The following is a 576,716-nucleotide window of genomic DNA, read 5'->3' on the forward strand; positions in this document are numbered from 1 at the left end:
AGAAGCAACTCTGAAACTTACCCTAAGCGTTTTTCGAAGCTACTTTTTGGCTAACTTCTTATAGGAAGGTCTAGGAGCTCTGAAAATGAACGTGCGCGTCTTTCACTCTTCCCGAGGGACTTAGAAGAATTTTGTGATATTTTTTATTAAAATGGTGTATAAGGGTATATATATAAATATATTTTATGCACTTTATATGAGCTGGCGATTTCTAAGTCTGTGGTTCCGAGAGGGGGTAACCAGGCTCACTAATAAAGGTCAAGCCACTTGGCTGCCAGAATGCCCTGCTTCAGCACAGACCAGAAAGGCATTGTGATAAGCGTATCCCCGGTATAGTCAGGGGTTAATGGGAGTCGTCCCCGTCCCCCCCAGTATACGCCCAGAACCATGGACCCGGTACTTGTTGTTCGGACTGTCTCCAACCAGCCATAATGTTGTGAGAGTGAAATTATGTCTAAGTCCAGCTTTGGTACATTAGAAGCAACTCTGAAACTTACCCTAAGCGTTTTTCGAAGCTACTTTTTGGCTAACTTCTTATAGGAAGGTCTAGGAGCTCTGAAAATGAACGTGCGCGTCTTTCACTCTTCCCGAGGGACTTAGAAGAATTTTGTGATATTTTTTATTAAAATGGTGTATAAGGGTATATATATAAATATATTTTATGCACTGTATATGAGCTGGCGATTTCTAAGTCTGTGGTTCCGAGAGGGGGTAACCAGGCTCACTAATAAAGGTCAAGCCACTTGGCTGCCAGAATGCCCTGCTTCAGCACAGACCAGAAAGGCATTGTGATAAGCGTATCCCCGGTATAGTCAGGGGTTAATGGGAGTCGTCCCCGTCCCCCCAGTATACGCCCAGAACCATGGACCCGGTACTTGTGGTTCGGACTGTCTCCAACCAGCCATAATGTTGTGAGAGTGAAATTATGTCTAAGTCCAGCTTTGGTACATTAGAAGCAACTCTGAAACTTACCCTAAGCGTTTTTCGAAGCTACTTTTTGGCTAACTTCTTATAGGAAGGTCTAGGAGCTCTAAAAATGAACTTGCGCGTCTTTCACTCTTCCCGAGGGACTTAGAAAACATTTTGTGATTTTTTTTATTAAAATGGTGTATAAGGGTATATATATAAATATATTTTATGCACTGTATATGAGCTGGCGATTTCTAAGTCTGTGGTTCCGAGAGGGGGTAACCAGGCTCACTAATAAAGGTCAAGCCACTTGGCTGCCAGAATGCCCTGCTTCAGCACAGACCAGAAAGGCATTGTGATAAGCGTATCCCCGGTATAGTCAGGGGTTAATGGGAGTCGTCCCCGTCCCCCCAGTATACGCCCAGAACCATGGACCCGGTACTTGTGGTTCGGACTGTCTCCAACCGCCATAATGTTGTGAGAGTGAAATTATGTCTAAGTCCAGCTTTGGTACATTAGAAGCAACTCTGAAACTTAACCTAAGCGTTTTTCGAAGCTACTTTTTGGCTAACTTCTTATAGGAAGGTCTAGGAGCTCTAAAAATGAACTTGCGCGTCTTTCACTCTTCCCGAGGGACTTAGAAGAATTTTGTGATATTTTTTATTAAAATGGTGTATAAGGGTATATATATAAATATATTTTATGCACTGTATATGAGCTGGCGATTTCTAAGTCTGTGGTTCCGAGAGGGGGTAACCAGGCTCACTAATAAAGGTCAAGCCACTTGGCTGCCAGAATGCCCTGCTTCAGCACAGACCAGAAAGGCATTGTGATAAGCGTATCCCCGGTATAGTCAGGGGTTAATGGGAGTCGTCCCCGTCCCCCCAGTATACGCCCAGAACCATGGACCCGGTACTTGTGGTTCGGACTGTCTCCAACCAGCCATAATGTTGTGAGAGTGAAATTATGTCTAAGTCCAGCTTTGGTACATTAGAAGCAACTCTGAAACTTACCCTAAGCGTTTTTCGAAGCTACTTTTTGGCTAACTTCTTATAGGAAGGTCTAGGAGCTCTAAAAATGAACTTGCGCGTCTTTCACTCTTCCCGAGGGACTTAGAAAAAATTTTGTGATTTTTTTTATTAAAATGGTGTATAAGGGTATATATATAAATATATTTTATGCACTGTATATGAGCTGGCGATTTCTAAGTCTGTGGTTCCGAGAGGGGGTAACCAGGCTCACTAATAAAGGTCAAGCCACTTGGCTGCCAGAATGCCCTGCTTCAGCACAGACCAGAAAGGCATTGTGATAAGCGTATCCCCGGTATAGTCAGGGGTTAATGGGAGTCGTCCCCGTCCCCCCAGTATACGCCCAGAACCATGGACCCGGTACTTGTGGTTCGGACTGTCTCCAACCGCCATAATGTTGTGAGAGTGAAATTATGTCTAAGTCCAGCTTTAGTACATTAGAAGCAACTCTGAAACTTAACCTAAGCGTTTTTCGAAGCTACTTTTTGGCTAACTTCTTATAGGAAGGTCTAGGAGCTCTAAAAATGAACTTGCGCGTCTTTCACTCTTCCCGAGGGACTTAGAAGAATTTTGTGATATTTTTTATTAAAATGGTGTATAAGGGTATATATATAAATATATTTTATGCACTGTATATGAGCTGGCGATTTCTAAGTCTGTGGTTCCGAGAGGGGGTAACCAGGCTCACTAATAAAGGTCAAGCGACTTGGCTGCCAGAATGCCCTGCTTCAGCACAGACCAGAAAGGCATTGTGATAAGCGTATCCCCGGTATAGTCAGGGGTTAATGGGAGTCGTCCCCGTCCCCCCAGTATACGCCCAGAACCAAGGACCCGGTACTTGTGGTTCGGACTGTCTCCAACCGCCATAATGTTGTGAGAGTGAAATTATGTCTAAGTCCAGCTTTGGTACATTAGAAGCAACTCTGAAACTTACCCTAAGCGTTTTTCGAAGCTACTTTTTGGCTAACTTCTTATAGGAAGGTCTAGGAGCTCTGAAAATGAACGTGCGCGTCTTTCACTCTTCCCGAGGGACTTAGAAGAATTTTGTGATATTTTTTATTAAAATGGTGTATAAGGGTATATATATAAATATATTTTATGCACTGTATATGAGCTGGCGATTTCTAAGTCTGTGGTTCCGAGAGGGGGTAAGCAGGCTCACTAATAAAGGTCAAGCCACTTGGCTGCCAGAATGCCCTGCTTCAGCACAGACCAGAAAGGCATTGTGATAAGCGTATCCCCGGTATAGTCAGGGGTTAATGGGAGTCCCCCCCGTCCCCCCCAGTATACGCCCAGAACCATGGACCCGGTACTTGTTGTTCGGACTGTCTCCAACCAGCCATAATGTTGTGAGAGTGAAATTATGTCTAAGTCCAGCTTTGGTACATTAGAAGCAACTCTGAAACTTACCCTAAGCGTTTTTCGAAGCTACTTTTTGGCTAACTTCTTATAGGAAGGTCTAGGAGCTCTGAAAATGAACGTGCGCGTCTTTCACTCTTCCCGAGGGACTTAGAAGAATTTTGTGATATTTTTTATTAAAATGGTGTATAAGGGTATATATATAAATATATTTTATGCACTGTATATGAGCTGGCGATTTCTAAGTCTGTGGTTCCGAGAGGGGGTAACCAGGCTCACTAATAAAGGTCAAGCCACTTGGCTGCCAGAATGCCCTGCTTCAGCACAGACCAGAAAGGCATTGTGATAAGCGTATCCCCGGTATAGTCAGGGGTTAATGGGAGTCGTCCCCGTCCCCCCAGTATACGCCCAGAACCATGGACCCGGTACTTGTGGTTCGGACTGTCTCCAACCAGCCATAATGTTGTGAGAGTGAAATTATGTCTAAGTCCAGCTTTGGTACATTAGAAGCAACTCTGAAACTTACCCTAAGCGTTTTTCGAAGCTACTTTTTGGCTAACTTCTTATAGGAAGGTCTAGGAGCTCTAAAAATGAACTTGCGCGTCTTTCACTCTTCCCGAGGGACTTAGAAAAATTTTTGTAATTTTTTTTATTAAAATGGTGTATAAGGGTATATATATAAATATATTTTATGCACTGTATATGAGCTGGCGATTTCTAAGTCTGTGGTTCCGAGAGGGGGTAACCAGGCTCACTAATAAAGGTCAAGCCACTTGGCTGCCAGAATGCCCTGCTTCAGCACAGACCAGAAAGGCATTGTGATAAGCGTATCCCCGGTATAGTCAGGGGTTAATGGGAGTCGTCCCCGTTCCCCCAGTATACGCCCAGAACCATGGACCCGGTACTTGTGGTTCGGACTGTCTCCAACCGCCATAATGTTGTGAGAGTGAAATTATGTCTAAGTCCAGCTTTGGTACATTAGAAGCAACTCTGAAACTTAACCTAAGCGTTTTTCGAAGCTACTTTTTGGCTAACTTCTTATAGGAAGGTCTAGGAGCTCTAAAAATGAACTTGCGCGTCTTTCACTCTTCCCGAGGGACTTAGAAGAATTTTGTGATATTTTTTTATTAAAATGGTGTATAAGGGTATATATATAAATATATTTTATGCACTGTATATGAGCTGGCGATTTCTAAGTCTGTGGTTCCGAGAGGGGGTAACCAGGCTCACTAATAAAGGTCAAGCCACTTGGCTGCCAGAATGCCCTGCTTCAGCACAGACCAGAAAGGCATTGTGATAAGCGTATCCCCGGTATAGTCAGGGGTTAATGGGAGTCGTCCCCGTCCCCCCAGTATACGCCCAGAACCATGGACCCGGTACTTGTGGTTCGGACTGTCTCCAACCGCCATAATGTTGTGAGAGTGAAATTATGTCTAAGTCCAGCTTTGGTACATTAGAAGCAACTCTGAAACTTAACCTAAGCGTTTTTCGAAGCTACTTTTTGGCTAACTTCTTATAGGAAGGTCTAGGAGCTCTAAAAATGAACTTGCGCGTCTTTCACTCTTCCCGAGGGACTTAGAAGAATTTTGTGATATTTTTTATTAAAATGGTGTATAAGGGTATATATATAAATATATTTTATGCACTGTATATGAGCTGGCGATTTCTAAGTCTGTGGTTCCGAGAGGGGGTAACCAGGCTCACTAATAAAGGTCAAGCGACTTGGCTGCCAGAATGCCCTGCTTCAGCACAGACCAGAAAGGCATTGTGATAAGCGTATCCCCGGTATAGTCAGGGGTTAATGGGAGTCGTCCCCGTCCCCCCAGTATACGCCCAGAACCAAGGACCCGGTACTTGTGGTTCGGACTGTCTCCAACCGCCATAATGTTGTGAGAGTGAAATTATGTCTAAGTCCAGCTTTGGTACATTAGAAGCAACTCTGAAACTTACCCTAAGCGTTTTTCGAAGCTACTTTTTGGCTAACTTCTTATAGGAAGGTCTAGGAGCTCTGAAAATGAACGTGCGCGTCTTTCACTCTTCCCGAGGGACTTAGAAGAATTTTGTGATATTTTTTATTAAAATGGTGTATAAGGGTATATATATAAATATATTTTATGCACTGTATATGAGCTGGCGATTTCTAAGTCTGTGGTTCCGAGAGGGGGTAAGCAGGCTCACTAATAAAGGTCAAGCCACTTGGCTGCCAGAATGCCCTGCTTCAGCACAGACCAGAAAGGCATTGTGATAAGCGTATCCCCGGTATAGTCAGGGGTTAATGGGAGTCGTCCCCGTCCACCCAGTATATGGCAAGAACCATGGACCCGGTACTTGTGGTTCGAACGGTCTCCAACCAGCCATAATGTTGTGAGAGTGAAATTATGTCTAAGTCCAGCTTTGGTACATTAGAAGCAACTCTGAAACTTACCCTAAGCGTTTTTCGAAGCTACTTTTTGGCTAACTTCTTATAGGAAGGTCTAGGAGCTCTGAAAATGAACGTGCGCGTCTTTCACTCTTCCCGAGGGACTTAGAAGAATTTTGTGATATTTTTTATTAAAATGGTGTATAAGGGTATATATATAAATATATTTTATGCACTGTATATGAGCTGGCGATTTCTAAGTCTGTGGTTCCGAGAGGGGGTAAGCAGGCTCACTAATAAAGGTCAAGCCACTTGGCTGCCAGAATGCCCTGCTTCAGCACAGACCAGAAAGGCATTGTGATAAGCGTATCCCCGGTATAGTCAGGGGTTAATGGGAGTCGTCCCCGTCCCCCCAGTATACGCCCAGAACCATGGACCCGGTACTTGTGGTTCGGACTGTCTCCAACCGCCATAATGTTGTGAGAGTGAAATTATGTCTAAGTCCAGCTTTGGTACATTAGAAGCAACTCTGAAACTTAACCTAAGCGTTTTTCGAAGCTACTTTTTGGCTAACTTCTTATAGGAAGGTCTAGGAGCTCTAAAAATGAACTTGCGCGTCTTTCACTCTTCCCGAGGGACTTAGAAGAATTTTGTGATATTTTTTATTAAAATGGTATATAAGGGTATATATATAAATATATTTTATGCACTGTATATGAGCTGGCGATTTCTAAGTCTGTGGTTCCGAGAGGGGGTAACCAGGCTCACTAATAAAGGTCAAGCCACTTGGCTGCCAGAATGCCCTGCTTCAGCACAGACCAGAAAGGCATTGTGATAAGCGTATCCCCGGTATAGTCAGGGGTTAATGGGAGTCGTCCCCGTCCCCCCCAGTATACGCCCAGAACCATGGACCCGGTACTTGTGGTTCGGACTGTCTCCAACCAGCCATAATGTTGTGAGAGTGAAATTATGTCTAAGTCCAGCTTTGGTACATTAGAAGCAACTCTGAAACTTACCCTAAGCGTTTTTCGAAGCTACTTTTTGGCTAACTTCTTATAGGAAGGTCTAGGAGCTCTGAAAATGAACGTGCGCGTCTTTCACTCTTCCCGAGGGACTTAGAAGAATTTTGTGATATTTTTTATTAAAATGGTGTATAAGGGTATATATATAAATATATTTTATGCACTGTATATGAGCTGGCGATTTCTAAGTCTGTGGTTCCGAGAGGGGGTAAGCAGGCTCACTAATAAAGGTCAAGCCACTTGGCTGCCAGAATGCCCTGCTTCAGCACAGACCAGAAAGGCATTGTGATAAGCGTATCCCCGGTATAGTCAGGGGTTAATGGGAGTCGTCCCCGTCCACCCAGTATATGGCAAGAACCATGGACCCGGTACTTGTGGTTCGAACGGTCTCCAACCAGCCATAATGTTGTGAGAGTGAAATTATGTCTAAGTCCAGCTTTGGTACATTAGAAGCAACTCTGAAACTTACCCTAAGCGTTTTTCGAAGCTACTTTTTGGCTAACTTCTTATAGGAAGGTCTAGGAGCTCTGAAAATGAACGTGCGCGTCTTTCACTCTTCCCGAGGGACTTAGAAGAATTTTGTGATATTTTTTATTAAAATGGTGTATAAGGGTATATATATAAATATATTTTATGCACTGTATATGAGCTGGCGATTTCTAAGTCTGTGGTTCCGAGAGGGGGTAAGCAGGCTCACTAATAAAGGTCAAGCCACTTGGCTGCCAGAATGCCCTGCTTCAGCACAGACCAGAAAGGCATTGTGATAAGCGTATCCCCGGTATAGTCAGGGGTTAATGGGAGTCGTCCCCGTCCCCCCAGTATACGCCCAGAACCATGGACCCGGTACTTGTGGTTCGGACTGTCTCCAACCGCCATAATGTTGTGAGAGTGAAATTATGTCTAAGTCCAGCTTTGGTACATTAGAAGCAACTCTGAAACTTAACCTAAGCGTTTTTCGAAGCTACTTTTTGGCTAACTTCTTATAGGAAGGTCTAGGAGCTCTAAAAATGAACTTGCGCGTCTTTCACTCTTCCCGAGGGACTTAGAAGAATTTTGTGATATTTTTTATTAAAATGGTATATAAGGGTATATATATATAAATATATTTTATGCACTGTATATGAGCTGGCGATTTCTAAGTCTGTGGTTCCGAGAGGGGGTAACCAGGCTCACTAATAAAGGTCAAGCCACTTGGCTGCCAGAATGCCCTGCTTCAGCACAGACCAGAAAGGCATTGTGATAAGCGTATCCCCGGTATAGTCAGGGGTTAATGGGAGTCGTCCCCGTCCCCCCCAGTATACGCCCAGAACCATGGACCCGGTACTTGTGGTTCGGACTGTCTCCAACCAGCCATAATGTTGTGAGAGTGAAATTATGTCTAAGTCCAGCTTTGGTACATTAGAAGCAACTCTGAAACTTACCCTAAGCGTTTTTCGAAGCTACTTTTTGGCTAACTTCTTATAGGAAGGTCTAGGAGCTCTGAAAATGAACGTGCGCGTCTTTCACTCTTCCCGAGGGACTTAGAAGAATTTTGTGATATTTTTTATTAAAATGGTGTATAAGGGTATATATATAAATATATTTTATGCACTGTATATGAGCTGGCGATTTCTAAGTCTTTGGTTCCGAGAGGGGGTAAGCAGGCTCACTAATAAAGGTCAAGCCACTTGGCTGCCAGAATGCCCTGCTTCAGCACAGACCAGAAAGGCATTGTGATAAACGTATCCCCGGTATAGTTAGGGGTTAATGGGAGTCGTCCCCGTCCACCCAGTATACGGCAAGAACCATGGACCCGGTACTTGTGGTTCGAACGGTCTCCAACCAGCCAAAAGGTTGTGAGAGTGAAATTATGTCTAAGTCCAGCTTTGGTACATTAGAAGCAACTCTGAAACTTAACCTAAGCGTTTTTCGAAGCTACTTTTTGGCTAACTTCTTATAGGAAGGTCTAGGAGCTCTAAAAATGAACGTGCGCGTCTTTCACTCTTCCCGAGGGACTTAGAAGAATTTTGTGATATTTTTTATTAAAATGGTGTATAAGGGTATATATATAAATATATTTTATGCACTGTATATGAGCTGGCGATTTCTAAGTCTGTGGTTCCGAGAGGGGGTAACCAGGCTCACTAATAAAGGTCAAGCCACTTGGCTGCCAGAATGCCCTGCTTCAGCACAGACCAGAAAGGCATTGTGATTAGCGTATCCCCGGTATAGTCAGGGGTTAATGGGAGTCGTCCCCGTCCCCCCCAGTATACGCCCAGAACCATGGACCCGGTACTTGTGGTTCGGACTGTCTCCAACCAGCCATAATGTTGTGAGAGTGAAATTATGTCTAAGTCCAGCTTTGGTACATTAGAAGCAACTCTGAAACTTACCCTAAGCGTTTTTCGAAGCTACTTTTTGGCTAACTTCTTATAGGAAGGTCTAGGAGCTCTGAAAATGAAAGTGCGCGTCTTTCACTCTTCCCGAGGGACTTAGAAGAATTTTGTGATATTTTTTTATTAAAATGGTATATAAGGGTATATATATAAATATATTTTATGCACTGTATATGAGCTGGCGATTTCTAAGTCTGTGGTTCCGAGAGGGGGTAAGCAGGCTCACTAATAAAGGTCAAGCCACTTGGCTGCCAGAATGCCCTGCTTCAGCACAGACCAGAAAGGCATTGTGATAAGCGTATCCCCGGTATAGTCAGGGGTTAATGGGAGTCGTCCCCGTCCCCCCAGTATACGCCCAGAACCATGGACCCGGTACTTGTGGTTCGGACTGTCTCCAACCAGCCATAATGTTGTGAGAGTGAAATTATGTCTAAGTCCAGCTTTGGTACATTAGAAGCAACTCTGAAACTTAACCTAAGCGTTTTTCGAAGCTACTTTTTGGCTAACTTCTTATAGGAAGGTCTAGGAGCTCTGAAAATGAACGTGCGCGTCTTTCACTCTTCCCGAGGGACTTAGAAGAATTTTGTGATATTTTTTATTAAAATGGTGTATAAGGGTATATATATAAATATATTTTATGCACTGTATATGAGCTGGCGATTTCTAAGTCTGTGGTTCCGAGAGGGGGTAAGCAGGCTCACTAATAAAGGTCAAGCCACTTGGCTGCCAGAATGCCCTGCTTCAGCACAGACCAGAAAGGCATTGTGATAAGCGTATCCCCGGTATAGTCAGGGGTTAATGGGAGTCGTCCCCGTCCCCCCAGTATACGCCCAGAACCATGGACCCGGTACTTGTGGTTCGGACTGTCTCCAACCGCCATAATGTTGTGAGAGTGAAATTATGTCTAAGTCCAGCTTTGGTACATTAGAAGCAACTCTGAAACTTAACCTAAGCGTTTTTCGAAGCTACTTTTTGGCTAACTTCTTATAGGAAGGTCTAGGAGCTCTAAAAATGAACTTGCGCGTCTTTCACTCTTCCCGAGGGACTTAGAAGAATTTTGTGATATTTTTTATTAAAATGGTGTATAAGGGTATATATATATAAATATATTTTATGCACTGTATATGAGCTGGCGATTTCTAAGTCTGTGGTTCCGAGAGGGGGTAACCAGGCTCACTAATAAAGGTCAAGCCACTTGGCTGCCAGAATGCCCTGCTTCAGCACAGACCAGAAAGGCATTGTGATAAGCGTATCCCCGGTATAGTCAGGGGTTAATGGGAGTCGTCCCCGTCCCCCCCAGTATACGCCCAGAACCATGGACCCGGTACTTGTGGTTCGGACTGTCTCCAACCAGCCATAATGTTGTGAGAGTGAAATTATGTCTAAGTCCAGCTTTGGTACATTAGAAGCAACTCTGAAACTTACCCTAAGCGTTTTTCGAAGCTACTTTTTGGCTAACTTCTTATAGGAAGGTCTAGGAGCTCTGAAAATGAACGTGCGCGTCTTTCATTCTTCCCGAGGGACTTAGAAGAATTTTGTGATATTTTTTTATTAAAATGGTGTATAAGGGTATATATATAAATATATTTTATGCACTGTATATGAGCTGGCGATTTCTAAGTCTGTGGTTCCGAGAGGGGGTAAGCAGGCTCACTAATAAAGGTCAAGCCACTTGGCTGCCAGAATGCCCTGCTTCAGCACAGACCAGAAAGGCATTGTGATAAGCGTATCCCCGGTATAGTCAGGGGTTAATGGGAGTCGTCCCCGTCCACCCAGTATACGGCCAGAACCATGGACCCGGTACTTGTGGTTCGAACGGTCTCCAACCAGCCAAAAGGTTGTGAGAGTGAAATTATGTCTAAGTCCAGCTTTGGTACATTAGAAGCAACTCTGAAACTTACCCTAAGCGTTTTTCGAAGCTACTTTTTGGCTAACTTCTTATAGGAAGGTCTAGGAGCTCTGAAAATGAACGTGCGCGTCTTTCACTCTTCCCGAGGGACTTAGAAGAATTTTGTGATATTTTTTATTAAAATGGTGTATAAGGGTATATATATAAATATATTTTATGCACTGTATATGAGCTGGCGATTTCTAAGTCTGTGGTTCCGAGAGGGGGTAACCAGGCTCACTAATAAAGGTCAAGCCACTTGGCTGCCAGAATGCCCTGCTTCAGCACAGACCAGAAAGGCATTGTGATAAGCGTATCCCCGGTATAGTCAGGGGTTAATGGGAGTCGTCCCCGTCCCCCCCAGTATACGCCCAGAACCATGGACCCGGTACTTGTGGTTCGGACTGTCTCCAACCAGCCATAATGTTGTGAGAGTGAAATTATGTCTAAGTCCAGCTTTGGTACATTAGAAGCAACTCTGAAACTTAACCTAAGCGTTTTTCGAAGCTACTTTTTGGCTAACTTCTTATAGGAAGGTCTAGGAGCTCTAAAAATGAACTTGCGCGTCTTTCACTCTTCCCGAGGGACTTAGAAAAATTTTTGTGATTTTTTTTATTAAAATGGTGTATAAGGGTATATATATAAATATATTTTATGCACTGTATATGAGCTGGCGATTTCTAAGTCTGTGGTTCCGAGAGGGGGTAACCAGGCTCACTAATAAAGGTCAAGCCACTTGGCTGCCAGAATGCCCTGCTTCAGCACAGACCAGAAAGGCATTGTGATAAGCGTATCCCCGGTATAGTCAGGGGTTAATGGGAGTCGTCCCCGTCCCCCCCAGTATACGCCCAGAACCATGGACCCGGTACTTGTGGTTCGGACTGTCTCCAACCAGCCATAATGTTGTGAGAGTGAAATTATGTCTAAGTCCAGCTTTGGTACATTAGAAGCAACTCTGAAACTTACCCTAAGCGTTTTTCGAAGCTACTTTTTGGCTAACTTCTTATAGGAAGGTCTAGGAGCTCTGAAAATGAACGTGCGCGTCTTTCACTCTTCCCGAGGGACTTAGAAGAATTTTGTGATATTTTTTATTAAAATGGTGTATAAGGGTATATATATAAATATATTTTATGCACTGTATATGAGCTGGCGATTTCTAAGTCTGTGGTTCCGAGAGGGGGTAAGCAGGCTCACTAATAAAGGTCAAGCCACTTGGCTGCCAGAATGCCCTGCTTCAGCACAGACCAGAAAGGCATTGTGATAAGCGTATCCCCGGTACAGTCAGGGGTTAATGGGAGTCGTCCCCGTCCCCCCAGTATACGCCCAGAACCATGGACCCGGTACTTGTGGTTCGGACTGTCTCCAACCGCCATAATGTTGTGAGAGTGAAATTATGTCTAAGTCCAGCTTTGGTACATTAGAAGCAACTCTGAAACTTAACCTAAGCGTTTTTCGAAGCTACTTTTTGGCTAACTTCTTATAGGAAGGTCTAGGAGCTCTAAAAATGAACTTGCGCGTCTTTCACTCTTCCCGAGGGAATTAGAAGAATTTTGTGATATTTTTTATTAAAATGGTGTATAAGGGTATATATATATAAATATATTTTATGCACTGTATATGAGCTGGCGATTTCTAAGTCTGTGGTTCCGAGAGGGGGTAACCAGGCTCACTAATAAAGGTCAAGCCACTTGGCTGCCAGAATGCCCTGCTTCAGCACAGACCAGAAAGGCATTGTGATAAGCGTATCCCCGGTATAGTCAGGGGTTAATGGGAGTCGTCCCCGTCCCCCCCAGTATACGCCCAGAACCATGGACCCGGTACTTGTGGTTCGGACTGTCTCCAACCAGCCATAATGTTGTGAGAGTGAAATTATGTCTAAGTCCAGCTTTGGTACATTAGAAGCAACTCTGAAACTTACCCTAAGCGTTTTTCGAAGCTACTTTTTGGCTAACTTCTTATAGGAAGGTCTAGGAGCTCTGAAAATGAACGTGCGCGTCTTTCACTCTTCCCGAGGGACTTAGAAGAATTTTGTGATATTTTTTTATTAAAATGGTGTATAAGGGTATATATATAAATATATTTTATGCACTGTATATGAGCTGGCGATTTCTAAGTCTGTGGTTCCGAGAGGGGGTAAGCAGGCTCACTAATAAAGGTCAAGCCACTTGGCTGCCAGAATGCCCTGCTTCAGCACAGACCAGAAAGGCATTGTGATAAGCGTATCCCCGGTATAGTCAGGGGTTAATGGGAGTCGTCCCCGTCCACCCAGTATACGGCCAGAACCATGGACCCGGTACTTGTGGTTCGAACGGTCTCCAACCAGCCAAAAGGTTGTGAGAGTGAAATTATGTCTAAGTCCAGCTTTGGTACATTAGAAGCAACTCTGAAACTTACCCTAAGCGTTTTTCGAAGCTACTTTTTGGCTAACTTCTTATAGGAAGGTCTAGGAGCTCTGAAAATGAACGTGCGCGTCTTTCACTCTTCCCGAGGGACTTAGAAGAATTTTGTGATATTTTTTATTAAAATGGTGTATAAGGGTATATATATAAATATATTTTATGCACTGTATATGAGCTGGCGATTTCTAAGTCTGTGGTTCCGAGAGGGGGTAACCAGGCTCACTAATAAAGGTCAAGCCACTTGGCTGCCAGAATGCCCTGCTTCAGCACAGACCAGAAAGGCATTGTGATAAGCGTATCCCCGGTATAGTCAGGGGTTAATGGGAGTCGTCCCCGTCCCCCCCAGTATACGCCCAGAACCATGGACCCGGTACTTGTGGTTCGGACTGTCTCCAACCAGCCATAATGTTGTGAGAGTGAAATTATGTCTAAGTCCAGCTTTGGTACATTAGAAGCAACTCTGAAACTTACCCTAAGCGTTTTTCGAAGCTACTTTTTGGCTAACTTCTTATAGGAAGGTCTAGGAGCTCTAAAAATGAACTTGCGCGTCTTTCACTCTTCCCTAGGGACTTAGAAAACATTTTGTGATTTTTTTTATTAAAATGGTGTATAAGGGTATATATATAAATATATTTTATGCACTGTATATGAGCTGGCGATTTCTAAGTCTGTGGTTCCGAGAGGGGGTAACCAGGCTCACTAATAAAGGTCAAGCCACTTGGCTGCCAGAATGCCCTGCTTCAGCACAGACCAGAAAGGCATTGTGATAAGCGTATCCCCGGTATAGTCAGGGGTTAATTGGAGTCGTCCCCGTCCCCCCCAGTATACGCCCAGAACCATGGACCCGGTACTTGTGGTTCGGACTGTCTCCAACCAGCCATAATGTTGTGAGAGTGAAATTATGTCTAAGTCCAGCTTTGGTACATTAGAAGCAACTCTGAAACTTACCCTAAGCGTTTTTCGAAGCTACTTTTTGGCTCACTTCTTATAGGAAGGTCTAGGAGCTCTGAAAATGAACGTGCGCGTCTTTCACTCTTCCCGAGGGACTTAGAAGAATTTTGTGATATTTTTTATTAAAATGGTGTATAAGGGTATATATATAAATATATTTTATGCACTGTATATGAGCTGGCGATTTCTAAGTCTGTGGTTCCGAGAGGGGGTAAGCAGGCTCACTAATAAAGGTCAAGCCACTTGGCTGCCAGAATGCCCTGCTTCAGCACAGACCAGAAAGGCATTGTGATAAGCGTATCCCCGGTATAGTCAGGGGTTAATGGGAGTCGTCCCCGTCCCCCCAGTATACGCCCAGAACCATGGACCCGGTACTTGTGGTTCGGACTGTCTCCAACCGCCATAATGTTGTGAGAGTGAAATTATGTCTAAGTCCAGCTTTGGTACATTAGAAGCAACTCTGAAACTTAACCTAAGCGTTTTTCGAAGCTACTTTTTGGCTAACTTCTTATAGGAAGGTCTAGGAGCTCTAAAAATGAACTTGCGCGTCTTTCACTCTTCCCGAGGGACTTAGAAGAATTTTGTGATATTTTTTATTAAAATGGTGTATAAGGGTATATATATAAATATATTTTATGCACTGTATATGAGCTGGCGATTTCTAAGTCTGTGGTTCCGAGAGGGGGTAACCAGGCTCACTAATAAAGGTCAAGCCACTTGGCTGCCAGAATGCCCTGCTTCAGCACAGACCAGAAAGGCATTGTGATAAGCGTATCCCCGGTATAGTCAGGGGTTAATGGGAGTCGTCCCCGTCCCCCCAGTATACGCCCAGAACCATGGACCCGGTACTTGTGGTTCGGACTGTCTCCAACCGCCATAATGTTGTGAGAGTGAAATTATGTCTAAGTCCAGCTTTGGTACATTAGAAGCAACTCTGAAACTTACCCTAAGCGTTTTTCGAAGCTACTTTTTGGCTAACTTCTTATAGGAAGGTCTAGGAGCTCTGAAAATGAACGTGCGCGTCTTTCACTCTTCCCGAGGGACTTAGAAGAATTTTGTGATATTTTTTATTAAAATGGTGTATAAGGGTATATATATAAATATATTTTATGCACTGTATATGAGCTGGCGATTTCTAAGTCTGTGGTTCCGAGAGGGGGTAACCAGGCTCACTAATAAAGGTCAAGCCACTTGGCTGCCAGAATGCCCTGCTTCAGCACAGACCAGAAAGGCATTGTGATAAGCGTATCCCCGGTATAGTCAGGGGTTAATGGGAGTCGTCCCCGTCCCCCCAGTATACGCCCAGAACCATGGACCCGGTACTTGTGGTTCGGACTGTCTCCAACCGCCATAATGTTGTGAGAGTGAAATTATGTCTAAGTTCAGCTTTGGTACATTAGAAGCAACTCTGAAACTTACCCTAAGCGTTTTTCGAAGCTACTTTTTGGCTAACTTCTTATAGGAAAGTCTAGGAGCTCTGAAAATGAACGTACGCGTCTTTCACTCTTCCCGAGGGACTTAGAAGAATTTTGTGATATTTTTTAATTAAAATGGTGTATAAGGGTATATATATATATAAATATATTTTATGCACTGTATATGAGCTGGCGATTTCTAAGTCTGTGGTTCCGAGAGGGGGTAACCAGGCTCACTAATAAAGGTCAAGCCACTTGGCTGCCAGAATGCCCTGCTTCAGCACAGACCAGAAAGGCATTGTGATAAGCGTATCCCCGGTATAGTCAGGGGTTAATGGGAGTCGTCCCCGTCGTCCCCAGTATACGCCCAGAACCATGGACCCGGTACTTGTGGTTCGGACTGTCTCCAACCAGCCATAATGTTGTGAGAGTGAAATTATGTCTAAGTCCAGCTTTGGTACATTAGAAGCAACTCTGAAACTTACCCTAAGCGTTTTTCGAAGCTACTTTTTGGCTAACTTCTTATAGGAAGGTCTACAGTAGGAGCTCTGAAAATGAACGTGCGCGTCTTTCACTCTTCCCGAGGGACTTAGAAGAATTTTGTGATATTTTTTATTAAAATGGTGTATAAGGGTATATATATAAATATATTTTATGCACTGTATATGAGCTGGCGATTTCTAAGTCTGTGGTTCCGAGAGGGGGTAAGCAGGCTCACTAATAAAGGTCAAGCCACTTGGCTGCCAGAATGCCCTGCTTCAGCACAGACCAGAAAGGCATTGTGATAAGCGTATCCCCGGTATAGTCAGGGGTTAATGGGAGTCGTCCCCGTCCCCCCCAGTATACGCCCAGAACCATGGACCCGGTACTTGTGGTTCGGACTGTCTCCAACCGCCATAATGTTGTGAGAGTGAAATTATGTCTAAGTCCAGCTTTGGTACATTAGAAGCAACTCTGAAACTTACCGTAAGCGTTTTTCGAAGCTACTTTTTGGCTAACTTCTTATAGGAAGGTCTAGGAGCTCTGAAAATGAACGTGCGCGTCTTTCACTCTTCCCGAGGGACTTAGAAGAATTTTGTGATATTTTTTATTAAAATGGTGTATAAGGGTATATATATAAATATATTTTATGCACTGTATATGAGCTGGCGATTTCTAAGTCTGTGGTTCCGAGAGGGGGTAAGCAGGCTCACTAATAAAGGTCAAGCCACTTGGCTGCCAGAATGCCCTGCTTCAGCACAGACCAGAAAGGCATTGTGATAAGCGTATCCCCGGTATAGTCAGGGGTTAATGGGAGTCGTCCCCGTCCACCCAGTATATGGCAAGAACCATGGACCCGGTACTTGTGGTTCGAACGGTCTCCAACCAGCCATAAGGTTGTGAGAGTAAAATTATGTCTAAGTCCAGCTTTGGTACATTAGAAGCAACTCAGAAACTTACCCTAAGCGTTTTTCGAAGCTACTTTTTGGCTAACTTCTTATAGGAAGGTCTAGGAGCTCTGAAAATGAACGTGCGCGTCTTTCACTCTTCCCGATGGACTTAGAAGAATTTTGTGATATTTTTTTTATTAAAATGGTGTATAAGGGTATATATATAAATATATTTTATGCACTGTATATGAGCTGGCGATTTCTAAGTCTGTGGTTCCGAGAGGGGGTAACCAGGCTCACTAATAAAGGTCAAGCCACTTGGCTGCCAGAATGCCCTGCTTCAGCACAGACCAGAAAGGCATTGTGATAAGCGTATCCCCGGTATAGTCAGGGGTTAATGGGATTCGTCCCCGTCCCCCCAGTATACGCCCAGAACCATGGACCCGGTACTTGTGGTTCGGACTGTCTCCAACCGCCATAATGTTGTGAGAGTGAAATTATGTCTAAGTCCAGCTTTGGTACATTAGAAGCAACTCTGAAACTTACCCTAAGCGTTTTTCGAAGCTACTTTTTGGCTAACTTCTTATAGGAAGGTCTAGGAGCTCTGAAAATGAACGTGCGCGTCTTTCACTCTTCCCGAGGGACTTAGAAGAATTTTGTGATATTTTTTATTAAAATGGTGTATAAGGGTATATATATAAATATATTTTATGCACTGTATATGAGCTGGCGATTTCTAAGTCTGTGGTTCCGAGAGGGGGTAAGCAGGCTCACTAATAAAGGTCAAGCCACTTGGCTGCCAGAATGCCCTGCTTCAGCACAGACCAGAAAGGCATTGTGATAAGCGTATCCCCGGTATAGTCAGGGGTTAATGGGAGTCGTCCCCGTCCACCCAGTATACGGCAAGAACCATGGACCCGGTACTTGTGGTTCGGACTGTCTCCAACCAGCCATAATGTTGTGAGAGTGAAATTATGTCTAAGTCCAGCTTTGGTACATTAGAAGCAACTCTGAAACTTACCCTAAGCGTTTTTCGAAGCTACTTTTTGGCTAACTTCTTACAAAAAGGTCTAGGAGCTCTGAAAATGAAAGTGCGCGTCTTTCACTCTTCCCGAGGGACTTAGAAGAATTTTGTGATATTTTTTATTAAAATGGTGTATAAGGGTATATATATAAATATATTTTATGCACTGTACATGAGCTGGCGATTTCTAAGTCTGTGGTTCCGAGAGGGGGTAACCAGGCTCACTAATAAAGGTCAAGCCACTTGGCTGCCAGAATGCCCTGCTTCAGCACAGACCAGAAAGGCATTGTGATAAGCGTATCCCCGGTATAGTCAGGGGTTAATGGGAGTCGTCCCCGTCCCCCCCAGTATACGCCGAGAACCATGGACCCGGTACTTGTTGTTCGGACTGTCTCCAACCAGCCATAATGTTGTGAGAGTGAAATTATGTCTAAGTACAGCTTTGGTACATTAGAAGCAACTCTGAAACTTAACCTAAGCGTTTTTCGAAGCTACTTTTTGGCTAACTTCTTATAGGAAGGTCTAGGAGCTCTGAAAATGAACGTGCGCGTCTTTCACTCTTCCCGAGGGACTTAGAAGAATTTTGTGATATTTTTTATTAAAATGGTGTATAAGGGTATATATATAAATATATTTTATGCACTGTATATGAGCTGGCGATTTCTAAGTCTGTGGTTCCGAGAGGGGGTAAGCAGGCTCACTAATAAATGTCAAGCCACTTGGCTGCCAGAATGCCCTGCTTCAGCACAGACCAGAAAGGCATTGTGATAAGCGTATCCCCGGTATAGTCAGGGGTTAATGGGAGTCGTCCCCGTCCACCCAGTATATGGCAAGAACCATGGACCCGGTACTTGTGGTTCGAACGGTCTCCAACCAGCCATAAGGTTGTGAGAGTGAAATTATGTCTAAGTCCAGCTTTGGTACATTAGAAGCAACTCTGAAACTTACCCTAAGCGTTTTTCGAAGCTACTTTTTGGCTAACTTCTTATAGGAAGGTCTAGGAGCTCTGAAAATGAACGTGCGCGTCTTTCACTCTTCCCGAGGGACTTAGAAGAATTTTGTGATATTTTTTATTAAAATGGTGTATAAGGGTATATATATAAATATATTTTATGCACTGTACATGAGCTGGCGATTTCTAAGTCTGTGGTTCCGAGAGGGGGTAACCAGGCTCACTAATAAAGGTCAAGCCACTTGGCTGCCAGAATGCCCTGCTTCAGCACAGACCAGAAAGGCATTGTGATAAGCGTATCCCCGGTATAGTCAGGGGTTAATGGGAGTCGTCCCCGTCCTCCCCAGTATACGCCCAGAACCATGGACTCGGTACTTGTTGTTCGGACTGTCTCCAACCAGCCATAATGTTGTGAGAGTGAAATTATGTCTAAGTCCAGCTTTGGTACATTAGAAGCAACTCTGAAACTTACCCTAAGCGTTTTTCGAAGCTACTTTTTGGCTAACTTCTTATAGGAAGGTCTAGGAGCTCTGAAAATGAACGTGCGCGTCTTTCACTCTTCCCGAGGGACTTAGAAGAATTTTGTGATATTTTTTATTAAAATGGTGTATAAGGGTATATATATAAATATATTTTATGCACTGTATATGAGCTGGCGATTTCTAAGTCTGTGGTTCCGAGAGGGGGTAAGCAGGCTCACTAATAAAGGTCAAGCCACTTGGCTGCCAGAATGCCCTGCTTCAGCACAGACCAGAAAGGCATTGTGATAAGCGTATCCCCGGTATAGTCAGGGGTTAATGGGAGTCGTCCCCGTCCACCCAGTATATGGCAAGAACCATGGACCCGGTACTTGTGGTTCGAACGGTCTCCAACCAGCCATAAGGTTGTGAGAGTGAAATTATGTCTAAGTCCAGCTTTGGTACATTAGAAGCAACTCTGAAACTTACCCTAAGCGTTTTTCGAAGCTACTTTTTGGCTAACTTCTTATAGGAAGGTCTAGGAGCTCTGAAAATGAACGTGCGCGTCTTTCACTCTTCCCGATGGACTTAGAAGAATTTTGTGATTTTTTTTTTATTAAAATGGTGTATAAGGGTATATATATAAATATATTTTATGCACTGTATATGAGCTGGCGATTTCTAAGTCTGTGGTTCCGAGAGGGGGTAACCAGGCTCACTAATAAAGGTCAAGCCACTTGGCTGCCAGAATGCCCTGCTTCAGCACAGACCAGAAAGGCATTGTGATAAGCGTATCCCCGGTATAGTCAGGGGTTAATGGGATTCGTCCCCGTCCCCCCAGTATACGCCCAGAACCATGGACCCGGTACTTGTGGTTCGGACTGTCTCCAACCGCCATAATGTTGTGAGAGTGAAATTATGTCTAAGTCCAGCTTTGGTACATTAGAAGCAACTCTGAAACTTACCCTAAGCGTTTTTCGAAGCTACTTTTTGGCTAACTTCTTATAGGAAGGTCTAGGAGCTCTGAAAATGAACGTGCGCGTCTTTCACTCTTCCCGAGGGACTTAGAAGAATTTTGTGATATTTTTTATTAAAATGGTGTATAAGGGTATATATATAAATATATTTTATGCACTGTATATGAGCTGGCGATTTCTAAGTCTGTGGTTCCGAGAGGGGGTAAGCAGGCTCACTAATAAAGGTCAAGCCACTTGGCTGCCAGAATGCCCTGCTTCAGCACAGACCAGAAAGGCATTGTGATAAGCGTATCCCCGGTATAGTCAGGGGTTAATGGGAGTCGTCCCCGTCCACCCAGTATACGGCAAGAACCATGGACCCGGTACTTGTGGTTCGGACTGTCTCCAACCAGCCATAATGTTGTGAGAGTGAAATTATGTCTAAGTCCAGCTTTGGTACATTAGAAGCAACTCTGAAACTTACCCTAAGCGTTTTTCGAAGCTACTTTTTGGCTAACTTCTTATAGGAAGGTCTAGGAGCTCTGAAAATGAACGTGCGCGTCTTTCACTCTTCCCGAGGGACTTAGAAGAATTTTGTGATATTTTTTATTAAAATGGTGTATAAGGGTATATATATAAATATATTTTATGCACTGTATATGAGCTGGCGATTTCTAAGTCTGTGGTTCCGAGAGGGGGTAACCAGGCTCACTAATAAAGGTCAAGCCACTTGGCTGCCAGAATGCCCTGCTTCAGCACAGACCAGAAAGGCATTGTGATAAGCGTATCCCCGGTATAGTCAGGGGTTAATGGGATTCGTCCCCGTCCCCCCAGTATACGCCCAGAACCATGGACCCGGTACTTGTGGTTCGGACTGTCTCCAACCGCCATAATGTTGTGAGAGTGAAATTATGTCTAAGTCCAGCTTTGGTACATTAGAAGCAACTCTGAAACTTACCCTAAGCGTTTTTCGAAGCTACTTTTTGGCTAACTTCTTATAGGAAGGTCTAGAAGCTCTGAAAATGAACGTGCGCGTCTTTCACTCTTCCCGAGGGACTTAGAAGAATTTTGTGATATTTTTTATTAAAATGGTGTATAAGGGTATATATATAAATATATTTTATGCACTGTACATGAGCTGGCGATTTCTAAGTCTGTGGTTCCGAGAGGGGGTAACCAGGCTCACTAATAAAGGTCAAGCCACTTGGCTGCCAGAATGCCCTGCTTCAGCACAGACCAGAAAGGCATTGTGATAAGCGTATCCCCGGTATAGTCAGGGGTTAATGGGAGTCGTCCCCGTCCTCCCCAGTATACGCCCAGAACCATGGACCCGGTACTTGTTGTTCGGACTGTCTCCAACCAGCCATAATGTTGTGAGAGTGAAATTATGTCTAAGTCCAGCTTTGGTACATTAGAAGCAACTCTGAAACTTACCCTAAGCGTTTTTCGAAGCTACTTTTTGGCTAACTTCTTATAGGAAGGTCTAGGAGCTCTGAAAATGAACGTGCGCGTCTTTCACTCTTCCCGAGGGACTTAGAAGAATTTTGTGATATTTTTTATTAAAATGGTGTATAAGGGTATATATATAAATATATTTTATGCACTGTATATGAGCTGGCGATTTCAAAGTCTGTGGTTCCGAGAGGGGGTAAGCAGGCTCACTAATAAAGGTCAAGCCACTTGGCTGCCAGAATGCCCTGCTTCAGCACAGACCAGAAAGGCATTGTGATAAGCGTATCCCCGGTATAGTCAGGGGTTAATGGGATTCGTCCCCGTCCCCCCAGTATACGCCCAGAACCATGGACCCGGTACTTGTGGTTCGGACTGTCTCCAACCGCCATAATGTTGTGAGAGTGAAATTATGTCTAAGTCCAGCTTTGGTACATTAGAAGCAACTCTGAAACTTACCCTAAGCGTTTTTCGAAGCTACTTTTTGGCTAACTTCTTATAGGAAGGTCTAGGAGCTCTGAAAATGAACGTGCGCGTCTTTCACTCTTCCCGAGGGACTTAGAAGAATTTTGTGATATTTTTTATTAAAATGGTGTATAAGGGTATATATATAAATATATTTTATGCACTGTATATGAGCTGGCGATTTCTAAGTCTGTGGTTCCGAGAGGGGGTAACCAGGCTCACTAATAAAGGTCAAGCCACTTGGCTGCCAGAATGCCCTGCTTCAGCACAGACCAGAAAGGCATTGTGATAAGCGTATCCCCGGTATAGTCAGGGGTTAATGGGAGTCGTCCCCGTCCACCCAGTATACGGCAAGAACCATGGACCCGGTACTTGTGGTTCGGACTGTCTCCAACCAGCCATAATGTTGTGAGAGTGAAATTATGTCTAAGTCCAGCTTTGGTACATTAGAAGCAACTCTGAAACTTACCCTAAGCGTTTTTCGAAGCTACTTTTTGGCTAACTTCTTATAGGAAGGTCTAGGAGCTCTGAAAATGAACGTGCGCGTCTTCCACTCTTCCCGAGGGACGTAGAAGAATTTTGTGATATTTTTTATTAAAATGGTGTATACTGTAAGGGTATATATATAAATATATTTTATGCACTGTATATGAGCTGGCGATTTCTAAGTCTGTGGTTCCGAGAGGGGGTAACCAGGCTCACTAATAAAGGTCAAGCCACTTGGCTGCCAGAATGCCCTGCTTCAGCACAGACCAGAAAGGCATTGTGATAAGCGTATCCCCGGTATAGTCAGGGGTTAATGGGAGTCGTCCCCGTCCACCCCCAGTATACGCCCAGAACCATGGACCCGGTACTTGTTGTTCGGACTGTCTCCAACCAGCCATAATGTTGTGAGAGTGAAATTATGTCTAAGTCCAGCTTTGGTACATTAGAAGCAACTCTGAAACTTACCCTAAGCGTTTTTCGAAGCTACTTTTTGGCTAACTTCTTATAGGAAGGTCTAGGAGCTCTGAAAATGAACGTGCGCGTCTTTCACTCTTCCCGAGGGACTTAGAAGAGTTTTGTGATATTTTTTATTAAAATGGTGTATAAGGGTATATATATAAATATATTTTATGCACTGTATATGAGCTGGCGATTTCTAAGTCTGTGGTTCCGAGAGGGGGTAACCAGGCTCACTAATAAAGGTCAAGCCACTTGGCTGCCAGAATGCCCTGCTTCAGCACAGACCAGAAAGGCATTGTGATAAGCGTATCCCCGGTATAGTCAGGGGTTAATGGGATTCGTCCCCGTCCCCCCAGTATACGCCCAGAACCATGGACCCGGTACTTGTGGTTCGGACTGTCTCCAACCGCCATAATGTTGTGAGAGTGAAATTATGTCTAAGTCCAGCTTTGGTACATTAGAAGCAACTCTGAAACTTACCCTAAGCGTTTTTCGAAGCTACTTTTTGGCTAACTTCTTATAGGAAGGTCTAGGAGCTCTGAAAATGAACGTGCGCGTCTTTCACTCTTCCCGAGTTACTTAGAAGAATTTTGTGATATTTTTTATTAAAATGGTGTATAAGGGTATATATATAAATATATTTTATGCACTGTATATGAGCTGGCGATTTCTAAGTCTGTGGTTCCGAGAGGGGGTAACCAGGCTCACTAATAAAGGTCAAGCCACTTGGCTGCCAGAATGCCCTGCTTCAGCACAGACCAGAAAGGCATTGTGATAAGCGTATCCCCGGTATAGTCAGGGGTTAATGAGAGTCGTCCCCGTCCCCCCAGTATACGGCAAGAACCATGGACCCGGTACTTGTGGTTCGGACTGTCTCCAACCAGCCATAATGTTGTGAGAGTGAAATTATGTCTAAGTCCAGCTTTGGTACATTAGAAGCAACTCTGAAACTTAACCTAAGCGTTTTTCGAAGCTACTTTTTGGCTAACTTCTTATAGGAAGGTCTAGGAGCTCTGAAAATGAACGTGCGCGTCTTTCACTCTTCCCGAGGGACTTAGAAGAATTTTGTGATATTTTTTATTAAAATGGTGTATAAGGGTATATATATAAATATATTTTATGCACTGTATATGAGCTGGCGATTTCTAAATCTGTGGTTCCGAGAGGGGGTAACCAGGCTCACTAATAAAGGTCAAGCCACTTGGCTGCCAGAATGCCCTGCTTCAGCACAGACCAGAAAGGCATTGTGATAAGCGTATCCCCGGTATAGTCAGGGGTTAATGGGAGTCGTCCCCGTCCCCCCCAGTATACGCCCAGAAACATGGACCCGGTACTTGTTGTTCGGACTGTCTCCAACCAGCCATAATGTTGTGAGAGTGAAATTATGTCTAAGTCCAGCTTTGGTACATTAGAAGCAACTCTGAAACTTACCCTAAGCGTTTTTCGAAGCTACTTTTTGGCTAACTTCTTATAGGAAGGTCTAGGAGCTCTGAAAATGAACGTGCGCGTCTCTCACTCTTCCCGAGGGACTTAGAAGAATTTTGTGATATTTTTTTATTAAAATGGTGTATAAGGGTATATATATAAATATATTTTATGCACTGTATATGAGCTGGCGATTTCTAAGTCTGTGGTTCCGAGAGGGGGTAACCAGGCTCACTAATAAAGGTCAAGCCACTTGGCTGCCAGAATGCCCTGCTTCAGCACAGACCAGAAAGGCATTGTGATAAGCGTATCCCCGGTATAGTCAGGGGTTAATGGGAGTCGTCCCCGTCCCCCCAGTATACGCCCAGAAACATGGACCCGGTACTTGTGGTTCGGACTGTCTCCAACCAGCCATAATGTTGTGAGAGTGAAATTATGTCTAAGTCCAGCTTTGGTACATTAGAAGCAACTCTGAAACTTAACCTAAGCGTTTTTCGAAGCTACTTTTTGGCTAACTTCTTATAGGAAGGTCTAGGAGCTCTGAAAATGAACGTGCGCGTCTTTCACTCTTCCCGAGGGACTTAGAAGAATTTTGTGATATTTTTTATTAAAATGGTGTATAAGGGTATATATATAAATATATTTTATGCACTGTATATGAGCTGGCGATTTCTAAGTCTGTGGTTCCGAGAGGGGGTAAGCAGGCTCACTAATAAAGGTCAAGCCACTCTGCTGCCAGAATGCCCTGCTTCAGCACAGACCAGAAAGGCATTGTGATAAGCGTATCCCCGGTATAGTCAGGGGTTAATGGGAGTCGTCCCCGTCCCCCCAGTATACGCCCAGAACCATGGACCCGGTACTTGTGGGTCGGACTGTCTCCAACCAGCCATAATGTTGTGAGAGTGAAATTATGTCTAAGTCCAGCTTTGGTACATTAGAAGCAACTCTGAAACTTACCCTAAGCGTTTTTCGAAGATACTTTTTGGCTAACTTCTTATAGGAAGGTCTAGGAGCTCTGAAAATGAACGTGCGCGTCTTTCACTCTTCCCGAGGGACTTAGAAGAGTTTTGTGATATTTTTTATTAAAATGGTGTATAAGGGTATATATATAAATATATTTTATGCACTGTATATGAGCTGGCGATTTCTAAGTCTGTGGTTCCGAGAGGGGGTAACCAGGCTCACTAATAAAGGTCAAGCCACTTGGCTGCCAGAATGCCCTGCTTCAGCACAGACCAGAAAGGCATTGTGATAAGCGTATCCCCGGTATAGTCAGGGGTTAATGAGAGTCGTCCCCGTCCCCCCAGTATACGGCAAGAACCATGGACCCGGTACTTGTGGTTCGGACTGTCTCCAACCAGCCATAATGTTGTGAGAGTGAAATTATGTCTAAGTCCAGCTTTGGTACATTAGAAGCAACTCTGAAACTTAACCTAAGCGTTTTTCGAAGCTACTTTTTGGCTAACTTCTTATAGGAAGGTCTAGGAGCTCTGAAAATGAACGTGCGCGTCTTTCACTCTTCCCGAGGGACTTAGAAGAATTTTGTGATATTTTTTATTAAAATGGTGTATAAGGGTATATATATAAATATATTTTATGCACTGTATATGAGCTGGCGATTTCTAAATCTGTGGTTCCGAGAGGGGGTAACCAGGCTCACTAATAAAGGTCAAGCCACTTGGCTGCCAGAATGCCCTGCTTCAGCACAGACCAGAAAGGCATTGTGATAAGCGTATCCCCGGTATAGTCAGGGGTTAATGGGAGTCGTCCCCGTCCCCCCCAGTATACGCCCAGAAACATGGACCCGGTACTTGTTGTTCGGACTGTCTCCAACCAGCCATAATGTTGTGAGAGTGAAATTATGTCTAAGTCCAGCTTTGGTACATTAGAAGCAACTCTGAAACTTACCCTAAGCGTTTTTCGAAGCTACTTTTTGGCTAACTTCTTATAGGAAGGTCTAGGAGCTCTGAAAATGAACGTGCGCGTCTCTCACTCTTCCCGAGGGACTTAGAAGAATTTTGTGATATTTTTTATTAAAATGGTGTATAAGGGTATATATATAAATATATTTTATGCACTGTATATGAGCTGGCGATTTCTAAGTCTGTGGTTCCGAGAGGGGGTAAGCAGGCTCACTAATAAAGGTCAAGCCACTTGGCTGCCAGAATGCCCTGCTTCAGCACAGACCAGAAAGGCATTGTGATAAGCGTATCCCCGGTATAGTCAGGGGTTAATGGGAGTCGTCCCCGTCCCCCCAGTATACGCCCAGAACCATGGACCCGGTACTTGTGGTTCGGACTGTCTCCAACCAGCCATAATGTTGTGAGAGTGAAATTATGTCTAAGTCCAGCTTTGGTACATTAGAAGCAACTCTGAAACTTACCCTAAGCGTTTTTCGAAGCTACTTTTTGGCTAACTTCTTATAGGAAGGTCTAGGAGCTCTGAAAATGAACGTGCGCGTCTTTCACTCTTCCCGAGGGACTTAGAAGAATTTTGTGATATTTTTTATTAAAATGGTGTATAAGGGTATATATATAAATATATTTTATGCACTGTATATGAGCTGGCGATTTCTAAGTCTGTGGTTCCGAGAGGGGGTAACCAGGCTCACTAATAAAGGTCAAGCCACTTGGCTGCCAGAATGCCCTGCTTCAGCACAGACCAGAAAGGCATTGTGATAAGCGTATCCCCGGTATAGTCAGGGGTTAATGGGAGTCGTCCCCGTCCCCCCAGTATACGCCCAGAACCATGGACCCGGTACTTGTGGTTCGGACTGTCTCCAACCAGCCATAATGTTGTGAGAGTGAAATTATGTCTAAGTCCAGCTTTGGTACATTAGAAGCAACTCTGAAACTTACCCTAAGCGTTTTTCGAAGCTACTTTTTGGCTAACTTCTTATAGGAAGGTCTAGGAGCTCTGAAAAAGAACGTCCGCGTCTTTCACTCTTCCCGAGGGACTTAGAAGAGTTTTGTGATATTTTTTATTAAAATGGTGTATAAGGGTATATATATAAATATATTTTATGCACTGTATATGAGCTGGCGATTTCTAAGTCTGTGGTTCCGAGAGGGGGTAAGCAGGCTCACTAATAAAGGTCAAGCCACTTGGCTGCCAGAATGCCCTGCTTCAGCACAGACCAGAAAGGCATTGTGATAAGCGTATCCCCGGTATAGTCAGGGGTTAATGGGAGTCGTCCCCGTCCCCCCAGTATACGCCCAGAACCATGGACCCGGTACTTGTGGTTCGGACTGTCTCCAACCAGCCATAATGTTGTGAGAGTGAAATTATGTCTAAGTCCAGCTTTGGTACATTAGAAGCAACTCTGAAACTTACCCTAAGCGTTTTTCGAAGCTACTTTTTGGCTAACTTCTTATAGGAAGGTCTAGGAGCTCTGAAAATGAACGTGCGCGTCTTTCACTCTTCCCGAGGGACTTAGAAGAATTTTGTGATATTTTTTATTAAAATGGTGTATAAGGGTATATATATAAATATATTTTATGCACTGTATATGAGCTGGCGATTTCTAAGTCTGTGGTTCCGAGAGGGGGTAACCAGGCTCACTAATAAAGGTCAAGCCACTTGGCTGCCAGAATGCCCTGCTTCAGCACAGACCAGAAAGGCATTGTGATAAGCGTATCCCCGGTATAGTCAGGGGTTAATGGGAGTCGTCCCCGTCCCCCCAGTATACGCCCAGAACCATGGACCCGGTACTTGTGGTTCGGACTGTCTCCAACCAGCCATAATGTTGTGAGAGTGAAATTATGTCTAAGTCCAGCTTTGGTACATTAGAAGCAACTCTGAAACTTACCCTAAGCGTTTTTCGAAGCTACTTTTTGGCTAACTTCTTATAGGAAGGTCTAGGAGCTCTGAAAATGAACGTGCGCGTCTTTCACTCTTCCCGAGGGACTTAGAAGAGTTTTGTGATATTTTTTATTAAAATGGTGTATAAGGGTATATATATAAATATATTTTATGCACTGTATATGAGCTGGCGATTTCTAAGTCTGTGGTTCCGAGAGGGGGTAAGCAGGCTCACTAATAAAGGTCAAGCCACTTGGCTGCCAGAATGCCCTGCTTCAGCACAGACCAGAAAGGCATTGTGATAAGCGTATCCCCGGTATAGTCAGGGGTTAATGGGATTCGTCCCCGTCCCCCCAGTATACGCCCAGAACCATGGACCCGGTACTTGTGGTTCGGACTGTCTCCAACCGCCATAATGTTGTGAGAGTGAAATTATGTCTAAGTCCAGCTTTGGTACATTAGAAGCAACTCTGAAACTTACCCTAAGCGTTTTTCGAAGCTACTTTTTGGCTAACTTCTTATAGGAAGGTCTAGGAGCTCTGAAAATGAACGTGCGCGTCTTTCACTCTTCCCGAGGGACTTAGAAGAATTTTGTGATATTTTTTATTAAAATGGTGTATAAGGGTATATATATAAATATATTTTATGCACTGTATATGAGCTGGCGATTTCTAAGTCTGTGGTTCCGAGAGGGGGTAACCAGGCTCACTAATAAAGGTCAAGCCACTTGGCTGCCAGAATGCCCTGCTTCAGCACAGACCAGAAAGGCATTGTGATAAGCGTATCCCCGGTATAGTCAGGGGTTAATGGGAGTCGTCCCCGTCCACCCAGTATACGGCAAGAACCATGGACCCGGTACTTGTGGTTCGGACTGTCTCCAACCAGCCATAATGTTGTGAGAGTGAAATTATGTCTAAGTCCAGCTTTGGTACATTAGAAGCAACTCTGAAACTTACCCTAAGCGTTTTTCGAAGCTACTTTTTGGCTAACTTCTTATAGGAAGGTCTAGGAGCTCTGAAAATGAACGTGCGCGTCTTCCACTCTTCCCGAGGGACGTAGAAGAATTTTGTGATATTTTTTATTAAAATGGTGTATAAGGGTATATATATAAATATATTTTATGCACTGTATATGAGCTGGCGATTTCTAAGTCTGTGGTTCCGAGAGGGGGTAACCAGGCTCACTAATAAAGGTCAAGCCACTTGGCTGCCAGAATGCCCTGCTTCAGCACAGACCAGAAAGGCATTGTGATAAGCGTATCCCCGGTATAGTCAGGGGTTAATGGGAGTCGTCCCCGTCCACCCCCAGTATACGCCCAGAACCATGGACCCGGTACTTGTTGTTCGGACTGTCTCCAACCAGCCATAATGTTGTGAGAGTGAAATTATGTCTAAGTCCAGCTTTGGTACATTAGAAGCAACTCTGAAACTTACCCTAAGCGTTTTTCGAAGCTACTTTTTGGCTAACTTCTTATAGGAAGGTCTAGGAGCTCTGAAAATGAACGTGCGCGTCTTTCACTCTTCCCGAGGGACTTAGAAGAGTTTTGTGATATTTTTTATTAAAATGGTGTATAAGGGTATATATATATAAATATATTTTATGCACTGTATATGAGCTGGCGATTTCTAAGTCTGTGGTTCCGAGAGGGGGTAACCAGGCTCACTAATAAAGGTCAAGCCACTTGGCTGCCAGAATGCCCTGCTTCAGCACAGACCAGAAAGGCATTGTGATAAGCGTATCCCCGGTATAGTCAGGGGTTAATGGGATTCGTCCCCGTCCCCCCAGTATACGCCCAGAACCATGGACCCGGTACTTGTGGTTCGGACTGTCTCCAACCGCCATAATGTTGTGAGAGTGAAATTATGTCTAAGTCCTGCTTTGGTACATTAGAAGCAACTCTGAAACTTACCCTAAGCGTTTTTCGAAGCTACTTTTTGGCTAACTTCTTATAGGAAGGTCTAGGAGCTCTGAAAATGAACGTGCGCGTCTTTCACTCTTCCCGAGTTACTTAGAAGAATTTTGTGATATTTTTTATTAAAATGGTGTATAAGGGTATATATATAAATATATTTTATGCACTGTATATGAGCTGGCGATTTCTAAGTCTGTGGTTCCGAGAGGGGGTAACCAGGCTCACTAATAAAGGTCAAGCCACTTGGCTGCCAGAATGCCCTGCTTCAGCACAGACCAGAAAGGCATTGTGATAAGCGTATCCCCGGTATAGTCAGGGGTTAATGAGAGTCGTCCCCGTCCCCCCAGTATACGGCAAGAACCATAGACCCGGTACTTGTGGTTCGGACTGTCTCCAACCAGCCATAATGTTGTGAGAGTGAAATTATGTCTAAGTCCAGCTTTGGTACATTAGAAGCAACTCTGAAACTTAACCTAAGCGTTTTTCGAAGCTACTTTTTGGCTAACTTCTTATAGGAAGGTCTAGGAGCTCTGAAAATGAACGTGCGCGTCTTTCACTCTTCCCGAGGGACTTAGAAGAATTTTGTGATATTTTTTATTAAAATGGTGTATAAGGGTATATATATAAATATATTTTATGCACTGTATATGAGCTGGCGATTTCTAAATCTGTGGTTCCGAGAGGGGGTAACCAGGCTCACTAATAAAGGTCAAGCCACTTGGCTGCCAGAATGCCCTGCTTCAGCACAGACCAGAAAGGCATTGTGATAAGCGTATCCCCGGTATAGTCAGGGGTTAATGGGAGTCGTCCCCGTCCCCCCCAGTATTCGCCCAGAAACATGGACCCGGTACTTGTTGTTCGGACTGTCTCCAACCAGCCATAATGTTGTGAGAGTGAAATTATGTCTAAGTCCAGCTTTGGTACATTAGAAGCAACTCTGAAACTTACCCTAAGCGTTTTTCGAAGCTACTTTTTGGCTAACTTCTTATAGGAAGGTCTAGGAGCTCTGAAAATGAACGTGCGCGTCTCTCACTCTTCCCGAGGGACTTAGAAGAATTTTGTGATATTTTTTTATTAAAATGGTGTATAAGGGTATATACTGTATATAAATATATTTTATGCACTGTATATGAGCTGGCGATTTCTAAGTCTGTGGTTCCGAGAGGGGGTAACCAGGCTCACTAATAAAGGTCAAGCCACTTGGCTGCCAGAATGCCCTGCTTCAGCACAGACCAGAAAGGCATTGTGATAAGCGTATCCCCGGTATAGTCAGGGGTTAATGGGAGTCGTCCCCGTCCCCCCAGTATACGCCCAGAACCATGGACCCGGTACTTGTGGTTCGGACTGTCTCCAACCAGCCATAATGTTGTGAGAGTGAAATTATGTCTAAGTCCAGCTTTGGTACATTAGAAGCAACTCTGAAACTTACCCTAAGCGTTTTTCGAAGCTACTTTTTGGCTAACTTCTTATAGGAAGGTCTAGGAGCTCTGAAAATGAACGTGCGCGTCTTTCACTCTTCCCGAGGGACTTAGAAGAATTTTGTGATATTTTTTATTAAAATGGTGTATAAGGGTATATATATAAATATATTTTATGCACTGTATATGAGCTGGCGATTTCTAAGTCTGTGGTTCCGAGAGGGGGTAACCAGGCTCACTAATAAAGGTCAAGCCACTTGGCTGCCAGAATGCCCTGCTTCAGCACAGACCAGAAAGGCATTGTGATAAGCGTATCCCCGGTATAGTCAGGGGTTAATAGGAGTCGTCCCCGTCCCCCCAGTATACGCCCAGAACCATGGACCCGGTACTTGTGGTTCGGACTGTCTCCAACCAGCCATAATGTTGTGAGAGTGAAATTATGTCTAAGTCCAGCTTTGGTACATTAGAAGCAACTCTGAAACTTACCCTAAGCGTTTTTCGAAGCTACTTTTTGGCTAACTTCTTATAGGAAGGTCTAGGAGCTCTGAAAATGAACGTGCGCGTCTTTCACTCTTCCCGAGGGACTTAGAAGAGTTTTGTGATATTTTTTATTAAAATGGTGTATAAGGGTATATATATAAATATATTTTATGCACTGTATATGAGCTGGCGATTTCTAAGTCTGTGGTTCCGAGAGGGGGTAAGCAGGCTCACTAATAAAGGTCAAGCCACTTGGCTGCCAGAATGCCCTGCTTCAGCACAGACCAGAAAGGCATTGTGATAAGCGTATCCCCGGTATAGTCAGGGGTTAATGGGATTCGTCCCCGTCCCCCCAGTATACGCCCAGAACCATGGACCCGGTACTTGTGGTTCGGACTGTCTCCAACCGCCATAATGTTGTGAGAGTGAAATTATGTCTAAGTCCAGCTTTGGTACATTAGAAGCAACTCTGAAACTTACCCTAAGCGTTTTTCGAAGCTACTTTTTGGCTAACTTCTTATAGGAAGGTCTAGGAGCTCTGAAAATGAACGTGCGCGTCTTTCACTCTTCCCGAGGGACTTAGAAGAATTTTGTGATATTTTTTATTAAAATGGTGTATAAGGGTATATATATAAATATATTTTATGCACTGTATATGAGCTGGCGATTTCTAAGTCTGTGGTTCCGAGAGGGGGTAACCAGGCTCACTAATAAAGGTCAAGCCACTTGGCTGCCAGAATGCCCTGCTTCAGCACAGACCAGAAAGGCATTGTGATAAGCGTATCCCCGGTATAGTCAGGGGTTAATGGGAGTCGTCCCCGTCCACCCAGTATACGGCAAGAACCATGGACCCGGTACTTGTGGTTCGGACTGTCTCCAACCAGCCATAATGTTGTGAGAGTGAAATTATGTCTAAGTCCAGCTTTGGTACATTAGAAGCAACTCTGAAACTTACCCTAAGCGTTTTTCGAAGCTACTTTTTGGCTAACTTCTTATAGGAAGGTCTAGGAGCTCTGAAAATGAACGTGCGCGTCTTCCACTCTTCCCGAGGGACGTAGAAGAATTTTGTGATATTTTTTATTAAAATGGTGTATAAGGGTATATATATAAATATATTTTATGCACTGTATATGAGCTGGCGATTTCTAAGTCTGTGGTTCCGAGAGGGGGTAACCAGGCTCACTAATAAAGGTCAAGCCACTTGGCTGCCAGAATGCCCTGCTTCAGCACAGACCAGAAAGGCATTGTGATAAGCGTATCCCCGGTATAGTCAGGGGTTAATGGGAGTCGTCCCCGTCCACCCCCAGTATACGCCCAGAACCATGGACCCGGTACTTGTTGTTCGGACTGTCTCCAACCAGCCATAATGTTGTGAGAGTGAAATTATGTCTAAGTCCAGCTTTGGTACATTAGAAGCAACTCTGAAACTTACCCTAAGCGTTTTTCGAAGCTACTTTTTGGCTAACTTCTTATAGGAAGGTCTAGGAGCTCTGAAAATGAACGTGCGCGTCTTTCACTCTTCCCGAGGGACTTAGAAGAGTTTTGTGATATTTTTTATTAAAATGGTGTATAAGGGTATATATATATAAATATATTTTATGCACTGTATATGAGCTGGCGATTTCTAAGTCTGTGGTTCCGAGAGGGGGTAACCAGGCTCACTAATAAAGGTCAAGCCACTTGGCTGCCAGAATGCCCTGCTTCAGCACAGACCAGAAAGGCATTGTGATAAGCGTATCCCCGGTATAGTCAGGGGTTAATGGGATTCGTCCCCGTCCCCCCAGTATACGCCCAGAACCATGGACCCGGTACTTGTGGTTCGGACTGTCTCCAACCGCCATAATGTTGTGAGAGTGAAATTATGTCTAAGTCCTGCTTTGGTACATTAGAAGCAACTCTGAAACTTACCCTAAGCGTTTTTCGAAGCTACTTTTTGGCTAACTTCTTATAGGAAGGTCTAGGAGCTCTGAAAATGAACGTGCGCGTCTTTCACTCTTCCCGAGTTACTTAGAAGAATTTTGTGATATTTTTTATTAAAATGGTGTATAAGGGTATATATATAAATATATTTTATGCACTGTATATGAGCTGGCGATTTCTAAGTCTGTGGTTCCGAGAGGGGGTAACCAGGCTCACTAATAAAGGTCAAGCCACTTGGCTGCCAGAATGCCCTGCTTCAGCACAGACCAGAAAGGCATTGTGATAAGCGTATCCCCGGTATAGTCAGGGGTTAATGAGAGTCGTCCCCGTCCCCCCAGTATACGGCAAGAACCATAGACCCGGTACTTGTGGTTCGGACTGTCTCCAACCAGCCATAATGTTGTGAGAGTGAAATTATGTCTAAGTCCAGCTTTGGTACATTAGAAGCAACTCTGAAACTTAACCTAAGCGTTTTTCGAAGCTACTTTTTGGCTAACTTCTTATAGGAAGGTCTAGGAGCTCTGAAAATGAACGTGCGCGTCTTTCACTCTTCCCGAGGGACTTAGAAGAATTTTGTGATATTTTTTATTAAAATGGTGTATAAGGGTATATATATAAATATATTTTATGCACTGTATATGAGCTGGCGATTTCTAAATCTGTGGTTCCGAGAGGGGGTAACCAGGCTCACTAATAAAGGTCAAGCCACTTGGCTGCCAGAATGCCCTGCTTCAGCACAGACCAGAAAGGCATTGTGATAAGCGTATCCCCGGTATAGTCAGGGGTTAATGGGAGTCGTCCCCGTCCCCCCCAGTATTCGCCCAGAAACATGGACCCGGTACTTGTTGTTCGGACTGTCTCCAACCAGCCATAATGTTGTGAGAGTGAAATTATGTCTAAGTCCAGCTTTGGTACATTAGAAGCAACTCTGAAACTTACCCTAAGCGTTTTTCGAAGCTACTTTTTGGCTAACTTCTTATAGGAAGGTCTAGGAGCTCTGAAAATGAACGTGCGCGTCTCTCACTCTTCCCGAGGGACTTAGAAGAATTTTGTGATATTTTTTTATTAAAATGGTGTATAAGGGTATATACTGTATATAAATATATTTTATGCACTGTATATGAGCTGGCGATTTCTAAGTCTGTGGTTCCGAGAGGGGGTAACCAGGCTCACTAATAAAGGTCAAGCCACTTGGCTGCCAGAATGCCCTGCTTCAGCACAGACCAGAAAGGCATTGTGATAAGCGTATCCCCGGTATAGTCAGGGGTTAATGGGAGTCGTCCCCGTCCCCCCAGTATACGCCCAGAAACATGGACCCGGTACTTGTGGTTCGGACTGTCTCCAACCAGCCATAATGTTGTGAGAGTGAAATTATGTCTAAGTCCAGCTTTGGTACATTAGAAGCAACTCTGAAACTTAACCTAAGCGTTTTTCGAAGCTACTTTTTGGCTAACTTCTTATAGGAAGGTCTAGGAGCTCTGAAAATGAACGTGCGCGTCTTTCACTCTTCCCGAGGGACTTAGAAGAATTTTGTGATATTTTTTATTAAAATGGTGTATAAGGGTATATATATAAATATATTTTATGCACTGTATATGAGCTGGCGATTTCTAAGTCTGTGGTTCCGAGAGGGGGTAAGCAGGCTCACTAATAAAGGTCAAGCCACTTGGCTGCCAGAATGCCCTGCTTCAGCACAGACCAGAAAGGCATTGTGATAAGCGTATCCCCGGTATAGTCAGGGGTTAATGGGAGTCGTCCCCGTCCACCCAGTATACGGCAAGAACCATGGACCCGGTACTTGTGGTTCGGACTGTCTCCAACCAGCCATAATGTTGTGAGAGTGAAATTATGTCTAAGTCCAGCTTTGGTACATTAGAAGCAACTCTGAAACTTACCCTAAGCGTTTTTCGAAGCTACTTTTTGGCTAACTTCTTATAGGAAGGTCTAGGAGCTCTGAAAATGAACGTGCGCGTCTTTCACTCTTCCCGAGGGACTTAGAAGAATTTTGTGATATTTTTTATTAAAATGGTGTATAAGGGTATATATATAAATATATTTTATGCACTGTATATGAGCTGGCGATTTCTAAGTCTGTGGTTCCGAGAGGGGGTAACCAGGCTCACTAATAAAGGTCAAGCCACTTGGCTGCCAGAATGCCCTGCTTCAGCACAGACCAGAAAGGCATTGTGATAAGCGTATCCCCGGTATAGTCAGGGGTTAATGGGAGTCGTCCCCGTCCCCCCAGTATACGCCCAGAACCATGGACCCGGTACTTGTGGTTCGGACTGTCTCCAACCAGCCATAATGTTGTGAGAGTGAAATTATGTCTAAGTCCAGCTTTGGTACATTAGAAGCAACTCTGAAACTTACCCTAAGCGTTTTTCGAAGCTACTTTTTGGCTAACTTCTTATAGGAAGGTCTAGGAGCTCTGAAAATGAACTTGCGCGTCTTTCACTCTTCCCGAGGGACTTAGAAGAGTTTTGTGATATTTTTTATTAAAATGGTGTATAAGTGAATATATATAAATATATTTTATGCACTGTATATGAGCTGGCGATTTCTAAGTCTGTGGTTCCGAGAGGGGGTAACCAGGCTCACTAATAAAGGTCAAGCCACTTGGCTGCCAGAATGCCCTGCTTCAGCACAGACCAGAAAGGCATTGTGATAAGCGTATCCCCGGTATAGTCAGGGGTTAATGGGATTCGTCCCCGTCCCCCCAGTATACGCCCAGAACCATGGACCCGGTACTTGTGGTTCGGACTGTCTCCAACCGCCATAATGTTGTGAGAGTGAAATTATGTCTAAGTCCAGCTTTGGTACATTAGAAGCAACTCTGAAACTTACCCTAAGCGTTTTTCGAAGCTACTTTTTGGCTAACTTCTTATAGGAAGGTCTAGGAGCTCTGAAAATGAACGTGCGCGTCTTTCACTCTTCCCGAGTTACTTAGAAGAATTTTGTGATATTTTTTATTAAAATGGTGTATAAGGGTATATATATAAATATATTTTATGCACTGTATATGAGCTGGCGATTTCTAAGTCTGTGGTTCCGAGAGGGGGTAACCAGGCTCACTAATAAAGGTCAAGCCACTTGGCTGCCAGAATGCCCTGCTTCAGCACAGACCAGAAAGGCATTGTGATAAACGTATCCCCGGTATAGTCAGGGGTTAATGAGAGTCGTCCCCGTCCCCCCAGTATACGGCAAGAACCATGGACCCGGTACTTGTGGTTCGGACTGTCTCCAACCAGCCATAATGTTGTGAGAGTGAAATTATGTCTAAGTCCAGCTTTGGTACATTAGAAGCAACTCTGAAACTTAACCTAAGCGTTTTTCGAAGCTACTTTTTGGCTAACTTCTTATAGGAAGGTCTAGGAGCTCTGAAAATGAACGTGCGCGTCTTTCACTCTTCCCGAGGGACTTAGAAGAATTTTGTGATATTTTTTATTAAAATGGTGTATAAGGGTATATATATTAATATATTTTATGCACTGTATATGAGCTGGCGATTTCTAAATCTGTGGTTCCGAGAGGGGGTAACCAGGCTCACTAATAAAGGTCAAGCCACTTGGCTGCCAGAATGCCCTGCTTCAGCACAGACCAGAAAGGCATTGTGATAAGCGTATCCCCGGTATAGTCAGGGGTTAATGGGAGTCGTCCCCGTCCCCCCCAGTATACGCCCAGAAACATGGACCCGGTACTTGTTGTTCGGACTGTCTCCAACCAGCCATAATGTTGTGAGAGTGAAATTATGTCTAAGTCCAGCTTTGGTACATTAGAAGCAACTCTGAAACTTACCCTAAGCGTTTTTCGAAGCTACTTTTTGGCTAACTTCTTATAGGAAGGTCTAGGAGCTCTGAAAATGAACGTGCGCGTCTCTCACTCTTCCCGAGGGACTTAGAAGAATTTTGTGATATTTTTTATTAAAATGGTGTATAAGGGTATATATATAAATATATTTTATGCACTGTATATGAGCTGGCGATTTCTAAGTCTGTGGTTCCGAGAGGGGGTAAGCAGGCTCACTAATAAAGGTCAAGCCACTTGGCTGCCAGAATGCCCTGCTTCAGCACAGACCAGAAAGGCATTGTGATAAGCGTATCCCCGGTATAGTCAGGGGTTAATGGGAGTCGTCCCCGTCCACCCAGTATACGGCAAGAACCATGGACCCGGTACTTGTGGTTCGGACTGTCTCCAACCAGCCATAATGTTGTGAGAGTGAAATTATGTCTAAGTCCAGCTTTGGTACATTAGAAGCAACTCTGAAACTTACCCTAAGCGTTTTTCGAAGCTACTTTTTGGCTAACTTCTTATAGGAAGGTCTAGGAGCTCTGAAAATGAACGTGCGCGTCTTTCACTCTTCCCGAGGGACTTAGAAGAATTTTGTGATATTTTTTATTAAAATGGTGTATAAGGGTATATATATAAATATATTTTATGCACTGTATATGAGCTGGCGATTTCTAAGTCTGTGGTTCCGAGAGGGGGTAACCAGGCTCACTAATAAAGGTCAAGCCACTTGGCTGCCAGAATGCCCTGCTTCAGCACAGACCAGAAAGGCATTGTGATAAGCGTATCCCCGGTATAGTCAGGGGTTAATGGGAGTCGTCCCCGTCCCCCCAGTATACGCCCAGAACCATGGACCCGGTACTTGTGGTTCGGACTGTCTCCAACCAGCCATAATGTTGTGAGAGTGAAATTATGTCTAAGTCCAGCTTTGGTACATTAGAAGCAACTCTGAAACTTACCCTAAGCGTTTTTCGAAGCTACTTTTTGGCTAACTTCTTATAGGAAGGTCTAGGAGCTCTGAAAATGAACGTGCGCGTCTTTCACTCTTCCCGAGGGACTTAGAAGAGTTTTGTGATATTTTTTATTAAAATGGTGTATAAGGGTATATATATAAATATATTTTATGCACTGTATATGAGCTGGCGATTTCTAAGTCTGTGGTTCCGAGAGGGGGTAACCAGGCTCACTAATAAAGGTCAAGCCACTTGGCTGCCAGAATGCCCTGCTTCAGCACAGACCAGAAAGGCATTGTGATAAGCGTATCCCCGGTATAGTCAGGGGTTAATGGGATTCGTCCCCGTCCCCCCAGTATACGCCCAGAACCATGGACCCGGTACTTGTGGTTCGGACTGTCTCCAACCGCCATAATGTTGTGAGAGTGAAATTATGTCTAAGTCCAGCTTTGGTACATTAGAAGCAACTCTGAAACTTACCCTAAGCGTTTTTCGAAGCTACTTTTTGGCTAACTTCTTATAGGAAGGTCTAGGAGCTCTGAAAATGAACGTGCGCGTCTTTCACTCTTCCCGAGTTACTTAGAAGAATTTTGTGATATTTTTTATTAAAATGGTGTATAAGGGTATATATATAAATATATTTTATGCACTGTATATGAGCTGGCGATTTCTAAGTCTGTGGTTCCGAGAGGGGGTAACCAGGCTCACTAATAAAGGTCAAGCCACTTGGCTGCCAGAATGCCCTGCTTCAGCACAGACCAGAAAGGCATTGTGATAAGCGTATCCCCGGTATAGTCAGGGGTTAATGAGAGTCGTCCCCGTCCCCCCAGTATACGGCAAGAACCATGGACCCGGTACTTGTGGTTCGGACTGTCTCCAACCAGCCATAATGTTGTGAGAGTGAAATTATGTCTAAGTCCAGCTTTGGTACATTAGAAGCAACTCTGAAACTTAACCTAAGCGTTTTTCGAAGCTACTTTTTGGCTAACTTCTTATAGGAAGGTCTAGGAGCTCTGAAAATGAACGTGCGCGTCTTTCACTCTTCCCGAGGGACTTAGAAGAATTTTGTGATATTTTTTATTAAAATGGTGTATAAGGGTATATATATAAATATATTTTATGCACTGTATATGAGCTGGCGATTTCTAAATCTGTGGTTCCGAGAGGGGGTAACCAGGCTCACTAATAAAGGTCAAGCCACTTGGCTGCCAGAATGCCCTGCTTCAGCACAGACCAGAAAGGCATTGTGATAAGCGTATCCCCGGTATAGTCAGGGGTTAATGGGAGTCGTCCCCGTCCCCCCCAGTATACGCCCAGAAACATGGACCCGGTACTTGTTGTTCGGACTGTCTCCAACCAGCCATAATGTTGTGAGAGTGAAATTATGTCTAAGTCCAGCTTTGGTACATTAGAAGCAACTCTGAAACTTACCCTAAGCGTTTTTCGAAGCTACTTTTTGGCTAACTTCTTATAGGAAGGTCTAGGAGCTCTGAAAATGAACGTGCGCGTCTCTCACTCTTCCCGAGGGACTTAGAAGAATTTTGTGATATTTTTTTATTAAAATGGTGTATAAGGGTATATATATAAATATATTTTATGCACTGTATATGAGCTGGCGATTTCTAAGTCTGTGGTTCCGAGAGGGGGTAACCAGGCTCACTAATAAAGGTCAAGCCACTTGGCTGCCAGAATGCCCTGCTTCAGCACAGACCAGAAAGGCATTGTGATAAGCGTATCCCCGGTATAGTCAGGGGTTAATGGGAGTCGTCCCCGTCCCCCCAGTATACGCCCAGAAACATGGACCCGGTACTTGTGGTTCGGACTGTCTCCAACCAGCCATAATGTTGTGAGAGTGAAATTATGTCTAAGTCCAGCTTTGGTACATTAGAAGCAACTCTGAAACTTAACCTAAGCGTTTTTCGAAGCTACTTTTTGGCTAACTTCTTATAGGAAGGTCTAGGAGCTCTGAAAATGAACGTGCGCGTCTTTCACTCTTCCCGAGGGACTTAGAAGAATTTTGTGATATTTTTTATTAAAATGGTGTATAAGGGTATATATATAAATATATTTTATGCACTGTATATGAGCTGGCGATTTCTAAGTCTGTGGTTCCGAGAGGGGGTAAGCAGGCTCACTAATAAAGGTCAAGCCACTTGGCTGCCAGAATGCCCTGCTTCAGCACAGACCAGAAAGGCATTGTGATAAGCGTATCCCCGGTATAGTCAGGGGTTAATGGGAGTCGTCCCCGTCCACCCAGTATACGGCAAGAACCATGGACCCGGTACTTGTGGTTCGGACTGTCTCCAACCAGCCATAATGTTGTGAGAGTGAAATTATGTCTAAGTCCAGCTTTGGTACATTAGAAGCAACTCTGAAACTTAACCTAAGCGTTTTTCGAAGCTACTTTTTGGCTAACTTCTTATAGGAAGGTCTAGGAGCTCTGAAAATGAACGTGCGCGTCTTTCACTCTTCCCGAGGGACTTAGAAGAATTTTGTGATATTTTTTATTAAAATGGTGTATAAGGGTATATATATAAATATATTTTATGCACTGTATATGAGCTGGCGATTTCTAAGTCTGTGGTTCCGAGAGGGGGTAACCAGGCTCACTAATAAAGGTCAAGCCACTTGGCTGCCAGAATGCCCTGCTTCAGCACAGACCAGAAAGGCATTGTGATAAGCGTATCCCCGGTATAGTCAGGGGTTAATGGGAGTCGTCCCCGTCCCCCCCAGTATACGCCCAGTACCATGGACCCGGTACTTGTGGTTCGGACTGTCTCCAACCAGCCATAATGTTGTGAGAGTGAAATTATGTCTAAGTCCAGCTTTGGTACATTAGAAGCAACTCTGAAACTTAACCTAAGCGTTTTTCGAAGCTACTTTTTGGCTAACTTCTTATAGGAAGGTCTAGGAGCTCTGAAAATGAACGTGCGCGTCTTTCACTCTTCCCGAGGGACTTAGAAGAATTTTGTGATATTTTTTATTAAAATGGTGTATAAGGGTATATATATAAATATATTTTATGCACTGTATATGAGCTGGCGATTTCTAAGTCTGTGGTTCCGAGAGGGGGTAACCAGGCTCACTAATAAAGGTCAAGCCACTTGGCTGCCAGAATGCCCTGCTTCAGCACAGACCAGAAAGGCATTGTGATAAGCATATCATCGGTATAGTCAGGGGTTAATGGGAGTCGTCCCCGTCCCCCCAGTATACGCCCAGAAACATGGACCCGGTACTTGTGGTTCGGACTGTCTCCAACCAGCCATAATGTTGTGAGAGTGAAATTATGTCTAAGTCCAGCTTTGGTACATTAGAAGCAACTCTGAAACTTAACCTAAGCGTTTTTCGAAGCTACTTTTTGGCTAACTTCTTATAGGAAGGTCTAAGAGCTCTGAAAATGAACGTGCGCGTCTTTCACTCTTCCCGAGGGACTTAGAAGAATTTTGTGATATTTTTTATTAAAATGGTGTATAAGGGTATATATATAAATATATTTTATGCACTGTATATGAGCTGGCGATTTCTAAGTCTGTGGTTCCGAGAGGGGGTAACCAGGCTCACTAATAAAGGTCAAGCCACTTGGCTGCCAGAATGCCCTGCTTCAGCACAGACCAGAAAGGCATTGTGATAAGCGTATCCCCGGTATAGTCAGGGGTTAATGGGAGTCGTCCCCGTCCCCCCAGTATACGCCCAGAACCATGGACCCGGTACTTGTGGTTCGGACTGTCTCCAACCAGCCATAATGTTGTGAGAGTGAAATTATGTCTAAGTCCAGCTTTGGTACATTAGAAGCAACTCTGAAACTTACCCTAAGCGTTTTTCGAAGCTACTTTTTGGCTAACTTCTTATAGGAAGGTCTAGGAGCTCTGAAAATGAACGTGCGCGTCTTTCACTCTTCCCGAGGGACTTAGAAGATTTTTGTGATATTTTTTATTAAAATGGTGTATAAGGGTATATATATAAATATATTTTATGCACTGTATATGAGCTGGCGATTTCTAAGTCTGTGGTTCCGAGAGGGGGTAACCAGGCTCACTAATAAAGGTCAAGCCACTTGGCTGCCAGAATGCCCTGCTTCAGCACAGACCAGAAAGGCATTGTGATAAGCGTATCCCCGGTATAGTCAGGGGTTAATGGGATTCGTCCCCGTCCCCCCAGTATACGCCCAGAACCATGGACCCGGTACTTGTGGTTCGGACTGTCTCCAACCGCCATAATGTTGTGAGAGTGAAATTATGTCTAAGTCCAGCTTTGGTACATTAGAAGCAACTCTGAAACTTACCCTAAGCGTTTTTCGAAGCTACTTTTTGGCTAACTTCTTATAGGAAGGTCTAGGAGCTCTGAAAATGAACGTGCGCGTCTTTCACTCTTCCCGAGTTACTTAGAAGAATTTTGTGATATTTTTTATTAAAATGGTGTATAAGGGTATATATATAAATATATTTTATGCACTGTATATGAGCTGGCGATTTCTAAGTCTGTGGTTCCGAGAGGGGGTAACCAGGCTCACTAATAAAGGTCAAGCCACTTGGCTGCCAGAATGCCCTGCTTCAGCACAGACCAGAAAGGCATTGTGATAAGCGTATCCCCGGTATAGTCAGGGGTTAATGGGAGTCGTCCCCGTCCCCCCAGTATACGCCCAGAAACATGGACCCGGTACTTGTGGTTCGGACTGTCTCCAACCAGCCATAATGTTGTGAGAGTGAAATTATGTCTAAGTCCAGCTTTGGTACATTAGAAGCAACTCTGAAACTTAACCTAAGCGTTTTTCGAAGCTACTTTTTGGCTAACTTCTTATAGGAAGGTCTAGGAGCTCTGAAAATGAACGTGCGCGTCTTTCACTCTTCCCGAGGGACTTAGAAGAATTTTGTGATATTTTTTATTAAAATGGTGTATAAGGGTATATATATAAATATATTTTATGCACTGTATATGAGCTGGCGATTTCTAAGTCTGTGGTTCCGAGAGGGGGTAAGCAGGCTCACTAATAAAGGTCAAGCCACTTGGCTGCCAGAATGCCCTGCTTCAGCACAGACCAGAAAGGCATTGTGATAAGCGTATCCCCGGTATAGTCAGGGGTTAATGGGAGTCGTCCCCGTCCCCCCAGTATACGCCCAGAACCATGGACCCGGTACTTGTGGTTCGGACTGTCTCCAACCAGCCATAATGTTGTGAGAGTGAAATTATGTCTAAGTCCAGCTTTGGTACATTAGAAGCAACTCTGAAACTTACCCTAAGCGTTTTTCGAAGCTACTTTTTGGCTAACTTCTTATAGGAAGGTCTAGGAGCTCTGAAAATGAACGTGCGCGTCTTTCACTCTTCCCGAGGGACTTAGAAGAGTTTTGTGATATTTTTTATTAAAATGGTGTATAAGGGTATATATATAAATATATTTTATGCACTGTATATGAGCTGGCGATTTCTAAGTCTGTGGTTCCGAGAGGGGGTAACCAGGCTCACTAATAAAGGTCAAGCCACTTGGCTGCCAGAATGCCCTGCTTCAGCACAGACCAGAAAGGCATTGTGATAAGCGTATCCCCGGTATAGTCAGGGGTTAATGGGATTCGTCCCCGTCCCCCCAGTATACGCCCAGAACCATGGACCCGGTACTTGTGGTTCGGACTGTCTCCAACCGCCATAATGTTGTGAGAGTGAAATTATGTCTAAGTCCAGCTTTGGTACATTAGAAGCAACTCTGAAACTTACCCTAAGCGTTTTTCGAAGCTACTTTTTGGCTAACTTCTTATAGGAAGGTCTAGGAGCTCTGAAAATGAACGTGCGCGTCTTTCACTCTTCCCGAGTTACTTAGAAGAATTTTGTGATATTTTTTATTAAAATGGTGTATAAGGGTATATATATAAATATATTTTATGCACTGTATATGAGCTGGCGATTTCTAAGTCTGTGGTTCCGAGAGGGGGTAACCAGGCTCACTAATAAAGGTCAAGCCACTTGGCTGCCAGAATGCCCTGCTTCAGCACAGACCAGAAAGGCATTGTGATAAGCGTATCCCCGGTATAGTCAGGGGTTAATGAGAGTCGTCCCCGTCCCCCCAGTATACGGCAAGAACCATGGACCCGGTACTTGTGGTTCGGACTGTCTCCAACCAGCCATAATGTTGTGAGAGTGAAATTATGTCTAAGTCCAGCTTTGGTACATTAGAAGCAACTCTGAAACTTAACCTAAGCGTTTTTCGAAGCTACTTTTTGGCTAACTTCTTATAGGAAGGTCTAGGAGCTCTGAAAATGAACGTGCGCGTCTTTCACTCTTCCCGAGGGACTTAGAAGAATTTTGTGATATTTTTTATTAAAATGGTGTATAAGGGTATATATATAAATATATTTTATGCACTCTATATGAGCTGGCGATTTCTAAATCTGTGGTTCCGAGAGGGGGTAACCAGGCTCACTAATAAAGGTCAAGCCACTTGGCTGCCAGAATGCCCTGCTTCAGCACAGACCAGAAAGGCATTGTGATAAGCGTATCCCCGGTATAGTCAGGGGTTAATGGGAGTCGTCCCCGTCCCCCCAGTATACGCCCAGAAACATGGACCCGGTACTTGTTGTTCGGACTGTCTCCAACCAGCCATAATGTTGTGAGAGTGAAATTATGTCTAAGTCCAGCTTTGGTACATTAGAAGCAACTCTGAAACTTACCCTAAGCGTTTTTCGAATCTACTTTTTGGCTAACTTCTTATAGGAAGGTCTAGGAGCTCTGAAAATGAACGTGCGCGTCTCTCACTCTTCCCGAGGGACTTAGAAGAATTTTGTGATATTTTTTTATTAAAATGGTGTATAAGGGTATATATATAAATATATTTTATGCACTGTATATGAGCTGGCGATTTCTAAGTCTGTGGTTCCGAGAGGGGGTAACCAGGCTCACTAATAAAGGTCAAGCCACTTGGCTGCCAGAATGCCCTGCTTCAGCACAGACCAGAAAGGCATTGTGATAAGCGTATCCCCGGTATAGTCAGGGGTTAATGGGAGTCGTCCCCGTCCCCCCAGTATACGCCCAGAAACATGGACCCGGTACTTGTGGTTCGGACTGTCTCCAACCAGCCATAATGTTGTGAGAGTGAAATTATGTCTAAGTCCAGCTTTGGTACATTAGAAGCAACTCTGAAACTTAACCTAAGCGTTTTTCGAAGCTACTTTTTGGCTAACTTCTTATAGGAAGGTCTAGGAGCTCTGAAAATGAACGTGCGCGTCTTTCACTCTTCCCGAGGGACTTAGAAGAATTTTGTGATATTTTTTATTAAAATGGTGTATAAGGGTATATATATAAATATATTTTATGCACTGTATATGAGCTGGCGATTTCTAAGTCTGTGGTTCCGAGAGGGGGTAAGCAGGCTCACTAATAAAGGTCAAGCCACTTGGCTGCCAGAATGCCCTGCTTCAGCACAGACCAGAAAGGCATTGTGATAAGCGTATCCCCGGTATAGTCAGGGGTTAATGGGAGTCGTCCCCGTCCACCCAGTATACGGCAAGAACCATGGACCCGGTACTTGTGGTTCGGACTGTCTCCAACCAGCCATAATGTTGTGAGAGTGAAATTATGTCTAAGTCCAGCTTTGGTACATTAGAAGCAACTCTGAAACTTACCCTAAGCGTTTTTCGAAGCTACTTTTTGGCTAACTTCTTATAGGAAGGTCTAGGAGCTCTGAAAATGAACGTGCGCGTCTTTCACTCTTCCCGAGGGACTTAGAAGAATTTTGTGATATTTTTTATTAAAATGGTGTATAAGGGTATATATATAAATATATTTTATGCACTGTATATGAGCTGGCGATTTCTAAGTCTGTGGTTCCGAGAGGGGGTAACCAGGCTCACTAATAAAGGTCAAGCCACTTGGCTGCCAGAATGCCCTGCTTCAGCACAGACCAGAAAGGCATTGTGATAAGCGTATCCCCGGTATAGTCAGGGGTTAATGGGAGTCGTCCCCGTCCCCCCAGTATACGCCCAGAACCATGGACCCGGTACTTGTGGTTCGGACTGTCTCCAACCAGCCATAATGTTGTGAGAGTGAAATTATGTCTAAGTCCAGCTTTGGTACATTAGAAGCAACTCTGAAACTTAACCTAAGCGTTTTTCGAAGCTACTTTTTGGCTAACTTCTTATAGGAAGGTCTAGGAGCTCTGAAAATGAACGTGCGCGTCTTTCACTCTTCCCGAGGGACTTAGAAGAATTTTGTGATATTTTTTATTAAAATGGTGTATAAGGGTATATATATAAATATATTTTATGCACTGTATATGAGCTGGCGATTTCTAAGTCTGTGGTTCCGAGAGGGGGTAACCAGGCTCACTAATAAAGGTCAAGCCACTTGGCTGCCAGAATGCCCTGCTTCAGCACAGACCAGAAAGGCATTGTGATAAGCGTATCCCCGGTATAGTCAGGGGTTAATGGGATTCGTCCCCGTCCCCCCAGTATACGCCCAGAACCATGGACCCGGTACTTGTGGTTCGGACTGTCTCCAACCGCCATAATGTTGTGAGAGTGAAATTATGTCTAAGTCCAGCTTTGGTACATTAGAAGCAACTCTGAAACTTACCCTAAGCGTTTTTCGAAGCTACTTTTTGGCTAACTTCTTATAGGAAGGTCTAGGAGCTCTGAAAATGAACGTGCGCGTCTTTCACTCTTCCCGAGTTACTTAGAAGAATTTTGTGATATTTTTTATTAAAATGGTGTATAAGGGTATATATATAAATATATTTTATGCACTGTATATGAGCTGGCGATTTCTAAGTCTGTGGTTCCGAGAGGGGGTAACCAGGCTCACTAATAAAGGTCAAGCCACTTGGCTGCCAGAATGCCCTGCTTCAGCACAGACCAGAAAGGCATTGTGATAAGCGTATCCCCGGTATAGTCAGGGGTTAATGAGAGTCGTCCCCGTCCCCCCAGTATACGGCAAGAACCATGGACCCGGTACTTGTGGTTCGGACTGTCTCCAACCAGCCATAATGTTGTGAGAGTGAAATTATGTCTAAGTCCAGCTTTGGTACATTAGAAGCAACTCTGAAACTTAACCTAAGCGTTTTTCGAAGCTACTTTTTGGCTAACTTCTTATAGGAAGGTCTAGGAGCTCTGAAAATGAACGTGCGCGTCTTTCACTCTTCCCGAGGGACTTAGAAGAATTTTGTGATATTTTTTATTAAAATGGTGTATAAGGGTATATATATAAATATATTTTATGCACTCTATATGAGCTGGCGATTTCTAAATCTGTGGTTCCGAGAGGGGGTAACCAGGCTCACTAATAAAGGTCAAGCCACTTGGCTGCCAGAATGCCCTGCTTCAGCACAGACCAGAAAGGCATTGTGATAAGCGTATCCCCGGTATAGTCAGGGGTTAATGGGAGTCGTCCCCGTCCCCCCAGTATACGCCCAGAAACATGGACCCGGTACTTGTTGTTCGGACTGTCTCCAACCAGCCATAATGTTGTGAGAGTGAAATTATGTCTAAGTCCAGCTTTGGTACATTAGAAGCAACTCTGAAACTTACCCTAAGCGTTTTTCGAATCTACTTTTTGGCTAACTTCTTATAGGAAGGTCTAGGAGCTCTGAAAATGAACGTGCGCGTCTCTCACTCTTCCCGAGGGACTTAGAAGAATTTTGTGATATTTTTTTATTAAAATGGTGTATAAGGGTATATATATAAATATATTTTATGCACTGTATATGAGCTGGCGATTTCTAAGTCTGTGGTTCCGAGAGGGGGTAACCAGGCTCACTAATAAAGGTCAAGCCACTTGGCTGCCAGAATGCCCTGCTTCAGCACAGACCAGAAAGGCATTGTGATAAGCGTATCCCCGGTATAGTCAGGGGTTAATGGGAGTCGTCCCCGTCCCCCCAGTATACGCCCAGAAACATGGACCCGGTACTTGTGGTTCGGACTGTCTCCAACCAGCCATAATGTTGTGAGAGTGAAATTATGTCTAAGTCCAGCTTTGGTACATTAGAAGCAACTCTGAAACTTAACCTAAGCGTTTTTCGAAGCTACTTTTTGGCTAACTTCTTATAGGAAGGTCTAGGAGCTCTGAAAATGAACGTGCGCGTCTTTCACTCTTCCCGAGGGACTTAGAAGAATTTTGTGATATTTTTTATTAAAATGGTGTATAAGGGTATATATATAAATATATTTTATGCACTGTATATGAGCTGGCGATTTCTAAGTCTGTGGTTCCGAGAGGGGGTAAGCAGGCTCACTAATAAAGGTCAAGCCACTTGGCTGCCAGAATGCCCTGCTTCAGCACAGACCAGAAAGGCATTGTGATAAGCGTATCCCCGGTATAGTCAGGGGTTAATGGGAGTCGTCCCCGTCCACCCAGTATACGGCAAGAACCATGGACCCGGTACTTGTGGTTCGGACTGTCTCCAACCAGCCATAATGTTGTGAGAGTGAAATTATGTCTAAGTCCAGCTTTGGTACATTAGAAGCAACTCTGAAACTTACCCTAAGCGTTTTTCGAAGCTACTTTTTGGCTAACTTCTTATAGGAAGGTCTAGGAGCTCTGAAAATGAACGTGCGCGTCTTTCACTCTTCCCGAGGGACTTAGAAGAATTTTGTGATATTTTTTATTAAAATGGTGTATAAGGGTATATATATAAATATATTTTATGCACTGTATATGAGCTGGCGATTTCTAAGTCTGTGGTTCCGAGAGGGGGTAACCAGGCTCACTAATAAAGGTCAAGCCACTTGGCTGCCAGAATGCCCTGCTTCAGCACAGACCAGAAAGGCATTGTGATAAGCGTATCCCCGGTATAGTCAGGGGTTAATGGGAGTCGTCCCCGTCCACCCAGTATACGGCAAGAACCATGGACCCGGTACTTGTGGTTCGGACTGTCTCCAACCAGCCATAATGTTGTGAGAGTGAAATTATGTCTAAGTCCAGCTTTGGTACATTAGAAGCAACTCTGAAACTTACCCTAAGCGTTTTTCGAAGCTACTTTTTGGCTAACTTCTTATAGGAAGGTCTAGGAGCTCTGAAAATGAACGTGCGCGTCTTTCACTCTTCCCGAGGGACTTAGAAGAATTTTGTGATATTTTTTATTAAAATGGTGTATAAGGGTATATATATAAATATATTTTATGCACTGTATATGAGCTGGCGATTTCTAAGTCTGTGGTTCCGAGAGGGGGTAACCAGGCTCACTAATAAAGGTCAAGCCACTTGGCTGCCAGAATGCCCTGCTTCAGCACAGACCAGAAAGGCATTGTGATAAGCGTATCCCCGGTATAGTCAGGGGTTAATGGGAGTCGTCCCCGTCCCCCCAGTATATGCCCAGAACCATGGACCCGGTACTTGTGGTTCGGACTGTCTCCAACCAGCCATAATGTTGTGAGAGTGAAATTATGTCTAAGTCCAGCTTTGGTACATTAGAAGCAACTCTGAAACTTAACCTAAGCGTTTTTCGAAGCTACTTTTTGGCTAACTTCTTATAGGAAGGTCTAGGAGCTCTGAAAATGAACGTGCGCGTCTTTCACTCTTCCCGAGGGACTTAGAAGAATTTTGTGATATTTTTTATTAAAATGGTGCATAAGGGTATATATATAAATATATTTTATGCACTGTATATGAGCTGGCGATTTCTAAGTCTGTGGTTCCGAGAGGGGGTAACCAGGCTCACTAATAAAGGTCAAGCCACTTGGCTGCCAGAATGCCCTGCTTCAGCACAGACCAGAAAGGCATTGTGATAAGCGTATCCCCGGTATAGTCAGGGGTTAATGAGAGTCGTCCCCGTCCCCCCAGTATACGGCAAGAACCATGGACCCGGTACTTGTGGTTCGGACTGTCTCCAACCAGCCATAATGTTGTGAGAGTGAAATTATGTCTAAGTCCAGCTTTGGTACATTAGAAGCAACTCTGAAACTTAACCTAAGCGTTTTTCGAAGCTACTTTTTGGCTAACTTCTTATAGGAAGGTCTAGGAGCTCTGAAAATGAACGTGCGCGTCTTTCACTCTTCCCGAGGGACTTAGAAGAATTTTGTGATATTTTTTATTAAAATGGTGTATAAGGGTATATATATAAATATATTTTATGCACTGTATATGAGCTGGCGATTTCTAAGTCTGTGGTTCCGAGAGGGGGTAACCAGGCTCACTAATAAAGGTCAAGCCACTTGGCTGCCAGAATGCCCTGCTTCAGCACAGACCAGAAAGGCATTGTGATAAGCGTATCCCCGGTATAGTCAGGGGTTAATGGGAGTCGTCCCCGTCCCCCCCAGTATACGCCCAGTACCATGGACCCGGTACTTGTGGTTCGGACTGTCTCCAACCAGCCATAATGTTGTGAGAGTGAAATTATGTCTAAGTCCAGCTTTGGTACATTAGAAGCAACTCTGAAACTTAACCTAAGCGTTTTTCGAAGCTACTTTTTGGCTAACTTCTTATAGGAAGGTCTAGGAGCTCTGAAAATGAACGTGCGCGTCTTTCACTCTTCTCGAGGGACTTAGAAGAATTTTGTGATATTTTTTATTAAAATGGTGTATAAGGGTATATATATAAATATATTTTATGCACTGTATATGAGCTGGCGATTTCTAAGTCTGTGGTTCCGAGAGGGGGTAACCAGGCTCACTAATAAAGGTCAAGCCACTTGGCTGCCAGAATGCCCTGCTTCAGCACAGACCAGAAAGGCATTGTGATAAGCGTATCCCCGGTATAGTCAGGGGTTAATGGGAGTCGTCCCCGTCCCCCCCAGTATACGCCCAGTACCATGGACCCGGTACTTGTGGTTCGGACTGTCTCCAACCAGCCATAATGTTGTGAGAGTGAAATTATGTCTAAGTCCAGCTTTGGTACATTAGAAGCAACTCTGAAACTTACCCTAAGCGTTTTTCGAAGCTACTTTTTGGCTAACTTCTTATAGGAAGGTCTAGGAGCTCTGAAAATGAACGTGCGCGTCTCTCACTCTTCCCGAGGGACTTAGAAGAATTTTGTGATATTTTTTATTAAAATGGTGTATAAGGGTATATATATAAATATATTTTATGCACTGTATATGAGCTGGCGATTTCTAAGTCTGTGGTTCCGAGAGGGGGTAACCAGGCTCACTAATAAAGGTCAAGCCACTTGGCTGCCAGAATGCCCTGCTTCAGCACAGACCAGAAAGGCATTGTGATAAGCGTATCCCCGGTATAGTCAGGGGTTAATGGGAGTCGTCCCCGTCCCCCCAGTATACGCCCAGAAACATGGACCCGGTACTTGTGGTTCGGACTGTCTCCAACCAGCCATAATGTTGTGAGAGTGAAATTATGTCTAAGTCCAGCTTTGGTACATTAGAAGCAACTCTGAAACTTAACCTAAGCGTTTTTCGAAGCTACTTTTTGGCTAACTTCTTATAGGAAGGTCTAGGAGCTCTGAAAATGAACGTGCGCGTCTTTCACTCTTCCCGAGGGACTTAGAAGAATTTTGTGATATTTTTTATTAAAATGGTGTATAAGGGTATATATATAAATATATTTTATGCACTGTATATGAGCTGGCGATTTCTAAGTCTGTGGTTCCGAGAGGGGGTAACCAGGCTCACTAATAAAGGTCAAGCCACTTGGCTGCCAGAATGCCCTGCTTCAGCACAGACCAGAAAGGCATTGTGATAAGCATATCCCCAGTATAGTCAGGGGTTAATGGGAGTCGTCCCCGTCCCCCCAGTATACGCCCAGAAACATGGACCCGGTACTTGTGGTTCGGACTGTCTCCAACCAGCCATAATGTTGTGAGAGTGAAATTATGTCTAAGTCCAGCTTTGGTACATTAGAAGCAACTCTGAAACTTAACCTAAGCGTTTTTCGAAGCTACTTTTTGGCTAACTTCTTATAGGAAGGTCTAAGAGCTCTGAAAATGAACGTGCGCGTCTTTCACTCTTCCCGAGGGACTTAGAAGAATTTTGTGATATTTTTTATTAAAATGGTGTATAAGGGTATATATATAAATATATTTTATGCACTGTATATGAGCTGGCGATTTCTAAGTCTGTGGTTCCGAGAGGGGGTAACCAGGCTCACTAATAAAGGTCAAGCCACTTGGCTGCCAGAATGCCCTGCTTCAGCACAGACCAGAAAGGCATTGTGATAAGCGTATCCCCGGTATAGTCAGGGGTTAATGGGAGTCGTCCCCGTCCCCCCAGTATACGCCCAGAACCATGGACCCGGTACTTGTGGTTCGGACTGTCTCCAACCAGCCATAATGTTGTGAGAGTGAAATTATGTCTAAGTCCAGCTTTGGTACATTAGAAGCAACTCTGAAACTTACCCTAAGCGTTTTTCGAAGCTACTTTTTGGCTAACTTCTTATAGGAAGGTCTAGGAGCTCTGAAAATGAACGTGCGCGTCTTTCACTCTTCCCGAGGGACTTAGAAGAGTTTTGTGATATTTTTTATTAAAATGGTGTATAAGGGTATATATATAAATATATTTTATGCACTGTATATGAGCTGGCGATTTCTAAGTCTGTGGTTCCGAGAGGGGGTAACCAGGCTCACTAATAAAGGTCAAGCCACTTGGCTGCCAGAATGCCCTGCTTCAGCACAGACCAGAAAGGCATTGTGATAAGCGTATCCCCGGTATAGTCAGGGGTTAATGGGATTCGTCCCCGTCCCCCCAGTATACGCCCAGAACCATGGACCCGGTACTTGTGGTTCGGACTGTCTCCAACCGCCATAATGTTGTGAGAGTGAAATTATGTCTAAGTCCAGCTTTGGTACATTAGAAGCAACTCTGAAACTTACCCTAAGCGTTTTTCGAAGCTACTTTTTGGCTAACTTCTTATAGGAAGGTCTAGGAGCTCTGAAAATGAACGTGCGCGTCTTTCACTCTTCCCGAGTTACTTAGAAGAATTTTGTGATATTTTTTATTAAAATGGTGTATAAGGGTATATATATAAATATATTTTATGCACTGTATATGAGCTGGCGATTTCTAAGTCTGTGGTTCCGAGAGGGGGTAACCAGGCTCACTAATAAAGGTCAAGCCACTTGGCTGCCAGAATGCCCTGCTTCAGCACAGACCAGAAAGGCATTGTGATAAGCGTATCCCCGGTATAGTCAGGGGTTAATGAGAGTCGTCCCCGTCCCCCCAGTATACGGCAAGAACCATGGACCCGGTACTTGTGGTTCGGACTGTCTCCAACCAGCCATAATGTTGTGAGAGTGAAATTATGTCTAAGTCCAGCTTTGGTACATTAGAAGCAACTCTGAAACTTAACCTAAGCGTTTTTCGAAGCTACTTTTTGGCTAACTTCTTATAGGAAGGTCTAGGAGCTCTGAAAATGAACGTGCGCGTCTCTCACTCTTCCCGAGGGACTTAGAAGAATTTTGTGATATTTTTTTATTAAAATGGTGTATAAGGGTATATATATAAATATATTTTATGCACTGTATATGAGCTGGCGATTTCTAAGTCTGTGGTTCCGAGAGGGGGTAACCAGGCTCACTAATAAAGGTCAAGCCACTTGGCTGCCAGAATGCCCTGCTTCAGCACAGACCAGAAAGGCATTGTGATAAGCGTATCCCCGGTATAGTCAGGGGTTAATGGGAGTCGTCCCCGTCCCCCCAGTATACGCCCAGAAACATGGACCCGGTACTTGTGGTTCGGACTGTCTCCAACCAGCCATAATGTTGTGAGAGTGAAATTATGTCTAAGTCCAGCTTTGGTACATTAGAAGCAACTCTGAAACTTAACCTAAGCGTTTTTCGAAGCTACTTTTTGGCTAACTTCTTATAGGAAGGTCTAGGAGCTCTGAAAATGAACGTGCGCGTCTTTCACTCTTCCCGAGGGACTTAGAAGAATTTTGTGATATTTTTTATTAAAATGGTGTATAAGGGTATATATATAAATATATTTTATGCACTGTATATGAGCTGGCGATTTCTAAGTCTGTGGTTCCGAGAGGGGGTAAGCAGGCTCACTAATAAAGGTCAAGCCACTTGGCTGCCAGAATGCCCTGCTTCAGCACAGACCAGAAAGGCATTGTGATAAGCGTATCCCCGGTATAGTCAGGGGTTAATGGGAGTCGTCCCCGTCCACCCAGTATACGGCAAGAACCATGGACCCGGTACTTGTGGTTCGGACTGTCTCCAACCAGCCATAATGTTGTGAGAGTGAAATTATGTCTAAGTCCAGCTTTGGTACATTAGAAGCAACTCTGAAACTTACCCTAAGCGTTTTTCGAAGCTACTTTTTGGCTAACTTCTTATAGGAAGGTCTAGGAGCTCTGAAAATGAACGTGCGCGTCTTTCACTCTTCCCGAGGGACTTAGAAGAATTTTGTGATATTTTTTATTAAAATGGTGTATAAGGGTATATATATAAATATATTTTATGCACTGTATATGAGCTGGCGATTTCTAAGTCTGTGGTTCCGAGAGGGGGTAACCAGGCTCACTAATAAAGGTCAAGCCACTTGGCTGCCAGAATGCCCTGCTTCAGCACAGACCAGAAAGGCATTGTGATAAGCGTATCCCCGGTATAGTCAGGGGTTAATGGGAGTCGTCCCCGTCCCCCCAGTATACGGCCAGAACCATGGACCCGGTACTTGTGGTTCGGACTGTCTCCAACCAGCCATAATGTTGTGAGAGTGAAATTATGTCTAAGTCCAGCTTTGGTACATTAGAAGCAACTCTGAAACTTAACCTAAGCGTTTTTCGAAGCTACTTTTTGGCTAACTTCTTATAGGAAGGTCTAGGAGCTCTGAAAATGAACGTGCGCGTCTTTCACTCTTCCCGAGGGACTTAGAAGAATTTTGTGATATTTTTTATTAAAATGGTGTATAAGGGTATATATATAAATATATTTTATGCACTGTATATGAGCTGGCGATTTCTAAGTCTGTGGTTCCGAGAGGGGGTAACCAGGCTCACTAATAAAGGTCAAGCCACTTGGCTGCCAGAATGCCCTGCTTCAGCACAGACCAGAAAGGCATTGTGATAAGCGTATCCCCGGTATAGTCAGGGGTTAATGAGAGTCGTCCCCGTCCCCCCAGTATACGGCAAGAACCATGGACCCGGTACTTGTGGTTCGGACTGTCTCCAACCAGCCATAATGTTGTGAGAGTGAAATTATGTCTAAGTCCAGCTTTGGTACATTAGAAGCAACTCTGAAACTTAACCTAAGCGTTTTTCGAAGCTACTTTTTGGCTAACTTCTTATAGGAAGGTCTAGGAGCTCTGAAAATGAACGTGCGCGTCTTTCACTCTTCCCGAGGGACTTAGAAGAATTTTGTGATATTTTTTATTAAAATGGTGTATAAGGGTATATATATAAATATATTTTATGCACTGTATATGAGCTGGCGATTTCTAAGTCTGTGGTTCCGAGAGGGGGTAACCAGGCTCACTAATAAAGGTCAAGCCACTTGGCTGCCAGAATGCCCTGCTTCAGCACAGACCAGAAAGGCATTGTGATAAGCGTATCCCCGGTAAAGTCAGGGGTTAATGGGAGTCGTCCCCGTCCCCCCCAGTATACGCCCAGTACCATGGACCCGGTACTTGTGGTTCGGACTGTCTCCAACCAGCCATAATGTTGTGAGAGTGAAATTATGTCTAAGTCCAGCTTTGGTACATTAGAAGCAACTCTGAAACTTAACCTAAGCGTTTTTCGAAGCTACTTTTTGGCTAACTTCTTATAGGAAGGTCTAGGAGCTCTGAAAATGAACGTGCGCGTCTTTCACTCTTCTCGAGGGACTTAGAAGAATTTTGTGATATTTTTTATTAAAATGGTGTATAAGGGTATATATATAAATATATTTTATGCACTGTATATGAGCTGGCGATTTCTAAGTCTGTGGTTCCGAGAGGGGGTAACCAGGCTCACTAATAAAGGTCAAGCCACTTGGCTGCCAGAATGCCCTGCTTCAGCACAGACCAGAAAGGCATTGTGATAAGCGTATCCCCGGTATAGTCAGGGGTTAATGGGAGTCGTCCCCGTCCCCCCCAGTATACGCCCAGTACCATGGACCCGGTACTTGTGGTTCGGACTGTCTCCAACCAGCCATAATGTTGTGAGAGTGAAATTATGTCTAAGTCCAGCTTTGGTACATTAGAAGCAACTCTGAAACTTACCCTAAGCGTTTTTCGAAGCTACTTTTTGGCTAACTTCTTATAGGAAGGTCTAGGAGCTCTGAAAATGAACGTGCGCGTCTTTCACTCTTCCCGAGGGACTTAGAAGAATTTTGTGATATTTTTTATTAAAATGGTGTATAAGGGTATATATATAAATATATTTTATGCACTGTATATGAGCTGGCGATTTCTAAGTCTGTGGTTCCGAGAGGGGGTAACCAGGCTCACTAATAAAGGTCAAGCCACTTGGCTGCCAGAATGCCCTGCTTCAGCACAGACCAGAAAGGCATTGTGATAAGCGTATCCCCGGTATAGTCAGGGGTTAATGAGAGTCGTCCCCGTCCCCCCAGTATACGGCAAGAACCATGGACCCGGTACTTGTGGTTCGGACTGTCTCCAACCAGCCATAATGTTGTGAGAGTGAAATTATGTCTAAGTCCAGCTTTGGTACATTAGAAGCAACTCTGAAACTTAACCTAAGCGTTTTTCGAAGCTACTTTTTGGCTAACTTCTTATAGGAAGGTCTAGGAGCTCTGAAAATGAACGTGCGCGTCTTTCACTCTTCCCGAGGGACTTAGAAGAATTTTGTGATATTTTTTATTAAAATGGTGTATAAGGGTATATATATAAATATATTTTATGCACTGTATATGAGCTGGCGATTTCTAAGTCTGTGGTTCCGAGAGGGGGTAACCAGGCTCACTAATAAAGGTCAAGCCACTTGGCTGCCAGAATGCCCTGCTTCAGCACAGACCAGAAAGGCATTGTGATAAGCGTATCCCCGGTATAGTCAGGGGTTAATGGGAGTCGTCCCCGTCCCCCCCAGTATACGCCCAGTACCATGGACCCGGTACTTGTGGTTCGGACTGTCTCCAACCAGCCATAATGTTGTGAGAGTGAAATTATGTCTAAGTCCAGCTTTGGTACATTAGAAGCAACTCTGAAACTTAACCTAAGCGTTTTTCGAAGCTACTTTTTGGCTAACTTCTTATAGGAAGGTCTAGGAGCTCTGAAAATGAACGTGCGCGTCTTTCACTCTTCTCGAGGGACTTAGAAGAATTTTGTGATATTTTTTATTAAAATGGTGTATAAGGGTATATATATAAATATATTTTATGCACTGTATATGAGCTGGCGATTTCTAAGTCTGTGGTTCCGAGAGGGGGTAACCAGGCTCACTAATAAAGGTCAAGCCACTTGGCTGCCAGAATGCCCTGCTTCAGCACAGACCAGAAAGGCATTGTGATAAGCGTATCCCCGGTATAGTCAGGGGTTAATGGGAGTCGTCCCCGTCCCCCCCAGTATACGCCCAGTACCATGGACCCGGTACTTGTGGTTCGGACTGTCTCCAACCAGCCATAATGTTGTGAGAGTGAAATTATGTCTAAGTCCAGCTTTGGTACATTAGAAGCAACTCTGAAACTTACCCTAAGCGTTTTTCGAAGCTACTTTTTGGCTAACTTCTTATAGGAAGGTCTAGGAGCTCTGAAAATGAACGTGCGCGTCTCTCACTCTTCCCGAGGGACTTAGAAGAATTTTGTGATATTTTTTATTAAAATGGTGTATAAGGGTATATATATAAATATATTTTATGCACTGTATATGAGCTGGCGATTTCTAAGTCTGTGGTTCCGAGAGGGGGTAACCAGGCTCACTAATAAAGGTCAAGCCACTTGGCTGCCAGAATGCCCTGCTTCAGCACAGACCAGAAAGGCATTGTGATAAGCGTATCCCCGGTATAGTCAGGGGTTAATGGGAGTCGTCCCCGTCCCCCCCAGTATACGCCCAGTACCATGGACCCGGTACTTGTGGTTCGGACTGTCTCCAACCAGCCATAATGTTGTGAGAGTGAAATTATGTCTAAGTCCAGCTTTGGTACATTAGAAGCAACTCTGAAACTTACCCTAAGCGTTTTTCGAAGCTACTTTTTGGCTAACTTCTTATAGGAAGGTCTAGGAGCTCTGAAAATGAACGTGCGCGTCTCTCACTCTTCCCGAGGGACTTAGAAGAATTTTGTGATATTTTTTATTAAAATGGTGTATAAGGGTATATATATAAATATATTTTATGCACTGTATATGAGCTGGCGATTTCTAAGTCTGTGGTTCCGAGAGGGGGTAACCAGGCTCACTAATAAAGGTCAAGCCACTTGGCTGCCAGAATGCCCTGCTTCAGCACAGACCAGAAAGGCATTGTGATAAGCGTATCCCCGGTATAGTCAGGGGTTAATGGGAGTCGTCCCCGTCCCCCCAGTATACGCCCAGAAACATGGACCCGGTACTTGTGGTTCGGACTGTCTCCAACCAGCCATAATGTTGTGAGAGTGAAATTATGTCTAAGTCCAGCTTTGGTACATTAGAAGCAACTCTGAAACTTAACCTAAGCGTTTTTCGAAGCTACTTTTTGGCTAACTTCTTATAGGAAGGTCTAGGAGCTCTGAAAATGAACGTGCGCGTCTTTCACTCTTCCCGAGGGACTTAGAAGAATTTTGTGATATTTTTTATTAAAATGGTGTATAAGGGTATATATATAAATATATTTTATGCACTGTATATGAGCTGGCGATTTCTAAGTCTGTGGTTCCGAGAGGGGGTAACCAGGCTCACTAATAAAGGTCAAGCCACTTGGCTGCCAGAATGCCCTGCTTCAGCACAGACCAGAAAGGCATTGTGATAAGCGTATCCCCGGTATAGTCAGGGGTTAATGGGAGTCGTCCCCGTCCCCCCCAGTATACGCCCAGAGCCATGGACCCGGTACTTGTGGTTCGGACTGTCTCCAACCAGCCATAATGTTGTGAGAGTGAAATTATGTCTAAGTCCAGCTTTGGTACATTAGAAGCAACTCTGAAACTTACCCTAAGCGTTTTTCGAAGCTACTTTTTGGCTAACTTCTTATAGAAAGGTCTAAGAGCTCTGAAAATGAACGTGCGCGTCTTTCACTCTTCCCGAGGGACTTAGAAGAATTTTGTGATATTTTTTATTAAAATGGTGTATAAGGGTATATATATAAATATATTTTATGCACTGTATATGAGCTGGCGATTTCTAAGTCTGTGGTTCCGAGAGGGGGTAACCAGGCTCACTAATAAAGGTCAAGCCACTTGGCTGCCAGAATGCCCTGCTTCAGCACAGACCAGAAAGGCATTGTGATAAGCGTATCCCCGGTATAGTCAGGGGTTAATGAGAGTCGTCCCCGTCCCCCCAGTATACGGCAAGAACCATGGACCCGGTACTTGTGGTTCGGACTGTCTCCAACCAGCCATAATGTTGTGAGAGTGAAATTATGTCTAAGTCCAGCTTTGGTACATTAGAAGCAACTCTGAAACTTAACCTAAGCGTTTTTCGAAGCTACTTTTTGGCTAACTTCTTATAGGAAGGTCTAGGAGCTCTGAAAATGAACGTGCGCGTCTTTCACTCTTCCCGAGGGACTTAGAAGAATTTTGTGATATTTTTTATTAAAATGGTGTATAAGGGTATATATATAAATATATTTTATGCACTGTATATGAGCTGGCGATTTCTAAGTCTGTGGTTCCGAGAGGGGGTAACCAGGCTCACTAATAAAGGTCAAGCCACTTGGCTGCCAGAATGCCCTGCTTCAGCACAGACCAGAAAGGCATTGTGATAAGCGTATCCCCGGTATAGTCAGGGGTTAATGGGAGTCGTCCCCGTCCCCCCCAGTATACGCCCAGTACCATGGACCCGGTACTTGTGGTTCGGACTGTCTCCAACCAGCCATAATGTTGTGAGAGTGAAATTATGTCTAAGTCCAGCTTTGGTACATTAGAAGCAACTCTGAAACTTAACCTAAGCGTTTTTCGAAGCTACTTTTTGGCTAACTTCTTATAGGAAGGTCTAGGAGCTCTGAAAATGAACGTGCGCGTCTTTCACTCTTCCCGAGGGACTTAGAAGAATTTTGTGATATTTTTTATTAAAATGGTGTATAAGGGTATATATATAAATATATTTTATGCACTGTATATGAGCTGGCGATTTCTAAGTCTGTGGTTCCGAGAGGGGGTAACCAGGCTCACTAATAAAGGTCAAGCCACTTGGCTGCCAGAATGCCCTGCTTCAGCACAGACCAGAAAGGCATTGTGATAAGCGTATCCCCGGTATAGTCAGGGGTTAATGGGAGTCGTCCCCGTCCCCCCCAGTATACGCCCAGTACCATGGACCCGGTACTTGTGGTTCGGACTGTCTCCAACCAGCCATAATGTTGTGAGAGTGAAATTATGTCTAAGTCCAGCTTTGGTACATTAGAAGCAACTCTGAAACTTACCCTAAGCGTTTTTCGAAGCTACTTTTTGGCTAACTTCTTATAGGAAGGTCTAGGAGCTCTGAAAATGAACGTGCGCGTCTCTCACTCTTCCCGAGGGACTTAGAAGAATTTTGTGATATTTTTTATTAAAATGGTGTATAAGGGTATATATATAAATATATTTTATGCACTGTATATGAGCTGGCGATTTCTAAGTCTGTGGTTCCGAGAGGGGGTAACCAGGCTCACTAATAAAGGTCAAGCCACTTGGCTGCCAGAATGCCCTGCTTCAGCACAGACCAGAAAGGCATTGTGATAAGCGTATCCCCGGTATAGTCAGGGGTTAATGGGAGTCGTCCCCGTCCCCCCCAGTATACGCCCAGAGCCATGGACCCGGTACTTGTGGTTCGGACTGTCTCCAACCAGCCATAATGTTGTGAGAGTGAAATTATGTCTAAGTCCAGCTTTGGTACATTAGAAGCAACTCTGAAACTTACCCTAAGCGTTTTTCGAAGCTACTTTTTGGCTAACTTCTTATAGGAAGGTCTAAGAGCTCTGAAAATGAACGTGCGCGTCTTTCACTCTTCCCGAGGGACTTAGAAGAATTTTGTGATATTTTTTATTAAAATGGTGTATAAGGGTATATATATAAATATATTTTATGCACTGTATATGAGCTGGCGATTTCTAAGTCTGTGGTTCCGAGAGGGGGTAACCAGGCTCACTAATAAAGGTCAAGCCACTTGGCTGCCAGAATGCCCTGCTTCAGCACAGACCAGAAAGGCATTGTGATAAGCGTATCCCCGGTATAGTCAGGGGTTAATGAGAGTCGTCCCCGTCCCCCCAGTATACGGCAAGAACCATGGACCCGGTACTTGTGGTTCGGACTGTCTCCAACCAGCCATAATGTTGTGAGAGTGAAATTATGTCTAAGTCCAGCTTTGGTACATTAGAAGCAACTCTGAAACTTAACCTAAGCGTTTTTCGAAGCTACTTTTTGGCTAACTTCTTATAGGAAGGTCTAGGAGCTCTGAAAATGAACGTGCGCGTCTTTCACTCTTCCCGAGGGACTTAGAAGAATTTTGTGATATTTTTTATTAAAATGGTGTATAAGGGTATATATATAAATATATTTTATGCACTGTATATGAGCTGGCGATTTCTAAGTCTGTGGTTCCGAGAGGGGGTAACCAGGCTCACTAATAAAGGTCAAGCCACTTGGCTGCCAGAATGCCCTGCTTCAGCACAGACCAGAAAGGCATTGTGATAAGCGTATCCCCGGTATAGTCAGGGGTTAATGGGAGTCGTCCCCGTCCCCCCCAGTATACGCCCAGTACCATGGACCCGGTACTTGTGGTTCGGACTGTCTCCAACCAGCCATAATGTTGTGAGAGTGAAATTATGTCTAAGTCCAGCTTTGGTACATTAGAAGCAACTCTGAAACTTAACCTAAGCGTTTTTCGAAGCTACTTTTTGGCTAACTTCTTATAGGAAGGTCTAGGAGCTCTGAAAATGAACGTGCGCGTCTTTCACTCTTCCCGAGGGACTTAGAAGAATTTTGTGATATTTTTTATTAAAATGGTGTATAAGGGTATATATATAAATATATTTTATGCACTGTATATGAGCTGGCGATTTCTAAGTCTGTGGTTCCGAGAGGGGGTAACCAGGCTCACTAATAAAGGTCAAGCCACTTGGCTGCCAGAATGCCCTGCTTCAGCACAGACCAGAAAGGCATTGTGATAAGCGTATCCCCGGTATAGTCAGGGGTTAATGGGAGTCGTCCCCGTCCCCCCCAGTATACGCCCAGTACCATGGACCCGGTACTTGTGGTTCGGACTGTCTCCAACCAGCCATAATGTTGTGAGAGTGAAATTATGTCTAAGTCCAGCTTTGGTACATTAGAAGCAACTCTGAAACTTACCCTAAGCGTTTTTCGAAGCTACTTTTTGGCTAACTTCTTATAGGAAGGTCTAGGAGCTCTGAAAATGAACGTGCGCGTCTCTCACTCTTCCCGAGGGACTTAGAAGAATTTTGTGATATTTTTTATTAAAATGGTGTATAAGGGTATATATATAAATATATTTTATGCACTGTATATGAGCTGGCGATTTCTAAGTCTGTGGTTCCGAGAGGGGGTAACCAGGCTCACTAATAAAGGTCAAGCCACTTGGCTGCCAGAATGCCCTGCTTCAGCACAGACCAGAAAGGCATTGTGATAAGCGTATCCCCGGTATAGTCAGGGGTTAATGGGAGTCGTCCCCGTCCCCCCAGTATACGCCCAGAAACATGGACCCGGTACTTGTGGTTCGGACTGTCTCCAACCAGCCATAATGTTGTGAGAGTGAAATTATGTCTAAGTCCAGCTTTGGTACATTAGAAGCAACTCTGAAACTTAACCTAAGCGTTTTTCGAAGCTACTTTTTGGCTAACTTCTTATAGGAAGGTCTAGGAGCTCTGAAAATGAACGTGCGCGTCTTTCACTCTTCCCGAGGGACTTAGAAGAATTTTGTGATATTTTTTATTAAAATGGTGTATAAGGGTATATATATAAATATATTTATGCACTGTATATGAGCTGGCGATTTCTAAGTCTGTGGTTCCGAGAGGGGGTAACCAGGCTCACTAATAAAGGTCAAGCCACTTGGCTGCCAGAATGCCCTGCTTCAGCACAGACCAGAAAGGCATTGTGATAAGCGTATCCCCGGTATAGTCAGGGGTTAATGGGAGTCGTCCCCGTCCCCCCCAGTATACGCCCAGAGCCATGGACCCGGTACTTGTGGTTCGGACTGTCTCCAACCAGCCATAATGTTGTGAGAGTGAAATTATGTCTAAGTCCAGCTTTGGTACATTAGAAGCAACTCTGAAACTTACCCTAAGCGTTTTTCAAAGCTACTTTTTGGCTAACTTCTTATAGGAAGGTCTAAGAGCTCTGAAAATGAACGTGCGCGTCTTTCACTCTTCCCGAGGGACTTAGAAGAATTTTGTGATATTTTTTATTAAAATGGTGTATAAGGGTATATATATAAATATATTTTATGCACTGTATATGAGCTGGCGATTTCTAAGTCTGTGGTTCCGAGAGGGGGTAACCAGGCTCACTAATAAAGGTCAAGCCACTTGGCTGCCAGAATGCCCTGCTTCAGCACAGACCAGAAAGGCATTGTGATAAGCGTATCCCCGGTATAGTCAGGGGTTAATGGGAGCCGTCCCCGTCCCCCCAGTATACGCCCAGAAACATGGACCCGGTACTTGTGGTTCGGACTGTCTCCAACCAGCCATAATGTTGTGAGAGTGAAATTATGTCTAAGTCCAGCTTTGGTACATTAGAAGCAACTCTGAAACTTAACCTAAGCGTTTTTCGAAGCTACTTTTTGGCTAACTTCTTATAGGAAGGTCTAGGAGCTCTGAAAATGAACGTGCGCGTCTTTTACTCTTCCCGAGGGACTTAGAAGAATTTTGTGATATTTTTTATTAAAATGGTGTATAAGGGTATATATATAAATATATTTTATGCACTGTATATGAGCTGGCGATTTCTAAGTCTGTGGTTCCGAGAGGGGGTAACCAGGCTCACTAATAAAGGTCAAGCCACTTGGCTGCCAGAATGCCCTGCTTCAGCACAGACCAGAAAGGCATTGTGATAAGCGTATCCCCGGTATAGTCAGGGGTTAATGGGAGTCGTCCCCGTCCCCCCCAGTATACGCCCAGAACCATGGACCCGGTACTTGTGGTTCGGACTGTCTCCAACCAGCCATAATGTTGTGAGAGTGAAATTATGTCTAAGTCCAGCTTTGGTACATTAGAAGCAACTCTGAAACTTACCCTAAGCGTTTTTCGAAGCTACTTTTTGGCTAACTTCTTATAGGAAGGTCTAGGAGCTCTGAAAATGAACGTGCGCGTCTTTCACTCTTCCCGAGGGACTTAGAAGAATTTTGTGATATTTTTTATTAAAATGGTGTATAAGGGTATATATATATAAATATATTTTATGCACTGTATATGAGCTGGCGATTTCTAAGTCTGTGGTTCCGAGAGGGGGTAACCAGGCTCACTAATAAAGGTCAAGCCACTTGGCTGCCAGAATGCCCTGCTTCAGCACAGACCAGAAAGGCATTGTGATAAGCGTATTCCTGGTATAGTCAGGGGTTAATGGGAGTCATCCCCGTCCCCCCCAGTATACGCCCAGAAACATGGACCCGGTACTTGTTGTTCGGACTGTCTCCAACCAGCCATAATGTTGTGAGAGTGAAATTATGTCTAAGTCCAGCTTTGGTACATTAGAAGCAACTCTGAAACTTACCCTAAGCGTTTTTCGAAGCTACTTTTTGGCTAACTTCTTATAGGAAGGTCTAGGAGCTCTGAAAATGAACGTGCGCGTCTCTCACTCTTCCCGAGGGACTTAGAAGAATTTTGTGATATTTTTTATTAAAATGGTGTATAAGGGTATATATATAAATATATTTTATGCACTGTATATGAGCTGGCGATTTCTAAGTCTGTGGTTCCGAGAGGGGGTAACCAGGCTCACTAATAAAGGTCAAGCCACTTGGCTGCCAGAATGCCCTGCTTCAGTACAGACCAGAAAGGCATTGTGATAAGCATATCCCCGGTATAGTCAGGGGTTAATGGGAGTCGTCCCCGTCCCCCCAGTATACGCCCAGAACCATGGACCCGGTACTTGTGGTTCGGACTGTCTCCAACCAGCCATAATGTTGTGAGAGTGAAATTATGTCTAAGTCCAGCTTTGGTACATTAGAAGCAACTCTGAAACTTAACCTAAGCGTTTTTCGAAGCTACTTTTTGGCTAACTTCTTATAGGAAGGTCTAGGAGCTCTGAAAATGAACGTGCGCGTCTTTCACTCTTCCCGAGGGACTTAGAAGAATTTTGTGATATTTTTTATTAAAATGGTGTATAAGGGTATATATATAAATATATTTATGCACTGTATATGAGCTGGCGATTTCTAAGTCTGTGGTTCCGAGAGGGGGTAACCAGGCTCACTAATAAAGGTCAAGCCACTTGGCTGCCAGAATGCCCTGCTTCAGCACAGACCAGAAAGGCATTGTGATAAGCGTATCCCCGGTATAGTCAGGGGTTAATGGGAGTCGTCCCCGTCCCCCCCAGTATACGCCCAGAGCCATGGACCCGGTACTTGTGGTTCGGACTGTCTCCAACCAGCCATAATGTTGTGAGAGTGAAATTATGTCTAAGTCCAGCTTTGGTACATTAGAAGCAACTCTGAAACTTACCCTAAGCGTTTTTCAAAGCTACTTTTTGGCTAACTTCTTATAGGAAGGTCTAAGAGCTCTGAAAATGAACGTGCGCGTCTTTCACTCTTCCCGAGGGACTTAGAAGAATTTTGTGATATTTTTTATTAAAATGGTGTATAAGGGTATATATATAAATATATTTTATGCACTGTATATGAGCTGGCGATTTCTAAGTCTGTGGTTCCGAGAGGGGGTAACCAGGCTCACTAATAAAGGTCAAGCCACTTGGCTGCCAGAATGCCCTGCTTCAGCACAGACCAGAAAGGCATTGTGATAAGCGTATCCCCGGTATAGTCAGGGGTTAATGGGAGCCGTCCCCGTCCCCCCAGTATACGCCCAGAAACATGGACCCGGTACTTGTGGTTCGGACTGTCTCCAACCAGCCATAATGTTGTGAGAGTGAAATTATGTCTAAGTCCAGCTTTGGTACATTAGAAGCAACTCTGAAACTTAACCTAAGCGTTTTTCGAAGCTACTTTTTGGCTAACTTCTTATAGGAAGGTCTAGGAGCTCTGAAAATGAACGTGCGCGTCTTTTACTCTTCCCGAGGGACTTAGAAGAATTTTGTGATATTTTTTATTAAAATGGTGTATAAGGGTATATATATAAATATATTTTATGCACTGTATATGAGCTGGCGATTTCTAAGTCTGTGGTTCCGAGAGGGGGTAACCAGGCTCACTAATAAAGGTCAAGCCACTTGGCTGCCAGAATGCCCTGCTTCAGCACAGACCAGAAAGGCATTGTGATAAGCGTATCCCCGGTATAGTCAGGGGTTAATGGGAGTCGTCCCCGTCCCCCCCAGTATACGCCCAGAACCATGGACCCGGTACTTGTGGTTCGGACTGTCTCCAACCAGCCATAATGTTGTGAGAGTGAAATTATGTCTAAGTCCAGCTTTGGTACATTAGAAGCAACTCTGAAACTTACCCTAAGCGTTTTTCGAAGCTACTTTTTGGCTAACTTCTTATAGGAAGGTCTAGGAGCTCTGAAAATGAACGTGCGCGTCTTTCACTCTTCCCGAGGGACTTAGAAGAATTTTGTGATATTTTTTATTAAAATGGTGTATAAGGGTATATATATATAAATATATTTTATGCACTGTATATGAGCTGGCGATTTCTAAGTCTGTGGTTCCGAGAGGGGGTAACCAGGCTCACTAATAAAGGTCAAGCCACTTGGCTGCCAGAATGCCCTGCTTCAGCACAGACCAGAAAGGCATTGTGATAAGCGTATTCCTGGTATAGTCAGGGGTTAATGGGAGTCATCCCCGTCCCCCCCAGTATACGCCCAGAAACATGGACCCGGTACTTGTTGTTCGGACTGTCTCCAACCAGCCATAATGTTGTGAGAGTGAAATTATGTCTAAGTCCAGCTTTGGTACATTAGAAGCAACTCTGAAACTTACCCTAAGCGTTTTTCGAAGCTACTTTTTGGCTAACTTCTTATAGGAAGGTCTAGGAGCTCTGAAAATGAACGTGCGCGTCTCTCACTCTTCCCGAGGGACTTAGAAGAATTTTGTGATATTTTTTATTAAAATGGTGTATAAGGGTATATATATAAATATATTTTATGCACTGTATATGAGCTGGCGATTTCTAAGTCTGTGGTTCCGAGAGGGGGTAACCAGGCTCACTAATAAAGGTCAAGCCACTTGGCTGCCAGAATGCCCTGCTTCAGTACAGACCAGAAAGGCATTGTGATAAGCATATCCCCGGTATAGTCAGGGGTTAATGGGAGTCGTCCCCGTCCCCCCAGTATACGCCCAGAACCATGGACCCGGTACTTGTGGTTCGGACTGTCTCCAACCAGCCATAATGTTGTGAGAGTGAAATTATGTCTAAGTCCAGCTTTGGTACATTAGAAGCAACTCTGAAACTTAACCTAAGCGTTTTTCGAAGCTACTTTTTGGCTAACTTCTTATAGGAAGGTCTAGGAGCTCTGAAAATGAACGTGCGCGTCTTTCACTCTTCCCGAGGGACTTAGAAGAATTTTGTGATATTTTTTATTAAAATGGTGTATAAGGGTATATATATAAATATATTTTATGCACTGTATATGAGCTGGCGATTTCTAAGTCTGTGGTCCGAGAGGGGGTAACCAGGCTCACTAATAAAGGTCAAGCCACTTGGCTGCCAGAATGCCCTGCTTCAGCACAGACCAGAAAGGCATTGTGATAAGCGTATCCCCGGTATAGTCAGGGGTTAATGGGAGTCGTCCCCGTCCCCCCCAGTATACGCCCAGTACCATGGACCCGGTACTTGTGGTTCGGACTGTCTCCAACCAGCCATAATGTTGTGAGAGTGAAATTATGTCTAAGTCCAGCTTTGGTACATTAGAAGCAACTCTGAAACTTACCCTAAGCGTTTTTCGAAGATACTTTTTGGCTAACTTCTTATAGGAAGGTCTAGGAGCTCTGAAAATGAATGTGCGCGTCTTTCACTCTTCCCGAGGGACTTAGAAGAATTTTGTGATATTTTTTATTAAAATGGTGTATAAGGGTATATATATAAATATATTTTATGCACTGTATATGAGCTGGCAATTTCTAAGTCTGTGGTTCCGAGAGGGGGTAACCAGGCTCACTAATAAAGGTCAAGCCACTTGGCTGCCAGAATGCCCTGCTTCAGCACAGACCAGAAAGGCATTGTGATAAGCGTATCCCCGGTATAGTCAGGGGTTAATGGGAGTCGTCCCCGTCCCCCCCAGTATACGCCCAGAAACATGGACCCGGTACTTGTTGTTCGGACTGTCTCCAACCAGCCATAATGTTGTGAGAGTGAAATTATGTCTAAGTCCAGCTTTGGTACATTAGAAGCAACTCTGAAACTTACCCTAAGCGTTTTTCGAAGCTACTTTTTGGCTAACTTCTTATAGGAAGGTCTAGGAGCTCTGAAAATGAACGTGCGCGTCTCTCACTCTTCCCGAGGGACTTAGAAGAATTTTGTGATATTTTTTATTAAAATGGTGTATAAGGGTATATATATAAATATATTTTATGCACTGTATATGAGCTGGCGATTTCTAAGTCTGTGGTTCCGAGAGGGGGTAACCAGGCTCACTAATAAAGGTCAAGCCACTTGGCTGCCAGAATGCCCTGCTTCAGCACAGACCAGAAAGGCATTGTGATAAGCGTATCCCCGGTATAGTCAGGGGTTAATGGGAGTCGTCCCCGTCCCCCCAGTATACGCCCAGAAACATGGACCCGGTACTTGTGGTTCGGACTGTCTCCAACCAGCCATAATGTTGTGAGAGTGAAATTATGTCTAAGTCCAGCTTTGGTACATTAGAAGCAACTCTGAAACTTAACCTAAGCGTTTTTCGAAGCTACTTTTTGGCTAACTTCTTATAGGAAGGTCTAGGAGCTCTGAAAATGAACGTGCGCGTCTTTCACTCTTCCCGAGGGACTTAGAAGAATTTTGTGATATTTTTTATTAAAATGGTGTATAAGGGTATATATATAAATATATTTTATGCACTGTATATGAGCTGGCGATTTCTAAGTCTGTGGTTCCGAGAGGGGGTAACCAGGCTCACTAATAAAGGTCAAGCCACTTGGCTGCCAGAATGCCCTGCTTCAGCACAGACCAGAAAGGCATTGTGATAAGCGTATCCCCGGTATAGTCAGGGGTTAATGGGAGTCGTCCCCGTCCCCCCCAGTATACGCCCAGAACCATGGACCCGGTACTTGTGGTTCGGACTGTCTCCAACCAGCCATAATGTTGTGAGAGTGAAATTATGTCTAAGTCCAGCTTTGGTACATTAGAAGCAACTCTGAAACTTACCCTAAGCGTTTTTCGAAGCTACTTTTTGGCTAACTTCTTATAGGAAGGTCTAAGAGCTCTGAAAATGAACGTGCGCGTCTTTCACTCTTCCCGAGGGACTTAGAAGAATTTTGTGATATTTTTTATTAAAATGGTGTATAAGGGTATATATATAACTATATTTTATGCACTGTATATGAGCTGGCGATTTCTAAGTCTGTGGTTCCGAGAGGGGGTAACCAGGCTCACTAATAAAGGTCAAGCCACTTGGCTTGCAGAATTCCCTGCTTCAGCACAGACCAGAAAGGCATTGTGATAAGCGTATTCCTGGTATAGTCAGGGGTTAATGGGAGTCATCCCCGTCCCCCCCAGTATACGCCCAGAAACATGGACCCGGTACTTGTTGTTCGGACTGTCTCCAACCAGCCATAATGTTGTGAGAGTGAAATTATGTCTAAGTCCAGCTTTGGTACATCAGAAGCAACTCTGAAACTTACCCTAAGCGTTTTTCGAAGATACTTTTTGGCTAACTTCTTATAGGAAGGTCTAGGAGCTCTAAAAATGAACGTGCGCGTCTCTCACTCTTCCCGAGGGACTTAGAAGAATTTTGTGATATTTTTTATTAAAATGGTGTATAAGGGTATATATATAAATATATTTTATGCACTGTATATGAGCTGGCGATTTCTAAGTCTGTGGTTCCGAGAGGGGGTAACCAGGCTCACTAATAAAGGTCAAGCCACTTGGCTGCCAGAATGCCCTGCTTCAGCACAGACCAGAAAGGCATTGTGATAAGCGTATCCCCGGTATAGTCAGGGGTTAATGGGAGTCGTCCCCGTCCCCCCAGTATACGCCCAGAACCATGGACCCGGTACTTGTGGTTCGGACTGTCTCCAACCAGCCATAATGTTGTGAGAGTGAAATTATGTCTAAGTCCAGCTTTGGTACATTAGAAGCAACTCTGAAACTTAACCTAAGCGTTTTTCGAAGCTACTTTTTGGCTAACTTCTTATAGGAAGGTCTAGGAGCTCTGAAAATGAACGTGCGCGTCTTTCACTCTTCCCGAGGGACTTAGAAGAATTTTGTGATATTTTTTATTAAAATGGTGTATAAGGGTATATATATAAATATATTTTATGCACTGTATATGAGCTGGCGATTTCTAAGTCTGTGGTTCCGAGAGGGGGTAACCAGGCTCACTAATAAAGGTCAAGCCACTTGGCTGCCAGAATGCCCTGCTTCAGCACAGACCAGAAAGGCATTGTGATAAGCGTATCCCCGGTATAGTCAGGGGTTAATGGGAGTCGTCCCCGTCCCCCCCAGTATACGCCCAGTACCATGGACCCGGTACTTGTGGTTCGGACTGTCTCCAACCAGCCATAATGTTGTGAGAGTGAAATTATGTCTAAGTCCAGCTTTGGTACATTAGAAGCAACTCTGAAACTTACCCTAAGCGTTTTTCGAAGCTACTTTTTGGCTAACTTCTTATAGGAAGGTCTAAGAGCTCTGAAAATGAACGTGCGCGTCTTTCACTCTTCCCGAGGGACTTAGAAGAATTTTGTGATATTTTTTATTAAAATGGTGTATAAGGGTATATATATAAATATATTTTATGCACTGTATATGAGCTGGCGATTTCTAAGTCTGTGGTTCCGAGAGGGGGTAACCAGGCTCACTAATAAAGGTCAAGCCACTTGGCTGCCAGAATGCCCTGCTTCAGCACAGACCAGAAAGGCATTGTGATAAGCGTATCCCCGGTATAGTCAGGGGTTAATGGGAGTCGTCCCCGTCCCCCCCAGTATACGCCCAGAAACATGGACCCGGTACTTGTTGTTCGGACTGTCTCCAACCAGCCATAATGTTGTGAGAGTGAAATTATGTCTAAGTCCAGCTTTGGTACATTAGAAGCAACTCTGAAACTTACCCTAAGCGTTTTTCGAAGCTACTTTTTGGCTAACTTCTTATAGGAAGGTCTAGGAGCTCTGAAAATGAACGTGCGCGTCTCTCACTCTTCCCGAGGGACTTAGAAGAATTTTGTGATATTTTTTATTAAAATGGTGTATAAGGGTATATATATAAATATATTTTATGCACTGTATATGAGCTGGCGATTTCTAAGTCTGTGGTTCCGAGAGGGGGTAACCAGGCTCACTAATAAAGGTCAAGCCACTTGGCTGCCAGAATGCCCTGCTTCAGCACAGACCAGAAAGGCATTGTGATAAGCGTATCCCCGGTATAGTCAGGGGTTAATGGGAGTCGTCCCCGTCCCCCCAGTATACGCCCAGAAACATGGACCCGGTACTTGTGGTTCGGACTGTCTCCAACCAGCCATAATGTTGTGAGAGTGAAATTATGTCTAAGTCCAGCTTTGGTACATTAGAAGCAACTCTGAAACTTAACCTAAGCGTTTTTCGAAGCTACTTTTTGGCTAACTTCTTATAGGAAGGTCTAGGAGCTCTGAAAATGAACGTGCGCGTCTTTCACTCTTCCCGAGGGACTTAGAAGAATTTTGTGATATTTTTTATTAAAATGGTGTATAAGGGTATATATATAAATATATTTTATGCACTGTATATGAGCTGGCGATTTCTAAGTCTGTGGTTCCGAGAGGGGGTAACCAGGCTCACTAATAAAGGTCAAGCCACTTGGCTGCCAGAATGCCCTGCTTCAGCACAGACCAGAAAGGCATTGTGATAAGCGTATCCCCGGTATAGTCAGGGGTTAATGGGAGTCGTCCCCGTCCCCCCCAGTATACGCCCAGAACCATGGACCCGGTACTTGTGGTTCGGACTGTCTCCAACCAGCCATAATGTTGTGAGAGTGAAATTATGTCTAAGTCCAGCTTTGGTACATTAGAAGCAACTCTGAAACTTACCCTAAGCGTTTTTCGAAGCTACTTTTTGGCTAACTTCTTATAGGAAGGTCTAAGAGCTCTGAAAATGAACGTGCGCGTCTTTCACTCTTCCCGAGGGACTTAGAAGAATTTTGTGATATTTTTTATTAAAATGGTGTATAAGGGTATATATATAACTATATTTTATGCACTGTATATGAGCTGGCGATTTCTAAGTCTGTGGTTCCGAGAGGGGGTAACCAGGCTCACTAATAAAGGTCAAGCCACTTGGCTTGCAGAATTCCCTGCTTCAGCACAGACCAGAAAGGCATTGTGATAAGCGTATTCCTGGTATAGTCAGGGGTTAATGGGAGTCATCCCCGTCCCCCCCAGTATACGCCCAGAAACATGGACCCGGTACTTGTTGTTCGGACTGTCTCCAACCAGCCATAATGTTGTGAGAGTGAAATTATGTCTAAGTCCAGCTTTGGTACATCAGAAGCAACTCTGAAACTTACCCTAAGCGTTTTTCGAAGCTACTTTTTGGCTAACTTCTTATAGGAAGGTCTAGGAGCTCTGAAAATGAACGTGCGCGTCTTTCACTCTTCCCGAGGGACTTAGAAGAATTTTGTGATATTTTTTATTAAAATGGTGTATAAGGGTATATATATAAATATATTTTATGCACTGTATATGAGCTGGCGATTTCTAAGTCTGTGGTTCCGAGAGGGGGTAACCAGGCTCACTAATAAAGGTCAAGCCACTTGGCTGCCAGAATGCCCTGCTTCAGCACAGACCAGAAAGGCATTGTGATAAGCGTATCCCCGGTATAGTCAGGGGTTAATGGGAGTCGTCCCCGTCCCCCCCAGTATACGCCCAGTACCATGGACCCGGTACTTGTGGTTCGGACTGTCTCCAACCAGCCATAATGTTGTGAGAGTGAAATTATGTCTAAGTCCAGCTTTGGTACATTAGAAGCAACTCTGAAACTTACCCTAAGCGTTTTTCGAAGATACTTTTTGGCTAACTTCTTATAGGAAGGTCTAGGAGCTCTGAAAATGAATGTGCGCGTCTTTCACTCTTCCCGAGGGACTTAGAAGAATTTTGTGATATTTTTTATTAAAATGGTGTATAAGGGTATATATATAAATATATTTTATGCACTGTATATGAGCTGGCGATTTCTAAGTCTGTGGTTCCGAGAGGGGGTAACCAGGCTCACTAATAAAGGTCAAGCCACTTGGCTGCCAGAATGCCCTGCTTCAGCACAGACCAGAAAGGCATTGTGATAAGCGTATCCCCGGTATAGTCAGGGGTTAATGGGAGTCGTCCCCGTCCCCCCCAGTATACGCCCAGAAACATGGACCCGGTACTTGTTGTTCGGACTGTCTCCAACCAGCCATAATGTTGTGAGAGTGAAATTATGTCTAAGTCCAGCTTTGGTACATTAGAAGCAACTCTGAAACTTACCCTAAGCGTTTTTCGAAGCTACTTTTTGGCTAACTTCTTATAGGAAGGTCTAGGAGCTCTGAAAATGAACGTGCGCGTCTCTCACTCTTCCCGAGGGACTTAGAAGAATTTTGTGATATTTTTTATTAAAATGGTGTATAAGGGTATATATATAAATATATTTTATGCACTGTATATGAGCTGGCGATTTCTAAGTCTGTGGTTCCGAGAGGGGGTAACCAGGCTCACTAATAAAGGTCAAGCCACTTGGCTGCCAGAATGCCCTGCTTCAGCACAGACCAGAAAGGCATTGTGATAAGCGTATCCCCGGTATAGTCAGGGGTTAATGGGAGTCGTCCCCGTCCCCCCAGTATACGCCCAGAAACATGGACCCGGTACTTGTGGTTCGGACTGTCTCCAACCAGCCATAATGTTGTGAGAGTGAAATTATGTCTAAGTCCAGCTTTGGTACATTAGAAGCAACTCTGAAACTTAACCTAAGCGTTTTTCGAAGCTACTTTTTGGCTAACTTCTTATAGGAAGGTCTAGGAGCTCTGAAAATGAACGTGCGCGTCTTTCACTCTTCCCGAGGGACTTAGAAGAATTTTGTGATATTTTTTATTAAAATGGTGTATAAGGGTATATATATAAATATATTTTATGCACTGTATATGAGCTGGCGATTTCTAAGTCTGTGGTTCCGAGAGGGGGTAACCAGGCTCACTAATAAAGGTCAAGCCACTTGGCTGCCAGAATGCCCTGCTTCAGCACAGACCAGAAAGGCATTGTGATAAGCGTATCCCCGGTATAGTCAGGGGTTAATGGGAGTCGTCCCCGTCCCCCCCAGTATACGCCCAGAACCATGGACCCGGTACTTGTGGTTCGGACTGTCTCCAACCAGCCATAATGTTGTGAGAGTGAAATTATGTCTAAGTCCAGCTTTGGTACATTAGAAGCAACTCTGAAACTTACCCTAAGCGTTTTTCGAAGCTACTTTTTGGCTAACTTCTTATAGGAAGGTCTAAGAGCTCTGAAAATGAACGTGCGCGTCTTTCACTCTTCCCGAGGGACTTAGAAGAATTTTGTGATATTTTTTATTAAAATGGTGTATAAGGGTATATATATAACTATATTTTATGCACTGTATATGAGCTGGCGATTTCTAAGTCTGTGGTTCCGAGAGGGGGTAACCAGGCTCACTAATAAAGGTCAAGCCACTTGGCTTGCAGAATTCCCTGCTTCAGCACAGACCAGAAAGGCATTGTGATAAGCGTATTCCTGGTATAGTCAGGGGTTAATGGGAGTCATCCCCGTCCCCCCCAGTATACGCCCAGAAACATGGACCCGGTACTTGTTGTTCGGACTGTCTCCAACCAGCCATAATGTTGTGAGAGTGAAATTATGTCTAAGTCCAGCTTTGGTACATTAGAAGCAACTCTGAAACTTAACCTAAGCGTTTTTCGAAGCTACTTTTTGGCTAACTTCTTATAGGAAGGTCTAGGAGCTCTGAAAATGAACGTGCGCGTCTTTCACTCTTCCCGAGGGACTTAGAAGAATTTTGTGATATTTTTTATTAAAATGGTGTATAAGGGTATATATATAAATATATTTTATGCACTGTATATGAGCTGGCGATTTCTAAGTCTGTGGTTCCGAGAGGGGGTAACCAGGCTCACTAATAAAGGTCAAGCCACTTGGCTGCCAGAATGCCCTGCTTCAGCACAGACCAGAAAGGCATTGTGATAAGCGTATCCCCGGTATAGTCAGGGGTTAATGGGAGTCGTCCCCGTCCCCCCCAGTATACGCCCAGTACCATGGACCCGGTACTTGTGGTTCGGACTGTCTCCAACCAGCCATAATGTTGTGAGAGTGAAATTATGTCTAAGTCCAGCTTTGGTACATTAGAAGCAACTCTGAAACTTACCCTAAGCGTTTTTCGAAGCTACTTTTTGGCTAACTTCTTATAGGAAGGTCTAAGAGCTCTGAAAATGAACGTGCGCGTCTTTCACTCTTCCCGAGGGACTTAGAAGAATTTTGTGATATTTTTTATTAAAATGGTGTATAAGGGTATATATATAAATATATTTTATGCACTGTATATGAGCTGGCGATTTCTAAGTCTGTGGTTCCGAGAGGGGGTAACCAGGCTCACTAATAAAGGTCAAGCCACTTGGCTGCCAGAATGCCCTGCTTCAGCACAGACCAGAAAGGCATTGTGATAAGCGTATCCCCGGTATAGTCAGGGGTTAATGGGAGTCGTCCCCGTCCCCCCCAGTATACGCCCAGAAACATGGACCCGGTACTTGTTGTTCGGACTGTCTCCAACCAGCCATAATGTTGTGAGAGTGAAATTATGTCTAAGTCCAGCTTTGGTACATTAGAAGCAACTCTGAAACTTACCCTAAGCGTTTTTCGAAGCTACTTTTTGGCTAACTTCTTATAGGAAGGTCTAGGAGCTCTGAAAATGAACGTGCGCGTCTCTCACTCTTCCCGAGGGACTTAGAAGAATTTTGTGATATTTTTTATTAAAATGGTGTATAAGGGTATATATATAAATATATTTTATGCACTGTATATGAGCTGGCGATTTCTAAGTCTGTGGTTCCGAGAGGGGGTAACCAGGCTCACTAATAAAGGTCAAGCCACTTGGCTGCCAGAATGCCCTGCTTCAGCACAGACCAGAAAGGCATTGTGATAAGCGTATCCCCGGTATAGTCAGGGGTTAATGGGAGTCGTCCCCGTCCCCCCAGTATACGCCCAGAAACATGGACCCGGTACTTGTGGTTCGGACTGTCTCCAACCAGCCATAATGTTGTGAGAGTGAAATTATGTCTAAGTCCAGCTTTGGTACATTAGAAGCAACTCTGAAACTTAACCTAAGCGTTTTTCGAAGCTACTTTTTGGCTAACTTCTTATAGGAAGGTCTAGGAGCTCTGAAAATGAACGTGCGCGTCTTTCACTCTTCCCGAGGGACTTAGAAGAATTTTGTGATATTTTTTATTAAAATGGTGTATAAGGGTATATATATAAATATATTTTATGCACTGTATATGAGCTGGCGATTTCTAAGTCTGTGGTTCCGAGAGGGGGTAACCAGGCTCACTAATAAAGGTCAAGCCACTTGGCTGCCAGAATGCCCTGCTTCAGCACAGACCAGAAAGGCATTGTGATAAGCGTATCCCCGGTATAGTCAGGGGTTAATGGGAGTCGTCCCCGTCCCCCCCAGTATACGCCCAGAACCATGGACCCGGTACTTGTGGTTCGGACTGTCTCCAACCAGCCATAATGTTGTGAGAGTGAAATTATGTCTAAGTCCAGCTTTGGTACATTAGAAGCAACTCTGAAACTTACCCTAAGCGTTTTTCGAAGCTACTTTTTGGCTAACTTCTTATAGGAAGGTCTAAGAGCTCTGAAAATGAACGTGCGCGTCTTTCACTCTTCCCGAGGGACTTAGAAGAATTTTGTGATATTTTTTATTAAAATGGTGTATAAGGGTATATATATAACTATATTTTATGCACTGTATATGAGCTGGCGATTTCTAAGTCTGTGGTTCCGAGAGGGGGTAACCAGGCTCACTAATAAAGGTCAAGCCACTTGGCTTGCAGAATTCCCTGCTTCAGCACAGACCAGAAAGGCATTGTGATAAGCGTATTCCTGGTATAGTCAGGGGTTAATGGGAGTCATCCCCGTCCCCCCCAGTATACGCCCAGAAACATGGACCCGGTACTTGTTGTTCGGACTGTCTCCAACCAGCCATAATGTTGTGAGAGTGAAATTATGTCTAAGTCCAGCTTTGGTACATCAGAAGCAACTCTGAAACTTACCCTAAGCGTTTTTCGAAGCTACTTTTTGGCTAACTTCTTATAGGAAGGTCTAGGAGCTCTGAAAATGAACGTGCGCGTCTTTCACTCTTCCCGAGGGACTTAGAAGAATTTTGTGATATTTTTTATTAAAATGGTGTATAAGGGTATATATATAAATATATTTTATGCACTGTATATGAGCTGGCGATTTCTAAGTCTGTGGTTCCGAGAGGGGGTAACCAGGCTCACTAATAAAGGTCAAGCCACTTGGCTGCCAGAATGCCCTGCTTCAGCACAGACCAGAAAGGCATTGTGATAAGCGTATCCCCGGTATAGTCAGGGGTTAATGGGAGTCGTCCCCGTCCCCCCCAGTATACGCCCAGTACCATGGACCCGGTACTTGTGGTTCGGACTGTCTCCAACCAGCCATAATGTTGTGAGAGTGAAATTATGTCTAAGTCCAGCTTTGGTACATTAGAAGCAACTCTGAAACTTACCCTAAGCGTTTTTCGAAGCTACTTTTTGGCTAACTTCTTATAGGAAGGTCTAAGAGCTCTGAAAATGAACGTGCGCGTCTTTCACTCTTCCCGAGGGACTTAGAAGAATTTTGTGATATTTTTTATTAAAATGGTGTATAAGGGTATATATATAAATATATTTTATGCACTGTATATGAGCTGGCGATTTCTAAGTCTGTGGTTCCGAGAGGGGGTAACCAGGCTCACTAATAAAGGTCAAGCCACTTGGCTGCCAGAATGCCCTGCTTCAGCACAGACCAGAAAGGCATTGTGATAAGCGTATCCCCGGTATAGTCAGGGGTTAATGGGAGTCGTCCCCGTCCCCCCCAGTATACGCCCAGAAATGTGGACCCGGTACTTGTTGTTCGGACTGTCTCCAACCAGCCATAATGTTGTGAGAGTAAAATTATGTCTAAGTCCAGCTTTGGTACATTAGAAGCAACTCTGAAACTTACCCTAAGCGTTTTTCGAAGCTACTTTTTGGCTAACTTCTTATAGGAAGGTCTAGGAGCTCTGAAAATGAACGTGCGCGTCTCTCACTCTTCCCGAGGGACTTAGAAGAATTTTGTGATATTTTTTATTAAAATGGTGTATAAGGGTATATATATAAATATATTTTATGCACTGTATATGAGCTGGCGATTTCTAAGTCTGTGGTTCCGAGAGGGGGTAACCAGGCTCACTAATAAAGGTCAAGCCACTTGGCTGCCAGAATGCCCTGCTTCAGCACAGACCAGAAAGGCATTGTGATAAGCGTATCCCCGGTATAGTCAGGGGTTAATGGGAGTCGTCCCCGTCCCCCCCAGTATACGCCCAGAACCATGGACCCGGTACTTGTGGTTCGGACTGTCTCCAACCAGCCATAATGTTGTGAGAGTGAAATTATGTCTAAGTCCAGCTTTGGTACATTAGAAGCAACTCTGAAACTTACCCTAAGCGTTTTTCGAAGCTACTTTTTGGCTAACTTCTTATAGGAAGGTCTAAGAGCTCTGAAAATGAACGTACGCGTCTTTCACTCTTCCCGAGGGACTTAGAAGAATTTTGTGATATTTTTTATTAAAATGGTGTATAAGGGTATATATATAAATATATTTTATGCACTGTATATGAGCTGGCGATTTCTAAGTCTGTGGTTCCGAGAGGGGGTAACCAGGCTCACTAATAAAGGTCAAGCCACTTGGCTGCCAGAATGCCCTGCTTCAGCACAGACCAGAAAGGCATTGTGATAAGCGTATCCCCGGTATAGTCAGGGGTTAATGGGAGTCGTCCCCGTCCCCCCAGTATACGCCCAGAAACATGGACCCGGTACTTGTGGTTCGGACTGTCTCCAACCAGCCATAATGTTGTGAGAGTGAAATTATGTCTAAGTCCAGCTTTGGTACATTAGAAGCAACTCTGAAACTTAACCTAAGCGTTTTTCGAAGCTACTTTTTGGCTAACTTCTTATAGGAAGGTCTAGGAGCTCTGAAAATGAACGTGCGCGTCTTTCACTCTTCCCGAGGGACTTAGAAGAATTTTGTGATATTTTTTATTAAAATGGTGTATAAGGGTATATATATAAATATATTTTATGCACTGTATATGAGCTGGCGATTTCTAAGTCTGTGGTTCCGAGAGGGGGTAACCAGGCTCACTAATAAAGGTCAAGCCACTTGGCTGCCAGAATGCCCTGCTTCAGCACAGACCAGAAAGGCATTGTGATAAGCGTATCCCCGGTATAGTCAGGGGTTAATGGGAGTCGTCCCCGTCCCCCCCAGTATACGCCCAGAACCATGGACCCGGTACTTGTGGTTCGGACTGTCTCCAACCAGCCATAATGTTGTGAGAGTGAAATTATGTCTAAGTCCAGCTTTGGTACATTAGAAGCAACTCTGAAACTTACCCTAAGCGTTTTTCGAAGCTACTTTTTGGCTAACTTCTTATAGGAAGGTCTAAGAGCTCTGAAAATGAACGTGCGCGTCTTTCACTCTTCCCGAGGGACTTAGAAGAATTTTGTGATATTTTTTATTAAAATGGTGTATAAGGGTATATATATAACTATATTTTATGCACTGTATATGAGCTGGCGATTTCTAAGTCTGTGGTTCCGAGAGGGGGTAACCAGGCTCACTAATAAAGGTCAAGCCACTTGGCTTGCAGAATTCCCTGCTTCAGCACAGACCAGAAAGGCATTGTGATAAGCGTATTCCTGGTATAGTCAGGGGTTAATGGGAGTCATCCCCGTCCCCCCCAGTATACGCCCAGAAACATGGACCCGGTACTTGTTGTTCGGACTGTCTCCAACCAGCCATAATGTTGTGAGAGTGAAATTATGTCTAAGTCCAGCTTTGGTACATCAGAAGCAACTCTGAAACTTACCCTAAGCGTTTTTCGAAGCTACTTTTTGGCTAACTTCTTATAGGAAGGTCTAGGAGCTCTAAAAATGAACGTGCGCGTCTCTCACTCTTCCCGAGGGACTTAGAAGAATTTTGTGATATTTTTTATTAAAATGGTGTATAAGGGTATATATATAAATATATTTTATGCACTGTATATGAGCTGGCGATTTCTAAGTCTGTGGTTCCGAGAGGGGGTAACCAGGCTCACTAATAAAGGTCAAGCCACTTGGCTGCCAGAATGCCCTGCTTCAGCACAGACCAGAAAGGCATTGTGATAAGCGTATCCCCGGTATAGTCAGGGGTTAATGGGAGTCGTCCCCGTCCCCCCAGTATACGCCCAGAACCATGGACCCGGTACTTGTGGTTCGGACTGTCTCCAACCAGCCATAATGTTGTGAGAGTGAAATTATGTCTAAGTCCAGCTTTGGTACATTAGAAGCAACTCTGAAACTTAACCTAAGCGTTTTTCGAAGCTACTTTTTGGCTAACTTCTTATAGGAAGGTCTAGGAGCTCTGAAAATGAACGTGCGCGTCTTTCACTCTTCCCGAGGGACTTAGAAGAATTTTGTGATATTTTTTATTAAAATGGTGTATAAGGGTATATATATAAATATATTTTATGCACTGTATATGAGCTGGCGATTTCTAAGTCTGTGGTTCCGAGAGGGGGTAACCAGGCTCACTAATAAAGGTCAAGCCACTTGGCTGCCAGAATGCCCTGCTTCAGCACAGACCAGAAAGGCATTGTGATAAGCGTATCCCCGGTATAGTCAGGGGTTAATGGGAGTCGTCCCCGTCCCCCCCAGTATACGCCCAGAAATGTGGACCCGGTACTTGTTGTTCGGACTGTCTCCAACCAGCCATAATGTTGTGAGAGTAAAATTATGTCTAAGTCCAGCTTTGGTACATTAGAAGCAACTCTGAAACTTACCCTAAGCGTTTTTCGAAGCTACTTTTTGGCTAACTTCTTATAGGAAGGTCTAGGAGCTCTGAAAATGAACGTGCGCGTCTCTCACTCTTCCCGAGGGACTTAGAAGAATTTTGTGATATTTTTTATTAAAATGGTGTATAAGGGTATATATATAAATATATTTTATGCACTGTATATGAGCTGGCGATTTCTAAGTCTGTGGTTCCGAGAGGGGGTAACCAGGCTCACTAATAAAGGTCAAGCCACTTGGCTGCCAGAATGCCCTGCTTCAGCACAGACCAGAAAGGCATTGTGATAAGCGTATCCCCGGTATAGTCAGGGGTTAATGGGAGTCGTCCCCGTCCCCCCCAGTATACGCCCAGAACCATGGACCCGGTACTTGTGGTTCGGACTGTCTCCAACCAGCCATAATGTTGTGAGAGTGAAATTATGTCTAAGTCCAGCTTTGGTACATTAGAAGCAACTCTGAAACTTACCCTAAGCGTTTTTCGAAGCTACTTTTTGGCTAACTTCTTATAGGAAGGTCTAAGAGCTCTGAAAATGAACGTACGCGTCTTTCACTCTTCCCGAGGGACTTAGAAGAATTTTGTGATATTTTTTATTAAAATGGTGTATAAGGGTATATATATAAATATATTTTATGCACTGTATATGAGCTGGCGATTTCTAAGTCTGTGGTTCCGAGAGGGGGTAACCAGGCTCACTAATAAAGGTCAAGCCACTTGGCTGCCAGAATGCCCTGCTTCAGCACAGACCAGAAAGGCATTGTGATAAGCGTATCCCCGGTATAGTCAGGGGTTAATGGGAGTCGTCCCCGTCCCCCCAGTATACGCCCAGAAACATGGACCCGGTACTTGTGGTTCGGACTGTCTCCAACCAGCCATAATGTTGTGAGAGTGAAATTATGTCTAAGTCCAGCTTTGGTACATTAGAAGCAACTCTGAAACTTAACCTAAGCGTTTTTCGAAGCTACTTTTTGGCTAACTTCTTATAGGAAGGTCTAGGAGCTCTGAAAATGAACGTGCGCGTCTTTCACTCTTCCCGAGGGACTTAGAAGAATTTTGTGATATTTTTTATTAAAATGGTGTATAAGGGTATATATATAAATATATTTTATGCACTGTATATGAGCTGGCGATTTCTAAGTCTGTGGTTCCGAGAGGGGGTAACCAGGCTCACTAATAAAGGTCAAGCCACTTGGCTGCCAGAATGCCCTGCTTCAGCACAGACCAGAAAGGCATTGTGATAAGCGTATCCCCGGTATAGTCAGGGGTTAATGGGAGTCGTCCCCGTCCCCCCCAGTATACGCCCAGAACCATGGACCCGGTACTTGTGGTTCGGACTGTCTCCAACCAGCCATAATGTTGTGAGAGTGAAATTATGTCTAAGTCCAGCATTGGTACATTAGAAGCAACTCTGAAACTTACCCTAAGCGTTTTTCGAAGCTACTTTTTGGCTAACTTCTTATAGGAAGGTCTAAGAGCTCTGAAAATGAACGTGCGCGTCTTTCACTCTTCCCGAGGGACTTAGAAGAATTTTGTGATATTTTTTATTAAAATGGTGTATAAGGGTATATATATAAATATATTTTATGCACTGTATATGAGCTGGCGATTTCTAAGTCTGTGGTTCCGAGAGGGGGTAACCAGGCTCACTAATAAAGGTCAAGCCACTTGGCTGCCAGAATGCCCTGCTTCAGCACAGACCAGAAAGGCATTGTGATAAGCGTATTCCTGGTATAGTCAGGGGTTAATGGGAGTCATCCCCGTCCCCCCCAGTATACGCCCAGAAACATGGACCCGGTACTTGTTGTTCGGACTGTCTCCAACCAGCCATAATGTTGTGAGAGTGAAATTATGTCTAAGTCCAGCTTTGGTACATTAGAAGCAACTCTGAAACTTACCCTAAGCGTTTTTCGAAGCTACTTTTTGGCTAACTTCTTATAGGAAGGTCTAGGAGCTCTAAAAATGAACGTGCGCGTCTCTCACTCTTCCCGAGGGACTTAGAAGAATTTTGTGATATTTTTTATTAAAATGGTGTATAAGGGTATATATATAAATATATTTTATGCACTGTATATGAGCTGGCGATTTCTAAGTCTGTGGTTCCGAGAGGGGGTTACCAGGCTCACTAATAAAGGTCAAGCCACTTGGCTGCCAGAATGCCCTGCTTCAGCACAGACCAGAAAGGCATTGTGATAAGCGTATCCCCGGTATAGTCAGGGGTTAATGGGAGTCGTCCCCGTCCCCCCAGTATACGCCCAGAACCATGGACCCGGTACTTGTGGTTCGGACTGTCTCCAACCAGCCATAATGTTGTGAGAGTGAAATTATGTCTAAGTCCAGCTTTGGTACATTAGAAGCAACTCTGAAACTTAACCTAAGCGTTTTTCGAAGCTACTTTTTGGCTAACTTCTTATAGGAAGGTCTAGGAGCTCTGAAAATGAACGTGCGCGTCTTTCACTCTTCCCGAGGGACTTAGAAGAATTTTGTGATATTTTTTATTAAAATGGTGTATAAGGGTATATATATAAATATATTTTATGCACTGTATATGAGCTGGCGATTTCTAAGTCTGTGGTTCCGAGAGGGGGTAACCAGGCTCACTAATAAAGGTCAAGCCACTTGGCTGCCAGAATGCCCTGCTTCAGCACAGACCAGAAAGGCATTGTGATAAGCGTATCCCCGGTATAGTCAGGGGTTAATGGGAGTCGTCCCCGTCCCCCCAGTATACGCCCAGAAACATGGACCCGGTACTTGTGGTTCGGACTGTCTCCAACCAGCCATAATGTTGTGAGAGTGAAATTATGTCTAAGTCCAGCTTTGGTACATTAGAAGCAACTCTGAAACTTAACCTAAGCGTTTTTCGAAGCTACTTTTTGGCTAACTTCTTATAGGAAGGTCTAGGAGCTCTGAAAATGAACGTGCGCGTCTTTCACTCTTCCCGAGGGACTTAGAAGAATTTTGTGATATTTTTTATTAAAATGGTGTATAAGGGTATATATATAAATATATTTTATGCACTGTATATGAGCTGGCGATTTCTAAGTCTGTGGTTCCGAGAGGGGGTAACCAGGCTCACTAATAAAGGTCAAGCCACTTGGCTGCCAGAATGCCCTGCTTCAGCACAGACCAGAAAGGCATTGTGATAAGCGTATCCCCGGTATAGTCAGGGGTTAATGGGAGTCGTCCCCGTCCCCCCCAGTATACGCCCAGAACCATGGACCCGGTACTTGTGGTTCGGACTGTCTCCAACCAGCCATAATGTTGTGAGAGTGAAATTATGTCTAAGTCCAGCTTTGGTACATTAGAAGCAACTCTGAAACTTACCCTAAGCGTTTTTCGAAGCTACTTTTTGGCTAACTTCTTATAGGAAGGTCTAAGAGCTCTGAAAATGAACGTGCGCGTCTTTCACTCTTCCCGAGGGACTTAGAAGAATTTTGTGATATTTTTTATTAAAATGGTGTATAAGGGTATATATATAACTATATTTTATGCACTGTATATGAGCTGGCGATTTCTAAGTCTGTGGTTCCGAGAGGGGGTAACCAGGCTCACTAATAAAGGTCAAGCCACTTGGCTTGCAGAATTCCCTGCTTCAGCACAGACCAGAAAGGCATTGTGATAAGCGTATTCCTGGTATAGTCAGGGGTTAATGGGAGTCATCCCCGTCCCCCCCAGTATACGCCCAGAAACATGGACACGGTACTTGTTGTTCGGACTGTCTCCAACCAGCCATAATGTTGTGAGAGTGAAATTATGTCTAAGTCCAGCTTTGGTACATCAGAAGCAACTCTGAAACTTACCCTAAGCGTTTTTCGAAGCTACTTTTTGGCTAACTTCTTATAGGAAGGTCTAGGAGCTCTAAAAATGAACGTGCGCGTCTCTCACTCTTCCCGAGGGACTTAGAAGAATTTTGTGATATTTTTTATTAAAATGGTGTATAAGGGTATATATATAAATATATTTTATGCACTGTATATGAGCTGGCGATTTCTAAGTCTGTGGTTCCGAGAGGGGGTAACCAGGCTCACTAATAAAGGTCAAGCCACTTGGCTGCCAGAATGCCCTGCTTCAGCACAGACCAGAAAGGCATTGTGATAAGCGTATCCCCGGTATAGTCAGGGGTTAATGGGAGTCGTCCCCGTCCCCCCAGTATACGCCCAGAACCATGGACCCGGTACTTGTGGTTCGGACTGTCTCCAACCAGCCATAATGTTGTGAGAGTGAAATTATGTCTAAGTCCAGCTTTGGTACATTAGAAGCAACTCTGAAACTTAACCTAAGCGTTTTTCGAAGCTACTTTTTGGCTAACTTCTTATAGGAAGGTCTAGGAGCTCTGAAAATGAACGTGCGCGTCTTTCACTCTTCCCGAGGGACTTAGAAGAATTTTGTGATATTTTTTATTAAAATGGTGTATAAGGGTATATATATAAATATATTTTATGCACTGTATATGAGCTGGCGATTTCTAAGTCTGTGGTTCCGAGAGGGGGTAACCAGGCTCACTAATAAAGGTCAAGCCACTTGGCTGCCAGAATGCCCTGCTTCAGCACAGACCAGAAAGGCATTGTGATAAGCGTATCCCCGGTATAGTCAGGGGTTAATGGGAGTCGTCCCCGTCCCCCCCAGTATACGCCCAGTACCATGGACCCGGTACTTGTGGTTCGGACTGTCTCCAACCAGCCATAATGTTGTGAGAGTGAAATTATGTCTAAGTCCAGCTTTGGTACATTAGAAGCAACTCTGAAACTTACCCTAAGCGTTTTTCGAAGCTACTTTTTGGCTAACTTCTTATAGGAAGGTCTAAGAGCTCTGAAAATGAACGTGCGCGTCTTTCACTCTTCCCGAGGGACTTAGAAGAATTTTGTGATATTTTTTATTAAAATGGTGTATAAGGGTATATATATAACTATATTTTATGCACTGTATATGAGCTGGCGATTTCTAAGTCTGTGGTTCCGAGAGGGGGTAACCAGGCTCACTAATAAAGGTCAAGCCACTTGGCTTGCAGAATTCCCTGCTTCAGCACAGACCAGAAAGGCATTGTGATAAGCGTATTCCTGGTATAGTCAGGGGTTAATGGGAGTCATCCCCGTCCCCCCCAGTATACGCCCAGAAACATGGACACGGTACTTGTTGTTCGGACTGTCTCCAACCAGCCATAATGTTGTGAGAGTGAAATTATGTCTAAGTCCAGCTTTGGTACATCAGAAGCAACTCTGAAACTTACCCTAAGCGTTTTTCGAAGCTACTTTTTGGCTAACTTCTTATAGGAAGGTCTAGGAGCTCTAAAAATGAACGTGCGCGTCTCTCACTCTTCCCGAGGGACTTAGAAGAATTTTGTGATATTTTTTATTAAAATGGTGTATAAGGGTATATATATAAATATATTTTATGCACTGTATATGAGCTGGCGATTTCTAAGTCTGTGGTTCCGAGAGGGGGTAACCAGGCTCACTAATAAAGGTCAAGCCACTTGGCTGCCAGAATGCCCTGCTTCAGCACAGACCAGAAAGGCATTGTGATAAGCGTATCCCCGGTATAGTCAGGGGTTAATGGGAGTCGTCCCCGTCCCCCCAGTATACGCCCAGAACCATGGACCCGGTACTTGTGGTTCGGACTGTCTCCAACCAGCCATAATGTTGTGAGAGTGAAATTATGTCTAAGTCCAGCTTTGGTACATTAGAAGCAACTCTGAAACTTAACCTAAGCGTTTTTCGAAGCTACTTTTTGGCTAACTTCTTATAGGAAGGTCTAGGAGCTCTGAAAATGAACGTGCGCGTCTTTCACTCTTCCCGAGGGACTTAGAAGAATTTTGTGATATTTTTTATTAAAATGGTGTATAAGGGTATATATATAAATATATTTTATGCACTGTATATGAGCTGGCGATTTCTAAGTCTGTGGTTCCGAGAGGGGGTAACCAGGCTCACTAATAAAGGTCAAGCCACTTGGCTGCCAGAATGCCCTGCTTCAGCACAGACCAGAAAGGCATTGTGATAAGCGTATCCCCGGTATAGTCAGGGGTTAATGGGAGTCGTCCCCGTCCCCCCCAGTATACGCCCAGTACCATGGACCCGGTACTTGTGGTTCGGACTGTCTCCAACCAGCCATAATGTTGTGAGAGTGAAATTATGTCTAAGTCCAGCTTTGGTACATTAGAAGCAACTCTGAAACTTACCCTAAGCGTTTTTCGAAGCTACTTTTTGGCTAACTTCTTATAGGAAGGTCTAAGAGCTCTGAAAATGAACGTGCGCGTCTTTCACTCTTCCCGAGGGACTTAGAAGAATTTTGTGATATTTTTTATTAAAATGGTGTATAAGGGTATATATATAAATATATTTTATGCACTGTATATGAGCTGGCGATTTCTAAGTCTGTGGTTCCGAGAGGGGGTAACCAGGCTCACTAATAAAGGTCAAGCCACTTGGCTGCCAGAATGCCCTGCTTCAGCACAGACCAGAAAGGCATTGTGATAAGCGTATCCCCGGTATAGTCAGGGGTTAATGGGAGTCGTCCCCGTCCCCCCCAGTATACGCCCAGAAATGTGGACCCGGTACTTGTTGTTCGGACTGTCTCCAACCAGCCATAATGTTGTGAGAGTAAAATTATGTCTAAGTCCAGCTTTGGTACATTAGAAGCAACTCTGAAACTTACCCTAAGCGTTTTTCGAAGCTACTTTTTGGCTAACTTCTTATAGGAAGGTCTAGGAGCTCTGAAAATGAACGTGCGCGTCTCTCACTCTTCCCGAGGGACTTAGAAGAATTTTGTGATATTTTTTATTAAAATGGCGTATAAGGGTATATATATAAATATATTTTATGCACTGTATATGAGCTGGCGATTTCTAAGTCTGTGGTTCCGAGAGGGGGTAACCAGGCTCACTAATAAAGGTCAAGCCACTTGGCTGCCAGAATGCCCTGCTTCAGCACAGACCAGAAAGGCATTGTGATAAGCGTATCCCCGGTATAGTCAGGGGTTAATGGGAGTCGTCCCCGTCCCCCCCAGTATACGCCCAGAACCATGGACCCGGTACTTGTGGTTCGGACTGTCTCCAACCAGCCATAATGTTGTGAGAGTGAAATTATGTCTAAGTCCAGCTTTGGTACATTAGAAGCAACTCTGAAACTTACCCTAAGCGTTTTTCGAAGCTACTTTTTGGCTAACTTCTTATAGGAAGGTCTAAGAGCTCTGAAAATGAACGTGCGCGTCTTTCACTCTTCCCGAGGGACTTAGAAGAATTTTGTGATATTTTTTATTAAAATGGTGTATAAGGGTATATATATAAATATATTTTATGCACTGTATATGAGCTGGCGATTTCTAAGTCTGTGGTTCCGAGAGGGGGTAACCAGGCTCACTAATAAAGGTCAAGCCACTTGGCTGCCAGAATGCCCTGCTTCAGCACAGACCAGAAAGGCATTGTGATAAGCGTATTCCTGGTATAGTCAGGGGTTAATGGGAGTCATCCCCGTCCCCCCCAGTATACGCCCAGAAACATGGACCCGGTACTTGTTGTTCGGACTGTCTCCAACCAGCCATAATGTTGTGAGAGTGAAATTATGTCTAAGTCCAGCTTTGGTACATTAGAAGCAACTCTGAAACTTACCCTAAGCGTTTTTCGAAGCTACTTTTTGGCTAACTTCTTATAGGAAGGTCTAGGAGCTCTAAAAATGAACGTGCGCGTCTCTCACTCTTCCCGAGGGACTTAGAAGAATTTTGTGATATTTTTTATTAAAATGGTGTATAAGGGTATATATATAAATATATTTTATGCACTGTATATGAGCTGGCGATTTCTAAGTCTGTGGTTCCGAGAGGGGGTTACCAGGCTCACTAATAAAGGTCAAGCCACTTGGCTGCCAGAATGCCCTGCTTCAGCACAGACCAGAAAGGCATTGTGATAAGCGTATCCCCGGTATAGTCAGGGGTTAATGGGAGTCGTCCCCGTCCCCCCAGTATACGCCCAGAACCATGGACCCGGTACTTGTGGTTCGGACTGTCTCCAACCAGCCATAATGTTGTGAGAGTGAAATTATGTCTAAGTCCAGCTTTGGTACATTAGAAGCAACTCTGAAACTTAACCTAAGCGTTTTTCGAAGCTACTTTTTGGCTAACTTCTTATAGGAAGGTCTAGGAGCTCTGAAAATGAACGTGCGCGTCTTTCACTCTTCCCGAGGGACTTAGAAGAATTTTGTGATATTTTTTATTAAAATGGTGTATAAGGGTATATATATAAATATATTTTATGCACTGTATATGAGCTGGCGATTTCTAAGTCTGTGGTTCCGAGAGGGGGTAACCAGGCTCACTAATAAAGGTCAAGCCACTTGGCTGCCAGAATGCCCTGCTTCAGCACAGACCAGAAAGGCATTGTGATAAGCGTATCCCCGGTATAGTCAGGGGTTAATGGGAGTCGTCCCCGTCCCCCCCAGTATACGCCCAGTACCATGGACCCGGTACTTGTGGTTCGGACTGTCTCCAACCAGCCATAATGTTGTGAGAGTGAAATTATGTCTAAGTCCAGCTTTGGTACATTAGAAGCAACTCTGAAACTTACCCTAAGCGTTTTTCGAAGCTACTTTTTGGCTAACTTCTTATAGGAAGGTCTAAGAGCTCTGAAAATGAACGTGCGCGTCTTTCACTCTTCCCGAGGGACTTAGAAGAATTTTGTGATATTTTTTATTAAAATGGTGTATAAGGGTATATATATAAATATATTTTATGCACTGTATATGAGCTGGCGATTTCTAAGTCTGTGGTTCCGAGAGGGGGTAACCAGGCTCACTAATAAAGGTCAAGCCACTTGGCTGCCAGAATGCCCTGCTTCAGCACAGACCAGAAAGGCATTGTGATAAGCGTATCCCCGGTATAGTCAGGGGTTAATGGGAGTCGTCCCCGTCCCCCCCAGTATACGCCCAGAAACATGGACCCGGTACTTGTTGTTCGGACTGTCTCCAACCAGCCATAATGTTGTGAGAGTAAAATTATGTCTAAGTCCAGCTTTGGTACATTAGAAGCAACTCTGAAACTTACCCTAAGCGTTTTTCGAAGCTACTTTTTGGCTAACTTCTTATAGGAAGGTCTAGGAGCTCTGAAAATGAACGTGCGCGTCTGTCACTCTTCCCGAGGGACTTAGAAGAATTTTGTGATATTTTTTATTAAAATGGTGTATAAGGGTATATATATAAATATATTTTATGCACTGTATATGAGCTGGCGATTTCTAAGTCTGTGGTTCCGAGAGGGGGTAACCAGGCTCACTAATAAAGGTCAAGCCACTTGGCTGCCAGAATGCCCTGCTTCAGCACAGACCAGAAAGGCATTGTGATAAGCGTATCCCCGGTATAGTCAGGGGTTAATGGGAGTCGTCCCCGTCCCCCCCAGTATACGCCCAGAACCATGGACCCGGTACTTGTGGTTCGGACTGTCTCCAACCAGCCATAATGTTGTGAGAGTGAAATTATGTCTAAGTCCAGCTTTGGTACATTAGAAGCAACTCTGAAACTTACCCTAAGCGTTTTTCGAAGCTACTTTTTGGCTAACTTCTTATAGGAAGGTCAAAGAGCTCTGAAAATGAACGTACGCGTCTTTCACTCTTCCCGAGGGACTTAGAAGAATTTTGTGATATTTTTTATTAAAATGGTGTATAAGGGTATATATATAAATATATTTTATGCACTGTATATGAGCTGGCGATTTCTAAGTCTGTGGTTCCGAGAGGGGGTAACCAGGCTCACTAATAAAGGTCAAGCCACTTGGCTGCCAGAATGCCCTGCTTCAGCACAGACCAGAAAGGCATTGTGATAAGCGTATCCCCGGTATAGTCAGGGGTTAATGGGAGTCGTCCCCGTCCCCCCAGTATACGCCCAGAAACATGGACCCGGTACTTGTGGTTCGGACTGTCTCCAACCAGCCATAATGTTGTGAGAGTGAAATTATGTCTAAGTCCAGCTTTGGTACATTAGAAGCAACTCTGAAACTTAACCTAAGCGTTTTTCGAAGCTACTTTTTGGCTAACTTCTTATAGGAAGGTCTAGGAGCTCTGAAAATGAACGTGCGCGTCTTTCACTCTTCCCGAGGGACTTAGAATAATTTTGTGATATTTTTTATTAAAATGGTGTATAAGGGTATATATATAAATATATTTTATGCACTGTATATGAGCTGGCGATTTCTAAGTCTGTGGTTCCGAGAGGGGGTAACCAGGTTCACTAATAAAGGTCAAGCCACTTGGCTGCCAGAATGCCCTGCTTCAGCACAGACCAGAAAGGCATTGTGATAAGCGTATCCCCGGTATAGTCAGGGGTTAATGGGAGTCGTCCCCGTCCCCCCCAGTATACGCCCAGAACCATGGACCCGGTACTTGTGGTTCGGACTGTCTCCAACCAGCCATAATGTTGTGAGAGTGAAATTATGTCTAAGTCCAGCTTTGGTACATTAGAAGCAACTCTGAAACTTACCCTAAGCGTTTTTCGAAGCTACTTTTTGGCTAACTTCTTATAGGAAGGTCTAAGAGCTCTGAAAATGAACGTGCGCGTCTTTCACTCTTCCCGAGGGACTTAGAAGAATTTTGTGATATTTTTTATTAAAATGGTGTATAAGGGTATATATATAAATATATTTTATGCACTGTATATGAGCTGGCGATTTCTAAGTCTGTGGTTCCGAGAGGGGGTATCCAGGCTCACTAATAAAGGTCAAGACACTTGGCTGCCAGAATGCCCTGCTTCAGCACAGACCAGAAAGGCATTGTGATAAGCGTATTCTTGGTATAGTCAGGGGTTAATGGGAGTCATCCCCGTCCCCCCCAGTATACGCCCAGAAACATGGACCCGGTACTTGTTGTTCGGACTGTCTCCAACCAGCCATAATGTTGTGAGAGTGAAATTATGTCTAAGTCCAGCTTTGGTACATTAGAAGCAACTCTGAAACTTACCCTAAGCGTTTTTCGAAGCTACTTTTTGGCTAACTTCTTATAGGAAGGTCTAGGAGCTCTGAAAATGAACGTGCGCGTCTCTCACTCTTCCCGAGGGACTTAGAAGAATTTTGTGATATTTTTTATTAAAATGGTGTATAAGGGTATATATATAAATATATTTTATGCACTGTATATGAGCTGGCGATTTCTAAGTCTGTGGTTCCGAGAGGGGGTAACCAGGCTCACTAATAAAGGTCAAGCCACTTGGCTGCCAGAATGCCCTGCTTCAGCACAGACCAGAAAGGCATTGTGATAAGCGTATCCCCGGTATAGTCAGGGGTTAATGGGAGTCGTCCCCGTCCCCCCAGTATACGCCCAGAACCATGGACCCGGTACTTGTGGTTCGGACTGTCTCCAACCAGCCATAATGTTGTGAGAGTGAAATTATGTCTAAGTCCAGCTTTGGTACATTAGAAGCAACTCTGAAACTTAACCTAAGCGTTTTTCGAAGCTACTTTTTGGCTAACTTCTTATAGGAAGGTCTAGGAGCTCTGAAAATGAACGTGCGCGTCTTTCACTCTTCCCGAGGGACTTAGAAGAATTTTGTGATATTTTTTATTAAAATGGTGTATAAGGGTATATATATAAATATATTTTATGCACTGTATATGAGCTGGCGATTTCTAAGTCTGTGGTTCCGAGAGGGGGTAACCAGGCTCACTAATAAAGGTCAAGCCACTTGGCTGCCAGAATGCCCTGCTTCAGCACAGACCAGAAAGGCATTGTGATAAGCGTATCCCCGGTATAGTCAGGGGTTAATGGGAGTCGTCCCCGTCCCCCCAGTATACGCCCAGAAACATGGACCCGGTACTTGTGGTTCGGACTGTCTCCAACCAGCCATAATGTTGTGAGAGTGAAATTATGTCTAAGTCCAGCTTTGGTACATTAGAAGCAACTCTGAAACTTAACCTAAGCGTTTTTCGAAGCTACTTTTTGGCTAACTTCTTATAGGAAGGTCTAGGAGCTCTGAAAATGAACGTGCGCGTCTTTCACTCTTCCCGAGGGACTTAGAAGAATTTTGTGATATTTTTTATTAAAATGGTGTATAAGGGTATATATATAAATATATTTTATGCACTGTATATGAGCTGGCGATTTCTAAGTCTGTGGTTCCGAGAGGGGGTAACCAGGCTCACTAATAAAGGTCAAGCCACTTGGCTGCCAGAATGCCCTGCTTCAGCACAGACCAGAAAGGCATTGTGATAAGCGTATCCCCGGTATAGTCAGGGGTTAATGGGAGTCGTCCCCGTCCCCCCCAGTATACGCCCAGAACCATGGACCCGGTACTTGTGGTTCGGACTGTCTCCAACCAGCCATAATGTTGTGAGAGTGAAATTATGTCTAAGTCCAGCTTTGGTACATTAGAAGCAACTCTGAAACTTAACCTAAGCGTTTTTCGAAGCTACTTTTTGGCTAACTTCTTATAGGAAAGTCTAGGAGCTCTGAAAATGAACGTGCGCGTCTTTCACTCTTCCCGAGGGACTTAGAAGAATTTTGTGATATTTTTTAATTAAAATGGTGTATAAGGGTATATATATAAATATATTTTATGCACTGTATATGAGCTGGCGATTTCTAAGTCTGTGGTTCCGAGAGGGGGTAACCAGGCTCACTAATAAAGGTCAAGCCACTTGGCTGCCAGAATGCCCTGCTTCAGCACAGACCAGAAAGGCATTGTGATAAGCGTATCCCCGGTATAGTCAGGGGTTAATGGGAGTCGTCCCCGTCCCCCCCAGTATACGCCCAGAACCATGGACCCGGTACTTGTGGTTCGGACTGTCTCCAACCAGCCATAATGTTGTGAGAGTGAAATTATGTCTAAGTCCAGCTTTGGTACATTAGAAGCAACTCTGAAACTTAACCTAAGCGTTTTTCGAAGCTACTTTTTGGCTAACTTCTTATAGGAAGGTCTAGGAGCTCTAAAAATGAACGTGCGCGTCTTTCACTCTTCCCGAGGGACTTAGAAGAATTTTGTGATATTTTTTATTAAAATGGTGTATAAGGGTATATATATAAATATATTTTATGCACTGTATATGAGCTGGCGATTTCTAAGTCTGTGGTTCCGAGAGGGGGTAACCAGGCTCACTAATAAAGGTCAAGCCACTTGGCTGCCAGAATGCCCTGCTTCAGCGCAGACCAGAAAGGCATTGTGATAAGCGTATCCCCGGTATAGTCAGGGGTTAATGGGAGTCGTCCCCGTCCCCCCAGTATACGCCCAGAAACATGGACCCGGTACTTGTGGTTCGGACTGTCTCCAACCAGCCATAATGTTGTGAGAGTGAAATTATGTCTAAGTCCAGCTTTGGTACATTAGAAGCAACTCTGAAACTTAACCTAAGCGTTTTTCGAAGCTACTTTTTGGCTAACTTCTTATAGGAAGGTCTAAGAGCTCTGAAAATGAACGTGCACGTCTTTCACTCTTCCCGAGGGACTTAGAAGAATTTTGTGATATTTTTTATTAAAATGGTGTATAAGGGTATATATATAAATATATTTTATGCACTGTATATGAGCTGGCGATTTCTAAGTCTGTGGTTCCGAGAGGGGGTAACCAGGCTCACTAATAAAGGTCAAGCCACTTGGCTGCCAGAATGCCCTGCTTCAGCACAGACCAGAAAGGCATTGTGATAAGCGTATCCCCGGTATAGTCAGGGGTTAATGGGAGTCGTCCCCGTCCCCCCAGTATACGCCCAGAAACATGGACCCGGTACTTGTGGTTCGGACTGTCTCCAACCAGCCATAATGTTGTGAGAGTGAAATTATGTCTAAGTCCAGCTTTGGTACATTAGAAGCAACTCTGAAACTTAACCTAAGCGTTTTTCGAAGCTACTTTTTGGCTAACTTCTTATAGGAAGGTCTAGGAGCTCTGAAAATGAACGTGCGCGTCTTTCACTCTTCCCGAGGGACTTAGAAGAATTTTGTGATATTTTTTATTAAAATGGTGTATAAGGGTATATATATAAATATATTTTATGCACTGTATATGAGCTGGCGATTTCTAAGTCTGTGGTTCCGAGAGGGGGTAACCAGGCTCACTAATAAAGGTCAAGCCACTTGGCTGCCAGAATGCCCTGCTTCAGCACAGACCAGAAAGGCATTGTGATAAGCGTATCCCCGGTATAGTCAGGGGTTAATGGGAGTCGTCCCCGTCCCCCCCAGTATACGCCCAGAACCATGGACCCGGTACTTGTGGTTCGGACTGTCTCCAACCAGCCATAATGTTGTGAGAGTGAAATTATGTCTAAGTCCAGCTTTGGTACATTAGAAGCAACTCTGAAACTTAACCTAAGCGTTTTTCGAAGCTACTTTTTGGCTAACTTCTTATAGGAAAGTCTAGGAGCTCTGAAAATGAACGTGCGCGTCTTTCACTCTTCCCGAGGGACTTAGAAGAATTTTGTGATATTTTTTAATTAAAATGGTGTATAAGGGTATATATATAAATATATTTTATGCACTGTATATGAGCTGGCGATTTCTAAGTCTGTGGTTCCGAGAGGGGGTAACCAGGCTCACTAATAAAGGTCAAGCCACTTGGCTGCCAGAATGCCCTGCTTCAGCACAGACCAGAAAGGCATTGTGATAAGCGTATCCCCGGTATAGTCAGGGGTTAATGGGAGTCGTCCCCGTCCCCCCCAGTATACGCCCAGAACCATGGACCCGGTACTTGTGGTTCGGACTGTCTCCAACCAGCCATAATGTTGTGAGAGTGAAATTATGTCTAAGTCCAGCTTTGGTACATTAGAAGCAACTCTGAAACTTAACCTAAGCGTTTTTCGAAGCTACTTTTTGGCTAACTTCTTATAGGAAGGTCTAGGAGCTCTAAAAATGAACGTGCGCATCTTTCACTCTTCCCGAGGGACTTAGAAGAATTTTGTGATATTTTTTATTAAAATGGTGTATAAGGGTATATATATAAATATATTTTATGCACTGTATATGAGCTGGCGATTTCTAAGTCTGTGGTTCCGAGAGGGGGTAACCAGGCTCACTAATAAAGGTCAAGCCACTTGGCTGCCAGAATGCCCTGCTTCAGCGCAGACCAGAAAGGCATTGTGATAAGCGTATCCCCGGTATAGTCAGGGGTTAATGGGAGTCGTCCCCGTCCCCCCAGTATACGCCCAGAAACATGGACCCGGTACTTGTGGTTCGGACTGTCTCCAACCAGCCATAATGTTGTGAGAGTGAAATTATGTCTAAGTCCAGCTTTGGTACATTAGAAGCAACTCTGAAACTTAACCTAAGCGTTTTTCGAAGCTACTTTTTGGCTAACTTCTTATAGGAAGGTCTAAGAGCTCTGAAAATGAACGTGCACGTCTTTCACTCTTCCCGAGGGACTTAGAAGAATTTTGTGATATTTTTTATTAAAATGGTGTATAAGGGTATATATATAAATATATTTTATGCACTGTATATGAGCTGGCGATTTCTAAGTCTGTGGTTCCGAGAGGGGGTAACCAGGCTCACTAATAAAGGTCAAGCCACTTGGCTGCCAGAATGCCCTGCTTCAGCACAGACCAGAAAGGCATTGTGATAAGCGTATCCCCGGTATAGTCAGGGGTTAATGGGAGTCGTCCCCGTCCCCCCAGTATACGCCCAGAAACATGGACCCGGTACTTGTGGTTCGGACTGTCTCCAACCAGCCATAATGTTGTGAGAGTGAAATTATGTCTAAGTCCAGCTTTGGTACATTAGAAGCAACTCTGAAACTTAACCTAAGCGTTTTTCGAAGCTACTTTTTGGCTAACTTCTTATAGGAAGGTCTAGGAGCTCTGAAAATGAACGTGCGCGTCTTTCACTCTTCCCGAGGGACTTAGAAGAATTTTGTGATATTTTTTATTAAAATGGTGTATAAGGGTATATATATAAATATATTTTATGCACTGTATATGAGCTGGCGATTTCTAAGTCTGTGGTTCCGAGAGGGGGTAACCAGGCTCACTAATAAAGGTCAAGCCACTTGGCTGCCAGAATGCCCTGCTTCAGCACAGACCAGAAAGGCATTGTGATAAGCGTATCCCCGGTATAGTCAGGGGTTAATGGGAGTCGTCCCCGTCCCCCCCAGTATACGCCCAGAACCATGGACCCGGTACTTGTGGTTCGGACTGTCTCCAACCAGCCATAATGTTGTGAGAGTGAAATTATGTCTAAGTCCAGCTTTGGTACATTAGAAGCAACTCTGAAACTTAACCTAAGCGTTTTTCGAAGCTACTTTTTGGCTAACTTCTTATAGGAAGGTCTAGGAGCTCTGAAAATGAACGTGCGCGTCTTTCACTCTTCCCGAGGGACTTAGAAGAATTTTGTGATATTTTTTAATTAAAATGGTGTATAAGGGTATATATATAAATATATTTTATGCACTGTATATGAGCTGGCGATTTCTAAGTCTGTGGTTCCGAGAGGGGGTAACCAGGCTCACTAATAAAGGTCAAGCCACTTGGCTGCCAGAATGCCCTGCTTCAGCACAGACCAGAAAGGCATTGTGATAAGCGTATCCCCGGTATAGTCAGGGGTTAATGGGAGTCGTCCCCGTCCCCCCCAGTATACGCCCAGAACCATGGACCCGGTACTTGTGGTTCGGACTGTCTCCAACCAGCCATAATGTTGTGAGAGTGAAATTATGTCTAAGTCCAGCTTTGGTACATTAGAAGCAACTCTGAAACTTAACCTAAGCGTTTTTCGAAGCTACTTTTTGGCTAACTTCTTATAGGAAGGTCTAGGAGCTCTAAAAATGAACGTGCGCGTCTTTCACTCTTCCCGAGGGACTTAGAAGAATTTTGTGATATTTTTTATTAAAATGGTGTATAAGGGTATATATATAAATATATTTTATGCACTGTATATGAGCTGGCGATTTCTAAGTCTGTGGTTCCGAGAGGGGGTAACCAGGCTCACTAATAAAGGTCAAGCCACTTGGCTGCCAGAATGCCCTGCTTCAGCGCAGACCAGAAAGGCATTGTGATAAGCGTATCCCCGGTATAGTCAGGGGTTAATGGGAGTCGTCCCCGTCCCCCCAGTATACGCCCAGAAACATGGACCCGGTACTTGTGGTTCGGACTGTCTCCAACCAGCCATAATGTTGTGAGAGTGAAATTATGTCTAAGTCCAGCTTTGGTACATTAGAAGCAACTCTGAAACTTAACCTAAGCGTTTTTCGAAGCTACTTTTTGGCTAACTTCTTATAGGAAGGTCTAAGAGCTCTGAAAATGAACGTGCACGTCTTTCACTCTTCCCGAGGGACTTAGAAGAATTTTGTGATATTTTTTATTAAAATGGTGTATAAGGGTATATATATAAATATATTTTATGCACTGTATATGAGCTGGCGATTTCTAAGTCTGTGGTTCCGAGAGGGGGTAACCAGGCTCACTAATAAAGGTCAAGCCACTTGGCTGCCAGAATGCCCTGCTTCAGCACAGACCAGAAAGGCATTGTGATAAGCGTATCCCCGGTATAGTCAGGGGTTAATGGGAGTCGTCCCCGTCCCCCCAGTATACGGCAAGAACCATGGACCCGGTACTTGTGGTTCGGACTGTCTCCAACCAGCCATAATGTTGTGAGAGTGAAATTATGTCTAAGTCCAGCTTTGGTACATTAGAAGCAACTCTGAAACTTAACGTAAGCGTTTTTCGAAGCTACTTTTTGGCTAACATCTTATAGGAAGGTCTAGGAGCTCTGAAAATGAACGTGCGCGTCTTTCACTCTTCCCGAGGGACTTAGAAGAATTTTGTGATATTTTTTATTAAAATGGTGTATAAGGGTATATATATAAATATATTTTATGCACTGTATATGAGCTGGCGATTTCTAAGTCTGTGGTTCCGAGAGGGGGTAACCAGGCTCACTAATAAAGGTCAAGCCACTTGGCTGCCAGAATGCCCTGCTTCAGCACAGACCAGAAAGGCATTGTGATAAGCGTATCCCCGGTATAGTCAGGGGTTAATGGGAGTCGTCCCCGTCCCCCCAGTATACGGCAAGAACCATGGACCCGGTACTTGTGGTTCGGACTGTCTCCAACCAGCCATAATGTTGTGAGAGTGAAATTATGTCTAAGTACAGCTTTGGTACATTAGAAGCAACTCTGAAACTTAACGTAAGCGTTTTTCGAAGCTACTTTTTGGCTAACATCTTATAGGAAGGTCTAGGAGCTCTGAAAATGAACGTGCGCGTCTTTCACTCTTCCCGAGGGACTTAGAAGAATTTTGTGATATTTTTTATTAAAATGGTGTATAAGGGTATACAGTATATATAAATATATTTTATGCACTGTATATGAGCTGGCGATTTCTAAGTCTGTGGTTCCGAGAGGGGGTAACCAGGCTCACTAATAAAGGTCAAGCCACTTGGCTGCCAGAATGCCCTGCTTCAGCACAGACCAGAAAGGCATTGTGATAAGCGTATCCCCGGTATAGTCAGGGGTTAATGGGAGTCGTCCCCGTCTCCCCCAGTATACGCCCAGATCCATGGAACCGGTACTTGTGGTTCGGACTGTCTCCAACCAGCCATAATGTTGTGAGAGTGAAATTATGTCTGAGTCCAGCTTTGGTACATTAGAAGCAACTCTGAAACTTACCCTAAGCGTTTTTCGAAGCTACTTTTTGGCTAACTTCTTATAGGAAAGTCTAGGAGCTCTGAAAATGAACGTGCGCGTCTTTCACTCTTCCCGAGGGACTTAGAAGAATTTTGTGATATTTTTTAATTAAAATGGTGTATAAGGGTATATATATAAATATATTTTATGCACTGTATATGAGCTGGCGATTTCTAAGTCTGTGGTTCCGAGAGGGGGTAACCAGGCTCACTAATAAAGGTCAAGCCACTTGGCTGCCAGAATGCCCTGCTTCAGCACAGACCAGAAAGGCATTGTGATAAGCGTATCCCCGGTATAGTCAGGGGTTAATGGGAGTCGTCCCCGTCCCCCCCAGTATACGCCCAGAACCATGGACCCGGTACTTGTGGTTCGGACTGTCTCCAACCAGCCATAATGTTGTGAGAGTGAAATTATGTCTAAGTCCAGCTTTGGTACATTAGAAGCAACTCTGAAACTTAACCTAAGCGTTTTTCGAAGCTACTTTTTGGCTAACTTCTTATAGGAAGGTCTAGGAGCTCTAAAAATGAACGTGCGCGTCTTTCACTCTTCCCGAGGGACTTAGAAGAATTTTGTGATATTTTTTATTAAAATGGTGTATAAGGGTATATATATAAATATATTTTATGCACTGTATATGAGCTGGCGATTTCTAAGTCTGTGGTTCCGAGAGGGGGTAACCAGGCTCACTAATAAAGGTCAAGCCACTTGGCTGCCAGAATGCCCTGCTTCAGCGCAGACCAGAAAGGCATTGTGATAAGCGTATCCCCGGTATAGTCAGGGGTTAATGGGAGTCGTCCCCGTCCCCCCAGTATACGCCCAGAAACATGGACCCGGTACTTGTGGTTCGGACTGTCTCCAACCAGCCATAATGTTGTGAGAGTGAAATTATGTCTAAGTCCAGCTTTGGTACATTAGAAGCAACTCTGAAACTTAACCTAAGCGTTTTTCGAAGCTACTTTTTGGCTAACTTCTTATAGGAAGGTCTAAGAGCTCTGAAAATGAACGTGCACGTCTTTCACTCTTCCCGAGGGACTTAGAAGAATTTTGTGATATTTTTTATTAAAATGGTGTATAAGGGTATATATATAAATATATTTTATGCACTGTATATGAGCTGGCGATTTCTAAGTCTGTGGTTCCGAGAGGGGGTAACCAGGCTCACTAATAAAGGTCAAGCCACTTGGCTGCCAGAATGCCCTGCTTCAGCACAGACCAGAAAGGCATTGTGATAAGCGTATCCCCGGTATAGTCAGGGGTTAATGGGAGTCGTCCCCGTCCCCCCAGTATACGGCAAGAACCATGGACCCGGTACTTGTGGTTCGGACTGTCTCCAACCAGCCATAATGTTGTGAGAGTGAAATTATGTCTAAGTCCAGCTTTGGTACATTAGAAGCAACTCTGAAACTTAACGTAAGCGTTTTTCGAAGCTACTTTTTGGCTAACATCTTATAGGAAGGTCTAGGAGCTCTGAAAATGAACGTGCGCGTCTTTCACTCTTCCCGAGGGACTTAGAAGAATTTTGTGATATTTTTTATTAAAATGGTGTATAAGGGTATATATATAAATATATTTTATGCACTGTATATGAGCTGGCGATTTCTAAGTCTGTGGTTCCGAGAGGGGGTAACCAGGCTCACTAATAAAGGTCAAGCCACTTGGCTGCCAGAATGCCCTGCTTCAGCACAGACCAGAAAGGCATTGTGATAAGCGTATCCCCGGTATAGTCAGGGGTTAATGGGAGTCGTCCCCGTCCCCCCAGTATACGGCAAGAACCATGGACCCGGTACTTGTGGTTCGGACTGTCTCCAACCAGCCATAATGTTGTGAGAGTGAAATTATGTCTAAGTACAGCTTTGGTACATTAGAAGCAACTCTGAAACTTAACGTAAGCGTTTTTCGAAGCTACTTTTTGGCTAACATCTTATAGGAAGGTCTAGGAGCTCTGAAAATGAACGTGCGCGTCTTTCACTCTTCCCGAGGGACTTAGAAGAATTTTGTGATATTTTTTATTAAAATGGTGTATAAGGGTATACAGTATATATAAATATATTTTATGCACTGTATATGAGCTGGCGATTTCTAAGTCTGTGGTTCCGAGAGGGGGTAACCAGGCTCACTAATAAAGGTCAAGCCACTTGGCTGCCAGAATGCCCTGCTTCAGCACAGACCAGAAAGGCATTGTGATAAGCGTATCCCCGGTATAGTCAGGGGTTAATGGGAGTCGTCCCCGTCTCCCCCAGTATACGCCCAGATCCATGGAACCGGTACTTGTGGTTCGGACTGTCTCCAACCAGCCATAATGTTGTGAGAGTGAAATTATGTCTGAGTCCAGCTTTGGTACATTAGAAGCAACTCTGAAACTTACCCTAAGCGTTTTTCGAAGCTACTTTTTGGCTAACTTCTTATAGGAAAGTCTAGGAGCTCTGAAAATGAACGTGCGCGTCTTTCACTCTTCCCGAGGGACTTAGAAGAATTTTGTGATATTTTTTAATTAAAATGGTGTATAAGGGTATATATATAAATATATTTTATGCACTGTATATGAGCTGGCGATTTCTAAGTCTGTGGTTCCGAGAGGGGGTAACCAGGCTCACTAATAAAGGTCAAGCCACTTGGCTGCCAGAATGCCCTGCTTCAGCACAGACCAGAAAGGCATTGTGATAAGCGTATCCCCGGTATAGTCAGGGGTTAATGGGAGTCGTCCCCGTCCCCCCCAGTATACGCCCAGAACCATGGACCCGGTACTTGTGGTTCGGACTGTCTCCAACCAGCCATAATGTTGTGAGAGTGAAATTATGTCTAAGTCCAGCTTTGGTACATTAGAAGCAACTCTGAAACTTAACCTAAGCGTTTTTCGAAGCTACTTTTTGGCTAACTTCTTATAGGAAGGTCTAGGAGCTCTAAAAATGAACGTGCGCGTCTTTCACTCTTCCCGAGGGACTTAGAAGAATTTTGTGATATTTTTTATTAAAATGGTGTATAAGGGTATATATATAAATATATTTTATGCACTGTATATGAGCTGGCGATTTCTAAGTCTGTGGTTCCGAGAGGGGGTAACCAGGCTCACTAATAAAGGTCAAGCCACTTGGCTGCCAGAATGCCCTGCTTCAGCGCAGACCAGAAAGGCATTGTGATAAGCGTATCCCCGGTATAGTCAGGGGTTAATGGGAGTCGTCCCCGTCCCCCCAGTATACGCCCAGAAACATGGACCCGGTACTTGTGGTTCGGACTGTCTCCAACCAGCCATAATGTTGTGAGAGTGAAATTATGTCTAAGTCCAGCTTTGGTACATTAGAAGCAACTCTGAAACTTAACCTAAGCGTTTTTCGAAGCTACTTTTTGGCTAACTTCTTATAGGAAGGTCTAAGAGCTCTGAAAATGAACGTGCACGTCTTTCACTCTTCCCGAGGGACTTAGAAGAATTTTGTGATATTTTTTATTAAAATGGTGTATAAGGGTATATATATAAATATATTTTATGCACTGTATATGAGCTGGCGATTTCTAAGTCTGTGGTTCCGAGAGGGGGTAACCAGGCTCACTAATAAAGGTCAAGCCACTTGGCTGCCAGAATGCCCTGCTTCAGCACAGACCAGAAAGGCATTGTGATAAGCGTATCCCCGGTATAGTCAGGGGTTAATGGGAGTCGTCCCCGTCCCCCCAGTATACGGCAAGAACCATGGACCCGGTACTTGTGGTTCGGACTGTCTCCAACCAGCCATAATGTTGTGAGAGTGAAATTATGTCTAAGTCCAGCTTTGGTACATTAGAAGCAACTCTGAAACTTAACGTAAGCGTTTTTCGAAGCTACTTTTTGGCTAACATCTTATAGGAAGGTCTAGGAGCTCTGAAAATGAACGTGCGCGTCTTTCACTCTTCCCGAGGGACTTAGAAGAATTTTGTGATATTTTTTATTAAAATGGTGTATAAGGGTATATATATAAATATATTTTATGCACTGTATATGAGCTGGCGATTTCTAAGTCTGTGGTTCCGAGAGGGGGTAACCAGGCTCACTAATAAAGGTCAAGCCACTTGGCTGCCAGAATGCCCTGCTTCAGCACAGACCAGAAAGGCATTGTGATAAGCGTATCCCCGGTATAGTCAGGGGTTAATGGGAGTCGTCCCCGTCCCCCCAGTATACGGCAAGAACCATGGACCCGGTACTTGTGGTTCGGACTGTCTCCAACCAGCCATAATGTTGTGAGAGTGAAATTATGTCTAAGTACAGCTTTGGTACATTAGAAGCAACTCTGAAACTTAACGTAAGCGTTTTTCGAAGCTACTTTTTGGCTAACATCTTATAGGAAGGTCTAGGAGCTCTGAAAATGAACGTGCGCGTCTTTCACTCTTCCCGAGGGACTTAGAAGAATTTTGTGATATTTTTTATTAAAATGGTGTATAAGGGTATATATATAAATATATTTTATGCACTGTATATGAGCTGGCGATTTCTAAGTCTGTGGTTCCGAGAGGGGGTAACCAGGCTCACTAATAAAGGTCAAGCCACTTGGCTGCCAGAATGCCCTGCTTCAGCACAGACCAGAAAGGCATTGTGATAAGCGTATCCCCGGTATAGTCAGGGGTTAATGGGAGTCGTCCCCGTCTCCCCCAGTATACGCCCAGATCCATGGAACCGTTACTTGTGGTTCGGACTGTCTCCAAACAGCCATAATGTTGTGAGAGTGAAATTATGTCTGAGTCCAGCTTTGGTACATTAGAAGCAACTCTGAAACTTACCCTAAGCGTTTTTCGAAGCTACTTTTTGGCTAACTTCTTATAGGAAAGTCTAGGAGCTCTGAAAATGAACGTGCGCGTCTTTCACTCTTCCCGAGGGACTTAGAAGAATTTTGTGATATTTTTTAATTAAAATGGTGTATAAGGGTATATATATAAATATATTTTATGCACTGTATATGAGCTGGCGATTTCTAAGTCTGTGGTTCCGAGAGGGGGTAACCAGGCTCACTAATAAAGGTCAAGCCACTTGGCTGCCAGAATGCCCTGCTTCAGCACAGACCAGAAAGGCATTGTGATAAGCGTATCCCCGGTATAGTCAGGGGTTAATGGGAGTCGTCCCCGTCTCCCCCAGTATACGCCCAGAACCATGGACCCGGTACTTGTGGTTCGGACTGTCTCCAACCAGCCATAATGTTGTGAGAGTGAAATTATGTCTAAGTCCAGCTTTGGTACATTAGAAGCAACTCTGAAACTTACCCTAAGCGTTTTTCGAAGCTACTTTTTGGCTAACTTCTTATAGGAAGGTCTAAGAGCTCTGAAAATGAACGTGCACGTCTTTCACTCTTCCCGAGGGACTTAGAAGAATTTTGTGATATTTTTTATTAAAATGGTGTATAAGGGTATATATATAAATATATTTTATGCACTGTATATGAGCTGGCGATTTCTAAGTCTGTGGTTCCGAGAGGGGGTAACCAGGCTCACTAATAAAGGTCAAGCCACTTGGCTGCCAGAATGCCCTGCTTCAGCACAGACCAGAAAGGCATTGTGATAAGCGTATCCCCGGTATAGTCAGGGGTTAATGGGAGTCGTCCCCGTCCCCCCAGTATACGGCAAGAACCATGGACCCGGTACTTGTGGTTCGGACTGTCTCCAACCAGCCATAATGTTGTGAGAGTGAGATTATGTCTAAGTACAGCTTTGGTACATTAGAAGCAACTCTGAAACTTAACCTAAGCGTTTTTCGAAGCTACTTTTTGGCTAACTTCTTATAGGAAGGTCTAGGAGCTCTGAAAATGAACGTGCGCGTCTTTCACTCTTCCCGAGGGACTTAGAAGAATTTTGTGATATTTTTTATTAAAATGGTGTATAAGGGTATATATATAAATATATTTTATGCACTGTATATGAGCTGGCGATTTCTAAGTCTGTGGTTCCGAGACGGGGTAACCAGGCTTACTAATAAAGGTCAAGCCACTTGGCTGCCAGAATGCCCTGCTTCAGCACAGACCAGAAAGGCATTGTGATAAGCGTATCCCCGGTATAGTCAGGGGTTAATGGGAGTCGTCCCCGTCTCCCCCAGTATACGCCCAGAACCATGGAACCGGTACTTGTGGTTCGGACTGTCTCCAACCAGCCATAATGTTGTGAGAGTGAAATTATGTCTGAGTCCAGCTTTGGTACATTAGAAGCAACTCTGAAACTTACCCTAAGCGTTTTTCGAAGCTACTTTTTGGCTAACTTCTTATAGGAAAGTCTAGGAGCTCTGAAAATGAACGTGCGCGTCTTTCACTCTTCCCGAGGGACTTAGAAGAATTTTGTGATATTTTTTAATTAAAATGGTGTACAGTATAAGGGTATATATATAAATATATTTTATGCACTGTATATGAGCTGGCGATTTCTAAGTCTGTGGTTCCGAGAGGGGGTAACCAGGCTCACTAATAAAGGTCAAGCCACTTGGCTGCCAGAATGCCCTGCTTCAGCACAGACCAGAAAGGCATTGTGATAAGCGTATCCCCGGTATAGTCAGGGGTTAATGGGAGTCGTCCCCGTCTCCCCCAGTATACGCCCAGAACCATGGAACCGGTACTTGTGGTTCGGACTGTCTCCAACCAGCCATAATGTTGTGAGTGAAATTATGTCTAAGTCCAGCTTTGGTACATTAGAAGCAACTCTGAAACTTAACCTAAGCGTTTTTCGAAGCTACTTTTTGGCTAACTTCTTATAGGAAGGTCTAAGAGCTCTGAAAATGAACGTACACGTCTTTCACTCTTCCCGAGGGACTTAGAAGAATTTTGTGATATTTTTTATTAAAATGGTGTATAAGGGTATATATATAAATATATTTTATGCACTGTATATGAGCTGGCGATTTCTAAGTCTGTGGTTCCGAGAGGGGGTAACCAGGCTCACTAATAAAGGTCAAGCCACTTGGCTGCCAGAATGCCCTGCTTCAGCACAGACCAGAAAGGCATTGTGATAAGCGTATCCCCGGTATAGTCAGGGGTTAATGGGAGTCGTCCCCGTCCCCCCAGTATACGGCAAGAACCATGGACCCGGTACTTGTGGTTCGGACTGTCTCCAACCAGCCATAATGTTGTGAGAGTGAAATTATGTCTAAGTACAGCTTTGGTACATTAGAAGCAACTCTGAAACTTAACCTAAGCGTTTTTCGAAGCTACTTTTTGGCTAACTTCTTATAGGAAAGTCTAGGAGCTCTGAAAATGAACGTGCGCGTCTTTCACTCTTCCCGAGGGACTTAGAAGAATTTTGTGATATTTTTTAATTAAAATGGTGTATAAGGGTATATATATAAATATATTTTATGCACTGTATATGAGCTGGCGATTTCTAAGTCTGTGGTTCCGAGAGGGGGTAACCAGGCTCACTAATAAAGGTCAAGCCACTTGGCTGCCAGAATGCCCTGCTTCAGCACAGACCAGAAAGGCATTGTGATAAGCGTATCCCCGGTATAGTCAGGGGTTAATGGGAGTCGTCCCCGTCTCCCCCAGTATACGCCCAGAACCATGGAACCGGTACTTGTGGTTCGGACTGTCTCCAACCAGCCATAATGTTGTGAGTGAAATTATGTCTAAGTTCAGCTTTGGTACATTAGAAGCAACTCTGAAACTTAACCTAAGCGTTTTTCGAAGCTACTTTTTGGCTAACTTCTTATAGGAAGGTCTAGGAGCTCTGAAAATGAATGTGCGCGTCTTTCACTCTTCCCGAGGGACTTAGAAGAATTTTGTGATATTTTTTATTAAAATGGTGTATAAGGGTGTATATATAAATATATTTTATGCACTGTATATGAGCTGGCGATTTCTAAGTCTGTGGTTCCGAGAGGGGGTAACCAGGCTCACTAATAAAGGTCAAGCCACTTGGCTGCCAGAATGCCCTGCTTCAGCACAGACCAGAAAGGCATTGTGATAAGCGTATCCCCGGTATAGTCAGGGGTTAATGGGAGTCGTCCCCGTCCCCCCAGTATACGCCCAGAAACATGGACCCGGTACTTGTGGTTCGGACTGTCTCCAACCAGCCATAATGTTGTGAGAGTGAAATTATGTCTAAGTCCAGCTTTGGTACATTAGAAGCAACTCTGAAACGTACCCTAAGCGTTTTTCGAAGCTACTTTTTGGCTAACTTCTTATAGGAAGGTCTAGGAGCTCTGAAAATGAACGTGCGCGTCATTCACTCTTCCCGAGGGACTTAGAAGAATTTTGTGATATTTTTTATTAAAATGGTGTATAAGGGTATATATATAAATATATTTTATGCACTGTATATGAGCTGGCGATTTCTAAGTCTGTGGTTCCGAGAGGGGGTAACCAGGCTCACTAATAAAGGTCAAGCCACTTGGCTGCCAGAATGCCCTGCTTCAGCACAGACCAGAAAGGCATTGTGATAAGCGTATCCCCGGTATAGTCAGGGGTTAATGGGAGTCGTCCCCGTCCCCCCCAGTATACGCCCAGAACCATGGACCCGGTACTTGTGGTTCGGACTGTCTCTAACCAGCCATAATGTTGTGAGAGTGAAATTATGTCTAAGTCCAGCTTTGGTACATTAGAAGCAACTCTGAAACTTAACCTAAGCGTTTTTCGAAGCTACTTTTTGGCTAACTTCTTATAGGAAGGTCTAGGAGCTCTGAAAATGAACGTGCGCGTCTTTCACTCTTCCCGAGGGACTTAGAAGAATTTTGTGATATTTTTTATTAAAATGGTGTATAAGGGTATATATATAAATATATTTTATGCACTGTATATGAGCTGGCGATTTCTAAGTCTGTGGTTCCGAGAGGGGGTAACCAGGCTCACTAATAAAGGTCAAGCCACTTGGCTGCCAGAATGCCCTGCTTCAGCACAGACCAGAAAGGCATTGTGATAAGCGTATCCCCGGTATAGTCAGGGGTTAATGGGAGTCGTCCCCGTCTCCCCCAGTATACGCCCAGAACCATGGAACCGGTACTTGTGGTTCGGACTGTCTCCAACCAGCCATAATGTTGTGAGTGAAATTATGTCTAAGTCCAGCTTTGGTACATTAGAAGCAACTCTGAAACTTAACCTAAGCGTTTTTCGAAGCTACTTTTTGGCTAACTTCTTATAGGAAGGTCTAAGAGCTCTGAAAATGAACGTGCACGTCTTTCACTCTTCCCGAGGGACTTAGAAGAATTTTGTGATATTTTTTATTAAAATGGTGTATAAGGGTATATATATAAATATATTTTATGCACTGTATATGAGCTGGCGATTTCTAAGTCTGTGGTTCCGAGAGGGGGTAACCAGGCTCACTAATAAAGGTCAAGCCACTTGGCTGCCAGAATGCCCTGCTTCAGCACAGACCAGAAAGGCATTGTGATAAGCGTATCCCCGGTATAGTCAGGGGTTAATGGGAGTCGTCCCCGTCCCCCCAGTATACGGCAAGAACCATGGACCCGGTACTTGTGGTTCGGACTGTCTCCAACCAGCCATAATGTTGTGAGAGTGAAATTATGTCTAAGTACAGCTTTGGTACATTAGAAGCAACTCTGAAACTTAACCTAAGCGTTTTTCGAAGCTACTTTTTGGCTAACTTCTTATAGGAAGGTCTAGGAGCTCTGAAAATGAACGTGCGCGTCTTTCACTCTTCCCGAGGGACTTAGAAGAATTTTGTGATATTTTTTATTAAAATGGTGTTTAAGGGTATATATATAAATATATTTTATAAACTGTATATGAGCTGGCGATTTCTAAGTCTGTGGTTCCGAGAGGGGGTAACCAGGCTCACTAATAAAGGTCAAGCCACTTGGCTGCCAGAATGCCCTGCTTCAGCACAGACCAGAAAGGCATTGTGATAAGCGTATCCCCGGTATAGTCAGGGGTTAATGGGAGTCGTCCCCGTCTCCCCCAGTATACGCCCAGAACCATGGAACCGGTACTTGTGGTTCGGACTGTCTCCAACCAGCCATAATGTTGTGAGTGAAATTATGTCTAAGTCCAGCTTTGGTACATTAGAAGCAACTCTGAAACTTAACCTAAGCGTTTTTCGAAGCTACTTTTTGGCTAACTTCTTATAGGAAGGTCTAGGAGCTCTGAAAATGAATGTGCGCGTCTTTCACTCTTCCCGAGGGACTTAGAAGAATTTTGTGATATTTTTTATTAAAATGGTGTATAAGGGTGTATATATAAATATATTTTATGCACTGTATATGAGCTGGCGATTTCTAAGTCTGTGGTTCCGAGAGGGGGTAACCAGGCTCACTAATAAAGGTCAAGCCACTTGGCTGCCAGAATGCCCTGCTTCAGCACAGACCAGAAAGGCATTGTGATAAGCGTATCCCCGGTATAGTCAGGGGTTAATGGGAGTCGTCCCCGTCCCCCCAGTATACGCCCAGAAACATGGACCCGGTACTTGTGGTTCGGACTGTCTCCAACCAGCCATAATGTTGTGAGAGTGAAATTATGTCTAAGTCCAGCTTTGGTACATTAGAAGCAACTCTGAAACTTACCCTAAGCGTTTTTCGAAGCTACTTTTTGGCTAACTTCTTATAGGAAGGTCTAGGAGCTCTGAAAATGAACGTGCGCGTCATTTACTCTTCCCGAGGGACTTAGAAGAATTTTGTGATATTTTTTATTAAAATGGTGTATAAGGGTATATATATAAATATATTTTATGCACTGTATATGAGCTGGCGATTTCTAAGTCTGTGGTTCCGAGAGGGGGTAACCAGGCTCACTAATAAAGGTCAAGCCACTTGGCTGCCAGAATGCCCTGCTTCAGCACAGACCAGAAAGGCATTGTGATAAGCGTATCCCCGGTATAGTCAGGGGTTAATGGGAGTCGTCCCCGTCCCCCCCAGTATACGCCCAGAACCATGGACCCGGTACTTGTGGTTCGGACTGTCTCTAACCAGCCATAATGTTGTGAGAGTGAAATTATGTCTAAGTCCAGCTTTGGTACATTAGAAGCAACTCTGAAACTTAACCTAAGCGTTTTTCGAAGCTACTTTTTGGCTAACTTCTTATAGGAAGGTCTAGGAGCTCTGAAAATGAACGTGCGCGTCTTTCACTCTTCCCGAGGGACTTAGAAGAATTTTGTGATATTTTTTATTAAAATGGTGTATAAGGGTATATATATAAATATATTTTATGCACTGTATATGAGCTGGCGATTTCTAAGTCTGTGGTTCCGAGAGGGGGTAACCAGGCTCACTAATAAAGGTCAAGCCACTTGGCTGCCAGAATGCCCTGCTTCAGCACAGACCAGAAAGGCATTGTGATAAGCGTATCCCCGGTATAGTCAGGGGTTAATGGGAGTCGTCCCCGTCTCCCCCAGTATACGCCCAGAACCATGGAACCGGTACTTGTGGTTCGGACTGTCTCCAACCAGCCATAATGTTGTGAGTGAAATTATGTCTAAGTCCAGCTTTGGTACATTAGAAGCAACTCTGAAACTTAACCTAAGCGTTTTTCGAAGCTACTTTTTGGCTAACTTCTTATAGGAAGGTCTAAGAGCTCTGAAAATGAACGTGCACGTCTTTCACTCTTCCCGAGGGACTTAGAAGAATTTTGTGATATTTTTTATTAAAATGGTGTATAAGGGTATATATATAAATATATTTTATGCACTGTATATGAGCTGGCGATTTCTAAGTCTGTGGTTCCGAGAGGGGGTAACCAGGCTCACTAATAAAGGTCAAGCCACTTGGCTGCCAGAATGCCCTGCTTCAGCACAGACCAGAAAGGCATTGTGATAAGCGTATCCCCGGTATAGTCAGGGGTTAATGGGAGTCGTCCCCGTCCCCCCAGTATACGGCAAGAACCATGGACCCGGTACTTGTGGTTCGGACTGTCTCCAACCAGCCATAATGTTGTGAGAGTGAAATTATGTCTAAGTACAGCTTTGGTACATTAGAAGCAACTCTGAAACTTAACCTAAGCGTTTTTCGAAGCTACTTTTTGGCTAACTTCTTATAGGAAGGTCTAGGAGCTCTGAAAATGAACGTGCGCGTCTTTCACTCTTCCCGAGGGACTTAGAAGAATTTTGTGATATTTTTTATTAAAATGGTGTTTAAGGGTATATATATAAATATATTTTATAAACTGTATATGAGCTGGCGATTTCTAAGTCTGTGGTTCCGAGAGGGGGTAACCAGGCTCACTAATAAAGGTCAAGCCACTTGGCTGCCAGAATGCCCTGCTTCAGCACAGACCAGAAAGGCATTGTGATAAGCGTATCCCCGGTATAGTCAGGGGTTAATGGGAGTCGTCCCCGTCTCCCCCAGTATACGCCCAGAACCATGGAACCGGTACTTGTGGTTCGGACTGTCTCCAACCAGCCATAATGTTGTGAGTGAAATTATGTCTAAGTCCAGCTTTGGTACATTAGAAGCAACTCTGAAACTTAACCTAAGCGTTTTTCGAAGCTACTTTTTGGCTAACTTCTTATAGGAAGGTCTAGGAGCTCTGAAAATGAATGTGCGCGTCTTTCACTCTTCCCGAGGGACTTAGAAGAATTTTGTGATATTTTTTATTAAAATGGTGTATAAGGGTGTATATATAAATATATTTTATGCACTGTATATGAGCTGGCGATTTCTAAGTCTGTGGTTCCGAGAGGGGGTAACCAGGCTCACTAATAAAGGTCAAGCCACTTGGCTGCCAGAATGCCCTGCTTCAGCACAGACCAGAAAGGCATTGTGATAAGCGTATCCCCGGTATAGTCAGGGGTTAATGGGAGTCGTCCCCGTCCCCCCAGTATACGCCCAGAAACATGGACCCGGTACTTGTGGTTCGGACTGTCTCCAACCAGCCATAATGTTGTGAGAGTGAAATTATGTCTAAGTCCAGCTTTGGTACATTAGAAGCAACTCTGAAACTTACCCTAAGCGTTTTTCGAAGCTACTTTTTGGCTAACTTCTTATAGGAAGGTCTAGGAGCTCTGAAAATGAACGTGCGCGTCATTTACTCTTCCCGAGGGACTTAGAAGAATTTTGTGATATTTTTTATTAAAATGGTGTATAAGGGTATATATATAAATATATTTTATGCACTGTATATGAGCTGGCGATTTCTAAGTCTGTGGTTCCGAGAGGGGGTAACCAGGCTCACTAATAAAGGTCAAGCCACTTGGCTGCCAGAATGCCCTGCTTCAGCACAGACCAGAAAGGCATTGTGATAAGCGTATCCCCGGTATAGTCAGGGGTTAATGGGAGTCGTCCCCGTCCCCCCCAGTATACGCCCAGAACCATGGACCCGGTACTTGTGGTTCGGACTGTCTCTAACCAGCCATAATGTTGTGAGAGTGAAATTATGTCTAAGTCCAGCTTTGGTACATTAGAAGCAACTCTGAAACTTAACCTAAGCGTTTTTCGAAGCTACTTTTTGGCTAACTTCTTATAGGAAGGTCTAGGAGCGCTGAAAATGAACGTGCGCGTCTTTCACTCTTCCCGAGGGACTTAGAAGAATTTTGTGATATTTTTTATTAAAATGGTGTATAAGGGTATATATATAAATATATTTTATGCACTGTATATGAGCTGGCGATTTCTAAGTCTGTGGTTCCGAGAGGGGGTAACCAGGCTCACTAATAAAGGTCAAGCCACTTGGCTGCCAGAATGCCCTGCTTCAGCACAGACCAGAAAGGCATTGTGATAAGCGTATCCCCGGTATAGTCAGGGGTTAATGGGAGTCGTCCCCGTCCCCCCAGTATACGGCAAGAACCATGGACCCGGTACTTGTGGTTCGGACTGTCTCCAACCAGCCATAATGTTGTGAGAGTGAAATTATGTCTAAGTACAGCTTTGGTACATTAGAAGCAACTCTGAAACTTAACCTAAGCGTTTTTCGAAGCTACTTTTTGGCTAACTTCTTATAGGAAGGTCTAGGAGCTCTGAAAATGAACGTGCGCGTCTTTCACTCTTCCCGAGGGACTTAGAAGAATTTTGTGATATTTTTTATTAAAATGGTGTTTAAGGGTATATATATAAATATATTTTATAAACTGTATATGAGCTGGCGATTTCTAAGTCTGTGGTTCCGAGAGGGGGTAACCAGGCTCACTAATAAAGGTCAAGCCACTTGACTGCCAGAATGCCCTGCTTCAGCACAGACCAGAAAGGCATTGTGATAAGCGTATCCCCGGTATAGTCAGGGGTTAATGGGAGTCGTCCCCGTCTCCCCCAGTATACGCCCAGAACCATGGAACCGGTACTTGTGGTTCGGACTGTCTCCAACCAGCCATAATGTTGTGAGAGTGAAATTATGTCTGAGTCCAGCTTTGGTACATTAGAAGCAACTCTGAAACTTACCCTAAGCGTTTTTCGAAGATACTTTTTGGCTAACTTCTTATAGGAAAGTCTAGGAGCTCTGAAAATGAACGTGCGCGTCTTTCACTCTTCCCGAGGGACTTAGAAGAATTTTGTGATATTTTTTAATTAAAATGGTGTATAAGGGTATATATATAAATATATTTTATGCACTGTATATGAGCTGGCGATTTCTAAGTCTGTGGTTCCGAGAGGGGGTAACCAGGCTCACTAATAAAGGTCAAGCCACTTGGCTGCCAGAATGCCCTGCTTCAGCACAGACCAGAAAGGCATTGTGATAAGCGTATCCCCGGTATAGTCAGGGGTTAATGGGAGTCGTCCCCGTCTCCCCCAGTATACGCCCAGAACCATGGAACCGGTACTTGTGGTTCGGACTGTCTCCAACCAGCCATAATGTTGTGAGTGAAATTATGTCTAAGTTCAGCTTTGGTACATTAGAAGCAACTCTGAAACTTAACCTAAGCGTTTTTCGAAGCTACTTTTTGGCTAACTTCTTATAGGAAGGTCTAGGAGCTCTGAAAATGAATGTGCGCGTCTTTCACTCTTCCCGAGGGACTTAGAAGAATTTTGTGATATTTTTTATTAAAATGGTGTATAAGGGTGTATATATAAATATATTTTATGCACTGTATATGAGCTGGCGATTTCTAAGTCTGTGGTTCCGAGAGGGGGTAACCAGGCTCACTAATAAAGGTCAAGCCACTTGGCTGCCAGAATGCCCTGCTTCAGCACAGACCAGAAAGGCATTGTGATAAGCGTATCCCCGGTATAGTCAGGGGTTAATGGGAGTCGTCCCCGTCCCCCCAGTATACGCCCAGAAACATGGACCCGGTACTTGTGGTTCGGACTGTCTCCAACCAGCCATAATGTTGTGAGAGTGAAATTATGTCTAAGTCCAGCTTTGGTACATTAGAAGCAACTCTGAAACTTACCCTAAGCGTTTTTCGAAGCTACTTTTTGGCTAACTTCTTATAGGAAGGTCTAGGAGCTCTGAAAATGAACGTGCGCGTCATTCACTCTTCCCGAGGGACTTAGAAGAATTTTGTGATATTTTTTATTAAAATGGTGTATAAGGGTATATATATAAATATATTTTATGCACTGTATATGAGCTGGCGATTTCTAAGTCTGTGGTTCCGAGAGGGGGTAACCAGGCTCACTAATAAAGGTCAAGCCACTTGGCTGCCAGAATGCCCTGCTTCAGCACAGACCAGAAAGGCATTGTGATAAGCGTATCCCCGGTATAGTCAGGGGTTAATGGGAGTCGTCCCCGTCCCCCCCAGTATACGCCCAGAACCATGGACCCGGTACTTGTGGTTCGGACTGTCTCTAACCAGCCATAATGTTGTGAGAGTGAAATTATGTCTAAGTCCAGCTTTGGTACATTAGAAGCAACTCTGAAACTTAACCTAAGCGTTTTTCGAAGCTACTTTTTGGCTAACTTCTTATAGGAAGGTCTAGGAGCTCTGAAAATGAACGTGCGCGTCTTTCACTCTTCCCGAGGGACTTAGAAGAATTTTGTGATATTTTTTATTAAAATGGTGTATAAGGGTATATATATAAATATATTTTATGCACTGTATATGAGCTGGCGATTTCTAAGTCTGTGGTTCCGAGAGGGGGTAACCAGGCTCACTAATAAAGGTCAAGCCACTTGGCTGCCAGAATGCCCTGCTTCAGCACAGACCAGAAAGGCATTGTGATAAGCGTATCCCCGGTATAGTCAGGGGTTAATGGGAGTCGTCCCCGTCTCCCCCAGTATACGCCCAGAACCATGGAACCGGTACTTGTGGTTCGGACTGTCTCCAACCAGCCATAATGTTGTGAGTGAAATTATGTCTAAGTCCAGCTTTGGTACATTAGAAGCAACTCTGAAACTTAACCTAAGCGTTTTTCGAAGCTACTTTTTGGCTAACTTCTTATAGGAAGGTCTAAGAGCTCTGAAAATGAACGTGCACGTCTTTCACTCTTCCCGAGGGACTTAGAAGAATTTTGTGATATTTTTTATTAAAATGGTGTATAAGGGTATATATATAAATATATTTTATGCACTGTATATGAGCTGGCGATTTCTAAGTCTGTGGTTCCGAGAGGGGGTAACCAGGCTCACTAATAAAGGTCAAGCCACTTGGCTGCCAGAATGCCCTGCTTCAGCACAGACCAGAAAGGCATTGTGATAAGCGTATCCCCGGTATAGTCAGGGGTTAATGGGAGTCGTCCCCGTCCCCCCAGTATACGGCAAGAACCATGGACCCGGTACTTGTGGTTCGGACTGTCTCCAACCAGCCATAATGTTGTGAGAGTGAAATTATGTCTAAGTACAGCTTTGGTACATTAGAAGCAACTCTGAAACTTAACCTAAGCGTTTTTCGAAGCTACTTTTTGGCTAACTTCTTATAGGAAGGTCTAGGAGCTCTGAAAATGAACGTGCGCGTCTTTCACTCTTCCCGAGGGACTTAGAAGAATTTTGTGATATTTTTTATTAAAATGGTGTTTAAGGGTATATATATAAATATATTTTATAAACTGTATATGAGCTGGCGATTTCTAAGTCTGTGGTTCCGAGAGGGGGTAACCAGGCTCACTAATAAAGGTCAAGCCACTTGGCTGCCAGAATGCCCTGCTTCAGCACAGACCAGAAAGGCATTGTGATAAGCGTATCCCCGGTATAGTCAGGGGTTAATGGGAGTCGTCCCCGTCTCCCCCAGTATACGCCCAGAACCATGGAACCGGTACTTGTGGTTCGGACTGTCTCCAACCAGCCATAATGTTGTGAGTGAAATTATGTCTAAGTCCAGCTTTGGTACATTAGAAGCAACTCTGAAACTTAACCTAAGCGTTTTTCGAAGCTACTTTTTGGCTAACTTCTTATAGGAAGGTCTAGGAGCTCTGAAAATGAATGTGCGCGTCTTTCACTCTTCCCGAGGGACTTAGAAGAATTTTGTGATATTTTTTATTAAAATGGTGTATAAGGGTGTATATATAAATATATTTTATGCACTGTATATGAGCTGGCGATTTCTAAGTCTGTGGTTCCGAGAGGGGGTAACCAGGCTCACTAATAAAGGTCAAGCCACTTGGCTGCCAGAATGCCCTGCTTCAGCACAGACCAGAAAGGCATTGTGATAAGCGTATCCCCGGTATAGTCAGGGGTTAATGGGAGTCGTCCCCGTCCCCCCAGTATACGCCCAGAAACATGGACCCGGTACTTGTGGTTCGGACTGTCTCCAACCAGCCATAATGTTGTGAGAGTGAAATTATGTCTAAGTCCAGCTTTGGTACATTAGAAGCAACTCTGAAACTTACCCTAAGCGTTTTTCGAAGCTACTTTTTGGCTAACTTCTTATAGGAAGGTCTAGGAGCTCTGAAAATGAACGTGCGCGTCATTTACTCTTCCCGAGGGACTTAGAAGAATTTTGTGATATTTTTTATTAAAATGGTGTATAAGGGTATATATATAAATATATTTTATGCACTGTATATGAGCTGGCGATTTCTAAGTCTGTGGTTCCGAGAGGGGGTAACCAGGCTCACTAATAAAGGTCAAGCCACTTGGCTGCCAGAATGCCCTGCTTCAGCACAGACCAGAAAGGCATTGTGATAAGCGTATCCCCGGTATAGTCAGGGGTTAATGGGAGTCGTCCCCGTCCCCCCCAGTATACGCCCAGAACCATGGACCCGGTACTTGTGGTTCGGACTGTCTCTAACCAGCCATAATGTTGTGAGAGTGAAATTATGTCTAAGTCCAGCTTTGGTACATTAGAAGCAACTCTGAAACTTAACCTAAGCGTTTTTCGAAGCTACTTTTTGGCTAACTTCTTATAGGAAGGTCTAGGAGCGCTGAAAATGAACGTGCGCGTCTTTCACTCTTCCCGAGGGACTTAGAAGAATTTTGTGATATTTTTTATTAAAATGGTGTATAAGGGTATATATATAAATATATTTTATGCACTGTATATGAGCTGGCGATTTCTAAGTCTGTGGTTCCGAGAGGGGGTAACCAGGCTCACTAATAAAGGTCAAGCCACTTGGCTGCCAGAATGCCCTGCTTCAGCACAGACCAGAAAGGCATTGTGATAAGCGTATCCCCGGTATAGTCAGGGGTTAATGGGAGTCGTCCCCGTCCCCCCAGTATACGGCAAGAACCATGGACCCGGTACTTGTGGTTCGGACTGTCTCCAACCAGCCATAATGTTGTGAGAGTGAAATTATGTCTAAGTACAGCTTTGGTACATTAGAAGCAACTCTGAAACTTAACCTAAGCGTTTTTCGAAGCTACTTTTTGGCTAACTTCTTATAGGAAGGTCTAGGAGCTCTGAAAATGAACGTGCGCGTCTTTCACTCTTCCCGAGGGACTTAGAAGAATTTTGTGATATTTTTTATTAAAATGGTGTTTAAGGGTATATATATAAATATATTTTATAAACTGTATATGAGCTGGCGATTTCTAAGTCTGTGGTTCCGAGAGGGGGTAACCAGGCTCACTAATAAAGGTCAAGCCACTTGACTGCCAGAATGCCCTGCTTCAGCACAGACCAGAAAGGCATTGTGATAAGCGTATCCCCGGTATAGTCAGGGGTTAATGGGAGTCGTCCCCGTCTCCCCCAGTATACGCCCAGAACCATGGAACCGGTACTTGTGGTTCGGACTGTCTCCAACCAGCCATAATGTTGTGAGAGTGAAATTATGTCTGAGTCCAGCTTTGGTACATTAGAAGCAACTCTGAAACTTACCCTAAGCGTTTTTCGAAGATACTTTTTGGCTAACTTCTTATAGGAAAGTCTAGGAGCTCTGAAAATGAACGTGCGCGTCTTTCACTCTTCCCGAGGGACTTAGAAGAATTTTGTGATATTTTTTAATTAAAATGGTGTATAAGGGTATATATATAAATATATTTTATGCACTGTATATGAGCTGGCGATTTCTAAGTCTGTGGTTCCGAGAGGGGGTAACCAGGCTCACTAATAAAGGTCAAGCCACTTGGCTGCCAGAATGCCCTGCTTCAGCACAGACCAGAAAGGCATTGTGATAAGCGTATCCCCGGTATAGTCAGGGGTTAATGGGAGTCGTCCCCGTCCCCCCAGTATACGCCCAGAAACATGGACCCGGTACTTGTGGTTCGGACTGTCTCCAACCAGCCATAATGTTGTGAGAGTGAAATTATGTCTAAGTCCAGCTTTGGTACATTAGAAGCAACTCTGAAACTTACCCTAAGCGTTTTTCGAAGCTACTTTTTGGCTAACTTCTTATAGGAAGGTCTAGGAGCTCTGAAAATGAACGTGCGCGTCATTCACTCTTCCCGAGGGACTTAGAAGAATTTTGTGATATTTTTTATTAAAATGGTGTATAAGGGTATATATATAAATATATTTTATGCACTGTATATGAGCTGGCGATTTCTAAGTCTGTGGTTCCGAGAGGGGGTAACCAGGCTCACTAATAAAGGTCAAGCCACTTGGCTGCCAGAATGCCCTGCTTCAGCACAGACCAGAAAGGCATTGTGATAAGCGTATCCCCGGTATAGTCAGGGGTTAATGGGAGTCGTCCCCGTCCCCCCCAGTATACGCCCAGAACCATGGACCCGGTACTTGTGGTTCGGACTGTCTCTAACCAGCCATAATGTTGTGAGAGTGAAATTATGTCTAAGTCCAGCTTTGGTACATTAGAAGCAACTCTGAAACTTAACCTAAGCGTTTTTCGAAGCTACTTTTTGGCTAACTTCTTATAGGAAGGTCTAGGAGCGCTGAAAATGAACGTGCGCGTCTTTCACTCTTCCCGAGGGACTTAGAAGAATTTTGTGATTTTTTTTATTAAAATGGTGTATAAGGGTATATATATAAATATATTTTATGCACTGTATATGAGCTGGCGATTTCTAAGTCTGTGGTTCCGAGAGGGGGTAACCAGGCTCACTATTAAAGGTCAAGCCACTTGGCTGCCAGAATGCCCTGCTTCAGCACAGACCAGAAAGGCATTGTGATAAGCGTATCCCCGGTTTAGTCAGGGGTTAATGGGAGTCGTCCCCGTCTCCCCCAGTATACGCCCAGAACCATGGAACCGGTACTTGTGGTTCGGACTGTCTCCAACCAGCCATAATGTTGTGAGAGTGAAATTATGTCTGAGTCCAGCTTTGGTACATTAGAAGCAACTCTGAAACTTACCCTAAGCGTTTTTCGAAGCTACTTTTTGGCTAACTTCTTATAAGAAGGTCTAGGAGCTCTGAAAATGAACGTGCGCGTCTTTCACTCTTCCCGAGGGACTTAGAAGAATTTTGTGATATTTTTTAATTAAAATGGTGTATAAGGGTATATATATAAATATATTTTATGCACTGTATATGAGCTGGCGATTTCTAAGTCTGTGGTTCCGAGAGGGGGTAACCAGGCTCACTAATAAAGGTCAAGCCACTTGGCTGCCAGAATGCCCTGCTTCAGCACAGACCAGAAAGGCATTGTGATAAGCGTATCCCCGGTATAGTCAGGGGTTAATGGGAGTCGTCCCCGTCTCCCCCAGTATACGCCCAGAACCATGGACCCGGTAATTGTGGTTCGGACTGTCTCCAACCGCCATAATGTTGTGAGAGTGAAATTATGTCTAAGTCCAGCTTTGGTACATTAGAAGCAACTCTGAAACTTAACCTAAGCGTTTTTCGAAGCTACTTTTTGGCTAACTTCTTATAGGAAGGTCTAGGAGCTCTGAAAATGAACGTGCGCGTCTTTCACTCTTCCCGAGGGACTTAGAAGAATTTTGTGATATTTTTTATTAAAATGGTGTATAAGGGTGTATATATAAATATATTTTATGCACTGTATATGAGCTGGCGATTTCTAAGTCTGTGGTTCCGAGAGGGGGTAACCAGGCTCACTAATAAAGGTCAAGCCACTTGGCTGCCAGAATGCCCTGCTTCAGCACAGACCAGAAAGGCATTGTGATAAGCGTATCCCCGGTATAGTCAGGGGTTAATGGGAGTAATCCCCGTCCCCCCCTGTATACGCACAGAACCATGGACCCGGTACTTGTGGTTCGGACTGTCTCCAACCAGCCATAATGTTGTGAGAGTGAAATTATGTCTAAGTCCAGCTTTGGTACATTAGAAGCAACTCTGAAACTTACCCTAAGCGTTTTTCGAAGCTACTTTTTGGCTAACTTCTTATAGGAAGGTCTAGGAGCTCTGAAAATGAACGTGCGCGTCATTCACTCTTCCCGAGGGACTTAGAAGAATTTTGTGATATTTTTTATTAAAATGATGTATAAGGGTATATATATAAATATATTTTATGCACTGTATATGAGCTGGCGATTTCTAAGTCTGTGGTTCCGAGAGGGGGTAACCAGGCTCACTAATAAAGGTCAAGCCACTTGGCTGCCAGAATGCCCTGCTTCAGCACAGACCAGAAAGGCATTGTGATAAGCGTATCCCCGGTATAGTCAGGGGTTAATGGGAGTCGTCCCCGTCCCCCCAGTATACGCCCAGAACCATGGACCCGGTACTTGTGGTTCGGACTGTCTCCAACCAGCCATAATGTTGTGAGAGTGAAATTATGTCTAAGTCCAGCTTTGGTACATTAGAAGCAACTCTGAAACTTAACCTAAGCGTTTTTCGAAGCTACTTTTTGGCTAACTTCTTATAGGAAGGTCTAGGAGCTCTGAAAATGAACGTGCGCGTCTTTCACTCTTCCCGAGGGACTTAGAAGAATTTTGTGATATTTTTTATTAAAATGGTGTATAAGGGTATATATATAAATATATTTTATGCACTGTATATGAGCTGGCGATTTCTAAGTCTGTGGTTCCGAGAGGGGGTAACCAGGCTCACTAATAAAGGTCAAGCCACTTGGCTGCCAGAATGCCCTGCTTCAGCACAGACCAGAAAGGCATTGTGATAAGCGTATCCCCGGTATAGTCAGGGGTTAATGGGAGTCGTCCCCGTCCCCCCCAGTATACGCCCAGAACCATGGACCCGGTACTTGTGGTTCGGACTGTCTCCAACCAGCCATAATGTTGTGAGAGTGAAATTATGTCTAAGTCCAGCTTAGGTACATTAGAAGCAACTCTGAAACTTACCCTAAGCGTTTTTCGAAGCTACTTTTTGGCTAACTTCTTATAGGAAGTTCTAGGAGCTCTGAAAATGAACGTGCGCGTCTTGCACTCTTCCCGAGGGACTTAGAAGAATTTTGTGATATTTTTTATTAAAATGGTGTATAAGGGTATATATATAAATATATTTTATGCACTGTATATGAGCTGGCGATTTCTAAGTCTGTGGTTCCGAGAGGGGGTAACCAGGCTCACTAATAAAGGTCAAGCCACTTGGCTGCCAGAATGCCCTGCTTCAGCACAGACCAGAAAGGCATTGTGATAAGCGTATCCCCGGTATAGTCAGGGGTTAATGGGAGTCGTCCCCGTCCCCCCCAGTATACGCCCAGAACCATGGACCCGGTACTTGTGGTTCGGACTGTCTCCAACCAGCCATAATGTTGTGAGAGTGAAATTATGTCTAAGTCCAGCTTTGGTACATTAGAAGCAACTCTGAAACTTAACCTAAGCGTTTTTCGAAGCTACTTTTTGGCTAACTTCTTATAGGAAGGTCTAGGAGCTCTGAAAATGAACGTGCTCGGCTTTCACTCTTCCCGAGGGACTTAGAAGAATTTTGTGATATTTTTTATTAAAATGGTGTATAAGGGTATATATATAAATATATTTTATGCACTGTATATGAGCTGGCGATTTCTAAGTCTGTGGTTCCGAGAGGGGGTAACCAGGCTCACTAATAAAGGTCAAGCCACTTGCCTGCCAGAATGCCCTGCTTCAGCACAGACCAGAAAGGCATTGTGATAAGCGTATCCCCGGTATAGTCAGGGGTTAATGGGAGTCGTCCCCGTCCCCCCCCTGTATACGCCCAGAACCATGGACCCGGTACTTGTGGTTCGGACTGTCTCCAACCAGCCATAATGTTGTGAGAGTGAAATTATGTCTAAGTCCAGCTTTGGTACATTAGAAGCAACTCTGAAACTTACCCTAAGCGTTTTTCGAAGCTACTTTTTGGCTAACTTCTTATAGGAAGGTCTAGGAGCTCTGAAAATGAACGTGCGCGTCATTCACTCTTCCCGAGGGACTTAGAAGAATTTTGTGATATTTTTTATTAAAATGATGTATAAGGGTATATATATAAATATATTTTATGCACTGTATATGAGCTGGCGATTTCTAAGTCTGTGGTTCCGAGAGGGGGTAACCAGGCTCACTAATAAAGGTCAAGCCACTTGGCTGCCAGAATGCCCTGCTTCAGCACAGACCAGAAAGGCATTGTGATAAGCGTATCCCCGGTATAGTCAGGGGTTAATGGGAGTCGTCCCCGTCCCCCCAGTATACGCCCAGAACCATGGACCCGGTACTTGTGGTTCGGACTGTCTCCAACCAGCCATTAATGTTGTGAGAGTGAAATTATGTCTAAGTCCAGCTTTGGTACATTAGAAGCAACTCTGAAACTTAACCTAAGCGTTTTTCGAAGCTACTTTTTGGCTAACTTCTTATAGGAAGGTCTAGGAGCTCTGAAAATGAACGTGCGCGTCTTTCACTCTTCCCGAGGGACTTAGAAGAATTTTGTGATATTTTTTATTAAAATGGTGTATAAGGGTATATATATAAATATATTTTATGCACTGTATATGAGCTGGCGATTTCTAAGTCTGTGGTTCCGAGAGGGGGTAACCAGGCTCACTAATAAAGGTCAAGCCACTTGGCTGCCAGAATGCCCTGCTTCAGCACAGACCAGAAAGGCATTGTGATAAGCGTATCCCCGGTATAGTCAGGGGTTAATGGGAGTCGTCCCCGTCCCCCCCAGTATACGCCCAGAACCATGGACCCGGTACTTGTGGTTCGGACTGTCTCCAACCAGCCATAATGTTGTGAGAGTGAAATTATGTCTAAGTCCAGCTTAGGTACATTAGAAGCAACTCTGAAACATACCCTAAGCGTTTTTCGAAGCTACTTTTTGGCTAACTTCGTATAGGAAGTTCTAGGAGCTCTGAAAATGAACGTGCGCGTCTTTCACTCTTCCCGAGGGACTTAGAAGAATTTTGTGATATTTTTTATTAAAATGGTGTATAAGGGTATATATATAAATATATTTTATGCACTGTATATGAGCTGGCGATTTCTAAGTCTGTGGTTCCGAGAGGGGGTAACCAGGCTCACTAATAAAGGTCAAGCCACTTGGCTGCCAGAATGCCCTGCTTCAGCACAGACCAGAAAGGCATTGTGATAAGCGTATCCCCGGTATAGTCAGGGGTTAATGGGAGTCGTCCCCGTCCCCCCCTGTATACGCCCAGAACCATGGACCCGGTACTTGTGGTTCGGACTGTCTCCAACCAGCCATAATGTTGTGAGAGTGAAATTATGTCTAAGTCCAGCTTTGGTACATTAGAAGCAACTCTGAAACTTACCCTAAGCGTTTTTCGAAGCTACTTTTTGGCTAACTTCTTATAGGAAGGTCTAGGAGCTCTGAAAATGAACGTGCGCGTCTTTCACTCTTCCAGAGGGACTTAGAAGAATTTTGTGATATTTTTTATTAAAATGATGTATAAGGGTATATATATAAATATATTTTATGCACTGTATATGAGCTGGCGATTTCTAAGTCTGTGGTTCCGAGAGGGGGTAACCAGGCTCACTAATAAAGGTCAAGCCACTTGGCTGCCAGAATGCCCTGCTTCAGCACAGACCAGAAAGGCATTGTGATAAGCGTATCCCCGGTATAGTCAGGGGTTAATGGGAGTCGTCCCCGTCCCCCCAGTATACGCCCAGAACCATGGACCCGGTACTTGTGGTTCGGACTGTCTCCAACCAGCCATTAATGTTGTGAGAGTGAAATTATGTCTAAGTCCAGCTTTGGTACATTAGAAGCAACTCTGAAACTTAACCTAAGCGTTTTTCGAAGCTACTTTTTGGCTAACTTCTTATAGGAAGGTCTAGGAGCTCTGAAAATGAACGTGCGCGTCTTTCACTCTTCCCGAGGGACTTAGAAGAATTTTGTGATATTTTTTATTAAAATGGTGTATAAGGGTATATATATAAATATATTTTATGCACTGTATATGAGCTGGCGATTTCTAAGTCTGTGGTTCCGAGAGGGGGTAACCAGGCTCACTAATAAAGGTCAAGCCACTTGGCTGCCAGAATGCCCTGCTTCAGCACAGACCAGAAAGGCATTGTGATAAGCGTATCCCCGGTATAGTCAGGGGTTAATGGGAGTCGTCCCCGTCCCCCCCAGTATACGCCCAGAACCATGGACCCGGTACTTGTGGTTCGGACTGTCTCCAACCAGCCATAATGTTGTGAGAGTGAAATTATGTCTAAGTCCAGCTTAGGTACATTAGAAGCAACTCTGAAACATACCCTAAGCGTTTTTCGAAGCTACTTTTTGGCTAACTTCGTATAGGAAGTTCTAGGAGCTCTGAAAATGAACGTGCGCGTCTTTCACTCTTCCCGAGGGACTTAGAAGAATTTTGTGATATTTTTTATTAAAATGGTGTATAAGGGTATATATATAAATATATTTTATGCACTGTATATGAGCTGGCGATTTCTAAGTCTGTGGTTCCGAGAGGGGGTAACCAGGCTCACTAATAAAGGTCAAGCCACTTGGCTGCCAGAATGCCCTGCTTCAGCACAGACCAGAAAGGCATTGTGATAAGCGTATCCCCGGTATAGTCAGGGGTTAATGGGAGTCGTCCCCGTCCCCCCCTGTATACGCCCAGAACCATGGACCCGGTACTTGTGGTTCGGACTGTCTCCAACCAGCCATAATGTTGTGAGAGTGAAATTATGTCTAAGTCCAGCTTTGGTACATTAGAAGCAACTCTGAAACTTACCCTAAGCGTTTTTCGAAGCTACTTTTTGGCTAACTTCTTATAGGAAGGTCTAGGAGCTCTGAAAATGAACGTGCGCGTCTTTCACTCTTCCAGAGGGACTTAGAAGAATTTTGTGATATTTTTTATTAAAATGGTGTATAAGGGTATATATATAAATATATTTTATGCACTGTATATGAGCTGGCGATTTCTAAGTCTGTGGTTCCGAGAGGGGGTAACCAGGCTCACTAATAAAGGTCAAGCCACTTGGCTGCCAGAATGCCCTGCTTCAGCACAGACCAGAAAGGCATTGTGATAAGCGTATCCCCGGTATAGTCAGGGGTTAATGGGAGTCGTCCCCGTCCCCCCCCTGTATACGCCCAGAACCATGGACCCGGTACTTGTGGATCGGACTGTCTCCAACCAGCCATAATGTTGTGAGAGTGAAATTATGTCTAAGTCCAGCTTTGGTACATTAGAAGCAACTCTGAAACTTACCCTAAGCGTTTTTCGAAGCTACTTTTTGGCTAACTTCTTATAGGAAGGTCTAGGAGCTCTGAAAATGAACGTGCGCGTCATTCACTCTTCCCGAGGGACTTAGAAGAATTTTGTGATATTTTTTATTAAAATGATGTATAAGGGTATATATATAAATATATTTTATGCACTGTATATGAGCTGGCGATTTCTAAGTCTGTGGTTCCGAGAGGGGGTAACCAGGCTCACTAATAAAGGTCAAGCCACTTGGCTGCCAGAATGCCCTGCTTCAGCACAGACCAGAAAGGCATTGTGATAAGCGTATCCCCGGTATAGTCAGGGGTTAATGGGAGTCGTCCCCGTCCCCCCAGTATACGCCCAGAACCATGGACCCGGTACTTGTGGTTCGGACTGTCTCCAACCAGCCATTAATGTTGTGAGAGTGAAATTATGTCTAAGTCCAGCTTTGGTACATTAGAAGCAACTCTGAAACTTAACCTAAGCGTTTTTCGAAGCTACTTTTTGGCTAACTTCTTATAGGAAGGTCTAGGAGCTCTGAAAATGAACGTGCGCGTCTTTCACTCTTCCCGAGGGACTTAGAAGAATTTTGTGATATTTTTTATTAAAATGGTGTATAAGGGTATATATATAAATATATTTTATGCACTGTATATGAGCTGGCGATTTCTAAGTCTGTGGTTCCGAGAGGGGGTAACCAGGCTCACTAATAAAGGTCAAGCCACTTGGCTGCCAGAATGCCCTGCTTCAGCACAGACCAGAAAGGCATTGTGATAAGCGTATCCCCGGTATAGTCAGGGGTTAATGGGAGTCGTCCCCGTCCCCCCAGTATACGGCAAGAACCATGGACCCGGTACTTGTGGTTCGGACTGTCTCCAACCAGCCATAATGTTGTGAGAGTGAAATTATGTCTAAGTACAGCTTTGGTACATTAGAAGCAACTCTGAATCTTAACCTAAGCGTTTTTCGAAGCTACTTTTTGGCTAACTTCTTATAGGAAGGTCTAGGAGCTCTGAAAATGAACGTGCGCGTCTTTCACTCTTCCCGAGGGACTTAGAAGAATTTTGTGATATTTTTTATTAAAATGGTGTATAAGGGTATATATATAAATATATTTTATGCACTGTATATGAGCTGGCGATTTCTAAGTCTGTGGTTCCGAGAGGGGGTAACCAGGCTCACTAATAAAGGTCAAGCCACTTGGCTGCCAGAATGCCCTGCTTCAGCACAGACCAGAAAGGCATTGTGATAAGCGTATCCCCGGTATAGTCAGGGGTTAATGGGAGTCGTCCCCGTCCCCCCCTGTATACGCCCAGAACCATGGACCCGGTACTTGTGGTTCGGACTGTCTCCAACCAGCCATAATGTTGTGAGAGTGAAATTATGTCTAAGTCCAGCTTTGGTACATTAGAAGCAACTCTGAAACTTACCCTAAGCGTTTTTCGAAGCTACTTTTTGGCTAACTTCTTATAGGAAGGTCTAGGAGCTCTGAAAATGAACGTGCGCGTCTTTCACTCTTCCAGAGGGACTTAGAAGAATTTTGTGATATTTTTTATTAAAATGGTGTATAAGGGTATATATATAAATATATTTTATGCACTGTATATGAGCTGGCGATTTCTAAGTCTGTGGTTCCGAGAGGGGGTAACCAGGCTCACTAATAAAGGTCAAGCCACTTGGCTGCCAGAATGCCCTGCTTCAGCACAGACCAGAAAGGCATTGTGATAAGCGTATCCCCGGTATAGTCAGGGGTTAATGGGAGTCGTCCCCGTCCCCCCAGTATACGGCAAGAACCATGGACCCGGTACTTGTGGTTCGGACTGTCTCCAACCAGCCATAATGTTGTGAGAGTGAAATTATGTCTAAGTACAGCTTTGGTACATTAGAAGCAACTCTGAATCTTAACCTAAGCGTTTTTCGAAGCTACTTTTTGGCTAACTTCTTATAGGAAGGTCTAGGAGCTCTGAAAATGAACGTGCGCGTCTTTCACTCTTCCCGAGGGACTTAGAAGAATTTTGTGATATTTTTTATTAAAATGGTGTATAAGGGTATATATATAAATATATTTTATGCACTGTATATGAGCTGGCGATTTCTAAGTCTGTGGTTCCGAGAGGGGGTAACCAGGCTCACTAATAAAGGTCAAGCCACTTGGCTGCCAGAATGCCCTGCTTCAGCACAGACCAGAAAGGCATTGTGATAAGCGTATCCCCGGTATAGTCAGGGGTTAATGGGAGTAATCCCCGTCCCCCCCTGTATACGCCCAGAACCATGGACCCGGTACTTGTGGTTCGGACTGTCTCCAACCAGCCATAATGTTGTGAGAGTGAAATTATGTCTAAGTCCAGCTTTGGTACATTAGAAGCAACTCTGAAACTTACCCTAAGCGTTTTTCGAAGCTACTTTTTGGCTAACTTCTTATAGGAAGGTCTAGGAGCTCTGAAAATGAACGTGCGCGTCATTCACTCTTCCCGAGGGACTTAGAAGAATTTTGTGATATTTTTTATTAAAATGATGTATAAGGGTATATATATAAATATATTTTATGCACTGTATATGAGCTGGCGATTTCTAAGTCTGTGGTTCCGAGAGGGGGTAACCAGGCTCACTAATAAAGGTCAAGCCACTTGGCTGCCAGAATGCCCTGCTTCAGCACAGACCAGAAAGGTATTGTGATAAGCGTATCCCCGGTATAGTCAGGGGTTAATGGGAGTCGTCCCCGTCCCCCCAGTATACGCCCAGAACCATGGACCCGGTACTTGTGGTTCGGACTGTCTCCAACCAGCCATAATGTTGTGAGAGTGAAATTATGTCTAAGTCCAGCTTTGGTACATTAGAAGCAACTCTGAAACTTAACCTAAGCGTTTTTCGAAGCTACTTTTTGGCTAACTTCTTATAGGAAGGTCTAGGAGCTCTGAAAATGAATGTGCGCGTCTTTCACTCTTCCCGAGGGACTTAGAAGAATTTTGTGATATTTTTTATTAAAATGGTGTATAAGGGTATATATATAAATATATTTTATGCACTGTATATGAGCTGGCGATTTCTAAGTCTGTGGTTCCGAGAGGGGGTAACCAGGCTCACTAATAAAGGTCAAGCCACTTGGCTGCCAGAATGCCCTGCTTCAGCACAGACCAGAAAGGCATTGTGATAAGCGTATCCCCGGTATAGTCAGGGGTTAATGGGAGTCGTCCCCGTCCCCCCCAGTATACGCCCAGAACCATGGACCCGGTACTTGTGGTTCGGACTGTCTCCAACCAGCCATAATGTTGTGAGAGTGAAATTATGTCTAAGTCCAGCTTAGGTACATTAGAAGCAACTCTGAAACATACCCTAAGCGTTTTTCGAAGCTACTTTTTGGCTAACTTCTTATAGGAAGTTCTAGGAGCTCTGAAAATGAACGTGCGCGTCTTTCACTCTTCCCGAGGGACTTAGAAGAATTTTGTGATATTTTTTATTAAAATGGTGTATAAGGGAATATATATAAATATATTTTATGCACTGTATATGAGCTGGCGATTTCTAAGTCTGTGGTTCCGAGAGGGGGTAACCAGGCTCACTAATAAAGGTCAAGCCACTTGGCTGCCAGAATGCCCTGCTTCAGCACAGACCAGAAAGGCATTGTGATAAGCGTATCCCCGGTATAGTCAGGGGTTAATGGGAGTCGTCCCCGTCCCCCCCTGTATACGCCCAGAACCATGGACCCGGTACTTGTGGTTCGGACTGTCTCCAACCAGCCATAATGTTGTGAGAGTGAAATTATGTCTAAGTCCAGCTTTGGTACATTAGAAGCAACTCTGAAACTTACCCTAAGCGTTTTTCGAAGCTACTTTTTGGCTAACTTCTTATAGGAAGGTCTAGGAGCTCTGAAAATGAACGTGCGCGTCTTTCACTCTTCCAGAGGGACTTAGAAGAATTTTGTGATATTTTTTATTAAAATGGTGTATAAGGGTATATATATAAATATATTTTATGCACTGTATATGAGCTGGCGATTTCTAAGTCTGTGGTTCCGAGAGGGGGTAACCAGGCTCACTAATAAAGGTCAAGCCACTTGGCTGCCAGAATGCCCTGCTTCAGCACAGACCAGAAAGGCATTGTGATAAGCGTATCCCCGGTATAGTCAGGGGTTAATGGGAGTCGTCCCCGTCCCCCCAGTATACGGCAAGAACCATGGACCCGGTACTTGTGGTTCGGACTGTCTCCAACCAGCCATAATGTTGTGAGAGTGAAATTATGTCTAAGTACAGCTTTGGTACATTAGAAGCAACTCTGAATCTTAACCTAAGCGTTTTTCGAAGCTACTTTTTGGCTAACTTCTTATAGGAAGGTCTAGGAGCTCTGAAAATGAACGTGCGCGTCTTTCACTCTTCCCGAGGGACTTAGAAGAATTTTGTGATATTTTTTATTAAAATGGTGTATAAGGGTATATATATAAATATATTTTATGCACTGTATATGAGCTGGCGATTTCTAAGTCTGTGGTTCCGAGAGGGGGTAACCAGGCTCACTAATAAAGGTCAAGCCACTTGGCTGCCAGAATGCCCTGCTTCAGCACAGACCAGAAAGGCATTGTGATAAGCGTATCCCCGGTATAGTCAGGGGTTAATGGGAGTAATCCCCGTCCCCCCCTGTATACGCCCAGAACCATGGACCCGGTACTTGTGGTTCGGACTGTCTCCAACCAGCCATAATGTTGTGAGAGTGAAATTATGTCTAAGTCCAGCTTTGGTACATTAGAAGCAACTCTGAAACTTACCCTAAGCGTTTTTCGAAGCTACTTTTTGGCTAACTTCTTATAGGAAGGTCTAGGAGCTCTGAAAATGAACGTGCGCGTCATTCACTCTTCCCGAGGGACTTAGAAGAATTTTGTGATATTTTTTATTAAAATGATGTATAAGGGTATATATATAAATATATTTTATGCACTGTATATGAGCTGGCGATTTCTAAGTCTGTGGTTCCGAGAGGGGGTAACCAGGCTCACTAATAAAGGTCAAGCCACTTGGCTGCCAGAATGCCCTGCTTCAGCACAGACCAGAAAGGCATTGTGATAAGCGTATCCCCGGTATAGTCAGGGGTTAATGGGAGTAATCCCCGTCCCCCCCTGTATACGCCCAGAACCATGGACCCGGTACTTGTGGTTCGGACTGTCTCCAACCAGCCATAATGTTGTGAGAGTGAAATTATGTCTAAGTACAGCTTTGGTACATTAGAAGCAACTCTGAATCTTAACCTAAGCGTTTTTCGAAGCTACTTTTTGGCTAACTTCTTATAGGAAGGTCTAGGAGCTCTGAAAATGAACGTGCGCGTCTTTCACTCTTCCCGAGGGACTTAGAAGAATTTTGTGATATTTTTTATTAAAATGGTGTATAAGGGTATATATATAAATATATTTTATGCACTGTATATGAGCTGGCGATTTCTAAGTCTGTGGTTCCGAGAGGGGGTAACCAGGCTCACTAATAAAGGTCAAGCCACTTGGCTGCCAGAATGCCCTGCTTCAGCACAGACCAGAAAGGCATTGTGATAAGCGTATCCCCGGTATAGTCAGGGGTTAATGGGAGTAATCCCCGTCCCCCCCTGTATACGCCCAGAACCATGGACCCGGTACTTGTGGTTCGGACTGTCTCCAACCAGCCATAATGTTGTGAGAGTGAAATTATGTCTAAGTCCAGCTTTGGTACATTAGAAGCAACTCTGAAACTTACCCTAAGCGTTTTTCGAAGCTACTTTTTGGCTAACTTCTTATAGGAAGGTCTAGGAGCTCTGAAAATGAACGTGCGCGTCATTCACTCTTCCCGAGGGACTTAGAAGAATTTTGTGATATTTTTTATTAAAATGATGTATAAGGGTATATATATAAATATATTTTATGCACTGTATATGAGCTGGCGATTTCTAAGTCTGTGGTTCCGAGAGGGGGTAACCAGGCTCACTAATAAAGGTCAAGCCACTTGGCTGCCAGAATGCCCTGCTTCAGCACAGACCAGAAAGGTATTGTGATAAGCGTATCCCCGGTATAGTCAGGGGTTAATGGGAGTCGTCCCCGTCCCCCCCAGTATACGCCCAGAACCATGGACCCGGTACTTGTGGTTCGGACTGTCTCCAACCAGCCATAATGTTGTGAGAGTGAAATTATGTCTAAGTCCAGCTTAGGTACATTAGAAGCAACTCTGAAACTTACCCTAAGCGTTTTTCGAAGCTACTTTTTGGCTAACTTCTTATAGGAAGTTCTAGGAGCTCTGAAAATGAACGTGCGCGTCTTTCACTCTTCCCGAGGGACTTAGAAGAATTTTGTGATATTTTTTATTAAAATGGTGTATAAGGGTATATATATAAATATATTTTATGCACTGTATATGAGCTGGCGATTTCTAAGTCTGTGGTTCCGAGAGGGGGTAACCAGGCTCACTAATAAAGGTCAAGCCACTTGGCTGCCAGAATGCCCTGCTTCAGCACAGACCAGAAAGGCATTGTGATAAGCGTATCCCCGGTATAGTCAGGGGTTAATGGGAGCCGTCCCCGCCCCCCCCAGTATACGCCCAGAACCATGGACCCGGTACTTGTGGTTCGGACTGTCTCCAACCAGCCATAATGTTGTGAGAGTGAAATTATGTCTAAGTCCAGCTTTGGTACATTAGAAGCAACTCTGAAACTTAACCTAAGCGTTTTTCGAAGCTACTTTTTGGCTAACTTCTTATAGGAAGGTCTAGGAGCTCTGAAAATGAACGTGCGCGGCTTTCACTCTTCCCGAGGGACTTAGAAGAATTTTGTGATATTTTTTATTAAAATGGTGTATAAGGGTATATATATAAATATATTTTATGCACTGTATATGAGCTGGCGATTTCTAAGTCTGTGGTTCCGAGAGGGGGTAACCAGGCTCACTAATAAAGGTCAAGCCACTTGGCTGCCAGAATGCCCTGCTTCAGCACAGACCAGAAAGGCATTGTGATAAGCGTATCCCCGGTATAGTCAGGGGTTAATGGGAGTCGTCCCCGTCCCCCCCCTGTATACGCCCAGAACCATGGACCCGGTACTTGTGGTTCGGACTGTCTCCAACCAGCCATAATGTTGTGAGAGTGAAATTATGTCTAAGTCCAGCTTTGGTACATTAGAAGCAACTCTGAAACTTACCCTAAGCGTTTTTCGAAGCTACTTTTTGGCTAACTTCTTATAGGAAGGTCTAGGAGCTCTGAAAATGAACGTGCGCGTCATTCACTCTTCCCGAGGGACTTAGAAGAATTTTGTGATATTTTTTATTAAAATGATGTATAAGGGTATATATATAAATATATTTTATGCACTGTATATGAGCTGGCGATTTCTAAGTCTGTGGTTCCGAGAGGGGTTAACCAGGCTCACTAATAAAGGTCAAGCCACTTGGCTGCCAGAATGCCCTGCTTCAGCACAGACCAGAAAGGCATTGTGAGATAAGCGTATCCCCGGTATAGTCAGGGGTTAATGGGAGTCGTCCCCGTCCCCCCAGTATACGCCCAGAACCATGGACCCGGTACTTGTGGTTCGGACTGTCTCCAACCAGCCATAATGTTGTGAGAGTGAAATTATGTCTAAGTCCAGCTTTGGTACATTAGAAGCAACTCTGAAACTTAACCTAAGCGTTTTTCGAAGCTACTTTTTGGCTAACTTCTTATAGGAAGGTCTAGGAGCTCTGAAAATGAACGTGCGCGTCTTTCACTCTTCCCGAGGGACTTAGAAGAATTTTGTGATATTTTTTATTAAAATGGTGTATAAGGGTATATATATAAATATATTTTATGCACTGTATATGAGCTGGCGATTTCTAAGTCTGTGGTTCCGAGAGGGGGTAACCAGGCTCACTAATAAAGGTCAAGCCACTTGGCTGCCAGAATGCCCTGCTTCAGCACAGACCAGAAAGGCATTGTGATAAGCGTATCCCCGGTATAGTCAGGGGTTAATGGGAGTCGTCCCCGTCCCCCCCAGTATACGCCCAGAACCATGGACCCGGTACTTGTGGTTCGGACTGTCTCCAACCAGCCATAATGTTGTGAGAGTGAAATTATGTCTAAGTCCAGCTTAGGTACATTAGAAGCAACTCTGAAATACCCTAAGCGTTTTTCGAAGCTACTTTTTGGCTAACTTCTTATAGGAAGTTCTAGGAGCTCTGAAAATGAACGTGCGCGTCTTTCACTCTTCCCGAGGGACTTAGAAGAATTTTGTGATATTTTTTATTAAAATGGTGTATAAGGGTATATATATAAATATATTTTATGCACTGTATATGAGCTGGCGATTTCTAAGTCTGTGGTTCCGAGAGGGGGTAACCAGGCTCACTAATAAAGGTCAAGCCACTTGGCTGCCAGAATGCCCTGCTTCAGCACAGACCAGAAAGGCATTGTGATAAGCGTATCCCCGGTTTTGTCAGGGGTTAATGGGAGTCGTCCCCGTCCCCCCCAGTATACGCCCAGAACCATGGACCCGGTACTTGTGGTTCGGACTGTCTCCAACCAGCCATAATGTTGTGAGAGTGAAATTATGTCTAAGTCCAGCTTTGGTACATTAGAAGCAACTCTGAAACTTACCCTAAGCGTTTTTCGAAGCTACTTTTTGGCTAACTTCTTATAGGAAGGTCTAGGAGCTCTGAAAATGAACGTGCGCGTCATTCACTCTTCCCGAGGGACTTAGAAGAATTTTGTGATATTTTTTATTAAAATGATGTATAAGGGTATATATATAAATATATTTTATGCACTGTATATGAGCTGGCGATTTCTAAGTCTGTGGTTCCGAGAGGGGGTAACCAGGCTCACTAATAAAGGTCAAGCCACTTGGCTGCCAGAATGCCCTGCTTCAGCACAGACCAGAAAGGCATTGTGATAAGCGTATCCCCGGTATAGTCAGGGGTTAATGGGAGCCCCCCCCGCCCCCCCCAGTATACGCCCAGAACCATGGACCCGGTACTTGTGGTTCGGACTGTCTCCAACCAGCCATAATGTTGTGAGAGTGAAATTATGTCTAAGTCCAGCTTTGGTACATTAGAAGCAACTCTGAAACTTAACCTAAGCGTTTTTCGAAGCTACTTTTTGGCTAACTTCTTATAGGAAGGTCTAGGAGCTCTGAAAATGAACGTGCGCGGCTTTCACTCTTCCCGAGGGACTTAGAAGAATTTTGTGATATTTTTTATTAAAATGGTGTATAAGGGTATATATATAAATATATTTTATGCACTGTATATGAGCTGGCGATTTCTAAGTCTGTGGTTCCGAGAGGGGGTAACCAGGCTCACTAATAAAGGTCAAGCCACTTGGCTGCCAGAATGCCCTGCTTCAGCACAGACCAGAAAGGCATTGTGATAAGCGTATCCCCGGTATAGTCAGGGGTTAATGGGAGCCGTCCCCGCCCCCCCCAGTATACGCCCAGAACCATGGACCCGGTACTTGTGGTTCGGACTGTCTCCAACCAGCCATAATGTTGTGAGAGTGAAATTATGTCTAAGTCCAGCTTTGGTACATTAGAAGCAACTCTGAAACTTAACCTAAGCGTTTTTCGAAGCTACTTTTTGGCTAACTTCTTATAGGAAGGTCTAGGAGCTCTGAAAATGAACGTGCGCGGCTTTCACTCTTCCCGAGGGACTTAGAAGAATTTTGTGATATTTTTTATTAAAATGGTGTATAAGGGTATATATATAAATATATTTTATGCACTGTATATGAGCTGGCGATTTCTAAGTCTGTGGTTCCGAGAGGGGGTAACCAGGCTCACTAATAAAGGTCAAGCCACTTGGCTGCCAGAATGCCCTGCTTCAGCATAGACCAGAAAGGCATTGTGATAAGCGTATCCCCGGTATAGTCAGGGGTTAATGGGAGTCGTCCCCGTCCCCCCCCTGTATACGCCCAGAACCATGGACCCGGTACTTGTGGTTCGGACTGTCTCCAACCAGCCATAATGTTGTGAGAGTGAAATTATGTCTAAGTCCAGCTTTGGTACATTAGAAGCAACTCTGAAACTTACCCTAAGCGTTTTTCGAAGCTACTTTTTGGCTAACTTCTTATAGGAAGGTCTAGGAGCTCTGAAAATGAACGTGCGCGTCATTCACTCTTCCCGAGGGACTTAGAAGAATTTTGTGATATTTTTTATTAAAATGATGTATAAGGGTATATATATAAATATATTTTATGCACTGTATATGAGCTGGCGATTTCTAAGTCTGTGGTTCCGAGAGGGGTTAACCAGGCTCACTAATAAAGGTCAAGCCACTTGGCTGCCAGAATGCCCTGCTTCAGCACAGACCAGAAAGGCATTGTGAGATAAGCGTATCCCCGGTATAGTCAGGGGTTAATGGGAGTCGTCCCCGTCCCCCCAGTATACGCCCAGAACCATGGACCCGGTACTTGTGGTTCGGACTGTCTCCAACCAGCCATAATGTTGTGAGAGTGAAATTATGTCTAAGTCCAGCTTTGGTACATTAGAAGCAACTCTGAAACTTAACCTAAGCGTTTTTCGAAGCTACTTTTTGGCTAACTTCTTATAGGAAGGTCTAGGAGCTCTGAAAATGAACGTGCGCGTCTTTCACTCTTCCCGAGGGACTTAGAAGAATTTTGTGATATTTTTTATTAAAATGGTGTATAAGGGTATATATATAAATATATTTTATGCACTGTATATGAGCTGGCGATTTCTAAGTCTGTGGTTCCGAGAGGGGGTAACCAGGCTCACTAATAAAGGTCAAGCCACTTGGCTGCCAGAATGCCCTGCTTCAGCACAGACCAGAAAGGCATTGTGATAAGCGTATCCCCGGTATAGTCAGGGGTTAATGGGAGTCGTCCCCGTCCCCCCCAGTATACGCCCAGAACCATGGACCCGGTACTTGTGGTTCGGACTGTCTCCAACCAGCCATAATGTTGTGAGAGTGAAATTATGTCTAAGTCCAGCTTAGGTACATTAGAAGCAACTCTGAAATACCCTAAGCGTTTTTCGAAGCTACTTTTTGGCTAACTTCTTATAGGAAGTTCTAGGAGCTCTGAAAATGAACGTGCGCGTCTTTCACTCTTCCCGAGGGACTTAGAAGAATTTTGTGATATTTTTTATTAAAATGGTGTATAAGGGTATATATATAAATATATTTTATGCACTGTATATGAGCTGGCGATTTCTAAGTCTGTGGTTCCGAGAGGGGGTAACCAGGCTCACTAATAAAGGTCAAGCCACTTGGCTGCCAGAATGCCCTGCTTCAGCACAGACCAGAAAGGCATTGTGATAAGCGTATCCCCGGTATAGTCAGGGGTTAATGGGAGTCGTCCCCGTCCCCCCCTGTATACGCCCAGAACCATGGACCCGGTACTTGTGGTTCGGACTGTCTCCAACCAGCCATAATGTTGTGAGAGTGAAATTATGTCTAAGTCCAGCTTTGGTACATTAGAAGCAACTCTGAAACTTACCCTAAGCGTTTTTCGAAGCTACTTTTTGGCTAACTTCTTATAGGAAGGTCTAGGAGCTCTGAAAATGAACGTGCGCGTCTTTCACTCTTCCAGAGGGACTTAGAAGAATTTTGTGATATTTTTTATTAAAATGGTGTATAAGGGTATATATATAAATATATTTTATGCACTGTATATGAGCTGGCGATTTCTAAGTCTGTGGTTCCGAGAGGGGGTAACCAGGCTCACTAATAAAGGTCAAGCCACTTGCTGCCAGAATGCCCTGCTTCAGCACAGACCAGAAAGGCATTGTGATAAGCGTATCCCCGGTATAGTCAGGGGTTAATGGGAGTCGTCCCCGTCCCCCCAGTATACGGCAAGAACCATGGACCCGGTACTTGTGGTTCGGACTGTCTCCAACCAGCCATAATGTTGTGAGAGTGAAATTATGTCTAAGTACAGCTTTGGTACATTAGAAGCAACTCTGAATCTTAACCTAAGCGTTTTTCGAAGCTACTTTTTGGCTAACTTCTTATAGGAAGGTCTAGGAGCTCTGAAAATGAACGTGCGCGTCTTTCACTCTTCCCGAGGGACTTAGAAGAATTTTGTGATATTTTTTATTAAAATGGTGTATAAGGGTATATATATAAATATATTTTATGCACTGTATATGAGCTGGCGATTTCTAAGTCTGTGGTTCCGAGAGGGGGTAACCAGGCTCACTAATAAAGGTCAAGCCACTTGGCTGCCAGAATGCCCTGCTTCAGCACAGACCAGAAAGGCATTGTGATAAGCGTATCCCCGGTATAGTCAGGGGTTAATGGGAGTCGTCCACGTCCCCCCCAGTATACGCCCAGAATCATGGACCCGGTACTTGTGGTTCGGACTGTCTCCAACCAGCCATAATGTTGTGAGAGTGAAATTATGTCTAAGTCCAGGTTAGGTACATTAGAAGCAACTCTGAAACTTACCCTAAGCGTTTTTCGAAGCTACTTTTTGGCTAACTTCTTATAGGAAGTTCTAGTAGCTCTGAAAATGAACGTGCGCGTCTTTCACTCTTCCCGAGGGACTTAGAAGAATTTTGTGATATTTTTTATTAAAATGGTGTATAAGGGTATATATATAAATATATTTTATGCACTGTATATGAGCTGGCGATTTCTAAGTCTGTGGTTCCGAGAGGGGGTAACCAGGCTCACTAATAAAGGTCAAGCCACTTGGCTGCCAGAATGCCCTGCTTCAGCACAGACCAGAAAGGCATTGTGATAAGCGTATCCCCGGTATAGTCAGGGGTTAATGGGAGTCGTCCCCGTCCCCCCCAGTATACGCCCAGAACCATGGACCCGGTACTTGTGGTTCGGACTTTCTCCAACCAGCCATAATGTTGTGAGAGTGAAATTATGTCTAAGTCCAGCTTTGGTACATTAGAAGCAACTCTGAAACTTAACCTAAGCGTTTTTCGAAGCTACTTTTTGGCTAACTTCTTATAGGAAGGTCTAGGAGCTCTGAAAATGAACGTGCGCGGCTTTCACTCTTCCCGAGGGACTTAGAAGAATTTTGTGATATTTTTTATTAAAATGGTGTATAAGGGTATATATATAAATATATTTTATGCACTGTATATGAGCTGGCGATTTCTAAGTCTGTGGTTCCGAGAGGGGGTAACCAGGCTCACTAATAAAGGTCAAGCCACTTGGCTGCCAGAATGCCCTGCTTCAGCACAGACCAGAAAGGCATTGTGATAAGCGTATCCCCGGTATAGTCAGGGGTTAATGGGAGTCGTCCCCGTCCCCCCCTGTATACGCCCAGAACCATGGACCCGGTACTTGTGGTTCGGACTGTCTCCAACCAGCCATAATGTTGTGAGAGTGAAATTATGTCTAAGTACAGCTTTGGTACATTAGAAGCAACTCTGAATCTTAACCTAAGCGTTTCTCGAAGCTACTTTTTGGCTAACTTCTTATAGGAAGGTCTCGGAGCTCTGAAAATGAACGTGCGCGTCTTTCACTCTTCCCGAGGGACTTAGAAGAATTTTGTGATATTTTTTATTAAAATGGTGTATAAGGGTATATATATAAATATATTTTATGCACTGTATATGAGCTGGCGATTTCTAAGTCTGTGGTTCCGAGAGGGGGTAACCAGGCTCACTAATAAAGGTCAAGCCACTTGGCTGCCAGAATGCCCTGCTTCAGCACAGACCAGAAAGGCATTGTGATAAGCGTATCCCCGGTATAGTCAGGGGTTAATGGGAGTCGTCCCCGTCCCCCCCAGTATACGCCCAGAACCATGGACCCGGTACTTGTGGTTCGGACTGTCTCCAACCAGCCATAATGTTGTGAGAGTGAAATTATGTCTAAGTCCAGCTTTGGTACATTAGAAGCAACTCTGAAACTTACCCTAAGCGTTTTTCGAAGCTACTTTTTGGCTAACTTCTTATAGGAAGGTCTAGGAGCTCTGAAAATGAACGTGCGCGTCTTTCACTCTTCCCGAGGGACTTAGAAGAATTTTGTGATATTTTTTATTAAAATGGTGTATAAGGGTATATATATAAATATATTTTATGCACTGTATATGAGCTGGCGATTTCTAAGTCTGTGGTTCCGAGAGGGGGTAACCAGGCTCACTAATAAAGGTCAAGCCACTTGGCTGCCAGAATGCCCTGCTTCAGCACAGACCAGAAAGGCATTGTGATAAGCGTATCCCCGGTATAGTCAGGGGTTAATGGGAGTAATCCCCGTCCCCCCCTGTATACGCCCAGAACCATGGACCCGGTACTTGTGGTTCGGACTGTCTCCAACCAGCCATAATGTTGTGAGAGTGAAATTATGTCTAAGTCCAGCTTTGGTACATTAGAAGCAACTCTGAAACTTACCCTAAGCGTTTTTCGAAGCTACTTTTTGGCTAACTTCTTATAGGAAGGTCTAGGAGCTCTGAAAATGAACGTGCGCGTCATTCACTCTTCCCGAGGGACTTAGAAGAATTTTGTGATATTTTTTATTAAAATGATGTATAAGGGTATATATATAAATATATTTTATGCACTGTATATGAGCTGGCGATTTCTAAGTCTGTGGTTCCGAGAGGGGGTAACCAGGCTCACTAATAAAGGTCAAGCCACTTGGCTGCCAGAATGCCCTGCTTCAGCACAGACCAGAAAGGCATTGTGATAAGCGTATCCCCGGTATAGTCAGGGGTTAATGGGAGTCGTCCCCGTCCCCCCAGTATACGCCCAGAACCATGGACCCGGTACTTGTGGTTCGGACTGTCTCCAACCAGCCATAATGTTGTGAGAGTGAAATTATGTCTAAGTCCAGCTTTGGTACATTAGAAGCAACTCTGAAACTTAACCTAAGCGTTTTTCGAAGCTACTTTTTGGCTAACTTCTTATAGGAAGGTCTAGGAGCTCTGAAAATGAACGTGCGCGTCTTTCACTCTTCCCGAGGGACTTAGAAGAATTTTGTGATATTTTTTATTAAAATGGTGTATAAGGGTATATATATAAATATATTTTATGCACTGTATATGAGCTGGCGATTTCTAAGTCTGTGGTTCCGAGAGGGGATAACCAGGCTCACTAATAAAAGTCAAGCCACTTGGCTGCCAGAATGCCCTGCTTCAGCACAGACCAGAAAGGCATTGTGATAAGCGTATCCCCGGTATAGTCAGGGGTTAATGGGAGTCGTCCCCGTCCCCCCCAGTATACGCCCAGAACCATGGACCCGGTACTTGTGGTTCGGACTGTCTCCAACCAGCCATAATGTTGTGAGAGTGAAATTATGTCTAAGTCCAGCTTAGGTACATTAGAAGCAACTCTGAAACTTACCCTAAGCGTTTTTCGAAGCTACTTTTTGGCTAACTTCTTATAGGAAGTTCTAGGAGCTCTGAAAATGAACGTGCGCGTCTTTCACTCTTCCCGAGGGACTTAGAAGAATTTTGTGATATTTTTTATTAAAATGGTGTATAAGGGTATATATATAAATATATTTTATGCACTGTATATGAGCTGGCGATTTCTAAGTCTGTGGTTCCGAGAGGGGGTAACCAGGCTCACTAATAAAGGTCAAGCCACTTGGCTGCCAGAATGCCCTGCTTCAGCACAGACCAGAAAGGCATTGTGATAAGCGTATCCCCGGTATAGTCAGGGGTTAATGGGAGTCGTCCCCGTCCCCCCCAGTATACGCCCAGAACCATGGACCCGGTACTTGTGGTTCGGACTGTCTCCAACCAGCCATAATGTTGTGAGAGTGAAATTATGTCTAAGTACAGCTTTGGTACATTAGAAGCAACTCTGAATCTTAACCTAAGCGTTTCTCGAAGCTACTTTTTGGCTAACTTCTTATAGGAAGGTCTCGGAGCTCTGAAAATGAACGTGCGCGTCTTTCACTCTTCCCGAGGGACTTAGAAGAATTTTGTGATATTTTTTATTAAAATGGTGTATAAGGGTATATATATAAATATATTTTATGCACTGTATATGAGCTGGCGATTTCTAAGTCTGTGGTTCCGAGAGGGGGTAACCAGGCTCACTAATAAAGGTCAAGCCACTTGGCTGCCAGAATGCCCTGCTTCAGCACAGACCAGAAAGGCATTGTGATAAGCGTATCCCCGGTATAGTCAGGGGTTAATGGGAGTCGTCCCCGTCCCCCCCAGTATACGCCCAGAACCATGGACCCGGTACTTGTGGTTCGGACTGTCTCCAACCAGCCATAATGTTGTGAGAGTGAAATTATGTCTAAGTCCAGCTTTGGTACATTAGAAGCAACTCTGAAACTTACCCTAAGCGTTTTTCGAAGCTACTTTTTGGCTAACTTCTTATAGGAAGGTCTAGGAGCTCTGAAAATGAACGTGCGCGTCTTTCACTCTTCCCGAGGGACTTAGAAGAATTTTGTGATATTTTTTATTAAAATGGTGTATAAGGGTATATATATAAATATATTTTATGCACTGTATATGAGCTGGCGATTTCTAAGTCTGTGGTTCCGAGAGGGGGTAACCAGGCTCACTAATAAAGGTCAAGCCACTTGGCTGCCAGAATGCCCTGCTTCAGCACAGACCAGAAAGGCATTGTGATAAGCGTATCCCCGGTATAGTCAGGGGTTAATGGGAGTAATCCCCGTCCCCCCCTGTATACGCCCAGAACCATGGACCCGGTACTTGTGGTTCGGACTGTCTCCAACCAGCCATAATGTTGTGAGAGTGAAATTATGTCTAAGTCCAGCTTTGGTACATTAGAAGCAACTCTGAAACTTACCCTAAGCGTTTTTCGAAGCTACTTTTTGGCTAACTTCTTATAGGAAGGTCTAGGAGCTCTGAAAATGAACGTGCGCGTCATTCACTCTTCCCGAGGGACTTAGAAGAATTTTGTGATATTTTTTATTAAAATGATGTATAAGGGTATATATATAAATATATTTTATGCACTGTATATGAGCTGGCGATTTCTAAGTCTGTGGTTCCGAGAGGGGGTAACCAGGCTCACTAATAAAGGTCAAGCCACTTGGCTGCCAGAATGCCCTGCTTCAGCACAGACCAGAAAGGCATTGTGATAAGCGTATCCCCGGTATAGTCAGGGGTTAATGGGAGTCGTCCCCGTCCCCCCAGTATACGCCCAGAACCATGGACCCGGTACTTGTGGTTCGGACTGTCTCCAACCAGCCATAATGTTGTGAGAGTGAAATTATGTCTAAGTCCAGCTTTGGTACATTAGAAGCAACTCTGAAACTTAACCTAAGCGTTTTTCGAAGCTACTTTTTGGCTAACTTCTTATAGGAAGGTCTAGGAGCTCTGAAAATGAACGTGCGCGTCTTTCACTCTTCCCGAGGGACTTAGAAGAATTTTGTGATATTTTTTATTAAAATGGTGTATAAGGGTATATATATAAATATATTTTATGCACTGTATATGAGCTGGCGATTTCTAAGTCTGTGGTTCCGAGAGGGGATAACCAGGCTCACTAATAAAAGTCAAGCCACTTGGCTGCCAGAATGCCCTGCTTCAGCACAGACCAGAAAGGCATTGTGATAAGCGTATCCCCGGTATAGTCAGGGGTTAATGGGAGTCGTCCCCGTCCCCCCCAGTATACGCCCAGAACCATGGACCCGGTACTTGTGGTTCGGACTGTCTCCAACCAGCCATAATGTTGTGAGAGTGAAATTATGTCTAAGTCCAGCTTAGGTACATTAGAAGCAACTCTGAAACTTACCCTAAGCGTTTTTCGAAGCTACTTTTTGGCTAACTTCTTATAGGAAGTTCTAGGAGCTCTGAAAATGAACGTGCGCGTCTTTCACTCTTCCCGAGGGACTTAGAAGAATTTTGTGATATTTTTTATTAAAATGGTGTATAAGGGTATATATATAAATATATTTTATGCACTGTATATGAGCTGGCGATTTCTAAGTCTGTGGTTCCGAGAGGGGGTAACCAGGCTCACTAATAAAGGTCAAGCCACTTGGCTGCCAGAATGCCCTGCTTCAGCACAGACCAGAAAGGCATTGTGATAAGCGTATCCCCGGTATAGTCAGGGGTTAATGGGAGTCGTCCCCGTCCCCCCCAGTATACGCCCAGAACCATGGACCCGGTACTTGTGGTTCGGACTGTCTCCAACCAGCCATAATGTTGTGAGAGTGAAATTATGTCTAAGTCCAGCTTAGGTACATTAGAAGCAACTCTGAAACTTACCCTAAGCGTTTTTCGAAGCTACTTTTTGGCTAACTTCTTATAGGAAGTTCTAGTAGCTCTGAAAATGAACGTGCGCGTCTTTCACTCTTCCCGAGGGACTTAGAAGAATTTTGTGATATTTTTTATTAAAATGGTGTATAAGGGTATATATATAAATATATTTTATGCACTGTATATGAGCTGGCGATTTCTAAGTCTGTGGTTCCGAGAGGGGGTAACCAGGCTCACTAATAAAGGTCAAGCCACTTGGCTGCCAGAATGCCCTGCTTCAGCACAGACCAGAAAGGCATTGTGATAAGCGTATCCCCGGTATAGTCAGGGGTTAATGGGAGTCGTCCCCGTCCCCCCCAGTATACGCCCAGAACCATGGACCCGGTACTTGTGGTTCGGACTGTCTCCAACCAGCCATAATGTTGTGAGAGTGAAATTATGTCTAAGTCCAGCTTTGGTACATTAGAAGCAACTCTGAAACTTACCCTAAGCGTTTTTCGAAGCTACTTTTTGGCTAACTTCTTATAGGAAGGTCTAGGAGCTCTGAAAATGAACGTGCGCGTCTTTCACTCTTCCCGAGGGACTTACAGTAGAAGAATTTTGTGATATTTTTTATTAAAATGGTGTATAAGGGTATATATATAAATATATTTTATGCACTGTATATGAGCTGGCGATTTCTAAGTCAGTGGTTCCGAGAGGGGGTAACCAGGCTCACTAATAAAGGTCAAGCCACTTGGCTGCCAGAATGCCCTGCTTCAGCACAGACCAGAAAGGCATTGTGATAAGCGTATCCCCGGTATAGTCAGGGGTTAATGGGAGTCGTCCCCGTCCCCCCCAGTATACGCCCAGAACCATGGACCCGGTACTTGTGGTTCGGACTGTCTCCAACCAGCCATAATGTTGTGAGAGTGAAATTATGTCTAAGTCCAGCTTTGGTACATTAGAAGCAACTCTGAAACTTACCCTAAGCGTTTTTCGAAGCTACTTTTTGGCTAACTTCTTATAGGAAGGTCTAGGAGCTCTGAAAATGAACGTGCGCGTCTTTCACTCTTCCAGAGGGACTTAGAAGAATTTTGTGATATTTTTTATTAAAATGGTGTATAAGGGTATATATATAAATATATTTTATGCACTGTATATGAGCTGGCGATTTCTAAGTCTGTGGTTCCGAGAGGGGGTAACCAGGCTCACTAATAAAGGTCAAGCCACTTGGCTGCCAGAATGCCCTGCTTCAGCACAGACCAGAAAGGCATTGTGATAAGCGTATCCCCGGTATAGTCAGGGGTTAATGGGAGTCGTCCCCGTCCCCCCCAGTATACGCCCAGAACCATGGACCCGGTACTTGTGGTTCGGACTGTCTCCAACCAGCCATAATGTTGTGAGAGTGAAATTATGTCTAAGTCCAGCTTAGGTACATTAGAAGCAACTCTGAAACTTACCCTAAGCGTTTTTCGAAGCTACTTTTTGGCTAACTTCTTATAGGAAGTTCTAGTAGCTCTGAAAATGAACGTGCGCGTCTTTCACTCTTCCCGAGGGACTTAGAAGAATTTTGTGATATTTTTTATTAAAATGGTGTATAAGGGTATATATATAAATATATTTTATGCACTGTATATGAGCTGGCGATTTCTAAGTCTGTGGTTCCGAGAGGGGGTAACCAGGCTCACTAATAAAGGTCAAGCCACTTGGCTGCCAGAATGCCCTGCTTCAGCACAGACCAGAAAGGCATTGTGATAAGCGTATCCCCGGTATAGTCAGGGGTTAATGGGAGTCGTCCCCGTCCCCCCCAGTATACGCCCAGAACCATGGACCCGGTACTTGTGGTTCGGACTGTCTCCAACCAGCCATAATGTTGTGAGAGTGAAATTATGTCTAAGTCCAGCTTAGGTACATTAGAAGCAACTCTGAAACTTACCCTAAGCGTTTTTCGAAGCTACTTTTTGGCTAACTTCTTATAGGAAGTTCTAGTAGCTCTGAAAATGAACGTGCGCGTCTTTCACTCTTCCCGAGGGACTTAGAAGAATTTTGTGATATTTTTTATTAAAATGGTGTATAAGGGTATATATATAAATATATTTTATGCACTGTATATGAGCTGGCGATTTCTAAGTCTGTGGTTCCGAGAGGGGGTAACCAGGCTCACTAATAAAGGTCAAGCCACTTGGCTGCCAGAATGCCCTGCTTCAGCACAGACCAGAAAGGCATTGTGATAAGCGTATCCCCGGTATAGTCAGGGGTTAATGGGAGTCGTCCCCGTCCCCCCCAGTATACGCCCAGAACCATGGACCCGGTACTTGTGGTTCGGACTGTCTCCAACCAGCCATAATGTTGTGAGAGTGAAATTATGTCTAAGTCCAGCTTTGGTACATTAGAAGCAACTCTGAAACTTACCCTAAGCGTTTTTCGAAGCTACTTTTTGGCTAACTTCTTATAGGAAGGTCTAGGAGCTCTGAAAATGAACGTGCGCGTCTTTCACTCTTCCCGAGGGACTTACAGTAGAAGAATTTTGTGATATTTTTTATTAAAATGGTGTATAAGGGTATATATATAAATATATTTTATGCACTGTATATGAGCTGGCGATTTCTAAGTCAGTGGTTCCGAGAGGGGGTAACCAGGCTCACTAATAAAGGTCAAGCCACTTGGCTGCCAGAATGCCCTGCTTCAGCACAGACCAGAAAGGCATTGTGATAAGCGTATCCCCGGTATAGTCAGGGGTTAATGGGAGTCGTCCCCGTCCCCCCCAGTATACGCCCAGAACCATGGACCCGGTACTTGTGGTTCGGACTGTCTCCAACCAGCCATAATGTTGTGAGAGTGAAATTATGTCTAAGTCCAGCTTTGGTACATTAGAAGCAACTCTGAAACTTACCCTAAGCGTTTTTCGAAGCTACTTTTTGGCTAACTTCTTATAGGAAGGTCTAGGAGCTCTGAAAATGAACGTGCGCGTCTTTCACTCTTCCAGAGGGACTTAGAAGAATTTTGTGATATTTTTTATTAAAATGGTGTATAAGGGTATATATATAAATATATTTTATGCACTGTATATGAGCTGGCGATTTCTAAGTCTGTGGTTCCGAGAGGGGGTAACCAGGCTCACTAATAAAGGTCAAGCCACTTGGCTGCCAGAATGCCCTGCTTCAGCACAGACCAGAAAGGCATTGTGATAAGCGTATCCCCGGTATAGTCAGGGGTTAATGGGAGTCGTCCCCGTCCCCCCCAGTATACGCCCAGAACCATGGACCCGGTACTTGTGGTTCGGACTGTCTCCAACCAGCCATAATGTTGTGAGAGTGAAATTATGTCTAAGTCCAGCTTTGGTACATTAGAAGCAACTCTGAAACTTAACCTAAGCATTTTTCGAAGCTACTTTTTGGCTAACTTCTGATAGGAAGGTCTAGGAGCTCTGAAAATGAACGTGCGCGTCTTTCACTCTTCCCGAGGGACTTAGAAGAATTTTGTGATATTTTTTATTAAAATGGTGTATAAGGGTATATATATAAATATATTTTATGCACTGTATATGAGCTGGCGATTTCTAAGTCTGTGGTTCCGAGAGGGGGTAACCAGGCTCACTAATAAAGGTCAAGCCACTTGGCTGCCAGAATGCCCTGCTTCAGCACAGACCAGAAAGGCATTGTGATAAGCGTATCCCCGGTATAGTCAGGGGTTAATGGGAGTCGTCCCCGTCCCCCCCAGTATACGCCCAGAACCATGGAACCGGTACTTGTGGTTCGGACTGTCTCCAACCAGCCATAATGTTGTGAGAGTGAAATTATGTCTGAGTCCAGCTTTGGTACATTAGAAGCAACTCTGAAACTTACCCTAAGCGTTTTTCGAAGCTACTTTTTGGCTAACTTCTTATAGGAAGGTCTAGGAGCTCTGAAAATGAACGTGCGCGTCTTTCACTCTTCCAGAGGGACTTAGAAGAATTTTGTGATATTTTTTATTAAAATGGTGTATAAGGGTATATATATAAATATATTTTATGCACTGTATATGAGCTGGCGATTTCTAAGTCTGTGGTTCCGAGAGGGGGTAACCAGGCTCACTAATAAAGGTCAAGCCACTTGGCTGCCAGAATGCCCTGCTTCAGCACAGACCAGAAAGGCATTGTGATAAGCGTATCCCCGGTATAGTCAGGGGTTAATGGGAGTCGTCCCCGTCCCCCCAGTATACGGCAAGAACCATGGACCCAGTACTTGTGGTTCGGACTGTCTCCAACCAGCCATAATGTTGTGAGAGTGAAATTATGTCTAAGTACAGCTTTGGTACATTAGAAGCAACTCTGAATCTTAACCTAAGCGTTTTTCGAAGCTACTTTTTGGCTAACTTCTTATAGGAAGGTCTAGGAGCTCTGAAAATGAACGTGCGCGTCTTTCACTCTTCCCGAGGGACTTAGAAGAATTTTGTGATATTTTTTATTAAAATGGTGTATAAGGGTATATATATAAATATATTTTATGCACTGTATATGAGCTGGCGATTTCTAAGTCTGTGGTTCCGAGAGGGGGTAACCAGGCTCACTAATAAAGGTCAAGCCACTTGGCTGCCAGAATGCCCTGCTTCAGCACAGACCAGAAAGGCATTGTGATAAGCGTATCCCCGGTATAGTCAGGGGTTAATGGGAGTCGTCCCCGTCCCCCCCAGTATACGCCCAGAACCATGGACCCGGTACTTGTGGTTCGGACTGTCTCCAACCAGCCATAATGTTGTGAGAGTGAAATTATGTCTAAGTCCAGCTTAGGTACATTAGAAGCAACTCTGAAACTTACCCTAAGCGTTTTTCGAAGCTACTTTTTGGCTAACTTCTTATAGGAAGTTCTAGTAGCTCTGAAAATGAACGTGCGCGTCTTTCACTCTTCCCGAGGGACTTAGAAGAATTTTGTGATATTTTTTATTAAAATGGTGTATAAGGGTATATATATAAATATATTTTATGCACTGTATATGAGCTGGCGATTTCTAAGTCTGTGGTTCCGAGAGGGGGTAACCAGGCTCACTAATAAAGGTCAAGCCACTTGGCTGCCAGAATGCCCTGCTTCAGCACAGACCAGAAAGGCATTGTGATAAGCGTATCATTGGTATAGTCAGGGGTTAATGGGAGTCGTCCCCGTCCCCCCAGTATACGCCCAGAACCATGGACCCGGTACTTGTGGTTCGGACTGTCTCCAACCAGCCATAATGTTGTGAGAGTGAAATTATGTCTAAGTCCAGCTTTGGTACATTAGAAGCAACTCTGAAACTTACCCTAAGCGTTTTTCGAAGCTACTTTTTGGCTAACTTCTTATAGGAAGGTCTAGGAGCTCTGAAAATGAACGTGCGCGTCTTTCACTCTTCCCGAGGGACTTACAGTAGAAGAATTTTGTGATATTTTTTATTAAAATGGTGTATAAGGGTATATATATAAATATATTTTATGCACTGTATATGAGCTGGCGATTTCTAAGTCTGTGGTTCCGAGAGGGGGTAACCAGGCTCACTAATAAAGGTCAAGCCACTTGGCTGCCAGAATGCCCTGCTTCAGCACAGACCAGAAAGGCATTGTGATAAGCGTATCCCCGGTATAGTCAGGGGTTAATGGGAGTCGTCCCCGTCCCCCCCAGTATACGCCCAGAACCATGGACCCGGTACTTGTGGTTCGGACTGTCTCCAACCAGCCATAATGTTGTGAGAGTGAAATTATGTCTAAGTCCAGCTTAGGTACATTAGAAGCAACTCTGAAACTTACCCTAAGCGTTTTTCGAAGCTACTTTTTGGCTAACTTCTTATAGGAAGTTCTAGTAGCTCTGAAAATGAACGTGCGCGTCTTTCACTCTTCCCGAGGGACTTAGAAGAATTTTGTGATATTTTTTATTAAAATGGTGTATAAGGGTATATATATAAATATATTTTATGCACTGTATATGAGCTGGCGATTTCTAAGTCTGTGGTTCCGAGAGGGGGTAACCAGGCTCACTAATAAAGGTCAAGCCACTTGGCTGCCAGAATGCCCTGCTTCAGCACAGACCAGAAAGGCATTGTGATAAGCGTATCCCCGGTATAGTCAGGGGTTAATGGGAGTCGTCCCCGTCCCCCCCAGTATACGCCCAGAACCATGGACCCGGTACTTGTGGTTCGGACTGTCTCCAACCAGCCATAATGTTGTGAGAGTGAAATTATGTCTAAGTCCAGCTTAGGTACATTAGAAGCAACTCTGAAACTTACCCTAAGCGTTTTTCGAAGCTACTTTTTGGCTAACTTCTTATAGGAAGTTCTAGTAGCTCTGAAAATGAACGTGCGCGTCTTTCACTCTTCCCGAGGGACTTAGAAGAATTTTGTGATATTTTTTATTAAAATGGTGTATAAGGGTATATATATAAATATATTTTATGCACTGTATATGAGCTGGCGATTTCTAAGTCTGTGGTTCCGAGAGGGGGTAACCAGGCTCACTAATAAAGGTCAAGCCACTTGACTGCCAGAATGCCCTGCTTCAGCACAGACCAGAAAGGCATTGTGATAAGCGTATCCCCGGTATAGTCAGGGGTTAATGGGAGTCGTCCCCGTCCCCCCCAGTATACGCCCAGAACCATGGACCCGGTACTTGTGGTTCGGACTGTCTCCAACCAGCCATAATGTTGTGAGAGTGAAATTATGTCTAAGTCCAGCTTAGGTACATTAGAAGCAACTCTGAAACTTACCCTAAGCGTTTTTCGAAGCTACTTTTTGGCTAACTTCTTATAGGAAGTTCTAGTAGCTCTGAAAATGAACGTGCGCGTCTTTCACTCTTCCCGAGGGACTTAGAAGAATTTTGTGATATTTTTTATTAAAATGGTGTATAAGGGTATATATATAAATATATTTTATGCACTGTATATGAGCTGGCGATTTCTAAGTCAGTGGTTCCGAGAGGGGGTAACCAGGCTCACTAATAAAGGTCAAGCCACTTGGCTGCCAGAATGCCCTGCTTCAGCACAGACCAGAAAGGCATTGTGATAAGCGTATCCCCGGTATAGTCAGGGGTTAATGGGAGTCGTCCCCGTCCCCCCCAGTATACGCCCAGAACCATGGACCCGGTACTTGTGGTTCGGACTGTCTCCAACCAGCCATAATGTTGTGAGAGTGAAATTATGTCTAAGTCCAGCTTTGGTACATTAGAAGCAACTCTGAAACTTACCCTAAGCGTTTTTCGAAGCTACTTTTTGGCTAACTTCTTATAGGAAGGTCTAGGAGCTCTGAAAATGAACGTGCGCGTCTTTCACTCTTCCCGAGGGACTTAGAAGAATTTTGTGATATTTTTTATTAAAATGGTGTATAAGGGTATATATATAAATATATTTTATGCACTGTATATGAGCTGGCGATTTCTAAGTCAGTGGTTCCGAGAGGGGGTAACCAGGCTCACTAATAAAGGTCAAGCCACTTGGCTGCCAGAATGCCCTGCTTCAGCACAGACCAGAAAGGCATTGTGATAAGCGTATCCCCGGTATAGTCAGGGGTTAATGGGAGTCGTCCCCGTCCCCCCCAGTATACGCCCAGAACCATGGACCCGGTACTTGTGGTTCGGACTGTCTCCAACCAGCCATAATGTTGTGAGAGTGAAATTATGTCTAAGTCCAGCTTTGGTACATTAGAAGCAACTCTGAAACTTACCCTAAGCGTTTTTCGAAGCTACTTTTTGGCTAACTTCTTATAGGAAGGTCTAGGAGCTCTGAAAATGAACGTGCGCGTCTTTCACTCTTCCAGAGGGACTTAGAAGAATTTTGTGATATTTTTTATTAAAATGGTGTATAAGGGTATATATATAAATATATTTTATGCACTGTATATGAGCTGGCGATTTCTAAGTCTGTGGTTCCGAGAGGGGGTAACCAGGCTCACTAATAAAGGTCAAGCCACTTGGCTGCCAGAATGCCCTGCTTCAGCACAGACCAGAAAGGCATTGTGATAAGCGTATCCCCGGTATAGTCAGGGGTTAATGGGAGTCGTCCCCGTCCCCCCAGTATACGCCCAGAACCATGGACCCGGTACTTGTGGTTCGGACTGTCTCCAACCAGCCATAATGTTGTGAGAGTGAAATTATGTCTAAGTCCAGCTTTGGTACATTAGAAGCAACTCTGAAACTTAACCTAAGCGTTTTTCGAAGCTACTTTTTGGCTAACTTCTTATAGGAAGGTCTAGGAGCTCTGAAAATGAACGTGCGCGTCTTTCACTCTTCCCGAGGGACTTAGAAGAATTTTGTGATATTTTTTATTAAAATGGTGTATAAGGGTATCTATATAAATATATTTTATGCACTGTATATGAGCTGGCGATTTCTAAGTCTGTGGTTCCGAGAGGGGGTAACCAGGCTCACTAATAAAGGTCAAGCCACTTGGCTGCCAGAATGCCCTGCTTCAGCACAGACCAGAAAGGCATTGTGATAAGCGTATCCCCGGTATAGTCACGGGTTAATGGGAGTCGTCCCCGTCCCCCCAGTATACTGTACGCCCAGAACCATGGACCCGGTACTTGTGGTTCGGACTGTCTCCAACCAGCCATAATGTTGTGAGAGTGAAATTATGTCTAAGTACAGCTTTGGTACATTAGAAGCAACTCTGAATCTTAACCTAAGCGTTTTTCGAAGCTACTTTTTGGCTAACTTCTTATAGGAAGGTCTAGGAGCTCTGAAAATGAACGTGCGCGTCTTTCACTCTTCCCGAGGGACTTAGAAGAATTTTGTGATATTTTTTATTAAAATGGTGTATAAGGGTATATATATAAATATATTTTATGCACTGTATATGAGCTGGCGATTTCTAAGTCTGTGGTTCCGAGAGGGGGTAACCAGGCTCACTAATAAAGGTCAAGCCACTTGGCTGCCAGAATGCCCTGCTACAGCACAGACCAGAAAGGCATTGTGATAAGCGTATCCCCGGTATAGTCAGGGGTTAATGGGAGTCGTCCCCGTCCCCCCCAGTATACGCCCAGAACCATGGACCCGGTACTTGTGGTTCGGACTGTCTCCAACCAGCCATAATGTTGTGAGAGTGAAATTATGTCTAAGTCCAGCTTAGGTACATTAGAAGCAACTCTGAAACTTACCCTAAGCGTTTTTCGAAGCTACTTTTTGGCTAACTTCTTATAGGAAGTTCTAGTAGCTCTGAAAATGAACGTGCGCGTCTTTCACTCTTCCCGAGGGACTTAGAAGAATTTTGTGATATTTTTTATTAAAATGGTGTATAAGGGTATATATATAAATATATTTTATGCACTGTATATGAGCTGGCGATTTCTAAGTCTGTGGTTCCGAGAGGGGGTAACCAGGCTCACTAATAAAGGTCAAGCCACTTGGCTGCCAGAATGCCCTGCTTCAGCACAGACCAGAAAGGCATTGTGATAAGCGTATCCCCGGTATAGTCAGGGGTTAATGGGAGTCGTCCCCGTCCCCCCCAGTATACGCCCAGAACCATGGACCCGGTACTTGTGGTTCGGACTGTCTCCAACCAGCCATAATGTTGTGAGAGTGAAATTATGTCTAAGTCCAGCTTTGGTACATTAGAAGCAACTCTGAAACTTACCCTAAGCGTTTTTCGAAGCTACTTTTTGGCTAACTTCTTATAGGAAGGTCTAGGAGCTCTGAAAATGAACGTGCGCGTCTTTCACTCTTCCCGAGGGACTTACAGTAGAAGAATTTTGTGATATTTTTTATTAAAATGGTGTATAAGGGTATATATATAAATATATTTTATGCACTGTATATGAGCTGGCGATTTCTAAGTCAGTGGTTCCGAGAGGGGGTAACCAGGCTCACTAATAAAGGTCAAGCCACTTGGCTGCCAGAATGCCCTGCTTCAGCACAGACCAGAAAGGCATTGTGATAAGCGTATCCCCGGTATAGTCAGGGGTTAATGGGAGTCGTCCCCGTCCCCCCCAGTATACGCCCAGAACCATGGACCCGGTACTTGTGGTTCGGACTGTCTCCAACCAGCCATAATGTTGTGAGAGTGAAATTATGTCTAAGTCCAGCTTTGGTACATTAGAAGCAACTCTGAAACTTACCCTAAGCGTTTTTCGAAGCTACTTTTTGGCTAACTTCTTATAGGAAGGTCTAGGAGCTCTGAAAATGAACGTGCGCGTCTTTCACTCTTCCAGAGGGACTTAGAAGAATTTTGTGATATTTTTATTTAAAATGGTGTATAAGGGTATATATATAAATATATTTTATGCACTGTATATGAGCTGGCGATTTCTAAGTCTGTGGTTCCGAGAGGGGGTAACCAGGCTCACTAATAAAGGTCAAGCCACTTGGCTGCCAGAATGCCCTGCTTCAGCACAGACCAGAAAGGCATTGTGATAAGCGTATCCCCGGTATAGTCAGGGGTTAATGGGAGTCGTCCCCGTCCCCCCAGTATACGCCCAGAACCATGGACCCGGTACTTGTGGTTCGGACTGTCTCCAACCAGCCATAATGTTGTGAGAGTGAAATTATGTCTAAGTCCAGCTTTGGTACATTAGAAGCAACTCTGAAACTTAACCTAAGCGTTTTCGAAGCTACTTTTTGGCTAACTTCTTATAGGAAGGTCTAGGAGCTCTGAAAATGAACGTGCGCGTCTTTCACTCTTCCCGAGGGACTTAGAAGAATTTTGTGATATTTTTTATTAAAATGGTGTATAAGGGTATCTATATAAATATATTTTATGCACTGTATATGAGCTGGCGATTTCTAAGTCTGTGGTTCCGAGAGGGGGTAACCAGGCTCACTAATAAAGGTCAAGCCACTTGGCTGCCAGAATGCCCTGCTTCAGCACAGACCAGAAAGGCATTGTGATAAGCGTATCCCCGGTATAGTCAGGGGTTAATGGGAGTCGTCCCCGTCCCCCCAGTATACTGTACGCCCAGAACCATGGACCCGGTACTTGTGGTTCGGACTGTCTCCAACCAGCCATAATGTTGTGAGAGTGAAATTATGTCTAAGTCCAGCTTTGGTACATTAGAAGCAACTCTGAAACTTAACCTAAGCATTTTTCGAAGCTACTTTTTGGCTAACTTCTGATAGGAAGGTCTAGGAGCTCTGAAAATGAACGTGCGCGTCTTTCACTCTTCCCGAGGGACTTAGAAGAATTTTGTGATATTTTTTATTAAAATGGTGTATAAGGGTATATATATAAATATATTTTATGCACTGTATATGAGCTGGCGATTTCTAAGTCTGTGGTTCCGAGAGGGGGTAACCAGGCTCACTAATAAAGGTCAAGCCACTTGGCTGCCAGAATGCCCTGCTTCAGCACAGACCAGAAAGGCATTGTGATAAGCGTATCCCCGGTATAGTCAGGGGTTAATGGGAGTCGTCCCCGTCCCCCCCAGTATACGCCCAGAACCATGGAACCGGTACTTGTGGTTCGGACTGTCTCCAACCAGCCATAATGTTGTGAGAGTGAAATTATGTCTGAGTCCAGCTTTGGTACATTAGAAGCAACTCTGAAACTTACCCTAAGCGTTTTTCGAAGCTACTTTTTGGCTAACTTCTTATAGGAAGGTCTAGGAGCTCTGAAAATGAACGTGCGCGTCTTTCACTCTTCCAGAGGGACTTAGAAGAATTTTGTGATATTTTTTATTAAAATGGTGTATAAGGGTATATATATAAATATATTTTATGCACTGTATATGAGCTGGCGATTTCTAAGTCTGTGGTTCCGAGAGGGGGTAACCAGGCTCACTAATAAAGGTCAAGCCACTTGGCTGCCAGAATGCCCTGCTTCAGCACAGACCAGAAAGGCATTGTGATAAGCGTATCCCCGGTATAGTCAGGGGTTAATGGGAGTCGTCCCCGTCCCCCCAGTATACGGCAAGAACCATGGACCCGGTACTTGTGGTTCGGACTGTCTCCAACCAGCCATAATGTTGTGAGAGTGAAATTATGTCTAAGTCCAGCTTTGGTACATTAGAAGCAACTCTGAAACTTAACCTAAGCATTTTTCGAAGCTACTTTTTGGCTAACTTCTGATAGGAAGGTCTAGGAGCTCTGAAAATGAACGTGCGCGTCTTTCACTCTTCCCGAGGGACTTAGAAGAATTTTGTGATATTTTTTATTAAAATGGTGTATAAGGGTATATATATAAATATATTTTATGCACTGTATATGAGCTGGCGATTTCTAAGTCTGTGGTTCCGAGAGGGGGTAACCAGGCTCACTAATAAAGGTCAAGCCACTTGGCTGCCAGAATGCCCTGCTTCAGCACAGACCAGAAAGGCATTGTGATAAGCGTATCCCCGGTATAGTCAGGGGTTAATGGGAGTCGTCCCCGTCCCCCCAGTATACTGTACGCCCAGAACCATGGACCCGGTACTTGTGGTTCGGACTGTCTCCAACCAGCCATAATGTTGTGAGAGTGAAATTATGTCTAAGTCCAGCTTTGGTACATTAGAAGCAACTCTGAAACTTAACCTAAGCATTTTTCGAAGCTACTTTTTGGCTAACTTCTGATAGGAAGGTCTAGGAGCTCTGAAAATGAACGTGCGCGTCTTTCACTCTTCCCGAGGGACTTAGAAGAATTTTGTGATATTTTTTATTAAAATGGTGTATAAGGGTATATATATAAATATATTTTATGCACTGTATATGAGCTGGCGATTTCTAAGTCTGTGGTTCCGAGAGGGGGTAACCAGGCTCACTAATAAAGGTCAAGCCACTTGGCTGCCAGAATGCCCTGCTTCAGCACAGACCAGAAAGGCATTGTGATAAGCGTATCCCCGGTATAGTCAGGGGTTAATGGGAGTCGTCCCCGTCCCCCCCAGTATACGCCCAGAACCATGGAACCGGTACTTGTGGTTCGGACTGTCTCCAACCAGCCATAATGTTGTGAGAGTGAAATTATGTCTGAGTCCAGCTTTGGTACATTAGAAGCAACTCTGAAACTTACCCTAAGCGTTTTTCGAAGCTACTTTTTGGCTAACTTCTTATAGGAAGGTCTAGGAGCTCTGAAAATGAACGTGCGCGTCTTTCACTCTTCCAGAGGGACTTAGAAGAATTTTGTGATATTTTTTATTAAAATGGTGTATAAGGGTATATATATAAATATATTTTATGCACTGTATATGAGCTGGCGATTTCTAAGTCTGTGGTTCCGAGAGGGGGTAACCAGGCTCACTAATAAAGGTCAAGCCACTTGGCTGCCAGAATGCCCTGCTTCAGCACAGACCAGAAAGGCATTGTGATAAGCGTATCCCCGGTATAGTCAGGGGTTAATGGGAGTCGTCCCCGTCCCCCCAGTATACGGCAAGAACCATGGACCCGGTACTTGTGGTTCGGACTGTCTCCAACCAGCCATAATGTTGTGAGAGTGAAATTATGTCTAAGTCCAGCTTTGGTACATTAGAAGCAACTCTGAAACTTAACCTAAGCATTTTTCGAAGCTACTTTTTGGCTAACTTCTGATAGGAAGGTCTAGGAGCTCTGAAAATGAACGTGCGCGTCTTTCACTCTTCCAGAGGGACTTAAAAGAATTTTGTGATATTTTTTATTAAAATGGTGTATAAGGGTATATATATAAATATATTTTATGCACTGTATATGAGCTGGCGATTTCTAAGTCTGTGGTTCCGAGAGGGGGTAACCAGGCTCACTAATAAAGGTCAAGCCACTTGGCTGCCAGAATGCCCTGCTTCAGCACAGACCAGAAAGGCATTGTGATAAGCGTATCCCCGGTATAGTCAGGGGTTAATGGGAGTCGTCCCCGTCCCCCCAGTATACGGCAAGAACCATGGACCCGGTACTTGTGGTTCGGACTGTCTCCAACCAGCCATAATGTTGTGAGAGTGAAATTATGTCTAAGTACAGCTTTGGTACATTAGAAGCAACTCTGAATCTTAACCTAAGCGTTTTTCGAAGCTACTTTTTGGCTAACTTCTTATAGGAAGGTCTAGGAGCTCTGAAAATGAACGTGCGCGTCTTTCACTCTTCCCGAGGGACTTAGAAGAATTTTGTGATATTTTTTATTAAAATGGTGTATAAGGGTATATATATAAATATATTTTATGCACTGTATATGAGCTGGCGATTTCTAAGTCTGTGGTTCCGAGAGGGGGTAACCAGGCTCACTAATAAAGGTCAAGCCACTTGGCTGCCAGAATGCCCTGCTTCAGCACAGACCAGAAAGGCATTGTGATAAGCGTATCCCCGGTATAGTCAGGGGTTAATGGGAGTCGTCCCCGTCCCCCCCAGTATACGCCCAGAACCATGGACCCGGTACTTGTGGTTCGGACTGTCTCCAACCAGCCATAATGTTGTGAGAGTGAAATTATGTCTAAGTCCAGCTTTGGTACATTAGAAGCAACTCTGAAACTTAACCTAAGCGTTTTTCGAAGCTACTTTTTGGCTAACTTCTTATAGGAAGTTCTAGTAGCTCTGAAAATGAACGTGCGCGTCTTTCACTCTTCCCGAGGGACTTAGAAGAATTTTGTGATATTTTTTATTAAAATGGTGTATAAGGGTATATATATAAATATATTTTATGCACTGTATATGAGCTGGCGATTTCTAAGTCTGTGGTTCCGAGAGGGGGTAACCAGGCTCACTAATAAAGGTCAAGCCACTTGGCTGCCAGAATGCCCTGCTTCAGCACAGACCAGAAAGGCATTGTGATAAGCGTATCCCCGGTATAGTCAGGGGTTAATGGGAGTCGTCCCCGTCCCCCCCAGTATACGCCCAGAACCATGGACCCGGTACTTGTGGTTCGGACTGTCTCCAACCAGCCATAATGTTGTGAGAGTGAAATTATGTCTAAGTCCAGCTTAGGTACATTAGAAGCAACTCTGAAACTTACCCTAAGCGTTTTTCGAAGCTACTTTTTGGCTAACTTCTTATAGGAAGTTCTAGTAGCTCTGAAAATGAACGTGCGCGTCTTTCACTCTTCCCGAGGGACTTAGAAGAATTTTGTGATATTTTTTATTAAAATGGTGTATAAGGGTATATATATAAATATATTTTATGCACTGTATATGAGCTGGCGATTTCTAAGTCTGTGGTTCCGAGAGGGGGTAACCAGGCTCACTAATAAAGGTCAAGCCACTTGGCTGCCAGAATGCCCTGCTTCAGCACAGACCAGAAAGGCATTGTGATAAGCGTATCCCCGGTATAGTCAGGGGTTAATGGGAGTCGTCCCCGTCCCCCCCAGTATACGCCCAGAACCATGGACCCGGTACTTGTGGTTCGGACTGTCTCCAACCAGCCATAATGTTGTGAGAGTGAAATTATGTCTAAGTCCAGCTTTGGTACATTAGAAGCAACTCTGAAACTTACCCTAAGCGTTTTTCGAAGCTACTTTTTGGCTAACTTCTTATAGGAAGGTCTAGGAGCTCTGAAAATGAACGTGCGCGTCTTTCACTCTTCCCGAGGGACTTACAGTAGAAGAATTTTGTGATATTTTTTATTAAAATGGTGTATAAGGGTATATATATAAATATATTTTATGCACTGTATATGAGCTGGCGATTTCTAAGTCAGTGGTTCCGAGAGGGGGTAACCAGGCTCACTAATAAAGGTCAAGCCACTTGGCTGCCAGAATGCCCTGCTTCAGCACAGACCAGAAAGGCATTGTGATAAGCGTATCCCCGGTATAGTCAGGGGTTAATGGGAGTCGTCCCCGTCCCCCCCAGTATACGCCCAGAACCATGGACCCGGTACTTGTGGTTCGGACTGTCTCCAACCAGCCATAATGTTGTGAGAGTCAAATTATGTCTAAGTCCAGCTTTGGTACATTAGAAGCAACTCTGAAACTTACCCTAAGCGTTTTTCGAAGCTACTTTTTGGCTAACTTCTTATAGGAAGGTCTAGGAGCTCTGAAAATGAACGTGCGCGTCTTTCACTCTTCCAGAGGGACTTAGAAGAATTTTGTGATATTTTTTATTAAAATGGTGTATAAGGGTATATATATAAATATATTTTATGCACTGTATATGAGCTGGCGATTTCTAAGTCTGTGGTTCCGAGAGGGGGTAACCAGGCTCACTAATAAAGGTCAAGCCACTTGGCTGCCAGAATGCCCTGCTTCAGCACAGACCAGAAAGGCATTGTGATAAGCGTATCCCCGGTATAGTCAGGGGTTAATGGGAGTCGTCCCCGTCCCCCCAGTATACGCCCAGAACCATGGACCCGGTACTTGTGGTTCGGACTGTCTCCAACCAGCCATAATGTTGTGAGAGTGAAATTATGTCTAAGTCCAGCTTTGGTACATTAGAAGCAACTCTGAAACTTAACCTAAGCGTTTTTCGAAGCTACTTTTTGGCTAACTTCTTATAGGAAGGTCTAAGAGCTCTGAAAATGAACGTGCACGTCTTTCACTCTTCCCGAGGGACTTAGAAGAATTTTGTGATATTTTTTATTAAAATGGTGTATAAGGGTATATATATAAATATATTTTATGCACTGTATATGAGCTGGCGATTTCTAAGTCTGTGGTTCCGAGAGGGGGTAACCAGGCTCACTAATAAAGGTCAAGCCACTTGGCTGCCAGAATGCCCTGCTTCAGCACAGACCAGAAAGGCATTGTGATAAGCGTATCCCCGGTATAGTCAGGGGTTAATGGGAGTCGTCCCCGTCCCCCCCAGTATACGCCCAGAACCATGGACCCGGTACTTGTGGTTCGGACTGTCTCCAACCAGCCATAATGTTGTGAGAGTGAAATTATGTCTAAGTCCAGCTTTGGTACATTAGAAGCAACTCTGAAACTTACCCTAAGCGTTTTTCGAAGCTACTTTTTGGCTAACTTCTTATAGGAAGGTCTAGGAGCTCTGAAAATGAACGTGCGCGTCTTTCACTCTTCCAGAGGGACTTAGAAGAATTTTGTGATATTTTTTATTAAAATGGTGTATAAGGGTATATATATAAATATATTTTATGCACTGTATATGAGCTGGCGATTTCTAAGTCTGTGGTTCCGAGAGGGGGTAACCAGGCTCACTAATAAAGGTCAAGCCACTTGGCTGCCAGAATGCCCTGCTTCAGCACAGACCAGAAAGGCATTGTGATAAGCGTATCCCCGGTATAGTCAGGGGTTAATGGGAGTCGTCCCCGTCCCCCCAGTATACGCCCAGAACCATGGACCCGGTACTTGTGGTTCGGACTGTCTCCAACCAGCCATAATGTTGTGAGAGTGAAATTATGTCTAAGTCCAGCTTTGGTACATTAGAAGCAACTCTGAAACTTAACCTAAGCGTTTTTCGAAGCTACTTTTTGGCTAACTTCTTATAGGAAGGTCTAAGAGCTCTGAAAATGAACGTGCACGTCTTTCACTCTTCCCGAGGGACTTAGAAGAATTTTGTGATATTTTTTATTAAAATGGTGTATAAGGGTATATATATAAATATATTTTATGCACTGTATATGAGCTGGCGATTTCTAAGTCTGTGGTTCCGAGAGGGGGTAACCAGGCTCACTAATAAAGGTCAAGCCACTTGGCTGCCAGAATGCCCTGCTTCAGCACAGACCAGAAAGGCATTGTGATAAGCGTATCCCCGGTATAGTCAGGGGTTAATGGGAGTCGTCCCCGTCTCCCCAGTATACGGCAAGAACCATGGACCCGGTACTTGTGGTTCGGACTGTCTCCAACCAGCCATAATGTTGTGAGAGTGAAATTATGTCTAAGTCCAGCTTTGGTACATTAGAAGCAACTCTGAAACTTAACCTAAGCGTTTTTCGAAGCTACTTTTTGGCTAACTTCTTATAGGAAGGTCTAGGAGCTCTGAAAATGAACGTGCGCGTCTTTCACTCTTCCCGAGGGACTTAGAAGAATTTTGTGATATTTTTTATTAAAATGGTGTATAAGGGTATATATATAAATATATTTTATGCACTGTATATGAGCTGGCGATTTCTAAGTCTGTGGTTCCGAGAGGGGGTAACCAGGCTCACTAATAAAGGTCAAGCCACTTGGCTGCCAGAATGCCCTGCTTCAGCACAGACCAGAAAGGCATTGTGATACGCGTATCCCCGGTATAGTCAGGGGTTAATGGGAGTCGTCCCCGTCCCCCCCAGTATACGCCCAGAACCATGGACCCGGTACTTGTGGTTCGGACTGTCTCCAACCAGCCATAATGTTGTGAGAGTGAAATTATGTCTAAGTCCAGCTTTGGTACATTAGAAGCAACTCTGAAACTTACCCTAAGCGTTTTTCGAAGCTACTTTTTGGCTAACTTCTTATAGGAAGGTCTAGGAGCTCTGAAAATGAACGTGCGCGTCTTTCACTCTTCCAGAGGGACTTAGAAGAATTTTGTGATATTTTTTATTAAAATGGTGTATAAGGGTATATATATAAATATATTTTATGCACTGTATATGAGCTGGCGATTTCTAAGTCTGTGGTTCCGAGAGGGGGTAACCAGGCTCACTAATAAAGGTCAAGCCACTTGGCTGCCAGAATGCCCTGCTTCAGCACAGACCAGAAAGGCATTGTGATAAGCGTATCCCCGGTATAGTCAGGGGTTAATGGGAGTCGTCCCCGTCCCCCCAGTATACGCCCAGAACCATGGACCCGGTACTTGTGGTTCGGACTGTCTCCAACCAGCCATAATGTTGTGAGAGTGAAATTATGTCTAAGTCCAGCTTTGGTACATTAGAAGCAACTCTGAAACTTAACCTAAGCGTTTTTCGAAGCTACTTTTTGGCTAACTTCTTATAGGAAGGTCTAAGAGCTCTGAAAATGAACGTGCACGTCTTTCACTCTTCCCGAGGGACTTAGAAGAATTTTGTGATATTTTTTATTAAAATGGTGTATAAGGGTATATATATAAATATATTTTATGCACTGTATATGAGCTGGCGATTTCTAAGTCTGTGGTTCCGAGAGGGGGTAACCAGGCTCACTAATAAAGGTCAAGCCACTTGGCTGCCAGAATGCCCTGCTTCAGCACAGACCAGAAAGGCATTGTGATAAGCGTATCCCCGGTATAGTCAGGGGTTAATGGGAGTCGTCCCCGTCTCCCCAGTATACGGCAAGAACCATGGACCCGGTACTTGTGGTTCGGACTGTCTCCAACCAGCCATAATGTTGTGAGAGTGAAATTATGTCTAAGTCCAGCTTTGGTACATTAGAAGCAACTCTGAAACTTAACCTAAGCGTTTTTCGAAGCTACTTTTTGGCTAACTTCTTATAGGAAGGTATAGGAGCTCTGAAAATGAACGTGCGCGTCTTTCACTCTTCCCGAGGGACTTAGAAGAATTTTGTGATATTTTTTATTAAAATGGTGTATAAGGGTATATATATAAATATATTTTATGCACTGTATATGAGCTGGCGATTTCTAAGTCTGTGGTTCCGAAAGGGGGTAACCAGGCTCACTAATAAAGGTCAAGCCACTTGGCTGCCAGAATGCCCTGCTTCAGCACAGACCAGAAAGGCATTGTGATAAGCGTATCCCCGGTATAGTCAGGGGTTAATGGGAGTCGTCCCCGTCCCCCCCAGTATACGCCCAGAACCATGGACCCGGTACTTGTTGTTCGGACTGTCTCCAACCAGCCATAATGTTGTGAGAGTGAAATTATGTCTAAGTCCAGCTTTGGTACATTAGAAGCAACTCTGAAACTTACCCTAAGCGTTTTTCGAAGTTACTTTTTGGCTAACTTCTTATAGGAAGGTCTAGGAGCTCTGAAAATGAACGTGCGCGTCTTTCACTCTTCCCGAGGGACTTAGAAGAATTTTGTGATATTTTTTATTAAAATGGTGTATAAGGGTATATATATAAATATATTTTATGCACTGTATATGAGCTGGCGATTTCTAAGTCTGTGGTTCCGAGAGGGGGTAACCAGGCTCACTAATAAAGGTCAAGCCACTTGGCTGCCAGAATGCCCTGCTTCAGCACAGACCAGAAAGGCATTGTGATACGCGTATCCCCGGTATAGTCAGGGGTTAATGGGAGTCGTCCCCGTCTCCCCCAGTATACGCCCAGAACCATGGAACCGGTACTTGTGGTTCGGACTGTCTCCAACCAGCCATAATGTTGTGAGAGTGAAATTATGTCTGAGTCCAGCTTTGGTACATTAGAAGCAACTCTGAAACTTACCCTAAGCGTTTTTCGAAGCTACTTTATGGCTAACTTCTTATAGGAAAGTCTAGGAGCTCTGAAAATGAACGTGCGCGTCTTTCACTCTTCCCGAGGGACTTAGAAGAATTTTGTGATATTTTTTATTAAAATGGTGTATAAGGGTATATATATAAATATATTTTATGCACTGTATATGAGCTGGCGATTTCTAAGTCTGTGGTTCTGAGAGGGGGTAACCAGGCTCACTAATAAAGGTCAAGCCACTTGGCTGCCAGAATGCCCTGCTTCAGCACAGACCAGAAAGGCATTGTGATAAGCGTATCCCCGGTATAGTCAGGGGTTAATGGGAGTCGTCCCCGTCCCCCCAGTATACGCCCAGAACCATGGACCCGGTACTTGTGGTTCGGACTGTCTCCAACCAGCCATAATGTTGTGAGAGTGAAATTATGTCTAAGTCCAGCTTTGGTACATTAGAAGCAACTCTGAAACTTAACCTAAGCGTTTTTCGAAGCTACTTTTTGGCTAACTTCTTATAGGAAGGTCTAAGAGCTCTGAAAATGAACCTGCGCGTCTTTCACTCTTCCCGAGGGACTTAGAAGAATTTTGTGATATTTTTTATTAAAATGGTGTATAAGGGTATATATATAAATATATTTTATGCACTGTATATGAGCTGGCGATTTCTAAGTCTGTGGTTCCGAGAGGGGGTAACCAGGCTCACTAATAAAGGTCAAGCCACTTGGCTGCCAGAATGCCCTGCTTCAGCACAGACCAGAAAGGCATTGTGATAAGCGTATCCCCGGTATAGTCAGGGGTTAATGGGAGTCGTCCCCGTCCCCCCCAGTATACGCCCAGAACCATGGACCCGGTACTTGTGGTTCGGACTGTCTCTAACCAGCCATAATGTTGTGAGAGTGAAATTATGTCTAAGTCCAGCTTTGGTACATTAGAAGCAACTCTGAAACTTACCCTAAGCGTTTTTCGAAGCTACTTTTTGGCTAACTTCTTATAGGAAAGTCTAGGAGCTCTGAAAATGAAGGTGCGCGTCTTTCACTCTTCCCGAGGGACTTAGAAGAATTTTGTGATATTTTTTAATTAAAATGGTGTATTAGGGTATATATATAAATATATTTTATGCACTGTATATGAGCTGGCGATTTCTAAGTCTGTGGTTCCGAGAGGGGGTAACCAGGCTCACTAATAAAGGTCAAGCCACTTGGCTGCCAGAATGCCCTGCTTCAGCACAGACCAGAAAGGCATTGTGATAAGCGTATCCCCGGTATAGTCAGGGGTTAATTGGAGTCGTCCCCGTCCCCCCAGTATACGGCAAGAACCATGGACCCGGTACTTGTGGTTCGGACTGTCTCCAACCAGCCATAATGTTGTGAGAGTGAAATTATGTCTAAGTCCAGCTTTGGTACATTAGAAGCAACTCTGAAACTTCACCTAAGCGTTTTTCGAAGCTACTTTTTGGCTAACTTCTTATAGGAAGGTCTAAGAGCTCTGAAAATGAAGGTGCGCGTCTTTCACTCTTCCCGAGGGACTTAGAAGAATTTTGTGATATTTTTTATTAAAATGGTGTATAAGGGTATATATATAAATATATTTTATGCACTGTATATGAGCTGGCGATTTCTAAGTCTGTGGTTCCGAGAGAGGGTAACCAGGCTCACTAATAAAGGTCAAGCCACTTGGCTGCCAGAATGCCCTGCTTCAGCACAGACCAGAAAGGCATTGTGATAAGCGTATCCCCGGTATAGTCAGGGGTTAATGGGAGTCGTCCCCGTCCCCCCCAGTATACGCCCAGAACCATGGACCCGGTACTTGTGGTTCGGACTGTCTCTAACCAGCCATAATGTTGTGAGAGTGAAATTATGTCTAAGTCCAGCTTTGGTACATTAGAAGCAACTCTGAAACTTACCCTAAGCGTTTTTCGAAGCTACTTTTTGGCTAACTTCTTATAGGAAAGTCTAGGAGCTCTGAAAATGAACGTGCGCGTCTTTCACTCTTCCCGAGGGACTTAGAAGAATTTTGTGATATTTTTTATTAAAATGGTGTATAAGGGTATATATATAAATATATTTTATGCACTGTATATGAGCTGGCGATTTCTAAGTCTGTGGTTCCGAGAGGGGGTAACCAGGCTCACTAATAAAGGTCAAGCCACTTGGCTGCCAGAATGCCCTGCTTCAGCACAGACCAGAAAGGCATTGTGATACGCGTATCCCCGGTATAGTCAGGGGTTAATGGGAGTCGTCCCCGTCTCCCCCAGTATACGCCCAGAACCATGGAACCGGTACTTGTGGTTCGGACTGTCTCCAACCAGCCATAATGTTGTGAGAGTGAAATTATGTCTGAGTCCAGCTTTGGTACATTAGAAGCAACTCTGAAACTTACCCTAAGCGTTTTTCGAAGCTACTTTATGGCTAACTTCTTATAGGAAAGTCTAGGAGCTCTGAAAATGAACGTGCGCGTCTTTCACTCTTCCCGAGGGACTTAGAAGAATTTTGTGATATTTTTTATTAAAATGGTGTATAAGGGTATATATATAAATATATTTTATGCACTGTATATGAGCTGGCGATTTCTAAGTCTGTGGTTCTGAGAGGGGGTAACCAGGCTCACTAATAAAGGTCAAGCCACTTGGCTGCCAGAATGCCCTGCTTCAGCACAGACCAGAAAGGCATTGTGATAAGCGTATCCCCGGTATAGTCAGGGGTTAATGGGAGTCGTCCCCGTCCCCCCAGTATACGCCCAGAACCATGGACCCGGTACTTGTGGTTCGGACTGTCTCCAACCAGCCATAATGTTGTGAGAGTGAAATTATGTCTAAGTCCAGCTTTGGTACATTAGAAGCAACTCTGAAACTTAACCTAAGCGTTTTTCGAAGCTACTTTTTGGCTAACTTCTTATAGGAAGGTCTAAGAGCTCTGAAAATGAACCTGCGCGTCTTTCACTCTTCCCGAGGGACTTAGAAGAATTTTGTGATATTTTTTATTAAAATGGTGTATAAGGGTATATATATAAATATATTTTATGCACTGTATATGAGCTGGCGATTTCTAAGTCTGTGGTTCCGAGAGGGGGTAACCAGGCTCACTAATAAAGGTCAAGCCACTTGGCTGCCAGAATGCCCTGCTTCAGCACAGACCAGAAAGGCATTGTGATAAGCGTATCCCCGGTATAGTCAGGGGTTAATGGGAGTCGTCCCCGTCCCCCCCAGTATACGCCCAGAACCATGGACCCGGTACTTGTGGTTCGGACTGTCTCTAACCAGCCATAATGTTGTGAGAGTGAAATTATGTCTAAGTCCAGCTTTGGTACATTAGAAGCAACTCTGAAACTTACCCTAAGCGTTTTTCGAAGCTACTTTTTGGCTAACTTCTTATAGGAAAGTCTAGGAGCTCTGAAAATGAAGGTGCGCGTCTTTCACTCTTCCCGAGGGACTTAGAAGAATTTTGTGATATTTTTTAATTAAAATGGTGTATTAGGGTATATATATAAATATATTTTATGCACTGTATATGAGCTGGCGATTTCTAAGTCTGTGGTTCCGAGAGGGGGTAACCAGGCTCACTAATAAAGGTCAAGCCACTTGGCTGCCAGAATGCCCTGCTTCAGCACAGACCAGAAAGGCATTGTGATAAGCGTATCCCCGGTATAGTCAGGGGTTAATTGGAGTCGTCCCCGTCCCCCCAGTATACGGCAAGAACCATGGACCCGGTACTTGTGGTTCGGACTGTCTCCAACCAGCCATAATGTTGTGAGAGTGAAATTATGTCTAAGTCCAGCTTTGGTACATTAGAAGCAACTCTGAAACTTCACCTAAGCGTTTTTCGAAGCTACTTTTTGGCTAACTTCTTATAGGAAGGTCTAAGAGCTCTGAAAATGAAGGTGCGCGTCTTTCACTCTTCCCGAGGGACTTAGAAGAATTTTGTGATATTTTTTATTAAAATGGTGTATAAGGGTATATATATAAATATATTTTATGCACTGTATATGAGCTGGCGATTTCTAAGTCTGTGGTTCCGAGAGAGGGTAACCAGGCTCACTAATAAAGGTCAAGCCACTTGGCTGCCAGAATGCCCTGCTTCAGCACAGACCAGAAAGGCATTGTGATAAGCGTATCCCCGGTATAGTCAGGGGTTAATGGGAGTCGTCCCCGTCCCCCCCAGTATACGCCCAGAACCATGGACCCGGTACTTGTGGTTCGGACTGTCTCTAACCAGCCATAATGTTGTGAGAGTGAAATTATGTCTAAGTCCAGCTTTGGTACATTAGAAGCAACTCTGAAACTTACCCTAAGCGTTTTTCGAAGCTACTTTTTGGCTAACTTCTTATAGGAAAGTCTAGGAGCTCTGAAAATGAAGGTGCGCGTCTTTCACTCTTCCCGAGGGACTTAGAAGAATTTTGTGATATTTTTTAATTAAAATGGTGTATTAGGGTATATATATAAATATATTTTATGCACTGTATATGAGCTGGCGATTTCTAAGTCTGTGGTTCCGAGAGGGGGTAACCAGGCTCACTAATAAAGGTCAAGCCACTTGGCTGCCAGAATGCCCTGCTTCAGCACAGACCAGAAAGGCATTGTGATAAGCGTATCCCCGGTATAGTCAGGGGTTAATGGGAGTCGTCCCCGTCCCCCCAGTATACGCCCAGAAACATGGACCCGGTACTTGTGGTTCGGACTGTCTCCAACCAGCCATAATGTTGTGAGAGTGAAATTATGTCTAAGTCCAGCTTTGGTACATTAGAAGCAACTCTGAAACTTACCCTAAGCGTTTTTCGAAGCTACTTTTTGGCTAACTTCTTATAAGAAGGTCTAGGAGCTCTGAAAATGAACGTGCGCGTCATTCACTCTTCCCGAGGGACTTAGAAGAATTTTGTGATATTTTTTATTAAAATGGTGTATAAGGGTATATATATAAATATATTTTATGCACTGTATATGAGCTGGCGATTTCTAAGTCTGTGGTTCCGAGAGGGGGTAACCAGGCTCACTAATAAAGGTCAAGCCACTTGGCTGCCAGAATGCCCTGCTTCAGCACAGACCAGAAAGGCATTGTGATAAGCGTATCCCCGGTATAGTCAGAGGTTAATGGGAGTCCCCCCCGTCCCCCCCGGTATACGCCCAGAACCATGGACCCGGTACTTGTGGTTCGGACTGTCTCTAACCAGCCATAATGTTGTGAGAGTGAAATTATGTCTAAGTCCAGCTTTGATACATTAGAAGCAACTCTGAAACTTACCCTAAGCGTTTTTCGAAGCTACTTTTTGGCTAACTTCTTATAGGAAGGTCTAGGAGCTCTGAAAATGAACGTGCGCGTCATTCACTCTTCCCGAGGGACTTAGAAGAATTTTGTGATATTTTTTATTAAAATGGTGTATAAGGGTATATATATAAATATATTTTATGCACTGTATATGAGCTGGCGATTTCTAAGTCTGTGGTTCCGAGAGGGGGTAACCAGGCTCACTAATAAAGGTCAAGCCACTTGGCTGCCAGAATGCCCTGCTTCAGCACAGACCAGAAAGGCATTGTGATAAGCGTATCCCCGGTATAGTCAGGGGTTAATGGGAGTCGTCCCCGTCCCCCCCAGTATACGCCCAGAACCATGGACCCGGTACTTGTGGTTCGGACTGTCTCTAACCAGCCATAATGTTGTGAGAGTGAAATTATGTCTATGTCCAGCTTTGGTACATTAGAAGCAACTCTGAAACTTACCCTAAGCGTTTTTCGAAGCTACTTTTTGGCTAACTTCTTATAGGAAAGTCTAGGAGCTCTGAAAATGAACGTGCGCGTCTTTCACTCTTCCCGAGGGACTTAGAAGAATTTTGTGATATTTTTTAATTAAAATGGTGTATAAGGGTATATATATAAATATATTTTATGCACTGTATATGAGCTGGCGATTTCTAAGTCTGTGGTTCCGAGAGGGGGTAACCAGGCTCACTAATAAAGGTCAAGCCACTTGGCTGCCAGAATGCCCTGCTTCAGCACAGACCAGAAAGGCATTGTGATAAGCGTATCCCCGGTATAGTCAGGGGTTAATGGGAGTCGTCCCCGTCTCCCCCAGTATACGCCCAGAACCATGGAACCGGTACTTGTGGTTCGGACTGTCTCCAACCAGCCATAATGTTGTGAGAGTGAAATTATGTCTAAGTCCAGCTTTGGTACATTAGAAGCAACTCTGAAACTTAACCTAAGCGTTTTTCGAAGCTACTTTTTGGCTAACTTCTTATAGGAAGGTCTAGGAGCTCTGAAAATGAACGTGCGCGTCATTCACTCTTCCCGAGGGACTTAGAAGAATTTTGTGATATTTTTTATTAAAATGGTGTATAAGGGTATATATATAAATATATTTTATGCACTGTATATGAGCTGGCGATTTCTAAGTCTGTGGTTCCGAGAGGGGGTAACCAGGCTCACTAATAAAGGTCAAGCCACTTGGCTGCCAGAATGCCCTGCTTCAGCACAGACCAGAAAGGCATTGTGATAAGCGTATCCCCGGTATAGTCAGGGGTTAATGGGAGTCGTCCCCGTCCCCCCCAGTATACGCCCAGAACCATGGACCCGGTACTTGTGGTTCGGACTGTCTCTAACCAGCCATAATGTTGTGAGAGTGAAATTATGTCTAAGTCCAGCTTTGGTACATTAGAAGCAACTCTGAAACTTAACCTAAGCGTTTTTCGAAGCTACTTTTTGGCTAACTTCTTATAGGAAAGTCTAGGAGCTCTGAAAATGAAGGTGCGCGTCTTTCACTCTTCCCGAGGGACTTAGAAGAATTTTGTGATATTTTTTAATTAAAATGGTGTATTAGGGTATATATATAAATATATTTTATGCACTGTATATGAGCTGGCGATTTCTAAGTCTGTGGTTCCGAGAGGGGGTAACCAGGCTCACTAATAAAGGTCAAGCCACTTGGCTGCCAGAATGCCCTGCTTCAGCACAGACCAGAAAGGCATTGTGATAAGCGTATCCCCGGTATAGTCAGGGGTTAATGGGAGTCGTCCCCGTCCCCCCAGTATACGCCCAGAAACATGGACCCGGTACTTGTGGTTCGGACTGTCTCCAACCAGCCATAATGTTGTGAGAGTGAAATTATGTCTAAGTCCAGCTTTGGTACATTAGAAGCAACTCTGAAACTTACCCTAAGCGTTTTTCGAAGCTACTTTTTGGCTAACTTCTTATAGGAAGGTCTAGGAGCTCTGAAAATGAACGTGCGCGTCTTTCACTCTTCCCGAGGGACTTAGAAGAATTTTGTGATATTTTTTATTAAAATGGTGTATAAGGGTATATATATAAATATATTTTATGCACTGTATATGAGCTGGCGATTTCTAAGTCTGTGGTTCCGAGAGGGGGTAACCAGGCTCACTAATAAAGGTCAAGCCACTTGGCTGCCAGAATGCCCTGCTTCAGCACAGACCAGAAAGGCATTGTGATAAGCGTATCCCCGGTATAGTCAGGGGTTAATGGGAGTCCCCCCCGTCCCCCCCAGTATACGCCCAGAACCATGGACCCGGTACTTGTGGTTCGGACTGTCTCTAACCAGCCATAATGTTGTGAGAGTGAAATTATGTCTAAGTCCAGCTTTGATACATTAGAAGCAACTCTGAAACTTACCCTAAGCGTTTTTCGAAGCTACTTTTTGGCTAACTTCTTATAGGAAGGTCTAGGAGCTCTGAAAATGAACGTGCGCGTCATTCACTCTTCCCGAGGGACTTAGAAGAATTTTGTGATATTTTTTATTAAAATGGTGTATAAGGGTATATATATAAATATATTTTATGCACTGTATATGAGCTGGCGATTTCTAAGTCTGTGGTTCCGAGAGGGGGTAACCAGGCTCACTAATAAAGGTCAAGCCACTTGGCTGCCAGAATGCCCTGCTTCAGCACAGACCAGAAAGGCATTGTGATAAGCGTATCCCCGGTATAGTCAGGGGTTAATGGGAGTCGTCCCCGTCCCCCCCAGTATACGCCCAGAACCATGGACCCGGTACTTGTGGTTCGGACTGTCTCTAACCAGCCATAATGTTGTGAGAGTGAAATTATGTCTATGTCCAGCTTTGGTACATTAGAAGCAACTCTGAAACTTACCCTAAGCGTTTTTCGAAGCTACTTTTTGGCTAACTTCTTATAGGAAAGTCTAGGAGCTCTGAAAATGAACGTGCGCGTCTTTCACTCTTCCCGAGGGACTTAGAAGAATTTTGTGATATTTTTTAATTAAAATGGTGTATAAGGGTATATATATAAATATATTTTATGCACTGTATATGAGCTGGCGATTTCTAAGTCTGTGGTTCCGAGAGGGGGTAACCAGGCTCACTAATAAAGGTCAAGCCACTTGGCTGCCAGAATGCCCTGCTTCAGCACAGACCAGAAAGGCATTGTGATAAGCGTATCCCCGGTATAGTCAGGGGTTAATGGGAGTCGTCCCCGTCTCCCCCAGTATACGCCCAGAACCATGGAACCGGTACTTGTGGTTCGGACTGTCTCCAACCAGCCATAATGTTGTGAGAGTGAAATTATGTCTAAGTCCAGCTTTGGTACATTAGAAGCAACTCTGAAACTTAACCTAAGCGTTTTTCGAAGCTACTTTTTGGCTAACTTCTTATAGGAAGGTCTAGGAGCTCTGAAAATGAACGTGCGCGTCATTCACTCTTCCCGAGGGACTTAGAAGAATTTTGTGATATTTTTTATTAAAATGGTGTATAAGGGTATATATATAAATATATTTTATGCACTGTATATGAGCTGGCGATTTCTAAGTCTGTGGTTCCGAGAGGGGGTAACCAGGCTCACTAATAAAGGTCAAGCCACTTGGCTGCCAGAATGCCCTGCTTCAGCACAGACCAGAAAGGCATTGTGATAAGCGTATCCCCGGTATAGTCAGGGGTTAATGGGAGTCGTCCCCGTCCCCCCCAGTATACGCCCAGAACCATGGACCCGGTACTTGTGGTTCGGACTGTCTCTAACCAGCCATAATGTTGTGAGAGTGAAATTATGTCTATGTCCAGCTTTGGTACATTAGAAGCAACTCTGAAACTTACCCTAAGCGTTTTTCGAAGCTACTTTTTGGCTAACTTCTTATAGGAAAGTCTAGGAGCTCTGAAAATGAACGTGCGCGTCTTTCACTCTTCCCGAGGGACTTAGAAGAATTTTGTGATATTTTTTAATTAAAATGGTGTATAAGGGTATATATATAAATATATTTTATGCACTGTATATGAGCTGGCGATTTCTAAGTCTGTGGTTCCGAGAGGGGGTAACCAGGCTCACTAATAAAGGTCAAGCCACTTGGCTGCCAGAATGCCCTGCTTCAGCACAGACCAGAAAGGCATTGTGATAAGCGTATCCCCGGTATAGTCAGGGGTTAATGGGAGTCGTCCCCGTCTCCCCCAGTATACGCCCAGAACCATGGAACCGGTACTTGTGGTTCGGACTGTCTCCAACCAGCCATAATGTTGTGAGAGTGAAATTATGTCTAAGTCCAGCTTTGGTACATTAGAAGCAACTCTGAAACTTAACCTAAGCGTTTTTCGAAGCTACTTTTTGGCTAACTTCTTATAGGAAGGTCTAGGAGCTCTGAAAATGAACGTGCGCGTCATTCACTCTTCCCGAGGGACTTAGAAGAATTTTGTGATATTTTTTATTAAAATGGTGTATAAGGGTATATATATAAATATATTGTATGCACTGTATATGAGCTGGCGATTTCTAAGTCTGTGGTTCCGAGAGGGGGTAACCAGGCTCACTAATAAAGGTCAAGCCACTTGGCTGCCAGAATGCCCTGCTTCAGCACAGACCAGAAAGGCATTGTGATAAGCGTATCCCCGGTATAGTCAGGGGTTAATGGGAGTCGTCCCCGTCCCCCCAGTATACGCCCAGAAACATGGACCCGGTACTTGTGGTTCGGACTGTCTCCAACCAGCCATAATGTTGTGAGAGTGAAATTATGTCTAAGTCCAGCTTTGGTACATTAGAAGCAACTCTGAAACTTACCCTAAGCGTTTTTCGAAGCTACTTTTTGGCTAACTTCTTATAGGAAAGTTTAGGAGCTCTGAAAATGAACGTGCGTGTCTTTCACTCTTCCCGAGGGACTTACAGTAGAAGAATTTTGTGATATTTTTTCATTAAAATGGTGTATAAGGGTATATATATAAATATATTTTATGCACTCTATATGAGCTGGCGATTTCTAAGTCTGTGGTTCCGAGAGGGGGTAACCAGGCTCACTAATAAAGGTCAAGCCACTTGGCTGCCAGAATGCCCTGCTTCAGCACAGACCAGAAAGGCATTGTGATAAGCGTATCCCCGGTATAGTCAGGGGTTAATGGGAGTCGTCCCCGTCTCCCCCAGTATACGCCCAGAACCATGGAACCGGTACTTGTGGTTCAGACTGTCTCCAACCAGCCATAATGTTGTGAGAGTGAAATTATGTCTAAGTCCAGCTTTGGTACATTAGAAGCAACTCTGAAACTTAACCTAAGCGTTTTTCGAAGCTACTTTTTGGCTAACTTCTTATAGGAAGGTCTAGGAGTTCTAAAAATGAACGTGCGCGTTTTTCACTCTTCCCGAGGAACTTAGAAGAATTTTGTGATATTTTTTATTAAAATGGTGTTTAAGGGTATATATATAAATATATTTTATGCACTGTATATGAGCTGGCGATTTCTAAGTCTGTGGTTCCGAGAGGGGGTAACCAGGCTCACTAATAAAGGTCAAGCCACTTGGCTGCCAGAATGCCCTGCTTCAGCACAGACCAGAAAGGCATTGTGATAAGCGTATCCCCGGTATAGTCAGGGGTTAATGGGAGTCGTCCCCGTCCCCCCAGTATACGCCCAGAAACATGGACCCGGTACTTGTGGTTCGGACTGTCTCCAACCAGCCATAATGTTGTGAGTGAAATTATGTCTAAGTCCAGCTTTGGTACATTAGAAGCAACTCTGAAACTTAACCTAAGCGTTTTTCGAAGCTACTTTTTGGCTAACTTCTTATAGGAAGGTCTAGGAGCTCTGAAAATGAACGTGCGCGTCTTTCACTCTTCCCGAGGGACTTAGAAGAATTTTGTGATATTTTTTATTAAAATGGTGTATAAGGGTATATATATAAATATATTTTATGCACTGTATATGAGCTGGCGATTTCTAAGTCTGTGGTTCCGAGAGGGGGTAACCAGGCTCACTAATAAAGGTCAAGCCACTTGGCTGCCAGAATGCCCTGCTTCAGCACAGACCAGAAAGGCATTGTGATAAGCGTATCCCCGGTATAGTCAGGGGTTAATGGGAGTCGTCCCCGTCCCCCCAGTATACGCCCAGAAACATGGACCCGGTACTTGTGGTTCGGACTGTCTCCAACCAGCCATAATGTTGTGAGAGTGAAATTATGTCTAAGTCCAGCTTTGGTACATTAGAAGCAACTCTGAAACTTACCCTAAGCGTTTTTCGAAGCTACTTTTTGGCTAACTTCTTATAGGAAGGTTTAGGAGCTCTGAAAATGAACGTGCGCGTCTCTCAATCTTCCCGAGGGACTTAGAAGAATTTTGTGATATTTTTTATTAAAATGGTGTATAAGGGTATATATATAAATATATTTTATGCACTGTATATGAGCTGGCGATTTCTAAGTCTGTGGTTCCGAGAGGGGGTAACCAGGCTCACTAATAAAGGTCAAGCCACTTGGCTGCCAGAATGCCCTGCTTCAGCACAGACCAGAAAGGCATTGTGATAAGCGTATCCCCGGTATAGTCAGGGGTTAATGGGAGTCGTCCCCGTCCCCCCCAGTATACGCCCAGAACCAGGGACCCGGTACTTGTTGTTCGGACTGTCTCCAACCAGCCATAATGTTGTGAGAGTGAAATTATGTCTAAGTCCAGCTTTGGTACATTAGAAGCAACTCTGAAACTTACCCTAAGCGTTTTTCGAAGCTACTTTTTGCCTAACTTCTTATAGGAAGGTCTAGGAGCTCTGAAAATGAACGTGCGCGTCTCTCACTCTTCCCGAGGGACTTAGAAGAATTTTGTGATATTTTTTATTAAAATGGTGTATAAGGGTATATATATAAATATATTTTATGCACTGTATATGAGCTGGCGATTTCTAAGTCTGTGGTTCCGAGAGGGGGTAACCAGGCTCACTAATAAAGGTCAAGCCACTTGGCTGCCAGAATGCCCTGCTTCAGCACAGACCAGAAAGGCATTGTGATAAGCGTATCCCCGGTATAGTCAGGGGTTAATGGGAGTCGTCCCCGTCCCCCCAGTATACGCCCAGAAACTTGGACCCGGTACTTGTGGTTCGGACTGTCTCCAACCAGCCATAATGTTGTGAGAGTGAAATTATGTCTAAGTCCAGCTTTGGTACATTAGAAGCAACTCTGAAACTTACCCTAAGCGTTTTTCGAAGCTACTTTTTGGCTAACTTCTTATAGGAAAGTCTAGGAGCTCTGAAAATGAACGTGCGCGTCTTTCACTCTTCCCGAGGGACTTAGAAGAATTTTGTGATATTTTTTCATTAAAATGGTGTATAAGGGTATATATATAAATATATTTTATGCACTGTATATGAGCTGGCGATTTCTAAGTCTGTGGTTCCGAGAGGGGGTAACCAGGCTCACTAATAAAGGTCAAGCCACTTGGCTGCCAGAATGCCCTGCTTCAGCACAGACCAGAAAGGCATTGTGATAAGCGTATCCCCGGTATAGTCAGGGGTTAATGGGAGTCGTCCCCGTCTCCCCCAGTATACGCCCAGAACCATGGAACCGGTACTTGTGGTTCGGACTGTCTCCAACCAGCCATAATGTTGTGAGAGTGAAATTATGTCTAAGTCCAGCTTTGGTACATTAGAAGCAACTCTGAAACTTAACCTAAGCGTTTTTCGAAGCTACTTTTTGGCTAACTTCTTATAGGAAGGTCTAGGAGTTCTAAAAATGAACGTGCGCGTTTTTCACTCTTCCCGAGGGACTTAGAAGAATTTTGTGATATTTTTTATTAAAATGGTGTATAAGGGTATATATATATAAATATATTTTATGCACTGTATATGAGCTGGCGATTTCTAAGTCTGTGGTTCCGAGAGGGGGTAACCAGGCTCACTAATAAAGGTCAAGCCACTTGGCTGCCAGAATGCCCTGCTTCAGCACAGACCAGAAAGGCATTGTGATAAGCGTATCCCCGGTATAGTCAGGGGTTAATGGGAGTCGTCCCCGTCCCCCCAGTATACGCCCAGAAACATGGACCCGGTACTTGTGGTTCGGACTGTCTCCAACCAGCCATAATGTTGTGAGTGAAATTATGTCTAAGTCCAGCTTTGGTACATTAGAAGCAACTCTGAAACTTAACCTAAGCGTTTTTCGAAGCTACTTTTTGGCTAACTTCTTATAGGAAGGTCTAGGAGCTCTGAAAATGAACGTGCGCGTTTTTCACTCTTCCCGAGGGACTTAGAAGAATTTTGTGATATTTTTTATTAAAATGGTGTATAAGGGTATATATATAAATATATTTTATGCACTGTATATGAGCTGGCGATTTCTAAGTCTGTGGTTCCGAGAGGGGGTAACCAGGCTCACTAATAAAGGTCAAGCCACTTGGCTGCCAGAATGCCCTGCTTCAGCACAGACCAGAAAGGCATTGTGATAAGCGTATCCCCGGTATAGTCAGGGGTTAATGGGAGTCGTCCCCGTCCCCCCAGTATACGCCCAGAACCATGGACCCGGTACTTGTGGTTCGGACTGTCTCCAACCAGCCATAATGTTGTGAGAGTGAAATTATGTCTAAGTCCAGCTTTGGTACATTAGAAGCAACTCTGAAACTTAACCTAAGCGTTTTTCGAAGCTACTTTTTGGCTAACTTCTTATAGGAAGGTCTAGGAGCTCTAAAAATGAATGTGCGCGTCTTTCACTCTTCCCGAGGGACTTAGAAGAATTTTGTGATATTTTTTATTAAAATGGTGTATAAGGGTATATATATAAATATATTTTATGCACTGTATAAGAGCTGGCGATTTCTAAGTCTGTGGTTCCGAGAGGGGGTAACCAGGCTCACTAATAAAGGTCAAGCCACTTGGCTGCCAGAATGCCCTGCTTCAGCACAGACCAGAAAGGCATTGTGATAAGCGTATCCCCGGTATAGTCAGGGGTTAATGGGAGTCCCCCCCGTCCCCCCCAGTATACGCCCAGAACCATGGACCCGGTACTTGTTGTTCGGACTGTCTCCAACCAGCCATAATGTTGTGAGAGTGAAATTATGTCTAAGTCCAGCTTTGGTACATTAGAAGCAACTCTGAAACTTACCCTAAGCGTTTTTCGAAGCTACTTTTTGGCTAACTTCTTATAGGAAGGTCTAGGAGCTCTGAAAATGAACGTGCGTGTCTTTCACTCTTCCCGAGGGACTTAGAAGAATTTTGTGATATTTTTTATTAAAATGGTGTATAAGGGTATATATATAAATATATTTTATGCACTGTATATGAGCTTGCGATTTCTAAGTCTGTGGTTCCGAGAGGGGGTAACCAGGCTCACTAATAAAGGTCAAGCCACTTGGCTGCCAGAATGCCCTGCTTCAGCACAGACCAGAAAGGCATTGTGATAAGCGTATCCCCGGTATAGTCAGGGGTTAATGGGAGTCGTCCCCGTCCCCCCAGTATACGCCCAGAACCATGGACCCGGTACTTGTGGTTCGGACTGTCTCCAACCAACCATAATGTTGTGAGAGTGAAATTATGTCTAAGTCCAGCTTTGGTACATTAGAAGCAACTCTGAAACTTAACCTAAGCGTTTTTCGAAGCTACTTTTTGGCTAACTTCTTATAGGAAGGTCTAGGAGCTCTGAAAATGAACGTGCGCGTCTTTCACTCTTCCCGAGGGACTTAGAAGAATTTTGTGATATTTTTTATTAAAATGGTGTATAAGGGTATATATATAAATATATTTTATGCACTGTATATGAGCTGGCGATTTCTAAGTCTGTGGTTCCGAGAGGGGGTAACCAGGCTCACTAATAAAGGTCAAGCCACTTGGCTGCCAGAATGCCCTGCTTCAGCACAGACCAGAAAGGCATTGTGATAAGCGTATCCCCGGTATAGTCAGGGGTTAATGAGAGTCGTCCCCGTCCCCCCAGTATACGGCAAGAACCATGGACCCGGTACTTGTGGTTCGGACTGTCTCCAACCAGCCATAATGTTGTGAGAGTGAAATTATGTCTAAGTCCAGCTTTGGTACATTAGAAGCAACTCTGAAACTTAACCTAAGCGTTTTTCGAAGCTACTTTTTGGCTAACTTCTTATAGGAAGGTCTAGGAGCTCTAAAAATGAACGTGCGCGTCTTTCACTCTTCCCGAGGGACTTAGAAGAATTTTGTGATATTTTTTATTAAAATGGTGTATAAGGGTATATATATAAATATATTTTATGCACTGTATATGAGCTGGCAATTTCTAAGTCTGTGGTTCCGAGAGGGGGTAACCAGGCTCACTAATAAAGGTCAAGCCACTTGGCTGCCAGAATGCCCTGCTTCAGCACAGACCAGAAAGGCATTGTGATAAGCGTATCCCCGGTATAGTCAGGGGTTAATGGGAGTCGTCCCCGCCCCCCCCAGTATACGCCCAGAACCATGGACCCGGTACTTGTTGTTCGGACTGTCTCCAACCAGCCATAATGTTGTGAGAGTGAAATTATGTCTAAGTCCAGCTTTGGTACATTAGAAGCAACTCTGAAACTTACCCTAGGCGTTTTTCAAAGCTACAGTACTTTTTGGCTAACTTCTTATAGGAAGGTCTAGGAGCTCTGAAAATGAACGTGCGCGTCTTTCACTCTTCCCGAGGGACTTAGAAGAATTTTGTGATATTTTTTATTAAAATGGTGTATAAGGGTATATATATAAATATATTTTATGCACTGTATATGAGCTGGCGATTTCTAAGTCTGTGGTTCCGAGAGGGTGTAACCAGGCTCACTAATAAAGGTCAAGCCACTTGGCTGCCAGAATGCCCTGCTTCAGCACAGACCAGAAAGGCATTGTGATAAGCGTATCCCCGGTATAGTCAGGGGTTAATGGGAGTCGTCCCCGTCCCCCCAGTATACGCCCAGAACCATGGACCCGGTACTTGTGGTTCGGACTGTCTCCAACCAGCCATAATGTTGTGAGAGTGAAATTATGTCTAAGTCCAGCTTTGGTACATTAGAAGCAACTCTGAAACTTAACCTAAGCGTTTTTCGAAGCTACTTTTTTGCTAACTTCTTATAGGAAGGTCTAGGAGCTCTGAAAATGAACGTGCGCGTCTTTCACTCTTCCCGAGGGACTTAGAAGAATTTTGTGATATTTTTTATTAAAATGGTGTATAAGGGTATATATATAAATATATTTTATGCACTGTATATGAGCTGGCGATTTCTAAGTCTGTGGTTCCGAGAGGGGGTAACCAGGCTCACTAATAAAGGTCAAGCCACTTGGCTGCCAGAATGCCCTGCTTCAGCACAGACCAGAAAGGCATTGTGATAAGCGTATCCCCGGTATAGTCAGGGGTTAATGAGAGTCGTCCCCGTCCCCCCCAGTATACGCCCAGAACCATGGACCCGGTACTTGTTGTTCGGACTGTCTCCAACCAGCCATAATGTTGTGAGAGTGAAATTATGTCTAAGTCCAGCTTTGGTACATGAGAAGCAACTCTGAAACTTACCCTAAGCGTTTTTCGAAGCTACTTTTTGGCTAACTTCTTATAGGAAGGTCTAGGAGCTCTGAAAATGAACGTGCGCGTCTTTCACTCTTCCCGAGGGACTTAGAAGAATTTTGTGATATTTTTTATTAAAATGGTGTATAAGGGTATATATATAAATATATTTTATGCACTGTATATGAGCTGGCGATTTCTAAGTCTGTGGTTCCGAGAGGGGGTAACCAGGCTCACTAATAAAGGTCAAGCCACTTGGCTACCAGAATGCCCTGCTTCAGCACAGACCAGAAAGGCATTGTGATAAGCGTATCCCCGGTATAGTCAGGGGTTAATGGGAGTCGTCCCCGTCCCCCCAGTATACGCCCAGAACCATGGACCCGGTACTTGTGGTTCGGACTGTCTCCAACCAGCCATAATGTTGTGAGAGTGAAATTATGTCTAAGTCCAGCTTTGGTACATTAGAAGCAACTCTGAAACTTACCCTAAGCGTTTTTCGAAGCTACTTTTTGGCTAACTTCTTATAGGAAGGTCTAGGAGCTCTGAAAATGAACGTGCGCGTCTTTCACTCTTCCCGAGGGACTTAGAAGAATTTTGTGATATTTTTTATTAAAATGGTGTATAAGGGTATATATATAAATATATTTTATGCACTGTATATGAGCTGGCGATTTCTAAGTCTGTGGTTCCGAGAGGGGGTAACCAGGCTCACTAATAAAGGTCAAGCCACTTGGCTGCCAGAATGCCCTGCTTCAGCACAGACCAGAAAGGCATTGTGATAAGCGTATCCCCGGTATAGTCAGGGGTTAATGGGAGTCGTCCCCGTCCCCCCAGTATACGCCCAGAACCATGGACCCGGTACTTGTGGTTCGGACTGTCTCCAACCAGCCATAATGTTGTGAGAGTGAAATTATGTCTAAGTCCAGCTTTGGTACATTAGAAGCAACTCTGAAACTTACCCTAAGCGTTTTTCGAAGCTACTTTTTGGCTAACTTCTTATAGGAAGGTCTAGGAGCTCTGAAAATGAACGTGCGCGTCTTTCACTCTTCCCGAGGGACTTAGAAGAATTTTGTGATATTTTTTATTAAAATGGTGTATAAGGGTATATATATAAATATATTTTATGCACTGTATATGAGCTTGCGATTTCTAAGTCTGTGGTTCCGAGAGGGGGTAACCAGGCTCACTAATAAAGGTCAAGCCACTTGGCTGCCAGAATGCCCTGCTTCAGCACAGACCAGAAAGGCATTGTGATAAGCGTATCCCCGGTATAGTCAGGGGTTAATGGGAGTCGTCCCCGTCCCCCCAGTATACGCCCAGAACCATGGACCCGGTACTTGTGGTTCGGACTGTCTCCAACCAACCATAATGTTGTGAGAGTGAAATTATGTCTAAGTCCAGCTTTGGTACATTAGAAGCAACTCTGAAACTTACCCTAAGCGTTTTTCGAAGCTACTTTTTGGCTAACTTCTTATAGGAAGGTCTAGGAGCTCTGAAAATGAACGTGCGTGTCTTTCACTCTTCCCGAGGGACTTAGAAGAATTTTGTGATATTTTTTATTAAAATGGTGTATAAGGGTATATATATAAATATATTTTATGCACTGTATATGAGCTTGCGATTTCTAAGTCTGTGGTTCCGAGAGGGGGTAACCAGGCTCACTAATAAAGGTCAAGCCACTTGGCTGCCAGAATGCCCTGCTTCAGCACAGACCAGAAAGGCATTGTGATAAGCGTATCCCCGGTATAGTCAGGGGTTAATGGGAGTCGTCCCCGTCCCCCCAGTATACGCCCAGAACCATGGACCCGGTACTTGTGGTTCGGACTGTCTCCAACCAACCATAATGTTGTGAGAGTGAAATTATGTCTAAGTCCAGCTTTGGTACATTAGAAGCAACTCTGAAACTTAACCTAAGCGTTTTTCGAAGCTACTTTTTGGCTAACTTCTTATAGGAAGGTCTAGGAGCTCTGAAAATGAACGTGCGCGTCTTTCACTCTTCCCGAGGGACTTAGAAGAATTTTGTGATATTTTTTATTAAAATGGTGTATAAGGGTATATATATAAATATATTTTATGCACTGTATATGAGCTGGCGATTTCTAAGTCTGTGGTTCCGAGAGGGGGTAACCAGGCTCACTAATAAAGGTCAAGCCACTTGGCTGCCAGAATGCCCTGCTTCAGCACAGACCAGAAAGGCATTGTGATAAGCGTATCCCCGGTATAGTCAGGGGTTAATGAGAGTCGTCCCCGTCCCCCCAGTATACGGCAAGAACCATGGACCCGGTACTTGTGGTTCGGACTGTCTCCAACCAGCCATAATGTTGTGAGAGTGAAATTATGTCTAAGTCCAGCTTTGGTACATTAGAAGCAACTCTGAAACTTAACCTAAGCGTTTTTCGAAGCTACTTTTTGGCTAACTTCTTATAGGAAGGTCTAGGAGCTCTAAAAATGAACGTGCGCGTCTTTCACTCTTCCCGAGGGACTTAGAAGAATTTTGTGATATTTTTTATTAAAATGGTGTATAAGGGTATATATATAAATATATTTTATGCACTGTATATGAGCTGGCAATTTCTAAGTCTGTGGTTCCGAGAGGGGGTAACCAGGCTCACTAATAAAGGTCAAGCCACTTGGCTGCCAGAATGCCCTGCTTCAGCACAGACCAGAAAGGCATTGTGATAAGCGTATCCCCGGTATAGTCAGGGGTTAATGGGAGTCGTCCCCGCCCCCCCCAGTATACGCCCAGAACCATGGACCCGGTACTTGTTGTTCGGACTGTCTCCAACCAGCCATAATGTTGTGAGAGTGAAATTATGTCTAAGTCCAGCTTTGGTACATTAGAAGCAACTCTGAAACTTACCCTAGGCGTTTTTCAAAGCTACAGTACTTTTTGGCTAACTTCTTATAGGAAGGTCTAGGAGCTCTGAAAATGAACGTGCGCGTCTTTCACTCTTCCCGAGGGACTTAGAAGAATTTTGTGATATTTTTTATTAAAATGGTGTATAAGGGTATATATATAAATATATTTTATGCACTGTATATGAGCTGGCGATTTCTAAGTCTGTGGTTCCGAGAGGGTGTAACCAGGCTCACTAATAAAGGTCAAGCCACTTGGCTGCCAGAATGCCCTGCTTCAGCACAGACCAGAAAGGCATTGTGATAAGCGTATCCCCGGTATAGTCAGGGGTTAATGGGAGTCGTCCCCGTCCCCCCAGTATACGCCCAGAACCATGGACCCGGTACTTGTGGTTCGGACTGTCTCCAACCAGCCATAATGTTGTGAGAGTGAAATTATGTCTAAGTCCAGCTTTGGTACATTAGAAGCAACTCTGAAACTTAACCTAAGCGTTTTTCGAAGCTACTTTTTTGCTAACTTCTTATAGGAAGGTCTAGGAGCTCTGAAAATGAACGTGCGCGTCTTTCACTCTTCCCGAGGGACTTAGAAGAATTTTGTGATATTTTTTATTAAAATGGTGTATAAGGGTATATATATAAATATATTTTATGCACTGTATATGAGCTGGCGATTTCTAAGTCTGTGGTTCCGAGAGGGGGTAACCAGGCTCACTAATAAAGGTCAAGCCACTTGGCTGCCAGAATGCCCTGCTTCAGCACAGACCAGAAAGGCATTGTGATAAGCGTATCCCCGGTATAGTCAGGGGTTAATGAGAGTCGTCCCCGTCCCCCCCAGTATACGCCCAGAACCATGGACCCGGTACTTGTTGTTCGGACTGTCTCCAACCAGCCATAATGTTGTGAGAGTGAAATTATGTCTAAGTCCAGCTTTGGTACATGAGAAGCAACTCTGAAACTTACCCTAAGCGTTTTTCGAAGCTACTTTTTGGCTAACTTCTTATAGGAAGGTCTAGGAGCTCTGAAAATGAACGTGCGCGTCTTTCACTCTTCCCGAGGGACTTAGAAGAATTTTGTGATATTTTTTATTAAAATGGTGTATAAGGGTATATATATAAATATATTTTATGCACTGTATATGAGCTGGCGATTTCTAAGTCTGTGGTTCCGAGAGGGGGTAACCAGGCTCACTAATAAAGGTCAAGCCACTTGGCTACCAGAATGCCCTGCTTCAGCACAGACCAGAAAGGCATTGTGATAAGCGTATCCCCGGTATAGTCAGGGGTTAATGGGAGTCGTCCCCGTCCCCCCAGTATACGCCCAGAACCATGGACCCGGTACTTGTGGTTCGGACTGTCTCCAACCAGCCATAATGTTGTGAGAGTGAAATTATGTCTAAGTCCAGCTTTGGTACATTAGAAGCAACTCTGAAACTTACCCTAAGCGTTTTTCGAAGCTACTTTTTGGCTAACTTCTTATAGGAAGGTCTAGGAGCTCTGAAAATGAACGTGCGCGTCTTTCACTCTTCCCGAGGGACTTAGAAGAATTTTGTGATATTTTTTATTAAAATGGTGTATAAGGGTATATATATAAATATATTTTATGCACTGTATATGAGCTGGCGATTTCTAAGTCTGTGGTTCCGAGAGGGGGTAACCAGGCTCACTAATAAAGGTCAAGCCACTTGGCTGCCAGAATGCCCTGCTTCAGCACAGACCAGAAAGGCATTGTGATAAGCGTATCCCCGGTATAGTCAGGGGTTAATGGGAGTCGTCCCCGTCCCCCCAGTATACGCCCAGAACCATGGACCCGGTACTTGTGGTTCGGACTGTCTCCAACCAGCCATAATGTTGTGAGAGTGAAATTATGTCTAAGTCCAGCTTTGGTACATTAGAAGCAACTCTGAAACTTACCCTAAGCGTTTTTCGAAGCTACTTTTTGGCTAACTTCTTATAGGAAGGTCTAGGAGCTCTGAAAATGAACGTGCGCGTCTTTCACTCTTCCCGAGGGACTTAGAAGAATTTTGTGATATTTTTTATTAAAATGGTGTATAAGGGTATATATATAAATATATTTTATGCACTGTATATGAGCTTGCGATTTCTAAGTCTGTGGTTCCGAGAGGGGGTAACCAGGCTCACTAATAAAGGTCAAGCCACTTGGCTGCCAGAATGCCCTGCTTCAGCACAGACCAGAAAGGCATTGTGATAAGCGTATCCCCGGTATAGTCAGGGGTTAATGGGAGTCGTCCCCGTCCCCCCAGTATACGCCCAGAACCATGGACCCGGTACTTGTGGTTCGGACTGTCTCCAACCAACCATAATGTTGTGAGAGTGAAATTATGTCTAAGTCCAGCTTTGGTACATTAGAAGCAACTCTGAAACTTAACCTAAGCGTTTTTCGAAGCTACTTTTTGGCTAACTTCTTATAGGAAGGTCTAGGAGCTCTGAAAATGAACGTGCGCGTCTTTCACTCTTCCCGAGGGACTTAGAAGAATTTTGTGATATTTTTTATTAAAATGGTGTATAAGGGTATATATATAAATATATTTTATGCACTGTATATGAGCTGGCGATTTCTAAGTCTGTGGTTCCGAGAGGGGGTAACCAGGCTCACTAATAAAGGTCAAGCCACTTGGCTGCCAGAATGCCCTGCTTCAGCACAGACCAGAAAGGCATTGTGATAAGCGTATCCCCGGTATAGTCAGGGGTTAATGAGAGTCGTCCCCGTCCCCCCAGTATACGGCAAGAACCATGGACCCGGTACTTGTGGTTCGGACTGTCTCCAACCAGCCATAATGTTGTGAGAGTGAAATTATGTCTAAGTCCAGCTTTGGTACATTAGAAGCAACTCTGAAACTTAACCTAAGCGTTTTTCGAAGCTACTTTTTGGCTAACTTCTTATAGGAAGGTCTAGGAGCTCTAAAAATGAACGTGCGCGTCTTTCACTCTTCCCGAGGGACTTAGAAGAATTTTGTGATATTTTTTATTAAAATGGTGTATAAGGGTATATATATAAATATATTTTATGCACTGTATATGAGCTGGCAATTTCTAAGTCTGTGGTTCCGAGAGGGGGTAACCAGGCTCACTAATAAAGGTCAAGCCACTTGGCTGCCAGAATGCCCTGCTTCAGCACAGACCAGAAAGGCATTGTGATAAGCGTATCCCCGGTATAGTCAGGGGTTAATGGGAGTCGTCCCCGCCCCCCCCCAGTATACGCCCAGAACCATGGACCCGGTACTTGTTGTTCGGACTGTCTCCAACCAGCCATAATGTTGTGAGAGTGAAATTATGTCTAAGTCCAGCTTTGGTACATTAGAAGCAACTCTGAAACTTACCCTAGGCGTTTTTCAAAGCTACTTTTTGGCTAACTTCTTATAGGAAGGTCTAGGAGCTCTGAAAATGAACGTGCGCGTCTTTCACTCTTCCCGAGGGACTTAGAAGAATTTTGTGATATTTTTTATTAAAATTGTGTATAAGGGTATATATATAAATATATTTTATGCACTGTATATGAGCTGGCGATTTCTAAGTCTGTGGTTCCGAGAGGGTGTAACCAGGCTCACTAATAAAGGTCAAGCCACTTGGCTGCCAGAATGCCCTGCTTCAGCACAGACCAGAAAGGCATTGTGATAAGCGTATCCCCGGTATAGTCAGGGGTTAATGGGAGTCGTCCCCGTCCCCCCAGTATACGCCCAGAACCATGGACCCGGTACTTGTGGTTCGGACTGTCTCCAACCAGCCATAATGTTGTGAGAGTGAAATTATGTCTAAGTCCAGCTTTGGTACATTAGAAGCAACTCTGAAACTTAACCTAAGCGTTTTTCGAAGCTACTTTTTTGCTAACTTCTTATAGGAAGGTCTAGGAGCTCTGAAAATGAACGTGCGCGTCTTTCACTCTTCCCGAGGGACTTAGAAGAATTTTGTGATATTTTTTATTAAAATGGTGTATAAGGGTATATATATAAATATATTTTATGCACTGTATATGAGCTGGCGATTTCTAAGTCTGTGGTTCCGAGAGGGGGTAACCAGGCTCACTAATAAAGGTCAAGCCACTTGGCTGCCAGAATGCCCTGCTTCAGCACAGACCAGAAAGGCATTGTGATAAGCGTATCCCCGGTATAGTCAGGGGTTAATGAGAGTCGTCCCCGTCCCCCCCAGTATACGCCCAGAACCATGGACCCGGTACTTGTGGTTCGGACTGTCTCCAACCAGCCATAATGTTGTGAGAGTGAAATTATGTCTAAGTCCAGCTTTGGTACATTAGAAGCAACTCTGAAACTTAACCTAAGCGTTTTTCGAAGCTACTTTTTGGCTAACTTCTTATAGGAAGGTCTAGGAGCTCTAAAAATGAATGTGCGCGTCTTTCACTCTTCCCGAGGGACTTAGAAGAATTTTGTGATATTTTTTATTAAAATGGTGTATAAGGGTATATATATAAATATATTTTATGCACTGTATAAGAGCTGGCGATTTCTAAGTCTGTGGTTCCGAGAGGGGGTAACCAGGCTCACTAATAAAGGTCAAGCCACTTGGCTGCCAGAATGCCCTGCTTCAGCACAGACCAGAAAGGCATTGTGATAAGCGTATCCCCGGTATAGTCAGGGGTTAATGGGAGTCGTCCCCGTCCCCCCCAGTATACGCCCAGAACCATGGACCCGGTACTTGTTGTTCGGACTGTCTCCAACCAGCCATAATGTTGTGAGAGTGAAATTATGTCTAAGTCCAGCTTTGGTACATTAGAAGCAACTCTGAAACTTACCCTAAGCGTTTTTCGAAGCTACTTTTTGGCTAACTTCTTATAGGAAGGTCTAGGAGCTCTGAAAATGAACGTGCGTGTCTTTCACTCTTCCCGAGGGACTTAGAAGAATTTTGTGATATTTTTTATTAAAATGGTGTATAAGGGTATATATATAAATATATTTTATGCACTGTATATGAGCTTGCGATTTCTAAGTCTGTGGTTCCGAGAGGGGGTAACCAGGCTCACTAATAAAGGTCAAGCCACTTGGCTGCCAGAATGCCCTGCTTCAGCACAGACCAGAAAGGCATTGTGATAAGCGTATCCCCGGTATAGTCAGGGGTTAATGGGAGTCGTCCCCGTCCCCCCAGTATACGCCCAGAACCATGGACCCGGTACTTGTGGTTCGGACTGTCTCCAACCAACCATAATGTTGTGAGAGTGAAATTATGTCTAAGTCCAGCTTTGGTACATTAGAAGCAACTCTGAAACTTAACCTAAGCGTTTTTCGAAGCTACTTTTTGGCTAACTTCTTATAGGAAGGTCTAGGAGCTCTGAAAATGAACGTGCGCGTCTTTCACTCTTCCCGAGGGACTTAGAAGAATTTTGTGATATTTTTTATTAAAATGGTGTATAAGGGTATATATATAAATATATTTTATGCACTGTACTGTATATGAGCTGGCGATTTCTAAGTCTGTGGTTCCGAGAGGGGGTAACCAGGCTCACTAATAAAGGTCAAGCCACTTGGCTGCCAGAATGCCCTGCTTCAGCACAGACCAGAAAGGCATTGTGATAAGCGTATCCCCGGTATAGTCAGGGGTTAATGAGAGTCGTCCCCGTCCCCCCAGTATACGGCAAGAACCATGGACCCGGTACTTGTGGTTCGGACTGTCTCCAACCAGCCATAATGTTGTGAGAGTGAAATTATGTCTAAGTCCAGCTTTGGTACATTAGAAGCAACTCTGAAACTTAACCTAAGCGTTTTTCGAAGCTACTTTTTGGCTAACTTCTTATAGGAAGGTCTAGGAGCTCTAAAAATGAACGTGCGCGTCTTTCACTCTTCCCGAGGGACTTAGAAGAATTTTGTGATATTTTTTATTAAAATGGTGTATAAGGGTATATATATAAATATATTTTATGCACTGTATATGAGCTGGCAATTTCTAAGTCTGTGGTTCCGAGAGGGGGTAACCAGGCTCACTAATAAAGGTCAAGCCACTTGGCTGCCAGAATGCCCTGCTTCAGCACAGACCAGAAAGGCATTGTGATAAGCGTATCCCCGGTATAGTCAGGGGTTAATGGGAGTCGTCCCCGCCCCCCCCAGTATACGCCCAGAACCATGGACCCGGTACTTGTTGTTCGGACTGTCTCCAACCAGCCATAATGTTGTGAGAGTGAAATTATGTCTAAGTCCAGCTTTGGTACATTAGAAGCAACTCTGAAACTTACCCTAGGCGTTTTTCAAAGCTACTTTTTGGCTAACTTCTTATAGGAAGGTCTAGGAGCTCTGAAAATGAACGTGCGCGTCTTTCACTCTTCCCGAGGGACTTAGAAGAATTTTGTGATATTTTTTATTAAAATGGTGTATAAGGGTATATATATAAATATATTTTATGCACTGTATATGAGCTGGCGATTTCTAAGTCTGTGGTTCCGAGAGGGTGTAACCAGGCTCACTAATAAAGGTCAAGCCACTTGGCTGCCAGAATGCCCTGCTTCAGCACAGACCAGAAAGGCATTGTGATAAGCGTATCCCCGGTATAGTCAGGGGTTAATGGGAGTCGTCCCCGTCCCCCCAGTATACGCCCAGAACCATGGACCCGGTACTTGTGGTTCGGACTGTCTCCAACCAGCCATAATGTTGTGAGAGTGAAATTATGTCTAAGTCCAGCTTTGGTACATTAGAAGCAACTCTGAAACTTAACCTAAGCGTTTTTCGAAGCTACTTTTTGGCTAACTTCTTATAGGAAGGTCTAGGAGCTCTGAAAATGAACGTGCGCGTCTTTCACTCTTCCCGAGGGACTTAGAAGAATTTTGTGATATTTTTTATTAAAATGGTGTATAAGGGTATATATATAAATATATTTTATGCACTGTATATGAGCTGGCGATTTCTAAGTCTGTGGTTCCGAGAGGGGGTAACCAGGCTCACTAATAAAGGTCAAGCCACTTGGCTACCAGAATGCCCTGCTTCAGCACAGACCAGAAAGGCATTGTGATAAGCGTATCCCCGGTATAGTCAGGGGTTAATGGGAGTCGTCCCCGTCCCCCCAGTATACGCCCAGAACCATGGACCCGGTACTTGTGGTTCGGACTGTCTCCAACCAGCCATAATGTTGTGAGAGTGAAATTATGTCTAAGTCCAGCTTTGGTACATTAGAAGCAACTCTGAAACTTACCCTAAGCGTTTTTCGAAGCTACTTTTTGGCTAACTTCTTATAGGAAGGTCTAGGAGCTCTGAAAATGAACGTGCGCGTCTTTCACTCTTCCCGAGGGACTTAGAAGAATTTTGTGATATTTTTTATTAAAATGGTGTATAAGGGTATATATATAAATATATTTTATGCACTGTATATGAGCTGGCGATTTCTAAGTCTGTGGTTCCGAGAGGGGGTAACCAGGCTCACTAATAAAGGTCAAGCCACTTGGCTGCCAGAATGCCCTGCTTCAGCACAGACCAGAAAGGCATTGTGATAAGCGTATCCCCGGTATAGTCAGGGGTTAATGGGAGTCGTCCCCGTCCCCCCAGTATACGCCCAGAACCATGGACCCGGTACTTGTGGTTCGGACTGTCTCCAACCAGCCATAATGTTGTGAGAGTGAAATTATGTCTAAGTCCAGCTTTGGTACATTAGAAGCAACTCTGAAACTTACCCTAAGCGTTTTTCGAAGCTACTTTTTGGCTAACTTCTTATAGGAAGGTCTAGGAGCTCTGAAAATGAACGTGCGCGTCTTTCACTCTTCCCGAGGGACTTAGAAGAATTTTGTGATATTTTTTATTAAAATGGTGTATAAGGGTATATATATAAATATATTTTATGCACTGTATATGAGCTTGCGATTTCTAAGTCTGTGGTTCCGAGAGGGGGTAACCAGGCTCACTAATAAAGGTCAAGCCACTTGGCTGCCAGAATGCCCTGCTTCAGCACAGACCAGAAAGGCATTGTGATAAGCGTATCCCCGGTATAGTCAGGGGTTAATGGGAGTCGTCCCCGTCCCCCCAGTATACGCCCAGAACCATGGACCCGGTACTTGTGGTTCGGACTGTCTCCAACCAACCATAATGTTGTGAGAGTGAAATTATGTCTAAGTCCAGCTTTGGTACATTAGAAGCAACTCTGAAACTTAACCTAAGCGTTTTTCGAAGCTACTTTTTGGCTAACTTCTTATAGGAAGGTCTAGGAGCTCTGAAAATGAACGTGCGCGTCTTTCACTCTTCCCGAGGGACTTAGAAGAATTTTGTGATATTTTTTATTAAAATGGTGTATAAGGGTATATATATAAATATATTTTATGCACTGTATATGAGCTGGCGATTTCTAAGTCTGTGGTTCCGAGAGGGGGTAACCAGGCTCACTAATAAAGGTCAAGCCACTTGGCTGCCAGAATGCCCTGCTTCAGCACAGACCAGAAAGGCATTGTGATAAGCGTATCCCCGGTATAGTCAGGGGTTAATGAGAGTCGTCCCCGTCCCCCCAGTATACGGCAAGAACCATGGACCCGGTACTTGTGGTTCGGACTGTCTCCAACCAGCCATAATGTTGTGAGAGTGAAATTATGTCTAAGTCCAGCTTTGGTACATTAGAAGCAACTCTGAAACTTAACCTAAGCGTTTTTCGAAGCTACTTTTTGGCTAACTTCTTATAGGAAGGTCTAGGAGCTCTAAAAATGAACGTGCGCGTCTTTCACTCTTCCCGAGGGACTTAGAAGAATTTTGTGATATTTTTTATTAAAATGGTGTATAAGGGTATATATATAAATATATTTTATGCACTGTATATGAGCTGGCAATTTCTAAGTCTGTGGTTCCGAGAGGGGGTAACCAGGCTCACTAATAAAGGTCAAGCCACTTGGCTGCCAGAATGCCCTGCTTCAGCACAGACCAGAAAGGCATTGTGATAAGCGTATCCCCGGTATAGTCAGGGGTTAATGGGAGTCGTCCCCGCCCCCCCCCAGTATACGCCCAGAACCATGGACCCGGTACTTGTTGTTCGGACTGTCTCCAACCAGCCATAATGTTGTGAGAGTGAAATTATGTCTAAGTCCAGCTTTGGTACATTAGAAGCAACTCTGAAACTTACCCTAGGCGTTTTTCAAAGCTACTTTTTGGCTAACTTCTTATAGGAAGGTCTAGGAGCTCTGAAAATGAACGTGCGCGTCTTTCACTCTTCCCGAGGGACTTAGAAGAATTTTGTGATATTTTTTATTAAAATGGTGTATAAGGGTATATATATAAATATATTTTATGCACTGTATATGAGCTGGCGATTTCTAAGTCTGTGGTTCCGAGAGGGTGTAACCAGGCTCACTAATAAAGGTCAAGCCACTTGGCTGCCAGAATGCCCTGCTTCAGCACAGACCAGAAAGGCATTGTGATAAGCGTATCCCCGGTATAGTCAGGGGTTAATGGGAGTCGTCCCCGTCCCCCCAGTATACGCCCAGAACCATGGACCCGGTACTTGTGGTTCGGACTGTCTCCAACCAGCCATAATGTTGTGAGAGTGAAATTATGTCTAAGTCCAGCTTTGGTACATTAGAAGCAACTCTGAAACTTAACCTAAGCGTTTTTCGAAGCTACTTTTTTGCTAACTTCTTATAGGAAGGTCTAGGAGCTCTGAAAATGAACGTGCGCGTCTTTCACTCTTCCCGAGGGACTTAGAAGAATTTTGTGATATTTTTTATTAAAATGGTGGGTATATATATAAATATATTTTATGCACTGTATATGAGCTTGCGATTTCTAAGTCTGTGGTTCCGAGAGGGGGTAACCAGGCTCACTAATAAAGGTCAAGCCACTTGGCTGCCAGAATGCCCTGCTTCAGCACAGACCAGAAAGGCATTGTGATAAGCGTATCCCCGGTATAGTCAGGGGTTAATGGGAGTCGTCCCCGTCCCCCCAGTATACGCCCAGAACCATGGACCCGGTACTTGTGGTTCGGACTGTCTCCAACCAGCCATAATGTTGTGAGAGTGAAATTATGTCTAAGTCCAGCTTTGGTACATTAGAAGCAACTCTGAAACTTAACCTAAGCGTTTTTCGAAGCTACTTTTTTGCTAACTTCTTATAGGAAGGTCTAGGAGCTCTGAAAATGAACGTGCGCGTCTTTCACTCTTCCCGAGGGACTTAGAAGAATTTTGTGATATTTTTTATTAAAATGGTGTATAAGGGTATATATATAAATATATTTTATGCACTGTATATGAGCTTGCGATTTCTAAGTCTGTGGTTCCGAGAGGGGGTAACCAGGCTCACTAATAAAGGTCAAGCCACTTGGCTGCCAGAATGCCCTGCTTCAGCACAGACCAGAAAGGCATTGTGATAAGCGTATCCCCGGTATAGTCAGGGGTTAATGGGAGTCGTCCCCGTCCCCCCAGTATACGCCCAGAACCATGGACCCGGTACTTGTGGTTCGGACTGTCTCCAACCAACCATAATGTTGTGAGAGTGAAATTATGTCTAAGTCCAGCTTTGGTACATTAGAAGCAACTCTGAAACTTAACCTAAGCGTTTTTCGAAGCTACTTTTTGGCTAACTTCTTATAGGAAGGTCTAGGAGCTCTGAAAATGAACGTGCGCGTCTTTCACTCTTCCCGAGGGACTTAGAAGAATTTTGTGATATTTTTTATTAAAATGGTGTATAAGGGTATATATATAAATATATTTTATGCACTGTATATGAGCTGGCGATTTCTAAGTCTGTGGTTCCGAGAGGGGGTAACCAGGCTCACTAATAAAGGTCAAGCCACTTGGCTGCCAGAATGCCCTGCTTCAGCACAGACCAGAAAGGCATTGTGATAAGCGTATCCCCGGTATAGTCAGGGGTTAATGAGAGTCGTCCCCGTCCCCCCAGTATACGGCAAGAACCATGGACCCGGTACTTGTGGTTCGGACTGTCTCCAACCAGCCATAATGTTGTGAGAGTGAAATTATGTCTAAGTCCAGCTTTGGTACATTAGAAGCAACTCTGAAACTTAACCTAAGCGTTTTTCGAAGCTACTTTTTGGCTAACTTCTTATAGGAAGGTCTAGGAGCTCTAAAAATGAACGTGCGCGTCTTTCACTCTTCCCGAGGGACTTAGAAGAATTTTGTGATATTTTTTATTAAAATGGTGTATAAGGGTATATATATAAATATATTTTATGCACTGTATATGAGCTGGCAATTTCTAAGTCTGTGGTTCCGAGAGGGGGTAACCAGGCTCACTAATAAAGGTCAAGCCACTTGGCTGCCAGAATGCCCTGCTTCAGCACAGACCAGAAAGGCATTGTGATAAGCGTATCCCCGGTATAGTCAGGGGTTAATGGGAGTCGTCCCCGCCCCCCCCAGTATACGCCCAGAACCATGGACCCGGTACTTGTTGTTCGGACTGTCTCCAACCAGCCATAATGTTGTGAGAGTGAAATTATGTCTAAGTCCAGCTTTGGTACATTAGAAGCAACTCTGAAACTTACCCTAGGCGTTTTTCAAAGCTACTTTTTGGCTAACTTCTTATAGGAAGGTCTAGGAGCTCTGAAAATGAACGTGCGCGTCTTTCACTCTTCCCGAGGGACTTAGTGAATTTTGTGATATTTTTTATTAAAATGGTGTATAAGGGTATATATATAAATATATTTTATGCACTGTATATGAGCTGGCGATTTCTAAGTCTGTGGTTCCGAGAGGGTGTAACCAGGCTCACTAATAAAGGTCAAGCCACTTGGCTGCCAGAATGCCCTGCTTCAGCACAGACCAGAAAGGCATTGTGATAAGCGTATCCCCGGTATAGTCAGGGGTTAATGGGAGTCGTCCCCGTCCCCCCAGTATACGCCCAGAACCATGGACCCGGTACTTGTGGTTCGGACTGTCTCCAACCAGCCATAATGTTGTGAGAGTGAAATTATGTCTAAGTCCAGCTTTGGTACATTAGAAGCAACTCTGAAACTTAACCTAAGCGTTTTTCGAAGCTACTTTTTTGCTAACTTCTTATAGGAAGGTCTAGGAGCTCTGAAAATGAACGTGCGCGTCTTTCACTCTTCCCGAGGGACTTAGAAGAATTTTGTGATATTTTTTATTAAAATGGTGTATAAGGGTATATATATAAATATATTTTATGCACTGTATATGAGCTGGCGATTTCTAAGTCTGTGGTTCCGAGAGGGGGTAACCAGGCTCACTAATAAAGGTCAAGCCACTTGGCTGCCAGAATGCCCTGCTTCAGCACAGACCAGAAAGGCATTGTGATAAGCGTATCCCCGGTATAGTCAGGGGTTAATGGGAGTCGTCCCCGTCCCCCCAGTATACGCCCAGAACCATGGACCCGGTACTTGTGGTTCGGACTGTCTCCAACCAGCCATAATGTTGTGAGAGTGAAATTATGTCTAAGTCCAGCTTTGGTACATTAGAAGCAACTCTGAAACTTACCCTAAGCGTTTTTCGAAGCTACTTTTTGGCTAACTTCTTATAGGAAGGTCTAGGAGCTCTGAAAATGAACGTGCGCGTCTTTCACTCTTCCCGAGGGACTTAGAAGAATTTTGTGATATTTTTTATTAAAATGGTGTATAAGGGTATATATATAAATATATTTTATGCACTGTATATGAGCTTGCGATTTCTAAGTCTGTGGTTCCGAGAGGGGGTAACCAGGCTCACTAATAAAGGTCAAGCCACTTGGCTGCCAGAATGCCCTGCTTCAGCACAGACCAGAAAGGCATTGTGATAAGCGTATCCCCGGTATAGTCAGGGGTTAATGGGAGTCGTCCCCGTCCCCCCAGTATACGCCCAGAACCATGGACCCGGTACTTGTGGTTCGGACTGTCTCCAACCAACCATAATGTTGTGAGAGTGAAATTATGTCTAAGTCCAGCTTTGGTACATTAGAAGCAACTCTGAAACTTAACCTAAGCGTTTTTCGAAGCTACTTTTTGGCTAACTTCTTATAGGAAGGTCTAGGAGCTCTGAAAATGAACGTGCGCGTCTTTCACTCTTCCCGAGGGACTTAGAAGAATTTTGTGATATTTTTTATTAAAATGGTGTATAAGGGTATATATATAAATATATTTTATGCACTGTATATGAGCTGGCGATTTCTAAGTCTGTGGTTCCGAGAGGGGGTAACCAGGCTCACTAATAAAGGTCAAGCCACTTGGCTGCCAGAATGCCCTGCTTCAGCACAGACCAGAAAGGCATTGTGATAAGCGTATCCCCGGTATAGTCAGGGGTTAATGAGAGTCGTCCCCGTCCCCCCAGTATACGGCAAGAACCATGGACCCGGTACTTGTGGTTCGGACTGTCTCCAACCAGCCATAATGTTGTGAGAGTGAAATTATGTCTAAGTCCAGCTTTGGTACATTAGAAGCAACTCTGAAACTTAACCTAAGCGTTTTTCGAAGCTACTTTTTGGCTAACTTCTTATAGGAAGGTCTAGGAGCTCTAAAAATGAATGTGCGCGTCTTTCACTCTTCCCGAGGGACTTAGAAGAATTTTGTGATATTTTTTATTAAAATGGTGTATAAGGGTATATATATAAATATATTTTATGCACTGTATATGAGCTGGCGATTTCTAAGTCTGTGGTTCCGAGAGGGGGTAACCAGGCTCACTAATAAAGGTCAAGCCACTTGGCTGCCAGAATGCCCTGCTTCAGCACAGACCAGAAAGGCATTGTGATAAGCGTATCCCCGGTATAGTCAGGGGTTAATGAGAGTCGTCCCCGTCCCCCCAGTATACGGCAAGAACCATGGACCCGGTACTTGTGGTTCGGACTGTCTCCAACCAGCCATAATGTTGTGAGAGTGAAATTATGTCTAAGTCCAGCTTTGGTACATTAGAAGCAACTCTGAAACTTAACCTAAGCGTTTTTCGAAGCTACTTTTTGGCTAACTTCTTATAGGAAGGTCTAGGAGCTCTAAAAATGAACGTGCGCGTCTTTCACTCTTCCCGAGGGACTTAGAAGAATTTTGTGATATTTTTTATTAAAATGGTGTATAAGGGTATATATATAAATATATTTTATGCACTGTATATGAGCTGGCAATTTCTAAGTCTGTGGTTCCGAGAGGGGGTAACCAGGCTCACTAATAAAGGTCAAGCCACTTGGCTGCCAGAATGCCCTGCTTCAGCACAGACCAGAAAGGCATTGTGATAAGCGTATCCCCGGTATAGTCAGGGGTTAATGGGAGTCGTCCCCGCCCCCCCCAGTATACGCCCAGAACCATGGACCCGGTACTTGTGGTTCGGACTGTCTCCAACCAGCCATAATGTTGTGAGAGTGAAATTATGTCTAAGTCCAGCTTTGGTACATTAGAAGCAACTCTGAAACTTACCCTAAGCGTTTTTCGAAGCTACTTTTTGGCTAACTTCTTATAGGAAGGTCTAGGAGCTCTGAAAATGAACGTGCGCGTCTTTCACTCTTCCCGAGGGACTTAGAAGAATTTTGTGATATTTTTTATTAAAATGGTGTATAAGGGTATATATATAAATATATTTTATGCACTGTATATGAGCTGGCGATTTCTAAGTCTGTGGTTCCGAGAGGGGGTAACCAGGCTCACTAATAAAGGTCAAGCCACTTGGCTACCAGAATGCCCTGCTTCAGCACAGACCAGAAAGGCATTGTGATAAGCGTATCCCCGGTATAGTCAGGGGTTAATGGGAGTCGTCCCCGTCCCCCCAGTATACGCCCAGAACCATGGACCCGGTACTTGTGGTTCGGACTGTCTCCAACCAGCCATAATGTTGTGAGAGTGAAATTATGTCTAAGTCCAGCTTTGGTACATTAGAAGCAACTCTGAAACTTACCCTAAGCGTTTTTCGAAGCTACTTTTTGGCTAACTTCTTATAGGAAGGTCTAGGAGCTCTGAAAATGAACGTGCGCGTCTTTCACTCTTCCCGAGGGACTTAGAAGAATTTTGTGATATTTTTTATTAAAATGTTGTATAAGGGTATATATATAAATATATTTTATGCACTGTATATGAGCTGGCGATTTCTAAGTCTGTGGTTCCGAGAGGGTGTAACCAGGCTCACTAATAAAGGTCAAGCCACTTGGCTGCCAGAATGCCCTGCTTCAGCACAGACCAGAAAGGCATTGTGATAAGCGTATCCCCGGTATAGTCAGGGGTTAATGGGAGTCGTCCCCGTCCCCCCAGTATACGCCCAGAACCATGGACCCGGTACTTGTGGTTCGGACTGTCTCCAACCAGCCATAATGTTGTGAGAGTGAAATTATGTCTAAGTCCAGCTTTGGTACATTAGAAGCAACTCTGAAACTTAACCTAAGCGTTTTTCGAAGCTACTTTTTTGCTAACTTCTTATAGGAAGGTCTAGGAGCTCTGAAAATGAACGTGCGCGTCTTTCACTCTTCCCGAGGGACTTAGAAGAATTTTGTGATATTTTTTATTAAAATGGTGTATAAGGGTATATATATAAATATATTTTATGCACTGTATATGAGCTGGCGATTTCTAAGTCTGTGGTTCCGAGAGGGGGTAACCAGGCTCACTAATAAAGGTCAAGCCACTTGGCTGCCAGAATGCCCTGCTTCAGCACAGACCAGAAAGGCATTGTGATAAGCGTATCCCCGGTATAGTCAGGGGTTAATGAGAGTCGTCCCCGTCCCCCCCAGTATACGCCCAGAACCATGGACCCGGTACTTGTTGTTCGGACTGTCTCCAACCAGCCATAATGTTGTGAGAGTGAAATTATGTCTAAGTCCAGCTTTGGTACATTAGAAGCAACTCTGAAACTTACCCTAAGCGTTTTTCGAAGCTACTTTTTGGCTAACTTCTTATAGGAAGGTCTAGGAGCTCTGAAAATGAACGTGCGCGTCTTTCACTCTTCCCGAGGGACTTAGAAGAATTTTGTGATATTTTTTATTAAAATGGTGTATAAGGGTATATATATAAATATATTTTATGCACTGTATATGAGCTGGCGATTTCTAAGTCTGTGGTTCCGAGAGGGGGTAACCAGGCTCACTAATAAAGGTCAAGCCACTTGGCTACCAGAATGCCCTGCTTCAGCACAGACCAGAAAGGCATTGTGATAAGCGTATCCCCGGTATAGTCAGGGGTTAATGGGAGTCGTCCCCGTCCCCCCAGTATACGCCCAGAACCATGGACCCGGTACTTGTGGTTCGGACTGTCTCCAACCAGCCATAATGTTGTGAGAGTGAAATTATGTCTAAGTCCAGCTTTGGTACATTAGAAGCAACTCTGAAACTTACCCTAAGCGTTTTTCGAAGCTACTTTTTGGCTAACTTCTTATAGGAAGGTCTAGGAGCTCTGAAAATGAACGTGCGCGTCTTTCACTCTTCCCGAGGGACTTAGAAGAATTTTGTGATATTTTTTATTAAAATGGTGTATAAGGGTATATATATAAATATATTTTATGCACTGTATATGAGCTGGCGATTTCTAAGTCTGTGGTTCCGAGAGGGTGTAACCAGGCTCACTAATAAAGGTCAAGCCACTTGGCTGCCAGAATGCCCTGCTTCAGCACAGACCAGAAAGGCATTGTGATAAGCGTATCCCCGGTATAGTCAGGGGTTAATGGGAGTCGTCCCCGTCCCCCCAGTATACGCCCAGAACCATGGACCCGGTACTTGTGGTTCGGACTGTCTCCAACCAGCCATAATGTTGTGAGAGTGAAATTATGTCTAAGTCCAGCTTTGGTACATTAGAAGCAACTCTGAAACTTAACCTAAGCGTTTTTCGAAGCTACTTTTTTGCTAACTTCTTATAGGAAGGTCTAGGAGCTCTGAAAATGAACGTGCGCGTCTTTCACTCTTCCCGAGGGACTTAGAAGAATTTTGTGATATTTTTTATTAAAATGGTGTATAAGGGTATATATATAAATATATTTTATGCACTGTATATGAGCTGGCGATTTCTAAGTCTGTGGTTCCGAGAGGGGGTAACCAGGCTCACTAATAAAGGTCAAGCCACTTGGCTGCCAGAATGCCCTGCTTCAGCACAGACCAGAAAGGCATTGTGATAAGCGTATCCCCGGTATAGTCAGGGGTTAATGAGAGTCGTCCCCGTCCCCCCCAGTATACGCCCAGAACCATGGACCCGGTACTTGTTGTTCGGACTGTCTCCAACCAGCCATAATGTTGTGAGAGTGAAATTATGTCTAAGTCCAGCTTTGGTACATTAGAAGCAACTCTGAAACTTACCCTAAGCGTTTTTCGAAGCTACTTTTTGGCTAACTTCTTATAGGAAGGTCTAGGAGCTCTGAAAATGAACGTGCGCGTCTTTCACTCTTCCCGAGGGACTTAGAAGAATTTTGTGATATTTTTTATTAAAATGGTGTATAAGGGTATATATATAAATATATTTTATGCACTGTATATGAGCTGGCGATTTCTAAGTCTGTGGTTCCGAGAGGGGGTAACCAGGCTCACTAATAAAGGTCAAGCCACTTGGCTACCAGAATGCCCTGCTTCAGCACAGACCAGAAAGGCATTGTGATAAGCGTATCCCCGGTATAGTCAGGGGTTAATGGGAGTCGTCCCCGTCCCCCCAGTATACGCCCAGAACCATGGACCCGGTACTTGTGGTTCGGACTGTCTCCAACCAGCCATAATGTTGTGAGAGTGAAATTATGTCTAAGTCCAGCTTTGGTACATTAGAAGCAACTCTGAAACTTACCCTAAGCGTTTTTCGAAGCTACTTTTTGGCTAACTTCTTATAGGAAGGTCTAGGAGCTCTGAAAATGAACGTGCGCGTCTTTCACTCTTCCCGAGGGACTTAGAAGAATTTTGTGATATTTTTTATTAAAATGGTGTATAAGGGTATATATATAAATATATTTTATGCACTGTATATGAGCTGGCGATTTCTAAGTCTGTGGTTCCGAGAGGGGGTAACCAGGCTCACTAATAAAGGTCAAGCCACTTGGCTGCCAGAATGCCCTGCTTCAGCACAGACCAGAAAGGCATTGTGATAAGCGTATCCCCGGTATAGTCAGGGGTTAATGGGAGTCGTCCCCGTCCCCCCAGTATACGCCCAGAACCATGGACCCGGTACTTGTGGTTCGGACTGTCTCCAACCAGCCATAATGTTGTGAGAGTGAAATTATGTCTAAGTCCAGCTTTGGTACATTAGAAGCAACTCTGAAACTTACCCTAAGCGTTTTTCGAAGCTACTTTTTGGCTAACTTCTTATAGGAAGGTCTAGGAGCTCTGAAAATGAACGTGCGCGTCTTTCACTCTTCCCGAGGGACTTAGAAGAATTTTGTGATATTTTTTATTAAAATGGTGTATAAGGGTATATATATAAATATATTTTATGCACTGTATATGAGCTGGCGATTTCTAAGTCTGTGGTTCCGAGAGGGGGTAACCAGGCTCACTAATAAAGGTCAAGCCACTTGGCTGCCAGAATGCCCTGCTTCAGCACAGACCAGAAAGGCATTGTGATAAGCGTATCCCCGGTATAGTCAGGGGTTAATGGGAGTCGTCCCCGTCCCCCCAGTATACGCCCAGAACCATGGACCCGGTACTTGTGGTTCGGACTGTCTCCAACCAGCCATAATGTTGTGAGAGTGAAATTATGTCTAAGTCCAGCTTTGGTACATTAGAAGCAACTCTGAAACTTAACCTAAGCGTTTTTCCAAGCTACTTTTTGGCTAACTTCTTATAGGAAGGTCTAGGAGCTCTAAAAATGAACGTGCGCGTCTTTTACTCTTCCCGAGGGACTTAGAAGAATTTTGTGATATTTTTTATTAAAATGGTGTATAAGGGTATATATATAAATATATTTTATGCACTGAATATGAGCTGGCGATTTCTAAGTCTGTGGTTCCGAGAGGGGGTAACCAGGCTCACTAATAAAGGTCAAGCCACTTGGCTGCCAGAATGCCCTGCTTCAGCACAGACCAGAAAGGCATTGTGATAAGCGTATCCCCGGTATAGTCAGGGGTTAATGGGAGTCGTCCCCGTCCCCCCAGTATACGCCCAGAACCATGGACCCGGTACTTGTGGTTCGGACTGTCTCCAACCAACCATAATGTTGTGAGAGTGAAATTATGTCTAAGTCCAGCTTTGGTACATTAGAAGCAACTCTGAAACTTACCCTAGGCGTTTTTCGAAGCTACTTTTTGGCTAACTTCTTATAGGAAGGTCTAGGAGCTCTGAAAATGAACGTGCGCGTCTTTCACTCTTCCCGAGGGACTTAGAAGAATTTTGTGATATTTTTTATTAAAATGGTGTATAAGGGTATATATATATAAATATATTTTATGCACTGTATATGAGCTGGCGATTTCTAAGTCTGTGGTTCCGAGAGGGGGTAACCAGGCTCACTAATAAAGGTCAAGCCACTTGGCTGCCAGAATGCCCTGCTTCAGCACAGACCAGAAAGGCATTGTGATAAGCGTATCCCCGGTATAGTCAGGGGTTAATGGGAGTCGTCCCCGTCCCCCCAGTATACGCCCAGAACCATGGACCCGGTACTTGTGGTTCGGACTGTCTCCAACCAGCCATAATGTTGTGAGAGTGAAATTATGTCTAAGTCCAGCTTTGGTACATTAGAAGCAACTCTGAAACTTAACCTAAGCGTTTTTCGAAGCTACTTTTTGGCTAACTTCTTATAGGAAGGTCTAGGAGCTCTAAAAATGAACGTGCGCGTCTTTCACTCTTCCTGAGGGACTTAGAAGAATTTTGTGATATTTTTTATTAAAATGGTGTATAAGGGTATATATATAAATATATTTTATGCACTGTATATGAGCTGGCGATTTCTAAGTCTGTGGTTCCGAGAGGGGGTAACCAGGCTCACTAATAAAGGTCAAGCCACTTGGCTGCCAGAATGCCCTGCTTCAGCACAGACCAGAAAGGCATTGTGATAAGCGTATCCCCGGTATAGTCAGGGGTTAATGAGAGTCGTCCCCGTCCCCCCAGTATACGGCAAGAACCATGGACCCGGTACTTGTGGTTCGGACTGTCTCCAACCAGCCATAATGTTGTGAGAGTGAAATTACTGTATGTCTAAGTCCAGCTTTGGTACATTAGAAGCAACTCTGAAACTTACCCTAAGCGTTTTTCGAAGCTACTTTTTGGCTAACTTCTTATAGGAAGGTCTAGGAGCTCTGAAAATGAACGTGCGCGTCTTTCACTCTTCCCGAGGGACTTAGAAGAATTTTGTGATATTTTTTATTAAAATGGTGTATAAGGGTATATATATAAATATATTTTATGCACTGTATATGAGCTGGCGATTTCTAAGTCTGTGGTTCCGAGAGGGGGTAACCAGGCTCACTAATAAAGGTCAAGCCACTTGGCTGCCAGAATGCCCTGCTTCAGCACAGACCAGAAAGGCATTGTGATAAGCGTATCCCCGGTATAGTCAGGGGTTAATGGGAGTCGTCCCCGTCCCCCCCAGTATACGCCCAGAACCATGGACCCGGTACTTGTTGTTCGGACTGTCTCCAACCAGCCATAATGTTGTGAGAGTGAAATTATGTCTAAGTCCAGCTTTGGTACATTAGAAGCAACTCTGAAACTTACCCTAAGCGTTTTTCGAAGTTACTTTTTGGCTAACTTCTTATAGGAAGGTCTAGGAGCTCTGAAAATGAACGTGCGCGTCTTTCACTCTTCCCGAGGGACTTAGAAGAATTTTGTGATATTTTTTATTAAAATGGTGTATAAGGGTATATATATAAATATATTTTATGCACTGTATATGAGCTGGCGATTTCTAAGTCTGTGGTTCCGAGAGGGGGTAACCAGGCTCACTAATAAAGGTCAAGCCACTTGGCTGCCAGAATGCCCTGCTTCAGCACAGACCAGAAAGGCATTGTGATAAGCGTATCCCCGGTATAGTCAGGGGTTAATGGGAGTCGTCCCCGTCCCCCCAGTATACGCCCAGAACCATGGACCCGGTACTTGTGGTTCGGACTGTCTCCAACCAGCCATAATGTTGTGAGAGTGAAATTATGTCTAAGTCCAGCTTTGGTACATTAGAAGCAACTCTGAAACTTACCCTAAGCGTTTTTCGAAGCTACTTTTTGGCTAACTTCTTATAGGAAGGTCTAGGAGCTCTGAAAATGAACGTGCGCGTCTTTCACTCTTCCCGAGGGACTTAGAAGAATTTTGTGATATTTTTTATTAAAATGGTGTATAAGGGTATATATATAAATATATTTTATGCACTGTATATGAGCTGGCGATTTCTAAGTCTGTGGTTCCGAGAGGGGGTAACCAGGCTCACTAATAAAGGTCAAGCCACTTGGCTGCCAGAATGCCCTGCTTCAGCACAGACCAGAAAGGCATTGTGATAAGCGTATCCCCGGTATAGTCAGGGGTTAATGAGAGTCGTCCCCGTCCCCCCAGTATACGGCAAGAACCATGGACCCGGTACTTGTGGTTCGGACTGTCTCCAACCAGCCATAATGTTGTGAGAGTGAAATTATGTCTAAGTCCAGCTTTGGTACATTAGAAGCAACTCTGAAACTTACCCTAAGCGTTTTTCGAAGCTACTTTTTGGCTAACTTCTTATAGGAAGGTCTAGGAGCTCTGAAAATGAACGTGCGCGTCTCTCACTCTTCCCGAGGGACTTAGAAGAATTTTGTGATATTTTTTATTAAAATGGTGTATAAGGGTATATATATAAATATATTTTATGCACTGTATATGAGCTGGCGATTTCTAAGTCTGTGGTTCCGAGAGGGGGTAACCAGGCTCACTAATAAAGGTCAAGCCACTTGGCTGCCAGAATGCCCTGCTTCAGCACAGACCAGAAAGGCATTGTGATAAGCGTATCCCCGGTATAGTCAGGGGTTAATGGGAGTCGTCCCCGTCCCCCCAGTATACGCCCAGAACCATGGACCCGGTACTTGTGGTTCGGACTGTCTCCAACCAGCCATAATGTTGTGAGAGTGAAATTATGTCTAAGTCCAGCTTTGGTACATTAGAAGCAACTCTGAAACTTACCCTAAGCGTTTTTCGAAGCTACTTTTTGGCTAACTTCTTATAGGAAGGTCTAGGAGCTCTGAAAATGAACGTGCGCGTCTTTCACTCTTCCCGAGGGACTTAGAAGAATTTTGTGATATTTTTTATTAAAATGGTGTACAAGGGTATATATATAAATATATTTTATGCACTGTATATGAGCTGGCGATTTCTAAGTCTGTGGTTCCGAGAGGGGGTAACCAGGCTCACTAATAAAGGTCAAGCCACTTGGCTGCCAGAATGCCCTGCTTCAGCACAGACCAGAAAGGCATTGTGATAAGCGTATCCCCGGTATAGTCAGGGGTTAATGGGAGTCGTCCCCGTCCCCCCCAGTATACGCCCAGAACCATGGACCCGGTACTTGTTGTTCGGACTGTCTCCAACCAGCCATAATGTTGTGAGAGTGAAATTAAGTCTAAGTCCAGCTTTGGTACATTAGAAGCAACTCTGAAACTTACCCTAAGCGTTTTTCGAAGTTACTTTTTGGCTAACTTCTTATAGGAAGGTCTAGGAGCTCTGAAAATGAACGTGCGCGTCTTTCACTCTTCCCGAGGGACTTAGAAGAATTTTGTGATATTTTTTATTAAAATGGTGTATAAGGGTATATATATAAATATATTTTATGCACTGTATATGAGCTGGCGATTTCTAAGTCTGTGGTTCCGAGAGGGGGTAACCAGGCTCACTAATAAAGGTCAAGCCACTTGGCTGCCAGAATGCCCTGCTTCAGCACAGACCAGAAAGGCATTGTGATAAGCGTATCCCCGGTATAGTCAGGGGTTAATGGGAGTCGTCCCCGTCCCCCCAGTATACGCCCAGAACCATGGACCCGGTACTTGTGGTTCGGACTGTCTCCAACCAGCCATAATGTTGTGAGAGTGAAATTATGTCTAAGTCCAGCTTTGGTACATTAGAAGCAACTCTGAAACTTACCCTAAGCGTTTTTCGAAGCTACTTTTTGGCTAACTTCTTATAGGAAGGTCTAGGAGCTCTGAAAATGAACGTGCGCGTCTTTCACTCTTCCCGAGGGACTTAGAAGAATTTTGTGATATTTTTTATTAAAATGGTGTATAAGGGTATATATATAAATATATTTTATGCACTGTATATGAGCTGGCGATTTCTAAGTCTGTGGTTCCGAGAGGGGGTAACCAGGCTCACTAATAAAGGTCAAGCCACTTGGCTGCCAGAATGCCCTGCTTCAGCACAGACCAGAAAGGCATTGTGATAAGCGTATCCCCGGTATAGTCAGGGGTTAATGAGAGTCGTCCCCGTCCCCCCAGTATACGGCAAGAACCATGGACCCGGTACTTGTGGTTCGGACTGTCTCCAACCAGCCATAATGTTGTGAGAGTGAAATTATGTCTAAGTCCAGCTTTGGTACATTAGAAGCAACTCTGAAACTTACCCTAAGCGTTTTTCGAAGCTACTTTTTGGCTAACTTCTTATAGGAAGGTCTAGGAGCTCTGAAAATGAACGTGCGCGTCTCTCACTCTTCCCGAGGGACTTAGAAGAATTTTGTGATATTTTTTATTAAAATGGTGTATAAGGGTATATATATAAATATATTTTATGCACTGTATATGAGCTGGCGATTTCTAAGTCTGTGGTTCCGAGAGGGGGTAACCAGGCTCACTAATAAAGGTCAAGCCACTTGGCTGCCAGAATGCCCTGCTTCAGCACAGACCAGAAAGGCATTGTGATAAGCGTATCCCCGGTATAGTCAGGGGTTAATGGGAGTCGTCCCCGTCCCCCCCAGTATACGCCCAGAACCATGGACCCGGTACTTGTGGTTCGGACTGTCTCCAACCAGCCATAATGTTGTGAGAGTGAAATTATGTCTAAGTCCAGCTTTGGTACATTAGAAGCAACTCTGAAACTTACCCTAAGCGTTTTTCGAAGTTACTTTTTGGCTAACTTCTTATAGGAAGGTCTAGCAGCTCTGAAAATGAACGTGCGCGTCTTTCACTCTTCCCGAGGGACTTAGAAGAATTTTGTGATATTTTTTATTAAAATGGTGTATAAGGGTATATATATAAATATATTTTATGCACTGTATATGAGCTGGCGATTTCTAAGTCTGTGGTTCCGAGAGGGGGTAACCAGGCTCACTAATAAAGGTCAAGCCACTTGGCTGCCAGAATGCCCTGCTTCAGCACAGACCAGAAAGGCATTGTGATAAGCGTATCCCCGGTATAGTCAGGGGTTAATGAGAGTCGTCCCCGTCCCCCCAGTATACGGCAAGAACCATGGACCCGGTACTTGTGGTTCGGACTGTCTCCAACCAGCCATAATGTTGTGAGAGTGAAATTATGTCTAAGTCCAGCTTTGGTACATTAGAAGCAACTCTGAAACTTACCCTAAGCGTTTTTCGAAGCTTCTTTTTGGCTAACTTCTTATAGGAAGGTCTAGGAGCTCTGAAAATGAACGTGCGCGTCTCTCACTCTTCCCGAGGGACTTAGAAGAATTTTGTGATATTTTTTATTAAAATGGTGTATAAGGGTATATATATAAATATATTTTATGCACTGTATATGAGCTGGCGATTTCTAAGTCTGTGGTTCCGAGAGGGGGTAACCAGGCTCACTAATAAAGGTCAAGCCACTTGGCTGCCAGAATGCCCTGCTTCAGCACAGACCAGAAAGGCATTGTGATAAGCGTATCCCCGGTATAGTCAGGGGTTAATGGGAGTCGTCCCCGTCCCCCCCAGTATACGCCCAGAACCATGGACCCGGTACTTGTGGTTCGGACTGTCTCCAACCAGCCATAATGTTGTGAGAGTGAAATTATGTCTAAGTCCAGCTTTGGTACATTAGAAGCAACTCTGAAACTTACCCTAAGCGTTTTTCGAAGTTACTTTTTGGCTAACTTCTTATAGGAAGGTCTAGGAGCTCTGAAAATGAACGTGCGCGTCTTTCACTCTTCCCGAGGGACTTAGAAGAATTTTGTGATATTTTTTATTAAAATGGTGTATAAGGGTATATATATAAATATATTTTATGCACTGTATATGAGCTGGCGATTTCTAAGTCTGTGGTTCCGAGAGGGGGTAACCAGGCTCACTAATAAAGGTCAAGCCACTTGGCTGCCAGAATGCCCTGCTTCAGCACAGACCAGAAAGGCATTGTGATAAGCGTATCCCCGGTATAGTCAGGGGTTAATGGGAGTCGTCCCCGTCCCCCCAGTATACGCCCAGAACCATGGACCCGGTACTTGTGGTTCGGACTGTCTCCAACCAGCCATAATGTTGTGAGAGTGAAATTATGTCTAAGTCCAGCTTTGGTACATTAGAAGCAACTCTGAAACTTAACCTAAGCGTTTTTCGAAGCTACTTTTTGGCTAACTTCTTATAGGAAGGTCTAGGAGCTCTAAAAATGAACGTGCGCGTCTTTCACTCTTCCTGAGGGACTTAGAAGAATTTTGTGATATTTTTTATTAAAATGGTGTATAAGGGTATATATATAAATATATTTTATGCACTGTATATGAGCTGGCGATTTCTAAGTCTGTGGTTCCGAGAGGGGGTAACCAGGCTCACTAATAAAGGTCAAGCCACTTGGCTGCCAGAATGCCCTGCTTCAGCACAGACCAGAAAGGCATTGTGATAAGCGTATCCCCGGTATAGTCAGGGGTTAATGGGAGTCGTCCCCGTCCCCCCAGTATACGCCCAGAACCATGGACCCGGTACTTGTTGTTCGGACTGTCTCCAACCAGCCATAATGTTGTGAGAGTGAAATTATGTCTAAGTCCAGCTTTGGTACATTAGAAGCAACTCTGAAACTTACCCTAAGCGTTTTTCGAAGCTACTTTTTGGCTAACTTCTTATAGGAAGGTCTAGGAGCTCTGAAAATGAACGTGCGCGTCTTTCACTCTTCCCGAGGGACTTAGAAGAATTTTGTGATATTTTTTATTAAAATGGTGTATAAGGGTATATATATAAATATATTTTATGCACTGTATATGAGCTGGCGATTTCTAAGTCTGTGGTTCCGAGAGGGGGTAACCAGGCTCACTAATAAAGGTCAAGCCACTTGGCTGCCAGAATGCCCTGCTTCAGCACAGACCAGAAAGGCATTGTGATAAGCGTATCCCCGGTATAGTCAGGGGTTAATGGGAGTCGTCCCCGTCCCCCCAGTATACGGCAAGAACCATGGACCCGGTACTTGTGGTTCGGACTGTCTCCAACCAGCCATAATGTTGTGAGAGTGAAATTATGTCTAAGTCCAGCTTTGGTACATTAGAAGCAACTCTGAAACTTACCCTAAGCGTTTTTCGAAGCTACTTTTTGGCTAACTTCTTATAGGAAGGTCTAGGAGCTCTGAAAATGAACGTGCGCGTCTTTCACTCTTCCCGAGGGACTTAGAAGAATTTTGTGATATTTTTTATTAAAATGGTGTATAAGGGTATATATATAAATATATTTTATGCACTGTATATGAGCTGGCGATTTCTAAGTCTGTGGTTCCGAGAGGGGGTAACCAGGCTCACTAATAAAGGTCAAGCCACTTGGCTGCCAGAATGCCCTGCTTCAGCACAGACCAGAAAGGCATTGTGATAAGCGTATCCCCGGTATAGTCAGGGGTTAATGGGAGTCGTCCCCGTCCCCCCCAGTATACGCCCAGAACCATGGACCCGGTACTTGTTGTTCGGACTGTCTCCAACCAGCCATAATGTTGTGAGAGTGAAATTATGTCTAAGTCCAGCTTTGGTACATTAGAAGCAACTCTGAAACTTACCCTAAGCGTTTTTCGAAGTTACTTTTTGGCTAACTTCTTATAGGAAGGTCTAGGAGCTCTGAAAATGAACGTGCGCGTCTTTCACTCTTCCCGAGGGACTTAGAAGAATTTTGTGATATTTTTTATTAAAATGGTGTATAAGGGTATATATATAAATATATTTTATGCACTGTATATGAGCTGGCGATTTCTAAGTCTGTGGTTCCGAGAGGGGGTAACCAGGCTCACTAATAAAGGTCAAGCCACTTGGCTGCCAGAATGCCCTGCTTCAGCACAGACCAGAAAGGCATTGTGATAAGCGTATCCCCGGTATAGTCAGGGGTTAATGGGAGTCGTCCCCGTCCCCCCAGTATACGCCCAGAACCATGGACCCGGTACTTGTGGTTCGGACTGTCTCCAACCAGCCATAATGTTGTGAGAGTGAAATTATGTCTAAGTCCAGCTTTGGTACATTAGAAGCAACTCTGAAACTTAACCTAAGCGTTTTTCGAAGCTACTTTTTGGCTAACTTCTTATAGGAAGGTCTAGGAGCTCTAAAAATGAACGTGCGCGTCTTTCACTCTTCCTGAGGGACTTAGAAGAATTTTGTGATATTTTTTATTAAAATGGTGTATAAGGGTATATATATAAATATATTTTATGCACTGTATATGAGCTGGCGATTTCTAAGTCTGTGGTTCCGAGAGGGGGTAACCAGGCTCACTAATAAAGGTCAAGCCACTTGGCTGCCAGAATGCCCTGCTTCAGCACAGACCAGAAAGGCATTGTGATAAGCGTATCCCCGGTATAGTCAGGGGTTAATGAGAGTCGTCCCCGTCCCCCCAGTATACGGCAAGAACCATGGACCCGGTACTTGTGGTTCGGACTGTCTCCAACCAGCCATAATGTTGTGAGAGTGAAATTATGTCTAAGTCCAGCTTTGGTACATTAGAAGCAACTCTGAAACTTACCCTAAGCGTTTTTCGAAGCTACTTTTTGGCTAACTTCTTATAGGAAGGTCTAGGAGCTCTGAAAATGAACGTGCGCGTCTTTCACTCTTCCCGAGGGACTTAGAAGAATTTTGTGATATTTTTTATTAAAATGGTGTATAAGGGTATATATATAAATATATTTTATGCACTGTATATGAGCTGGCGATTTCTAAGTCTGTGGTTCCGAGAGGGGGTAACCAGGCTCACTAATAAAGGTCAAGCCACTTGGCTGCCAGAATGCCCTGCTTCAGCACAGACCAGAAAGGCATTGTGATAAGCGTATCCCCGGTATAGTCAGGGGTTAATGGGAGTCGTCCCCGTCCCCCCCAGTATACGCCCAGAACCATGGACCCGGTACTTGTTGTTCGGACTGTCTCCAACCAGCCATAATGTTGTGAGAGTGAAATTATGTCTAAGTCCAGCTTTGGTACATTAGAAGCAACTCTGAAACTTACCCTAAGCGTTTTTCGAAGTTACTTTTTGGCTAACTTCTTATAGGAAGGTCTAGGAGCTCTGAAAATGAACGTGCGCGTCTTTCACTCTTCCCGAGGGACTTAGAAGAATTTTGTGATATTTTTTATTAAAATGGTGTATAAGGGTATATATATAAATATATTTTATGCACTGTATATGAGCTGGCGATTTCTAAGTCTGTGGTTCCGAGAGGGGGTAACCAGGCTCACTAATAAAGGTCAAGCCACTTGGCTGCCAGAATGCCCTGCTTCAGCACAGACCAGAAAGGCATTGTGATAAGCGTATCCCCGGTATAGTCAGGGGTTAATGGGAGTCGTCCCCGTCCCCCCAGTATACGCCCAGAACCATGGACCCGGTACTTGTGGTTCGGACTGTCTCCAACCAGCCATAATGTTGTGAGAGTGAAATTATGTCTAAGTCCAGCTTTGGTACATTAGAAGCAACTCTGAATCTTACCCTAAGCGTTTTTCGAAGCTACTTTTTGGCTAACTTCTTATAGGAAGGTCTAGGAGCTCTGAAAATGAACGTGCGCGTCTTTCACTCTTCCCGAGGGACTTAGAAGAATTTTGTGATATTTTTTATTAAAATGGTGTATAAGGGTATATATATAAATATATTTTATGCACTGTATATGAGCTGGCGATTTCTAAGTCTGTGGTTCCGAGAGGGGGTAACCAGGCTCACTAATAAAGGTCAAGCCACTTGGCTGCCAGAATGCCCTGCTTCAGCACAGACCAGAAAGGCATTGTGATAAGCGTATCCCCGGTATAGTCAGGGGTTAATGAGAGTCGTCCCCGTCCCCCCAGTATACGGCAAGAACCATGGACCCGGTACTTGTGGTTCGGACTGTCTCCAACCAGCCATAATGTTGTGAGAGTGAAATTATGTCTAAGTCCAGCTTTGGTACATTAGAAGCAACTCTGAAACTTACCCTAAGCGTTTTTCGAAGCTACTTTTTGGCTAACTTCTTATAGGAAGGTCTAGGAGCTCTGAAAATGAACGTGCGCGTCTCTCACTCTTCCCGAGGGACTTAGAAGAATTTTGTGATATTTTTTATTAAAATGGTGTATAAGGGTATATATATAAATATATTTTATGCACTGTATATGAGCTGGCGATTTCTAAGTCTGTGGTTCCGAGAGGGGGTAACCAGGCTCACTAATAAAGGTCAAGCCACTTGGCTGCCAGAATGCCCTGCTTCAGCACAGACCAGAAAGGCATTGTGATAAGCGTATCCCCGGTATAGTCAGGGGTTAATGGGAGTCGTCCCCGTCCCCCCCAGTATACGCCCAGAACCATGGACCCGGTACTTGTGGTTCGGACTGTCTCCAACCAGCCATAATGTTGTGAGAGTGAAATTATGTCTAAGTCCAGCTTTGGTACATTAGAAGCAACTCTGAAACTTACCCTAAGCGTTTTTCGAAGTTACTTTTTGGCGAACTTCTTATAGGAAGGTCTAGGAGCTCTGAAAATGAACGTGCGCGTCTTTCACTCTTCCCGAGGGACTTAGAAGAATTTTGTGATATTTTTTATTAAAATGGTGTATAAGGGTATATATATAAATATATTTTATGCACTGTATATGAGCTGGCGATTTCTAAGTCTGTGGTTCCGAGAGGGGGTAACCAGGCTCACTAATAAAGGTCAAGCCACTTGGCTGCCAGAATGCCCTGCTTCAGCACAGACCAGAAAGGCATTGTGATAAGCGTATCCCCGGTATAGTCAGGGGTTAATGAGAGTCGTCCCCGTCCCCCCAGTATACGGCAAGAACCATGGACCCGGTACTTGTGGTTCGGACTGTCTCCAACCAGCCATAATGTTGTGAGAGTGAAATTATGTCTAAGTCCAGCTTTGGTACATTAGAAGCAACTCTGAAACTTACCCTAAGCGTTTTTCGAAGCTACTTTTTGGCTAACTTCTTATAGGAAGGTCTAGGAGCTCTGAAAATGAACGTGCGCGTCTTTCACTCTTCCCGAGGGACTTAGAAGAATTTTGTGATATTTTTTATTAAAATGGTGTATAAGGGTATATATATAAATATATTTTATGCACTGTATATGAGCTGGCGATTTCTAAGTCTGTGGTTCCGAGAGGGGGTAACCAGGCTCACTAATAAAGGTCAAGCCACTTGGCTGCCAGAATGCCCTGCTTCAGCACAGACCAGAAAGGCATTGTGATAAGCGTATCCCCGGTATAGTCAGGGGTTAATGGGAGTCGTCCCCGTCCCCCCCAGTATACGCCCAGAACCATGGACCCGGTACTTGTTGTTCGGACTGTCTCCAACCAGCCATAATGTTGTGAGAGTGAAATTATGTCTAAGTCCAGCTTTGGTACATTAGAAGCAACTCTGAAACTTACCCTAAGCGTTTTTCGAAGTTACTTTTTGGCTAACTTCTTATAGGAAGGTCTAGGAGCTCTAAAAATGAACGTGCGCGTCTTTCACTCTTCCCGAGGGACTTAGAAGAATTTTGTGATATTTTTTATTAAAATGGTGTATAAGGGTATATATATAAATATATTTTATGCACTGTATATGAGCTGGCGATTTCTAAGTCTGTGGTTCCGAGAGGGGGTAACCAGGCTCACTAATAAAGGTCAAGCCACTTGGCTGCCAGAATGCCCTGCTTCAGCACAGACCAGAAAGGCATTGTGATAAGCGTATCCCCGGTATAGTCAGGGGTTAATGGGAGTCGTCCCCGTCCCCCCAGTATACGCCCAGAACCATGGACCCGGTACTTGTGGTTCGGACTGTCTCCAACCAGCCATAATGTTGTGAGAGTGAAATTATGTCTAAGTCCAGCTTTGGTACATTAGAAGCAACTCTGAAACTTACCCTAAGCGTTTTCCGAAGCTACTTTTTGGCTAACTTCTTATAGGAAGGTCTAGGAGCTCTGAAAATGAACGTGCGCGTCTTTCACTCTTCCCGAGGGACTTAGAAGAATTTTGTGATATTTTTTATTAAAATGGTGTATAAGGGTATATATATAAATATATTTTATGCACTGTATATGAGCTGGCGATTTCTAAGTCTGTGGTTCCGAGAGGGGGTAACCAGGCTCACTAATAAAGGTCAAGCCACTTGGCTGCCAGAATGCCCTGCTTCAGCACAGACCAGAAAGGCATTGTGATAAGCGTATCCCCGGTATAGTCAGGGGTTAATGGGAGTCGTCCCCGTCCCCCCAGTATACGCCCAGAACCATGGACCCGGTACTTGTGGTTCGGACTGTCTCCAACCAGCCATAATGTTGTGAGAGTGAAATTATGTCTAAGTCCAGCTTTGGTACATTAGAAGCAACTCTGAAACTTAACCTAAGCGTTTTTCGAAGCTACTTTTTGGCTAACTTCTTATAGGAAGGTCTAGGAGCTCTAAAAATGAACGTGCGCGTCTTTCACTCTTCCTGAGGGACTTAGAAGAATTTTGTGATATTTTTTATTAAAATGGTGTATAAGGGTATATATATAAATATATTTTATGCACTGTATATGAGCTGGCGATTTCTAAGTCTGTGGTTCCGAGAGGGGGTAACCAGGCTCACTAATAAAGGTCAAGCCACTTGGCTGCCAGAATGCCCTGCTTCAGCACAGACCAGAAAGGCATTGTGATAAGCGTATCCCCGGTATAGTCAGGGGTTAATGAGAGTCGTCCCCGTCCCCCCAGTATACGGCAAGAACCATGGACCCGGTACTTGTGGTTCGGACTGTCTCCAACCAGCCATAATGTTGTGAGAGTGAAATTATGTCTAAGTCCAGCTTTGGTACATTAGAAGCAACTCTGAAACTTACCCTAAGCGTTTTTCGAAGCTACTTTTTGGCTAACTTCTTATAGGAAGGTCTAGGAGCTCTGAAAATGAACGTGCGCGTCTTTCACTCTTCCCGAGGGACTTAGAAGAATTTTGTGATATTTTTTATTAAAATGGTGTATAAGGGTATATATATAAATATATTTTATGCACTGTATATGAGCTGGCGATTTCTAAGTCTGTGGTTCCGAGAGGGGGTAACCAGGCTCACTAATAAAGGTCAAGCCACTTGGCTGCCAGAATGCCCTGCTTCAGCACAGACCAGAAAGGCATTGTGATAAGCGTATCCCCGGTATAGTCAGGGGTTAATGGGAGTCGTCCCCGTCCCCCCAGTATACGCCCAGAACCATGGACCCGGTACTTGTGGTTCGGACTGTCTCCAACCAGCCATAATGTTGTGAGAGTGAAATTATGTCTAAGTCCAGCTTTGGTACATTAGAAGCAACTCTGAAACTTACCCTAAGCGTTTTTCGAAGCTACTTTTTGGCTAACTTCTTATAGGAAGGTCTAGGAGCTCTGAAAATGAACGTGCGCGTCTTTCACTCTTCCCGAGGGACTTAGAAGTATTTTGTGATATTTTTTATTAAAATGGTGTATAAGGGTATATATATAAATATATTTTATGCACTGTATATGAGCTGGCGATTTCTAAGTCTGTGGTTCCGAGAGGGGGTAACCAGGCTCACTAATAAAGGTCAAGCCACTTGGCTGCCAGAATGCCCTGCTTCAGCACAGACCAGAAAGGCATTGTGATAAGCGTATCCCCGGTATAGTCAGGGGTTAATGGGAGTCGTCCCCGTCCCCCCAGTATACGCCCAGAACCATGGACCCGGTACTTGTGGTTCGGACTGTCTCCAACCAGCCATAATGTTGTGAGAGTGAAATTATGTCTAAGTCCAGCTTTGGTACATTAGAAGCAACTCTGAAACTTACCCTAAGCGTTTTCCGAAGCTACTTTTTGGCTAACTTCTTATAGGAAGGTCTAGGAGCTCTGAAAATGAACGTGCGCGTCTTTCACTCTTCCCGAGGGACTTAGAAGAATTTTGTGATATTTTTTATTAAAATGGTGTATAAGGGTATATATATAAATATATTTTATGCACTGTATATGAGCTGGCGATTTCTAAGTCTGTGGTTCCGAGAGGGGGTAACCAGGCTCACTAATAAAGGTCAAGCCACTTGGCTGCCAGAATGCCCTGCTTCAGCACAGACCAGAAAGGCATTGTGATAAGCGTATCATTGGTATAGTCAGGGGTTAATGGGAGTCGTCCCCGTCCCCCCAGTATACGCCCAGAACCATGGACCCGGTACTTGTGGTTCGGACTGTCTCCAACCAGCCATAATGTTGTGAGAGTGAAATTATGTCTAAGTCCAGCTTTGGTACATTAGAAGCAACTCTGAAACTTACCCTAAGCGTTTTTCGAAGCTACTTTTTGGCTAACTTCTTATAGGAAGGTCTAGGAGCTCTGAAAATGAACGTGCGCGTCTTTCACTCTTCCCGAGGGACTTAGAAGAATTTTGTGATATTTTTTATTAAAATGGTGTATAAGGGTATATATATAAATATATTTTATGCACTGTATATGAGCTGGCGATTTCTAAGTCTGTGGTTCCGAGAGGGGGTAACCAGGCTCACTAATAAAGGTCAAGCCACTTGGCTGCCAGAATGCCCTGCTTCAGCACAGACCAGAAAGGCATTGTGATAAGCGTATCCCCGGTATAGTCAGGGGTTAATGGGAGTCGTCCCCGTCCCCCCAGTATACGCCCAGAACCATGGACCCGGTACTTGTGGTTCGGACTGTCTCCAACCAGCCATAATGTTGTGAGAGTGAATTTATGTCTAAGTCCAGCTTTGGTACATTAGAAGCAACTCTGAAACTTACCCTAAGCGTTTTTCGAAGCTACTTTTTGGCTAACTTCTTATAGGAAGGTCTAGGAGCTCTGAAAATGAACGTGCGCGTCTTTCACTCTTCCCGAGGGACTTAGAAGAATTTTGTGATATTTTTTATTAAAATGGTGTATAAGGGTATATATAGAAATATATTTTATGCACTGTATATGAGCTGGCGATTTCTAAGTCTGTGGTTCCGAGAGGGGGTAACCAGGCTCACTAATAAAGGTCAAGCCACTTGGCTGCCAGAATGCCCTGCTTCAGCACAGACCAGAAAGGCATTGTGATAAGCGTATCCCCGGTATAGTCAGGGGTTAATGAGAGTCGTCCCCGTCCCCCCAGTATACGGCAAGAACCATGGACCCGGTACTTGTTGTTCGGACTGTCTCCAACCAGCCATAATGTTGTGAGAGTGAAATTATGTATAAGTCCAGCTTTGGTACATTAGAAGCAACTCTGAAACTTACCCTAAGCGTTTTTCGAAGCTACTTTTTGGCTAACTTCTTATAGGAAGGTCTAGAAACTCTGAAAATGAACGTGCGCGTCTTTCACTCTTCCCGAGGGACTTAGAAGAATTTTGTGATATTTTTTATTAAAATGGTGTATAAGGGTATATATAAAAATATATTTTATGCACTGTATATGAGCTGGCGATTTCTAAGTCTGTGGTTCCGAGAGGGGGTAACCAGGCTCACTAATAAAGGTCAAGCCACTTGGCTGCCAGAATGCCCTGCTTCAGCACAGACCAGAAAGGCATTGTGATAAGCGTATCATTGGTATAGTCAGGGGTTAATGGGAGTCGTCCCCGTCCCCCCAGTATACGCCCAGAACCATGGACCCGGTACTTGTGGTTCGGACTGTCTCCAACCAGCCATAATGTTGTGAGAGTGAAATTATGTCTAAGTCCAGCTTTGGTACATTAGAAGCAACTCTGAAACTTACCCTAAGCGTTTTTCGAAGCTACTTTTTGGCTAACTTCTTATAGGAAGGTCTAGGAGCTCTGAAAATGAACGTGCGCGTCTTTCACTCTTCCCGAGGGACTTAGAAGAATTTTGTGATATTTTTTATTAAAATGGTGTATAAGGGTATATATATAAATATATTTTATGCACTGTATATGAGCTGGCGATTTCTAAGTCTGTGGTTCCGAGAGGGGGTAACCAGGCTCACTAATAAAGGTCAAGCCACTTGGCTGCCAGAATGCCCTGCTTCAGCACAGACCAGAAAGGCATTGTGATAAGCGTATCCCCGGTATAGTCAGGGGTTAATGGGAGTCGTCCCCGTCCCCCCCAGTATACGCCCAGAACCATGGACCCGGTACTTGTTGTTCGGACTGTCTCCAACCAGCCATAATGTTGTGAGAGTGAAAGTATGTCTAAGTCCAGCTTTGGTACATTAGAAGCAACTCTGAAACTTACCCTAAGCGTTTTTCGAAGCTACTTTTTGGCTAACTTCTTATAGGAAGGTCTAGGAGCTCTGAAAATGAACGTGCGCGTCTTTCACTCTTCCCGAGGGACTTAGAAGAATTTTGTGATATTTTTTATTAAAATGGTGTATAAGGGTATATATATAAATATATTTTATGCACTGTATATGAGCTGGCGATTTCTAAGTCTGTGGTTCCGAGAGGGGGTAACCAGGCTCACTAATAAAGGTCAAGCCACTTGGCTGCCAGAATGCCCTGCTTCAGCACAGACCAGAAAGGCCTTGTGATAAGCGTATCATTGGTATAGTCAGGGGTTAATGGGAGTCGTCCCCGTCCCCCCAGTATACGCCCAGAACCATGGACCCGGTACTTGTGGTTCGGACTGTCTCCAACCAGCCATAATGTTGTGAGAGTGAAATTATGTCTAAGTCCAGCTTTGGTACATTAGAAGCAACTCTGAAACTTACCCTAAGCGTTTTTCGAAGCTACTTTTTGCTAACTTCTTATAGGAAGGTCTAGGAGCTCTGAAAATGAACGTGCGCGTCTTTCACTCTTCCCGAGGGACTTAGAAGAATTTTGTGATATTTTTTATTAAAATGGTGTATAAGGGTATATATATAAATATATTTTATGCACTGTATATGAGCTGGCGATTTCTAAGTCTGTGGTTCCGAGAGGGGGTAACCAGGCTCACTAATAAAGGTCAAGCCACTTGGCTGCCAGAATGCCCTGCTTCAGCACAGACCAGAAAGGCATTGTGATAAGCGTATCCCCGGTATAGTCAGGGGTTAATGGGAGTCGTCCCCGTCCCCCCAGTATACGCCCAGAACCATGGACCCGGTACTTGTGGTTCGGACTGTCTCCAACCAGCCATAATGTTGTGAGAGTGAATTTATGTCTAAGTCCAGCTTTGGTACATTAGAAGCAACTCTGAAACTTACCCTAAGCGTTTTTCGAAGCTACTTTTTGGCTAACTTCTTATAGGAAGGTCTAGGAGCTCTGAAAATGAACGTGCGCGTCTTTCACTCTTCCCGAGGGACTTAGAAGAATTTTGTGATATTTTTTATTAAAATGGTGTATAAGGGTATATATATAAATATATTTTATGCACTGTATATGAGCTGGCGATTTCTAAGTCTGTGGTTCCGAGAGGGGGTAACCAGGCTCACTAATAAAGGTCAAGCCACTTGGCTGCCAGAATGCCCTGCTTCAGCACAGACCAGAAAGGCATTGTGATAAGCGTATCATTGGTATAGTCAGGGGTTAATGGGAGTCGTCCCCGTCCCCCCAGTATACGCCCAGAACCATGGACCCGGTACTTGTGGTTCGGACTGTCTCCAACCAGCCATAATGTTGTGAGAGTGAAATTATGTCTAAGTCCAGCTTTGGTACATTAGAAGCAACTCTGAAACTTACCCTAAGCGTTTTTCGAAGCTACTTTTTGGCTAACTTCTTATAGGAAGGTCTAGAAACTCTGAAAATGAACGTGCGCGTCTTTCACTCTTCCCGAGGGACTTAGAAGAATTTTGTGATATTTTTTATTAAAATGGTGTATAAGGGTATATATATAAATATATTTTATGCACTGTATATGAGCTGGCGATTTCTAAGTCTGTGGTTCCGAGAGGGGGTAACCAGGCTCACTAATAAAGGTCAAGCCACTTGGCTGCCAGAATGCCCTGCTTCAGCACAGACCAGAAAGGCATTGTGATAAGCGTATCATTGGTATAGTCAGGGGTTAATGGGAGTCGTCCCCGTCCCCCCAGTATACGCCCAGAACCATGGACCCGGTACTTGTGGTTCGGACTGTCTCCAACCAGCCATAATGTTGTGAGAGTGAAATTATGTCTAAGTCCAGCTTTGGTACATTAGAAGCAACTCTGAAACTTACCCTAAGCGTTTTTCGAAGCTACTTTTTGGCTAACTTCTTATAGGAAGGTCTAGGAGCTCTGAAAATGAACGTGCGCGTCTTTCACTCTTCCCGAGGGACTTAGAAGAATTTTGTGATATTTTTTATTAAAATGGTGTATAAGGGTATATATATAAATATATTTTATGCACTGTATATGAGCTGGCGATTTCTAAGTCTGTGGTTCCGAGAGGGGGTAACCAGGCTCACTAATAAAGGTCAAGCCACTTGGCTGCCAGAATGCCCTGCTTCAGCACAGACCAGAAAGGCATTGTGATAAGCGTATCCCCGGTATAGTCAGGGGTTAATGGGAGTCGTCCCCGTCCCCCCCAGTATACGCCCAGAACCATGGACCCGGTACTTGTTGTTCGGACTGTCTCCAACCAGCCATAATGTTGTGAGAGTGAAATTATGTCTAAGTCCAGCTTTGGTACATTAGAAGCAACTCTGAAACTTACCCTAAGCGTTTTTCGAAGCTACAGTACTTTTTGGCTAACTTCTTATAGGAAGGTCTAGGAGCTCTGAAAATGAACGTGCGCGTCTTTCACTCTTCCCGAGGGACTTAGAAGAATTTTGTGATATTTTTTATTAAAATGGTGTATAAGGGTATATATATAAATATATTTTATGCACTGTATATGAGCTGGCGATTTCTAAGTCTGTGGTTCCGAGAGGGGGTAACCAGGCTCACTAATAAAGGTCAAGCCACTTGGCTGCCAGAATGCCCTGCTTCAGCACAGACCAGAAAGGCATTGTGATAAGCGTATCATTGGTATAGTCAGGGGTTAATGGGAGTCGTCCCCGTCCCCCCAGTATACGCCCAGAACCATGGACCCGGTACTTGTGGTTCGGACTGTCTCCAACCAGCCATAATGTTGTGAGAGTGAAATTATGTCTAAGTCCAGCTTTGGTACATTAGAAGCAACTCTGAAACTTACCCTAAGCGTTTTTCGAAGCTACTTTTTGGCTAACTTCTTATAGGAAGGTCTAGGAGCTCTGAAAATGAACGTGCGCGTCTTTCACTCTTCCCGAGGGACTTAGAAGAATTTTGTGATATTTTTTATTAAAATGGTGTATAAGGGTATATATATAAATATATTTTATGCACTGTATATGAGCTGGCGATTTCTAAGTCTGTGGTTCCGAGAGGGGGTAACCAGGCTCACTAATAAAGGTCAAGCCACTTGGCTGCCAGAATGCCCTGCTTCAGCACAGACCAGAAAGGCATTGTGATAAGCGTATCCCCGGTATAGTCAGGGGTTAATGGGAGTCGTCCCCGTCCCCCCCAGTATACGCCCAGAACCATGGACCCGGTACTTGTTGTTCGGACTGTCTCCAACCAGCCATAATGTTGTGAGAGTGAAATTATGTCTAAGTCCAGCTTTGGTACATTAGAAGCAACTCTGAAACTTACCCTAAGCGTTTTTCGAAGCTACTTTTTGGCTAACTTCTTATAGGAAGGTCTAGGAGCTCTGAAAATGAACGTGCGCGTCTTTCACTCTTCCCGAGGGACTTAGAAGAATGTTGTGATATTTTTTATTAAAATGGTGTATAAGGGTATATATATAAATATATTTTATGCACTATATATGAGCTGGCGATTTCTAAGTCTGTGGTTCCGAGAGGGGGTAACCAGGCTCACTAATAAAGGTCAAGCCACTTGGCTGCCAGAATGCCCTGCTTCAGCACAGACCAGAAAGGCATTGTGATAAGCGTATCCCTGGTATAGTCAGGGGTTAATGGGAGTCGTCCCCGTCCCCCCAGTATACGCCCAGAACCATGGACCCGGTACTTGTGGTTCGGACTGTCTCCAACCAGCCATAATGTTGTGAGAGTGAAATTATGTCTAAGTCCAGCTTTGGTACATTAGAAGCAACTCTGAAACTTACCCTAAGCGGTTTCCGAAGCTACTTTTTGGCTAACTTCTTATAGGAAGGTCTAGGAGCTCTGAAAATGAACGTGCGCGTCTTTCACTCTTCCCGAGGGACTTAGAAGAATTTTGTGATATTTTTTATTAAAATGGTGTATAAGGGTATATATATAAATATATTTTATGCACTGTATATGAGCTGGCGATTTCTAAGTCTGTGGTTCCGAGAGGGGGTAACCAGGCTCACTAATAAAGGTCAAGCCACTTGGCTGCCAGAATGCCCTGCTTCAGCACAGACCAGAAAGGCATTGTGATAAGCGTATCATTGGTATAGTCAGGGGTTAATGGGAGTCGTCCCCGTCCCCCCAGTATACGCCCAGAACCATGGACCCGGTACTTGTGGTTCGGACTGTCTCCAACCAGCCATAATGTTGTGAGAGTGAAATTATGTCTAAGTCCAGCTTTGGTACATTAGAAGCAACTCTGAAACTTACCCTAAGCGTTTTTCGAAGCTACTTTTTGGCTAACTTCTTATAGGAAGGTCTAGGAGCTCTGAAAATGAACGTGCGCGTCTTTCACTCTTCCCGAGGGACTTAGAAGAATTTTGTGATATTTTTTATTAAAATGGTGTATAAGGGTATATATATAAATATATTTTATGCACTGTATATGAGCTGGCGATTTCTAAGTCTGTGGTTCCGAGAGGGGGTAACCAGGCTCACTAATAAAGGTCAAGCCACTTGGCTGCCAGAATGCCCTGCTTCAGCACAGACCAGAAAGGCATTGTGATAAGCGTATCCCTGGTATAGTCAGGGGTTAATGGGAGTCGTCCCCGTCCCCCCAGTATACGCCCAGAACCATGGACCCGGTACTTGTGGTTCGGACTGTCTCCAACCAGCCATAATGTTGTGAGAGTGAAATTATGTCTAAGTCCAGCTTTGGTACATTAGAAGCAACTCTGAAACTTACCCTAAGCGGTTTCCGAAGCTACTTTTTGGCTAACTTCTTATAGGAAGGTCTAGGAGCTCTGAAAATGAACGTGCGCGTCTTTCACTCTTCCCGAGGGACTTAGAAGAATTTTGTGATATTTTTTATTAAAATGGTGTATAAGGGTATATATATAAATATATTTTATGCACTGTATATGAGCTGGCGATTTCTAAGTCTGTGGTTCCGAGAGGGGGTAACCAGGCTCACTAATAAAGGTCAAGCCACTTGGCTGCCAGAATGCCCTGCTTCAGCACAGACCAGAAAGGCATTGTGATAAGCGTATCATTGGTATAGTCAGGGGTTAATGGGAGTCGTCCCCGTCCCCCCAGTATACGCCCAGAACCATGGACCCGGTACTTGTGGTTCGGACTGTCTCCAACCAGCCATAATGTTGTGAGAGTGAAATTATGTCTAAGTCCAGCTTTGGTACATTAGAAGCAACTCTGAAACTTACCCTAAGCGTTTTTCGAAGCTACTTTTTGGCTAACTTCTTATAGGAAGGTCTAGGAGCTCTGAAAATGAACGTGCGCGTCTTTCACTCTTCCCGAGGGACTTAGAAGAATTTTGTGATATTTTTTATTAAAATGGTGTATAAGGGTATATATATAAATATATTTTATGCACTGTATATGAGCTGGCGATTTCTAAGTCTGTGGTTCCGAGAGGGGGTAACCAGGCTCACTAATAAAGGTCAAGCCACTTGGCTGCCAGAATGCCCTGCTTCAGCACAGACCAGAAAGGCATTGTGATAAGCGTATCCCCGGTATAGTCAGGGGTTAATGGGAGTCGTCCCCGTCCCCCCAGTATACGCCCAGAACCATGGACCCGGTACTTGTGGTTCGGACTGTCTCCAACCAGCCATAATGTTGTGAGAGTGAATTTATGTCTAAGTCCAGCTTTGGTACATTAGAAGCAACTCTGAAACTTACCCTAAGCGTTTTTCGAAGCTACTTTTTGGCTAACTTCTTATAGGAAGGTCTAGGAGCTCTGAAAATGAACGTGCGCGTCTTTCACTCTTCCCGAGGGACTTAGAAGAATTTTGTGATATTTTTTATTAAAATGGTGTATAAGGGTATATATATAAATATATTTTATGCACTGTATATGAGCTGGCGATTTCTAAGTCTGTGGTTCCGAGAGGGGGTAACCAGGCTCACTAATAAAGGTCAAGCCACTTGGCTGCCAGAATGCCCTGCTTCAGCACAGACCAGAAAGGCATTGTGATAAGCGTATCATTGGTATAGTCAGGGGTTAATGGGAGTCGTCCCCGTCCCCCCAGTATACGCCCAGAACCATGGACCCGGTACTTGTGGTTCGGACTGTCTCCAACCAGCCATAATGTTGTGAGAGTGAAATTATGTCTAAGTCCAGCTTTGGTACATTAGAAGCAACTCTGAAACTTACCCTAAGCGTTTTTCGAAGCTACTTTTTGGCTAACTTCTTATAGGAAGGTCTAGGAGCTCTGAAAATGAACGTGCGCGTCTTTCACTCTTCCCGAGGGACTTAGAAGAATTTTGTGATATTTTTTATTAAAATGGTGTATAAGGGTATATATATAAATATATTTTATGCACTGTATATGAGCTGGCGATTTCTAAGTCTGTGGTTCCGAGAGGGGGTAACCAGGCTCACTAATAAAGGTCAAGCCACTTGGCTGCCAGAATGCCCTGCTTCAGCACAGACCAGAAAGGCATTGTGATAAGCGTATCCCCGGTATAGTCAGGGGTTAATGGGAGTCGTCCCCGTCCCCCCCAGTATACGCCCAGAACCATGGACCCGGTACTTGTTGTTCGGACTGTCTCCAACCAGCCATAATGTTGTGAGAGTGAAATTATGTCTAAGTCCAGCTTTGGTACATTAGAAGCAACTCTGAAACTTACCCTAAGCGTTTTTCGAAGCTACTTTTTGGCTAACTTCTTATAGGAAGGTCTAGGAGCTCTGAAAATGAACGTGCGCGTCTTTCACTCTTCCCGAGGGACTTAGAAGAATTTTGTGATATTTTTTATTAAAATGGTGTATAAGGGTATATATATAAATATATTTTATGCACTGTATATGAGCTGGCGATTTCTAAGTCTGTGGTTCCGAGAGGGGGTAACCAGGCTCACTAATAAAGGTCAAGCCACTTGGCTGCCAGAATGCCCTGCTTCAGCACAGACCAGAAAGGCATTGTGATAAGCGTATCATTGGTATAGTCAGGGGTTAATGGGAGTCGTCCCCGTCCCCCCAGTATACGCCCAGAACCATGGACCCGGTACTTGTGGTTCGGACTGTCTCCAACCAGCCATAATGTTGTGAGAGTGAAATTATGTCTAAGTCCAGCTTTGGTACATTAGAAGCAACTCTGAAACTTACCCTAAGCGTTTTTCGAAGCTACTTTTTGGCTAACTTCTTATAGGAAGGTCTAGGAGCTCTGAAAATGAACGTGCGCGTCTTTCACTCTTCCCGAGGGACTTAGAAGAATTTTGTGATATTTTTTATTAAAATGGTGTATAAGGGTATATATATAAATATATTTTATGCACTGTATATGAGCTGGCGATTTCTAAGTCTGTGGTTCCGAGAGGGGGTAACCAGGCTCACTAATAAAGGTCAAGCCACTTGGCTGCCAGAATGCCCTGCTTCAGCACAGACCAGAAAGGCATTGTGATAAGCGTATCCCCGGTATAGTCAGGGGTTAATGGGAGTCGTCCCCGTCCCCCCCAGTATACGCCCAGAACCATGGACCCGGTACTTGTTGTTCGGACTGTCTCCAACCAGCCATAATGTTGTGAGAGTGAAATTATGTCTAAGTCCAGCTTTGGTACATTAGAAGCAACTCTGAAACTTACCCTAAGCGTTTTTCGAAGCTACTTTTTGGCTAACTTCTTATAGGAAGGTCTAGGAGCTCTGAAAATGAACGTGCGCGTCTTTCACTCTTCCCGAGGGACTTAGAAGAATGTTGTGATATTTTTTATTAAAATGGTGTATAAGGGTATATATATAAATATATTTTATGCACTGTATATGAGCTGGCGATTTCTAAGTCTGTGGTTCCGAGAGGGGGTAACCAGGCTCACTAATAAAGGTCAAGCCACTTGGCTGCCAGAATGCCCTGCTTCAGCACAGACCAGAAAGGCATTGTGATAAGCGTATCCCTGGTATAGTCAGGGGTTAATGGGAGTCGTCCCCGTCCCCCCAGTATACGCCCAGAACCATGGACCCGGTACTTGTGGTTCGGACTGTCTCCAACCAGCCATAATGTTGTGAGAGTGAAATTATGTCTAAGTCCAGCTTTGGTACATTAGAAGCAACTCTGAAACTTACCCTAAGCGGTTTCCGAAGCTACTTTTTGGCTAACTTCTTATAGGAAGGTCTAGGAGCTCTGAAAATGAACGTGCGCGTCTTTCACTCTTCCCGAGGGACTTAGAAGAATTTTGTGATATTTTTTATTAAAATGGTGTATAAGGGTATATATATTAAAATATTTTATGCACTGTATATGAGCTGGCGATTTCTAAGTCTGTGGTTCCGAGAGGGGGTAACCAGGCTCACTAATAAAGGTCAAGCCACTTGGCTGCCAGAATGCCCTGCTTCAGCACAGACCAGAAAGGCATTGTGATAAGCGTATCATTGGTATAGTCAGGGGTTAATGGGAGTCGTCCCCGTCCCCCCAGTATACGCCCAGAACCATGGACCCGGTACTTGTGGTTCGGACTGTCTCCAACCAGCCATAATGTTGTGAGAGTGAAATTATGTCTAAGTCCAGCTTTGGTACATTAGAAGCAACTCTGAAACTTACCCTAAGCGTTTTTCGAAGCTACTTTTTGGCTAACTTCTTATAGGAAGGTCTAGGAGCTCTGAAAATGAACGTGCGCGTCTTTCACTCTTCCCGAGGGACTTAGAAGAATTTTGTGATATTTTTTATTAAAATGGTGTATAAGGGTATATATATAAATATATTTTATGCACTGTATATGAGCTGGCGATTTCTAAGTCTGTGGTTCCGAGAGGGGGTAACCAGGCTCACTAATAAAGGTCAAGCCACTTGGCTGCCAGAATGCCCTGCTTCAGCACAGACCAGAAAGGCATTGTGATAAGCGTATCCCCGGTATAGTCAGGGGTTAATGGGAGTCGTCCCCGTCCCCCCAGTATACGCCCAGAACCATGGACCCGGTACTTGTTGTTCGGACTGTCTCCAACCAGCCATAATGTTGTGAGAGTGAAATTATGTCTAAGTCCAGCTTTGGTACATTAGAAGCAACTCTGAAACTTACCCTAAGCGTTTTTCGAAGCTACTTTTTGGCTAACTTCTTATAGGAAGGTCTAGGAGCTCTGAAAATGAACGTGCGCGTCTTTCACTCTTCCCGAGGGACTTAGAAGAATTTTGTGATATTTTTTATTAAAATGGTGTATAAGGGTATATATATAAATATATTTTATGCACTGTATATGAGCTGGCGATTTCTAAGTCTGTGGTTCCGAGAGGGGGTAACCAGGCTCACTAATAAAGGTCAAGCCACTTGGCTGCCAGAATGCCCTGCTTCAGCACAGACCAGAAAGGCATTGTGATAAGCGTATCCCCGGTATAGTCAGGGGTTAATGGGAGTCGTCCCCGTCCCCCCAGTATACGCCCAGAACCATGGACCCGGTACTTGTGGTTCGGACTGTCTCCAACCAGCCATAATGTTGTGAGAGTGAAATTATGTCTAAGTCCAGCTTTGGTACATTAGAAGCAACTCTGAAACTTACCCTAAGCGTTTTCCGAAGCTACTTTTTGGCTAACTTCTTATAGGAAGGTCTAGGAGCTCTGAAAATGAACGTGCGCGTCTTTCACTCTTCCCGAGGGACTTAGAAGAATTTTGTGATATTTTTTATTAAAATGGTGTATAAGGGTATATATATAAATATATTTTATGCACTGTATATGAGCTGGCGATTTCTAAGTCTGTGGTTCCGAGAGGGGGTAACCAGGCTCACTAATAAAGGTCAAGCCACTTGGCTGCCAGAATGCCCTGCTTCAGCACAGACCAGAAAGGCATTGTGATAAGCGTATCATTGGTATAGTCAGGGGTTAATGGGAGTCGTCCCCGTCCCCCCAGTATACGCCCAGAACCATGGACCCGGTACTTGTGGTTCGGACTGTCTCCAACCAGCCATAATGTTGTGAGAGTGAAATTATGTCTAAGTCCAGCTTTGGTACATTAGAAGCAACTCTGAAACTTACCCTAAGCGTTTTTCGAAGCTACTTTTTGGCTAACTTCTTATAGGAAGGTCTAGGAGCTCTGAAAATGAACGTGCGCGTCTTTCACTCTTCCCGAGGGACTTAGAAGAATTTTGTGATATTTTTTATTAAAATGGTGTATAAGGGTATATATATAAATATATTTTATGCACTGTATATGAGCTGGCGATTTCTAAGTCTGTGGTTCCGAGAGGGGGTAACCAGGCTCACCAATAAAGGTCAAGCCACTTGGCTGCCAGAATGCCCTGCTTCAGCACAGACCAGAAAGGCATTGTGATAAGCGTATCCCCGGTATAGTCAGGGGTTAATGGGAGTCGTCCCCGTCCCCCCAGTATACGCCCAGAACCATGGACCCGGTACTTGTTGTTCGGACTGTCTCCAACCAGCCATAATGTTGTGAGAGTGAATTTATGTCTAAGTCCAGCTTTGGTACATTAGAAGCAACTCTGAAACTTACCCTAAGCGTTTTTCGAAGCTACTTTTTGGCTAACTTCTTATAGGAAGGTCTAGGAGCTCTGAAAATGAACGTGCGCGTCTTTCACTCTTCCCGAGGGACTTAGAAGAATTTTGTGATATTTTTTATTAAAATGGTGTATAAGGGTATATATAGAAATATATTTTATGCACTGTATATGAGCTGGCGATTTCTAAGTCTGTGGTTCCGAGAGGGGGTAACCAGGCTCACTAATAAAGGTCAAGCCACTTGGCTGCCAGAATGCCCTGCTTCAGCACAGACCAGAAAGCCATTGTGATAAGCGTATCCCCGGTATAGTCAGGGGTTAATGAGAGTCGTCCCCGTCCCCCCAGTATACGGCAAGAACCATGGACCCGGTACTTGTTGTTCGGACTGTCTCCAACCAGCCATAATGTTGTGAGAGTGAAATTATGTCTAAGTCCAGCTTTGGTACATTAGAAGCAACTCTGAAACTTACCCTAAGCGTTTTTCGAAGCTACTTTTTGGCTAACTTCTTATAGGAAGGTCTAGAAACTCTGAAAATGAACGTGCGCGTCTTTCACTCTTCCCGAGGGACTTAGAAGAATTTTGTGATATTTTTTATTAAAATGGTGTATAAGGGTATATATATAAATATATTTTATGCACTGTATATGAGCTGGCGATTTCTAAGTCTGTGGTTCCGAGAGGGGGTAACCAGGCTCACTAATAAAGGTCAAGCCACTTGGCTGCCAGAATGCCCTGCTTCAGCACAGACCAGAAAGGCATTGTGATAAGCGTATCATTGGTATAGTCAGGGGTTAATGGGAGTCGTCCCCGTCCCCCCAGTATACGCCCAGAACCATGGACCCGGTACTTGTGGTTCGGACTGTCTCCAACCAGCCATAATGTTGTGAGAGTGAAATTATGTCTAAGTCCAGCTTTGGTACATTAGAAGCAACTCTGAAACTTACCCTAAGCGTTTTTCGAAGCTACTTTTTGGCTAACTTCTTATAGGAAGGTCTAGGAGCTCTGAAAATGAACGTGCGCGTCTTTCACTCTTCCCGAGGGACTTAGAAGAATTTTGTGATATTTTTTATTAAAATGGTGTATAAGGGTATATATATAAATATATTTTATGCACTGTATATGAGCTGGCGATTTCTAAGTCTGTGGTTCCGAGAGGGGGTAACCAGGCTCACTAATAAAGGTCAAGCCACTTGGCTGCCAGAATGCCCTGCTTCAGCACAGACCAGAAAGGCATTGTGATAAGCGTATCCCCGGTATAGTCAGGGGTTAATGGGAGTCGTCCCCGACCCCCCAGTATACGCCCAGAACCATGGACCCGGTACTTGTGGTTCGGACTGTCTCCAACCAGCCATAATGTTGTGAGAGTGAAATTATGTCTAAGTCCAGCTTTGGTACATTAGAAGCAACTCTGAAACTTACCCTAAGCGTTTTTCGAAGCTACTTTTTGGCTAACTTCTTATAGGAAGGTGTAGGAGCTCTGAAAATGAACGTGCGCGTCTTTCACTCTTCCCGAGGGACTTAGAAGAATTTTGTGATATTTTTTATTAAAATGGTGTATAAGGGTATATATATAAATATATTTTATGCACTGTATATGAGCTGGCGATTTCTAAGTCTGTGGTTCCGAGAGGGGGTAACCAGGCTCACTAATAAAGGTCAAGCCACTTGGCTGCCAGAATGCCCTGCTTCAGCACAGACCAGAAAGGCATTGTGATAAGCGTATCCCCGGTATAGTCAGGGGTTAATGAGAGTCGTCCCCGTCCCCCCAGTATACGGCAAGAACCATGGACCCGGTACTTGTTGTTCGGACTGTCTCCAACCAGCCATAATGTTGTGAGAGTGAAATTATGTCTAAGTCCAGCTTTGGTACATTAGAAGCAACTCTGAAACTTACCCTAAGCGTTTTTCGAAGCTACTTTTTGGCTAACTTCTTATAGGAAGGTCTAGAAACTCTGAAAATGAACGTGCGCGTCTTTCACTCTTCCCGAGGGACTTAGAAGAATTTTGTGATATTTTTTATTAAAATGGTGTATAAGGGTATATATATAAATATATTTTATGCACTGTATATGAGCTGGCGATTTCTAAGTCTGTGGTTCCGAGAGGGGGTAACCAGGCTCACTAATAAAGGTCAAGCCACTTGGCTGCCAGAATGCCCTGCTTCAGCACAGACCAGAAAGGCATTGTGATAAGCGTATCATTGGTATAGTCAGGGGTTAATGGGAGTCGTCCCCGTCCCCCCAGTATACGCCCAGAACCATGGACCCGGTACTTGTGGTTCGGACTGTCTCCAACCAGCCATAATGTTGTGAGAGTGAAATTATGTCTAAGTCCAGCTTTGGTACATTAGAAGCAACTCTGAAACTTACCCTAAGCGTTTTTCGAAGCTACTTTTTGGCTAACTTCTTATAGGAAGGTCTAGGAGCTCTGAAAATGAACGTGCGCGTCTTTCACTCTTCCCGAGGGACTTAGAAGAATTTTGTGATATTTTTTATTAAAATGGTGTATAAGGGTATATATATAAATATATTTTATGCACTGTATATGAGCTGGCGATTTCTAAGTCTGTGGTTCCGAGAGGGGGTAACCAGGCTCACTAATAAAGGTCAAGCCACTTGGCTGCCAGAATGCCCTGCTTCAGCACAGACCAGAAAGGCATTGTGATAAGCGTATCCCCGGTATAGTCAGGGGTTAATGGGAGTCGTCCCCGACCCCCCAGTATACGCCCAGAACCATGGACCCGGTACTTGTGGTTCGGACTGTCTCCAACCAGCCATAATGTTGTGAGAGTGAAATTATGTCTAAGTCCAGCTTTGGTACATTAGAAGCAACTCTGAAACTTACCCTAAGCGTTTTTCGAAGCTACTTTTTGGCTAACTTCTTATAGGAAGGTCTAGGAGCTCTGAAAATGAACGTGCGCGTCTTTCACTCTTCCCGAGGGACTTAGAAGAATTTTGTGATATTTTTTATTAAAATGGTGTATAAGGGTATATATATAAATATATTTTATGCACTGTATATGAGCTGGCGATTTCTAAGTCTGTGGTTCCGAGAGGGGGTAACCAGGCTCACTAATAAAGGTCAAGCCACTTGGCTGCCAGAATGCCCTGCTTCAGCACAGACCAGAAAGGCATTGTGATAAGCGTATCCCCGGTATAGTCAGGGGTTAATGGGAGTCGTCCCCGTCCCCCCCAGTATACGCCCAGAACCATGGACCCGGTACTTGTTGTTCGGACTGTCTCCAACCAGCCATAATGTTGTGAGAGTGAAATTATGTCTAAGTCCAGCTTTGGTACATTAGAAGCAACTCTGAAACTTACCCTAGGCGTTTTTCGAAGCTACTTTTTGGCTAACTTCTTATAGGAAGGTCTAGGAGCTCTGAAAATGAACGTGCGCGTCTTTCACTCTTCCTTAGGGACTTAGAAGAATTTTGTGATATTTTTTTATTAAAATGGTGTATAAGGGTATATATATAAATATATTTTATGCACTGTATATGAGCTGGCGATTTCTAAGTCTGTGGTTCCGAGAGGGGGTAACCAGGCTCACTAATAAAGGTCAAGCCACTTGGCTGCCAGAATGCCCTGCTTCAGCACAGACCAGAAAGGCATTGTGATAAGCGTATCCCCGGTATAGTCAGGGGTTAATGGGAGTCGTCCCCGTCCCCCCCAGTATACGCCCAGAACCATGGACCCGGTACTTGTGGTTCGGACTGTCTCCAACCAGCCATAATGTTGTGAGAGTGAAATTATGTCTAAGTCCAGCTTTGGTACATTAGAAGCAACTCTGAAACTTACCCTAAGCGTTTTTCGAAGCTACTTTTTGGCTAACTTCTTATAGGAAGGTCTAGGAGCTCTGAAAATGAACGTGCGCGTCTTTCACTCTTCCCGAGGGACTTAGAAGAATTTTGTGATATTTTTTATTAAAATGGTGTATAAGGGTATATATATAAATATATTTTATGCACTGTATATGAGCTGGCGATTTCTAAGTCTGTGGTTCCGAGAGGGGGTAACCAGGCTCACTAATAAAGGTCAAGCCACTTGGCTGCCAGAATGCCCTGCTTCAGCACAGACCAGAAAGGCATTGTGATAAGCGTATCCCCGGTATAGTCAGGGGTTAATGGGAGTCGTCCCCGACCCCCCAGTATACGCCCAGAACCATGGACCCGGTACTTGTGGTTCGGACTGTCTCCAACCAGCCATAATGTTGTGAGAGTGAAATTATGTCTAAGTCCAGCTTTGGTACATTAGAAGCAACTCTGAAACTTACCCTAAGCGTTTTTCGAAGCTACTTTTTGGCTAACTTCTTATAGGAAGGTCTAGGAGCTCTGAAAATGAACGTGCGCGTCTTTCACTCTTCCCGAGGGACTTAGAAGAATTTTGTGATATTTTTTATTAAAATGGTGTATAAGGGTATATATATAAATATATTTTATGCACTGTATATGAGCTGGCGATTTCTAAGTCTGTGGTTCCGAGAGGGGGTAACCAGGCTCACTAATAAAGGTCAAGCCACTTGGCTGCCAGAATGCCCTGCTTCAGCACAGACCAGAAAGGCATTGTGATAAGCGTATCCCCGGTATAGTCAGGGGTTAATGAGAGTCGTCCCCGTCCCCCCAGTATACGGCAAGAACCATGGACCCGGTACTTGTTGTTCGGACTGTCTCCAACCAGCCATAATGTTGTGAGAGTGAAATTATGTCTAAGTCCAGCTTTGGTACATTAGAAGCAACTCTGAAACTTACCCTAAGCGTTTTTCGAAGCTACTTTTTGGCTAACTTCTTATAGGAAGGTCTAGGAGCTCTGAAAATGAACGTGCGCGTCTTTCACTCTTCCCGAGGGACTTAGAAGAATTTTGTGATATTTTTTATTAAAATGGTGTATAAGGGTATATATATAAATATATTTTATGCACTGTATATGAGCTGGCGATTTCTAAGTCTGTGGTTCCGAGAGGGGGTAACCAGGCTCACTAATAAAGGTCAAGCCACTTGGCTGCCAGAATGCCCTGCTTCAGCACAGACCAGAAATGCATTGTGATAAGCGTATCCCCGGTATAGTCAGGGGTTAATGGGAGTCGTCCCCGTCCCCCCCAGTATACGCCCAGAACCATGGACCCGGTACTTGTTGTTCGGACTGTCTCCAACCAGCCATAATGTTGTGAGAGTGAAATTATGTCTAAGTCCAGCTTTGGTACATTAGAAGCAACTCTGAAACTTACCCTAGGCGTTTTTCGAAGCTACTTTTTGGCTAACTTCTTATAGGAAGGTCTAGGAGCTCTGAAAATGAACGTGCGCGTCTTTCACTCTTCCTTAGGGACTTAGAAGAATTTTGTGATATTTTTTTATTAAAATGGTGTATAAGGGTATATATATAAATATATTTTATGCACTGTATATGAGCTGGCGATTTCTAAGTCTGTGGTTCCGAGAGGGGGTAACCAGGCTCACTAATAAAGGTCAAGCCACTTGGCTGCCAGAATGCCCTGCTTCAGCACAGACCAGAAAGGCATTGTGATAAGCGTATCCCCGGTATAGTCAGGGGTTAATGGGAGTCGTCCCCGTCCCCCCCAGTATACGCCCAGAACCATGGACCCGGTACTTGTGGTTCGGACTGTCTCCAACCAGCCATAATGTTGTGAGAGTGAAATTATGTCTAAGTCCAGCTTTGGTACATTAGAAGCAACTCTGAAACTTACCCTAAGCGTTTTTCGAAGCTACTTTTTGGCTAACTTCTTATAGGAAGGTCTAGGAGCTCTGAAAATGAACGTGCGCGTCTTTCACTCTTCCCGAGGGACTTAGAAGAATTTTGTGATATTTTTTATTAAAATGGTGTATAAGGGTATATATATAAATATATTTTATGCACTGTATATGAGCTGGCGATTTCTAAGTCTGTGGTTCCGAGAGGGGGTAACCAGGCTCACTAATAAAGGTCAAGCCACTTGGCTGCCAGAATGCCCTGCTTCAGCACAGACCAGAAAGGCATTGTGATAAGCGTATCCCCGGTATAGTCAGGGGTTAATGGGAGTCGTCCCCGTCCCCCCCAGTATACGCCCAGAACCATGGACCCGGTACTTGTTGTTCGGACTGTCTCCAACCAGCCATAATGTTGTGAGAGTGAAATTATGTCTAAGTCCAGCTTTGGTACATTAGAAGCAACTCTGAAACTTACCCTAGGCGTTTTTCGAAGCTACTTTTTGGCTAACTTCTTATAGGAAGGTCTAGGAGCTCTGAAAATGAACGTGCGCGTCTTTCACTCTTCCTGAGGGACTTAGAAGAATTTTGTGATATTTTTTTATTAAAATGGTGTATAAGGGTATATATATAAATATATTTTATGCACTGTATATGAGCTGGCGATTTCTAAGTCTGTGGTTCCGAGAGGGGGTAACCAGGCTCACTAATAAAGGTCAAGCCACTTGGCTGCCAGAATGCCCTGCTTCAGCACAGACCAGAAAGGCATTGTGATAAGCGTATCCCCGGTATAGTCAGGGGTTAATGGGATTCGTCCCCGTCCCCCCCAGTATACGCCCAGAACCATGGACCCGGTACTTGTGGTTCGGACTGTCTCCAACCAGCCATAATGTTGTGAGAGTGAAATTATGTCTAAGTCCAGCTTTGGTACATTAGAAGCAACTCTGAAACTTACCCTAAGCGTTTTTCGAAGCTACTTTTTGGCTAACTTCTTATAGGAAGGTCTAGGAGCTCTGAAAATGAACGTGCGCGTCTTTCACTCTTCCCGAGGGACTTAGAAGAATTTTGTGATATTTTTTATTAAAATGGTGTATAAGGGTATATATATAAATATATTTTATGCACTGTATATGAGCTGGCGATTTCTAAGTCTGTGGTTCCGAGAGGGGGTAACCAGGCTCACTAATAAAGGTCAAGCCACTTGGCTGCCAGAATGCCCTGCTTCAGCACAGACCAGAAAGGCATTGTGATAAGCGTATCCCCGGTATAGTCAGGGGTTAATGGGAGTCGTCCCCGTCCCCCCAGTATACGCCCAGAACCATGGACCCGGTACTTGTGGTTCGGACTGTCTCCAACCAGCCATAATGTTGTGAGAGTGAAATTATGTCTAAGTCCAGCTTTGGTACATTAGAAGCAACTCTGAAACTTACCCTAAGCGTTTTTCGAAGCTACTTTTTGGCTAACTTCTTATAGGAAGGTCTAGGAGCTCTGAAAATGAACGTGCGCGTCTTTCACTCTTCCCGAGGGACTTAGAAGAATTTTGTGATATTTTTTATTAAAATGGTGTATAAGGGTATATATATATAAATATATTTTATGCACTGTATATGAGCTGGCGATTTCTAAGTCTGTGGTTCCGAGAGGGGGTAACCAGGCTCACTAATAAAGGTCAAGCCACTTGGCTGCCAGAATGCCCTGCTTCAGCACAGAACAGAAAGGCATTGTGATAAGCGTATCCCCGGTATAGTCAGGGGTTAATGGGAGTCGTCCCCGTCCCCCCAGTATACGCCCAGAACCATGGACCCGGTACTTGTGGTTCGGACTGTCTCCAACCAGCCATAATGTTGTGATAGTGAAATTATGTCTAAGTCCAGCTTTGGTACATTAGAAGCAACTCTGAAACTTAACCTAAGCGTTTTTCGAAGCTACTTTTTGGCTAACTTCTTATAGGAAGGTCTAGGAGCTCTGAAAATGAACGTGCGCGTCTTTCACTCTTCCCGAGGGACTTAGAAGAATTTTGTGATATTTTTTATTAAAATGGTGTATAAGGGTATATATATAAATATATTTTATGCACTGTATATGAGCTGGCGATTTCTAAGTCTGTGGTTCCGAGAGGGGGTAACCAGGCTCACTAATAAAGGTCAAGCCACTTGGCTGCCAGAATGCCCTGCTTCAGCACAGACCAGAAAGGCATTGTGATAAGCGTATCCCCGGTATAGTCAGGGGTTAATGGGAGTCGTCCCCGTCCCCCCCAGTATACGCCCAGAACCATGGACCCGGTACTTGTTGTTCGGACTGTCTCCAACCAGCCATAATGTTGTGAGAGTGAAATTATGTCTAAGTCCAGCTTTGGTACATTAGAAGCAACTCTGAAACTTACCCTAGGCGTTTTTCGAAGCTACTTTTTGGCTAACTTCTTATAGGAAGGTCTAGGAGCTCTGAAAATGAACGTGCGCGTCTTTCACTCTTCCTGAGGGACTTAGAAGAATTTTGTGATATTTTTTTATTAAAATGGTGTATAAGGGTATATATATAAATATATTTTATGCACTGTATATGAGCTGGCGATTTCTAAGTCTGTGGTTCCGAGAGGGGGTAACCAGGCTCACTAATAAAGGTCAAGCCACTTGGCTGCCAGAATGCCCTGCTTCAGCACAGACCAGAAAGGCATTGTGATAAGCGTATCCCCGGTATAGTCAGGGGTTAATGGGAGTCGTCCCCGTCCCCCCCAGTATACGCCCAGAACCATGGACCCGGTACTTGTGGTTCGGACTGTCTCCAACCAGCCATAATGTTGTGAGAGTGAAATTATGTCTAAGTCCAGCTTTGGTACATTAGAAGCAACTCTGAAACTTACCCTAAGCGTTTTTCGAAGCTACTTTTTGGCTAACTTCTTATAGGAAGGTCTAGGAGCTCTGAAAATGAACGTGCGCGTCTTTCACTCTTCCCGAGGGACTTAGAAGAATTTTGTGATATTTTTTATTAAAATGGTGTATAAGGGTATATATATAAATATATTTTATGCACTGTATATGAGCTGGCGATTTCTAAGTCTGTGGTTCCGAGAGGGGGTAACCAGGCTCACTAATAAAGGTCAAGCCACTTGGCTGCCAGAATGCCCTGCTTCAGCACAGACCAGAAAGGCATTGTGATAAGCGTATCCCCGGTATAGTCAGGGGTTAATGGGAGTCGTCCCCGTCCCCCCAGTATACGCCCAGAACCATGGACCCGGTACTTGTGGTTCGGACTGTCTCCAACCAGCCATAATGTTGTGAGAGTGAAATTATGTCTAAGTCCAGCTTTGGTACATTAGAAGCAACTCTGAAACTTACCCTAAGCGTTTTTCGAAGCTACTTTTTGGCTAACTTCTTATAGGAAGGTCTAGGAGCTCTGAAAATGAACGTGCGCGTCTTTCACTCTTCCCGAGGGACTTAGAAGAATTTTGTGATATTTTTTATTAAAATGGTGTATAAGGGTATATATATATAAATATATTTTATGCACTGTATATGAGCTGGCGATTTCTAAGTCTGTGGTTCCGAGAGGGGGTAACCAGGCTCACTAATAAAGGTCAAGCCACTTGGCTGCCAGAATGCCCTGCTTCAGCACAGAACAGAAAGGCATTGTGATAAGCGTATCCCCGGTATAGTCAGGGGTTAATGGGAGTCGTCCCCGTCCCCCCAGTATACGCCCAGAACCATGGACCCGGTACTTGTGGTTCGGACTGTCTCCAACCAGCCATAATGTTGTGATAGTGAAATTATGTCTAAGTCCAGCTTTGGTACATTAGAAGCAACTCTGAAACTTAACCTAAGCGTTTTTCGAAGCTACTTTTTGGCTAACTTCTTATAGGAAGGTCTAGGAGCTCTGAAAATGAACGTGCGCGTCTTTCACTCTTCCCGAGGGACTTAGAAGAATTTTGTGATATTTTTTATTAAAATGGTGTATAAGGGTATATATATAAATATATTTTATGCACTGTATATGAGCTGGCGATTTCTAAGTCTGTGGTTCCGAGAGGGGGTAACCAGGCTCACTAATAAAGGTCAAGCCACTTGGCTGCCAGAATGCCCTGCTTCAGCACAGACCAGAAAGGCATTGTGATAAGCGTATCCCCGGTATAGTCAGGGGTTAATGGGAGTCGTCCCCGTCCCCCCCAGTATACGCCCAGAACCATGGACCCGGTACTTGTTGTTCGGACTGTCTCCAACCAGCCATAATGTTGTGAGAGTGAAATTATGTCTAAGTCCAGCTTTGGTACATTAGAAGCAACTCTGAAACTTACCCTAAGCGTTTTTCGAAGCTACTTTTTGGCTAACTTCTTATAGGAAGGTCTAGGAGCTCTGAAAATGAACGTGCGCGTCTTTTACTCTTCCCGAGGGATTTAGAAGAACTTTGTGATATTTTTTATTAAAATGGTGTATAAGGGTATATATATAAATATATTTTATGCACTGTATATGAGCTGGCGATTTCTAAGTCTGTGGTTCCGAGAGGGGGTAAGCAGGCTCACTAATAAAGGTCAAGATTCTTGGCTGCCAGAATGCCCTGCTTCAGGACAGACCAGAAAGGCATTGTGATAAGCGTATCCCCGGTATAGTCAGGGGTTAATGGGAGTCGTCCCCGTCCCCCCAGTATACGGCAAGAACCATGGACCCGGTACTTGTGGTTCGGACTGTCTCCAACCAGCCATAATGTTGTGAGAGTGAAATTATGTCTAAGTCCAGCTTTGGTACATTAGAAGCAACTCTGAAACTTAACCTAAGCGTTTTTCGAAGCTACTTTTTGGCTAACTTCTTATAGGAAGGTCTAGGAGCTCTGAAAATGAACGTGCGCGTCTTTCACTCTTCCCGAGGGACTTAGAAGAATTTTGTGATATTTTTTATTAAAATGGTGTATAAGGGTATATATATAAATATATTTTATGCACTGTATATGAGCTGGCGATTTCTAAGTCTGTGGTTCCGAGAGGGGGTAACCAGGCTCACTAATAAAGGTCAAGCCACTTGGCTGCCAGAATGCCCTGCTTCAGCACAGACCAGAAAGGCATTGAGATAAGCGTATCCCCGGTATAGTCAGGGGTTAATGGGAGTCGTCCCCGTCCCCCCAGTATACGCCCAGAACCATGGACCCGGTACTTGTGGTTCGGACTGTCTCCAACCAGCCATAATGTTGTGAGAGTGAAATTATGTCTAAGTCCAGCTTTGGTACATTAGATGCAACTCTGAAACTTACCCTAAGCGTTTTTCGAAGCTACTTTTTGGCTAACTTCTTATAGGAAGGTCTAGGAGCTCTGAAAATGAACGTGCGCGTCTTTCACTCTTCCCGAGGGACTTAGAAGAATTTTGTGATATTTTTTATTAAAATGGTGTATAAGGGTATATATATAAATATATTTTATGCACTGTATATGAGCTGGCGATTTCTAAGTCTGTGGTTCCGAGAGGGGGTAACCAGGCTCACTAATAAAGGTCAAGCCACTTGGCTGCCAGAATGCCCTGCTTCAGCACAGAACAGAAAGGCATTGTGATAAGCGTATCCCCGGTATAGTCAGGGGTTAATGGGAGTCGTCCCCGTCCCCCCAGTATACGCCCAGAACCATGGACCCGGTACTTGTGGTTCGGACTGTCTCCAACCAGCCATAATGTTGTGAGAGTGAAATTATGTCTAAGTCCAGCTTTGGTACATTAGAAGCAACTCTGAAACTTAACCTAAGCGTTTTTCGAAGCTACTTTTTGGCTAACTTCTTATAGGAAGGTCTAGGAGCTCTGAAAATGAACGTGCGCGTCTTTCACTCTTCCCGAGGGACTTAAAAGAATTTTGTGATATTTTTTATTAAAATGGTGTATAAGGGTATATATATAAATATATTTTATGCACTGTATATGAGCTTGCGATTTCTAAGTCTGTGGTTCCGAGAGGGGGTAACCAGGCTCACTAATAAAGGTCAAGCCACTTGGGTGCCAGAATGCCCTGCTTCAGCACTGACCAGAAAGGCATTGTGATAAGCGTATCCCCGGTATAGTCAGGGGTTAATGGGAGTCGTCCCCGTCCCCCCCAGTATACGCCCAGAACCATGGACCCGGTACTTGTTGTTCGGACTGTCTCCAACCAGCCATAATGTTGTGAGAGTGAAATTATGTCTAAGTCCAGCTTTGGTACATTAGAAGCAACTCTGAAACTTACCCTAAGCGTTTTTCGAAGCTACTTTTTGGCTAACTTCTTATAGGAAGGTCTAGGAGCTCTGAAAATGAACGTGCGCGTCTTTCACTCTTCCCGAGGGACTTAGAAGAACTTTGTGATATTTTTTATTAAAATGGTGTATAAGGGTATATATATAAATATATTTTATGCACTGTATATGAGCTGGCGATTTCTAAGTCTGTGGTTCCGAGAGGGGGTAAGCAGGCTCACTAATAAAGGTCAAGATTCTTGGCTGCCAGAATGCCCTGCTTCAGCACAGACCAGAAAGGCATTGTGATAAGCGTATCCCCGGTATAGTCGGGTTAATGGGAGTCGTCCCCGTCCCCCCAGTATACGGCAAGAACCATGGACCCGGTACTTGTGGTTCGGACTGTCTCCAACCAGCCATAATGTTGTGAGAGTGAAATTATGTCTAAGTCCAGCTTTGGTACATTAGAAGCAACTCTGAAACTTACCCTAAGCGTTTTTCGAAGCTACTTTTTGGCTAACTTCTTATAGGAAGGTCTAGGAGCTCTGAAAATGAACGTGCGCGTCTTTCACTCTTCCCGAGGGACTTAGAAGAATTTTGTGATATTTTTTATTAAAATGGTGTATAAGGGTATATATATAAATATATTTTATGCACTGTATATGAGCTGGCGATTTCTAAGTCTGTGGTTCCGAGAGGGGGTAACCAGGCTCACTAATAAAGGTCAAGACACTTGGCTGCCAGAATGCCCTGCTTCAGCACAGAACAGAAAGGCATTGTGATAAGCGTATCCCCGGTATAGTCAGGGGTTAATGGGAGTCGTCCCCGTCCCCCCAGTATACGCCCAGAACCATGGACCCGGTACTTGTGGTTCGGACTGTCTCCAACCAGCCATAATGTTGTGAGAGTGAAATTATGTCTAAGTCCAGCTTTGGTACATTAGAAGCAACTCTGAAACTTACCCTAAGCGTTTTTCGAAGCTACTTTTTGGCTAACTTCTTATAGGAAGGTCTAGGAGCTCTGAAAATGAACGTGCGCGTCTTTCACTCTTCCCGAGGGACTTAGAAGAATTTTGTGATATTTTTTATTAAAATGGTGTATAAGGGTATATATATAAATATATTTTATGCACTGTATATGAGCTGGCGATTTCTAAGTCTGTGGTTCCGAGAGGGGGTAACCAGGCTCACTAATAAAGGTCAAGCCACTTGGCTGCCAGAATGCCCTGCTTCAGCACAGAACAGAAAGGCATTGTGATAAGCGTATCCCCGGTATAGTCAGGGGTTAATGGGAGTCGTCCCCGTCCCCCCAGTATACGCCCAGAACCATGGACCCGGTACTTGTGGTTCGGACTGTCTCCAACCAGCCATAATGTTGTGAGAGTGAAATTATGTCTAAGTCCAGCTTTGGTACATTAGAAGCAACTCTGAAACTTACCCTAAGCGTTTTTCGAAGCTACTTTTTGGCTAACTTCTTATAGGAAGGTCTAGGAGCTCTGAAAATGAACGTGCGCGTCTTTCACTCTTCCCGAGGGACTTAGAATAATTTTGTGATATTTTTTAATTAAAATGGTGTATAAGGGTATATATATAAATATATTTTATGCACTGTATATGAGCTTGCGATTTCTAAGTCTGTGGTTCCGAGAGGGGGTAACCAGGCTCACTAATAAAGGTCAAGCCACTTGGCTGCCAGAATGCCCTGCTTCAGCACAGACCAGAAAGGCATTGTGATAAGCGTATCCCCGGTATAGTCAGGGGTTAATGGGAGTCGTCCCCGTCCCCCCAGTATACGCCCAGAACCATGGACCCGGTACTTGTGGTTCGGACTGTCTCCAACCAACCATAATGTTGTGAGAGTGAAATTATGTCTAAGTCCAGCTTTGGTACATTAGAAGCAACTCTGAAACTTAACCTAAGCGTTTTTCGAAGCTACTTTTTGGCTAACTTCTTATAGGAAGGTCTAGGAGCTCTAAAAATGAACGTGCGCGTCTTTCACTCTTCCCGAGGGACTTAGAAGAATTTTGTGATATTTTTTATTAAAATGGTGTATAAGGGTATATATATAAATATATTTTATGCACTGTATATGAGCTGGCGATTTCTAAGTCTGTGGTTCCGAGAGGGGGTAACCAGGCTCACTAATAAAGGTCAAGCCACTTGGCTGCCAGAATGCCCTGCTTCAGCACAGACCAGAAAGGCATTGTGATAAGCGTATCCCCGGTATAGTCAGGGGTTAATGAGAGTCGTCCCCGTCCCCCCAGTATACGGCAAGAACCATGGACCCGGTACTTGTGGTTCGGACTGTCTCCAACCAGCCATAATGTTGTGAGAGTGAAATTATGTCTAAGTCCAGCTTTGGTACATTAGAAGCAACTCTGAAACTTAACCTAAGCGTTTTTCGAAGCTACTTTTTGGCTAACTTCTTATAGGAAGGTCTAGGAGCTCTGAAAATGAACGTGCGCGTCTTTCACTCTTCCCGAGGGACTTAGAAGAATTTTGTGATATTTTTTATTAAAATGGTGTATAAGGGTATATATATAAATATATTTTATGCACTGTATATGAGCTGGCGATTTCTAAGTCTGTGGTTCCGAGAGGGGGTAACCAGGCTCACTAATAAAGGTCAAGCCACTTGGCTGCCAGAATGCCCTGCTTCAGCACAGAACAGAAAGGCATTGTGATAAGCGTATCCCCGGTATAGTCAGGGGTTAATGGGAGTCGTCCCCGTCCCCCCAGTATACGCCCAGAACCATGGACCCGGTACTTGTGGTTCGGACTGTCTCCAACCAGCCATAATGTTGTGAGAGTGAAATTATGTCTAAGTCCAGCTTTGGTACATTAGAAGCAACTCTGAAACTTAACCTAAGCGTTTTTCGAAGCTACTTTTTGGCTAACTTCTTATAGGAAGGTCTAGGAGCTCTGAAAATGAACGTGCGCGTCTTTCACTCTTCCCGAGGGACTTAAAAGAATTTTGTGATATTTTTTATTAAAATGGTGTATAAGGGTATATATATAAATATATTTTATGCACTGTATATGAGCTTGCGATTTCTAAGTCTGTGGTTCCGAGAGGGGGTAACCAGGCTCACTAATAAAGGTCAAGCCACTTGGGTGCCAGAATGCCCTGCTTCAGCACTGACCAGAAAGGCATTGTGATAAGCGTATCCCCGGTATAGTCAGGGGTTAATGGGAGTCGTCCCCGTCCCCCCCAGTATACGCCCAGAACCATGGACCCGGTACTTGTTGTTCGGACTGTCTCCAACCAGCCATAATGTTGTGAGAGTGAAATTATGTCTAAGTCCAGCTTTGGTACATTAGAAGCAACTCTGAAACTTACCCTAAGCGTTTTTCGAAGCTACTTTTTGGCTAACTTCTTATAGGAAGGTCTAGGAGCTCTGAAAATGAACGTGCGCGTCTTTCACTCTTCCCGAGGGACTTAGAAGAACTTTGTGATATTTTTTATTAAAATGGTGTATAAGGGTATATATATAAATATATTTTATGCACTGTATATGAGCTGGCGATTTCTAAGTCTGTGGTTCCGAGAGGGGGTAACCAGGCTCACTAATAAAGGTCAAGACACTTGGCTGCCAGAATGCCCTGCTTCAGCACAGAACAGAAAGGCATTGTGATAAGCGTATCCCCGGTATAGTCAGGGGTTAATGGGAGTCGTCCCCGTCCCCCCAGTATACGCCCAGAACCATGGACCCGGTACTTGTGGTTCGGACTGTCTCCAACCAGCCATAATGTTGTGAGAGTGAAATTATGTCTAAGTCCAGCTTTGGTACATTAGAAGCAACTCTGAAACTTACCCTAAGCGTTTTTCGAAGCTACTTTTTGGCTAACTTCTTATAGGAAGGTCTAGGAGCTCTGAAAATGAACGTGCGCGTCTTTCACTCTTCCCGAGGGACTTAGAAGAATTTTGTGATATTTTTTATTAAAATGGTGTATAAGGGTATATATATAAATATATTTTATGCACTGTATATGAGCTGGCGATTTCTAAGTCTGTGGTTCCGAGAGGGGGTAACCAGGCTCACTAATAAAGGTCAAGCCACTTGGCTGCCAGAATGCCCTGCTTCAGCACAGAACAGAAAGGCATTGTGATAAGCGTATCCCCGGTATAGTCAGGGGTTAATGGGAGTCGTCCCCGTCCCCCCAGTATACGCCCAGAACCATGGACCCGGTACTTGTGGTTCGGACTGTCTCCAACCAGCCATAATGTTGTGAGAGTGAAATTATGTCTAAGTCCAGCTTTGGTACATTAGAAGCAACTCTGAAACTTACCCTAAGCGTTTTTCGAAGCTACTTTTTGGCTAACTTCTTATAGGAAGGTCTAGGAGCTCTGAAAATGAACGTGCGCGTCTTTCACTCTTCCCGAGGGACTTAGAATAATTTTGTGATATTTTTTAATTAAAATGGTGTATAAGGGTATATATATAAATATATTTTATGCACTGTATATGAGCTTGCGATTTCTAAGTCTGTGGTTCCGAGAGGGGGTAACCAGGCTCACTAATAAAGGTCAAGCCACTTGGCTGCCAGAATGCCCTGCTTCAGCACAGACCAGAAAGGCATTGTGATAAGCGTATCCCCGGTATAGTCAGGGGTTAATGGGAGTCGTCCCCGTCCCCCCAGTATACGCCCAGAACCATGGACCCGGTACTTGTGGTTCGGACTGTCTCCAACCAACCATAATGTTGTGAGAGTGAAATTATGTCTAAGTCCAGCTTTGGTACATTAGAAGCAACTCTGAAACTTAACCTAAGCGTTTTTCGAAGCTACTTTTTGGCTAACTTCTTATAGGAAGGTCTAGGAGCTCTAAAAATGAACGTGCGCGTCTTTCACTCTTCCCGAGGGACTTAGAAGAATTTTGTGATATTTTTTATTAAAATGGTGTATAAGGGTATATATATAAATATATTTTATGCACTGTATATGAGCTGGCGATTTCTAAGTCTGTGGTTCCGAGAGGGGGTAACCAGGCTCACTAATAAAGGTCAAGCCACTTGGCTGCCAGAATGCCCTGCTTCAGCACAGACCAGAAAGGCATTGTGATAAGCGTATCCCCGGTATAGTCAGGGGTTAATGAGAGTCGTCCCCGTCCCCCCAGTATACGGCAAGAACCATGGACCCGGTACTTGTGGTTCGGACTGTCTCCAACCAGCCATAATGTTGTGAGAGTGAAATTATGTCTAAGTCCAGCTTTGGTACATTAGAAGCAACTCTGAAACTTAACCTAAGCGTTTTTCGAAGCTACTTTTTGGCTAACTTCTTATAGGAAGGTCTAGGAGCTCTGAAAATGAACGTGCGCGTCTTTCACTCTTCCCGAGGGACTTAGAAGAATTTTGTGATATTTTTTATTAAAATGGTGTATAAGGGTATATATATAAATATATTTTATGCACTGTATATGAGCTGGCGATTTCTAAGTCTGTGGTTCCGAGAGGGGGTAACCAGGCTCACTAATAAAGGTCAAGCCACTTGGCTGCCAGAATGCCCTGCTTCAGCACAGACCAGAAAGGCATTGTGATAAGCGTATCCCCGGTATAGTCAGGGGTTAATGGGAGTCGTCCCCGTCCCCCCAGTATACGCCCAGAACCATGGACCCGGTACTTGTGGTTCGGACTGTCTCCAACCAGCCATAATGTTGTGAGAGTGAAATTATGTCTAAGTCCAGCTTTGGTACATTAGAAGCAACTCTGAAACTTACCCTAAGCGTTTTTCGAAGCTACTTTTTGGCTAACTTCTTATAGGAAGGTCTAGGAGCTCTGAAAATGAACGTGCGCGTCTTTCACTCTTCCCGAGGGACTTAGAAGAACTTTGTGATATTTTTTATTAAAATGGTGTATAAGGGTATATATATAAATATATTTTATGCACTGTATATGAGCTGGCGATTTCTAAGTCTGTGGTTCCGAGAGGGGGTAAGCAGGCTCACTAATAAAGGTCAAGATTCTTGGCTGCCAGAATGCCCTGCTTCAGCACAGACCAGAAAGTCATTGTGATAAGCGTATCCCCGGTATAGTCAGGGGTTAATGGGAGTCGTCCCCGTCCCCCCAGTATACGGCAAGAACCATGGACCCGGTACTTGTGGTTCGGACTGTCTCCAACCAGCCATAATGTTGTGAGAGTGAAATTATGTCTAAGTCCAGCTTTGGTACATTAGAAGCAACTCTGAAACTTACCCTAAGCGTTTTTCGAAGCTACTTTTTGGCTAACTTCTTATAGGAAGGTCTAGGAGCTCTGAAAATGAACGTGCGCGTCTTTCACTCTTCCCGAGGGACTTAGAAGAATTTTGTGATATTTTTTATTAAAATGGTGTATAAGGGTATATATATAAATATATTTTATGCACTGTATATGAGCTGGCGATTTCTAAGTCTGTGGTTCCGAGAGGGGGTAACCAGGCTCACTAATAAAGGTCAAGCCACTTGGCTGCCAGAATGCCCTGCTTCAGCACAGACCAGAAAGGCATTGTGATAAGCGTATCCCCGGTATAGTCAGGGGTTAATGGGAGTCGTCCCCGTCCCCCCAGTATACGCCCAGAAACATGGACCCGGTACTTGTGGTTCGGACTGTCTCCAACCAGCCATAATGTTGTGAGAGTGAAATTATGTCTAAGTCCAGCTTTGGTACATTAGAAGCAACTCTGAAACTTGCCCTAAGCGTTTTTCGAAGCTACTTTTTGGCTAACTTCTTATAGGAAGGTCTAGGAGCTCTGAAAATGAACGTGCGCATCTCTCACTCTTCCCGAGGGACTTAGAAGAATTTTGTGATATTTTTTATTAAAATGGTGTATAAGGGTATATATATAAATATATTTTATGCACTGTATATGAGCTGGCGATTTCTAAGTCTGTGGTTCCGAGAGGGGGTAACCAGGCTCACTAATAAAGGTCAAGCCACTTGGCTGCCAGAATGCCCTGCTTCAGCACAGACCAGAAAGGCATTGTGATAAGCGTATCCCCGGTATAGTCAGGGGTTAATGGGAGTCGTCCCCGTCCCCCCAGTATACGCCCAGAAACATGGACCCGGTACTTGTGGTTCGGACTGTCTCTAACCAGCCATAATGTTGTGAGAGTGAAATTATGTCTAAGTCCAGCTTTGGTACATTAGAAGCAACTCTGAAACTTACCCTAAGCGTTTTTCGAAGCTACTTTTTGGCTAACTTCTTATAGGAAGGTCTAGGAGCTCTGAAAATGAACGTGCGCGTCTCTCACTCTTCCCGAGGGACTTAGAAGAATTTTGTGATATTTTTTATTAAAATGGTGTATAAGGGTATATATATAAATATATTTTATGCACTGTACAGTATATGAGCTGGCGATTTCTAAGTCTGTGGTTCCGAGAGGGGGTAACCAGGCTCACTAATAAAGGTCAAGATTCTTGGCTGCCAGAATGCCCTGCTTCAGCACAGACCAGAAAGTCATTGTGATAAGCGTATCCCCGGTATAGTCAGGGGTTAATGGGAGTCGTCCCCGTCCCCCCAGTATACGGCAAGAACCATGGACCCGGTACTTGTGGTTCGGACTGTCTCCAACCAGCCATAATGTTGTGAGAGTGAAATTATGTCTAAGTCCAGCTTTGGTACATTAGAAGCAACTCTGAAACTTACCCTAAGCGTTTTTCGAAGCTACTTTTTGGCTAACTTCTTATAGGAAGGTCTAGGAGCTCTGAAAATGAACGTGCGCGTCTTTCACTCTTCCCGAGGGACTTAGAAGAATTTTGTGATATTTTTTATTAAAATGGTGTATAAGGGTATATATATAAATATATTTTATGCACTGTATATGAGCTGGCGATTTCTAAGTCTGTGGTTCCGAGAGGGGGTAACCAGGCTCACTAATAAAGGTCAAGCCACTTGGCTGCCAGAATGCCCTGCTTCAGCACAGACCAGAAAGGCATTGTGATAAGCGTATCCCCGGTATAGTCAGGGGTTAATGGGAGTCGTCCCCGTCCCCCCAGTATACGCCCAGAAACATGGACCCGGTACTTGTGGTTCGGACTGTCTCCAACCAGCCATAATGTTGTGAGAGTGAAATTATGTCTAAGTCCAGCTTTGGTACATTAGAAGCAACTCTGAAACTTGCCCTAAGCGTTTTTCGAAGCTACTTTTTGGCTAACTTCTTATAGGAAGGTCTAGGAGCTCTGAAAATGAACGTGCGCGTCTCTCACTCTTCCCGAGGGACTTAGAAGAATTTTGTGATATTTTTTATTAAAATGGTGTATAAGGGTATATATATAAATATATTTTATGCACTGTATATGAGCTGGCGATTTCTAAGTCTGTGGTTCCGAGAGGGGGTAACCAGGCTCACTAATAAAGGTCAAGCCACTTGGCTGCCAGAATGCCCTGCTTCAGCACAGACCAGAAAGGCATTGTGATAAGCGTATCCCCGGTATAGTCAGGGGTTAATGGGAGTCGTCCCCGTCCCCCCAGTATACGCCCAGAAACATGGACCCGGTACTTGTGGTTCGGACTGTCTCTAACCAGCCATAATGTTGTGAGAGTGAAATTATGTCTAAGTCCAGCTTTGGTACATTAGAAGCAACTCTGAAACTTACCCTAAGCGTTTTTCGAAGCTACTTTTTGGCTAACTTCTTATAGGAAGGTCTAGGAGCTCTGAAAATGAACGTGCGCGTCTCTCACTCTTCCCGAGGGACTTAGAAGAATTTTGTGATATTTTTTATTAAAATGGTGTATAAGGGTATATATATAAATATATTTTATGCACTGTATATGAGCTGGCGATTTCTAAGTCTGTGGTTCCGAGAGGGGGTAACCAGGCTCACTAATAAAGGTCAAGCCACTTGGCTGCCAGAATGCCCTGCTTCAGCACAGACCAGAAAGGCATTGTGATAAGCGTATCCCCGGTATAGTCAGGGGTTAATGGGAGTCGTCCCCGTATCCCCAGTATACGCCCAGAACCATGGACCCGGTACTTGTGGTTCGGACTGTCTCCAACCAGCCATAATGTTGTGAGAGTGAAATTATGTCTAAGTCCAGCTTTGGTACATTAGAAGCAACTCTGAAACTTAACCTAAGCGTTTTTCGAAGCTACTTTTTGGCTAACTTCTTATAGGAAGGTCTAGGAGCTCTGAAAATGAACGTGCGCGTCTTTCACTCTTCCCGAGGGACTTAGAAGAATTTTGTGATATTTTTTATTAAAATGGTGTATAAGGGTATATATATAAATATATTTTATGCACTGTATATGAGCTGGCGATTTCTAAGTCTGTGGTTCCGAGAGGGGGTAACCAGGCTCACTAATAAAGGTCAAGCCACTTGGCTGCCAGAATGCCCTGCTTCAGCACAGACCAGAAAGGCATTGTGATAAGCGTATCCCCGGTATAGTCAGGGGTTAATGGGAGTCGTCCCCGTCCCCCCAGTATACGCCCAGAACCATGGACCCGGTACTTGTGGTTCGGACTGTCTCCAACCAGCCATAATGTTGTGAGAGTGAAATTATGTCTAAGTCCAGCTTTGGTACATTAGAAGCAACTCTGAAACTTACCCTAAGCGTTTTTCGAAGCTACTTTTTGGCTAACTTCTTATAGGAAGGTCTAGGAGCTCTGAAAATGAACGTGCGCGTCTTTCACTCTTCCCGAGGGACTTAGAAGAATTTTGTGATATTTTTTATTAAAATGGTGTATAAGGGTATATATATAAATATATTTTATGCACTGTATATGAGCTGGCGATTTCTAAGTCTGTGGTTCCGAGAGGGGGTAACCAGGCTCACTAATAAAGGTCAAGCCACTTGGCTGCCAGAATGCCCTGCTTCAGCACAGACCAGAAAGGCATTGTGATAAGCGTATCCCCGGTATAGTCAGGGGTTAATGGGAGTCGTCCCCGTCCCCCCCAGTATACGCCCAGAACCATGGACCCGGTACTTGTTGTTCGGACTGTCTCCAACCAGCCATAATGTTGTGAGAGTGAAATTATGTCTAAGTCCAGCTTTGGTACATTAGAAGCAACTCTGAAACTTACCCTAAGCGTTTTTCGAAGCTACTTTTTGGCTAACTTCTTATAGGAAGGTCTAGGAGCTCTGAAAATGAACGTGCGCGTCTTTCACTCTTCCCGAGGGACTTAGAAGAACTTTGTGATATTTTTTATTAAAATGGTGTATAAGGGTATATATATAAATATATTTTATGCACTGTATATGAGCTGGCGATTTCTAAGTCTGTGGTTCCGAGAGGGGGTAAGCAGGCTCACTAATAAAGGTCAAGATTCTTGGCTGCCAGAATGCCCTGCTTCAGCACAGACCAGAAAGGCATTGTGATAAGCGTATCCCCGGTATAGTCAGGGGTTAATGGGAGTCGTCCCCGTCCCCCCAGTATACGGCAAGAACCATGGACCCGGTACTTGTGGTTCGGACTGTCTCCAACCAGCCATAATGTTGTGAGAGTGAAATTATGTCTAAGTCCAGCTTTGGTACATTAGAAGCAACTCTGAAACTTAACCTAAGCGTTTTTCGAAGCTACTTTTTGGCTAACTTCTTATAGGAAGGTCTAGGAGCTCTGAAAATGAACGTGCGCGTCTCTCACTCTTCCCGAGGGACTTAGAAGAATTTTGTGATATTTTTTATTAAAATGGTGTATAAGGGTATATATATAAATATATTTTATGCACTGTATATGAGCTGGCGATTTCTAAGTCTGTGGTTCCGAGAGGGGGTAACCAGGCTCACTAATAAAGGTCAAGCCACTTGGCTGCCAGAATGCCCTGCTTCAGCACAGACCAGAAAGGCATTGAGATAAGCGTATCCCCGGTATAGTCAGGGGTTAATGGGAGTCGTCCCCGTCCCCCCAGTATACGCCCAGAACCATGGACCCGGTACTTGTGGTTCGGACTGTCTCCAACCAGCCATAATGTTGTGAGAGTGAAATTATGTCTAAGTCCAGCTTTGGTACATTAGATGCAACTCTGAAACTTACCCTAAGCGTTTTTCGAAGCTACTTTTTGGCTAACTTCTTATAGGAAGGTCTAGGAGCTCTGAAAATGAACGTGCGCGTCTTTCACTCTTCCCGAGGGACTTAGAAGAATTTTGTGATATTTTTTATTAAAATGGTGTATAAGGGTATATATATAAATATATTTTATGCACTGTATATGAGCTGGCGATTTCTAAGTCTGTGGTTCCGAGAGGGGGTAACCAGGCTCACTAATAAAGGTCAAGCCACTTGGCTGCCAGAATGCCCTGCTTCAGCACAGAACAGAAAGGCATTGTGATAAGCGTATCCCCGGTATAGTCAGGGGTTAATGGGAGTCGTCCCCGTCCCCCCAGTATACGCCCAGAACCATGGACCCGGTACTTGTGGTTCGGACTGTCTCCAACCAGCCATAATGTTGTGAGAGTGAAATTATGTCTAAGTCCAGCTTTGGTACATTAGAAGCAACTCTGAAACTTAACCTAAGCGTTTTTCGAAGCTACTTTTTGGCTAACTTCTTATAGGAAGGTCTAGGAGCTCTGAAAATGAACGTGCGCGTCTTTCACTCTTCCCGAGGGACTTAAAAGAATTTTGTGATATTTTTTATTAAAATGGTGTATAAGGGTATATATATAAATATATTTTATGCACTGTATATGAGCTTGCGATTTCTAAGTCTGTGGTTCCGAGAGGGGGTAACCAGGCTCACTAATAAAGGTCAAGCCACTTGGGTGCCAGAATGCCCTGCTTCAGCACTGACCAGAAAGGCATTGTGATAAGCGTATCCCCGGTATAGTCAGGGGTTAATGGGAGTCGTCCCCGTCCCCCCCAGTATACGCCCAGAACCATGGACCCGGTACTTGTTGTTCGGACTGTCTCCAACCAGCCATAATGTTGTGAGAGTGAAATTATGTCTAAGTCCAGCTTTGGTACATTAGAAGCAACTCTGAAACTTACCCTAAGCGTTTTTCGAAGCTACTTTTTGGCTAACTTCTTATAGGAAGGTCTAGGAGCTCTGAAAATGAACGTGCGCGTCTTTCACTCTTCCCGAGGGACTTAGAAGAACTTTGTGATATTTTTTATTAAAATGGTGTATAAGGGTATATATATAAATATATTTTATGCACTGTATATGAGCTGGCGATTTCTAAGTCTGTGGTTCCGAGAGGGGGTAAGCAGGCTCACTAATAAAGGTCAAGATTCTTGGCTGCCAGAATGCCCTGCTTCAGCACAGACCAGAAAGGCATTGTGATAAGCGTATCCCCGGTATAGTCAGGGGTTAATGGGAGTCGTCCCCGTCCCCCCCAGTATACGCCCAGAACCATGGACCCGGTACTTGTTGTTCGGACTGTCTCCAACCAGCCATAATGTTGTGAGAGTGAAATTATGTCTAAGTCCAGCTTTGGTACATTAGAAGCAACTCTGAAACTTACCCTAAGCGTTTTTCGAAGCTACTTTTTGGCTAACTTCTTATAGGAAGGTCTAGGAGCTCTGAAAATGAACGTGCGCGTCTTTCACTCTTCCCGAGGGACTTAGAAGAACTTTGTGATATTTTTTATTAAAATGGTGTATAAGGGTATATATATAAATATATTTTATGCACTGTATATGAGCTGGCGATTTCTAAGTCTGTGGTTCCGAGAGGGGGTAACCAGGCTCACTAATAAAGGTCAAGCCACTTGGCTGCCAGAATGCCCTGCTTCAGCACAGAACAGAAAGGCATTGTGATAAGCGTATCCCCGGTATAGTCAGGGGTTAATGGGAGTCGTCCCCGTCCCCCCAGTATACGCCCAGAACCATGGACCCGGTACTTGTGGTTCGGACTGTCTCCAACCAGCCATAATGTTGTGAGAGTGAAATTATGTCTAAGTCCAGCTTTGGTACATTAGAAGCAACTCTGAAACTTAACCTAAGCGTTTTTCGAAGCTACTTTTTGGCTAACTTCTTATAGGAAGGTCTAGGAGCTCTGAAAATGAACGTGCGCGTCTTTCACTCTTCCCGAGGGACTTAGAAGAATTTTGTGATATTTTTTATTAAAATGGTGTATAAGGGTATATATATAAATATATTTTATGCACTGTATATGAGCTGGCGATTTCTAAGTCTGTGGTTCCGAGAGGGGGTAACCAGGCTCACTAATAAAGGTCAAGCCACTTGGCTGCCAGAATGCCCTGCTTCAGCACAGACCAGAAAGGCATTGTGATAAGCGTATCCCCGGTATAGTCAGGGGTTAATGGGAGTCGTCCCCGTCCCCCCCAGTATACGCCCAGAACCATGGACCCGGTACTTGTTGTTCGGACTGTCTCCAACCAGCCATAATGTTGTGAGAGTGAAATTATGTCTAAGTCCAGCTTTGGTACATTAGAAGCAACTCTGAAACTTACCCTAAGCGTTTTTCGAAGCTACTTTTTGGCTAACTTCTTATAGGAAGGTCTAGGAGCTCTGAAAATGAACGTGCGCGTCTTTCACTCTTCCCGAGGGACTTAGAAGAACTTTGTGATATTTTTTATTAAAATGGTGTATAAGGGTATATATATAAATATATTTTATGCACTGTATATGAGCTGGCGATTTCTAAGTCTGTGGTTCCGAGAGGGGGTAAGCAGGCTCACTAATAAAGGTCAAGATTCTTGGCTGCCAGAATGCCCTGCTTCAGCACAGACCAGAAAGGCATTGTGATAAGCGTATCCCCGGTATAGTCAGGGGTTAATGGGAGTCGTCCCCGTCCCCCCAGTATACGGCAAGAACCATGGACCCGGTACTTGTGGTTCGGACTGTCTCCAACCAGCCATAATGTTGTGAGAGTGAAATTATGTCTAAGTCCAGCTTTGGTACATTAGAAGCAACTCTGAAACTTAACCTAAGCGTTTTTCGAAGCTACTTTTTGGCTAACTTCTTATAGGAAGGTCTAGGAGCTCTGAAAATGAACGTGCGCGTCTTTCACTCTTCCCGAGGGACTTAGAAGAATTTTGTGATATTTTTTATTAAAATGGTGTATAAGGGTATATATATAAATATATTTTATGCACTGTATATGAGCTGGCGATTTCTAAGTCTGTGGTTCCGAGAGGGGGTAACCAGGCTCACTAATAAAGGTCAAGCCACTTGGCTGCCAGAATGCCCTGCTTCAGCACAGACCAGAAAGGCATTGAGATAAGCGTATCCCCGGTATAGTCAGGGGTTAATGGGAGTCGTCCCCGTCCCCCCAGTATACGCCCAGAACCATGGACCCGGTACTTGTGGTTCGGACTGTCTCCAACCAGCCATAATGTTGTGAGAGTGAAATTATGTCTAAGTCCAGCTTTGGTACATTAGATGCAACTCTGAAACTTACCCTAAGCGTTTTTCGAAGCTACTTTTTGGCTAACTTCTTATAGGAAGGTCTAGGAGCTCTGAAAATGAACGTGCGCGTCTTTCACTCTTCCCGAGGGACTTAGAAGAATTTTGTGATATTTTTTATTAAAATGGTGTATAAGGGTATATATATAAATATATTTTATGCACTGTATATGAGCTGGCGATTTCTAAGTCTGTGGTTCCGAGAGGGGGTAACCAGGCTCACTAATAAAGGTCAAGCCACTTGGCTGCCAGAATGCCCTGCTTCAGCACAGAACAGAAAGGCATTGTGATAAGCGTATCCCCGGTATAGTCAGGGGTTAATGGGAGTCGTCCCCGTCCCCCCAGTATACGCCCAGAACCATGGACCCGGTACTTGTGGTTCGGACTGTCTCCAACCAGCCATAATGTTGTGAGAGTGAAATTATGTCTAAGTCCAGCTTTGGTACATTAGAAGCAACTCTGAAACTTAACCTAAGCGTTTTTCGAAGCTACTTTTTGGCTAACTTCTTATAGGAAGGTCTAGGAGCTCTGAAAATGAACGTGCGCGTCTTTCACTCTTCCCGAGGGACTTAAAAGAATTTTGTGATATTTTTTATTAAAATGGTGTATAAGGGTATATATATAAATATATTTTATGCACTGTATATGAGCTTGCGATTTCTAAGTCTGTGGTTCCGAGAGGGGGTAACCAGGCTCACTAATAAAGGTCAAGCCACTTGGGTGCCAGAATGCCCTGCTTCAGCACTGACCAGAAAGGCATTGTGATAAGCGTATCCCCGGTATAGTCAGGGGTTAATGGGAGTCGTCCCCGTCCCCCCCAGTATACGCCCAGAACCATGGACCCGGTACTTGTTGTTCGGACTGTCTCCAACCAGCCATAATGTTGTGAGAGTGAAATTATGTCTAAGTCCAGCTTTGGTACATTAGAAGCAACTCTGAAACTTACCCTAAGCGTTTTTCGAAGCTACTTTTTGGCTAACTTCTTATAGGAAGGTCTAGGAGCTCTGAAAATGAACGTGCGCGTCTTTCACTCTTCCCGAGGGACTTAGAAGAACTTTGTGATATTTTTTATTAAAATGGTGTATAAGGGTATATATATAAATATATTTTATGCACTGTATATGAGCTGGCGATTTCTAAGTCTGTGGTTCCGAGAGGGGGTAAGCAGGCTCACTAATAAAGGTCAAGATTCTTGGCTGCCAGAATGCCCTGCTTCAGCACAGACCAGAAAGGCATTGTGATAAGCGTATCCCCGGTATAGTCAGGGGTTAATGGGAGTCGTCCCCGTCCCCCCCAGTATACGCCCAGAACCATGGACCCGGTACTTGTTGTTCGGACTGTCTCCAACCAGCCATAATGTTGTGAGAGTGAAATTATGTCTAAGTCCAGCTTTGGTACATTAGAAGCAACTCTGAAACTTACCCTAAGCGTTTTTCGAAGCTACTTTTTGGCTAACTTCTTATAGGAAGGTCTAGGAGCTCTGAAAATGAACGTGCGCGTCTTTCACTCTTCCCGAGGGACTTAGAAGAACTTTGTGATATTTTTTATTAAAATGGTGTATAAGGGTATATATATAAATATATTTTATGCACTGTATATGAGCTGGCGATTTCTAAGTCTGTGGTTCCGAGAGGGGGTAAGCAGGCTCACTAATAAAGGTCAAGATTCTTGGCTGCCAGAATGCCCTGCTTCAGCACAGACCAGAAAGGCATTGTGATAAGCGTATCCCCGGTATAGTCGGGTTAATGGGAGTCGTCCCCGTCCCCCCAGTATACGGCAAGAACCATGGACCCGGTACTTGTGGTTCGGACTGTCTCCAACCAGCCATAATGTTGTGAGAGTGAAATTATGTCTAAGTCCAGCTTTGGTACATTAGAAGCAACTCTGAAACTTACCCTAAGCGTTTTTCGAAGCTACTTTTTGGCTAACTTCTTATAGGAAGGTCTAGGAGCTCTGAAAATGAACGTGCGCGTCTTTCACTCTTCCCGAGGGACTTAGAAGAATTTTGTGATATTTTTTATTAAAATGGTGTATAAGGGTATATATATAAATATATTTTATGCACTGTATATGAGCTGGCGATTTCTAAGTCTGTGGTTCCGAGAGGGGGTAACCAGGCTCACTAATAAAGGTCAAGACACTTGGCTGCCAGAATGCCCTGCTTCAGCACAGAACAGAAAGGCATTGTGATAAGCGTATCCCCGGTATAGTCAGGGGTTAATGGGAGTCGTCCCCGTCCCCCCAGTATACGCCCAGAACCATGGACCCGGTACTTGTGGTTCGGACTGTCTCCAACCAGCCATAATGTTGTGAGAGTGAAATTATGTCTAAGTCCAGCTTTGGTACATTAGAAGCAACTCTGAAACTTACCCTAAGCGTTTTTCGAAGCTACTTTTTGGCTAACTTCTTATAGGAAGGTCTAGGAGCTCTGAAAATGAACGTGCGCGTCTTTCACTCTTCCCGAGGGACTTAGAAGAATTTTGTGATATTTTTTATTAAAATGGTGTATAAGGGTATATATATAAATATATTTTATGCACTGTATATGAGCTGGCGATTTCTAAGTCTGTGGTTCCGAGAGGGGGTAACCAGGCTCACTAATAAAGGTCAAGCCACTTGGCTGCCAGAATGCCCTGCTTCAGCACAGAACAGAAAGGCATTGTGATAAGCGTATCCCCGGTATAGTCAGGGGTTAATGGGAGTCGTCCCCGTCCCCCCAGTATACGCCCAGAACCATGGACCCGGTACTTGTGGTTCGGACTGTCTCCAACCAGCCATAATGTTGTGAGAGTGAAATTATGTCTAAGTCCAGCTTTGGTACATTAGAAGCAACTCTGAAACTTAACCTAAGCGTTTTTCGAAGCTACTTTTTGGCTAACTTCTTATAGGAAGGTCTAGGAGCTCTGAAAATGAACGTGCGCGTCTTTCACTCTTCCCGAGGGACTTAAAAGAATGTTGTGATATTTTTTATTAAAATGGTGTATAAGGGTATATATATAAATATATTTTATGCACTGTATATGAGCTTGCGATTTCTAAGTCTGTGGTTCCGAGAGGGGGTAACCAGGCTCACTAATAAAGGTCAAGCCACTTGGGTGCCAGAATGCCCTGCTTCAGCACTGACCAGAAAGGCATTGTGATAAGCGTATCCCCGGTATAGTCAGGGGTTAATGGGAGTCGTCCCCGTCCCCCCCAGTATACGCCCAGAACCATGGACCCGGTACTTGTTGTTCGGACTGTCTCCAACCAGCCATAATGTTGTGAGAGTGAAATTATGTCTAAGTCCAGCTTTGGTACATTAGAAGCAACTCTGAAACTTACCCTAAGCGTTTTTCGAAGCTACTTTTTGGCTAACTTCTTATAGGAAGGTCTAGGAGCTCTGAAAATGAACGTGCGCGTCTTTCACTCTTCCCGAGGGACTTAGAATAATTTTGTGATATTTTTTAATTAAAATGGTGTATAAGGGTATATATATAAATATATTTTATGCACTGTATATGAGCTTGCGATTTCTAAGTCTGTGGTTCCGAGAGGGGGTAACCAGGCTCACTAATAAAGGTCAAGCCACTTGGCTGCCAGAATGCCCTGCTTCAGCACAGACCAGAAAGGCATTGTGATAAGCGTATCCCCGGTATAGTCAGGGGTTAATGGGAGTCGTCCCCGTCCCCCCAGTATACGCCCAGAACCATGGACCCGGTACTTGTGGTTCGGACTGTCTCCAACCAACCATAATGTTGTGAGAGTGAAATTATGTCTAAGTCCAGCTTTGGTACATTAGAAGCAACTCTGAAACTTAACCTAAGCGTTTTTCGAAGCTACTTTTTGGCTAACTTCTTATAGGAAGGTCTAGGAGCTCTAAAAATGAACCTGCGCGTCTTTCACTCTTCCCGAGGGACTTAGAAGAATTTTGTGATATTTTTTATTAAAATGGTGTATAAGGGTATATATATAAATATATTTTATGCACTGTATATGAGCTGGCGATTTCTAAGTCTGTGGTTCCGAGAGGGGGTAACCAGGCTCACTAATAAAGGTCAAGCCACTTGGCTGCCAGAATGCCCTGCTTCAGCACAGACCAGAAAGGCATTGTGATAAGCGTATCCCCGGTATAGTCAGGGGTTAATGAGAGTCGTCCCCGTCCCCCCAGTATACGGCAAGAACCATGGACCCGGTACTTGTGGTTCGGACTGTCTCCAACCAGCCATAATGTTGTGAGAGTGAAATTATGTCTAAGTCCAGCTTTGGTACATTAGAAGCAACTCTGAAACTTAACCTAAGAGTTTTTCGAAGCTACTTTTTGGCTAACTTCTTATAGGAAGGTCTAGGAGCTCTGAAAATGAACGTGCGCGTCTTTCACTCTTCCCGAGGGACTTAGAAGAATTTTGTGATATTTTTTATTAAAATGGTGTATAAGGGTATATATATAAATATATTTTATGCACTGTATATGAGCTGGCGATTTCTAAGTCTGTGGTTCCGAGAGGGGGTAACCAGGCTCACTAATAAAGGTCAAGCCACTTGGCTGCCAGAATGCCCTGCTTCAGCACAGACCAGAAAGGCATTGTGATAAGCGTATCCCCGGTATAGTCAGGGGTTAATGGGAGTCGTCCCCGTCCCCCCAGTATACGCCCAGAACCATGGACCCGGTACTTGTGGTTCGGACTGTCTCCAACCAGCCATAATGTTGTGAGAGTGAAATTATGTCTAAGTCCAGCTTTGGTACATTAGAAGCAACTCTGAAACTTACCCTAAGCGTTTTTCGAAGCTACTTTTTGGCTAACTTCTTATAGGAAGGTCTAGGAGCTCTGAAAATGAACGTGCGCGTCTTTCACTCTTCCCGAGGGACTTAGAAGAATTTTGTGATATTTTTTATTAAAATGGTGTATAAGGGTATATATATAAATATATTTTATGCACTGTATATGAGCTGGCGATTTCTAAGTCTGTGGTTCCGAGAGGGGGTAAGCAGGCTCACTAATAAAGGTCAAGATTCTTGGCTGCCAGAATGCCCTGCTTCAGCACAGACCAGAAAGGCAAAGTCCCCCCAGTATACGCCCAGAACCATGGACCCGGTACTTGTGGTTCGGACTGTCTCCAACCAGCCATAATGTTGTGAGAGTGAAATTATGTCTAAGTCCAGCTTTGGTACATTAGAAGCAACTCTGAAACTTAACCTAAGCGTTTTTCGAAGCTACTTTTTGGCTAACTTCTTATAGGAAGGTCTAGGAGCTCTAAAAATGAACCTGCGCGTCTTTCACTCTTCCCGAGGGACTTAGAAGAATTTTGTGATATTTTTTATTAAAATGGTGTATAAGGGTATATATATAAATATATTTTATGCACTGTATATGAGCTGGCGATTTCTAAGTCTGTGGTTCCGAGAGGGGGTAACCAGGCTCACTAATAAAGGTCAAGCCACTTGGCTGCCAGAATGCCCTGCTTCAGCACAGACCAGAAAGGCATTGTGATAAGCGTATCCCCGGTATAGTCAGGGGTTAATGGGAGTCGTCCCCGTCCCCCCAGTATACGCCCAGAACCATGGACCCGGTACTTGTGGTTCGGACTGTCTCCAACCAGCCATAATGTTGTGAGAGTGAAATTATGTCTAAGTCCAGCTTTGGTACATTAGAAGCAACTCTGAAACTTACCCTAAGCGTTTTTCGAAGCTACTTTTTGGCTAACTTCTTATAGGAAGGTCTAGGAGCTCTGAAAATGAACGTGCGCGTCTTTCACTCTTCCCGAGGGACTTAGAAGAATTTTGTGATATTTTTTATTAAAATGGTGTATAAGGGTATATATATAAATATATTTTATGCACTGTATATGAGCTGGCGATTTCTAAGTCTGTGGTTCCGAGAGGGGGTAACCAGGCTCACTAATAAAGGTCAAGCCACTTGGCTGCCAGAATGCCCTGCTTCAGCACAGAACAGAAAGGCATTGTGATAAGCGTATCCCCGGTATAGTCAGGGGTTAATGGGAGTCGTCCCCGTCCCCCCAGTATACGCCCAGAACCATGGACCCGGTACTTGTGGTTCGGACTGTCTCCAACCAGCCATAATGTTGTGAGAGTGAAATTATGTCTAAGTCCAGCTTTGGTACATTAGAAGCAACTCTGAAACTTAACCTAAGCGTTTTTCGAAGCTACTTTTTGGCTAACTTCTTATAGGAAGGTCTAGGAGCTCTGAAAATGAACGTGCGCGTCTTTCACTCTTCCCGAGGGACTTAGAAGAATTTTGTGATATTTTTTATTAAAATGGTGTATAAGGGTATATATATAAATATATTTTATGCACTGTATATGAGCTGGCGATTTCTAAGTCTGTGGTTCCGAGAGGGGGTAACCAGGCTCACTAATAAAGGTCAAGCCACTTGGCTGCCAGAATGCCCTGCTTCAGCACAGACCAGAAAGGCATTGTGATAAGCGTATCCCCGGTATAGTCAGGGGTTAATGGGAGTCGTCCCCGTCCCCCCCAGTATACGCCCAGAACCATGGACCCGGTACTTGTTGTTCGGACTGTCTCCAACCAGCCATAATGTTGTGAGAGTGAAATTATGTCTAAGTCCAGCTTTGGTACATTAGAAGCAACTCTGAAACTTACCCTAAGCGTTTTTCGAAGCTACTTTTTGGCTAACTTCTTATAGGAAGGTCTAGGAGCTCTGAAAATGAACGTGCGCGTCTTTCACTCTTCCCGAGGGACTTAGAAGAACTTTGTGATATTTTTTATTAAAATGGTGTATAAGGGTATATATATAAATATATTTTATGCACTGTATATGAGCTGGCGATTTCTAAGTCTGTGGTTCCGAGAGGGGGTAAGCAGGCTCACTAATAAAGGTCAAGATTCTTGGCTGCCAGAATGCCCTGCTTCAGCACAGACCAGAAAGGCATTGTGATAAGCGTATCCCCGGTATAGTCAGGGGTTAATGGGAGTCGTCCCCGTCCCCCCAGTATACGGCAAGAACCATGGACCCGGTACTTGTGGTTCGGACTGTCTCCAACCAGCCATAATGTTGTGAGAGTGAAATTATGTCTAAGTCCAGCTTTGGTACATTAGAAGCAACTCTGAAACTTAACCTAAGCGTTTTTCGAAGCTACTTTTTGGCTAACTTCTTATAGGAAGGTCTAGGAGCTCTGAAAATGAACGTGCGCGTCTCTCACTCTTCCCGAGGGACTTAGAAGAATTTTGTGATATTTTTTATTAAAATGGTGTATAAGGGTATATATATAAATATATTTTATGCACTGTATATGAGCTGGCGATTTCTAAGTCTGTGGTTCCGAGAGGGGGTAACCAGGCTCACTAATAAAGGTCAAGCCACTTGGCTGCCAGAATGCCCTGCTTCAGCACAGACCAGAAAGGCATTGAGATAAGCGTATCCCCGGTATAGTCAGGGGTTAATGGGAGTCGTCCCCGTCCCCCCAGTATACGCCCAGAACCATGGACCCGGTACTTGTGGTTCGGACTGTCTCCAACCAGCCATAATGTTGTGAGAGTGAAATTATGTCTAAGTCCAGCTTTGGTACATTAGATGCAACTCTGAAACTTACCCTAAGCGTTTTTCGAAGCTACTTTTTGGCTAACTTCTTATAGGAAGGTCTAGGAGCTCTGAAAATGAACGTGCGCGTCTTTCACTCTTCCCGAGGGACTTAGAAGAATTTTGTGATATTTTTTATTAAAATGGTGTATAAGGGTATATATATAAATATATTTTATGCACTGTATATGAGCTGGCGATTTCTAAGTCTGTGGTTCCGAGAGGGGGTAACCAGGCTCACTAATAAAGGTCAAGCCACTTGGCTGCCAGAATGCCCTGCTTCAGCACAGAACAGAAAGGCATTGTGATAAGCGTATCCCCGGTATAGTCAGGGGTTAATGGGAGTCGTCCCCGTCCCCCCAGTATACGCCCAGAACCATGGACCCGGTACTTGTGGTTCGGACTGTCTCCAACCAGCCATAATGTTGTGAGAGTGAAATTATGTCTAAGTCCAGCTTTGGTACATTAGAAGCAACTCTGAAACTTAACCTAAGCGTTTTTCGAAGCTACTTTTTGGCTAACTTCTTATAGGAAGGTCTAGGAGCTCTGAAAATGAACGTGCGCGTCTTTCACTCTTCCCGAGGGACTTAAAAGAATTTTGTGATATTTTTTATTAAAATGGTGTATAAGGGTATATATATAAATATATTTTATGCACTGTATATGAGCTTGCGATTTCTAAGTCTGTGGTTCCGAGAGGGGGTAACCAGGCTCACTAATAAAGGTCAAGCCACTTGGGTGCCAGAATGCCCTGCTTCAGCACTGACCAGAAAGGCATTGTGATAAGCGTATCCCCGGTATAGTCAGGGGTTAATGGGAGTCGTCCCCGTCCCCCCCAGTATACGCCCAGAACCATGGACCCGGTACTTGTTGTTCGGACTGTCTCCAACCAGCCATAATGTTGTGAGAGTGAAATTATGTCTAAGTCCAGCTTTGGTACATTAGAAGCAACTCTGAAACTTACCCTAAGCGTTTTTCGAAGCTACTTTTTGGCTAACTTCTTATAGGAAGGTCTAGGAGCTCTGAAAATGAACGTGCGCGTCTTTCACTCTTCCCGAGGGACTTAGAAGAACTTTGTGATATTTTTTATTAAAATGGTGTATAAGGGTATATATATAAATATATTTTATGCACTGTATATGAGCTGGCGATTTCTAAGTCTGTGGTTCCGAGAGGGGGTAAGCAGGCTCACTAATAAAGGTCAAGATTCTTGGCTGCCAGAATGCCCTGCTTCAGCACAGACCAGAAAGGCATTGTGATAAGCGTATCCCCGGTATAGTCAGGGGTTAATGGGAGTCGTCCCCGTCCCCCCCAGTATACGCCCAGAACCATGGACCCGGTACTTGTTGTTCGGACTGTCTCCAACCAGCCATAATGTTGTGAGAGTGAAATTATGTCTAAGTCCAGCTTTGGTACATTAGAAGCAACTCTGAAACTTACCCTAAGCGTTTTTCGAAGCTACTTTTTGGCTAACTTCTTATAGGAAGGTCTAGGAGCTCTGAAAATGAACGTGCGCGTCTTTCACTCTTCCCGAGGGACTTAGAAGAACTTTGTGATATTTTTTATTAAAATGGTGTATAAGGGTATATATATAAATATATTTTATGCACTGTATATGAGCTGGCGATTTCTAAGTCTGTGGTTCCGAGAGGGGGTAACCAGGCTCACTAATAAAGGTCAAGCCACTTGGCTGCCAGAATGCCCTGCTTCAGCACAGAACAGAAAGGCATTGTGATAAGCGTATCCCCGGTATAGTCAGGGGTTAATGGGAGTCGTCCCCGTCCCCCCAGTATACGCCCAGAACCATGGACCCGGTACTTGTTGTTCGGACTGTCTCCAACCAGCCATAATGTTGTGAGAGTGAAATTATGTCTAAGTCCAGCTTTGGTACATTAGAAGCAACTCTGAAACTTAACCTAAGCGTTTTTCGAAGCTACTTTTTGGCTAACTTCTTATAGGAAGGTCTAGGAGCTCTGAAAATGAACGTGCGCGTCTTTCACTCTTCCCGAGGGACTTAGAAGAATTTTGTGATATTTTTTATTAAAATGGTGTATAAGGGTATATATATAAATATATTTTATGCACTGTATATGAGCTGGCGATTTCTAAGTCTGTGGTTCCGAGAGGGGGTAACCAGGCTCACTAATAAAGGTCAAGCCACTTGGCTGCCAGAATGCCCTGCTTCAGCACAGACCAGAAAGGCATTGTGATAAGCGTATCCCCGGTATAGTCAGGGGTTAATGGGAGTCGTCCCCGTCCCCCCCAGTATACGCCCAGAACCATGGACCCGGTACTTGTTGTTCGGACTGTCTCCAACCAGCCATAATGTTGTGAGAGTGAAATTATGTCTAAGTCCAGCTTTGGTACATTAGAAGCAACTCTGAAACTTACCCTAAGCGTTTTTCGAAGCTACTTTTTGGCTAACTTCTTATAGGAAGGTCTAGGAGCTCTGAAAATGAACGTGCGCGTCTTTCACTCTTCCCGAGGGACTTAGAAGAACTTTGTGATATTTTTTATTAAAATGGTGTATAAGGGTATATATATAAATATATTTTATGCACTGTATATGAGCTGGCGATTTCTAAGTCTGTGGTTCCGAGAGGGGGTAAGCAGGCTCACTAATAAAGGTCAAGATTCTTGGCTGCCAGAATGCCCTGCTTCAGCACAGACCAGAAAGGCATTGTGATAAGCGTATCCCCGGTATAGTCAGGGGTTAATGGGAGTCGTCCCCGTCCCCCCAGTATACGGCAAGAACCATGGACCCGGTACTTGTGGTTCGGACTGTCTCCAACCAGCCATAATGTTGTGAGAGTGAAATTATGTCTAAGTCCAGCTTTGGTACATTAGAAGCAACTCTGAAACTTAACCTAAGCGTTTTTCGAAGCTACTTTTTGGCTAACTTCTTATAGGAAGGTCTAGGAGCTCTGAAAATGAACGTGCGCGTCTTTCACTCTTCCCGAGGGACTTAGAAGAATTTTGTGATATTTTTTATTAAAATGGTGTATAAGGGTATATATATAAATATATTTTATGCACTGTATATGAGCTGGCGATTTCTAAGTCTGTGGTTCCGAGAGGGGGTAACCAGGCTCACTAATAAAGGTCAAGCCACTTGGCTGCCAGAATGCCCTGCTTCAGCACAGACCAGAAAGGCATTGAGATAAGCGTATCCCCGGTATAGTCAGGGGTTAATGGGAGTCGTCCCCGTCCCCCCAGTATACGCCCAGAACCATGGACCCGGTACTTGTGGTTCGGACTGTCTCCAACCAGCCATAATGTTGTGAGAGTGAAATTATGTCTAAGTCCAGCTTTGGTACATTAGATGCAACTCTGAAACTTACCCTAAGCGTTTTTCGAAGCTACTTTTTGGCTAACTTCTTATAGGAAGGTCTAGGAGCTCTGAAAATGAACGTGCGCGTCTTTCACTCTTCCCGAGGGACTTAGAAGAATTTTGTGATATTTTTTATTAAAATGGTGTATAAGGGTATATATATAAATATATTTTATGCACTGTATATGAGCTGGCGATTTCTAAGTCTGTGGTTCCGAGAGGGGGTAACCAGGCTCACTAATAAAGGTCAAGCCACTTGGCTGCCAGAATGCCCTGCTTCAGCACAGAACAGAAAGGCATTGTGATAAGCGTATCCCCGGTATAGTCAGGGGTTAATGGGAGTCGTCCCCGTCCCCCCAGTATACGCCCAGAACCATGGACCCGGTACTTGTGGTTCGGACTGTCTCCAACCAGCCATAATGTTGTGAGAGTGAAATTATGTCTAAGTCCAGCTTTGGTACATTAGAAGCAACTCTGAAACTTAACCTAAGCGTTTTTCGAAGCTACTTTTTGGCTAACTTCTTATAGGAAGGTCTAGGAGCTCTGAAAATGAACGTGCGCGTCTTTCACTCTTCCCGAGGGACTTAAAAGAATTTTGTGATATTTTTTATTAAAATGGTGTATAAGGGTATATATATAAATATATTTTATGCACTGTATATGAGCTTGCGATTTCTAAGTCTGTGGTTCCGAGAGGGGGTAACCAGGCTCACTAATAAAGGTCAAGCCACTTGGGTGCCAGAATGCCCTGCTTCAGCACTGACCAGAAAGGCATTGTGATAAGCGTATCCCCGGTATAGTCAGGGGTTAATGGGAGTCGTCCCCGTCCCCCCCAGTATACGCCCAGAACCATGGACCCGGTACTTGTTGTTCGGACTGTCTCCAACCAGCCATAATGTTGTGAGAGTGAAATTATGTCTAAGTCCAGCTTTGGTACATTAGAAGCAACTCTGAAACTTACCCTAAGCGTTTTTCGAAGCTACTTTTTGGCTAACTTCTTATAGGAAGGTCTAGGAGCTCTGAAAATGAACGTGCGCGTCTTTCACTCTTCCCGAGGGACTTAGAAGAACTTTGTGATATTTTTTATTAAAATGGTGTATAAGGGTATATATATAAATATATTTTATGCACTGTATATGAGCTGGCGATTTCTAAGTCTGTGGTTCCGAGAGGGGGTAAGCAGGCTCACTAATAAAGGTCAAGATTCTTGGCTGCCAGAATGCCCTGCTTCAGCACAGACCAGAAAGGCATTGTGATAAGCGTATCCCCGGTATAGTCAGGGGTTAATGGGAGTCGTCCCCGTCCCCCCCAGTATACGCCCAGAACCATGGACCCGGTACTTGTTGTTCGGACTGTCTCCAACCAGCCATAATGTTGTGAGAGTGAAATTATGTCTAAGTCCAGCTTTGGTACATTAGAAGCAACTCTGAAACTTACCCTAAGCGTTTTTCGAAGCTACTTTTTGGCTAACTTCTTATAGGAAGGTCTAGGAGCTCTGAAAATGAACGTGCGCGTCTTTCACTCTTCCCGAGGGACTTAGAAGAACTTTGTGATATTTTTTATTAAAATGGTGTATAAGGGTATATATATAAATATATTTTATGCACTGTATATGAGCTGGCGATTTCTAAGTCTGTGGTTCCGAGAGGGGGTAAGCAGGCTCACTAATAAAGGTCAAGATTCTTGGCTGCCAGAATGCCCTGCTTCAGCACAGACCAGAAAGGCATTGTGATAAGCGTATCCCCGGTATAGTCGGGTTAATGGGAGTCGTCCCCGTCCCCCCAGTATACGGCAAGAACCATGGACCCGGTACTTGTGGTTCGGACTGTCTCCAACCAGCCATAATGTTGTGAGAGTGAAATTATGTCTAAGTCCAGCTTTGGTACATTAGAAGCAACTCTGAAACTTACCCTAAGCGTTTTTCGAAGCTACTTTTTGGCTAACTTCTTATAGGAAGGTCTAGGAGCTCTGAAAATGAACGTGCGCGTCTTTCACTCTTCCCGAGGGACTTAGAAGAATTTTGTGATATTTTTTATTAAAATGGTGTATAAGGGTATATATATAAATATATTTTATGCACTGTATATGAGCTGGCGATTTCTAAGTCTGTGGTTCCGAGAGGGGGTAACCAGGCTCACTAATAAAGGTCAAGACACTTGGCTGCCAGAATGCCCTGCTTCAGCACAGAACAGAAAGGCATTGTGATAAGCGTATCCCCGGTATAGTCAGGGGTTAATGGGAGTCGTCCCCGTCCCCCCAGTATACGCCCAGAACCATGGACCCGGTACTTGTGGTTCGGACTGTCTCCAACCAGCCATAATGTTGTGAGAGTGAAATTATGTCTAAGTCCAGCTTTGGTACATTAGAAGCAACTCTGAAACTTACCCTAAGCGTTTTTCGAAGCTACTTTTTGGCTAACTTCTTATAGGAAGGTCTAGGAGCTCTGAAAATGAACGTGCGCGTCTTTCACTCTTCCCGAGGGACTTAGAAGAATTTTGTGATATTTTTTATTAAAATGGTGTATAAGGGGTATATATATAAATATATTTTATGCACTGTATATGAGCTGGCGATTTCTAAGTCTGTGGTTCCGAGAGGGGGTAACCAGGCTCACTAATAAAGGTCAAGCCACTTGGCTGCCAGAATGCCCTGCTTCAGCACAGAACAGAAAGGCATTGTGATAAGCGTATCCCCGGTATAGTCAGGGGTTAATGGGAGTCGTCCCCGTCCCCCCAGTATACGCCCAGAACCATGGACCCGGTACTTGTGGTTCGGACTGTCTCCAACCAGCCATAATGTTGTGAGAGTGAAATTATGTCTAAGTCCAGCTTTGGTACATTAGAAGCAACTCTGAAACTTAACCTAAGCGTTTTTCGAAGCTACTTTTTGGCTAACTTCTTATAGGAAGGTCTAGGAGCTCTGAAAATGAACGTGCGCGTCTTTCACTCTTCCCGAGGGACTTAAAAGAATGTTGTGATATTTTTTATTAAAATGGTGTATAAGGGTATAATATAAATATATTTTATGCACTGTATATGAGCTTGCGATTTCTAAGTCTGTGGTTCCGAGAGGGGGTAACCAGGCTCACTAATAAAGGTCAAGCCACTTGGGTGCCAGAATGCCCTGCTTCAGCACTGACCAGAAAGGCATTGTGATAAGCGTATCCCCGGTATAGTCAGGGGTTAATGGGAGTCGTCCCCGTCCCCCCCAGTATACGCCCAGAACCATGGACCCGGTACTTGTTGTTCGGACTGTCTCCAACCAGCCATAATGTTGTGAGAGTGAAATTATGTCTAAGTCCAGCTTTGGTACATTAGAAGCAACTCTGAAACTTACCCTAAGCGTTTTTTCGAAGCTACTTTTTGGCTAACTTCTTATAGGAAGGTCTAGGAGCTCTGAAAATGAACGTGCGCGTCTTTCACTCTTCCCGAGGGACTTAGAATAATTTTGTGATATTTTTTAATTAAAATGGTGTATAAGGGTATATATATAAATATATTTTATGCACTGTATATGAGCTTGCGATTTCTAAGTCTGTGGTTCCGAGAGGGGGTAACCAGGCTCACTAATAAAGGTCAAGCCACTTGGCTGCCAGAATGCCCTGCTTCAGCACAGACCAGAAAGGCATTGTGATAAGCGTATCCCCGGTATAGTCAGGGGTTAATGGGAGTCGTCCCCGTCCCCCAGTATACGCCCAGAACCATGGACCCGGTACTTGTGGTTCGGACTGTCTCCAACCAACCATAATGTTGTGAGAGTGAAATTATGTCTAAGTCCAGCTTTGGTACATTAGAAGCAACTCTGAAACTTAACCTAAGCGTTTTTCGAAGCTACTTTTTGGCTAACTTCTTATAGGAAGGTCTAGGAGCTCTAAAAATGAACCTGCGCGTCTTTCACTCTTCCCGAGGGACTTAGAAAGAATTTTGTGATATTTTTTATTAAAATGGTGTATAAGGGTATATATATAAATATATTTTATGCACTGTATATGAGCTGGCGATTTCTAAGTCTGTGGTTCCGAGAGGGGGTAACCAGGCTCACTAATAAAGGTCAAGCCACTTGGCTGCCAGAATGCCCTGCTTCAGCACAGACCAGAAAGGCATTGTGATAAGCGTATCCCCGGTATAGTCAGGGGTTAATGAGAGTCGTCCCCGTCCCCCAGTATACGGCAAGAACCATGGACCCGGTACTTGTGGTTCGGACTGTCTCCAACCAGCCATAATGTTGTGAGAGTGAAATTATGTCTAAGTCCAGCTTTGGTACATTAGAAGCAACTCTGAAACTTAACCTAAGCGTTTTTCGAAGCTACTTTTTGGCTAACTTCTTATAGGAAGGTCTAGGAGCTCTGAAAATGAACGTGCGCGTCTTTCACTCTTCCCGAGGGACTTAGAAGAATTTTGTGGTATTTTTTATTAAAATGGTGTATAAGGGTATATATATAAATATATTTTATGCACTGTATATGAGCTGGCGATTTCTAAGTCTGTGGTTCCGAGAGGGGGTAACCAGGCTCACTAATAAAGGTCAAGCCACTTGGCTGCCAGAATGCCCTGCTTCAGCACAGACCAGAAAGGCATTGTGATAAGCGTATCCCCGGTATAGTCAGGGGTTAATGGGAGTCGTCCCCGTCCCCCCAGTATACGCCCAGAACCATGGACCCGGTACTTGTGGTTCGGACTGTCTCCAACCAGCCATAATGTTGTGAGAGTGAAATTATGTCTAAGTCCAGCTTTGGTACATTAGAAGCAACTCTGAAACTTACCCTAAGCGTTTTTCGAAGCTACTTTTTGGCTAACTTCTTATAGGAAGGTCTAGGAGCTCTGAAAATGAACGTGCGCGTCTTTCACTCTTCCCGAGGGACTTAGAAGAATTTTGTGATATTTTTTATTAAAATGGTGTATAAGGGTATATATATAAATATATTTTATGCACTGTATATGAGCTGGCGATTTCTAAGTCTGTGGTTCCGAGAGGGGGTAAGCAGGCTCACTAATAAAGGTCAAGATTCTTGGCTGCCAGAATGCCCTGCTTCAGCACAGACCAGAAAGGCAAAGTCCCCCCAGTATACGCCCAGAACCATGGACCCGGTACTTGTGGTTCGGACTGTCTCCAACCAGCCATAATGTTGTGAGAGTGAAATTATGTCTAAGTCCAGCTTTGGTACATTAGAAGCAACTCTGAAACTTAACCTAAGCGTTTTTCGAAGCTACTTTTTGGCTAACTTCTTATAGGAAGGTCTAGGAGCTCTAAAAATGAACCTGCGCGTCTTTCACTCTTCCCGAGGGACTTAGAAGAATTTTGTGATATTTTTTATTAAAATGGTGTATAAGGGTATATATATAAATATATTTTATGCACTGTATATGAGCTGGCGATTTCTAAGTCTGTGGTTCCGAGAGGGGGTAACCAGGCTCACTAATAAAGGTCAAGCCACTTGGCTGCCAGAATGCCCTGCTTCAGCACAGACCAGAAAGGCATTGTGATAAGCGTATCCCCGGTATAGTCAGGGGTTAATGAGAGTCGTCCCCGTCCCCCCAGTATACGGCAAGAACCATGGTCCCGGTACTTGTGGTTCGGACTGTCTCCAACCAGCCATAATGTTGTGAGAGTGAAATTATGTCTAAGTCCAGCTTTGGTACATTAGAAGCAACTCTGAAACTTAACCTAAGCGTTTTTCGAAGCTACTTTTTGGCTAACTTCTTATAGGAAGGTCTAGGAGCTCTGAAAATGAACGTGCGCGTCTTTCACTCTTCCCGAGGGACTTAGAAGAATTTTGTGATATTTTTTATTAAAATGGTGTATAAGGGTATATATATAAATATATTTTATGCACTGTATATGAGCTGGCGATTTCTAAGTCTGTGGTTCCGAGAGGGGGTAACCAGGCTCACTAATAAAGGTCAAGCCACTTGGCTGCCAGAATGCCCTGCTTCAGCACAGACCAGAAAGGCATTGTGATAAGCGTATCCCCGGTATAGTCAGGGGTTAATGGGAGTCGTCCCCGTCCCCCCAGTATACGCCCAGAACCATGGACCCGGTACTTGTGGTTCGGACTGTCTCCAACCAGCCATAATGTTGTGAGAGTGAAATTATGTCTAAGTCCAGCTTTGGTACATTAGAAGCAACTCTGAAACTTACCCTAAGCGTTTTTCGAAGCTACTTTTTGGCTAACTTCTTATAGGAAGGTCTAGGAGCTCTGAAAATGAACGTGCGCGTCTTTCACTCTTCCCGAGGGACTTAGAAGAACTTTGTGATATTTTTTATTAAAATGGTGTATAAGGGTATATATATAAATATATTTTATGCACTGTATATGAGCTGGCGATTTCTAAGTCTGTGGTTCCGAGAGGGGGTAAGCAGGCTCACTAATAAAGGTCAAGATTCTTGGCTGCCAGAATGCCCTGCTTCAGCACAGACCAGAAAGGCATTGTGATAAGCGTATCCCCGGTATAGTCAGGGGTTAATGGGAGTCGTCCCCGTCCCCCCAGTATACGGCAAGAACCATGGACCCGGTACTTGTGGTTCGGACTGTCTCCAACCAGCCATAATGTTGTGAGAGTGAAATTATGTCTAAGTCCAGCTTTGGTACATTAGAAGCAACTCTGAAACTTACCCTAAGCGTTTTTCGAAGCTACTTTTTGGCTAACTTCTTATAGGAAGGTCTAGGAGCTCTGAAAATGAACGTGCGCGTCTTTCACTCTTCCCGAGGGACTTAGAAGAATTTTGTGATATTTTTTATTAAAATGGTGTATAAGGGTATATATATAAATATATTTTATGCACTGTATATGAGCTGGCGATTTCTAAGTCTGTGGTTCCGAGAGGGGGTAACCAGGCTCACTAATAAAGGTCAAGCCACTTGGCTGCCAGAATGCCCTGCTTCAGCACAGACCAGAAAGGCATTGTGATAAGCGTATCCCCGGTATAGTCAGGGGTTAATGGGAGTCGTCCCCGTCCCCCCAGTATACGCCCAGAACCATGGACCCGGTACTTGTGGTTCGGACTGTCTCCAACCAGCCATAATGTTGTGAGAGTGAAATTATGTCTAAGTCCAGCTTTGGTACATTAGAAGCAACTCTGAAACTTACCCTAAGCGTTTTTCGAAGCTACTTTTTGGCTAACTTCTTATAGGAAGGTCTAGGAGCTCTGAAAATGAACGTGCGCGTCTTTCACTCTTCCCGAGGGACTTAGAAGAATTTTGTGATATTTTTTATTAAAATGGTGTATAAGGGTATATATATAAATATATTTTATGCACTGTATATGAGCTGGCGATTTCTAAGTCTGTGGTTCCGAGAGGGGGTAACCAGGCTCACTAATAAAGGTCAAGCCACTTGGCTGCCAGAATGCCCTGCTTCAGCACAGAACAGAAAGGCATTGTGATAAGCGTATCCCCGGTATAGTCAGGGGTTAATGGGAGTCGTCCCCGTCCCCCCAGTATACGCCCAGAACCATGGACCCGGTACTTGTGGTTCGGACTGTCTCCAACCAGCCATAATGTTGTGAGAGTGAAATTATGTCTAAGTCCAGCTTTGGTACATTAGAAGCAACTCTGAAACTTACCCTAAGCGTTTTTCGAAGCTACTTTTTGGCTAACTTCTTATAGGAAGGTCTAGGAGCTCTGAAAATGAACGTGCGCGTCTTTCACTCTTCCCGAGGGACTTAGAAGAATTTTGTGATATTTTTTATTAAAATGGTGTATAAGGGTATATATATAAATATATTTTATGCACTGTATATGAGCTGGCGATTTCTAAGTCTGTGGTTCCGAGAGGGGGTAACCAGGCTCACTAATAAAGGTCAAGCCACTTGGCTGCCAGAATGCCCTGCTTCAGCACAGAACAGAAAGGCATTGTGATAAGCGTATCCCCGGTATAGTCAGGGGTTAATGGGAGTCGTCCCCGTCCCCCCAGTATACGCCCAGAACCATGGACCCGGTACTTGTGGTTCGGACTGTCTCCAACCAGCCATAATGTTGTGAGAGTGAAATTATGTCTAAGTCCAGCTTTGGTACATTAGAAGCAACTCTGAAACTTAACCTAAGCGTTTTTCGAAGCTACTTTTTGGCTAACTTCTTATAGGAAGGTCTAGGAGCTCTGAAAATGAACGTGCGCGTCTTTCACTCTTCCCGAGGGACTTAAAAGAATGTTGTGATATTTTTTATTAAAATGGTGTATAAGGGTATATATATAAATATATTTTATGCACTGTATATGAGCTTGCGATTTCTAAGTCTGTGGTTCCGAGAGGGGGTAACCAGGCTCACTAATAAAGGTCAAGCCACTTGGGTGCCAGAATGCCCTGCTTCAGCACTGACCAGAAAGGCATTGTGATAAGCGTATCCCCGGTATAGTCAGGGGTTAATGGGAGTCGTCCCCGTCCCCCCCAGTATACGCCCAGAACCATGGACCCGGTACTTGTTGTTCGGACTGTCTCCAACCAGCCATAATGTTGTGAGAGTGAAATTATGTCTAAGTCCAGCTTTGGTACATTAGAAGCAACTCTGAAACTTACCCTAAGCGTTTTTCGAAGCTACTTTTTGGCTAACTTCTTATAGGAAGGTCTAGGAGCTCTGAAAATGAACGTGCGCGTCTTTCACTCTTCCCGAGGGACTTAGAATAATTTTGTGATATTTTTTAATTAAAATGGTGTATAAGGGTATATATATAAATATATTTTATGCACTGTATATGAGCTTGCGATTTCTAAGTCTGTGGTTCCGAGAGGGGGTAACCAGGCTCACTAATAAAGGTCAAGCCACTTGGCTGCCAGAATGCCCTGCTTCAGCACAGACCAGAAAGGCATTGTGATAAGCGTATCCCCGGTATAGTCAGGGGTTAATGGGAGTCGTCCCCGTCCCCCCAGTATACGCCCAGAACCATGGACCCGGTACTTGTGGTTCGGACTGTCTCCAACCAACCATAATGTTGTGAGAGTGAAATTATGTCTAAGTCCAGCTTTGGTACATTAGAAGCAACTCTGAAACTTAACCTAAGCGTTTTTCGAAGCTACTTTTTGGCTAACTTCTTATAGGAAGGTCTAGGAGCTCTAAAAATGAACCTGCGCGTCTTTCACTCTTCCCGAGGGACTTAGAAGAATTTTGTGATATTTTTTATTAAAATGGTGTATAAGGGTATATATATAAATATATTTTATGCACTGTATATGAGCTGGCGATTTCTAAGTCTGTGGTTCCGAGAGGGGGTAACCAGGCTCACTAATAAAGGTCAAGCCACTTGGCTGCCAGAATGCCCTGCTTCAGCACAGACCAGAAAGGCATTGTGATAAGCGTATCCCCGGTATAGTCAGGGGTTAATGAGAGTCGTCCCCGTCCCCCCAGTATACGGCAAGAACCATGGACCCGGTACTTGTGGTTCGGACTGTCTCCAACCAGCCATAATGTTGTGAGAGTGAAATTATGTCTAAGTCCAGCTTTGGTACATTAGAAGCAACTCTGAAACTTAACCTAAGCGTTTTTCGAAGCTACTTTTTGGCTAACTTCTTATAGGAAGGTCTAGGAGCTCTGAAAATGAACGTGCGCGTCTTTCACTCTTCCCGAGGGACTTAGAAGAATTTTGTGATATTTTTTATTAAAATGGTGTATAAGGGTATATATATAAATATATTTTATGCACTGTATATGAGCTGGCGATTTCTAAGTCTGTGGTTCCGAGAGGGGGTAACCAGGCTCACTAATAAAGGTCAAGCCACTTGGCTGCCAGAATGCCCTGCTTCAGCACAGACCAGAAAGGCATTGTGATAAGCGTATCCCCGGTATAGTCAGGGGTTAATGGGAGTCGTCCCCGTCCCCCCAGTATACGCCCAGAACCATGGACCCGGTACTTGTGGTTCGGACTGTCTCCAACCAGCCATAATGTTGTGAGAGTGAAATTATGTCTAAGTCCAGCTTTGGTACATTAGAAGCAACTCTGAAACTTACCCTAAGCGTTTTTCGAAGCTACTTTTTGGCTAACTTCTTATAGGAAGGTCTAGGAGCTCTGAAAATGAACGTGCGCGTCTTTCACTCTTCCCGAGGGACTTAGAAGAATTTTGTGATATTTTTTATTAAAATGGTGTATAAGGGTATATATATAAATATATTTTATGCACTGTATATGAGCTGGCGATTTCTAAGTCTGTGGTTCCGAGAGGGGGTAAGCAGGCTCACTAATAAAGGTCAAGATTCTTGGCTGCCAGAATGCCCTGCTTCAGCACAGACCAGAAAGGCAAAGTCCCCCCAGTATACGCCCAGAACCATGGACCCGGTACTTGTGGTTCGGACTGTCTCCAACCAGCCATAATGTTGTGAGAGTGAAATTATGTCTAAGTCCAGCTTTGGTACATTAGAAGCAACTCTGAAACTTAACCTAAGCGTTTTTCGAAGCTACTTTTTGGCTAACTTCTTATAGGAAGGTCTAGGAGCTCTAAAAATGAACCTGCGCGTCTTTCACTCTTCCCGAGGGACTTAGAAGAATTTTGTGATATTTTTTATTAAAATGGTGTATAAGGGTATATATATAAATATATTTTATGCACTGTATATGAGCTGGCGATTTCTAAGTCTGTGGTTCCGAGAGGGGGTAACCAGGCTCACTAATAAAGGTCAAGCCACTTGGCTGCCAGAATGCCCTGCTTCAGCACAGACCAGAAAGGCATTGTGATAAGCGTATCCCCGGTATAGTCAGGGGTTAATGAGAGTCGTCCCCGTCCCCCCAGTATACGGCAAGAACCATGGTCCCGGTACTTGTGGTTCGGACTGTCTCCAACCAGCCATAATGTTGTGAGAGTGAAATTATGTCTAAGTCCAGCTTTGGTACATTAGAAGCAACTCTGAAACTTAACCTAAGCGTTTTTCGAAGCTACTTTTTGGCTAACTTCTTATAGGAAGGTCTAGGAGCTCTGAAAATGAACGTGCGCGTCTTTCACTCTTCCCGAGGGACTTAGAAGAATTTTGTGATATTTTTTATTAAAATGGTGTATAAGGGTATATATATAAATATATTTTATGCACTGTATATGAGCTGGCGATTTCTAAGTCTGTGGTTCCGAGAGGGGGTAACCAGGCTCACTAATAAAGGTCAAGCCACTTGGCTGCCAGAATGCCCTGCTTCAGCACAGACCAGAAAGGCATTGTGATAAGCGTATCCCCGGTATAGTCAGGGGTTAATGGGAGTCGTCCCCGTCCCCCCAGTATACGCCCAGAACCATGGACCCGGTACTTGTGGTTCGGACTGTCTCCAACCAGCCATAATGTTGTGAGAGTGAAATTATGTCTAAGTCCAGCTTTGGTACATTAGAAGCAACTCTGAAACTTACCCTAAGCGTTTTTCGAAGCTACTTTTTGGCTAACTTCTTATAGGAAGGTCTAGGAGCTCTGAAAATGAACGTGCGCGTCTTTCACTCTTCCCGAGGGACTTAGAAGAACTTTGTGATATTTTTTATTAAAATGGTGTATAAGGGTATATATATAAATATATTTTATGCACTGTATATGAGCTGGCGATTTCTAAGTCTGTGGTTCCGAGAGGGGGTAAGCAGGCTCACTAATAAAGGTCAAGATTCTTGGCTGCCAGAATGCCCTGCTTCAGCACAGACCAGAAAGGCATTGTGATAAGCGTATCCCCGGTATAGTCAGGGGTTAATGGGAGTCGTCCCCGTCCCCCCAGTATACGGCAAGAACCATGGACCCGGTACTTGTGGTTCGGACTGTCTCCAACCAGCCATAATGTTGTGAGAGTGAAATTATGTCTAAGTCCAGCTTTGGTACATTAGAAGCAACTCTGAAACTTACCCTAAGCGTTTTTCGAAGCTACTTTTTGGCTAACTTCTTATAGGAAGGTCTAGGAGCTCTGAAAATGAACGTGCGCGTCTTTCACTCTTCCCGAGGGACTTAGAAGAATTTTGTGATATTTTTTATTAAAATGGTGTATAAGGGTATATATAGAAATATATTTTATGCACTGTATATGAGCTGGCGATTTCTAAGTCTGTGGTTCCGAGAGGGGGTAACCAGGCTCACTAATAAAGGTCAAGCCACTTGGCTGCCAGAATGCCCTGCTTCAGCACAGACCAGAAAGGCATTGTGATAAGCGTATCCCCGGTATAGTCAGGGGTTAATGGGAGTCGTCCCCGTCCCCCCAGTATACGCCCAGAACCATGGACCCGGTACTTGTGGTTCGGACTGTCTCCAACCAGCCATAATGTTGTGAGAGTGAAATTATGTCTAAGTCCAGCTTTGGTACATTAGAAGCAACTCTGAAACTTACCCTAAGCGTTTTTCGAAGCTACTTTTTGGCTAACTTCTTATAGGAAGGTCTAGGAGCTCTGAAAATGAACGTGCGCGTCTTTCACTCTTCCCGAGGGACTTAGAAGAATTTTGTGATATTTTTTATTAAAATGGTGTATAAGGGTATATATATAAATATATTTTATGCACTGTATATGAGCTGGCGATTTCTAAGTCTGTGGTTCCGAGAGGGGGTAACCAGGCTCACTAATAAAGGTCAAGCCACTTGGCTGCCAGAATGCCCTGCTTCAGCACAGAACAGAAAGGCATTGTGATAAGCGTATCCCCGGTATAGTCAGGGGTTAATGGGAGTCGTCCCCGTCCCCCCAGTATACGCCCAGAACCATGGACCCGGTACTTGTGGTTCGGACTGTCTCCAACCAGCCATAATGTTGTGAGAGTGAAATTATGTCTAAGTCCAGCTTTGGTACATTAGAAGCAACTCTGAAACTTAACCTAAGCGTTTTTCGAAGCTACTTTTTGGCTAACTTCTTATAGGAAGGTCTAGGAGCTCTGAAAATGAACGTGCGCGTCTTTCACTCTTCCCGAGGGACTTAAAAGAATTTTGTGATATTTTTTTATTAAAATGGTGTATAAGGGTATATATATAAATATATTTTATGCACTGTATATGAGCTTGCGATTTCTAAGTCTGTGGTTCCGAGAGGGGGTAACCAGGCTCACTAATAAAGGTCAAGACACTTGGGTGCCAGAATGCCCTGCTTCAGCACTGACCAGAAAGGCATTGTGATAAGCGTATCCCCGGTATAGTCAGGGGTTAATGGGAGTCGTCCCCGTCCCCCCCAGTATACGCCCAGAACCATGGACCCGGTACTTGTTGTTCGGACTGTCTCCAACCAGCCATAATGTTGTGAGAGTGAAATTATGTCTAAGTCCAGCTTTGGTACATTAGAAGCAACTCTGAAACTTACCCTAAGCGTTTTTCGAAGCTACTTTTTGGCTAACTTCTTATAGGAAGGTCTAGGAGCTCTGAAAATGAACGTGCGCGTCTTTCACTCTTCCCGAGGGACTTAGAATAATTTTGTGATATTTTTTAATTAAAATGGTGTATAAGGGTATATATATAAATATATTTTATGCACTGTATATGAGCTTGCGATTTCTAAGTCTGTGGTTCCGAGAGGGGGTGACCAGGCTCACTAATAAAGGTCAAGCCACTTGGCTGCCAGAATGCCCTGCTTCAGCACAGACCAGAAAGGCATTGTGATAAGCGTATCCCCGGTATAGTCAGGGGTTAATGGGAGTCGTCCCCGTCCCCCCAGTATACGCCCAGAACCATGGACCCGGTACTTGTGGTTCGGACTGTCTCCAACCAACCATAATGTTGTGAGAGTGAAATTATGTCTAAGTCCAGCTTTGGTACATTAGAAGCAACTCTGAAACTTAACCTAAGCGTTTTTCGAAGCTACTTTTTGGCTAACTTCTTATAGGAAGGTCTAGGAGCTCTAAAAATGAACGTGCGCGTCTTTCACTCTTCCCGAGGGACTTAGAAGAATTTTGTGATATTTTTTATTAAAATGGTGTATAAGGGTATATATATAAATATATTTTATGCACTGTATATGAGCTGGCGATTTCTAAGTCTGTGGTTCCGAGAGGGGGTAACCAGGCTCACTAATAAAGGTCAAGCCATTTGGCTGCCAGAATGCCCTGCTTCAGCACAGACCAGAAAGGCATTGTGATAAGCGAATCCCCGGTATAGTCAGGGGTTAATGAGAGTCGTCCCCGTCCCCCCAGTATACGGCAAGAACCATGGACCCGGTACTTGTGGTTCGGACTGTCTCCAACCAGCCATAATGTTGTGAGAGTGAAATTATGTCTAAGTCCAGCTTTGGTACATTAGAAGCAACTCTGAAACTTAACCTAAGCGTTTTTCGAAGCTACTTTTTGGCTAACTTCTTATAGGAAGGTCTAGGAGCTCTGAAAATGAACGTGCGCGTCTTGCACTCTTCCCGAGGGACTTAGAAAAATTTTGTGATATTTTTTATTAAAATGGTGTATAAGGGTATATATATAAATATATTTTATGCACTGTATATGAGCTGGCGATTTCTAAGTCTGTGGTTCCGAGAGGGGGTAACCAGGCTCACTAATAAAGGTCAAGCCACTTGGCTGCCAGAATGCCCTGCTTCAGCACAGACCAGAAAGGCATTGTGATAAGCGTATCCCCGGTATAGTCAGGGGTTAATGGGAGTCGTCCCCGTCCCCCCAGTATACGCCCAGAACCATGGACCCGGTACTTGTGGTTCGGACTGTCTCCAACCAGCCATAATGTTGTGAGAGTGAAATTATGTCTAAGTCCAGCTTTGGTACATTAGAAGCAACTCTGAAACTTAACCTAAGCGTTTTTCGAAGCTACTTTTTGGCTAACTTCTTATAGGAAGGTCTAGGAGCTCTAAAAATGAACGTGCGCGTCTTTCACTCTTCCCGAGGGACTTAGAAGAATTTTGTGATATTTTTTATTAAAATGGTGTATAAGGGTATATATATAAATATATTTTATGCACTGTATATGAGCTGGCGATTTCTAAGTCTGTGGTTCCGAGAGGGGGTAACCAGGCTCACTAATAAAGGTCAAGCCATTTGGCTGCCAGAATGCCCTGCTTCAGCACAGACCAGAAAGGCATTGTGATAAGCGAATCCCCGGTATAGTCAGGGGTTAATGAGAGTCGTCCCCGTCCCCCCAGTATACGGCAAGAACCATGGACCCGGTACTTGTGGTTCGGACTGTCTCCAACCAGCCATAATGTTGTGAGAGTGAAATTATGTCTAAGTCCAGCTTTGGTACATTAGAAGCAACTCTGAAACTTAACCTAAGCGTTTTTCGAAGCTACTTTTTGGCTAACTTCTTATAGGAAGGTCTAGGAGCTCTGAAAATGAACGTGCGCGTCTTTCAATCTTCCCGAGGGACTTAGAAGAATTTTGTGATATTTTTTATTAAAATGGTGTATAAGGGTATATATATAAATATATTTTATGCACTGTATATGAGCTGGCGATTTCTAAGTCTGTGGTTCCGAGAGGGGGTAACCAGGCTCACTAATAAAGGTCAAGCCACTTGGCTGCCAGAATGCCCTGCTTCAGCACAGACCAGAAAGGCATTGTGATAAGCGTATCCCCGGTATAGTCAGGGGTTAATGGGAGTCGTCCCCGTCCCCCCCAGTATACGCCCAGAACCATGGACCCGGTACTTGTGGTTCGGACTGTCTCCAACCAGCCATAATGTTGTGAGAGTGAAATTATGTCTAAGTCCAGCTTTGGTACATTAGAAGCAACTCTGAAACTTACCCTAAGCGTTTTTCGAAGCTACTTTTTGGCTAACTTCTTATAGGAAGGTCTAGGAGCTCTAAAAATGAACGTGCGCGTCTTTCACTCTTCCCGAGGGACTTAGAAGAATTTTGTGATATTTTTTATTAAAATGGTGTATAAGGGTATATATATAAATATATTTTATGCACTGTATATGAGCTGGCGATTTCTAAGTCTGTGGTTCCGAGAGGGGGTAACCAGGCTCACTAATAAAGGTCAAGCCATTTGGCTGCCAGAATGCCCTGCTTCAGCACAGACCAGAAAGGCATTGTGATAAGCGAATCCCCGGTATAGTCAGGGGTTAATGAGAGTCGTTCCCGTCCCCCCAGTATACGGCAAGAACCATGGACCCGGTACTTGTGGTTCGGACTGTCTCCAACCAGCCATAATGTTGTGAGAGTGAAATTATGTCTAAGTCCAGCTTTGGTACATTAGAAGCAACTCTGAAACTTAACCTAAGCGTTTTTCGAAGCTACTTTTTGGCTAACTTCTTATAGGAAGGTCTAGGAGCTCTGAAAATGAACGTGCGCGTCTTTCAATCTTCCCGAGGGACTTAGAAGAATTTTGTGATATTTTTTATTAAAATGGTGTATAAGGGTATATATATAAATATATTTTATGCACTGTATATGAGCTGGCGATTTCTAAGTCTGTGGTTCCGAGAGGGGGTAACCAGGCTCACTAATAAAGGTCAAGCCATTTGGCTGCCAGAATGCCCTGCTTCAGCACAGACCAGAAAGGCATTGTGATAAGCGAATCCCCGGTATAGTCAGGGGTTAATGAGAGTCGTCCCCGTCCCCCCAGTATACGGCAAGAACCATGGACCCGGTACTTGTGGTTCGGACTGTCTCCAACCAGCCATAATGTTGTGAGAGTGAAATTATGTCTAAGTCCAGCTTTGGTACATTAGAAGCAACTCTGAAACTTAACCTAAGCGTTTTTCGAAGCTACTTTTTGGCTAACTTCTTATAGGAAGGTCTAGGAGCTCTGAAAATGAACGTGCGCGTCTTGCACTCTTCCCCAGGGACTTAGAAAAATTTTGTGATATTTTTTATTAAAATGGTGTATAAGGGTATATATATAAATATATTTTATGCACTGTATATGAGCTGGCGATTTCTAAGTCTGTGGTTCCGAGAGGGGGTAACCAGGCTCACTAATAAAGGTCAAGCCACTTGGCTGCCAGAATGCCCTGCTTCAGCACAGACCAGAAAGGCATTGTGATAAGCGTATCCCCGGTATAGTCAGGGGTTAATGGGAGTCGTCCCCGTCCCCCAAGTATACGCCCAGAACCATGGACCCGGTACTTGTGGTTCGGACTGTCTCCAACCAGCCATAATGTTGTGAGAGTGAAATTATGTCTAAGTCCAGCTTTGGTACATAAGAAGCAACTCTGAAACTTAACCTAAGCGTTTTTCGAAGCTACTTTTTGGCTAACTTCTTATAGGAAGGTCTAGGAGCTCTAAAAATGAACGTGCGCGTCTTTCACTCTTCCCGAGGGACTTAGAAGAATTTTGTGATATTTTTTATTAAAATGGTGTATAAGGGTATATATATAAATATATTTTATGCACTGTATATGAGCTGGCGATTTCTAAGTCTGTGGTTCCGAGAGGGGGTAACCAGACTCACTAATAAAGGTCAAGCCACTTGGCTGCCTGAATGCCCTGCTTCAGCACAGACCAGAAAGGCATTGTGATAAGCGTATCCCCGGTATAGTCAGGGGTTAATGAGAGTCGTTCCCGTCCCCCCAGTATACGGCAAGAACCATGGACCCGGTACTTGTGGTTCGGACTGTCTCCAACCAGCCATAATGTTGTGAGAGTGAAATTATGTCTAAGTCCAGCTTTGGTACATTAGAAGCAACTCTGAAACTTAACCTAAGCGTTTTTCGAAGCTACTTTTTGGCTAACTTCTTATAGGAAGGTCTAGGAGCTCTGAAAATGAACGTGCGCTTCTTTCACTCTTCCCGAGGGACTTAGAAGAACTTTGTGATATTTTTTATTAAAATGGTGTATAAGGGTATATATATAAATATATTTTATGCACTGTATATGAGCTGGCGATTTCTAAGTCTGTGGTTCCGAGAGGGGGTAAGCAGGCTCACTAATAAAGGTCAAGCCACTTGGCTGCCAGAATGCCCTGCTTCAGCACAGACCAGAAAGGCATTGTGATAAGCGTATCCCCGGTATAGTCAGGGGTTAATGGGAGTCGTCCCCGTCCCCCCAGTATACGGCAAGAACCATGGACCCGGTACTTGTGGTTCGGACTGTCTCCAACCAGCCATAATGTTGTGAGAGTGAAATTATGTCTAAGTCCAGCTTTGGTACATTAGAAGCAACTCTGAAACTTACCCTAAGCGTTTTTCGAAGCTACTTTTTGGCTAACTTCTTATAGGAAGGTCTAGGAGCTCTGAAAATAAACGTGCGCGTCTTTCACTCTTCCCGAGGGACTTAGAAGAACTTTGTGATATTTTTTATTAAAATGGTGTATAAGGGTATATATATAAATATATTTTATGCACTGTATATGAGCTGGCGATTTCTAAGTCTGTGGTTCCGAGAGGGGGTAACCAGGCTCACTAATAAAGGTCAAGCCACTTGGCTGCCAGAATGCCCTGCTTCAGCACAGACCAGAAAGGCATTGTGATAAGCGTATCCCCGGTATAGTCAGGGGTTAATGAGAGTCGTCCCCGTCCCCCCAGTATACGGAAAGAACCATGGACACGGTACTTGTGGTTCGGACTGTCTCCAACCAGCCATAATGTTGTGAGAGTGAAATTATGTCTAAGTCCAGCTTTGGTACATTAGAAGCAACTCTGAAACTTACCCTAAGCGTTTTTCGAAGCTACTTTTTGGCTAACTTCTTATAGGAAGGTCTAGGAGCTCTGAAAATAAACGTGCGCGTCTTTCACTCTTCCCGAGGGACTTAGAAGAACTTTGTGATATTTTTTATTAAAATGGTGTATAAGGGTATATATATAAATATATTTTATGCACTGTATATGAGCTGGCGATTTCTAAGTCTGTGGTTCCGAGAGGGGGTAACCAGGCTCACTAATAAAGGTCAAGCCACTTGGCTGCCAGAATGCCCTGCTTCAGCACAGACCAGAAAGGCATTGTGATAAGCGTATCCCCGGTATAGTCAGGGGTTAATGAGAGTCGTCCCCGTCCCCCCAGTATACGGCAAGAACCATGGACACGGTACTTGTGGTTCGGACTGTCTCCAACCAGCCATAATGTTGTGAGAGTGAAATTATGTCTAAGTCCAGCTTTGGTACATTAGAAGCAACTCTGAAACTTACCCTAAGCGTTTTTCGAAGCTACTTTTTGGCTAACTTCTTATAGGAAGGTCTAGGAGCTCTGAAAATAAACGTGCGCGTCTTTCACTCTTCCCGAGGGACTTAGAAGAACTTTGTGATATTTTTTATTAAAATGGTGTATAAGGGTATATATATAAATATATTTTATGCACTGTATATGAGCTGGCGATTTCTAAGTCTGTGGTTCCGAGAGGGGGTAAGCAGGCTCACTAATAAAGGTCAAGCCACTTGGCTGCCAGAATGCCCTGCTTCAGCACAGACCAGAAAGGCATTGTGATAAGCGTATCCCCGGTATAGTCAGGGGTTAATGGGAGTCGTCCCCGTCCCCCCAGTATACGGCAAGAACCATGGACCCGGTACTTGTGGTTCGGACTGTCTCCAACCAGCCATAATGTTGTGAGAGTGAAATTATGTCTAAGTCCAGCTTTGGTACATTAGAAGCAACTCTGAAACTTACCCTAAGCGTTTTTCGAAGCTACTTTTTGGCTAACTTCTTATAGGAAGGTCTAGGAGCTCTGAAAATGAATGTGCGCGTCTTTCACTCTTACCGAGGGACTTAGAAGAATTTAGTGATATTTTTTATTAAAATGGTGTATAAGGGTATATATATAAATATATTTTATGCACTGTATATGAGCTGGCGATTTCTAAGTCTGTTATTCCGAGAGGGGGTAACCAGGCTCACTAATAAAGGTCAAGCCACTTGGCTGCCAGAATGCCCTGCTTCAGCACAGACCAGAAAGGCATTGTGATAAGCGTATCCCCGGTATAGTCAGGGGTTAATGGGAGTCGTCCCCGTCCCCCCAGTATACGCCCAGAACCATGGACCCGGTACTTGTGGTTCGGACTGTCTCCAACCAGCCATAATGTTGTGAGAGTGAAATTATGTCTAAGTCCAGCTTTGGTACATTAGAAGCAACTCTGAAACTTACCCTAAGCGTTTTTCGAAGCTACTTTTTGGCTAACTTCTTATAGGAAGGTCTAGGAGCTCTGAAAATGAACGTGCGCGTCTTTCACTCTTCCCGAGGGACTTAGAAGAATTTTGTGATATTTTTTATTAAAATGGTGTATAAGGGTATATATAGAAATATATTTTATGCACTGTATATGAGCTGGCGATTTCTAAGTCTGTGGTTCCGAGAGGGGGTAACCAGGCTCACTAATAAAGGTCAAGCCACTTGGCTGCCAGAATGCCCTGCTTCAGCACAGACCAGAAAGGCATTGTGATAAGCGTATCCCCGGTATAGTCAGGGGTTAATGAGAGTCGTCCCCGTCCCCCCAGTATACGGCAAGAACCATGGACCCGGTACTTGTTGTTCGGACTGTCTCCAACCAGCCATAATGTTGTGAGAGTGAAATTATGTCTAAGTCCAGCTTTGGTACATTAGAAGCAACTCTGAAACTTACCCTAAGCGTTTTTTGAAGCTACTTTTTGGCTAACTTCTTATAGGAAGGTCTAGGCGCTCTGAAAATGAACGTGCGCGTCTTTCACTCTTCCTGAGGGACTTAGAAGAACTTTGTGATATTTTTTATTAAAATGGTGTATAAGGGTATATATATAAATATATTTTATGCACTGTATATGAGCTGGCGATTTCTAAGTCTGTGGTTCCGAGAGGGGGTAAGCAGGCTCACTAATAAAGGTCAAGATTCTTGGCTGCCAGAATGCCCTGCTTCAGCACAGACCAGAAAGGCATTGTGATAAGCGTATCCCCGGTATAGACAGGGGTTAATGGGAGTCGTCCCCGTCCCCCCAGTATACGGCAAGAACCATGGACCCGGTACTTGTGGTTCGGACTGTCTCCAACCAGCCATAATGTTGTGAGAGTGAAATTATGTCTAAGTCCAGCTTTGGTACATTAGAAGCAACTCTGAAACTTACCCTAAGCGTTTTTCGAAGCTCCTTTTTGGCTAACTTCTTATAGGAAGGTCTAGGAGCTCTGAAAATGAACGTGCGCGTCTTTCACTCTTCCCGAGGGACTTAGAAGAATTTTGTGATATTTTTTATTAAAATGGTGTACTGTATAAGGGTATATATATAAATATATTTTATGCACTGTATATGAGCTGGCGATTTCTAAGTCTGTGGTTCCGAGAGGGGGTAACCAGGCTCACTAATACAGGTCAAGCCACTTGGCTGCCAGAATGCCCTGCTTCAGCACAGACCAGAAAGGCATTGTGATAAGCGTATCCCCGGTATAGTCAGGGGTTAATGGGAGTCGTCCCCGTCCCCCCCAGTATACGCCCAGAACCATGGACCCGGTACTTGTTGTTCGGACTGTCTCCAACCAGCCATAATGTTGTGAGAGTGAAATTATGTCTAAGTCCAGCTTTGGTACATTAGAAGCAACTCTGAAACTTACCCTAGGCGTTTTTCGAAGCTACTTTTTGGCTAACTTCTTATAGGAAGGTCTAGGAGCTCTGAAAATGAACGTGCGCGTCTTTCACTCTTCCTGAGGGACTTAGAAGAATTTTGTGATATTTTTTTATTAAAATGGTGTATAAGGGTATATATATAAATATATTTTATGCACTGTATATGAGCTGGCGATTTCTAAGTCTGTGGTTCCGAGAGGGGGTAACCAGGCTCACTAATAAAGGTCAAGCCACTTGGCTGCCAGAATGCCCTGCTTCAGCACAGACCAGAAAGGCATTGTGATAAGCGTATCCCCGGTATAGTCAGGGGTTAATGGGAGTCGTCCCCGTCCCCCCAGTATACGGCAAGAACCATGGACCCGGTACTTGTGGTTCGGACTGTCTCCAACCAGCCATAATGTTGTGAGAGTGAAATTATGTCTAAGTCCAGATTTGGTACATTAGAAGCAACTCTGAAACTTACCCTAAGCGTTTTTCGAAGCTACTTTTTGGCTAACTTCTTATAGGAAGGTCTAGGAGCTCTGAAAATGAACGTGCGCGTCTTTCACTCTTCCCGAGGGACTTAGAATAATTTTGTGATATTTTTTAATTAAAATGGTGTATAAGGGTATATATATAAATATATTTTATGCACTGTATATGAGCTGGCGATTTCTAAGTCTGTGGTTCCGAGAGGGGGTAACCAGGCTCACTAATAAAGGTCAAGCCACTTGGCTGCCAGAATGCCCTGCTTCAGCACAGACCAGAAAGGCATTGTGATAAGCGTATCCCCGGTATAGTCAGGGGTTAATGGGAGTCGTCCCCGTCCCCCCAGTATACGCCCAGAACCATGGACCCGGTACTTGTGGTTCGGACTGTCTCCAACCAGCCATAATGTTGTGAGAGTGAAATTATGTCTAAGTCCAGCTTTGGTACATTAGAAGCAACTCTGAAACTTAACCTAAGCGTTTTTCGAAGCTACTTTTTGGCTAACTTCTTATAGGAAGGTCTAGGAGCTCTGAAAATGAACGTGCGCGTCTTTCACTTTTCCCGAGGGACTTAGAAGAATTTTGTGATATTTTTTATTAAAATGGTGTATAAGGGTATATATATAAATATATTTTATGCACTGTATATGAGCTGGCGATTTCTAAGTCTGTGGTTCCGAGAGGGGGTAACCAGGCTCACTAATAAAGGTCAAGCCACTTGGCTGCCAGAATGCCCTGCTTCAGCACAGAACAGAAAGGCATTGTGATAAGCGTATCCCCGGTATAGTCAGGGGTTAATGGGAGTCGTCCCCGTCCCCCCAGTATACGCCCAGAACCATGGACCCGGTACTTGTGGTTCGGACTGTCTCCAACCAGCCATAATGTTGTGAGAGTGAAATTATGTCTAAGTCCAGCTTTGGTACATTAGAAGCAACTCTGAAACTTAACCTAAGCGTTTTTCGAAGCTACTTTTTGGCTAACTTCTTATAGGAAGGTCTAGGAGCTCTGAAAATGAACGTGCGCGTCTTTCACTCTTCCCGAGGGACTTAAAAGAATTTTGTGATATTTTTTATTAAAATGGTGTATAAGGGTATATATATAAATATATTTTATGCACTGTATATGAGCTGGCGATTTCTAAGTCTGTGGTTCCGAGAGGGGGTAACCAGGCTCACTAATAAAGGTCAAGCCACTTGGCTGCCTGAATGCCCTGCTTCAGCACAGACCAGAAAGGCATTGTGATAAGCGTATCCCCGGTATAGTCAGGGGTTAATGAGAGTCGTTCCCGTCCCCCCAGTATACGGCAAGAACCATGGACCCGGTACTTGTGGTTCGGACTGTCTCCAACCAGCCATAATGTTGTGAGAGTGAAATTATGTCTAAGTCCAGCTTTGGTACATTAGAAGCAACTCTGAAACTTAACCTAAGCGTTTTTCGAAGCTACTTTTTGGCTAACTTCTTATAGGAAGGTCTAGGAGCTCTGAAAATGAACGTGCGCGTCTTTCACTCTTCCCGAGGGACTTAGAATAATTTTGTGATATTTTTTAATTAAAATGGTGTATAAGGGTATATATATAAATATATTTTATGCACTGTATATGAGCTTGCGATTTCTAAGTCTGTGGTTCCGAGAGGGGGTAACCAGGCTCACTAATAAAGGTCAAGCCACTTGGCTGCCAGAATGCCCTGCTTCAGCACAGACCAGAAAGGCATTGTGATAAGCGTATCCCCGGTATAGTCAGGGGTTAATGGGAGTCGTCCCCGTCCCCCCAGTATACGCCCAGAACCATGGACCCGGTACTTGTGGTTCGGACTGTCTCCAACCAGCCATAATGTTGTGAGAGTGAAATTATGTCTAAGTCCAGCTTTGGTACATTAGAAGCAACTCTGAAACTTAACCTAAGCGTTTTTCGAAGCTACTTTTTGGCTAACTTCTTATAGGAAGGTCTAGGAGCTCTAAAAATGAACGTGCGCGTCTTTCACTCTTCCCGAGGGACTTAGAAGAATTTTGTGATATTTTTTATTAAAATGGTGTATAAGGGTATATATATATAAATATATTTTATGCACTGTATATGAGCTGGCGATTTCTAAGTCTGTGGTTCCGAGAGGGGGTAACCAGGCTCACTAATAAAGGTCAAGCCATTTGGCTGCCAGAATGCCCTGCTTCAGCACAGACCAGAAAGGCATTGTGATAAGCGAATCCCCGGTATAGTCAGGGGTTAATGAGAGTCGTCCCCGTCCCCCCAGTATACGGCAAGAACCATGGACCCGGTACTTGTGGTTCGGACTGTCTCCAACCAGCCATAATGTTGTGAGAGTGAAATTATGTCTAAGTCCAGCTTTGGTACATTAGAAGCAACTCTGAAACTTAACCTAAGCGTTTTTCGAAGCTACTTTTTGGCTAACTTCTTATAGGAAGGTCTAGGAGCTCTGAAAATGAACGTGCGCGTCTTGCACTCTTCCCGAGGGACTTAGAAAAATGTTGTGATATTTTTTATTAAAATGGTGTATAAGGGTATATATATAAATATATTTTATGCACTGTATATGAGCTGGCGATTTCTAAGTCTGTGGTTCCGAGAGGGGGTAACCAGGCTCACTAATAAAGGTCAAGCCACTTGGCTGCCAGAATGCCCTGCTTCAGCACAGACCAGAAAGGCATTGTGATAAGCGTATCCCCGGTATAGTCAGGGGTTAATGGGAGTCGTCCCCGTCCCCCCAGTATACGCCCAGAACCATGGACCCGGTACTTGTGGTTCGGACTGTCTCCAACCAGCCATAATGTTGTGAGAGTGAAATTATGTCTAAGTCCAGCTTTGGTACATTAGAAGCAACTCTGAAACTTAACCTAAGCGTTTTTCGAAGCTACTTTTTGGCTAACTTCTTATAGGAAGGTCTAGGAGCTCTAAAAATGAACGTGCGCGTCTTTCACTCTTCCCGAGGGACTTAGAAGAATTTTGTGATATTTTTTATTAAAATGGTGTATAAGGGTATATATATAAATATATTTTATGCACTGTATATGAGCTGGCGATTTCTAAGTCTGTGGTTCCGAGAGGGGGTAACCAGGCTCACTAATAAAGGTCAAGCCACTTGGCTGCCTGAATGCCCTGCTTCAGCACAGACCAGAAAGGCATTGTGATAAGCGTATCCCCGGTATAGTCAGGGGTTAATGAGAGTCGTTCCCGTCCCCCCAGTATACGGCAAGAACCATGGACCCGGTACTTGTGGTTCGGACTGTCTCCAACCAGCCATAATGTTGTGAGAGTGAAATTATGTCTAAGTCCAGCTTTGGTACATTAGAAGCAACTCTGAAACTTAACCTAAGCGTTTTTCGAAGCTACTTTTTGGCTAACTTCTTATAGGAAGGTCTAGGAGCTCTAAAAATGAACGTGCGCGTCTTTCACTCTTCCCGAGGGACTTAGAAGAATTTTGTGATATTTTTTATTAAAATGGTGTATAAGGGTATATATATAAATATATTTTATGCACTGTATATGAGCTGGCGATTTCTAAGTCTGTGGTTCCGAGAGGGGGTAACCAGGCTCACTAATAAAGGTCAAGCCACTTGGCTGCCTGAATGCCCTGCTTCAGCACAGACCAGAAAGGCATTGTGATAAGCGTATCCCCGGTATAGTCAGGGGTTAATGAGAGTCGTTCCCGTCCCCCCAGTATACGGCAAGAACCATGGACCCGGTACTTGTGGTTCGGACTGTCTCCAACCAGCCATAATGTTGTGAGAGTGAAATTATGTCTAAGTCCAGCTTTGGTACATTAGAAGCAACTCTGAAACTTAACCTAAGCGTTTTTCGAAGCTACTTTTTGGCTAACTTCTTATAGGAAGGTCTAGGAGCTCTGAAAATGAACGTGCGCGTCTTTCACTCTTCCCGAGGGACTTAGAATAATTTTGTGATATTTTTTAATTAAAATGGTGTATAAGGGTATATATATAAATATATTTTATGCACTGTACACTGGCGACACACTTTATTCGAGCACGGCTAGTCCCGCGAATTCGGGTATACTCGGGTGTATTCAGGTTTCTGATATTTTTCAGCCAGAGTGCATTGCGTTATTTTCCGGCAGGAATTTAAGCTTTTTATTCCGGCTGGTTACAATACTGCAATGCCGTCAAAATACACATGTTGGCGCTTGCGAGCTATTCTCTGTGAAGCCGTCCCCTATAATGAATTGTAATGCAGTATATATATATATATATATATACTGTATATATACTGTATAACAACAACCCCTGTAAGCCCTAACATACAGTACTGTACTGTACTGTATATGCACATACATAAATGATACTACAGTACTGTATGGGCGGCGGGGGCGAGATGTGTTTGCAGCAGAGAGAGATCCGCTGCTCTCTCTCTGCGCAAACATCCACACATTAAAAATTATTTGAAATACATTTTTATTGATAGTGTAGGTGTGCAGGGGGTCTCCGGAGCTGAACCGCGTTGGTTTTAGGTCTGGGGACCCCGTGCCCCCCGAGATACAGGCCCCTTTAGGGGGTGCCGGTATCCAGCTCTGCGTTAAAAGCCCCGATCACGTGACCGCGGCCTGTAAACCAAGCAGAGCAGAGGGATACCGGCACCCCCTAAAGGGGCCTGTATCTCGGGGGGCACGGGGTCCCCAGACCTGAAACCTGTGCGCTTCTGCTCTGGAGACCCTCTGCACATGTACACTATCAATAAAACACATACAATATACAGTATAAATAAACACTCGTTCTTTACCTTAGCGTCTATGCGCTATGGTAAAGAAGCATTATTTTAATAATATTGTAAAGTGAGCAGGGGGTTCCCTGAGCCAGAAATTAATGATTAATGCTCAGGGAACCCCCCCCCCCCCTGCTCCTGATCAATATTATTAAAAATACGGAAAATGCTGCGTCATTACCATAGCGGATAGCCGCTAAGGCAATGAAGGGGTTAACCCACCGTGCCCGCTTTATTGTGTGTAGTGGGGATGGGTGAGGGGGGTATTTGGCCCTTGGTGTGAGTTTAGGACTTGCGGGAGGGGGGGGGGGTTGCGGGTGCACTTAACCCCTTCACGATCGTAGCAGTTAATACCGCTACGGTCATGAAGGGGTTAAGCCCTCCCGCTACCACACCCCCCCCCCCCCCGCAAGCCCTCCCCAACCATCGTTGGGGCGAATACCCCATTCACCCACCCTCCCGCTACCCACAATAAAAAAATACACACACACAGCAGCCGCCAAAAAATAAATAAATAAATGACAATAAATACATTGGAAATACATTTTTATTGATAGTGTAGATGTGCAGGGGGTCTCCGGAGCTGAACCGCGGTGGTTTTAGGTCTGGGGACCCCGTGCCCCCCGAGATACAGGCCCCTTTAGGGGGTGCCGGTAGCCCTCTGCTTGGTTTAAAGGTCCGATCACGTGATCGCGGCCTGTAAACCAAGCAGAGCAGAGGGATACCGGCACCCCCTAAAGGGGCCTGTATCTCGGGGGGCACGGGGTCCCCAGACCTGAAACCTGTGCGCTTCAGCTCCGGAGACCCCCTGCACATGTACACTATCAATAAAAATGTATTTCAAATGTATTTATTGTCATTTATTTATTTATTTATTTATATTTATTTATTAATTGTGCTGCTGCTGCTGCTGCAAGTCGTAAACTCACACCAAGGGCCAAACACCCCCCTCACCCCCAATAAAAAAAATTCACGCACAGCAGCCCCACAATTAATAAATAAATCTAAATAAATAAATAAATAAAATCTATGTAAAACCCCCTCCCCCTATTCTCGCTTTTAAAACGCCCTGCCTTCTCTCTAATCTATGTAAAAAAAACCTCCCCCTATCCCCCTATCCCCCTATTGTGTGTGTGCGTTAAGCTTCCCTGCAAGCTATGTAAAAAAAACCTCCCCCTATTGTGTGTGTGTTTAAATCTGGCTGGCCTGTGTTTCTGAGTGCTGAGTGCTCTGCGTTTAAAGGTCCCGATCACGTGATCGCGGCCTGTAAACCAAGCAGAGCAGAGGGATACCGGCACCCCCTAAAGGGGCCTGTATCTCGGGGGGCACGGGGTCCCCAGACCTGAAACCTGTGCGCTTCAGCTCCGGAGACCCCCTGCACATGTACACTATCAATAAAAATGTATTTCAAATGTATTTATTGTCATTTATTTATTTATTTATTTATATTTATTTATTAATTGTGCTGCTGCTGCTGCTGCAAGTCGTAAACTCACACCAAGGGCCAAACACCCCCCTCACCCCCAATAAAAAAAATTCACGCACAGCAGCCCCACAATTAATAAATAAATCTAAATAAATAAATAAATAAAATCTATGTAAAACCCCCTCCCCCTATTCTCGCTTTTAAAACGCCCTGCCTTCTCTCTAATCTATGTAAAAAAAACCTCCCCCTATCCCCCTATCCCCCTATTGTGTGTGTGCGTTAAGCTTCCCTGCAAGCTATGTAAAAAAAACCTCCCCCTATTGTGTGTGTGTTTAAATCTGGCTGGCCTGTGTTTCTGAGTGCTGAGTGCTCTGCGTTTAAAGGTCCCGATCACGTGATCGCGGCCTGTAAACCAAGCAGAGCAGAGGGATACCGGCACCCCCTAAAGGGGCCTGTATCTCGGGGGGCACGGGGTCCCCAGACCTGAAACCTGTGCGCTTCAGCTCCGGAGACCCCCTGCACATGTACACTATCAATAAAAATGTATTTCAAATGTATTTATTGTCATTTATTTATTTATATTTATTTATTAATTGTGCTGCTGCTGCTGCAAGTCGTAAACTCACACCAAGGGCCAAACACCCCCCTCACCCCCAATAAAAAAAATTCACGCACAGCAGCCCCACAATTAATAAATAAATCTAAATAAATAAATAAAGACATGAAGAGAAATAAATATATACTGTACAGTATATACACTGTATATATATATATATATATATATATATATATATATATATACTGCACCGACACACTTTATTCGAGCAAATACCCGGTATGTACCTGGCAGATACCTGGAATGCGCCACTCCTAACCTCTGACAAGCCCCGTTGCATTTGCCTTCCCAGCCTGGGTTCATGCCTGGCTGATGGGCGGCTGATCTGTTAAATGATAATGATTAGGATTTAATAGGCTGCAATGCTTCGCGTGTCTACCAGATGGCATAAATTCATGAATTGTAATGCAGTTTATATATATATACTGTGCAGTATTGCAGCCAGCGGGAATAAAATGCTTCAATCCCTGCTTGGAAAATAACTCAATGTACTCGGGCAGAAAACAGTCACAAACCTCAATACACCCGGGTATACCCGAATTCGTGGGACTAGCCAAGCTCGAATAAAGTGTGTCGCCAGTGTATATATATATATATATATATATATACAGTATACATATATACACTGTGTATATATACTGTATATATATATATATATATATATATATATATATATATATATATATATATATATATATATATATATATATATATATATATATATATACATACTGTATGTGAGTGAAAAGAGAAAAAAGTAACCCGTATGGGAGCACTCAGGTATGCAATTGATATATTTGTTTATTTATTTGACACAGTGCAAAAAGGGATGAATAAACAGTACATGATTTAAAAACACTTAAAAAAGAGGCATGGACCCTTAAACACTAATGAACAGCACTAGGGAACGACACACACTGTCAACCCTAAACATGAAAAGGATAGTGACTCAAAAAACACTAGGGAGAATCAAAGTGAATCACAATACAGTAGGTTACTGGGTTTAAAGGCACCTACAGTATACAACGCTAAGGATAATGCACACTACAATACCAAAAAGTATTTTAACCAAGCAAGTAAACCAAAATCAATATATACTGTAAGTAACAACCAGAAAAGACAATTTAAAACCAAACTAACCCTTACAATACCAAGGATTACATCTATCTAATTGTAAAAAAACCTTATACATTATACACAGCATTGTTTAAAAACCCCTTCCCCCCTAATGTTTGTGTTAAGCAGATTACACTGAAGGGAGAGAGATATAAAGGCCTAAAGCCCCTTCCCCCCCTAATGTTTCTGTTAAGTAGATTACACTGAAGGGAGAGAGATATAAAGGCCTAAAGCCCCTTCCCCCCTAATGTTTGTGTTAAGCAGATTACACTGAAGGGAGAGAGATATAAAGGCCTAAAGCCTTACCTGCATTGGTAAACCCTCCCTGCATTGGTAAACCCTCCCTGCATTGATGTCGTGTAGTGTACAGTATGTAAATGTGGGGAGGAGGGGGGCCCAATGTGCATAATGTACTGTGAGGTCTAACCACCCTCACCCCCTACCCACATACTGTACCGTTACCCCCCCCCCCCCCCCCATCCTGGCCATGGCCCCTCACGCACACAGCTCCACAATTAATAAATAAATCTAAATAAATACATGAAGAGAAATAAATATATACTTTATATATAAATGTGAGTTTATAACTAAAATAAAGAATATTATTTCTAGGGGCCCTAGAACAGAAGTTCCCACGCCAATTTCGCGCTCATTGCTCTTTTTTTTGCTCTTTTTTTACAATGTTGCTGGTCTTGCGGCTTTGCAGGATGCAAGCAAAAAGCGCAGTGTATGAAGTCTGGGTGAGCGCTTTCCACATTTGATGCATACGGCACCTTCCCATTTCTACACACTTCAATACCTGCACAGTTGGTAGCGCTTTCCATCCCAGCTACCATTCTGGATTTTCACCTCTCACAGGCCATTCTTGCCCGAGTCTATCCTATCAGACAGGGGCATTAACCTGTATCCACACCACCTGGACAATTTCTCTCTGTCAGAGACTTGTGCTATTTATTTTATATATTTTTGTGTAATTATTCATGCAAATTTATGCTCATTTCATATGTGGTTTTCAACATAAAGTGGCTGCTGGGCCTGATCCTAACTCATACAGTATACAGTAGCGCTTCCCTGTTTGTTTGTTTATTGCAAGCAAAAAGCAGTTTGTAGTACTGAGTGTGAGATAAATTACTGTATTTATCAGTGTTGATCAAAGAGAGTTGATCAGAAGGATTCCCCTTATATACAGTACGTAGAATTAATAAAATTGTATTATTTTCCGATATCCGCAGTGATTCTGGTCAACCTGACAGATTTTTAGTAATACAGTATACTGTACTGCAAGACCATGTGTTGTCTACCTTTTACTACAGTATACTGTACTGTATGAATGACAATAGAGTGCTGTATACTTTATAAGGGGAATCCTTCTGATCAATTCTCTTTGATCAATACTGATAAATACAGTATCATATTTATACCCCTTTAGCACCTGTCGTTCCATCCTATGCACCCATTTACTGTACAATGGTGATTGCGGTCGTATTCACGTACTTTATGTGAGATAAATTAACCAGTTCTTTTATTGCTGAAGTCGCCACAAAATACTTTTATTTACAAATACAGTACAATACAATGGTGAAACATTTCAAGTTAACAGCAATTCAAAACATCAACACACAATAATACATACTTTACAGTACTGTATACTGTACTAGTATATTTGGGCCTTGTCTTTGGGGGTTTATTAATGCAATTATTAGGGTGACCTGGCGTTGGAAATACTGACACAGTACAATCCTACAGTACAGCTACACCACCCACCCCCTCCCTTAGAGTTTTTAATCCCTCCCTGGCCAAGCATCAATCGTCTGGCTAATCCAATCCAAGCCATTGTTTTGTTAAACTGGCCCTGGGCTGTTCAGAACAGCCACTGCTTCTAAATTACTGAAAATATACAGGATAAATATACAGTGATGTGAAATAATCCTTTCTGTGTGTCTGAGAGTGTTGAAAGTCACCAGGTCCTCATCTAGTAGAGTACATTCTCGAATACCTTTAGAATAAAAATACAGTATATATAAATATACAGTATAAATATTGCACAGTATACTGTAATGTTAAATAACCCATCCTGTTCTTTTTCCCTTCATACTGTAACAGTATCCTCATTGTGTCTGCGGTACAGTAGTTCATTGAGAGAGGAGAGGTTTTGTGTACATCATTACTGCTGTTTATATACTGTACATTTGACTGCACAAGCAGATTTGACGAACACAAGGCCCCCCCTCCCCTCTGGTGCACCCTTTTTCCTGGAACGACAAGAAAACAAAAACTTTGTTCAGTTACTGTACTGTACTGTATGTGCGTACTGTATTATGATAGACCTACTGTACAGTAGGTGGCTGGTGCAGCTTTCTCTGGAAAGAAAAAATGGAGCAGTTAGTAGGCAGTTACTGTAGTATGTCAAACTAGTCTACTGTACTGTATACTGGAACTACTGTAAACTCTGACTATTGGGAAAGCTAAAATCTGTGCCATACTTACCTGTATCATAGTGTACCTACTGTACAATACTACAGCACTGTACTACTTTCCTGATGCTTGTCCATTGCGCGCGATGACAATGGGCAACACAGTGGCAATATGGTCTATATATTTATTGCATCGTTCCTCGGTGAGTACATCGTTCCAAAAACTCATTATGGCTGTATACAACTCGTCCTTCTTGGAGGGTTTCGCCACTTTACGGATGTGGTCCTTCAGCTGATGCCAGACCATTTCGATCGGATTGAAGTCTGGTGATCTGTGATTGGAAAGAAAGGACAATTAGTTTAAGAGATACAGTACACAGTAAAAACAGTGGGGAACATATAAATGGGACACGGTCTACTACACTTACTCCGCTGGCGTCTTCACCCAGTTGATGCCGCGCTCAAGGATATGCGCCGTCGACGCGGTGTGCTTGGGATCATTGTCCTGGTAAAAGCGATGACCATTGGGAAAGTCTTGTGTGATGTATCGCACTATCACGGGCACAATGTTGTCTTGGAAGAAATCTTTATTCATGATTCCTATAGCAAGAAAAGAAAAGTGCTCAATAGTACAGTACAGTGCATACGGTAAGGCAACACTAGTCAAGTACAGTGCATTAGGCGGCATTATATTTGAGAAATTGTACCTTCAAAGACGACAATGCATCCCGGTCCACGCCTAGAGATGGCACCCCACACATGCAGCTTCACAGGGTGTTTTGGCCGTGGCTTCAAAGTTATGCGGCCTTTTTTGTGGAACGCAAATCTTGCAAATCTCTCCAGCGACACAGTAGACTCATCAGTGAAGATGCAATCCTGGAAAGTCTCACCGCTGTCGATCCATGCCTGGGCCTGGAGCACTCTTTTGATTTTGTTTGCGTCCCGTATCATGGGGTACGCTCTGTAATGACAATGAATAAAAAATGTTAGCGTCACAGCGCAGTACAGTTTGCAAAACAACATTTTTACTTTACAGTACAGTACCTCCTGTACTGTCCACTACTAACCTCACACGTCCATATTTCCATCCAATTCTGCGTCTCATCTTCTTTATGCTGCTCTCGGATACAGTCAGATTGTGGTTTTCCTGAAGAGTGTTTTTAACCCTTAATGCGCTCCTCTCATCATTCTCCTCACTTATTCTGTCCACCAGAAGAGTAGTCTCCCTACAATGCAAAGAAATTATATTGTGTTATTAATATGCAGCAATATAAAATGTATACTGTATACTGTACATGTAATGTTGTAATATACAGTAAATATAAATATACAAAAAATGTATACTGCTGTACTATAAATATAAATAGACAAAATATACAGTATACAGTACTGTTGTAATATAAATATACTATATAAATATACTGTTGTTATACTGTATCATAATAAATACACATCATATACTGTATATTCCGTTGTCAGATGAATTGCAATATACAGTACCAAAAGTGTATACTGCTGCACAAAAAATATAAATTGACCACACATACAGTACACTACAGTATATACTGTTGTAATATAATAAATATACTATATAAATACGGTATACTGTTGTTATATCATAATAAATACACATCATATACTCTATATTCCGTTGTCAGATGAATTGCAATATACCAAAAGTGTATACTGCTGCACAAAAAATATAAATTGACCACACATACAGTACACTACAGTATATACTGTTGTAATATAATAAATATACTATATAAATACGGTATACTGTTGTTATATCATAATAAATACACATCATATACTGTATATTCCGTTGTCAGATGAATTGCAATATACCAAAAGTGTATACTGCTGCACAAAAAATATAAATTGACCACACATACAGTACACTACAGTATATACTGTTGTAATATAATAAATATACTATATAAATACGGTATACTGTTGTTATATCATAATAAATACACATCATATACTGTATATTCCGTTGTCAGATGAATTGCAATATACAGTACCAAAAGTGTATACTGCTGCACAAAAAATATAAATTGACCACACATACAGTACACTACAGTATATACTGTTGTAATATAATAAATATACTATATAAATACGGTATACTGTAGATGTACACTACAGTTTTCTATATTTTTTTTGGTTAAGTTTTATAAATACAGTATACTTACGCATTTGTTACCCTTGGTGCCTTTTTGCGGTCTCTGTTTTTTCCTTGTGCATGATAGCACACAGTGCTTGATGGCACAACGAGGCCAGAAGCAGTTAACCAGCGCTGGATATCTGCAATTCGTTGTCCGCTCGTGTACATCTCCTTCATTCTCATGCTGAGATCCTTTGAAATCTTCTTAACAGGCATTGCTGCGAGTACTGTAGAAAGAAATACAAACACAAGAATGTGTATTCGATGTTTAGTCGATGTGTATTCAATGTGCAGTGAATCCACAAAATGGATGGTGTATTTATATGTTAATGACTCACATAACAGACCACCCACTTTCAACACCTGTACCTGGCAGCCATGCATAAAAGGTTGTACACGTTGCATAGCCCACCACTTGCTGATCTTTATCTGAGGCATTGTCCAGATACTGCATTGTGTCTCCCGCTTACATGGAGCATCCCCGGTTCTATGGACGAAAGAATCATCTCACCTCTGCTGTGCCTGCCACACTGAAAAAAAGAAAGGCAGTTATCGTTCCCAAGCCAAAGGCAAAGCGACAGGCTAAGGCCAACAAAGAAAACCTTCTGCTGACCCCAAAGGCTAAGGCTTTTAAAACACGTCAGCCTTATTATGTGAAGAAGAAATACGGTACTGTGCTCGGTTCGCAAGACGCATGGCAGCCAACTCACCGAATCCGCAGACCACTTGCTCCCATATGCTTCGACGACTCTGCTGTAGCTGTCCCGGAAATCTTCAGCCCGGCTTCTCCACCCCCATCTTCTCCGGTTCCATCTGAAGATGCTGCTGCCTCTGAAATCAACGGGTCACTGTCTCCTTTGCTCTTGGACGACTCTGCTTCTCTCCCGGAAATCCAGCGGTCACCTTCTCCATCCCTCTTCCACCACGCTGCAGCTTCTCCTGTACCGGGCATCCCCAGGTCACCTCTTCCACTCTACATCGATGCCGCTTCTCTCCAGGGAACCCCCATCTCATCCTCCGTTGCACCCATCCCCCCAGATCTCCAGATGCCATGCACAAGCAGCTCGTTGGACCGGATCCTGAATGGGCTAAGTGTGGATCTCCCCGGGAATTCTAGTGTGCTGGCAAAGCTAGATCTGCTTCTGGAGTCGGTGCTACATATGGAGCAACGGCTGGATCAACGGATGCTACATACTGCACCGACACACTTTATTCGAGCAAATACCCGGTATGTACCTGGCAGATACCTGGAATGCGCCGCTCCTCACCTCTGACAAGCCCCGTTGCATTTGCCTTCCCAGCCTGGGTTCATGCCTGGCTGACGGGCGGCTGATCTGTTAAATGATAATGATTAGGATTTAATAGGCTGCAATGCTTCGCGTGTCTACCAGATGGCATAAATTCATGAATTGTAATGCAGTATATATATATGTACTGTGCAGTATTGCAGCCAGCGGGAATAAAATGCTTCAATCCCTGCCGGAAAATAACTCAATGCACTCGGGCAGAAAACAGTCACAAACCTCAATACACCCGGGTATACCCGAATTCGTGGGACTAGCCGAGCTCGAATAAAGTGTGTCGCCAGTGTATGGAGCAACGGATGGATCAACGGATGGACAAGATAGAGGCAGACATAGCGGGCATACATTATTTGCTCGGTGTTAATGCCCCTGTTTCCCCGACGCTGGAGCAGGGGGGTGACATGGATGTGATGCATGGTACCTTCGACCCCCTTCCATCACCAAGCACACACCCTCCACCAGAAGATACAGTGTACTATGCTATTGAGGAGGACATGACAACCCCATCTAGACCACGCCAGGAGACAACCCGGCGACCACTACCGGAGGAAAGCTTCCTCCCAGACACCCTACCATTGCCCATCGCCTCAAGTACACCCGCTCCCAAAAGACTTCCTACACCCGCTCGCATACAAACAGTGCCCGACATCTCCCTGTGCGATCTGACACCGGCGCTGAGGGAGAAGTATAGGGTGAGGAGTGCTGGTATACCACACAAGTATGCCTTGATCATATTTAAACACCATGTTCCCTACACATTGTACTGCGAGTGGGTGTTCAAAGTGAACTATGATGGGAATCGCCAAAAAAATGCCCTTCCTGCCAATTTAAGGAAAAAGATTGTGGAAGAAATGCAGCGCTATTACCCTGTTACAGATCCTGTAATGAGAGGCGTTAGAGACTGCATTAATGGCGTTTTGCGCCATGCAAGGCATCGGCCATGGCTGGAAAATGGGGAGGACTTTCAGTGAGACCATACTGTAATGTTGTGCTGTACTGTACAGTACATGTTTTACCCTATAGTACCTGCTGTACTTAAACAAAGGATACTGAATGTTGTTGTGTGTTGCACGGTTTTTGTACTGTATTTGTAAATAAAAGTTTTTAGTGGCGACTTCAGCAATAAAAGAACTGGTTACTTTATCTCACACTCAGTACTACAAACTGCTTTTTGCTGCCAGACTGCAAACCCGCAAGACCAGCAACATTGTAACAAAAGAGCAATGAGCGCGCAATTGGCGTGGGAACTTCTGTTCTAAGGCCCCTATAAATAATATTCTTTATTTTATTTATAAACTCACATTTATAAACCCCGTCACCCACCCCCGCTAAACACAATAAAAAATAATCACACACAGCATCCCCGCAATAAATAAATAAATAAATAAATACAAATAAATACATTTGAAATACATTTTTATTGATAGTGTAGATGTGCAGGGGGTCTCTGGAGCTGAACCGCACAGGTTTTAGGTCTGGGGACCCCGTGCCCCCCGAGATACAGGCCCCTTTAGGGGGTGCCGGTAGCCCTCTGCTTGGTTTAAAGGTCCGATCACGTGATCGCGGCCTGTAAACCAAGCAGAGCAGAGGGATACCGGCACCCCCTAAAGGGGCCTGTATCTCGGGGGGCACGGGGTCCCCAGACCTGAAACCTGTGCGCTTCAGCTCCGGAGAACATCTACACTGTGAATAAAACACACACATCATTAAAGAATCATTCTTTAGCTTAGCGGCTACAGTATGCGCTATGGTAAAGAAGCAGCATTTCTGTCTTTTTAATAATATTGTAGAGTGAGCAGGGGGTTCCCTGAGACAGAAATCTAATCTCAGGGGACCCCCTGCTCCTGCACAATATTATTAAAAGTTCAGAAACGAGGCTTCATTAGCATAGCGTATAGCCGCTAAGGTAATGAAGGGGTTAACGCATAATAACCAATAAATACATTCAATACACTACCCACTACCCATGGCAACCTCCGCTGCTGTACAGTAAAACAGAGAAAAAAAATAACACTTTCAAAGTAATGTCCCCTAACCCCTTAATCACCATAGCGGTTATTAACCGCTACAGTCATGAAGGGGTTAACCCGCCCTCACCCACCACTTGGGACGCCTACTGTACATACCCTCCCACTCTAACCCCCCACCCCGTGAGGCCTAACCACCCAATCAGTTCCCACAAGGGAGGCCTACCCACATACCGTTGGGGAAACACCCCACCCCCACCCCAGTACCCACAATAAAAACAGTACAATCACCCACAATAAACAGCATTCTATTTATTAAATACATTACCCACCCCCTGTGCCCCCCCCCCCCATAAATACAAGATTTATTCTTTTACATTCAGGGTCCATAACGCAGCCCCACGCTAGTCCCCGGTGGGCTGGCAGGGCACCTGGACAGACCTACAGTTTACCAGCAGCATTCCACAGGTTCTGGAGGCCTGCTGGTGGATCCTGCCAGCACCATGGCGCCCAGGTGGTCTCCTTGGGTCACCGTGAGCCTCAATTGGGTCCACACGGTAGGCCCAAGGATGTCTGGGAGCCCCGGGTCAAACCCACAGGTGTCTGCGGGGCCTCGGGTGGTTCCCATGGGGGTCTGGGGAACTCACGGGTGCTCACTACGGGTCCGCGGTGCCCCCACAGAAGTGGGACCACACATCATCATCCCCGCACCTACGGCTCGGAGGTGCCCCCACAGAAGTGGGACCACACATCGTCATGCCCGCAGACTACGGGTCCGCGGTGCCCCCACAGAAGTGGGACCACACATCATCATCCCCGCATGTGTCACCCGTGGAACCACCAGCCTGCTACCCTTTAGGATACCCGAGGATTCCCCGCGGGTGGTCTCCAGAGGTCCCACGCAAAACCACGGAAGTAACCCTGAATGTAAAAAAAATAAACCTGGCCAATACATTCAATACATACACCCTCCCCCCCAACACCTACAGTACAATAATGTGCAAAATAACTATTATCCAGATATGGATAATAGATTAATTGCCCATTATTAAAAACATTAACTAGCATATACAAATAAATAAAGTACTACTGACCTCATCAATACGAAGTGTCCGATGCCAGCGCCTTCCTTCTCTTGCCCACACAAAACATAGCCAAAACCAAGCCAATACATTGCAATTACATTCAGATATCAATTAACCCCTTAAACACCTTATCGGATAATAACCGCAAAGGTAATTAAGGGGTTAAGCCACACAGGCACGATACCCACCCTTCACCCATGAATTTGTACTGTGGCTTCATCATGCAACTATATATATATACTGTATATATATACATACAGAGAGAAAGAGAGAGAGAGAGAGAGAGAGAGAGAGATATACAGTATATATATATACACACGTTATATACACACCCATGATAAACCAAATATACAGTACAAATAAATGTAGAAGGGTTATCAAAACCATACTGTTCTACAACCAAACACTTCTCCATACAGACACTACATTAAAAATCAATTTCCTTTAAAAATCCTAACTGATCTCACAATCTACTGTACTGTATATGATCACAAACCAATGAAAAAAGTCACATTCCAAAATGCATAAAATCTATGCACCATACTGTATACATTCTGCAAATTAATCAACGTAAACAAAAATCAATTAGCAATCATTATTTAGATCTCTAAACATTTCACACTCAATCATGAACAATGAAACCATTAACAGATTCACGCCTAGAGCAGAACAATTAAGCCTTTGAAAAAATATAAGTACCGACAAAAATACAACCTTTCCAAACCAAGCCTACAGTACCTACAGTATCCCTGACCTTCCTCAAACACACAATACAATACCAAGGAATAATACATCTATCTAATTTTAAAATACTTTAAACTCACAAAATAATTAAAAACACATCTAATCCAGCTTTTAAAACATCATCATTTCTTACCCTGAATGTATACTGTACAGTATATCTCTCTAGACATATATATTGTACATACATACATACAGTGGCAAGAAATGATATACCACAAAAAAAAAAAAATACACAGGTTAAAAAACCTTTTGAAAAAATTAACAAGTTCAATAAAATACATTTCTTTACTGTAGTTCACTTACCATTACTTGCCCCCACCGACTCCCGTTGCCCAGCTTACTCACGAACCAATCCACGATCAGGAACCCATAAAATAATAAACCATTGAAAATAATAAACATTAAACTAAAAATCCAAACCAATCCACGGGTCTTCTACTTGTAATACACCTTCATCTGTATTCTTCTTTCTTCTATCTCCTTCCGGGCGGGGCAGGGCGTGGTCTTCTTTCCATCATCGGCCACGCCCTTGTCTTTTTCCTTCTCCGGAGGTCCTTCCTCCGCGGCGTCTGGCTGCAAAATGAGACGACATAGGCTTTTAAAGGCCTATGACGTCACATTTTGCGTCATGGTTCCCACGGTCCTGATTGGACCGTGAAAACCATGTGTGTTGGCCGATAATAAAAAAATGATGACGTCACTTAAAGGGAATGAAAGCACAGCCAATCAGAATGGCTTTGCTTCAATTGCCTTTAAGTTGACGTCATGAAAAGGCACATGGCCGTGCACACATGGTACTAGAGCCAATCAGAGCGTGGGAACTTTATCCCTACTCTGATTGGCTCTGGTATACCATGTGTCAGGGGCTTGGGGGAGAAAGGATGTGACGTCAATGAAAACCTGTCACGTGGTACGGTAGCCAATCAGAGCGTGGGAACTTTATCCTTATTGACGTCACATCCTTTCTCCCCCAAGCCCCTGACACATGGTATACCAGAGCCAATCAGAGTAGGGATAAAGTTCCCACGCTCTGATTGGCTCTAGTACCATGTGTGCACGGCCATGTGCCTTTTCATGACGTCATCTTAAAGGCAATTGAAGCAAAGCCATTCTGATTGGCTGTGCTTTCATTCCCTTTAAGTGACGTCATCATTTTTTTATTATCGGCCAACACACATGGTTTTCACGGTCCAATCAGGACCGTGGGAACCATGACGCAAAATGTGACGTCATAGGCCTTTAAAAGCCTATGTCGTCTCATTTTGCAGCCAGACGCCGCGGAGGAAGGACCTCCGGAGAAGGAAAAAGACAAGGGCGTGGCCGATGATGGAAAGAAGACCACGCCCTGCCCCGCCCGGAAGGAGATAGAAGAAAGAAGAATACAGATGAAGGTGTATTACAAGTAGAAGACCCGTGGATTGGTTTGGATTTTTAGTTTAATGTTTATTATTTTCAATGGTTTATTATTTTATGGGTTCCTGATCGTGGATTGGTTCGTGAGTAAGCTGGGCAACGGGAGTCGGTGGGGGCAAGTAATGGTAAGTGAACTACAGTAAAGAAATGTATTTTATTTAACTTGTTAATTTTTTCAAAAGGTTTTTTAACCTGTGTATTTTTATTTTTTTGTGGTATATCATTTCTTGCCACTGTATGTATGTATGTACAATATATATGTCTAGAGAGATATACTGTACAGTATACATTCAGGGTAAGAAATGATGATGTTTTAAAAGCTGGATTAGATGTGTTTTTAATTATTTTGTGAGTTTAAAGTATTTTAAAATTAGATAGATGTATTATTCCTTGGTATTGTATTGTGTGTTTGAGGAAGGTCAGGGATAGATAGCCTTGGTTGTACTGTACTGTAAAGGTTGTATTTTTGTCGGTACTTATATTTTTTCAAAGGCTTAATTGTTCTGCTCTAGGCGTGAATCTGTTAATGGTCTCATTGTTCTTGATTGAGTGTGAAATGTTTAGGGGTGTAAATAATGATTGCTAACTGATTTTTGTTTACGTTTGATTAATTTGCAGAATGTATACAGTATGGTGCATAGATTTTATGCATTTTGGAATGTGACTTTTTTTTCATTGGTTTGTGATCATATACAGTACAGTAGATTGTGAGATCAGTTAGGATTTTTAAAGGAAATTGATTTTAATGTAGTATCTGTATGGAGAAGTGTTTGGTTGTAGAACAGTATGGTTTTGATAACCCTTCTACATTTATTTGTACTGTATATTTGGTTTATCATGGGTGTGTATATAACGTGTGTATATATATATACTGTATATATCTCTCTCTCTCTCTCTCTCTCTCTCTCTTTCTCTCTGTATGTATATATATACAGTATATATATATAGTTGCATGATGAAGCCACAGTACAAATTCATGGGTGAAGGGTGGGTATCGTGCCTGTGTGGCTTAACCCCTTAATTACCTTTGCGGTTATTATCCGATAAGGTGTTTAAGGGGTTAATTGATATCTGAATGTAATTGCAATGTATTGGCTTGGTTTTGGCTATGTTTTGTGTGGGCAAGAGAAGGAAGGCGCTGGCATCGGACACTTCGTATTGATGAGGTCAGTAGTACTTTATTTATTTGTATATGCTAGTTAATGTTTTTAATAATGGGCAATTAATCTATTATCCATATCTGGATAATAGTTATTTTGCACATTATTGTACTGTAGGTGTTGGGGGGGAGGGTGTATGTATTGAATGTATTGGCCAGGTTTATTTTTTTTACATTCAGGGTTACTTCCGTGGTTTTGCGTGGGACCTCTGGAGACCACCCGCGGGGAATCCTCGGGTATCCTAAAGGGTAGCAGGCTGGTGGTTCCACGGGTGACACATGCGGGGATGATGATGTGTGGTCCCACTTCTGTGGGGGCACCGCGGACCCGTAGTCTGCGGGCATGACGATGTGTGGTCCCACTTCTGTGGGGGCACCTCCGAGCCGTAGGTGCGGGGATGATGATGTGTGGTCCCACTTCTGTGGGGGCACCGCGGACCCGTAGTGAGCACCCGTGAGTTCCCCAGACCCCCATGGGAACCACCCGAGGCCCCGCAGACACCTGTGGGTTTGACCCGGGGCTCCCAGACATCCTTGGGCCTACCGTGTGGACCCAATTGAGGCTCACGGTGACCCAAGGAGACCACCTGGGCGCCATGGTGCTGGCAGGATCCACCAGCAGGCCTCCAGAACCTGTGGAATGCTGCTGGTAAACTGTAGGTCTGTCCAGGTGCCCTGCCAGCCCACCGGGGACTAGCGTGGGGCTGCGTTATGGACCCTGAATGTAAAAGAATAAATCTTGTATTTATGGGGGGGGGGGGCACAGGGGGTGGGTAATGTATTTAATAAATAGAATGCTGTTTATTGTGGGTGATTGTACTGTTTTTATTGTGGGTACTGGGGTGGGGGTGGGGTGTTTCCCCAACGGTATGTGGGTAGGCCTCCCTTGTGGGAACTGATTGGGTGGTTAGGCCTCACGGGTGGGGGGGGGGTTAGTGTGGGAGGGTATGTAGGCATCCCGAGTGGTGGGTGGGTGAGGGTGGGTTAACCCCTTCATGACTGTAGCGGTTAATAACCGCTATGGTGATTAAGGGGTTAGGGGACATTACTTTGTATGTTTTAATTTTTGTGTCTGTTTTGCAGAAGCGGAGGGGCCATGGCCAGGATGGGGGGGGGGGTTAACGGTATGTGGGTAGGGGGTGAGGGTGGTTAGCAATGCAGGGAGGGAGATTTACTGGTAACAGAAACATCTCTCTCCCTTCAATGTACTGTAATCTGTTTAAAGCCCCCTCCCCCCTAATGTGTGTTTCTGTAAAATCTCTCTCCCTTCAATGTACTGTAATCTGTTTAACAGAAACATTAGGGGGGAAGGGGCTTTAGGCCTTTATATCTCTCTCCCTTCAGTGTAATCTACTTAACAGAAACATTAGGGGGGGAAGGGGCTTTAGGCCTTTATATCTCTCTCCCTTCAGTGTAATCTGCTTAACACAAACATTAGGGGGGAAGGGGTTTTTAAACAATGCTGTGTATAATGTATAAGGTTTTTTACAATTAGATAGATGTAATCCTTGGTATTGTAAGGGTTAGTTTGGTTTTAAATTGTCTTTTCTGGTTGTTACTTACAGTATATATTGATTTTGGTTTACTTGCTTGGTTAAAATACTTTTTGGTATTGTAGTGTGCATTATCCTTAGCGTTGTATACTGTAGGTGCCTTTAAACCCAGTAACCTACTGTATTGTGATTCACTTTGATTCTCCCTAGTGTTTTTTGAGTCACTATCCTTTTCATGTTTAGGGTTGACAGTGTGTGTCGTTCCCTAGTGCTGTTCATTAGTGTTTAAGGGTCCATGCCTCTTTTTTAAGTGTTTTTAAATCATGTACTGTTTATTCATCCCTTTTTGCACTGTGTCAAATAAATAAACAAATATATCAATTGCATACCTGAGTGCTCCCATACGGGTTACTTTTTTCTCTTTTCACTCACATACAGTATGTATATATATATATATATATATATATATATATATATATATATATATATATATATATATATATATACAGTATATATACACAGTGTATATATGTATACTGTATATATATATATATATATATATATATACAGTGTATATACTGTACAGTATATATTTATTTCTCTTCATGTCTTTATTTATTTATTTATTTATTTAGATTTATTTATTAATTGTGGGGCTGCTGTGCGTGAATTTTTTTTATTGGGGGTGAGGGGGGTGTTTGGCCCTTGGTGTGAGTTTACGACTTGCAGCAGCAGCAGCACAATTAATAAATAAATATAAATAAATAAATGACAATAAATACATTTGAAATACATTTTTATTGATAGTTTACATGTGCAGGGGGTCTCCGGAGCTGAAGCGCACAGGTTTCAGGTCTGGGGACCCCGTGCCCCCCGAGATACAGGCCCCTTTAGGGGGTGCCGGTATCCCTCTGCTCTGCTTGGTTTACAGGCCGCGATCACGTGATCGGGACCTTTAAACGCAGAGCACTCAGCACTCAGAAACACAGGCCAGCCAGATTTAAACACACACACAATAGGGGGAGGTTTTTTTTACATAGCTTGCAGGGAAGCTTAACGCACACACACAATAGGGGGATAGGGGGATAGGGGGAGGTTTTTTTTACATAGATTAGAGAGAAGGCAGGGCGTTTTAAAAGCGAGAATAGGGGGAGGGGGTTTTACATAGATTTTATTTATTTATTTATTTAGATTTATTTATTAATTGTGGGGCTGCTGTGCGTGAATTTTTTTTATTGGGGGTGAGGGGGGTGTTTGGCCCTTGGTGTGAGTTTACGACTTGCAGCAGCAGCAGCAGCACAATTAATAAATAAATATAAATAAATAAATAAATAAATGACAATAAATACATTTGAAATACATTTTTATTGATAGTGTACATGTGCAGGGGGTCTCCGGAGCTGAAGCGCACAGGTTTCAGGTCTGGGGACCCCGTGCCCCCCGAGATACAGGCCCCTTTAGGGGGTGCCGGTATCCCTCTGCTCTGCTTGGTTTACAGGCCGCGATCACGTGATCGGGACCTTTAAACGCAGAGCACTCAGCACTCAGAAACACAGGCCAGCCAGATTTAAACACACACACAATAGGGGGAGGTTTTTTTTACATAGCTTGCAGGGAAGCTTAACGCACACACACAATAGGGGGATAGGGGGATAGGGGGAGGTTTTTTTTACATAGATTAGAGAGAAGGCAGGGCGTTTTAAAAGCGAGAATAGGGGGAGGGGGTTTTACATAGATTTTATTTATTTATTTATTTAGATTTATTTATTAATTGTGGGGCTGCTGTGCGTGAATTTTTTTTATTGGGGGTGAGGGGGGTGTTTGGCCCTTGGTGTGAGTTTACGACTTGCAGCAGCAGCAGCAGCACAATTAATAAATAAATATAAATAAATAAATAAATAAATGACAATAAATACATTTGAAATACATTTTTATTGATAGTGTACATGTGCAGGGGGTCTCCGGAGCTGAAGCGCACAGGTTTCAGGTCTGGGGACCCCGTGCCCCCCGAGATACAGGCCCCTTTAGGGGGTGCCGGTATCCCTCTGCTCTGCTTGGTTTACAGGCCGCGATCACGTGATCGGACCTTTAAACCAAGCAGAGGGCTACCGGCACCCCCTAAAGGGGCCTGTATCTCGGGGGGCACGGGGTCCCCAGACCTAAAACCACCGCGGTTCAGCTCCGGAGACCCCCTGCACATCTACACTATCAATAAAAATGTATTTCCAATGTATTTATTGTCATTTATTTATTTATTTTTTGGCGGCTGCTGTGTGTGTGTATTTTTTTATTGTGGGTAGCGGGAGGGTGGGTGAATGGGGTATTCGCCCCAACGATGGTTGGGGAGGGCTTGCGGGGGGGGGGGGGTGGGGTAGCGGGAGGGCTTAACCCCTTCATGACCGTAGCGGTATTAACTGCTACGATCGTGAAGGGGTTAAGTGCACCCGCAACCCCCCCCCCCCTCCCGCAAGTCCTAAACTCACACCAAGGGCCAAATACCCCCCTCACCCATCCCCACTACACACAATAAAGCGGGCACGGTGGGTTAACCCCTTCATTGCCTTAGCGGCTATCAGCTATGGTAATGACGCAGCATTTTCCGTATTTTTAATAATATTGATCAGGAGCAGGGGGGTTCCCTGAGCATTAATTTCTGGCTCAGGGAACCCCCTGCTCACTGTACAATATTATTAAATCTCTCTCTGCTGCAAACACATCTCGCCCCCAGTATGTGCAGTAATTTACTGAACATGTACTGTAGAATAAATGCATACAGTAGTTTTATTTATTCGGGTTTATTACACAGTATACTGTATGGCCGGAAAACATCAGCATACAGTACAATATAATCCATCGAAATCCCCCCATTAGCCGTTTTCTTTTCTGAGGAAAAACAAAATGAAAAGTTTTAATGTACAGTAATGGTCAGCCCCCTAAAGAAGTTCCCAGCCAGCCCCACCAAAATAATACGGCAAAAATACAGTACTCACCATACTGTACAGTACAGTATTACTAAATTTCCCATTCAGCTTGCGCTGGCGCCGGCCCACTTCCAGTCCAGCTTTCATCATTTTGCAGAGGGACTAGCCCACCTGTAGTCAGCGGGAAATCGCTTAGGTACATGCAAGCTTCATCAAAACTGGCTGCGAAATCCATCTCAGATTTGTCACCGACGGCGGGACCATGATGATAAGCTGGTGCTGCTGCTGGTTCTGGTTCTGGTTCTGGCGCATTGCTTGGCAGGGACTGTCGCTTCTTATTTCGTTTTAACACGACCCTTCGCCTTTTGCCGCCTCCATTATCATAGATACGGGAAAAACCCTGTGACACACACCAATACCCTCCAACAAATTGGGGCTCAATACGGTGAAAACAGGGGTCACTACATAACCTTTTCCTTATTGCATGCTTCCACAAATGAGGAGTTGGCGAAAATCTGTAAAAGTCATAATTTTCGATAAAATACTGATAAATTTGAACAACTGTTGCCATCTTATCCTCTGTTGCATTTATAGCGGCCCATATCAAATAAGCATAACTTCTGTCAGGTTTTTGGAACACGGGCTCCACTTGTTCACTCATGTCTCTGTAGAATAGTGTAAGTGAAAATGATCTTTGTCTTTATTTAATACATTACTGTATGTAAAGCCTAAATTGATACATTTTTTGCAACTATTCCTTCAGTCTCAAGGACAAGTTACACAATAGCATACTGTACTGGGATAAAGTAACTTTTTTTGGAAACGAAACAACTTGCAAAGGCCACACATTACTTAAGTCATGAGTTTATGCCATCTGGTGGACAATCGAAACATCGCAGCCTAGTAAATCATTCTCATTATCATTTAACAAGATCAGGCCCCCGTCAGCCAGGCATGAACCGTGGCTGGGAAGGCAAGCGCAACGAAGCATGCAAGAGGTGAGCAGTGGCGGATTCCAGGTTTCTGCCAGGTACAAACCAGGCATTTGCTCGAATAAAGTGTGTCGGTGCAGTATATGAGCTTGCGATTTCTAAGTCTGTGGTTCCGAGAGGGGGTAACCAGGCTCACTAATAAAGGTCAAGCCACTTGGCTGCCAGAATGCCCTGCTTCAGCACAGACCAGAAAGGCATTGTGATAAGCGTATCCCCGGTATAGTCAGGGGTTAATGGGAGTCGTCCCCGTCCCCCCAGTATACGCCCAGAACCATGGACCCGGTACTTGTGGTTCGGACTGTCTCCAACCAGCCATAATGTTGTGAGAGTGAAATTATGTCTAAGTCCAGCTTTGGTACATTAGAAGCAACTCTGAAACTTAACCTAAGCGTTTTTCGAAGCTACTTTTTGGCTAACTTCTTATAGGAAGGTATAGGAGCTCTAAAAATGAACGTGCGCGTCTTTCACTCTTCCCGAGGGACTTAGAAGAATTTTGTGATATTTTTTATTAAAATGGTGTATAAGGGTATATATATAAATATATTTTATGCACTGTATATGAGCTGGCGATTTCTAAGTCTGTGGTTCCGAGAGGGGGTAACCAGGCTCACTAATAAAGGTCAAGCCATTTGGCTGCCAGAATGCCCTGCTTCAGCACAGACCAGAAAGGCATTGTGATAAGCGAATCCCCGGTATAGTCAGGGGTTAATGAGAGTCGTCCCCGTCCCCCCAGTATACGGCAAGAACCATGGACCCGGTACTTGTGGTTCGGACTGTCTCCAACCAGCCATAATGTTGTGAGTGAAATTATGTCTAAGTCCAGCTTTGGTACATTAGAAGCAACTCTGAAACTTAACCTAAGCGTTTTTCGAAGCTACTTTTTGGCTAACTTCTTATAGGAAGGTCTAGGAGCTCTGAAAATGAACGTGCGCGTCTTGCACTCTTCCCGAGGGACTTAGAAAAATTTTGTGATATTTTTTATTAAAATGGTGTATAAGGGTATATATATAAATATATTTTATGCACTGTATATGAGCTGGCGATTTCTAAGTCTGTGGTTCCGAGAGGGGGTAACCAGGCTCACTAATAAAGGTCAAGCCACTTGGCTGCCAGAATGCCCTGCTTCAGCACAGACCAGAAAGGCATTGTGATAAGCGTATCCCCGGTATAGTCAGGGGTTAATGGGAGTCGTCCCCGTCCCCCCAGTATACGCCCAGAACCATGGACCCGGTACTTGTGGTTCGGACTGTCTCCAACCAGCCATAATGTTGTGAGAGTGAAATTATGTCTAAGTCCAGCTTTGGTACATTAGAAGCAACTCTGAAACTTAACCTAAGCGTTTTTCGAAGCTACTTTTTGGCTAACTTCTTATAGGAAGGTCTAGGAGCTCTAAAAATGAACGTGCGCGTCTTTCACTCTTCCCGAGGGACTTAGAAGAATTTTGTGATATTTTTTATTAAAATGGTGTATAAGGGTATATATATAAATATATTTTATGCACTGTATATGAGCTGGCGATTTCTAAGTCTGTGGTTCCGAGAGGGGGTAACCAGGCTCACTAATAAAGGTCAAGCCACTTGGCTGCCTGAATGCCCTGCTTCAGCACAGACCAGAAAGGCATTGTGATAAGCGTATCCCCGGTATAGTCAGGGGTTAATGAGAGTCGTTCCCGTCCCCCCAGTATACGGCAAGAACCATGGACCCGGTACTTGTGGTTCGGACTGTCTCCAACCAGCCATAATGTTGTGAGAGTGAAATTATGTCTAAGTCCAGCTTTGGTACATTAGAAGCAACTCTGAAACTTAACCTAAGCGTTTTTCGAAGCTACTTTTTGGCTAACTTCTTATAGGAAGGTCTAGGAGCTCTGAAAATGAACGTGCGCGTCTTTCAATCTTCCCGAGGGACTTAGAAGAATTTTGTGATATTTTTTATTAAAATGGTGTATAAGGGTATATATATAAATATATTTTATGCACTGTATATGAGCTGGCGATTTCTAAGTCTGTGGTTCCGAGAGGGGGTAACCAGGCTCACTAATAAAGGTCAAGCCACTTGGCTGCCAGAATGCCCTGCTTCAGCACAGACCAGAAAGGCATTATGATAAGCGTATCCCCGGTATAGTCAGGGGTTAATGGGAGTCGTCCCCGTCCCCCCCAGTATACGCCCAGAACCATGGACCCGGTACTTGTGGTTCGGACTGTCTCCAACCAGCCATAATGTTGTGAGAGTGAAATTATGTCTAAGTCCAGCTTTGGTACATTAGAAGCAACTCTGAAACTTACCCTAAGCGTTTTTCGAAGCTACTTTTTGGCTAACTTCTTATAGGAAGGTCTAGGAGCTCTAAAAATGAACGTGCGCGTCTTTCACTCTTCCCGAGGGACTTAGAAGAATTTTGTGATATTTTTTATTAAAATGGTGTATAAGGGTATACTGTATATATAAATATATTTTATGCACTGTATATGAGCTGGCGATTTCTAAGTCTGTGGTTCCGAGAGGGGGTAACCAGGCTCACTAATAAAGGTCAAGCCATTTGGCTGCCAGAATGCCCTGCTTCAGCACAGACCAGAAAGGCATTGTGATAAGCGAATCCCCGGTATAGTCAGGGGTTAATGAGAGTCGTCCCCGTCCCCCCAGTATACGGCAAGAACCATGGACCCGGTACTTGTGGTTCGGACTGTCTCCAACCAGCCATAATGTTGTGAGAGTGAAATTATGTCTAAGTCCAGCTTTGGTACATTAGAAGCAACTCTGAAACTTAACCTAAGCGTTTTTCGAAGCTACTTTTTGGCTAACTTCTTATAGGAAGGTCTAGGAGCTCTGAAAATGAACGTGCGCGTCTTGCACTCTTCCCGAGGGACTTAGAAAAATTTTGTGATATTTTTTATTAAAATGGTGTATAAGGGTATATATATAAATATATTTTATGCACTGTATATGAGCTGGCGATTTCTAAGTCTGTGGTTCCGAGAGGGGGTAACCAGGCTCACTAATAAAGGTCAAGCCACTTGGCTGCCTGAATGCCCTGCTTCAGCACAGACCAGAAAGGCATTGTGATAAGCGTATCCCTGGTATAGTCAGGGGTTAATGAGAGTCGTTCCCGTCCCCCCAGTATACGGCAAGAACCATGGACCCGGTACTTGTGGTTCGGACTGTCTCCAACCAGCCATAATGTTGTGAGAGTGAAATTATGTCTAAGTCCAGCTTTGGTACATTAGAAGCAACTCTGAAACTTAACCTAAGCGTTTTTCGAAGCTACTTTTTGGCTAACTTCTTATAGGAAGGTCTAGGAGCTCTGAAAATGAACGTGCGCGTCTTTCAATCTTCCCGAGGGACTTAGAAGAATTTTGTGATATTTTTTATTAAAATGGTGTATAAGGGTATATATATAAATATATTTTATGCACTGTATATGAGCTGGCGATTTCTAAGTCTGTGGTTCCGAGAGGGGGTAACCAGGCTCACTAATAAAGGTCAAGCCACTTGGCTGCCAGAATGCCCTGCTTCAGCACAGACCAGAAAGGCATTGTGATAAGCGTATCCCCGGTATAGTCAGGGGTTAATGGGAGTCGTCCCCGTCCCCCCCAGTATACGCCCAGAACCATGGACCCGGTACTTGTGGTTCGGACTGTCTCCAACCAGCCATAATGTTGTGAGAGTGAAATGATGTCTAAGTCCAGCTTTGGTACATTAGAAGCAACTCTGAAACTTACCCTAAGCGTTTTTCGAAGCTACTTTTTGGCTAACTTCTTATAGGAAGGTCTAGGAGCTCTGAAAATGAACGTGCGCGTCTTTCACTCTTCCCGAGGGACTTAGAAGAACTTTGTGATATTTTTTATTAAAATGGTGTATAAGGGTATATATATAAATATATTTTATGCACTGTATATGAGCTGGCGATTTCTAAGTCTGTGATTCCGAGAGGGGGTAAGCAGGCTCACTAATAAAGGTCAAGCCACTTGGCTGCCAGAATGCCCTGCTTCAGCACAGACCAGAAAGGCATTGTGATAAGCGTATCCCCGGTATAGTCAGGGGTTAATGGGAGTCGTCCCCGTCCCCCCAGTATACGGCAAGAACCATGGACCCGGTACTTGTGGTTCGGACTGTCTCCAACCAGCCATAATGTTGTGAGAGTGAAATTATGTCTAAGTCCAGCTTTGGTACATTAGAAGCAACTCTGAAACTTACCCTAAGCGTTTTTCGAAGCTACTTTTTGGCTAACTTCTTATAGGAAGGTCTTGGAGCTCTGAAAATGAACGTGCGCGTCTTTCACTCTTCCCGAGGGACTTAGAAGAACTTTGTGATATTTTTTATTAAAATGGTGTATAAGGGTATATATATAAATATATTTTATGCACTGTATATGAGCTGGCGATTTCTAAGTCTGTGGTTCCGAGAGGGGGTAAGCAGGCTCACTAATAAAGGTCAAGCCACTTGGCTGCCAGAATGCCCTGCTTCAGCACAGACCAGAAAGGCATTGTGATAAGCGTATCCCCGGTATAGTCAGGGGTTAATGGGAGTCGTCCCCGTCCCCCCAGTATACGGCAAGAACCATGGACCCGGTACTTGTGGTTCGGACTGTCTCCAACCAGCCATAATGTTGTGAGAGTGAAATTATGTCTAAGTCCAGCTTTGGTACATTAGAAGCAACTCTGAAACTTACCCTAAGCGTTTTTCGAAGCTACTTTTTGGCTAACTTCTTATAGGAAGGTCTAGGAGCTCTGAAAATGAACGTGCGCGTCTTTCACTCTTCCCGAGGGACTTAGAAGAATTTTGTGATATTTTTTATTAAAATGGTGTATAAGGGTATATATAGAAATATATTTTATGCACTGTATATGAGCTGGCGATTTCTAAGTCTGTGGTTCCGAGAGGGGGTAACCAGGCTCACTAATAAAGGTCAAGCCACTTGGCTGCCAGAATGCCCTGCTTCAGCACAGACCAGAAAGGCATTGTGATAAGCGTATCCCCGGTATAGTCAGGGGTTAATGAGAGTCGTCCCCGTCCCCCCAGTATACGGCAAGAACCATGGACCCGGTACTTGTTGTTCGGACTGTCTCCAACCAGCCATAATGTTGTGAGAGTGAAATTATGTCTAAGTCCAGCTTTGGTACATTAGAAGCAACTCTGAAACTTACCCTAAGCGTTTTTCGAAGCTACTTTTTGGCTAACTTCTTATAGGAAGGTCTAGGCGCTCTGAAAATGAACGTGCGCGTCTTTCACTCTTCCTGAGGGACTTAGAAGAACTTTGTGATATTTTTTATTAAAATGGTGTATAAGGGTATATATATAAATATATTTTATGCACTGTATATGAGCTGGCGATTTCTAAGTCTGTGGTTCCGAGAGGGGGTAAGCAGGCTCACTAATAAAGGTCAAGATTCTTGGCTGCCAGAATGCCCTGCTTCAGCACAGACCAGAAAGGCATTGTGATAAGCGTATCCCCGGTATAGTCAGGGGTTAATGGGAGTCGTCCCCGTCCCCCCAGTATACGGCAAGAACCATGGACCCGGTACTTGTGGTTCGGACTGTCTCCAACCAGCCATAATGTTGTGAGAGTGAAATTATGTCTAAGTCCAGCTTTGGTACATTAGAAGCAACTCTGAAACTTACCCTAAGCGTTTTTCGAAGCTCCTTTTTGGCTAACTTCTTATAGGAAGGTCTAGGAGCTCTGAAAATGAACGTGCGCGTCTTTCACTCTTCCCGAGGGACTTAGAAGAATTTTGTGATATTTTTTATTAAAATGGTGTATAAGGGTATATATATAAATATATTTTATGCACTGTATATGAGCTGGCGATTTCTAAGTCTGTGGTTCCGAGAGGGGGTAACCAGGCTCACTAATAAAGGTCAAGCCACTTGGCTGCCAGAATGCCCTGCTTCAGCACAGACCAGAAAGGCATTGTGATAAGCGTATCCCCGGTATAGTCAGGGGTTAATGGGAGTCGTCCCCGTCCCCCCCAGTATACGCCCAGAACCATGGACCCGGTACTTGTTGTTCGGACTGTCTCCAACCAGCCATAATGTTGTGAGAGTGAAATTATGTCTAAGTCCAGCTTTGGTACATTAGAAGCAACTCTGAAACTTACCCTAGGCGTTTTTCGAAGCTACTTTTTGGCTAACTTCTTATAGGAAGGTCTAGGAGCTCTGAAAATGAACGTGCGCGTCTTTCACTCTTCCTGAGGGACTTAGAAGAATTTTGTGATATTTTTTTATTAAAATGGTGTATAAGGGTATATATATAAATATATTTTATGCACTGTATATGAGCTGGCGATTTCTAAGTCTGTGGTTCCGAGAGGGGGTAACCAGGCTCACTAATAAAGGTCAAGCCACTTGGCTGCCAGAATGCCCTGCTTCAGCACAGACCAGAAAGGCATTGTGATAAGCCTATCCCCGGTATAGTCAGGGGTTAATGGGAGTCGTCCCCGTCCCCCCCAGTATACGCCCAGAACCATGGACCCGGTACTTGTGGTTCGGACTGTCTCCAACCAGCCATAATGTTGTGAGAGTGAAATTATGTCTAAGTCCAGCTTTGGTACATTAGAAGCAACTCTGAAACTTACCCTAAGCGTTTTTCGAAGCTACTTTTTGGCTAACTTCTTATAGGAAGGTCTAGGAGCTCTGAAAATGAACGTGCGCGTCTTTCACTCTTCCCGAGGGACTTAGAAGAACTTTGTGATATTTTTTATTAAAATGGTGTATAAGGGTATATATATAAATATATTTTATGCACTGTATATGAGCTGGCGATTTCTAAGTCTGTGGTTCCGAGAGGGGGTAAGCAGGCTCACTAATAAAGGTCAAGATTCTTGGCTGCCAGAATGCCCTGCTTCAGCACAGACCAGAAAGGCATTGTGATAAGCGTATCCCCGGTATAGTCAGGGGTTAATGGGAGTCGTCCCCGTCCCCCCAGTATACGGCAAGAACCATGGACCCGGTACTTGTGGTTCGGACTGTCTCCAACCAGCCATAATGTTGTGAGAGTGAAATTATGTCTAAGTCCAGCTTTGGTACATTAGAAGCAACTCTGAAACTTACCCTAAGCGTTTTTCGAAGCTACTTTTTGGCTAACTTCTTATAGGAAGGTCTAGGAGCTCTGAAAATGAACGTGCGCGTCTTTCACTCTTCCCGAGGGACTTAGAAGAATTTTGTGATATTTTTTATTAAAATGGTGTATAAGGGTATATATATAAATATATTTTATGCACTGTATATGAGCTGGCGATTTCTAAGTCTGTGGTTCCGAGAGGGGGTAACCAGGCTCACTAATAAAGGTCAAGCCACTTGGCTGCCAGAATGCCCTGCTTCAGCACAGACCAGAAAGGCATTGTGATAAGCGTATCCCCGGTATAGTCAGGGGTTAATGGGAGTCGTCCCCGTCCCCCCAGTATACGCCCAGAACCATGGACCCGGTACTTGTGGTTCGGACTGTCTCCAACCAGCCATAATGTTGTGAGAGTGAAATTATGTCTAAGTCCAGCTTTGGTACATTAGAAGCAACTCTGAAACTTACCCTAAGCGTTTTTCGAAGCTACTTTTTGGCTAACTTCTTATAGGAAGGTCTAGGAGCTCTGAAAATGAACGTGCGCGTTTTTCACTCTTCCCGAGGGACTTAGAAGAATTTTGTGATATTTTTTATTAAAATGGTGTATAAGGGTATATATATAAATATATTTTATGCACTGTATATGAGCTGGCGATTTCTAAGTCTGTGGTTCCGAGAGGGGGTAACCAGGCTCACTAATAAAGGTCAAGCCACTTGGCTGCCAGAATGCCCTGCTTCAGCACAGAACAGAAAGGCATTGTGATAAGCGTATCCCCGGTATAGTCAGGGGTTAATGGGAGTCGTCCCCGTCCCCCCAGTATACGCCCAGAACCATGGACCCGGTACTTGTGGTTCGGACTGTCTCCAACCAGCCATAATGTTGTGAGAGTGAAATTATGTCTAAGTCCAGCTTTGGTACATTAGAAGCAACTCTGAAACTTAACCTAAGCGTTTTTCGACGCTACTTTTTGGCTAACTTCTTATAGGAAGGTCTAGGAGCTCTGAAAATGAACGTGCGCGTCTTTCACTCTTCCCGAGGGACTTAAAAGAATTTTGTGATATTTTTTATTAAAATGGTGTATAAGGGTATATATATAAATATATTTTATGCACTGTATATGAGCTTGCGATTTCTAAGTCTGTGGTTCCGAGAGGGGGTAACCAGGCTCACTAATAAAGGTCAAGCCACTTGGGTGCCAGAATGCCCTGCTTCAGCACTGACCAGAAAGGCATTGTGATAAGCGTATCCCCGGTATAGTCAGGGGTTAATGGGAGTCGTCCCCGTCCCCCCCAGTATACGCCCAGAACCATGGACCCGGTACTTGTTGTTCGGACTGTCTCCAACCAGCCATAATGTTGTGAGAGTGAAATTATGTCTAAGTCCAGCTTTGGTACATTAGAAGCAACTCTGAAACTTACCCTAAGCGTTTTTCGAAGCTACTTTTTGCCTAACTTCTTATAGGAAGGTCTAGGAGCTCTGAAAATGAACGTGCGCGTCTTTCACTCTTCCCGAGGGACTTAGAATAATTTTGTGATATTTTTTAATTAAAATGGTGTATAAGGGTATATATATAAATATATTTTATGCACTGTATATGAGCTTGCGATTTCTAAGTCTGTGGTTCCGAGAGGGGGTAACCAGGCTCACTAATAAAGGTCAAGCCACTTGGCTGCCAGAATGCCCTGCTTCAGCACAGACCAGAAAGGCATTGTGATAAGCGTATCCCCGGTATAGTCAGGGGTTAATGGGAGTCGTCCCCGTCCCCCCAGTATACGCCCAGAACCATGGACCCGGTACTTGTGGTTCGGACTGTCTCCAACCAGCCATAATGTTGTGAGAGTGAAATTATGTCTAAGTCCAGCTTTGGTACATTAGAAGCAACTCTGAAACTTAACCTAAGCGTTTTTCGACGCTACTTTTTGGCTAACTTCTTATAGGAAGGTCTAGGAGCTCTGAAAATGAACGTGCGCGTCTTTCACTCTTCCCGAGGGACTTAAAAGAATTTTGTGATATTTTTTATTAAAATGGTGTATAAGGGTATATATATAAATATATTTTATGCACTGTATATGAGCTTGCGATTTCTAAGTCTGTGGTTCCGAGAGGGGGTAACCAGGCTCACTAATAAAGGTCAAGCCACTTGGGTGCCAGAATGCCCTGCTTCAGCACTGACCAGAAAGGCATTGTGATAAGCGTATCCCCGGTATAGTCAGGGGTTAATGGGAGTCGTCCCCGTCCCCCCCAGTATACGCCCAGAACCATGGACCCGGTACTTGTTGTTCGGACTGTCTCCAACCAGCCATAATGTTGTGAGAGTGAAATTATGTCTAAGTCCAGCTTTGGTACATTAGAAGCAACTCTGAAACTTACCCTAAGCGTTTTTCGAAGCTACTTTTTGGCTAACTTCTTATAGGAAGGTCTAGGAGCTCTGAAAATGAACGTGCGCGTCTTTCACTCTTCCCGAGGGACTTAGAATAATTTTGTGATATTTTTTAATTAAAATGGTGTATAAGGGTATATATATAAATATATTTTATGCACTGTATATGAGCTTGCGATTTCTAAGTCTGTGGTTCCGAGAGGGGGTAACCAGGCTCACTAATAAAGGTCAAGCCACTTGGCTGCCAGAATGCCCTGCTTCAGCACAGACCAGAAAGGCATTGTGATAAGCGTATCCCCGGTATAGTCAGGGGTTAATGAGAGTCGTTCCCGTCCCCCCAGTATACGGCAAGAACCATGGACCCGGTACTTGTGGTTCGGACTGTCTCCAACCAGCCATAATGTTGTGAGAGTGAAATTATGTCTAAGTCCAGCTTTGGTACATTAGAAGCAACTCTGAAACTTAACCTAAGCGTTTTTCGAAGCTACTTTTTGGCTAACTTCTTATAGGAAGGTCTAGGAGCTCTGAAAATGAACGTGCGCGTCTTTCAATCTTCCCGAGGGACTTAGAAGAATTTTGTGATATTTTTTATTAAAATGGTGTATAAGGGTATATATATAAATATATTTTATGCACTGTATATGAGCTGGCGATTTCTAAGTCTGTGGTTCCGAGAGGGGGTAACCAGGCTCACTAATAAAGGTCAAGCCACTTGGCTGCCAGAATGCCCTGCTTCAGCACAGACCAGAAAGGCATTGTGATAAGCGTATCCCCGGTATAGTCAGGGGTTAATGAGAGTCGTCCCCGTCCCCCCAGTATACGGCAAGAACCATGGACACGGTACTTGTGGTTCGGACTGTCTCCAACCAGCCATAATGTTGTGAGAGTGAAATTATGTCTAAGTCCAGCTTTGGTACATTAGAAGCAACTCTGAAACTTACCCTAAGCGTTTTTCGAAGCTACTTTTTGGCTAACTTCTTATAGGAAGGTCTAGGAGCTCTGAAAATGAACGTGCGCGTCTTTCACTCTTCCCGAGGGACTTAGAAGAACTTTGTGATATTTTTTATTAAAATGGTGTATAAGGGTATATATATAAATATATTTTATGCACTGTATATGAGCTGGCGATTTCTAAGTCTGTGGTTCCGAGAGGGGGTAAGCAGGCTCACTAATAAAGGTCAAGCCACTTGGCTGCCAGAATGCCCTGCTTCAGCACAGACCAGAAAGGCATTGTGATAAGCGTATCCCCGGTATAGTCAGGGGTTAATGGGAGTCGTCCCCGTCCCCCCAGTTTACGGCAAGAACCATGGACCCGGTACTTGTGGTTCGGACTGTCTCCAACCAGCCATAATGTTGTGAGAGTGAAATTATGTCTAAGTCCAGCTTTGGTACATTAGAAGCAACTCTGAAACTTACCCTAAGCGTTTTTCGAAGCTACTTTTTGGCTAACTTCTTATAGGAAGGTCTAGGAGCTCTGAAAATGAACGTGCGCGTCTTTCACTCTTCCCGAGGGACTTAAAAGAATTTTGTGATATTTTTTATTAAAATGGTGTATAAGGGTATATATATAAATATATTTTATGCACTGTATATGAGCTTGCGATTTCTAAGTCTGTGGTTCCGAGAGGGGGTAACCAGGCTCACTAATAAAGGTCAAGCCACTTGGCTGCCAGAATGCCCTGCTTCAGCACAGACCAGAAAGGCATTGTGATAAGCGTATCCCCGGTATAGTCAGGGGTTAATGGGAGTCGTCCCCGTCCCCCCAGTTTACGGCAAGAACCATGGACCCGGTACTTGTGGTTCGGACTGTCTCCAACCAGCCATAATGTTGTGAGAGTGAAATTATGTCTAAGTCCAGCTTTGGTACATTAGAAGCAACTCTGAAACTTACCCTAAGCGTTTTTCGAAGCTACTTTTTGGCTAACTTCTTATAGGAAGGTCTAGGAGCTCTGAAAATGAACGTGCGCGTCTTTCACTCTTCCCGAGGGACTTAAAAGAATTTTGTGATATTTTTTATTAAAATGGTGTATAAGGGTATATATATAAATATATTTTATGCACTGTATATGAGCTTGCGATTTCTAAGTCTGTGGTTCCGAGAGGGGGTAACCAGGCTCACTAATAAAGGTCAAGCCACTTGGGTGCCAGAATGCCCTGCTTCAGCACTGACCAGAAAGGCATTGTGATAAGCGTATCCCCGGTATAGTCAGGGGTTAATGGGAGTCGTCCCCGTCCCCCCCAGTATACGCCCAGAACCATGGACCCGGTACTTGTTGTTCGGACTGTCTCCAACCAGCCATAATGTTGTGAGAGTGAAATTATGTCTAAGTCCAGCTTTGGTACATTAGAAGCAACTCTGAAACTTACCCTAAGCGTTTTTCGAAGCTACTTTTTGGCTAACTTCTTATAGGAAGGTCTAGGAGCTCTGAAAATGAACGTGCGCGTCTTTCACTCTTCCCGAGGGACTTAGAATAATTTTGTGATATTTTTTAATTAAAATGGTGTATAAGGGTATATATATAAATATATTTTATGCACTGTATATGAGCTTGCGATTTCTAAGTCTGTGGTTCCGAGAGGGGGTAACCAGGCTCACTAATAAAGGTCAAGCCACTTGGCTGCCAGAATGCCCTGCTTCAGCACAGACCAGAAAGGCATTGTGATAAGCGTATCCCCGGTATAGTCAGGGGTTAATGGGAGTCGTCCCCGTCCCCCCAGTATACGCCCAGAACCATGGACCCGGTACTTGTGGTTCGGACTGTCTCCAACCAGCCATAATGTTGTGAGAGTGAAATTATGTCTAAGTCCAGCTTTGGTACATTAGAAGCAACTCTGAAACTTAACCTAAGCGTTTTTCGAAGCTACTTTTTGGCTAACTTCTTATAGGAAGGTCTAGGAGCTCTAAAAATGAACGTGCGCGTCTTTCACTCTTCCCGAGGGACTTAGAAGAATTTTGTGATATTTTTTATTAAAATGGTGTATAAGGGTATATATATAAATATATTTTATGCACTGTATATGAGCTGGCGATTTCTAAGTCTGTGGTTCCGAGAGGGGGTAACCAGGCTCACTAATAAAGGTCAAGCCACTTGGCTGCCTGAATGCCCTGCTTCAGCACAGACCAGAAAGGCATTGTGATAAGCGTATCCCCGGTATAGTCAGGGGTTAATGAGAGTCGTTCCCGTCCCCCCAGTATACGGCAAGAACCATGGACCCGGTACTTGTGGTTCGGACTGTCTCCAACCAGCCATAATGTTGTGAGAGTGAAATTATGTCTAAGTCCAGCTTTGGTACATTAGAAGCAACTCTGAAACTTAACCTAAGCGTTTTTCGAAGCTACTTTTTGGCTAACTTCTTATAGGAAGGTCTAGGAGCTCTGAAAATGAACGTGCGCGTCTTTCAATCTTCCCGAGGGACTTAGAAGAATTTTGTGATATTTTTTATTAAAATGGTGTATAAGGGTATATATATAAATATATTTTATGCACTGTATATGAGCTGGCGATTTCTAAGTCTGTGGTTCCGAGAGGGGGTAACCAGGCTCACTAATAAAGGTCAAGCCACTTGGCTGCCAGAATGCCCTGCTTCAGCACAGACCAGAAAGGCATTGTGATAAGCGTATCCCCGGTATAGTCAGGGGTTAATGGGAGTCGTCCCCGTCCCCCCCAGTATACGCCCAGAACCATGGACCCGGTACTTGTGGTTCGGACTGTCTCCAACCAGCCATAATGTTGTGAGAGTGAAATTATGTCTAAGTCCAGCTTTGGTACATTAGAAGCAACTCTGAAACTTACCCTAAGCGTTTTTCGAAGCTACTTTTTGGCTAACTTCTTATAGGAAGGTCTAGGAGCTCTGAAAATGAACGTGCGCGTCTTTCACTCTTCCCGAGGGACTTAGAAGAACTTTGTGATATTTTTTATTAAAATGGTGTATAAGGGTATATATATAAATATATTTTATGCACTGTATATGAGCTGGCGATTTCTAAGTCTGTGGTTCCGAGAGGGGGTAAGCAGGCTCACTAATAAAGGTCAAGCCACTTGGCTGCCAGAATGCCCTGCTTCAGCACAGACCAGAAAGGCATTGTGATAAGCGTATCCCCGGTATAGTCAGGGGTTAATGGGAGTCGTCCCCGTCCCCCCAGTATACGGCAAGAACCATGGACCCGGTACTTGTGGTTCGGACTGTCTCCAACCAGCCATAATGTTGTGAGAGTGAAATTATGTCTAAGTCCAGCTTTGGTACATTAGAAGCAACTCTGAAACTTAACCTAAGCGTTTTTCGAAGCTACTTTTTGGCTAACTTCTTATAGGAAGGTCTAGGAGCTCTAAAAATGAACGTGCGCGTCTTTCACTCTTCCCGAGGGACTTAAAAGAATTTTGTGATATTTTTTATTAAAATGGTGTATAAGGGTATATATATAAATATATTTTATGCACTGTATATGAGCTTGCGATTTCTAAGTCTGTGGTTCCGAGAGGGGGTAACCAGGCTCACTAATAAAGGTCAAGCCACTTGGGTGCCAGAATGCCCTGCTTCAGCACTGACCAGAAAGGCATTGTGATAAGCGTATCCCCGGTATAGTCAGGGGTTAATGGGAGTCGTCCCCGTCCCCCCCAGTATACGCCCAGAACCATGGACCCGGTACTTGTTGTTCGGACTGTCTCCAACCAGCCATAATGTTGTGAGAGTGAAATTATGTCTAAGTCCAGCTTTGGTACATTAGAAGCAACTCTGAAACTTACCCTAAGCGTTTTTCGAAGCTACTTTTTGGCTAACTTCTTATAGGAAGGTCTAGGAGCTCTGAAAATGAACGTGCGCGTCTTTCACTCTTCCCGAGGTACTTAGAATAATTTTGTGATATTTTTTAATTAAAATGGTGTATAAGGGTATATATATAAATATATTTTATGCACTGTATATGAGCTTGCGATTTCTAAGTCTGTGGTTCCGAGAGGGGGTAACCAGGCTCACTAATAAAGGTCACGCCACTTGGCTGCCAGAATGCCCTGCTTCAGCACAGACCAGAAAGGCATTGTGATAAGCGTATCCCCGGTATAGTCAGGGGTTAATGGGAGTCGTCCCCGTCCCCCCAGTATACGCCCAGAACCATGGACCCGGTACTTGTGGTTCGGACTGTCTCCAACCAGCCATAATGTTGTGAGAGTGAAATTATGTCTAAGTCCAGCTTTGGTACATTAGAAGCAACTCTGAAACTTAACCTAAGCGTTTTTCGAAGCTACTTTTTGGCTAACTTCTTATAGGAAGGTCTAGGAGCTCTAAAAATGAACGTGCGCGTCTTTCACTCTTCCCGAGGGACTTATAAGAATTTTGTGATATTTTTTATTAAAATGGTGTATAAGGGTATATATATAAATATATTTTATGCACTGTATATGAGCTGGCGATTTCTAAGTCTGTGGTTCCGAGAGGGGGTAACCAGGCTCACTAATAAAGGTCAAGCCACTTGGCTGCCTGAATGCCCTGCTTCAGCACAGACCAGAAAGGCATTGTGATAAGCGTATCCCCGGTATAGTCAGGGGTTAATGAGAGTCGTTCCCGTCCCCCCAGTATACGGCAAGAACCATGGACCCGGTACTTGTGGTTCGGACTGTCTCCAACCAGCCATAATGTTGTGAGAGTGAAATTATGTCTAAGTCCAGCTTTGGTACATTAGAAGCAACTCTGAAACTTAACCTAAGCGTTTTTCGAAGCTACTTTTTGGCTAACTTCTTATAGGAAGGTCTAGGAGCTCTGAAAATGAACGTGCGCGTCTTTCAATCTTCCCGAGGGACTTAGAAGAATTTTGTGATATTTTTTATTAAAATGGTGTATAAGGGTATATATATAAATATATTTTATGCACTGTATATGAGCTGGCGATTTCTAAGTCTGTGGTTCCGAGAGGGGGTAACCAGGCTCACTAATAAAGGTCAAGCCACTTGGCTGCCAGAATGCCCTGCTTCAGCACAGACCAGAAAGGCATTGTGATAAGCGTATCCCCGGTATAGTCAGGGGTTAATGGGAGTCGTCCCCGTCCCCCCCAGTATACGCCCAGAACCATGGACCCGGTACTTGTGGTTCGGACTGTCTCCAACCAGCCATAATGTTGTGAGAGTGAAATTATGTCTAAGTCCAGCTTTGGTACATTAGAAGCAACTCTGAAACTTACCCTAAGCGTTTTTCGAAGCTACTTTTTGGCTAACTTCTTATAGGAAGGTCTAGGAGCTCTGAAAATGAACGTGCGCGTCTTTCACTCTTCCCGAGGGACTTAGAAGAACTTTGTGATATTTTTTATTAAAATGGTGTATAAGGGTATATATATAAATATATTTTATGCACTGTATATGAGCTGGCGATTTCTAAGTCTGTGGTTCCGAGAGGGGGTAAGCAGGCTCACTAATAAAGGTCAAGCCACTTGGCTGCCAGAATGCCCTGCTTCAGCACAGACCAGAAAGGCATTGTGATAAGCGTATCCCCGGTATAGTCAGGGGTTAATGGGAGTCGTCCCCGTCCCCCCAGTATACGGCAAGAACCATGGACCCGGTACTTGTGGTTCGGACTGTCTCCAACCAGCCATAATGTTGTGAGAGTGAAATTATGTCTAAGTCCAGCTTTGGTACATTAGAAGCAACTCTGAAACTTAACCTAAGCGTTTTTCGAAGCTACAGTACTTTTTGGCTAACTTCTTATAGGAAGGTCTAGGAGCTCTAAAAATGAACGTGCGCGTCTTTCACTCTTCCCGAGGGACTTAGAAGAATTTTGTGATATTTTTTATTAAAATGGTGTATAAGGGTATATATATAAATATATTTTATGCACTGTATATGAGCTGGCGATTTCTAAGTCTGTGGTTCCGAGAGGGGGTAACCAGGCTCACTAATAAAGGTCAAGCCACTTGGCTGCCAGAATGCCCTGCTTCAGCACAGACCAGAAAGGCATTGTGATAAGCGTATCCCCGGTATAGTCAGGGGTTAATGAGAGTCGTCCCCGTCCCCCCAGTATACGGCAAGAACCATGGACACGGTACTTGTGGTTCGGACTGTCTCCAACCAGCCATAATGTTGTGAGAGTGAAATTATGTCTAAGTCCAGCTTTGGTACATTAGAAGCAACTCTGAAACTTACCCTAAGCGTTTTTCGAAGCTACTTTTTGGCTAACTTCTTATAGGAAGGTCTAGGAGCTCTGAAAATGAACGTGCGCGTCTTTCACTCTTCCCGAGGGACTTAGAAGAACTTTGTGATATTTTTTATTAAAATGGTGTATAAGGGTATATATATAAATACATTTTATGCACTGTATATGAGCTGGCGATTTCTAAGTCTGTGGTTCCGAGAGGGGGTAAGCAGGCTCACTAATAAAGGTCAAGCCACTTGGCTGCCAGAATGCCCTGCTTCAGCACAGACCAGAAAGGCATTGTGATAAGCGTATCCCCGGTATAGTCAGGGGTTAATGGGAGTCGTCCCCGTCCCCCCAGTTTACGGCAAGAACCATGGACCCGGTACTTGTGGTTCGGACTGTCTCCAACCAGCCATAATGTTGTGAGAGTGAAATTATGTCTAAGTCCAGCTTTGGTACATTAGAAGCAACTCTGAAACTTACCCTAAGCGTTTTTCGAAGCTACTTTTTGGCTAACTTCTTATAGGAAGGTCTAGGAGCTCTGAAAATGAATGTGCGCGTCTTTCACTCTTACCGAGGGACTTAGAAGAATTTTGTGATATTTTTTATTAAAATGGTGTATAAGGGTATATATATAAATATATTTTATGCACTGTATATGAGCTGGCGATTTCTAAGTCTGTGATTCCGAGAGGGGGTAACCAGGCTCACTAATAAAGGTCAAGCCACTTGGCTGCCAGAATGCCCTGCTTCAGCACAGACCAGAAAGGCATTGTGATAAGCGTATCCCCGGTATAGTCAGGGGTTAATGGGAGTCGTCCCCGTCCCCCCAGTATACGCCCAGAACCATGGACCCGGTACTTGTGGTTCGGACTGTCTCCAACCAGCCATAATGTTGTGAGAGTGAAATTATGTCTAAGTCCAGCTTTGGTACATTAGAAGCAACTCTGAAACTTACCCTAAGCGTTTTTCGAAGCTACTTTTTGGCTAACTTCTTATAGGAAGGTCTAGGAGCTCTGAAAATGAACGTGCGCGTCTTTCACTCTTCCCTAGGGACTTAGAAGAATTTTGTGATATTTTTTATTAAAATGGTGTATAAGGGTATATATAGAAATATATTTTATGCACTGTATATGAGCTGGCGATTTCTAAGTCTGTGGTTCCGAGAGGGGGTAACCAGGCTCACTAATAAAGGTCAAGCCACTTGGCTGCCAGAATGCCCTGCTTCAGCACAGACCAGAAAGGCATTGTGATAAGCGTATCCCCGGTATAGTCAGGGGTTAATGAGAGTCGTCCCCGTCCCCCCAGTATACGGCAAGAACCATGGACCCGGTCCTTGTTGTTCGGACTGTCTCCAACCAGCCATAATGTTGTGAGAGTGAAATTATGTCTAAGTCCAGCTTTGGTACATTAGAAGCAACTCTGAAACTTACCCTAAGCGTTTTTCGAAGCTACTTTTTGGCTAACTTCTTATAGGAAGGTCTAGGCGCTCTGAAAATGAACGTGCGCGTCTTTCACTCTTCCTGAGGGACTTAGAAGAACTTTGTGATATTTTTTATTAAAATGGTGTATAAGGGTATATATATAAATATATTTTATGCACTGTATATGAGCTGGCGATTTCTAAGTCTGTGGTTCCGAGAGGGGGTAAGCAGGCTCACTAATAAAGGTCAAGATTCTTGGCTGCCAGAATGCCCTGCTTCAGCACAGACCAGAAAGGCATTGTGATAAGCGTATCCCCGGTTTAGTCAGGGGTTAATGGGAGTCGTCCCCGTCCCCCCAGTATACGGCAAGAACCATGGACCCGGTACTTGTGGTTCGGACTGTCTCCAACCAGCCATAATGTTGTGAGAGTGAAATTATGTCTAAGTCCAGCTTTGGTACATTAGAAGCAACTCTGAAACTTACCCTAAGCGTTTTTCGAAGCTCCTTTTTGGCTAACTTCTTATAGGAAGGTCTAGGAGCTCTGAAAATGAACGTGCGCGTCTTTCACTCTTCCCGAGGGACTTAGAAGAATTTTGTGATATTTTTTATTAAAATGGTGTATAAGGGTATATATATAAATATATTTTATGCACTGTATATGAGCTGGCGATTTCTAAGTCTGTGGTTCCGAGAGGGGGTAACCAGGCTCACTAATAAAGGTCAAGCCACTTGGCTGCCAGAATGCCCTGCTTCAGCACAGACCAGAAAGGCATTGTGATAAGCGTATCCCCGGTATAGTCAGGGGTTAATGAGAGTCGTCCCCGTCCCCCCAGTATACGGCAAGAACCATGGACCCGGTACTTGTTGTTCGGACTGTCTCCAACCAGCCATAATGTTGTGAGAGTGAAATTATGTCTAAGTCCAGCTTTGGTACATTAGAAGCAACTCTGAAACTTACCCTAAGCGTTTTTCGAAGCTACTTTTTGGCTAACTTCTTATAGGAAGGTCTAGGCGCTCTGAAAATGAACGTGCGCGTCTTTCACTCTTCCTGAGGGACTTAGAAGAACTTTGTGATATTTTTTATTAAAATGGTGTATAAGGGTATATATATAAATATATTTTATGCACTGTATATGAGCTGGCGATTTCTAAGTCTGTGGTTCCGAGAGGGGGTAAGCAGGCTCACTAATAAAGGTCAAGATTCTTGGCTGCCAGAATGCCCTGCTTCAGCACAGACCAGAAAGGCATTGTGATAAGCGTATCCCCGGTATAGTCAGGGGTTAATGGGAGTCGTCCCCGTCCCCCCAGTATACGGCAAGAACCATGGACCCGGTACTTGTGGTTCGGACTGTCTCCAACCAGCCATAATGTTGTGAGAGTGAAATTATGTCTAAGTCCAGCTTTGGTACATTAGAAGCAACTCTGAAACTTACCCTAAGCGTTTTTCGAAGCTCCTTTTTGGCTAACTTCTTATAGGAAGGTCTAGGAGCTCTGAAAATGAACGTGCGCGTCTTTCACTCTTCCCGAGGGACTTAGAAGAATTTTGTGATATTTTTTATTAAAATGGTGTATAAGGGTATATATATAAATATATTTTATGCACTGTATATGAGCTGGCGATTTCTAAGTCTGTGGTTCCGAGAGGGGGTAACCAGGCTCACTAATAAAGGTCAAGCCACTTGGCTGCCAGAATGCCCTGCTTCAGCACAGACCAGAAAGGCATTGTGATAAGCGTATCCCCGGTATAGTCAGGGGTTAATGGGAGTCGTCCCCGTCCCCCCCAGTATACGCCCAGAACCATGGACCCGGTACTTGTTGTTCGGACTGTCTCCAACCAGCCATAATGTTGTGAGAGTGAAATTATGTCTAAGTCCAGCTTTGGTACATTAGAAGCAACTCTGAAACTTACCCTAGGCGTTTTTCGAAGCTACTTTTTGGCTAACTTCTTATAGGAAGGTCTAGGAGCTCTGAAAATGAACGTGCGCGTCTTTCTCTCTTCCTGAGGGACTTAGAAGAATTTTGTGATATTTTTTTATTAAAATGGTGTATAAGGGTATATATATAAATATATTTTATGCACTGTATATGAGCTGGCGATTTCTAAGTCTGTGGTTCCGAGAGGGGGTAACCAGGCTCACTAATAAAGGTCAAGCCACTTGGCTGCCAGAATGCCCTGCTTCAGCACAGACCAGAAAGGCATTGTGATAAGCCTATCCCCGGTATAGTCAGGGGTTAATGGGAGTCGTCCCCGTCCCCCCCAGTATACGCCCAGAACCATGGACCCGGTACTTGTGGTTCGGACTGTCTCCAACCAGCCATAATGTTGTGAGAGTGAAATTATGTCTAAGTCCAGCTTTGGTACATTAGAAGCAACTCTGAAACTTACCCTAAGCGTATTTCGAAGCTACTTTTTGGCTAACTTCTTATAGGAAGGTCTAGGCGCTCTGAAAATGAACGTGCGCGTCTTTCACTCTTCCTGAGGGACTTAGAAGAACTTTGTGATATTTTTTATTAAAATGGTGTATAAGGGTATATATATAAATATATTTTATGCACTGTATATGAGCTGGCGATTTCTAAGTCTGTGGTTCCGAGAGGGGGTAAGCAGGCTCACTAATAAAGGTCAAGATTCTTGGATGCCAGAATGCCCTGCTTCAGCACAGACCAGAAAGGCATTGTGATAAGCGTATCCCCGGTATAGTCAGGGGTTAATGGGAGTCGTCCCCGTCCCCCCAGTATACGGCAAGAACCATGGACCCGGTACTTGTGGTTCGGACTGTCTCCAACCAGCCATAATGTTGTGAGAGTGAAATTATGTCTAAGTCCAGCTTCGGTACATTAGAAGCAACTCTGAAACTTACCCTAAGCGTATTTCGAAGCTACTTTTTGGCTAACTTCTTATAGGAAGGTCTAGGCGCTCTGAAAATGAACGTGCGCGTCTTTCACTCTTCCTGAGGGACTTAGAAGAACTTTGTGATATTTTTTATTAAAATGGTGTATAAGGGTATATATATAAATATATTTTATGCACTGTATATGAGCTGGCGATTTCTAAGTCTGTGGTTCCGAGAGGGGGTAAGCAGGCTCACTAATAAAGGTCAAGATTCTTGGATGCCAGAATGCCCTGCTTCAGCACAGACCAGAAAGGCATTGTGATAAGCGTATCCCCGGTATAGTCAGGGGTTAATGGGAGTCGTCCCCGTCCCCCCAGTATACGGCAAGAACCATGGACCCGGTACTTGTGGTTCGGACTGTCTCCAACCAGCCATAATGTTGTGAGAGTGAAATTATGTCTAAGTCCAGCTTTGGTACATTAGAAGCAACTCTGAAACTTACCCTAAGCGTTTTTCGAAGCTCCTTTTTGGCTAACTTCTTATAGGAAGGTCTAGGAGCTCTGAAAATGAACGTGCGCGTCTTTCACTCTTCCCGAGGGACTTAGAAGAATTTTGTGATATTTTTTATTAAAATGGTGTATAAGGGTATATATATAAATATATTTTATGCACTGTATATGAGCTGGCGATTTCTAAGTCTGTGGTTCCGAGAGGGGGTAACCAGGCTCACTAATAAAGGTCAAGCCACTTGGCTGCCAGAATGCCCTGCTTCAGCACAGACCAGAAAGGCATTGTGATAAGCGTATCCCCGGTATAGTCAGGGGTTAATGGGAGTCGTCCCCGTCCCCCCAGTATACGCCCAGAACCATGGACCCGGTACTTGTGGTTCGGACTGTCTCCAACCAGCCATAATGTTGTGAGAGTGAAATTATGTCTAAGTCCAGCTTTGGTACATTAGAAGCAACTCTGAAACTTACCCTAAGCGTTTTTCGAAGCTACTTTTTGGCTAACTTCTTATAGGAAGGTCTAGGAGCTCTGAAAATGAACGTGCGCGTCTTTCACTCTTCCCGAGGGACTTAGAAGAATTTTGTGATATTTTTTATTAAAATGGTGTATAAGGGTATATATATAAATATATTTTATGCACTGTATATGAGCTGGCGATTTCTAAGTCTGTGGTTCCGAGAGGGGGTAACCAGGCTCACTAATAAAGGTCAAGCCACTTGGCTGCCAGAATGCCCTGCATCAGCACAGAACAGAAAGGCATTGTGATAAGCGTATCCCCGGTATAGTCAGGGGTTAATGGGAGTCGTCCCCGTCCCCCCAGTATACGCCCAGAACCATGGACCCGGTACTTGTGGTTCGGACTGTCTCCAACCAGCCATAATGTTGTGAGAGTGAAATTATGTCTAAGTCCAGCTTTGGTACATTAGAAGCAACTCTGAAACTTAACCTAAGCGTTTTTCGAAGCTACTTTTTGGCTAACTTCTTATAGGAAGGTCTAGGAGCTCTGAAAATGAACGTGCGCGTCTTTCACTCTTCCCGAGGGACTTAGAAGAATTTTGTGATATTTTTTATTAAAATGGTGTATAAGGGTATATATATAAATATATTTTATGCACTGTATATGAGCTGGCGATTTCTAAGTCTGTGGTTCCGAGAGGGGGTAACCAGGCTCACTAATAAAGGTCAAGCCACTTGGCTGCCAGAATGCCCTGCTTCAGCACAGACCAGAAAGGCATTGTGATAAGCGTATCCCCGGTATAGTCAGGGGTTAATGGGAGTCGTCCCCGTCCCCCCCAGTATACGCCCAGAACCATGGACCCGGTACTTGTTGTTCGGACTGTCTCCATCCAGCCATAATGTTGTGAGAGTGAAATTATGTCTAAGTCCAGCTTTGGTACATTAGAAGCAACTCTGAAACTTACCCTAAGCGTTTTTCGAAGCTACTTTTTGGCTAACTTCTTATAGAAAGGTCTAGGAGCTCTGAAAATGAACGTGCGCGTCTTTCACTCTTCCCGAGGGACTTAGAAGAATTTTGTGATATTTTTTATTAAAATGGTGTATAAGGGTATATATATAAATATATTTTATGCACTGTATATGAGCTTGCGATTTCTAAGTCTGTGGTTCCGAGAGGGGGTAACCAGGCTCACTAATAAAGGTCAAGCCACTTGGCTGCCAGAATGCCCTGCTTCAGCACAGACCAGAAAGGCATTGTGATAAGCGTATCCCCGGTATAGTCAGGGGTTAATGGGAGTCGTCCCCGTCCCCCCCAGTATACGCCCAGAACCATGGACCCGGTACTTGTTGTTCGGACTGTCTCCAACCAGCCATAATGTTGTGAGAGTGAAATTATGTCTAAGTCCAGCTTTGGTACATTAGAAGCAACTCTGAAACTTACCCTAAGCGTTTTTCGAAGCTACTTTTTGGCTAACTTCTTATAGGAAGGTCTAGGAGCTCTGAAAATGAACGTGCGCGTCTTTCACTCTTCCCGAGGGACTTAGAAGAATTTTGTGATATTTTTTATTAAAATGGTGTATAAGGGTATATATATAAATATATTTTATGCACTGTATATGAGCTTGCGATTTCTAAGTCTGTGGTTCCGAGAGGGGGTAACCAGGCTCACTAATAAAGGTCAAGCCACTTGGCTGCCAGAATGCCCTGCTTCAGCACAGACCAGAAAGGCATTGTGATAAGCGTATCCCCGGTATAGTCAGGGGTTAATGGGAGTCGTCCCCGTCCCCCCCAGTATACGCCCAGAACCATGGACCCGGTACTTGTTGTTCGGACTGTCTCCAACCAGCCATAATGTTGTGAGAGTGAAATTATGTCTAAGTCCAGCTTTGGTACATTAGAAGCAACTCTGAAACTTACCCTAAGCGTTTTTCGAAGCTACTTTTTGGCTAACTTCTTATAGGAAGGTCTAGGAGCTCTGAAAATGAACGTACGCGTCTTTCACTCTTCCCGAGGGACTTAGAAGAATTTTGTGATATTTTTTATTAAAATGGTGTATAAGGGTATATATATAAATATATTTTATGCACTGTATATGAGCTTGCGATTTCTAAGTCTGTGGTTCCGAGAGGGGGTAACCAGGCTCACTAATAAAGGTCAAGCCACTTGGCTGCCAGAATGCCCTGCTTCAGCACAGACCAGAAAGGCATTGTGATAAGCGTATCCCCGGTATAGTCAGGGGTTAATGGGAGTCGTCCCCGTCCCCCCCAGTATACGCCCAGAACCATGGACCCGGTACTTGTTGTTCGGACTGTCTCCAACCAGCCATAATGTTGTGAGAGTGAAATTATGTCTAAGTCCAGCTTTGGTACATTAGAAGCAACTCTGAAACTTACCCTAAGCGTTTTTCGAAGCTACTTTTTGGCTAACTTCTTATAGGAAGGTCTAGGAGCTCTGAAAATGAACGTGCGCGTCTTTCACTCTTCCCGAGGGACTTAGAAGAATTTTGTGATATTTTTTATTAAAATGGTGTATAAGGGTATATACTGTATATAAATATATTTTATGCACTGTATATGAGCTTGCGATTTCTAAGTCTGTGGTTCCGAGAGGGGGTAACCAGGCTCACTAATAAAGGTCAAGCCACTTGGCTGCCAGAATGCCCTGCTTCAGCACAGACCAGAAAGGCATTGTGATAAGCGTATCCCCGGTATAGTCAGGGGTTAATGGGAGTCGTCCCCGTCCCCCCCAGTATACGCCCAGAACCATGGACCCGGTACTTGTTATTCGGACTGTCTCCAACCAGCCATAATGTTGTGAGAGTGAAATTATGTCTAAGTCCAGCTTTGGTACATTAGAAGCAACTCTGAAACTTACCCTAAGCGTTTTTCGAAGCTACTTTTTGGCTAACTTCTTATAGGAAGGTCTAGGAGCTCTGAAAATGAACGTGCGCGTCTTTCACTCTTCCCGAGGGACTTAGAAGATTTTTGTGATATTTTTTTATTAAAATGGTGTATAAGGGTATATATATAAATATATTTTATGCACTGTATATGAGCTTGCGATTTCTAAGTCTGTGGTTCCGAGAGGGGGTAACCAGGCTCACTAATAAAGGTCAAGCCACTTGGCTGCCAGAATGCCCTGCTTCAGCACAGACCAGAAAGGCATTGTGATAAGCGTATCCCCGGTATAGTCAGGGGTTAATGGGAGTCGTCCCCGTCCCCCAGTATACGCCCAGAACCATGGACCCGGTACTTGTGGTTCGGACTGTCTCCAACCAACCATAATGTTGTGAGAGTGAAATTATGTCTAAGTCCAGCTTTGGTACATTAGAAGCAACTCTGAAACTTAACCTAAGCGTTTTTCGAAGCTACTTTTTGGCTAACTTCTTATAGGAAGGTCTAGAAGCTCTAAAAATGAACGTGCGCGTCTTTCACTCTTCCCGAGGGACTTAGAAGAATTTTGTGATATTTTTTATTAAAATGGTGTATAAGGGTATATATATAAATATATTTTATGCACTGTATATGAGCTGGCGATTTCTAAGTCTGTGGTTCCGAGAGGGGGTAACCAGGCTCACTAATAACGGTCAAGCCACTTGGCTGCCAGAATGCCCTGCTTCAGCACAGACCAGAAAGGCATTGTGATAAGCGTATCCCCGGTATAGTCAGGGGTTAATGAGAGTCGTCCCCGTCCCCCCAGTATACGGCAAGAACCATGGACCCGGTACTTGTGGTTCGGACTGTCTCCAACCAGCCATAATGTTGTGAGAGTGAAATTATGTCTAAGTCCAGCTTTGGTACATTAGAAGCAACTCTGAAACTTACCCTAAGCGTTTTTCGAAGCTACTTTTTGGCTAACTTCTTATAGGAAGGTCTAGGAGCTCTGAAAATGAACGTGCGCGTCTTTCACTCTTCCCGAGGAACTTAGAAGAATTTTGTGATATTTTTTATTAAAATGGTGTATAAGGGTATATATATAAATATATTTTATGCACTGTATATGAGCTTGCGATTTCTAAGTCTGTGGTTTCGAGAGGGGGTAACCATGCTCACTAATAAAGGTCAAGCCACTTGGCTGCCAGAATGCCCTGCTTCAGCACAGACCAGAAAGGCATTGTGATAAGCGTATCCCCGGTATAGTCAGGGGTTAATGGGAGTCGTCCCCGTCCCCCCCAGTATACGCCCAGAACCATGGACCCGGTACTTGTTGTTCGGACTGTCTCCAACCAGCCATAATGTTGTGAGAGTGAAATTATGTCTAAGTCCAGCTTTGGTACATTAGAAGCAACTCTGAAACTTAACCTAAGCGTTTTTCGAAGCTACTTTTTGGCTAACTTCTTATAGGAAGGTCTAGGAGCTCTGAAAATGAACGTGCGCGTCTTTCACTCTTCCCGAGGGACTTAGAAGAATTTTGTGATATTTTTTATTAAAATGGTGTATAAGGGTATATATATAAATATATTTTATGCACTGTATATGAGCTGGCGATTTCTAAGTCTGTGGTTCCAAGAGGGGGTAACCAGGCTCACTAATAAAGGTCAAGCCACTTGGCTGCCAGAATGCCCTGCTTCAGCACAGACCAGAAAGGCATTGTGATATGCGTATCCCCGGTATAGTCAGGGGTTAATGGGAGTCGTCCCCGTCCCCCCCAGTATACGCCCAGAACCATGGACCCGGTACTTGTTGTTTGGACTGTCTCCATCCAGCCATAATGTTGTGAGAGTGAAATTATGTCTAAGTCCAGCTTTGGTACATTAGAAGCAACTCTGAAACTTACCCTAAGCGTTTTTCGAAGCTACTTTTTGGCTAACTTCTTATAGGAAGGTCTAGGAGCTCTGAAAATGAACGTGCGCGTCTTTCACTCTTCCCGAGGGACTTAGAAGAATTTTGTGATATTTTTTATTAAAATGGTGTATAAGGGTATATATATAAATATATTTTATGCACTGTATATGAGCTTGCGATTTCTAAGTCTGTGGTTCCGAGAGGGGGTAACCAGGCTCACTAATAAAGGTCAAGCCACTTGGCTGCCAGAATGCCCTGCTTCAGCACAGACCAGAAAGGCATTGTGATAAGCGTATCCCCGGTATAGTCAGGGGTTAATGGGAGTCGTCCCCGTCCCCCCCAGTATACGCCCAGAACCATGGACCCGGTACTTGTTGTTCGGACTGTCTCCAACCAGCCATAATGTTGTGAGAGTGAAATTATGTCTAAGTCCAGCTTTGGTACATTAGAAGCAACTCTGAAACTTACCCTAAGCGTTTTTCGAAGCTACTTTTTGGCTAACTTCTTATAGGAAGGTCTAGGAGCTCTGAAAATGAACGTGCGCGTCTTTCACTCTTCCCGAGGGACTTAGAAGAATTTTGTGATATTTTTTTATTAAAATGGTGTATAAGGGTATATATATAAATATATTTTATGCACTGTATATGAGCTTGCGATTTCTAAGTCTGTGGTTCCGAGAGGGGGTAACCAGGCTCACTAATAAAGGTCAAGCCACTTGGCTGCCAGAATGCCCTGCTTCAGCACAGACCAGAAAGGCATTGTGATAAGCGTATCCCCGGTATAGTCAGGGGTTAATGGGAGTCGTCCCCGTCCCCCAGTATACGCCCAGAACCATGGACCCGGTACTTGTGGTTCGGACTGTCTCCAACCAACCATAATGTTGTGAGAGTGAAATTATGTCTAAGTCCAGCTTTGGTACATTAGAAGCAACTCTGAAACTTAACCTAAGCGTTTTTCGAAGCTACTTTTTGGCTAACTTCTTATAGGAAGGTCTAGAAGCTCTAAAAATGAACGTGCGCGTCTTTCACTCTTCCCGAGGGACTTAGAAGAATTTTGTGATATTTTTTATTAAAATGGTGTATAAGGGTATATATATAAATATATTTTATGCACTGTATATGAGCTGGCGATTTCTAAGTCTGTGGTTCCGAGAGGGGGTAACCAGGCTCACTAATAAAGGTCAAGCCACTTGGCTGCCAGAATGCCCTGCTTCAGCACAGACCAGAAAGGCATTGTGATAAGCGTATCCCCGGTATAGTCAGGGGTTAATGAGAGTCGTCCCCGTCCCCCCAGTATACGGCAAGAACCATGGACCCGGTACTTGTGGTTCGGACTGTCTCCAACCAGCCATAATGTTGTGAGAGTGAAATTATGTCTAAGTCCAGCTTTGGTACATTAGAAGCAACTCTGAAACTTACCCTAAGCGTTTTTCGAAGCTACTTTTTGGCTAACTTCTTATAGGAAGGTCTAGGAGCTCTGAAAATGAACGTGCGCGTCTTTCACTCTTCCCGAGGGACTTAGAAGAATTTTGTGATATTTTTTATTAAAATGGTGTATAAGGGTATATATATAAATATATTTTATGCACTGTATATGAGCTTGCGATTTCTAAGTCTGTGGTTCCGAGAGGGGGTAACCAGGCTCACTAATAAAGGTCAAGCCACTTGGCTGCCAGAATGCCCTGCTTCAGCACAGACCAGAAAGGCATTGTGATAAGCGTATCCCCGGTATAGTCAGGGGTTAATGGGAGTCGTCCCCGTCCCCCCCAGTATACGCCCAGAACCATGGACCCGGTACTTGTTGTTCGGACTGTCTCCAACCAGCCATAATGTTGTGAGAGTGAAATTATGTCTAAGTCCAGCTTTGGTACATTAGAAGCAACTCTGAAACTTACCCTAAGCGTTTTTCGAAGCTACTTTTTGGCTAACTTCTTATAGGAAGGTCTAGGAGCTCTGAAAATGAACGTGCGCGTCTTTCACTCTTCCCGAGGGACTTAGAAGAATTTTGTGATATTTTTTTATTAAAATGGTGTATAAGGGTATATATATAAATATATTTTATGCACTGTATATGAGCTTGCGATTTCTAAGTCTGTGGTTCCGAGAGGGGGTAACCAGGCTCACTAATAAAGGTCAAGCCACTTGGCTGCCAGAATGCCCTGCTTCAGCACAGACCAGAAAGGCATTGTGATAAGCGTATCCCCGGTATAGTCAGGGGTTAATGGGAGTCGTCCCCGTCCCCCAGTATACGCCCAGAACCATGGACCCGGTACTTGTGGTTCGGACTGTCTCCAACCAACCATAATGTTGTGAGAGTGAAATTATGTCTAAGTCCAGCTTTGGTACATTAGAAGCAACTCTGAAACTTAACCTAAGCGTTTTTCGAAGCTACTTTTTGGCTAACTTCTTATAGGAAGGTCTAGAAGCTCTAAAAATGAACGTGCGCGTCTTTCACTCTTCCCGAGGGACTTAGAAGAATTTTGTGATATTTTTTATTAAAATGGTGTATAAGGGTATATATATAAATATATTTTATGCACTGTATATGAGCTGGCGATTTCTAAGTCTGTGGTTCCGAGAGGGGGTAACCAGGCTCACTAATAAAGGTCAAGCCACTTGGCTGCCAGAATGCCCTGCTTCAGCACAGACCAGAAAGGCATTGTGATAAGCGTATCCCCGGTATAGTCAGGGGTTAATGAGAGTCGTCCCCGTCCCCCCAGTATACGGCAAGAACCATGGACCCGGTACTTGTGGTTCGGACTGTCTCCAACCAGCCATAATGTTGTGAGAGTGAAATTATGTCTAAGTCCAGCTTTGGTACATTAGAAGCAACTCTGAAACTTACCCTAAGCGTTTTTCGAAGCTACTTTTTGGCTAACTTCTTATAGGAAGGTCTAGGAGCTCTGAAAATGAACGTGCGCGTCTTTCACTCTTCCCGAGGAACTTAGAAGAATTTTGTGATATTTTTTATTAAAATGGTGTATAAGGGTATATATATAAATATATTTTATGCACTGTATATGAGCTTGCGATTTCTAAGTCTGTGGTTTCGAGAGGGGGTAACCATGCTCACTAATAAAGGTCAAGCCACTTGGCTGCCAGAATGCCCTGCTTCAGCACAGACCAGAAAGGCATTGTGATAAGCGTATCCCCGGTATAGTCAGGGGTTAATGGGAGTCGTCCCCGTCCCCCCCAGTATACGCCCAGAACCATGGACCCGGTACTTGTTGTTCGGACTGTCTCCAACCAGCCATAATGTTGTGAGAGTGAAATTATGTCTAAGTCCAGCTTTGGTACATTAGAAGCAACTCTGAAACTTAACCTAAGCGTTTTTCGAAGCTACTTTTTGGCTAACTTCTTATAGGAAGGTCTAGGAGCTCTGAAAATGAACGTGCGCGTCTTTCACTCTTCCCGAGGGACTTAGAAGAATTTTGTGATATTTTTTATTAAAATGGTGTATAAGGGTATATATATAAATATATTTTATGCACTGTATATGAGCTGGCGATTTCTAAGTCTGTGGTTCCAAGAGGGGGTAACCAGGCTCACTAATAAAGGTCAAGTCACTTGGCTGCCAGAATGCCCTGCTTCAGCACAGACCAGAAAGGCATTGTGATATGCGTATCCCCGGTATAGTCAGGGGTTAATGGGAGTCGTCCCCGTCCCCCCCAGTATACGCCCAGAACCATGGACCCGGTACTTGTTGTTTGGACTGTCTCCATCCAGCCATAATGTTGTGAGAGTGAAATTATGTCTAAGTCCAGCTTTGGTACATTAGAAGCAACTCTGAAACTTACCCTAAGCGTTTTTCGAAGCTACTTTTTGGCTAACTTCTTATAGGAAGGTCTAGGAGCTCTGAAAATGAACGTGCGCGTCTTTCACTCTTCCCGAGGGACTTAGAAGAATTTTGTGATATTTTTTATTAAAATGGTGTATAAGGGTATATATATAAATATATTTTATGCACTGTATATGAGCTTGCGATTTCTAAGTCTGTGGTTCCGAGAGGGGGTAACCAGGCTCACTAATAAAGGTCAAGCCACTTGGCTGCCAGAATGCCCTGCTTCAGCACAGACCAGAAAGGCATTGTGATAAGCGTATCCCCGGTATAGTCAGGGGTTAATGGGAGTCGTCCCCGTCCCCCCCAGTATACGCCCAGAACCATGGACCCGGTACTTGTTGTTCGGACTGTCTCCAACCAGCCATAATGTTGTGAGAGTGAAATTATGTCTAAGTCCAGCTTTGGTACATTAGAAGCAACTCTGAAACTTACCCTAAGCGTTTTTCGAAGCTACTTTTTGGCTAACTTCTTATAGGAAGGTCTAGGGGCTCTGAAAATGAACGTGCGCGTCTTTCACTCTTCCCGAGGGACTTAGAAGAATTTTGTGATATTTTTTTATTAAAATGGTGTATAAGGGTATATATATAAATATATTTTATGCACTGTATATGAGCTTGCGATTTCTAAGTCTGTGGTTCCGAGAGGGGGTAACCAGGCTCACTAATAAAGGTCAAGCCACTTGGCTGCCAGAATGCCCTGCTTCAGCACAGACCAGAAAGGCATTGTGATAAGCGTATCCCCGGTATAGTCAGGGGTTAATGGGAGTCGTCCCCGTCCCCCAGTATACGCCCAGAACCATGGACCCGGTACTTGTGGTTCGGACTGTCTCCAACCAACCATAATGTTGTGAGAGTGAAATTATGTCTAAGTCCAGCTTTGGTACATTAGAAGCAACTCTGAAACTTAACCTAAGCGTTTTTCGAAGCTACTTTTTGGCTAACTTCTTATAGGAAGGTCTAGAAGCTCTAAAAATGAACGTGCGCGTCTTTCACTCTTCCCGAGGGACTTAGAAGAATTTTGTGATATTTTTTATTAAAATGGTGTATAAGGGTATATATATAAATATATTTTATGCACTGTATATGAGCTGGCGATTTCTAAGTCTGTGGTTCCGAGAGGGGGTAACCAGGCTCACTAATAAAGGTCAAGCCACTTGGCTGCCAGAATGCCCTGCTTCAGCACAGACCAGAAAGGCATTGTGATAAGCGTATCCCCGGTATAGTCAGGGGTTAATGAGAGTCGTCCCCGTCCCCCCAGTATACGGCAAGAACCATGGACCCGGTACTTGTGGTTCGGACTGTCTCCAACCAGCCATAATGTTGTGAGAGTGAAATTATGTCTAAGTCCAGCTTTGGTACATTAGAAGCAACTCTGAAACTTACCCTAAGCGTTTTTCGAAGCTACTTTTTGGCTAACTTCTTATAGGAAGGTCTAGGAGCTCTGAAAATGAACGTGCGCGTCTTTCACTCTTCCCGAGGAACTTAGAAGAATTTTGTGATATTTTTTATTAAAATGGTGTATAAGGGTATATATATAAATATATTTTATGCACTGTATATGAGCTTGCGATTTCTAAGTCTGTGGTTTCGAGAGGGGGTAACCATGCTCACTAATAAAGGTCAAGCCACTTGGCTGCCAGAATGCCCTGCTTCAGCACAGACCAGAAAGGCATTGTGATAAGCGTATCCCCGGTATAGTCAGGGGTTAATGGGAGTCGTCCCCGTCCCCCCCAGTATACGCCCAGAACCATGGACCCGGTACTTGTTGTTCGGACTGTCTCCAACCAGCCATAATGTTGTGAGAGTGAAATTATGTCTAAGTCCAGCTTTGGTACATTAGAAGCAACTCTGAAACTTAACCTAAGCGTTTTTCGAAGCTACTTTTTGGCTAACTTCTTATAGGAAGGTCTAGGAGCTCTGAAAATGAACGTGCGCGTCTTTCACTCTTCCCGAGGGACTTAGAAGAATTTTGTGATATTTTTTATTAAAATGGTGTATAAGGGTATATATATAAATATATTTTATGCACTGTATATGAGCTGGCGATTTCTAAGTCTGTGGTTCCAAGAGGGGGTAACCAGGCTCACTAATAAAGGTCAAGCCACTTGGCTGCCAGAATGCCCTGCTTCAGCACAGACCAGAAAGGCATTGTGATATGCGTATCCCCGGTATAGTCAGGGGTTAATGGGAGTCGTCCCCGTCCCCCCCAGTATACGCCCAGAACCATGGACCCGGTACTTGTTGTTTGGACTGTCTCCATCCAGCCATAATGTTGTGAGAGTGAAATTATGTCTAAGTCCAGCTTTGGTACATTAGAAGCAACTCTGAAACTTACCCTAAGCGTTTTTCGAAGCTACTTTTTGGCTAACTTCTTATAGGAAGGTCTAGGAGCTCTGAAAATGAACGTGCGCGTCTTTCACTCTTCCCGAGGGACTTAGAAGAATTTTGTGATATTTTTTATTAAAATGGTGTATAAGGGTATATATATAAATATATTTTATGCACTGTATATGAGCTTGCGATTTCTAAGTCTGTGGTTCCGAGAGGGGGTAACCAGGCTCACTAATAAAGGTCAAGCCACTTGGCTGCCAGAATGCCCTGCTTCAGCACAGACCAGAAAGGCATTGTGATAAGCGTATCCCCGGTATAGTCAGGGGTTAATGGGAGTCGTCCCCGTCCCCCCCAGTATACGCCCAGAACCATGGACCCGGTACTTGTTGTTCGGACTGTCTCCAACCAGCCATAATGTTGTGAGAGTGAAATTATGTCTAAGTCCAGCTTTGGTACATTAGAAGCAACTCTGAAACTTACCCTAAGCGTTTTTCGAAGCTACTTTTTGGCTAACTTCTTATAGGAAGGTCTAGGAGCTCTGAAAATGAACGTGCGCGTCTTTCACTCTTCCCGAGGGACTTAGAAGAATTTTGTGATATTTTTTATTAAAATGGTGTATAAGGGTATATATATAAATATATTTTATGCACTGTATATGAGCTTGCGATTTCTAAGTCTGTGGTTCCGAGAGGGGGTAACCAGGCTCACTAATAAAGGTCAAGCCACTTGGCTGCCAGAATGCCCTGCTTCAGCACAGACCAGAAAGGCATTGTGATAAGCGTATCCCCGGTATAGTCAGGGGTTAATGGGAGTCGTCCCCGTCCCCCCCAGTATACGCCCAGAACCATGGACCCGGTACTTGTTGTTCGGACTGTCTCCAACCAGCCATAATGTTGTGAGAGTGAAATTATGTCTAAGTCCAGCTTTGGTACATTAGAAGCAACTCTGAAACTTAACCTAAGCGTTTTTCGAAGCTACTTTTTGGCTAACTTCTTATAGGAAGGTCTAGAAGCTCTAAAAATGAACGTGCGCGTCTTTCACTCTTCCCGAGGGACTTAGAAGAATTTTGTGATATTTTTTATTAAAATGGTGTATAAGGGTATATATATAAATATATTTTATGCACTGTATATGAGCTGGCGATTTCTAAGTCTGTGGTTCCGAGAGGGGGTAACCAGGCTCACTAATAAAGGTCAAGCCACTTGGCTGCCAGAATGCCCTGCTTCAGCACAGACCAGAAAGGCATTGTGATAAGCGTATCCCCGGTATAGTCAGGGGTTAATGAGAGTCGTCCCCGTCCCCCCAGTATACGGCAAGAACCATGGACCCGGTACTTGTGGTTCGGACTGTCTCCAACCAGCCATAATGTTGTGAGAGTGAAATTATGTCTAAGTCCAGCTTTGGTACATTAGAAGCAACTCTGAAACTTACCCTAAGCGTTTTTCGAAGCTACTTTTTGGCTAACTTCTTATAGGAAGGTCTAGGAGCTCTGAAAATGAACGTGCGCGTCTTTCACTCTTCCCGAGGAACTTAGAAGAATTTTGTGATATTTTTTATTAAAATGGTGTATAAGGGTATATATATAAATATATTTTATGCACTGTATATGAGCTTGCGATTTCTAAGTCTGTGGTTCCGAGAGGGGGTAACCATGCTCACTAATAAAGGTCAAGCCACTTGGCTGCCAGAATGCCCTGCTTCAGCACAGACCAGAAAGGCATTGTGATAAGCGTATCCCCGGTATAGTCAGGGGTTAATGGGAGTCGTCCCCGTCCCCCCCAGTATACGCCCAGAACCATGGACCCGGTACTTGTTGTTCGGACTGTCTCCAACCAGCCATAATGTTGTGAGAGTGAAATTATGTCTAAGTCCAGCTTTGGTACATTAGAAGCAACTCTGAAACTTAACCTAAGCGTTTTTCGAAGCTACTTTTTGGCTAACTTCTTATAGGAAGGTCTAGGAGCTCTGAAAATGAACGTGCGCGTCTTTCACTCTTCCCGAGGGACTTAGAAGAATTTTGTGATATTTTTTATTAAAATGGTGTATAAGGGTATATATATAAATATATTTTATGCACTGTATATGAGCTGGCGATTTCTAAGTCTGTGGTTCCAAGAGGGGGTAACCAGGCTCACTAATAAAGGTCAAGCCACTTGGCTGCCAGAATGCCCTGCTTCAGCACAGACCAGAAAGGCATTGTGATAAGCGTATCCCCGGTATAGTCAGGGGTTAATGGGAGTCGTCCCCGTCCCCCCCAGTATACGCCCAGAACCATGGACCCGGTACTTGTTGTTTGGACTGTCTCCATCCAGCCATAATGTTGTGAGAGTGAAATTATGTCTAAGTCCAGCTTTGGTACATTAGAAGCAACTCTGAAACTTACCCTAAGCGTTTTTCGAAGCTACTTTTTGGCTAACTTCTTATAGGAAGGTCTAGGAGCTCTGAAAATGAACGTGCGCGTCTTTCACTCTTCCCGAGGGACTTAGAAGAATTTTGTGATATTTTTTATTAAAATGGTGTATAAGGGTATATATATAAATATATTTTATGCACTGTATATGAGCTTGCGATTTCTAAGTCTGTGGTTCCGAGAGGGGGTAACCAGGCTCACTAATAAAGTCAAGCCACTTGGCTGCCAGAATGCCCTGCTTCAGCACAGACCAGAAAGGCATTGTGATAAGCGTATCCCCGGTATAGTCAGGGGTTAATGGGAGTCGTCCCCGTCCCCCCCAGTATACGCCCAGAACCATGGACCCGGTACTTGTTGTTCGGACTGTCTCCAACCAGCCATAATGTTGTGAGAGTGAAATTATGTCTAAGTCCAGCTTTGGTACATTAGAAGCAACTCTGAAACTTACCCTAAGCGTTTTTCGAAGCTACTTTTTGGCTAACTTCTTATAGGAAGGTCTAGGAGCTCTGAAAATGAACGTGCGCGTCTTTCACTCTTCCCGAGGGACTTAGAAGAATTTTGTGATATTTTTTATTAAAATGGTGTATAAGGGTATATATATAAATATATTTTATGCACTGTATATGAGCTTGCGATTTCTAAGTCTGTGGTTCCGAGAGGGGGTAACCAGGCTCACTAATAAAGGTCAAGCCACATGGCTGCCAGAATGCCCTGCTTCAGCACAGACCAGAAAGGCATTGTGATAAGCGTATCCCCGGTATAGTCAGGGGTTAATGGGAGTCGTCCCCGTCCCCCCCAGTATACGCCCAGAACCATGGACCCGGTACTTGTTGTTCGGACTGTCTCCAACCAGCCATAATGTTGTGAGAGTGAAATTATGTCTAAGTCCAGCTTTGGTACATTAGAAGCAACTCTGAAACTTACCCTAAGCGTTTTTCGAAGCTACTTTTTGGCTAACTTCTTATAGGAAGGTCTAGGAGCTCTGAAAATGAACGTGCGCGTCTTTCACTCTTCCCGAGGGACTTAGAAGAATTTTGTGATATTTTTTTATTAAAATGGTGTATAAGGGTATATATATAAATATATTTTATGCACTGTATATGAGCTGGCGATTTCTGAGTCTGTGGTTCCGAGAGGGGGTAACCAGGCTCACTAATAAAGGTCAAGCCACTTGGCTGCCAGAATGCCCTGCTTCAGCACAGACCAGAAAGGCATTGTGATAAGCGTATCCCCGGTATAGTCAGGGGTTAATGAGAGTCGTCCCCGTCCCCCCAGTATACGGCAAGAACCATGGACCCGGTACTTGTGGTTCGGACTGTCTCCAACCAGCCATAATGTTGTGAGAGTGAAATTATGTCTAAGTCCAGCTTTGGTACATTAGAAGCAACTCTGAAACTTACCCTAAGCGTTTTTCGAAGCTACTTTTTGGCTAACTTCTTATAGGAAGGTCTAGGAGCTCTGAAAATGAACGTGCGCGTCTTTCACTCTTCCCGAGGAACTTAGAAGAATTTTGTGATATTTTTTATTAAAATGGTGTATAAGGGTATATATATAAATATATTTTATGCACTGTATATGAGCTTGCGATTTCTAAGTCTGTGGTTTCGAGAGGGGGTAACCATGCTCACTAATAAAGGTCAAGCCACTTGGCTGCCAGAATGCCCTGCTTCAGCACAGACCAGAAAGGCATTGTGATAAGCGTATCCCCGGTATAGTCAGGGGTTAATGGGAGTCGTCCCCGTCCCCCCCAGTATACGCCCAGAACCATGGACCCGGTACTTGTTGTTCGGACTGTCTCCAACCAGCCATAATGTTGTGAGAGTGAAATTATGTCTAAGTCCAGCTTTGGTACATTAGAAGCAACTCTGAAACTTAACCTAAGCGTTTTTCGAAGCTACTTTTTGGCTAACTTCTTATAGGAAGGTCTAGGAGCTCTGAAAATGAACGTGCGCGTCTTTCACTCTTCCCGAGGGACTTAGAAGAATTTTGTGATATTTTTTATTAAAATGGTGTATAAGGGTATATATATAAATATATTTTATGCACTGTATATGAGCTGGCGATTTCTAAGTCTGTGGTTCCAAGAGGGGGTAACCAGGCTCACTAATAAAGGTCAAGCCACTTGGCTGCCAGAATGCCCTGCTTCAGCACAGACCAGAAAGGCATTGTGATATGCGTATCCCCGGTATAGTCAGGGGTTAATGGGAGTCGTCCCCGTCCCCCCCAGTATACGCCCAGAACCATGGACCCGGTACTTGTTGTTTGGACTGTCTCCATCCAGCCATAATGTTGTGAGAGTGAAATTATGTCTAAGTCCAGCTTTGGTACATTAGAAGCAACTCTGAAACTTACCCTAAGCGTTTTTCGAAGCTACTTTTTGGCTAACTTCTTATAGGAAGGTCTAGGAGCTCTGAAAATGAACGTGCGCGTCTTTCACTCTTCCCGAGGGACTTAGAAGAATTTTGTGATATTTTTTATTAAAATGGTGTATAAGGGTATATATATAAATATATTTTATGCACTGTATATGAGCTTGCGATTTCTAAGTCTGTGGTTCCGAGAGGGGGTAACCAGGCTCACTAATAAAGGTCAAGCCACTTGGCTGCCAGAATGCCCTGCTTCAGCACAGACCAGAAAGGCATTGTGATAAGCGTATCCCCGGTATAGTCAGGGGTTAATGGGAGTCGTCCCCGTCCCCCCCAGTATACGCCCAGAACCATGGACCCGGTACTTGTTGTTCGGACTGTCTCCAACCAGCCATAATGTTGTGAGAGTGAAATTATGTCTAAGTCCAGCTTTGGTACATTAGAAGCAACTCTGAAACTTACCCTAAGCGTTTTTCGAAGCTACTTTTTGGCTAACTTCTTATAGGAAGGTCTAGGAGCTCTGAAAATGAACGTGCGCGTCTTTCACTCTTCCCGAGGGACTTAGAAGAATTTTGTGATATTTTTTATTAAAATGGTGTATAAGGGTATATATATAAATATATTTTATGCACTGTATATGAGCTTGCGATTTCTAAGTCTGTGGTTCCGAGAGGGGGTAACCAGGCTCACTAATAAAGGTCAAGCCACTTGGCTGCCAGAATGCCCTGCTTCAGCACAGACCAGAAAGGCATTGTGATAAGCGTATCCCCGGTATAGTCAGGGGTTAATGGGAGTCGTCCCCGTCCCCCCCAGTATACGCCCAGAACCATGGACCCGGTACTTGTTGTTCGGACTGTCTCCAACCAGCCATAATGTTGTGAGAGTGAAATTATGTCTAAGTCCAGCTTTGGTACATTAGAAGCAACTCTGAAACTTAACCTAAGCGTTTTTCGAAGCTACTTTTTGGCTAACTTCTTATAGGAAGGTCTAGAAGCTCTAAAAATGAACGTGCGCGTCTTTCACTCTTCCCGAGGGACTTAGAAGAATTTTGTGATATTTTTTATTAAAATGGTGTATAAGGGTATATATATAAATATATTTTATGCACTGTATATGAGCTGGCGATTTCTAAGTCTGTGGTTCCGAGAGGGGGTAACCAGGCTCACTAATAAAGGTCAAGCCACTTGGCTGCCAGAATGCCCTGCTTCAGCACAGACCAGAAAGGCATTGTGATAAGCGTATCCCCGGTATAGTCAGGGGTTAATGAGAGTCGTCCCCGTCCCCCCAGTATACGGCAAGAACCATGGACCCGGTACTTGTGGTTCGGACTGTCTCCAACCAGCCATAATGTTGTGAGAGTGAAATTATGTCTAAGTCCAGCTTTGGTACATTAGAAGCAACTCTGAAACTTACCCTAAGCGTTTTTCGAAGCTACTTTTTGGCTAACTTCTTATAGGAAGGTCTAGGAGCTCTGAAAATGAACGTGCGCGTCTTTCACTCTTCCCGAGGAACTTAGAAGAATTTTGTGATATTTTTTATTAAAATGGTGTATAAGGGTATATATATAAATATATTTTATGCACTGTATATGAGCTTGCGATTTCTAAGTCTGTGGTTCCGAGAGGGGGTAACCATGCTCACTAATAAAGGTCAAGCCACTTGGCTGCCAGAATGCCCTGCTTCAGCACAGACCAGAAAGGCATTGTGATAAGCGTATCCCCGGTATAGTCAGGGGTTAATGGGAGTCGTCCCCGTCCCCCCCAGTATACGCCCAGAACCATGGACCCGGTACTTGTTGTTCGGACTGTCTCCAACCAGCCATAATGTTGTGAGAGTGAAATTATGTCTAAGTCCAGCTTTGGTACATTAGAAGCAACTCTGAAACTTAACCTAAGCGTTTTTCGAAGCTACTTTTTGGCTAACTTCTTATAGGAAGGTCTAGGAGCTCTGAAAATGAACGTGCGCGTCTTTCACTCTTCCCGAGGGACTTAGAAGAATTTTGTGATATTTTTTATTAAAATGGTGTATAAGGGTATATATATAAATATATTTTATGCACTGTATATGAGCTGGCGATTTCTAAGTCTGTGGTTCCAAGAGGGGGTAACCAGGCTCACTAATAAAGGTCAAGCCACTTGGCTGCCAGAATGCCCTGCTTCAGCACAGACCAGAAAGGCATTGTGATAAGCGTATCCCCGGTATAGTCAGGGGTTAATGGGAGTCGTCCCCGTCCCCCCCAGTATACGCCCAGAACCATGGACCCGGTACTTGTTGTTTGGACTGTCTCCATCCAGCCATAATGTTGTGAGAGTGAAATTATGTCTAAGTCCAGCTTTGGTACATTAGAAGCAACTCTGAAACTTACCCTAAGCGTTTTTCGAAGCTACTTTTTGGCTAACTTCTTATAGGAAGGTCTAGGAGCTCTGAAAATGAACGTGCGCGTCTTTCACTCTTCCCGAGGGACTTAGAAGAATTTTGTGATATTTTTTATTAAAATGGTGTATAAGGGTATATATATAAATATATTTTATGCACTGTATATGAGCTTGCGATTTCTAAGTCTGTGGTTCCGAGAGGGGGTAACCAGGCTCACTAATAAAGTCAAGCCACTTGGCTGCCAGAATGCCCTGCTTCAGCACAGACCAGAAAGGCATTGTGATAAGCGTATCCCCGGTATAGTCAGGGGTTAATGGGAGTCGTCCCCGTCCCCCCCAGTATACGCCCAGAACCATGGACCCGGTACTTGTTGTTCGGACTGTCTCCAACCAGCCATAATGTTGTGAGAGTGAAATTATGTCTAAGTCCAGCTTTGGTACATTAGAAGCAACTCTGAAACTTACCCTAAGCGTTTTTCGAAGCTACTTTTTGGCTAACTTCTTATAGGAAGGTCTAGGAGCTCTGAAAATGAACGTGCGCGTCTTTCACTCTTCCCGAGGGACTTAGAAGAATTTTGTGATATTTTTTATTAAAATGGTGTATAAGGGTATATATATAAATATATTTTATGCACTGTATATGAGCTTGCGATTTCTAAGTCTGTGGTTCCGAGAGGGGGTAACCAGGCTCACTAATAAAGGTCAAGCCACATGGCTGCCAGAATGCCCTGCTTCAGCACAGACCAGAAAGGCATTGTGATAAGCGTATCCCCGGTATAGTCAGGGGTTAATGGGAGTCGTCCCCGTCCCCCCCAGTATACGCCCAGAACCATGGACCCGGTACTTGTTGTTCGGACTGTCTCCAACCAGCCATAATGTTGTGAGAGTGAAATTATGTCTAAGTCCAGCTTTGGTACATTAGAAGCAACTCTGAAACTTACCCTAAGCGTTTTTCGAAGCTACTTTTTGGCTAACTTCTTATAGGAAGGTCTAGGAGCTCTGAAAATGAACGTGCGCGTCTTTCACTCTTCCCGAGGGACTTAGAAGAATTTTGTGATATTTTTTTATTAAAATGGTGTATAAGGGTATATATATAAATATATTTTATGCACTGTATATGAGCTGGCGATTTCTGAGTCTGTGGTTCCGAGAGGGGGTAACCAGGCTCACTAATAAAGGTCAAGCCACTTGGCTGCCAGAATGCCCTGCTTCAGCACAGACCAGAAAGGCATTGTGATAAGCGTATCCCCGGTATAGTCAGGGGTTAATGAGAGTCGTCCCCGTCCCCCCAGTATACGGCAAGAACCATGGACCCGGTACTTGTGGTTCGGACTGTCTCCAACCAGCCATAATGTTGTGAGAGTGAAATTATGTCTAAGTCCAGCTTTGGTACATTAGAAGCAACTCTGAAACTTAACCTAAGCGTTTTTCGAAGCTACTTTTTGTCTAACTTCTTATAGGAAGGTCTAGGAGCTCTGAAAATGAACGTGCGCGTCTTTCACTCTTCCCGAGGGACTTAGAAGAATTTTGTGATATTTTTTATTAAAATGGTGTATAAGGGTATATATATAAATATATTTTATGCACTGTATATGAGCTGGCGATTTCTAAGTCTGTGGTTCCGAGAGGGGGTAACCAGGCTCACTAATAAAGGTCAAGCCACTTGGCTGCCTGAATGCCCTGCTTCAGCACAGACCAGAAAGGCATTGTGATAAGCGTATCCCCGGTATAGTCAGGGGTTAATGAGAGTCGTCCCCGTCCCCCCAGTATACGGCAAGAACCATGGACCCGGTACTTGTGGTTCGGACTGTCTCCAACCAGCCATAATGTTGTGAGAGTGAAATTATGTCTAAGTCCAGCTTTGGTACATTAGAAGCAACTCTGAAACTTAACCTAAGCGTTTTTCGAAGCTACTTTTTGGCTAACTTCTTATAGGAAGGTCTAGGAGCTCTGAAAATGAACGTGCGCATCTTTCAATCTTCCCGAGGGACTTAGAAGAATTTTGTGATATTTTTTATTAAAATGGTGTATAAGGGTATATATATAAATATATTTTATGCACTGTATATGAGCTGGCGATTTCTAAGTCTGTGGTTCCGAGAGGGGGTAACCAGGCTCACTAATAAAGGTCAAGCCACTTGGCTGCCAGAATGCCCTGCTTCAGCACAGACCAGAAAGGCATTGTGATAAGCGTATCCCCGGTATAGTCAGGGGTTAATGGGAGTCGTCCCCGTCCCCCCCAGTATACGCCCAGAACCATGGACCCGGTACTTGTGGTTCGGACTGTCTCCAACCAGCCATAATGTTGTGAGAGTGAAATTATGTCTAAGTCCAGCTTTGGTACATTAGAAGCAACTCTGAAACTTACCCTAAGCGTTTTTCGAAGCTACTTTTTGGCTAACTTCTTATAGGAAGGTCTAGGAGCTCTGAAAATGAACGTGCGCGTCTTTCACTCTTCCCGAGGGACTTAGAAGAACTTTGTGATATTTTTTATTAAAATGGTGTATAAGGGTATATATATAAATATATTTTATGCACTGTATATGAGCTGGCGATTTCTAAGTCTGTGGTTCCGAGAGGGGGTAAGCAGGCTCACTAATAAAGGTCAAGCCACTTGGCTGCCAGAATGCCCTGCTTCAGCACAGACCAGAAAGGCATTGTGATAAGCGTATCCCCGGTATAGTCAGGGGTTAATGGGAGTCGTCCCCGTCCCCCCAGTATACGGCAAGAACCATGGACCCGGTACTTGTGGTTCGGACTGTCTCCAACCAGCCATAATGTTGTGAGAGTGAAATTATGTCTAAGTCCAGCTTTGGTACATTAGAAGCAACTCTGAAACTTACCCTAAGCGTTTTTCGAAGCTACTTTTTGGCTAACTTCTTATAGGAAGGTCTAGGAGCTCTGAAAATGAACGTGCGCGTCTTTCACTCTTCCCGAGGGACTTAGAAGAATTTTGTGATATTTTTTTATTAAAATGGTGTATAAGGGTATATATATAAATATATTTTATGCACTGTATATGAGCTTGCGATTTCTAAGTCTGTGGTTCCGAGAGGGGGTAACCAGGCTCACTAATAAAGGTCAAGCCACTTGGCTGCCAGAATGCCCTGCTTCAGCACAGACCAGAAAGGCATTGTGATAAGCGTATCCCCGGTATAGTCAGGGGTTAATGGGAGTCGTCCCCGTCCCCCCCAGTATACGCCCAGAACCATGGACCCGGTACTTGTTGTTCGGACTGTCTCCAACCAGCCATAATGTTGTGAGAGTGAAATTATGTCTAAGTCCAGCTTTGGTACATTAGAAGCAACTCTGAAACTTACCCTAAGCGTTTTTCGAAGCTACTTTTTGGCTAACTTCTTATAGGAAGGTCTAGAAGCTCTGAAAATGAACGTGCGCGTCTTTCACTCTTCCCGAGGGACTTAGAAGAATTTTGTGATATTTTTTTATTAAAATGGTGTATAAGGGTATATACAGTATATAAATATATTTTATGCACTGTATATGAGCTTGCGATTTCTAAGTCTGTGGTTCCGAGAGGGGGTAACCAGGCTCACTAATAAAGGTCAAGCCACTTGGCTGCCAGAATGCCCTGCTTCAGCACAGACCAGAAAGGCATTGTGATAAGCGTATCCCCGGTATAGTCAGGGGTTAATGGGAGTCGTCCCCGTCCCCCAGTATACGCCCAGAACCATGGACCCGGTACTTGTGGTTCGGACTGTCTCCAACCAACCATAATGTTGTGAGAGTGAAATTATGTCTAAGTCCAGCTTTGGTACATTAGAAGCAACTCTGAAACTTAACCTAAGCGTTTTTCGAAGCTACTTTTTGGCTAACTTCTTATAGGAAGGTCTAGAAGCTCTAAAAATGAACGTGCGCGTCTTTCACTCTTCCCGAGGGACTTAGAAGAATTTTGTGATATTTTTTATTAAAATGGTGTATAAGGGTATATATATAAATATATTTTATGCACTGTATATGAGCTGGCGATTACTAAGTCTGTGGTTCCGAGAGGGGGTAACCAGGCTCACTAATAAAGGTCAAGCCACTTGGCTGCCAGAATGCCCTGCTTCAGCACAGACCAGAAAGGCATTGTGATAAGCGTATCCCCGGTATAGTCAGGGGTTAATGAGAGTCGTCCCCGTCCCCCCAGTATACGGCAAGAACCATGGACCCGGTACTTGTGGTTCGGACTGTCTCCAACCAGCCATAATGTTGTGAGAGTGAAATTATGTCTAAGTCCAGCTTTGGTACATTAGAAGCAACTCTGAAACTTAACCTAAGCGTTTTTCGAAGCTACTTTTTGTCTAACTTCTTATAGGAAGGTCTAGGAGCTCTGAAAATGAACGTGCGCGTCTTTCACTCTTCCCGAGGGACTTAGAAGAATTTTGTGATATTTTTTATTAAAATGGTGTATAAGGGTATATATATAAATATATTTTATGCACTGTATATGAGCTGGCGATTTCTAAGTCTGTGGTTCCGAGAGGGGGTAACCAGGCTCACTAATAAAGGTCAAGCCACTTGGCTGCCTGAATGCCCTGCTTCAGCACAGACCAGAAAGGCATTGTGATAAGCGTATCCCCGGTATAGTCAGGGGTTAATGAGAGTCGTCCCCGTCCCCCCAGTATACGGCAAGAACCATGGACCCGGTACTTGTGGTTCGGACTGTCTCCAACCAGCCATAATGTTGTGAGAGTGAAATTATGTCTAAGTCCAGCTTTGGTACATTAGAAGCAACTCTGAAACTTAACCTAAGCGTTTTTCGAAGCTACTTTTTGGCTAACTTCTTATAGGAAGGTCTAGGAGCTCTGAAAATGAACGTGCGCATCTTTTAATCTTCCCGAGGGACTTAGAAGAATTTTGTGATATTTTTTATTAAAATGGTGTATAAGGGTATATATATAAATATATTTTATGCACTGTATATGAGCTGGCGATTTCTAAGTCTGTGGTTCCGAGAGGGGGTAACCAGGCTCACTAATAAAGGTCAAGCCACTTGGCTGCCAGAATGCCCTGCTTCAGCACAGACCAGAAAGGCATTGTGATAAGCGTATCCCCGGTATAGTCAGGGGTTAATGGGAGTCGTCCCCGTCCCCCCCAGTATACGCCCAGAACCATGGACCCGGTACTTGTGGTTCGGACTGTCTCCAACCAGCCATAATGTTGTGAGAGTGAAATTATGTCTAAGTCCAGCTTTGGTACATTAGAAGCAACTCTGAAACTTACCCTAAGCGTTTTTCGAAGCTACTTTTTGGCTAACTTCTTATAGGAAGGTCTAGGAGCTCTGAAAATGAACGTGCGCGTCTTTCACTCTTCCCGAGGGACTTAGAAGAATTTTGTGATATTTTTTATTAAAATGGTGTATAAGGGTATATATATAAATATATTTTATGCACTGTATATGAGCTGGCGATTTCTAAGTCTGTGGTTCCGAGAGGGGGTAACCAGGCTCACTAATAAAGGTCAAGCCACTTGGCTGCCTGAATGCCCTGCTTCAGCACAGACCAGAAAGGCATTGTGATAAGCGTATCCCCGGTATAGTCAGGGGTTAATGAGAGTCGTCCCCGTCCCCCCAGTATACGGCAAGAACCATGGACCCGGTACTTGTGGTTCGGACTGTCTCCAACCAGCCATAATGTTGTGAGAGTGAAATTATGTCTAAGTCCAGCTTTGGTACATTAGAAGCAACTCTGAAACTTAACCTAAGCGTTTTTCGAAGCTACTTTTTGGCTAACTTCTTATAGGAAGGTCTAGGAGCTCTGAAAATGAACGTGCGCATCTTTCAATCTTCCCGAGGGACTTAGAAGAATTTTGTGATATTTTTTATTAAAATGGTGTATAAGGGTATATATATAAATATATTTTATGCACTGTATATGAGCTGGCGATTTCTAAGTCTGTGGTTCCGAGAGGGGGTAACCAGGCTCACTAATAAAGGTCAAGCCACTTGGCTGCCAGAATGCCCTGCTTCAGCACAGACCAGAAAGGCATTGTGATAAGCGTATCCCCGGTATAGTCAGGGGTTAATGGGAGTCGTCCCCGTCCCCCCCAGTATACGCCCAGAACCATGGACCCGGTACTTGTGGTTCGGACTGTCTCCAACCAGCCATAATGTTGTGAGAGTGAAATTATGTCTAAGTCCAGCTTTGGTACATTAGAAGCAACTCTGAAACTTACCCTAAGCGTTTTTCGAAGCTACTTTTTGGCTAACTTCTTATAGGAAGGTCTAGGAGCTCTGAAAATGAACGTGCGCATCTTTCAATCTTCCCGAGGGACTTAGAAGAATTTTGTGATATTTTTTATTAAAATGGTGTATAAGGGTATATATATAAATATATTTTATGCACTGTATATGAGCTGGCGATTTCTAAGTCTGTGGTTCCGAGAGGGGGTAACCAGGCTCACTAATAAAGGTCAAGCCACTTGGCTGCCAGAATGCCCTGCTTCAGCACAGACCAGAAAGGCATTGTGATAAGCGTATCCCCGGTATAGTCAGGGGTTAATGGGAGTCGTCCCCGTCCCCCCCAGTATACGCCCAGAACCATGGACCCGGTACTTGTGGTTCGGACTGTCTCCAACCAGCCATAATGTTGTGAGAGTGAAATTATGTCTAAGTCCAGCTTTGGTACATTAGAAGCAACTCTGAAACTTACCCTAAGCGTTTTTCGAAGCTACTTTTTGGCTAACTTCTTATAGGAAGGTCTAGGAGCTCTGAAAATGAACGTGCGCGTCTTTCACTCTTCCCGAGGGACTTAGAAGAATTTTGTGATATTTTTTATTAAAATGGTGTATAAGGGTATATATATAAATATATTTTATGCACTGTATATGAGCTGGCGATTTCTAAGTCTGTGGTTCCGAGAGGGGGTAACCAGGCTCACTAATAAAGGTCAAGCCACTTGGCTGCCTGAATGCCCTGCTTCAGCACAGACCAGAAAGGCATTGTGATAAGCGTATCCCCGGTATAGTCAGGGGTTAATGAGAGTCGTCCCCGTCCCCCCAGTATACGGCAAGAACCATGGACCCGGTACTTGTGGTTCGGACTGTCTCCAACCAGCCATAATGTTGTGAGAGTGAAATTATGTCTAAGTCCAGCTTTGGTACATTAGAAGCAACTCTGAAACTTAACCTAAGCGTTTTTCGAAGCTACTTTTTGGCTAACTTCTTATAGGAAGGTCTAGGAGCTCTGAAAATGAACGTGCGCGTCTTTCACTCTTCCCGAGGGACTTAGAAGAACTTTGTGATATTTTTTATTAAAATGGTGTATAAGGGTATATATATAAATATATTTTATGCACTGTATATGAGCTGGCGATTTCTAAGTCTGTGGTTCCGAGAGGGGGTAAGCAGGCTCACTAATAAAGGTCAAGCCACTTGGCTGCCAGAATGCCCTGCTTCAGCACAGACCAGAAAGGCATTGTGATAAGCGTATCCCCGGTATAGTCAGGGGTTAATGGGAGTCGTCCCCGTCCCCCCAGTATACGGCAAGAACCATGGACCCGGTACTTGTGGTTCGGACTGTCTCCAACCAGCCATAATGTTGTGAGAGTGAAATTATGTCTAAGTCCAGCTTTGGTACATTAGAAGCAACTCTGAAACTTAACTTAAGCGTTTTTCGAAGCTACTTTTTGGCTAACTTCTTATAGGAAGGTCTAGGAGCTCTAAAAATGAACGTGCGCGTCTTTCACTCTTACCGAGGGACTTAGAAGAATTTTGTGATATTTTTTATTAAAATGGTGTATAAGGGTATATATATAAATATATTTTATGCACTGTATATGAGCTGGTGATTTCTAAGTCTGTGGTTCCGAGAGGGGGTAACCAGGCTCACTAATAAAGGTCAAGCCACTTGGATGCCAGAATGCCCTGCTTCAGCACAGACCAGAAAGGCATTGTGATAAGCGTATCCCCGGTATAGTCAGGGGTTAATGGGAGTCGTCCCCGTCCCCCCCAGTATACGCCCAGAACCATGGACCCGGTACTTGTGGTTCGGACTGTCTCCAACCAGCCATAATGTTGTGAGAGTGAAATTATGTCTAAGTCCAGCTTTGGTACATTAGAAGCAACTCTGAAACTTACCCTAAGCGTTTTTCGAAGCTACTTTTTGGCTAACTTCTTATAGGAAGGTCTAGGAGCTCTGAAAATGAACGTGCGCGTCTTTCACTCTTCCCGAGGGACTTAGAAGAATTTTGTGATATTTTTTATTAAAATGGTGTATAAGGGTATATATATAAATATATTTTATGCACTGTATATGAGCTGGCGATTTCTAAGTCTGTGGTTCCGAGAGGGGGTAACCAGGCTCACTAATAAAGGTCAAGCCACTTGGCTGCCTGAATGCCCTGCTTCAGCACAGACCAGAAAGGCATTGTGATAAGCGTATCCCCGGTATAGTCAGGGGTTAATGAGAGTCGTCCCCGTCCCCCCAGTATACGGCAAGAACCATGGACCCGGTACTTGTGGTTCGGACTGTCTCCAACCAGCCATAATGTTGTGAGAGTGAAATTATGTCTAAGTCCAGCTTTGGTACATTAGAAGCAACTCTGAAACTTAACCTAAGCGTTTTTCGAAGCTACTTTTTGGCTAACTTCTTATAGGAAGGTCTAGGAGCTCTGAAAATGAACGTGCGCGTCTTTCACTCTTCCCGAGGGACTTAGAAGAACTTTGTGATATTTTTTATTAAAATGGTGTATAAGGGTATATATATAAATATATTTTATGCACTGTATATGAGCTGGCGATTTCTAAGTCTGTGGTTCCGAGAGGGGGTAAGCAGGCTCACTAATAAAGGTCAAGCCACTTGGCTGCCAGAATGCCCTGCTTCAGCACAGACCAGAAAGGCATTGTGATAAGCGTATCCCCGGTATAGTCAGGGGTTAATGGGAGTCGTCCCCGTCCCCCCAGTATACGGCAAGAACCATGGACCCGGTACTTGTGGTTCGGACTGTCTCCAACCAGCCATAATGTTGTGAGAGTGAAATTATGTCTAAGTCCAGCTTTGGTACATTAGAAGCAACTCTGAAACTTAACTTAAGCGTTTTTCGAAGCTACTTTTTGGCTAACTTCTTATAGGAAGGTCTAGGAGCTCTAAAAATGAACGTGCGCGTCTTTCACTCTTACCGAGGGACTTAGAAGAATTTTGTGATATTTTTTATTAAAATGGTGTATAAGGGTATATATATAAATATATTTTATGCACTGTATATGAGCTGGTGATTTCTAAGTCTGTGGTTCCGAGAGGGGGTAACCAGGCTCACTAATAAAGGTCAAGCCACTTGGATGCCAGAATGCCCTGCTTCAGCACAGACCAGAAAGGCATTGTGATAAGCGTATCCCCGGTATAGTCAGGGGTTAATGAGAGTCGTCCCCGTCCCCCCAGTATACGGCAAGAACCATGGACCCGGTACTTGTGGTTCGGACTGTCTCCAACCAGCCATAATGTTGTGAGAGTGAAATTATGTCTAAGTCCAGCTTTGGTACATTAGAAGCAACTCTGAAACTTACCCTAAGCGTTTTTCGAAGCTACGTGTTGGCTAACTTCTTATAGGAAGGTCTACGAGCTCTGAAAATGAACGTGCGCGTCTTTCACTCTTCCCGAGGGACTTAGAAGAACTTTGTGATATTTTTTATTAAAATGGTGTATAAGGGTATATATATAAATATATTTTATGCACTGTATATGAGCTGGCGCTTTCTAAGTCTGTGGTTCCGAGAGGGGGTAAGCAGGCTCACTAATAAAGGTCAAGCCACTTGGCTGCCAGAATGCCCTGCTTCAGCACAGACCAGAAAGGCATTGTGATAAGCGTATCCCCGGTATAGTCAGGGGTTAATGGGAGTCGTCCCCGTCCCCCCAGTATACGGCAAGAACCATGGACCCGGTACTTGTGGTTCGGACTGTCTCCAACCAGCCATAATGTTGTGAGAGTGAAATTATGTCTAAGTCCAGCTTTGGTACATTAGAAGCAACTCTGAAACTTACCCTAAGCGTTTTTCGAAGCTACTTTTTGGCTAACTTCTTATAGGAAGGTCTAGGAGCTCTGAAAATGAACGTGCGCGTCTTTCACTCTTACCGAGGGACTTAGAAGAATTTTGTGATATTTTTTATTAAAATGGTGTATAAGGGTATATATATAAATATATTTTATGCACTGTATATGAGCTGGCGATTTCTAAGTCTGTGATTCCGAGAGGGGGTAACCAGGCTCACTAATAAAGGTCAAGCCACTTGGCTGCCAGAATGCCCTGCTTCAGCACAGACCAGAAAGGCATTGTGATAAGCGTATCCCCGGTATAGTCAGGGGTTAATGAGAGTCGTCCCCGTCCCCCCAGTATACGGCAAGAACCATGGACCCGGTACTTGTGGTTCGGACTGTCTCCAACCAGCCATAATGTTGTGAGAGTGAAATTATGTCTAAGTCCAGCTTTGGTACATTAGAAGCAACTCTGAAACTTAACCTAAGCGTTTTTCGAAGCTACTTTTTGGCTTACTTCTTATAGGAAGGTCTAGGAGCTCTGAAAATGAACGTGCGCGTCTTTCACTCTTCCCGAGGGACTTAGAAGAATTTTGTGATATTTTTTATTAAAATGGTTTATAAGGGTATATATATAAATATATTTTATGCACTGTATATGAGCTGGCGATTTCTAAGTCTGTGGTTCCGAGAGGGGGTAACCAGGCTCACTAATAAAGGTCAAGCCACTTGGCTGCCAGAATGCCCTGCTTCAGCACAGACCAGAAAGGCATTGTGATAAGCGTATCCCCGGTATAGTCAGGGGTTAATGGGAGTCGTCCCCGTCCCCCCAGTATACGGCAAGAACCATGGACCCGGTACTTGTGGTTCGGACTGTCTCCAACCAGCCATAATGTTGTGAGAGTGAAATTATGTCTAAGTCCAGCTTTGGTACATTAGAAGCAACTCTGAAACTTACCCTAAGCGTTTTTCGAAGCTACTTTTTGGCTAACTTCTTATAGGAAGGTCTAGGAGCTCTGAAAATGAACGTGCGCGTCTTTCACTCTTACCGAGGGACTTAGAAGAATTTTGTGATATTTTTTATTAAAATGGTGTATAAGGGTATATATATAAATATATTTTATGCACTGTATATGAGCTGGCGATTTCTAAGTCTGTGATTCCGAGAGGGGGTAACCAGGCTCACCAATAAAGGTCAAGCCACTTGGCTGCAAGAATGCCCTGCTTCAGCACAGACCAGAAAGGCATTGTGATAAGCGTATCCCCGGTATAGTCAGGGGTTAATGGGAGTCGTCCCCGTCCCCCCAGTATACGCCCAGAACCATGGACCCGGTACTTGTGGTTCGGACTGTCTCCAACCAGCCATAATGTTGTGAGAGTGAAATTATGTCTAAGTCCAGCTTTGGTACATTAGAAGCAACTCTGAAACTTAACCTAAGCGTTTTTCGAAGCTACTTTTTGGCTAACTTCTTATAGGAAGGTCTAGGAGCTCTAAAAATGAACGTGCGCGTCTTTCACTCTTCCCGAGGGACTTAGAAGTATTTTGTGATATTTTTTATTAAAATGGTGTATAAGGGTATATATATAAATATATTTTATGCACTGTATATGAGCTGGCGATTTCTAAGTCTGTGGTTCCGAGAGGGGGTAACCAGGCTCACTAATAAAGTCAAGTCACTTGGCTGCCAGAATGCCCTGCTTCAGCACAGACCAGAAAGGCATTGTGATAAGCGTATCCCCGGTATAGTCAGGGGTTAATGAGAGTCGTCCCCGTCCCCCCAGTATACGGCAAGAACCATGGACCCGGTACTTGTGGTTCGGACTGTCTCCAACCAGCCATAATGTTGTGAGAGTGAAATTATGTCTAAGTCCAGCTTTGGTACATTAGAAGCAACTCTGAAACTTAACCTAAGCGTTTTTCGAAGCTACTTTTTGGCTTACTTCTTATAGGAAGGTCTAGGAGCTCTGAAAATGAACGTGCGCGTCTTTCACTCTTCCCGAGGGACTTAGAAGAATTTTGTGATATTTTTTATTAAAATGGTTTATAAGGGTATATATATAAATATATTTTATGCACTGTATATGAGCTGGCGATTTCTAAGTCTGTGGTTCCGAGAGGGGGTAACCAGGCTCACTAATAAAGGTCAAGCCACTTGGCTGCCAGAATGCCCTGCTTCAGCACAGACCAGAAAGGCATTGTGATAAGCGTATCCCCGGTATAGTCAGGGGTTAATGGGAGTCGTCCCCGTATCCCCAGTATACGCCCAGAACCATGGACCCGGTACTTGTGGTTCGGACTGTCTCCAACCAGCCATAATGTTGTGAGAGTGAAATTATGTCTAAGTCCAGCTTTGGTACATTAGAAGCAACTCTGAAACTTAACCTAAGCGTTTTTCGAAGCTACTTTTTGGCTAACTTCTTATAGGAAGGTCTAGGAGCTCTGAAAATGAACGTGCGCGTCTTTCACTCTTCCCGAGGGACTTAGAAGAATTTTGTGATATTTTTTATTAAAATGGTGTATAAGGGTATATATATAAATATATTTTATGCACTGTATATGAGCTGGCGATTTCTAAGTCTGTGGTTCCGAGAGTGGGTAACCAGGCTCACTAATAAAGGTCAAGCCACTTGGCTGCCAGAATGCCCTGCTTCAGCACAGACCAGAAAGGCATTGTGATAAGCGTATCCCCGGTATAGTCAGGGGTTAATGGGAGTCGTCCCCGTCCCCCCAGTATACGCCCAGAACCATGGACACGGTACTTGTGGTTCGGACTGTCTCCAACCAGCCATAATGTTGTGAGAGTGAAATTATGTCTAAGTCCAGCTTTGGTACATTAGAAGCAACTCTGAAACTTAACCTAAGCGTTTTTCGAAGCTACTTTTTGGCTAACTTCTTATAGGAAGGTCTAGGAGCTCTGAAAATGAACGTGCGCGTCTTTCACTCTTCCCGAGGGACTTAGAAGAATTTTGTGATATTTTTTATTAAAATGGTGTATAAGGGTATATATATAAATATATTTTATGCACTGTATATGAGCTGGCGATTTCTAAGTCTGTGGTTCCGAGAGGGGGTAACCAGGCTCACTAATAAAGTCAAGTCACTTGGCTGCCAGAATGCCCTGCTTCAGCACAGACCAGAAAGGCATTGTGATAAGCGTATCCCCGGTATAGTCAGGGGTTAATGAGAGTCGTCCCCGTCCCCCCAGTATACGGCAAGAACCATGGACCCGGTACTTGTGGTTCGGACTGTCTCCAACCAGCCATAATGTTGTGAGAGTGAAATTATGTCTAAGTCCAGCTTTGGTACATTAGAAGCAACTCTGAAACTTAACCTAAGCGTTTTTCGAAGCTACTTTTTGGCTTACTTCTTATAGGAAGGTCTAGGAGCTCTGAAAATGAACGTGCGCGTCTTTCACTCTTCCCGAGGGACTTAGAAGAATTTTGTGATATTTTTTATTAAAATGGTTTATAAGGGTATATATATAAATATATTTTATGCACTGTATATGAGCTGGCGATTTCTAAGTCTGTGGTTCCGAGAGGGGGTAACCAGGCTCACTAATAAAGGTCAAGCCACTTGGCTGCCAGAATGCCCTGCTTCAGCACAGACCAGAAAGGCATTGTGATAAGCGTATCCCCGGTATAGTCAGGGGTTAATGGGAGTCGTCCCCGTCCCCCCCAGTATACGCCCAGAACCATGGACCCGGTACTTGTGGTTCGGACTGTCTCCAACCAGCCATAATGTTGTGAGAGTGAAATTATGTCTAAGTCCAGCTTTGGTACATTAGAAGCAACTCTGAAACTTACCCTAAGCGTTTTTCGAAGCTACTTTTTGGCTAACTTCTTATAGGAAGGTCTAGGAGCTCTGAAAATGAACGTGCGCGTCTTTCACTCTTCCCGAGGGACTTAGAAGAATTTTGTGATATTTTTTATTAAAATGGTGTATAAGGGTATATATATAAATATATTTTATGCACTGTATATGAGCTGGCGATTTCTAAGTCTGTGGTTCCGAGAGTGGGTAACCAGGCTCACTAATAAAGGTCAAGCCACTTGGCTGCCAGAATGCCCTGCTTCAGCACAGACCAGAAAGGCATTGTGATAAGCGTATCCCCGGTATAGTCAGGGGTTAATGGGAGTCGTCCCCGTCCCCCCAGTATACGCCCAGAACCATGGACACGGTACTTGTGGTTCGGACTGTCTCCAACCAGCCATAATGTTGTGAGAGTGAAATTATGTCTAAGTCCAGCTTTGGTACATTAGAAGCAACTCTGAAACTTACCCTAAGCGTTTTTCGAAGCTACTTTTTGGCTAACTTCTTATAGGAAGGTCTAGGAGCTCTGAAAATGAACGTGCGCGTCTTTCACTCTTCCCGAGGGACTTAGAAGAATTTTGTGATATTTTTTATTAAAATGGTGTATAAGGGTATATATATAAATATATTTTATGCACTGTATATGAGCTGGCGATTTCTAAGTCTGTGGTTCCGAGAGTGGGTAACCAGGCTCACTAATAAAGGTCAAGCCACTTGGCTGCCAGAATGCCCTGCTTCAGCACAGACCAGAAAGGCATTGTGATAAGCGTATCCCCGGTATAGTCAGGGGTTAATGGGAGTCGTCCCCGTCCCCCCAGTATACGCCCAGAACCATGGACACGGTACTTGTGGTTCGGACTGTCTCCAACCAGCCATAATGTTGTGAGAGTGAAATTATGTCTAAGTCCAGCTTTGGTACATTAGAAGCAACTCTGAAACTTAACCTAAGCGTTTTTCGAAGCTACTTTTTGGCTAACTTCTTATAGGAAGGTCAAGGAGCTCTAAAAATGAACGTGCGCGTCTTTCACTCTTCCCGAGGGACTTAGAAGAATTTTGTGATATTTTTTATTAAAATGGTGTATAAGGGTATATATATAAATATATTTTATGCACTGTATATGAGCTGGCGATTTCTAAGTCTGTGGTTCCGAGAGGGGGTAACCAGGCTCACTAATAAAGTCAAGTCACTTGGCTGCCAGAATGCCCTGCTTCAGCACAGACCAGAAAGGCATTGTGATAAGCGTATCCCCGGTATAGTCAGGGGTTAATGAGAGTCGTCCCCGTCCCCCCAGTATACGGCAAGAACCATGGACCCGGTACTTGTGGTTCGGACTGTCTCCAACCAGCCATAATGTTGTGAGAGTGAAATTATGTCTAAGTCCAGCTTTGGTACATTAGAAGCAACTCTGAAACTTAACCTAAGCGTTTTTCGAAGCTACTTTTTGGCTTACTTCTTATAGGAAGGTCTAGGAGCTCTGAAAATGAACGTGCGCGTCTTTCACTCTTCCCGAGGGACTTAGAAGAATTTTGTGATATTTTTTATTAAAATGGTTTATAAGGGTATATATATAAATATATTTTATGCACTGTATATGAGCTGGCGATTTCTAAGTCTGTGGTTCCGAGAGGGGGTAACCAGGCTCACTAATAAAGGTCAAGCCACTTGGCTGCCAGAATGCCCTGCTTCAGCACAGACCAGAAAGGCATTGTGATAAGCGTATCCCCGGTATAGTCAGGGGTTAATGGGAGTCGTCCCCGTCCCCCCCAGTATACGCCCAGAACCATGGACCCGGTACTTGTGGTTCGGACTGTCTCCAACCAGCCATAATGTTGTGAGAGTGAAATTATGTCTAAGTCCAGCTTAGGTACATTAGAAGCAACTCTGAAACTTACCCTAAGCGTTTTTCGAAGCTACTTTTTGGCTAACTTCTTATAGGAAGTTCTAGGAGCTCTGAAAATAAAAGTGCGCGTCTTTCACTCTTCCCGAGGGACTTAGAAGAATTTTGTGATATTTTTTATTAAAATGGTGTATAAGGGTATATATATAAATATATTTTATGCACTGTATATGAGCTGGCGATTTCTAAGTCTGTGGTTCCGAGAGGGGGTAACCAGGCTCACTAATAAAGGTCAAGCCACTTGGCTGCCAGAATGCCCTGCTTCAGCACAGACCAGAAAGGCATTGTGATAAGCGTATCCCCGGTATAGTCAGGGGTTAATGGGAGTCGTCCCCGTCCCCCCCAGTATACGCCCAGAACCATGGACCCGGTACTTGTTGTTCGGACTGTCTCCAACCAGCCATAATGTTGTGAGAGTGAAATTATGTCTAAGTCCAGCTTTGGTACATTAGAAGCAACTCTGAAACTTACCCTAAGCGTTTTTCGAAGCTACTTTTTGGCTAACTTCTTATAGGAAGGTCTAGGAGCTCTGAAAATGAACGTGCGCGTCTTTCACTTTTCCCGAGGGACTTAGAAGAATTTTGTGATATTTTTTATTAAAATGGTGTATAAGGGTATATATATAAATATATTTTATGCACTGTATATGAGCTGGCGATTTCTAAGTCTGTGGTTCCGAGAGGGGGTAACCGGCTCACTAATAAAGGTCAAGCCACTTGGCTGCCAGAATGCCCTGCTTCAGCACAGACCAGAAAGGCATTGTGATAAGCGTATCCCCGGTATAGTCAGGGGTTAATGGGAGTCGTCCCCGTCCCCCCAGTATACGCCCAGAACCATGGACCCGGTACTTGTGGTTCGGACTGTCTCCAACCAGCCATAATGTTGTGAGAGTGAAATTATGTCTAAGTCCAGCTTTGGTACATTAGAAGCAACTCTGAAACTTAACCTAAGCGTTTTTCGAAGCTACTTTTTGGCTAACTTCTTATAGGAAGGTCTAGGAGCTCTGAAAATGAACGTGCGCGTCTTTCACTCTTCCCGAGGGACTTAGAAGAATTTTGTGATATTTTTTATTAAAATGGTGTATAAGGGTATATATATAAATATATTTTATGCACTGTATATGAGCTGGCGATTTCTAAGTCTGTGGTTCCGAGAGGGGGTAACCAGGCTCACAAATAAAGGTCAAGCCACTTGGCTGCCAGAATGCCCTGCTTCAGCACAGACCAGAAAGGCATTGTGATAAGCGTATCCCCGGTATAGTCAGGGGTTAATGGGAGTCGTCCCCGTCCCCCCCAGTATACGCCCAGAACCATGGACCCGGTACTTGTTGTTCGGACTGTCTCCAACCAGCCATAATGTTGTGAGAGTGAAATTATGTCTAAGTCCAGCTTTGGTACATTAGAAGCAACTCTGAAACTTACCCTAAGCGTTTTTCGAAGCTACTTTTTGGCTAACTTCTTATAGGAAGGTCTAGGAGCTCTGAAAATGAACGTGCGCGTCTTTCACTCTTCCCGAGGGACTTAGAAGAATTTTGTGATATTTTTTATTAAAATGGTTTATAAGGGTATATATATAAATATATTTTATGCACTGTATATGAGCTGGCGATTTCTAAGTCTGTGGTTCCGAGAGGGGGTAACCAGGCTCACTAATAAAGGTCAAGCCACTTGGCTGCCAGAATGCCCTGCTTCAGCACAGACCAGAAAGGCATTGTGATAAGCGTATCCCCGGTATAGTCAGGGGTTAATGGGAGTCGTCCCCGTCCCCCCCAGTATACGCCCAGAACCATGGACCCGGTACTTGTGGTTCGGACTGTCTCCAACCAGCCATAATGTTGTGAGAGTGAAATTATGTCTAAGTCCAGCTTTGGTACATTAGAAGCAACTCTGAAACTTACCCTAAGCGTTTTTCGAAGCTACTTTTTGGCTAACTTCTTATAGGAAGGTCTAGGAGCTCTGAAAATGAACGTGCGCGTCTTTCACTCTTCCCGAGGGACTTAGAAGAATTTTGTGATATTTTTTATTAAAATGGTGTATAAGGGTATATATATAAATATATTTTATGCACTGTATATGAGCTGGCGATTTCTAAGTCTGTGGTTCCGAGAGGGGGTAACCAGGCTCACTAATAAAGGTCAAGCCACTTGGCTGCCAGAATGCCCTGCTTCAGCACAGACCAGAAAGGCATTGTGATAAGCGTATCCCCGGTATAGTCAGGGGTTAATGGGAGTCGTCCCCGTCCCCCCAGTATACGCCCAGAACCATGGACACGGTACTTGTGGTTCGGACTGTCTCCAACCAGCCATAATGTTGTGAGAGTGAAATTATGTCTAAGTCCAGCTTTGGTACATTAGAAGCAACTCTGAAACTTAACCTAAGCGTTTTTCGAAGCTACTTTTTGGCTAACTTCTTATAGGAAGGTCTAGGAGCTCTGAAAATGAACGTGCGCGTCTTTCACTCTTCCCGAGGGACTTAGAAGAATTTTGTGATATTTTTTATTAAAATGGTGTATAAGGGTATATATATAAATATATTTTATGCACTGTATATGAGCTGGCGATTTCTAAGTCTGTGGTTCCGAGAGGGGGTAACCAGGCTCACTAATAAAGGTCAAGCCACTTGGCTGCCAGAATGCCCTGCTTCAGCACAGACCAGAAAGGCATTGTGATAAGCGTATCCCCGGTATAGTCAGGGGTTAATGGGAGTCGTCCCCGTCCCCCCCAGTATACGCCCAGAACCATGGACCCGGTACTTGTGGTTCGGACTGTCTCCAACCAGCCATAATGTTGTGAGAGTGAAATTATGTCTAAGTCCAGCTTAGGTACATTAGAAGCAACTCTGAAACTTACCCTAAGCGTTTTTCGAAGCTACTTTTTGGCTAACTTCTTATAGGAAGTTCTAGGAGCTCTGAAAATGAACGTGCGCGTCTTTCACTCTTCCCGAGGGACTTAGAAGAATTTTGTGATATTTTTTATTAAAATGGTGTATAAGGGTATATATATAAATATATTTTATGCACTGTATATGAGCTGGCGATTTCTAAGTCTGTGGTTCCGAGAGGGGGTAACCAGGCTCACTAATAAAGGTCAAGCCACTTGGCTGCCAGAATGCCCTGCTTCAGCACAGACCAGAAAGGCATTGTGATAAGCGTATCCCCGGTATAGTCAGGGGTTAATGGGAGTCGTCCCCGTCCCCCCCAGTATACGCCCAGAACCATGGACCCGGTACTTGTGGTTCGGACTGTCTCCAACCAGCCATAATGTTGTGAGAGTGAAATTATGTCTATGTCCAGCTTTGGTACATTAGAAGCAACTCTGAAACTTAACCTAAGCGTTTTTCGAAGCTACTTTTTGGCTAACTTCTTATAGGAAGGTCTAGGAGCTCTGAAAATGAACGTGCGCGTCTTTCACTCTTCCCGAGGGACTTAGAAGAATTTTGTGATATTTTTTATTAAAATGGTGTATAAGGGTATATATATAAATATATTTTATGCACTGTATATGAGCTGGCGATTTCTAAGTCTGTGGTTCCGAGAGGGGGTAACCAGGCTCACTAATAAAGGTCAAGCCACTTGGCTGCCAGAATGCCCTGCTTCAGCACAGACCAGAAAGGCATTGTGATAAGCGTATCCCCGGTATAGTCAGGGGTTAATGGGAGTCGTCCCCGTCCCCCCCAGTATACGCCCAGAACCATGGACCCGGTACTTGTGGTTCGGACTGTCTCCAACCAGCCATAATGTTGTGAGAGTGAAATTATGTCTAAGTCCAGCTTAGGTACATTAGAAGCAGCTCTGAAACTTACCCTAAGCGTTTTTCGAAGCTACTTTTTGGCTAACTTCTTATAGGAAGTTCTAGGAGCTCTGAAAATAAAAGTGCGCGTCTTTCACTCTTCCCGAGGGACTTAGAAGAATTTTGTGATATTTTTTATTAAAATGGTGTATAAGGGTATATATATAAATATATTTTATGCACTGTATATGAGCTGGCGATTTCTAAGTCTGTGGTTCCGAGAGGGGGTAACCAGGCTCACTAATAAAGGTCAAGCCACTTGGCTGCCAGAATGCCCTGCTTCAGCACAGACCAGAAAGGCATTGTGATAAGCGTATCCTCGGTATAGTCAGGGGTTAATGGGAGTCGTCCCCGTCCCCCCCAGTATACGCCCAGAACCATGGACCCGGTACTTGTTGCTCGGACTGTCTCCAACCAGCCATAATGTTGTGAGAGTGAAATTATGTCTAAGTCCAGCTTTGGTACATTAGAAGCAACTCTGAAACTTACCCAAAGCGTTTTTCGAAGCTACTTTTTGGCTAACTTCTTATAGGAAGGTCTAGGAGCTCTGAAAATGAACGTGCGCGTCTTTCACTCTTCCCGAGGGACTTAGAAGAATTTTGTGATATTTTTTATTAAAATGGTGTATAAGGGTATATATATAAATATATTTTATGCACTGTATATGAGCTGGCGATTTCTAAGTCTGTGGTTCCGAGAAGGGGTAACCAGGCTCACTAATAAAGGTCAAGCCACTTGGCTGCCAGAATGCCCTGCTTCAGCACAGACCAGAAAGGCATTGTGATAAGCGTATCCCCGGTATAGTCAGGGGTTAATGGGAGTCGTCCCCGTCCCCCCAGTATACGCCCAGAACCATGGACCCGGTACTTGTGGTTCGGACTGTCTCCAACCAGCCATAATGTTGTGAGAGTGAAATTATGTCTAAGTCCAGCTTTGGTACATTAGAAGCAACTCTGAAACTTAACCTAAGCGTTTTTCGAAGCTACTTTTTGGCTAACTTCTTATAGGAAGGTCTAGGAGCTCTGAAAATGAACGTGCGCGTCTTTCACTCTTCCCGAGGGACTTAGAAGAATTTTGTGATATTTTTTATTAAAATGGTGTATAAGGGTATATATATAAATATATTTTATGCACTGTATATGAGCTGGCGATTTCTAAGTCTGTGGTTCCGAGAGGGGGTAACCAGGCTCACAAATAAAGGTCAAGCCACTTGGCTGCCAGAATGCCCTGCTTCAGCACAGACCAGAAAGGCATTGTGATAAGCGTATCCCCGGTATAGTCAGGGGTTAATGGGAGTCGTCCCCGTCCCCCCCAGTATACGCCCAGAACCATGGACCCGGTACTTGTTGTTCGGACTGTCTCCAACCAGCCATAATGTTGTGAGAGTGAAATTATGTCTAAGTCCAGCTTTGGTACATTAGAAGCAACTCTGAAACTTACCCTAAGCGTTTTTCGAAGCTACTTTTTGGCTAACTTCTTATAGGAAGGTCTAGGAGCTCTGAAAATGAACGTGCGCGTCTTTCACTCTTCCCGAGGGACTTAGAAGAATTTTGTGATATTTTTTATTAAAATGGTGTATAAGGGTATATATATAAATATATTTTATGCACTGTATATGAGCTGGCGATTTCTAAGTCTGTGGTTCCGAGAGGGGGTAACCAGGCTCACTAATAAAGGTCAAGCCACTTGGCTGCCAGAATGCCCTGCTTCAGCACAGACCAGAAAGGCATTGTGATAAGCGTATCCCCGGTATAGTCAGGGGTTAATGGGAGTCGTCCCCGTCCCCCCAGTATACGCCCAGAACCATGGACCCGGTACTTGTGGTTCGGACTGTCTCCAACCAGCCATAATGTTTTGAGAGTGAAATTATGTCTAAGTCCAGCTTTGGTACATTAGAAGCAACTCTGAAACTTAACCTAAGCGTTTTTCGAAGCTACTCTTTGGCTAACTTCTTATAGGAAGGTCTAGGAGCTCTGAAAATGAACGTGCGCGTCTTTCACTCTTCCCGAGGGACTTAGAAGAATTTTGTGATATTTTTTATTAAAATGGTGTATAAGGGTATATATATAAATATATTTTATGCACTGTATATGAGCTGGCGATTTCTAAGTCTGTGGTTCCGAGAGGGGGTAACCAGGCTCACTAATAAAGGTCAAGCCACTTGGCTGCCAGAATGCCCTGCTTCAGCACAGACCAGAAAGGCATTGTGATAAGCGTATCCCCGGTATAGTCAGGGGTTAATGGGAGTCGTCCCCGTCCCCCCCAGTATACGCCCAGAACCATGGACCCGGTACTTGTTGTTCGGACTGTCTCCAACCAGCCATAATGTTGTGAGAGTGAAATTATGTCTAAGTCCAGCTTTGGTACATTAGAAGCAACTCTGAAACTTACCCTAAGCGTTTTTCGAAGCTACTTTTTGGCTAACTTCTTATAGGAAGGTCTAGGAGCTCTGAAAATGAACGTGCGCGTCTTTCACTCTTCCCGAGGGACTTAGAAGAATTTTGTGATATTTTTTATTAAAATGGTGTATAAGGGTATATATATAAATATATTTTATGCACTGTATATGAGCTGGCGATTTCTAAGTCTGTGGTTCCGAGAGGGGGTAACCAGGCTCACTAATAAAGGTCAAGCCACTTGGCTGCCAGAATGCCCTGCTTCAGCACAGACCAGAAAGGCATTGTGATAAGCGTATCCCCGGTATAGTCAGGGGTTAATGGGAGTCGTCCCCGTATCCCCAGTATACGCCCAGAACCATGGACCCGGTACTTGTGGTTCGGACTGTCTCCAACCAGCCATAATGTTGTGAGAGTGAAATTATGTCTAAGTCCAGCTTTGGTACATTAGAAGCAACTCTGAAACTTAACCTAAGCGTTTTTCGAAGCTACTTTTTGGCTAACTTCTTATAGGAAGGTCTAGGAGCTCTGAAAATTAACGTGCGCGTCTTTCACTCTTCCCGAGGGACTTAGAAGAATTTTGTGATATTTTTTATTAAAATGGTGTATAAGGGTATATATATAAATATATTTTATGCACTGTATATGAGCTGGCGATTTCTAAGTCTGTGGTTCCGAGACGGGGTAACCAGGCTCACTAATAAAGGTCAAGCCACTTGGCTGCCAGAATGCCCTGCTTCAGCACAGACCAGAAAGGCATTGTGATAAGCGTATCCCCGGTATAGTCAGGGGTTAATGGGAGTCGTCCCCGTCCCCCCCAGTATACGCCCAGAACCATGGACCCGGTACTTGTTGTTCGGACTGTCTCCAACCAGCCATAATGTTGTGAGAGTGAAATTATGTCTAAGTCCAGCTTTGGTACATTAGAAGCAACTCTGAAACTTACCCTAAGCGTTTTTCGAAGCTACTTTTTGGCTAACTTCTTATAGGAAGGTCTAGGAGCTCTGAAAATGAACGTGCGCGTCTTTCACTCTTCCCGAGGGACTTAGAAGAATTTTGTGATATTTTTTATTAAAATGGTGTATAAGGGTATATATATAAATATATTTTATGCACTGTATATGAGCTGGCGATTTCTAAGTCTGTGGTTCCGAGAGGGGGTAACCAGGCTCACTAATAAAGGTCAAGCCACTTGGCTGCCAGAATGCCCTGCTTCAGCACAGACCAGAAAGGCATTGTGATAAGCGTATCCCCGGTATAGTCAGGGGTTAATGGGAGTCGTCCCCGTCCCCCAGTATACGGCCAGAACCATGGACCCGGTACTTGTGGTTCGGACTGTCTCCAACCAGCCATAATGTTGTGAGAGTGAAATTATGTCTAAGTCCAGCTTTGGTACATTAGAAGCAACTCTGAAACTTAACCTAAGCGTTTTTCGAAGCTACTTTTTGGCTAACTTCTTATAGGAAGGTCTAGGAGCTCTAAAAATGAACGTGCGCGTCTTTCACTCTTCCCGAGGGACTTAGAATAATTTTGTGATATTTTTTATTAAAATGGTGTATAAGGGTATATATATAAATATATTTTATGCACTGTATATGAGCTGGCGATTTCTAAGTCTGTGGTTCCGAGAGGGGGTAACCAGGCTCACTAATAAAGGTCAAGCCACTTGGCTGCCAGAATGCCCTGCTTCAGCACAGACCAGAAAGGCATTGTGATAAGCGTATCCCCGGTATAGTCAGGGGTTAATGGGAGTCGTCCCCGTCCCCCCAGTATACGCCCAGAACCATGGACCCGGTACTTGTGGTTCGGACTGTCTCCAACCAGCCATAATGTTGTGAGAGTGAAATTATGTCTAAGTCCAGCTTTGGTACATTAGAAGCAACTCTGAAACTTAACCTAAGCGTTTTTCGAAGCTACTTTTTGGCTAACTTCTTATAGGAAGGTCTAGGAGCTCTGAAAATGAACGTGCGCGTCTTTCACTCTTCCCGAGGGACTTAGAAGAATTTTGTGATATTTTTTATTAAAATGGTGTATAAGGGTATATATATAAATATATTTTATGCACTGTATATGAGCTGGCGATTTCTAAGTCTGTGGTTCCGAGAGGGGGTAACCAGGCTCACTAATAAAGGTCAAGCCACTTGGCTGCCAGAATGCCCTGCTTCAGCACAGACCAGAAAGGCATTGTGATAAGCGTATCCCCGGTATAGTCAGGGGTTAATGGGAGTCGTCCCCGTCCCCCCAGTATACGCCCAGAACCATGGACCCGGTACTTGTGGTTCGGACTGTCTCCAACCAGCCATAATGTTGTGAGAGTGAAATTATGTCTAAGTCCAGCTTTGGTACATTAGAAGCAACTCTGAAACTTAACCTAAGCGTTTTTCGAAGCTACTTTTTGGCTAACTTCTTATAGGAAGGTCTAGGAGCTCTAAAAATGAACGTGCGCGTCTTTCACTCTTCCCGAGGGACTTAGAAGAATTTTGTGATATTTTTTATTAAAATGGTGTATAAGGGTATATATATAAATATATTTTATGCACTGTATATGAGCTGGCGATTTCTAAGTCTGTGGTTCCGAGAGGGGGTAACCAGGCTCACTAATAAAGGTCAAGCCACTTGGCTGCCAGAATGCCCTGCTTCAGCACAGACCAGAAAGGCATTGTGATAAGCGTATCCCCGGTATAGTCAGGGGTTAATGGGAGTCGTCCCCGTCCACCCAGTATACGGCAAGAACCATGGACCCGGTACTTGTGGTTCGAACGGTCTCCAACCAGCCATAAGGTTGTGAGAGTGAAATTATGTCTAAGTCCAGCTTTGGTACATTAGAAGCAACTCTGAAACTTACCCTAAGCGTTTTTCGAAGCTACTTTTTGGCTAACTTCTTATAGGAAGGTCTAGGAGCTCTGAAAATGAACGTGCGCGTCTTTCACTCTTCCCGAGGGACTTAGAAGAATTTTGTGATATTTTTTATTAAAATGGTGTATAAGGGTATATATATAAATATATTTTATGCACTGTATATGAGCTGGCGATTTCTAAGTCTGTGGTTCCGAGAGGGGGTAACCAGGCTCACTAATAAAGGTCAAGCCACTTGGCTGCCAGAATGCCCTGCTTCAGCACAGACCAGAAAGGCATTGTGATAAGCGTATCCCCGGTATAGTCAGGGGTTAATGGGAGTCGTCCCCGTCAACCCAGTATACGCACAGAACCATGGACCCGGTACTTGTGGTTCGGACTGTCTCCAACCAGCCATAATGTTGTGAGAGTGAAATTATGTCTAAGTCCAGCTTTGGTACATTAGAAGCAACTCTGAAACTTAACCTAAGCGTTTTTCGAAGCTACTTTTTGGCTAACTTCTTATAGGAAGGTCTAGGAGCTCTGAAAATGAACGTGCGCGTCTTTCACTCTTCCCGAGGGACTTAGAAGAATTTTGTGATATTTTTTATTAAAATGGTGTATAAGGGTATATATATAAATATATTTTATGCACTGTATATGAGCTGGCGATTTCTAAGTCTGTGGTTCCGAGAGGGGGTAACCAGGCTCACTAATAAAGGTCAAGCCACTTGGCTGCCAGAATGCCCTGCTTCAGCACAGACCAGAAAGGCATTGTGATAAGCGTATCCCCGGTATAGTCAGGGGTTAATGGGAGTCGTCCCCGTCCCCCCCAGTATACGCCCAGAACCATGGACCCGGTACTTGTTGTTCGGACTGTCTCCAACCAGCCATAATGTTGTGAGAGTGAAATTATGTCTAAGTCCAGCTTTGGTACATTAGAAGCAACTCTGAAACTTACCCTAAGCGTTTTTCGAAGCTACTTTTTGGCTAACTTCTTATAGGAAGGTCTAGGAGCTCTGAAAATGAACGTGCGCGTCTTTCACTCTTCCCGAGAGACTTAGAAGAATTTTGTGATATTTTTTTATTAAAATGGTGTATAAGGGTATATATATAAATTTATTTTATGCACTGTATATGAGCTGGCGTTTTCTAAGTCTGTGGTTCCGAGAGGGGGTAAGCAGGCTCACTAATAAAGGTCAAGCCACTTGGCTGCCAGAATGCCCTGCTTCAGCACAGACCAGAAAGGCATTGTGATAAGCGTATCCCCGGTATAGTCAGGGGTTAATGGGAGTCGTCCCCGTCCACCCAGTATACGGCAAGAACCATGGACCCGGTACTTGTGGTTCGAACGGTCTCCAACCAGCCATAAGGTTGTGAGAGTGAAATTATGTCTAAGTCCAGCTTTGGTACATTAGAAGCAACTCTGAAACTTACCCTAAGCGTTTTTCGAAGCTACTTTTTGGCTAACTTCTTATAGGAAGGTCTAGGAGCTCTGAAAATGAACGTGCGCGTCTTTCACTCTTCCCGAGGGACTTAGAAGAATTTTGTGATATTTTTTATTAAAATGGTGTATAAGGGTATATATATAAATATATTTTATGCACTGTATATGAGCTGGCGATTTCTAAGTCTGTGGTTCCGAGAGGGGGTAACCAGGCTCACTAATAAAGGTCAAGCCACTTGGCTGCCAGAATGCCCTGCTTCAGCACAGACCAGAAAGGCATTGTGATAAGCGTATCCCCGGTATAGTCAGGGGTTAATGGGAGTCGTCCCCGTCAACCCAGTATACGCACAGAACCATGGACCCGGTACTTGTGGTTCGGACTGTCTCCAACCAGCCATAATGTTGTGAGAGTGAAATTATGTCTAAGTCCAGCTTTGGTACATTAGAAGCAACTCTGAAACTTAACCTAAGCGTTTTTCGAAGCTACTTTTTGGCTAACTTCTTATAGGAAGGTCTAGGAGCTCTAAAAATGAACGTGCGCGTCTTTCACTCTTCCCGAGGGACTTAGAAGAATTTTGTGATATTTTTTATTAAAATGGTGTATAAGGGTATATATATAAATATATTTTATGCACTGTATATGAGCTGGCGATTTCTAAGTCTGTGGTTCCGAGAGGGGGTAACCAGGCTCACTAATAAAGGTCAAGCCACTTGGCTGCCAGAATGCCCTGCTTCAGCACAGACCAGAAAGGCATTGTGATAAGCGTATCCCCGGTATAGTCAGGGGTTAATGGGAGTCGTCCCCGTCCCCCCCAGTATACGCCCAGAACCATGGACCCGGTACTTGTGGTTCGGACTGTCTCCAACCAGCCATAATGTTGTGAGAGTGAAATTATGTCTAAGTCCAGCTTTGGTACATTAGAAGCAACTCTGAAACTTACCCTAAGCGTTTTTCGAAGCTACTTTTTGGCTAACTTCTTATAGGAAGGTCTAGGAGCTCTAAAAATGAACGTGCGCGTCTTTCACTCTTCCCGAGGGACTTAGAAGAATTTTGTGATATTTTTTATTAAAATGGTGTATAAGGGTATATATATAAATATATTTTATGCACTGTATATGAGCTGGCGATTTCTAAGTCTGTGGTTCCGAGAGGGGGTAACCAGGCTCACTAATAAAGGTCAAGCCACTTGGCTGCCAGAATGCCCTGCTTCAGCACAGACCAGAAAGGCATTGTGATAAGCGTATCCCCGGCATAGTCAGGGGTTAATGGGAGTCGTCCCCGTACCCCCAGTATACGCCCAGAACCATGGACCAGGTACTTGTGGTTCGGACTGTCTCCAACCAGCCATAATGTTGTGAGAGTAAAATTATGTCTAAGTCCAGCTTTGGTACATTAGAAGCAACTCTGAAACTTAACCTAAGCGTTTTTCGAAGCTACTTTTTGGCTAACTTCTTATAGGAAGGTCTAGGAGCTCTGAAAATGAACGTGCGCGTCTTTCACTCTTCCCGAGGGACTTAGAAGAATTTTGTGATATTTTTTATTAAAATGGTGTATAAGGGTATATATATAAATATATTTTATGCACTGTATATGAGCTGGCGATTTCTAAGTCTGTGGTTCCGAGACGGGGTAACCAGGCTCACTAATAAAGGTCAAGCCACTTGGCTGCCAGAATGCCCTGCTTCAGCACAGACCAGAAAGGCATTGTGATAAGCGTATCCCCGGTATAGTCAGGGGTTAATGGGAGTCGTCCCCGTCCCCCCCAGTATACGCCCAGAACCATGGACCCGGTACTTGTTGTTCGGACTGTCTCCAACCAGCCATAATGTTGTGAGAGTGAAATTATGTCTAAGTCCAGCTTTGGTACATTAGAAGCAACTCTGAAACTTACCCTAAGCGTTTTTCGAAGCTACTTTTTGGCTAACTTCTTATAGGAAGGTCTAGGAGCTCTGAAAATAAACGTGCGCGTCTTTCACTCTTCCCGAGGGACTTAGAAGAATTTTGTGATATTTTTTATTAAAATGGTGTATAAGGGTATATATATAAATATATTTTATGCACTGTATATGAGCTGGCGATTTCTAAGTCTGTGGTTCCGAGAGGGGGTAACCAGGCTCACTAATAAAGGTCAAGCCACTTGGCTGCCAGAATGCCCTGCTTCAGCACAGACCAGAAAGGCATTGTGATAAGCGTATCCCCGGTATAGTCAGGGGTTAATGGGAGTCGTCCCCGTCCCCCCAGTATACGCCCAGAACCATGGACCCGGTACTTGTGGTTCGGACTGTCTCCAACCAGCCATAATGTTGTGAGAGTGAAATTATGTCTAAGTCCAGCTTTGGTACATTAGAAGCAACTCTGAAACTTAACCTAAGCGTTTTTCGAAGCTACTTTTTGGCTAACTTCTTATAGGAAGGTCTAGGAGCTCTAAAAATGAACGTGCGCGTCTTTCACTCTTCCCGAGGGACTTAGAAGAATTTTGTGATATTTTTTATTAAAATGGTGTATAAGGGTATATATATAAATATATTTTATGCACTGTATATGAGCTGGCGATTTCTAAGTCTGTGGTTCCGAGAGGGGGTAACCAGGCTCACTAATAAAGGTCAAGCCACTTGGCTGCTAGAATGCCCTGCTTCAGCACAGACCAGAAAGGCATTGTGATAAGCGTATCCCCGGTATAGTCAGGGGTTAATGGGAGTCGTCCCCGTCCACCCAGTATACGGCAAGAACCATGGACCCGGTACTTGTGGTTCGAACGGTCTCCAACCAGCCATAAGGTTGTGAGAGTGAAATTATGTCTAAGTCCAGCTTTGGTACATTAGAAGCAACTCTGAAACTTACCCTAAGCGTTTTTCGAAGCTACTTTTTGCCTAACTTCTTATAGGAAGGTCTAGGAGCTCTGAAAATGAACGTGCGCGTCTTTCACTCTTCCCGAGGGACTTAGAAGAATTTTGTGATATTTTTTATTAAAATGGTGTATAAGGGTATATATATAAATATATTTTATGCACTGTATATGAGCTGGCGATTTCTAAGTCTGTGGTTCCGAGAGGGGGTAACCAGGCTCACTAATAAAGGTCAAGCCACTTGGCTGCCAGAATGCCCTGCTTCAGCACAGACCAGAAAGGCATTGTGATAAGCGTATCCCCGGTATAGTCAGGGGTTAATGGGAGTCGTCCCCGTCAACCCAGTATACGCACAGAACCATGGACCCGGTACTTGTGGTTCGGACTGTCTCCAACCAGCCATAATGTTGTGAGAGTGAAATTATGTCTAAGTCCAGCTTTGGTACATTAGAAGCAACTCTGAAACTTAACCTAAGCGTTTTTCGAAGCTACTTTTTGGCTAACTTCTTATAGGAAGGTCTAGGAGCTCTAAAAATGAACGTGCGCGTCTTTCACTCTTCCCGAGGGACTTAGAAGAATTTTGTGATATTTTTTATTAAAATGGTGTATAAGGGTATATATATAAATATATTTTATGCACTGTATATGAGCTGGCGATTTCTAAGTCTGTGGTTCCGAGAGGGGGTAACCAGGCTCACTAATAAAGGTCAAGCCACTTGGCTGCCAGAATGCCCTGCTTCAGCACAGACCAGAAAGGCATTGTGATAAGCGTATCCCCGGTATAGTCAGGGGTTAATGGGAGTCGTCCCCGTCCCCCCCAGTATACGCCCAGAACCATGGACCCGGTACTTGTGGTTCGGACTGTCTCCAACCAGCCATAATGTTGTGAGAGTGAAATTATGTCTAAGTCCAGCTTTGGTACATTAGAAGCAACTCTGAAACTTACCCTAAGCGTTTTTCGAAGCTACTTTTTGGCTAACTTCTTATAGGAAGGTCTAGGAGCTCTAAAAATGAACGTGCGCGTCTTTCACTCTTCCCGAGGGACTTAGAAGAATTTTGTGATATTTTTTATTAAAATGGTGTATAAGGGTATATATATAAATATATTTTATGCACTGTATATGAGCTGGCGATTTCTAAGTCTGTGGTTCCGAGAGGGGGTAACCAGGCTCACTAATAAAGGTCAAGCCACTTGGCTGCCAGAATGCCCTGCTTCAGCACAGACCAGAAAGGCATTGTGATAAGCGTATCCCCGGTATAGTCAGGGGTTAATGGGAGTCGTCCCCGTCCCCCCAGTATACGCCCAGAACCATGGACCCGGTACTTGTGGTTCGGACTGTCTCCAACCAGCCATAATGTTGTGAGAGTGAAATTATGTCTAAGTCCAGCTTTGGTACATTAGAAGCAACTCTGAAACTTACCCTAAGCGTTTTTCGAAGCTACTTTTTGGCTAACTTCTTATAGGAAGGTCTAGGAGCTCTAAAAATGAACGTGCGCGTCTTTCACTCTTCCCGAGGGACTTAGAAGAATTTTGTGATATTTTTTATTAAAATGGTGTATAAGGGTATATATATAAATATATTTTATGCACTGTATATGAGCTGGCGATTTCTAAGTCTGTGGTTCCGAGAGGGGGTAACCAGGCTCACTAATAAAGGTCAAGCCACTTGGCTGCCAGAATGCCCTGCTTCAGCACAGACCAGAAAGGCATTGTGATAAGCGTATCCCCGGTATAGTCAGGGGTTAATGGGAGTCGTCCCCGTCCCCCCCAGTATACGCCCAGAACCATGGACCCGGTACTTGTGGTTCGGACTGTCTCCAACCAGCCATAATGTTGTGGGAGTGAAATTATGTCTAAGTCCAGCTTTGGTACATTAGAAGCAACTCTGAAACTTACCCTAACCGTTTTTCGAAGCTACTTTTTGGCTAACTTCTTATAGGAAGGTCTAGGAGCTCTGAAAATGAACGTGCGCGTCTTTCACTCTTCCCGAGGGACTTAGAAGAATTTTGTGATATTTTTTATTAAAATGGTGTATAAGGGTATATATATAAATATATTTTATGCACTGTATATGAGCTGGCGATTTCTAAGTCTGTGGTTCCGAGAGGGGGTAACCAGGCTCACTAATAAAGGTCAAGCCACTTGGCTGCCAGAATGCCCTGCTTCAGCACAGATCAGAAAGGCATTGTGATAAGCGTATCCCCGGTATAGTCAGGGGTTAATGGGAGTCGTCCCCGTCCCCCCAGTATACGCCCAGAACCATGGACCCGGTACTTGTTGTTCAGACTGTCTCCAACCAGCCATAATGTTGTGAGAGTGAAATTATGTCTAAGTCCAGCTTTGGTACATTAGAAGCAACTCTGAAACTTAACCTAAGCGTTTTTCGAAGCTACTTTTTGGCTAACTTCTTATAGGAAGGTCTAGGAGCTCTGAAAATGAACGTGCGCGTCTTTCACTCTTCCCGAGGGACTTAGAAGAATTTTGTGATATTTTTTATTAAAATGGTGTATAAGGGTATATATATAAATATATTTTATGCACTGTATATGAGCTGGCGATTTCTAAGTCTGTGGTTCCGAGAGGGGGTAACCAGGCTCACTAATAAAGGTCAAGCCACTTGGCTGCCAGAATGCCCTGCTTCAGCACAGACCAGAAAGGCATTGTGATAAGCGTATCCCCGGTATAGTCAGGGGTTACTGGGAGTCGTCCCCGTCCCCCCCAGTATACGCCCAGAACCATGGACCCGGTACTTGTTGTTCGGACTGTCTCCAACCAGCCATAATGTTGTGAGAGTGAAATTATGTCTAAGTCCAGCTTTGGTACATTAGAAGCAACTCTGAAACTTACCCTAAGCGTTTTTCGAAGCTACTTTTTGGCTAACTTCTTATAGGAAGGTCTAGGAGCTCTGAAAATGAACGTGCGCGTCTTTCACTCTTCCCGAGGGACTTAGAAGAATTTTGTGATATTTTTTATTAAAATGGTGTATAAGGGTATACAGTATATATAAATATATTTTATGCACTGTATATGAGCTGGCGATTTCTAAGTCTGTGGTTCCGAGAGGGGGTAAGCAGGCTCACTAATAAAGGTCAAGCCACTTGGCTGCCAGAATGCCCTGCTTCAGCACAGACCAGAAAGGCATTGTGATAAGCGTATCCCCGGTATAGTCAGGGGTTAATGGGAGTCGTCCCCGTCCCCCCAGTATACGCCCAGAACCATGGACCCGGTACTTGTGGTTCGGACTGTCTCCAACCAGCCATAATGTTGTGAGAGTGAAATTATGTCTAAGTCCAGCTTTGGTACATTAGAAGCAACTCTGAAACTTACCCTAAGCGTTTTTCGAAGCTACTTTTTGGCTAACTTCTTATAGGAAGGTCTAGGAGCTCTAAAAATGAACGTGCGCGTCTTTCACTCTTCCCGAGGGACTTAGAAGAATTTTGTGATATTTTTTATTAAAATGGTGTATAAGGGTATATATATAAATATATTTTATGCACTGTATATGAGCTGGCGATTTCTAAGTCTGTGGTTCCGAGAGGGGGTAACCAGGCTCACTAATAAAGGTCAAGCCACTTGGCTGCCAGAATGCCCTGCTTCAGCACAGACCAGAAAGGCATTGTGATAAGCGTATCCCCGGTATAGTCAGGGGTTAATGGGAGTCGTCCCCGTCCCCCCCAGTATACGCCCAGAACCATGGACCCGGTACTTGTGGTTCGGACTGTCTCCAACCAGCCATAATGTTGTGGGAGTGAAATTATGTCTAAGTCCAGCTTTGGTACATTAGAAGCAACTCTGAAACTTACCCTAACCGTTTTTCGAAGCTACTTTTTGGCTAACTTCTTATAGGAAGGTCTAGGAGCTCTGAAAATGAACGTGCGCGTCTTTCACTCTTCCCGAGGGACTTAGAAGAATTTTGTGATATTTTTTATTAAAATGGTGTATAAGGGTATATATATAAATATATTTTATGCACTGTATATGAGCTGGCGATTTCTAAGTCTGTGGTTCCGAGAGGGGGTAACCAGGCTCACTAATAAAGGTCAAGCCACTTGGCTGCCAGAATGCCCTGCTTCAGCACAGACCAGAAAGGCATTGTGATAAGCGTATCCCCGGTATAGTCAGGGGTTAATGGGAGTCGTCCCCGTCCCCCCAGTATACGCCCAGAACCATGGACCCGGTACTTGTGGTTCGGACTGTCTCCAACCAGCCATAATGTTGTGAGAGTGAAATTATGTCTAAGTCCAGCTTTGGTACATTAGAAGCAACTCTGAAACTTACCCTAAGCGTTTTTCGAAGCTACTTTTTGGCTAACTTCTTATAGGAAGGTCTAGGAGCTCTAAAAATGAACGTGCGCGTCTTTCACTCTTCCCGAGGGACTTAGAAGAATTTTGTGATATTTTTTATTAAAATGGTGTATAAGGGTATATATATAAATATATTTTATGCACTGTATATGAGCTGGCGATTTCTAAGTCTGTGGTTCCGAGAGGGGGTAACCAGGCTCACTAATAAAGGTCAAGCCACTTGGCTGCCAGAATGCCCTGCTTCAGCACAGACCAGAAAGGCATTGTGATAAGCGTATCCCCGGTATAGTCAGGGGTTAATGGGAGTCGTCCCCGTCCCCCCAGTATACGCCCAGAACCATGGACCCGGTACTTGTGGTTCGGACTGTCTCCAACCAGCCATAATGTTGTGAGAGTGAAATTATGTCTAAGTCCAGCTTTGGTACATTAGAAGCAACTCTGAAACTTAACCTAAGCGTTTTTCGAAGCTACTTTTTGGCTAACTTCTTATAGGAAGGTCTAGGAGCTCTAAAAATGAACGTGCGCGTCTTTCACTCTTCCCGAGGGACTTAGAAGAATTTTGTGATATTTTTTATTAAAATGGTGTATAAGGGTATATATATAAATATATTTTATGCACTGTATATGAGCTGGCGATTTCTAAGTCTGTGGTTCCGAGAGGGGGTAACCAGGCTCACTAATAAAGGTCAAGCCACTTGGCTGCCAGAATGCCCTGCTTCAGCACAGACCAGAAAGGCATTGTGATAAGCGTATCCCCGGTATAGTCAGGGGTTAATGGGAGTCGTCCCCGTCCACCCAGTATACGGCAAGAACCATGGACCCGGTACTTGTGGTTCGAACGGTCTCCAACCAGCCATAAGGTTGTGAGAGTGAAATTATGTCTAAGTCCAGCTTTGGTACATTAGAAGCAACTCTGAAACTTACCCTAAGCGTTTTTCGAAGCTACTTTTTGCCTAACTTCTTATAGGAAGGTCTAGGAGCTCTGAAAATGAACGTGCGCGTCTTTCACTCTTCCCGAGGGACTTAGAAGAATTTTGTGATATTTTTTATTAAAATGGTGTATAAGGGTATATATATAAATATATTTTATGCACTGTATATGAGCTGGCGATTTCTAAGTCTGTGGTTCCGAGAGGGGGTAACCAGGCTCACTAATAAAGGTCAAGCCACTTGGCTGCCAGAATGCCCTGCTTCAGCACAGACCAGAAAGGCATTGTGATAAGCGTATCCCCGGTATAGTCAGGGGTTAATGGGAGTCGTCCCCGTCAACCCAGTATACGCACAGAACCATGGACCCGGTACTTGTGGTTCGGACTGTCTCCAACCAGCCATAATGTTGTGAGAGTGAAATTATGTCTAAGTCCAGCTTTGGTACATTAGAAGCAACTCTGAAACTTAACCTAAGCGTTTTTCGAAGCTACTTTTTGGCTAACTTCTTATAGGAAGGTCTAGGAGCTCTAAAAATGAACGTGCGCGTCTTTCACTCTTCCCGAGGGACTTAGAAGAATTTTGTGATATTTTTTATTAAAATGGTGTATAAGGGTATATATATAAATATATTTTATGCACTGTATATGAGCTGGCGATTTCTAAGTCTGTGGTTCCGAGAGGGGGTAACCAGGCTCACTAATAAAGGTCAAGCCACTTGGCTGCCAGAATGCCCTGCTTCAGCACAGACCAGAAAGGCATTGTGATAAGCGTATCCCCGGTATAGTCAGGGGTTAATGGGAGTCGTCCCCGTCCCCCCCAGTATACGCCCAGAACCATGGACCCGGTACTTGTGGTTCGGACTGTCTCCAACCAGCCATAATGTTGTGAGAGTGAAATTATGTCTAAGTCCAGCTTTGGTACATTAGAAGCAACTCTGAAACTTACCCTAAGCGTTTTTCGAAGCTACTTTTTGGCTAACTTCTTATAGGAAGGTCTAGGAGCTCTAAAAATGAACGTGCGCGTCTTTCACTCTTCCCGAGGGACTTAGAAGAATTTTGTGATATTTTTTATTAAAATGGTGTATAAGGGTATATATATAAATATATTTTATGCACTGTATATGAGCTGGCGATTTCTAAGTCTGTGGTTCCGAGAGGGGGTAACCAGGCTCACTAATAAAGGTCAAGCCACTTGGCTGCCAGAATGCCCTGCTTCAGCACAGACCAGAAAGGCATTGTGATAAGCGTATCCCCGGTATAGTCAGGGGTTAATGGGAGTCGTCCCCGTCCCCCCAGTATACGCCCAGAACCATGGACCCGGTACTTGTGGTTCGGACTGTCTCCAACCAGCCATAATGTTGTGAGAGTGAAATTATGTCTAAGTCCAGCTTTGGTACATTAGAAGCAACTCTGAAACTTACCCTAAGCGTTTTTCGAAGCTACTTTTTGGCTAACTTCTTATAGGAAGGTCTAGGAGCTCTAAAAATGAACGTGCGCGTCTTTCACTCTTCCCGAGGGACTTAGAAGAATTTTGTGATATTTTTTATTAAAATGGTGTATAAGGGTATATATATAAATATATTTTATGCACTGTATATGAGCTGGCGATTTCTAAGTCTGTGGTTCCGAGAGGGGGTAACCAGGCTCACTAATAAAGGTCAAGCCACTTGGCTGCCAGAATGCCCTGCTTCAGCACAGACCAGAAAGGCATTGTGATAAGCGTATCCCCGGTATAGTCAGGGGTTAATGGGAGTCGTCCCCGTCCCCCCCAGTATACGCCCAGAACCATGGACCCGGTACTTGTGGTTCGGACTGTCTCCAACCAGCCATAATGTTGTGGGAGTGAAATTATGTCTAAGTCCAGCTTTGGTACATTAGAAGCAACTCTGAAACTTACCCTAACCGTTTTTCGAAGCTACTTTTTGGCTAACTTCTTATAGGAAGGTCTAGGAGCTCTGAAAATGAACGTGCGCGTCTTTCACTCTTCCCGAGGGACTTAGAAGAATTTTGTGATATTTTTTATTAAAATGGTGTATAAGGGTATATATATAAATATATTTTATGCACTGTATATGAGCTGGCGATTTCTAAGTCTGTGGTTCCGAGTGGGGGTAACCAGGCTCACTAATAAAGGTCAAGCCACTTGGCTGCCAGAATGCCCTGCTTCAGCACAGATCAGAAAGGCATTGTGATAAGCGTATCCCCGGTATAGTCAGGGGTTAATGGGAGTCGTCCCCGTCCCCCCAGTATACGCCCAGAACCATGGACCCGGTACTTGTTGTTCAGACTGTCTCCAACCAGCCATAATGTTGTGAGAGTGAAATTATGTCTAAGTCCAGCTTTGGTACATTAGAAGCAACTCTGAAACTTAACCTAAGCGTTTTTCGAAGCTACTTTTTGGCTAACTTCTTATAGGAAGGTCTAGGAGCTCTGAAAATGAACGTGCGCGTCTTTCACTCTTCCCGAGGGACTTAGAAGAATTTTGTGATATTTTTTATTAAAATGGTGTATAAGGGTATATATATAAATATATTTTATGCACTGTATATGAGCTGGCGATTTCTAAGTCTGTGGTTCCGAGAGGGGGTAACCAGGCTCACTAATAAAGGTCAAGCCACTTGGCTGCCAGAATGCCCTGCTTCAGCACAGACCAGAAAGGCATTGTGATAAGCGTATCCCCGGTATAGTCAGGGGTTACTGGGAGTCGTCCCCGTCCCCCCCAGTATACGCCCAGAACCATGGACCCGGTACTTGTTGTTCGGACTGTCTCCAACCAGCCATAATGTTGTGAGAGTGAAATTATGTCTAAGTCCAGCTTTGGTACATTAGAAGCAACTCTGAAACTTACCCTAAGCGTTTTTCGAAGCTACTTTTTGGCTAACTTCTTATAGGAAGGTCTAGGAGCTCTGAAAATGAACGTGCGCGTCTTTCACTCTTCCCGAGGGACTTAGAAGAATTTTGTGATATTTTTTATTAAAATGGTGTATAAGGGTATACAGTATATATAAATATATTTTATGCACTGTATATGAGCTGGCGATTTCTAAGTCTGTGGTTCCGAGAGGGGGTAAGCAGGCTCACTAATAAAGGTCAAGCCACTTGGCTGCCAGAATGCCCTGCTTCAGCACAGACCAGAAAGGCATTGTGATAAGCGTATCCCCGGTATAGTCAGGGGTTAATGGGAGTCGTCCCCGTATCCCCAGTATACGCCCAGAACCATGGACCCGGTACTTGTGGTTCGGACTGTCTCCAACCAGCCATAATGTTGTGAGAGTGAAATTATGTCTAAGTCCAGCTTTGGTACATTAGAAGCAACTCTGAAACTTAACCTAAGCGTTTTTCGAAGCTACTTTTTGGCTAACTTCTTATAGGAAGGTCTAGGAGCTCTAAAAATGAACGTGCGCGTCTTTCACTCTTCCCGAGGGACTTAGAAGAATTTTGTGATATTTTTTATTAAAATGGTGTATAAGGGTATATATATAAATATATTTTATGCACTGTATATGAGCTGGCGATTTCTAAGTCTGTGGTTCCGAGAGGGGGTAACCAGGCTCACTAATAAAGGTCAAGCCACTTGGCTGCCAGAATGCCCTGCTTCAGCACAGACCAGAAAGGCATTGTGATAAGCGTATCCCCGGTATAGTCAGGGGTTAATGGGAGTCGTCCCCGTCCACCCAGTATACGGCAAGAACCATGGACCCGGTACTTGTGGTTCGAACGGTCTCCAACCAGCCATAAGGTTGTGAGAGTGAAATTATGTCTAAGTCCAGCTTTGGTACATTAGAAGCAACTCTGAAACTTACCCTAAGCGTTTTTCGAAGCTACTTTTTGCCTAACTTCTTATAGGAAGGTCTAGGAGCTCTGAAAATGAACGTGCGCGTCTTTCACTCTTCCCGAGGGACTTAGAAGAATTTTGTGATATTTTTTATTAAAATGGTGTATAAGGGTATATATATAAATATATTTTATGCACTGTATATGAGCTGGCGATTTCTAAGTCTGTGGTTCCGAGAGGGGGTAACCAGGCTCACTAATAAAGGTCAAGCCACTTGGCTGCCAGAATGCCCTGCTTCAGCACAGACCAGAAAGGCATTGTGATAAGCGTATCCCCGGTATAGTCAGGGGTTAATGGGAGTCGTCCCCGTCAACCCAGTATACGCACAGAACCATGGACCCGGTACTTGTGGTTCGGACTGTCTCCAACCAGCCATAATGTTGTGAGAGTGAAATTATGTCTAAGTCCAGCTTTGGTACATTAGAAGCAACTCTGAAACTTAACCTAAGCGTTTTTCGAAGCTACTTTTTGGCTAACTTCTTATAGGAAGGTCTAGGAGCTCTAAAAATGAACGTGCGCGTCTTTCACTCTTCCCGAGGGACTTAGAAGAATTTTGTGATATTTTTTATTAAAATGGTGTATAAGGGTATATATATAAATATATTTTATGCACTGTATATGAGCTGGCGATTTCTAAGTCTGTGGTTCCGAGAGGGGGTAACCAGGCTCACTAATAAAGGTCAAGCCACTTGGCTGCCAGAATGCCCTGCTTCAGCACAGACCAGAAAGGCATTGTGATAAGCGTATCCCCGGTATAGTCAGGGGTTAATGGGAGTCGTCCCCGTCCCCCCCAGTATACGCCCAGAACCATGGACCCGGTACTTGTGGTTCGGACTGTCTCCAACCAGCCATAATGTTGTGAGAGTGAAATTATGTCTAAGTCCAGCTTTGGTACATTAGAAGCAACTCTGAAACTTACCCTAAGCGTTTTTCGAAGCTACTTTTTGGCTAACTTCTTATAGGAAGGTCTAGGAGCTCTAAAAATGAACGTGCGCGTCTTTCACTCTTCCCGAGGGACTTAGAAGAATTTTGTGATATTTTTTATTAAAATGGTGTATAAGGGTATATATATAAATATATTTTATGCACTGTATATGAGCTGGCGATTTCTAAGTCTGTGGTTCCGAGAGGGGGTAACCAGGCTCACTAATAAAGGTCAAGCCACTTGGCTGCCAGAATGCCCTGCTTCAGCACAGACCAGAAAGGCATTGTGATAAGCGTATCCCCGGTATAGTCAGGGGTTAATGGGAGTCGTCCCCGTCCCCCCAGTATACGCCCAGAACCATGGACCCGGTACTTGTGGTTCGGACTGTCTCCAACCAGCCATAATGTTGTGAGAGTGAAATTATGTCTAAGTCCAGCTTTGGTACATTAGAAGCAACTCTGAAACTTACCCTAAGCGTTTTTCGAAGCTACTTTTTGGCTAACTTCTTATAGGAAGGTCTAGGAGCTCTAAAAATGAACGTGCGCGTCTTTCACTCTTCCCGAGGGACTTAGAAGAATTTTGTGATATTTTTTATTAAAATGGTGTATAAGGGTATATATATAAATATATTTTATGCACTGTATATGAGCTGGCGATTTCTAAGTCTGTGGTTCCGAGAGGGGGTAACCAGGCTCACTAATAAAGGTCAAGCCACTTGGCTGCCAGAATGCCCTGCTTCAGCACAGACCAGAAAGGCATTGTGATAAGCGTATCCCCGGTATAGTCAGGGGTTAATGGGAGTCGTCCCCGTCCCCCCCAGTATACGCCCAGAACCATGGACCCGGTACTTGTGGTTCGGACTGTCTCCAACCAGCCATAATGTTGTGGGAGTGAAATTATGTCTAAGTCCAGCTTTGGTACATTAGAAGCAACTCTGAAACTTACCCTAACCGTTTTTCGAAGCTACTTTTTGGCTAACTTCTTATAGGAAGGTCTAGGAGCTCTGAAAATGAACGTGCGCGTCTTTCACTCTTCCCGAGGGACTTAGAAGAATTTTGTGATATTTTTTATTAAAATGGTGTATAAGGGTATATATATAAATATATTTTATGCACTGTATATGAGCTGGCGATTTCTAAGTCTGTGGTTCCGAGTGGGGGTAACCAGGCTCACTAATAAAGGTCAAGCCACTTGGCTGCCAGAATGCCCTGCTTCAGCACAGATCAGAAAGGCATTGTGATAAGCGTATCCCCGGTATAGTCAGGGGTTAATGGGAGTCGTCCCCGTCCCCCCAGTATACGCCCAGAACCATGGACCCGGTACTTGTTGTTCAGACTGTCTCCAACCAGCCATAATGTTGTGAGAGTGAAATTATGTCTAAGTCCAGCTTTGGTACATTAGAAGCAACTCTGAAACTTAACCTAAGCGTTTTTCGAAGCTACTTTTTGGCTAACTTCTTATAGGAAGGTCTAGGAGCTCTGAAAATGAACGTGCGCGTCTTTCACTCTTCCCGAGGGACTTAGAAGAATTTTGTGATATTTTTTATTAAAATGGTGTATAAGGGTATATATATAAATATATTTTATGCACTGTATATGAGCTGGCGATTTCTAAGTCTGTGGTTCCGAGAGGGGGTAACCAGGCTCACTAATAAAGGTCAAGCCACTTGGCTGCCAGAATGCCCTGCTTCAGCACAGACCAGAAAGGCATTGTGATAAGCGTATCCCCGGTATAGTCAGGGGTTACTGGGAGTCGTCCCCGTCCCCCCCAGTATACGCCCAGAACCATGGACCCGGTACTTGTTGTTCGGACTGTCTCCAACCAGCCATAATGTTGTGAGAGTGAAATTATGTCTAAGTCCAGCTTTGGTACATTAGAAGCAACTCTGAAACTTACCCTAAGCGTTTTTCGAAGCTACTTTTTGGCTAACTTCTTATAGGAAGGTCTAGGAGCTCTGAAAATGAACGTGCGCGTCTTTCACTCTTCCCGAGGGACTTAGAAGAATTTTGTGATATTTTTTATTAAAATGGTGTATAAGGGTATACAGTATATATAAATATATTTTATGCACTGTATATGAGCTGGCGATTTCTAAGTCTGTGGTTCCGAGAGGGGGTAAGCAGGCTCACTAATAAAGGTCAAGCCACTTGGCTGCCAGAATGCCCTGCTTCAGCACAGACCAGAAAGGCATTGTGATAAGCGTATCCCCGGTATAGTCAGGGGTTAATGGGAGTCGTCCCCGTATCCCCAGTATACGCCCAGAACCATGGACCCGGTACTTGTGGTTCGGACTGTCTCCAACCAGCCATAATGTTGTGAGAGTGAAATTATGTCTAAGTCCAGCTTTGGTACATTAGAAGCAACTCTGAAACTTAACCTAAGCGTTTTTCGAAGCTACTTTTTGGCTAACTTCTTATAGGAAGGTCTAGGAGCTCTGAAAATGAACGTGCGCGTCTTTCACTCTTCCCGAGGGACTTAGAAGAATTTTGTGATATTTTTTATTAAAATGGTGTATAAGGGTATATATATAAATATATTTTATGCACTGTATATGAGCTGGCGATTTCTAAGTCTGTGGTTCCGAGAGGGGGTAACCAGGCTCACTAATAAAGGTCAAGCCACTTGGCTGCCAGAATGCCCTGCTTCAGCACAGACCAGAAAGGCATTGTGATAAGCGTATCCCCGGTATAGTCAGGGGTTAATGGGAGTCGTCCCCGTATCCCCAGTATACGCCCAGAACCATGGACCCGGTACTTGTGGTTCGGACTGTCTCCAACCAGCCATAATGTTGTGAGAGTGAAATTATGTCTAAGTCCAGCTTTGGTACATTAGAAGCAACTCTGAAACTTACCCTAAGCGTTTTTCGAAGCTACTTTTTGGCTAACTTCTTATAGGAAGGTCTAGGAGCTCTGAAAATGAACGTGCGCGTCTTTCACTCTTCCCGAGGGACTTAGAAGAACTTTGTGATATTTTTTATTAAAATGGTGTATAAGGGTATATATATAAATATATTTTATGCACTGTATATGAGCTGGCGATTTCTAAGTCTGGTGTTCCGAGAGGGGGTAAGCAGGCTCACTAATAAAGGTCAAAATTCTTGGCTGCCAGAATGCCCTGCTTCAGCACAGACCAGAAAGGCATTGTGATAAGCGTATCCCCGGTATAGTCAGGGGTTAATGGGAGTCGTCCCCGTCCCCCCAGTATACGGCAAGAACCATGGACCCGGTACTTGTGGTTCGGACTGTCTCCAACCAGCCATAATGTTGTGAGAGTGAAATTATGTCTAAGTCCAGCTTTGGTACATTAGAAGCAACTCTGAAACTTACCCTAAGCGTTTTTCGAAGCTACTTTTTGGCTAACTTCTTATAGGAAGGTCTAGGAGCTCTGAAAATGAACGTGCGCGTCTTTCATTCTTCCCGAGGGACTTAGAAGAATTTTGTGATATTTTTTATTAAAATGGTGTATAAGGGTATATATAAATATATTTTATGCACTGTATACTGTATGAGCTGGCGATTTCTAAGTCTGTGGTTCCGAGAGGGGGTAACCAGGCTCACTAATAAAGGTCAAGCCACTTGGCTGCCAGAATGCCCTGCTTCAGCACAGACCAGAAAGGCATTGTGATAAGCGTATCCCCGGTATAGTCAGGGGTTAATGGGAGTCGTCCCCGTCCCCCCAGTATACGCCCAGAACCATGGACCCGGTACTTGTGGTTCGGACTGTCTCCAACCAGCCATAATGTTGTGAGAGTGAAATTATGTCTAAGTCCAGCTTTGGTACATTAGAAGCAACTCTGAAACTTACCCTAAGCGTTTTTCGAAGCTACTTTTTGGCTAACTTCTTATAGGAAGGTCTAGGAGCTCTGAAAATGAACGTGCGCGTCTTTCACTCTTCCCGAGGGACTTAGAAGAATTTTGTGATATTTTTTATTAAAATGGTGTATAAGGGTATATATATAAATATATTTTATGCACTGTATATGAGCTGGCGATTTCTAAGTCTGTGGTTCCTAGAGGGGTTAACCAGGCTCACTAATAAAGGTCAAGCCACTTGGCTGCCAGAATGCCCTGCTTCAGCACAGACCAGAAAGGCATTGTGATAAGCGTATCCCCGGTATAGTCAGGGGTTAATGGGAGTCGTCCCCGTCCCCCCCAGTATACGCCCAGAACCATGGACCCGGTACTTGTGGTTCGAACGGTCTCCAACCAGCCATAAGGTTGTGAGAGTGAAATTATGTCTAAGTCCAGCTTTGGTACATTAGAAGCAACTCTGAAACTTACCCTAAGCGTTTTTCGAAGCTACTTTTTGGCTAACTTCTTATAGGAAGGTCTAGGAGCTCTGAAAATGAACGTGCGCGTCTTTCACTCTTCCCGAGGGACTTAGAAGAATTTTGTGATATTTTTTATTAAAATGGTGTATAAGGGTATATATATAAATATATTTTATGCACTGTATATGAGCTGGCGATTTCTAAGTCTGTGGTTCCGAGAGGGGGTAACCAGGCTCACTAATAAAGGTCAAGCCACTTGGCTGCCAGAATGCCCTGCTTCAGCACAGACCAGAAAGGCATTGTGATAAGCGTATCCCCGGTATAGTCAGGGGTTAATGGGAGTCGTCCCCGTCCCCCCCAGTATACGCCCAGAACCATGGACCCGGTACTTGTGGTTCGGACTGTCTCCAACCAGCCATAATGTTGTGAGAGTGAAATTATGTCTAAGTCCAGCTTTGGTACATTAGAAGCAACTCTGAAACTTAACCTAAGCGTTTTTCGAAGCTACTTTTTGGCTAACTTCTTATAGGAAGGTCTAGGAGCTCTGAAAATGAACGTGCGCGTCTTTCACTCTTCCCGAGGGACTTAGAAGAATTTTGTGATATTTTTTATTAAAATGGTGTATAAGGGTATATATATAAATATATTTTATGCACTGTATATGAGCTGGCGATTTCTAAGTCTGTGGTTCCGAGAGGGGGTAACCAGGCTCACTAATAAAGGTCAAGCCACTTGGCTGCCAGAATGCCCTGCTTCAGCACAGACCAGAAAGGCATTGTGATAAGCGTATCCCCGGTATAGTCAGGGGTTAATGGGGGTCGTCCCCGTCCCCCCCAGTATACGCCCAGAACCATGGACCCGGTACTTGTTGTTCGGACTGTCTCCAACCAGCCATAATGTTGTGAGAGTGAAATTATGTCTAAGTCCAGCTTTGGTACATTAGAAGCAACTCTGAAACTTACCCTAAGCGTTTTTCGAAGCTATTTTTTGGCTAACTTCTTATAGGAAGGTCTAGGAGCTCTGAAAATGAACGTGCGCGTCTTTCACTCTTCCCGAGGGACTTAGAAGAATTTTGTGATATTTTTTATTAAAATGGTGTATAAGGGTATATATATAAATATATTTTATGCACTGTATATGAGCTGGCGATTTCTAAGTCTGTGGTTCCGAGAGGGGGTAACCAGGCTCACTAATAAAGGTCAAGCCACTTGGCTGCCAGAATGCCCTGCTTCAGCACAGACCAGAAAGGCATTGTGATAAGCGTATCCCCGGTATAGTCAGGGGTTAATGGGAGTCGTCCCCGTATCCCCAGTATACGCCCAGAACCATGGACCCGGTACTTGTGGTTCGGACTGTCTCCAACCAGCCATAATGTTGTGAGAGTGAAATTATGTCTAAGTCCAGCTTTGGTACATTAGAAGCAACTCTGAAACTTACCCTAAGCGTTTTTCGAAGCTACTTTTTGGCTAACTTCTTATAGGAAGGTCTAGGAGCTCTGAAAATGAACGTGCGCGTCTTTCACTCTTCCCGAGGGACTTAGAAGAACTTTGTGATATTTTTTATTAAAATGGTGTATAAGGGTATATATATAAATATATTTTATGCACTGTACTGTATATGAGCTGGCGATTTCTAAGTCTGGTGTTCCGAGAGGGGGTAAGCAGGCTCACTAATAAAGGTCAAAATTCTTGGCTGCCAGAATGCCCTGCTTCAGCACAGACCAGAAAGGCATTGTGATTAGCGTATCCCCGGTATAGTCAGGGGTTAATGGGAGTCGTCCCCGTCCCCCCAGTATACGGCAAGAACCATGGACCCGGTACTTGTGGTTCGGACTGTCTCCAACCAGCCATAATGTTGTGAGAGTGAAATTATGTCTAAGTCCAGCTTTGGTACATTAGAAGCAACTCTGAAACTTACCCTAAGCGTTTTTCGAAGCTACTTTTTGGCTAACTTCTTATAGGAAGGTCTAGGAGCTCTGAAAATGAACGTGCGCGTCTTTCACTCTTCCCGAGGGACTTAGAAGAATTTTGTGATATTTTTTATTAAAATGGTGTATAAGGGTATATATATAAATATATTTTATGCACTGTATATGAGCTGGCGATTTCTAAGTCTGTGGTTCCGAGAGGGGGTAACCAGGCTCACTAATAAAGGTCAAGCCACTTGGCTGCCAGAATGCCCTGCTTCAGCACAGACCAGAAAGGCATTGTGATAAGCGTATCCCCGGTATAGTCAGGGGTTAATGGGAGTCGTCCCCGTCCCCCCAGTATACGCCCAGAACCATGGACCCGGTACTTGTGGTTCGGACTGTCTCCAACCAGCCATAATGTTGTGAGAGTGAAATTATGTCTAAGTCCAGCTTTGGTACATTAGAAGCAACTCTGAAACTTACCCTAAGCGTTTTTCGAAGCTACTTTTTGGCTAACTTCTTATAGGAAGGTCTAGGAGCTCTGAAAATGAACGTGCGCGTCTTTCACTCTTCCCGAGGGACTTAGAAGAATTTTGTGATATTTTTTATTAAAATGGTGTATAAGGGTATATATATAAATATATTTTATGCACTGTATATGAGCTGGCGATTTCTAAGTCTGTGGTTCCGAGAGGGGGTAACCAGGCTCACTAATAAAGGTCAAGCCACTTGGCTGCCAGAATGCCCTGCTTCAGCACAGACCAGAAAGGCATTGTGATAAGCGTATCCCCGGTATAGTCAGGGGTTAATGGGAGTCGTCCCCGTCCCCCCCAGTATACGCCCAGAACCATGGACCCGGTACTTGTGGTTCGAACGGTCTCCAACCAGCCATAAGGTTGTGAGAGTGAAATTATGTCTAAGTCCAGCTTTGGTACATTAGAAGCAACTCTGAAACTTACCCTAAGCGTTTTTCGAAGCTACTTTTTGGCTAACTTCTTATAGGAAGGTCTAGGAGCTCTGAAAATGAACGTGCGCGTCTTTCACTCTTCCCGAGGGACTTAGAAGAATTTTGTGATATTTTTTATTAAAATGGTGTATAAGGGTATATATATAAATATATTTTATGCACTGTATATGAGCTGGCGATTTCTAAGTCTGTGGTTCCGAGAGGGGGTAACCAGGCTCACTAATAAAGGTCAAGCCACTTGGCTGCCAGAATGCCCTGCTTCAGCACAGACCAGAAAGGCATTGTGATAAGCGTATCCCCGGTATAGTCAGGGGTTAATGGGAGTCGTCCCCGTCCCCCCAGTATACGCCCAGAACCATGGACCCGGTACTTGTGGTTCGGACTGTCTCCAACCAGCCATAATGTTGTGAGAGTGAAATTATGTCTAAGTCCAGCTTTGGTACATTAGAAGCAACTCTGAAACTTACCCTAAGCGTTTTTCGAAGCTACTTTTTGGCTAACTTCTTATAGGAAGGTCTAGGAGCTCTGAAAATGAACGTGCGCGTCTTTCACTCTTCCCGAGGGACTTAGAAGAATTTTGTGATATTTTTTATTAAAATGGTGTATAAGGGTATATATATAAATATATTTTATGCACTGTATATGAGCTGGCGATTTCTAAGTCTGTGGTTCCGAGAGGGGGTAACCAGGCTCACTAATAAAGGTCAAGCCACTTGGCTGCCAGAATGCCCTGCTTCAGCACAGACCAGAAAGGCATTGTGATAAGCGTATCCCCGGTATAGTCAGGGGTTAATGGGAGTCGTCCCCGTCCCCCCCAGTATACGCCCAGAACCATGGACCCGGTACTTGTGGTTCGGACTGTCTCCAACCAGCCATAATGTTGTGAGAGTGAAATTATGTCTAAGTCCAGCTTTGGTACATTAGAAGCAACTCTGAAACTTACCCTAAGCGTTTTTCGAAGCTACTTTTTGGCTAACTTCTTATAGGAAGGTCTAGGAGCTCTGAAAATGAACGTGCGCGTCTTTCACTCTTCCCGAGGGACTTAGAAGAATTTTGTGATATTTTTTATTAAAATGGTGTATAAGGGTATATATATAAATATATTTTATGCACTGTATATGAGCTGGCGATTTCTAAGTCTGTGGTTCCGAGAGGGGGTAACCAGGCTCACTAATAAAGGTCAAGCCACTTGGCTGCCAGAATGACCTGCTTCAGCACAGACCAGAAAGGCATTGTGATAAGCGTATCCCCGGTATAGTCAGGGGTTAATGGGAGTCGTCCCCGTCCCCCCAGTATACGCCCAGAACCATGGACTCGGTACTTGTGGTTCGGACTGTCTCCAACCAGCCATAATGTTGTGAGAGTGAAATTATGTCTAAGTCCAGCTTTGGTACATTAGAAGCAACTCTGAAACTTACCCTAAGCGTTTTTCGAAGCTACTTTTTGCCTAACTTCTTATAGGAAGGTCTAGGAGCTCTGAAAATGAACGTGCGCGTCTTTTACTCTTCCCGAGGGACTTAGAAGAATTTTGTGATATTTTTTTATTAAAATGGTGTATAAGGGTATATATATATAAATATATTTTATGCACTGTATATGAGCTGGCGATTTCTAAGTCTGTGGTTCCGAGAGGGGGTAACCAGGCTCACTAATAAAGGTCAAGCCACTTGGCTGCCAGAATGCCCTGCTTCAGCACAGACCAGAAAGGCATTTTGATAAGCGTATCCCCGGTATAGTCAGGGGTTAATGGGAGTCGTCCCCGTCCCCCCCAGTATACGCCCAGAACCATGGACCCGGTACTTGTGGTTCGGACTGTCTCCAACCAGCCATAATGTTGTGAGAGTGAAATTATGACTAAGTCCAGCTTTGGTACATTAGAAGAAACTCTGAAACTTACCCTAAGCGTTTTTCGAAGCTACTTTTTGGCTAACTTCTTATAGGAAGGTCTAGGAGCTCTGAAAATGAACGTGCGCGTCTTTCACTCTTCCCGAGGGACTTAGAAGAATTTTGTGATATTTTTTATTAAAATGGTGTATAAGGGTATATATATAAATATATTTTATGCACTGTATATGAGCTGGCGATTTCTAAGTCTGTGGTTCCGAGAGGGGGTAACCAGGCTCACTAATAAAGGTCAAGCCACTTGGCTGCCAGAATGCCCTGCTTCAGCACAGACCAGAAAGGCATTGTGATAAGCGTATCCCCGGTATAGTCAGGGGTTAATGGGAGTCGTCCCCGTCCCCCCAGTATACGCCCAGAACCATGGACCCGGTACTTGTGGTTCGGACTGTCTCCAACCAGCCATAATGTTGTGAGAGTGAAATTATGTCTAAGTCCAGCTTTGGTACATTAGAAGCAACTCTGAAACTTAACCTAAGCGTTTTTCGAAGCTACTTTTTGGCTAACTTCTTATAGGAAGGTCTAGGAGCTCTGAAAATGAACGTGCGCGTCTTTCACTCTTCCCGAGGGACTTAGAAGAATTTTGTGATATTTTTTAATTAAAATGGTGTATAAGGGTATATATATAAATATATTTTATGCACTGTATATGAGCTGGCGATTTCTAAGTCTGTGGTTCCGAGAGGGGGTAACCAGGCTCACTAATAAAGGTCAAGCCACTTGGCTGCCAGAATGCCCTGCTTCAGCACAGACCAGAAAGGCATTGTGATAAGCGTATCCCCGGTATAGTCAGGGGTTAATGGGAGTCGTCCCCGTCCCCCCAGTATACGCCCAGAACCATGGACCCGTTACTTGTGGTTCGGACTGTCTCCAACCAGCCATAATGTTGTGAGAGTGAAATTATGTCTAAGTCCAGCTTTGGTACATTAGAAGCAACTCTGAAACTTAACCTAAACGTTTTTCGAAGCTACTTTTTGGCTAACTTCTTATAGGAAGGTCTAGGAGCTCTGAAAATAAACGTGCGCATCTTTCACTCTTCCCGAGGGACTTAGATGAATTTTGTGATATTTTTTATTAAAATGGTGTATAAGGGTATATAAATAAATATATTTTATGCACTGTATATGAGCTGGCGATTTCTAAGTCTGTGGTTCCGAGAGGGGGTAACCAGGCTCACTAATAAAGGTCAAGCCACTTGGCTGCCAGAATGCCCTGCTTTAGCACAGACCAGAAAGGCATTGTGATAAGCGTATCCCCGGTATAGTCAGGGGTTAATGGGAGTCGTCCCCGTCCCCCCAGTATACGCCCAGAACCATGGACCCGGTACTTGTGGTTCGGACTGTCTCCAACCAGCCATAATGTTGTGAGAGTGAAATTATGTCTAAGTCCAGCTTTGGTACATTAGAAGCAACTCTGAAACTTACCCTAAGCGTTTTTCGAAGCTACTTTTTGGCTAACTTCTTATAGGAAGGTCTAGGAGCTGTGAAAATGAACGTACGCGTCTTTTACTCTACCCGAGGGACTTAGAAGAATTTTGTGATATTTTTTTATTAAAATGGTGTATAAGGGTATATACTGTATATATAAATATATTTTATGCACTGTATATGAGCTGGCGATTTCTAAGTCTGTGGTTCCGAGAGGGGGTAACCAGGCTCACTAATAAAGGTCAAGCCACTTGGCTGCCAGAATGCCCTGCTTCAGCACAGACCAGAAAGGCATTGTGATAAGCGTATCCCCGGTTTAGTCAGGGGTTAATGGGAGTCGTCCCCGTCCCCCCAGTATACGCCCAGAACCATGGACTCGGTACTTGTGGTTCGGACTGTCTCCAACCAGCCATAATGTTGTGAGAGTGAAATTATGTCTAAGTCCAGCTTTGGTACATTAGAAGCAACTCTGAAACTTACCCTAAGCGTTTTTCGAAGCTACTTTTTGGCTAACTTCTTATAGGAAGGTCTAGGAGCTCTGAAAATGAACGTGCGCGTCTTTTACTCTTCCCGAGGGACTTAGAAGAATTTTGTGATATTTTTTTATTAAAATGGTGTATAAGGGTATATATATATAAATATATTTTATGCACTGTATATGAGCTGGCGATTTCTAAGTCTGTGGTTCCGAGAGGGGGTAACCAGGCTCACTAATAAAGGTCAAGCCACTTGGCTGCCAGAATGCCCTGCTTCAGCACAGACCAGAAAGGCATTTTGATAAGCGTATCCCCGGTATAGTCAGGGGTTAATGGGAGTCGTCCCCGTCCCCCCCAGTATACGCCCAGAACCATGGACCCGGTACTTGTGGTTCGGACTGTCTCCAACCAGCCATAATGTTGTGAGAGTGAAATTATGACTAAGTCCAGCTTTGGTACATTAGAAGAAACTCTGAAACTTACCCTAAGCGTTTTTCGAAGCTACTTTTTGGCTAACTTCTTATAGGAAGGTCTAGGAGCTCTGAAAATGAACGTGCGCGTCTTTCACTCTTCCCGAGGGACTTAGAAGAATTTTGTGATATTTTTTATTAAAATGGTGTATAAGGGTATATATATAAATATATTTTATGCACTGTATATGAGCTGGCGATTTCTAAGTTTGTGGTTCCGAGAGGGGGTAACCAGGCTCACTAATAAAGGTCAAGCCACTTGGCTGCCAGAATGCCCTGCTTCAGCACAGACCAGAAAGGCATTGTGATAAGCGTATCCCCGGTATAGTCAGGGGTTAATGGGAGTCGTCCCCGTCCCCCCAGTATACGCCCAGAACCATGGACCCGGTACTTGTGGTTCGGACTGTCTCCAACCAGCCATAATGTTGTGAGAGTGAAATTATGTCTAAGTCCAGCTTTGGTACATTAGAAGCAACTCTGAAACTTAACCTAAGCGTTTTTCGAAGCTACTTTTTAGCGAACTTCTTATAGGAAGGTCTAGGAGCTCTGAAAATGAACGTGCGCATCTTTCACTCTTCCCGTGGGACTTAGAAGAATTTTGTGATATTTTTTATTAAAATGGTGTATAAGGGTATATATATAAATATATTTTATGCACTGTATACAGTATGAGCTGGCGATTTCTAAGTCTGTGGTTCCGAGAGGGGGTAACCAGGCTCACTAATAAAGGTCAAACCACTTGGCTGCCAGAATGCCCTGCTTCAGCACAGACCAGAAAGGCATTGTGATAAGCGTATCCCCGGTATAGTCAGGGGTTAATGGGAGTCGTCCCCGTCCCCCCCAGTATACGCCCAGAACCATGGACCCGGTACTTGTGGTTCGGACTGTCTCCAACCAGCCATAATGTTGTGAGAGTGAAATTATGTCTAAGTCCAGCTTTGGTACATTAGAACCAACTCTGAAACTTACCCTAAGCGTTTTTCGAAGATACTTTTTGGCTAACTTCTTATAGGAAGGTCTAGGAGCTCTGAAAATGAACTTGCGCGTCTTTCACTCTTCCCGAGGGACTTAGAAGAATTTTGTGATATTTTTTATTAAAATGGTGTATAAGGGTATATATATAAATATATTTTATGCACTGTATATGAGCTGGCGATTTCTAAGTCTGTGGTTCCGAGAGGGGGTAACCAGGCTCACTAATAAAGGTCAAGCCACTTGGCTGCCAGAATGCCCTGCTTCAGCACAGACCAGAAAGGCATTGTGATAAGCGTATCCCCGGTATAGTCAGGGGTTAATGGGAGTCGTCCCCGTCCCCCCCAGTATACGCCCAGAACCATGGACCCGGTACTTGTGGTTCGGACTGTCTCCAACCAGCCATAATGTTGTGAGAGTGAAATTATGTCTAAGTCCAGCTTTGGTACATTAGAAGCAACTCTGAAACTTAACCTAAGCGTTTTTCGAAGCTACTTTTTGGCTAACTTCTTATAGGAAGGTCTAGGAGCTCTGAAAATGAACGTGCGCGTCTTTCACTCTTCCCGAGGGACTTAGAAGAATTTTGTGATATTTTTTAATTAAAATGGTGTATAAGGGTATATATATAAATATATTTTATGCACTGTATATGAGCTGGCGATTTCTAAGTCTGTGGTTCCGAGAGGGGGTAACCAGGCTCACTAATAAAGGTCAAGCCACTTGGCTGCCAGAATGCCCTGCTTTAGCACAGACTAGAAAGGCATTGTGATAAGCGTATCCCCGGTATAGTCAGGGGTTAATGGGAGTCGTCCCCGTCCCCCCAGTATACGCCCAGAACCATGGAACCGGTACTTGTGGTTCGGACTGTCTCCAACCAGCCATAATGTTGTGAGAGTGAAATTATGTCTAAGTCCAGCTTTGGTACATTAGAAGCAACTCTGAAACTTAACCTAAGCGTTTTTCGAAGCTACTTTTTGGCTAACTTCTTATAGGAAGGTCTAGGAGCTCTGAAAATGAACGTGCGCGTCTTTCACTCTTCCCGAGGGACTTAGAAGAATTTTGTGATATTTTTTAATTAAAATGGTGTATAAGGGTATATATATAAATATATTTTATGCACTGTATATGAGCTGGCGATTTCTAAGTCTGTGGTTCCGAGAGGGGGTAACCAGGCTCACTAATAAAGGTCAAGCCACTTGGCTGCCAGAATGCCCTGCTTCAGCACAGACCAGAAAGGCATTGTGATAAGCGTATCCCCGGTATAGTAAGGGGTTAATGGGAGTCGTCCCCGTCCCCCCAGTATACGCCCAGAACCATGGACCCGTTACTTGTGGTTCGGACTGTCTCCAACCAGCCATAATGTTGTGAGAGTGAAATTATGACTAAGTCCAGCTTTGGTACATTAGAAGCAACTCTGAAACTTACCCTAAGCGTTTTTCGAAGCTACTTTTTGGCTAACTTCTTATAGGAAGGTCTAGGAGCTATGAAAATGAACGTGCGCGTCTTTCATTCTTCCCGAGGGACTTAGAAGAATTTTGTGATATTTTTTATTAAAATGGTGTATAAGGGTATATATATAAATATATTTTATGCACTGTATATGAGCTGGCGATTTCTAAGTCTGTGGTTCCGAGAGGGGGTAACCAGGCTCACTAATAAAGGTCAAGCCACTTGGCTGCCAGAATGCCCTGCTTCAGCACAGACCAGAAAGGCATTGTGATAAGCGTATCCCCGGTATAGTAAGGGGTTAATGGGAGTCGTCCCCGTCCCCCCAGTATACGCCCAGAACCATGGACCCGTTACTTGTGGTTCGGACTGTCTCCAACCAGCCATAATGTTGTGAGAGTGAAATTATGACTAAGTCCAGCTTTGGTACATTAGAAGCAACTCTGAAACTTACCCTAAGCGTTTTTCGAAGCTACTTTTTGGCTAACTTCTTATAGGAAGGTCTAGGAGCTATGAAAATGAACGTGCGCGTCTTTCATTCTTCCCGAGGGACTTAGAAGAATTTTGTGATATTTTTTATTAAAATGGTGTATAAGGGTATATATATAAATATATTTTATGCACTGTATATGAGCTGGCGATTTCTAAGTCTGTGGTTCCGAGAGGGGGTAACCAGGCTCACTAATAAAGGTCAAGCCACTTGGCTGCCAGAATGCCCTGCTTCAGCACAGACCAGAAAGGCATTGTGATAAGCGTATCCCCGGTATAGTCAGGGGTTAATGGGAGTCGTCCCCGTCCCCCCAGTATACGCCCAGAACCATGGACCCGGTACTTGTGGTTCGGACTGTCTCCAACCAGCCATAATGTTGTGAGAGTGAAATTATGTCTAAGTCCAGCTTTGGTACATTAGAAGCAACTCTGAAACTTAACCTAAGCGTTTTTCGAAGCTACTTTTTGGCTAACTTCTTATAGGAAGGTCTAGAAGCTCTGAAAATGAACGTGCGCATCTTTCACTCTTCCCGAGGGACTTAGAAGAATTTTGTGATATTTTTTATAAAAATGGTGTATAAGGGTATATATATAAATATATTTTATGCACTGTATATGAGCTGGCGATTTCTAAGTCTGTGGTTCCGAGAGGGGGTAACCAGACTCACTAATAAAGGTCAAGCCACTTGGCTGCCAGAATGCCCTGCTTTAGCACAGACCAGAAAGGCATTGTGATAAGCGTATCCCCGGTATAGTCAGGGGTTAATGGGAGTCGTCCCCGTCCCCCCCAGTATACGCCCAGAACCATGGACCCGGTACTTGTGGTTCGGACTGTCTCCAACCAGCCATAATGTTGTGAGAGTGAAATTATGACTAAGTCCAGCTTTGGTACATTAGAAGCAACTCTGAAACTTACCCTAAGTGTTTTTCGAAGCTACTTTTTGGCTAACTTCTTATAGGAAGGTCTAGGAGCTCTGAAAATGAACGTGCGCGTCTTTCACTCTTCCCGAGGGACTTAGAAGAATTTTGTGATATTTTTTATTAAAATGGTGTATAAGGGTATATATATAAATATATTTTATGCACTGTATAGATAAGCTGGCGATTTCTAAGTCTGTGGTTCCGAGAGGGGGTAACCAGGCTCACTAATAAAGGTCAAGCCACTTGGCTGCCAGAATGCCCTGCTTCAGCACAGACCAGAAAGGCATTGTGATAAGCGTATCCCCGGTATAGTCAGGGGTTAATGGGAGTCGTCCCCGTCCCCCCCAGTATACGCCCAGAACCATGGACCCGGTACTTGTGGTTCGGACTGTCTCCAACCAGCCATAATGTTGTGAGAGTGAAATTATGTCTAAGTCCAGCTTTGGTACATTAGAAGCAACTCTGAAACTTAACCTAAGCGTTTTTCGAAGCTACTTTTTGGCTAACTTCTTATAGGAAGGTCTAGGAGCTCTGAAAATGAACGTGCGCGTCTTTCACTCTTCCCGAGGGACTTAGAAGAATTTTGTGATATTTTTTAATTAAAATGGTGTATAAGGGTATATATATAAATATATTTTATGCACTGTATATGAGCTGGCGATTTCTAAGTCTGTGGTTCCGAGAGGGGGTAACCAGGCTCACTAATAAAGGTCAAGCCACTTGGCTGCCAGAATGCCCTGCTTCAGCACAGACCAGAAAGGCATTGTGATAAGCGTATCCCCGGTATAGTCAGGGGTTAATGGGAGTCGTCCCCGTCCCCCCAGTATACGCCCAGAACCATGGACCCGTTACTTGTGGTTCGGACTGTCTCCAACCAGCCATAATGTTGTGAGAGTGAAATTATGTCTAAGTCCAGCTTTGGTACATTAGAAGCAACTCTGAAACTTAACCTAAACGTTTTTCGAAGCTACTTTTTGGCTAACTTCTTATAGGAAGGTCTAGGAGCTCTGAAAATGAACGTGCGCATCTTTCACTCTTCCCGAGGGACTTAGAAGAATTTTGTGATATTTTTTATTAAAATGGTGTATAAGGGTATATAAATAAATATATTTTATGCACTGTATATGAGCTGGCGATTTCTAAGTCTGTGGTTCCGAGAGGGGGTAACCAGGCTCACTAATAAAGGTCAAGCCACTTGGCTGCCAGAATGCCCTGCTTTAGCACAGACCAGAAAGGCATTGTGATAAGCGTATCCCCGGTATAGTCAGGGGTTAATGGGAGTCGTCCCCGTCCCCCCAGTATACGCCCAGAACCATGGACCCGGTACTTGTGGTTCGGACTGTCTCCAACCAGCCATAATGTTGTGAGAGTGAAATTATGTCTAAGTCCAGCTTTGGTACATTAGAAGCAACTCTGAAACTTAACCTAAGCGTTTTTCGAAGCTACTTTTTGGCTAACTTCTTATAGGAAGGTCTAGAAGCTCTGAAAATGAACGTGCGCATCTTTCACTCTTCCCGAGGGACTTAGAAGAATTTTGTGATATTTTTTATAAAAATGGTGTATAAGGGTATATATATAAATATATTTTATGCACTGTATATGAGCTGGCGATTTCTAAGTCTGTGGTTCCGAGAGGGGGTAACCAGGCTCACTAATAAAGGTCAAGCCACTTGGCTGCCAGAATGCCCTGCTTTAGCACAGACTAGAAAGGCATTGTGATAAGCGTATCCCCGGTATAGTCAGGGGTTAATGGGAGTCGTCCCCGTCCCCCCAGTATACGCCCAGAACCATGGAACCGGTACTTGTGGTTCGGACTGTCTCCAACCAGCCATAATGTTGTGAGAGTGAAATTATGTCTAAGTCCAGCTTTGGTACATTAGAAGCAACTCTGAAACTTAACCTAAGCGTTTTTCGAAGCTACTTTTTGGCGAACTTCTTATAGGAAGGTCTAGGAGCTCTGAAAATGAACGTGCGCATCTTTCACTCTTCCCGTGGGACTTAGAAGAATTTTGTGATATTTTTTATAAAAATGGTGTATAAGGGTATATATATAAATATATTTTATGCACTGTATATGAGCTGGCGATTTCTAAGTCTGTGGTTCCGAGAGGGGGTAACCAGGCTCACTAATAAAGGTCAAGCCACTTGGCTGCCAGAATGCCCTGCTTTAGCACAGACCAGAAAGGCATTGTGATAAGCGTATCCCCGGTATAGTCAGGGGTTAATGGGAGTCGTCCCCGTCCCCCCCAGTATACGCCCAGAACCATGGACCCGGTACTTGTGGTTCGGACTGTCTCCAACCAGCCATAATGTTGTGAGAGTGAAATTATGACTAAGTCCAGCTTTGGTACATTAGAAGCAACTCTGAAACTTACCCTAAGTGTTTTTCGAAGCTACTTTTTGGCTAACTTCTTATAGGAAGGTCTAGGAGCTCTGAAAATGAACGTGCGCGTCTTTCACTCTTCCCGAGGGACTTAGAAGAATTTTGTGATATTTTTTATTAAAATGGTGTATAAGGGTATATATATAAATATATTTTATGCACTGTATATGAGCTGGCGATTTCTAAGTCTGTGGTTCCGAGAGGGGGTAACCAGGCTCACTAATAAAGGTCAAGCCACTTGGCTGCCAGAATGCCCTGCTTCAGCACAGACCAGAAAGGCATTGTGATAAGCGTATCCCCGGTATAGTCAGGGGTTAATGGGAGTCGTCCCCGTCCCCCCCAGTATACGCCCAGAACCATGGACCCGGTACTTGTGGTTCGGACTGTCTCCAACCAGCCATAATGTTGTGAGAGTGAAATTATGTCTAAGTCCAGCTTTGGTACATTAGAAGCAACTCTGAAACTTAACCTAAGCGTTTTTCGAAGCTACTTTTTGGCTAACTTCTTATAGGAAGGTCTAGGAGCTCTGAAAATGAACGTGCGCGTCTTTCACTCTTCCCGAGGGACTTAGAAGAATTTTGTGATATTTTTTAATTAAAATGGTGTATAAGGGTATATATATAAATATATTTTATGCACTGTATATGAGCTGGCGATTTCTAAGTCTGTGGTTCCGAGAGGGGGTAACCAGGCTCACTAATAAAGGTCAAGCCACTTGGCTGCCAGAATGCCCTGCTTCAGCACAGACCAGAAAGGCATTGTGATAAGCGTATCCCCGGTATAGTCAGGGGTTAATGGGAGTCGTCCCCGTCCCCCCAGTATACGCCCAGAACCATGGACCCGTTACTTGTGGTTCGGACTGTCTCCAACCAGCCATAATGTTGTGAGAGTGAAATTATGTCTAAGTCCAGCTTTGGTACATTAGAAGCAACTCTGAAACTTAACCTACTGTAAACGTTTTTCGAAGCTACTTTTTGGCTAACTTCTTATAGGAAGGTCTAGGAGCTCTGAAAATGAACGTGCGCATCTTTCACTCTTCCCGAGGGACTTAGAAGAATTTTGTGATATTTTTTATTAAAATGGTGTATAAGGGTATATAAATAAATATATTTTATGCACTGTATATGAGCTGGCGATTTCTAAGTCTGTGGTTCCGAGAGGGGGTAACCAGGCTCACTAATAAAGGTCAAGCCACTTGGCTGCCAGAATGCCCTGCTTTAGCACAGACCAGAAAGGCATTGTGATAAGCGTATCCCCGGTATAGTCAGGGGTTAATGGGAGTCGTCCCCGTCCCCCCAGTATACGCCCAGAACCATGGACCCGGTACTTGTGGTTCGGACTGTCTCCAACCAGCCATAATGTTGTGAGAGTGAAATTATGTCTAAGTCCAGCTTTGGTACATTAGAAGCAACTCTGAAACTTACCCTAAGCGTTTTTCGAAGCTACTTTTTGGCTAACTTCTTATAGGAAGGTCTAGGAGCTCTGAAAATGAACGTACGCGTCTTTTACTCTACCCGAGGGACTTAGAAGAATTTTGTGATATTTTTTTATTAAAATGGTGTATAAGGGTATATATATATAAATATATTTTATGCACTGTATATGAGCTGGCGATTTCTAAGTCTGTGGTTCCGAGAGGGGGTAACCAGGCTCACTAATAAAGGTCAAGCCACTTGGCTGCCAGAATGCCCTGCTTCAGCACAGACCAGAAAGGCATTGTGATAAGCGTATCCCCGGTTTAGTCAGGGGTTAATGGGAGTCGTCCCCGTCCCCCCAGTATACGCCCAGAACCATGGACTCGGTACTTGTGGTTCGGACTGTCTCCAACCAGCCATAATGTTGTGAGAGTGAAATTATGTCTAAGTCCAGCTTTGGTACATTAGAAGCAACTCTGAAACTTACCCTAAGCGTTTTTCGAAGCTACTTTTTGCCTAACTTCTTATAGGAAGGTCTAGGAGCTCTGAAAATGAACGTGCGCGTCTTTTACTCTTCCCGAGGGACTTAGAAGAATTTTGTGATATTTTTTTATTAAAATGGTGTATAAGGGTATATATATATAAATATATTTTATGCACTGTATATGAGCTGGCGATTTCTAAGTCTGTGGTTCCGAGAGGGGGTAACCAGGCTCACTAATAAAGGTCAAGCCACTTGGCTGCCAGAATGCCCTGCTTCAGCACAGACCAGAAAGGCATTTTGATAAGCGTATCCCCGGTATAGTCAGGGGTTAATGGGAGTCGTCCCCGTCCCCCCCAGTATACGCCCAGAACCATGGACCCGGTACTTGTGGTTCGGACTGTCTCCAACCAGCCATAATGTTGTGAGAGTGAAATTATGACTAAGTCCAGCTTTGGTACATTAGAAGAAACTCTGAAACTTACCCTAAGCGTTTTTCGAAGCTACTTTTTGGCTAACTTCTTATAGGAAGGTCTAGGAGCTCTGAAAATGAACGTGCGCGTCGTTCACTCTTCCCGAGGGACTTAGAAGAATTTTGTGATATTTTTTATTAAAATGGTGTATAAGGGTATATATATAAATATATTTTATGCACTGTATATGAGCTGGCGATTTCTAAGTCTGTGGTTCCGAGAGGGGGTAACCAGGCTCACTAATAAAGGTCAAGCCACTTGGCTGCCAGGATGCCCTGCTTCAGCACAGACCAGAAAGGCATTGTGATAAGCGTATCCCCGGTATAGTCAGGGGTTAATGGGAGTCGTCCCCGTCCCCCCAGTATACGCCCAGAACCATGGACCCGGTACTTGTGGTTCGGACTGTCTCCAACCAGCCATAATGTTGTGAGAGTGAAATTATGTCTAAGTCCAGCTTTGGTACATTAGAAGCAACTCTGAAACTTACCCTAAGCGTTTTTCGAAGCTACTTTTTGGCTAACTTCTTATAGGAAGGTCTAGGAGCTCTGAAAATGAACGTGCGCGTCTTTCACTCTTCCCGAGGGACTTAGAAGAATTTTGTGATATTTTTTTATTAAAATGGTGTATAAGGGTATATATATATAAATATATTTTATGCACTGTATATGAGCTGGCGATTTCTAAGTCTGTGGTTCCGAGAGGGGGTAACCAGGCTCACTAATAAAGGTCAAGCCACTTGGCTGCCAGAATGCCCTGCTTCAGCACAGACCAGAAAGGCATTGTGATAAGCGTATCCCCGGTTTAGTCAGGGGTTAATGGGAGTCGTCCCCGTCCCCCCAGTATACGCCCAGAACCTTGGACTCGGTACTTGTGGTTCGGACTGTCTCCAACCAGCCATAATGTTGTGAGAGTGAAATTATGTCTAAGTCCAGCTTTGGTACATTAGAAGCAACTCTGAAACTTACCCTAAGCGTTTTTCGAAGCTACTTTTTGCCTAACTTCTTATAGGAAGGTCTAGGAGCTCTGAAAATGAACGTGCGCGTCTTTTACTCTTCCCGAGGGACTTAGAAGAATTTTGTGATATTTTTTTATTAAAATGGTGTATAAGGGTATATATATATAAATATATTTTATGCACTGTATATGAGCTGGCGATTTCTAAGTCTGTGGTTCCGAGAGGGGGTAACCAGGCTCACTAATAAAGGTCAAGCCACTTGGCTGCCAGAATGCCCTGCTTCAGCACAGACCAGAAAGGCATTTTGATAAGCGTATCCCCGGTATAGTCAGGGGTTAATGGGAGTCCCCCCCGTCCCCCCCAGTATACGCCCAGAACCATGGACCCGGTACTTGTGGTTCGGACTGTCTCCAACCAGCCATAATGTTGTGAGAGTGAAATTATGACTAAGTCCAGCTTTGGTACATTAGAAGAAACTCTGAAACTTACCCTAAGCGTTTTTCGAAGCTACTTTTTGGCTAACTTCTTATAGGAAGGTCTAGGAGCTCTGAAAATGAACGTGCGCGTCTTTCACTCTTCCCGAGGGACTTAGAAGAATTTTGTGATATTTTTTATTAAAATGGTGTATAAGGGTATATATATAAATATATTTTATGCACTGTATATGAGCTGGCGATTTCTAAGTCTGTGGTTCCGAGAGGGGGTAACCAGGCTCACTAATAAAGGTCAAGCCACTTGGCTGCCAGAATGCCCTGCTTCAGCACAGACCAGAAAGGCATTGTGATAAGCGTATCCCCGGTATAGTCAGGGGTTAATGGGAGTCGTCCCCGTCCCCCCAGTATACGCCCAGAACCATGGACCCGGTACTTGTGGTTCGGACTGTCTCCAACCAGCCATAATGTTGTGAGAGTGAAATTATGTCTAAGTCCAGCTTTGGTACATTAGAAGCAACTCTGAAACTTAACCTAAGCGTTTTTCGAAGCTACTTTTTGGCGAACTTCTTATAGGAAGGTCTAGGAGCTCTGAAAATGAACGTGCGCGTCTTTTACTCTTCCCGAGGGACTTAGAAGAATTTTGTGATATTTTTTTATTAAAATGGTGTATAAGGGTATATATATATAAATATATTTTATGCACTGTATATGAGCTGGCGATTTCTAAGTCTGTGGTTCCGAGAGGGGGTAACCAGGCTCACTAATAAAGGTCAAGCCACTTGGCTGCCAGAATGCCCTGCTTCAGCACAGACCAGAAAGGCATTTTGATAAGCGTATCCCCGGTATAGTCAGGGGTTAATGGGAGTCGTCCCCGTCCCCCCCAGTATACGCCCAGAACCATGGACCCGGTACTTGTGGTTCGGACTGTCTCCAACCAGCCATAATGTTGTGAGAGTGAAATTATGACTAAGTCCAGCTTTGGTACATTAGAAGAAACTCTGAAACTTACCCTAAGCGTTTTTCGAAGCTACTTTTTGGCTAACTTCTTATAGGAAGGTCTAGGAGCTCTGAAAATGAACGTGCGCGTCTTTCACTCTTCCCGAGGGACTTAGAAGAATTTTGTGATATTTTTTATTAAAATGGTGTATAAGGGTATATATATAAATATATTTTATGCACTGTATATGAGCTGGCGATTTCTAAGTCTGTGGTTCCGAGAGGGGGTAACCAGGCTCACTAATAAAGGTCAAGCCACTTGGCTGCCAGAATGCCCTGCTTCAGCACAGACCAGAAAGGCATTGTGATAAGCGTATCCCCGGTATAGTCAGGGGTTAATGGGAGTCGTCCCCGTCCCCCCAGTATACGCCCAGAACCATGGACCCGGTACTTGTGGTTCGGACTGTCTCCAACCAGCCATAATGTTGTGAGAGTGAAATTATGTCTAAGTCCAGCTTTGGTACATTAGAAGCAACTCTGAAACTTAACCTAAGCGTTTTTCGAAGCTACTTTTTGGCGAACTTCTTATAGGAAGGTCTAGGAGCTCTGAAAATGAACGTGCGCATCTTTCACTCTTCCCGTGGGACTTAGAAGAATTTTGTGATATTTTTTATTAAAATGGTGTATAAGGGTATATATATAAATATATTTTATGCACTGTATATGAGCTGGCGATTTCTAAGTCTGTGGTTCCGAGAGGGGGTAACCAGGCTCACTAATAAAGGTCAAGCCACTTGGCTGCCAGAATGCCCTGCTTCAGCACAGACCAGAAAGGCATTGTGATAAGCGTATCCCCGGTATAGTCAGGGGTTAATGGGAGTCGTCCCCGTCCCCCCCAGTATACGCCCAGAACCATGGACCCGGTACTTGTGGTTCGGACTGTCTCCAACCAGCCATAATGTTGTGAGAGTGAAATTATGTCTAAGTCCAGCTTTGGTACATTAGAAGCAACTCTGAAACTTAACCTAAGCGTTTTTCGAAGCTACTTTTTGGCTAACTTCTTATAGGAAGGTCTAGGAGCTCTGAAAATGAACGTGCGCGTCTTTCACTCTTCCCGAGGGACTTAGAAGAATTTTGTGATATTTTTTAATTAAAATGGTGTATAAGGGTATATATATAAATATATTTTATGCACTGTATATGAGCTGGCGATTTCTAAGTCTGTGGTTCCGAGAGGGGGTAACCAGGCTCACTAATAAAGGTCAAGCCACTTGGCTGCCAGAATGCCCTGCTTTAGCACAGACCAGAAAGGCATTGTGATAAGCGTATCCCCGGTATAGTCAGGGGTTAATGGGAGTCGTCCCCGTCCCCCCAGTATACGCCCAGAACCATGGACCCGGTACTTGTGTTTCGGACTGTCTCCAACCAGCCATAATGTTGTGAGAGTGAAATTATGTCTAAGTCCAGCTTTGGTACATTAGAAGCAACTCTGAAACTTACCCTAAGCGTTTTTCGAAGCTACTTTTTGGCTAACTTCTTATAGGAAGGTCTAGGAGCTCTGAAAATGAACGTACGCGTCTTTTACTCTTCCCGAGGGACTTAGAAGAATTTTGTGATATTTTTTTATTAAAATGGTGTATAAGGGTATATATATATAAATATATTTTATGCACTGTATATGAGCTGGCGATTTCTAAGTCTGTGGTTCCGAGAGGGGGTAACCAGGCTCACTAATAAAGGTCAAGCCACTTGGCTGCCAGAATGCCCTGCTTCAGCACAGACCAGAAAGGCATTGTGATAAGCGTATCCCCGGTTTAGTCAGGGGTTAATGGGAGTAGTCCCCGTCCCCCCAGTATACGCCCAGAACCATGGACTCGGTACTTGTGGTTCGGACTGTCTCCAACCAGCCATAATGTTGTGAGAGTGAAATTATGTCTAAGTCCAGCTTTGGTACATTAGAAGCAACTCTGAAACTTACCCTAAGCGTTTTTCGATGCTACTTTTTGCCTAACTTCTTATAGGAAGGTCTAGGAGCTCTGAAAATGAACGTGCGCGTCTTTTACTCTTCCCGAGGGACTTAGAAGAATTTTGTGATATTTTTTTATTAAAATGGTGTATAAGGGTATATATATATAAATATATTTTATGCACTGTATATGAGCTGGCGATTTCTAAGTCTGTGGTTCCGAGAGGGGGTAACCAGGCTCACTAATAAAGGTCAAGCCACTTGGCTGCCAGAATGCCCTGCTTCAGCACAGACCAGAAAGGCATTGTGATAAGCGTATCCCCGGTATAGTCAGGGGTTAATGGGAGTCGTCCCCGTCCCCCCAGTATACGCCCAGAACCATGGACCCGGTACTTGTGGTTCGGACTGTCTCCAACCAGCCATAATGTTGTGAGAGTGAAATTATGTCTAAGTCCAGCTTTGGTACATTAGAAGCAACTCTGAAACTTAACCTAAGCGTTTTTCGAAGCTACTTTTTGGCGAACTTCTTATAGGAAGGTCTAGGAGCTCTGAAAATGAACGTGCGCATCTTTCACTCTTCCCGTGGGACTTAGAAGAATTTTGTGATATTTTTTATTAAAATGGTGTATAAGGGTATATATATAAATATATTTTATGCACTGTATATGAGCTGGCGATTTCTAAGTCTGTGGTTCCGAGAGGGGGTAACCAGGCTCACTAATAAAGGTCAAGCCACTTGGCTGCCAGAATGCCCTGCTTCAGCACAGACCAGAAAGGCATTGTGATAAGCGTATCCCCGGTATAGTCAGGGGTTAATGGGAGTCGTCCCCGTCCCCCCCAGTATACGCCCAGAACCATGGACCCGGTACTTGTGGTTCGGACTGTCTCCAACCAGCCATAATGTTGTGAGAGTGAAATTATGTCTAAGTCCAGCTTTGGTACATTAGAAGCAACTCTGAAACTTAACCTAAGCGTTTTTCGAAGCTACTTTTTGGCTAACTTCTTATAGGAAGGTCTAGGAGCTCTGAAAATGAACGTGCGCGTCTTTCACTCTTCCCGAGGGACTTAGAAGAATTTTGTGATATTTTTTAATTAAAATGGTGTATAAGGGTATATATATAAATATATTTTATGCACTGTATATGAGCTGGCGATTTCTAAGTCTGTGGTTCCGAGAGGGGGTAACCAGGCTCACTAATAAAGGTCAAGCCACTTGGCTGCCAGAATGCCCTGCTTTAGCACAGACCAGAAAGGCATTGTGATAAGCGTATCCCCGGTATAGTCAGGGGTTAATGGGAGTCGTCCCCGTCCCCCCAGTATACGCCCAGAACCATGGACCCGGTACTTGTGTTTCGGACTGTCTCCAACCAGCCATAATGTTGTGAGAGTGAAATTATGTCTAAGTCCAGCTTTGGTACATTAGAAGCAACTCTGAAACTTACCCTAAGCGTTTTTCGAAGCTACTTTTTGGCTAACTTCTTATAGGAAGGTCTAGGAGCTCTGAAAATGAACGTACGCGTCTTTTACTCTTCCCGAGGGACTTAGAAGAATTTTGTGATATTTTTTTATTAAAATGGTGTATAAGGGTATATATATATAAATATATTTTATGCACTGTATATGAGCTGGCGATTTCTAAGTCTGTGGTTCCGAGAGGGGGTAACCAGGCTCACTAATAAAGGTCAAGCCACTTGGCTGCCAGAATGCCCTGCTTCAGCACAGACCAGAAAGGCATTGTGATAAGCGTATCCCCGGTTTAGTCAGGGGTTAATGGGAGTAGTCCCCGTCCCCCCAGTATACGCCCAGAACCATGGACTCGGTACTTGTGGTTCGGACTGTCTCCAACCAGCCATAATGTTGTGAGAGTGAAATTATGTCTAAGTCCAGCTTTGGTACATTAGAAGCAACTCTGAAACTTACCCTAAGCGTTTTTCGATGCTACTTTTTGCCTAACTTCTTATAGGAAGGTCTAGGAGCTCTGAAAATGAACGTGCGCGTCTTTCACTCTTCCCGAGGGACTTAGAAGAATTTTGTGATATTTTTTTATTAAAATGGTGTATAAGGGTATATATATATAAATATATTTTATGCACTGTATATGAGCTGGCGATTTCTAAGTCTGTGGTTCCGAGAGGGGGTAACCAGGCTCACTAATAAAGGTCAAGCCACTTGGCTGCCAGAATGCCCTGCTTCAGCACAGACCAGAAAGGCATTTTGATAAGCGTATCCCCGGTATAGTCAGGGGTTAATGGGAGTCGTCCCCGTCCCCCCCAGTATACGCCCAGAACCATGGACCCGGTACTTGTGGTTCGGACTGTCTCCAACCAGCCATAATGTTGTGAGAGTGAAATTATGACTAAGTCCAGCTTTGGTACATTAGAAGAAACTCTGAAACTTACCCTAAGCGTTTTTCGAAGCTACTTTTTGGCTAACTTCTTATAGGAAGGTCTAGGAGCTCTGAAAATGAACGTGCGCGTCTTTCACTCTTCCCGAGGGACTTAGAAGAATTTTGTGATATTTTTTATTAAAATGGTGTATAAGGGTATATATATAAATATATTTTATGCACTGTATATGAGCTGGCGATTTCTAAGTCTGTGGTTCCGAGAGGGGGTAACCAGGCTCACTAATAAAGGTCAAGCCACTTGGCTGCCAGAATGCCCTGCTTCAGCACAGACCAGAAAGGCATTGTGATAAGCGTATCCCCGGTATAGTCAGGGGTTAATGGGAGTCGTCCCCGTCCCCCCAGTATACGCCCAGAACCATGGACCCGGTACTTGTGGTTCGGACTGTCTCCAACCAGCCATAATGTTGTGAGAGTGAAATTATGTCTAAGTCCAGCTTTGGTACATTAGAAGCAACTCTGAAACTTAACCTAAGCGTTTTTCGAAGCTACTTTTTGGCGAACTTCTTATAGGAAGGTCTAGGAGCTCTGAAAATGAACGTGCGCATCTTTCACTCTTCCCGTGGGACTTAGAAGAATTTTGTGATATTTTTTATTAAAATGGTGTATAAGGGTATATATATAAATATATTTTATGCACTGTATATGAGCTGGCGATTTCTAAGTCTGTGGTTCCGAGAGGGAGTAACCAGGCACACTATTAAAGGTCAAGCCACTTGGCTGCCAGAATGCCCTGCTTCAGCACAGACCAGAAAGGCATTGTGATAAGCGTATCCCCGGTATAGTCAGGGGTTAATGGGAGTCGTCCCCGTCCCCCCCAGTATACGCCCAGAACCATGGACCCGGTACTTGTGGTTCGGACTGTCTCCAACCAGCCATAATGTTGTGAGAGTGAAATTATGACTAAGTCCAGCTTTGGTACATTAGAAGCAACTCTGAAACTTACCCTAAGCGTTTTTCGAAGCTACTTTTTGGCTAACTTCTTATAGGAAGGTCTAGGAGCTCTGAAAATGAACGTGCGCGTCTTTCACTCTTCCCGAGGGACTTAGAAGAATTTTGTGATATTTTTTATTAAAATGGTGTATAAGGGTATATATATAAATATATTTTATGCACTGTATATGAGCTGGCGATTTCTAAGTCTGTGGTTCCGAGAGGGGGTAACCAGGCTCACTAATAAAGGTCAAGCCACTTGGCTGCCAGAATGCCCTGCTTCAGCACAGACCAGAAAGGCATTGTGATAAGCGTATCCCCGGTATAGTCAGGGGTTAATGGGAGTCGTCCCCGTCCCCCCAGTATACGCCCAGAACCATGGACCCGGTACTTGTGGTTCGGACTGTCTCCAACCAGCCATAATGTTGTGAGAGTGAAATTATGACTAAGTCCAGCTTTGGTACATTAGAAGCAACTCTGAAACTTACCCTAAGTGTTTTTCGAAGCTACTTTTTGGCTAACTTCTTATAGGAAGGTCTAGGAGCTCTGAAAATGAACGTGCGCGTCTTTCACTCTTCCCGAGGGACTTAGAAGAATTTTGTGATATTTTTTATTAAAATGGTGTATAAGGGTATATATATAAATATATTTTATGCACTGTATATGAGCTGGCGATTTCTAAGTCTGTGGTTCCGAGAGGGGGTAACCAGGCTCACTAATAAAGGTCAAGCCACTTGGCTGCCAGAATGCCCTGCTTCAGCACAGACCAGAAAGGCATTGTGATAAGCGTATCCCCGGTATAGTCAGGGGTTAATGGGAGTCGTCCCCGTCCCCCCCAGTATACGCCCAGAACCATGGACCCAGTACTTGTGGTTCGGACTGTCTCCAACCAGCCATAATGTTGTGAGAGTGAAATTATGTCTAAGTCCAGCTTTGGTACATTAGAAGCAACTCTGAAACTTAACCTAAGCGTTTTTCGAAGCTACTTTTTGGCTAACTTCTTATAGGAAGGTCTAGGAGCTCTGAAAATGAACGTGCGCATCTTTCACTCTTCCCGAGGGACTTAGAAGAATTTTGTGATATTTTTTTATTAAAATGGTGTATAAGGGTATATATATATAAATATATTTTATGCACTGTATATGAGCTGGCGTTTTCTAAGTCTGTGGTTCCGAGAGGGGGTAACCAGGCTCACTAATAAAGGTCAAGCCACTTGGCTGCCAGAATGCCCTGCTTCAGCACAGACCAGAAAGGCATTGTGATAAGCGTATCCCCGGTATAGTCAGGGGTTAATGGGAGTCGTCCCCGTCCCCCCAGTATACGCCCAGAACCATGGACCCGTTACTTGTGGTTCGGACTGTCTCCAACCAGCCATAATGTTGTGAGAGTGAAATTATGTCTAAGTCCAGCTTTGGTACATTAGAAGCAACTCTGAAACTTAACCTAAGCGTTTTTCGAAGCTACTTTTTGGCTAACTTCTTATAGGAAGGTCTAGAAGCTCTGAAAATGAACGTGCGCATCTTTCACTCTTCCCGAGGGACTTAGAAGAATTTTGTGATATTTTTTATAAAAATGGTGTATAAGGGTATATATATATAAATATATTTTATGCACTGTATATGAGCTGGCGATTTCTAAGTCTGTGGTTCCGAGAGGGGGTAACCAGGCTCACTAATAAAGGTCAAGCCACTTGGCTGCCAGAATGCCCTGCTTTAGCACAGACTAGAAAGGCATTGTGATAAGCGTATCCCCGGTATAGTCAGGGGTTAATGGGAGTCGTCCCCGTCCCCCCAGTATACGCCCAGAACCATGGAACCGGTACTTGTGGTTCGGACTGTCTCCAACCAGCCATAATGTTGTGAGAGTGAAATTATGTCTAAGTCCAGCTTTGGTACATTAGAAGCAACTCTGAAACTTACCCTAAGCGTTTTTCGAAGCTACTTTTTGGCTAACTTCTTATAGGAAGGTCTAGGAGCTCTGAAAATGAACGTGCGCGTCTTTTACTCATCCCGAGGGACTTAGAAGAATTTTGTGATATTTTTTTATTAAAATGGTGTATAAGGGTATATATCTATAAATATATTTTATGCACTGTATATGAGCTGGCGATTTCTAAGTCTGTGGTTCCGAGAGGGGGTAACCAGGCTCACTAATAAAGGTCAAGCCACTTGGCTGCCAGAATGCCCTGCTTCAGCACAGACCAGAAAGGCATTGTGATAAGCGTATCCCCGGTATAGTCAGGGGTTAATGGGAGTCGTCCCCGTCCCCCCCAGTATACGCCCAGAACCATGGACCCGGTACTTGTGGTTCGGACTGTCTCCAACCAGCCATAATGTTGTGAGAGTGAAATTATGTCTAAGTCCAGCTTTGGTACATTAGAAGCAACTCTGAAACTTACCCTAAGCGTTTTTCGAAGCTACTTTTTGCCTAACTTCTTATAGGAAGGTCTAGGAGCTCTGAAAATGAACGTGCGCGTCTTTCACTCTTCCCGAGGGACTTAGAAGAATTTTGTGATATTTTTTATTAAAATGGTGTATAAGGGTATATATATAAATATATTTTATGCACTGTATATGAGCTGGCGATTTCTAAGTCTGTGGTTCCGAGAGGGGGTAACCAGGCTCACTAATAAAGGTCAAGCCACTTGGCTGCCAGAATGCCCTGCTTCAGCACAGACCAGAAAGGCATTGTGATAAGCGTATCCCCGGTATAGTCAGGGGTTAATGGGAGTCGTCCCCGTCCCCCCCAGTATACGCCCAGAACCATGGACCCGGTACTTGTGGTTCGGACTGTCTCCAACCAGCCATAATGTTGTGAGAGTGAAATTATGACTAAGTCCAGCTTTGGTACATTAGAAGCAACTCTGAAACTTACCCTAAGCGTTTTTCGAAGCTACTTTTTGGCTAACTTCTTATAGGAAGGTCAAGGAGCTCTAAAAATGAACGTGCGCGTCTTTCACTCTTCCCGAGGGACTTAGAAGAATTTTGTGATATTTTTTATTAAAATGGTGTATAAGGGTATATATATAAATATATTTTATGCACTGTATATGAGCTGGTGATTTCTAAGTCTGTGGTTCCGAGAGGGGGTAACCAGGCTCACTAATAAAGGTCAAGCCACTTGGCTGCCAGAATGCCCTGCTTCAGCACAGACCAGAAAGGCATTGTGATAAGCGTATCCCCGGTATAGTCAGGGGTTAATGGGAGTCGTCCCCGTCCCCCCCCAGTATACGCCCAGAACCATGGACTCGGTACTTGTGGTTCGGACTGTCTCCAACCAGCCATAATGTTGTGAGAGTGAAATTATGTCTAAGTCCAGCTTTGGTACATTAGAAGCAACTCTGAAACTTACCCTAAGCGTTTTTCGAAGCTACTTTTTGGCTAACTTCTTATAGGAAGGTCTAGGAGCTCTGAAAATGAACGTGCGCGTCTTTCACTCTTCCCGAGGGACTTAGAAGAATTTTGTGATATTTTTTATTAAAATGGTGTATAAGGGTATATATATAAATATATTTTATGCACTGTATATGAGCTGGCGATTTCTAAGTCTGTGGTTCCGAGAGGGGGTAACCAGGCTCACTAATAAAGGTCAAGCCACTTGGCTGCCAGAATGCCCTGCTTCAGCACAGACCAGAAAGGCATTGTGATAAGCGTATCCCCGGTATAGTCAGGGGTTAATGGGAGTCGTCCCCGTCCCCCCCAGTATACGCCCAGAACCATGGACCCGGTACTTGTGGTTCGGACTGTCTCCAACCAGCCATAATGTTGTGAGAGTGAAATTATGACTAAGTCCAGCTTTGGTACATTAGAAGCAACTCTGAAACTTACCCTAAGCGTTTTTCGAAGCTACTTTTTGGCTAACTTCTTATAGGAAGGTCTAGGAGCTCTAAAAATGAACGTGCGCGTCTTTTTGTCTTCCCGAGGGACTTAGAAGAATTTTGTGATATTTTTTATTAAAATGGTGTATAAGGGTATATATATAAATATATTTTATGCACTGTATATGAGCTGGCGATTTATAAGTCTGTGGTTCCGAGAGGGGGTAACCAGGCTCACTAATAAAGGTCAAGCCACTTGGCTGCCAGAATGCCCTGCTTCAGCACAGACCAGAAAGGCATTGTGATAAGCGTATCCCCGGTATAGTCAGGGGTTAATGGGAGTCGTCCCCGTCCCCCCCAGTATACGCCCAGAACCATGGACCCGGTACTTGTGGTTCGGACTGTCTCCAACCAGCCATAATGTTGTGAGAGTGAAATTATGACTAAGTCCAGCTTTGGTACATTAGAAGCAACTCTGAAACTTACCCTAAGCGTTTTTCGAAGCTACTTTTTGGCTAACTTCTTATAGGAAGGTCTAGGAGCTTTGAAAATGAACGTGCGCGTCTTTCACTCTTCCCGAGGGACTTAGAAGAATTTTGTGATATTTTTTATTAAAATGGTGTATAAGGGTATATATATAAATATATTTTATGCACTGTATATGAGCTGGCGATTTCTAAGTCTGTGGTTCCGAGAGGGGGTAACCAGGCTCACTAATAAAGGTCAAGCCACTTGGCTGCCAGAATGCCCTGCTTCAGCACAGACCAGAAAGGCATTGTGATAAGCGTATCCCCGGTATAGTCAGGGGTTAATGGGAGTCGTCCCCTTCCCCCCAGTAAACGCCCAGAACCATGGACCCGGTACTTGTGGTTCGGACTGTCTCCAACCAGCCATAATGTTGTGAGAGTGAAATTATGTCTAAGTCCAGCTTTGGTACATTAGAAGCAACTCTGAAACTTACCCTAAGCGTTTTTCGAAGCTACTTTTTGGCTAACTTCTTATAGGAAGGTCTAGGAGCTCTAAAAATGAACGTGCGCGCCTTTCACTCTTCCCGAGGGACTTAGAAGAATTTTGTGATATTTTTTATTAAAATGGTGTATAAGGGTATATATATAAATATATTTTATGCACTGTATATGAGCTGGCGATTTCTAAGTCTGTGGTTCCGAGAGGGGGTAACCAGGCTCACTAATAAAGGTCAAGCCACTTGGCTGCCAGAATGCCCTGCTTCAGCACAGACCAGAAAGGCATTGTGATAAGCGTATCCCCGGTATAGTCAGGGGTTAATGGGAGTCGTCCCCGTCCCCCCCCAGTATACGCCCAGAACCATGGACTCGGTACTTGTGGTTCGGACTGTCTCCAACCAGCCATAATGTTGTGAGAGTGAAATTATGTCTAAGTCCAGCTTTGGTACATTAGAAGCAACTCTGAAACTTACCCTAAGCGTTTTTCGAAGCTACTTTTTGGCTAACTTCTTATAGGAAGGTCTAGGAGCTCTGAAAATGAACGTGCGCGTCTTTCACTCTTCCCGAGGGACTTAGAAGAATTTTGTGATATTTTTTATTAAAATGGTGTATAAGGGTATATATATAAATATATTTTATGCACTGTATATGAGCTGGCGATTTCTAAGTCTGTGGTTCCGAGAGGGGGTAACCAGGCTCACTAATAAAGGTCAAGCCACTTGGCTGCCAGAATGCCCTGCTTCAGCACAGACCAGAAAGGCATTGTGATAAGCGTATCCCCGGTATAGTCAGGGGTTAATGGGAGTCGTCCCCGTCCCCCCCAGTATACGCCCAGAACCATGGACCCGGTACTTGTGGTTCGGACTGTCTCCAACCAGCCATAATGTTGTGAGAGTGAAATTATGACTAAGTCCAGCTTTGGTACATTAGAAGCAACTCTGAAACTTACCCTAAGCGTTTTTCGAAGCTACTTTTTGGCTAACTTCTTATAGGAAGGTCTAGGAGCTCTAAAAATGAACGTGCGCGTCTTTTAGTCTTCCCGAGGGACTTAGAAGAATTTTGTGATATTTTTTATTAAAATGGTGTATAAGGGTATATATATAAATATATTTTATGCACTGTATATGAGCTGGCGATTTCTAAGTCTGTGGTTCCGAGAGGGGGTAACCAGGCTCACTAATAAAGGTCAAGCCACTTGGCTGCCAGAATGCCCTGCTTCAGCACAGACCAGAAAGGCATTGTGATAAGCGTATCCCCGGTATAGTCAGGGGTTAATGGGAGTCGTCCCCGTCCCCCCCAGTATACGCCCAGAACCATGGACCCGGTACTTGTGGTTCGGACTGTCTCCAACCAGCCATAATGTTGTGAGAGTGAAATTATGACTAAGTCCAGCTTTGGTACATTAGAAGCAACTCTGAAACTTACCCTAAGCGTTTTTCGAAGCTACTTTTTGGCTAACTTCTTATAGGAAGGTCTAGGAGCTCTAAAAATGAACGTGCGCGTCTTTTAGTCTTCCCGAGGGACTTAGAAGAATTTTGTGATATTTTTTATTAAAATGGTGTATAAGGGTATATATATAAATATATTTTATGCACTGTATATGAGCTGGCGATTTCTAAGTCTGTGGTTCCGAGAGGGGGTAACCAGGCTCACTAATAAAGGTCAAGCCACTTGGCTGCCAGAATGCCCTGCTTCAGCACAGACCAGAAAGGCATTGTGATAAGCGTATCCCCGGTATAGTCAGGGGTTAATGGGAGTCGTCCCCGTCCCCCCAGTATACGCCCAGAACCATGGACTCGGTACTTGTGGTTCGGACTGTCTCCAACCAGCCATAATGTTGTGAGAGTGAAATTATGTCTAAGTCCAGCTTTGGTACATTAGAAGCAACTCTGAAACTTACCCTAAGCGTTTTTCGAAGCTACTTTTTGGCTAACTTCTTATAGGAAGGTCTAGGAGCTCTGAAAATGAACGTGCGCGTCTTTCACTCTTCCCGAGGGACTTAGAAGAATTTTGTGATATTTTTTATTAAAATGGTGTATAAGGGTATATATATAAATATATTTTATGCACTGTATATGAGCTGGCGATTTCTAAGTCTGTGGTTCCGAGAGGGGGTAACCAGGCTCACTAATAAAGGTCAAGCCACTTGGCTGCCAGAATGCCCTGCTTCAGCACAGACCAGAAAGGCATTGTGATAAGCGTATCCCCGGTATAGTCAGGGGTTAATGGGAGTCGTCCCCGTCCCCCCCAGTATACGCCCAGAACCATGGACCCGGTACTTGTGGTTCGGACTGTCTCCAACCAGCCATAATGTTGTGAGAGTGAAATTATGACTAAGTCCAGCTTTGGTACATTAGAAGCAACTCTGAAACTTACCCTAAGCGTTTTTCGAAGCTACTTTTTGGCTAACTTCTTATAGGAAGGTCAAGGAGCTCTAAAAATGAACGTGCGCGTCTTTCACTCTTCCCGAGGGACTTAGAAGAATTTTGTGATATTTTTTATTAAAATGGTGTATAAGGGTATATATATAAATATATTTTATGCACTGTATATGAGCTGGTGATTTCTAAGTCTGTGGTTCCGAGAGGGGGTAACCAGGCTCACTAATAAAGGTCAAGCCACTTGGCTGCCAGAATGCCCTGCTTCAGCACAGACCAGAAAGGCATTGTGATAAGCGTATCCCCGGTATAGTCAGGGGTTAATGGGAGTCGTCCCCGTCCCCCCCCAGTATACGCCCAGAACCATGGACTCGGTACTTGTGGTTCGGACTGTCTCCAACCAGCCATAATGTTGTGAGAGTGAAATTATGTCTAAGTCCAGCTTTGGTACATTAGAAGCAACTCTGAAACTTACCCTAAGCGTTTTTCGAAGCTACTTTTTGGCTAACTTCTTATAGGAAGGTCTAGGAGCTCTGAAAATGAACGTGCGCGTCTTTCACTCTTCCCGAGGGACTTAGAAGAATTTTGTGATATTTTTTATTAAAATGGTGTATAAGGGTATATATATAAATATATTTTATGCACTGTATATGAGCTGGCGATTTCTAAGTCTGTGGTTCCGAGAGGGGGTAACCAGGCTCACTAATAAAGGTCAAGCCACTTGGCTGCCAGAATGCCCTGCTTCAGCACAGACCAGAAAGGCATTGTGATAAGCGTATCCCCGGTATAGTCAGGGGTTAATGGGAGTCGTCCCCGTCCCCCCCAGTATACGCCCAGAACCATGGACCCGGTACTTGTGGTTCGGACTGTCTCCAACCAGCCATAATGTTGTGAGAGTGAAATTATGACTAAGTCCAGCTTTGGTACATTAGAAGCAACTCTGAAACTTACCCTAAGCGTTTTTCGAAGCTACTTTTTGGCTAACTTCTTATAGGAAGGTCAAGGAGCTCTAAAAATGAACGTGCGCGTCTTTCACTCTTCCCGAGGGACTTAGAAGAATTTTGTGATATTTTTTATTAAAATGGTGTATAAGGGTATATATATAAATATATTTTATGCACTGTATATGAGCTGGTGATTTCTAAGTCTGTGGTTCCGAGAGGGGGTAACCAGGCTCACTAATAAAGGTCAAGCCACTTGGCTGCCAGAATGCCCTGCTTCAGCACAGACCAGAAAGGCATTGTGATAAGCGTATCCCCGGTATAGTCAGGGGTTAATGGGAGTCGTCCCCGTCCCCCCCCAGTATACGCCCAGAACCATGGACTCGGTACTTGTGGTTCGGACTGTCTCCAACCAGCCATAATGTTGTGAGAGTGAAATTATGTCTAAGTCCAGCTTTGGTACATTAGAAGCAACTCTGAAACTTACCCTAAGCGTTTTTCGAAGCTACTTTTTGGCTAACTTCTTATAGGAAGGTCTAGGAGCTCTAAAAATGAACGTGCGCGTCTTTTAGTCTTCCCGAGGGACTTAGAAGAATTTTGTGATATTTTTTATTAAAATGGTGTATAAGGGTATATATATAAATATATTTTATGCACTGTATATGAGCTGGCGATTTATAAGTCTGTGGTTCCGAGAGGGGGTAACCAGGCTCACTAATAAAGGTCAAGCCACTTGGCTGCCAGAATGCCCTGCTTCAGCACAGACCAGAAAGGCATTGTGATAAGCGTATCCCCGGTATAGTCAGGGGTTAATGGGAGTCGTCCCCGTCCCCCCCAGTATACGCCCAGAACCATGGACCCGGTACTTGTGGTTCGGACTGTCTCCAACCAGCCATAATGTTGTGAGAGTGAAATTATGACTAAGTCCAGCTTTGGTACATTAGAAGCAACTCTGAAACTTACCCTAAGCGTTTTTCGAAGCTACTTTTTGGCTAACTTCTTATAGGAAGGTCTAGGAGCTCTAAAAATGAACGTGCGCGTCTTTTAGTCTTCCCGAGGGACTTAGAAGAATTTTGTGATATTTTTTATTAAAATGGTGTATAAGGGTATATATATAAATATATTTTATGCACTGTATATGAGCTGGCGATTTCTAAGTCTGTGGTTCCGAGAGGGGGTAACCAGGCTCACTAATAAAGGTCAAGCCACTTGCCTGCCAGAATGCCCTGCTTCAGCACAGACCAGAAAGGCATTGTGATAAGCGTATCCCCGGTATAGTCAGGGGTTAATGGGAGTCGTCCCCGTCCCCCCAGTATACGCCCAGAACCATGGACTCGGTACTTGTGGTTCGGACTGTCTCCAACCAGCCATAATGTTGTGAGAGTGAAATTATGTCTAAGTCCAGCTTTGGTACATTAGAAGCAACTCTGAAACTTACCCTAAGCGTTTTTCGAAGCTACTTTTTGGCTAACTTCTTATAGGAAGGTCTAGGAGCTTTGAAAATGAACGTGCGCGTCTTTCACTCTTCCCGAGGGACTTAGAAGAATTTTGTGATATTTTTTATTAAAATGGTGTATAAGGGTATATATATAAATATATTTTATGCACTGTATATGAGCTGGCGATTTCTAAGTCTGTGGTTCCGAGAGGGGGTAACCAGGCTCACTAATAAAGGTCAAGCCACTTGGCTGCCAGAATGCCCTGCTTCAGCACAGACCAGAAAGGCATTGTGATAAGCGTATCCCCGGTATAGTCAGGGGTTAATGGGAGTCGTCCCCTTCCCCCCAGTAAACGCCCAGAACCATGGACCCGGTACTTGTGGTTCGGACTGTCTCCAACCAGCCATAATGTTGTGAGAGTGAAATTATGTCTAAGTCCAGCTTTGGTACATTAGAAGCAACTCTGAAACTTACCCTAAGCGTTTTTCGAAGCTACTTTTTGGCTAACTTCTTATAGGAAGGTCTAGGAGCTCTAAAAATGAACGTGCGCGCCTTTCACTCTTCCCGAGGGACTTAGAAGAATTTTGTGATATTTTTTATTAAAATGGTGTATAAGGGTATATATATAAATATATTTTATGCACTGTATATGAGCTGGCGATTTCTAAGTCTGTGGTTCCGAGAGGGGGTAACCAGGCTCACTAATAAAGGTCAAGCCACTTGGCTGCCAGAATGCCCTGCTTCAGCACAGACCAGAAAGGCATTGTGATAAGCGTATCCCCGGTATAGTCAGGGGTTAATGGGAGTCGTCCCCGTCCCCCCCCAGTATACGCCCAGAACCATGGACTCGGTACTTGTGGTTCGGACTGTCTCCAACCAGCCATAATGTTGTGAGAGTGAAATTATGTCTAAGTCCAGCTTTGGTACATTAGAAGCAACTCTGAAACTTACCCTAAGCGTTTTTCGAAGCTACTTTTTGGCTAACTTCTTATAGGAAGGTCTAGGAGCTCTGAAAATGAACGTGCGCGTCTTTCACTCTTCCCGAGGGACTTAGAAGAATTTTGTGATATTTTTTATTAAAATGGTGTATAAGGGTATATATATAAATATATTTTATGCACTGTATATGAGCTGGCGATTTCTAAGTCTGTGGTTCCGAGAGGGGGTAACCAGGCTCACTAATAAAGGTCAAGCCACTTGGCTGCCAGAATGCCCTGCTTCAGCACAGACCAGAAAGGCATTGTGATAAGCGTATCCCCGGTATAGTCAGGGGTTAATGGGAGTCGTCCCCGTCCCCCCCAGTATACGCCCAGAACCATGGACCCGGTACTTGTGGTTCGGACTGTCTCCAACCAGCCATAATGTTGTGAGAGTGAAATTATGACTAAGTCCAGCTTTGGTACATTAGAAGCAACTCTGAAACTTACCCTAAGCGTTTTTCGAAGCTACTTTTTGGCTAACTTCTTATAGGAAGGTCTAGGAGCTCTAAAAATGAACGTGCGCGTCTTTTAGTCTTCCCGAGGGACTTAGAAGAATTTTGTGATATTTTTTATTAAAATGGTGTATAAGGGTATATATATAAATATATTTTATGCACTGTATATGAGCTGGCGATTTCTAAGTCTGTGGTTCCGAGAGGGGGTAACCAGGCTCACTAATAAAGGTCAAGCCACTTGGCTGCCAGAATGCCCTGCTTCAGCACAGACCAGAAAGGCATTGTGATAAGCGTATCCCCGGTATAGTCAGGGGTTAATGGGAGTCGTCCCCGTCCCCCCCAGTATACGCCCAGAACCATGGACCCGGTACTTGTGGTTCGGACTGTCTCCAACCAGCCATAATGTTGTGAGAGTGAAATTATGACTAAGTCCAGCTTTGGTACATTAGAAGCAACTCTGAAACTTACCCTAAGCGTTTTTCGAAGCTACTTTTTGGCTAACTTCTTATAGGAAGGTCTAGGAGCTCTAAAAATGAACGTGCGCGTCTTTTAGTCTTCCCGAGGGACTTAGAAGAATTTTGTGATATTTTTTATTAAAATGGTGTATAAGGGTATATATATAAATATATTTTATGCACTGTATATGAGCTGGCGATTTCTAAGTCTGTGGTTCCGAGAGGGGGTAACCAGGCTCACTAATAAAGGTCAAGCCACTTGGCTGCCAGAATGCCCTGCTTCAGCACAGACCAGAAAGGCATTGTGATAAGCGTATCCCCGGTATAGTCAGGGGTTAATGGGAGTCGTCCCCGTCCCCCCAGTATACGCCCAGAACCATGGACTCGGTACTTGTGGTTCGGACTGTCTCCAACCAGCCATAATGTTGTGAGAGTGAAATTATGTCTAAGTCCAGCTTTGGTACATTAGAAGCAACTCTGAAACTTACCCTAAGCGTTTTTCGAAGCTACTTTTTGGCTAACTTCTTATAGGAAGGTCTAGGAGCTCTGAAAATGAACGTGCGCGTCTTTCACTCTTCCCGAGGGACTTAGAAGAATTTTGTGATATTTTTTATTAAAATGGTGTATAAGGGTATATATATAAATATATTTTATGCACTGTATATGAGCTGGCGATTTCTAAGTCTGTGGTTCCGAGAGGGGGTAACCAGGCTCACTAATAAAGGTCAAGCCACTTGGCTGCCAGAATGCCCTGCTTCAGCACAGACCAGAAAGGCATTGTGATAAGCGTATCCCCGGTATAGTCAGGGGTTAATGGGAGTCGTCCCCTTCCCCCCAGTAAACGCCCAGAACCATGGACCCGGTACTTGTGGTTCGGACTGTCTCCAACCAGCCATAATGTTGTGAGAGTGAAATTATGTCTAAGTCCAGCTTTGGTACATTAGAAGCAACTCTGAAACTTACCCTAAGCGTTTTTCGAAGCTACTTTTTGGCTAACTTCTTAGAAGGAAGGTCTAGGAGCTCTAAAAATGAACGTGCGCGCCTTTCACTCTTCCCGAGGGACTTAGAAGAATTTTGTGATATTTTTTATTAAAATGGTGTATAAGGGTATATATATAAATATATTTTATGCACTGTATATGAGCTGGCGATTTCTAAGTCTGTGGTTCCGAGAGGGGGTAACCAGGCTCACTAATAAAGGTCAAGCCACTTGGCTGCCAGAATGCCCTGCTTCAGCACAGACCAGAAAGGCATTGTGATAAGCGTATCCCCGGTATAGTCAGGGGTTAATGGGAGTCGTCCCCGTCCCCCCCCAGTATACGCCCAGAACCATGGACTCGGTACTTGTGGTTCGGACTGTCTCCAACCAGCCATAATGTTGTGAGAGTGAAATTATGTCTAAGTCCAGCTTTGGTACATTAGAAGCAACTCTGAAACTTACCCTAAGCGTTTTTCGAAGCTACTTTTTGGCTAACTTCTTATAGGAAGGTCTAGGAGCTCTGAAAATGAACGTGCGCGTCTTTCACTCTTCCCGAGGGACTTAGAAGAATTTTGTGATATTTTTTATTAAAATGGTGTATAAGGGTATATATATAAATATATTTTATGCACTGTATATGAGCTGGCGATTTCTAAGTCTGTGGTTCCGAGAGGGGGTAACCAGGCTCACTAATAAAGGTCAAGCCACTTGGCTGCCAGAATGCCCTGCTTCAGCACAGACCAGAAAGGCATTGTGATAAGCGTATCCCCGGTATAGTCAGGGGTTAATGGGAGTCGTCCCCGTCCCCCCCAGTATACGCCCAGAACCATGGACCCGATACTTGTGGTTCGGACTGTCTCCAACCAGCCATAATGTTGTGAGAGTGAAATTATGACTAAGTCCAGCTTTGGTACATTAGAAGCAACTCTGAAACTTACCCTAAGCGTTTTTCGAAGCTACTTTTTGGCTAACTTCTTATAGGAAGGTCTAGGAGCTCTAAAAATGAACGTGCGCGTCTTTTAGTCTTCCCGAGGGACTTAGAAGAATTTTGTGATATTTTTTATTAAAATGGTGTATAAGGGTATATATCTATAAATATATTTTATGCACTGTATATGAGCTGGCAATTTCTAAGTCTGTGGTTCCGAGAGGGGGTAACCAGGCTCACTAATAAAGGTCAAGCCACTTGGCTGCCAGAATGCCCTGCTTCAGCACAGACCAGAAAGGCATTGTGATAAGCGTATCCCCGGTATAGTCAGGGGTTAATGGGAGTCGTCCCCGTCCCCCCCAGTATACGCCCAGAACCATGGACCCGGTACTTGTGGTTCGGACTGTCTCCAACCAGCCATAATGTTGTGAGAGTGAAATTATGTCTACAGTAAGTCCAGCTTTGGTACATTAGAAGCAACTCTGAAACTTACCCTAAGCGTTTTTCGAAGCTACTTTTTGGCTAACTTCTTATAGGAAGGTCTAGGAGCTCTAAAAATGAACGTGCGCGCCTTTCACTCTTCCCGAGGGACTTAGAAGAATTTTGTGATATTTTTTATTAAAATGGTGTATAAGGGTATATATATAAATATATTTTATGCACTGTATATGAGCTGGCGATTTCTAAGTCTGTGGTTCCGAGAGGGGGTAACCAGGCTCACTAATAAAGGTCAAGCCACTTGGCTGCCAGAATGCCCTGCTTCAGCACAGACCAGAAAGGCATTGTGATAAGCGTATCCCCGGTATAGTCAGGGGTTAATGGGAGTCGTCCCCGTCCCCCCCCCAGTATACGCCCAGAACCATGGACTCGGTACTTGTGGTTCGGACTGTCTTAAACCAGCCATAATGTTGTGAGAGTGAAATTATGTCTAAGTCCAGCTTTGGTACATTAGAAGCAACTCTGAAACTTACCCTAAGCGTTTTTCGAAGCTACTTTTTGGCTAACTTCTTATAGGAAGGTCTAGGAGCTCTGAAAATGAACGTGCGCGTCTTTCACTCTTCCCGAGGGACTTAGAAGAATTTTGTGATATTTTTTATTAAAATGGTGTATAAGGGTATATATATAAATATATTTTATGCACTGTATATGAGCTGGCGATTTCTAAGTCTGTGGTTCCGAGAGGGGGTAACCAGGCTCACTAATAAAGGTCAAGCCACTTGGCTGCCAGAATGCCCTGCTTCAGCACAGACCAGAAAGGCATTGTGATAAGCGTATCCCCGGTATAGTCAGGGGTTAATGGGAGTCGTCCCCGTCCCCCCCAGTATACGCCCAGAACCATGGACCCGGTACTTGTGGTTCGGACTGTCTCCAACCAGCCATAATGTTGTGAGAGTGAAATTATGACTAAGTCCAGCTTTGGTACATTAGAAGCAACTCTGAAACTTACCCTAAGCGTTTTTCGAAGCTACTTTTTGGCTAACTTCTTATAGGAAGGTCTAGGAGCTCTAAAAATGAACGTGCGCGTCTTTTAGTCTTCCCGAGGGACTTAGAAGAATTTTGTGATATTTTTTATTAAAATGGTGTATAAGGGTATATATCTATAAATATATTTTATGCACTGTATATGAGCTGGCAATTTCTAAGTCTGTGGTTCCGAGAGGGGGTAACCAGGCTCACTAATAAAGGTCAAGCCACTTGGCTGCCAGAATGCCCTGCTTCAGCACAGACCAGAAAGGCATTGTGATAAGCGTATCCCCGGTATAGTCAGGGGTTAATGGGAGTCGTCCCCGTCCCCCCCAGTATACGCCCAGAACCATGGACCCGGTACTTGTGGTTCGGACTGTCTCCAACCAGCCATAATGTTGTGAGAGTGAAATTATGACTAAGTCCAGCTTTGGTACATTAGAAGCAACTCTGAAACTTACCCTAAGCGTTTTTCGAAGCTACTTTTTGGCTAACTTCTTATAGGAAGGTCTAGGAGCTCTAAAAATGAACGTGCGCGTCTTTTAATCTTCCCGAGGGACTTAGAAGAATTTTGTGATATTTTTTATTAAAATGGTGTATAAGGGTATATATATAAATATATTTTATGCACTGTATATGAGCTGGCGATTTCTAAGTCTGTGGTTCCGAGAGGGGGTAACCAGGCTCACTAATAAAGGTCAAGCCACTTGGCTGCCAGAATGCCCTGCTTCAGCACAGACCAGAAAGGCATTGTGATAAGCGTATCCCCGGTATAGTCAGGGGTTAATGGGAGTCGTCCCCGTCCCCCCAGTATACGCCCAGAACCATGGACTCGGTACTTGTGGTTCGGACTGTCTCCAACCAGCCATAATGTTGTGAGAGTGAAATTATGTCTAAGTCCAGCTTTGGTACATTAGAAGCAACTCTGAAACTTACCCTAAGCGTTTTTCGAAGCTACTTTTTGGCTAACTTCTTATAGGAAGGTCTAGGAGCTCTGAAAATGAACGTGCGCGTCTTTCACTTTTCCCGAGGGACTTAGAAGAATTTTGTGATATTTTTTATTAAAATGGTGTATAAGGGTATATATATAAATATATTTTATGCACTGTATATGAGCTGGCGATTTCTAAGTCTGTGGTTCCGAGAGGGGGTAACCAGGCTCACTAATAAAGGTCAAGCCACTTGGCTGCCAGAATGCCCTGCTTCAGCACAGACCAGAAAGGCATTGTGATAAGCGTATCCCCGGTATAGTCAGGGGTTAATGGGAGTCGTCCCCGTCCCCCCCCAGTATACGCCCAGAACCATGGACTCGGTACTTGTGGTTCGGACTGTCTCCAACCAGCCATAATGTTGTGAGAGTGAAATTATGTCTAAGTCCAGCTTTGGTACATTAGAAGCAACTCTGAAACTTACCCTAAGCGTTTTTCGAAGCTACTTTTTGGCTAACTTCTTATAGGAAGGTCTAGGAGCTCTGAAAATGAACGTGCGCGTCTTTCACTCTTCCCGAGGGACTTAGAAGAATTTTGTGATATTTTTTATTAAAATGGTGTATAAGGGTATATATATAAATATATTTTATGCACTGTATATGAGCTGGCGATTTCTAAGTCTGTGGTTCCGAGAGGGGGTAACCAGGCTCACTAATAAAGGTCAAGCCACTTGGCTGCCAGAATGCCCTGCTTCAGCACAGACCAGAAAGGCATTGTGATAAGCGTATCCCCGGTATAGTCAGGGGTTAATGGGAGTCGTCCCCGTCCCCCCCAGTATACGCCCAGAACCATGGACCCGGTACTTGTGGTTCGGACTGTCTCCAACCAGCCATAATGTTGTGAGAGTGAAATTATGACTAAGTCCAGCTTTGGTACATTAGAAGCAACTCTGAAACTTACCCTAAGCGTTTTTCGAAGCTACTTTTTGGCTAACTTCTTATAGGAAGGTCTAGGAGCTCTAAAAATGAACGTGCGCGTCTTTTAGTCTTCCCGAGGAACTTAGAAGAATTTTGTGATATTTTTTATTAAAATGGTGTATAAGGGTATATATATAAATATATTTTATGCACTGTATATGAGCTGGCGATTTATAAGTCTGTGGTTCCGAGAGGGGGTAACCAGGCTCACTAATAAAGGTCAAGCCACTTGGCTGCCAGAATGCCCTGCTTCAGCACAGACCAGAAAGGCATTGTGATGAGCGTATCCCCGGTATAGTCAGGGGTTAATGGGAGTCGTCCCCGTCCCCCCCAGTATACGCCCAGAACCATGGACCCGGTACTTGTGGTTCGGACTGTCTCCAACCAGCCATAATGTTGTGAGAGTGAAATTATGACTAAGTCCAGCTTTGGTACATTAGAAGCAACTCTGAAACTTACCCTAAGCGTTTTTCGAAGCTACTTTTTGGCTAACTTCTTATAGGAAGGTCTAGGAGCTCTAAAAATGAACGTGCGCGCCTTTCACTCTTCCCGAGGGACTTAGAAGAATTTTGTGATATTTTTTATTAAAATGGTGTATAAGGGTATATATATAAATATATTTTATGCACTGTATATGAGCTGGCGATTTCTAAGTCTGTGGTTCCGAGAGGGGGTAACCAGGCTCACTAATAAAGGTCAAGCCACTTGGCTGCCAGAATGCCCTGCTTCAGCACAGACCAGAAAGGCATTGTGATAAGCGTATCCCCGGTATAGTCAGGGGTTAATGGGAGTCGTCCCCGTCCCCCCCAGTATACGCCCAGAACCATGGACCCGGTACTTGTGGTTCGGACTGTCTCCAACCAGCCATAATGTTGTGAGAGTGAAATTATGACTAAGTCCAGCTTTGGTACATTAGAAGCAACTCTGAAACTTACCCTAAGCGTTTTTCGAAGCTACTTTTTGGCTAACTTCTTATAGGAAGGTCTAGGAGCTCTAAAAATGAACGTGCGCGCCTTTCACTCTTCCCGAGGGACTTAGAAGAATTTTGTGATATTTTTTATTAAAATGGTGTATAAGGGTATATATATAAATATATTTTATGCACTGTATATGAGCTGGCGATTTCTAAGTCTGTGGTTCCGAGAGGGGGTAACCAGGCTCACTAATAAAGGTCAAGCCACTTGGCTGCCAGAATGCCCTGCTTCAGCACAGACCAGAAAGGCATTGTGATAAGCGTATCCCCGGTATAGTCAGGGGTTAATGGGAGTCGTCCCCGTCCCCCCCCCCAGTATACGCCCAGAACCATGGACTCGGTACTTGTGGTTCGGACTGTCTCCAACCAGCCATAATGTTGTGAGAGTGAAATTATGTCTAAGTCCAGCTTTGGTACATTAGAAGCAACTCTGAAACTTACCCTAAGCGTTTTTCGAAGCTACTTTTTGGCTAACTTCTTATAGGAAGGTCTAGGAGCTCTGAAAATGAACGTGCGCGTCTTTCACTCTTCCCGAGGGACTTAGAAGAATTTTGTGATATTTTTTATTAAAATGGTGTATAAGGGTATATATATAAATATATTTTATGCACTGTATATGAGCTGGCGATTTCTAAGTCTGTGGTTCCGAGAGGGGGTAACCAGGCTCACTAATAAAGGTCAAGCCACTTGGCTGCCAGAATGCCCTGCTTCAGCACAGACCAGAAAGGCATTGTGATAAGCGTATCCCCGGTATAGTCAGGGGTTAATGGGAGTCGTCCCCTTCCCCACAGTAAACGCCCAGAACCATGGACCCGGTACTTGTGGTTCGGACTGTCTCCAACCAGCCATAATGTTGTGAGAGTGAAATTATGTCTAAGTCCAGCTTTGGTACATTAGAAGCAACTCTGAAACTTACCCTAAGCGTTTTTCGAAGCTACTTTTTGGCTAACTTCTTATAGGAAGGTCTAGGAGCTCTAAAAATGAACGTGCGCGCCTTTCACTCTTCCCGAGGGACTTAGAAGAATTTTGTGATATTTTTTATTAAAATGGTGTATAAGGGTATATATATAAATATATTTTATGCACTGTATATGAGCTGGCGATTTCTAAGTCTGTGGTTCCGAGAGGGGGTAACCAGGCTCACTAATAAAGGTCAAGCCACTTGGCTGCCAGAATGCCCTGCTTCAGCACAGACCAGAAAGGCATTGTGATAAGCGTATCCCCGGTATAGTCAGGGGTTAATGGGAGTCGTCCCCGTCCCCCCCCAGTATACGCCCAGAACCATGGACTCGGTACTTGTGGTTCGGACTGTCTCCAACCAGCCATAATGTTGTGAGAGTGAAATTATGTCTAAGTCCAGCTTTGGTACATTAGAAGCAACTCTGAAACTTACCCTAAGCGTTTTTCGAAGCTACTTTTTGGCTAACTTCTTATAGGAAGGTCTAGGAGCTCTGAAAATGAACGTGCGCGTCTTTCACTCTTCCCGAGGGACTTAGAAGAATTTTGTGATATTTTTTATTAAAATGGTGTATAAGGGTATATATATAAATATATTTTATGCACTGTATATGAGCTGGCGATTTCTAAGTCTGTGGTTCCGAGAGGGGGTAACCAGGCTCACTAATAAAGGTCAAGCCACTTGGCTGCCAGAATGCCCTGCTTCAGCACAGACCAGAAAGGCATTGTGATAAGCGTATCCCCGGTATAGTCAGGGGTTAATGGGAGTCGTCCCCTTCCCCCCAGTAAACGCCCAGAACCATGGACCCGGTACTTGTGGTTCGGACTGTCTCCAACCAGCCATAATGTTGTGAGAGTGAAATTATGTCTAAGTCCAGCTTTGGTACATTAGAAGCAACTCTGAAACTTACCCTAAGCGTTTTTCGAAGCTACTTTTTGCCTAACTTCTTATAGGAAGGTCTAGGAGCTCTAAAAATGAACGTGCGCGTCTTTCACTCTTCCCGAGGGACTTAGAAGAATTTTGTGATATTTTTTATTAAAATGGTGTATAAGGGTATATATATAAATATATTTTATGCACTGTATATGAGCTGGCGATTTCTAAGTCTGTGGTTCCGAGAGGGGGTAACCAGGCTCACTAATAAAGGTCAAGCCACTTGGCTGCCAGAATGCCCTGCTTCAGCACAGACCAGAAAGGCATTGTGATAAGCGTATCCCCGGTATAGTCAGGGGTTAATGGGAGTCGTCCCCTTCCCCCCAGTATACGCCCAGAACCATGGACCCGGTACTTGTGGTTCGGACTGTCTCCAACCAGCCATAATGTTGTGAGAGTGAAATTATGTCTAAGTCCAGCTTTGGTACATTAGAAGCAACTCTGAAACTTACCCTAAGCGTTTTTCGAAGCTACTTTTTGGCTAACTTCTTATAGGAAGGTCTAGGAGCTCTAAAAATGAACGTGCGCGTCTTTCACTCTTCCCGAGGGACTTAGAAGAATTTTGTGATATTTTTTATTAAAATGGTGTATAAGGGTATATATATAAATATATTTTATGCACTGTATATGAGCTGGCGATTTCTAAGTCTGTGGTTCCGAGAGGGGGTAACCAGGCTCACTAATAAAGGTCAAGCCACTTGGCTGCCAGAATGCCCTGCTTCAGCACAGACCAGAAAGGCATTGTGATAAGCGTATCCCCGGTATAGTCAGGGGTTAATGGGAGTCGTCCCCGTCCCCCCAGTATACGCCCAGAACCATGGACCCGGTACTTGTGGTTCGGACTGTCTCCAACCAGCCATAATGTTGTGAGAGTGAAATTATGTCTAAGTCCAGCTTTGGTACATTAGAAGCAACTCTGAAACTTACCCTAAGCGTTTTTCGAAGCTACTTTTTGGCTAACTTCTTATAGGAAGGTCTAGGAGCTCTAAAAATGAACGTGCGCGTCTTTCACTCTTCCCGAGGGACTTAGAAGAATTTTGTGATATTTTTTATTAAAATGGTGTATAAGGGTATATATATAAATATATTTTATGCACTGTATATGAGCTGGCGATTTCTAAGTCTGTGGTTCCGAGAGGGGGTAACCAGGCTCACTAATAAAGGTCAAGCCACTTGGCTGCCAGAATGCCCTGCTTCAGCACAGACCAGAAAGGCATTGTGATAAGCGTATCCCCGGTATAGTCAGGGGTTAATGGGAGTCGTCCCCGTCCCCCCCAGTATACGCCCAGAACCATGGACCCGGTACTTGTGGTTCGGACTGTCTCCAACCAGCCATAATGTTGTGGGAGTGAAATTATGTCTAAGTCCAGCTTTGGTACATTAGAAGCAACTCTGAAACTTACCCTAACCGTTTTTCGAAGCTACTTTTTGGCTAACTTCTTATAGGAAGGTCTAGGAGCTCTGAAAATGAACGTGCGCGTCTTTCACTCTTCCCGAGGGACTTAGAAGAATTTTGTGATATTTTTTATTAAAATGGTGTATAAGGGTATATATATAAATATATTTTATGCACTGTATATGAGCTGGCGATTTCTAAGTCTGTGGTTCCGAGAGGGGGTAACCAGGCTCACTAATAAAGGTCAAGCCACTTGGCTGCCAGAATGCCCTGCTTCAGCACAGATCAGAAAGGCATTGTGATAAGCGTATCCCCGGTATAGTCAGGGGTTAATGGGAGTCGTCCCCGTCCCCCCAGTATACGCCCAGAACCATGGACCCGGTACTTGTTGTTCAGACTGTCTCCAACCAGCCATAATGTTGTGAGAGTGAAATTATGTCTAAGTCCAGCTTTGGTACATTAGAAGCAACTCTGAAACTTAACCTAAGCGTTTTTCGAAGCTACTTTTTGGCTAACTTCTTATAGGAAGGTCTAGGAGCTCTGAAAATGAACGTGCGCGTCTTTCACTCTTCCCGAGGGACTTAGAAGAATTTTGTGATATTTTTTATTAAAATGGTGTATAAGGGTATATATATAAATATATTTTATGCACTGTATATGAGCTGGCGATTTCTAAGTCTGTGGTTCCGAGAGGGGGTAACCAGGCTCACTAATAAAGGTCAAGCCACTTGGCTGCCAGAATGCCCTGCTTCAGCACAGACCAGAAAGGCATTGTGATAAGCGTATCCCCGGTATAGTCAGGGGTTAATGGGAGTCGTCCCCGTCCCCCCAGTATACGCCCAGAACCATGGACCCGGTACTTGTGGTTCGGACTGTCTCCAACCAGCCATAATGTTGTGAGAGTGAAATTATGTCTAAGTCCAGCTTTGGTACATTAGAAGCAACTCTGAAACTTACCCTAAGCGTTTTTCGAAGCTACTTTTTGGCTAACTTCTTATAGGAAGGTCTAGGAGCTCTAAAAATGAACGTGCGCGTCTTTCACTCTTCCCGAGGGACTTAGAAGAATTTTGTGATATTTTTTATTAAAATGGTGTATAAGGGTATATATATAAATATATTTTATGCACTGTATATGAGCTGGCGATTTCTAAGTCTGTGGTTCCGAGAGGGGGTAACCAGGCTCACTAATAAAGGTCAAGCCACTTGGCTGCCAGAATGCCCTGCTTCAGCACAGACCAGAAAGGCATTGTGATAAGCGTATCCCCGGTATAGTCAGGGGTTAATGGGAGTCGTCCCCGTCCCCCCCAGTATACGCCCAGAACCATGGACCCGGTACTTGTGGTTCGGACTGTCTCCAACCAGCCATAATGTTGTGGGAGTGAAATTATGTCTAAGTCCAGCTTTGGTACATTAGAAGCAACTCTGAAACTTACCCTAACCGTTTTTCGAAGCTACTTTTTGGCTAACTTCTTATAGGAAGGTCTAGGAGCTCTAAAAATGAACGTGCGCGTCTTTTAGTCTTCCCGAGGAACTTAGAAGAATTTTGTGATATTTTTTATTAAAATGGTGTATAAGGGTATATATATAAATATATTTTATGCACTGTATATGAGCTGGCGATTTATAAGTCTGTGGTTCCGAGAGGGGGTAACCAGGCTCACTAATAAAGGTCAAGCCACTTGGCTGCCAGAATGCCCTGCTTCAGCACAGACCAGAAAGGCATTGTGATGAGCGTATCCCCGGTATAGTCAGGGGTTAATGGGAGTCGTCCCCGTCCCCCCCAGTATACGCCCAGAACCATGGACCCGGTACTTGTGGTTCGGACTGTCTCCAACCAGCCATAATGTTGTGAGAGTGAAATTATGACTAAGTCCAGCTTTGGTACATTAGAAGCAACTCTGAAACTTACCCTAAGCGTTTTTCGAAGCTACTTTTTGGCTAACTTCTTATAGGAAGGTCTAGGAGCTCTAAAAATGAACGTGCGCGCCTTTCACTCTTCCCGAGGGACTTAGAAGAATTTTGTGATATTTTTTATTAAAATGGTGTATAAGGGTATATATATAAATATATTTTATGCACTGTATATGAGCTGGCGATTTCTAAGTCTGTGGTTCCGAGAGGGGGTAACCAGGCTCACTAATAAAGGTCAAGCCACTTGGCTGCCAGAATGCCCTGCTTCAGCACAGACCAGAAAGGCATTGTGATAAGCGTATCCCCGGTATAGTCAGGGGTTAATGGGAGTCGTCCCCGTCCCCCCCAGTATACGCCCAGAACCATGGACCCGGTACTTGTGGTTCGGACTGTCTCCAACCAGCCATAATGTTGTGAGAGTGAAATTATGACTAAGTCCAGCTTTGGTACATTAGAAGCAACTCTGAAACTTACCCTAAGCGTTTTTCGAAGCTACTTTTTGGCTAACTTCTTATAGGAAGGTCTAGGAGCTCTAAAAATGAACGTGCGCGCCTTTCACTCTTCCCGAGGGACTTAGAAGAATTTTGTGATATTTTTTATTAAAATGGTGTATAAGGGTATATATATAAATATATTTTATGCACTGTATATGAGCTGGCGATTTCTAAGTCTGTGGTTCCGAGAGGGGGTAACCAGGCTCACTAATAAAGGTCAAGCCACTTGGCTGCCAGAATGCCCTGCTTCAGCACAGACCAGAAAGGCATTGTGATAAGCGTATCCCCGGTATAGTCAGGGGTTAATGGGAGTCGTCCCCGTCCCCCCCCCCAGTATACGCCCAGAACCATGGACTCGGTACTTGTGGTTCGGACTGTCTCCAACCAGCCATAATGTTGTGAGAGTGAAATTATGTCTAAGTCCAGCTTTGGTACATTAGAAGCAACTCTGAAACTTACCCTAAGCGTTTTTCGAAGCTACTTTTTGGCTAACTTCTTATAGGAAGGTCTAGGAGCTCTGAAAATGAACGTGCGCGTCTTTCACTCTTCCCGAGGGACTTAGAAGAATTTTGTGATATTTTTTATTAAAATGGTGTATAAGGGTATATATATAAATATATTTTATGCACTGTATATGAGCTGGCGATTTCTAAGTCTGTGGTTCCGAGAGGGGGTAACCAGGCTCACTAATAAAGGTCAAGCCACTTGGCTGCCAGAATGCCCTGCTTCAGCACAGACCAGAAAGGCATTGTGATAAGCGTATCCCCGGTATAGTCAGGGGTTAATGGGAGTCGTCCCCTTCCCCACAGTAAACGCCCAGAACCATGGACCCGGTACTTGTGGTTCGGACTGTCTCCAACCAGCCATAATGTTGTGAGAGTGAAATTATGTCTAAGTCCAGCTTTGGTACATTAGAAGCAACTCTGAAACTTACCCTAAGCGTTTTTCGAAGCTACTTTTTGGCTAACTTCTTATAGGAAGGTCTAGGAGCTCTAAAAATGAACGTGCGCGCCTTTCACTCTTCCCGAGGGACTTAGAAGAATTTTGTGATATTTTTTATTAAAATGGTGTATAAGGGTATATATATAAATATATTTTATGCACTGTATATGAGCTGGCGATTTCTAAGTCTGTGGTTCCGAGAGGGGGTAACCAGGCTCACTAATAAAGGTCAAGCCACTTGGCTGCCAGAATGCCCTGCTTCAGCACAGACCAGAAAGGCATTGTGATAAGCGTATCCCCGGTATAGTCAGGGGTTAATGGGAGTCGTCCCCGTCCCCCCCCAGTATACGCCCAGAACCATGGACTCGGTACTTGTGGTTCGGACTGTCTCCAACCAGCCATAATGTTGTGAGAGTGAAATTATGTCTAAGTCCAGCTTTGGTACATTAGAAGCAACTCTGAAACTTACCCTAAGCGTTTTTCGAAGCTACTTTTTGGCTAACTTCTTATAGGAAGGTCTAGGAGCTCTGAAAATGAACGTGCGCGTCTTTCACTCTTCCCGAGGGACTTAGAAGAATTTTGTGATATTTTTTATTAAAATGGTGTATAAGGGTATATATATAAATATATTTTATGCACTGTATATGAGCTGGCGATTTCTAAGTCTGTGGTTCCGAGAGGGGGTAACCAGGCTCACTAATAAAGGTCAAGCCACTTGGCTGCCAGAATGCCCTGCTTCAGCACAGACCAGAAAGGCATTGTGATAAGCGTATCCCCGGTATAGTCAGGGGTTAATGGGAGTCGTCCCCTTCCCCCCAGTAAACGCCCAGAACCATGGACCCGGTACTTGTGGTTCGGACTGTCTCCAACCAGCCATAATGTTGTGAGAGTGAAATTATGTCTAAGTCCAGCTTTGGTACATTAGAAGCAACTCTGAAACTTACCCTAAGCGTTTTTCGAAGCTACTTTTTGCCTAACTTCTTATAGGAAGGTCTAGGAGCTCTAAAAATGAACGTGCGCGTCTTTCACTCTTCCCGAGGGACTTAGAAGAATTTTGTGATATTTTTTATTAAAATGGTGTATAAGGGTATATATATAAATATATTTTATGCACTGTATATGAGCTGGCGATTTCTAAGTCTGTGGTTCCGAGAGGGGGTAACCAGGCTCACTAATAAAGGTCAAGCCACTTGGCTGCCAGAATGCCCTGCTTCAGCACAGACCAGAAAGGCATTGTGATAAGCGTATCCCCGGTATAGTCAGGGGTTAATGGGAGTCGTCCCCTTCCCCCCAGTATACGCCCAGAACCATGGACCCGGTACTTGTGGTTCGGACTGTCTCCAACCAGCCATAATGTTGTGAGAGTGAAATTATGTCTAAGTCCAGCTTTGGTACATTAGAAGCAACTCTGAAACTTACCCTAAGCGTTTTTCGAAGCTACTTTTTGCCTAACTTCTTATAGGAAGGTCTAGGAGCTCTGAAAATGAACGTGCGCGTCTTTCACTCTTCCCGAGGGACTTAGAAGAATTTTGTGATATTTTTTATTAAAATGGTGTATAAGGGTATATAAATATATTTTATGCACTGTATATGAGCTGGCGATTTCTAAGTCTGTGGTTCCGAGAGGGGGTAACCAGGCTCACTAATAAAGGTCAAGCCACTTGGCTGCCAGAATGCCCTGCTTCAGCACAGACCAGAAAGGCATTGTGATAAGCGTATCCCCGGTATAGTCAGGGGTTAATGGGAGTCGTCCCCGTCCCCCCCAGTATACGCCCAGAACCATGGACCCGGTACTTGTGGTTCGGACTGTCTCCAACCAGCCATAATGTTGTGAGAGTGAAATTATGACTAAGTCCAGCTTTGGTACATTAGAAGCAACTCTGAAACTTACCCTAAGCGTTTTTCGAAGCTACTTTTTGGCTAACTTCTTATAGGAAGGTCTAGGAGCTCTAAAAATGAACGTGCGCGTCTTTTAGTCTTCCCGAGGGACTTAGAAGAATTTTGTGATATTTTTTATTAAAATGGTGTATAAGGGTATATATATAAATATATTTTATGCACTGTATATGAGCTGGCGATTTCTAAGTCTGTGGTTCCGAGAGGGGGTAACCAGGCTCACTAATAAAGGTCAAGCCACTTGGCTGCCAGAATGCCCTGCTTCAGCACAGACCAGAAAGGCATTGTGATAAGCGTATCCCCGGTATAGTCAGGGGTTAATGGGAGTCGTCCCCGTCCCCCCAGTATACGCCCAGAACCATGGACTCGGTACTTGTGGTTCGGACTGTCTCCAACCAGCCATAATGTTGTGAGAGTGAAATTATGTCTAAGTCCAGCTTTGGTACATTAGAAGCAACTCTGAAACTTAACCTAAGCGTTTTTCGAAGCTACTTTTTGGCTAACTTCTTATAGGAAGGTCTAGGAGCTCTGAAAATGAACGTGCGCGTCTTTCACTCTTCCCGAGGGACTTACAGTAGAAGAATTTTGTGATATTTTTTATTAAAATGGTGTATAAGGGTATATATATAAATATATTTTATGCACTGTATATGAGCTGGCGATTTCTAAGTCTGTGGTTCCGAGAGGGGGTAACCAGGCTCACTAATAAAGGTCAAGCCACTTGGCTGCCAGAATGCCCTGCTTCAGCACAGACCAGAAAGGCATTGTGATAAGCGTATCCCCGGTATAGTCAGGGGTTAATGGGAGTCGTCCCCGTCCCCCCCAGTATACGCCCAGAACCATGGACCCGGTACTTGTGGTTCGGACTGTCTCCAACCAGCCATAATGTTGTGAGAGTGAAATTATGACTAAGTCCAGCTTTGGTACATTAGAAGCAACTCTGAAACTTACCCTAAGCGTTTTTCGAAGCTACTTTTTGGCTAACTTCTTATAGGAAGGTCTAGGAGCTCTAAAAATGAACGTGCGCGCCTTTCACTCTTCCCGAGGGACTTAGAAGAATTTTGTGATATTTTTTATTAAAATGGTGTATAAGGGTATATATATAAATATATTTTATGCACTGTATATGAGCTGGCGATTTCTAAGTCTGTGGTTCCGAGAGGGGGTAACCAGGCTCACTAATAAAGGTCAAGCCACTTGGCTGCCAGAATGCCCTGCTTCAGCACAGACCAGAAAGGCATTGTGATAAGCGTATCCCCGGTATAGTCAGGGGTTAATGGGAGTCGTCCCCGTCCCCCCCAGTATACGCCCAGAACCATGGACCCGGTACTTGTGGTTCGGACTGTCTCCAACCAGCCATAATGTTGTGAGAGTGAAATTATGACTAAGTCCAGCTTTGGTACATTACTGCACCGACACACTTTATTCGAGCAAATACCCGGTATGTACCTGGCAGATACCTGGAATGCGCCGCTCCTCACCTCTGACAAGCCCCGTTGCATTTGCCTTCCCAGCCTGGGTTCATGCCTGGCTGACGGGCGGCTGATCTGTTAAATGATAATGATTAGGATTTAATAGGCTGCAATGCTTCGCGTGTCTACCAGATGGCATAAATTCATGAATTGTAATGCAGTATATATATATGTACTGTGCAGTATTGCAGCCAGCGGGAATAAAATGCTTCAATCCCTGCCGGAAAATAACTCAATGCACTCGGGCAGAAAACAGTCACAAACCTCAATACACCCGGGTATACCCGAATTCGTGGGACTAGCCGAGCTCGAATAAAGTGTGTCGCCAGTGTTAGAAGCAACTCTGAAACTTACCCTAAGCGTTTTTCGAAGCTACTTTTTGGCTAACTTCTTATAGGAAGGTCTAGGAGCTCTAAAAATGAACGTGCGCGCCTTTCACTCTTCCCGAGGGACTTAGAAGAATTTTGTGATATTTTTTATTAAAATGGTGTATAAGGGTATATATATAAATATATTTTATGCACTGTATATGAGCTGGCGATTTCTAAGTCTGTGGTTCCGAGAGGGGGTAACCAGGCTCACTAATAAAGGTCAAGCCACTTGGCTGCCAGAATGCCCTGCTTCAGCACAGACCAGAAAGGCATTGTGATAAGCGTATCCCCGGTATAGTCAGGGGTTAATGGGAGTCGTCCCCGTCCCCCCCCAGTATACGCCCAGAACCATGGACTCGGTACTTGTGGTTCGGACTGTCTCCAACCAGCCATAATGTTGTGAGAGTGAAATTATGTCTAAGTCCAGCTTTGGTACATTAGAAGCAACTCTGAAACTTACCCTAAGCGTTTTTCGAAGCTACTTTTTGGCTAACTTCTTATAGGAAGGTCTAGGAGCTCTGAAAATGAACGTGCGCGTCTTTCACTCTTCCCGAGGGACTTAGAAGAATTTTGTGATATTTTTTATTAAAATGGTGTATAAGGGTATATATATAAATATATTTTATGCACTGTATATGAGCTGGCGATTTCTAAGTCTGTGGTTCCGAGAGGGGGTAACCAGGCTCACTAATAAAGGTCAAGCCACTTGGCTGCCAGAATGCCCTGCTTCAGCACAGACCAGAAAGGCATTGTGATAAGCGTATCCCCGGTATAGTCAGGGGTTAATGGGAGTCGTCCCCGTCCCCCCCAGTATACGCCCAGAACCATGGACCCGGTACTTGTGGTTCGGACTGTCTCCAACCAGCCATAATGTTGTGAGAGTGAAATTATGACTAAGTCCAGCTTTGGTACATTAGAAGCAACTCTGAAACTTACCCTAAGCGTTTTTCGAAGCTACTTTTTGGCTAACTTCTTATAGGAAGGTCTAGGAGCTCTAAAAATGAACGTGCGCGCCTTTCACTCTTCCCGAGGGACTTAGAAGAATTTTGTGATATTTTTTATTAAAATGGTGTATAAGGGTATATATATAAATATATTTTATGCACTGTATATGAGCTGGCGATTTCTAAGTCTGTGGTTCCGAGAGGGGGTAACCAGGCTCACTAATAAAGGTCAAGCCACTTGGCTGCCAGAATGCCCTGCTTCAGCACAGACCAGAAAGGCATTGTGATAAGCGTATCCCCGGTATAGTCAGGGGTTAATGGGAGTCGTCCCCGTCCCCCCCCAGTATACGCCCAGAACCATGGACTCGGTACTTGTGGTTCGGACTGTCTCCAACCAGCCATAATGTTGTGAGAGTGAAATTATGTCTAAGTCCAGCTTTGGTACATTAGAAGCAACTCTGAAACTTACCCTAAGCGTTTTTCGAAGCTACTTTTTGGCTAACTTCTTATAGGAAGGTCTAGGAGCTCTGAAAATGAACGTGCGCGTCTTTCACTCTTCCCGAGGGACTTAGAAGAATTTTGTGATATTTTTTATTAAAATGGTGTATAAGGGTATATATATAAATATATTTTATGCACTGTATATGAGCTGGCGATTTCTAAGTCTGTGGTTCCGAGAGGGGGTAACCAGGCTCACTAATAAAGGTCAAGCCACTTGGCTGCCAGAATGCCCTGCTTCAGCACAGACCAGAAAGGCATTGTGATAAGCGTATCCCCGGTATAGTCAGGGGTTAATGGGAGTCGTCCCCTTCCCCCCAGTATACGACCAGAACCATGGACCCGGTACTTGTGGTTCGGACTGTCTCCAACCAGCCATAATGTTGTGAGAGTGAAATTATGTCTAAGTCCAGCTTTGGTACATTAGAAGCAACTCTGAAACTTACCCTAAGCGTTTTTCGAAGCTACTTTTTGCCTAACTTCTTATAGGAAGGTCTAGGAGCTCTGAAAATGAACGTGCGCGTCTTTTACTCTTTCCGAGGGACTTAGAAGAATTTTGTGATATTTTTTTATTAAAATGGTGTATAAGGGTATATATATATAAATATATTTTATGCACTGTATATGAGCTGGCGATTTCTAAGTCTGTGGTTCCGAGAGGGGGTAACCAGGCTCACTAATAAAGGTCAAGCCACTTGGCTGCCAGAATGCCCTGCTTCAGCACAGACCAGAAAGGCATTGTGATAAGCGTATCCCCGGTATAGTCAGGGGTTAATGGGAGTCGTCCCCGTCCCCCCAGTATACGCCCAGAACCATGGACCCGGTACTTGTGGTTCGGACTGTCTCCAACCAGCCATAATGTTGTGAGAGTGAAATTATGACTAAGTCCAGCTTTGGTACATTAGAAGCAACTCTGAAACTTAACCTAAGCGTTTTTCGAAGCTACTTTTTGGCTAACTTCTTATAGGAAGGTCTAGGAGCTCTGAAAATGAACGTGCGCGTCTTTCACTCTTCCCGAGGGACTTAGAAGAATTTTGTGATATTTTTTATTAAAATGGTGTATAAGGGTATATATATATAAATATATTTTATGCACTGTATATGAGCTGGCGATTTCTAAGTCTGTGGTTCCGAGAGGGGGTAACCAGGCTCACTAATAAAGGTCAAGCCACTTGGCTGCCAGAATGCCCTGCTTCAGCACAGACCAGAAAGGCATTGTGATAAGCGTATCCCCGGTATAGTCAGGGGTTAATGGGAGTCGTCCCCGTCCCCCCAGTATACGCCCAGAACCATGGACCCGGTACTTGTGGTTCGGACTGTCTCCAACCAGCCATAATGTTGTGAGAGTGAAATTATGTCTAAGTCCAGCTTTGGTACATTAGAAGCAACTCTGAAACTTAACCTAAGCGTTTTTCGAAGCTACTTTTTGGCTAACTTCTTATAGGAAGGTCTAGGAGCTCTGAAAATGAACGTGCGCGTCTTTCACTCTTCCCGAGGGACTTAGAAGAATTTTGTGATATTTTTTAATTAAAATGGTGTATAAGGGTATATATATAAATATATTTTATGCACTGTATATGAGCTGGCGATTTCTAAGTCTGTGGTTCCGAGAGGGGGTAACCAGGCTCACTAATAAAGGTCAAGCCACTTGGCTGCCAGAATGCCCTGCTTCAGCACAGACCAGAAAGGCATTGTGATAAGCGTATCCCCGGTATAGTCAGGGGTTAATGGGAGTCGTCCCCGTCCCCCCCAGTATACGCCCAGAACCATGGACCCGGTACTTGTGGTTCGGACTGTCTCCAACCAGCCATAATGTTGTGAGAGTGAAATTATGACTAAGTCCAGCTTTGGTACATTAGAAGCAACTCTGAAACTTACCCTAAGCGTTTTTCGAAGCTACTTTTTGGCTAACTTCTTATAGGAAGGTCAAGGAGCTCTAAAAATGAACGTGCGCGTCTTTCACTCTTCCCGAGGGACTTAGAAGAATTTTGTGATATTTTTTATTAAAATGGTGTATAAGGGTATATATATAAATATATTTTATGCACTGTATATGAGCTGGCGATTTCTAAGTCTGTGGTTCCGAGAGGGGGTAACCAGGCTCACTAATAAAGGTCAAGCCACTTGGCTGCCAGAATGCCCTGCTTCAGCACAGACCAGAAAGGCATTGTGATAAGCGTATCCCCGGTATAGTCAGGGGTTAATGGGAGTCGTCCCCTTCCCCCCAGTAAACGCCCAGAACCATGGACCCGGTACTTGTGGTTCGGACTGTCTCCAACCAGCCATAATGTTGTGAGAGTGAAATTATGTCTAAGTCCAGCTTTGGTACATTAGAAGCAACTCTGAAACTTACCCTAAACGTTTTTCGAAGCTACTTTTTGCCTAACTTCTTATAGGAAGGTCTAGGAGCTCTAAAAATGAACGTGCGCGTCTTTCACTCTTCCCGAGGGACTTAGAAGAATTTTGTGATATTTTTTATTAAAATGGTGTATAAGGGTATATATATAAATATATTTTATGCACTGTATATGAGCTGGCGATTTCTAAGTCTGTGGTTCCGAGAGGTGGTAACCAGGCTCACTAATAAAGGTCAAGCCACTTGGCTGCCAGAATGCCCTGCTTCAGCACAGACCAGAAAGGCATTGTGATAAGCGTATCCCCGGTATAGTCAGGGGTTAATGGGAGTCGTCCCCTTCCCCCCAGTATACGCCCAGAACCATGGACCCGGTACTTGTGGTTCGGACTGTCTCCAACCAGCCATAATGTTGTGAGAGTGAAATTATGTCTAAGTCCAGCTTTGGTACATTAGAAGCAACTCTGAAACTTACCCTAAGCGTTTTTCGAAGCTACTTTTTGCCTAACTTCTTATAGGAAGGTCTAGGAGCTCTGAAAATGAACGTGCGCGTCTTTCACTCTTCCCGAGGGACTTAGAAGAATTTTGTGATATTTTTTATTAAAATGGTGTATAAGGGTATATATATAAATATATTTTATGCACTGTATATGAGCTGGCGATTCCTAAGTCTGTGGTTCCGAGAGGGGGTAACCAGGCTCACTAATAAAGGTCAAGCCACTTGGCTGCCAGAATGCCCTGCTTCAGCACAGACCAGAAAGGCATTGTGATAAGCGTATCCCCGGTATAGTCAGGGGTTAATGGGAGTCGTCCCCGTCCCCCCCAGTATACGCCCAGAACCATGGACCCGGTACTTGTGGTTCGGACTGTCTCCAACCAGCCATAATGTTGTGAGAGTGAAATTATGACTAAGTCCAGCTTTGGTACATTAGAAGCAACTCTGAAACTTACCCTAAGCGTTTTTCGAAGCTACTTTTTGGCTAACTTCTTATAGGAAGGTCTAGGAGCTCTAAAAATGAACGTGCGCGTCTTTTAGTCTTCCCGAGGGACTTAGAAGAATTTTGTGATATTTTTTATTAAAATGGTGTATAAGGGTATATATATAAATATATTTTATGCACTGTATATGAGCTGGCGATTTCTAAGTCTGTGGTTCCGAGAGGGGGTAACCAGGCTCACTAATAAAGGTCAAGCCACTTGGCTGCCAGAATGCCCTGCTTCAGCACAGACCAGAAAGGCATTGTGATAAGCGTATCCCCGGTATAGTCAGGGGTTAATGGGAGTCGTCCCCGTCCCCCCAGTATACGCCCAGAACCATGGACTCGGTACTTGTGGTTCGGACTGTCTCCAACCAGCCATAATGTTGTGAGAGTGAAATTATGTCTAAGTCCAGCTTTGGTACATTAGAAGCAACTCTGAAACTTAACCTAAGCGTTTTTCGAAGCTACTTTTTGGCTAACTTCTTATAGGAAGGTCTAGGAGCTCTGAAAATGAACGTGCGCGTCTTTCACTCTTCCCGAGGGACTTAGAAGAATTTTGTGATATTTTTTATTAAAATGGTGTATAAGGGTATATATATAAATATATTTTATGCACTGTATATGAGCTGGCGATTTCTAAGTCTGTGGTTCCGAGAGGGGGTAACCAGGCTCACTAATAAAGGTCAAGCCACTTGGCTGCCAGAATGCCCTGCTTCAGCACAGACCAGAAAGGCATTGTGATAAGCGTATCCCCGGTATAGTCAGGGGTTAATGGGAGTCGTCCCCGTCCCCCCCAGTATACGCCCAGAACCATGGACCCGGTACTTGTGGTTCAGACTGTCTCCAACCAGCCATAATGTTGTGAGAGTGAAATTATGACTAAGTCCAGCTTTGGTACATTAGAAGCAACTCTGAAACTTACCCTAAGCGTTTTTCGAAGCTACTTTTTGGCTAACTTCTTATAGGAAGGTCTAGGAGCTCTAAAAATGAACGTGCGCGCCTTTCACTCTTCCCGAGGGACTTAGAAGAATTTTGTGATATTTTTTATTAAAATGGTGTATAAGGGTATATATATAAATATATTTTATGCACTGTATATGAGCTGGCGATTTCTAAGTCTGTGGTTCCGAGAGGGGGTAACCAGGCTCACTAATAAAGGTCAAGCCACTTGGCTGCCAGAATGCCCTGCTTCAGCACAGACCAGAAAGGCATTGTGATAAGCGTATCCCCGGTATAGTCAGGGGTTAATGGGAGTCGTCCCCGTCCCCCCCAGTATACGCCCAGAACCATGGACCCGGTACTTGTGGTTCGGACTGTCTCCAACCAGCCATAATGTTGTGAGAGTGAAATTATGACTAAGTCCAGCTTTGGTACATTAGAAGCAACTCTGAAACTTACCCTAAGCGTTTTTCGAAGCTACTTTTTGGCTAACTTCTTATAGGAAGGTCTAGGAGCTCTAAAAATGAACGTGCGCGCCTTTCACTCTTCCCGAGGGACTTAGAAGAATTTTGTGATATTTTTTATTAAAATGGTGTATAAGGGTATATATATAAATATATTTTATGCACTGTATATGAGCTGGCGATTTCTAAGTCTGTGGTTCCGAGAGGGGGTAACCAGGCTCACTAATAAAGGTCAAGCCACTTGGCTGCCAGAATGCCCTGCTTCAGCACAGACCAGAAAGGCATTGTGATAAGCGTATCCCCGGTATAGTCAGGGGTTAATGGGAGTCGTCCCCGTCCCCCCCCCAGTATACGCCCAGAACCATGGACTCGGTACTTGTGGTTCGGACTGTCTCCAACCAGCCATAATGTTGTGAGAGTGAAATTATGTCTAAGTCCAGCTTTGGTACATTAGAAGCAACTCTGAAACTTACCCTAAGCGTTTTTCGAAGCTACTTTTTGGCTAACTTCTTATAGGAAGGTCTAGGAGCTCTGAAAATGAACGTGCGCGTCTTTCACTCTTCCCGAGGGACTTAGAAGAATTTTGTGATATTTTTTATTAAAATGGTGTATAAGGGTATATATATAAATATATTTTATGCACTGTATATGAGCTGGCGATTTCTAAGTCTGTGGTTCCGAGAGGGGGTAACCAGGCTCACTAATAAAGGTCAAGCCACTTGGCTGCCAGAATGCCCTGCTTCAGCACAGACCAGAAAGGCATTGTGATAAGCGTATCCCCGGTATAGTCAGGGGTTAATGGGAGTCGTCCCCTTCCCCCCAGTATACGACCAGAACCATGGACCCGGTACTTGTGGTTCGGACTGTCTCCAACCAGCCATAATGTTGTGAGAGTGAAATTATGTCTAAGTCCAGCTTTGGTACATTAGAAGCAACTCTGAAACTTACCCTAAGCGTTTTTCGAAGCTACTTTTTGCCTAACTTCTTATAGGAAGGTCTAGGAGCTCTGAAAATGAACGTGCGCGCCTTTCACTCTTCCCGAGGGACTTAGAAGAATTTTGTGATATTTTTTATTAAAATGGTGTATAAGGGTATATATATAAATATATTTTATGCACTGTATATGAGCTGGCGATTTCTAAGTCTGTGGTTCCGAGAGGGGGTAACCAGGCTCACTAATAAAGGTCAAGCCACTTGGCTGCCAGAATGCCCTGCTTCAGCACAGACCAGAAAGGCATTGTGATAAGCGTATCCCCGGTATAGTCAGGGGTTAATGGGAGTCGTCCCCGTCCCCCCCCCAGTATACGCCCAGAACCATGGACTCGGTACTTGTGGTTCGGACTGTCTCCAACCAGCCATAATGTTGTGAGAGTGAAATTATGTCTAAGTCCAGCTTTGGTACATTAGAAGCAACTCTGAAACTTACCCTAAGCGTTTTTCGAAGCTACTTTTTGGCTAACTTCTTATAGGAAGGTCTAGGAGCTCTGAAAATGAACGTGCGCGTCTTTCACTCTTCCCGAGGGACTTAGAAGAATTTTGTGATATTTTTTATTAAAATGGTGTATAAGGGTATATATATAAATATATTTTATGCACTGTATATGAGCTGGCGATTTCTAAGTCTGTGGTTCCGAGAGGGGGTAACCAGGCTCACTAATAAAGGTCAAGCCACTTGGCTGCCAGAATGCCCTGCTTCAGCACAGACCAGAAAGGCATTGTGATAAGCGTATCCCCGGTATAGTCAGGGGTTAATGGGAGTCGTCCCCGTCCCCCCCAGTATACGCCCAGAACCATGGACCCGGTACTTGTGGTTCGGACTGTCTCCAACCAGCCATAATGTTGTGAGAGTGAAATTATGACTAAGTCCAGCTTTGGTACATTAGAAGCAACTCTGAAACTTACCCTAAGCGTTTTTCGAAGCTACTTTTTGGCTAACTTCTTATAGGAAGGTCTAGGAGCTCTAAAAATGAACGTGCGCGCCTTTCACTCTTCCCGAGGGACTTAGAAGAATTTTGTGATATTTTTTATTAAAATGGTGTATAAGGGTATATATATAAATATATTTTATGCACTGTATATGAGCTGGCGATTTCTAAGTCTGTGGTTCCGAGAGGGGGTAACCAGGCTCACTAATAAAGGTCAAGCCACTTGGCTGCCAGAATGCCCTGCTTCAGCACAGACCAGAAAGGCATTGTGATAAGCGTATCCCCGGTATAGTCAGGGGTTAATGGGAGTCGTCCCCGTCCCCCCCCCAGTATACGCCCAGAACCATGGACTCGGTACTTGTGGTTCGGACTGTCTCCAACCAGCCATAATGTTGTGAGAGTGAAATTATGTCTAAGTCCAGCTTTGGTACATTAGAAGCAACTCTGAAACTTACCCTAAGCGTTTTTCGAAGCTACTTTTTGGCTAACTTCTTATAGGAAGGTCTAGGAGCTCTGAAAATGAACGTGCGCGTCTTTCACTCTTCCCGAGGGACTTAGAAGAATTTTGTGATATTTTTTATTAAAATGGTGTATAAGGGTATATATATAAATATATTTTATGCACTGTATATGAGCTGGCGATTTCTAAGTCTGTGGTTCCGAGAGGGGGTAACCAGGCTCACTAATAAAGGTCAAGCCACTTGGCTGCCAGAATGCCCTGCTTCAGCACAGACCAGAAAGGCATTGTGATAAGCGTATCCCCGGTATAGTCAGGGGTTAATGGGAGTCGTCCCCTTCCCCCCAGTATACGACCAGAACCATGGACCCGGTACTTGTGGTTCGGACTGTCTCCAACCAGCCATAATGTTGTGAGAGTGAAATTATGTCTAAGTCCAGCTTTGGTACATTAGAAGCAACTCTGAAACTTACCCTAAGCGTTTTTCGAAGCTACTTTTTGCCTAACTTCTTATAGGAAGGTCTAGGAGCTCTGAAAATGAACGTGCGCGTCTTTTACTCTTTCCGAGGGACTTAGAAGAATTTTGTGATATTTTTTTATTAAAATGGTGTATAAGGGTATATATATATAAATATATTTTATGCACTGTATATGAGCTGGCGATTTCTAAGTCTGTGGTTCCGAGAGGGGGTAACCAGGCTCACTAATAAAGGTCAAGCCACTTGGCTGCCAGAATGCCCTGCTTCAGCACAGACCAGAAAGGCATTGTGATAAGCGTATCCCCGGTATAGTCAGGGGTTAATGGGAGTCGTCCCCGTCCCCCCAGTATACGCCCAGAACCATGGACCTGGTACTTGTGGTTCGGACTGTCTCCAACCAGCCATAATGTTGTGAGAGTGAAATTATGACTAAGTCCAGCTTTGGTACATTAGAAGCAACTCTGAAACTTAACCTAAGCGTTTTTCGAAGCTACTTTTTGGCTAACTTCTTATAGGAAGGTCTAGGAGCTCTGAAAATGAACGTGCGCGTCTTTCACTCTTCCCGAGGGACTTAGAAGAATTTTGTGATATTTTTTATTAAAATGGTGTATAAGGGTATATATATATAAATATATTTTATGCACTGTATATGAGCAGGCGATTTCTAAGTCTGTGGTTCCGAGAGGGGGTAACCAGGCTCACTAATAAAGGTCAAGCCACTTGGCTGCCAGAATGCCCTGCTTCAGCACAGACCAGAAAGGCATTGTGATAAGCGTATCCCCGGTATAGTCAGGGGTTAATGGGAGTCGTCACCGTCCCCCCCAGTATACGCCCAGAACCATGGACCCGGTACTTGTGGTTCGGACTGTCTCCAACCAGCCATAATGTTGTGAGAGTGAAATTATGACTACAGTAAGTCCAGCTTTGGTACATTAGAAGCAACTCTGAAACTTAACCTAAGCGTTTTTCGAAGCTACTTTTTGGCTAACTTCTTATAGGAAGGTCTAGGAGCTCTGAAAATGAACGTGCGCGTCTTTCACTCTTCCCGAGGGACTTAGAAGAATTTTGTGATATTTTTTATTAAAATGGTGTATAAGGGTATATATATATAAATATATTTTATGCACTGTATATGAGCTGGCGATTTCTAAGTCTGTGGTTCCGAGAGGGGGTAACCAGGCTCACTAATAAAGGTCAAGCCACTTGGCTGCCAGAATGCCCTGCTTCAGCACAGACCAGAAAGGCATTGTGATAAGCGTATCCCCGGTATAGTCATGGGTTAATGGGAGTCGTCACCGTCCCCCCCAGTATACGCCCAGAACCATGGACCCGGTACTTGTGGTTCGGACTGTCTCCAACCAGCCATAATGTTGTGAGAGTGAAATTATGACTACAGTAAGTCCAGCTTTGGTACATTAGAAGCAACTCTGAAACTTAACCTAAGCGTTTTTCGAAGCTACTTTTTGGCTAACTTCTTATAGGAAGGTCTAGGAGCTCTGAAAATGATCGTGCGCGTCTTTCACTCTTCCCGAGGGACTTAGAAGAATTTTGTGATATTTTTTTTATTAAAATGGTGTATAAGGGTATATATATATAAATATATTTTATGCACTGTATATGAGCTGGCGATTTCTAAGTCTGTGGTTCCGAGAGGGGGTAACCAGGCTCACTAATAAAGGTCAAGCCACTTGGCTGCCAGAATGCCCTGCTTCAGCACAGACCAGAAAGGCATTGTGATAAGCGTATCCCCGGTATAGTCAGGGGTTAATGGGAGTCGTCCCTTTCCCCCCAGTATACGCCCAGAACCATGGACCCGGTACTTGTGGTTCGGACTGTCTCCAACCAGCCATAATGTTGTGAGAGTGAAATTATGTCTAAGTCCAGCATTGGTACATTAGAAGCAACTCTGAAACTTAACCTAAGCGTTTTTCGAAGCTACTTTTTGGCTAACCTCTTATAGGAAGGTCTTGGAGCTCTGAAAATGAACGTGCGCGTCTTTCACTCTTCCCGAGGGACTTAGAAGAAGTTTGTGATATTTTTTTATTAAAATGGTGTATAAGGGTATATATCTATAAATATATTTTATGCACTGTATATGAGCTGGCGATTTCTAAGTCTGTGGTTCCGAGAGGGGGTAACCAGGCTCACTAATAAAGGTCAAGCCACTTGGCTGCCAGAATGCCCTGCTTCAGCACAGACCAGAAAGGCATTGTGATAAGCGTATCCCCGGTATAGTCAGGGGTTAATGGGAGTCGTCCCCGTCCCCCCCAGTATACGCCCAGAACCATGGACCCGGTACTTGTGGTTCGGACTGTCTCCAACCAGCCATAATGTTGTGAGAGTGAAATTATGACTAAGTCCAGCTTTGGTACATTAGAAGCAACTCTGAAACTTACCCTAAGCGTTTTTCGAAGCTACTTTTTGGCTAACTTCTTATAGGAAGGTCTAGGAGCTCTAAAAATGAACGTGCGCGTCTTTCACTCTTCCCGAGGGACTTAGAAGAATTTTGTGATATTTTTTATTAAAATGGTGTACAGTATAAGGGTATATATATAAATATATTTTATGCACTGTATATGAGCTGGCGATTTCTAAGTCTGTGGTTCCGAGAGGGGGTAACCAGGCTCACTAATAAAGGTCAAGCCACTTGGCTGCCAGAATGCCCTGCTTCAGCACAGACCAGAAAGGCATTGTGATAAGCGTATCCCCGGTATAGTCAGGGGTTAATGGGAGTCGTCCCCTTCCCCCCAGTAAACGCCCAGAACCATGGACCCGGTACTTGTGGTTCGGACTGTCTCCAACCAGCCATAATGTTGTGAGAGTGAAATTATGTCTAAGTCCAGCTTTGGTACATTAGAAGCAACTCTGAAACTTACCCTAAGCGTTTTTCGAAGCTACTTTTTGCCTAACTTCTTATAGGAAGGTCTAGGAGCTCTAAAAATGAACGTGCGCGTCTTTCACTCTTCTCGAGGGACTTAGAAGAATTTTGTGATATTTTTTATTAAAATGGTGTATAAGGGTATATATATAAATATATTTTATGCACTGTATATGAGCTGGCGATTTCTAAGTCTGTGGTTCCGAGAGGGGGTAACCAGGCTCACTAATAAAGGTCAAGCCACTTGGCTGCCAGAATGCCCTGCTTCAGCACAGACCAGAAAGGCATTGTGATAAGCGTATCCCCGGTATAGTCAGGGGTTAATGGGAGTCGTCCCCGTCCCCCCAGTATACGCCCAGAACCATGGACTCGGTACTTGTGGTTCGGACTGTCTCCAACCAGCCATAATGTTGTGAGAGTGAAATTATGTCTAAGTCCAGCTTTGGTACATTAGAAGCAACTCTGAAACTTACCCTAAGCGTTTTTCGAAGCTACTTTTTGGCTAACTTCTTATAGGAAGGTCTAGGAGCTCTAAAAATGAACGTGCGCGTCTTTCACTCTTCCCGAGGGACTTAGAAGAATTTTGTGATATTTTTTATTAAAATGGTGTACAGTATAAGGGTATATATATAAATATATTTTATGCACTGTATATGAGCTGGCGATTTCTAAGTCTGTGGTTCCGAGAGGGGGTAACCAGGCTCACTAATAAAGGTCAAGCCACTTGGCTGCCAGAATGCCCTGCTTCAGCACAGACCAGAAAGGCATTGTGATAAGCGTATCCCCGGTATAGTCAGGGGTTAATGGGAGTCGTCCCCTTCCCCCCAGTAAACGCCCAGAACCATGGACCCGGTACTTGTGGTTCGGACTGTCTCCAACCAGCCATAATGTTGTGAGAGTGAAATTATGTCTAAGTCCAGCTTTGGTACATTAGAAGCAACTCTGAAACTTACCCTAAGCGTTTTTCGAAGCTACTTTTTGCCTAACTTCTTATAGGAAGGTCTAGGAGCTCTAAAAATGAACGTGCGCGTCTTTCACTCTTCCCGAGGGACTTAGAAGAATTTTGTGATATTTTTTATTAAAATGGTGTATAAGGGTATATATATAAATATATTTTATGCACTGTATATGAGCTGGCGATTTCTAAGTCTGTGGTTCCGAGAGGGGGTAACCAGGCTCACTAATAAAGGTCAAGCCACTTGGCTGCCAGAATGCCCTGCTTCAGCACAGACCAGAAAGGCATTGTGATAAGCGTATCCCCGGTATAGTCAGGGGTTAATGGGAGTCGTCCCCGTCCCCCCAGTATACGCCCAGAACCATGGACTCGGTACTTGTGGTTCGGACTGTCTCCAACCAGCCATAATGTTGTGAGAGTGAAATTATGTCTAAGTCCAGCTTTGGTACATTAGAAGCAACTCTGAAACTTACCCTAAGCGTTTTTCGAAGCTACTTTTTGCCTAACTTCTTATAGGAAGGTCTAGGAGCTCTGAAAATGAACGTGCGCGTCTTTTACTCTTCCCGAGGGACTTAGAAGAATTTTGTGATATTTTTTTATTAAAATGGTGTATAAGGGTATATATATATAAATATATTTTATGCACTGTATATGAGCTGGCGATTTCTAAGTCTGTGGTTCCGAGAGGGGGTAACCAGGCTCACTAATAAAGGTCAAGCCACTTGGCTGCCAGAATGCCCTGCTTCAGCACAGACCAGAAAGGCATTGTGATAAGCGTATCCCCGGTATAGTCAGGGGTTAATTGGAGTCGTCCCCGTCCCCCCAGTATACGCCCAGAACCATGGACCCGGTACTTGTGGTTCGGACTGTCTCCAACCAGCCATAATGTTGTGAGAGTGAAATTATGTCTAAGTCCAGCTTTGGTACATTAGAAGCAACTCTGAAACTTAACCTAAGCGTTTTTCGAAGCTACTTTTTGGCTAACTTCTTATAGGAAGGTCTAGGAGCTCTGAAAATGAACGTGCGCGTCTTTCACTCTTCCCGAGGGACTTAGAAGAATTTTGTGATATTTTTTATTAAAATGGTGTATAAGGGTATATATATAAATATATTTTATGCACTGTATATGAGCTGGCGATTTCTAAGTCTGTGGTTCCGAGAGGGGGTAACCAGGCTCACTAATAAAGGTCAAGCCACTTGGCTGCCAGAATGCCCTGCTTCAGCACAGACCAGAAAGGCATTGTGATAAGCGTATCCCCGGTATAGTCAGGGGTTAATGGGAGTCGTCCCCGTCCCCCCCAGTATACGCCCAGAACCATGGACCCGGTACTTGTGGTTCGGACTGTCTCCAACCAGCCATAATGTTGTGAGAGTGAAATTATGACTAAGTCCAGCTTTGGTACATTAGAAGCAACTCTGAAACTTACCCTAAGCGTTTTTCGAAGCTACTTTTTGGCTAACTTCTTATAGGAAGGTCTAGGAGCTCTAAAAATGAACGTGCGCGCCTTTCACTCTTCCCGAGGGACTTAGAAGAATTTTGTGATATTTTTTATTAAAATGGTGTATAAGGGTATATATATAAATATATTTTATGCACTGTATATGAGCTGGCGATTTCTAAGTCTGTGGTTCCGAGAGGGGGTAACCAGGCTCACTAATAAAGGTCAAGCCACTTGGCTGCCAGAATGCCCTGCTTCAGCACAGACCAGAAAGGCATTGTGATAAGCGTATCCCCGGTATAGTCAGGGGTTAATGGGAGTCGTCCCCGTCCCCCCCCAGTATACGCCCAGAACCATGGACTCGGTACTTGTGGTTCGGACTGTCTCCAACCAGCCATAATGTTGTGAGAGTGAAATTATGTCTAAGTCCAGCTTTGGTACATTAGAAGCAACTCTGAAACTTACCCTAAGCGTTTTTCGAAGCTACTTTTTGGCTAACTTCTTATAGGAAGGTCTAGGAGCTCTGAAAATGAACGTGCGCGTCTTTCACTCTTCCCGAGGGACTTAGAAGAATTTTGTGATATTTTTTATTAAAATGGTGTATAAGGGTATATATATAAATATATTTTATGCACTGTATATGAGCTGGCGATTTCTAAGTCTGTGGTTCCGAGAGGGGGTAACCAGGCTCACTAATAAAGGTCAAGCCACTTGGCTGCCAGAATGCCCTGCTTCAGCACAGACCAGAAAGGCATTGTGATAAGCGTATCCCCGGTATAGTCAGGGGTTAATGGGAGTCGTCCCCTTCCCCCCAGTATACGACCAGAACCATGGACCCGGTACTTGTGGTTCGGACTGTCTCCAACCAGCCATAATGTTGTGAGAGTGAAATTATGTCTAAGTCCAGCTTTGGTACATTAGAAGCAACTCTGAAACTTACCCTAAGCGTTTTTCGAAGCTACTTTTTGCCTAACTTCTTATAGGAAGGTCTAGGAGCTCTGAAAATGAACGTGCGCGTCTTTTACTCTTTCCGAGGGACTTAGAAGAATTTTGTGATATTTTTTTATTAAAATGGTGTATAAGGGTATATATATATAAATATATTTTATGCACTGTATATGAGCTGGCGATTTCTAAGTCTGTGGTTCCGAGAGGGGGTAACCAGGCTCACTAATAAAGGTCAAGCCACTTGGCTGCCAGAATGCCCTGCTTCAGCACAGACCAGAAAGGCATTGTGATAAGCGTATCCCCGGTATAGTCAGGGGTTAATGGGAGTCGTCCCCGTCCCCCCAGTATACGCCCAGAACCATGGACCCGGTACTTGTGGTTCGGACTGTCTCCAACCAGCCATAATGTTGTGAGAGTGAAATTATGACTAAGTCCAGCTTTGGTACATTAGAAGCAACTCTGAAACTTAACCTAAGCGTTTTTCGAAGCTACTTTTTGGCTAACTTCTTATAGGAAGGTCTAGGAGCTCTGAAAATGAACGTGCGCGTCTTTCACTCTTCCCGAGGGACTTAGAAGAATTTTGTGATATTTTTTATTAAAATGGTGTATAAGGGTATATATATATAAATATATTTTATGCACTGTATATGAGCTGGCGATTTCTAAGTCTGTGGTTCCGAGAGGGGGTAACCAGGCTCACTAATAAAGGTCAAGCCACTTGGCTGCCAGAATGCCCTGCTTCAGCACAGACCAGAAAGGCATTGTGATAAGCGTATCCCCGGTATAGTCAGGGGTTAATGGGAGTCGTCCCCGTCCCCCCAGTATACGCCCAGAACCATGGACCCGGTACTTGTGGTTCGGACTGTCTCCAACCAGCCATAATGTTGTGAGAGTGAAATTATGTCTAAGTCCAGCTTTGGTACATTAGAAGCAACTCTGAAACTTAACCTAAGCGTTTTTCGAAGCTACTTTTTGGCTAACTTCTTATAGGAAGGTCTAGGAGCTCTGAAAATGAACGTGCGCGTCTTTCACTCTTCCCGAGGGACTTAGAAGAATTTTGTGATATTTTTTAATTAAAATGGTGTATAAGGGTATATATATAAATATATTTTATGCACTGTATATGAGCTGGCGATTTCTAAGTCTGTGGTTCCGAGAGGGGGTAACCAGGCTCACTAATAAAGGTCAAGCCACTTGGCTGCCAGAATGCCCTGCTTCAGCACAGACCAGAAAGGCATTGTGATAAGCGTATCCCCGGTATAGTCAGGGGTTAATGGGAGTCGTCCCCGTCCACCCCAGTATACGCCCAGAACCATGGACCCGGTACTTGTGGTTCGGACTGTCTCCAACCAGCCATAATGTTGTGAGAGTGAAATTATGACTAAGTCCAGCTTTGGTACATTAGAAGCAACTCTGAAACTTACCCTAAGCGTTTTTCGAAGCTACTTTTTGGCTAACTTCTTATAGGAAGGTCTAGGAGCTCTAAAAATGAACGTGCGCGCCTTTCACTCTTCCCGAGGGACTTAGAAGAATTTTGTGATATTTTTTATTAAAATGGTGTATAAGGGTATATATATAAATATATTTTATGCACTGTATATGAGCTGGCGATTTCTAAGTCTGTGGTTCCGAGAGGGGGTAACCAGGCTCACTAATAAAGGTCAAGCCACTTGGCTGCCAGAATGCCCTGCTTCAGCACAGACCAGAAAGGCATTGTGATAAGCGTATCCCCGGTATAGTCAGGGGTTAATGGGAGTCATCCCCTTCCCCCCAGTATACGCCCAGAACCATGGACCCGGTACTTGTGGTTCGGACTGTCTCCAACCAGCCATAATGTTGTGAGAGTGAAATTATGTCTAAGTCCAGCATTGGTAAATTAGAAGCAACTCTGAAACTTAACCTAAGCGTTTTTCGAAGCTACTTTTTGGCTAACCTCTTATAGGAAGGTCTTGGAGCTCTGAAAATGAACGTGCGCGTCTTTCACTCTTCCCGAGGGACTTAGAAGAATTTTGTGATATTTTTTTATTAAAATGGTGTATAAGGGTATATATCTATAAATATATTTTATGCACTGTATATGAGCTGGCGATTTCTAAGTCTGTGGTTCCGAGAGGGGGTAACCAGGCTCACTAATAAAGGTCAAGCCACTTGGCTGCCAGAATGCCCTGCTTCAGCACAGACCAGAAAGGCATTGTGATAAGCGTATCCCCGGTATAGTCAGGGGTTAATGGGAGTCGTCCCCTTCCCCCCAGTATACGCCCAGAACCATGGACCCGGTACTTGTGGTTCGGACTGTCTCCAACCAGCCATAATGTTGTGAGAGTGAAATTATGTCTAAGTCCAGCTTTGGTACATTAGAAGCAACTCTGAAACTTACCCTAAGCATTTTTCGAAGCTACTTTTTGGCTAACTTCTTATAGGAAGGTCTAGGAGCTCTGAAAATGAACGTGCGCGTCTTTCACTCTTCCCGAGGGACTTAGAAGAATTTTGTGATATTTTTTATTAAAATGGTGTATAAGGGTATATATATAAATATATTTTATGCACTGTATATGAGCTGGCGATTTCTAAGTCTGTGGTTCCGAGAGGGGGTAACCAGGCTCACTAATAAAGGTCAAGCCACTTGGCTGCCAGAATGCCCTGCTTCAGCACAGACCAGAAAGGCATTGTGATAAGCGTATCCCCGGTATAGTCAGGGGTTAATGGGAGTCGTCCCCGTCCCCCCCAGTATACGCCCAGAACCATGGACCCGGTACTTGTGGTTCGGACTGTCTCCAACCAGCCATAATGTTGTGAGAGTGAAATTATGACTAAGTCCAGCTTTGGTACATTAGAAGCAACTCTGAAACTTACCCTAAGCGTTTTTCGAAGCTACTTTTTGGCTAACTTCTTATAGGAAGGTCTAGGAGCTCTAAAAATGAACGTGCGCGCCTTTCACTCTTCCCGAGGGACTTAGAAGAATTTTGTGATATTTTTTATTAAAATGGTGTATAAGGGTATATATATAAATATATTTTATGCACTGTATATGAGCTGGCGATTTCTAAGTCTGTGGTTCCGAGAGGGGGTAACCAGGCTCACTAATAAAGGTCAAGCCACTTGGCTGCCAGAATGCCCTGCTTCAGCACAGACCAGAAAGGCATTGTGATAAGCGTATCCCCGGTATAGTCAGGGGTTAATGGGAGTCGTCCCCGTCCCCCCCAGTATACGCCCAGAACCATGGACCCGGTACTTGTGGTTCGGACTGTCTCCAACCAGCCATAATGTTGTGAGAGTGAAATTATGACTAAGTCCAGCTTTGGTACATTAGAAGCAACTCTGAAACTTACCCTAAGCGTTTTTCGAAGCTACTTTTTGGCTAACTTCTTATAGGAAGGTCTAGGAGCTCTAAAAATGAACGTGCGCGCCTTTCACTCTTCCCGAGGGACTTAGAAGAATTTTGTGATATTTTTTATTAAAATGGTGTATAAGGGTATATATATAAATATATTTTATGCACTGTATATGAGCTGGCGATTTCTAAGTCTGTGGTTCCGAGAGGGGGTAACCAGGCTCACTAATAAAGGTCAAGCCACTTGGCTGCCAGAATGCCCTGCTTCAGCACAGACCAGAAAGGCATTGTGATAAGCGTATCCCCGGTATAGTCAGGGGTTAATGGGAGTCGTCCCCGTCCCCCCCCAGTGCCCAGAACCATGGACTCGGTACTTGTGGTTCGGACTGTCTCCAACCAGCCATAATGTTGTGAGAGTGAAATTATGTCTAAGTCCAGCTTTGGTACATTAGAAGCAACTCTGAAACTTACCCTAAGCGTTTTTCGAAGCTACTTTTTGCCTAACTTCTTATAGGAAGGTCTAGGAGCTCTGAAAATGAACGTGCGCGTCTTTCACTCTTCCCGAGGGACTTAGAAGAATTTTGTGATATTTTTTATTAAAATGGTGTATAAGGGTATATATATAAATATATTTTATGCACTGTATATGAGCTGGCGATTTCTAAGTCTGTGGTTCCGAGAGGGGGTAACCAGGCTCACTAATAAAGGTCAAGCCACTTGGCTGCCAGAATGCCCTGCTTCAGCACAGACCAGAAAGGCATTGTGATAAGCGTATCCCCGGTATAGTCAGGGGTTAATGGGAGTCGTCCCCGTCCCCCCCAGTATACGCCCAGAACCATGGACCCGGTACTTGTGGTTCGGACTGTCTCCAACCAGCCATAATGTTGTGAGAGTGAAATTATGACTAAGTCCAGCTTTGGTACATTAGAAGCAACTCTGAAACTTACCCTAAGCGTTTTTCGAAGCTACTTTTTGGCTAACTTCTTATAGGAAGGTCTAGGAGCTCTAAAAATGAACGTGCGCGCCTTTCACTCTTCCCGAGGGACTTAGAAGAATTTTGTGATATTTTTTATTAAAATGGTGTATAAGGGTATATATATAAATATATTTTATGCACTGTATATGAGCTGGCGATTTCTAAGTCTGTGGTTCCGAGAGGGGGTAACCAGGCTCACTAATAAAGGTCAAGCCACTTGGCTGCCAGAATGCCCTGCTTCAGCACAGACCAGAAAGGCATTGTGATAAGCGTATCCCCGGTATAGTCAGGGGTTAATGGGAGTCGTCCCCTTCCCCCCAGTATACGACCAGAACCATGGACCCGGTACTTGTGGTTCGGACTGTCTCCAACCAGCCATAATGTTGTGAGAGTGAAATTATGTCTAAGTCCAGCTTTGGTACATTAGAAGCAACTCTGAAACTTACCCTAAGCGTTTTTCGAAGCTACTTTTTGCCTAACTTCTTATAGGAAGGTCTAGGAGCTCTGAAAATGAACGTGCGCGTCTTTTACTCTTTCCGAGGGACTTAGAAGAATTTTGTGATATTTTTTTATTAAAATGGTGTATAAGGGTATATATATATAAATATATTTTATGCACTGTATATGAGCTGGCGATTTCTAAGTCTGTGGTTCCGAGAGGGGGTAACCAGGCTCACTAATAAAGGTCAAGCCACTTGGCTGCCAGAATGCCCTGCTTCAGCACAGACCAGAAAGGCATTGTGATAAGCGTATCCCCGGTATAGTCAGGGGTTAATGGGAGTCGTCCCCGTCCCCCCAGTATACGCCCAGAACCATGGACCCGGTACTTGTGGTTCGGACTGTCTCCAACCAGCCATAATGTTGTGAGAGTGAAATTATGACTAAGTCCAGCTTTGGTACATTAGAAGCAACTCTGAAACTTAAACTAAGCGTTTTTCGAAGCTACTTTTTGGCTAACTTCTTATAGGAAGGTCTAGGAGCTCTGAAAATGAACGTGCGCGTCTTTCACTCTTCCCGAGGGACTTAGAAGAATTTTGTGATATTTTTTATTAAAATGGTGTATAAGGGTATATATATATAAATATATTTTATGCACTGTATATGAGCTGGCGATTTCTAAGTCTGTGGTTCCGAGAGGGGGTAACCAGGCTCACTAATAAAGGTCAAGCCACTTGGCTGCCAGAATGCCCTGCTTCAGCACAGACCAGAAAGGCATTGTGATAAGCGTATCCCCGGTATAGTCAGGGGTTAATGGGAGTCGTCCCCGTCCCCCCAGTATACGCCCAGAACCATGGACCCGGTACTTGTGGTTCGGACTGTCTCCAACCAGCCATAATGTTGTGAGAGTGAAATTATGTCTAAGTCCAGCTTTGGTACATTAGAAGCAACTCTGAAACTTAACCTAAGCGTTTTTCGAAGCTACTTTTTGGCTAACTTCTTATAGGAAGGTCTAGGAGCTCTGAAAATGAACGTGCGCGTCTTTCACTCTTCCCGAGGGACTTAGAAGAATTTTGTGATATTTTTTAATTAAAATGGTGTATAAGGGTATATATATAAATATATTTTATGCACTGTATATGAGCTGGCGATTTCTAAGTCTGTGGTTCCGAGAGGGGGTAACCAGGCTCACTAATAAAGGTCAAGCCACTTGGCTGCCAGAATGCCCTGCTTCAGCACAGACCAGAAAGGCATTGTGATAAGCGTATCCCCGGTATAGTCAGGGGTTAATGGGAGTCGTCCCCGTCCACCCCAGTATACGCCCAGAACCATGGACCCGGTACTTGTGGTTCGGACTGTCTCCAACCAGCCATAATGTTGTGAGAGTGAAATTATGTCTAAGTCCAGCATTGGTAAATTAGAAGCAACTCTGAAACTTAACCTAAGCGTTTTTCGAAGCTACTTTTTGGCTAACCTCTTATAGGAAGGTCTTGGAGCTCTGAAAATGAACGTGCGCGTCTTTCACTCTTCCCGAGGGACTTAGAAGAATTTTGTGATATTTTTTTATTAAAATGGTGTATAAGGGTATATATCTATAAATATATTTTATGCACTGTATATGAGCTGGCGATTTCTAAGTCTGTGGTTCCGAGAGGGGGTAACCAGGCTCACTAATAAAGGTCAAGCCACTTGGCTGTCAGAATGCCCTGCTTCAGCACAGACCAGAAAGGCATTGTGATAAGCGTATCCCCGGTATAGTCAGGGGTTAATGGGAGTCGTCCCCTTCCCCCCAGTAAACGCCCAGAACCATGGACCCGGTACTTGTGGTTCGGACTGTCTCCAACCAGCCATAATGTTGTGAGAGTGAAATTATGTCTAAGTCCAGCTTTGGTACATTAGAAGCAACTCTGAAACTTACCCTAAGCGTTTTTCGAAGCTACTTTTTGCCTAACTTCTTATAGGAAGGTCTAGGAGCTCTAAAAATGAACGTGCGCGTCTTTCACTCTTCCCGAGGGACTTAGAAGAATTTTGTGATATTTTTTATTAAAATGGTGTATAAGGGTATATATATAAATATATTTTATGCACTGTATATGAGCTGGCGATTTCTAAGTCTGTGGTTCCGAGAGGGGGTAACCAGGCTCACTAATAAAGGTCAAGCCACTTGGCTGCCAGAATGCCCTGCTTCAGCACAGACCAGAAAGGCATTGTGATAAGCGTATCCCCGGTATAGTCAGGGGTTAATGGGAGTCGTCCCCTTCCCCCCAGTATACGCCCAGAACCATGGACCCGGTACTTGTGGTTCGGACTGTCTCCAACCAGCCATAATGTTGTGAGAGTGAAATTATGTCTAAGTCCAGCTTTGGTACATTAGAAGCAACTCTGAAACTTACCCTAAGCGTTTTTCGAAGCTACTTTTTGCCTAACTTCTTATAGGAAGGTCTAGGAGCTCTGAAAATGAACGTGCGCGTCTTTCACTCTTCCCGAGGGACTTAGAAGAATTTTGTGATATTTTTTATTAAAATGGTGTATAAGGGTATATATATAAATATATTTTATGCACTGTATATGAGCTGGCGATTTCTAAGTCTGTGGTTCCGAGAGGGGGTAACCAGGCTCACTAATAAAGGTCAAGCCACTTGGCTGCCAGAATGCCCTGCTTCAGCACAGACCAGAAAGGCATTGTGATAAGCGTATCCCCGGTATAGTCAGGGGTTAATGGGAGTCGTCCCCGTCCCCCCCAGTATACGCCCAGAACCATGGACCCGGTACTTGTGGTTCGGACTGTCTCCAACCAGCCATAATGTTGTGAGAGTGAAATTATGACTAAGTCCAGCTTTGGTACATTAGAAGCAACTCTGAAACTTACCCTAAGCGTTTTTCGAAGCTACTTTTTGGCTAACTTCTTATAGGAAGGTCTAGGAGCTCTAAAAATGAACGTGCGCGCCTTTCACTCTTCCCGAGGGACTTAGAAGAATTTTGTGATATTTTTTATTAAAATGGTGTATAAGGGTATATATATAAATATATTTTATGCACTGTATATGAGCTGGCGATTTCTAAGTCTGTGGTTCCGAGAGGGGGTAACCAGGCTCACTAATAAAGGTCAAGCCACTTGGCTGCCAGAATGCCCTGCTTCAGCACAGACCAGAAAGGCATTGTGATAAGCGTATCCCCGGTATAGTCAGGGGTTAATGGGAGTCGTCCCCGTCCCCCCCAGTATACGCCCAGAACCATGGACCCGGTACTTGTGGTTCGGACTGTCTCCAACCAGCCATAATGTTGTGAGAGTGAAATTATGACTAAGTCCAGCTTTGGTACATTAGAAGCAACTCTGAAACTTACCCTAAGCGTTTTTCGAAGCTACTTTTTGGCTAACTTCTTATAGGAAGGTCTAGGAGCTCTAAAAATGAACGTGCGCGCCTTTCACTCTTCCCGAGGGACTTAGAAGAATTTTGTGATATTTTTTATTAAAATGGTGTATAAGGGTATATATATAAATATATTTTATGCACTGTATATGAGCTGGCGATTTCTAAGTCTGTGGTTCCGAGAGGGGGTAACCAGGCTCACTAATAAAGGTCAAGCCACTTGGCTGCCAGAATGCCCTGCTTCAGCACAGACCAGAAAGGCATTGTGATAAGCGTATCCCCGGTATAGTCAGGGGTTAATGGGAGTCGTCCCCGTCCCCCCCCAGTGCCCAGAACCATGGACTCGGTACTTGTGGTTCGGACTGTCTCCAACCAGCCATAATGTTGTGAGAGTGAAATTATGTCTAAGTCCAGCTTTGGTACATTAGAAGCAACTCTGAAACTTACCCTAAGCGTTTTTCGAAGCTACTTTTTGCCTAACTTCTTATAGGAAGGTCTAGGAGCTCTGAAAATGAACGTGCGCGTCTTTCACTCTTCCCGAGGGACTTAGAAGAATTTTGTGATATTTTTTATTAAAATGGTGTATAAGGGTATATATATAAATATATTTTATGCACTGTATATGAGCTGGCGATTTCTAAGTCTGTGGTTCCGAGAGGGGGTAACCAGGCTCACTAATAAAGGTCAAGCCACTTGGCTGCCAGAATGCCCTGCTTCAGCACAGACCAGAAAGGCATTGTGATAAGCGTATCCCCGGTATAGTCAGGGGTTAATGGGAGTCGTCCCCGTCCCCCCCAGTATACGCCCAGAACCATGGACCCGGTACTTGTGGTTCGGACTGTCTCCAACCAGCCATAATGTTGTGAGAGTGAAATTATGACTAAGTCCAGCTTTGGTACATTAGAAGCAACTCTGAAACTTACCCTAAGCGTTTTTCGAAGCTACTTTTTGGCTAACTTCTTATAGGAAGGTCTAGGAGCTCTAAAAATGAACGTGCGCGCCTTTCACTCTTCCCGAGGGACTTAGAAGAATTTTGTGATATTTTTTATTAAAATGGTGTATAAGGGTATATATATAAATATATTTTATGCACTGTATATGAGCTGGCGATTTCTAAGTCTGTGGTTCCGAGAGGGGGTAACCAGGCTCACTAATAAAGGTCAAGCCACTTGGCTGCCAGAATGCCCTGCTTCAGCACAGACCAGAAAGGCATTGTGATAAGCGTATCCCCGGTATAGTCAGGGGTTAATGGGAGTCGTCCCCGTCCCCCCCCAGTGCCCAGAACCATGGACTCGGTACTTGTGGTTCGGACTGTCTCCAACCAGCCATAATGTTGTGAGAGTGAAATTATGTCTAAGTCCAGCTTTGGTACATTAGAAGCAACTCTGAAACTTACCCTAAGCGTTTTTCGAAGCTACTTTTTGGCTAACTTCTTATAGGAAGGTCTAGGAGCTCTGAAAATGAACGTGCGCGTCTTTCACTCTTCCCGAGGGACTTAGAAGAATTTTGTGATATTTTTTATTAAAATGGTGTATAAGGGTATATATATAAATATATTTTATGCACTGTATATGAGCTGGCGATTTCTAAGTCTGTGGTTCCGAGAGGGGGTAACCAGGCTCACTAATAAAGGTCAAGCCACTTGGCTGCCAGAATGCCCTGCTTCAGCACAGACCAGAAAGGCATTGTGATAAGCGTATCCCCGGTATAGTCAGGGGTTAATGGGAGTCGTCCCCTTCCCCCCAGTATACGACCAGAACCATGGACCCGGTACTTGTGGTTCGGACTGTCTCCAACCAGCCATAATGTTGTGAGAGTGAAATTATGTCTAAGTCCAGCTTTGGTACATTAGAAGCAACTCTGAAACTTACCCTAAGCGTTTTTCGAAGCTACTTTTTGCCTAACTTCTTATAGGAAGGTCTAGGAGCTCTGAAAATGAACGTGCGCGTCTTTTACTCTTTCCGAGGGACTTAGAAGAATTTTGTGATATTTTTTTATTAAAATGGTGTATAAGGGTATATATATATAAATATATTTTATGCACTGTATATGAGCTGGCGATTTCTAAGTCTGTGGTTCCGAGAGGGGGTAACCAGGCTCACTAATAAAGGTCAAGCCACTTGGCTGCCAGAATGCCCTGCTTCAGCACAGACCAGAAAGGCATTGTGATAAGCGTATCCCCGGTATAGTCAGGGGTTAATGGGAGTCGTCCCCGTCCCCCCAGTATACGCCCAGAACCATGGACCCGGTACTTGTGGTTCGGACTGTCTCCAACCAGCCATAATGTTGTGAGAGTGAAATTATGACTAAGTCCAGCTTTGGTACATTAGAAGCAACTCTGAAACTTAACCTAAGCGTTTTTCGAAGCTACTTTTTGGCTAACTTCTTATAGGAAGGTCTAGGAGCTCTGAAAATGAACGTGCGCGTCTTTCACTCTTCCCGAGGGACTTAGAAGAATTTTGTGATATTTTTTATTAAAATGGTGTATAAGGGTATATATATATAAATATATTTTATGCACTGTATATGAGCTGGCGATTTCTAAGTCTGTGGTTCCGAGAGGGGGTAACCAGGCTCACTAATAAAGGTCAAGCCACTTGGCTGCCAGAATGCCCTGCTTCAGCACAGACCAGAAAGGCATTGTGATAAGCGTATCCCCGGTATAGTCAGGGGTTAATGGGAGTCGTCACCGTCCCCCCCAGTATACGCCCAGAACCATGGACCCGGTACTTGTGGTTCGGACTGTCTCCAACCAGCCATAATGTTGTGAGAGTGAAATTATGACTACAGTAAGTCCAGCTTTGGTACATTAGAAGCAACTCTGAAACTTAACCTAAGCGTTTTTCGAAGCTACTTTTTGGCTAACTTCTTATAGGAAGGTCTAGGAGCTCTGAAAATGAACGTGAGCGTCTTTCACTCTTCCCGAGGGACTTAGAAGAATTTTGTGATATTTTTTATTAAAATGGTGTATAAGGGTATATATATATAAATATATTTTATGCACTGTATATGAGCTGGCGATTTCTAAGTCTGTGGTTCCGAGAGGGGGTAACCAGGCTCACTAATAAAGGTCAAGCCACTTGGCTGCCAGAATGCCCTGCTTCAGCACAGACCAGAAAGGCATTGTGATAAGCGTATCCCCGGTATAGTCAGGGGTTAATGGGAGTCGTCACCGTCCCCCCCAGTATACGCCCAGAACCATGGACCCGGTACTTGTGGTTCGGACTGTCTCCAACCAGCCATAATGTTGTGAGAGTGAAATTATGACTACAGTAAGTCCAGCTTTGGTACATTAGAAGCAACTCTGAAACTTAACCTAAGCGTTTTTCGAAGCTACTTTCTGGCTAACTTCTTATAGGAAGGTCTAGGAGCTCTGAAAATGATCGTGCGCGTCTTTCACTCTTCCCGAGGGACTTAGAAGAATTTTGTGATATTTTTTTTATTAAAATGGTGTATAAGGGTATATATATATAAATATATTTTATGCACTGTATATGAGCTGGCGATTTCTAAGTCTGTGGTTCCGAGAGGGGGTAACCAGGCTCACTAATAAAGGTCAATCCACTTGGCTGCCAGAATGCCCTGCTTCAGCACAGACCAGAAAGGCATTGTGATAAGCGTATCCCCGGTATAGTCAGGGGTTAATGGGAGTCGTCCCCTTCCCCCCAGTATACGCCCAGAACCATGGACCCGGTACTTGTGGTTCGGACTGTCTCCAACCAGCCATAATGTTGTGAGAGTGAAATTATGTCTAAGTCCAGCATTGGTACATTAGAAGCAACTCTGAAACTTAACCTAAGCGTTTTTCGAAGCTACTTTTTGGCTAACCTCTTATAGGAAGGTCTTGGAGCTCTGAAAATGAACGTGCGCGTCTTTCACTCTTCCCGAGGGACTTAGAAGAAGTTTGTGATATTTTTTTATTAAAATGGTGTATAAGGGTATATATCTATAAATATATTTTATGCACTGTATATGAGCTGGCGATTTCTAAGTCTGTGGTTCCGAGAGGGGGTAACCAGGCTCACTAATAAAGGTCAAGCCACTTGGCTGCCAGAATGCCCTGCTTCAGCACAGACCAGAAAGGCATTGTGATAAGCGTATCCCCGGTATAGTCAGGGGTTAATGGGAGTCGTCCCCTTCCCCCCAGTATACGACCAGAACCATGGACCCGGTACTTGTGGTTCGGACTGTCTCCAACCAGCCATAATGTTGTGAGAGTGAAATTATGTCTAAGTCCAGCTTTGGTACATTAGAAGCAACTCTGAAACTTACCCTAAGCGTTTTTCGAAGCTACTTTTTGCCTAACTTCTTATAGGAAGGTCTAGGAGCTCTGAAAATGAACGTGCGCGTCTTTTACTCTTTCCGAGGGACTTAGAAGAATTTTGTGATATTTTTTTATTAAAATGGTGTATAAGGGTATATATATATAAATATATTTTATGCACTGTATATGAGCTGGCGATTTCTAAGTCTGTGGTTCCGAGAGGGGGTAACCAGGCTCACTAATAAAGGTCAAGCCACTTGGCTGCCAGAATGCCCTGCTTCAGCACAGACCAGAAAGGCATTGTGATAAGCGTATCCCCGGTATAGTCAGGGGTTAATGGGAGTCGTCCCCGTCCCCCCAGTATACGCCCAGAACCATGGACCCGGTACTTGTGGTTCGGACTGTCTCCAACCAGCCATAATGTTGTGAGAGTGAAATTATGTCTAAGTCCAGCTTTGGTACATTAGAAGCAACTCTGAAACTTACCCTAAGCGTTTTTCGAAGCTACTTTTTGCCTAACTTCTTATAGGAAGGTCTAGGAGCTCTGAAAATGAACGTGCGCGTCTTTCACTCTTCCCGAGGGACTTAGAAGAATTTTGTGATATTTTTTTATTAAAATGGTGTATAAGGGTATATATATATAAATATATTTTATGCACTGTATATGAGCTGGCGATTTCTAAGTCTGTGGTTCCGAGAGGGGGTAACCAGGCTCACTAATAAAGGTCAAGCCACTTGGCTGCCAGAATGCCCTGCTTCAGCACAGACCAGAAAGGCATTGTGATAAGCGTATCCCCGGTATAGTCAGGGGTTAATGGGAGTCGTCACCGTCCCCCCCAGTATACGCCCAGAACCATGGACCCGGTACTTGTGGTTCGGACTGTCTCCAACCAGCCATAATGTTGTGAGAGTGAAATTATGACTACAGTAAGTCCAGCTTTGGTACATTAGAAGCAACTCTGAAACTTAACCTAAGCGTTTTTCGAAGCTACTTTTTGGCTAACTTCTTATAGGAAGGTCTAGGAGCTCTGAAAATGATCGTGCGCGTCTTTCACTCTTCCCGAGGGACTTAGAAGAATTTTGTGATATTTTTTTTATTAAAATGGTGTATAAGGGTATATATATATAAATATATTTTATGCACTGTATATGAGCTGGCGATTTCTAAGTCTGTGGTTCCGAGAGGGGGTAACCAGGCTCACTAATAAAGGTCAATCCACTTGGCTGCCAGAATGCCCTGCTTCAGCACAGACCAGAAAGGCATTGTGATAAGCGTATCCCCGGTATAGTCAGGGGTTAATGGGAGTCGTCCCCTTCCCCCCAGTATACGCCCAGAACCATGGACCCGGTACTTGTGGTTCGGACTGTCTCCAACCAGCCATAATGTTGTGAGAGTGAAATTATGTCTAAGTCCAGCATTGGTACATTAGAAGCAACTCTGAAACTTAACCTAAGCGTTTTTCGAAGCTACTTTTTGGCTAACCTCTTATAGGAAGGTCTTGGAGCTCTGAAAATGAACGTGCGCGTCTTTCACTCTTCCCGAGGGACTTAGAAGAAGTTTGTGATATTTTTTTATTAAAATGGTGTATAAGGGTATATATCTATAAATATATTTTATGCACTGTATATGAGCTGGCGATTTCTAAGTCTGTGGTTCCGAGAGGGGGTAACCAGGCTCACTAATAAAGGTCAAGCCACTTGGCTGCCAGAATGCCCTGCTTCAGCACAGACCAGAAAGGCATTGTGATAAGCGTATCCCCGGTATAGTCAGGGGTTAATGGGAGTCGTCCCCGTCCCCCCCAGTATACGCCCAGAACCATGGACCCGGTACTTGTGGTTCGGACTGTCTCCAACCAGCCATAATGTTGTGAGAGTGAAATTATGACTAAGTCCAGCTTTGGTACATTAGAAGCAACTCTGAAACTTACCCTAAGCGTTTTTCGAAGCTACTTTTTGGCTAACTTCTTATAGGAAGGTCTAGGAGCTCTAAAAATGAACGTGCGCGTCTTTCACTCTTCCCGAGGGACTTAGAAGAATTTTGTGATATTTTTTATTAAAATGGTGTATAAGGGTATATATATAAATATATTTTATGCACTGTATATGAGCTGGCGATTTCTAAGTCTGTGGTTCCGAGAGGGGGTAACCAGGCTCACTAATAAAGGTCAAGCCACTTGGCTGCCAGAATGCCCTGCTTCAGCACAGACCAGAAAGGCATTGTGATAAGCGTATCCCCGGTATAGTCAGGGGTTAATGGGAGTCGTCCCCTTCCCCCCAGTAAACGCCCAGAACCATGGACCCGGTACTTGTGGTTCGGACTGTCTCCAACCAGCCATAATGTTGTGAGAGTGAAATTATGTCTAAGTCCAGCTTTGGTACATTAGAAGCAACTCTGAAACTTACCCTAAGCGTTTTTCGAAGCTACTTTTTGCCTAACTTCTTATAGGAAGGTCTAGGAGCTCTAAAAATGAACGTGCGCGTCTTTTCCTCTTCCCGAGGGACTTAGAAGAATTTTGTGATATTTTTTATTAAAATGGTGTATAAGGGTATATATATAAATATATTTTATGCACTGTATATGAGCTGGCGATTTCTAAGTCTGTGGTTCCGAGAGGGGGTAACCAGGCTCACTAATAAAGGTCAAGCCACTTGGCTGCCAGAATGCCCTGCTTCAGCACAGACCAGAAAGGCATTGTGATAAGCGTATCCCCGGTATAGTCAGGGGTTAATGGGAGTCGTCCCCGTCCCCCCAGTATACGCCCAGAACCATGGACTCGGTACTTGTGGTTCGGACTGTCTCCAACCAGCCATAATGTTGTGAGAGTGAAATTATGTCTAAGTCCAGCTTTGGTACATTAGAAGCAACTCTGAAACTTACCCTAAGCGTTTTTCGAAGCTACTTTTTGCCTAACTTCTTATAGGAAGGTCTAGGAGCTCTGAAAATGAACGTGCGCGTCTTTTACTCTTCCCGAGGGACTTAGAAGAATTTTGTGATATTTTTTTATTAAAATGGTGTATAAGGGTATATATATATAAATATATTTTATGCACTGTATATGAGCTGGCGATTTCTAAGTCTGTGGTTCCGAGAGGGGGTAACCAGGCTCACTAATAAAGGTCAAGCCACTTGGCTGCCAGAATGCCCTGCTTCAGCACAGACCAGAAAGGCATTGTGATAAGCGTATCCCCGGTATAGTCAGGGGTTAATTGGAGTCGTCCCCGTCCCCCCAGTATACGCCCAGAACCATGGACCCGGTACTTGTGGTTCGGACTGTCTCCAACCAGCCATAATGTTGTGAGAGTGAAATTATGTCTAAGTCCAGCTTTGGTACATTAGAAGCAACTCTGAAACTTAACCTAAGCGTTTTTCGAAGCTACTTTTTGGCTAACTTCTTATAAGAAGGTCTAGGAGCTCTGAAAATGAACGTGCGCGTCTTTCACTCTTCCCGAGGGACTTAGAAGAATTTTGTGATATTTTTTATTAAAATGGTGTATAAGGGTATATATATAAATATATTTTATGCACTGTATATGAGCTGGCGATTTCTAAGTCTGTGGTTCCGAGAGGGGGTAACCAGGCTCACTAATAAAGGTCAAGCCACTTGGCTGCCAGAATGCCCTGCTTCAGCACAGACCAGAAAGGCATTGTGATAAGCGTATCCCCGGTATAGTCAGGGGTTAATGGGAGTCGTCCCCGTCCCCCCCAGTATACGCCCAGAACCATGGACCCGGTACTTGTGGTTCGGACTGTCTCCAACCAGCCATAATGTTGTGAGAGTGAAATTATGACTAAGTCCAGCTTTGGTACATTAGAAGCAACTCTGAAACTTACCCTAAGCGTTTTTCGAAGCTACTTTTTGGCTAACTTCTTATAGGAAGGTCTAGGAGCTCTAAAAATGAACGTGCGCGCCTTTCACTCTTCCCGAGGGACTTAGAAGAATTTTGTGATATTTTTTATTAAAATGGTGTATAAGGGTATATATATAAATATATTTTATGCACTGTATATGAGCTGGCGATTTCTAAGTCTGTGGTTCCGAGAGGGGGTAACCAGGCTCACTAATAAAGGTCAAGCCACTTGGCTGCCAGAATGCCCTGCTTCAGCACAGACCAGAAAGGCATTGTGATAAGCGTATCCCCGGTATAGTCAGGGGTTAATGGGAGTCGTTCCCGTCCCCCCAGTATACGCCCAGAACCATGGACCCGGTACTTGTGGTTCGGACTGTCTCCAACCAGCCATAATGTTGTGAGAGTGAAATTATGACTAAGTCCAGCTTTGGTACATTAGAAGCAACTCTGAAACTTAACCTAAGCGTTTTTCGAAGCTACTTTTTGGCTAACTTCTTATAGGAAGGTCTAGGAGCTCTGAAAATGAACGTGCGCGTCTTTCACTCTTCCCGAGGGACTTAGAAGAATTTTGTGATATTTTTTATTAAAATGGTGTATAAGGGTATATATATATAAATATATTTTATGCACTGTATATGAGCTGGCGATTTCTAAGTCTGTGGTTCCGAGAGGGGGTAACCAGGCTCACTAATAAAGGTCAAGCCACTTGGCTGCCAGAATGCCCTGCTTCAGCACAGACCAGAAAGGCATTGTGATAAGCGTATCCCCGGTATAGTCAGGGGTTAATGGGAGTCGTCCCCGTCCCCCCCAGTATACGCCCAGAACCATGGACCCGGTACTTGTGGTTCGGACTGTCTCCAACCAGCCATAATGTTGTGAGAGTGAAATTATGACTAAGTCCAGCTTTGGTACATTAGAAGCAACTCTGAAACTTAACCTAAGCGTTTTTCGAAGCTACTTTTTGGCTAACTTCTTATAGGAAGGTCTAGGAGCTCTGAAAATGAACGTGCGCGTCTTTCACTCTTCCCGAGGGACTTAGAAGAATTTTGTGATATTTTTTTTATTAAAATGGTGTATAAGGGTATATATATATAAATATATTTTATGCACTGTATATGAGCTGGCGATTTCTAAGTCTGTGGTTCCGAGAGGGGGTAACCAGGCTCACTAATAAAGGTCAAGCCACTTGGCTGCCAGAATGCCCTGCTTCAGCACAGACCAGAAAGGCATTGTGATAAGCGTATCCCCGGTATAGTCAGGGGTTAATGGGAGTCGTCCCCGTCCCCCCCAGTATACGCCCAGAACCATGGACCCGGTACTTGTGGTTCGGACTGTCTCCAACCAGCCATAATGTTGTGAGAGTGAAATTATGTCTAAGTCCAGCTTTGGTACATTAGAAGCAACTCTGAAACTTAACCTAAGCGTTTTTCGAAGCTACTTTTTGGCTAACTTCTTATAGGAAGGTCTAGGAGCTCTGAAAATGAACGTGCGCGTCTTTCACTCTTCCCGAGGGACTTAGAAGAATTTTGTGATATTTTTTATTAAAATGGTGTATAAGGGTATATATATAAATATATTTTATGCACTGTATATGAGCTGGCGATTTCTAAGTCTGTGGTTCCGAGAGGGGGTAACCAGGCTCACTAATAAAGGTCAAGCCACTTGGCTGCCAGAATGCCCTGCTTCAGCACAGACCAGAAAGGCATTGTGATAAGCGTATCCCCGGTATAGTCAGGGGTTAATGGGAGTCGTCACCGTCCCCCCCAGTATACGCCCAGAACCATGGACCCGGTACTTGTGGTTCGGACTGTCTCCAACCAGCCATAATGTTGTGAGAGTGAAATTATGACTAAGTCCAGCTTTGGTACATTAGAAGCAACTCTGAAACTTACCCTAAGCGTTTTTCGAAGCTACTTTTTGGCTAACTTCTTATAGGAAGGTCTAGGAGCTCTAAAAATGAACGTGCGCGCCTTTCACTCTTCCCGAGGGACTTAGAAGAATTTTGTGATATTTTTTATTAAAATGGTGTATAAGGGTATATATATAAATATATTTTATGCACTGTATATGAGCTGGCGATTTCTAAGTCTGTGGTTCCGAGAGGGGGTAACCAGGCTCACTAATAAAGGTCAAGCCACTTGGCTGCCAGAATGCCCTGCTTCAGCACAGACCAGAAAGGCATTGTGATAAGCGTATCCCCGGTATAGTCAGGGGTTAATGGGAGTCGTCCCCGTCCCCCCAGTATACGCCCAGAACCATGGACCCGGTACTTGTGGTTCGGACTGTCTCCAACCAGCCATAATGTTGTGAGAGTGAAATTATGACTAAGTCCAGCTTTGGTACATTAGAAGCAACTCTGAAACTTAACCTAAGCGTTTTTCGAAGCTACTTTTTGGCTAACTTCTTATAGGAAGGTCTAGGAGCTCTGAAAATGAACGTGCGCGTCTTTCACTCTTCCCGAGGGACTTAGAAGAATTTTGTGATATTTTTTATTAAAATGGTGTATAAGGGTATATATATATAAATATATTTTATGCACTGTATATGAGCTGGCGATTTCTAAGTCTGTGGTTCCGAGAGGGGGTAACCAGGCTCACTAATAAAGGTCAAGCCACTTGGCTGCCAGAATGCCCTGCTTCAGCACAGACCAGAAAGGCATTGTGATAAGCGTATCCCCGGTATAGTCAGGGGTTAATGGGAGTCGTCACCGTCCCCCCCAGTATACGCCCAGAACCATGGACCCGGTACTTGTGGTTCGGACTGTCTCCAACCAGCCATAATGTTGTGAGAGTGAAATTATGACTACAGTAAGTCCAGCTTTGGTACATTAGAAGCAACTCTGAAACTTAACCTAAGCGTTTTTCGAAGCTACTTTTTGGCTAACTTCTTATAGGAAGGTCTAGGAGCTCTGAAAATGAACGTGCGCGTCTTTCACTCTTCCCGAGGGACTTAGAAGAATTTTGTGATATTTTTTTTATTAAAATTGTGTATAAGGGTATATATATATAAATATATTTTATGCACTGTATATGAGCTGGCGATTTCTAAGTCTGTGGTTCCGAGAGGGGGTAACCAGGCTCACTAATAAAGGTCAAGCCACTTGGCTGCCAGAATGCCCTGCTTCAGCACAGACCAGAAAGGCATTGTGATAAGCGTATCCCCGGTATAGTCAGGGGTTAATGGGAGTCGTCCCCGTCCCCCCCAGTATACGCCCAGAACCATGGACCCGGTACTTGTGGTTCGGACTGTCTCCAACCAGCCATAATGTTGTGAGAGTGAAATTATGACTAAGTCCAGCTTTGGTACATTAGAAGCAACTCTGAAACTTAACCTAAGCGTTTTTCGAAGCTACTTTTTGGCTAACTTCTTATAGGAAGGTCTAGGAGCTCTGAAAATGAACGTGCGCGTCTTTCACTCTTCCCGAGGGACTTAGAAGAATTTTGTGATATTTTTTTTATTAAAATGGTGTATAAGGGTATATATATATAAATATATTTTATGCACTGTATATGAGCTGGCGATTTCTAAGTCTGTGGTTCCGAGAGGGGGTAACCAGGCTCACTAATAAAGGTCAAGCCACTTGGCTGCCAGAATGCCCTGCTTCAGCACAGACCAGAAAGGCATTGTGATAAGCGTATCCCCGGTATAGTCAGGGGTTAATGGGAGTCGTCCCCGTCCCCCCAGTATACGCCCAGAACCATGGACCCGGTACTTGTGGTTCGGACTGTCTCCAACCAGCCATAATGTTGTGAGAGTGAAATTATGTCTAAGTCCAGCTTTGGTACATTAGAAGCAACTCTGAAACTTAACCTAAGCGTTTTTCGAAGCTACTTTTTGGCTAACTTCTTATAGGAAGGTCTAGGAGCTCTGAAAATGAACGTGCGCGTCTTTCACTCTTCCCGAGGGACTTAGAAGAATTTTGTGATATTTTTTATTAAAATGGTGTATAAGGGTATATATATAAATATATTTTATGCACTGTATATGAGCTGGCGATTTCTAAGTCTGTGGTTCCGAGAGGGGGTAACCAGGCTCACTAATAAAGGTCAAGCCACTTGGCTGCCAGAATGCCCTGCTTCAGCACAGACCAGAAAGGCATTGTGATAAGCGTATCCCCGGTATAGTCAGGGGTTAATGGGAGTCGTCACCGTCCCCCCCAGTATACGCCCAGAACCATGGACCCGGTACTTGTGGTTCGGACTGTCTCCAACCAGCCATAATGTTGTGAGAGTGAAATTATGACTAAGTCCAGCTTTGGTACATTAGAAGCAACTCTGAAACTTACCCTAAGCGTTTTTCGAAGCTACTTTTTGGCTAACTTCTTATAGGAAGGTCTAGGAGCTCTAAAAATGAACGTGCGCGTCTTTCACTCTTCCAGAGGGACTTAGAAGAATTTTGTGATATTTTTTATTAAAATGGTGTATAAGGGTATATATATAAAAATATATTTTATGCACTGTATATGAGCTGGCGATTTCTAAGTCTGTGGTTCCGAGAGGGGGTAACCAGGCTCACTAATAAAGGTCAAGCCACTTGGCTGCCAGAATGCCCTGCTTCAGCACAGACCAGAAAGGCATTGTGATAAGCGTATCCCCGGTATAGTCAGGGGTTAATGGGAGTCGTCCCCGTCCCCCCAGTATACGCCCAGAACCATGGACTCGGTACTTGTGGTTCGGACTGTCTCCAACCAGCCATAATGTTGTGAGAGTGAAATTATGTCTAAGTCCAGCTTTGGTACATTAGAAGCAACTCTGAAACTTACCCTAAGCGTTTTTCGAAGCTACTTTTTGGCTAACTTCTTATAGGAAGGTCTAGGAGCTCTGAAAATGAACGTGCGCGTCTTTTACTCTTCCCGAGGGACTTAGAAGAATTTTGTGATATTTTTTTATTAAAATGGTGTATAAGGGTATATATATATAAATATATTTTATGCACTGTATATGAGCTGGCGATTTCTAAGTCTGTGGTTCCGAGAGGGGGTAACCAGGCTCACTAATAAAGGTCAAGCCACTTGGCTGCCAGAATGCCCTGCTTCAGAACAGACCAGAAAGGCATTGTGATAAGCGTATCCCCGGTATAGTCAGGGGTTAATGGGAGTCGTCCCCGTCCCCCCAGTATACGCCCAGAACCATGGACCCGGTACTTGTGGTTCGGACTGTCTCCAACCAGCCATAATGTTGTGAGAGTGAAATTATGACTAAGTCCAGCTTTGGTACATTAGAAGCAACTCTGAAACTTAACCTAAGCGTTTTTCGAAGCTACTTTTTGGCTAACTTCTTATAGGAAGGTCTAGGAGCTCTGAAAATGAACGTGCGCGTCTTTCACTCTTCCCGAGGGACTTAGAAGAATTTTGTGATATTTTTTTTATTAAAATGGTGTATAAGGGTATATATATATAAATATATTTTATGCACTGTATATGAGCTGGCGATTTCTAAGTCTGTGGTTCCGAGAGGGGGTAACCAGGCTCACTAATAAAGGTCAAGCCACTTGGCTGCCAGAATGCCCTGCTTCAGCACAGACCAGAAAGTCATTGTGATAAGCGTATCCCCGGTATAGTCAGGGGTTAATGGGAGTCGTCCCCGTCCCCCCCAGTATACGCCCAGAACCATGGACCCGGTACTTGTGGTTCGGACTGTCTCCAACCAGCCATAATGTTGTGAGAGTGAAATTATGACTAAGTCCAGCTTTGGTACATTAGAAGCAACTCTGAAACTTAACCTAAGCGTTTTTCGAAGCTACTTTTTGGCTAACTTCTTATAGGAAGGTCTAGGAGCTCTGAAAATGAACGTGCGCGTCTTTCACTCTTCCCGAGGGACTTAGAAGAATTTTGTGATATTTTTTTTATTAAAATGGTGTATAAGGGTATATATATAAATATATTTTATGCACTGTATATGAGCTGGCGATTTCTAAGTCTGTGGTTCCGAGAGGGGGTAACCAGGCTCACTAATAAAGGTCAAGCCACTTGGCTGCCAGAATGCCCTGCTTCAGCACAGACCAGAAAGGCATTGTGATAAGCGTATCCCCGGTATAGTCAGGGGTTAATGGGAGTCGTCCCCGTCCCCCCAGTATACGCCCAGAACCATGGACCCGGTACTTGTGGTTCGGACTGTCTCCAACCAGCCATAATGTTGTGAGAGTGAAATTATGTCTAAGTCCAGCTTTGGTACATTAGAAGCAACTCTGAAACTTACCCTAAGCGTTTTTCGAAGCTACTTTTTGGCTAACTTCTTATAGGAAGGTCTAGGAGCTCTGAAAATGAACGTGCGCGTCTTTTACTCTTCCCGAGGGACTTAGAAGAATTTTGTGATATTTTTTTATTAAAATGGTGTATAAGGGTATATATATATAAATATATTTTATGCACTGTATATGAGCTGGCGATTTCTAAGTCTGTGGTTCCGAGAGGGGGTAACCAGGCTCACTAATAAAGGTCAAGCCACTTGGCTGCCAGAATGCCCTGCTTCAGAACAGACCAGAAAGGCATTGTGATAAGCGTATCCCCGGTATAGTCAGGGGTTAATGGGAGTCGTCCCCGTCCCCCCAGTATACGCCCAGAACCATGGACCCGGTACTTGTGGTTCGGACTGTCTCCAACCAGCCATAATGTTGTGAGAGTGAAATTATGACTAAGTCCAGCTTTGGTACATTAGAAGCAACTCTGAAACTTAACCTAAGCGTTTTTCGAAGCTACTTTTTGGCTAACTTCTTATAGGAAGGTCTAGGAGCTCTGAAAATGAACGTGCGCGTCTTTCACTCTTCCCGAGGGACTTAGAAGAATTTTGTGATATTTTTTTTATTAAAATGGTGTATAAGGGTATATATATATAAATATATTTTATGCACTGTATATGAGCTGGCGATTTCTAAGTCTGTGGTTCCGAGAGGGGGTAACCAGGCTCACTAATAAAGGTCAAGCCACTTGGCTGCCACAATGCCCTGCTTCAGCACAGACCAGAAAGTCATTGTGATAAGCGTATCCCCGGTATAGTCAGGGGTTAATGGGAGTCGTCCCCGTCCCCCCCAGTATACGCCCAGAACCATGGACCCGGTACTTGTGGTTCGGACTGTCTCCAACCAGCCATAATGTTGTGAGAGTGAAATTATGACTAAGTCCAGCTTTGGTACATTAGAAGCAACTCTGAAACTTAACCTAAGCGTTTTTCGAAGCTACTTTTTGGCTAACTTCTTATAGGAAGGTCTAGGAGCTCTGAAAATGAACGTGCGCGTCTTTCACTCTTCCCGAGGGACTTAGAAGAATTTTGTGATATTTTTTTTATTAAAATGGTGTATAAGGGTATATATATAAATATATTTTATGCACTGTATATGAGCTGGCGATTTCTAAGTCTGTGGTTCCGAGAGGGGGTAACCAGGCTCACTAATAAAGGTCAAGCCACTTGGCTGCCAGAATGCCCTGCTTCAGCACAGACCAGAAAGGCATTGTGATAAGCGTATCCCCGGTATAGTCAGGGGTTAATGGGAGTCGTCCCCGTCCCCCCAGTATACGCCCAGAACCATGGAACCGGTACTTGTGGTTCGGACTGTCTCCAACCAGCCATAATGTTGTGAGAGTGAAATTATGACTAAGTCCAGCTTTGGAACATTAGAAGCAACTCTGAAACTTAACCTAAGCGTTTTTCGAAGCTACTTTTTGGCTAACTTCATATAGGAAGGTCTAGGAGCTCTGAAAATGAACGTGCGCGTCTTTCACTCTTCCCGAGGGACTTAGAAGAATTTTGTGATATTTTTTTTATTAAAATGGTGTATAAGGGTATATATATATAAATATATTTTATGCACTGTATATGAGCTGGCGATTTCTAAGTCTGTGGTTCCGAGAGGGGGTAACCAGGCTCACTAATAAAGGTCAAGACACTTGGCTGCCAGAATGCCCTGCTTCAGCACAGACCAGAAAGGCATTGTGATAAGCGTATCCCCGGTATAGTCAGGGGTTAATGGGAGTCGTCACCGTCCCCCCCAGTATACGCCCAGAACCATGGACCCGGTACTTGTGGTTCGGACTGTCTCCAACCAGCCATAATGTTGTGAGAGTGAAATTATGACTACAGTAAGTCCAGCTTTGGTACATTAGAAGCAACTCTGAAACTTAACCTAAGCGTTTTTCGAAGCTACTTTTTGGCTAACTTCTTATAGGAAGGTCTAGGAGCTCTGAAAATGAACGTGCGCGTCTTTCACTTTTCCCGAGGGACTTAGAAGAATTTTGTGATATTTTTTATTAAAATGGTGTATAAGGGTATATATATATAAATATATTTTATGCACTGTATATGAGCTGGCGATTTCTAAGTCTGTGGTTCCGAGAGGGGGTAACCAGGCTCACTAATAAAGGTCAAGCCACTTGGCTGCCAGAATGCCCTGCTTCAGCACAGACCAGAAAGGCATTGTGATAAGCGTATCCCCGGTATAGTCAGGGGTTAATGGGAGTCGTCACCGTCCCCCCCAGTATACGCCCAGAACCATGGACCCGGTACTTGTGGTTCGGACTGTCTCCAACCAGCCATAATGTTGTGAGAGTGAAATTATGACTACAGTAAGTCCAGCTTTGGTACATTAGAAGCAACTCTGAAACTTAACCTAAGCGTTTTTCGAAGCTACTTTTTGGCTAACTTCTTATAGGAAGGTCTAGGAGCTCTGAAAATGATCGTGCGCGTCTTTCACTCTTCCCGAGGGACTTAGAAGAATTTTGTGATATTTTTTTTATTAAAATGGTGTATAAGGGTATATATATATAAATATATTTTATGCACTGTATATGAGCTGGCGATTTCTAAGTCTGTGGTTCCGAGAGGGGGTAACCAGGCTCACTAATAAAGGTCAAGCCACTTGGCTGCCAGAATGCCCTGCTTCAGCACAGACCAGAAAGGCATTGTGATAAGCGTATCCCCGGTATAGTCAGGGGTTAATGGGAGTCGTCCCCGTCCCCCCCAGTATACGCCCAGAACCATGGACCCGGTACTTGTGGTTCGGACTGTCTCCAACCAGCCATAATGTTGTGAGAGTGAAATTATGTCTAAGTCCAGCTTTGGTACATTAGAAGCAACTCTGAAACTTACCCTAAGCGTTTTTCGAAGCTACTTTTTGGCTAACTTCTTATAGGAAGGTCTAGGAGCTCTGAAAATGAACGTGCGCGTCTTTTACTCTTCCCGAGGGACTTAGAAGAATTTTGTGATATTTTTTTATTAAAATGGTGTACTGTATAAGGGTATATATATATAAATATATTTTATGCACTGTATATGAGCTGGCGATTTCTAAGTCTGTTGTTCCGAGAGGGGGTAACCAGGCTCACTAATAAAGGTCAAGCCACTTGGCTGCCAGAATGCCCTGCTTCAGAACAGACCAGAAAGGCATTGTGATAAGCGTATCCCCGGTATAGTCAGGGGTTAATGGGAGTCGTCCCCGTCCCCCCAGTATACGCCCAGAACCATGGACCCGGTACTTGTGTTTCGGACTGTCTCCAACCAGCCATAATGTTGTGAGAGTGAAATTATGACTAAGTCCAGCTTTGGTACATTAGAAGCAACTCTGAAACTTAACCTAAGCGTTTTTCGAAGCTACTTTTTGGCTAACTTCTTATAGGAAGGTCTAGGAGCTCTGAAAATGAACGTGCGCGTCTTTCACTCTTCCCGAGGGACTTAGAAGAATTTTGTGATATTTTTTTTATTAAAATGGTGTATAAGGGTATATATATATAAATATATTTTATGCACTGTATATGAGCTGGCGATTTCTAAGTCTGTGGTTCCGAGAGGGGGTAACCAGGCTCACTAATAAAGGTCAAGCCACTTGGCTGCCAGAATGCCCTGCTTCAGCACAGACCAGAAAGTCATTGTGATAAGCGTATCCCCGGTATAGTCAGGGGTTAATGGGAGTCGTCCCCGTCCCCCCCAGTATACGCCCAGAACCATGGACCCGGTACTTGTGGTTCGGACTGTCTCCAACCAGCCATAATGTTGTGAGAGTGAAATTATGACTAAGTCCAGCTTTGGTACATTAGAAGCAACTCTGAAACTTAACCTAAGCGTTTTTCGAAGCTACTTTTTGGCTAACTTCTTATAGGAAGGTCTAGGAGCTCTGAAAATGAACGTGCACGTCTTTCACTCTTCCCGAGGGACTTAGAAGAATTTTGTGATATTTTTTTTATTAAAATGGTGTATAAGGGTATATATATAAATATATTTTATGCACTGTATATGAGCTGGCGATTTCTAAGTCTGTGGTTCCGAGAGGGGGTAACCAGGCTCACTAATAAAGGTCAAGCCACTTGGCTGCCAGAATGCCCTGCTTCAGCACAGACCAGAAAGGCATTGTGATAAGCGTATCCCCGGTATAGTCAGGGGTTAATGGGAGTCGTCCCCGTCCCCCCAGTATACGCCCAGAACCATGGACCCGGTACTTGTGGTTCGGACTGTCTCCAACCAGCCATAATGTTGTGAGAGTGAAATTATGTCTAAGTCCAGCTTTGGTACATTAGAAGCAACTCTGAAACTTACCCTAAGCGTTTTTCGAAGCTACTTTTTGGCTAACTTCTTATAGGAAGGTATAGGAGCTCTGAAAATGAACGTGCGCGTCTTTTACTCTTCCCGAGGGACTTAGAAGAATTTTGTGATATTTTTTATTAAAATGGTGTATAAGGGTATATATATATAAATATATTTTATGCACTGTATATGAGCTGGCGATTTCTAAGTCTGTGGTTCCGAGAGGGGGTAACCAGGCTCACTAATAAAGGTCAAGCCACTTGGCTGCCAGAATGCCCTGCTTCAGAACAGACCAGAAAGGCATTGTGATAAGCGTATCCCCGGTATAGTCAGGGGTTAATGGGAGTCGTCCCCGTCCCCCCAGTATACGCCCAGAACCATGGACCCGGTACTTGTGGTTCGGACTGTCTCCAACCAGCCATAATGTTGTGAGAGTGAAATTATGACTAAGTCCAGCTTTGGTACATTAGAAGCAACTCTGAAACTTAACCTAAGCGTTTTTCGAAGCTACTTTTTGGCTAACTTCTTATAGGAAGGTCTAGGAGCTCTGAAAATGAACGTGCGCGTCTTTCACTCTTCCCGAGGGACTTAGAAGAATTTTGTGATATTTTTTTTATTAAAATGGTGTATAAGGGTATATATATATAAATATATTTTATGCACTGTATATGAGCTGGCGATTTCTAAGTCTGTGGTTCCGAGAGGGGGTAACCAGGCTCACTAATAAAGGTCAAGCCACTTGGCTGCCAGAATGCCCTGCTTCAGCACAGACCAGAAAGTCATTGTGATAAGCGTATCCCCGGTATAGTCAGGGGTTAATGGGAGTCGTCCCCGTCCCCCCCAGTATACGCCCAGAACCATGGACCCGGTACTTGTGGTTCGGACTGTCTCCAACCAGCCATAATGTTGTGAGAGTGAAATTATGACTAAGTCCAGCTTTGGTACATTAGAAGCAACTCTGAAACTTAACCTAAGCGTTTTTCGAAGCTACTTTTTGGCTAACTTCTTATAGGAAGGTCTAGGAGCTCTGAAAATGAACGTGCGCGTCTTTCACTCTTCCCGAGGGACTTAGAAGAATTTTGTGATATTTTTTTTATTAAAATGGTGTATAAGGGTATATATATAAATATATTTTATGCACTGTATATGAGCTGGCGATTTCTAAGTCTGTGGTTCCGAGAGGGGGTAACCAGGCTCACTAATAAAGGTCAAGCCACTTGGCTGCCAGAATGCCCTGCTTCAGCACAGACCAGAAAGGCATTGTGATAAGCGTATCCCCGGTATAGTCAGGGGTTAATGGGAGTCGTCCCCGTCCCCCCAGTATACGCCCAGAACCATGGAACCGGTACTTGTGGTTCGGACTGTCTCCAACCAGCCATAATGTTGTGAGAGTGAAATTATGACTAAGTCCAGCTTTGGAACATTAGAAGCAACTCTGAAACTTAACCTAAGCGTTTTTCGAAGCTACTTTTTGGCTAACTTCATATAGGAAGGTCTAGGAGCTCTGAAAATGAACGTGCGCGTCTTTCACTCTTCCCGAGGGACTTAGAAGAATTTTGTGATATTTTTTTTATTAAAATGGTGTATAAGGGTATATATATATAAATATATTTTATGCACTGTATATGAGCTGGCGATTTCTAAGTCTGTGGTTCCGAGAGGGGGTAACCAGGCTCACTAATAAAGGTCAAGCCACTTGGCTGCCAGAATGCCCTGCTTCAGCACAGACCAGAAAGGCATTGTGATAAGCGTATCCCCGGTATAGTCAGGGGTTAATGGGAGTCGTCCCCGTCCCCCCAGTATACGCCCAGAACCATGGACCCGGTACTTGTGGTTCGGACTGTCTCCAACCAGCCATAATGTTGTGAGAGTGAAATTATGACTAAGTCCAGCTTTGGTACATTAGAAGCAACTCTGAAACTTAACCTAAGCGTTTTTCGAAGCTACTTTTTGGCTAACTTCTTATAGGAAGGTCTAGGAGCTCTGAAAATGAACGTGCGCGTGTTTCACTCTTCCCGAGGGACTTAGAAGAATTTTGTGATATTTTTTATTAAAATGGTGTATAAGGGTATATATATATAAATATATTTTATGCACTGTATATGAGCTGGCGATTTCTAAGTCTGTGGTTCCGAGAGGGGGTAACCAGGCTCACTAATAAAGGTCAAGCCACTTGGCTGCCAGAATGCCCTGCTTCAGCACAGACCAGAAAGGCATTGTGATAAGCGTATCCCCGGTATAGTCAGGGGTTAATGGGAGTCGTCACCGTCCCCCCCAGTATACGCCCAGAACCATGGACCCGGTACTTGTGGTTCGGACTGTCTCCAACCAGCCATAATGTTGTGAGAGTGAAATTATGACTACAGTAAGTCCAGCTTTGGTACATTAGAAGCAACTCTGAAACTTAACCTAAGCGTTTTTCGAAGCTACTTTTTGGCTAACTTCTTATAGGAAGGTCTAGGAGCTCTGAAAATGAACGTGCGCGTCTTTCACTTTTCCCGAGGGACTTAGAAGAATTTTGTGAAATTTTTTATTAAAATGGTGTATAAGGGTATATATATATAAATATATTTTATGCACTGTATATGAGCTGGCGATTTCTAAGTCTGTGGTTCCGAGAGGGGGTAACCAGGCTCACTAATAAAGGTCAAGCCACTTGGCTGCCAGAATGCCCTGCTTCAGCACAGACCAGAAAGGCATTGTGATAAGCGTATCCCCGGTATAGTCAGGGGTTAATGGGAGTCGTCACCGTCCCCCCCAGTATACGCCCAGAACCATGGACCCGGTACTTGTGGTTCGGACTGTCTCCAACCAGCCATAATGTTGTGAGAGTGAAATTATGACTACAGTAAGTCCAGCTTTGGTACATTAGAAGCAACTCTGAAACTTAACCTAAGCGTTTTTCGAAGCTACTTTTTGGCTAACTTCTTATAGGAAGGTCTAGGAGCTCTGAAAATGATCGTGCGCGTCTTTCACTCTTCCCGAGGGACTTAGAAGAATTTTGTGATATTTTTTTTATTAAAATGGTGTATAAGGGTATATATATATAAATATATTTTATGCACTGTATATGAGCTGGCGATTTCTAAGTCTGTGGTTCCGAGAGGGGGTAACCAGGCTCACTAATAAAGGTCAAGCCACTTGGCTGCCAGAATGCCCTGCTTCAGCACAGACCAGAAAGGCATTGTGATAAGCGTATCCCCGGTATAGTCAGGGGTTAATGGGAGTCGTCCCCGTCCCCCCCAATATACGCCCAGAACCATGGACCCGGTACTTGTGGTTCGGACTGTCTCCAACCAGCCATAATGTTGTGAGAGTGAAATTATGACTAAGTCCAGCTTTGGTACATTAGAAGCAACTCTGAAACTTAACCTAAGCGTTTTTCGAAGCTACTTTTTGGCTAACTTCTTATAGGAAGTTCTAGGAGTTCTGAAAATGAACGTGCGCGTCTTTCACTCTTCCCGAGGGACTTAGAAGAATTTTGTGATATTTTTTTTATTAAAATGGTGTATAAGGGTATATATATATAAATATATTTTATGCACTGTATATGAGCTGGCGATTTCTAAGTCTGTGGTTCCGAGAGGGGGTAACCAGGCTCACTAATAAAGGTCAAGCCACTTGGCTGCCAGAATGCCCTGCTTCAGCACAGACCAGAAAGGCATTGTGATAAGCGTATCCCCGGTATAGTCAGGGGTTAATGGGAGTCGTCCCCGTCCCCCCAGTATACGCCCAGAACCATGGACCCGGTACTTGTGGTTCGGACTGTCTCCAACCAGCCATAATGTTGTGAGAGTGAAATTATGTCTAAGTCCAGCTTTGGTACATTAGAAGCAACTCTGAAACTTAACCTAAGCGTTTTTCGAAGCTACTTTTTGGCTAACTTCTTATAGGAAGGTCTAGGAGCTCTGAAAATGAACGTGCGCGTCTTTCACTCTTCCCGAGGGACTTAGAAGAATTTTGTGATATTTTTTATTAAAATGGTGTATAAGGGTATATATATAAATATATTTTATGCACTGTATATGAGCTGGCGATTTCTAAGTCTGTGGTTCCGAGAGGGGGTAACCAGGCTCACTAATAAAGGTCAAGCCACTTGGCTGCCAGAATGCCCTGCTTCAGCACAGACCAGAAAGGCATTGTGATAAGCGTATCCCCGGTATAGTCAGGGGTTAATGGGAGTCGTCACCGTCCCCCCCAGTATACGCCCAGAACCATGGACCCGGTACTTGTGGTTCGGACTGTCTCCAACCAGCCATAATGTTGTGAGAGTGAAATTATGACTAAGTCCAGCTTTGGTACATTAGAAGCAACTCTGAAACTTACCCTAAGCGTTTTTCGAAGCTACTTTTTGGCTAACTTCTTATAGGAAGGTCTAGGAGCTCTAAAAATGAACGTGCGCGTCTTTCACTCTTCCCGAGGGACTTAGAAGAATTTCGTGATATTTTTTATTAAAATGGTGTATAAGGGTATATATATAAAAATATATTTTATGCACTGTATATGAGCTGGCGATTTCTAAGTCTGTGGTTCCGAGAGGGGGTAACCAGGCTCACTAATAAAGGTCAAGCCACTTGGCTGCCAGAATGCCCTGCTTCAGCACAGACCAGAAAGGCATTGTGATAAGCGTATCCCCGGTATAGTCAGGGGTTAATGGGAGTCGTCCCCGTCCCCCCAGTATACGCCCAGAACCATGGACTCGGTACTTGTGGTTCGGACTGTCTCCAACCAGCCATAATGTTGTGAGAGTGAAATTATGTCTAAGTCCAGCTTTGGTACATTAGAAGCAACTCTGAAACTTACCCTAAGCGTTTTTCGAAGCTACTTTTTGGCTAACTTCTTATAGGAAGGTCTAGGAGCTCTGAAAATGAACGTGCGCGTCTTTTACTCTTCCCGAGGGACTTAGAAGAATTTTGTGATATTTTTTTATTAAAATGGTGTATAAGGGTATATATATATAAATATATTTTATGCACTGTATATGAGCTGGCGATTTCTAAGTCTGTGGTTCCGAGAGGGGGTAACCAGGCTCACTAATAAAGGTCAAGCCACTTGGCTGCCAGAATGCCCTGCTTCAGAACAGACCAGAAAGGCATTGTGATAAGCGTATCCCCGGTATAGTCAGGGGTTAATGGGAGTCGTCCCCGTCACCCCCAGTATACGCCCAGAACCATGGACCCGGTACTTGTGGTTCGGACTGTCTCCAACCAGCCATAATGTTGTGAGAGTGAAATTATGACTAAGTCCAGCTTTGGTACATTAGAAGCAACTCTGAAACTTAACCTAAGCGTTTTTCGAAGCTACTTTTTGGCTAACTTCTTATAGGAAGGTCTAGGAGCTCTGAAAATGAACGTGCGCGTCTTTCACTCTTCCCGAGGGACTTAGAAGAATTTTGTGATATTTTTTTTATTAAAATGGTGTATAAGGGTATATATATAAATATATTTTATGCACTGTATATGAGCTGGCGATTTCTAAGTCTGTGGTTCCGAGAGGGGGTAACCAGGCTCACTAATAAAGGTCAAGCCACTTGGCTGCCAGAATGCCCTGCTTCAGCACAGACCAGAAAGGCATTGTGATAAGCGTATCCCCGGTATAGTCAGGGGTTAATGGGAGTCGTCCCCGTCCCCCCAGTATACGCCCAGAACCATGGACCCGGTACTTGTGGTTCGGACTGTCTCCAACCAGCCATAATGTTGTGAGAGTGAAATTATGACTAAGTCCAGCTTTGGAACATTAGAAGCAACTCTGAAACTTAACCTAAGCGTTTTTCGAAGCTACTTTTTGGCTAACTTCATATAGGAAGGTCTAGGAGCTCTGAAAATGAACGTGCGCGTCTTTCACTCTTCCCGAGGGACTTAGAAGAATTTTGTGATATTTTTTTTATTAAAATGGTGTATAAGGGTATATATATATAAATATATTTTATGCACTGTATATGAGCTGGCGATTTCTAAGTCTGTGGTTCCGAGAGGGGGTAACCAGGCTCACTAATAAAGGTCAAGCCACTTGGCTGCCAGAATGCCCTGCTTCAGCACAGACCAGAAAGGCATTGTGATAAGCGTATCCCCGGTATAGTCAGGGGTTAATGGGAGTCGTCCCCGTCCCCCCAGTATACGCCCAGAACCATGGACCCGGTACTTGTGGTTCGGACTGTCTCCAACCAGCCATAATGTTGTGAGAGTGAAATTATGTCTAAGTCCAGCTTTGGTACATTAGAAGCAACTCTGAAACTTAACCTAAGCGTTTTTCGAAGCTACTTTTTGGCTAACTTCTTATAGGAAGGTCTAGAAGCTCTGAAAATGAACGTGCGCGTCTTTCACTCTTCCCGAGGGACTTAGAAGAATTTTGTGATATTTTTTATTAAAATGGTGTATAAGGGTATATATATAAATATATTTTATGCACTGTATATGAGCTGGCGATTTCTAAGTCTGTGGTTCCGAGAGGGGGTAACCAGGCTCACTAATAAAGGTCAAGCCACTTGGCTGCCAGAATGCCCTGCTTCAGCACAGACCAGAAAGGCATTGTGATAAGCGTATCCCCGGTATAGTCAGGGGTTAATGGGAGTCGTCCCCGTCCCCCCAGTATACGCCCAGAACCATGGACCCGGTACTTGTGGTTCGGACTGTCTCCAACCAGCCATAATGTTGTGAGAGTGAAATTATGACTAAGTCCAGCTTTGGAACATTAGAAGCAACTCTGAAACTTAACCTAAGCGTTTTTCGAAGCTACTTTTTGGCTAACTTCATATAGGAAGGTCTAGGAGCTCTGAAAATGAACGTGCGCGTCTTTTACTCTTCCCGAGGGACTTAGAAGAATTTTGTGATATTTTTTATTAAAATGGTGTATACAGTAAGGGTATATATACAGTATATAAATATATTTTATGCACTGTATATGAGCTGGCGATTTCTAAGTCTGTGGTTCCGAGAGGGGGTAACCAGGCTCACTAATAAAGGTCAAGCCACTTGGCTGCCAGAATGCCCTGCTTCAGAACAGACCAGAAAGGCATTGTGATAAGCGTATCCCCGGTATAGTCAGGGGTTAATGGGAGTCGTCCCCGTCCCCCCAGTATACGCCCAGAACCATGGACCCGGTACTTGTGGTTCGGACTGTCTCCAACCAGCCATAATGTTGTGAGAGTGAAATTATGTCTAAGTCCAGCTTTGGTACATTAGAAGCAACTCTGAAACTTAACCTAAGCGTTTTTCGAAGCTACTTTTTGGCTAACTTCTTATAGGAAGGTCTAGAAGCTCTGAAAATGAACGTGCGCGTCTTTCACTCTTCCCGAGGGACTTAGAAGAATTTTGTGATATTTTTTATTAAAATGGTGTATAAGGGTATATATATAAATATATTTTATGCACTGTATATGAGCTGGCGATTTCTAAGTCTGTGGTTCCGAGAGGGGGTAACCAGGCTCACTAATAAAGGTCAAGCCACTTGGCTGCCAGAATGCCCTGCTTCAGCACAGACCAGAAAGGCATTGTGATAAGCGTATCCCCGGTATAGTCAGGGGTTAATGGGAGTCGTCCCCGTCCCCCCAGTATACGCCCAGAACCATGGACCCGGTACTTGTGGTTCGGACTGTCTCCAACCAGCCATAATGTTGTGAGAGTGAAATTATGACTAAGTCCAGCTTTGGAACATTAGAAGCAACTCTGAAACTTAACCTAAGCGTTTTTCGAAGCTACTTTTTGGCTAACTTCATATAGGAAGGTCTAGGAGCTCTGAAAATGAACGTGCGCGTCTTTCACTCTTCCCGAGGGACTTAGAAGAATTTTGTGATATTTTTTATTAAAATGGTGTATAAGGGTATATATATATAAATATATTTTATGCACTGTATATGAGCTGGCGATTTCTAAGTCTGTGGTTCCGAGAGGGGGTAACCAGGCTCACTAATAAAGGTCAAGCCACTTGGCTGCCAGAATGCCCTGCTTCAGAACAGACCAGAAAGGCATTGTGATAAGCGTATCCCCGGTATAGTCAGGGGTTAATGGGAGTCGTCCCCGTCCCCCCAGTATACGCCCAGAACCATGGACCCGGTACTTGTGGTTCGGACTGTCTCCAACCAGCCATAATGTTGTGAGAGTGAAATTATGACTAAGTCCAGCTTTGGTACATTAGAAGCAACTCTGAAACTTACCCTAAGCGTTTTTCGAAGCTACTTTTTGGCTAACTTCTTATAGGAAGGTCTAGGAGCTCTGAAAATGAACGTGCGCGTCTTTCACTCTTCCCGAGGGACTTAGAAGAATTTTGTGATATTTTTTTTATTAAAATGGTGTATAAGGGTATATATATATAAATATATTTTATGCACTGTATATGAGCTGGCGATTTCTAAGTCTGTGGTTCCGAGAGGGGGTAACCAGGCTCACTAATAAAGGTCAAGCCACTTGGCTGCCAGAATGCCCTGCTTCAGCACAGACCAGAAAGGCATTGTGATAAGCGTATCCCCGGTATAGTCAGGGGTTAATGGGAGTCGTCCCCGTCCCCCCAGTATACGCCCAGTACCATGGACCCGGTACTTGTGGTTCGGACTGTCTCCAACCAGCCATAATGTTGTGAGAGTGAAATTATGTCTAAGTCCAGCTTTGGTACATTAGAAGCAACTCTGAAACTTAACCTAAGCGTTTTTCGAAGCTACTTTTTGGCTAACTTCTTATAGGAAGGTCTAGAAGCTCTGAAAATGAACGTGCGCGTCTTTCACTCTTCCCGAGGGACTTAGAAGAATTTTGTGATATTTTTTATTAAAATGGTGTATAAGGGTATATATATAAATATATTTTATGCACTGTATATGAGCTGGCGATTTCTAAGTCTGTGGTTCCGAGAGGGGGTAACCAGGCTCACTAATAAAGGTCAAGCCACTTGGCTGCCAGAATGCCCTGCTTCAGCACAGACAAGAAAGGCATTGTGATAAGCGTATCCCCGGTATAGTCAAGGGTTAATGGGAGTCGTCCCCGTCCCCCCCAGTATACGCCCAGAACCATGGACCCGGTACTTGTGGTTCGGACTGTCTCCAACCAGCCATAATGTTGTGAGAGTGAAATTATGACTAAGTCCAGCTTTGGTACATTAGAAGCAACTCTGAAACTTACCCTAAGCGTTTTTCGAAGCTACTTTTTGGCTAACTTCTTATAGGAAGGTCTAGGAGCTCTAAAAATGAACGTGCGCGTCTTTCACTCTTCCCGAGGGACTTAGAAGAATTTTGTGATATTTTTTATTAAAATGGTGTATAAGGGTATATATATAAATATATTTTATGCACTGTATATGAGCTGGCGATTTCTAAGTCTGTGGTTCCGAGAGGGGGTAACCAGGCTCACTAATAAAGGTCAAGCCACTTGGCTGCCAGAATGCCCTGCTTCAGCACAGACCAGAAAGGCATTGTGATAAGCGTATCCCCGGTATAGTCAGGGGTTAATGGGAGTCGTCCCCGTCCCCCCAGTATACGCCCAGAACCATGGACTCGGTACTTGTGGTTCGGACTGTCTCCAACCAGCCATAATGTTGTGAGAGTGAAATTATGTCTAAGTCCAGCTTTGGTACATTAGAAGCAACTCTGAAACTTACCCTAAGCGTTTTTCGAAGCTACTTTTTGGCTAACTTCTTATAGGAAGGTCTAGGAGCTCTGAAAATGAACGTGCGCGTCTTTCATTCTTCCCGAGGGACTTAGAAGAATTTTGTGATATTTTTTATTAAAATGGTGTATAAGGGTACTGTATATATATAAATATATTTTATGCACTGTATATGAGCTGGCGATTTCTAAGTCTGTGGTTCCGAGAGGGGGTAACCAGGCTCACTAATAAAGGTCAAGCCACTTGGCTGCCAGAATGCCCTGCTTCAGCACAGACCAGAAAGGCATTGTGATAAGCGTATCCCCGGTATAGTCAGGGGTTAATGGGAGTCGTCCCCTTCCCCCCAGTATACGCCCAGAACCATGGACCCGGTACTTGTGGTTCGGACTGTCTCCAACCAGCCATAATGTTGTGAGAGTGAAATTATGTCTAAGTCCAGCTTTGGTACATTAGAAGCAACTCTGAAACTTACCCTAAGCGTTTTTCGAAGCTACTTTTTGCCTAACTTCTTATAGGAAGGTCTAGGAGCTCTGAAAATGAACGTGCGCGTCTTTTACTCTTCCCGAGGGACTTAGAAGAATTTTGTGATATTTTTTTATTAAAATGGTGTATAAGGGTATATATATATAAATATATTTTATGCACTGTATATGAGCTGGCGATTTCTAAGTCTGTGGTTCCGAGAGGGGGTAACCAGGCTCACTAATAAAGGTCAAGCCACTTGGCTGCCAGAATGCCCTGCTTCAGAACAGACCAGAAAGGCATTGTGATAAGCGTATCCCCGGTATAGTCAGGGGTTAATGGGAGTCGTCCCCGTCCCCCCCAGTATACGCCCAGAACCATGGACCCGGTACTTGTGGTTCGGACTGTCTCCAACCAGCCATAATGTTGTGAGAGTGAAATTATGACTAAGTCCAGCTTTGGTACATTAGAAGCAACTCTGAAACTTAACCTAAGCGTTTTTCGAAGCTACTTTTTGGCTAACTTCTTATAGGAAGGTCTAGGAGCTCTGAAAATAAACGTGCGCGTCTTTCACTCTTCCCGAGGGACTTAGAAGAATTTTGTGATATTTTTTTTATTAAAATGGTGTATAAGGGTATATATATATAAATATATTTTATGCACTGTATATGAGCTGGCGATTTCTAAGTCTGTGGTTCCGAGAGGGGGTAACCAGGCTCACTAATAAAGGTCAAGCCACTTGGCTGCCAGAATGCCCTGCTTCAGCACAGACCAGAAAGGCATTGTGATAAGCGTATCCCCGGTATAGTCAGGGGTTAATGGGAGTCGTCCCCTTCCCCCCAGTATACGCCCAGAACCATGGACCCGGTACTTGTGGTTCGGACTGTCTCCAACCAGCCATAATGTTGTGAGAGTGAAATTATGTCTAAGTCCAGCTTTGGTACATTAGAAGCAACTCTGAAACTTACCCTAAGCGTTTTTCGAAGCTACTTTTTGCCTAACTTCTTATAGGAAGGTCTAGGAGCTCTGAAAATGAACGTGCGCGTCTTTTACTCTTCCCGAGGGACTTAGAAGAATTTTGTGATATTTTTTTATTAAAATGGTGTATAAGGGTATATATATATAAATATATTTTATGCACTGTATATGAGCTGGCGATTTCTAAGTCTGTGGTTCCGAGAGGGGGTAACCAGGCTCACTAATAAAGGTCAAGCCACTTGGCTGCCAGAATGCCCTGCTTCAGAACAGACCAGAAAGGCATTGTGATAAGCGTATCCCCGGTATAGTCAGGGGTTAATGGGAGTCGTCCCCGTCCCCCCCAGTATACGCCCAGAACCATGGACCCGGTACTTGTGGTTCGGACTGTCTCCAACCAGCCATAATGTTGTGAGAGTGAAATTATGACTAAGTCCAGCTTTGGTACATTAGAAGCAACTCTGAAACCTAACCTAAGCGTTTTTCGAAGCTACTTTTTGGCTAACTTCTTATAGGAAGGTCTAGGAGCTCTGAAAATAAACGTGCGCGTCTTTTACTCTTCCCGAGGGACTTAGAAGAATTTTGTGATATTTTTTTTATTAAAATGGTGTATAAGGGTATATATATATAAATATATTTTATGCACTGTATATGAGCTGGCGATTTCTAAGTCTGTGGTTCCGAGAGGGGGTAACCAGGCTCACTAATAAAGGTCAAGCCACTTGGCTGCCAGAATGCCCTGCTTCAGCACAGACCAGAAAGGCATTGTGATAAGCGTATCCCCGGTATAGTCAGGGGTTAATGGGAGTCGTCCCCTTCCCCCCAGTATACGCCCAGAACCATGGACCCGGTACTTGTGGTTCGGACTGTCTCCATCCAGCCATAATGTTGTGAGAGTGAAATTATGACTAAGTCCAGCTTTGGAACATTAGAAGCAACTCTGAAACTTAACCTAAGCGTTTTTCGAAGCTACTTTTTGGCTAACTTCATATACAGTAGGAAGGTCTAGGAGCTCTGAAAATGAACGTGCGCGTCTTTCACTCTTCCCGAGGGACTTAGAAGAATTTTGTGATATTTTTTATTAAAATGGTGTATAAGGGTATATATATAAATATATTTTATGCACTGTATATGAGCTGGCGATTTCTAAGTCTGTGGTTCCGAGAGGGGGTAACCAGGCTCACTAATAAAGGTCAAGCCACTTGGCTGCCAGAATGCCCTGCTTCAGCACAGACCAGAAAGGCATTGTGATAAGCGTATCCCCGGTATAGTCAGGGGTTAATGGGAGTCGTCCCCGTCCCCCCAGTATACGCCCAGAACCATGGACCCGGTACTTGTGGTTCGGACTGTCTCCAACCAGCCATAATGTTGTGAGAGTGAAATTATGACTAAGTCCAGCTTTGGAACATTAGAAGCAACTCTGAAACTTAACCTAAGCGTTTTTCGAAGCTACTTTTTGGCTAACTTCATATAGGAAGGTCTAGGAGCTCTGAAAATGAACGTGCGCGTCTTTCACTCTTCCCGAGGGACTTAGAAGAATTTTGTGATATTTTTTATTAAAATGGTGTATAAGGGTATATATATATAAATATATTTTATGCACTGTATATGAGCTGGCGATTTCTAAGTCTGTGGTTCCGAGAGGGGGTAACCAGGCTCACTAATAAAGGTCAAGCCACTTGGCTGCCAGAATGCCCTGCTTCAGAACAGACCAGAAAGGCATTGTGATAAGCGTATCCCCGGTATAGTCAGGGGTTAATGGGAGTCGTCCCCGTCCCCCCAGTATACGCCCAGAACCATGGACCCGGTACTTGTGGTTCGGACTGTCTCCAACCAGCCATAATGTTGTGAGAGTGAAATTATGACTAAGTCCAGCTTTGGTACATTAGAAGCAACTCTGAAACTTAACCTAAGCGTTTTTCGAAGCTACTTTTTGGCTAACTTCTTATAGGAAGGTCTAGGAGCTCTGAAAATGAACGTGCGCGTCTTTCACTCTTCCCGAGGGACTTAGAAGAATTTTGTGATATTTTTTTTATTAAAATGGTGTATAAGGGTATATATATATAAATATATTTTATGCACTGTATATGAGCTGGCGATTTCTAAGTCTGTGGTTCCGAGAGGGGGTAACCAGGCTCACTAATAAAGGTCAAGCCACTTGGCTGCCAGAATGCCCTGCTTCAGCACAGACCAGAAAGGCATTGTGATAAGCGTATCCCCGGTATAGTCAGGGGTTAATGGGAGTCGTCCCCGTCCCCCCAGTATACGCCCAGTACCATGGACCCGGTACTTGTGGTTCGGACTGTCTCCAACCAGCCATAATGTTGTGAGAGTGAAATTATGTCTAAGTCCAGCTTTGGACCATTAGAAGCAACTCTGAAACTTAACCTAAGCGTTTTTCGAAGCTACTTTTTGGCTAACTTCTTATAGGAATGTCTAGAAGCTCTGAAAATGAACGTGCGCGTCTTTCACTCTTCCCGAGTGACGTTGAAGAATTTTGTGATATTTTTTATTAAAATGGTGTATAAGGGTATATATAAATATATTTTATGCACTGTATATGAGCTGGCGATTTCTAAGTCTGTGGTTCCGAGAGGGGGTAACCAGGCTCACTAATAAAGGTCAAGCCACTTGGCTGCCAGAATGCCCTGCTTCAGCACAGACCAGAAAGGCATTGTGATAAGCGTATCCCCGGTATAGTCAAGGGTTAATGGGAGTCGTCCCCGTCCCCCCCAGTATACGCCCAGAACCATGGACCCGGTACTTGTGGTTCGGACTGTCTCCAACCAGCCATAATGTTGTGAGAGTGAAATTATGACTAAGTCCAGCTTTGGAACATTAGAAGCAACTCTGAAACTTAACCTAAGCGTTTTTCGAAGCTACTTTTTGGCTAACTTCATATAGGAAGGTCTAGGAGCTCTGAAAATGAACGTGCGCGTCTTTCACTCTTCCCGAGGGACTTAGAAGAATTTTGTGATATTTTTTTTATTAAAATGGTGTATAAGGGTATATATATATAAATATATTTTATGCACTGTATATGAGCTGGCGATTTCTAAGTCTGTGGTTCCGAGAGGGGGTAACCAGGCTCACTAATAAAGGTCAAGCCACTTGGCTGCCAGAATGCCCTGCTTCAGCACAGACCAGAAAGGCATTGTGATAAGCGTATCCCCGGTATAGTCAGGGGTTAATGGGAGTCGTCCCCGTCCCCCCAGTATACGCCCAGAACCATGGACCCGGTACTTGTGGTTCGGACTGTCTCCAACCAGCCATAATGTTGTGAGAGTGAAATTATGTCTAAGTCCAGCTTTGGTACATTAGAAGCAACTCTGAAACTTAACCTAAGCGTTTTTCGAAGCTACTTTTTGGCTAACTTCTTATAGGAAGGTCTAGAAGCTCTGAAAATGAACGTGCGCGTCTTTCACTCTTCCCGAGGGACTTAGAAGAATTTTGTGATATTTTTTATTAAAATGGTGTATAAGGGTATATATATAAATATATTTTATGCACTGTATATGAGCTGGCGATTTCTAAGTCTGTGGTTCCGAGAGGGGGTAACCAGGCTCACTAATAAAGGTCAAGCCACTTGGCTGCCAGAATGCCCTGCTTCAGCACAGACAAGAAAGGCATTGTGATAAGCGTATCCCCGGTATAGTCAAGGGTTAATGGGAGTCGTCCCCGTCCCCCCCAGTATACGCCCAGAACCATGGACCCGGTACTTGTGGTTCGGACTGTCTCCAACCAGCCATAATGTTGTGAGAGTGAAATTATGACTAAGTCCAGCTTTGGTACATTAGAAGCAACTCTGAAACTTACCCTAAGCGTTTTTCGAAGCTACTTTTTGGCTAACTTCTTATAGGAAGGTCTAGGAGCTCTAAAAATGAACGTGCGCGTCTTTCACTCTTCCCGAGGGACTTAGAAGAATTTTGTGATATTTTTTATTAAAATGGTGTATAAGGGTATATATATAAATATATTTTATGCACTGTATATGAGCTGGCGATTTCTAAGTCTGTGGTTCCGAGAGGGGGTAACCAGGCTCACTAATAAAGGTCAAGCCACTTGGCTGCCAGAATGCCCTGCTTCAGCACAGACCAGAAAGGCATTGTGATAAGCGTATCCCCGGTATAGTCAGGGGTTAATGGGAGTCGTCCCCGTCCCCCCAGTATACGCCCAGAACCATGGACTCGGTACTTGTGGTTCGGACTGTCTCCAACCAGCCATAATGTTGTGAGAGTGAAATTATGTCTAAGTCCAGCTTTGGTACATTAGAAGCAACTCTGAAACTTACCCTAAGCGTTTTTCGAAGCTACTTTTTGGCTAACTTCTTATAGGAAGGTCTAGGAGCTCTGAAAATGAACGTGCGCGTCTTTCATTCTTCCCGAGGGACTTAGAAGAATTTTGTGATATTTTTTATTAAAATGGTGTATAAGGGTACTGTATATATATAAATATATTTTATGCACTGTATATGAGCTGGCGATTTCTAAGTCTGTGGTTCCGAGAGGGGGTAACCAGGCTCACTAATAAAGGTCAAGCCACTTGGCTGCCAGAATGCCCTGCTTCAGCACAGACCAGAAAGGCATTGTGATAAGCGTATCCCCGGTATAGTCAGGGGTTAATGGGAGTCGTCCCCTTCCCCCCAGTATACGCCCAGAACCATGGACCCGGTACTTGTGGTTCGGACTGTCTCCAACCAGCCATAATGTTGTGAGAGTGAAATTATGTCTAAGTCCAGCTTTGGTACATTAGAAGCAACTCTGAAACTTACCCTAAGCGTTTTTCGAAGCTACTTTTTGCCTAACTTCTTATAGGAAGGTCTAGGAGCTCTGAAAATGAACGTGCGCGTCTTTTACTCTTCCCGAGGGACTTAGAAGAATTTTGTGATATTTTTTTATTAAAATGGTGTATAAGGGTATATATATATAAATATATTTTATGCACTGTATATGAGCTGGCGATTTCTAAGTCTGTGGTTCCGAGAGGGGGTAACCAGGCTCACTAATAAAGGTCAAGCCACTTGGCTGCCAGAATGCCCTGCTTCAGAACAGACCAGAAAGGCATTGTGATAAGCGTATCCCCGGTATAGTCAGGGGTTAATGGGAGTCGTCCCCGTCCCCCCCAGTATACGCCCAGAACCATGGACCCGGTACTTGTGGTTCGGACTGTCTCCAACCAGCCATAATGTTGTGAGAGTGAAATTATGACTAAGTCCAGCTTTGGTACATTAGAAGCAACTCTGAAACTTAACCTAAGCGTTTTTCGAAGCTACTTTTTGGCTAACTTCTTATAGGAAGGTCTAGGAGCTCTGAAAATAAACGTGCGCGTCTTTCACTCTTCCCGAGGGACTTAGAAGAATTTTGTGATATTTTTTTTATTAAAATGGTGTATAAGGGTATATATATATAAATATATTTTATGCACTGTATATGAGCTGGCGATTTCTAAGTCTGTGGTTCCGAGAGGGGGTAACCAGGCTCACTAATAAAGGTCAAGCCACTTGGCTGCCAGAATGCCCTGCTTCAGCACAGACCAGAAAGGCATTGTGATAAGCGTATCCCCGGTATAGTCAGGGGTTAATGGGAGTCGTCCCCTTCCCCCCAGTATACGCCCAGAACCATGGACCCGGTACTTGTGGTTCGGACTGTCTCCAACCAGCCATAATGTTGTGAGAGTGAAATTATGTCTAAGTCCAGCTTTGGTACATTAGAAGCAACTCTGAAACTTACCCTAAGCGTTTTTCGAAGCTACTTTTTGCCTAACTTCTTATAGGAAGGTCTAGGAGCTCTGAAAATGAACGTGCGCGTCTTTTACTCTTCCCGAGGGACTTAGAAGAATTTTGTGATATTTTTTTATTAAAATGGTGTATAAGGGTATATATATATAAATATATTTTATGCACTGTATATGAGCTGGCGATTTCTAAGTCTGTGGTTCCGAGAGGGGGTAACCAGGCTCACTAATAAAGGTCAAGCCACTTGGCTGCCAGAATGCCCTGCTTCAGAACAGACCAGAAAGGCATTGTGATAAGCGTATCCCCGGTATAGTCAGGGGTTAATGGGAGTCGTCCCAGTCCCCCCCAGTATACGCCCAGAACCATGGACCCGGTACTTGTGGTTCGGACTGTCTCCAACCAGCCATAATGTTGTGAGAGTGAAATTATGACTAAGTCCAGCTTTGGTACATTAGAAGCAACTCTGAAACCTAACCTAAGCGTTTTTCGAAGCTACTTTTTGGCTAACTTCTTATAGGAAGGTCTAGGAGCTCTGAAAATAAACGTGCGCGTCTTTTACTCTTCCCGAGGGACTTAGAAGAATTTTGTGATATTTTTTTTATTAAAATGGTGTATAAGGGTATATATATATAAATATATTTTATGCACTGTATATGAGCTGGCGATTTCTAAGTCTGTGGTTCCGAGAGGGGGTAACCAGGCTCACTAATAAAGGTCAAGCCACTTGGCTGCCAGAATGCCCTGCTTCAGCACAGACCAGAAAGGCATTGTGATAAGCGTATCCCCGGTATAGTCAGGGGTTAATGGGAGTCGTCCCCTTCCCCCCAGTATACGCCCAGAACCATGGACCCGGTACTTGTGGTTCGGACTGTCTCCATCCAGCCATAATGTTGTGAGAGTGAAATTATGACTAAGTCCAGCTTTGGAACATTAGAAGCAACTCTGAAACTTAACCTAAGCGTTTTTCGAAGCTACTTTTTGGCTAACTTCATATACAGTAGGAAGGTCTAGGAGCTCTGAAAATGAACGTGCGCGTCTTTCACTCTTCCCGAGGGACTTAGAAGAATTTTGTGATATTTTTTTTATTAAAATGGTGTATAAGGGTATATATATATAAATATATTTTATGCACTGTATATGAGCTGGCGATTTCTAAGTCTGTGGTTCCGAGAGGGGGTAACCAGGCTCACTAATAAAGGTCAAGCCACTTGGCTGCCAGAATGCCCTGCTTCAGCACAGACCAGAAAGGCATTGTGATAAGCGTATCCCCGGTATAGTCAGGGGTTAATGGGAGTCGTCCCCGTCCCCCCAGTATACGCCCAGAACCATGGACCCGGTACTTGTGGTTCGGACTGTCTCCAACCAGCCATAATGTTGTGAGAGTGAAATTATGACTAAGTCCAGCTTTGGAACATTAGAAGCAACTCTGAAACTTAACCTAAGCGTTTTTCGAAGCTACTTTTTGGCTAACTTCATATAGGAAGGTCTAGGAGCTCTGAAAATGAACGTGCGCGTCTTTCACTCTTCCCGAGGGACTTAGAAGAATTTTGTGATATTTTTTTTATTAAAATGGTGTATAAGGGTATATATATATAAATATATTTTATGCACTGTATATGAGCTGGCGATTTCTAAGTCTGTGGTTCCGAGAGGGGGTAACCAGGCTCACTAATAAAGGTCAAGCCACTTGGCTGCCAGAATGCCCTGCTTCAGAACAGACCAGAAAGGCATTGTGATAAGCGTATCCCCGGTATAGTCAGGGGTTAATGGGAGTCGTCCCCGTCCCCCCAGTATACGCCCAGAACCATGGACCCGGTACTTGTGGTTCGGACTGTCTCCAACCAGCCATAATGTTGTGAGAGTGAAATTATGTCTAAGTCCAGCTTTGGTACATTAGAAGCAACTCTGAAACTTAACCTAAGCGTTTTTCGAAGCTACTTTTTGGCTAACTTCTTATAGGAAGGTCTAGAAGCTCTGAAAATGAACGTGCGCGTCTTTCACTCTTCCCGAGGGACTTAGAAGAATTTTGTGATATTTTTTATTAAAATGGTGTATAAGGGTATATATATAAATATATTTTATGCACTGTATATGAGCTGGCGATTTCTAAGTCTGTGGTTCCGAGAGGGGGTAACCAGGCTCACTAATAAAGGTCAAGCCACTTGGCTGCCAGAATGCCCTGCTTCAGCACAGACCAGAAAGGCATTGTGATAAGCGTATCCCCGGTATAGTCAAGGGTTAATGGGAGTCGTCCCCGTCCCCCCCAGTATACGCCCAGAACCATGGACCCGGTACTTGTGGTTCGGACTGTCTCCAACCAGCCATAATGTTGTGAGAGTGAAATTATGACTAAGTCCAGCTTTGGAACATTAGAAGCAACTCTGAAACTTAACCTAAGCGTTTTTCGAAGCTACTTTTTGGCTAACTTCATATAGGAAGGTCTAGGAGCTCTGAAAATGAACGTGCGCGTCTTTTACTCTTCCCGAGGGACTTAGAAGAATTTTGTGATATTTTTTTTATTAAAATGGTGTATAAGGGTATATATATATAAATATATTTTATGCACTGTATATGAGCTGGCGATTTCTAAGTCTGTGGTTCCGAGAGGGGGTAACCAGGCTCACTAATAAAGGTCAAGCCACTTGGCTGCCAGAATGCCCTGCTTCAGCACAGACCAGAAAGGCATTGTGATAAGCGTATCCCCGGTATAGTCAGGGGTTAATGGGAGTCGTCCCCGTCCCCCCAGTATACGCCCAGAACCATGGACCCGGTACTTGTGGTTCGGACTGTCTCCAACCAGCCATAATGTTGTGAGAGTGAAATTATGTCTAAGTCCAGCTTTGGTACATTAGAAGCAACTCTGAAACTTAACCTAAGCGTTTTTCGAAGCTACTTTTTGGCTAACTTCTTATAGGAAGGTCTAGAAGCTCTGAAAATGAACGTGCGCGTCTTTCACTCTTCCCGAGGGACTTAGAAGAATTTTGTGATATTTTTTATTAAAATGGTGTATAAGGGTATATATATAAATATATTTTATGCACTGTATATGAGCTGGCGATTTCTAAGTCTGTGGTTCCGAGAGGGGGTAACCAGGCTCACTAATAAAGGTCAAGCCACTTGGCTGCCAGAATGCCCTGCTTCAGCACAGACCAGAAAGGCATTGTGATAAGCGTATCCCCGGTATAGTCAAGGGTTAATGGGAGTCATCCCCGTCCCCCCCAGTATACGCCCAGAACCATGGACCCGGTACTTGTGGTTCGGACTGTCTCCAACCAGCCATAATGTTGTGAGAGTGAAATTATGACTAAGTCCAGCTTTGGTACATTAGAAGCAACTCTGAAACTTACCCTAAGCGTTTTTCGAAGCTACTTTTTGGCTAACTTCTTATAGGAAGGTCTAGGAGCTCTAAAAATGAACGTGCGCGTCTTTCACTCTTCCCGAGGGACTTAGAAGAATTTTGTGATATTTTTTATTAAAATGGCGTATAATGGTATATATATAAATATATTTTATGCACTGTATATGAGCTGGCGATTTCTAAGTCTGTGGTTCCGAGAGGGGGTAACCAGGCTCACTAATAAAGGTCAAGCCACTTGGCTGCCAGAATGCCCTGCTTCAGCACAGACCAGAAAGGCATTGTGATAAGCGTATTCCCGGTATAGTCAGGGGTTAATGGGAGTCGTCCCCGTCCCCCCAGTATACGCCCAGAACCATGGACTCGGTACTTGTGGTTCGGACTGTCTCCAACCAGCCATAATGTTGTGAGAGTGAAATTATGTCTAAGTCCAGCTTTGGTACATTAGAAGCAACTCTGAAACTTACCCTAAGCGTTTTTCGAAGCTACTTTTTGGCTAACTTCTTATAGGAAGGTCTAGGAGCTCTGAAAATGAACGTGCGCGTCTTTCATTCTTCCCGAGGGACTTAGAAGAATTTTGTGATATTTTTTATTAAAATGGTGTATAAGGGTATATATATAAATATATTTTATGCACTGTATATGAGCTGGCGATTTCTAAGTCTGTGGTTCCGAGAGGGGGTAACCAGGCTCACTAATAAAGGTCAAGCCACTTGGCTGCCAGAATGCCCTGCTTCAGCACAGACCAGAAAGGCATTGTGATAAGCGTATCCCCGGTATAGTCAGGGGTTAATGGGAGTCGTCCCCTTCCCCCCAGTATACGCCCAGAACCATGGACCCGGTACTTGTGGTTCGGACTGTCTCCAACCAGCCATAATGTTGTGAGAGTGAAATTATGTCTAAGTCCAGCTTTGGTACATTAGAAGCAACTCTGAAACTTACCCTAAGCGTTTTTTGAAGCTACTTTTTGCCTAACTTCTTATAGGAAGGTCTAGGAGCTCTGAAAATGAACGTGCGCGTCTTTCACTCTTCCCGAGGGACTTAGAAGAATTTTGTGATATTTTTTTATTAAAATGGTGTATAAGGGTATATATATATAAATATATTTTATGCACTGTATATGAGCTGGCGATTTCTAAGTCTGTGGTTCCGAGAGGGGGTAACCAGGCTCACTAATAAAGGTCAAGCCACTTGGCTGCCAGAATGCCCTGCTTCAGCACAGACCAGAAAGGCATTGTGATAAGCGTATCCCCGGTATAGTCAGGGGTTAATGGGAGTCGTCCCCTTCCCCCCAGTATACGCCCAGAACCATGGACCCGGTACTTGTGGTTCGGACTGTCTCCATCCAGCCATAATGTTGTGAGAGTGAAATTATGTCTAAGTCCAGCTTTGGTACATTAGAAGCAACTCTGAAACTTACCCTAAGCGTTTTTCGAAGCTACTTTTTGGCTAACTTCATATAGGAAGGTCTAGGAGCTCTGAAAATGAACGTGCGCGTCTTTCACTCTTCCCGAGGGACTTAGAAGAATTTTGTGATATTTTTTATTAAAATGGTGTATAAGGGTATATATATATAAATATATTTTATGCACTGTATATGAGCTGGCGATTTCTAAGTCTGTGGTTCCGATAGGGGGTAACCAGGCTCACTAATAAAGGTCAAGCCACTTGGCTGCCAGAATGCCCTGCTTCAGAACAGACCAGAAAGGCATTGTGATAAGCGTATCCCCGGTATAGTCAGGGGTTAATGGGAGTCGTCCCCGTCCCCCCAGTATACGCCCAGAACCATGGACCCGGTACTTGTGGTTCGGACTGTCTCCAACCAGCCATAATGTTGTGAGAGTGAAATTATGACTAAGTCCAGCTTTGGTACATTAGAAGCAACTCTGAAACTTTACCTAAGCGTTTTTCGAAGCTACTTTTTGGCTAACTTCTTATAGGAAGGTCTAGGAGCTCTGAAAATGAACGTGCGCGTCTTTCACTCTTCCCGAGGGACTTAGAAGAATTTTGTGATATTTTTTTTATTAAAATGGTGTATAAGGGTATATATATATAAATATATTTTATGCACTGTATATGAGCTGGCGATTTCTAAGTCTGTGGTTCCGAGAGGGGGTAACCAGGCTCACTAATAAAGGTCAAGCCACTTGGCTGCCAGAATGCCCTGCTTCAGCACAGACCAGAAAGTCATTGTGATAAGCGTATCCCCGGTATAGTCAGGGGTTAATGGGAGTCGTCCCCGTCCCCCCCAGTATACGCCCAGAACCATGGACCCGGTACTTGTGGTTCGGACTGTCTCCAACCAGCCATAATGTTGTGAGAGTGAAATTATGACTAAGTCCAGCTTTGGAACATTAGAAGCAACTCTGAAACTTAACCTAAGCGTTTTTCGAAGCTACTTTTTGGCTAACTTCATATAGGAAGGTCTAGGAGCTCTGAAAATGAACGTGCGCGTCTTTCACTCTTCCCGAGAGACTTAGAAGAATTTTGTGATATTTTTTTTATTAAAATGGTGTATAAGGGTATATATATATAAATATATTTTATGCACTGTATATGAGCTGGCGATTTCTAAGTCTGTGGTTCCGAGAGGGGGTAACCAGGCTCACTAATAAAGGTCAAGCCACTTGGCTGCCAGAATGCCCTGCTTCAGCACAGACCAGAAAGGCATTGTGATAAGCGTATCCCCGGTATAGTCAGGGGTTAATGGGAGTCGTCCCCGTCCCCCCAGTATACGCCCAGAACCATGGACCCGGTACTTGTGGTTCGGATTGTCTCCAACCAGCCATAATGTTGTGAGAGTGAAATTATGACTAAGTCCAGCTTTGGAACATTAGAAGCAACTCTGAAACTTAACCTAAGCGTTTTTCGAAGCTACATTTTGGCTAACTTCATATAGGAAGGTCTAGGAGCTCTGAAAATGAACGTGCGCGTCTTTCACTCTTCCCGAGGGACTTAGAAGAATTTTGTGATATTTTTTTTATTAAAATGGTGTATAAGGGTATATATATATAAATATATTTTATGCACTGTATATGAGCTGGCGATTTCTAAGTCTGTGGTTCCGAGAGGGGGTAACCAGGCTCACTAATAAAGGTCAAGCCACTTGGCTGCCAGAATGCCCTGCTTCAGCACAGACCAGAATGGCATTGTGATAAGCGTATCCCCGGTATAGTCAGGGGTTAATGGGAGTCGTCCCCTTCCCCCCAGTATACGCCCAGAACCATGGACCCGGTACTTGTGGTTCGGACTGTCTACAACCAGCCATAATGTTGTGAGAGTGAAATTATGTCTAAGTCCAGCTTTGGTACATTAGAAGCAACTCTGAAACTTACCCTAAGCGTTTTTCGAAGCTACTTTTTGCCTAACTTCTTATAGGAAGGTCTAGGAGCTCTGAAAATGAACGTGCGCGTCTTTTACTCTTCCCGAGGGACTTAGAAGAATTTTGTGATATTTTTTTATTAAAATGGTTTATAAGGGTATATATATATAAATATATTTTATGCACTGTATATGAGCTGGCGATTTCTAAGTCTGTGGTTCCGAGAGGGGGTAACCAGGCTCACTAATAAAGGTCAAGCCACTTGGCTGCCAGAATGCCCTGCTTCAGCACAGAACAGAAAGGCATTGTGATACGCGTATCCCCGGTATAGTCAGGGGTTAATGGGAGTCGTCCCCGTCCCCCCAGTATACGCCCAGAACCATGGACCCGGTACTTGTGGTTCGGACTGTCTCCAACCAGCCATAATGTTGTGAGAGTGAAATTATGTCTAAGTCCAGCTTTGGTACATTAGAAGCAACTCTGACACTTAACCTAAGCGTTTTTCGAAGCTACTTTTTGGCTAACTTCTTATAGGAAGGTCTAGGAGCTCTGAAAATGAACGTGCGCGTCTTTCACTCTTCCCGAGGGACTTAGAAGAATTTTTTGATATTTTTTATTAAAATGGTGTATAAGGGTATATATATAAATATATTTTATGCACTGTATATGAGCTTGCGATTTCTAAGTCTGTAGTTCCGAGAAGGGGTAACCAGGCTCACTAATAAATGTCAAGCCACTTGGCTACCAGAATGCCCTGCTTCAGCACAGACCAGAAAGGCATTGTGATAAGCGTATCCCCGGTATAGTCAGGGGTTAATGGGAGTCGTCCCCGTCCCCCCAGTATACGCCCAGAACCATGGACCCGGTACTTGTGGTTCGGACTGTCTCCAACCAGCCATAATGTTGTGAGAGTGAAATTATGTCTAAGTCCAGCTTTGGTACATTAGAAGCAACTCTGAAACTTAACCTAAGCGTTTTTCGAAGCTACTTTTTGGCTAACTTCTTATAGGAAGGTCTAGGAGCTCTGAAAATGAACGTGCGCGTCTTTCACTCTTCCCGGGCGACTTAGAAGAATTTTGTGATAGTTTTTATTTAAATGGTGTATAAGGGTATATATATAAATATATTTTATGCACTGTATATGAGCTGGCGATTTCTAAGTCTGTGGTTCCGAGAGGGGGTAACCAGGCTCACTAATAAAGGTCAAGCCACATGGCTGCCAGAATGCCCTGCTTAAGCACAGACCAGTAAGGCATTGTGATACGCGTATCCCCGGTATAGTCAGGGGTTAATGGGAGTCGTCCCCGTCCCCCCAGTATATGCCCAGAACCATTGACCCGTTATTTGTGGTTCGGACTGTCTCCAACCAGCCATAATGTTGTGAGAGTGAAATTATGTCTAAGTCCAGCTTTGGTACATTAGAAGCAACTCTGACACTTAACCTAAGCGTTTTTCGAAGCTACTTTTTGGCTAACTTCTTATAGGAAGGTCTAGGAGCTCTGAAAATGAACGTGCGCGTCTTTCACTCTTCCCGAGGGACTTAGAAGAATTTTTTGATATTTTTTATTAAAATGGTGTATAAGGGTATATATATAAATATATTTTATGCACTGTATATGAGCTTGCGATTTCTAAGTCTGTAGTTCCGAGAAGGGGTAACCAGGCTCACTAATAAATGTCAAGCCACTTGGCTACCAGAATGCCCTGCTTCAGCACAGACCAGAAAGGCATTGTGATAAGCGTATCCCCGGTATAGTCAGGGGTTAATGGGAGTCGTCCCCGTCCCCCCAGTATACGCCCAGAACCATGGACCCGGTACTTGTGGTTCGGACTGTCTCCAACCAGCCATAATGTTGTGAGAGTGAAATTATGTCTAAGTCCAGCTTTGGTACATTAGAAGCAACTCTGAAACTTAACCTAAGCGTTTTTCGAAGCTACTTTTTGGCTAACTTCTTATAGGAAGGTCTAGGAGCTCTGAAAATGAACGTGCGCGTCTTTCACTCTTCCCGGGCGACTTAGAAGAATTTTGTGATAGTTTTTATTTAAATGGTGTATAAGGGTATATATATAAATATATTTTATGCACTGTATATGAGCTGGCGATTTCTAAGTCTGTGGTTCCGAGAGGGGGTAACCAGGCTCACTAATAAAGGTCAAGCCACATGGCTGCCAGAATGCCCTGCTTAAGCACAGACCAGTAAGGCATTGTGATACGCGTATCCCCGGTATAGTCAGGGGTTAATGGGAGTCGTCCCCGTCCCCCCAGTATATGCCCAGAACCATTGACCCGTTATTTGTGGTTCGGACTGTCTCCAACCAGCCATAATGTTGTGAGAGTGAAATTATGTCTAAGTCCAGCTTTGGTACATTAGAAGCAACTCTGAAACTTAACCTAAGCGTTTTTCGAAGCTACTTTTTGGCTAACTTCTTATAGGAAGGTCTAGGAGCTCTGAAAATGAACGTGCGCGTCTTTCACTCTTCCCGAGGGACTTAGAAGAATTTTGTGATATTTTTTATTAAAATGGTGTATAAGGGTATATATATAAATATATTTTATGCACTGTATATGAGCTGGCGATTTCTAAGTCTGTGGTTCCGAGAGGGGGTAACTAGGCTCACTAATAAAGGTCAAGCCACTTGGCTGCCAGAATGCCCTGCTTCAGCACAGACCAGAAAGGCATTGTGATAAGCGTATCCTCGGTATAGTCAGGGGTTAATGGGAGTCGTCCCCGTCCCCCCAGTATACGCCCAGAACCATGGACCCGGTACTTGTGGTTCGGACTGTCTCCAACCAGCCATAATGTTGTGAGAGTGAAATTATGTCTAAGGCCAGCTTTGGTACATTAGAAGCAACTCTGAAACTTAACCTAAGCGTTTTTCGAAGCTACTTTTTGGCTAACTTCTTATAGGAAGGTCTAGGAGTTCTGAAAATGAACGTGCGCGTCTTTCACTCTTCCCGAGGGACTTAGAAGAATTTTGTGATATTTTTTATTAAAATGGTGTATAAGGGTATATATATAAATATATTTTATGCACTGTATATGAGCTGGCGATTTCTAAGTCTGTGGTTCCGAGAGGGGGTAACCAGGCTCACTAATTAAGGTCAAGCCATTTGGCTGCCAGAATGCCCTGCTTCAGCACAGACCAGAAAGGCATTGTGATAAGCGTATCCCCGGTATAGTCAGGGGTTAATGGGAGTCGTCCCCGTCCCCCCAGTATACGCCCAGAACCATGGACCCGGTACATGTGGTTCGGACTGTCTCCAACCAGCCATAATGTTGTGAGAGTGAAATTATGTCTAAGTCCAGCTTTGGTACATTAGAAGCAACTCTGAAACTTAACCTAAGCGTTTTTCGAAGCTACTTTTTGGCTAACTTCTTATAGGAAGGTCTAGGAGCTCTGAAAATGAACGTGCGCGTTTTTCACTCTTCCCGAGGGACTTAGAAGAATTTTGTGATATTTTTATTAAAATGGTATATAAGGGTATATATAAAAATATATTTTATGCACTGTATATGAGCTGGCGATTTCTAAATCTGTGGTTCCGAGAGGGGGTAACCAGGCTCACTAATAAAGGTCAAGCCACTTGGCTGCCAGAATGCCCTGCTTCAGCACAGACCAGAAAGGCATTGTGATAAGCGTATCCCCGGTATAGTCAGGGGTTAATGGGAGTCGTCCCCGTCCCCCCAGTATACGCCCAGAACCATGGACCCGGTACTTGTGGTTCGGACTGTCTCCAACCAGCCATAATGTTGTGAGAGTGAAATTATGTCTAAGTCCAGCTTTGGTACATTAGAAGCAACTCTGAAACTTAACCTAAGCGTTTTTCGAAGCTACTTTTTGGCTAACTTCTTATAGGAAGGTCTAGGAGCTCTAAAAATGAACGTGCGCGTCTTTCTCTCTTCCCGAGGGACTTAGAAGAATTTTGTGATATTTTTTATTAAAATGGTGTATAAGGGTATATATATATATATTTTATGCACTGTATATGAGCTGGCGATTTCTAAGTCTGTGGTTTCGAGAGGGGGTAACCAGGCTCACTAATAAAGGTCAAGCCACTTGGCTGCCAGAATGCCCTGCTTCAGCACAGACCAGAAAGGCATTGTGATAAGCGTATCCTCAGTATAGTCAGGGGTTACTGGGAGTCGTCCCCGTCCCCCCAGTATACGCCCAGAACCATGGACCCGGTACTTGTGGTTCGGACTGTCTCCAACCAGCCATAATGTTGTGAGAGTGAAATTATGTCTAAGTCCAGCTTTGGTACATTAGAAGCAACTCTGAAACTTAACCTAAGCGTTTTTCGAAGCTACTTTTTGGCTAACTTCTTATAGGAAGGTCTAGGAGCTCTGAAAATGAACGTGCGCGTCTTTCACTCTTCCCGAGGGACTTAGAAGAATTTTGTGATATTTTTTATTAAAATGGTGTATAAGGGTATATATATAAATATATTTTATGCACTGTATATGAGCTGGCGATTTCTAAGTCTGTGGTTCCGAGAGGGGGTAACTAGGCTCACTAATAAAGGTCAAGCCACTTGGCTGCCAGAATGCCCTGCTTCAGCACAGACCAGAAAGGCATTGTGATAAGCGTATCCTCGGTATAGTCAGGGGTTAATGGGAGTCGTCCCCGTCCCCCCAGTATACGCCCAGAACCATGGACCCGGTACTTGTGGTTCGGACTGTCTCCAACCAGCCATAATGTTGTGAGAGTGAAATTATGTCTAAGGCCAGCTTTGGTACATTAGAAGCAACTCTGAAACTTAACCTAAGCGTTTTTCGAAGCTACTTTTTGGCTAACTTCTTATAGGAAGGTCTAGGAGTTCTGAAAATGAACGTGCGCGTCTTTCACTCTTCCCGAGGGACTTAGAAGAATTTTGTGATATTTTTTATTAAAATGGTGTATAAGGGTATATATATAAATATATTTTATGCACTGTATATGAGCTGGCGATTTCTAAGTCTGTGGTTCCGAGAGGGGGTAACCAGGCTCACTAATTAAGGTCAAGCCATTTGGCTGCCAGAATGCCCTGCTTCAGCACAGACCAGAAAGGCATTGTGATAAGCGTATCCCCGGTATAGTCAGGGGTTAATGGGAGTCGTCCCCGTCCCCCCAGTATACGCCCAGAACCATGGACCCGGTACATGTGGTTCGGACTGTCTCCAACCAGCCATAATGTTGTGAGAGTGAAATTATGTCTAAGTCCAGCTTTGGTACATTAGAAGCAACTCTGAAACTTAACCTAAGCGTTTTTCGAAGCTACTTTTTGGCTAACTTCTTATAGGAAGGTCTAGGAGCTCTGAAAATGAACGTGCGCGTTTTTCACTCTTCCCGAGGGACTTAGAAGAATTTTGTGATATTTTTATTAAAATGGTATATAAGGGTATATATAAAAATATATTTTATGCACTGTATATGAGCTGGCGATTTCTAAATCTGTGGTTCCGAGAGGGGGTAACCAGGCTCACTAATAAAGGTCAAGCCACTTGGCTGCCAGAATGCCCTGCTTCAGCACAGACCAGAAAGGCATTGTGATAAGCGTATCCCCGGTATAGTCAGGGGTTAATGGGAGTCGTCCCCGTCCCCCCAGTATACGCCCAGAACCATGGACCCGGTACTTGTGGTTCGGACTGTCTCCAACCAGCCATAATGTTGTGAGAGTGAAATTATGTCTAAGTCCAGCTTTGGTACATTAGAAGCAACTCTGAAACTTAACCTAAGCGTTTTTCGAAGCTACTTTTTGGCTAACTTCTTATAGGAAGGTCTAGGAGCTCTGAAAATGAACGTGCGCGTCTTTCTCTCTTCCCGAGGGACTTAGAAGAATTTTGTGATATTTTTTATTAAAATGGTGTATAAGGGTATATATATATATATTTTATGCACTGTATATGAGCTGGCGATTTCTAAGTCTGTGGTTCCGAGAGGGGGTAACCAGGCTCACTAATAAAGGTCAAGCCACTTGGCTGCCAGAATGCCCTGCTTCAGCACAGACCAGAAAGGCATTGTGATAAGCGTATCCTCAGTATAGTCAGGGGTTACTGGGAGTCGTCCCCGTCCCCCCAGTATACGCCCAGAACCATGGACCCGGTACTTGTGGTTCGGACTGTCTCCAACCAGCCATAATGTTGTGAGAGTGAAATTATGTCTAAGTCCAGCTTTGGTACATTAGAAGCAACTCTGAAACTTAACCTAAGCGTTTTTCGAAGCTACTTTTTGGCTAACTTCTTATAGGAAGGTCTAGGAGCTCTGAAAATGAACGTGCGCGTCTTTCACTCTTCCCGAGGGACTTAGAAGAATTTTGTGATATTTTTTATTAAAATGGTGTATAAGGGTATATATATAAATATATTTTATGCACTGTATATGAGCTGGCGATTTCTAAGTCTGTGGTTCCGAGAGGGGGTAACTAGGCTCACTAATAAAGGTCAAGCCACTTGGCTGCCAGAATGCCCTGCTTCAGCACAGACCAGAAAGGCATTGTGATAAGCGTATCCTCGGTATAGTCAGGGGTTAATGGGAGTCGTCCCCGTCCCCCAAGTATACGCCCAGAACCATGGACCCGGTACTTGTGGTTCGGACTGTCTCCAACCAGCCATAATGTTGTGAGAGTGAAATTATGTCTAAGGCCAGCTTTGGTACATTACAGTAGAAGCAACTCTGAAACTTAACCTACAGTAAGCGTTTTTCGAAGCTACTTTTTGGCTAACTTCTTATAGGAAGGTCTAGGAGTTCTGAAAATGAACGTGCGCGTCTTTCACTCTTCCCGAGGGACTTAGAAGAATTTTGTGATATTTTTTATTAAAATGGTGTATAAGGGTATATATATAAATATATTTTATGCACTGTATATGAGCTGGCGATTTCTAAGTCTGTGGTTCCGAGAGGGGGTAACCAGGCTCACTAATAAAGGTCAAGCCACTTGGCTGCCAGAATGCCCTGCTTCAGCACAGACCAGAAAGGCATTGTGATAAGCGTATCCTCAGTATAGTCAGGGGTTACTGGGAGTCGTCCCCGTCCCCCCAGTATACGCCCAGAACCATGGACCCGGTACTTGTGGTTCGGACTGTCTCCAACCAGCCATAATGTTGTGAGAGTGAAATTATGTCTAAGTCCAGCTTTGGTACATTAGAAGCAACTCTGAAACTTAACCTAAGCGTTTTTCGAAGCTACTTTTTGGCTAACTTCTTATAGGAAGGTCTAGGAGCTCTGAAAATGAACGTGCGCGTCTTTCACTCTTCCCGAGGGACTTAGAAGAATTTTGTGATATTTTTTATTAAAATGGTGTATAAGGGTATATATATAAATATATTTTATGCACTGTATATGAGCTGGCGATTTCTAAGTCTGTGGTTCCGAGAGGGGGTAACCAGGCTCACTAATTAAGGTCAAGCCATTTGGCTGCCAGAATGCCCTGCTTCAGCACAGACCAGAAAGGCATTGTGATAAGCGTATCCCCGGTATAGTCAGGGGTTAATGGGAGTCGTCCCCGTCCCCCCAGTATACGCCCAGAACCATGGACCCGGTACATGTGGTTCGGACTGTCTCCAACCAGCCATAATGTTGTGAGAGTGAAATTATGTCTAAGTCCAGCTTTGGTACATTAGAAGCAACTCTGAAACTTAACCTAAGCGTTTTTCGAAGCTACTTTTTGGCTAACTTCTTATAGGAAGGTCTAGGAGCTCTGAAAATGAACGTGCGCGTTTTTCACTCTTCCCGAGGGACTTAGAAGAATTTTGTGATATTTTTATTAAAATGGTATATAAGGGTATATATAAAAATATATTTTATGCACTGTATATGAGCTGGCGATTTCTAAATCTGTGGTTCCGAGAGGGGGTAACCAGGCTCACTAATAAAGGTCAAGCCACTTGGCTGCCAGAATGCCCTGCTTCAGCACAGACCAGAAAGGCATTGTGATAAGCGTATCCCCGGTATAGTCAGGGGTTAATGGGAGTCGTCCCCGTCCCCCCAGTATACGCCCAGAACCATGGACCCGGTACTTGTGGTTCGGACTGTCTCCAACCAGCCATAATGTTGTGAGAGTGAAATTATGTCTAAGTCCAGCTTTGGTACATTAGAAGCAACTCTGAAACTTAACCTAAGCGTTTTTCGAAGCTACTTTTTGGCTAACTTCTTATAGGAAGGTCTAGGAGCTCTGAAAATGAACGTGCGCGTCTTTCTCTCTTCCCGAGGGACTTAGAAGAATTTTGTGATATTTTTTATTAAAATGGTGTATAAGGGTATATATATATATATTTTATGCACTGTATATGAGCTGGCGATTTCTAAGTCTGTGGTTCCGAGAGGGGGTAACCAGGCTCACTAATAAAGGTCAAGCCACTTGGCTGCCAGAATGCCCTGCTTCAGCACAGACCAGAAAGGCATTGTGATAAGCGTATCCTCAGTATAGTCAGGGGTTACTGGGAGTCGTCCCCGTCCCCCCAGTATACGCCCAGAACCATGGACCCGGTACTTGTGGTTCGGACTGTCTCCAACCAGCCATAATGTTGTGAGAGTGAAATTATGTCTAAGTCCAGCTTTGGTACATTAGAAGCAACTCTGAAACTTAACCTAAGCGTTTTTCGAAGCTACTTTTTGGCTAACTTCTTATAGGAAGGTCTAGGAGCTCTGAAAATGAACGTGCGCGTTTTTCACTCTTCCCGAGGGACTTAGAAGAATTTTGTGATATTTTTATTAAAATGGTATATAAGGGTATATATAAAAATATATTTTATGCACTGTATATGAGCTGGCGATTTCTAAATCTGTGGTTCCGAGAGGGGGTAACCAGGCTCACTAATAAAGGTCAAGCCACTTGGCTGCCAGAATGCCCTGCTTCAGCACAGACCAGAAAGGCATTGTGATAAGCGTATCCCCGGTATAGTCAGGGGTTAATGGGAGTCGTCCCCGTCCCCCCAGTATACGCCCAGAACCATGGACCCGGTACTTGTGGTTCGGACTGTCTCCAACCAGCCATAATGTTGTGAGAGTGAAATTATGTCTAAGTCCAGCTTTGGTACATTAGAAGCAACTCTGAAACTTAACCTAAGCGTTTTTCGAAGCTACTTTTTGGCTAACTTCTTATAGGAAGGTCTAGGAGCTCTGAAAATGAACGTGCGCGTCTTTCTCTCTTCCCGAGGGACTTAGAAGAATTTTGTGATATTTTTTATTAAAATGGTGTATAAGGGTATATATATATATATTTTATGCACTGTATATGAGCTGGCGATTTCTAAGTCTGTGGTTCCGAGAGGGGGTAACCAGGCTCACTAATAAAGGTCAAGCCACTTGGCTGCCAGAATGCCCTGCTTCAGCACAGACCAGAAAGGCATTGTGATAAGCGTATCCTCAGTATAGTCAGGGGTTACTGGGAGTCGTCCCCGTCCCCCCAGTATACGCCCAGAACCATGGACCCGGTACTTGTGGTTCGGACTGTCTCCAACCAGCCATAATGTTGTGAGAGTGAAATTATGTCTAAGTCCAGCTTTGGTACATTAGAAGCAACTCTGAAACTTAACCTAAGCGTTTTTCGAAGCTACTTTTTGGCTAACTTCTTATAGGAAGGTCTAGGAGCTCTGAAAATGAACGTGCGCGTCTTTCACTCTTCCCGAGGGACTTAGAAGAATTTTGTGATATTTTTTATTAAAATGGTGTATAAGGGTATATATATAAATATATTTTATGCACTGTATATGAGCTGGCGATTTCTAAGTCTGTGGTTCCGAGAGGGGGTAACTAGGCTCACTAATAAAGGTCAAGCCACTTGGCTGCCAGAATGCCCTGCTTCAGCACAGACCAGAAAGGCATTGTGATAAGCGTATCCTCGGTATAGTCAGGGGTTAATGGGAGTCGTCCCCGTCCCCCAAGTATACGCCCAGAACCATGGACCCGGTACTTGTGGTTCGGACTGTCTCCAACCAGCCATAATGTTGTGAGAGTGAAATTATGTCTAAGGCCAGCTTTGGTACATTACAGTAGAAGCAACTCTGAAACTTAACCTACAGTAAGCGTTTTTCGAAGCTACTTTTTGGCTAACTTCTTATAGGAAGGTCTAGGAGTTCTGAAAATGAACGTGCGCGTCTTTCACTCTTCCCGAGGGACTTAGAAGAATTTTGTGATATTTTTTATTAAAATGGTGTATAAGGGTATATATATAAATATATTTTATGCACTGTATATGAGCTGGCGATTTCTAAGTCTGTGGTTCCGAGAGGGGGTAACCAGGCTCACTAATAAAGGTCAAGCCACTTGGCTGCCAGAATGCCCTGCTTCAGCACAGACCAGAAAGGCATTGTGATAAGCGTATCCTCAGTATAGTCAGGGGTTACTGGGAGTCGTCCCCGTCCCCCCAGTATACGCCCAGAACCATGGACCCGGTACTTGTGGTTCGGACTGTCTCCAACCAGCCATAATGTTGTGAGAGTGAAATTATGTCTAAGTCCAGCTTTGGTACATTAGAAGCAACTCTGAAACTTAACCTAAGCGTTTTTCGAAGCTACTTTTTGGCTAACTTCTTATAGGAAGGTCTAGGAGCTCTGAAAATGAACGTGCGCGTCTTTCACTCTTCCCGAGGGACTTAGAAGAATTTTGTGATATTTTTTATTAAAATGGTGTATAAGGGTATATATATAAATATATTTTATGCACTGTATATGAGCTGGCGATTTCTAAGTCTGTGGTTCCGAGAGGGGGTAACCAGGCTCACTAATTAAGGTCAAGCCATTTGGCTGCCAGAATGCCCTGCTTCAGCACAGACCAGAAAGGCATTGTGATAAGCGTATCCCCGGTATAGTCAGGGGTTAATGGGAGTCGTCCCCGTCCCCCCAGTATACGCCCAGAACCATGGACCCGGTACATGTGGTTCGGACTGTCTCCAACCAGCCATAATGTTGTGAGAGTGAAATTATGTCTAAGTCCAGCTTTGGTACATTAGAAGCAACTCTGAAACTTAACCTAAGCGTTTTTCGAAGCTACTTTTTGGCTAACTTCTTATAGGAAGGTCTAGGAGCTCTGAAAATGAACGTGCGCGTTTTTCACTCTTCCCGAGGGACTTAGAAGAATTTTGTGATATTTTTATTAAAATGGTATATAAGGGTATATATAAAAATATATTTTATGCACTGTATATGAGCTGGCGATTTCTAAATCTGTGGTTCCGAGAGGGGGTAACCAGGCTCACTAATAAAGGTCAAGCCACTTGGCTGCCAGAATGCCCTGCTTCAGCACAGACCAGAAAGGCATTGTGATAAGCGTATCCCCGGTATAGTCAGGGGTTAATGGGAGTCGTCCCCGTCCCCCCAGTATACGCCCAGAACCATGGACCCGGTACTTGTGGTTCGGACTGTCTCCAACCAGCCATAATGTTGTGAGAGTGAAATTATGTCTAAGTCCAGCTTTGGTACATTAGAAGCAACTCTGAAACTTAACCTAAGCGTTTTTCGAAGCTACTTTTTGGCTAACTTCTTATAGGAAGGTCTAGGAGCTCTGAAAATGAACGTGCGCGTCTTTCTCTCTTCCCGAGGGACTTAGAAGAATTTTGTGATATTTTTTATTAAAATGGTGTATAAGGGTATATATATATATATTTTATGCACTGTATATGAGCTGGCGATTTCTAAGTCTGTGGTTCCGAGAGGGGGTAACCAGGCTCACTAATAAAGGTCAAGCCACTTGGCTGCCAGAATGCCCTGCTTCAGCACAGACCAGAAAGGCATTGTGATAAGCGTATCCTCAGTATAGTCAGGGGTTACTGGGAGTCGTCCCCGTCCCCCCAGTATACGCCCAGAACCATGGACCCGGTACTTGTGGTTCGGACTGTCTCCAACCAGCCATAATGTTGTGAGAGTGAAATTATGTCTAAGTCCAGCTTTGGTACATTAGAAGCAACTCTGAAACTTAACCTAAGCGTTTTTCGAAGCTACTTTTTGGCTAACTTCTTATAGGAAGGTCTAGGAGCTCTGAAAATGAACGTGCGCGTCTTTCACTCTTCCCGAGGGACTTAGAAGAATTTTGTGATATTTTTTATTAAAATGGTGTATAAGGGTATATATATAAATATATTTTATGCACTGTATATGAGCTGGCGATTTCTAAGTCTGTGGTTCCGAGAGGGGGTAACCAGGCTCACTAATAAAGGTCAAGCCACTTGGCTGCCAGAATGCCCTGCTTCAGCACAGACCAGAAAGACATTGTGATACGCGTATCCCCGGTATAGTCAGGGGTTAATGGGAGTCGTCCCCGTCCCCCCAGTATACGCCCAGAACCATGGACCCGGTACTTGTGGTTCGGACTGTCTCCAACCAGCCATAATGTTGTGAGAGTGAAATTATGTCTAAGTCCAGCTTTGGTACATTAGAAGCAACTCTGAAACTTAACCTAAGCGTTTTTCGAAGCTACTTTTTGGCTAACTTCTTATAGGAAGGTCTAGGAGCTCTGAAAATGAACGTGCGCGTCTTTCACTCTTCCCGGGCGACTTAGAAGAATTTTGTGATATTTATTATTAAAATGGTGTATAAGGGTATATATATAAATATATTTTATGCACTGTATATGAGCTGGCGATTTCTAAGTCTGTGGTTCCGAGAGGGGGTAACCAGGCTCACTAATAAAGGTCAAGCCACTTGGCTGCCAGAATCCCCTGCTTCAGCACAGACCAGAAAGGCATTGTGATAAGCGTATCCTCGGTATAGTCAGGGGTTAATGGGAGTCGTCCCCGTCCCCCCAGTATACGCCCAGAACCATGGACCCGGTACTTGTGGTTCGGACTGTCTCCAACCAGCCATAATGTTGTGAGAGTGAAATTATGTCTAAGTCCAGCTTTGGTACATTAGAAGCAACTCTGAAACTTAACCTAAGCGTTTTTCGAAGCTACTTTTTGGCTAACTTCTTATAGGAAGGTCTAGGAGCTCTGAAAATGAACGTGCGCGTCTTTCACTCTTCCCGGGCGACTTAGAAGAATTTTGTGATACTTTTTATTAAAATGGTGTATAAGGGTATATATATAAATATATTTTATGAACTGTATATGAGCTGGCGATTTCTAAGTCTGTGGTTCCGAGAGGGGGTAACCAGGCTCACTAATTAAGGTCAAGCCATTTGGCTGCCAGAATGCCCTGCTTCAGCACAGACCAGAAAGGCATTGTGATAAGCGTATCCCCGGTATAGTCAGGGGTTAATGGGAGTCGTCCCCGTCCCCCCAGTATATGCCCAGAACCATGGACCCGTTATTTGTGGTTCGGACTGTCTCCAATCAGCCATAATGTTGTGAGAGTGAAATTATGTCTAAGTCCAGCTTTGGTACATTAGAAGCAACTCTGAAACTTAACCTAAGCGTTTTTCGAAGCTACTTTTTGGCTAACTTCTTATAGGAAGGTCTAGGAGCTCTGAAAATGAACGTGCGCGTCTTTCACTCTTCCCGAGGGACTTAGAAGAATTTTGTGATATTTTTTATTAAAATGGTGTATAAGGGTATATATATAAATATATTTTATGCACTGTATATGAGCTGGCGATTTCTAAGTCTGTGGTTCCGAGAGGGGGTAACCAGGCTCACTAATAAAGGTCAAGCCACTTGGCTGCCAGAATGCCCTGCTTCAGCACAGACCAGAAAGGCATTGTGATAAGCGTATCCTCGGTATAGTCAGGGGTTACTGGGAGTCGTCCCCGTCCCCCCAGTATACGCCCAGAACCATGGACCCGGTACTTGTGGTTCGGACTGTCTCCAACCAGCCATAATGTTGTGAGAGTGAAATTATGTCTAAGTCCAGCTTTGGTACATTAGAAGCAACTCTGAAACTTAACCTAAGCGTTTTTCGAAGCTACTTTTTGGCTAACTTCTTATAGGAAGGTCTAGGAGTTCTGAAAATGAACGTGCGCGTCTTTCACTCTTCCCGAGGGACTTAGAAGAATTTTGTGATACTTTTTATTAAAATGGTGTATAAGGGTATATATATAAATATATTTTATGCACTGTATATGAGCTGGCGATTTCTAAGTCTGTGGTTCCGAGAGGGGGTAACCAGGCTCACTAATAAAGGTCAAGCCACTTGGCTGCCAGAATGCCCTGCTTCAGCACAGACCAGAAAGACATTGTGATACGCGTATCCCCGGTATAGTCAGGGGTTAATGGGAGTCGTCCCCGTCCCCCCAGTATACGCCCAGAACCATGGACCCGGTACTTGTGGTTCGGACTGTCTCCAACCAGCCATAATGTTGTGAGAGTGAAATTATGTCTAAGTCCAGCTTTGGTACATTAGAAGCAACTCTGAAACTTAACCTAAGCGTTTTTCGAAGCTACTTTTTGGCTAACTTCTTATAGGAAGGTCTAGGAGCTCTGAAAATGAACGTGCGCGTCTTTCACTCTTCCCGGGCGACTTAGAAGAATTTTGTGATATTTATTATTAAAATGGTGTATAAGGGTATATATAAATATATTTTATGCACTGTATATGAGCTGGCGATTTCTAAGTCTGTGGTTCCGAGAGGGGGTAACCAGGCTCACTAATAAAGGTCAAGCCACTTGGCTGCCAGAATCCCCTGCTTCAGCACAGACCAGAAAGGCATTGTGATAAGCGTATCCCCGGTATAGTCAGGGGTTAATGGGAGTCGTCCCCGTCCCCCCAGTATACGCCCAGAACCATGGACCCGGTACATGTGGTTCGGACTGTATCCAACCAGCATAATGTTGTGAGAGTGAAATTATGTCTAAGTCCAGCTTTGGTACATTAGAAGCAACTCTGACACTTAACCTAAGCGTTTTTCGAAGCTACTTTTTGGCTAACTTCTTATAGGAAGGTCTAGGAGCTCTGAAAATGAACGTGCGCGTCTTTCACTCTTCCCGAGGGACTTAGAAGAATTTTTTGATATTTTTTATTAAAATGGTGTATAAGGGTATATATATAAATATATTTTATGCACTGTACATGAGCTTGCGATTTCTAAGTCTGTAGTTCCGAGAAGGGGTAACCAGGCTCACTAATAAATGTCAAGCCACTTGGCTACCAGAATGCCCTGCTTCAGCACAGACCAGAAAGGCATTGTGATAAGCGTATCCCCGGTATAGTCAGGGGTTAATGGGAGTCGTCCCCGTCCCCCCAGTATACGCCCAGAACCATGGACCCGGTACTTGTGGTTCGGACTGTCTCCAACCAGCCATAATGTTGTGAGAGTGAAATTATGTCTAAGTCCAGCTTTGGTACATTAGAAGCAACTCTGAAACTTAACCTAAGCGTTTTTCGAAGCTACTTTTTGGCTAACTTCTTATAGGAAGGTCTAGGAGCTCTGAAAATGAACGTGCGCGTCTTTCACTCTTCCCGGGCGACTTAGAAGAATTTTGTGATAGTTTTTATTTAAATGGTGTATAAGGGTATATATATAAATATATTTTATGCACTGTATATGAGCTGGCGATTTCTAAGTCTGTGGTTCCGAGAGGGGGTAACCAGGCTCACTAATAAAGGTCAAGCCACATGGCTGCCAGAATGCCCTGCTTAAGCACAGACCAGTAAGGCATTGTGATACGCGTATCCCCGGTATAGTCAGGGGTTAATGGGAGTCGTCCCCGTCCCCCCAGTATATGCCCAGAACCATTGACCCGTTATTTGTGGTTCGGACTGTCTCCAACCAGCCATAATGTTGTGAGAGTGAAATTATGTCTAAGTCCAGCTTTGGTACATTAGAAGCAACTCTGAAACTTAACCTAAGCGTTTTTCGAAGCTACTTTTTGGCTAACTTCTTATAGGAAGGTCTAGGAGCTCTGAAAATGAACGTGCGCGTCTTTCACTCTTCCCGAGGGACTTAGAAGAATTTTGTGATATTTTTTATTAAAATGGTGTATAAGGGTATATATATAAATATATTTTATGCACTGTATATGAGCTGGCGATTTCTAAGTCTGTGGTTCCGAGAGGGGGTAACTAGGCTCACTAATAAAGGTCAAGCCACTTGGCTGCCAGAATGCCCTGCTTCAGCACAGACCAGAAAGGCATTGTGATAAGCGTATCCTCGGTATAGTCAGGGGTTAATGGGAGTCGTCCCCGTCCCCCCAGTATACGCCCAGAACCATGGACCCGGTACTTGTGGTTCGGACTGTCTCCAACCAGCCATAATGTTGTGAGAGTGAAATTATGTCTAAGGCCAGCTTTGGTACATTAGAAGCAACTCTGAAACTTAACCTAAGCGTTTTTCGAAGCTACTTTTTGGCTAACTTCTTATAGGAAGGTCTAGGAGCTCTGAAAATGAATGTGCGCGTCTTTCACTCTTCCCGAGGGACTTAGAAGAATTTTGTGATATTTTTTATTAAAATGGTGTATAAGGGTATATATATAAATATATTTTATGCACTGTATATGAGCTGGCGATTTCTAAGTCTGTGGTTCCGAGAGGGGGTAACCAGGCTCACTAATAAAGGTCAAGCCACTTGTCTGCCAGAATGCCCTGCTTCAGCACAGACCAGAAAGGCATTGTGATACGCGTATCCCCGGTATAGTCAGGGGTTAATGGGAGTCGTCCCAATCCCCCCAGTATACGCCCAGAACCATGGACCCGGTACTTGTGGTTCGGATTGTCTCCAACCAGCCATAATGTTGTGAGAGTGAAATTATGTCTAAGTCCAGCTTTGGTACATTAGAAGCAACTCTGAAACTTAACCTAAGCGTTTTTCGAAGCTACTTTTTGGCTTACTTCTTATAGGAAGGTCTAGGAGCTCTGAAAATGAACGTGCGCGTCTTTCACTCTTCCCGGGCGACTTAGAAGAATTTTGTGATATTTTTTATTAAAATGGTGTATAAGGGTATATATATAAATATATTTTATGCACTGTATATGAGCTGGCGATTTCTAAGTCTGTGGTTCCGAGAGGGGGTAACCAGGCTCACTAATAAAGGTCAAGCCACTTGGCTGCCAGAATGCCCTGCTTCAGCACAGACCAGAAAGGCATTGTGATACGCGTATCCCCGGTATAGTCAGGGGTTAATGGGAGTCGTCCCCGTCCCCCCAGTATACGCCCAGAACCATGGACCCGGTACTTGTGGTTCGGACTGTCTCCAACCAGCCATAATGTTGTGAGAGTGAAATTATGTCTAAGTCCAGCTTTGGTACATTAGAAGCAACTCTGAAACTTAACCTAAGCGTTTTTCGAAGCTACTTTTTGGCTAACTTCTTATAGGAAGGTCTAGGAGCTCTGAAAATGAACGTGCGCGTCTTTCACTCTTCCCGGGCGACTTAGAAGAATTTTGTGATACTTTTTATTAAAATGGTGTATAAGGGTATATATATAAATATATTTTATGCACTGTATATGAGCTGGCGATTTCTAAGTCTGTGGTTCCGAGAGGGGTTAACCAGGCTCACTAATAAAGGTCAAGCCACTTGGCTGCCAGAATGCCCTGCTTAAGCACAGACCAGTAAGGTATTGTGATACGCGTATCCCCGGTATAGTCAGGGGTTAATGGGAGTCGTCCCCGTCCCCCCAGTATATGCCCAGAACCATGGACCCGTTATTTATGGTTCGGACTGTCTCCAACCAGCCATAATGTTGTGAGAGTGAAATTATGTCTAAGTCCAGCTTTGGTACATTAGAAGCAACTCTGAAACTTTACCTACTGTAAGCGTTTTTCGAAGCTACTTTTTGGCTAACTTCTTATAGGAAGGTCTAGGAGCTCTGAAAATGAACGTGCGCGTCTTTCACTCTTCCCGGGCGACTTAGAAGAATTTTGTGATACTTTTTATTAAAATGGTGTATAAGGGTATATATATAAATATATTTTATGCACTGTATATGAGCTTGCGGTTTCTAAGTCTGTGGTTCCGAGAGGGGGTAACTAGGCTCACTAATAAAGGTCAAGCCACTTGGCTGCCAGAATGCCCTGCTTCAGCACAGACCAGAAAGGCATTGTGATAAGCGTATCCCCGGTATAGTCAGGGGTTAATGGGAGTCGTCCCCATCCCCCCAGTATACGCCCAGAACCATGGACCCGGTACTTGTAGTTCGGACTGTCTCCAACCAGCCATACTGTTGTGAGAGTGAAATTATGTCTAAGTCCAGCTTTGGTACATTAGAAGCAACTCTGACACTTAACCTAAGCGTTTTTCGAAGCTACTTTTTGGCTAACTTCTTATAGGAAGGTCTAGGAGCTCTGAAAATGAACGTGCGCGTCTTTCACTCTTCCCGAGGGACTTAGAAGAATTTTGTGATATTTTTTATTAAAATGGTGTATAAGGGTATATATATAAATATATTTTATGCACTGTATATGAGCTGGCGATTTCTAAGTCTGTGGTTCCGAGAGGGGGTAACTAGGCTCACTAATAAAGGTCAAGCCACTTGGCTGCCAGAATGCCCTGCTTCAGCACAGACCAGAAAGGCATTGTGATAAGCGTATCCTCGGTATAGTCAGGGGTTAATGGGAGTCGTCCCCGTCCCCCCAGTATACGCCCAGAACCATGGACCCGGTACTTGTGGTTCGGACTGTCTCCAACCAGCCATAATGTTGTGAGAGTGAAATTATGTCTAAGGCCAGCTTTGGTACATTAGAAGCAACTCTGAAACTTAACCTAAGCGTTTTTCGAAGCTACTTTTTGGCTAACTTCTTATAGGAAGGTCTAGGAGCTCTGAAAATGAATGTGCGCGTCTTTCACTCTTCCCGAGGGACTTAGAAGAATTTTGTGATATTTTTTATTAAAATGGTGTATAAGGGTATATATATAAATATATTTTATGCACTGTATATGAGCTGGCGATTTCTAAGTCTGTGGTTCCGAGAGGGGGTAACCAGGCTCACTAATAAAGGTCAAGCCACTTGTCTGCCAGAATGCCCTGCTTCAGCACAGACCAGAAAGGCATTGTGATACGCGTATCCCCGGTATAGTCAGGGGTTAATGGGAGTCGTCCCAATCCCCCCAGTATACGCCCAGAACCATGGACCCGGTACTTGTGGTTCGGATTGTCTCCAACCAGCCATAATGTTGTGAGAGTGAAATTATGTCTAAGTCCAGCTTTGGTACATTAGAAGCAACTCTGAAACTTAACCTAAGCGTTTTTCGAAGCTACTTTTTGGCTTACTTCTTATAGGAAGGTCTAGGAGCTCTGAAAATGAACGTGCGCGTCTTTCACTCTTCCCGGGCGACTTAGAAGAATTTTGTGATATTTTTTATTAAAATGGTGTATAAGGGTATATATATAAATATATTTTATGCACTGTATATGAGCTGGCGATTTCTAAGTCTGTGGTTCCGAGAGGGGGTAACCAGGCTCACTAATAAAGGTCAAGCCACTTGGCTGCCAGAATGCCCTGCTTCAGCACAGACCAGAAAGGCATTGTGATACGCGTATCCCCGGTATAGTCAGGGGTTAATGGGAGTCGTCCCCGTCCCCCCAGTATACGCCCAGAACCATGGACCCGGTACTTGTGGTTCGGACTGTCTCCAACCAGCCATAATGTTGTGAGAGTGAAATTATGTCTAAGTCCAGCTTTGGTACATTAGAAGCAACTCTGAAACTTAACCTAAGCGTTTTTCGAAGCTACTTTTTGGCTAACTTCTTATAGGAAGGTCTAGGAGCTCTGAAAATGAACGTGCGCGTCTTTCACTCTTCCCGGGCGACTTAGAAGAATTTTGTGATACTTTTTATTAAAATGGTGTATAAGGGTATATATATAAATATATTTTATGCACTGTATATGAGCTGGCGATTTCTAAGTCTGTGGTTCCGAGAGGGGTTAACCAGGCTCACTAATAAAGGTCAAGCCACTTGGCTGCCAGAATGCCCTGCTTAAGCACAGACCAGTAAGGTATTGTGATACGCGTATCCCCGGTATAGTCAGGGGTTAATGGGAGTCGTCCCCGTCCCCCCAGTATATGCCCAGAACCATGGACCCGTTATTTATGGTTCGGACTGTCTCCAACCAGCCATAATGTTGTGAGAGTGAAATTATGTCTAAGTCCAGCTTTGGTACATTAGAAGCAACTCTGAAACTTTACCTACTGTAAGCGTTTTTCGAAGCTACTTTTTGGCTAACTTCTTATAGGAAGGTCTAGGAGCTCTGAAAATGAACGTGCGCGTCTTTCACTCTTCCCGGGCGACTTAGAAGAATTTTGTGATACTTTTTATTAAAATGGTGTATAAGGGTATATATATAAATATATTTTATGCACTGTATATGAGCTTGCGGTTTCTAAGTCTGTGGTTCCGAGAGGGGGTAACTAGGCTCACTAATAAAGGTCAAGCCACTTGGCTGCCAGAATGCCCTGCTTCAGCACAGACCAGAAAGGCATTGTGATAAGCGTATCCCCGGTATAGTCAGGGGTTAATGGGAGTCGTCCCCATCCCCCCAGTATACGCCCAGAACCATGGACCCGGTACTTGTAGTTCGGACTGTCTCCAACCAGCCATACTGTTGTGAGAGTGAAATTATGTCTAAGTCCAGCTTTGGTACATTAGAAGCAACTCTGACACTTAACCTAAGCGTTTTTCGAAGCTACTTTTTGGCTAACTTCTTATAGGAAGGTCTAGGAGCTCTGAAAATGAACGTGCGCGTCTTTCACTCTTCCCGAGGGACTTAGAAGAATTTTTTGATATTTTTTATTAAAATGGTGTATAAGGGTATATATATAAATATATTTTATGCACTGTATATGAGCTGGCGATTTCTAAGTCTGTGGTTCCGAGAGGGGGTAACTAGGCTCACTAATACAGGTCAAGCCACTTGGCTGCCAGAACCCCCTGCTTCAGCACAGACCAGAAAGGCATTGTCATAAGCGTATCCTCGGTATAGTCAGGGGTTAATGGGAGTCGTCCCCGTCCCCCCAGTATACGCCCAGAACCATGGACCCGGTACTTGTGGTTCGGACTGTCTCCAACCAGCCATAATGTTGTGAGAGTGAAATTATGTCTAAGTCCAGCTTTGGTACATTAGAAGCAACTCTGAAACTTAACCTAAGCGTTTTTCGAAGCTACTTTTTGGCTAACTTCTTATAGGAAGGTCTAGGAGCTCTGAAAATGAACGTGCGCGTCTTTCACTCTTCCCGAGGGACTTAGAAGAATTTTTTGATATTTTTTATTAAAATGGTGTATAAGGGTATATATATAAATATATTTTATGCACTGTATATGAGCTTGCGATTTCTAAGTCTGTAGTTCCGAGAAGGGGTAACCAGGCTCACTAATAAATGTCAAGCCACTTGGCAACCAGAATGCCCTGCTTCAGCACAGACCAGAAAGGCATTGTGATAAGCGTATCCCCGGTATAGTCAGGGGTTAATGGGAGTCGTCCCCGTCCCCCCAGTATACGCCCAGAACCATGGACCCGGTACTTGTGGTTCGGACTGTCTCCAACCAGCCATAATGTTGTGAGAGTGAAATTATGTCTAAGTCCAGCTTTGGTACATTAGAAGCAACTCTGAAACTTAACCTAAGCGTTTTTCGAAGCTACTTTTTGGCTAACTTCTTATAGGAAGGTCTAGGAGCTCTGAAAATGAACGTGCGCGTCTTTCACTCTTCCCGGGCGACTTAGAAGAATTTTGTGATACTTTTTATTAAAATGGTGTATAAGGGTATATATATAAATATATTTTATGCACTGTATATGAGCTGGCGATTTCTAAGTCTGTGGTTCCGAGAGGGGGTAACTAGGCTCACTAATAAAGGTCAAGCCACTTGGCTGCCAGAATGCCCTGCTTCAGCACAGACCAGAAAGGCATTGTGATAAGCGTATCCTCGGTATAGTCAGGGGTTAATGGGAGTCGTCCCCGTCCCCCCAGTATACGCCCAGAACCATGGACCCGGTACTTGTGGTTCGGACTGTCTCCAACCAGCCATAATGTTGTGAGAGTGAAATTATGTCTAAGGCCAGCTTTGGTACATTAGAAGCAACTCTGAAACTTAACCTAAGCCTTTTTCGAAGCTACTTTTTGGCTAACTTCTTATAGGAAGGTCTAGGAGCTCTGAAAATGAACGTGCGCGTCTTTCACTCTTCCCGAGGGACTTAGAAGAATTTTGTGATATTTTTTATTAAAATGGTGTATAAGGGTATATATATAAATATATTTTATGCACTGTATATGAGCTGGCGATTTCTAAGTCTGTGGTTCCGAGAGGGGGTAACCAGGCTCACTAATAAAGGTCAAGCCACTTGTCTGCCAGAATGCCCTGCTTCAGCACAGACCAGAAAGGCATTGTGATACGCGTATCCCCGGTATAGTCAGGGGTTAATGGGAGTCGTCCCAATCCCCCCAGTATACGCCCAGAACCATGGACCCGGTACTTGTGGTTCGGATTGTCTCCAACCAGCCATAATGTTGTGAGAGTGAAATTATGTCTAAGTCCAGCTTTGGTACATTAGAAGCAACTCTGAAACTTAACCTAAGCGTTTTTCGAAGCTACTTTTTGGCTAACTTCTTATAGGAAGGTCTAGGAGCTCTGAAAATGAACGTGCGCGTCTTTCACTCTTCCCGGGCGACTTAGAAGAATTTTGTGATACTTTTTATTAAAATGGTGTATAAGGGTATATATATAAATATATTTTATGCACTGTATATGAGCTGGCGATTTCTAAGTCTGTGGTTCCGAGAGGGGTTAACCAGGCTCACTAATAAAGGTCAAGCCACTTGGATGCCAGAATGCCCTGCTTAAGCACAGACCAGTAAGTTATTGTGATACGCGTATCCCCGGTATAGTCAGGGGTTAATGGGAGTCGTCCCCGTCCCCCCAGTATATGCCCAGAACCATGGACCCGTTATTTATGGTTCGGACTGTCTCCAACCAGCCATAATGTTGTGAGAGTGAAATTATGTCTAAGTCCAGCTTTGGTACATTAGAAGCAACTCTGAAACTTAACCTACTGTAAGCGTTTTTCGAAGCTACTTTTTGGCTAACTTCTTATAGGAAGGTCTAGGAGCTCTGAAAATGAACGTGCGCGTCTTTCACTCTTCCCGGGCGACTTAGAAGAATTTTGTGATACTTTTTATTAAAATGGTGTATAAGGGTATATATATAAATATATTTTATGCACTGTATATGAGCTGGCGATTTCTAAGTCTGTGGTTCCGAGAGGGGGTAACCAGGCTCACTAATAAAGGTCAAGCCACTTGTCTGCCAGAATGCCCTGCTTCAGCACAGACCAGAAAGGCATTGTGATACGCGTATCCCCGGTATAGTCAGGGGTTAATGGGAGTCGTCCCAATCCCCCCAGTATACGCCCAGAACCATGGACCCGGTACTTGTGGTTCGGATTGTCTCCAACCAGCCATAATGTTGTGAGAGTGAAATTATGTCTAAGTCCAGCTTTGGTACATTAGAAGCAACTCTGAAACTTAACCTAAGCGTTTTTCGAAGCTACTTTTTGGCTTACTTCTTATAGGAAGGTCTAGGAGCTCTGAAAATGAACGTGCGCGTCTTTCACTCTTCCCGGGCGACTTAGAAGAATTTTGTGATATTTTTTATTAAAATGGTGTATAAGGGTATATATATAAATATATTTTATGCACTGTATATGAGCTGGCGATTTCTAAGTCTGTGGTTCCGAGAGGGGGTAACCAGGCTCACTAATAAAGGTCAAGCCACTTGGCTGCCAGAATGCCCTGCTTCAGCACAGACCAGAAAGGCATTGTGATACGCGTATCCCCGGTATAGTCAGGGGTTAATGGGAGTCGTCCCCGTCCCCCCAGTATACGCCCAGAACCATGGACCCGGTACTTGTGGTTCGGACTGTCTCCAACCAGCCATAATGTTGTGAGAGTGAAATTATGTCTAAGTCCAGCTTTGGTACATTAGAAGCAACTCTGAAACTTAACCTAAGCGTTTTTCGAAGCTACTTTTTGGCTAACTTCTTATAGGAAGGTCTAGGAGCTCTGAAAATGAACGTGCGCGTCTTTCACTCTTCCCGGGCGACTTAGAAGAATTTTGTGATACTTTTTATTAAAATGGTGTATAAGGGTATATATATAAATATATTTTATGCACTGTATATGAGCTGGCGATTTCTAAGTCTGTGGTTCCGAGAGGGGTTAACCAGGCTCACTAATAAAGGTCAAGCCACTTGGCTGCCAGAATGCCCTGCTTAAGCACAGACCAGTAAGTTATTGTGATACGCGTATCCCCGGTATAGTCAGGGGTTAATGGGAGTCGTCCCCGTCCCCCCAGTATATGCCCAGAACCATGGACCCGTTATTTATGGTTCGGACTGTCTCCAACCAGCCATAATGTTGTGAGAGTGAAATTATGTCTAAGTCCAGCTTTGGTACATTAGAAGCAACTCTGAAACTTAACCTAAGCGTTTTTCGAAGCTACTTTTTGGATAACTTCTTATAGGAAGGTCTAGGAGCTCTGAAAATGAACGTGCGCGTCTTTCACTCTTCCCGAGGGACTTAGAAGAATTTTGTGATATTTTTTATTAAAATGGTGTATAAGGGTATATATATAAATATATTTTATGCACTGTATATGGGCTGGCGATTTCTAAGTCTGTAGTTCCGAGAAGGGGTAACCAGGCTCACTAATAAATGTCAAGCCACTTGGCTACCAGAATGCCCTGCTTCAGCACAGACCAGAAAGGCATTGTGATAAGCGTATCCCCGGTATAGTCAGGGGTTAATGGGAGTCGTCCCCATCCCCCCAGTATACGCCCAGAACCATGGACCCGGTACTTGTAGTTCGGACTGTCTCCAACCAGCCATACTGTTGTGAGAGTGAAATTATGTCTAAGTCCAGCTTTGGTACATTAGAAGCAACTCTGACACTTAACCTAAGCGTTTTTCGAAGCTACTTTTTGGCTAACTTCTTATAGGAAGGTCTAGGAGCTCTGAAAATGAACGTGCGCGTCTTTCACTCTTCCCGAGGGACTTAGAAGAATTTTTTGATATTTTTTATTAAAATGGTGTATAAGGGTATATATATAAATATATTTTATGCACTGTATATGAGCTGGCGATTTCTAAGTCTGTGGTTCCGAGAGGGGGTAACTAGGCTCACTAATACAGGTCAAGCCACTTGGCTGCCAGAACCCCCTGCTTCAGCACAGACCAGAAAGGCATTGTCATAAGCGTATCCTCGGTATAGTCAGGGGTTAATGGGAGTCGTCCCCGTCCCCCCAGTATACGCCCAGAACCATGGACCCGGTACTTGTGGTTCGGATTGTCTCCAACCAGCCATAATGTTGTGAGAGTGAAATTATGTCTAAGTCCAGCTTTGGTACATTAGAAGCAACTCTGAAACTTAACCTAAGCGTTTTTCGAAGCTACTTTTTGGCTTACTTCTTATAGGAAGGTCTAGGAGCTCTGAAAATGAACGTGCGCGTCTTTCACTCTTCCGGGGCGACTTAGAAGAATTTTGTGATATTTTTTATTAAAATGGTGTATAAGGGTATATATATAAATATATTTTATGCACTGTATATGAGCTGGCGATTTCTAAGTCTGTGGTTCCGAGAGGGGGTAACCAGGCTCACTAATAAAGGTCAAGCCACTTGGCTGCCAGAATGCCCTGCTTCAGCACAGACCAGAAAGGCATTGTGATACGCATATCCCCGGTATAGTCAGGGGTTAATGGGAGTCGTCCCCGTCCCCCCAGTATACGCCCAGAACCATGGACCCGGTACTTGTGGTTCGGACTGTCTCCAACCAGCCATAATGTTGTGAGAGTGAAATTATGTCTAAGTCCAGCTTTGGTACATTAGAAGCAACTCTGAAACTTAACCTAAGCGTTTTTCGAAGCTACTTTTTGGCTAACTTCTTATAGGAAGGTCTAGGAGCTCTGAAAATGAACGTGCGCGTCTTTCACTCTTCCCGGGCGACTTAGAAGAATTTTGTGATACTTTTTATTAAAATGGTGTATAAGGGTATATATATAAATATATTTTATGCACTGTATATGAGCTGGCGATTTCTAAGTCTGTGGTTCCGAGAGGGGTTAACCAGGCTCACTAATAAAGGTCAAGCCACTTGGCTGCCAGAATGCCCTGCTTAAGCACAGACCAGTAAGGCATTGTGATACGCGTATCCCCGGTATAGTCAGGGGTTAATGGGAGTCGTCCCCGTCCCCCCAGTATATGCCCAGAACCATGGACCCGTTATTTGTGGTTCGGACTGTCTCCAACCAGCCATAATGTTGTGAGAGTGAAATTATGTCTAAGTCCAGCTTTGGTACATTAGAAGCAACTCTGAAACTTAACCTACTGTAAGCGTTTTTCGAAGCTACTTTTTGGCTAACTTCTTATAGGAAGGTCTAGGAGCTCTGAAAATGAACGTGCGCGTCTTTCACTCTTCCCGGGTGACTTAGAAGAATTTTGTGATACTTTTTATTAAAATGGTGTATAAGGGTATATATATAAATATATTTTATGCACTGTATATGAGCTGGCGATTTCTAAGTCTGTGGTTCCGAGAGGGGGTAACCAGGCTCACTAATTAAGGTCAAGCCATTTGGCTGCCAGAATGCCCTGCTTCAGCACAGACCAGAAAGGCATTGTGATAAGCGTATCCCCGGTATAGTCAGGGGTTAATGGGAGTCGTCCCCGTCCCCCCAGTATACGCCCAGAACCATGGACCCGGTACTTGTGGTTCGGACTGTCTCCAACCAGCCATAATGTTGTGAGAGTGAAATTATGTCTAAGGCCAGCTTTGGTACATTAGAAGCAACTCTGAAACTTAACCTAAGCGTTTTTCGAAGCTACTTTTTGGATAACTTCTTATAGGAAGGTCTAGGAGCTCTGAAAATGAACGTGCGCGTCTTTCACTCTTCCCGAGGGACTTAGAAGAATTTTGTGATATTTTTTATTAAAATGGTGTATAAGGGTATATATATAAATATATTTTATGCACTGTATATGAGCTGGCGATTTCTAAGTCTGTAGTTCCGAGAAGGGGTAACCAGGCTCACTAATAAATGTCAAGCCACTTGGCTACCAGAATGCCCTGCTTCAGCACAGACCAGAAAGGCATTGTGATAAGCGTATCCCCGGTATAGTCAGGGGTTAATGGGAGTCGTCCCCATCCCCCCAGTATACGCCCAGAACCATGGACCCGGTACTTGTAGTTCGGACTGTCTCCAACCAGCCATACTGTTGTGAGAGTGAAATTATGTCTAAGTCCAGCTTTGGTACATTAGAAGCAACTCTGACACTTAACCTAAGCGTTTTTCGAAGCTACTTTTTGGCTAACTTCTTATACGAAGGTCTAGGAGCTCTGAAAATGAACGTGCGCGTCTTTCACTCTTCCCGAGGGACTTAGAAGAATTTTTTGATATTTTTTATTAAAATGGTGTATAAGGGTATATATATAAATATATTTTATGCACTGTATATGAGCTGGCGATTTCTAAGTCTGTGGTTCCGAGAGGGGGTAACTAGGCTCACTAATACAGGTCAAGCCACTTGGCTGCCAGAACCCCCTGCTTCAGCACAGACCAGAAAGGCATTGTCATAAGCGTATCCTCGGTATAGTCAGGGGTTAATGGGAGTCGTCCCCGTCCCCCCAGTATACGCCCAGAACCATGGACCCGGTACTTGTGGTTCGGATTGTCTCAAACCAGCCATAATGTTGTGAGAGTGAAATTATGTCTAAGTCCAGCTTTGGTACATTAGAAGCAACTCTGAAACTTAACCTAAGCGTTTTTCGAAGCTACTTTTTGGCTTACTTCTTATAGGAAGGTCTAGGAGCTCTGAAAATGAACGTGCGCGTCTTTCACTCTTCCCGGGCGACTTAGAAGAATTTTGTGATATTTTTTATTAAAATGGTGTATAAGGGTATATATATAAATATATTTTATGCACTGTATATGAGCTGGCGATTTCTAAGTCTGTGGTTCCGAGAGGGGGTAACCAGGCTCACTAATAAAGGTCAAGCCACTTGGCTGCCAGAATGCCCTGCTTCAGCACAGACCAGAAAGGCATTGTGATACGCATATCCCCGGTATAGTCAGGGGTTAATGGGAGTCGTCCCCGTCCCCCCAGTATACGCCCAGAACCATGGACCCGGTACTTGTGGTTCGGACTGTCTCCAACCAGCCATAATGTTGTGAGAGTGAAATTATGTCTAAGTCCAGCTTTGGTACATTAGAAGCAACTCTGAAACTTAACCTAAGCGTTTTTCGAAGCTACTTTTTGGCTAACTTCTTATAGGAAGGTCTAGGAGCTCTGAAAATGAACGTGCGCGTCTTTCACTCTTCCCGGGCGACTTAGAAGAATTTTGTGATACTTTTTATTAAAATGGTGTATAAGGGTATATATATAAATATATTTTATGCACTGTATATGAGCTGGCGATTTCTAAGTCTGTGGTTTCGAGAGGGGTTAACCAGGCTCACTAATAAAGGTCAAGCCACTTGGCTGCCAGAATGCCCTGCTTAAGCACAGACCAGTAAGGCATTGTGATACGCGTATCCCCGGTATAGTCAGGGGTTAATGGGAGTCGTCCCCGTCCCCCCAGTATACGCCCAGAACCATGGACCCGGTACATGTGGTTCGGACTGTCTCCAACCAGCCATAATGTTGTGAGAGTGAAATTATGTCTAAGTCCAGCTTTGGTACATTAGAAGCAACTCTGAAACTTAACCTAAGCGTTTTTCGAAGCTACTTTTTGTCTAACTTCTTATAGGAAGGTCTAGGAGCTCTGAAAATGAACGTGCGCGTTTTTCACTCTTCCCGAGGGACTTAGAAGAATTTTGTGATATTTTTTATTAAAATGGTGTATAAGGGTATATATATAAATATATTTTATGCACTGTATATGGGCTGGCGATTTCTAAGTCTGTAGTTCCGAGAAGGGGTAACCAGGCTCACTAATAAATGTCAAGCCACTTGGCTACCAGAATGCCCTGCTTCAGCACAGACCAGAAAGGCATTGTGATAAGCGTATCCCCGGTATAGTCAGGGGTTAATGGGAGTCGTCCCCATCCCCCCAGTATACGCCCAGAACCATGGACCCGGTACTTGTAGTTCGGACTGTCTCCAACCAGCCATACTGTTGTGAGAGTGAAATTATGTCTAAGTCCAGCTTTGGTACATTAGAAGCATCTCTGACACTTAACCTAAGCGTTTTTCGAAGCTACTTTTTGGCTAACTTCTTATAGGAAGGTCTAGGAGCTCTGAAAATGAACGTGCGCGTCTTTCACTCTTCCCGAGGGACTTAGAAGAATTTTTTGATATTTTTTATTAAAATGGTGTATAAGGGTATATATATAAATATATTTTATGCACTGTATATGAGCTGGCGATTTCTAAGTCTGTAGTTCCGAGAGGGGGTAACCAGGCTCACTAATAAATGTCAGGCCACTTTGCTGCCAGAATGCCCTGCTTCAGCACAGACCAGAAAGGCATTGTGATAAGCGTATCCCCGGTATAGTCAGGGGTTAAAGGGAGTCGTCCCCGTCCCCCCAGTATATGCCCAGAACCATGGACCCGGTACGTGTGGTTCGGACTGTCTCCAACCAGCCAAACTGTTGTGAGAGTGAAATTATGTCTAAGTCCAGTTTTGTTACATTAGAAGCAACTCTGAAACTTAACCTAAGCGTTTTTCGAAGCTACTTTTTGGCTAACTTCTTATAGGAAGGTCTAGGAGCTCTGAAAATGAACGTGCGCGTCTTTCACTCTTCCCGGGCGACTTAGAAGAATTTTGTGATACTTTTTATTAAAATGGTGTATAAGGGTATATATATAAATATATTTTATGCACTGTATATGAGCTGGCGATTTCTAAGTCTGTGGTTCCGAGAGGGGTTAACCAGGCTCACTAATAAAGGTCAAGCCACTTGGCTGCCAGAATGCCCTGCTTAAGCACAGACCAGTAAGGCATTGTGATACGCGTATCCCCGGTATAGTCAGGGGTTAATGGGAGTCGTCCCCGTCCCCCCAGTATATGCCCAGAACCATGGACCCGTTATTTGTGGTTCGGACTGTCTCCAACCAGCCATAATGTTGTGAGAGTGAAATTATGTCTAAGTCCAGCTTTGGTACATTAGAAGCAACTCTGAAACTTAACCTACTGTAAGCGTTTTTCGAAGCTACTTTTTGGCTAACTTCTTATAGGAAGGTCTAGGAGCTCTGAAAATGAACGTGCGCGTCTTTCACTCTTCCCGGGTGACTTAGAAGAATTTTGTGATACTTTTTATTAAAATGGTGTATAAGGGTATATATATAAATATATTTTATGCACTGTATATGAGCTGGCGATTTCTAAGTCTGTGGTTCCGAGAGGGGGTAACCAGGCTCACTAATTAAGGTCAAGCCATTTGGCTGCCAGAATGCCCTGCTTCAGCACAGACCAGAAAGGCATTGTGATAAGCGTATCCCCGGTATAGTCAGGGGTTAATGGGAGTCGTCCCCGTCCCCCCAGTATACGCCCAGAACCATGGACCCGGTACTTGTGGTTCGGACTGTCTCCAACCAGCCATAATGTTGTGAGAGTGAAATTATGTCTAAGGCCAGCTTTGGTACATTAGAAGCAACTCTGAAACTTAACCTAAGCGTTTTTCGAAGCTACTTTTTGGATAACTTCTTATAGGAAGGTCTAGGAGCTCTGAAAATGAACGTGCGCGTCTTTCACTCTTCCCGAGGGACTTAGAAGAATTTTGTGATATTTTTTATTAAAATGGTGTATAAGGGTATATATATAAATATATTTTATGCACTGTATATGAGCTGGCGATTTCTAAGTCTGTAGTTCCGAGAAGGGGTAACCAGGCTCACTAATAAATGTCAAGCCACTTGGCTACCAGAATGCCCTGCTTCAGCACAGACCAGAAAGGCATTGTGATAAGCGTATCCCCGGTATAGTCAGGGGTTAATGGGAGTCGTCCCCATCCCCCCAGTATACGCCCAGAACCATGGACCCGGTACTTGTAGTTCGGACTGTCTCCAACCAGCCATACTGTTGTGAGAGTGAAATTATGTCTAAGTCCAGCTTTGGTACATTAGAAGCAACTCTGACACTTAACCTAAGCGTTTTTCGAAGCTACTTTTTGGCTAACTTCTTATACGAAGGTCTAGGAGCTCTGAAAATGAACGTGCGCGTCTTTCACTCTTCCCGAGGGACTTAGAAGAATTTTTTGATATTTTTTATTAAAATGGTGTATAAGGGTATATATATAAATATATTTTATGCACTGTATATGAGCTGGCGATTTCTAAGTCTGTGGTTCCGAGAGGGGGTAACTAGGCTCACTAATACAGGTCAAGCCACTTGGCTGCCAGAACCCCCTGCTTCAGCACAGACCAGAAAGGCATTGTCATAAGCGTATCCTCGGTATAGTCAGGGGTTAATGGGAGTCGTCCCCGTCCCCCCAGTATACGCCCAGAACCATGGACCCGGTACTTGTGGTTCGGATTGTCTCCAACCAGCCATAATGTTGTGAGAGTGAAATTATGTCTAAGTCCAGCTTTGGTACATTAGAAGCAACTCTGAAACTTAACCTAAGCGTTTTTCGAAGCTACTTTTTGGCTAACTTCTTATAGGAAGGTCTAGGAGCTCTGAAAATGAACGTGCGCGTCTTTCACTCTTCCCGGGCGACTTAGAAGAATTTTGTGATACTTTTTATTAAAATGGTGTATAAGGGTATATATATAAATATATTTTATGCACTGTATATGAGCTGGCGATTTCTAAGTCTGTGGTTCCGAGAGGGGGTAACTAGGCTCACTAATAAAGGTCAAGCCACTTGGCTGCCAGAATGCCCTGCTTCAGCACAGACCAGAAAGGCATTGTGATAAGCGTATCCTCGGTATAGTCAGGGGTTAATGGGAGTCGTCCCCGTCCCCCCAGTATACGCCCAGAACCATGGACCCGGTACTTGTGGTTCGGACTGTCTCCAACCAGCCATAATGTTGTGAGAGTGAAATTATGTCTAAGGCCAGCTTTGGTACATTAGAAGCAACTCTGAAACTTAACCTAAGCCTTTTTCGAAGCTACTTTTTGGCTAACTTCTTATAGGAAGGTCTAGGAGCTCTGAAAATGAACGTGCGCGTCTTTCACTCTTCCCGAGGGACTTAGAAGAATTTTGTGATATTTTTTATTAAAATGGTGTATAAGGGTATATATATAAATATATTTTATGCACTGTATATGAGCTGGCGATTTCTAAGTCTGTGGTTCCGAGAGGGGGTAACCAGGCTCACTAATAAAGGTCAAGCCACTTGTCTGCCAGAATGCCCTGCTTCAGCACAGACCAGAAAGGCATTGTGATACGCGTATCCCCGGTATAGTCAGGGGTTAATGGGAGTCGTCCCAATCCCCCCAGTATACGCCCAGAACCATGGACCCGGTACTTGTGGTTCGGATTGTCTCCAACCAGCCATAATGTTGTGAGAGTGAAATTATGTCTAAGTCCAGCTTTGGTACATTAGAAGCAACTCTGAAACTTAACCTAAGCGTTTTTCGAAGCTACTTTTTGGCTAACTTCTTATAGGAAGGTCTAGGAGCTCTGAAAATGAACGTGCGCGTCTTTCACTCTTCCCGGGCGACTTAGAAGAATTTTGTGATACTTTTTATTAAAATGGTGTATAAGGGTATATATATAAATATATTTTATGCACTGTATATGAGCTGGCGATTTCTAAGTCTGTGGTTCCGAGAGGGGTTAACCAGGCTCACTAATAAAGGTCAAGCCACTTGGATGCCAGAATGCCCTGCTTAAGCACAGACCAGTAAGTTATTGTGATACGCGTATCCCCGGTATAGTCAGGGGTTAATGGGAGTCGTCCCCGTCCCCCCAGTATATGCCCAGAACCATGGACCCGTTATTTATGGTTCGGACTGTCTCCAACCAGCCATAATGTTGTGAGAGTGAAATTATGTCTAAGTCCAGCTTTGGTACATTAGAAGCAACTCTGAAACTTAACCTACTGTAAGCGTTTTTCGAAGCTACTTTTTGGCTAACTTCTTATAGGAAGGTCTAGGAGCTCTGAAAATGAACGTGCGCGTCTTTCACTCTTCCCGGGCGACTTAGAAGAATTTTGTGATACTTTTTATTAAAATGGTGTATAAGGGTATATATATAAATATATTTTATGCACTGTATATGAGCTGGCGATTTCTAAGTCTGTGGTTCCGAGAGGGGGTAACCAGGCTCACTAATAAAGGTCAAGCCACTTGTCTGCCAGAATGCCCTGCTTCAGCACAGACCAGAAAGGCATTGTGATACGCGTATCCCCGGTATAGTCAGGGGTTAATGGGAGTCGTCCCAATCCCCCCAGTATACGCCCAGAACCATGGACCCGGTACTTGTGGTTCGGATTGTCTCCAACCAGCCATAATGTTGTGAGAGTGAAATTATGTCTAAGTCCAGCTTTGGTACATTAGAAGCAACTCTGAAACTTAACCTAAGCGTTTTTCGAAGCTACTTTTTGGCTTACTTCTTATAGGAAGGTCTAGGAGCTCTGAAAATGAACGTGCGCGTCTTTCACTCTTCCCGGGCGACTTAGAAGAATTTTGTGATATTTTTTATTAAAATGGTGTATAAGGGTATATATATAAATATATTTTATGCACTGTATATGAGCTGGCGATTTCTAAGTCTGTGGTTCCGAGAGGGGGTAACCAGGCTCACTAATAAAGGTCAAGCCACTTTGCTGCCAGAATGCCCTGCTTCAGCACAGACCAGAAAGGCATTGTGATACGCGTATCCCCGGTATAGTCAGGGGTTAATGGGAGTCGTCCCCGTCCCCCCAGTATACGCCCAGAACCATGGACCCGGTACTTGTGGTTCGGACTGTCTCCAACCAGCCATAATGTTGTGAGAGTGAAATTATGTCTAAGTCCAGCTTTGGTACATTAGAAGCAACTCTGAAACTTAACCTAAGCGTTTTTCGAAGCTACTTTTTGGCTAACTTCTTATAGGAAGGTCTAGGAGCTCTGAAAATGAACGTGCGCGTCTTTCACTCTTCCCGGGCGACTTAGAAGAATTTTGTGATACTTTTTATTAAAATGGTGTATAAGGGTATATATATAAATATATTTTATGCACTGTATATGAGCTGGCGATTTCTAAGTCTGTGGTTCCGAGAGGGGTTAACCAGGCTCACTAATAAAGGTCAAGCCACTTGGCTGCCAGAATGCCCTGCTTAAGCACAGACCAGTAAGTTATTGTGATACGCGTATCCCCGGTATAGTCAGGGGTTAATGGGAGTCGTCCCCGTCCCCCCAGTATATGCCCAGAACCATGGACCCGTTATTTATGGTTCGGACTGTCTCCAACCAGCCATAATGTTGTGAGAGTGAAATTATGTCTAAGTCCAGCTTTGGTACATTAGAAGCAACTCTGAAACTTAACCTAAGCGTTTTTCGAAGCTACTTTTTGGATAACTTCTTATAGGAAGGTCTAGGAGCTCTGAAAATGAACGTGCGCGTCTTTCACTCTTCCCGAGGGACTTAGAAGAATTTTGTGATATTTTTTATTAAAATGGTGTATAAGGGTATATATATAAATATATTTTATGCACTGTATATGGGCTGGCGATTTCTAAGTCTGTAGTTCCGAGAAGGGGTAACCAGGCTCACTAATAAATGTCAAGCCACTTGGCTACCAGAATGCCCTGCTTCAGCACAGACCAGAAAGGCATTGTGATAAGCGTATCCCCGGTATAGTCAGGGGTTAATGGGAGTCGTCCCCATCCCCCCAGTATACGCCCAGAACCATGGACCCGGTACTTGTAGTTCGGACTGTCTCCAACCAGCCATACTGTTGTGAGAGTGAAATTATGTCTAAGTCCAGCTTTGGTACATTAGAAGCAACTCTGACACTTAACCTAAGCGTTTTTCGAAGCTACTTTTTGGCTAACTTCTTATAGGAAGGTCTAGGAGCTCTGAAAATGAACGTGCGCGTCTTTCACTCTTCCCGAGGGACTTAGAAGAATTTTTTGATATTTTTTATTAAAATGGTGTATAAGGGTATATATATAAATATATTTTATGCACTGTATATGAGCTGGCGATTTCTAAGTCTGTGGTTCCGAGAGGGGGTAACTAGGCTCACTAATACAGGTCAAGCCACTTGGCTGCCAGAACCCCCTGCTTCAGCACAGACCAGAAAGGCATTGTCATAAGCGTATCCTCGGTATAGTCAGGGGTTAATGGGAGTCGTCCCCGTCCCCCCAGTATACGCCCAGAACCATGGACCCGGTACTTGTGGTTCGGATTGTCTCCAACCAGCCATAATGTTGTGAGAGTGAAATTATGTCTAAGTCCAGCTTTGGTACATTAGAAGCAACTCTGAAACTTAACCTAAGCGTTTTTCGAAGCTACTTTTTGGCTTACTTCTTATAGGAAGGTCTAGGAGCTCTGAAAATGAACGTGCGCGTCTTTCACTCTTCCGGGGCGACTTAGAAGAATTTTGTGATATTTTTTATTAAAATGGTGTATAAGGGTATATATATAAATATATTTTATGCACTGTATATGAGCTGGCGATTTCTAAGTCTGTGGTTCCGAGAGGGGGTAACCAGGCTCACTAATAAAGGTCAAGCCACTTGGCTGCCAGAATGCCCTGCTTCAGCACAGACCAGAAAGGCATTGTGATACGCATATCCCCGGTATAGTCAGGGGTTAATGGGAGTCGTCCCCGTCCCCCCAGTATACGCCCAGAACCATGGACCCGGTACTTGTGGTTCGGACTGTCTCCAACCAGCCATAATGTTGTGAGAGTGAAATTATGTCTAAGTCCAGCTTTGGTACATTAGAAGCAACTCTGAAACTTAACCTAAGCGTTTTTCGAAGCTACTTTTTGGCTAACTTCTTATAGGAAGGTCTAGGAGCTCTGAAAATGAACGTGCGCGTCTTTCACTCTTCCCGGGCGACTTAGAAGAATTTTGTGATACTTTTTATTAAAATGGTGTATAAGGGTATATATATAAATATATTTTATGCACTGTATATGAGCTGGCGATTTCTAAGTCTGTGGTTCCGAGAGGGGTTAACCAGGCTCACTAATAAAGGTCAAGCCACTTGGCTGCCAGAATGCCCTGCTTAAGCACAGACCAGTAAGGCATTGTGATACGCGTATCCCCGGTATAGTCAGGGGTTAATGGGAGTCGTCCCCGTCCCCCCAGTATATGCCCAGAACCATGGACCCGTTATTTGTGGTTCGGACTGTCTCCAACCAGCCATAATGTTGTGAGAGTGAAATTATGTCTAAGTCCAGCTTTGGTACATTAGAAGCAACTCTGAAACTTAACCTACTGTAAGCGTTTTTCGAAGCTACTTTTTGGCTAACTTCTTATAGGAAGGTCTAGGAGCTCTGAAAATGAACGTGCGCGTCTTTCACTCTTCCCGGGTGACTTAGAAGAATTTTGTGATACTTTTTATTAAAATGGTGTATAAGGGTATATATATAAATATATTTTATGCACTGTATATGAGCTGGCGATTTCTAAGTCTGTGGTTCCGAGAGGGGGTAACCAGGCTCACTAATTAAGGTCAAGCCATTTGGCTGCCAGAATGCCCTGCTTCAGCACAGACCAGAAAGGCATTGTGATAAGCGTATCCCCGGTATAGTCAGGGGTTAATGGGAGTCGTCCCCGTCCCCCCAGTATACGCCCAGAACCATGGACCCGGTACTTGTGGTTCGGACTGTCTCCAACCAGCCATAATGTTGTGAGAGTGAAATTATGTCTAAGGCCAGCTTTGGTACATTAGAAGCAACTCTGAAACTTAACCTAAGCGTTTTTCGAAGCTACTTTTTGGATAACTTCTTATAGGAAGGTCTAGGAGCTCTGAAAATGAACGTGCGCGTCTTTCACTCTTCCCGAGGGACTTAGAAGAATTTTGTGATATTTTTTATTAAAATGGTGTATAAGGGTATATATATAAATATATTTTATGCACTGTATATGAGCTGGCGATTTCTAAGTCTGTAGTTCCGAGAAGGGGTAACCAGGCTCACTAATAAATGTCAAGCCACTTGGCTACCAGAATGCCCTGCTTCAGCACAGACCAGAAAGGCATTGTGATAAGCGTATCCCCGGTATAGTCAGGGGTTAATGGGAGTCGTCCCCATCCCCCCAGTATACGCCCAGAACCATGGACCCGGTACTTGTAGTTCGGACTGTCTCCAACCAGCCATACTGTTGTGAGAGTGAAATTATGTCTAAGTCCAGCTTTGGTACATTAGAAGCAACTCTGACACTTAACCTAAGCGTTTTTCGAAGCTACTTTTTGGCTAACTTCTTATACGAAGGTCTAGGAGCTCTGAAAATGAACGTGCGCGTCTTTCACTCTTCCCGAGGGACTTAGAAGAATTTTTTGATATTTTTTATTAAAATGGTGTATAAGGGTATATATATAAATATATTTTATGCACTGTATATGAGCTGGCGATTTCTAAGTCTGTGGTTCCGAGAGGGGGTAACTAGGCTCACTAATACAGGTCAAGCCACTTGGCTGCCAGAACCCCCTGCTTCAGCACAGACCAGAAAGGCATTGTCATAAGCGTATCCTCGGTATAGTCAGGGGTTAATGGGAGTCGTCCCCGTCCCCCCAGTATACGCCCAGAACCATGGACCCGGTACTTGTGGTTCGGATTGTCTCAAACCAGCCATAATGTTGTGAGAGTGAAATTATGTCTAAGTCCAGCTTTGGTACATTAGAAGCAACTCTGAAACTTAACCTAAGCGTTTTTCGAAGCTACTTTTTGGCTTACTTCTTATAGGAAGGTCTAGGAGCTCTGAAAATGAACGTGCGCGTCTTTCACTCTTCCCGGGCGACTTAGAAGAATTTTGTGATATTTTTTATTAAAATGGTGTATAAGGGTATATATATAAATATATTTTATGCACTGTATATGAGCTGGCGATTTCTAAGTCTGTGGTTCCGAGAGGGGGTAACCAGGCTCACTAATAAAGGTCAAGCCACTTGGCTGCCAGAATGCCCTGCTTAAGCACAGACCAGAAAGGCATTGTGATACGCATATCCCCGGTATAGTCAGGGGTTAATGGGAGTCGTCCCCGTCCCCCCAGTATACGCCCAGAACCATGGACCCGGTACATGTGGTTCGGACTGTCTCCAACCAGCCATAATGTTGTGAGAGTGAAATTATGTCTAAGTCCAGCTTTGGTACATTAGAAGCAACTCTGAAACTTAACCTAAGCGTTTTTCGAAGCTACTTTTTGTCTAACTTCTTATAGGAAGGTCTAGGAGCTCTGAAAATGAACGTGCGCGTTTTTCACTCTTCCCGAGGGACTTAGAAGAATTTTGTGATATTTTTTATTAAAATGGTGTATAAGGGTATATATATAAATATATTTTATGCACTGTATATGGGCTGGCGATTTCTAAGTCTGTAGTTCCGAGAAGGGGTAACCAGGCTCACTAATAAATGTCAAGCCACTTGGCTACCAGAATGCCCTGCTTCAGCACAGACCAGAAAGGCATTGTGATAAGCGTATCCCCGGTATAGTCAGGGGTTAATGGGAGTCGTCCCCATCCCCCCAGTATACGCCCAGAACCATGGACCCGGTACTTGTAGTTCGGACTGTCTCCAACCAGCCATACTGTTGTGAGAGTGAAATTATGTCTAAGTCCAGCTTTGGTACATTAGAAGCATCTCTGACACTTAACCTAAGCGTTTTTCGAAGCTACTTTTTGGCTAACTTCTTATAGGAAGGTCTAGGAGCTCTGAAAATGAACGTGCGCGTCTTTCACTCTTCCCGAGGGACTTAGAAGAATTTTTTGATATTTTTTATTAAAATGGTGTATAAGGGTATATATATAAATATATTTTATGCACTGTATATGAGCTGGCGATTTCTAAGTCTGTAGTTCCGAGAGGGGGTAACCAGGCTCACTAATAAATGTCAGGCCACTTTGCTGCCAGAATGCCCTGCTTCAGCACAGACCAGAAAGGCATTGTGATAAGCGTATCCCCGGTATAGTCAGGGGTTAAAGGGAGTCGTCCCCGTCCCCCCAGTATATGCCCAGAACCATGGACCCGGTACGTGTGGTTCGGACTGTCTCCAACCAGCCAAACTGTTGTGAGAGTGAAATTATGTCTAAGTCCAGTTTTGTTACATTAGAAGCAACTCTGAAACTTAACCTAAGCGTTTTTCGAAGCTACTTTTTGGCTAACTTCTTATAGGAAGGTCTAGGAGCTCTGAAAATGAACGTGCGCGTCTTTCACTCTTCCCGGGCGACTTAGAAGAATTTTGTGATACTTTTTATTAAAATGGTGTATAAGGGTATATATATAAATATATTTTATGCACTGTATATGAGCTGGCGATTTCTAAGTCTGTGGTTCCGAGAGGGGTTAACCAGGCTCACTAATAAAGGTCAAGCCACTTGGCTGCCAGAATGCCCTGCTTAAGCACAGACCAGTAAGGCATTGTGATACGCGTATCCCCGGTATAGTCAGGGGTTAATGGGAGTCGTCCCCGTCCCCCCAGTATATGCCCAGAACCATGGACCCGTTATTTGTGGTTCGGACTGTCTCCAACCAGCCATAATGTTGTGAGAGTGAAATTATGTCTAAGTCCAGCTTTGGTACATTAGAAGCAACTCTGAAACTTAACCTACTGTAAGCGTTTTTCGAAGCTACTTTTTGGCTAACTTCTTATAGGAAGGTCTAGGAGCTCTGAAAATGAACGTGCGCGTCTTTCACTCTTCCCGGGTGACTTAGAAGAATTTTGTGATACTTTTTATTAAAATGGTGTATAAGGGTATATATATAAATATATTTTATGCACTGTATATGAGCTGGCGATTTCTAAGTCTGTGGTTCCGAGAGGGGGTAACCAGGCTCACTAATTAAGGTCAAGCCATTTGGCTGCCAGAATGCCCTGCTTCAGCACAGACCAGAAAGGCATTGTGATAAGCGTATCCCCGGTATAGTCAGGGGTTAATGGGAGTCGTCCCCGTCCCCCCAGTATACGCCCAGAACCATGGACCCGGTACTTGTGGTTCGGACTGTCTCCAACCAGCCATAATGTTGTGAGAGTGAAATTATGTCTAAGGCCAGCTTTGGTACATTAGAAGCAACTCTGAAACTTAACCTAATTGTTTTTCGAAGCTACTTTTTGGATAACTTCTTATAGGAAGGTCTAGGAGCTCTGAAAATGAACGTGCGCGTCTTTCACTCTTCCCGAGGGACTTAGAAGAATTTTGTGATATTTTTTATTAAAATGGTGTATAAGGGTATATATATAAATATATTTTATGCACTGTATATGAGCTGGCGATTTCTAAGTCTGTAGTTCCGAGAAGGGGTAACCAGGCTCACTAATAAATGTCAAGCCACTTGGCTACCAGAATGCCCTGCTTCAGCACAGACCAGAAAGGCATTGTGATAAGCGTATCCCCGGTATAGTCAGGGGTTAATGGGAGTCGTCCCCATCCCCCCAGTATACGCCCAGAACCATGGACCCGGTACTTGTAGTTCGGACTGTCTCCAACCAGCCATACTGTTGTGAGAGTGAAATTATGTCTAAGTCCAGCTTTGGTACATTAGAAGCAACTCTGACACTTAACCTAAGCGTTTTTCGAAGCTACTTTTTGGCTAACTTCTTATACGAAGGTCTAGGAGCTCTGAAAATGAACGTGCGCGTCTTTCACTCTTCCCGAGGGACTTAGAAGAATTTTTTGATATTTTTTATTAAAATGGTGTATAAGGGTATATATATAAATATATTTTATGCACTGTATATGAGCTGGCGATTTCTAAGTCTGTGGTTCCGAGAGGGGGTAACTAGGCTCACTAATACAGGTCAAGCCACTTGGCTGCCAGAACCCCCTGCTTCAGCACAGACCAGAAAGGCATTGTCATAAGCGTATCCTCGGTATAGTCAGGGGTTAATGGGAGTCGTCCCCGTCCCCCCAGTATACGCCCAGAACCATGGACCCGGTACTTGTGGTTCGGATTGTCTCCAACCAGCCATAATGTTGTGAGAGTGAAATTATGTCTAAGTCCAGCTTTGGTACATTAGAAGCAACTCTGAAACTTAACCTAAGCGTTTTTCGAAGCTACTTTTTGGCTTACTTCTTATAGGAAGGTCTAGGAGCACTGAAAATGAACGTGCGCGTCTTTCACTCTTCCCGGGCGACTTAGAAGAATTTTGTGATATTTTTTATTAAAATGGTGTATAAGGGTATATATATAAATATATTTTATGCACTGTATATGAGCTGGCGATTTCTAAGTCTGTGGTTCCGAGAGGGGGTAACCAGGCTCACTAATAAAGGTCAAGCCACTTGGCTGCCAGAATGCCCTGCTTCAGCACAGACCAGAAAGGCATTGTGATACGCATATCCCCGGTATAGTCAGGGGTTAATGGGAGTCGTCCCCGTCCCCCCAGTATACGCCCAGAACCATGGACCCGGTACTTGTGGTTCGGACTGTCTCCAACCAGCCATAATGTTGTGAGAGTGAAATTATGTCTAAGTCCAGCTTTGGTACATTAGAAGCAACTCTGAAACTTAACCTAAGCGTTTTTCGAAGCTACTTTTTGGCTAACTTCTTATAGGAAGGTCTAGGAGCTCTGAAAATGAACGTGCGCGTCTTTCACTCTTCCCGGGCGACTTAGAAGAATTTTGTGATACTTTTTATTAAAATGGTGTATAAGGGTATGTATATAAATATATTTTATGCACTGTATATGAGCTGGCGATTTCTAAGTCTGTGGTTTCGAGAGGGGTTAACCAGGCTCACTAATAAAGGTCAAGCCACTTGGCTGCCAGAATGCCCTGCTTAAGCACAGACCAGTAAGGCATTGTGATACGCGTATCCCCGGTATAGTCAGGGGTTAATGGGAGTCGTCCCCGTCCCCCCAGTATACGCCCAGAACCATGGACCCGGTACATGTGGTTCGGACTGTCTCCAACCAGCCATAATGTTGTGAGAGTGAAATTATGTCTAAGTCCAGCTTTGGTACATTAGAAGCAACTCTGAAACTTAACCTAAGCGTTTTTCGAAGCTACTTTTTGTCTAACTTCTTATAGGAAGGTCTAGGAGCTCTGAAAATGAACGTGCGCGTTTTTCACTCTTCCCGAGGGACTTAGAAGAATTTTGTGATATTTTTTATTAAAATGGTGTATAAGGGTATATATATAAATATATTTTATGCACTGTATATGGGCTGGCGATTTCTAAGTCTGTAGTTCCGAGAAGGGGTAACCAGGCTCACTAATAAATGTCAAGCCACTTGGCTACCAGAATGCCCTGCTTCAGCACAGACCAGAAAGGCATTGTGATAAGCGTATCCCCGGTATAGTCAGGGGTTAATGGGAGTCGTCCCCATCCCCCCAGTATACGCCCAGAACCATGGACCCGGTACTTGTAGTTCGGACTGTCTCCAACCAGCCATACTGTTGTGAGAGTGAAATTATGTCTAAGTCCAGCTTTGGTACATTAGAAGCAACTCTGACACTTAACCTAAGCGTTTTTCGAAGCTACTTTTTGGCTAACTTCTTATAGGAAGGTCTAGGAGCTCTGAAAATGAACGTGCGCGTCTTTCACTCTTCCCGAGGGACTTAGAAGAATTTTTTGATATTTTTTATTAAAATGGTGTATAAGGGTATATATATAAATATATTTTATGCACTGTATATGAGCTGGCGATTTCTAAGTCTGTAGTTCCGAGAGGGGGTAACCAGGCTCACTAATAAATGTCAGGCCACTTTGCTGCCAGAATGCCCTGCTTCAGCACAGACCAGAAAGGCATTGTGATAAGCGTATCCCCGGTATAGTCAGGGGTTAAAGGGAGTCGTCCCCGTCCCCCCAGTATATGCCCAGAACCATGGACCCGGTACGTGTGGTTCGGACTGTCTCCAACCAGCCAAACTGTTGTGAGAGTGAAATTATGTCTAAGTCCAGTTTTGTTACATTAGAAGCAACTCTGAAACTTAACCTAAGCGTTTTTCGAAGATACTTTTTGGCTAACTTCTTATAGGAAGGTCTAGGAGCTCTGAAAATGAACGTGCGCGTCTTTCACTCTTCCCGAGGGACTTAGAACAATTTTGTGATATTTTTTATTAAAATGGTGTATAAGGGTATATATATAAATATATTTTATGCACTGTATATGAGCTTGCGATTTCTAAGTCTGTAGTTCCGAGAAGGGGTAACCAGGCTCACTAATAAATGTCAAGCCACTTGGCTACCAGAATGCCCTGCTTCAGCACAGACCAGAAAGGCATTGTGATAAGCGTATCCCCGGTATAGTCAGGGGTTAATGGGAGTCGTCCCCGTCCCCACAGTATACGCCCAGAACCATGGACCCGTTACTTGTAGTTTGGACTGTCTCCAACCAGCCATACTGTTGTGAGAGTGAAATTATGTCTAAGTCCAGCTTTGGTACATTAGAAGCAACTCTGAAACTTAACCTAAGAGTTTTTCGAAGCTACTTTTTGGCTAACTTCTTATAGGAAGGTCTAGGAGCTCTGAAAATGAACGTGCGCGTCTTTCACTCTTCCCGAGGGACTTACAGTAGAACAATTTTGTGATATTTTTTATTAAAATGGTGTATAAGGGTATATATATAAATATATTTTATGCACTGTATATGAGCTTGCGATTTCTAAGTCTGTAGTTCCGAGAAGGGGTAACCAGGCTCACTAATAAATGTCAAGCCACTTGGCTACCAGAATGCCCTGCTTCAGCACAGACCAGAAAGGCATTGTGATAAGCGTATCCCCGGTATAGTCAGGGGTTAATGGGAGTCGTCCCCGTCCCCCCAGTATACGCCCAGAACCATGGACCCGTTACTTGTAGTTTGGACTGTCTCCAACCAGCCATACTGTTGTGAGAGTGAAATTATGTCTAAGTCCAGCTTTGGTACATTAGAAGCAACTCTGAAACTTAACCTAAGAGTTTTTCGAAGCTACTTTTTGGCTAACTTCTTATAGGAAGGTCTAGGAGCTCTGAAAATGAACGTGCGCGTCTTTCACTCTTCCCGAGGGACTTAGAAGAATTTTTTGATATTTTTTATTAAAATGGTGTATAAGGGTATATATATAAATATATTTTATGCACTGTATATGAGCTGGCGATTTCTAAGTCTGTGGTTCCGAGAGGGGGTAACGAGGCTCACTAATAAAGGTCAAGCCACTTGGCTGCCAGAATGCCCTGCTTCAGCACAGACCAGAAAGGCATTGTGATAAGAGTATCCCCGGTATAGTCAGGGGTTAATGGGAGTCGTCCCCGTCCCCCCAGTATACGCCCAGAACCATGGACCCGGTACTTGTGGTTCGGACTGTCTCCAACCAGCCATAATGTTGTGAGAGTTAAATTATGTCTAATTCCAGCTTTGGTACATTAGAAGCAACTCTGAAACTTAACCCAAGCGTTTTTCGAAGCTACTTTTTGGCTAACTTCTTATAGGAAGGTCCAGGAGCTCTGAAAATGAACGTGCGCGTCTTTCACTCTTCCCGAGGGACTTAGAAGATTTTTTTGATATTTTTTATTAAAATGGTGTATAAGGGTATATATATATAAATATATTTTATGCACTGTATATGAGCTGGCGATTTCTAAGTCTGTAGTTCCGAGAGGGGGTAACCAGGCTCACTAATAAATGTCAGGCCACTTTGCTGCCAGAATGCCCTGCTTCAGCACAGACCAGAAAGGCATTGTGATAAGCGTATCCCCGGTATAGTCAGGGGTTAATGGGAGTCGTCCCCATCCCCCCAGTATACGCCCAGAACCATGGACCCGGTACTTGTAGTTCGGACTGTCTCCAACCAGCCATACTGTTGTGAGAGTGAAATTATGTCTAAGTCCAGCTTTGGTACATTAGAAGCAACTCTGACACTTAACCTAAGCGTTTTTCGAAGCTACTTTTTGGCTAACTTCTTATAGGAAGGTCTAGGAGCTCTGAAAATGAACGTGCGCGTCTTTCACTCTTCCCGAGGGACTTAGAAGAATTTTTTGATATTTTTTATTAAAATGGTGTATAAGGGTATATATATAAATATATTTTATGCACTGTATATGAGCTGGCGATTTCTAAGTCTGTAGTTCCGAGAGGGGGTAACCAGGCTCACTAATAAATGTCAGGACACTTTGCTGCCAGAATGCCCTGCTTCAGCACAGACCAGAAAGGCATTGTGATAAGCGTATCCCCGGTATAGTCAGGGGTTAAAGGGAGTCGTCCCCGTCCCCCCAGTATATGCCCAGAACCATGGACCCGGTACGTGTGGTTCGGACTGTCTCCAACCAGCCAAACTGTTGTGAGAGTGAAATTATGTCTAAGTCCAGTTTTGTTACATTAGAAGCAACTCTGAAACTTAACCTAAGCGTTTTTCGAAGATACTTTTTGGCTAACTTCTTATAGGAAGGTCTAGGAGCTCTGAAAATGAACGTGCGCGTCTTTCACTCTTCCCGAGGGACTTAGAACAATTTTGTGATATTTTTTATTAAAATGGTGTATAAGGGTATATATATAAATATATTTTATGCACTGTATATGAGCTTGCGATTTCTAAGTCTGTAGTTCCGAGAAGGGGTAACCAGGCTCACTAATAAATGTCAAGCCACTTGGCTACCAGAATGCCCTGCTTCAGCACAGACCAGAAAGGCATTGTGATAAGCGTATCCCCGGTATAGTCAGGGGTTAATGGGAGTCGTCCCCGTCCCCCCAGTATACGCCCAGAACCATGGACCCGTTACTTGTAGTTTGGACTGTCTCCAACCAGCCATACTGTTGTGAGAGTGAAATTATGTCTAAGTCCAGCTTTGGTACATTAGAAGCAACTCTGAAACTTAACCTAAGAGTTTTTCGAAGCTTCTTTTTGGCTAACTTCTTATAGGAAGGTCTAGAAGCTCTGAAAATGAACGTGCGCGTCTTTCACTCTTCCCGAGGGACTTAGAACAATTTTGTGATATTTTTTATTAAAATGGTGTATAAGGGTATATATATAAATATATTTTATGCACTGTATATGAGCTTGCGATTTCTAAGTCTGTAGTTCCGAGAAGGGGTAACCAGGCTCACTAATAAATGTCAAGCCACTTGGCTACCAGAATGCCCTGCTTCAGCACAGACCAGAAAGGCATTGTGATAAGCGTATCCCCGGTATAGTCAGGGGTTAATGGGAGTCGTCCCCGTCCCCCCAGTATACGCCCAGAACCATGGACCCGTTACTTGTAGTTTGGACTGTCTCCAACCAGCCATACTGTTGTGAGAGTGAAATTATGTCTAAGTCCAGCTTTGGTACATTAGAAGCAACTCTGAAACTTAACCTAAGAGTTTTTCGAAGCTACTTTTTGGCTAACTTCTTATAGGAAGGTCTAGGAGCTCTGAAAATGAACGTGCGCGTCTTTCACTCTTCCCGAGGGACTTAGAAGAATTTTTTGATATTTTTTATTAAAATGGTGTATAAGGGTATATATATAAATATATTTTATGCACTGTATATGAGCTGGCGATTTCTAAGTCTGTAGTTCCGAGAGGGGGTAACCAGGCTCACTAATAAATGTCAGGCCACTTTGCTGCCAGAATGCCCTGCTTCAGCACAGACCAGAAAGGCATTGTGATAAGCGTATCCCCGGTATAGTCAGGGGTTAATGGGAGTCGTCCCCGTCCCCCCAGTATACGCCCAGAACCATGGACCCGTTACTTGTAGTTTGGACTGTCTCCAACCAGCCATACTGTTGTGAGAGTGAAATTATGTCTAAGTCCAGCTTTGGTACATTAGAAGCAACTCTGACACTTAACCTAAGCGTTTTTCGAAGCTACTTTTTGGCTAACTTCTTATAGGAAGGTCTAGGAGCTCTGAAAATGAACGTGCGCGTCTTTCACTCTTCCCGAGGGACTTAGAAGAATTTTTTGATATTTTTTATTAAAATGGTGTATAAGGGTATATATATAAATATATTTTATGCACTGTATATGAGCTTGCGATTTCTAAGTCTGTAGTTCCGAGAAGGGGTAACCAGGCTCACTAATAAATGTCAAGCCACTTGGCTACCAGAATGCCCTGCTTCAGCACAGACCAGAAAGGCATTGTGATAAGCGTATCCCCGGTATAGTCAGGGGTTAATGGGAGTCGTCCCCGTCCCTCCAGTATACGCCCAGAACCATGGACCCGTTACTTGTAGTTTGGACTGTCTCCAACCAGCCATACTGTTGTGAGAGTGAAATTATGTCTAAGTCCAGCTTTGGTACATTAGAAGCAACTCTGAAACTTAACCTAAGCGTTTTTCAAAGCTACTTTTTGGCTAACTTCTTATAGGAAGGTCTAGGAGCTCTGAAAATGAACGTGCGCGTCTTTCACTCTTCCCGAGGGACTTAGAAGAATTTTTTGATATTTTTTATTAAAATGGTGTATAAGGGTATATATATATAAATATATTTTATGCACTGTATATGAGCTGGCGATTTCTAAGTCTGTGGTTCCGAGAGGGGGTAACCAGGCTCACTAATAAAGGTCAAGCCACTTGGCTGCCAGAATGCCCTGCTTAAGCACAGACCAGTAAGGCATTGTGATACGCGTATCCCCGGTATAGTCAGGGGTTAATGGGAGTCGTCCCCGTCCCCCCAGTATATGCCCAGAACCATGGACCCGTTATTTGTGGTTCGGACTGTCTCCAACCAGCCATAATGTTGTGAGAGTGAAATTATGTCTAAGTCCAGCTTTGGTACATTAGAAGCAACTCTGAAACTTAACCTAAGCGTTTTTCGAAGCTACTTTTTGGCTAACTTCTTATAGGAAGGTCTAGGAGCTCTGAAAATGAACGTGCGCGTCTTTCACTCTTCCCGAGGGACTTACAGTAGAACAATTTTGTGATATTTTTTATTAAAATGGTGTATAAGGGTATATATATAAATATATTTTATGCACTGTATATGAGCTTGCGATTTCTAAGTCTGTAGTTCCGAGAAGGGGTAACCAGGCTCACTAATAAATGTCAAGCCACTTGGCTACCAGAATGCCCTGCTTCAGCACAGACCAGAAAGGCATTGTGATAAGCGTATCCCCGGTATAGTCAGGGGTTAATGGGAGTCGTCCCCGTCCCCCCAGTATACGCCCAGAACCATGGACCCGTTACTTGTAGTTTGGACTGTCTCCAACCAGCCATACTGTTGTGAGAGTGAAATTATGTCTAAGTCCAGCTTTGGTACATTAGAAGCAACTCTGAAACTTAACCTAAGAGTTTTTCGAAGCTACTTTTTGGCTAACTTCTTATAGGAAGGTCTAGGAGCTCTGAAAATGGACGTGCGCGTCTTTCACTCTTCCCGAGGGACTTAGAAGAATTTTTTGATATTTTTTATTAAAATGGTGTATAAGGGTATATATATAAATATATTTTATGCACTGTATATTAGCTGGCGATTTCTAAGTCTGTGGTTCCGAGAGGGGGTAACCAGGCTCACTAATAAAGGTCAAGCCACTTGGCTGCCAGAATGCCCTGCTTCAGCACAGACCAGAAAGGCATTGTGATAAGAGTATCCCCGGTATAGTCAGGGGTTAATGGGAGTCGTCCCCGTCCCCCCAGTATACGCCCAGAACCATGGACCCGGTACTTGTGGTTCGGACTGTCTCCAACCAGCCATAATGTTGTGAGAGTTAAATTATGTCTAATTCCAGCTTTGGTACATTAGAAGCAACTCTGAAACTTAACCCAAGCGTTTTTCGAAGCTACTTTTTGGCTAACTTCTTATAGGAAGGTCCAGGAGCTCTGAAAATGAACGTGCGCGTCTTTCACTCTTCCCGAGGGACTTAGAAATTTTTTTGATATTTTTTATTAAAATGGTGTATAAGGGTATATATATATAAATATATTTTATGCACTGTATATGAGCTGGCGATTTCTAAGTCTGTAGTTCCGAGAGGGGGTAACCAGGCTCACTAATAAATGTCAGGCCACTTTGCTGCCAGAATGCCCTGCTTCAGCACAGACCAGAAAGGCATTGTGATAAGCGTATCCCCGGTATAGTCAGGGGTTAATGGGAGTCGTCCCCATCCCCCCAGTATACGCCCAGAACCATGGACCCGGTACGTGTAGTTCGGACTGTCTCCAACCAGCCATACTGTTGTGAGAGTGAAATTATGTCTACACTGGCGACACACTTTATTCGAGCTTGGCTAGTCCCACGAATTCGGGTATACCCGGGTGTATTGAGGTTTGTGACTGTTTTCTGCCCGAGTGCATTGAGGTATTTTCCATGCAGGGATTTAAGCATTTTATTCCCACTGGCTGCAATACAGCACAGTATATATATATATACTGCATTACAATTCATGAATTTATGCCATCTGGTAGACACGCGAAGCATTGCAGCCTATTAAATCCTTATCATTATCATTTAACAGATTAGCCGCCCGTCAGCCAGGCATGAACCCAGGCTGGGAAGGCAAACGCAACGGGGCTTGTCAGAGGTGAGGAGCGGCGCATTCCAGGTATCTGCCAGGTACATACTGGGTATTTGCTCGAATAAAGTGTGTCGGTGCAGTAAGTCCAGCTTTGGTACATTAGAAGCAACTCTGACACTTAACCTAAGCGTTTTTCGAAGCTACTTTTTGGCTAACTTCTTATAGGAAGGTCTAGGAGCTCTGAAAATGAACGTGCGCGTCTTTCACTCTTCCCGAGGGACTTAGAAGAATTTTTTGATATTTTTTATTAAAATGGTGTATAAGGGTATATATATAAATATATTTTATGCACTGTATATGAGCTGGCGATTTCTAAGTCTGTAGTTCCGAGAGGGGGTAACCAGGCTCACTAATAAATGTCAGGACACTTTGCTGCCAGAATGCCCTGCTTCAGCACAGACCAGAAAGGCATTGTGATAAGCGTATCCCCGGTATAGTCAGGGGTTAAAGGGAGTCGTCCCCGTCCCCCCAGTATATGCCCAGAACCATGGACCCGGTACGTGTGGTTCGGACTGTCTCCAACCAGCCAAACTGTTGTGAGAGTGAAATTATGTCTAAGTCCAGTTTTGTTACATTAGAAGCAACTCTGAAACTTAACCTAAGCGTTTTTCGAAGATACTTTTTGGCTAACTTCTTATAGGAAGGTCTAGGAGCTCTGAAAATGAACGTGCGCGTCTTTCACTCTTCCCGAGGGACTTAGAACAATTTTGTGATATTTTTTATTAAAATGGTGTATAAGGGTATATATATAAATATATTTTATGCACTGTATATGAGCTTGCGATTTCTAAGTCTGTAGTTCCGAGAAGGGGTAACCAGGCTCACTAATAAATGTCAAGCCACTTGGCTACCAGAATGCCCTGCTTCAGCACAGACCAGAAAGGCATTGTGATAAGCGTATCCCCGGTATAGTCAGGGGTTAATGGGAGTCGTCCCCGTCCCCCCAGTATACGCCCAGAACCATGGACCCGTTACTTGTAGTTTGGACTGTCTCCAACCAGCCATACTGTTGTGAGAGTGAAATTATGTCTAAGTCCAGCTTTGGTACATTAGAAGCAACTCTGAAACTTAACCTAAGAGTTTTTCGAAGCTTCTTTTTGGCTAACTTCTTATAGGAAGGTCTAGAAGCTCTGAAAATGAACGTGCGCGTCTTTCACTCTTCCCGAGGGACTTAGAACAATTTTGTGATATTTTTTATTAAAATGGTGTATAAGGGTATATATATAAATATATTTTATGCACTGTATATGAGCTTGCGATTTCTAAGTCTGTAGTTCCGAGAAGGGGTAACCAGGCTCACTAATAAATGTCAAGCCACTTGGCTACCAGAATGCCCTGCTTCAGCACAGACCAGAAAGGCATTGTGATAAGCGTATCCCCGGTATAGTCAGGGGTTAATGGGAGTCGTCCCCGTCCCCCCAGTATACGCCCAGAACCATGGACCCGTTACTTGTAGTTTGGACTGTCTCCAACCAGCCATACTGTTGTGAGAGTGAAATTATGTCTAAGTCCAGCTTTGGTACATTAGAAGCAACTCTGAAACTTAACCTAAGAGTTTTTCGAAGCTACTTTTTGGCTAACTTCTTATAGGAAGGTCTAGGAGCTCTGAAAATGAACGTGCGCGTCTTTCACTCTTCCCGAGGGACTTAGAAGAATTTTTTGATATTTTTTATTAAAATGGTGTATAAGGGTATATATATAAATATATTTTATGCACTGTATATGAGCTGGCGATTTCTAAGTCTGTAGTTCCGAGAGGGGGTAACCAGGCTCACTAATAAATGTCAGGCCACTTTGCTGCCAGAATGCCCTGCTTCAGCACAGACCAGAAAGGCATTGTGATAAGCGTATCCCCGGTATAGTCAGGGGTTAATGGGAGTCGTCCCCGTCCCCCCAGTATACGCCCAGAACCATGGACCCGTTACTTGTAGTTTGGACTGTCTCCAACCAGCCATACTGTTGTGAGAGTGAAATTATGTCTAAGTCCAGCTTTGGTACATTAGAAGCAACTCTGACACTTAACCTAAGCGTTTTTCGAAGCTACTTTTTGGCTAACTTCTTATAGGAAGGTCTAGGAGCTCTGAAAATGAACGTGCGCGTCTTTCACTCTTCCCGAGGGACTTAGAAGAATTTTTTGATATTTTTTATTAAAATGGTGTATAAGGGTATATATATAAATATATTTTATGCACTGTATATGAGCTTGCGATTTCTAAGTCTGTAGTTCCGAGAAGGGGTAACCAGGCTCACTAATAAATGTCAAGCCACTTGGCTACCAGAATGCCCTGCTTCAGCACAGACCAGAAAGGCATTGTGATAAGCGTATCCCCGGTATAGTCAGGGGTTAATGGGAGTCGTCCCCGTCCCCCCAGTATACGCCCAGAACCATGGACCCGTTACTTGTAGTTTGGACTGTCTCCAACCAGCCATACTGTTGTGAGAGTGAAATTATGTCTAAGTCCAGCTTTGGTACATTAGAAGCAACTCTGAAACTTAACCTAAGCGTTTTTCGAAGCTACTTTTTGGCTAACTTCTTATAGGAAGGTCTAGGAGCTCTGAAAATGAACGTGCGCGTCTTTCACTCTTCCCGAGGGACTTAGAAGAATTTTTTGATATTTTTTATTAAAATGGTGTATAAGGGTATATATATATAAATATATTTTATGCACTGTATATGAGCTGGCGATTTCTAAGTCTGTGGTTCCGAGAGGGGGTAACCAGGCTCACTAATAAAGGTCAAGCCACTTGGCTGCCAGAATGCCCTGCTTAAGCACAGACCAGTAAGGCATTGTGATACGCGTATCCCCGGTATAGTCAGGGGTTAATGGGAGTCGTCCCCGTCCCCCCAGTATATGCCCAGAACCATGGACCCGTTATTTGTGGTTCGGACTGTCTCCAACCAGCCATAATGTTGTGAGAGTGAAATTATGTCTAAGTCCAGCTTTGGTACATTAGAAGCAACTCTGAAACTTAACCTAAGCGTTTTTCGAAGCTACTTTTTGGCTAACTTCTTATAGGAAGGTCTAGGAGCTCAGAAAATGAACGTGCGCGTCTTTCACTCTTCCCGAGGGACTTAGAAGAATTTTGTGATATTTTTATTAAAATGGTATATAAGGGTATATATAAAAATATATTTTATGCACTGTATATGAGCTGGCGATTTCTAAGTCTGTGGTTCCGAGAGGGGGTAACCAGGCTCACTAATAAAGGTCAAGCCACTTGGCTGCCAGAATGCCCTGCTTCAGCACAGACCAGAAAGGCATTGTGATAAGCGTATCCCCGGTATAGTCAGGGGTTAATGGGAGTCGTCCCCGTCCCCCCAGTATACGCCCAGAACCATGGACCCGGTACTTGTGGTTCGGACTGTCTCCAACCAGCCATAATGTTGTGAGAGTGAAATTATGTCTAAGTCCAGCTTTGGTACATTAGAAGCAACTCTGAAACTTAACCTAAGCGTTTTTCGAAGCTACTTTTTTGCTAACTTCTTATAGGAAGGTCTAGGAGCTCTGAAAATGAACGTGCGCGTCTTTCACTCTTCCCGAGGGACTTAGAAGAATTTTGTGATATTTTTATTAAAATGGTATATAAGGGTATATATAAAAATATATTTTATGCACTGTATATGAGCTGGCGATTTCTAAGTCTGTGGTTCCGAGAGGGGGTAACCAGGCTCATTAATAAAGGTCAAGCCACTTGGCTGCCAGAATGCCCTGCTTCAGCACAGACCAGAAAGGCATTGTGATAAGCGTATCCCCGGTATAGTCAGGGGTTAATGGGAGTCGTCCCCGTCCCCCCAGTATACGCCCAGAACCATGGACCCGGTACATGTGGTTCGGACTGTCTCCAACCAGCCATAATGTTGTGAGAGTGAAATTATGTCTAAGTCCAGCTTTGGTACATTAGAAGCAACTCTGAAACTTAACCTAAGCGTTTTTCGAAGCTACTTTTTGGCTAACTTCTTATAGGAAGGTCTAGGAGCTCTGAAAATGAACGTGCGCGTCTTTCACTCTTCCCGAGGGACTTAGAAGAATTTTGTGATATTTTTTATTAAAATGGTGTATAAGGGTATATATATAAATATATTTTATGCACTGTATATGAGCTGGCGATTTCTAAGTCTGTGGTTCCGAGAGGGGGTAACTAGGCTCACTAATAAAGGTCAAGCCACTTGGCTGCCAGAATGCCCTGCTTCAGCACAGACCAGAAAGGCATTGTGATAAGCGTATCCCCGGTATAGTCAGGGGTTAATGGGAGTCGTCCCCGTCCCCCCAGTATACGCCCAGAACCATGGACCCGGTACATGTGGTTCGGACTGTCTCCAACCAGCCATAATGTTGTGAGAGTGAAATTATGTCTAAGTCCAGCTTTGGTACATTAGAAGCAACTCTGAAACTTAACCTAAGCGTTTTTCGAAGCTACTTTTTGGCTAACTTCTTATAGGAAGGTCTAGGAGCTCTGAAAATGAACGTGCGCGTCTTTCACTCTTCCCGAGGGACTTAGAAGAATTTTGTGATATTTTTTATTAAAATGGTGTATAAGGGTATATATATAAATATATTTTATGCACTGTATATGAGCTGGCGATTTCTAAGTCTGTGGTTCCGAGAGGGGGTAACCAGGCTCACTAATAAAGGTCAAGCCACTTGGCTGCCAGAATGCCCTGCTTCAGCACAGACCAGAAAGGCATTGTGATACGCGTATCCCCGGTATAGTCAGGGGTTAATGGGAGTCGTCCCCGTCCCCCCAGTATACGCCCAGAACCATGGACCCGGTACTTGTGGTTCGGACTGTCTCCAACCAGCCATAATGTTGTGAGAGTGAAATTATGTCTAAGTCCAGCTTTGGTACATTAGAAGCAACTCTGAAACTTAACCTAAGCGTTTTTCGAAGCTACTTTTTGGCTAACTTCTTATAGGAAGGTCTAGGAGCTCTGAAAATGAACGTGCGCGTCTTTCACTCTTCCCTGGCGACTTAGAAGAATTTTGTGATACTTTTTATTAAAATGGTGTATAAGGGTATATATATAAATATATTTTATGCACTGTATATGAGCTGGCGATTTCTAAGTCTGTGGTTCCGAGAGGGGGTAACCAGGCTCACTAATAAAGGTCAAGCCACTTGGCTGCCAGAATGCCCTGCTTCAGCACAGACCAGAAAGGCATTGTGATACGCGTATCCCCGGTATAGTCAGGGGTTAATGGGAGTCGTCCCCGTCCCCCCAGTATACACCCAGAACCATGGACCCGGTACTTGTGGTTCGGACTGTCTCCAACCAGCCATAATGTTGTGAGAGTGAAATTATGTCTAAGTCCAGCTTTGGTACATTAGAAGCAACTCTGACACTTAACCTAAGCGTTTTTCGAAGCTACTTTTTGGCTAACTTCTTATAGGAAGGTCTAGGAGCTCTGAAAATGAACGTGCGCGTCTTTCACTCTTCCCGAGGGACTTAGAAGAATTTTTTGATATTTTTTATTAAAATGGTGTATAAGGGTATATATATAAATATATTTTATGCACTGTATATGAGCTGGCGATTTCTAAGTCTGTAGTTCCGAGAGGGGGTAACCAGGCTCACTAATAAATGTCAGGCCACTTTGCTGCCAGAATGCCCTGCTTCAGCACAGACCAGAAAGGCATTGTGATAAGCGTATCCCCGGTATAGTCAGGGGTTAAAGGGAGTCGTCCCCGTCCCCCCAGTATATGCCCAGAACCATGGACCTGGTACGTGTGGTTCGGACTGTCTCCAACCAGCCAAACTGTTGTGAGAGTGAAATTATGTCTAAGTCCAGTTTTGTTACATTAGAAGCAACTATGAAACTTAACCTAAGCGTTTTTCGAAGATACTTTTTGGCTAACTTCTTATAGGAAGGTCTAGGAGCTCTGAAAATGAACGTGCGCGTCTTTCACTCTTCCCGAGGGACTTAGAACAATTTTGTGATATTTTTTATTAAAATGGTGTATAAGGGTATATAAATAAATATATTTTATGCACTGTATATGAGCTTGCGATTTCTAAGTCTGTAGTTCCGAGAAGGGGTAACCAGGCTCACTAATAAATGTCAAGCCACTTGGCTACCAGAATGCCCTGCTTCAGCACAGACCAGAAAGGCATTGTGATAAGCGTATCCCCGGTATAGTCAGGGGTTAATGGGAGTCATCCCCGTCCCCCCAGTATACGCCCAGAACCATGGACCCGTTACTTGTAGTTTGGACTGTCTCCAACCAGCCATACTGTTGTGAGAGTGAAATTATGTCTAAGTCCAGCTTTGGTACATTAGAAGCAACTCTGAAACTTAACCTAAGCGTTTTTCGAAGCTACTTTTTGGCTAACTTCTTATAGGAAGGTCTAGGAGCTCAGAAAATGAACGTGCGCGTCTTTCACTCTTCCCGAGGGACTTAGAAGAATTTTTTGATATTTTTTATTAAAATGGTGTATAAGGATATATATATATAAATATATTTTATGCACTGTATATGAGCTGGCGATTTCTAAGTCTGTGGTTCCGAGAGGGGGTAACCAGGCTCACTAATAAAGGTCAAGCCACTTGGCTGCCAGAATGCCCTGCTTAAGCACAGACCAGTAAGGCATTGTGATACGCGTATCCCCGGTATAGTCAGGGGTTAATGGGAGTCGTCCCCGTCCCCCCAGTATATGCCCAGAACCCTGGACCCGTTATTTGTGGTTCGGACTGTCTCCAACCAGCCATAATGTTGTGAGAGTGAAATTATGTCTAAGTCCAGCTTTGGTACATTAGAAGCAACTCTGAAACTTAACCTAAGCGTTTTTCGAAGCTACTTTTTGGCTAACTTCTTATAGGAAGGTCTAGGAGCTCAGAAAATGAACGTGCGCGTCTTTCACTCTTCCCGAGGGACTTAGAAGAATTTTGTGATATTTTTATTAAAATGGTATATAAGGGTATATATAAAAATATATTTTATGCACTGTATATGAGCTGGCGATTTCTAAGTCTGTGGTTCCGAGAGGGGGTAACCAGGCTCACTAATAAAGGTCAAGCCACTTGGCTGCCAGAATGCCCTGCTTCAGCACAGACCAGAAAGGCATTGTGATAAGCGTATCCCCGGTATAGTCAGGGGTTAATGGGAGTCGTCCCCGTCCCCCCAGTATACGCCCAGAACCATGGACCCGGTACTTGTGGTTCGGACTGTCTCCAACCAGCCATAATGTTGTGAGAGTGAAATTATGTCTAAGTCCAGCTTTGGTACATTAGAAGCAACTCTGAAACTTAACCTAAGCGTTTTTCGAAGCTACTTTTTGGCTAACTTCTTATAGGAAGGTCTAGGAGCTCTGAAAATGAACGTGCGCGTCTTTCACTCTTCCCGAGGGACTTAGAAGAATTTTGTGATATTTTTTATTAAAATGGTGTATAAGGGTATATATATAAATATATTTTATGCACTGTATATGAGCTGGCGATTTCTAAGTCTGTGGTTCCGAGAGGGGGTAACCAGGCTCACTAATAAAGGTCAAGCCACTTGGCTGCCAGAATGCCCTGCTTCAGCACAGACCAGAAAGGCATTGTGATACGCGTATCCCCGGTATAGTCAGGGGTTAATGGGAGTCGTCCCCGTCCCCCCAGTATACGCCCAGAACCATGGACCCGGTACTTGTGGTTCGGACTGTCTCCAACCAGCCATAATGTTGTGAGAGTGAAATTATGTCTAAGTCCAGCTTTGGTACATTAGAAGCAACTCTGACACTTAACCTAAGCGTTTTTCGAAGCTACTTTTTGGCTAACTTCTTATAGGAAGGTCTAGGAGCTCTGAAAATGAACGTGCGCGTCTTTCACTCTTCCCGAGGGACTTAGAAGAATTTTTTGATATTTTTTATTAAAATGGTGTATAAGGGTATATATATAAATATATTTTATGCACTGTATATGAGCTGGCGATTTCTAAGTCTGTAGTTCCGAGAGGGGGTAACCAGGCTCACTAATAAATGTCAGGCCACTTTGCTGCCAGAATGCCCTGCTTCAGCACAGACCAGAAAGGCATTGTGATAAGCGTATCCCCGGTATAGTCAGGGGTTAAAGGGAGTCGTCCCCGTCCCCCCAGTATATGCCCAGAACCATGGACCCGGTACGTGTGGTTCGGACTGTCTCCAACCAGCCAAACTGTTGTGAGAGTGAAATTATGTCTAAGTCCAGTTTTGTTACATTAGAAGCAACTATGAAACTTAACCTAAGCGTTTTTCGAAGATACTTTTTGGCTAACTTCTTATAGGAAGGTCTAGGAGCTCTGAAAATGAACGTGCGCGTCTTTCACTCTTCCCGAGGGACTTAGAACAATTTTGTGATATTTTTTATTAAAATGGTGTATAAGGGTATATAAATAAATATATTTTATGCACTGTATATGAGCTTGCGATTTCTAAGTCTGTAGTTCCGAGAAGGGGTAACCAGGCTCACTAATAAATGTCAAGCCACTTGGCTACCAGAATGCCCTGCTTCAGCACAGACCAGAAAGGCATTGTGATAAGCGTATCCCCGGTATAGTCAGGGGTTAATGGGAGTCATCCCCGTCCCCCCAGTATACGCCCAGAACCATGGACCCGTTACTTGTAGTTTGGACTGTCTCCAACCAGCCATACTGTTGTGAGAGTGAAATTATGTCTAAGTCCAGCTTTGGTACATTAGAAGCAACTCTGAAACTTAACCTAAGCGTTTTTCGAAGCTACTTTTTGGCTAACTTCTTATAGGAAGGTCTAGGAGCTCAGAAAATGAACGTGCGCGTCTTTCACTCTTCCCGAGGGACTTAGAAGAATTTTTTGATATTTTTTATTAAAATGGTGTATAAGGATATATATATATAAATATATTTTATGCACTGTATATGAGCTGGCGATTTCTAAGTCTGTGGTTCCGAGAGGGGGTAACCAGGCTCACTAATAAAGGTCAAGCCACTTGGCTGCCAGAATGCCCTGCTTAAGCACAGACCAGTAAGGCATTGTGATACGCGTATCCCCGGTATAGTCAGGGGTTAATGGGAGTCGTCCCCGTCCCCCCAGTATATGCCCAGAACCATGGACCCGTTATTTGTGGTTCGGACTGTCTCCAACCAGCCATAATGTTGTGAGAGTGAAATTATGTCTAAGTCCAGCTTTGGTACATTAGAAGCAACTCTGAAACTTAACCTAAGCGTTTTTCGAAGCTACTTTTTGGCTAACTTCTTATAGGAAGGTCTAGGAGCTCAGAAAATGAACGTGCGCGTCTTTCACTCTTCCCGAGGGACTTAGAAGAATTTTGTGATATTTTTATTAAAATGGTATATAAGGGTATATATAAAAATATATTTTATGCACTGTATATGAGCTGGCGATTTCTAAGTCTGTGGTTCCGAGAGGGGGTAACCAGGCTCACTAATAAAGGTCAAGCCACTTGGCTGCCAGAATGCCCTGCTTCAGCACAGACCAGAAAGGCATTGTGATAAGCGTATCCCCGGTATAGTCAGGGGTTAATGGGAGTCGTCCCCGTCCCCCCAGTATACGCCCAGAACCATGGACCCGGTACTTGTGGTTCGGACTGTCTCCAACCAGCCATAATGTTGTGAGAGTGAAATTATGTCTAAGTCCAGCTTTGGTACATTAGAAGCAACTCTGAAACTTAACCTAAGCGTTTTTCGAAGCTACTTTTTGGCTAACTTCTTATAGGAAGGTCTAGGAGCTCTGAAAATGAACGTGCGCGTCTTTCACTCTTCCCGAGGGACTTAGAAGAATTTTGTGATATTTTTTATTAAAATGGTGTATAAGGGTATATATATAAATATATTTTATGCACTGTATATGAGCTGGCGATTTCTAAGTCTGTGGTTCCGAGAGGGGGTAACCAGGCTCACTAATAAAGGTCAAGCCACTTGGCTGCCAGAATGCCCTGCTTCAGCACAGACCAGAAAGGCATTGTGATAAGCGTATCCCCGGTATAGTCAGGGGTTAATGGGAGTCGTCCCCGTCCCCCCCGTATACGCCCAGAACCATGGACCCGGTACATGTGGTTCGGACTGTCTCCAACCAGCCATAATGTTGTGAGAGTGAAATTATGTCAAAGTCCAGCTTTAGTACATTAGAAGCAACTCTGAAACTTAACCTAAGCGTTTTTCGAAGCTACTTTTTGGCTAACTTCTTATAGGAAGGTCTAGGAGCTCAGAAAATGAACGTGCGCGTCTTTCACTCTTCCCGAGGGACTTAGAAGAATTTTGTGATATTTTTTATTAAAATGGTGTATAAGGGTATATATATAAATATATTTTATGCACTGTATATGAGCTGGCGATTTCTAAGTCTGTGGTTCCGAGAGGGGGTAACCAGGCTCACTAATAAAGGTCAAGCCACTTGGCTGCCAGAATGCCCTGCTTAAGCACAGACCAGTAAGGCATTGTGATACGCGTATCCCCGGTATAGTCAGGGGTTTATGGGAGTCGTCCCCGTCCCCCCAGTATATGCCCAGAACCATGGACCCGTTATTTGTGGTTCGGACTGTCTCCAACCAGCCATAATGTTGTGAGAGTGAAATTATGTCTAAGTCCAGCTTTGGTACATTAGAAGCAACTCTGAAACTTAACCTAAGCGTTTTTCGAAGCTACTTTTTGGCTAACTTCTTATAGGAAGGTCTAGGAGCTCTGAAAATGAACGTGCGCGTCTTTCACTCTTCCCGAGGGACTTAGAAGAATTTTGTGATATTTTTTATTAAAATGGTGTATAAGGGTATATATATAAATATATTTTATGCACTGTATATGAGCTGGCGATTTCTAAGTCTGTGGTTCCGAGAGGGGGTAACCAGGCTCACTAATAAAGGTCAAGCCACTTGGCTGCCAGAATGCCCTGCTTCAGCACAGACCAGAAAGGCATTGTGATAAGCGTATCCCCGGTATAGTCAGGGGTTAATGGGAGTCGTCCCCGTCCCCCCAGTATACGCCCAGAACCATGGACCCGGTACATGTGGTTCGGACTGTCTCCAACCAGCCATAATGTTGTGAGAGTGAAATTATGTCTAAGTCCAGCTTTGGTACATTAGAAGCAACTCTGAAACTTAACCTAAGCGTTTTTCGAAGCTACTTTTTGGCTAACTTCTTATAGGAAGGTCTAGGAGCTCTGAAAATGAACGTGCGCGTCTTTCACTCTTCCCGAGGGACTTAGAAGAATTTTGTGATATTTTTTATTAAAATGGTGTATAAGGGTATATATATAAATATATTTTATGCACTGTATATGAGCTGGCGATTTCTAAGTCTGTGGTTCCGAGAGGGGGTAACCAGGCTCACTAATAAAGGTCAAGCCACTTGGCTGCCAGAATGCCCTGCTTCAGCACAGACCAGAAAGGCATTGTGATACGCGTATCCCCGGTATAGTCAGGGGTTAATGGGAGTCGTCCCCGTCCCCCCAGTATACGCCCAGAACCATGGACCCGGTACTTGTGGTTCGGACTGTCTCCAACCAGCCATAATGTTGTGAGAGTGAAATTATGTCTAAGTCCAGCTTTGGTACATTAGAAGCAACTCTGAAACTTAACCTAAGCGTTTTTCGAAGCTACTTTTTGGCTAACTTCTTATAGGATGGTCTAGGAGCTCTGAAAATGAACGTGCGCGTCTTTCACTCTTCCCTGGCGACTTAGAAGAATTTTGTGATACTTTTTATTAAAATGGTGTATAAGGGTATATATATAAATATATTTTATGCACTGTATATGAGCTGGCGATTTCTAAGTCTGTGGTTCCGAGAGGGGGTAACCAGGCTCACTAATTAAGGTCAAGCCATTTGGCTGCCAGAATGCCCTGCTTCAGCACAGACCAGAAAGGCATTGTGATAAGCGTATCCCCGGTATAGTCAGGGGTTAATGGGAGTCGTCCCCGTCCCCCCAGTATACGCCCAGAACCATGGACCCGGTACATGTGGTTCGGACTGTATCCAACCAGCCATAATGTTGTGAGAGTGAAATTATGTCTAAGTCCAGCTTTGGTACATTAGAAGCAACTCTGAAACTTAACCTAAGCGTTTTTCGAAGCTACTTTTTGGCTAACTTCTTATAGGAAGGTCTAGGAGCTCTGAAAATGAACGTGCGCGTCTTTCACTCTTCCCGAGGGACTTAGAAGAATTTTGTGATATTTTTTATTAAAATGGTGTATAAGGGTATATATATAAATATATTTTATGCACTGTATATGAGCTGGCGATTTCTAAGTCTGTGGTTCCGAGAGGGGGTAACCAGGCTCACTAATAAAGGTCAAGCCACTTGGCTGCCAGAATGCCCTGCTTCAGCACAGACCAGAAAGGCATTGTGATACGCGTATCCCCGGTATAGTCAGGGGTTAATGGGAGTCGTCCCCGTCCCCCCAGTATACGCCCAGAACCATGGACCCGG

Source organism: Ascaphus truei, chromosome 1, assembly GCF_040206685.1.
Source record: "Ascaphus truei isolate aAscTru1 chromosome 1, aAscTru1.hap1, whole genome shotgun sequence".
NCBI lineage: Eukaryota > Metazoa > Chordata > Amphibia > Anura > Ascaphidae > Ascaphus > Ascaphus truei.